Genomic DNA, 516,293 nt, shown 5'->3' on the forward strand with positions numbered 1-516,293 from the left:
AGAACACAGGCATATGACTTAATTTGTGTCCTGCCTTCTTTCTAAGATTATATAAAGCAACATTATAAAGTTAATAAGATAGAAAGAACTACTGAGACCCTTCAAAGAGAGAAGGAAGCAAATGTACTGAACTTGAGGGCTAAAATAATTAGTTGACACTAAGCTCCCTGGCAGCAAAGGCATAGGAAGAACTGTATAAACAATAGCTCTCACTGTCAGAAAATAGCAAACACAGCAATTCATCAAAACAACATTTTAAGAAATCCCACCTTGAGATTTCACTTTTTTGTGGCATACTGATCACTCCATGTGTTCAATTCAATTCAGTTTCACAAACATCCTTCAGTAGCTACTGTGGGTCAGGCACTGTACTAGGTACTGAGGGTGTAAAGACAAACCGGATATCATATCTGCTTTTGTAAATGTCATCTGAATGATTTAAAATTCAAGTATCCCATGGTTTTGTCTTGTTTTATAGCTACTTTGTAAACATAATGATATTTACATTTTGATCATTACATAATGATATTTATATTTTGCTCCCAAAACATATAAAACTGACTCTACAGGGGTCAGAATTATGAAGTCCCTTTCTCTATCTCTTGATAATTCCCCAATTCTACCACACTGGAACCAGAATAATCATTTGAAAATGTAAATGTGACCATGTCTTGACTTCACTTAAATTCCATCGATGCCTGGGACTGCTTTGGTTCTGGGACACTTTCTTTGTCAATGGAGTGCCTTCGATGGAGTGGAACATTTAGGGCTATCACCTGTCTTCTTGGAACATACTTTCCTAAATGGAAGAGTTTCCTGAGTGCACGGGGATGAGGGTTGACCTCAGAAAGCCTGATGGGTGCACTCTTAGAACTGACTTCCTTTATAGTTTTCCCAGGTGCTGGCCCTGAATTTTTGCTTCATGTGGGATCAATTTTCTGGTATCCTATATGTAAACTCTGCAGACTGTAACTTTTCTCTTCATGGCAGCCAACAGAGTGCTTGTCTTTCCCAACTCAGGACTCAGCTTTCATCATGGTTCTTATTCTGAGCCCCCGCAACTCAGATCTTAACAAATCTTCTACTAGCAAACAATAATATGGCCTTCTACATTATCTAATATGGGCAGTTAAGCTGTAACTTCATGTAGCTCTGTTCTCACTCCTCCTGCAGGAATCCAATGACTAGGAATCTGGGAAAAGGATTCCAAAGGGGAGAATCAGTTCTCTTCTGGAGAATTGCTTTTGCAGAGTGAAAATCTTACCTCTACCCACGCTGCCACTCTGCACTCCATTGGTGACTTGTAAGTTACTCTCCTGTATTCACGAGAAGCAAGACATTAAAATGAGTCTCTTTTGCCTCGGTTTATACTGTGGCTCCAAGACAGTGGATGCGTTTGCTCCCCAAACAGAGTAGGGTACTAGGTCACCCAAGCAGGATATATGAAGGAGGACTGAGAACAGGGTTTGCAACTGTCAGATGACCATCCAGCTCCAAAAAGGGAGTGGGAGATTATTGGTAGAATTTCTTTGGAGAGAACTGTTAGTATGCTATAAAGTCTGAATCTTCCCCATGGAGGAGGGGTGGGCATGAGGCCCTTCTCTTTAAACCTGGTGAGAAAAGCTTCAAGGAAATCACTCAGAGAGCTGGACCTGTGTGCCCTGGAGTCCCTGGGGGCACTGAGTTGTTGCTGGACCTGTGACCAAGAAGCATAAATGTGCAAGGCAATGGGACCCCAACAGAGAATCTGTGTGGCATAAAACTAGAGGCTCAAAGGGTCTTGTAAGCAAGTGCTGAAAGAAGAATAGCCTTCCAAAGGAACAGAAAGTGAGAAATCCCAGGAAATAAGAGGAGGAGGGGATGTCTCTGAAGAAACCACTAGCGTGTCCCCGAAAGAGGCAACTTTGAACATCTGTCAATACCAGTCAGCTCTAAACACCCACACTGTCAGAGGAAGCCAATGCTGGTCTCACCAGCATCTGTCAAATGAGGCTTTGCTTACCTGCTCATTCCTGTATTCACCCCCAGCCACCACGTCAATCCTGGACCAGCCAAGAGCATCCACGTGAGAAGGAAGAGAGGCAGAGAACTGAGGGAGCCAACCCCACCCCCTCTTCTCACCACAGCCTTCCCACCTTCAGCAGGTCTAAATCAGGAAGGAGAGAAACTTGAATTTTGAATGAAATCTGAAGTGTTGGTTATTACAGGGAACTGGACCTATTAATGATTGAAAATCAGACTTTGCAGTTAAAAGCAAATAGAGAACTTTATTATCTAATGATAACTGAAAAATATGTGCCTAAGATTTCATAGAGAGGTAGGGAAAAATCCAGGTCCACAAAATGTGTTTGAATGGGCTGTGTGGGAAGGGAAAGTGTGCTTAATTGTCCCTACAAGTCCTCTTATTCAGTGCGTGCTTGGATGACCTCAGCCCTGGCTTACTCTCCTCCTCCTCACATGACTCATTCATCATCCTTGGTGACAGCACCATCCGTCGTCCAGCAAATATCCACTTTTTTCCCTGAACTATTGGTGCTGGGTTTTTTGGCACCATGTGACTTGTCTCGGCCAGTGTAATGTTAGAGGACATTGTGAATATACCTGTAGGCTTTGGCTTAGCTCTCACCATGGGGGCTGCATGGGATGAACATGCCCCAGGTTGCCAGCACCCCTTCCGCCTCAGCCACAGAACAAATACATCTGCAGCAGACCTGAACCAAACCCAACACACTACTCAGCCAGGCCCAGCCCACATTAGCCAACTGTTTTGCAGCCCTGTGAACATGATGCTAAGTGTTCAGTAGTGGTGCACGTCATCGAGTTTTGAGATGGTTTATTATATAATGCAGTTGCACTAATAGCTGACTCATTCATATGTAGGTAAAATACCATGGCCTCTCAGCCACTGACCTCCTTGACTCTGCTGGTCTTTTCTTCTGTCTCACCTCAGCCACCCATTTCCATGGTCATATTCTAGATTATGTTACTGTCAATAACTGTACTACCATGAAATTTCCATTTCAAGTCTCACTGTCTGACCACTTCCTTTCAGCTCACTTGCTCTATTACCCCTATTCATGCCCCAGCCCAGCACATTATGCAACCTCCAATCCACTGGCCCGACAATGTTTTCACTTTCTAGCATCTTTATCATTTCTTCACTTCCCACCTAATCCAGCTTAAGTTTCATGGCCCGTTACCATAGTTACTCCTTTGTAAAATAATAATAGCTAGCTCTTATGTCGGGTTTCCCATGTGCCAAGCACAGCACCAAGCACTCTCCATGTTGTCTTCACTTGGGTTCCCCCAGAGCGGAGCCTGAGCCAAAGACTTACATATAGGTAGTTTATTTGGGAAATGATTCCAGGGAATAGGAGTGCGGAACAAAGGCCAATGAAATGCAGAAGGAGGGAAAGTCATGACAAGGATGCCTTATTGAGTAGACAACTGACCGTTGGCAGGAAACCTTATAAAATGCTTCTCAGAACTATCTGCCCAGGAAAAAGGGGCAGAGATTTCTATTCCTCACAGATCAAGGATGGGCTTACAACTTTAAGTCCCCTGCACTTCGAGATTGTACACATATGAGTTCAGAGTGTGTTCCCGTGGGTGTCCTACACTGGACATCAGAGAATCTGTGTGACAGGAAGCAGTGGGTGTATAAGGAGTGCCCAAGCGAAGAGCTGTCCAGTTGCTCCTTGGTGCAGCTGGTCAAGCCTGAAGGGAACTGTTCACTAGAGAGGTAGGTGGAGCAAGACGGGGGTGTGGGGGAAATGGGGGCAAAAGACTTGGAGGAGTACTTAAAGGTGGTGGAGACACATACGCGCTCATTCATTTTCTTAAACCCATTTTATGGATGGGAAAAGTGAGGCAAGGAGGTATTCAACAACTTGCCCAAGGTCATACAACTAGTGAAAGGCAAAGCTGGATCCAGATCCAGGCAGCCAGTTGTAGAGTCTGTGCTCTCAACCACTCTATGTGCCTCTCAACTTGTGCACACCCTTGACTTCTTTGCTTTTTTTACTTTTTGGTAAAATGGCCTCGCAAGTTTTCAGAGTCAGGCAAAGCCAACTGAAGTGTCCAAAATTCAGTGAGATATCATTTTAAATATTGGTAAGAGATGTATCATCAAAAGAATATGAAAGATTCCAAGATTCTATCAAGTTAAGAGAAAAGTATATTTATGTAGCTTAAGGTTCCCTTCGAATTCAAGGGACTTCATAGTTAAAGAGAAATACATGTACACATTTCAAGATCCAGGCTAAATGATCAACAATGTGGAGTTAGAGCCCTTTGGCGAGATAGAAAATCGGGCCGTGAGATTACCCTCTAAGACCACTCTTTCCCATGTCTTACCCCTGCAGTCCGACCTCTCTTTGCCCCTTCTCACTTTCCCCAGGCCATTTTATTATTATTATTGTTATTATTATTATTATTATTATTATTATTATTATTATAGAGATTCTTCATGTTCCCACCATTACTCTACCAACCTATCTACAGCTCAACACTTAAAGTCAGCGTTTCTGCAGTGAACTGACCCTTGGCATTTAAATTCTGACCTCTGGCTGCTTTTCTGATCTCTTCTGTTACCACACCCTGCTCCAGCCATGTGGGCATTTCAGCTGTCTCCCACCACCCAAGTTCATGTTAGCCTTAGGTCTTTACATTCCCCATGCCTGAAAGGCTTTCCCCTGAAACCAAAATACCTCTTAGCATTCAGATCACAACTCAAATATTGCCATCTCAGACCTTTCCCTGACCACCTATCTAAAATAACATTTTCTAATGTTCTTTCATGTTCTAAACGTTCTAAAAGAACATCCTTCTCTACCCTTTGAATGGATAGGATTTATCCTCAGCCTAGAACGATGCCTGTGGTCAGTAAATGACCCCTGAATCTCCCCATGGTCTTCATTGTTCTCTCAGGGCTGTGAGGTGCTAACAGGATAGGTCAGAGTCTTTGCTTTATTTAGTTTCTTCTACATAGTAAGTAGTTTATCATGCTATTATATAGTAGCTTCTATAATAGTCTATCATACTATTTTGACAGCATACTTACATATCAGTAAGTATACAGAGATGATAAGCAATACTTTGAAAAGTAATTGGATGTCATATTTACCAGGAGATGGGGAATGAAAGTAAAAAAAATGGCAGTCTCTTTGTACATTTTTTTGGGGAAAAAGGTTAAAGCTATTGGCTTCATTATTATGTAATTGAATAATAACTTATAATGAATATAGAATACATAATAGAATATTTTTAAATAAAAAACCTAAAATGTATTGAATTTTTTAAACATTTTTTTTGCATGTAATTCTGATACGTACCTACATGTGCTTGATTTAATTTACTCTTCCCAACAAGGTGTTCCCAAGGGGTTATTATTGTACCTATTTTATTGATGAGGAAAGTGATTCCATGGGTAGGACTGTCACGGGTCTAACAGGACTACTTAAAGGTGGTGGAGACACATACGCGCTCATTCATTTTCTTAAACCCATTTTATGGATGGGAAAAGTGAGGCAACTATCTTGGCTTTCCTGTCTCTCATTCCCTTGATGCATTTTCACCCAGTTTGAAAACCCTGGTTCCCCTTTTCAAGGAGGCTCATGGACCCAATAACTGCCCTTTGTTGACTCCTGCACCCTTCACCTGGGCATTTGCGCTGCACCCATATAGTTTTCTTCTAGCAACTCTGCTCAGTGTCTGGAATGCTTGAGCTCCATATTGCACAGGGAGGATATCTTAGTCTTCTCAGGCTGCTCTAACAAATTACCATAGACTGAGTGGCTTAAACAACAGAAACGTATTTCTCACAGTTCTGGAACCTGGAAGTCTGAGATCAGGGGGCCAGCATGGGCAGGCTCTGCTGAGGACTGTCTTCTGGCTTGCAGACGGCCATCTTCTTCTGTGCTCTCGCATGGCCAAGAGCAGAGAGAGAGAGAGAGAGAGAAAGCAAGCTCTCTCTTGCATCTCTTCTTATAAAGACGTGATTCCCATTCATGAGGGCTCCATCCTCAAGACCTAGTTACTTCCTAAAGGCCCCATCTCCAAATGCTGTGGAGAATCAGGGTTTCAACATGGATTTGGCGAGGGTGGGGGACCATAAACATTCAGTCTGTAGCAGAAGACAACAGTGGATGACCAAAATCCAGCTCATGGGCTTACCGAATATTTTCATGCTAAAATCTTTCCTGACGTGCTCTCTACATGGCTGGCCACACCTCAATTGCCAAGGGATTGTCTGACATGTTTTTTTGCCTCTCTTCACCTATCTATTACTGAGATTAAAGTTTTGCATGGCCAGGGACTTTGTCTCTTATTCAGCACTATCTCCTCAGGACCTAGTGCATTACAGGCACTCAATTTCTTGGATAAGTTAGTGAGAAAATGAAGAAAACGAGTATCGTGGGCTAGAAGGGGCAGCTTATAGCCCTGACAGCTAAGTTGCGGGATGCCCAAAGACAGTGGGCAGCCCTCAACACCTTTCCTCACTCTGGATATAGAGAATATAAAATAAAATTGTGATTAATTGGATTTTCCTATTTTTCCAAAAATTAATTTGAGTTTTAGAACAATGAAACAAATAGTATGAAAACAACTGGAATTAGCAAATGTTTATTTACTTTTAAAGAACCTCCCAGAATATACTTTTAGACAGCTTTGTTGATATGTATTTCACATATCATATAATTCACCCATTTAAAGTGCATAATTTGGGGCACCTGAGTGGCTCAATCGGTTGAGCATCTGACTCTTGATTTCGGCTCAGGTCATGATCTCAGGGTCCTGAGGTTGAGCCTTGCGTCTGGTTCTGCACTCAGGGAGTCTGCTTGAGATTCTCTCCCTCTGCCCCTCTCCCTGCTTGTGCTCTCTTTTTCTCAAATCTTTTTAAAAATAAAATAAAGTGTACAAGTTTATTTTTTTTTAGTATATTCACAACCATCACTACAACCTAATTTTAGAATACTTTCCTCTCCCCCTAAGAGAGACCCATAACCACTAGCAATCACTCTCCATTTCCTCCCTCTCCTCAGGCCCCAGAAACCACTAGTTTCTGTTTCTCTGGATTTGCTTATTCTGAATATTTCATATAAATGAAACTATACAATATGTGATTCTTTGTGACTGGCTTCTTCCACTCAGTGTGATATATTTTTAGGTCATCCATGTCAAAGTATGTTTCAAGGTATGTCACGTTCTTACTTCTTTTGTTTGCTCTTCTTTCCCTTAGTAACTCATTCTGAGTGATGCTTGTCTGTTGTTAAAAGATTCTACAGCGTACGAGATATCTATTGTTCCCTTAATACTCATTTGCTGGGTAGTTTTACTGACGTTCTTCATCTCTCCCTACTACATATAATGCTGGATACCATACTGTGTGCATCCCCAGCACAACACAGGGCTTTACCCACACCAGACATTGTTGACTATAGTGCAGTGATCACTGGTCTTCTTGGCTGATTTCCCTGTAGCACTATAAAAATCAGAAGCCTCCAAAGAGATTCAAAGCTCTCAGAAGCTCGATGCGGATTATACTCCAAGTTTGAAACTTTTCAGGTGCTGAAATGCCAGATGGAAAAAGCTGAGTGGAACATTTGTGGTGTGAGAAAAAAATGATAAGCATTCCCAGGATGACACTTGGGTTTGTCCCTGTAGCAGGATGCTTATCTCTCTGCAGTGGTGACTCACTGGCCATAATTGACAGCTGGAACAATCATGGGGAGGAGAGCTAGACCAGCCACCCAGCCAGAGATTAAGCAGCTAGGTTTAGATTAAGCACAGGGAATGTGTAAGGAAATCTGATGGTCTGGTGAGTTTTTATCATCGGCTTCTGCTAGCCTTGCCTTTCCTGCTGCTCCTCTATTCCCGGGCTGAGATAGTGAGGTCAGAAGCTGAATTGGTTGTTAATTGTTGGCCATCACCGTGGTCATAGCGTGGAGAACCGTTTTCTATGTGGAATGGCCCCCCCGACTTTCAGCAGAGACCTGGGTGGATGCCTCTGTAAGAATGATCTTTTGGCTCAGGGAGCTATTTATTTTGGGCATTTCTCAACTTTGAGGGCTCCAGACCTCAAAGAATCTATAGAGTGTTTCTGCCTGATAAAGCAGAGACCAGGGACTTGGCAGAGTTGTTCTGATTTCTCCTATGTTACTTTCTACTTGGATTTTTTTCTTAAATCTTCTCCCTCCTGGTGATGGACACCTAAGCTGACCAATCATTCTCGCCGTTGGATTACCAGTATTTAATACAAGTGTAGAATCTTTTATTTATAAACTACATGCTGTATCAAACGTTGTAGTTGATATTTGCAGCTATTATCCTTAAGAAGTAGTTGCATATGATTTTTTTCTTCCCCTGAGGAGATGAAGAAAGTAAGAACCGGGGGGCACCTGGGTGGCTGTCGGTTAAGTGGCTGCCTTCGGTTCAGGTCATGATTTCAGGGTCCTGGGATTGAGCCCCACGTCAGCTCTCTGCTCAGCGGGGAGCCTGCTTCTCCCTCTCCCTCTGCCTGCTGCTTCCCCTGCTTGGGCTCTCTCTCTCTCTCAAATAAAAAAAAAATATATTAAAGAAAGAAAGAACTGGGATGAAAACTATTTGTAGGCCAAGTACTTGATTTGAAGGAGTGGTCTGAGAGCCCCTATGCCTGCATATCTTTATCCCCCTTGCCCTTCATAGGAGCTGATATTCTTCCATCACTCTTTGAGTCTTAAAGAGGATCATTTTTAAAAATGAAAGTAATCTTAGTGTGTGTAGTACGCTAATTAATTTTTTTAAAAATTTTTATTTGAGGGGCACCTGGGTGGTGCATTCAGTTAAGCGTCTGACTTTTGGCTCAGGTCATGGTCTCAGGGTCACTGGATAGAGCCCCGCCTGGGGTTCTGCGCTCAGTGTGGAGTCTGCTTAAGATTCTCTCTCCCTCTCCCCTGCGCACACTCTCTCTCCAAAATAAATAAATAAATCTTTGAAAAAAAAGATCCTTAAAAGATTTTTTTACTTGAGTATAATTGTCACGCATTTACATTAGTTTCAGGTGCACAACATAGCGATTCAACTTCTCTACAGGCTCACCACAAGTATAGCTACCATCTGTCACCATACAATGCTATTACAATATCATCAACTGTATACTCTGATTAATTTTTTTTACTCTGATTAATTTTTTAACCATAAGTATGCTATTAAAAAAACACAACAGGTTTGTCAAAGGCTCGACAGGCAAGTTTTCAATACCATCAACTAAGGGGAATTGAGATAATGGATGTTTGGGTCTTCTTCATGGGTGGACCAGGCTGGAGGTTGGGCTGAAGATGGAGCAGGAAAGGAAAGATCTGGAAGCAAATTGCTATGGTGCACTAATCCCAGTGGAAGTCACCATGGACATCTATTATTTTTGTCTGCCAATATCCCTATTCTAGTTTAAGCACTCTGATTTTGCTTTGGGGGAACCCCTGCCTCTCATTGGATTTATGTCTGACAACCTTCAGTGAAGGTGCTCACCCTTCCCTGTCGAAGTCTGGGCCAATCAAATATACTCTTCCTAGATTTGAATCCCAGGAGAGATGCAAAGAGACAGCTGGATTCCATCATCCTAAGAGCAGCACCCTCCAGAGATTCTTCATTAGAGCCTACCACCAAGATTTCTAGAGCTGTTCTAGTTCCTACCCATTCTGAAGCCCAAACCTCCAACTCTTCTTCAGTTAGGTGAATTAACCCATATCTTTCTAGTTTTTTTTGGTTTGTTTTTGACAAAGTGAGCCAGAGTTAGTTTCTGCTTGTGGCAACCAAATGATCTCCCTGACACTGGGATGCATCTGTATGAAGACCAAAGGCTCAAGGTAAGATATCTTGAGAGGAGGTAAAGGTCACTGAGAGAGGAGGAGGGAGGCACCACAATGGCACCCTCATTCTTCAGAATTTTGCCTAGAGGAGGGACACCTGGGTGGCTCAGTCGGTTAAGCGTCTGCCTTCGGCTCAGGTCATGATCTCAGTGTCCTGGGATCGAGCCCTGCATTGGGCTCCCCACTCAGGGGGAAGCCTGCTTTTTCCTCTGCCTGCCACTCCCCCCGGCTTGTGCACACGTGTGCGCGTGCTCTCTCTCTCTCCGACAAACAAATAAATTAAATCTTAAAAAAAAAAAAGAATTTGGCTTAGAGGTGCCCCTGGGTAACAATCTCATTTGCCCTTTAAAAGCTTCCTTGTTAGTCAAGGCATCACCTTTCTTTCCACCTGGTTTAGATGTCCCACTATGAAAGCTCTTTTGGTGAGACACACATACACAAAAAAAATCAGGGTTCTTTTTCCCCCTAAATTCATTCATTCTACAAATACTTACCCAGCACTTACTGACTTTGTGGTATTTAAAGGTGAAATAGGGGCACCTGGTAGTTCAGTCGGTTAAGCATCTGCCTCTGGCTCAGGTCATGATCTAAGGGTCTTGGGATCGAGTCCTGCATCAGGGTCCCTGCTCAGTGGGGAGTCTGCTTCTCCCTCTCTCTCTGCTGCTCCCCCTGCTTGTGCTGTCCCTCTCTCTGTCAAATAAATGAATAAAATCTTTAAAAAAAAATAAAAGGTGAAATAGAGGCGCCTGGGTGGCTCAGTCAGTAAAGCATCTGCTTTCAGCTCAGGTCATGGTCCCAGGGTCTTGGGTTTGAGCCCCACATAGGGGGGGCTCCCCGTTCAGCCCCTCTCCGTCTGCCCCTCCCTCTCACTCATGCTATCTCTCGCTATCTTGCTCTTTCTCAAATAAATAAATAAAATCTTAAAAAAAAATAAAGGTGAACAAAACACAGCTCTCATAGCTTAAGAAATGTAAGCTCTGAACCTACGTACTCCAGTATGGCAACCACTGGCCATACGTGGTGATTTACGTTTAACTAAGTAAATTTAAATAAGTTAAAGTTTGTTTACTCAGCCCTACTGGCCACATTTCAAGTGTTCCAATGGCCACGTGTGGCTGGTGGCTACCATGTTGGACAGTGCAAGTTAAAACATTTCCATCATTGCAGAAACTTTCATTAGTGTTAATCTGGATAGGTCAAAGGCAGGTACAAGAGAGAGTAATATGTGCTGCAAAAGATAATAGCCAGTACATTAGGATCTGACCTAGACGGAAGGAGTCAGGGCAGGCTTCCAGAAGGTAATGACCTCTAAACTGAGACCTAGAGGATAAAGGGGAGTTTCCAGGCTGGGGGGGATGAGAACTGTTCCAGACAGAGTAAACTGCATGTAGAAGGCCCTGAGTTGACCAGACAGAAGTGCACTCAAAGAACTGGAGGGGAACAGAAGCCCATATGTGGCCTCATGCTTGATTTAGCAGATGAGCTCATTTTCCCAAGTTGAGTGCAGGGTCCTGAGGGGACGATGAGATCCATCCATTTTGATATGTTAAAGTGAGGGTTTATGGGCCCAAATTCTGGAGCACTGAAGTCATATGAAAGTTATTTGCAAAAAAAAGAAAAGTTATTTGCTAAATGAGAAACTGATGGATTTGGGCAAAGGCAGCAGCCGACATGCATATGGAGGTCTGGTTCAGAGCTCCGAAGGTGACTCCTATGACCCCAGGTAAACCATCTCTTAAATCTCCGTTCTTTTTACTCCTAAAACCAGATCATTTTCTGATAAGCACCTAAGTTAAGGACGCCAAGAAATTTGTTTTGTAAATGGTGGCTTTCTTTTTCCAGTTGAGTGTACATTTGTACATAAGTGTGCTCATGTGTGGATACAACTGGTCAAGTCTGGGATAATTTAACTGCTACATATTATATTTAAAGTACAATGCTAATTTACATGGAAATGTCAGATAAAAATGAGTGGCTTACCTACTGAATATTTACCCAGAGAAAACCAAAACACTAATTCAAGAAATATATGCACCCTTATATTTATTGCATTATTTGTAATAGCCAAGATATGGAAGCAGCCTGTGCCCATTGACAGATGAATGGGTAAAGAAGATATAGTATAAATATTCAATGGAATATTACTCAGCCATAAAAAAGAACAAGATCTTCCCATTTGTAACAACATAAATGGACCTAGAGGGTATTATGCTAAATGAAATAAGTCAGACAGAGAAAGACAACTGCCATGTGATTTCATTTATATGTAGAATCTGAAAAACAAAACAAATGAACAAATAAACGAAAAAAGCAGAAACAGAGCCATAAGTACAGAGGACAAACTGATGGTTGCCAGAGAGGAGTGGAGGGCAAGGATGGGTAAAGTGCATGAAGGAAAGTGGGAGGTACAGGCTTCGAGTTATGGAATGAATGTCACAGGGACAGAAGGCATAGCATAGGAAATATAGTCAATGGCATTATAATAGCGTTGTCTGGTGACAGATGGGAGCTGCACTTGTGGTGAGCACAGCAGAAGGTAGAGAGTTCTTGAATCACTATGTTGTACACCTGAACCTAATGTAACATTGTGTGTCAACTACACTTCGATTAAAAAACACATGGAAATAAAGAAAATACGTACGAGACAACCGTTTTAGAATGGGCATTTGTATTTGTCATCTTAAAAAAATTTAAGATTACGTTCTAATTCAGTTTTAAAAGTTACTTACTTGATGAATACTATATAGTGAAATAATAAGAAATATATGTATTTGTCTCTGCCCCTGGCTCCTACTAGTATTTGGTATTTGACCCCAGTACCTGATACGACATTGTAATTTCCTAAGTGATAGAAATGTCTACTACAGAAATCCTAAATCCCTTGGGATTTCTTGGGTGATAGGAATATCTTTTGTTCTAATGAGGTGACTCTTCGTGGTGGCCTCCTGGATGGGAGTTGTTCACTAGAAAGACCGAGCCATGATTAGAAACTTGAAACTTTCGGCCTCACCCCCGTTCGTCAGAGAGAGGAGGGGGTTAGAAATAGAATTAATAATCAATGATGCCTACATGATGAAGCCTCCATAAAAATCCCAAAGGTACAGGGTTCAGAGAGCTTCCAGGTTCGTGAACGCCTCCATGTGCAGGGAAGGTGGTTCACCCCAACTCCATAGAGACAGAAACTCGTAGGTTTGGGGACCTTCCAGACCTTGCTGTATGTATCTCTTTATCTTTCTGTTCATTCACATCCTTTAAAATACATTTTGCATCAAGTCAACAATGGTAAATAAAAAAAAGAAAGAAAACAAGTGGCTTAAAAGCCCTTTAAAAACTTTTGATTCCATTATACTGTCATTAGGATAGACTGAATCAAAGGAAGAACCCTAAACCCGAAGATTAGGGCCCCTTTGTCAGGAAAGGAAAAACTCCCACTTGTTGGGCACATAGAGTCCTCACAGACTTCCTCAGTGTTCCCTCTAATCTCCCCACAATCTCCCCAGGAAGAGGAGGAGGGACAGAGTGGAGAGCCCACTTCTTCCATGACACATTGACCTCACAGCTATGAGCATAGCAGTGTGCCCCTGACTCAGAGCCCTTGCTCTGCAGGATTTTTAAAAACATACAATGTTATATTAGTTTCAGGTGTACAACATACTGATTTGACAGTTTTATACATTACTCAGTGTGCACCGTAAGTGTAGCTCCCATCTGTCACCATACAATGCTATTATGATACCACCGATTATATTCCTTATGCTGTTCTTTTCATCTTTGTGACTTACGTATTTTATATCTGAATGTTTGTACCTCTTAATATCCTTTATCTATTTTGCTCCTCCCCCCCACCCCCTTCCCTTCAGCAACCATCAGTTTGTTCTCTGTACTTTTAGGTTTGATTCTGCTTTTTGTTTGTGTGTTTATTAACTTTTTTTAGATTCAACATATAAATGAGATCATATGGTATTTGTCTTTCTCTGTCTGCCTTATTTCACTTAGCACAATACCCTCTGGGTCTATTCATGTCACAAGTAGCAAGATCTCATTCTTTTTTACGGCTGAGTAATAGTCCATTGTATATATACCATGTCTTCTTCATGCAGTCATCTATCTATGGACACTGAGGTTGCTTCCATATCTTACTGCCTGATGTTTTAAGGGGAGCAGGCTGCTGCTGGGGTAGGAACACCTCTGTGTGTGACAAGGGGACAAGGAATGGCCTTGCAGATGAAGATCTTTCCAGGAGCAGTTAGAGCCTGTACCTGACAGAGTTCCAGAGGAAGAAAATGGTTCCTTAAACTCTGGGGCTTTTCAGTGTCCCAGGTACTTTAAGTAAGAAAAAGTTAAAAGTCTCTTCTTAGAGGAAAAAAAGGGAAATGAAAGATAAATTACATTTCATAAAGTGTATATCAAAATCATAGAATTTTAGAGCTGGAAGGGGTATTAGAGAGAATCTAATTAAAAGTCTCTTTTTTTTGCAGCAGAGGCCTCAAGAGGTGGAAATAAATTGCCCAACACAGCAGTGATAGAACTAAGAATTAAGCCTATATCCATTAATTCCTATTGCAGTGCTCTTTCTATTGACTTTGTCTACATTTTTTTCTATTTCTTTAAATTGTTTCTTTGACTCACACATATCAGTGTGTTACTTAAATCTTTGACTCATACATATCAATGTGTTACTTAATGGGTAATATTATAAAATCACTATGGATTGTTTTATTTCTAGATAAAACCCCGGGGGATTTGAGAGCTGTTCTCCGTGATCCCCCAACCTGGCAGACTGCCTCATCCAGTGTCAGAATTACAGACAGAATACCTGGAAAGAAAGAAACATGCAATTAAAATCTTAGCCCCTGCCAAATACAACCCATTCCCAGTGAATTTGCATATTTAAAGAGATTGCATTGTTAAATGGAAAAAAAGAGCAGGGGATTTGGAAAAAATGCCTCAACTAAATGCTCTATGAGTTTGTTATTTTAGACAAATTATCTAACCTCTCTGTATCTCGGTTTCCACGTTTGTAAGATTACAAATAATATGATCACTGGTTCTCTCCAGAGATGGATCTTTAAGGTCAAAGTGACTAGACTAGGAATCCCCCATAAGTGTGAGGTAAGCTTACATCTGAAAGCCCAGCCCTGGCACTTGGTAGATATACAGCATTTGTTGAATGACTAACTGACTGACTGAAGGGTACTGAAAGGCTCACTTCAGAGACTGGCTGGAAGTGTCAGGTGGGTTGGGGGTGCAGGTGTGGCTGTTGAGAAAAGAGGAAACAGGAGAAGGGGCATCCAGCTTCCCTCCTTTGTGGTATGGCCTTAATGCAGGCTGTGCCTCTTTCTTGTTCCTCATTTAAAAGGATAAAAATAGGGGTGCCTGGGTGGCTCAGACAGTTAAGCATCCAGCTCTTGATCTCAGCTCAAGTCCTCATCTTAGGGTTGTGGGTTCAAGCCATGTGTTGGGCTCCATGCTGGGCATGGAGCCTACTTAAAAGAAAAAGGGCAAAATAATGGAGAAACATGCACCCCTATGTTTATAGCAGTATTGTTTACAGTAGCTAAGGTATGGAAGCAGCCCAAGTGTCCATTGATTGATGAATGGATAAAGAAGATGCGATATGTATATATAGTGGAATATGATTCAGCCATAAAAAAGAATGAAATCTTGCCATTTGTAATGACCTGGATGGAGCTAGAGTATTATATAAGGGAAATAAGTCAGTCAGAGAAAGACAAATACCATATGATTTCACTCGTATTTGGAATTTAAGAAACAAAACAAATGAGCAAAAGGGGAAAAAGAATGAGAGAGCGAGCAAGACAAACCAAGAAACAGACTGGTAACTATAGAGAACAAACTGATGGTTCCCAGAGGGGAGGTGGGTGGGGGATGGGTTAAATAAGTGATGGGGATTAAGGAGAGCACTTGTGATGAGCACCAGGTATGGAATTGTTGAATCACTATATTGTACACCTGTGATGAATATAACGCTATATGTTAATTAACTGGAATTAAAATAAAAAGTTTTTAAAAATAAAAAACAATGGAGAAAAGAGAGACACAAGAGTAATAAATGAAATCAAGCAAATACAGTAAATACTAAAATGGTAATACACATTCTGCTAAATGATGCATTCTTTTCAAGGACCAGTCAGGTCTATTTACTGTAATGAAGGTGATGGAAACCTGCTTCATGACCTGCTCAACAAGGTGGTCATATTGGAGTTCTAGAGAAGGATTATTCCTGAGGGGTGGCACTGAAAGCAGAGAACCCAGTTGGAGGGAGGGCTTCGTTTGGGCAGCTTAGGGCAGAGTGTTCAGGGCTCCTGCTGGGGTGGGTCTTTAGGGAAAAGGCAAGTGGAACTACCGTCAGGGAAGTGTATCTCCCATTTATTTCTCTCCATCTTCCTTCCCTTCCCTGCTCACTTTCCTTCTTACCTTCACCCCATCCAGACTCCACAGCTTAATTAGCCACCTCACAGCCTTTAACAAACCCAGTCCTCCCCCACCTGGCATTCTCCCACATTGCTGCCTCAAAATGCCTACAGATATTTGATGAAGAATGGATATATAGAAGCCTGAGAAACTGCTGCTTCATCAAGATGGTACATCTCTTACTCTAATTTGCTGTTGTTGATTGGGGTGGAGAGGACAGAATTTATAAGCCTCAGTCATTAAGCTGGGACAACTGATTTGGAAGGAGTCAACTGTCTGGAAGGGGTCATCTGATGGTTGGGCTCCATGGACAGCCCAAGCAGAGTAGGACACACAAAGTGTGACAGGCAGAAAGCAAAGATCAAAGGCCAGGGGAAATGGGGTGTCATGGTTTGTGGTATATGTAACTGACAAGGCATAATGTGGAGACAAAGTTGGTAACTACAGTTTGTCTAACGAGCTTTCCTGTCTGCTTCCTTTGGTGAACTCCTCCTCCATTCCACATTGTCTGAGTAAAGCTATTAATCAGAGTGTGTCTCTTCCCTACCTCATACCTTTCTTTATTGTTATTATTATTATTATTTAAAGATTTTACTTACTTATTTGTCAGAGAGAGCACAAGCAAGGTGAGCGGCAGGCGAGCAGGCAGAGGGAGAAGCAGGCTCCCGTCTGAGCAGGGAGCCCGATGTGGGACTCGATCCCAGGACCCTGGGATCATGACCGGAGCCGAAGGCAGATGCTTAATGGACTGTCACCAAGGCATCCCTATTATTATTATTTTTAAATTTAAATTCAATTGATTAACATATGGTGTATTAGCTTCAGAGGCAGAGGTCAGTGATTCATCAGTTTTTTATAACATCCAGTGCTCATTACATCATGTGCCCTCCTTAATGCCCATCACCCAGTTACCCCATCCCCAGACCCCCTTCCCCTCCAACAACCCTCAGTTTGTTTCCTATGGTTAAGAGTCTCTTATGGTTTGTCTCCCTCTCTGATTCCATCTTGTTTTATTTTTCCCTCCCTTCCCCTACGATCCTTTGTTTTGTTTCTTAAATTCCACATAGCTACCTCATACCTTTCTCTTCAAAGTACACAGGAGTGGGCAGATGGCTCAGTTTGGGCAAATGTGTTGGTCTGGGGATAGCCATACACCCAAATCAGGCCCTTGTCCTTTTTGGACTATCTCTGTGGCAGCTGGCAGGGAAGGCTGCTAGGAGAACATGAAGAATAAAGAATGGTGGAGACAAGTGGAGAAAAGGGTGGGGGGGGTGGAGGGTTGAGAGAGAGAGAAAGGACGAATTGACATTGTTAGAGCTTCTGAATCAATCCATGCTTGACTTCCCAGTTGTTTGAGCCAATCCCTTTTCTGTTTCCTTGCATAACATAGAGTCTAGTTTCTTTCACTTGCAGCCAAATGTCTCGATGAATTTATTGCCAAGGTGGGCTAGAGGGCAAATGGAGCAAGACTGGATGTTTGGGAACTCAAGTACCAAGTGTCGGACATGTTTAGAGGTTCTTTATATTATGAACCAGAGGTAACTCATCAAAGGAGCTCCACGTTCTCAGACAGACACAAAGCTTATAAGACCCAAGATTATGGTGAGGGAAAAATCACATTGAAATTTTCAAAGCTCACTCACTTGTCTGATTCTCCAACAGCTAAGTCTGTCTACAACCGTCCATGCTCTACGCAAACTGTGAGAACCATGTGATACTGTTTTCACCTATCATGGTGAAAAAGATCTGGTGAAAAACACCCAGTACTGGCGAGTGCACATCTGTTGTTGAAATGGGTATTCTTGCGCTGCTGTTAGAAGGGTAAATTGACTCAGACTTTCTAAAGGGACATTTTGTACTGTGTGCTAAAAACCTGAAAATGTACCTTTTTTTTTTTTTTTTTGAGATAGAGAATCTTAAGCAGGCTCCATGGCCAGTTGGAGCCCACCTCGGGGTTCATTCTCACGACCCTGAGATCATGAACTGAGTCGAAATCAAGAGTCAGATGCTTAACCAACTGAGCCACCCAGGTGCCCCAAAATGTACCTATTTTTGACCCAGAAATTCTGGTGTTTTAGATCCAGTATGGGCTCCAGGAGGGACTCTGGGAAGTAAAGTTCCATGTTAAAAAAAAACCCATTTTATAAAATGTTAAGAGAATGCCTAAGTTGAGAGCATTCATGCCATTTGTTAACACAATTCTGGTTCTGTGTTGGAAGGATCTGGCAAACACATATATCCCTTATAATTCTAGAAATGATAATTTTGTATTTTCGACTTGTACTTTAGGTAGTAAATGCATTCTGGAAAAGGTATACATTGTAATCGATTGAATAAACCATACCCACCCTAACCCACCCCCCGCCCCCGCTGAATATAAGCTTTGGGAGGGCCAGGATTTATGTCTGTTTTGTTTACTATTTTGTCTCTATTAACTAGAACAGTGCCTGGCTTCATAAACACTTGAATGAGTGAATGAGTAAATTCTAGAAAATGACTTGGAAAGATGGAAAACCACTATTGTACTTCCTTTTTCCCACGAGTATTATCACTGTAAAATAATATAAAGACTAGTGCTTTATATGTCTTAACTCAGAATTATGTATTGTGAATTAGTAATTAACAAGGAGAAGGTAGAAATTTTAGCTTAGAAGACAATACTTCTGGGATGTTTACAGTTATCTCTATGTTTTTGTTGGTCAGGCAGAACATAAAACGTCCTCCTTTGTAGACGTTTCTAGAAACATTATGGAAATTAAATTGGGTTAGGAGATAAGACAGAGTTATTGCATTCATCATAATTAGGGTACATGATTCAGGTTCTTGTGCAGGTGCTGATAAGTCAATACAGGGTAGACAGTTGGCTCATTATGAATGCTCATTTTAGGGGAGCAACTGATATTTCACAGAAGACTAAGGATCCAACTTTAGGTGTTAAGGATACTTAAGCCTTTTAGTTAAAGAAATATTCCCTTCATGGCAGGTTTTTGGGTGGTCTAATTTCAATTTTTGGCAGAACTCCCTATTAAATGTTGAATGCCTACATTTATTTAATTTCGGTTTCAATTCTGCTTTGGCACAGAAAGTGAGATTATGTGGGTATGGGAGGCCCCTTCCACTCTGCTTCTATGTACAATAAGCTCTTAGTAAGTCCTAGAGTGTAATTTTACTTTGAAGCTTTCTGTTACTACATTTTTCTCCACTGCCCAGACAGGTCTTAGACAGGTTATATTAGGTGTAACCATATATTCCGTATTTCTGAGTCAATCATCTGTAAGGTTAAAGTCACTTGCTTACTTCTAAAAACAAGTTTCTGGGTGGAGAGGGTGGTTGTAGCATCCCCTGGGGTAATCCAACCCTGAGATGTCTGCTGTCTTGGTTCAGTACCACATGTAGATCTGAAAAAACAAAGCAAGGCATTTCCCGGCATTTTATCAAGGATGCCCATTAGTTTTTGGGATGTTAAAAATCATCCCATAAAGGGGGGGGAAGGAATGATATAAATGGTCCTGTAATTGTCTTTTTGATTGCAATCAAGAGCAACTGTATGCAGTGGGTGCAAAGATTAAACCCTCCAAAGTATAATACTGCAAGCCTCTTAACAAGTTCACAAGGGTAAACAGTCTGCCCACCTCCTCCTCCACGCCCTGGATGTGTAGTGTGTCAAAGATACATTTTTAAAAAATTTTCTTTATTTGTATGTCAGAGAGAGAGAGAGAGAGAGAGAGAGCGCCCAAGCAGGGGGAGTGGCAGGCAGAGGGAGAAGCAGGCTCCCAGCTGAGCAAGGAACCTGATGCGGGACTTGATCCCAGGACCCTGGGATCATAACCTGAACTGAAGGCAGATGCTTAACCTACTGAGCCACCCAGGCATCCTTCAAAGGTATAGTCTAAAAGACTATGGTATAGCAAGGACTGAAGTGGGGTAGAAAAAAATTACTTCAGTCTCTTGACTATGGAGATGAAGAAAGCATTAAGCAGCAATTCTTTACTTACAGAAATTTTCATTTCCAACCTTTCTTTCAAAAGGTTGAGCAAAGCATAGGTAAACTCACTTCTTTCTGATGGACTCCGAAACTGTTGGAATCTTATGCAAGGTAATTGAGCAGGAAAAATAATGGGATTTTTCCTACCTGTTAGGTGTCGGGACCGAGGGACCTGTAGCTGTCAGGCTCGCTAGGCGTTCAACGACAGAGCTAAAAGAGCATTAAAACATTATTCTATTGATTAGGGACACCTCGGTGGCTCAGTCGTTAGGCGTCTGCCTTCAGCTCAGGTCATGATCCCAGGGTCCTGGGATCGAGCCCCGCATCGGGCTCCCTGCTCCGCAGGAAACCTGCTTCTCCCTCTCCCACTCCCCCTGCTTGTGTTCTCTCTCTCTCGCTGTGTCTCTCTCTGTCAAATAAATAAATAAAATCTTAAACAAAAACGAAAACATTATTCTATTGATTAAAAAAGCAGCCAGTCCGTAGTCCCTGCATCAGGACCCTCCATATTCACCAGGACATTGTTGAGCCTCGAGCCTCACAGAGCAAGTTCTCTGAGTCTAGTGCAGGCTATGTTGATTTTATGGCACACATGGCCTGATTCATTCTGATCCTGAGCTGTGCTGATTTGCTTGGCTGCCCTATAAGCCTCGTTGAACTGTTTGGTATCAATAATTCTCTCTTTTCTCAGTAGAAAGTGGAAGGCTTTTATTTAAAGCTTGCTTCCTATATCCGTCAGAGACCACCTGCAATATTAAACCTCTTCTTTTTGTGTGAGTCTTATCCAGTATCGGTTCTCTCATTCTTCAGACAGCTGCACATTCAGACTTAGCCCCACACAGACCCTGATTCTTGCCCTTACAGGAAATAGTATATTAGGAGCCAGTAGCCCAGATGCCCTTTGCTCTGGCGTCAGGCAGTTCTTAAGCAGTGCGGTCCCATATCTATCTTTACTGTTTCCCTTCCTGGATTCAAACTCCTCACCTGTTCCTACCATGGATAACTGGGTTCCCTTTTTCTTGGCTACTCAGAATCCCAAGGTGTTTGGATTGCTGCTTGAGCTGTGTGTAGCTAGAGACTGTGAATTTGATTACCATCTTTCTGTGCAATTATTTGTACATATTTTATACTCCATTAAAAAAACCTAAATATTATGAGTCTTTTTTCATTTTATTAAACATTATTGATAAAATTTAAATTGATTTCATTGATTTTTATCCTATGAACATTCAGGTGATTTCTTTCTAGTCTTATATATTTATATATATTTATATTTATAGTATGAACATTACAGTGTGAACATGAACTTAATGATGTGAAGTTTTTTGGGGTTAGTAAATATTTCCTGGAACATAACTTTTAATAGCCACATCATATGGATGTGTATCATAAATAATACTGTGTATTATTCTTACACATGAAGTACTGCCTGCACTTCAAATTATTTGTTATTGATAAACTCAGGTTTGGAATTATTGGGTTAAAATGTACAACCATTTTTAAGACACTTCATACTATATTGCCAAATGGCTTTTGGATAAATAATACAGACTTCCATTCCCAGTGTATGAAACTTCTCTTTCATCATAGTCTTATCAGGATTAGTATTATTTTGATAATTCGACAAATTAAAACTATCTTTTTAATGTTTTAGTTTTTTATTTCTTTGATTTTTAAAAATTTATTTAGTAGACATTTAAAATTTCTCTTTTGTAAATTGTCTATTTATACTCTTCGTCCATTTCCTGTAATGGTTTTATGTTTTTATATTTAATTTGGATGAAGTATGCAATATATTAAGAATATTTTCCCTTACCCTCTTGCACTGTTGGTGGGAATGTAGACTGGTGCATCCACTCTGGAAAACAGAATGGAGTTTTCTCAAAAAGTGAAAAATAGAGCTACCCTATGATCCAGCAATTGCATGATTAGGTATTTAACCAGAGAATACAAAAATACTGATTCAAAAGGATACGTGTACCCAATATGTATAGCAGCATTATCTATAATAGCCAAATTATGGAAACAGCCCAAGTGTCCATTAATAGATGAATGGATAAAGAAGATGGGGTATACATACCCAACAGAATATTACTCAGCCATTTCATTACTCAGCAAATGAAATCTTACCATTTGCAATCACCTGGATGGAGCTAAAGAGTATTATGCTAAGTTAAATAAGTCAGAGAAACACAAATACCATATGACTTCACTCATATGTGGAATTTAAGAAACAAAACAAATGAGCAAAGGGAAAAAAGGAAAGAGAGAGAGAGGTAAACCACGGAACAGACCCTTAATCATAGAGAACACACTGGTGGTTACCAGAGGGGAGGTAGGTGGGCGGATGGGTGAAATACATGATGGGGATTAAAACGTACACTTTTGTGATGAGCATCTGGTGATGTATGGAATTGCTGAATCAGTATATTCTACCCCTGAAACTAATATTACACTGTATGTTAACTAATTGGAATTTAAATAAAAAAAAAAAGATTTTCCTTTCAGTTGCCAGTTTGCCATACATTTTTTTTTCAGTTGGTTGGGTGCATCATGACATTTTACAATAATCTTTGATATGCTGACATTTTAAATTTTCACGTGTTCAAATCTTTCACCTTTTATGATTTCTTGTTTTGCTTTTTTACATGGATAGTCATTCCATGTCAGATTTTAGATAAACTGTCATTTGGATTTCCTAATTATTTAATCCATTTGTACCTAATTTTTATTTATTTATTTATTTAAATTCAATTAGCCAAAATATAGTACATCATTAGTTTCAGATGTAATGTTTAATAATTTATCAGTTGTGTATAACACTCAGTGCTCATCACATCACGTGCCCTCCTTAATGCCCATCACCCAGTTACCCCATCTCCTCACCCACCTCCCCTCCAGCAACCTTCAGTTTGTTTCCCAGAGTTAAGCGTCTCTCATGGTTTGTCTCCCTCTCTGATTTTTTCCCATTCAGTTTTCCCATGTTTCCCTTATGATCCTCTGCACTGTTTGTTATATTCCACATATGAGTGAAACTGTATGGTAATTGTCTTTCTCCAGTTGACTTATTTCACTTAGCATAATACCCTCCAGTTCTATCCACATCGATGTAAATGGTAAGTATTCATCCTTTCTGATGGCTGAGTGATATTCCAGTGTGTGTGTGTGTGTGTGTGTGTGTGTGTGTGTGTGTGTGTGTGTGTGTACCACATCTTTATCCATTCATCTGTTGAAGGACATCTCTGCTCCTTCCATAGTTTGGCTATTGTGGACCTTGCTGCCATGAACATTGGGGTGCAGGTGCCCCTTCTTTTCACTATTTCTGTATCTTTGGCGTAAATACCTAGTAGTGCAATTGCTGGATCATATGGTAGCTCTATTTTCAACTGTTTGAGGAACCTCCATACTGTTTTCCAGAGTGGCTGCACCAGCTTGCATTCCCACCAACAGTGTAGGAGGTTCCCCTTTCTCCACATCCCCGCCAACATCTGTCATTTCCTGACTTGTTAATTTTAGCCATTCTGACTGGTGTGAGGTGGTATCTCATTGTGGTTTTGATTTGTATTTCTCTGATGCCAAGTGATGTGGAGCATTTTTTCATGTGTCTGTTGGCTGTTTGGATGTCTTCTTTGAAGAAATGTCTGTTCATGTCTTCTGCCCATTTCTTGACTGGACTGGAATATTTGTTCTTTGGGTGTTGAGTTTGATAAGTTCTTTATACATTTTGGACACTAGCCCTTTATCTGATATGTCATTTGCAAATATCTTCTCCCATTCTGTTTTTTTTTTTTTTTTTTTGACGGAGAGAGAGAGAGAAAGCACAAGTAGGCAGAGCGGTATGTAGAGGGAGAGGGAGAAGCAGGCTCCTTGCTGAGCAGAGAGACCAATGTGGGGCTCTATCCCAGGACCCCAGGATCATGACCTGAGCCGAAGGCAGACACTTAACCAACTGAGCCACCCAGGCGCCCCGGTTGCCTTTTGGTTTTGCCAACTGTTTCCTTTGCTGTGCAGAAACTTTTTATCTTGATGAAGTCCCAATAGTTCATTTTTGTTTATGTTTCCCTTGCTTTTAGAGACATGTCTAGCAAGAAGTTGCTGTGGCCGAGGTTGAAGAGGTTGGTGCCTGTGTTCTCCTCTAGGATTTTGAGGGATTCCTGTCTCACATTTAGGTCTTTCATCCATTTTGAGTCTATTTTATTTTTGTGTATGGTGTAAAAAAGTATCTGCTGCCAGCACCAGCCTAGTTCACATGGACACACGTTCCAGGCCAGCCTATGTAGACCCAAGCTCCTGGCCTGCCCCTGTACCAGGCTGACCCTATGGTCCCAGGCTCTAGTTTTGCCCCAGTATAAGACTGGCCTTTTAGCCCCAGGCTCCAGGCCTACCCACATGGCCATAGGCTCCAGGCACACCACAGTGTCAGGCCAGTCCTCATAGCCCGAAGCTCCAGGCCCAGTACCAGGTCAGCCCCAACAGACCAAGGCTACATGCCCAGCTCCCTGGACCTGGATTCTAGACATGCCCTTGTGGACCCAGATTCTAGGCCCCAAACTGTGATCCCTGGCACCAGGCCAAACCCTATGGACCCAGGCATCAAGCCCTCCCCAGTGGATCTCAGTGGTGCCAGGTTGACCCCTATGAACTCGGGACCAGGCCCATTCCTATGGACCCAGGCACCAGGCTGACCCTTGTAAATTCAGACTTAAGGCCCCTTTCAGTGTGAGGTTGGGCCCCATGGACCCAGGCATCAGGATGGTCTCTGCAGCCCCAGGCTCTAGGATCACCACTATAGACCCAGGCACCAGGCTGGCCTAAGTGAACCCAGACAACAAGCCTGTGCACACACTGAACTCAGGCTCCAGGCCAGCCTGCCTGAGGACTCTAGGAGCAAGCTATTCTTTTCAGGTGTTTGTATTTGATCCGATGAGTTAGGTAGATTTCCATAGGCTTCCATGTTGTAGAATAATTTTTTTTTTTTTTTTTAAAGCATGTTTAGTTTTTTTTTTTTTTAAAGATTTTATTTATTTATTTGAGAGAGAGAGAGAGAATGAGAGATAGAAAGCACGAGAGGGAAGAGAGTCAGAGGGAGAAGCAGACTCCCTGCTGAGCAGGAAGCCCGATGTGGGACTCGATCCCGGGACTCCAGGATCATGACCTGAGCCGAAGGCAGTCGCTTAACCAACTGAGCCACCCAGGCGCCCTGTTGTAGAATAATTTATCTATTAAGGAGTTCTTTGTACCTTATGTTTGAATCCAGGACGAGGCATATACTAGCTTTATGAGCTCTCTCTAGGCCTCAGGTTTTTTTTATAGAACTTGGAAAATAATAATCCCTATTATGAGGTTGTTTGAAGATTAAAGAGATAAGGCATGTAAATCACGTAATGCAATCTCAAGCAGATAGTGTCTAATAAATAGATCTAATAAATGTAATTATTAACTCATTGATATGGTCCTTGAGCCTATTTGAAGGATAAATCTTAAACACTTTCTCTTTATTTCTTATTGACTAAGGATCAAGAACTTTCTGTGGGGGGTGTCTCTTCTTTGGATTCATAAATTTGGGTCCATTTTTATTTCAATTTTTCCAGGAAATCATCAATTTTATTAAGGTTTTTAAAAGTTTTGGGGTGCCTGGCTGGCTCTGCCGGAGGAGCATGCAACTCTTGATCTCAGAGTTGTAAGTTTGAGCCTCATGTTGGGTGTAGAGATTACTTAAAAATAAAATCTGTAAAAAAAAAAAAGTCTTAGTATAGCATTTTATGTAATATTTATTCATGATTTCTTTAAAGTATCTTGAAATTTGTCATTAAATCCATGTGTCTTATTTCTTTATTCTTAGTTAAATTATCTAGAGGTATTTTATTCACTTTTTCCCCCAAAGAGTTACCTTTTTAAATTTATCTGTCAACTGTGCCATCAGTTGCGTTTACTTCTCCAGGCTGGCAGCATACACTACCGATCAAAGTAAACAGAAGAGGATGTGCGCACCATTAGAGGTCATGGATGTGACCATCAGGTTCCCTTTACTTCCTCCATTTGTCTTTTATCCGGTCTCTGCTTACACTCTTTAAATGGAATATCTAGGAGTAACGAAATAGATCAGTGTTCAGTAGGTACTTTGAACTTTTCCAGTTTTGGAAAAGAATTTGAAGCAAATCTTAACTTTTTTATTCTGGAACTTTAGGGCCGCATGAACATATTGAGAACAACATGGTATTATGAGCATTATAAATAAAGAATTGGCTACCAAATTTCCTTTGTAAAATGTGTGTGCTTGTGTATATGTGTTTTTTCTCCACACCTCAGGCTTCAAAACCCATCAAGTTTTCTACCACGTGAACCATTTCAATCCACCTCCTGCCTGAATCATTTTGATGGAGACTCGGTGAAGGGCGCATTATGAAAATTGGGAATGACACAGTGAATGATGGATCTTGAGCAAGTGTGGCTGGGTGAGCTGCGGTTGCCTGCAATGGAGAATACAAGCAACTCACAGATAGATGGAACCTGTGACTGGGTTGCTTAAGACAATGAAAACTCCCCATCTTTACTAAGATTTCTGATATATTTCTGTCCAGGACATGCTGATGATCCTATTTGAAATACTAGAATCTGTGCTGGGCCAACTTCTCCAGATGGTAAGAAATGGATTTCAGATGCTCTTTTTTTCTGACTATTATTTAGAATAATTTGTCCATCTACACTTAAAGAAATTTTCCAGAAAGCTGACAGATGGAGTAAACATCAAATGCCACATTACAGTGCTTCTGTCTCATTTAAGCCATCACCCAATTGGTCTACAGATTCATGTACAGAGCCCTTATTTTTTAGTATGTATGTTTTATATGTTCCCCAATTCTTCTTGCTGATCAATAAAATTCTTTTGACTGTTTTAATTGAAAGGTCAATATTACACGCAGGGTAGTACATGGACCATTGTTTCTAAAATGTACTTCTTATTTTGCCTTTTTACTTCAATTTTTCGTTCTCAGTTTCAATATATAGGGAAAAATATGCCAGCCTTCCTGTTGAATATTTCCCTCCTCATATCCTAGCCTCTCATGCATGATGCTAACATTTTCATACTGCCAATTTTATTTACCAAATCCAAACCTGAACTGTAAAGCTTCAGAGTCATCAAGACTGTAAAAAAAATCTCTAGAATAGGGGAGCATTGTGGCTAAGTCGGTGATATTCAAAATGCTTCCTCATCATTTGAGCTACATGAAGCTATATGATAAACCTTATATGCTTAGCTTTTCTTATTTTATTTCTAATGAATTTCTGAAAAACAAAAGCAAAGGAATAAGAAAAAAATCAACTCATAAGAGTGAGGAAGTAGGACGGGATAAGGGAACGGAGAAACTGTTTGAAATTCGGAATCAAAAACATCTCTTTGCTGCCTGTGGTATTTTACTGCCCCGAGCATTTTCAAGCAATTTCAGGAGCAGAACTTTAGCCCATTTCTTTTTTTTTTTTCCTTTAAACTTTTTTTTATTATGTTATGTTAATCACCACACATTACATCCTTAGTTGTTGATGTAGTGTTCCACGATCCATTGTTTGTGCATAGCACCCAGTGCTCCACGCAGAACGTGCCCTCTTTAATACCCACTTCTGTTCATAACCAGAAATCAGTGACAGAATGTGATTCATATAATTGCCCCAAATATTTGTTTCTCAAACCAAGGGTGTTGGTACTTTAGGGCAGAGCTAGCTTTATACAAATTGGGAAATGGGCACTATTTCTGACTGAAACTTCGTTTATACTTCGTTTTCCAAATCCCAGAGATTGTTGTCAATATATTCCCTTGCCCAAATACCCTAAAAGCTTTAGAGCCTCGAATACCTTAACATTTATATAAACCTTCATTGTCCAATACAATAGCACTAGCAACTAGCTACATGTGGCTATTTAAATTAATTAAAGTTAAAAATTTATTTCCTCCGTTATGCTAGCCACCTTTCAAGTGCTCAAAAGCCATATGTGGCTGAGACTCACATACTGGGCAATGTGGTTATAGATAATTCCTATCATCGCAGGAAGTTCTATTGGATAGCATTTGGTGCATAGTAGGTGCTCAATGATTCATTGCTCTCCCTATATCTTGTTCCTCTGGCTCACAGAGACTAGCTGGATAATAATCCTTCTGAGTTAATTTCAGATGAACTAACTGGGCTTATTTCCCACCCTCCAAGGTTCATTTTCAACACCACTACCTGGACTTAAGGCATCTACCTTTGTTACTTATATGAAAAGTTTGGGGGATTATTCTTTCAGGCCAGGATAAGTAGCAAGTTAGTAAAGAAGGTTTTGGGGGAAGGTGAGGCTTCATGAGTGCCCCTCAGATCAGAGTTGTTGTTGCATCTTTAATTTCATAGACAATGTAGTAAGGTTGCAAATTCACTCACTCGATAACTGCAAAGTAAATATATTTTCTTTCTTTTATCTCAAACCGATCGGGCCTTCCTGGTGATCCCCACTTACTAAGCAGCAGGGAAAAAAACTGAATTAACTTTTAGTCCTCAATCATTTTAAATTTAGCCTGAAAAAAATTAGGCTGAATTAATAATTTAAGCAGCCCTTTGGGTAATTTTTAGTCTTTCTCTTTGGAATAAGCGCTTACTCAGTCACATTTTCATGTCTACATCCTCTTTGCAAGTGCATAGTGCAAGAATGTGTGGCTCCTGGGTATATTTGCAGGCACGGTGTGGTTTGTGTAAACTTAAGGTGGCAGAGAGGATAGCTCGGGGACACTGGAGTTTTGCTGAGATGGTCTCCACCTGGCATCTAGTGCCGATGTTTAATGTCTGTGAACTCACGGGTATTCCTGCTCACCTCTCTCAGGGCCCTATGGTCCATTCCAGCTACTTGGCCTCACCCTGCTCTTGAGGTAGCACACCTTCTGAGATTCTTCCATATCCTCCATCTGGCCTACATGCAGACCATTGAAGGAGAACAGAGCTTCCCAATGTATTAAGGTTGGAAACGTCTAGAAGGAACATTTGTTTCCTTCAATCTGCAGGGGAAAATGCTCTCTCATTTACAAAAGACTCTACACAATTTACATAGTAGCATGTCACTTGACACAAGCTGGCGATTACATTTACACTTTAAATGAGTAACTTCTGTTTCCTATAATGTGCATCTATACCCAATGTATTTTACAAGCTTTGTGGTTATCGAGTGCTTTGCAATGGAAGGTTCATCCCTGGAGGATTAAACAAAAGCTTTTTTGCTTAAAAGTTGATGATCTCCAGAGGCTTCTTGCTTCTCCACAAACCTAACAGGTCATGGTTTGTTCAGATTTGCATTGTTTCCCCATCTGCCTCGTCTCTGAACAGGGTTCTTTGTTTGCTCCCATAGGCATGGGGCGTTAAGTGTTGCAGAGCATCCTATTTGCTAGCTTCTGAGAATAGGACTAGCACACTTCCTTGAAAACTTAAAGCACATGTGACAAAAGGACTCTTCCGTCCTATGTTTTCTCATCGTGTTTCACTATTACTGTGCTGCAGTCTTGTCATTTTTTTAAAAGATTTTTTACTTATTTATTTTGAGAGAGAGAGAGAGAGAGATCACGAACAGAGGGGAAGGGCAGAGGGAGAAGCAGACTCCCCACTGAGCAGGGAGCCCGATGCGGGACTTGATCCCAGGATGCTGAGAACATGACCTGAGCCGAAGGCAGATGCTTAACCGACTGAGCCACCCAGGTGCCCACAGTCTTGTCATTTTAACACAGAATGAATCAAAGAATGTATGTTTTATTATCTTTTCCATACTGTCCGAATTTCCTCTCTCCAACTGCCTTCCTTCATCCAACCACAATCCCCCAGTCACCAGAGGGCGAAGGATTTCTTTTCTTCCCCCTCTACTCCGTGGCCTTCTTTGGTCCAACTACAGCTTTGTGGCTAAGCTTTGGGGGAGAAGAATCCTATCCAGGCTTGGAGAAACTGTATGATCTAGGTCTTCCAGGTTTGGTTCTTGATAGCTTAAAGAAATTTAAAATATCTTCTGACAAGGACTATGGCCTTGTGTGGGCATAAGAGAAGATGTCTAAATTCCTTCAGCATGCCTGCTTTATTCTGCCCCGGAATTTTATGACTTAATGTCAAAAGTGGAAGAATGAAGTGAAACATTTCAGGGGAGGTAAAATTTATCAATCGATTATTCACTAAAATATTCTTATTTGATCCTGAAGACATGATAAAATCCATTCCTTAATCCCTCCCAATAATTGCTTGGATTTCCATTGAAATTGTATGTACCAAGAAAGGTTGTACATTTGAAGCAGGCAGCCCTTTTGCCCTCATTGTTTAATTACACGTAGGGCAGCTTGTCAGAAGGAAACATCACTTGGGAGATGTGGGAGGGTCCATTTTACAGATTGGTAATCTTTTTTGGTACCCCGAAGATGTTTTTATTTTCAACTTCTTTGAAATGTCAGCTCCTAGAGTGATTTACATTAACAGAGCCTGAGGATAGAGGAAAAAGGACAGCCAGAAGTAGTGACATTTCCAGAAAGCAGTAGAAAGACCCCAGTCTAAGTTAATTGTAAGCATTCACATTAACTGGCTTACTGGCACTTTATGAAGGACTCCTTTAGTTGTTCCTTAACTGAAAGACCTTTAGTGTGACTCAAACTCATTATTTCCTCCAGGGTTAGAAGTCTTCAAATAAGAGCCAGTTTTGAGGAGCTCATCTGTGTCCATCTTGGGACCATAGCCCGGGGTAAGTAGTATACCTTTTTGCTGTTTTCTAAATACTTTAGTTTAGGGGTATATGTGTCTGGAATATTTACAGGTGATGATATGTATCACAGAGATTGAGTTACTTGACCCTGTGACAGCCTCAAAATTCAAATTCACCATTTGTTAATCAAGTGGTGTAATTCACTTTGGGGATGTTTTGGATTCTGGCTTATTCAGAGGCTGTTTGAATGTTACTAATGGCTATGAATTATAAACTGGTTTGATTCCTGACTATTGACCTGTGTGTGCCCACCAGTGAAATAATAAACCATTATTAAGTAATCATTTCCCCAAACCTTTTATTTTCTAGATGGGGCTGCTGACATCCAAGTGGTTTAATGAAAGGCCAGGGAGGGACAGAGCCAGGACCAAAATCCAGATTTCTGCACATTCATTCAGTTTCCACTCATTTTTTTCTATTCCTTCATTTGGTATTCCAACTTCAACTGTTCATTTATCCATCCGTTCACTCCAGTGCTCTTTGTATTGAATCCTGACCATATATGAGTCCATATCCTGTAATTAATTACTGGTAAACTGAGTGTGAGTTTGCAAAACATTTCTAAACTGGGGCCCTCTTCTGACTTAATACATACAGGCAAAGGATGGACACTCTTATCTTAAAGTGTGAGTATAAAATGCTGCTCTTTACCCTAGAGATGCAGCAGAAAGGCTCTTGCAGGATGTCTGACCCATTTTGAAGCACAAGGAATGGGCCGAGTCATTCTGCTCGGTCATGAGGCCAATAGGCCAGGCCCTTCCTGAATGCCGCCTGACCAAGGGCAGCGTGAGTCAGTGTTGGCTGATCTCTGCTCCTCTGAGGGTGATTCCCCAGCTTGGGGCAAAGTGGAGGGGAGGCCGGCTTCAAAGCCTCTCTCAGCCTGTGGAAAACACGGTCTGGAGCGGGGCGGCTGCCAAGTTCACCACATGAATGTTCGTTTTGCTTGGCTTGTGGTCAAGCAACAGCAAAAAAACAGGTTAGGAGTGAATAATGGGTTACCCTGGCTCTTGGACTTTGTCAGCAGACAGAGAGAGATCTGGTACGCAGTGCAGGCCAGGATTCTAAGTTGTGGATCTGTTTTCCAGGCCAATTTGTGATCCGAAGCAAGGATGTTTTATTGATTTCTATCTGAATTAGATCTAAAGCAATGGTTTTAAACAGGCCCTTGATTCTTTCCTTTGTGCCACTGAAAGATCACTTAATTACTATTCAACCACCATATCACAGGTTGGCTGTCTCTGCTGTGGGCCAAAACGGACAGAAATTTGAGATGGCTGAAGAGCCCAAGATGGTATTATTTATTTCATTAACGACAGCAGTCGTAGTAACAAAGAAGTGCAAGACAACACAAACAAAAGACACCTGGAAAGAGGCTCCATCTAGAAGTGCCCAAACCCACCAAGGCCATGTATTTTCAGTTATACAGCCCAGGTGAGCTCTCAGCTGGCTTGCTTTTGCTGCCCCTTTTAAGGAAACTTGGCCTGGTGTTAACTCTAAGCTACCCATTTTCTCCTATACTCCCTCACTATGCAAATAAAAACTTAGCCAGGGTGATAAAAATTGTCCTCCTAAAATATATGTAGTTTAAGGGGTACCCCTGCATGCCTAAGGCAAGGAAGTGAAAATATAGAATTGGTTCTTTTTTCTTTTTTAAAGATTTTATTTATTTATCTGACATAGAGAGTACAAGCAAGGGGAGTGGCAGGGAGAGGGAGAAGCAGTTTCCTCCTGAGCAGAGATTCCCTACGTGGGGCGCTATCCCGGGACCTCAGAATCATGACCTGAGCTGGAGGCAGACGCTTAACCAACTGAGCCACCCAGGTGTCCCTAGAACTGCTTCCTAAGCATGTTAAAATTCTGTAATAACGCTTGTGCTAAGACAGTGAAGTCTGGAGAGGTCTATTATCAGGAGGGAAGGAATTAGAAGCTCCCAAAAGATGACTCTGGAGAAAGAGAATTACTTAGAAAACAAACTTTATGTGCTTGGAGGGAACAACGAAGTCCCAGGAGAATGAGTGAATCCATGTCAAGGGAGGAGCAGGAGTAGAATGAGAGAGAGAAGAGCAGCTTCTCTTACACATTTCTGAATGCCCAGGAGAGAGAAGCTCTTTCAGAGACTTTTTGGGACTAGGGTGAAATATAGGGAAACCAAAATTCGGGATAGACTTGGGGCCCAGATAAGGGAGACTTGGCTTCCACTGTGAGTAGGTGCTTAAATGAAACAGCTCTGGCACCAACATGGAAATAACAGTGAAGGTGGGTTAGCAAGGCAAATCTTCCCTGCCAAACCCTCCCCTTCCTTTCACCTCCATCCTCCTTTATATTCCCAAAGCATCTTTTGTGTACCTCACTCATTAGAGGGCACCATTCTTTTTTTTTTAAAGATTTTATTTATTTATTTGAGTGATTGAGAGAGAGAGAGCACAAGCGGGGGGAGCGGGAGAGGGAGAAGCAGGCTCCCCGCTGAGCAAGCAGCCCAATGCGGGGCTCGATCCCAGGACCCCAGGATCATGACCTGAGTTGAAGACAGATGCTTAACCAACTGAGCCACCCAGGCACCCAGAGAGCACCATTCTTAACTATAGTCATATAGTATTTGGAGCCCAAGCTTCAGGGTTCCATGTTCTGGGTTCAAATTCCAGCTATGACTCCCAGATGTTGATTTCTAAAGATCCATGCCTACTAAAAGGAGCCAGAATTTCTTGAAGAAATGGTTGATTCAGGTGTGGGGCATGGAAAGATGCTCCTGGAATAATTTACTGTGCCAGAAAGCGGGGAAGGGCTCAAAGAATTATGACAACATGGCCAAAGGGTAAGAAACTGCCTTGGAGTCCCTTTGGGAAGCCCAGTCTGGGAAACATTTGAGCACAAAAAAACTGATGGTACTGGGCTATAATATATTGATTAGAAAAAAAAAAAAAGAATCAACAAGTCCTTATAATACTCCAAAGAGGAAGTGAGAGGTGGAAAGAGAAAGCTGTGTTTTCATAAAAGGATGACAGCTGATTTATTTGGAAGAAATGTTAGAACTAGAAAAATCTCTATTTGGCAACAATATAATAAATTATTCAGATAAATATTATCAGTGGGTATTGAATATCATTGGATAAAAGATTTCTGAAGAACAGAATAAAGTATTTGGAAAGATCATCCTGCCAGTTACTTAAATATTACAAAGGGGAAAAGTTACTTTTGCAATGGAGATATCTACTGGACACCACTTGAACCACAGGATCAAAATTAATATGTCTAGTATTGGGCCAAACTGATATTAGGTACCTGATTTGTTATAAAATGAAATACACATTCTCTACATAAAATTCTTGCCAAAATAAGGAAATAATCAGCCAGATCCAAAATGCAGCACATTCTCCCAAACAACTGACCTAGACTCTTCAAACATGTCAATGTTATCTTTTCCAAAGAAGATGTGCAGATGGCTGATAGACACATGAAAAGATGCTCAACATCACTCATCATCAGGGAAATGCAAATCAAAACCGCCATGAGATATCGCCTCACACCAGAATGGCTAGTATCAAAAATACAAGAAACAACAAGTGTTGGCAAGGATGTGGAGAAAAAGGAACCCTTGTGCACTGTTGGTGGGGATGTAAATTGATACGGCCTCTGAGGAAAACAGTATGGAGGTTCCTCAAAACATTAAAAATAGAAATACCATATGATCCAGTAATTCCACTACTGGGTATTTACCCAAAGAAACAGAAAACACTAATTCAGAAAGATATATGGATCCTTATGTTTATTGCAGCATTATTTATAATAGCCAAGATACAGAAGCAACCCGAAGTGTCCATCAATAGAAGAATGGATAAAGAAGATGTGGTGCACGCGTGCACCATACTCTGCCATAATAAGGATGATATTTTGCCATTTGCAATAACATGGATGGACATAGAGGGTATTATGTTAAGTGAAATAAGTCAGATAGAGAGAGACAAATACCATAAGATTTCACTTATTCACTTTTTGTTAAAAACAAACAAACAAACAAACAAATGAAAAGTAGAAACAGACTCATAAATACAAAGAACAAACTGATGGTTGCCAGGGGTGGGTGGAGTGGGCAAAATGTGTGAAAGGGAGTAGGAGGTCCAAGCTTCCAGTCACGAAATGAATAAGTCATGGGAATTAAAGGTACACATAGGGAATATAGTCAATAGTATTGTAATAGTAGTGTATGGTGACAGATGGGAGCTACACTTGTGGTGAGCACAGCATAATGTGTGGAGATGTTGAATCACTATGTTGTACACCTGAAACTAATGTGCCATTGTGTGTCAACTACACTTCAATTAAAAAAAAGCCAGTGTCGTGAAAAATTAAGAAAAAGAAGGCAAGGGGACTATTCTAGATTAAAGGAAACTGAAACAAAAGAAATATGAAAACCAAAAACAAGGCATAATCCTTGATGGGAACATAATTTGGGGGGCAACCCAGCTATCTAGGATATTTTTGAGCCAATTGTAGATTATGAGGCATATTACTGTACCAACAATACCTTTCTTGGATGTGATAATGGTGGTATAGTAATGTAAGAGGATGTCTAAGAAGGTACGTGATGGTGTATTTAGAGGTGAAATGTTAACAAGTGGCAAATCCAGGTGAAGTCTCTAGTTGTAGCATTCTTTCAGCTTTTCTGTAAGCTTGAATTCTTTCAAAATAGTTGGAAGGAAAAGATGTTCTAAACTTGGACAAGTTTTTAAACCTCACCAAGATTATCTTGTTTCTGGTAATGATGGTAGAAACATTATAGAAATGCCTTGCTAAATAATATCATGGATCTGGAGTGAGGTATGAGAAATGATATTTCTAATAAGTTCTCAGGTCATGCTGATGCTAATGCTGTTGGTCCAGAGGCTACTTTTTGAGAACCATTGCTGATGAGGAGCTCACGGAGCGGGGGGAGCCCAGGAAACACAAGGGAAATGCTGTAGCTCCCTAGGCAGACTTTTTTGCAGGAGTAGAACTCCCTTAATCTGCATCAGTGGAATTTTTTGGAAAGTAACCCAGGAGATGAAAGGAGCTAGGTCATGTCATCCCATCAGTATCCCCATGGTGTAAAATGATCTTTCTCAACATTTAGATGATAACATTACGTAGAGGAAGCATGGTTCCTAAACATCTACAAAATGATTATATATGATACACATATGATATGGTAATGATAAATATCATTGTATATGTACACTTTCATCGTAAATGTATGCCCACGTATTTGTAAACGCATACGTGAAATCTAACATCTGCCTCGTCTGAGCCTTTATAAAGCAAAATGGGAACGAGAGAGAGAGAGAGAAAGAGAACCAACCTGATTACTTTAACTGGGATTTCCAAAGCAACAAGAGCATAACCACAATAGTAAATCCCCTGCATTAATATACATTTCAACACAGAGAGAAAACCAGGGCCAGGGAAGTTAGTAAATGATGTGGCCCAAATAGTAGCGAGGCTGGAATAGAACGCCAGGTGTCTGGGCCTACAACTAGGTCATACTGCCTTGCTGAAGTTCCTGGAGTGTGATGGCTTTTTTTGCTTCCGTTTCCAGGCCTCCTTTAGCACATGGAATAGAAATGCTGCCCTACTTCTTTCTTTCCAACCTGCAGAACTTTGAGCAGATTTTACAGTTAAAACTTACATAATCCAGAAAGTCAATTCTTGCTGAAAAATGGGATGATAAGAATAATGGGATTTTGAGTCAGAATTTTCTAGAGAATAACCCTTATGAATTACAATTTTTACTATCCCTCAAAGGAAAGAAAATTACATTTTTGGAGCCTTCCAAGACAATTTTAACTTCTCTTTTCTTGCTGTTTGTGACAATGTCCTTTCTCCTTAAGTTTGGTCATCTGCGAGTAGTAGAACAGAGGGATAAAGAGTGTCTTTACAATTAAATACACAATCTCTAGAACATCCTTAAGCCTGCTGCTCCTGGTTCCCCTAAGAAGAAAATTCTCTTGGCATCTTGTAAAAGAATCGTGTGCCAATCTGCCTAGACATCTTCTTTTCCTTATGAGCCATAATCTTCGTTTTCCAATACACTAATATTTTCTAAGCAAATCTAATAAAAACATTCATTTTAAGGCATGCAACTACCCTGACTGTTTTAATGAAAAGAAATGTCCCTTCCAAATCCCAGGAGTTCCTGGGAATGTGAACCATCCTCTATGGTATGTCTTTGGAATCCAGACAAGCTGAGAGCTGCCAAGGCTGAGAGACTCATTAACTAGTTGTATGGATTAAATATATATTCCTCGAAACCTTACAGTATAATTACAACCACAAACTCCTTTTTCAGCTCCTTAATATAGTCACTTCGCAGTAAGGATAACTGTATAAATAGACCAGCTCACATGCTAATTTCATTACCTTTCGTGGTTCCCCATTGTATATTGAATAGCAAATATTTCTGTGACCCTTACTAAGTGCCAAGCACCGTTTTAAGCAATTCCACACATTAACTCATTTAATATTTAGAACAGAGAGGTTAAGTAACTTGCCCACAGTCACATGGAGTAAGAATTCACAATCAGAAAGTCTGGTTTTAGATCCCATGCTCTTCATTGCTACTCAATATTGAGGGAAACTCTTTGAATTTGGTTTTTATTTCTAATCTTGACTTCCACCAAATTCCTCAAGAACCTGCTGCTGCAGTCATATGGATTTCCTTATTCTGGTCCACAGCGATCCTGGCACAGAGTCTGGGACACATTGCTGCCACTTGAAAGGATAGGTCTTCCTAGCTTTCCTCACCTATGTACATACTTTTCACAATGAGGGGGAAAGGCAGAGGAAATATCAAGTACAGTCTCACATCCCACGTGGAGGCTAAAGAGAGCTCCATAGGTCATCACCTTTGTCTCAGCATAACTACTGAAATGATGAAAAAATTTAAATAATTCTTAAGAAATCCTGTAGTGTTTCCTGCACACACCAATCATTGGTGCTTTCCTTGGACCATCTTCTGCAGTTGTATATGTATCATGTTTCCCCTCGTGAGCTCCTTGGACAGGACTGAGTCATTTCTTTGTATTCACTGTGCCTAGAATGGCAGGGGCTTAAAATACAAATGTGTGATGCTGATGGTAGTGGTAATGTCAAGATGATATCATCAAACACTGGAACATCATTGTGTTTTTAAAAATACGTATAGTTATTGAATGAATGCATGCATGAATGCACGGGGACTTAGAGATTATCTTATTCTAACTCAGGCATGGGGACTTAGAGATTATCTTATTCTAACTGATTGTTTCATTATTCTAACTCATTCTAACCATTATTTCATTGGCAGGGAATCTCACATCCAAAGAGTTAAGGCCTTGCCAGTGGTCTGGAGACTGAGTAGTGATGGAGCTGGGATTCAAACCCAGGCAATTTGTTTCATTGCTCATAGCACTTGTGCTCATCCACATGGCAAAATCTGGGCCTTTGGAAGGAAATAAGGGTTTCTTTTAAAATGCATTTAATTATAGAGACTAACTGACACAGTCAAGGAACTATGTAATAGAGTTTTCTAGAGAGCCCCCCAGCTTCCCCCAAATTATCTTTCTTTCAGCTTGCTACCAAAAATCTTTGGGAAATTCATCAGTCCATTTCCTGCCTAAGTGGTATATTCTGAACTTCACTGAATCTTTCTTCAATAATTTAGAATCCTACAATGCTTTGGGCTCATATCAGCAATCCCTGTCCAGCAGTGTAATAGAATTGGTTAAGGAAGATGAGCTAAATTTCACCTTATTTTATGGAACACCGTAAGGATTAAAAACAAATATGTGTGAAATTTGATAGAAAGAGCAGAGGTTTTTGGAATCAGACAGACCTGGCTTTGTATCTCAGCTCTACACTGTCTGTAAGCTATAGGACTAGTTACTTAACTTTTTAAATCTCATTTTCTTTCCTGTAAGATGGAGATAGTAAGTATCTCTTGGAGTTGTCATGCAGATTAAATAAAATGCTCAATTCATGCTAGGCATTCTGTAAATTTTAGTTCCTTCCCTAAATCCTCCACCCCCTAGCTTCCCAGTAGAACAGAAGGTAGATTTATAATGTAATGCCATATACTATAAATAATGGTAAAAAGTATACATTGATTTTGTATATAACCGATAGCTCAACTAGAGTTAGATTCATATTGCTTGATAATTTTTTAAGGGATTAGGAAGACTCAGACATTTGTAAAGAACAAAAGACAAAATGTTAACAGGATATCTTCTTCAGTTCCATTAATGTTGTCATTCTTGACTACAAATGATGAATCTTGCAGAACGGGAGATATTGAACAAGTTGATTCTACTTAAATTTTCCTTAAGTAATTTTTTAAAGATTTTTTATTTATTTTTATTTTAGAGAGAGAGAGAGAGAGAGAGCACACATCCCGGGGGGGGGGTGGTTTGCAGAGGGAGAGGGAGAGAGTCTTAAGTAGACTCCGCCCAGCATGAAGCCCAATGTGGGGCTTGATCTCATGACCCTGAGATCACAACCTGAGCCAAAATCAGGAGTTGGATGCCTAACAGACTGTCCTTGGGGGCATGTGTGAGTTGTCCGAAGTTTCAAAGCAACGGGATGAAACGAAGGGTGATGTATATTTCTACTAATCAGCACAGCCATCCCATCTTGCTATGACCGTCCTTCTTGAGTTGCTTCTCTCCGGGGAGATGTTAGAGGAGCAGAATTCCAGCTTGGGGGGAGAAGAGCAGTCCCTGGCAGCAGCCTGTTCTGTCCTGGATCAGCCAATTGGATTCCTCTTTGGGAGAGAGAGAAGTCGAGTTTCTATGACAATCCATGGCCGCTCTGCCAAGACTGCCAGCCAGGGTGCCTGGCAGTGCTAATTGCTATGCAGACATCCGTTCATTAGACTTTGACCTAGAATTACCATCATCTTTCACAAGGTAGGCAATGAATCATTGTTTTTGGCTCTTGCTTTGTCTCCTTCGGCCTGGGTTTGATTTGGATCAGAAATGCGATCTCTGCAGGTCATTACCCATCTCAGTCAGGAAGGTTCCTGAAGGGTAACTCTGATAAGGTTTTATTTGAAACAGAGTTTTCGTTAATAGTTTAAGAGCTCAGAGAGAACTGGTTGTAACCCAGCTCTGCCACTCAGTGGCTCTGTGATCTTAGACAAATTACTTGACTCCTCTAAGCCAGTTATTTCATCTGTAGAATGGGGATAACAATATTTTCACCCTCACAGGATTAGGATTGCCATGAGGTGTGGGCAGGGATGAGGCAGGAAGGGTCTCTGATGCCTGTGCTGGCAGCTGAAAGGAGAATGAGCAACTAAATGGACGGATACCTGGATGGCTGGCACCTGAGTTCCAACACTTGCAGCCGCCACCATCTAGACCAAACAGTTCTCCCTTTGGTTCTCCTCATCCTTAGTGATTCAATGTATTTCCCTTCCTTCACCCTTTTCCCTCCTCAAGGAGTTTGAAAATACTGAAAGCTGTGAAGAAACCTATGACAACCAAGTAGCAATGTGAATTCACAACAACCTTTGCTACTTCTCTCGATAACCAATACACAGGGTTCATTTTATGTTTTTGTATAATTCTCATTTTATGCTCTCATCTTACTCTTAGAATTCTGGAGAGAACTGTAGATGGTGAGCTACTTTGGTTGGCTTGAGATGGAATACCCCAGGAGGAGGTAAGCTCAGGTGCATCCTACCTAAAGAGGTCAATCCAATGACCAAGAGTAAACATTTATTGAGAACCTAATATATGCTGGATACGCTGGCCATAGATACAGTAATATAGAGACTGGGGCTGTGGAACATGACTTTCTATCAAGGTCACATCACAGTTGCAAAGAACTAGGGTAGGTTTGAATCCCAGCTCTGTGATGTCACCTCTCTGAGCTTCATGTTTGTAATCTGGAAAATTAGGCAATACCTCTAAAGCTTGGCTCAGGGTCTGGGACACCTAGTAAATAATAGCATTTATTTTCTTATCCATGCACCAAATGTGAACATTGCTATTGGAGTCCAGGTATGAAGCCGCTGGAAATGAGTGCTCAAGTTCCTCCAGAAAACTTTTTAGAGTGAGGTGGGAATTCAGCACCACTAATTTACCATGGGCCATTTCCAAAAGGGCAGTGTGATGGCAGGACCATTTCCAAGTGGGGTTTCATTAATGTAAAAAAAATAAAAAAACTGCACACGAACGTAGAAAAAGACCTTTGGAATTTCTGTATTTTGAAAAATGTAGTGAAAATACTTTAATGAAGATGAATTTTTTCCCTTGTGGTTACACTGTGACTTTGAATGAAACCAATTAATTCCCACTGTGTCCAGCTAAACATCATTGTCTCATTAATGCTTGAGCCAACACTGCCCCAACCGTGACTCCCTGGGAGCAGTTGTGTAAGTGGAAGGATTTTGCGTTTCTGCACTGTTAGCTGTCCCAACCTTTGATTTTTCTCTGTGAACATGGGTCCTAGTGTCTGCTAAGCAGGGGCATTTTTTCTTGCCACGATATTCAAACAGCCTACACGTGAAGTGTATTTTTTTCCTCCAGATGCATTAAAAAAAAAACACAAAAAACCTTATTAGTCCTCTTCCCCACCCCCCACTTTTTTCTGCTGTGGTTCTCTGCCTCTTCAACAAGGAACCGGAGGCCAGCCCCTAAGAGTGCTGGGCAAGCAGCAAAGTCTCAACATGTTGCTGGTGTGGGAGGGGATTCTGTGTGAGCAAGCTGGCCGGCACATCTGGGGGAGGCCCGGGTGATGAAAGATGGCAGCTGAAATGATGGGAGAGGAGTCAGTTTCCGGGAGGCAGGGGCAGGCTCCTCTCCTATTCCCCTCGCCTCGATCCAAATACCATTTGTGTGAATCAGCTGCCACTTGGCCTCAGGGGACTTTGCTGCCTGATGTTCCCCTTCCCACTTCTCCAAGCGAGAGCCAAACCCCCTCCTGACCCCTCCACCTGCAGTAGAAGTCTTCTAGGGCCACATGACTGTCGCAAGGGCGGGCAGGACACAGCAGCAGACTTTTCTCTCGCGCAGGACTTTGAAGGTAAAAACGAAGGGACTGGAGCTGCTCTGAGTCACAGCGGTGAGCATCTTTGCTGGCACTTTCCCTAACATTGTCAAGCACTTACTGTGTGTAGGTCTCTAGGCTAAATGCTTGATCTGCACTATCTCCTTTATCTTCACAACAACCCTAGGAGATACCTCCTGCACTCCCCTGGTGACAGGGGAGGCAGGGTTTCAACTCCAGGCCCATGGTGCTGTATTACCTCCCTTAATAAAGAATCTGGAATGTGAGGTACAGGGAAATCCTGCTCTTTGTAAGCCTGAATACGTGTGCTGTAGAGGAACCAGAAGAATCCTGAGGTTGGAGTCTCTCCTAGCCACTGGAGGGCAAAAGGATGATGCAGAAGAACCCCTGAGGCCCCTGCATTTCCCTTGCAACTCTTCCATTCTCTGGGAAAATTGCCAGTGGGGATACCATGTCAGAAATGACAGGAGGGTTCCAGCCATGGTCGGAGCAAGTAGCCCTCAGCTGTTGCCACTTGCAGCAGCAGATACCACCATGCCTCCCCTGGTTGCTGTGGCTGGTTGCTCCAGGGGGCTCTGCCTCATGCATCTAATAGGGCCTAGAGTAGTTCCAGAATGCCACTTTGGTGAACGGACTCCACCTGGTTGCTGTTGCCGCCCTTACCTTGGTCTCCGTGGTGACTCAGTGGGTCCGTGGTATTGCCCTCACTCACAGGACTGCCGTGGTTTGCCCAAAAGGCTTCTCACAACCTGGATTAGCACCCAAAAGAGCCTCTGTTAGCACCTGTTTGCAGAACTTTCCATTGCGCACCCAATCCTTACCATCTGCCTCCTCCTCCCCCCAGACAGTTTCGAAGCAACTTGGAAATTCAAACGAACTTCGTATAAAGCCGTGAACTTGGTATCCCTGTCCAAGTCCCCCTCATCTGTCTTTCTCTTGTGGTTGCCCTTCTGACCATTAAACCAGATTCACAAGATTACAGAGATGCGTGAACTGCCATGTGTATTATTTAGAATTGTTGGGTTGCAAGCAAAGGAACTAAGCCTGGCTAACTTAACACCATAAAACCTCTATAGAGAGGGACTCTCTGGAGAGAGAGGGAGAAGGAGTAGGAAGGAAGAAGGAGGGAGAAAATTCCAGCCATTCCTGTTCTGTCGTTCTACTGGATATTTGGTTTTCAGGAGGGAGACCAATCTAGCTTAACCCATGTACCCTTGGTAGGACACCTTTGTTGACCATCCACCAAGACCACATGCTATGGGAAATACAACATGCCCTAAAGGAGTCCTTAGATGAAGGGGAAGTGACTGCCACCCAGGCACAGATAACAAATGTCCACCAAAGGCAAGGGGATATACCTTGATCTCTTTCTAAAGCATCTCTAGACATTACTGTGAAAACTTCTAGTTTCTTTGTAACAGGGTTCAGCTTTGCGGGTATTAAAAAAAGAAACGATTTTCTCTAAAAATAAAAGTTGCCAATGAATTATGGCTTTAACTCAAAATTTACTAGTTGAGTATTTCAAGCTTGCTGGTGGAACCACACGGTGGCATTTATGAGCATAACCGAACAAGGACGTGTAAGAACTTGTGTGCTCCGGGGCTGCACGCAGAGGTTTTTTTGTATCCTGTTAGTTTAAACAGCTTTAATATGTTTAGACAGACATGCTTAAGGTTGAACCTCTCCATCCCTCATGAATGCCCACGCACAGGCTCACTGTTTGCATTAGTAATTTTGCCTTGGGCAAGTATGGCCTTATGCTAAAAAAAAAAAAAAAAAATCTATTAGGGGACAGCCCTTTCTGGAGTCTCTCCCAGGGTCTTGGACATGGGCCTCCCCATCTCTGTTATCATGAGGTCCCCTGTGTCCCCAAGTTAGTTATACAAAGGTCTTTTTAACAGTTGCTCTGTTGGGCTTTCTTCCTCTGAGAAGGTAGGCACCGTGAGGTCTCACACATAGTCTGCAGTCCGCCGGCTCCTCTGAGAGGGCTGTGGAAACTCGTTCTGACACAGTTCAGTAGAAAATGGAATTCAGCATAAATTCTGAATTCTCCTAAGAAGTGTCATTAGCAAGATGTCAAAAGCATCTTACTCTAAGGTACTTTTACCATCAGGCATAAGCTTTGAGGACAGCCTTCTTTTTTTTTTTTTTTTAAGATTTTATTTATTTATTTGACAGAGAGACAGACAGCAAGAGGGAACACAAGCAGGGGGGGTGGGAGAGGGAGAAGCAGGCTCCCGTCTGAGCAAGGAGCCCCATGTAAGACTCAGTCCCAGGACCCTGGGACCATGACCTGAGCTGAAGGCAGATGCTTAATGACTGAGCCACCCAGGCGCCCCTGAGGACAGCCTTCTCGTGAGGCTCCAGATTCCTCTGCAGACCTGTTTACAGTCTGGTCCTGTCTTCTGCTCTCATCTCCAGCCCGTTAGCCTCACACCATCCTTTCCCTTCCCTTCACACACACAATATTTCTGTCCCTCCACAGAACATACCAGCCTCTGGCGTTTTGTGTATCCTCAGGCCTCTGAGTTTTTGTATATGCTGTTTTATTCTTATAATGCCCATCCATCTACTTTCCCACCAAGTGCGTACCTTCTCTTCCCACCTCTTCACCCACCACCACCACCGCCACCATCACCCACCTCCACCCAGGGGGCTGGCCGCTCCCTCCCTCTGTGTCTCGGTAGCAATCTGAATCTACCTCTACTCTGGCACTCTTTTGTTCATAATCGTGCTTTTGGGTCGTCTCCTCCACTGAACAATGAGCCCGGACTTGTAGCACATGTTTAGTCAATCTGAATGATCATAATGGGACAGTAGTTTAGGCAAAATACAGTCAACATAAATTTGTAGAGGTCACGAAACATCCAAAGTAATTGTCAGAACCTAAAGCTACTGACAATAGGATTTGAATTGAGACGATGTCCTGACTCTAAAGAGTTCGATATTTCCTGCATTCTTTTCTCTTTTGGTAATAAGTAGTATTTATTAAGAGCTCTTTTGCAGGAGCTGTGGTTGTAGGCTGAGAAACTGAAGGAAATAAGTCCCAGGTGCTATAAAACTCATGTCCACGATGGCTAAAATCACAATGTACTATTAAAGAAAACAAACAACGTATTGTGGGTACTAGTAAAGAAAACGAACTATTGTGTTTCCGACTTCAACGCTGGAGCTAACCCTTCACTTTGTGGTTTAAGACTCTCCTTTGTGAAAGAAAAGAGTGCCCCTAAAAACTTGTTACAGATAGCCCATTTGGGTGAAAATGCAGACGGCTTTTATCTTAGACTTAACTCTTGAAAACTGCTCCTTGAAGTTTTTTGGAAAACCTTAGCTTCAGCTGGCAAAATGTTAGTACCCTAAAAGGAGAAGAGGGTGAGGGAGTTTTGGATTTAGTACAGCACAAAGGAATTCAGAGTCCTGTTTATCTCTGATTCTGACATTTCTACATATAACCTACATGTCATCCTCATTTTAAAATGTAATCACTTTAAAAGCACTAAACCATCCCATTTAAAAATAATCACAGAATGATTATATTTGCAAAGTGAAAAAGCATTCATACTTTATTCAAAGGCAGATTTTCATACAGATATTACCAAGATGTCAGCTGGCAGGTCTCTGGCCCTCATTAAGTTAGATAATATCAGCTCAACACTCTCCCTCCTTCAGGCTGCTGTTTCACGGTCTTTGAAAGATTTCCTTAGGATTCTTGAAAGTTCCAGAGAGTTTATTTCCTCTTGACCCACTCTAAGTCAATCTGATATAACCTTAAGTCAACTAGGATCAGACTCTTTCATGGGTTTCCACTGTGGTATGAAAATTTCCATTTCTAACAAGTTTATCAGGAGTAACAGAAGATTTTGTGGTCTATCATCTAATCCTATTGGCTCTGCCCTCAGACTTTTAATTGTTCTCTTTTAGTTCTTTTCTCCCCAGACTTTATCCTTCAGGTCTTGGCTTCTACTTCAGGTGGGCTCATCAAGAAATCTTCTCAAAAAGATGGGGCTTGGGGCGCCTGGGTGGCTCAGTCATTAAGCATCTACCTTCGGCTCAGGTCATGATCCCAGGGTCCTGGGATCGAGCCCCACATCGGGCTCCCTGCTCGGCGGGGAGCCTGCTTCTCCCTCTGCCACTCCCCCTGCTTGTGTTCCCTCTCTCGCTGTGGTTCTCTCTGTCGAATAAATAAATAAAAATCTTAAAAAAAAAAAAAAGATGGGGCTTGCTTCTGTACTGCTCAGAAGAGTTTCTCGCCTTAGGCCCTGTGCTTTGGCAAGCCCATCCTGGTCCTTCTTCAGCTGTACTCCTCACCCACATACACACCAAGCACAAGAAGTCATAGGGCCAGGGGATGTGTCCACAGGGAATCTGCATCCCTTCTTTTTTTTTTACAGTGTGCTCCAGGTACCTAGGATTCCCAAATTTCCTGCCAGAACTCCCTCTGGCTTGCTTCCAAAGGCCTGCACAGGGCTCTTTGGTTCACCTCTTCTGTCTTCTTGAGGGCTGATGTGCAGCTGACATGCTCATTCCCAGGACTGATGGGTGGTCAGGGGCCAGCTGTTGTGGGCAGACTTGTGCACAGAACTGAGGGGTCCACGTGGGTGTGAGTGAGGCTGCTGTGGGGTGGGAGGGAGCCAGGGGTCTGAGGAGAAGGAGAAGTGGACCCTAGTCTCTAGGCCGTGGACGGGGGCCAGACTGGATCTCCCTGGGCCTTCACATTTGGTTGAGAAACTCCAATTTTCTGAGAGTTCTTAATTCTAACCCGGACTCCCGGATCATCAACAAGGTATATTTATCAAGGTAGACATGTAAAGCATATTTTATTCAACAGTTAATTTGATTTATAACTTTTAAATATTTAGATATATGATGTGTGACTTCTATTTGTACTCTTGCCCCAGGCTGGCCCACTGTACTTAAAATGTATTTTTCTTCTAGTTGTTCAGACTATAACAATTTTTTTCCCATCTCATGATATGTGGGTTTGCCTAAAGGAGGTTACCCCTGGATTTAAAAGCAAGACGGAGTATTTATTCATAAATAACCAGAGAATCTTGATGCTGCTAAGCTAATTGTATTTCTAAACCACCCATTGAGACCTTCACATATAAGATATATTAAAAATACAAAATATAATTATTAATATATATCCTATTAAATGAATCAAGAGAGTTTACCAAATGAATACTTATATAAATTATAGGTTATATAAATATGAGAAAACTTTAATAGAGTACTGAGGAAAATAAGTTATACAATAGGGTGTAGAGTAAAATGGCACTTTTATTTTTAAAAATATTTATCATAAGAAAAAAATGGAAAGAAGACACACTAAAATGTTAAAGGTCTTTGGATGGAATTCCTAGTTATTTTGTATTTAATATCTTTTGAACTCTTCTGTATGGATCATATATTACTTTTATAAAACAAAATTAAAATAATTATACAGGAGGAAAATACTCCAAAGCCAGGGTAGGAAAAGACATTGTTGGGTTTCTTTTCCCTGTTGATTAGGTAGCAATAAAGTAGTTATGTTTTGTGCTATGTTAGACTATGTGCCATGCAAGGAAATTTTTTTTACAGGGCCAGATCTGTAGGGCCTGGGAGGTTTCTGCTGAGTTTATACAGTGTATGTTTCATTTAATTTCAATTTTACAGAAGGTCAAAGGATCAAGTCAATACACATGGGTGCAATCAAGGAAGCTTTTTTACTTTATCTGGACCTCCCGTGTTGAAATGTCTGCTGCCTTTTTTTAAATATAAAGAAGTTAGTGGACTCAGAATTTCACATATCATCAAAGTTTTGATCATATTTTATTTATTTTGTGGTCATTAAACAAAATGTCAGAACATATTCAGATTGGCATACTTTTTTGTAGTTATTACACAGATTTTCCTGAAACTTTCTTTTTTTAAGATTTTGTTTATTTATTTGACAGAGACACAGCAAGAGAGGGAACACAAGCAGAGGGAGTGGGAGAGGGAGAAACAGGCTTCCTGTGGAGCAGGGAGCCCGATGCAGGGCTCGATCCCAGGACCCTGGGATCACGACCTGAGCTGAAGGCAGATGCTTAACAACTGAGCCACCCAGGCGCCCCCAGATTTTCCTGAAACTTGAACAAAGGTTATAAATATTGGATATGCTGAGACAGTTCTATAGTTCACAGACTCACGAGCCTTTGCATGAGTGGTTATCATAAACAGATTGTTCGTCAGTTTTCTGTTCTTGTTAAGAGGATGAAATGCTTAGATTTTAAATTTCTTAACTAATTATATTTTTCAACCCCTAATAGAGTTCATATGATTTTACAACTTGGTGACATCTTCAGCCATTGCATTTTATTGGCTAAAGTGTTTTCTACAACTTTGATTTTTTTACGAACATTAAAAACTTTGGTTCCAAAAAATACCTGAAAAATTATCAAGCCAGATGCTCTCCTTATGACAGACCCTCAATCTGGTTGACACATGGGAGAGCCAATTAACTAGTTAATTAGTTAGTTGATTTATTAAGGCTGATCATTCAAAAAAAAAAAAGATTACTCAACTTCCTGAATATTGCAGTATTTATAACTCTCAGTACTTTCTTTTGAAGCGATAAGCTCTTAGTGAATATATTTTATGTTCCAATTACTGTGCAAGGCTGGAGGAGTTAGGAAAACTGGAAGCAAAAGGTGGCAGAACTTATAAGGAGAAATAGGGGTGATGGCAGGTGTCATGGGCTGATCTTGGGTTTTGGCATCAGGCAGACCTAGGTTTGAATTCTCGTTCTGCTACTTATTGGCTTGATTGTGTGACTATGGGCATTTTTTTTTTTTTTTAGTTGTCCAAAGCTTTACCGAAAAGCTTAATAAAAGCCACCTCCTAGCCTAGGAGTGAACATAATGCATATGAGTATCTGGCACATGGTTGAGGGAAGCCAGGTAAGAGGGACACAGTGGGAAATGGCACAAAAGCAGTCAGGGGAGGGAAGGGAAGGAGGAAAGACATGGTAGTTGAAAATGGACATCAAACAATTCCCAGTGCGGTTTCAAAGGCTCTTTGTATTCTAAAGACCTTTATTTAAATAACCTTTAACTTTTCTGTTTTGGGATGACCAGTCCTTGTTCTTTAGCGTTTCCTTGCAGTCTCCATTTTCAACCCCTAATCATCTTGGCTTTCTTTTGGAGTTTTATACTTCTCCCTCTGGGTGCGTGAACAGTACTCTGTGTGCCCTCGGAGAGAGTGGAAATGACAATGACATCACTCTTGCTCTCCCCTTCTCTTTGTAGCTAGTCAGGAGAAAGAGAGGTGAGCAGCAGAGGACAGTTTAAATATATATTCCTAAATATATGTTACCGACCACGTATGCAGCAGAGAACCCATACCATAGTGATTATTAATACTCTCAGAGTATCTACTGTGTGCCAGGCACGGGTCCAGGAATTTTACACATATTAATTTATTAACCTCACAGCAACTCAATCCAGTAGATACCAATTTATCCCCACTCCACATAGCAAAGTACAGAGAGATTATAAATCCAAAGATACAGAATGAATAAGTGACGGACCTAGGAGTTGAACCTCTGCAATCTGACTTCAGCAAAAGCCCTTGTAACCACTGTGCTATTCAATTTCATGCTAGTTAAAGGCACTAGGTCTTGAGTACTTGAGTAAATAATTTGGAAAATATGTAGAGACTTATATGACAGGCTGGGGGTAGGAATGGGAATGGAATAGTTTCAAGATGGGAGACCACAGCAAGTAAAAGGCTGGAGTGACATGAGCCACAGCAAATAAAAGGTTGGGGGTGACATGAGCCAATGGTCTCTGTTGTATTGGAGAAGTGGAAAATAAAGTTGGATTGACAATTTGGAGCCAAGTTATTTCTCAAAATGTTTGATTATGAAGAGTCTCCAATAAGATAGGCTACAAGGAACCACTGAAGATTCAGAGCTAGGCAACATGGTCAGTGGATACCATAAGAATGAATTAACAAGGTTACAGATCATACCTAAAGGGATAAGGTCCAAGTAAGATGAAAAACAAAACAAATAAAAAGTGCTTGATGATAGTTTAGATGAAAACAATGTAGTCAAATCTTTCATGGTTTTGAGTCTGATGGACTGGGAGAGGGTTGGTGCCTTTAGAATCAGAATTTTGAGTTGGCAGGGATTTTAGAAAAAAATCTAGTCCAACTCACTTAGCCAGTTAGTTAGTCAAGAAAAGCCAAGGCCCAAGAAATTGCCCCAGGACACACAGGCAGATGTGGAGAGTCAGGGTTAGAACCCTGGTTTTCTTGTGTGTTACCGTGATACTGAACTTCTATGGCTTAGTAGATACTCTCTAGAACTTACAACATTGTTGTAAGTGGGTGCCATGTGGATGGGCAGTGTGTGAGGCCCATGTGGTATTCAGGGTGGTACTGCTGCAGTCATGACCAGCTGTTTGACTGAAGTAGGAAATTGAGAAGAGGAGCCATTTTAGGGAAAACTTACCAGATTTTTTTTTTTTTTAACCAGATCATTTTTTTCATGGGAGAGGCAGGATGGAGTGCAGATAATGACTTTGCACTTAACAGTTTTTCTTGAATGTAGAAAAGGGATGTCAACTGTGTTAAAGTTTGTCCTCAGAAGTAAGCAGATTTGGATAAGTACTGACTGAAATTAGTTTACTTTTAAGGGAGAGTGTTTTCCTTTTCATTTTAGAGATTCAGAACTTTAGATATAATGTATGCAATTTTACTAAGCATTGCTGAGACAATTATTCACTTAGAAACTATCAAATTCACTTTCATTTGAAGAGTATGTTAATGAATGATTTTCTGTGTATCCTGATAATTCTGTAATAATCCTCTGTTGAATTTTTGGTACATTTTATCTTCTGAGATAATTAGGTAGAGTCAGAGGACAGCAATGGTTCTCCAAGATTAATTTATTACTTTTCTTCTACATAGAAGCCTCAGGGTTTAAAACACTTCATAATTGAGTATTTATTCCTTATTTAATTGAAGTTACAAGTTCTCTGTCTAAAATAAATCAAGATGAAGCATTCCATGGTGACATGAAAGTTTTCTTCTGGCATGTGTTGGTGGGAACTTGGGCACTGGTTTTTCTTTATGGGAAAAAACCCTTTTTATCTCAGGCTGGGAACTTTATAAGTTTAATATAAAACATGTTCTTGATGGGAGCCCAACTGTTATAAAGCCACGAGAACAACAAAACTGATTTTATGTTTTAAAGTATGTTACTTTTCTTCACCACTGAGGAAAATCTCTTCTTTCCACACTAGAATTAAATCTACCATTTGATTTCCTCCTCTTGCAGTTGATAATATTCCTTTCTTGTTAAAAGGAATGTTTAATAGCAGAGAAATTGTTTCCTCATTATAGAAAACTTAAGAAAGATAAGAGAAAAAAGAAAACAGCAAATGAAATAAGATAGTAACAATTGCCATATAAAGTTTTGATTAAAAAATCAATCTCAAAAAGCTTCCTCAAAAATTAAAAAAAGAACAAAGCTTCACATCTAGAACAACATTTATTTCCAGTATTAAACCTAATGTCTGTGGGCAATCCTTTTCCCTTGGGGGACTTTGAAGCAAACCATTTACTTTTCACGGGTGCTTCTTGAAAGAAGGAAATATTGTTCCTTTCAAAACCATTCATTTGAGAATTATTTGACTTGGATTTTAGCCCTATTATTTTTGCAGCATAAAATAAGATTTCTTTTTCAGAAATATTTTTTAGGATTGATTTGATCCATCATTTATTAATTAGAAAGACTCTACGATTTTTAAATCAGTGTTGGTTGGAAGTAAGCAGGGAAGCTTCCCTAAATGAGTGGCAAAAATATTAGCTCATACACGGTTAGGAAAAAATAGAAATGCTTATTCTTAAAAGTATAAGATTCAAAAATGTATCCTCGCTAAAGTGAAACATTCTTTTTAAAAAAATATTAGCACGATGGATAGACAGCCTTTTTTCTTTTAGATTTTATTTATTTATTTATTTATTTATTTATTTATTTTTTAAAGATTTTATTTATTAATTTGAGAGAGAGAGAGCACGAGCAGTGGGGAAGGGGCAGAACGAGAGGGAGAAGCAGACTCCTGGCTGAGAGGGGAGCCCAACACAGTGCTCATCCCAGGACCCTGAAATTATGGCCTTTGCTTAAGTCAGACACTTAACCAACTGAGCTACCCAGACGCTCCTAGCCAGCCTTTTAAGTACTGTATTTTTTTGGAAATAGTTTATTTTCCTGGCTAAACAGAATCCAATTGATTAAAAGTAACAGTACTTCTTCGGTTTTTTGAAAAGAACCTATGGAATGGTTTGCCGTGGCTTTTTTTTTTTTTTTTTAAAGATTTATTTATTTATTTTAGAGAGAGAAAGAGAGAGCATGAGCGGGAGGGGCAGAGGGAGAGGGAGAGAGAATCTCAAGTGACTTTGCGCTGATCATGGAGCCCGTAGTGGGGCTTGAACTCATTCCTGAGATCGTGACCTGAGCTGAAACCAAGAGTTGGATGCTTAACTAGCTGAGCCACCCAGGAGCCCCAGTTTGCTGTAGCTTTTAATACATGGGTGGGAAACTGTGAGATGACACCTGAGAGCCCTGCCAAAGTAGAGGTGAGTTCTCTGAGTCATTGAAATTCTCTCCTTTCCTGATTTCTGAGATACGGTACAACCCATGTATTAGAGGAAAGAAAGAAGTAAATTTTGTGCTGTTTGTAGTCAGCAACTTTGATTTTAAATTCTCTGCTAGGGGCTCAGGATACAAGAAGGGTTTGGAGAGGTGAAAATGGGCATGGAACAGGGAAGACTTTCTTAACCATTTTTTTTTAAAGATTTTATTTATTTATCCATGAGAGACAGAGAGAGAGAGGCAGAGGGAGAAGCAGGCTCCCCGCTGAGCTGGGAGCCCTATGGGGGACTTGATCCTAGCACCCCGGGATCATGACCTGAGCCAAAATGCAGATGCTTAACCATCTGAGCCACCCAGGCGCCCAGGGAAGACTTTCTTGGTTACTCTCTCTAGTAACACTCCACTGAAGGCCTCAGAGACTATTTGTTCCAGCAGATGACAGCATGAGACAACCACAGGGGTCATGGGACTGGGGAGAGGAGGAGCGAGAGAACACTGAGGTGTAGCAGTAGTGAGGGGTCAGGGTGTAGCTGGTGTCATTGGTATTAACAGAAAGAGAGGCTGCTCGGGGGACTGGGGGTGTGATGCCACTGACCCGGGAGCAGTTTAACTACATGGAGATGCCTTAGAAATCATTAGGTCTGGGGCGCCTGGGTGGCTCAGTCAGTTAAGCGTCTGCCTTCAGCTTGGGTCATGGTCCCGGGGTCCTGGGATTGAGCCCTGCCTTGGGCTCCCTGCTCAGCGGGGAGTCTGCTTGTCCCTCTCCCTCTGCTCCTCCCCAGCACTCCTGCGCACTCTCTCAAAAAATATATATAAAATCTTAAAAAAAACTTATTAGGTCTGACGCTTAGCAGGTAGAGGAGAAGTATAGCTTTGAGAGGGGACACAGAGTTCAAATGTGCACATGAATACAGTTTATACAATTAAGAATAGCATACTTTATTTTGGATGCACACTTCTATAAATCATTAGTCAGTGAGCAAAGTCAGAGGGAGAGTGTAAATTCTGACAAGGTCAAGCTTTTTATCTGTCTTATTTATCACTGAATCTCTAGCATTAGAAAAAAATAGATGATCAATAATTATTTAATAAATGAGTTAATTATCACAGACCAATTTGGAATCCTAGAAGGGAACAAATGGACTCAGATAAGGAAAATAAACCCCTAAAGCAAAATTGAGATGGGCCTCTAGCTACTTCCACTGTAGATCTCCTAATCCCTGGGGAAGGAGGGATTACAGTTCAACAAAACCACACCTGTAGGAGACATATGGAATGGGCCTCAATGAATATTTTATGAAGCATATATGGTTTGCTGTTGAGTTGCTTCAATAATTTTTCACTAGTTCTTTTTTCCCCCTCTACAATCCAAATTTAACAAGACATTATTATGCTCTGTAAATCAGATATTGAATCAGGATTGGCCTTAACTGACTACCTGGAAGTCACTCAGAAGCGATATAGTTGGGGTTTCCACCCCTGCCTTGGGCGGAGTGTTATAAAGGGCATCCTCACAGGGACTGGCATTGAACCCATCCTCTGGTGCGCACTGACCTGGGTTCAGGTAATACAGAATGACACTGGCTGTCATTAGTTTCCAATGAGTCTTTCCCTTGATCGTGTATCTATTGTTTTTGGAACTGTTCCCTATGCTCATGGTTCTTGGCCCCTGTGTTCCTACCCTAATTCTCTCAAACACAAATCTCACAGCTTCCCACAGTCTCCAGTAAAACTCATTTTGGTATTCCTCAACTCTTCTAACTACCCAGTTACAAAGCCTCAGAGTTATTTTTTTAAAAAGATTTATTTATTATTTTAGAGAGAGAGAAATGGCACAGGGGGAGGGACAAAGGAGAGGGAGAGAGAATCTTAAGCAGTCTCCGAGCTGAGTGCAGAGCCTGATGCAGGGCTTGATCTCAGGACTTTGAGATCACAACCTGAGCTGAAATCAAGAGGTGGTTGCTCAACCTACTGAGCCACCCAACCACCCTGGGAGAGTCATTTTTAACTCACACCTGCCAGTTGTCCCCACCAAGTCCAGTCAATTCTATAAAATGCTCCACAGCTATTTCTCAGTCTTGGTTCTTTTCATCTTCTGCCTCGTTCAGTGCAGTAACTTCTTAATTGGTCACCCGACCTCCTAAAACTATTCTTTTTCAGATATACTGTGGTCAGAGTTTTCATCCCAAATTCCCACTTTGACCATATTTCTCTCCTCTTCAAAAATTCCCAGGGGCTTCTTGGTACCCCTATTCTATCTTGCCTTTGAGAACCTCCATGATCTGGCCCCCAAAACAATCCAATGTTGCCTCCTAATATCATCCGTCTGGTTCAGCCAGCCTGTTTATTCCCTAGTCCTCCAGAAAAGCTTTGTTTGTTCTGAATTCTGTGTTTTTATCCCTGTCATTCTTCACTTGGAAAGCCCTTCCTTGCTACAGGCCCAGGTCAAATCCTACCTCTTCTATAAAGACTTTTCAAATGGTTTCATTTTTCTTTGATTTCCCACTTCCAACACATTAATGTGTTTATTATCTACATAATTCTTTTTGGTCCTTGCCTACAGGCCATTTCACAATATGATTTAACCACTTTGTCCTCTCCATTATGCACTATTTACTTCTTTATACATGTTCTTGTCCTCAGTCTGGTGCTGTATAAATACACAGGAACTCAATAAACATTATGGACTTGATGAATACAGCTGTGGTTTAATGGAAAGAAACTTCTACCTGGAGTTACATATTTTGGATTTGTTTCTGAGCCCCGCCGCTCCACAGCCAAGTGACATGAGTAAATCACAAAACCCCACTGATTTTCAGATTTTATTATTTTAAAGAATCACCTGGATCTTTCATTCAAGGGACATAGAAATTACAGCATCACAGGGCAAAATCTGAACAATTGAAAAGATACTCACCCCTTTGGTTGATACCTGTTGAGACTGGGTGATGGGTACAGAGGTTTAGTAACTATCCCTTCGACTTTCGTATAGGTTTGACATTTTTCATAATACAAGGCAATCATCATCATCATACTGGAGCACTAGTGAAAAATGCAGAAATTCCGATTTAACAGATTCCTAGATATCCCCCATAAATTTTAATTTTGTGGCTTGAAGTAAGGTTTAGGAATCTTGTTTTTTTATGGTAATGCTGTTATAAACATTGCTCTACCTCTCTGAACCTTTTTTTCTATCCTGTACAATTGGGACACAATATCTACTCCACGGATCTGTCATTAAGTAAAACAAGCTGTGTAAAAGCTAAAGTTCAGTTCCTGGCTCGTAATCTGTAGCCCAACATATACTGAAAATAACATAGTCCTGGACCCTTTAGGAAGGACCCTGCTCTCATAAATGGTCAATGACCACTTATAACCCAGAAGATGAATTTAGACAACCAGAGCCAAGAATGAAAAAGAATAAAAGAAGTGAAAGAATGTGATTAAGAGTAGTACTGACACATCCTCTCTTTTTTGTGCCCTGCTAAGTGATTTGACCCCTTCTTGGAATGAACTGCAACCATATTTAATTTGAAGAGCTCAGAGATAACAAATTGCCAATAAGCAGGGCATTTCATGATGGTCTCACTAGACTGGTGACTAAGCTAATTTTCAACAGCTGGAAGGACTTATCTCTCTCACACAAACCATGTGTAGTTCAGACATTGTGGAGAAAAGCCATCTGAAAAACAAACAGACTACACACCTCCTATAAGTGAAGTATGATTTAGGATTATTGAAAAAGAATTCTGAAACTTCTATTAAACATATTTTTGTTTTGTTTTATTTGCTCCTAGCAATTGCTTATTAATACTAAATAGATAGCATTTAACACTACAATTGCACTAGATACTTTGTCTTCTTCAGCACTTTTGAAATGTCTTTTTAGTTTTTGTTTTTAGAGAGAGAGAGAGAGAGAGAGTGCGCATGCATAAGCAGGGGAGGGGCAGAGGGAGACGGGGAGAGACTCTTAAGCAGGCTCCACGCTCAGCACAGAGCCCTGCATAGGGCTCGATCTCATGACCCTGAGATAATGATCTGAACTGAAATCAAGAGTCAGACACTTAACTGACTGAGCCACCCAGGCGCCCCAGGAATGTTTTTGTTTTTAAATTGGATGGATCATACCGTTTTTGAGTTGTATTGGTCCCCAGCTACCACTACCACCCTACACCCACACTTTTTATCCCTTCTAGGCTGCTTCTTACACTCTTCTCAAAACTTTTAGAGAAAACTTTCAATAAGGTAAATCTAGGCAACAGAAAGTTAAATATGCACATGAATGCTGGAAGTAATATGAAAACTTTTTGTGGCTTAAGACTAGAGATAGCAGGGGCACCTGGGTGGCTCAGTCGGTTAAGTGTCTGCCTTCAGTTCAGGTCATGATCCCGTGGTCCTGGGATGGAGTCCTGCATTGGGCTCTCTGCTCAGTGGGGAGCCTGCTTCTCCCTCTCCTTCTGCCCCTCCCTGCCCTGCTCATACTCTCTGTCTCAGATAAATAAATAAAATCTTAAAAAAAAAAAAGACTAGAGATAGTGTGTCTATGATAGGTCTGAGAACGCTCATTCATCAATAAATATTCAGTGAGTTCTTGGGAATTTCTAGATGAACCAGACGCTGTTTCCTTAAGAACTGCTCTTAAGACCAACAAAAATAAACATAAGACGAGGTACAAATGATACTGGAGGGGATAGGTTGAGTGGCGGTGGTCAGGCAAGGATGAGGTTATCACTCATTATCAGGGAAGGCTTTCCTGAGGAGGCAGCCCTTCACCTGGGCTTGCAGGAGTTTAATACGGGCAAAGGGATGTGCTCCAGCCTTGCTGAACCCCCCTACCCATTCATCATATACATTGGCTAAGGATCTGGCTTAGATTAGAGCCACACTTTGTGGCCACGGCGCATAGCAAGGCTTGCATGGGTGTTGTAGGAACTGGGTCCACTGGCAACATTTTTTTAACAGCTGCTCTCATTTGCCACAGTGTGTAACTGGAATGAGACGGCAATTTGGTTTTTAATCCTGCTGCAAACTGACCATTGCTTAGCTCATTCTTGAAAGATCCTTTGAAAAGTGAAATTCAAGGCTTGGATTTTCCCCAGTTTATCAGCAGAGTATGAGAACATTGTGGAGAACTTTTGGGTAGAAAATCTAGAGGGAAAGACAGATTAGAAATAAAGAATATCTTTAAACTCATATCTCGTTTGGGTCAGTTTCCCCAAACAGCAAAACATTACCCATACCTTTAAATGAAAGAAGTGGAAAAGGGTAGTTAAAGACAACTACAAAAATAGATTATTATTTAAAAGAAATATGAGAATTTCTTCACTGATACTAGTTTCTGGCTCTTTAGAGACGAGAAATACTTTTACATCTATAATGAAACTGTGGCCGCCTTCGTATATATTCCACAAGACATTATTAAAGAACAGTTGGACTTTTAATCTCTGAATGTGAGAGATGTAATAAGCATGAGAAAGGCAATTTTTAGGCAGAGATCTGGTACAGAATGTCCAAACCAAATGTAGGAGCGACTTTCCTGATGATCCTCATTCCAATGCCTGAGACCCACTGGCTTTGGGCTGGCAGCATCCGCCTCCTCTTCACTTTTACTAAAAATTAAACTGGTCGCTTCCATGGAGGTGTAGGGCCACAGTTTCTACCATCTACACACAGATCACAGCAAAGCAGCTGTAAGGAGAGATTTCAGCTAGTGGCCACCTCCTCCCCGGCACTTTCAAATAAGAGATCAAAATGAAAGGCATTGATGGACAGCCAGCAGCCAAATCTCATTCGCTTTGATTCAAGTAACCCAATTCCCCAGCAGTGGGATGGAGACAGGCTGGGAGCCCAGAGCCCTTCTGCTAGTATTGATCACCTGTCTTCCCCAGCATCCTGCGGCAGCTCCTCTCCCATTATTTTGTGAGAACTCGCTGAACGACTTAGCGCAGAAGCAGGGCCGCCTGGGAGATTCCTGCTGACATTGGAGGGTGGGGTTAGTCAGGATGTTCAACATTGTGGAGTTTCTAATTAGTGCCTTCAACTCTTCCTGCTTTTTTAAGTTGCATCAGTGTTAACTTTGGTGGGGGGGGGCTGGGGACACTGCTGAAGTTATTAAGTAGATTAAGTAGAGGGGCTAAGGGGCCATGAATGTGGAGATACCAGGATTCTAGAAGAGAATAGACTTCATGTAGCTGGCTGCTCTTCTAGGCCTAGGGCAGACCTCAAGAAAAAGTCTTCTGTGTTCTGCCTATCTAGCAGTCCTTCCAGCTTTGTACCTGTTTGTAAGTTTACTCTAGTATCAACTCTTGTAAGCAGTGAACATAAAATATAAAAACATCAGACACCTGGGTGGCTCAGTCAGTTAAGCTTCTGCCTTCGGCTCAGGTCATGATTCCAGAGTCCTGGGATCAAGCCCTGCATTGGGCTTCTTGCTCAGTGGGGAACGTGCTTCTCCCTCTCCCTCTGCCCCTCACCCAGGGCTTGTGAGCTCTCTCTCTCTGACAAATAAACAAATAAAAATCTTTAAAAAACCAAACAACAACAACAAAAAGCACCACCACATAGAAACACCTGGGATCTTTGTTCCATCTTTCAGATCCTCGTCTTATAATGGTAAATAAATTTTCACAGAGATTTAGTATGGAAGGAACCCTGTTTTACTTTTACTCTGTAACTCCACATAAACTTTAGAAGACTGTTTTACACTTAGAAAGAGCTAAATACTTGTTAAATGAGGTAGGTGAATCAGATTTGATACATCGCCAGGTTTTATTTGGTAATGGACAATAATTTTTCATTTTTTAGAATAATTGTTCTTCCTATATATACTGACATTTAAAACATATAAGAATAGTTACTCTGTTGTTCTTTTTTTTTTTTTTCTCAGGTCTGCCATTTCATCCCCTTCTCTCTTTAAAATAATCTGAATTATTGTTCTTTTGGAGCAATCCTCCTTCGACCTACCCCTTTCCTTCTTACACCCTAAGGCTATATTCTGATCTAAACAGTCCTAAATTTTAGTTTCCGAGAAATGTCAAAGAAGAGAGAAATCAAAGAGGGAAGAACACAGAGTTATTTCCTAAATCTAGGAAATTTCTGTAAGAGCAACTTCAAAGTTGTAGCCAGCAACCAACCAAACAGTTTGAAACAGAAATGGTTATTGTGTTTTCATTCTGGCCAGATACATGATGTTCTTCTACTGAGTCTCCCTTTGTGTTTGTGTGTGCAGTAAAAACCAGTTTATGATTTTATAGGTAATCTAATGCCAAGATCGCAAAATAGAGTGTAAACAGTCTGCAAAAATACATAACTGTGAGAACGTCTGTCTGGGTGCACATGTGTGAGATTAACAAGGCACATTAGATTTCCATTTTGGTGCTTTTTGGCATTCTCATGTGAATTCCCCAAAAAGCTGGCGAGCCTTTTTGTTAAATCACTCCTGCGTTGTCATAATGAGTCTGATGATCAAAAGATACACGAGTTTTCTAAAGCCCAGTACTTCAAAACCCCATGTCACTCTGGAACATAACACAGCACAATAAAACAAAAGCCTAACCTCCAAAAAGAATAAATGGAATACTTAAGAAACTTTAAAAAACATTTAAAATTGGAATATTTATAAAATACAAATAAAGAACTAAAACAACTTCACATTACCAAGCAGATTTAGATTCTTTTTCTGATATTTGAATAGCAATAGAGGGGAATTTCATTTATGTAAATACTGAAACTGTTCTTAATGATTGAGTTTGCATAGGTGTAGCATTCAAACTTGGCTATGTATAAAGCCATCTTTTTGGAGTCTGCTCTTGGGAATCTCTCTGTATTTTCTATCTCCAGGGCGGCAGAATGGCATCATTGTGATACGTGTGGATCTTGGCATCACAGTGTTGAGGCTCCCATGTGGGTTCTGCCACTTACTGGCTGCTTGAATTTAGGCAAGAGAGTTGAGCTTTCTGAGTCTTCGTTTCTTCATCTATAAAATGAGGGAAATAATAGTACCTACCTAGAGAGATTATGAGAACCAAATAAAACAAAGCATAGAAAGCACGTAGTTCAATAGCTAGCTGTCAGTGCTCATAAGAACTCAATAAATAGTAGCTGTGATCTGATCTCAGGCATAACTAAATATGTTAGCTCTCTCAGGTAGTTCCTAATGGTGTGATAATGGGTTTTAGTTGTCAAAAGACATTCAAGCAAAAATAAATGAAATAGGTTTTTTGTTTGTTTTGGGATAGGGGAACAGGGGCACTTTCTAGTACTCCTGGAGTCTCTTCATATGGGTAAAGCCAATCAGTCCTGCAGTATTGCTTTATTTTCCCAAGGATATTGTTGGTGGCTCGAATACATCTGGGTGACACGTAGAAATAGTAAATGGAACTTAGGCCTTGCTGTTCTCCCTTCTCAGAATTACTATAATCATGTTTACATCCTATTCATTTTATTTATCCATCCACATGCCCATCCATCCACCCATATGTCCACCCACCCAACCCTCCATCCACTCATCCACCCACCCACCCACCCATGCATCTGTGCATCTGTCCCTCCCCTACTAGGTGCTAGGCATTGGAGATATGACATGAATTAGATATAGTCCCTGTTCCCAAGGAGCTCACAGGAGGGGCAGGGTGGAGTTGAGGGAAGGTGGTGGTAGTTATGATGCCAGACATTTCAGGAGATAATAATTCTACAAGGAAATCAGTATTAAGATTATGATATGCATGGGATTTTGTGGAAACAGGGACACCACATACTTCCCACATTGGATTTTAATATTCACCATCTCAGTGTGAAGAGCTCTCTCTTTGACAATTTATTTATATCAACATGCAAATAAAATAGAAATGTTCCTCGAATTAGATCAAGGCCCTTAGTTGCTCACAGGAATACACATTTAGCTATTTAGCTTTTCCCTGCAAGTCCAACCTTCTCAGTCATATTTGAAACATAATGTGTACATGTATTACTGCTAATGTTTGAGAGCAGACTAATGACTAACCAGGGCCTGAGGGCTGTAGCATGTTTAATGTGAACCAGGCTCTCAGAAGATCCAGCTGAGGTACGGTTAATTTGGTGAATTAAACCTTTGGAGCTTCACTGTGTGTGTGTGTATCCACAGTGGAGAGAGAGTAGGAACACTTATCTTTTCATTTATTTGGACATTAGTTAGCTAATTAGTATTTTATTAGTCCATCCCTTGTAACACATAGACTTCGGGTCATGTTCTTATGCTCCTTTTTAGGCTGCTATTATGGAGGCTGTTTGTGTCATAAATTATCACAAGTAAATTTCTTTTGTTAGATGCTAAGTGGTAATTTGAATAAGGGCCATCATCATCATCATTGCTGTTGTTATTATTTTTATCAGGGCTTAAACATGTCAGAAGAGAAAAGAAAATCCTGTGGTCCTAATGAGATCTTGCTCAGTTATACCTAAAAATATTTAAATTCACGGCGATTCACACTGATTTGAATAAATAACGTTCACATCTATTGAAAGAATAATTGCTATAGAAATCCTGCTCTAACCCATCCTATCTTTATAGTGGTTCTCTGGTATTTATTTTTAAAACAGTATCAAATTACTGGAAACTTAAAGCCTGTATCCCTAATGGTTGTGAAACCAAACTACATTTGATGGTAGTTGAAGAAAATTAACCTGAGAGCCCGGATTTCAGTTTGCAGTCCACAATATTTATGTTTCTGTGTTTGTAATGCTTTCATGAATAGATTTGTCTTGATCTTTCGCATTCTCATGTGAATTCCCCAAAAACCTTGTCCTGATTTTTGGCATTCTCATGTGAATTCCCCAAAAAGCTGGCGAGCCTTTTTGTTAAATCACTCCTGCGTTGTCATAATGAGTCTGATGATCAAAAGATACACGAGTTTTCTAAAGCACAGTTTATGTGCTTCATAAATGATTCACCTCTGTGACATAAAATAAATAAATACAGAATAAGAAATGTGGGTTTCTGAATTTCTTGGTGGTAGATAGATATTACTGCTTTTGTAACCTTAACAGTTGAAATAATAAAAAGAAAAAAATTGGTGAGGATTGAGTGACAGCACAGATTGTTTGGTAAGAAATGAATTTATGTGGCTTTCATCTCCTAATGTCCTTTGGTACGTTAGGACTGAGGCATAACCCAGTGAATTCTTGAATCCTTATTTTCTGATTATGGTGTAATTTTGAACATGGAAAGAGACCTAGTGTGTGATACCCATCATCTATTGCTTTCTTGTCTTTCCTGTTTCCTGAAGCTCAGATACCCCCCATACTGTTTCCCATTTTTATACTACATAGGGCTGAGGCAAAGCTCCAAACTGCAGAGCAATGCAAGGGAGAAGTGAGGGCGTCTGATACACTGGAAGGCCCCGAAAGGTTCACAAGACACACAGGAAGGAGCAGCCCTTCTCACGTGGCCTGACAGTAACACCGTGAGTGCTTCCTGATCTTTCCATTACCAGAAAGAGAGGGCAGACAGAATAGGCAGAGGCAACATAGCGCATTTGTTCATTCATTACTCACTTACTCAACTAATATTTATTGAATGCTTATGGTGTGCCAATCACCAAGGTTGGTTCTGGGAATTTGAAGATGAATAAGTTACCATCCTTGCCTTCAAGGTGTTTCAGTCTAGCGGGGAGAGATTTAAACCAGTAATTAAACTCGCGAAAGTAATTATTATGATGGGGAGCAGCTTTGAATAGAAAACAGCACAGATGTGGAGACCAATCCCACTCACACCCTGTTGTGAGAGCTTCGTAACCCAGAAGAAGGGGGTGCTTACTGCCTTTGAAATTATTTCTTCATCTGTTAGGAAAGGCGAACATCTTCTACCTTGCAGTTAATGTTTGTCAAGTGCCCAATAGAGGGCCTGGCATTGGGTAAAAGGCAGAGTGCGGGTGTGCCTCAGGAGCTAATACAGGTCTCAGGGCGGTGGGTCCACTGAGTCCTAAATCCCAAATCCCCTGTGCAAGAATGGCCTTCATGGGAACACGCCAAGCACTAGCAAGGCGTTGCCACTGACAGAATTTGGTCATTATCACCCAGCTGGTCATTGTCACTAGGTAGTAAGATTTTAAAAGAAAACGACTTCTGCTGACAGCTCAAAAAAGCCCATTTTTGTTGTTGCCCAATTTCTGACACTTTAATGAGTTCCACGTGACTCACATTTTGCCATTTAGCTCCTTGTTTACTTGAAGAACCTTGCGCTTCTACTAGCCCCCTTCTAGGCCTTCCATAGTTTTTCCTCTTGACCTTCTCTCCACTCTCTGTTTCACTGTATTTGAGAAGTATTATGTTTTGAAGTAATAGTATATATATTACAATATATATGGATTGTAAAAAAAATAAAGAGAATTTGGTCACTACTGCCTTTTTGTGAACCAAAAGCTACTGGTTAATATTATGGAGCTCTGAATGTTAGGCACCACGTTTTCTACATCATATCAGTGCTTCTCAGACTTTAGCATAAATACGTGTCACCTGGGGATCTTGTTAAAAGGTAGACTCTGATTCATTCAGTCTAGGGGCAGAACTTGAGAGTCTACACTTCTAACAAGCTCTTGGGTGGTGCTGCTGGCCCACAGACTGCATTTTGAAGAGCAAGGTATTGTATCATTTGATCCTGACGACAACACTACAAGGGATTACTTTTCCCATTTTACATATGTGGAGGCGTTATGCAATTTTCTCAAGGTCATGTTGCTAGAAACTAGCCAAGCTCAAGCCCTAAACCCAGCTCTGCCTCTTGCTATAGTGTATGTTATCTGGGTTTTGGAAATGTTCTACAAAACCCAAGGATGATCTAATGCTACCTGAAATGAAATTTATACTTCTAGTTATGTTTTTAAAATGTAATTTCTTTTCCAATTTAATTTCTCTTCACGCAGGATCATGTATTATGTGGTGATTCAGATGTGTTGGATTTTGTTTCTAAAAATATGTAAAGTTTAGTATGATTTATTTGCCAAAACTGTAGTTTAGGAAACATGGTGCAATTCTTGTAATCTGGATTGAACACAAGGGGAAATTGCTGGGGAAGGATGCATGTGAGGAAAGGAAATCCTCCGGCTGATTTATTGTTTAACGCTCAGCGTACACCGTGTGCTACGATTTTCACAGGCTAATGGAAAAAGGCACAGTCCCTGTCCTTAACAGATCAGATATACTTAAAATTTTTTTTCCACCTTCTTTCTCATAAAAATATGGTTCATAATAGAAAATTTGAGCTACGGAAGTGTAATAAAAAAATCTAAAACCCCACTTTTTGTTTTCAAAATTTAGAAGGATACATCTGGAAAGGGCGAGCCACGACCACATTTATACAGAACAGTAGTTCAACGTGGTAGTATCTTGCCATGAATAGTTTAAACATTGTCTTTGGTTTTGAGGGGCAGTGGGAGTAAAAGCGGCCCAATCTGGAGTCCCCCGAGGTTGCAGGAAATATTAATGCGCTGCTTCAGTCAGCTCTGAGATCTGGGGTTATGTTCCAACTTCTCTAAGGGGCCCAAAGCTGGGCCCGACCCGCGCAGCTGAGGACCGACGCTAATTGCTCTCCAACCTGGTCCCGCGTCACCGGCGCATGCGCGGGTGGCCGCCTGCGCTCCGAGGGCGTCTAGCCGGCCTATTTCTCCCTCGCTGCTTTCTGTGCGGTCAGAAGTGTCAGGACTGCGGCGGCGATGAACAGTTACGGGGCTGAGAGAGAAACCGTCTCTAAGTGAAAGACACCTGGCGTCGAAATAGGCTCGGGGGTTAGGGGTAGGTTTCCGCAGTCGTCTCCACAACACACTTTTAAGGTGCCAGAACATCCTTACCAGCAACTAACTTGGGAGACAGGAATTATCTGCCGGAAGAGAATTTAGGGGCTAGAACGGGAAGGGGTGAGGGGTGACGATCTCTAAAAGTTTCAGCACGGCGTTCTCAAGATGCTCTGGGCCCTTTTTTCATTTCTCCAGGAAGTCCTGGTGCCCCAATTAATCTTTCGCTCCCCTCGGACCCTTTAAGAAATTGCAGTCGCCATCGGGGGGGGGTCCCCAGTAGGAGCCCCTCTGTATTACAGCGTTCAGCCCCACTTTCCCCAAAGCGGGAAGCCGTCCCGAGGGAAAAATTCCCAGACGCCCGTGGTGGGGTTGGGGGGGTGGACCCTCCGCAAACCTGCGGGCTTGGGGTGGGCGGGGGCGCTAGGCTCCCGGGCACCGACCCCAGGCCGGGGCGGCGGCGCTCTCCCACCGCGCCTCTGGGGACTCGCAGACGGCAGCGAGACCGGCCGGCGCGCTGGGCATGCTCAGTCGCCGGGCGCCGGGCTCGCGAGTCGGAAGCCTGTGCGCCGCCGCCGCCGAGCCGGCCGGGGCGCACGGAGAGCGCGCGGGACTCGCTGCAGCTGCAGCTGCGACCGGGCGGAGGAGGAGCCGGGCCGGAACAGGACCCGAGCCCCGGGCTGAGCCCCCGACCCGCTGGCCGCGTCGCCCGCTCCCCCGCTCCCCCGCAGGGCAGGGGCCGGCCGCGGCTGGCGTCGGCGGGGCGTGGAGGAACGGCAGCGGCGGCTGCAGCCGCATCCTCGCCGCCTTTCCCGGCCGGGCCGCGCACCGGAGCCGTCGGGCATGGAGCCGTGGAAGCAGTGCGCGCAGTGGCTCATCCACTGCAAGGTGCTGCCCGCCAACCACCGGGTGACCTGGGACTCTGCGCAGGTGTTTGACCTGGCGCAGACCCTCCGCGATGGGGTCCTGCTCTGCCAGCTACTCAACAATCTCCGGGCGCACTCCATCAACCTGAAGGAGATCAACTTGAGGCCGCAGATGTCCCAGGTAAGGGAGCCGGCGCGGGCGCCTCCGCCTCCAGCCGGCATCTCCCATTAATCATCCGGCTAATTTCTTTGTGTAAATGCAAACATCTAGGTGCGCTCAGCTTGCCCTGCCTCCCAGCCTTCTGCTTTGGGGACCGCTTCGGCTCTTCGTACCTTGGCTTGAAATGGTTTAGGTCGTTTAGGTCTTTAGCAGAATGTGGAAGTCCTGCGTCCGGAGATGGTATGAGGGCTTCGTAAAGGCTTTCTGTGAGGCGGGAAAAAACAAAAACAAAAAACTGTCTTAGGGTGCCCTTCACCTACTTTTGTGCGTTTGTGTGTGTGTAGGGCAACAAAAGGAATCTGATCCAGCTCTTTTACAATAACAATGGTGAGGGATAAACGGAGATGATGGGGTGATTTGCTTTTAGTCTGTTCTTTTGCTTTGCGTTTTGTCCCCATGTTTTCTTGAAAGAGGAACCATAACATAAATGATGACTCTAGGAAGTGGAGGGCGTTCGGGTACCGTTATCTGTACAGGAATGACAGTGGTCAAAGGGAGGAAAAGGGAGCACCATGCAGCGGTTGTCCCCGAAAGCCCCTTGAGCTTGTGGCCAGCTGCCGAGCTAGGCCGTGTGAGGAGGAGGGAGTCCAACCTCTTTCAGCAGCGACAGGAAACAAGTTTCTCTAGAGATTGTGCTTTCCTTCATTCAGGGCTTGCTCAGGTGGTGTGGTGCCCTCTTGGCTCCTCTAGCCTTGCCTGGAGGTGCCTCTTCCAGGGGTTACAAAAACCCAACGACTCTGGAAGGCTGTGTACATCCTAGAGTCAGCTCAGAAGTCACCGCTCAGGGAATAGTAGTTTCGTGGTCCTGTCAGAAAGTTTCCACGCAGAAAGATCTTAAACACCAGTCAGCACATCTATTTTCTCTTTGTAATATTAAAAAACCACTTTCAACTTAAAAGGGAGGAGGGGTCCTCTCCAAAACACATTTTATCACTAATCCTGAATGATAGAGCCTCAACTACTTGGCAGCCTTTTACAATGGAACTGACTTCATAAAATCGAATAATTATGTATTTAAAGTTAGAGCACATACATTCATCTCTTCTTCACGTCAGTTTTTCACCAGGGTCCCTCTGCACCCCAAATTGTGCATTCCTTGCCTAGCCTATCCGCTTTCAGTCAGCTGGTCAGCAGTCCCCCAGACAGAACAGGCTTGTAAGTGGTGAGAACTATATGATTTTAGAAGTGAGGTAAATTATTTCATACTTTCCTATAATCGTGGGTGATGAGTGCCGTATCTGTGGACCCGTTCAGAGTTTCAATTCTGGATATCCTGTTAAGGGTTTTTTGGTTTTTTTTTTTTTTTGAGATTTTATTTATTTGAGAGAGACAGAGAAACAGAGCACAAGCAGAGGGAGAGGGAGAAGCAGACTCCCCAGTGAGCAGTTAGCCAGAAGATGTGGGACTCGATCCCAGAACTCTGGAATCATGACCTGAGCTGAAGGCAGACACTTAACTGACTGAGCCAGCCAGGCGCCCCCCGTTAAGGGGTTTAACAGACATTTCCATTAAGCTGGAAGCTGCTGTTCTGAGCAAAGTTCTGTAGGGAGCTGCAGTTGGTTGTGAGTTTACAGATCACCATTTTCCACCTGGCTTATAGCCTCAGGAGGCAGTGTGGATCAGGATGCTTTGGCCCTCCAGCAGGGAATAGAGTATTGTGTGCACTTCCTGAAACTTCAGTTTCCTGGGACCCTCGGGTTGTGCAATAAGTTCTCAATGATCAATTTTTCTGGACAGCTGAGGATCTTCCTCTTTTAATCTTCTAACCTTTCTTTGAATGTTAACAGTGGATGAGAATCTTTTCAAATGTGTTTTTGCTCTTTGTTGAATATAGCCAATGTAATGTAGTCTTTTTGATCACTGAGGAGCATCATTAATGAAAATGGAGCACATATGATGCTCTAAGAACTCGATTCCATGCTGGCGGTACTGCAATGAACACATCAGGATCCTTGCCCTAAAGGGATTATTACAATATGCTATCAGATAAGCCACTGGCTTATAAGGAGATAAACAGCTGAATGACTTTCCTTAGGCTATTTTGCTTTTGGAATCTTAAGCCTGTCCAGTCCTGAGATTTCTGGTTCCAAATTCAATGCAATTTTCTCTGTAAGGTCCTGTGAGTGAGGGCTTCTCGCAAAAGTGAACCCCTGAAGGCTAGTACCTGAATCTGATTATGGCTGTCTTTGCTTCTTTCTTGGTTCTTGACCACATTGCAGAGAGAGAAGGTTGCTGAACAGCTGAGTGCTAGACAGATGAGTTTGTGTTATACAGATTGTCACTAAATCCTTAAATGACACTTATTAATGATTTCATTAAGGTGACCCATTTAACATGCCTACAGTGCCCAGCACTTAATAGGTGTTCACTATTAGTAAAATTACTTAAAACATTTTTTTTTTCCTGCTGTCACATTAAGAGTAATAGGTTGCAGTCAAAATTTTAAAACCATCACAAGGTCTGTAAATCCCTTTGGATTGACATCTCTGTTTCTGCATCTAACTACTCCCATCTTTCTACCTGCTTCTGGTTATAAGACTCCTACCCCATCAGCGATATTCATATTGTATAGTGAATAACCTAGTGAAATCCTGACATGCATCCCAGCAGACTTTATTCTTCTGAATTTCGAGATGTCATTGCTACTACTTGTCGCTTTTGCTGTTTCTAGTATCTAAGAGTCATTCTGTCCAGCTGATCTAGGTTCTATGGAAGATATTAATTTGAATTTCCTTATAGCACATGATCTTCTTGGCCAGGAAATAACTAGAAGTTTTCACTTCAGAGTTTTGGCATTTGAGACTGTGATGAACAGAAATTGACAAAGGAAATTTTAGTTTGTTGGTGTTTTGTTTATTGGCTGTTTTTATTCTGTAAGAGGCTATAAAATGACTAGCCTCTTTTAATAAGAGTGTTTATCTCCAATGAGTGTGATGTCTCCATTTTCTTACTGTTCACCTTCCACCTTGTTTGCATTAAAAAAAAAACAACACTGCAAATAATTGCTCAATTATAGGTTTAAATCTTGAGGTTTTAAGTTAATTATCTTTCAAAAGAGAATTATAAATGGGATTCCAGTCTCATATTGTTCTTCCTGGCTGTGGATATCGGCCTCTTTTTAGTCTTGCTATGTTGGTAAAAGGAGGATTATCTTCAGTTCAGAAGTAAGTACTTTTTTATGGGGCACCTGGGTGGCTCAGTCAGTTAAGCTTCTGTCTGCCTTTGGCTCAGGTCATGATTCCAGCATCCTGGAATTGAGCCCCATGTTGGGGCTCCCTGATCTGGGATTCTGCTTCTCTGTCTCTCCACACCTCTAACTGCCCCCCATGCTTGCTCTCAAATCTTTAAAAGATTTAAAAGAAGTACTTCTTTTAAAACCCTGATTTAGAATTTGTTTAAAATGAATTAAAGAGGTAAACATTGATCAGTAGTCACCCATTTAACATGTTCCTTTTATAAAGAATAAATCTAGATGAGTCATGAAAGTTCAAGAAATTTGGCATCTGGATTTATTTTTCATCCAAAAGGGTGTTCTAGCTAGGATAAAAAACATAAATAGTTCTGGGAGAGAAGAGCCTATCTGTGGTAGTTGTATCGGGGGTGCTTTGTGGAAGGGCATGGGTTGTAGCCTTGATGTCATTTTTAGTGGTTAAGAAGGTCTCCGTGAATGCCTATAACCAACCGTAGATCTATCAATGAGATTATCTTAATCTTACTATTTGGAAATGGAAAATTTTTCTTTATGTCCTAGGATGAGAGTAATACACCTTATGAATTTACTGACCACTGTGTATGGTATAGGTAAACTTTGAATTGTCTTAAAGTGAATTCAGGCTTTCAGGGTTCTTTCAACAAATATCTGGCTCTATGTGCCAGGCACTGTTGTAGATACTGGCTTGGAGCAATAAACAAAGGCAACAAAATTCCTGTCCTAAAAGAATTTATATTTTAGTGGGGGAGATGGACAATAAAGAAATGACTGTATGTATATGTCCTATGAAGAGATTTCAACCCAGTAAGGGACTAGAGCAAAATGTGATTCGATTTCATAGAAGGTAGTCAAGAAGGGCTTCTCTGAGGAGGTGGCAATTGAGCAGGGACCTGAAGAGAGTAAGGGAATGCAGGAATATGGATGTTTGAAAGATTATTGCTGGCAGAGCGAGTACCAAGTACAAAGGTCCTGAGGTCAATTAAATGATGGGTATCCTGGAGGAATAGCAAAGCCTTTGTGGCTGGAGGAGAGTGAGTGTGGGCAAGAGTGGTCATGATGAGGTCAGAGAGAAAATGGGAGCCAGATTTTTAAGACTAATGTGTCCTTGTAAGGACTTGGACTTTCTACTCTGAGTGAAATGGGAAGTCCCCTGACCTGACTTACCTTTTCAACAGGATCAGTCTGGCTGTGTGCCGAGAGTAAGCTGTAGAACAGCAAGAATGGAAACAGGCTAATACAGTCACCCCAGCAAGAGATGATGGCAGCTCTGGCCGGAGCGATAGCAGGGCAGATGGTGAGAAATAGTTCATCTCTGCATATGTTTTGAAGGGAGAGTCAGCAGGAGTTTATTGATGGAGCCTGATTAGGTGTATGGGAAGAGAGGAGCCAAGAATGACTCCAGAATTTTGGCCTGAGAAATTGGAAAGACGGAGTTGCCCTTACTGAGATGAGGAAAACTGGAGCAAGGATAGCTTTCAGCGGATGTCTGAAGGGAGCAGGGAGATCCGGAGCCAGTCATGTTTGAAATGCCCTGTAGGCATTTAGGTGGAGATGCTGAGCAGGCAGTGGTGAAGTTGGGGATATAGATGTGAATTTTGGAGTCCTCAGGGTATAGGTGATGTTTAAAATCATGAGACAGGATGATATCACGTAGGGAGTAGTGTAGAAAGAAAAGGTCAAAGGAGTGAACCATTGGGCCTGCCCACGTGCCAAGGGTAGAAGGATGAGAACTTATAAAGGAGTTGAGAGGAAATAGCCATGAAGCAGGAGGGAAATCAGCGGAGTGTGACTTCAGGAGACCAAGTAAATAAAGTGTTCCTGAGAGATACAGTGAGGAGACATGTCAGATGCTGCCGATCAAGTAAGACAAGGAGGGAGGATGGCCTGTCAAAAATGAAATTTCTGGGCGATTTGACAGAAACAGATTTGGTGTGTGATGGGCGAAAACCCCATTGGAGAAGAGCAGGTAGGAGGAGAGGATCAATACCGAGAGCTATATAAGTATGACCCCTCTCTTTTCTTTTCCAGTAGCCACCACCACAGGAACAATACTCCCAGAGATCTAGAGGGTTCTTTTCTTATCCAATAGGATTTTAATTTTATACTTATTAAAAGAGCTCTTTTAGTTTTAGACAAATTTTATATGGCAGTCTTGTATATGTATGTGTGGAAAAAATAAGTATGTGTATAAGAAAATACAAAATAAATTTAATGTGTTCCTAAAACTTTTCCCTCAGATGCCCCTCTTCTGATGTCGTTTCCTCTCAGTCATTGATTTCCACGTTTTTGACTCTGAGCAGCAAGTGTTGGTGATGCAGCATTTCTAAAGGAGTATATCACTATTGGGGTGCCTGGGTGGCTCAGTCATTAGGCGTCTGTCTTTGGCTCGGGTCATGATCCCAGGGTCCTGGGATCAAGCCCCGCATGGGGCTCCCTGCTCGGTGGGAAGCCTGCTTCTCCCTCTCTCACTCCCCCTGCTTGTGTTCCCTCTCTTGCTATGTTTCTGTCTGTCAAATAAATAAATAAAATCTTTAAAAAAAAATACATCACTATTATCCCCAGGATTTCCTTCCAAGCTACTGACACGAAGTTGGGCTTTGATGCTGTTACTACTTTGTCAAAAAAAGGTTAAAAAAAAAGAGAACTTTATTTTTGTTATACATAACTGTACATTGTTTTAAAAGCTATGATTATATTAGTTTTAGCCTTAAGGTGGGTGTTCCAAAACATGTCTGCACTCCCTGCCCCCAGATAAGGTGGTGGTGTGTGAAAATGACTGGGTTATACTGCAGGGAGGTGAAAAGGCAGTCATTGTCCAAAAAGAGTGGTGTGCACAGTTAGTTTTAGTCAATCAGTTCAAAATAATGTCACTATTCAGTCTTCTCAGAAGTCCGTAACCTCTTAGCCATTTGTGAGATTATTCTCTTGGATAATCTGTCAGCATAATGTTAAACTTCATACTAATCGAGATCTTTTCATGTAAAGGAGTTAAGTCCTATTAAGGCATCTTAAGCACTTGTTCTGTAGGCATACTTGATGGCTTAACCTGGACTCTCCAGGAACCAGAGCCTGGGATAAAGGATAAAGTGTGGAGACATTATTGGTGAGGTGCAATCCCATGGCTGCCAGGGTGAGGGAAATGGGAAAGTGTGTGTGTGTGTGTGTGTGTGTGTGTGTGTGTGTGGTTGATGGGGGAAAATTATATCATGTTTGTAATGCAGACAGGTTTGATTCAGTATGGATACCAATTTCCTAACTTTCAAATACAATAGACCCTTTTCAAAATTATTTCTCTTAAACTATGGCATTTGACATGGTCTTTTCTGTTCCTTCTGAAATTCTCCCTTGATTCCTACTACACTACACATTCCTCATTCTCTCATTGCTTTTACTATCCCCTCCTCTTGCCTTTGCTGGTTTCTCTTTAAACACTCCATAGAAATTTGAATTGCCTCCTTCACTGTCTTTGCTCATATTCTCTTTCCTGTGTCTTCTCATGTCACTGTAACGTTACCTGCTTTTCATACCTCGATGGATCCCAAATTCATACCGATAGCCTATATCTGCCTGTTTGGCACTTCCACCTCTACTGGTGCCATCATTTCATGGATGGAGTGGTGAAAATCGCACGATCAGACTTCATTATGGAAAGCCCCGCCCCCCCGGCCAAAGCAGAGGGAAGGATGAGCTTGATGGGGCAGAGCTGGGCATGAGCAAAGCTGCTGCTGAAGTTCAGTGAGGGGAGGAGGCAGCCAGTGAATGCCATGCCAGAGAAAGGGGTGGGGCAGGAAGGATGGAGAAGGACAAAAAGATGGATGTGATGGAGAGTTGGAACGGACAAGGCTTTGGGGCTTCTTCAATGCAGTGAGCGCCAGCAGTGTCTAGAACGAGTCTGTGTTTCAGGCTTGGGTGATGGGGGCACTTGGAAGGGGAAGCAATACAGAGGAGGTGCAGATTTCAGAGGGAAAGGGAGCACCTTCAGTTTTAGCTGTGGAGTTTGAAGCTATTATTAGTTACCTTCCATATTCTCAGTGTCAAGCATCCTATTTGCTTACTCTTCTTTTCTTTCTGGCTCATGCTAATACCTGAACTCCAACAATCTTTTGAACTCTTGGTCCTGCCACCTCTTCACTGCCTTCGTGTCTTCATTTCCTTCCTCCTTAGCTTAAATACTGCAGTCATGGTAATTCGGCTTCTCTGGGTTTGTGAAACTCATTTGAATAAAGTGCAACCCTGGTTAAATCCAACTCTCCACTTACTCCTGCCTGCAGCTTGGCTGCTGGGTCTGATGGAGGAAAACCTAGAACATGCAGACTATTCTCACTTTAAATTCATGATCCCTAACCTCAGTGGGGCACTCTAGGCTACCCAGCCATCTGATTCCATTTCTCTAGACCAGATGTTCTCAAAGTATGGTCTGGGGACTCCTGGCAGAGGTCCAGAGATAGATACCTTTAGGAGTTCCATAAGGCCAAAAATCTTTTTTATAATAATTAAGACATTATTTGCCTTTTCTTTAATTTTCTCACAAGTGTATAGTGGAATTTTCCAAAGGCTGCATGATCCTGCTGATGTCATTGCTGTGAGGGACCATGGATTATGTGCTTGTAGATATTTTAAAGATTTCTCAGTTGAGACTACTAGTATGTTAAATGTTGATAGATCTAACCCCCATAAACATAAGCTGCTGGGGGTTCTCGGTAATTATTTTTTCTCAATAATTATTTTAAGAGTATAACAAGATCCTGAGACCAAAAGTTTTGAGAATTGCCCATTTACTTTCCGAATCTCCCAGATGACTACTTGTATCTTTTCTTAAGTTGCAGTTGACACACAATGTTGCATTAGTTTCAGGTGTATAACCTAGTAATTGGACAAGTCTATACATTATGCTGTGCTCACGAGTATAGCTGCCATCTGTCACTATACAACATTATTACAGTACCATTGATTATATTCCCTATGCTGTACCTTTCATCTCATCCCCGTGACTTATTCCATAAGTGCCAGCCCGTATCTCCCACTGCCCTTCACCCATTTTGCCCATCCTCCCACCTCCCTGGTACCTTTTCTTGTTAAATCTCATTCACCTTTGTCTCCATTCTTTCCTCTCATCTGGTTGACCTTGCTTCCTGTTCTGAGAAAACACAATCAGGAGAGCTTCCTCAAATTCTTACCTTCTTGCATCTGTGCCCATAGACGATGCTTTCTCTCCTGTTCTATGGGCGGATTATCAGTGCTCCTAGTGAAAGCCAGTCCCTTTGTCACTCTGTCCCCATGCTTTGCTGCATCATCTGTTTTCTTCTGGATCTTACCATTTGAATGCACACACAAATGCTGGTAGTTCCCTCATTGGATTTAGGATATATTTTCAAGGTAGAGCCACAAAGGCTTGCTTGAACATTGGGTGTGATGGAGAGTGAGGATTCCTAAGGGTTACCTGAACTGGAGCAGGTGGCCAGTCAACCGCCTTATAACTGTTCAGTGGTTCCTTATGGACAGTGGGATAAAATCCAGATTCCTTAGTTAGCATACAAGGACCTGTTGTCTAGTTGGCTAGAGGTGTCTGCTTCACCTCTCAAAGTTTTCTTTCACTCTGTATTCCTGAACTTTTTGTGGCTTCTCAAATGAACTGTGTTGTTAAATGTCCTATGTTATTGCATGTGCCCACTTCTCTGCTTGAAATGCCTTTATCTGTGTGATTGAAGAGTCAGTTAAAGAGTCACCCTGGCTGAAACTATGGAAAGAGCCTAGATGTCCATCGACAGATGAATGGATAAGGAAGATGTATGCGTATGTATGTGTGTGTGTGTGTACACACACACAATGGAATATTACACAGCCATAAAAAAAGAAATCTTGTCATTTGCAATGATGTGGATGGAACTAGAGGGTTTTATGCTAAGCAAAATAAGTCAATCAGGGAAAGACGGTTATCATATGATCTCACTGATATGTAGAATTTAAGAAACAAGGCCAAGGATCACAGGGGAAGAGAGGAAAAAATGAAATAAGGTGAAACCAGAGAGGGAGACAAACCATAAGAGACTCTTAATCTCAGGAAACAAACTGAAGGTTGCTGGAGTAGAGGGGGTGAGAGGGATGGGGTGGCTGGGGGATGGATATTGGGGAGGGTATGTCCATGACGAGTGCTGTAAATTGTGTTAAGACTGATGAATCAGACCTGTACCCCTGAAACAATACGTTATATGTTAATAAAGTCACCCTGGCTGATCACTTACTGCCTTGTGCCACACTGTATAGTGTACATAGAGCACGACATTCTTTGCACCGTTTTTGCAATACTTTGTGTCCCTTCTAGGCTGTGACCTGCTTGAGGCTGCCATAGGCTTGTTCATTTATATACATCTCTAGAAATTGACACCAAGACTCATACATAATACACATAAATAGGCATAAACTAAATTCATGGATGGATGGGAAATGATGACTGTTTACCTTTTCAAACATCTCTATAAATTTTAATAAGATGTACTTGGCACTATGTCATTAAAAATCAAAAACATCTGTTGATTGGGTGGCATTACGAATAATAGATAGTATTACTTTACCACTTAACCACCTGAGTGACTATCAGAAAGTGTCTAGAACCGTTTGTTGTTCTTCCTCATATCTAAAATAGGCATAATAAAAGGACCTACCCCTTAGGGTGGTTGTGAGGACTGAAGGAATGAATTAGCTCTGTGATTGGCACGTAACAAATACTCAAGTGTTAATGATTTTTACTATGATGATTACTACTACTTCTGCAGAAACCTACAAGGTAGAGTGTTCACACTTTCCATGAATTCTCCTTGTCACACTACCATGAAACAGTCACTGTTAGTTATCCTCATGTGACAGCTACTCTCCAAGGCTAAGAAGAGTCTAGGATTTGTACTGACAAGTAGTTCAGGGTGGAGCCAAGATTAGAATTAGAATGTTTAAAGCAAACAGAGTTTCTTCAGCAAGGCTTTTGGCACATCTGAACGTGAATGGTGGTGATTTTTTTTTTCCCCCACTGTATTTGTTCTCTTATAGCCTTTGCTTTAGAGGAATGTTCTCGGGTTGGTTTTGTGGTTCTCACTAATCCTCCATACTAGTTACTGAGTAATAATTTTGGTTTCAGGGTATTGAATGTATCAACTGGATTATTTTATACACATTTATCTTATGCAGTTGTAAAATGGGAGATAGACCTCTGACAGATTTATGATGGGGAAAGGAAATAAAATCAGGTAGAAAAACTGAGGAAAGTTAATGAGAGAGCAGGAAAATAAGAGTAGCTGTCCTTTTTGGCCTTTTAATACCGTGCCTGGTCACACCTGGTCCTGAGTGCATGGTTTTTATGCTCTATTCCCGAGTGGGGTCAGGAGTGCCTACATTTCTTTGAGTAGCGGGAACATCATTGTTGTAAATAGCAGGCTTTCAAATGGTTGTCTTTTTTTTTTTTTTTTTCCCTGTCTGTATTATAGCCATTCTTCTTGTAAATGCACGGACACCTATTATTTGGAATGTTACTTAGAATATTATACCCCCTGCCCCATTAACATAGATCCTGCATTGTGTGAAGGCCAGTCACAAGTTTGCATTTTGCCCTTCCCCAATCTTAAGCATTTAGTGGACAGAACCATGAACAGCAAAGAAGTAGATACTTTTGATTTTCATGGAAAATTATTTTAGAATTTTGTGCCGCTATCTGAATGTGCTTTCAAAATATCTGTTGCAAGAATTGTAGTCAGCCTTTGAATTGCTTGCTTAACAGGAAGCCAGCAGGATATGCTGCTCACATGGGAGTTCTCTAAAAGGTCAATTAATATGGAATAGTCAATGAAACACTTGATACTCACCTTCCATGATTTTCAAAGTACTTGTCTTAAAATAGATCAGTAACAGCTGGCTTAAATAAACAAGCATCTTGCCTCTGTGCCCACTAATGTCAGCAGCCTTTTCCTGGGAGCATGGGGCAAAACGGTTTAATGAAAAGGCTTCAGGCCAGGAGTCAGGGGACCTGTGAGGTGCAGCTCTGTCTCTGACATGTGGCGTTATCAAATAGCTGCTTCTTTTTGTCTCTGCCTTCCACACTTACAGCAAATACTGACATATCAATAATATGCTGGATAGCAGCTAAAATTTTTTATGCATATTTAGAGCTCATTAAGAAGGCATTATGGTTTCATGAAGAGAGCTTTGGGACAAGACAGAGATGTTTGAATCCCAGCTCTGGCACGGAACTTGATGACTTTGAGAAAATTATTTTACTTGTTGAGTCTCCATTTCCTCATAGGCAAGAAATTGTAAAACCTACTTTGCAGGATTGTGGTGAAAATTAAATAATTTTTGTAAAACGCTTGGGGCATAGTAGGTACTCAGCAAGATTTTATTTCCTTCCTCCTCTCCCACATCCTTGATCCTCATGAGTCTAGGAGCCAGGAAGAACAAGATCTTATCACTGCTCCACAGAGAAGGAAATGGAGGTGTGCACTGGCTGAAGGACTTTGCTCAAGGTCACACAGACAGGAAGTAGTGAAGGCAGGACTTGAGTCCAATTGTCCTAATTCCAAATGCTGTGAAGTTTATCATTCCTGCTACCAAGCTGAGTGCTTAGATGGTGAATCGCGTGAGGAAATGCCTGGGAACGTGTTCGGGAAACGAGGCCTGCCCTGCAAGTGCAAAGTGACATTGTATTACCTTGCACTGAAGTTTATTTCAGCTAGAAGTGTCTAAACTCATGAAACGAGTTTTCACCTTTTTGAGAGTCTGATGATCTAGTTCATGGATTATTGTGTTTTGGTAATTTCCTAGCTCTTCTGCTTTCTGTTTGGTTCTGTTTTTGTGGGAATTTGTGCATATGAGTTCATTGATTAAGCCATCAATTTGTCTACTAAATATTAGGTTTTGTAGTGGATACTGAGGATTCTAAAGGTAAGTAAAACTCAGTCCTTGGTCCAGTGTGGCTTTTAGTCTACACAGCATGGATTTTACTTCAGGCATGCCTTTATAAAACCAAGGTAGGGGGGAAGGGAGACTGTAATTAGAGTGAACGAGCATGGCAGATGTTTGGTAGGGGGTAATGCATTTCTGGATGCATTGATAATTTTGCTCATGTGCAGGGTATGATGTGTGAATGTGTGTGCCTGGCTCAAGGTATTTGTCCTTCCCATAGACATTTGTCTAGAATCTCCTATGTGCAGGGTACTGGAGTCCTCAAGATAAATTATAGGAACTTTCTGCTTTTGTGGGGCCGGGAGAAAGCAGATTTGACCTCAGTCAGCTTTTTGCAAGAATGCAGAAAGGAAGTAAGTCATTGGATGCTACAAGGCAGGTGCAAAAGTGCACGCAGCTGGGTGAGCGAGATGAGACCAGGAAGACGACAGAGACATGAGCGGTTACAGGAGAGGAAGAAGGCTTGAGAAAGAAACTGGGTGGGGAGAGTGTGTGTGAGATGAAGAATGTGCAAAGACACTCAGATCTCAGTGATGTCCTCAGCAGGACAGTTATTCTGAGCAGTGATGAAATATCCTCCATAACGTTAAGACTGGAATATGACCACACCATTTGCATTTGGCATGAAGATGTTAAGTTCTAGGACTTCGGTGCATAGCCTGCAATATCAGATGATGGCCTAGTCTCTTGAATATCTTAAATGCTGAGGGAGCAGAGACCATATAGAGAGATTCAGACTACATAATGGGCATCTACAGAAGTGTCCAAAGCTGCCTCTCTTTCTGCCTCTAATCTCCTGACATGCCAGCTCACTCCCTCACACCTCCCTAGCCGTTCATTATCCTCCCTGTGCTCTTTGTTGACTGATACCTCTTCCTTCCTTGGTGCATTCTTTCTTGGCTGCATACTCCCGAGTCCTGCTCGAATGTGTGCTCAGACTTTCCACATTCATCCCCAGTTCCCTTCACCTTCTGTGACATCAGATGGGCCGGTCACCCCTGCCCTGCCGTGCCCTCCTCACAGGCTTTCCTGCTCTTGCTTCCAAGCCGAAGAGGGCTATTGGAGAAGCTCGCTCACCAGCCTGTGTGTGCTGCCCAGCTTCACTGCAGTTGGCCACGGTGCTCATGGCCTCTCAGCTGCGCCTCTTGTCACCCTCTTGGCTTATTCCCCTAGTCAGACTCTAGCTCTCTAAATCTCATACACTGAGTCCCCAACTTTCCCTCAGTCCCTGCAGGTTCACTTGGTTTTTATTGTTACCACCTGGTCCTCCTGAGTCTTGTCCTCTGTCTGTCCGATCCACCCCCCACTGGTGACCACTGTTAACTGTTACTAGGAGTAGCAGCTGTCCCAAACTTTCCAAGTTACATTTATGCACACATTTTTGCTGCCTTCTTGGGGGAGAGTTTTGGGTCTTGAAGAGAATGTTTAATTAGAAGCCCAGAGAGGACCAGGGGTTATGAAAACTTTGATTCTGGGGAAATTGAACACTATACACTAGAGGTACTCTTTTTGGTTTTTGTGGTCTCCAGAGGCCAGTGATGTGCTTGAGTGAACATCCACCGATGAACCAGAAACTCAAGTCACCTTTTTCAGGTTGCCCGTCTCCTTTTGCAGCCAGCTTACAGCATCTGTTTTTGCAAGCTTTTTTGGGGGGGGCAGGTAATGTTGTCATTCAGTTAAGACAACTTTTCCTTAATTATGTATGCTGTGCCTGACAGAGCAAGGATAATTCTGTCAGAGTGATACTCCAAAATGTAGATTTGGCAGAAAATTATTAAATTCCTTGGCATTTGACCTTCAAATAGGGAAAAGCATTTGTTGGCTAAAGAAAGTTAGTAAGCTTAGGCCATAGTCAGCCACACAAGAAATGCTTGAGTTGAGATTATGATGACAGAGTACTTGGAAATAGAACCTTGTGTTTTCCCATAAACTGTACTTGGGGGTTCAGTAGAATATAGCAATTTATCCTCAGTGAGGAGGAAGCAGGAAATCTCTGGCCTTCAGAATGAACACTAGCATGGAAGATCTGGGTGCTTCCAGAGACCCCATTAAGGAGAGAATGTGTCATAATTGCTGTTAACATCAGTTTCATTCCTGTAAATAAATAAAATGATAAAAGCTGGACTCGTGGGAGTATTTATGTGGTGGCTCTGATAGTTAAATCCTTATTGAATTCTCAAATCTTAATATACAGTTCCATTTAGTGACCTTAGTGAAGAGTAATGAGAAATTTGGTAAAGGATCTAATTTTTTCCCTTCCATGTTTAATAAGTGGTTCACCAGTTTCAGTGATGCATATAAATTAATTTCACCTACCTAGCTAGCCCTAAGCTATTTGGCAAGCTTGCCCATTTGGCAGTCACCTTGCCATGTTTTACATAAAATAAGCTAAATGAAGAAATGCATTTAATAATAAAATAATACCCTCATCTCTAAAGAAGAGATAAAATAGATTTCTTCTGTGTAAATGCAATAAGCTAAACTTCATTTACACTAACCATTAGTTCCTAGATTCTGACTTAAAACCTAAGGACATTTCATTTACACACTATTCTCATAAACTCATGAGGCAACATTGTGTAGTTGAAAGCACCTGGGCCTTGAATACATCAACCTGGCTTTGGCTCCTAGCTATGCCACTTATAATCTTGGGCACCTTGGGCACTCTGATCTTAGGTTTCCACATTTATAAAATATGTACTGGCAATGTTGTAGGGATGAAATTAACTGCAGTAATGCACCTTCCATATTTGGCACTTAGTAGGTACTCATTTATTGAGTGCCATTTATTTTCCTTAGGCCTGTTTTTTAAATCCAGGGAGATTACAGGTTGCAAGTTAAAATGAGAAAGAGGGACAGCTTAAAGTTAAATTGACAGTAGTTAAAAAACAAACAAACCCTATAAACCATGGACTCAAAAGCTCAAAAACCATATTAATCTTGGACTATAGAGAAATGCTGCCAAACTGATCAACATACTGCACTGGGCTCTAGGGAAGGAGCCCTAGAGCCTTCTACGGGGAAATATAGCAACTGATTGTATTGTTCAAAGAGTTATACAGTTCTGGAGCTGGAAAATTACCTTAGAGGTAATTTTAGCTCAGCTCCTTGGTTTTAAAAATGGGCAGTCTGAGCCCTCTGATTATGCAATGATTTGCCCAAGGTTACTTGATTTCCTGAGTAACAGTGCATTACTTTTCTTATGACAGAATACTTAAGACCCAGGTCCTTAAGAGAAGTTTAAATCATATTAATCCTTAAAAACAAAAACAACAAAATATTTGGGAAGATTGGAAAATAATTGAGTTCAGAATTTCTCCTGTGAAGTACTTATTATAAAGGCCTTACTCTCTTGCCTTCAGCTCTCTCTCCTTTCCTCTCTACCTCCTTCTATCCATCCATCCCTTGGATACAGTAGTATAGGGAAATCTGTGGGAATAGATTTACAAAGTGTCAGATTTTGGAGCTCAAAGTCCTGGAAAAATTGACACAGCATTGAAAAATGATTACAGTTGACTCTTGAACAACATGGGGCTTAGGGCTACTGACCCCCTGTCCAGTTGAAAATCTGTGTATAACTTGTGACGTCCCAAAAACTTAACCCTTAACCGCTAATAGCCTGCTGTTAATCAGAAGCCCTACTAATAGTTGATTAACATATTTTATGCATTATACTGTATTCTTAAAGTAAGCTAGAGGAAAAAAATGTTAAGAAAATCATAAGGAAAATAAAGTCCTGTAAAAAATCTGCATACAAACGGACCCATGTAGTTCAAACCTGTGTTGTTCAAGGGTCAATTATAAAAACATCTGTGAAATGAGAGATCTGTTGCTTAAAGGAGTAAACCTCCACCATCTAGAAACTTAGCCACCCAGAATTACTTGGTTCCTAAGATAGCTGAGGTTTTGCTGTTTTAAGCCAGATAAGTGTTTCAAATTACCAAGAATATGAATATTTATGGGAACACCAAAACCTATGTTATTTCTCCAAAAATCATGAGTTCCATAAAATTGTGGACCGTTTGTTCTTTAGCTTTGTTTTTTTTTTAATATTTTATTTATTTATTTGACAGAGAGAGACGTAGAGCAGGAACACAAGCAGGGGGAGTGGGAGCTGGAGAAGCAGGCTTCCCGTAGAGCAGGGAGCCCGATGTGGGACTTGATCCCAGGACCCGGGGATCATGACCTGAGCCGAAGGCAGACGCTTAACGACTGAGCCACCCAGGCGCCCTTCAGCTTTGTTTTTAACCTTAGTACCTGGCATAGATGGAGAGCTCCTATGAATGAATGACTCTTGAATTAATTCCTACCACCAACTTTAATATTGGTTGAATGAGAATGCCAGATTTTATGTCCCTCACCTTAATCACAGGATGCAAAAACAATTCATACTCTCCCAGTTTTCTTTAACAGCAGGCAGCATGGTATATTGAAAGAACGTGGACTTTAGCACCAGACCAGCCTGAGTTCAAATCCCATCCCACTAGATGAGCACCTGTGGGCAAATCCCTTAATCTCTCAGCATCTTAGTTTCCTCGCTTGTGAAATAGGGATAATTCTTCCTGCACAGTGTTGCGGAGAGCAAGTGAGCTCAGAGAGGCAAAATGTCTAGCATAGCCCTGGGGGGCATGGTAGGCACTTAGTGATAATTTGGGACACTTTCCTTCTCCCAACTCATCTAATCTTTCCATGATATAGGGCTTTTCCCATAGTCCTTTTGGAATAACATCCTGTTGATCTTTAGCAAGTTTTCTCTTTTGTATTCTTTCTGCCAATGTTTTCTTTTGGCTAATAGAAAAGAATATTATGACTTTATTTTATTTTATTTTTTTTTTAAAGATTTTATTTATTTATTCATGAGAGACAGAGGAGGAGAGAGAGAGAGAGGGAGAGAGAGAGAGAGAGAAGCAGAGGGAGAAGCAGGCTCCCAAGAAGCAGGGAGCCCGATGCGGGACTCGATCCCAGGACGCTGGGATCATGACCTGAGCCGAAGGCAGACGCTTAACCATCTGAGCCACCCAGGCACCCAAGAATATTATGACTTTAAAAGTGATTTAACTTATATAGTTTTATCCACCTATTGGTGATTTCATATTTGACAACTGTGATAGAACAAAAGAGAAAACAATCTACCAGTAATTGGGAGACTGACATTCAAAATCTGGTTCTATCACTAATTAGCTTCGTGATCTCTGAGCCTCTGTTGGCTTAGTTTCTCTGAACCTTCATTTTTCCTTGAACACCAGGGATTGGCATTGTATACTGACAAGAACATGGGCTTAACAGTTAAAATTCTGGATGTGCTACTAATAATAAGCTGTATGATCTAGGGTAGGCTCTTTCATTTCTCTCTCTGGTCCCTCAGTGGCGTCCTGAGAATAACACTGTCTATACTGTAGCTCATCATGAGGATTAGATGAGATAATGTATGACAAGTTCCAGCCTCTCAGCTTTGCACATTGTAAACTTTTAATCAGCAAGTGGCAATAACAGTCCTTCTACTAAATACGATTATGGTTAGTATTAGTAATGCTTGTTTCCCTAGAGATTTGAGAGATTCACCAAGGGGCCATAATTATTATAGTTGAAGAATTTTAGGAAAGACTCAGTAATTTTCTCAGGATCATGTAGGAAGTGATAATGGAATAGTATGCAGCTGGGAAAATAATATAGTCCACTTGATATGCTCACTGTTCAGTCACTTGGATTACTTCCAATTCCTTTATAGATAGCATGACTATAAGTGTCCTTGTACATATTATTCCCCAACTTTGGATTATTGCTTTCAACTTTATTTTCCAAAGTGAATCTTCTAGGTCAAAGGTTATAAACATTTTGCAGCTCTTATTAATATGCTGCCTGATGGTTTGCAGAAAAGTATTTCTAATTGACGTAAGAGCAAATTTCTAAAGTTTTGGTATCATTTAGGTTCAATTCTTGTTTACTGGGTGACTTTGAGCAAATTCACTAGATTTGTTTTTTCATCTGTAAGATGGGATACAAGTAGCCACCTCACAATATGTGTCAAGTACTTAGTTGGTGCAAAGTATTTACTGCTCAGCCTTCACTGTCTTTCTTAAAGCCATCTGTGCTTTGGCCCAGTGCCTCTGAATTGTGTATATTCTACTTTATGCCAATGTATTCTCCCAACTGCATCTTCAACAATCTTAACATACACCTACCCACCCCCATCATGTGAACCCTTTTATAACTTAGAAGGCTTCCTCATCTCTGAGGGTAAAGAAGGCCTTTTGAGATCTGACCTTGTCCTCTGCAGCTTCAACTCCCTTTTCTCTTGCTCATTCTCCTGCAGTCATGTTGGATATTTTTCCATTCCCAGAATTTGTCACCCTATCTTTTTCCTCTAGACTTGGAGCTTGCCATTGTGTGTTTCTTGGTTTTTAAATTCTCCATTTATACAACTCCTCATCCTTAGAAATATTTGTTTTAGGAATTGATGTTCCTGCTACACCTAAGCCTCATGATGGCAGAGCCCACTTACGTTTATTCACTGCTGAATTCCTGGGGACCAGCACATAGTGCTCAATAAATCTTTGGGAATGTATAAATAATTATAATAACTTATTAGCAATAGGTATATAATAACTTAATAGCAATAAATACAAGAAAGAAGAATTTTAGGTATAATTTGTTAAAAGCCTTTGTGATTTCAAATTACTCTGTGAACTTAAATATCGAAGTGTTTTCCAAACTTTTTAAAAACCTAAATGTTTTGTAATTTAGATCTTGCCTACTTTTTTTTTTTAGATCTTGCCTAATTTTTTCCTGTATAATCTTCCATATTAATGAGGGCAAGTTTGAAGAGAAGAGGGCAAATATTTGTAGCAAGCATAGTTTAGCATCAAGTAGTCTTTCATCTTTGCCAACACTCTTCATCCCAGACCTATAATAACATTACTTGAACGATCCAGGAGGCTGGGCAGAGAATCATCTTAACCCAAATTGCAGAAGGACTTAATGACGAAGATGAGCATTCCTAAAAGATTAGATTATGCCTTGATACATTTCCTGGCCCTTGAGAACTCCAGCCATTTTGTTTGCATTTATTTTGTGTTACATTGTTAGCCTCTGCAAGTTCAGAACTGTGCTTTGTTCATTCAGAGGGCGAGTTCACTTTTCTACTCATCTATTCAAACAGTTGTTGAACTCCTACTTGTATTCACAGCTCTGATTAGGCACTGAAGATCTTCCTCACTCAGTAGGAAGAGGAGCATTTACTACTTTGAGCTTTGGGGACTGGGAAGGTTATATGGTCCAGTCAACAGGCAGGTGGCTTAGCCAGGCACCGTTGTTGGTGATGGGCATTTAGGCCTTAGCAAGTGCAGGGTGTGCTGATCCTGGCTGGGTTTTGTGGGTGGGCTGAGGCACTTAAACTTTGGGTTCTACTTGGATTGGTGCTGTAGGTGAGGCTGAGGAAGCTGTTGATCTTTTTAGTCATTTGGGGTGGACTAGCATTTGCTGCTTCTATGTGTTTTAGCCAAAGCTTCTGGCCAGGACTTTGTATTGCAAAAGTGAAAATGTTTCGAGAATGCTGTTGTGTGAGGTTCCTCCTTTAAATTGTGTGAATTAGGCCAAGGTAGGAATTGATAAATTGGCTTTACCACATTCAGTTAATTTTATTTCAGGCCAAAGGAAGGCCCTGGAGGGATGAATCTTATGTAACTGTGTAGTTTATCTAAGATCTTTATAGACCACCAGTCATACAACCAATCTCAACTGACCCATCACAAGCAGACCAAGAAGGCATCCTCTCCGCAGAGAAACTTGGTCTCAAGGTTAAGCAGCTGAAGTATCAGAGCTATACTGCCTAGGGGTAGAGAAGCATTCCTTTAATACTTAAACAGAAGTTCCTCCATACCGAAACATGAATTATGTTTGCTCTGGATCTGTTGATTTCTCTAAGTTCAGGCCATTGGATTCTAGAACTGTGGCTTCATCTATAGAAGAGTTGTAGATTTTATTATGAAAAAGTCAAAAAGAATGGGAGCCTCCTTAATTAAGAAGTATATGCTGTGTTCTTGGTTTTAGATAGGAAAATGAGTCTGTGAAATAATTGTATATCCAAACATTAAGATGATTACTAAGTAGAGATCAGGTGGTTTTTCTTTTTTTCTTTTTTAAAGGAAATCAAGGAGGAACTAGAGTGGTTTTGAGAATTATTGGCCTTATCAGAAAAGGAGCAGACTGAAAAGACTAAGCCAAGGAAAGGTTCAGATATGTGAGCTCTGGAAGGAAAAGGAGATCTTAACCCAGGATGGACAGATATAAAAAGGAAAGGAGATTCACACTAGTAGTACTATTTAGAAAGCGTAATGGGCTTATAGAAATACAGCAAAAGAGCTGAACTTTTTTCACAAAAAAATCCAGGAGATTGCAAAGTGCCCCTCTAAAGATTCAGCTAGGGCTTGAAGTAGGAACTGCTGGAAACTTGCATCGTGTGTATGCATAAAGATTTTGGCCAGTAGAGGTTGAAATGCAAGGGACTTTTTTTTCACTGTAGAGCCTGGCAAGTGTTTACATGTGGCACCTTCTTCTATGTATGAAGTGTTTTTCTGTCCCACTGGCTTGTGGTGGTGGTCCTGGGGTGGCAATACCAACCAGTAACAAAATTTGCATTTAAGAGGGAAAACCCTGAGATATCAACGTAAAATACTGAAGAGTTTATGGAGTTTCAAGGTGATGAATTGCTGTCATTGGCCAAGCAGGTGCCACCTGTGCCCTGAAAGCTCAGGCCCAGGTCCTTCATGGAGGTAGACTTGGAAGGGGAGGCCTGGGAAAGATGAGGTGCATTCCAGGTTAGGTGATGCCTGGTAGGAATAATGTCCTGGCTGGGATTATCTAACTCAGGAAGCTAGCTGTTCATTTCCACCCAACTATGATCGCTCTGAGGTGGAAGAGAAGGAAGGGGAGCCTCAGTCTTTCAAAAGAAATTTGGATTGGCAGAGACCAATTAAATGTGAAGGGTTAAGCCCAGCTTCTGGCCAAAGAAAGGTACTGAGGACCCGGTCCTAAAAATGCACAGGAATTGTGTGTCTGGAGTTGTCCATGCAGAGGTGTAGGTCCTCCCAGGCCACCAGGGACATGGGCTTCAGGAACAGATCTGGAATCTGCTTGTTCAGAAAGAACAAATGTGAGGACGAAAGGATAGTCTTCCTTTAGAAGGCAGTCCTCACAGCCCGTGGCAAGTACACAGAAAAGGCGGTTACAACACATGGTGTGGCCCAAGACTAAAAATTCCTGCTTCTGAAAGATTGTGGAAGTGCTGACTCTACTAGGCAGAGTGCACATTCAGCACCTGAGTGCCAGGAACATGGGGTTCAGGGAGGAACTGGAAGATCAGAAGTTTTGAACATGCAGGTGTGGAAAGAAAGATTCCCTAGTTAGGGCCTGAGGGGACTGGGGCTGCCATCACTGCAAGCTAATAAATCTGGAAGAGGGCCGTGAAACCTCAGTGCCACTCTTTGAGAGAGAAGGCACTGTGCATTGTTGGATTGTCCCTCTAGCGTGCAAGTGCACAGGGCCAAAATTAACCTGCTTGGAGATGTCCCCTAGCTGAGGTTTGTGTTTGTTTGTTTGTTTTTTTGGTGGCAAAATATAAGTGGCATCAGACTTAATCATTTTTACCATTTAACTGTACACTTCTGTGGTATTGAACATATTCACATTGTTGTGCAACCATAACCACCATCCATCCTCAGAACTTTTTCTTCCCTGATTGAAACTCCTCTGTACCCATTACAGAGTAACCCCCCCCCCACCACCCCCCAGCCTCTGGCAACTACCATTTATTTTCTGCCTCTCTGAATTTGACTATTCTGAGTCCCTCATGTAAGTAGAATCATACAATGTTTGTACTTCTGTGACAGGCTGGTTTCACTTAGCATGATATCCTTAAAATCCATCCATGTTGTAGCATTTCCTTTTTTAAAAAAAATTTTTATTATGTTAATTACCATGCATTACATCATTAGTTTGTGATGTAGTGTTCCATGATTCATTGTTTGTGTGTAACACCCAGTGCTCCATGCAGAACGTGCCCTCTTTAATACCTATCACCAGGCGCATTTCCTTCTTTTTTAAGGCTAAGTAATCCATTGTGTATATACCACATTTTGTTTATCCATTCATCTATCAATGGATAGTTGTCCCCTTGACATAGTATTATGGGCATCCTGGCAAAAGATTGTGCTCTTTTTTTGTTGATCTCCATCTCTCAGATGCCCTGGAGTTTCTTTTTTCCTTTCCTTTCCTTTTTTTTTTTAAAGATTTTATTTATTTGACAGAGAGAGAGAGTGAGAGAGGGAACACAAGCAGGGGGAGTGGGAGAGGGAGAAGCAGGCTTCCGGGGATCGATCCCAGGACCCTGAGATCATGACCTGAGCCAAAGGCAGAAGCTTAATGACTGAGCCGCCCAGGCGCCCCATGCCCTGGAGTTTCTACCAGTGTCTCTGGAAGCATATAAGTGGGTCTTGATTATGCCAAGTTCCAGAAGGGGTTTTGCTTGAGGTAGTGCTCCAAGGCCTGAGGATTGACTTTTCTTTTCATTTGATACGTAGGGGAGAACTGGGGGCATATCAAAAAGACAAGAGATAAAGCTGAATCAGTATCAGAGGCCCCGAAGGGACTACATTCTCTGATAGCTCGAAGCTGCCCAAAAACAACCCAAACCATGGAAACCCCTGCCACACTACCTAGGCATCAAGAACCCCTCCAGGTGGGAGTGGACAGAATGGGAAATTTGGGAGGATGAATTTGGCCCTTTAATACTGTTGGACTTTGTATTTGGATACCTATTATAGCCTCTCTGCCTCGCCTCTTATTCCAGCCACAGGTGCAGTGGCCAGTTCTGTGCAGGCTTCCATGAACTTCACAGGTGCACCTGGAGGGTACCTTGCCTGGGGACACTCTGTACCTCTGCCTTTTTATTCTGGGCTCCTTACTCTGGGGTCCATGGAACTTGTTGGACATGTATGTGCAACTGGGAAGTGTTGAGTCCACAGGGGGTTGGCTGTATTTGACCAGTGGGGGTTGGGAAGAGTGGGGTAAATTCCCCCTTTTCATCCAGAGAGGACAGCTTAGAGGACAGCTTAGAGGCATTCTTCATTGGGTTCCTTAGGAGATTGAATGGTCTTGAGCATCGGTCTCAATAATAATGGTCAGCTGAGGAATGTATCCTTGTATTTTCCTTCCCTTCTTCCCCATCTCCATCCCCCTGCTCCCTCACTGCTGCTCTAAAATCACTTCCCAAACTACAAATCTCCATGCAAGCTTTTTGTTTCCCACCTGCTTCTCTGGGAAACTCAGACCAAGACCTGACTCTGTGTGTGTGTGTGTGTATGTATGTATATGCAAGATAACTCAAGATCGGAATTTAATTCCTTTGAGATTTAACATCTGTGCACTTAAACTTGCAAGGGGATTTAATTTTTGGACTTACCGAGAAATTCAGACTGGAACATTTGTGTTTAAATTTGGGAGCTCTCTATTTGTTGCATTTTATTTTTTAGTTAGATTAGTATTAAACTCATTTCAGAACCCCAGGTAATCCATGTTGAACAACATGGCTGGGCATAGTTCGGAATCAGAATAAAGAGTGGATTTCAACTTGGGATTTAGCATGGCCTTAGCATTATTTTATCTGATAGTTGTTTCTGATCTCTTTTAGAACCTTCCCCTTCTACTCCTGTGATCCTGAGCGACTACCCAAAGGACAGTGGTTGGCATTGGAAAGTGGGGATGGGGCTGCTCTAGGGGACTGATCTTTTTCCCCTTTGAGGTACAGCCACACCTCTGGTAGCCCATAAGTCTAACGAGTAAGGAAAAAAATTCAAGGGGATGTTAAGGAGAATATTAATCTTTTCACAAGGAGGGACTTCCATTTGAGCAACATCTCTGGCTTTTCTTCATTCATTTTTCTCCAATAGGTGAATAATATCCCTGATTTGTAATTTCTTTGAGATCAGGAGTTGGGCCTCTGTGACAGCCCTCTATGGGCCTCTCTTTCAGAGCTACGTGCCTGCAGAGGAGATACATTCTGGTCTATTCTCTACCATTAAGGTCAGTTACGGAGCAAGTTCTGCCCCCTGGGGGTGTTCTTCAATTGTAGGAGTGGTATTAGTAAGCTCATTTGGTTACACACCTAAGCCCTTTCTCCTAGTAAAGTTTTTAAGAATAAAAAGCTGACATTTTAAAATCTCTGTCTCAGACATCTACCCCTCATTTGGTTTTAAAGTCAGATGGAGAAAAGGAGTAATATTCATTGGATTCCATAAGTTCTCAGCGTTTGAGCATTTGAGGCTAAAAGACTAAGGGGCATTTGTGTGGTGTTACTGTGGTAGGGACATTTAAGCCAAGTTTTGAAATTATAAAAATGAAAGTGATTGGTGTCTGGGGAGGAAAGGCCTTTTAGGAAGAATGAATGTGCCCATATATATTTAAAATGTATATGTGATGTAATTTAGTGAGTATAATTGATTTAGGAAAACGAAGGGATGCCAAACTATCCATACTTCCCTCCTCCCTGTTGGTTTTTTTGTTTTGTTTTGAGAGGGAGCTGATTAACGTGGTAATTAGCTTATTTATTTTGACTACTCAGTGTTAAAATAGCAATTTCACTTGCAGTTTTGCTGAGAGCATGCTAAAGGAACCTCATGTAACACAAGGGACAAAACTTCTGTCTTTCTCGTTTTTCTCTTGTTCTGTACGTCCTGATTGAATACCCAGTGTGTTGGGCACTCCTGAGGTCAGCAAAGCTACAAACCTATGGGACATGTGAGGATATTTGAGCACATCATGGGTTCAGTGCCATGAGATAATAGCACACAAATGCTCTGGGCTTATCTAAACAGGAAACATGGAAGAAAAGAACAGCTGTTTCTGGACTGGGCACATCCTCAGGCTGGAACTTACTACTTGAAGTGTAAGAATTACTGTTCCCTCCATGCCTACTTCCTCTTCTCTTTCTTCTGTTCCTTCCCTTTCCTAACCATACCCCTACTTCTGCAGGGGACAGCTATTTCCATCTTCTGGGAATTCACTCTGTCCCCAACTATCCCCAATGTCCTCCTAGGCTCCCCTGTCTAGGAACCCAGATCCCCGAGGGCCTCTTGCCTCTGACGTTTCTGTTCCTATCTGGCAGCTCCTTCCCTCCTTAGCTTTCCTTGGGCCAGGGTTCCCTGGGCCCTGTGCCTGAAGGGGAGAGACATCATTTCAAGTCGGTTAGCTGGTCTTCTGGTTCAAGGATCTTTTTGTTTCGAATCATTGTTTCCTCATCTGCATTCCCCTTACCCCCTCTTCAAATCTGTTCATACTTGAGGGGTCCAGCACGGTTATAGCCCACAAGTGCCCTCTCCCTGGCTTCCCGTGAGGGTTAGGACGTAGGTCCACCTCAGACATGCCAGGTAGACTGCAGTCATGCTCAGGGGTGATAAGAGTGCATTTTATGATGTTGAAAAGGTGAAGGCAAAATTATTTCACCTTTCAAACAAAACAAAACAAAAACCCCAAAACTAAAAGGCTGCCAGCCCAAGAGCTTGATCACCTTCGCCTTGTTTATGTGGGGAAAATGTATTCTAAAGTCCAAAGACTAGAAATCTTAATGGATTACACTCATTTTTTTTTTTTTTTTTTTTGTTAAATTGAAGCCTACCTATACCTCTACAGGTAAGAATGTAATACCCGTACCATATTAATGATTGGGACCATAAGCCTCATCCAGAGTCTTTTACCATTTTATGAAGCTGATGGATCTGCCTCTGAAAACCTTATGACCTTTAAGAGCTTTCTTGGCCATAATGTTTGTAAGTAGGGTAATGATATATTTTCTTAAGCATTGTGTTAACATAGTGGTTGGGAGGTAAACAGCCAAGAAACAATTGTAGGCATTCCCTACTCTTTTTGCTTTCGACATACATTTGTTGAATGCTTCTTACTTACACAATTGGTATCCTCTCCCATTTAAGTTTAAGAATCACATGGTCCTTGTCCTCGAAGCCAGAGAGTACAGCAGGAAGGAAATGACATACTGGTACCTGGCAGGCAGAGATGGAAGTTTGGTTTGAAGAAGAACTTTTGTGCTGGTGTTTATAGTTGCTGCAATCACTGGCCACACTCGTGCCGCGGCCAGGGCATTCATGCCCCAGGTGTTGTGGAAGTAACCAATTTGTCATGTGCTGCTTTCATCCCTGCTTCTCCAAGAAACACCTCAGTGGTAGTGGTGCTTTTGGGTAAATAATCACATATATTTTGTGATCTGTCTTTCAAGTCCTTAAATACTGTGATTTTTTTTTTGTGCGTTCCATGTGCATTATTAACACAATGATGGTATGAACGATGGAACTTTTCTCCCCAGGGTGGGTGGAGGTGGTGCTTTTGTATAGACTGTCTCCCTTGCTTGGCATCCTTTACCCATGTGTTTATAAGGTGTGGCCATCCGAGTAACCACTGTGGTCCTCCCATTGTGCACAGTCTTTGGAAATCTGGTGGGTAGCATTAAGAAGGCAGCGAGGAGGTGCACTCAGTTGTCCTTTTTAGTGAACAACCACATATGAAGTCACAAGATCCTCCGGGGAAGGAGCGGTCTGTGATGTAGGTTTATCTTTTCTGTGGTGTGGATGACGTGTAAGCCCATAAATTCCAACCTGGAAAGGAAGTGCAGGGAAGTCTGCTCTCAAGACATCCTTATTCTCCCAGTGATTTCTTTGGCATCCTTGGCAGTACTTGGCTTTCTTTTATCCAGCATTCTTCTTCAACTTGAAATTCAGGCTTAGTGCAATAAGCCACAGTCAGGCTTGTGGGTACTCCAGGAGGTGAGCTGTGACTCATTCATGACTCACTTGGCCGCTTGGGTTTCCTTACAGTCAATTATTCAAATGAATGAAACAACCAAAAGCACGAGTTGCAAAGTAAAGCTAATGAAAGGATAGTGATTCGTGTAGTGTCACTGCTGTTTCTCTAGATGGGCCTATTTAAAAATTTTTTTATTTTTAATTTATATTTATTTTCATATGAGCCTGTTTTTAAAATACTGTAAGAAAAATTTGTTAGTGTTAGAATTTAGAACTCTTGTTTGTAGTCTAAAAATCAGACCAGGAATCTGATTTACCTTTTTGGTTCTAATCTAATCCCATTCTAGTTCTAATCCTATGCACAACCTACTCATATATTAAATATAGAATTTTTCATTGATCAAATGGAGTTTCTTCATACTTAAGTCCTAGAGGTTTTCTAGTTAGTGAAGTATTGTAATGGAAGTTGGATTAAGGCATTGGTTGATTATTCAAGTTATTTTCTGATTTATTTTCCAAGTGTTTTTTTAATTGGTATACTTTTAGAATACTTTAGCAATTCACACTTTAAAAATTATTCTTTAAATCTAGGAACTTTAATTATGCCCTTCACTAATTCCTCCCCACCCCCATCATAGAATTCTGTTCCAAAAGGGCATAAATATGCCCTCCTCTCTCACATATTTAAAAAACAAAACTCTTCATCTTTTTCATCTTCAAGTTTAGCAAGACATGGAGTTCGGATACTTTTACCTTCTTGCTGTCACTACTTCTCTGCTGTTACTGAAGTTCTGAGCCTTATTTTTTTTTTATTCTCACACGGAACACCATGTTTTCCATACTCTGGATGGAATGGATTTTTTCCTAAAGCCTTTGTTTGTTTGTTTGTTTTTTGATACTTCTTGAGAGAAATATTTCAGTGTCCTCAGGATAAAATCCAACATATTTAACTCCTCAAAGCCCTGTCCACATTATTGGCTTCATCACTTGCCTCCCTTCCATTAGCTATGGCCTGAATAGGCTGTGTCTTCTTTCATCTCTTTGTCATTGTGTAGGCTATTCCTTATAACAGGAGCACCTTCCCCTTCAGATTTGTTGGTTAACTCCCAAATGTCTTCGGAACTCAGCACTGGTGATGGCCTTGGTTGATGGCCGCTGTGTCATGGGTGTTCATGGAGCATCTCTTCTTTGTCACAGCATGTCCCCCCGCCACCCCACTGTCCTTGCCTCTCCATAGTTGGACTCTGAACTTCTTCAGGGCACAGGTAGATGGTTTCTTCTTTCCGTAACTGTAGTGAAGGAGTTAATGCATGAATGAAATGCTTGCTCTCGTTGTGATGTGGAAACTTATTTCTGATCTCCAGACTGAGGACCAACTTTGTGTATTGGTCAGACCCTTCTCTCTCTCTCTCTCTCTCTCTTTTTTTTTTTTTGCTTCTCCTGGACTATTTTGCTGCCCCTGAGTTGTAGGAGAGACTACTGTGGTCTCTACATTGTGGTTGATGTTACTGCTTCTCTTGACTCCTGTAGAATTATGAGTTTACTCTTTATAGACCTCGTTATTCTGAGTTTTAGTTGCTGCCTTAAGTGTAAAAACTTTTGTTTTTATTTTTTGTAAAGATTTTATTTATTTATTTGACAGAGACACAGCGAGAGAGGGAACACAAGCATGGGGAGCAGGAGAGGAAGAAGCAGGCTCCCCGCGGAGCAGGGAGCCCAATGCAGGGCTCAATTCCAAGACCCTGGGATCGTGACCTGAGCCGAAGGCAGACGCTTAACGATTGAGCCACCCAGGCACCCCTAAACTCTGTTTTTCTAGTTTTTTTTCCCCCCCCTTAAGAGGAGCTCAGTGTATGTTGAATAGAATGGAATAAATCCTGTTTGACTTAATTACTTCAAAAACTATAGGGAACAGGAATTGTGCGGCTGTTATTGCCTAAGGAGAAACCTTAGGAATTTATCTTGAAAGTGCAGTCCTACCAACGTTCTCATTGGCAAATTGGTTGATACAAATATTTGCTAACTATGACCTTCCTCAATTAGGTTACTCCATGAGATGTGAATATATTGTATGGAGGAAAGTGATGGAGGAAATTCAGAGGCTATTCTTACTAGTGTGTGATGGGTTCTTAGACAAACGAAGTACCTTGGGAGATTTTTCTTGCCCTCCTATAGTCTATTCAGAACTATATATACTCTTGTAGTTAGGTGGTTTTTTTTTTTTTAATATTTGAGAGAGTGAGTGTGAGCATGAGCGGTGGTTGGGGGGGGGGAGGAGGGAAGGGCAGAGGGAGAGGGAGAAGCAGACTCCCCGCTGAGCAGGGAGCCCTACATGGGGCTTATCTGATCCCAGGCTGAGATCATGACCTGAGCTGAAGGCAGATGCTTAACCCACTGAGACACCCGGGTGCCCCTCCTTATAGTTATTTTTTATTTTTGTTTTGAATTTTTCTTGTAGGGCTTTTTCTCATTTGCCTTGGTGCACAGCTATATTTTGTTCAGCGTATGCTTTTCTCTTAATAGCAACCTAGTGACTTACTATATCCCCCGGAGCATACATATTCAAATTTTCTGAATGTGTTATTTGGAAATGCTAAAAAAAAAAATGTAATTAAGATTGAAGGGGCCTTCACCATAACTTGTTTTTGGGACACATGTTTTTATTCTAGAGACTTTTTTGATGTGCAAAATGGGTACAGTTTTTAATTGAGCTGTTTTTGACCTTTTGGTTAAAACTATGCTTGAATTAGGAGTCCTTCCTCCTGGGGACACATCTTTGCCTGAAATAATTAGAGATTAAGGAATCATTGCTATGATTCGGTAGTTATGGCTCAAAAATAATTTAACATATGAAAGATGGCTCAGCCAAATAATTCCACATATGTTGCTCAAAATATAATCCCACATATGAAAGATGCACACAGAATCGGTTTGTTTTTGTTTGTGTTTTTATAGGAGAAAGAAAGGCAAAATATTCTGCTCTAAGAGTTGTGGTCCAGATCCACATTTTTCAGGATTCTTTCTTAGCAGCTAAAGAATTTATGATTCCAAGCTAAAGAGAGGTATATCTGTTTCTTGTCCTGGAGATGACATCCAGGGAGGTCTGGAGTTCTGCAATATTTATATCTATCCGTTTCATAAAATAACTTTAGAGAGTTTATTCTTATTACTTTTAAAAGGATATCAATATTTAAAAATGCAATAAACCATAGAGCTGTAATAGTCCCAAGATAAGCATATGAGGCTCTTCCAAAGTTTCTTGAATAAATCTAAATTTCTTGGCTTGAAATTAAGAAATAGAGACTTCTGAGCATGGTCATAAGGATAATGTCAATAACCATCTTGTATTCATTGTTCACACAAGGCAGTCCTGAGACCAGTGGTACTGTTCGCCTATTTTAGTCTGATCACTTTGGGGAGCCAAGCTTCTGCTGAAGGCCAAAGAAGAAAATGGAACGTATGCACTCCTCTTACTTGTGACTGCAGGAACATTGCTTTATCTAGAGATTGTATGCTTTATTTTTTTTCCTGTATTTTTCAAGTAATGAGATTCATTTTGTTTCAATTAAAATTTAAAGCATTTGCAAATGCAATTACAAGAAAAAGGTAGATGAGCCTTAACTTTTTCCCCTTCCTCTTACCAATCTCTAAACTTGGAAGTGAGCTCATTAATGTGGATCAACTCTGAGGACATTTGTCTTCATGATTTGAAATGAGCAGATTTTAAAGAACAGTGGGGTCCGAGATATCTTTTGCTGATGAAGGTAGAGGAGTACAAGCAGTTTCTGGACAGAGATGTTCTTTTTTAGTGAAAAACCACCACCATACTGCCACCGACAAAATGCAACTTCTTAAAGCTCTCTCAAATAGGAGTACTGTAAAGGAACAAGACAATGAGTAACACCTCCCCCCTCCCTTTCCCCCAAACTAAACAATCTTGAAAGAGACTGTTTTCATCTAAGCCTCAGAATATTAAGAGGTCATAGATACATTCACACACTTTTTATTTTGTTACAGGTTTTTCACACAGGCAAATTCTATTCTTGTAGGGATGTGTTCCTCAACACCAGGGTAGGTATTCGTTTCCCTTTGGTGCTCTAACAAGTGACTACCAACTTAGTGGCTTCAAACAACCCAAGTTACCTTACTGTTCTGGAGTCTGGAAGTCCAAAAGCCGTTTCCCTGGGCTAAAGATAAGGTGGTGTTGGCAGGGCTAGTTCCTTCTGGAGGCCCGAGGGCAGAGACCATTGCCTGGCCTTCTTTAGCTTCTAGTGGCCTCCACATTCTTTGCCCTGGGGCCCTGCCTCCTTTTCCCCAGCATATCACTTCCATCTCGGCTTGGTCTTCACATAGCTTCTGTGCTCAGATATCACTTCGCCTCCCATTCTGTAGGGACGCTTGTGATTGAGTTGAGGACCCACCCAAATGATCCAGGATGATCTGACCATCTCGAGATCCTTTGATCTAACCTTGTCTGCAAAGTCCTTTCCCCATACAGTCCTGTTCACAGGTCCTAGGAATTAGGATGTGGGTGTCTTGTGTGCCTTCAGTCAGCCCCACCACGATACTCGACAAGGGCTTCACACCATAGTCCCTGCGGAACTGGGTTCCCCAAATTCTACTTCATAGTTGCTGGTTTTGTTCCTTTCAAATCACCTCAAGTCTGATATGGCTCTGCATGCTTTTTAAAGGTTCTGTCCAAGCAAATTATACCCTTCCTTTCTGTCTCCCTCCCTCCCCAGACAGAGGACTCCTGCCAGCACCTCTGAGTGCTACCCAGCTCACCAAATCAATCTCTTCTTCAGTCTCTTCTGCCCCCTATACAGTGTGATTTGCCTTGGACCCCCAGAAGTTACATGTGAATATCCATTTTGGCACTTGCATGGTCTGTCTGGTACTACAATTTTCATGCCTTTTGTTAGCTTATGATGAGTTAAAGTTGTCACTGGTATATGAAATAATGGCAGGTGGAGGAAACTGGTTGACATGGTCAAGGGTGTGGGCATCAAGGTTGCCTCTACCTTTTGGTCTTTATCTTTTGTAAATACTGCTGTTATGGACATGGGTGTGCAACCTCAATGTTAAAGTATAATTGTGCACTTTAAGTATATAGCTCACGGAATTGTCACGGACTGACTCACGTATATAATTAGCATAGGCCATTACCAGCACCCCAGAAGCCCACTTTTGTCCCTTTCCCATTCCTCAGAGGCACTACTGTCTTGATCTTTAGCCCTACAGATGAGTTTTGCTTGTAATTTTGTACTTTATATAAATGGAACCACACAAAATGTACTCTTTTGTGTCTGGCATCTTTTGCCCAATATTATGCTCTGAGGTTTATCCACATGGTTTCTTGTAGTGCTGTTTTTTTTTTTTTTTTTATCTTATGAATATATCACAATTCATTCTTCCAATTTTTGGTGTTATGAATAGTGCTGCTTTGAACATCCTGTACATATATTTTGGTGGACATATTTACATATTTCTGTTGGGTATAGAATTAGGAATGGCTTTGCCCTATAACTCTACATGTATTATTATCCCACGTAGCATTTGCCGGATTCTCCAATTACTCTCCTCAATTTCTTTGCATTCTTCAGTGTTATTTATAAGACGGGTCCTATCCCATCTGCCTTCCACCCAACCCTTAGAATCTGTAAAGAAACCAGGTAAGCAGTTTCACCATAGCCTCACCTTTCTGAATAGGTCTGAAGGCACTATTTATAGCTGCTATCAGTGAAGTGAAGAAGGTACTTACATATGTAGCTTTTTACAGCTGCTTAAATTTTTTTTTTTTTAGTGTATATTGTACTTGCATGATCAGAAATTCAAAGGTCAGGGCGCCTGGGTGGCTCAGTCGTTAAGCTTGTCTGCCTTTGGCTCAGGTCATGATCCCAGGGTCCTGGGATCGAGCCCTGTATCGGGCTCCCTGCTCGGCGGGAGGCCTGCTTCTCCCTCTCCCCCTGCTTGTGTTCCCTCTCTCGCTGTGTCTCTCTCTGTCAAATAAATAAAATCTTTAAAAAAAAAACATTCAAAGGTCATAGATATTTTTGGTGATGATTTGCTGGGAAGTTGGCAAAAGTTGAGAGAGAGCAAGGAAACAGTATTTCCTTTTTGCTGACATGGCAACTTTTATGGCATTAGAGTCCTGTTAGCCATCCAGAAAATCAAAGTATTTCTTAAAAAATTTTGTAGGTCAGTAGTTTTTGTCATAATATTAACTGGAAGGTAAAATTGATTATCATGTTGATCGGATATTAGTAACAGTCAAAATTCTTTATGTGGTGAGAATTTTTGACCATTCATTTGTTATTTAGTTATGGGTATTAAGTCCTGGAAAAGGAATGATAAAAATTTTTTTTTCTTTTTATTTTTTTTAAAAATATTATTTATTTGACAGAGGGAGACAGCGAGAGAGGGAACACAAGCAGGGGGAGTGGGAGAGGGAGAAGCAGGCTTCCTGCTGAACAGGGAGCCCGATGCGGGGCTCGATCCCAGGACCCTGGGATCATGACCTGAGCCAAAGGCAGATGCCCAGCGACTGAGCCACCCAGGCGCCCCTTTTTTCTTACTTTATAAACAAAATTGATAGTGACACTTAGGAAATCACTATCTTTGAAGCCATATTGTAAGAACAAAACTTAGGCTAATATATTTAATTATATACAAGGTAACTTGTATAGGTATATATCCATATAAATCTTTAAAAAGTGAAAGACACGACATAAATCTCAGTGTGCTTAGCATATAGTGATTTCTTTTAGGTAATACACTTTCAGTTCTTAGTTTGGTAAAATTTGCCTCAAAATATCCCTTCATGTCCTACTGCCTGGGTAAATAGCTATTTTTTTTCCTGGATTCTAAAAGAAAAAGAAAAGACATTAATTTCTACTCCCATAGAATTATTGTTTTTGGCAGTTTGATATCTAAGTATGGATTATGATACAACTTCTGACAACCCTTTTTTTTTTTTTTTAAGATTTATTAGAGAGTTGAGAGAGTCAGGGGAGAGACTCTTCAAGCAGACTCCATGCTGAGCATGGAGCCCGACACATGGGGGCTTGATCCCACAAGCAATGAGATCATGACCTGAGCTGAAACCGTGAGTGGGATGCTTAACCGACTGAGCCACCCACGTACCCCCAACAACCCTTCTCAGAAGAACTTAGTGTCTCTTCTGTGGGGTCATATTTGTGAGGCAGGGGAAGGCTGGCTTACACACACAAAGCTAATACATGAAGTAACTAGGTTATGGTTTTCCTCTGCTAGCTAGTGTTGTAGCAAGGAACAGCGCTAATATTTCTAATTTCTTATACTTTTAATACCTTCTTACTGTTTTTTTTTCAGATTTAAAAAATCAAAACCATATATACAATGCCTTTCTATTTGCAAATTCTTCTAGAATGTTAGAGTAGATAATTTTACTTTAGAGATAAATATTTGGAGGATTAAAAAGGTCATTGTATGTGTTAACAGAACAGTTACCATCATAGTTTCTATTTAAGATTTTTTTTTTTTTTTACCTGGGTGCTTTGAAATTAGGGAGTGTATTCCTAAGGGATGACTGGTTACAGTGTGATGACTCAGTTGTCAGGTCCTATGTTTGAATAGAATGAACTTCTGTACCACCTTCTAGAACTTTGTTGGTGCCAGATCTTATGTATAGTTCTGGGATTTAGTTTTTTAGGCAAACGTTCTGTTTTTAAAAAGACTTTATTCATTTGAGAGAGAGAGAGAGAGAGAGCACTCAAGAGCACAGACAGTGGGGAGAGGGAGAAGCCGACTCCCTGCTGAGCCAGGAGCCTAATGCGGGGCTCCATCCCAGGATCTGGAGATCATGACCTGAGCCATCTGAGCCACCCAGGCACCCCTAGGCAAACATTCTTGCAGGTGGTTTCTATTTTTTTTTTTTTTTTAATCACCTATGGCCCTCTTATAACTTAGAGGCGGGTGGGGGGGATGAGTCATATTTACCCTTCCTAATTCCCTGTCCTCTGCAACATGAGAAATGCTTTAGGACAGGCATAAGCAAAGTATTATGGCATGTTTAAGGGAGGTGCATGATGAAGTCTGAAGATTGGAAGTGAAGTGTTGATAGGTAGGAATGTGCCTGGTGGACCAGGGCAAAAGAACATGGGCATAAAGGAATGATTCATGGTGTGAAAGCCAGGCTGTGGGACATCTCCGTGGCAGATGGGATGGGAATAACCACACAGGACATGTGTATAAATTAGACATTTTGGGAAGTAGGTTGCCATGGAAGGAGTTTAAGTTGCAGAATAATACAATTGGAGTTTTGTTCTTGAATAATCATTCAAGGAGCAGTGTGAAGGTGAATTGCGGTAGGAATGTGAACCGGTTGAAAGTTTTATGATGACATCTGGGCAAATTACAATATCAAAAGACATGAGCATTTTGTTCATATGTACATAATTCAGTGTAAGCTACTTTGTAGCTTACAAATGTAATGTAAATAAAGCTCTTGTCTCTTCTCAGTTAACTTAAAAGCTGGAAGGGAGATGGCTTGTTTGTGTGCTCGTGCACACACGCACAAATCGTAAGGGAACATGTGATCATCACTATAAGAGATACAGATGATTTGCTGGAAAATTCAGCGAAGGGAGGATTCCTTCTGACTAGAGGGGAAGGAAATGTTTGTATTTACTTTGCATTCACTATGTAACTTTTAATTTTTTAAAATTTAAAGTAATTTTGCAGTAAAACATAAGGGGTAGGTGGGGAACTACTTTATTAGAAGTAGTTTGGACAGTTCAAACTCTAGTGGGTAAAATTTCTGATTTAAAAATATATTAGATTATCCAGATATATATACATTTTTAAAGATCATCACAGCTTTCTAATATTTTTTTTAAAGATTTTATTTATTTATTTGACAGAGACACAGCTGAGAGAGGGAACACAAGCAGGGGGAGTGGGAGAGGGAGAAGCAGGCTTCCCGCTGAGCAGGGAGCCCGATGTGGGGCTCGATCCCAGGACCCTGAGATCATGACCTGAGCCGAAGACAGCCACTTAACCAACTGAGCCACCCAGGTGCCCCGGTATTTTGTTTGTTTTTAAAATCCTTTTTTACTCATTTAGTGGAGAAGAGTTTTGTGTCTGTTATTTGTCCCAAAGTTTTGGTAATGTATGGCGATGTCTATACCCTTGTTGGTAGTGATAGTGAACTTTTGTGCTTTTTATTTAGCTTTTCAGTTGTTAAGTGAACCTTTGTTGGATAAACCCCTTAAATGGTAACATTGTACCAGTACTGTTCTCATTTTATCACATGCTTTACACTGAGCCTAGTAGTTCAGAGCATCTTGCTACCTTCCCCTCTCCCCAAGTTACAGATCTTGAAGTTTTCACACAAAGTGTTCTGCAAAGAAAGCATGGCTGTTTCTTGTCTGGTTTAAATACAAACTAAAGACATTGCAACTGTTTCTATAATATGGAGATAAATGGAAAGAAGACCAGGTATTAATAAAGGAAAGATTATCACTGATCCCTCCCGCCCCCAGCTTTTTTTCAAGTGACTTCAAGGAATTCTTAAATAAGAAAGTTATCTTAACTGATGGCAAGCAGTGATAATTTCTTCCCTCACTGATTTTTTTTTTCTATTTTTATATATCACATACTTAAGTTTTCTGAGCTGTGTTTCTGGGACATTGATTCTGCTTATCTTTATTTTGTTTTTGTTAAGGCACTACTTGGTTTGTTGTGGTTTTATAAGATGGTTTAAATGTTAAATTGTATAACATTTATGGAAAAAACACTCCATGTGTCTTTGTATAAACATGTTAGTATTTACAAATTGAAACCACAATGAGATACCACCTCACACCAGTCAGAATGGCTAAAATTAACAAGTCAGGAAACGACAGATGTTGGCGGGGATGCGGAGAAAGGGGAACCCTCCTACACTGTTGGTGGGAATGCAAGCTGGTGCAACCACTCTGGAAAACAGTATGGAGGTTCCTCAAACAGTTGAAAATAGAGCTACCATACGATCCAGCAATTGCACTACTGGGTATTTACCCCAAAGATACAGAAATAGTGGAAAGAAGGGGCACGTGCACCCTAGTGTTCATAGCAGCAACACAATAGCCAAACTGTGGAAAGAGCCGAGATGCCCTTCAACAGATGAATGGATAAAGAAGAAGTGTGTGTGTGTATATATATACACACATATACATACATACACACAATAGAATATTATGCAGCCATCAAAAAATGAAATCTTGCCATTTGCAGTGACATGGATGAAACTGGAGGAGATTATGCTAAGTGAAGTAAGTCAAGCAGAGAAAGACAAGTATCATATGGTTTCACTCATATGTGGAACATAAGGAATAGTGCAGAGGACCACAGGGGAAGGGAGGGAAAACTGAATGGATAGAAATCAGAGGGAGACAAAGCATGAGAGACTCTGGACTCTGGGAATCAAACTGAGGGTTACAGAAGGGAGGGGGCTGGGGAGACGGGGTAGCCGGCTGATGGGTTTTAAGGAGGGCACATGTGGTGATGAGCACTGGGTATTATACGCAACTAATGAAGCATTGAACACTATGTTAAAAATTAATGATGTACTTTATGCTGCCTAATTGAACATAATAAAATAAACATGTTAGTATTTAACATGTGTAACTGTGATCAAATATAAAGCTTACAAAGTATTTTATAGTATTTAGAAGAAATATATGCAAAAGGTTTATATCCCCCTCCACCCATCTATCCAAAATCCAGGTCTGTCAGCTTGGGAAACCATTTAACTTCCCCTAGAATTGGTCTCTCATCTTTAACATGGAGTTAGAAAAGATTATTTCTTAGGCTTTTTGTACTTCAAGTTGTTTGATTTTCCTAGGATTATGGACAACCTTCCAACTGATATTAAGAGTAGGCTAAAAGATAAACTCTAAAAACTGATCATCCTACATGACAATTTCATTAAAATAGGTTCACTGGAGCCATGTAATAGAATTAGTCTAGATTTGATATGTTTTATATTTCTTTCCTCTAGGAATGAAACCACATGTTTAACTTGAGCTGTGCAATAATAAATTCATGGTGAATTTAATTCAAGCAATAGTATTAAATTTTCTCTGCAAAAATACATTACTGTTCAATAAAACTTTAATATCTAAAGGTAGATGTGAGTTTTATTTTTAGGACAAATATACAGTACATTTCAAGACCTTGATTTGTTTTTAGTTTTCTTAAATATAAACTTATAACTGATGACTAATGGTTTATTTTTATGAATTACAACTAAAGTATACACAGGAGAGTAATGGTGATAAGCTGTATCTTATTACTATATATCAGTAATTTGAGGTATGTGTTTGATAAACTGTTTCTTCATTTGGCACATGTAACTAGAAATACAGTTTAAAAATGTCTCAAAACTACCTTTTACTTTATGGTTTGTTTTCATGGAGTAGCTTTTTTTCTATCAAAATATCCTATTACTTTAATTCAGATACACCTAGTAAGTACTTTTTTTTTTTTTTTTTTTAAAGATTATTTATTTGAGAGACAGTGAGCAAGAGAGTACAGGAGCAGGGGCAGAGGGAGAGGGAGAAGCAGACTCCCCCACTGAGCAGAGATGCGGGGCTTGGTCCCAGGACTCCAGGATCATGACCTGAGCCAAAGGCAGACACTTAACCAACTGAGCCACCCAGGCGCCCCAAGTACTTTTGAAATAGGATGTGCCAAAATATACTTTGTTCTGCATTATATATCTTTTATTCTCCGTATCCTTATATTAATGTTGGTTTAACAAGCTAGGTTTACATTTTTGAAACATAGTGTTCACAGAGAGCTAAGGATTTGTCTTTGTCCACTCAGATTTGTAAAGAGATCTTCTGAGCTCCATAGTCCAATTTACCAGATGTGCTGTTATTTAAATCATTGCTACTTGCACTCTGGCTTCTATTTCTATTGCTTTATTGAAATCATGGTTTTGGGGTTTTCACCTCACTCTGTACTGTTTTAGTTTCCAGCCTGGTGTCCTCTTTGTGCTGTCTTTCCTATCCCTGTATGTAGAGGTCTCAACTCCCTTCCTTTTAGCCAGTTGTAAGCTACACCAGAGCAGCAACTTTCCGTCTTATTTTCCCTCCCCAAGTTAGCCTTGTGCTTGGCATAGGGAAGGTTCTTCCCAAATATTTGTCGATTAAATAATTGAATGTTGTCTTATTACCTTGTTTCAGTTAATACCTGGGCTAACTTCAGTTAATCCTAGTCCTCATACGTATTCTACCTTTGATCTTGAACTTCATTCCTGACTGCCTGCTGAATAATTCTCCTTGGCTGTTCTGTAACTCCAAACATAACAAGTCTGAAAGTCTGTGTCATTTGTTCTTCTTCTTCGTCTTTTTCTTTGTTCATTCTTTTGTTCATTCTGTCACTTTTTTTTGTTAATTCTTGTGGGGTTTTATTGGATTTATTTTTTAATTGAGATATTTGTGTATAACATTTTATTAGTTTTAGGTGTACAACATAATTTGATGTATATATTATAAAATCATAACCACAATAAGTTTAGTTAACATCCGTCACCACCACACATAGTTAAAAGTTCTCATCACAAGAAAAATAATTAAGATTTACCCTTTTAGCAACTTTCAAATATACAGTACAGTATTGTTAACTATAATCACCATGCTGTATATTATATCACCAGGGGTTATTTTATAACTGGAAGTTTGTACTTTCTGTTTTGACTATCTTCAACGATTTCACCCATTCCCAACCCTCCACCTCTGGTACCCACCAATCTGTTCTCTGTGTCTGTGTTTTTTGTTTCATATTTTATTACATATATATTTTTAGATTCCACATATAAATGAAATCATACAACATTTGTCTTTCTGATTTATTTCATTTAGTGTAATGCCCTCAAGATCTAACCGTGTTGTCAAATAGCTGAATAATATTCCATTTTAGGTATATATACACACCACATTTTCTTTATTTACCTGTGATGGACACGTAGGTTGTTCCCATGTATTGACTATTGTAGCTAATGCTGCAATAAACAGGGGGGCAGATAACTTTCTGAGATAGCGATTAGTTTCCTTCAGATAAACATCCAGAAGTGAAATTGCTGGATCTTATGGTAATTCTGTTTTTAACTTTTTGAGGAACCTCCATACTGTTGTCCATACTGGCTGCACCAACTTGCATTCATACAGGGTTCCCAAGAGTTCTCTTTTCTCCACATCCTCACCAATACTTGTCATCTCTTATCTTTTGATGATAGTATGAGGTGAGATCTCACTGTGGTTTTGATTTGTATTTTCCTGTGATGAGTTCTTTTTAATGTACCTGATGGCCATTTCTATGTCATTTTTGGAAAAATGTCCATTCAGTTCCTCTGCCCATTTTTAAGTTGGGTAATTTGTTTGTTTTCTATTTAGTTGTATGGGTTTTCATACATTTTAGATATAAACCCCTTATCCGGTACATGATTTGCAAATATTCTTTTTCCATTCAAAAGTTGCCTTTTCATTTTGTTGGTGGTTTCCTTTGCTGTGTAGAAGCTTTGTAGTTGATGTAGTCCCATTTGTTTATTTTTGCTTTTGTTGCCTTGGCTTTTAATGTCAAATCTAAAAAGTCATCCCCAAGACTGATGTGAAGGGGCTTACCACCTATGTTTTCTTCTAGGTATTGTATGGTTTTAGGTCTTACATTCACGTCTTTAACCCACTTTGAGTTAATTTTTGTGATGGTGTAAGATAGTGATCCAATTTCATTCTTTTTGCATGTGGCTGCCCAGTTTTCCTGGTACCATTTGTTGAGGAGACTGCCCTTTCCCCACTGTATATTCTTGGCCCCTTTATCCTAAATTGACCATATATGCATGGGTTTATTTCTGGGCTCTCTATGAATCTTTTTTTTTTTTAATGCTAATACCATACTGTCTTGATTACTATAGCTTTGTAATATAGTTTGAAATCAGGAATGATGATGTCTCCAGCTTTGTTCTTCTTTCTCAGGATTGCTTTGGCTGTTAGGGGTCTCCTGTGGTTCCATACAAGTTTTAGGCTTATTTGTTCTATTTCTGTGAAAAATACCACTGGAATTTTGATAGTGATTGCCCTGAATCTGTAGATTGTTTTGAGTAGTATGGACATTTCTAACAGTATTCTTCCAATCTACAAGCATGGAATATCTTGCCATTTGTGTCTTCTTCAGTTTCTTTCATCAGTGTCTTATGGTTGAGTGTCTTTCACCTCCTTGGTTAAATTTATTCCTACATATTTTATTCTTTTTGATGCAACTGTAAATGGGTTTATTTTCTTAATTTCCATTTCTGCTACTTCATTATTAATGTATAAAAACACAATTTACTTTGGTATGTTGATTTTTGTATCTTGCAACTTTACTGAATTCATTTATTCTAAAAGCTTTTTGATGGAGTCTTTAGGGCTTTCTTTTATATGCAGTACCATGTCATCCGCAAATAGTGACAGTTTTACTTAACAATTTGGAGGTCTTTTATTTTTCTTGTCTGATCACTGTGGCTAGGACTTCGAGTACTGTGTTGAATAAAAGTGGTGAGAGTAGACGTCTTGTCTTGTTCTTGGTCTTAGGGGAAAAGCTTTTAGTTTTTCACCATTGAGTATGATGTTACCTGTGGGCTTTTTATATATAGCTTTTATCATGTTGAGGTATGTTACTCTAAATCCACTTTATTGTTTTTGTCAGGAATGGATATTGTATTTTGTCAAATGCTTTTTCTGCATCTGTTGAGATTATACCACTGCTTTGGAACATTCTGTAAATGTCTGGTAGGTCCACCTGATTTAACATGTTTCAATGTCTTTCTTGTCTTCTGTCTTTATAGATGGTATCCTCTTTTCTTCTAGTCAATTAGATTTAAAATTGTCTTGGAATTTTCAAAATCTCGGGTACCCCGTTATAACTTACAGCAATAGTGGTCAGATCAGTAATCTGTCAGATCATGGTGAGACTCCTGGTAATTTTTTTTTTTTTTTCAATCTTAGTTTCCTAATCAGAAAATTCCTATCACCTTGGACTTGAGGATTATGTCAAAATATCCATATAAGTTCTTAGTGTGGTATCTGGCATATGGCAAAAACTCAGTAAATTGCCTACAATTGTGATTTCCAGTGAGTCATGAGAAAATGTGTTAGTGTTTTTGAGCTATTCCATTATTTCCAGTCAGGCTGCTCCTGCCCTAGTTACAGGCTCTCATTTCTTGCATGGATTGCTGCTTTGCACTCTAATCCATGCAAGACTCCAACAAGAGGCAGATTTCGATCATGTCCTCTCAAGAAGATGGGATGACTTTCTGTAGCCAACATGGTCAAATCTGAACACTTCAGTTTGACACCTAAGTTTTTGGACAATCTGATATTGACCAACATTGCTAGCCTAGATCATTCTGCTGAATTTCCAGTCACTACCTTCAAATTTTCTGTCTCCTCAACCTGTCTTTAGTACCTCATACTCTTCTCTCTTCCCTGTTCTTTCTGTCTAGTTTTTTCCTAACCATCATTTAATGCCTCTGATTCTTGTTCTCCATGTAGTTTTTTAACGCTGAACCCCCTCTTGTGACATTGTTCTCCCTGCTTAATTTGTGAATTTCACTCATTCACTCTCCGCTTGCTGAGACAGTCACTAGGCACCTGAATAGACCCATGAATGAAAAGCACAAAGACCTCCACCTCCCAGGCCTTTAGTTTTGTATCCAGTCTGACAGGGAATCATGTCTTGTGACATCTTTATGTAGTTTGCATTCAGTTATTTAATTCCTATAGTATTTTTTCCATAGATCAATTGTAAATTTCTTGATAGTTGGATATTTTATTTTTTAAAGATTTATTAAGAGCACACGTGTGGGAGAGGGGGCAGAGAGGGGGCAGAGAGGGGGAGAGAGAAATCTCAAGCAGACTCCCTGCTGAGCATGGACACCCCTGTGCTCCCCCCCTCCCCCACGGGGCTCTATCCCAGGACCCTGAGATCATGGCCTGAGCCGAAATTAAGAGTCAGATGCTTAACTGACTGAGCTGCCTAGGTGCTCCAATAGTGGAATATTTTAAAGCTTTAAATATTTTCTTTAATATCTTATGTTTAACACAGGAGGAACTCAATACTGGTTAATTTTTAGAGGGTTATATTCATGGCTTGAGTTTTAAAAATACAGCTTTAAAATCTTAAGCTTTATATTTGAAATAAGAGATTTGTACATCTTTGTTTTGGTACATGTTCTTTGTAAAGAAAGATAACTACACAGGAAGATTGCTTATAGTAATTAAGTTTTTTCTGGTAAAAAGTTGATTGTGGGTGAATACCATACTTATACCTGCGGTAAGTAGGACACATTTGATGTCACATGACCTTAAGTGGAAGATTTTTTCTTCATCTAACTTTTTTTGTGCAAACCCTCTGCCCCTTACCCTCCCTACCCCCTTTTAAATGTGATGTCTGAATCAGTATTTGAAAAAAAAAAAAATTAATAGGCATTCAGTCTTCATAGCTTTTGTTACTCTGAGAAATTATAGAAGTAATTGATGACTATTATTTGCTTGGTTCTGAAGCAGATAATTGCTTCTCTGACCTTGTAGACTAGGTTACATGCTCCCCTCATTGATCTAGACTTCCATAGCCCTGTTTTGTGGTTCTTCCTGTAGTTGTAATTACTTGTATAGTATCTGTCTTCCCCTCTTAAACCACAAGCTCCATGAGGGCAGGGGCCATTTCTATTTTCTGTTGACCCTCAGGACCTTATCAGTGCACAGAACACAATGGATGCTCTCTAAAAATACACTGCATTAAATTTGAAACTCCTTCAATAAGCCAAGACACACTGTATTCCTATAGATTTTAGGGACTGAGCTAGGCTCTGGATTTGCCCTGGAGAGCAAAACACAGCCCTTGTCCTCAGGGTACTCATCGACTAGCAGAATGTGCTAAGTTTAATTCTTACTTAATTAACATTTGCATACTGCCTAAAGTTTCCAATTTTTTTTTTGAACTTAAACCTCAAAATAACCCTATGAAGATGTACTGTTTCCCTTTATAGGTGAGTCTACTGGGAAACAGATCCAGTAACTTACTCAGGTTCACATAGGGTTGGAACCTGCCTCTGTTTGATCTTCCGGTGCTTTTCCTTTAATGTGTGCTGCTCCAGCCTGGTGGCAGTGACAGTCACTGGCTTATCAGAAATTACATCAGATTCTTCTGACTCACGTGTTTCTGGGTTTGCATTAAAAAATAGGGCAAGGAATTAATTAAGATTTGGAAATAAGCCTACTGCTGATTGAGGTTTTGCCTCTCATTAAACCTTTTCTGATTGGTCTCTGCCTTTTTTCCTTTGAGACTCTTTTTACTGGCAACATTTTACATGGTGATATTTTCGTGTGACTTTCAGAATTATCTAGTCTTCGTTTTAGACCTATTGGATTGAGTTTAAAAATCTTTTATTGGTATATGGGTCCCCCATAGTTGGAGAATTTTGCCTTTTTACCACTTTTTTTTTTTTAAAGATTTTATTTATTTGATAGAGACACAGCAAGAGAAAGAACACAAGCAGAAGTCAGAGGGAGAGGGAGAAGCAGAATCCCTGCTGAGCAGGGAGCCCAGTGTGGGACTCATTTCCAGGACCCCGGGATCATGACCTAAGCCGAAGGTACACGCTTAATGACTGAGCCACCCACGCGCCTCTTACCACTCACTTTTAAGACAGTCTCTAATCAGACCCTCCAGACATGTTCCTACCTTTTTTACTGTGTTTAGGCTCTGTCCCCCCCCTGAAATCTCTTCCATAAGCTTTTTGTCAATTACAATTAAAAACCCTTCCCTTCTTTCAGTTTTTGAAGTCCTTCCTATAAGTTTGGCCCCTTAAATGGGTGCTGGCTTCTATGCCTTGCCGTTATTCCGTGTATACTGGTTTTGTTTCTGTAGTGAGTTTTTTATTTTTGGAGCCCAAGGAGCAAATCCTGTTTTTCTTTTGTATCCCACAGTGTCTAGCAGAGTGCTGGTCTTATGACCATGCCTACAAAGCAAGCACTCAAATGTTGAAGTAACTTTAATTACAGAGTTTATACTTTGTAATTATATCTGAAAGCCTCAGTACTTTGCAAACATTATGGCGAACTGGAGAAAGGTGGCTGGAGGAGACGGTCTTTTCTGTTGAAACAAAGACACATCCTGTTTGCATTGTGTGTAAAGGGTTACAAAGCAGTTCATGCTCATTATTAGCTCATTTAATCCTCACAGTAATCTATGGGAGCGAGATCATTTAATTCTCACTGGGGGGTGTAGTTTTAGGACTCAAATAACTTGCCTATGGAGCACATGGCTGGAGCTAGGACGCAAAGCCAGCTTGCGTGACTCCAGTACACACAGGAGGAGGGGCCGGAGTGACCAGGCTGCAAGCTCCAGAGGGCAGGGCCCAGAATGTTTTTTGGGCGCCACTTTTGCAAGATAAAATTGAGGTTCTGGTGTCAGCTGCCCTTTGAATCCTTCTAAGCATGCACTTCTGATCTGCCTGGTTCTGCTGGTGCAATTAGGTTTTTCTCCTATTGCTAGAATTTCATTACCAATTAGCTACCTAGCTATTTTATCTTTCTTTTTCCTCCTTCTCCATGCTCTTCCTCCTCTAAATCATGATCTTCTTTGTATATGTGCATAAATAGACATTTATAGTTATGTGTAAAACAATCTGAAGTCTTAAAAATTAGGAAAAAATCTAGTTGTGATGATTATAAATTTTTTTAGTACTTCCTTTATTCTTCCATGGTTGAGGGTTACTGTGTATAGGCTGGTGGATAACCATGTTGGCAGCACTGGGCTAGAAAACTCACATATCTTTATTCTGAGAATGAGACATCCTTCGGTGCACTCCTAGAGTACTTGAATGGTAAAAAGCCCTCATCTTTGGAATCTATTCTTGGAAATTTATGAATATCTTTAAGGTCAAATGCATTTTCTTTCTCTCTGTTGGTTGTGTCTCTGTCCCTTTTTCTTTGCTTTCCTTTTCTTCCCTTAAGAATTGAGTTCTTGCTGCAAAATAGGAAAAACATTTTTCTAGTTAATTATGATTTGTAGCATTTAAGACTTTTATTGTTGGCTCTGTGAATAACAGTGAAATTTAATTTTTCTACTCTCTGGGCACAAGGAAATGCCAAAGGGCCTTGAAACTGGGCAGTTCACACTGAAGCTGACTACATCCCTGTGTCAGCATTTTATGTCTGGCTTTCTGAGATTTTTCTAGGAGAACGTTAGCTTGTGAAAATCATCTCAAATGTTTCCTTGCTTTTTGATCTGTACAATCATATGTCAGAAGCATTTTTAAAATTATTAAAATTGAAAAACATTACAAAATAGGCATTGATTTCTGTAGTTAGTATGAACTCTACAAAAAAAGTCTTATGTTTGTGTTCTTGATGGGATATAATGTATAATGTTTAAAAAAACCTACAAGAGCAGAAATTGTAATAGGTTAGCTTAGTGGTAGAATAAACATGAGATTGCACTCTTCATTTTAGCCCCAGAGAGAAAGAAGAAAAACTTGACTTACTTGATTCTAAGTATAATGCCCCGTACCAAGTGGTTTTGGTGCTTCGGAAAGTGTGGCTGAGGTTTTTCATGTCAACTGGAGACGAGTAGTCAAGACCACCTTTTCACTAAGGGGTTTGAGAGACTAGGTTCCTGGGGGTTAACCAAATTTGCAGTTGCCTAGCATGTACCTGACCCTTAGGGAGGGACCCTATGGTATCAGTTTAGGTGTGGATCCAGGTATCTGGTCCTTGCCCTGGAGGAGCTAGTAGATATTTTAGAAAGACAAAATTTTAACACAATAAGAAAAATAGATCATAAGTCTGTGGTGCTTAATATTAATGTGAGATGAGACCGGGAGAAGGTAGTGGAGGTGGTACATTCAGGAAGACTGGCTGGGACACTGGTTCTCAGGCAGGAGCATTTCGATTGTTCTTTCTACGGTCTATGCCAGCAGGCCAGAGCCCCAAGGCCCTGTTTTTTTCTCTACACATGCCTCGTAATGTTCTTGAGATTTTATTTCCCAAGACCTTTTGAAAAATCCGGGGATAAGCCCTTGAGTTCCTGGTATATTGGAAGAAAAATTCAGTGATATGAATTATTAAATATTAGTCACTGTCTGCCCTTGGTGGTATTGTCTTATGTATTTTTAAAACCTCAGATTGTTTGCCAGGAATGAGAAAACAAGCAATAGTTTTATTTTTTTAACTGCATCTCTTTTGAAAACATCAGTCTGTCCTTGAAGTTATTTCTGTGTCAAACGATTTTTGGGAAACATTTGCTTTTTTAGAAAATGCTAGTTTTGGGTATATTTTTGGTATGTTCCACAAATTTCACAAAGCTTTCACTCTTCATAGGAAAACAATGAAAGCAAAACTTGGCAGTTATCTTCTTATAAAGTCCCAAATTGCTGAGTCCCTGTGCTGCTGCCTCATCTTACTACGGTATCATGGCAGTTGAGACTTCTTATTAACATACATATTTGCCTAAACTGGTGCTGTTTGTGGTAAATTTATAGTATTTGTTTCTAGAAAATGTAATTGAGGAACAGAGAAATCTAAAGGACTTGTCCAATTGTATATGCTTAATCTGTGGGTAAGAGGGTGTTGAAGCTCAGGCTGGTTAAAGGTTTTATTTTATTCCTTCCTTGCTATTAGATCTCTGTTGGTTGAGTGTTTATCATGGTACCTGTTTCATTCTCACTTGGCCAATCTGATAACAGTTAATTCTCACCTGGATAATAGGGTCACTTTTCTTGTGCTAGCAGCTACCTCTGTGGTGGCCTATTCCCAGATTCTTGTAATAGAACATCTTCTCTTCAAAATATAATGACAAAACCGAATGTACGCTGAAATTGATTTACATTTTATTTATTGTAACCATTTTGAAGATTTAAAATTATTTAAGTAGTTTTCAGAGAGATTAATACCGCTGCTATAGTATGTTCAGAATCTGTTTGCCCGGAGTAGTGTTCCTGGGAGGCATAGCATTTTTATTCCATTAGAAATTTTGACCTAGGTGATCCACTGTAAGCTTGAGTTCCCCCCCCCCCCACCTTTGGAACTCCTTATTTCTTTGTCTGGAAGTTACTTACATTAAGCTTATGTGTTATATATAGCTCACAGGAAAGGTAAAACAAACTAAGGAATATAATCCACAGATAGAGATGTTAATGTTAATAGGACTACAGGTAACTTTTGTTCTTTAATTTATACTTCTCAAAAATTTTTTAAAAATTTTAACAGTGTGTGTGCACGAACAGGGGGGAGAGGGAGAAGCAGGTTCCCTGCTGTGGGGCTTGATCCCAGGACCCTGGGATCATGACCTGAGCTGAAGGCAGACACTTAACTGACTGAGCCAACCAGGTGTCCCTATTTTCAAATTTTTATATGCTTAGCTCATAATTCCTCTTATAATCAGAAAAATCTGTTAAAAGCCTCTAACTATAATGGATTCTGATGAATTCTACTTGCATGTGTCACTGTTGTGTTAGAGAATTGGGGAGAAGAGCATCTGCTTTATTTTCAGGACAAAAGCAGTTGAATGATGTATTTGGTTGTGTCGAGTAGTCTGATTCTGCCTAACAATTTCATAATACTGGAGCCCTACTCTTGAAAAAGCTGAAATGCTAGAACTGTCAAACTTGAGATGCAAACCTTATATTCTTAGTATTGCATATGTTTAAATTTATTGTGATTAAAGACAATATACTGAATTGAGTTTGAGTTTTTTTCCAGAATCCGGGTCAGTACTGTGACCTTCAATTATTGTCCTTCTGCTTTTTTGCTTGCTGTCAGATGTCACTGCAGCAGTGCTAATCTGGGGCTTTTAATCATGTAGCTTAGAGAAAACACATAGCATATAACATTCTATGTAGATTGATTTGACTAAATTCTGACTGATGGTGGGAATGCTTGCTTCTTAGTGTGAAATGTATGTGGTTGCCTTCCTCAGCATCCGGGAGAGGGAGCTTTGTGATTTATGTCCCTTTCAGTGTTTTAATAACTAATGACCCAGGTAGGATATTTATCTCTGTTTCTTTTTTTCTTAACAGTATATGCAAAGATTTAGATTGTGTGTAGGTAAGACTTTGGATATAAATTCCACTAACACCACTCAATGGCTGTGTAATCTTGGGCATTCCACTCACCCTCTGCAAGCTCGGTTCCTCCTCTGTGAAATGAGGATAATCATGTTTTCATCATGGAGTTGTTGTATTACATAATCTGTATAATGTTTTGCATAGTGCCTACACATAGCAATTGATCAGTAAATGTTAATTCCTGCCAGTTCTTAGTTTCATTGTTCAAATAATCCTCAATTGATTTGGAACGTGAAGCAGATCAAGCTTGATATTTGAAAGACTGTTATGGAATACTTTATTTTTTTCCACTGATTGTAAAGACTTACCCTCCTGTAAGGAAGGTATAGTCAGACAATGTCTATACATGGCAAAGTGACTGGGTACACCTGTTGCATTATGACTTTGAAAGGAATGGTTGCAAACCACCTAGAAGTGTTCTGTGAAGTTAAAACTATGTTTTGTAATTGTATAGTCTTGATAATCTGTTTAAAGCAGCAAGGAAAGTGAGATTATACCATGATTTTTCAGGAAATTTGCCACATTTTAAATAAAAATTTCAGTGAACTTCCATACTTTACTATATGTTATGGATATGGAATTTGTCACTAATTTGTCCCTATTGGATTAATATGGGTCCAACAGATCATGTAATTTATCTTTATAATGGACATATTAAGGTCTGAAAAAAATTGTGACCAATTTTTTTTCAGTTTCTGCTTACCGTTATTTAACTTCTGTTGCATTTAAAATCTTTTAGTGGAGTTATGAACCAATTGCTGTTACAAAGTCTATTGATGTAAATGCTCTTATAATGTTTTATTTATGTGACAACTGCCTTTGGAGTAGCTGAAAGAGGATGTGAAGCATTACTCAGTTACTCATTTTTTTGTTTTTGTTTTTAACCATCTGGAGAATAGTTTTCTATGTGTTAGATGTCCTTGGACAGGCTCTTCTGGCTAAGTCTTGGAAATCAAAGTGAACAGGATAATATAACCTCCCACAAATGAAAAATTTTTAAGGTGTTGCTCAGTGAAAAGTTAGTAAAAATAACTGCAATATATGAATTATTCTGAAAATAATTGTTTTGATAGCAAATGATGGTTTTTCTTTGAGCCCTTAGTAGTGATATCAACTTGTGAAAGCTTTTTCCTGATTTTTTAACAGTGTACAGTGCATAATTTAAACTTTAAAAATGACTGGAGTAGTTTATACAAATACCAGTTGTCATACTTGTGTATAACAAGTATTTGTTATTTTGCTGAGGTATGTTGGGAAGTTCTTCCTTATACTAAGTAATTTCAGAGTATTTTTTTAGGTGGGTAGAGGGGGAGTCTCCCAGTTGGATTACATTAACAAAGACAGCACATGTTTGTTAAAAAGCCAGAAAATACAAGCAAGAATAAAAAGGTATTTATAAATCTTATCTACTAGAGATCATGGTTTCCTTTTTTGGATAAAACAGGAAAACAGAAACCACTGTGTTTTAGCAGGGGGAGGTTTAATGTAAGGATTTTACAGGGAGTAAAAATTGGCAATAACTGATATTAATTTGAGGAATTTGAGAATTGCTGGAATCACAGGAAGCTGCCCCCCATGGCTCAGCCACCTGCAACCCCAAAGTGGATGATTGCTAGCTAAGAGCTTCATCCAGAAGCCACACACGGGTCAGTCTAACATGTGACCCTACTTGTACCCGCTACGGTCAGAGGAGTTTATGGCTGCTTATATCCAGCCTCTTAACTCTCACAGGAGTACGTCTTATCAACGGAGCCTAACCCAAAACCTTCTGACAAGGAAGCTGGGACATGGAGCTTCCAGAGTAATATACATTAATATCCATCCAGTTATCATATGGGATATGATTTGTTATAAAAGTATAAAGGAGGATTTTAAACATAATGTTCCTTTCAAGTTTGGCTATAATTAACACACTTAAGTTACAATTGGCTATAATTCTCTACAATTATGTATATTTGGGGATCCCAAATATACACAATACAAAGAAGAGTTTAACTGAGAAAATGTTTTCAAATATAATTAAACTTTCATGAATGCTAAATTTAAGTAATTATCATTACATCCCATAACACTTATGGCCTTTAAGGTAAAAATTTATTAACTTCAATTTGGAAATTTTCTTTTAATAGTTTTGAGACAGTACGCCCCTCCACCCCCCCAACCCCAGTCCTCCCAGGCCTGCTGTTTTCTACAGGACTGTGCACATCTCATTGGCTCTGGCCATTGTGTCCCTGGTTTCTAACAGCATGACCCTCTGAGTATTTCAAGGGCAAAGATAGGGAGTAGGATTTGGTGGTTTAGAGCAAGATTAAATGGAAGAGTGCTGTGAAGTTCAAGATTATGCTCTACAATTTTAGTCTTATTAATACATTTCAAGCAGCAATGAAAATGAAACTGCAAATCAGATAGCCAAGTTTCAGATCTCACCGTCATTCTTAAAGCTATATGATCGTGGTCCAGTTGCTTAGTTCCCTTATCTGTAAAATGAGAAAAGTGTGATCTTCCTCATAGTTACTACAAATATCTATTTAGGTAACTCAACATAAAGCACATGGTGAGCTCTCAACAAAAGTCAACTAAGTAGGTAGTGGTGTGATTTCTGACCTGTCATGGTACTCACTGTATTTATTGGGGTGCATTCTATACCCTGCACTGTGTTGGACCAAGGAAGTGGGTCTGGTTTTCCACTTGTTGCCCTGGAGGGATGGGGATGGACAGAGACTCCAAGAGAGCAGGTCTACTGTGGGAATTTCTAGTTGGTTGGGTGATAATGATAGCTTTCCTTTTTATGAATTACATTTGAAGTTGGAATTCACAAAAGTGTTTTACACATGTTAATTATATAGAGAGAATGCCAGTATCTTCTAACAGTGAATTTTCTTGGTTCCCTGAGAACTACACTGACATTTTTACCTCACACCTTTGGTGCAATGATGCAGTCCTGAAGCTGTGTGTGTGTGTGTGTGTGAGAGAGAGAGAGAGAGAGAGAGAGAGAGAGAGAGAGAGAGAGAGAGATGAGAGGGTGTTGATACCATCACAGCCTGCTATTTGCTTATTTGAGTGCTAGGAAAGGAAAAGGAATGTATAAGCTGTCGAATGGAAGATAGGTGAGGACAGAAATCACAGAATATCCTTGAGTAGTAAAGGTTAATACTGGTACAAAAACTAATAGTGCTTCTCTGTCCTAGCAGTAGAATAAGAAAAATTATTTTTTAACAGCAGCTAAATTGATTTAGGCTTTAAATTAGGAAATGGTTAAAGTTGACTGTTAGTAGTAAACTCAGATATTTCAAATAGTATTTGGTTTAAATGGCATTAACCATAAAATAAGCAGCTGTTAGTTTTGAATAGGCCTGCCCAGAGGTAGAGGGTAGTGGTGATAGTTGCCTTTATTTTTTTAAATTATTGTTTATTGAAGTTTTATTTAGAGGGAGTGGGGTCTCTGGCTTATCATGTGGGCTTTGGTAGATACCAGATTTTGCACAAATAAGATACCTTAAATGCATATCTCCTGTGTTTTGTTAAATGATATGTAGGATGTTTGTCATTTAAATAGCAGTTTTAAATTCTGATTACAATAACTCTTACTATAATAATCACTGAAACTGTCCTCAGGAATGTGATGAGAAGTGCTTTTGAGCAGTTCTCACTGACTCTAGACACCACATCACATCCTTGGATCTTTCCATCTCTCTGCCATTCTTTGTTTTTTGGTGTAGTAATAGACAAACAAATGCATTAAGGGTCCTGAGCCAAGTGGTAAGTATTTAAACATAGCTTCAGTCCTCTTAACTGCCTGAACCACCCAGGCGTCCCTGCTTCAGTCATCTTAGACAAGACTCCCCAATTGTAGAGCTCACTTCGACATATGACATTGTCCTGCTGGCCATTTCCAGCAGCAAGAAAGGAGGCCTGGGGAAGCCATCTGTGATTAGGAGGCCTGGGCTTAGTTGTGGCTCTGAGCCACCACTACAAGCCCTCTGTTTCTGAATGTGGCTGTGATGGGCAGGGGTCGCTGCCAGGTCTCCTTCCCTGTTTTTCTGGGGGATCATCGGTGGATCTGCTAGGAAAGCACTTCATCATTGTTGCTAAGACTGCAAGGAATCAGAAAATGATGAGCAATGTCTGACCTAGGTGATTTCCTTTTATGATGAAGGAAACAACCCTTTGGTAATCTCAGCATTCTGGTGGCTCCCTTGTCTGCAGTAGACTCTTCACTTGTGATTCGAGCAACTCTACAATACCAGCTTTTGTCCAGTGTTTACATGGTAGCCATGCTTGACTTTGAATATATTAATTTGTTATTACATGTATCTTTAACATTTCCTTACAGGAAGGGAATGCTTTATTCCCCCCCCCTTTTTTTTTTTAGAAGAAATGGCTTAATTTTATTAGGAAGATTAGAGATTTTGTATCTTAGAAAGCAATGTTAAAACTAGCAGCAAAACTTTATCTGATATTAAATATGAATGATTATTTCATAAAGTCAATAAAATTGAATGAACTGAAAAATCATTGTGCCTTATAAATATGCCTTTTAAATTATTTCCTGTATCACTGTGGTGAATATATGGACTCTGGATTACAATCTGGATGTCAATGTAGAGTTTCATTTATAAAAACTATTCTCAATAAACTGATACTTTGCAACAGGATTGTTATGGGCCTATTTTATGTAACCACTTCAGTAGGTAATGGGGAAGCATTCTTGTTCTAGAGTGTTTTTTTTTTCAGTCTAGTCAGAGATAAACCAAAGACTATACCTAGAAAGAAAAATACTGCATATAAACATGTGATAGCATATGCCAGTGGTTAACTATGAACTAATTGCAATTGAGAGAATTTGATGATGGCTGTGATTTGGGTAGGAATGCTTCATTGTGAAATGGTATATATGAAATGAGGGTTGACGTAAGACAAGTAGAGAGGAGGAGGAATTCTAGGGAAGGCTGACATATCAGACTGTGTAATGCATAAAGGCACTCATACATTTCAAGATTCTCGTTCAAGATATCTCATCACAGACATCACATATTTGTATGTTTATGACAATTCTCAGGTAGGTAGTAGTCTACATTCGAACTGCTTTGGTTTCTTGATATTCCTTGAGCATATTGGGTAGATTCTTAAGGCCTTTGTATTAGCTGTTCCTTCCGCCTTGAATGTTTGCTCCGTAGATATCCATGTGGTCAACTCCTTCACCTACTTCAAGGCTTCACTCAGATGGCCTTCATGATAATGCTTACCCTATCCACCCAACTTAAAATTTCCATTACCTGCCCCCTCATATCACCATGATACAACCTTGATTTGTAAATGTTGACTATCACGAGCATGTGAGGGCGACCCGGCTGTGACATCTGTCACCCCATTGATTGTCAGGGTTGATCTGGCTGATCTGGCTGGCTAGGTGGGCATCCCCTCTCCCTCACTGCTCTGTGTGCATCCCTCCTGAAGCTGCACACTCTAAGAGGACCACCTTCCTCGATAGGAGGAGGACTATTCTTTGGTCAAGGGTATATGAGCAGCTGTGGTCCCCTGCTGGAACCCAACAAGCTGTCAAGGTCCATTTGTAGGAGAATGCAGGTTAGTCAAACTTCCAAGACTCTGGACACATCCAAATGAGGAGCTGAATGTGGCAGTTTGCCTTCCTTAAAAAAAAAAAAAAAATGAACAATTACATTATACTTAATAAGTTCATTATTCCCCTCCTCCCACTTGAAGTTTAATGATAAAGAAATTTTTCTTTTATGCATTTTTTTACATTGGTATATCCTGAGTGCTTGGCTCATCACTTTGGTACACAGTAGACCCTCAGGTATTTTTGAATGAATGGATGAATGCAAGAATGAGGTTGGAAGCTTTCTAGCTTAGGAGATTTCAGGAATGGTGACTCCATTACCTAAGGTTATGAGAAGTTTGTGTGTGTGTGTGTGTGATGGTAAGAGATACTGTATCTGTTTTTCAATGTGGATTTCAGTTTGGGATATATTAGAGGGAACTTATAACAGGTGGTATCAGTGGGGACTACAGAGAGGACATCTGGGCTTATTTGGAGCAATTGAAGTTATGACTGAGAGTGTATGCCTGATAAAAACAGGGTTTTGGATGGAACCCTGAGGAGTGACGTTTACAGAATGAAAAGGGCAGGAGGCAGTGGGGGAAACGGTGACACAGTAGTCAGGGTAGGAAGAAATCTCGGAGGAAGTGTGGTCCTGAAGACCACAGAAAAAGATAGTGATCCTAGTACAAAATCAAATAAGAAAAGTACTAAAAATTCAGGAATCAGATTTGGCAATTGGAAGGTCATTGGTAATTGATTTTGTTTGTTGGATAGTGTGGATGGCAAGGGGAGTTGGTATACGAAAAGAACCAAGAACATGAAGACCCCACTCTTAGATTGTTCACGATGGGCACCACACTTGTTGGACATCATTTAATCATGTTATATGTTTGTATTTATTTAGACTCACATCTCTGCATACAGTAGCAATATGTCCTTCTTTAACAACATCAGCACCTTAGCTCCGTTTTCTAGGAAATGGAAATATGGTATCTTGAGGAAGGAAGGGTGCCTGTTCTGGTTCATACAAAGGGGCTGTGTGAGCAGTGTCTACTCAGTGGCTCTGAGCGGAGACAACTCGAGAAGCTCTTGTTGGAACTCATTTTTTGATGTAGAAGAAGAAAGTGATGTATGGCAGGAGAACCATGTTAACTACAGGCTTTGAGAAAGATAGCCTCTGCTTTTGGCTCCTTCTCAGCTAACCTAATAATGAAAACATTAGAGTACCCAGCTTGCAGGGTAATGAGGGAAGAAGGGAAAGTGGAGGAATAAGGTGAGAGAGTTGAAAAGGGTTGACAGCATCTGGAGCTGGCTTGAGAGTGACAGGAAGGGGGTCAAGAATGATTTCAAGGTCAAAGATGGGGGAAGAAGCATTTTTTTTTTTTTCCCACACAAATGGAGGTGTTGGTTCTCGGGGAAAAAACGAGTTTTGTTTTAGCGATGCTTAGTCTGAGATGGCTGGGGGAAGTGAGGAATTTTTGTTAGACAGTTTTTGAACAAAGAGGAGAAGAATCAGTTTTGTCTGTTTTTAGTTGAAGTTATGAGATTATGATAACGGTACTCAGGGCTAGCTTCTATAGTATTTTAGGTGACTGCCCTCATTAGTCTTCACACCACCCCATGAGATTGGCATTGTTATTTCTATTTGAGGTTAGAGAGACTTTGTTATTTGCCTAGCATCCAACAGTTTAAAAATGATAAAATGATAAAGCTGGCGGTAAAACTAGGGTCTGTCTGCCTCCAGAGTCCTCATCCTTAACTCCTGTTCCTTTCTGCTTCCTTGGCTGTCACTGGAAGGGGGGGGATTAGGGAGTCTCTGGGAGGATCATACCTCAAGCAACTATGGTACTTGTTTTTCACAGCCTTTGTTTTACGTTCATTACTTCAAAGATTATTTGGTTAAAACTTTGTTGCAGCTGCAGGCATTTCTTGCTGTTGGAATCCTTTGGAGATGCTGGTTTTCTTCTGAAAGATCTAAGGGCTTTATTCTTACCAACTGTTCAGATACTTTTTAAAACCAAATATCCTGCTGCCTCTTTTTTTCTCAGCAGCACATTTCCACGCCTTAACTTTGATTCCCCCCCCCCCATTTTTTGTGTTTTGCCTGACCTTGTTGAGGAGGAGGGGAGATATACCTCAAGCCTTGCCTAGTCAGTTAAAACAGTTTCACACTGGTAGATGATCTCATTTCAATTCTCTTTACTGTTTTGACCTAAGATGTGGCTTAATAACAAATAAATCCTTAAAAATAAAAAAGGGGCGGCGCTTGGGTGGCTCAGTTGTTTGAGCATCCGACACTTGATTTTGGCTGTGGTCATGATCTCAGGGTTGTGAGATGGAGCCCCATGTTGGGCTCTGCTCCACGTGGAGCCTGTCTAAGATTCTCTCTCTCTCCCCCCTGCCTTTCCCCCTGCTTGCGCTCGCTCCCTCTCTCTCTAAAATAAATCTTTTTTTTTTTTTTTAAAGAATTGGCTTAATAATCCAGATATGTTAGCAATTGGGATTTACCGCTTAATACAGTAACATCATATCCATTGCTGGGAAATTATTAATAAGTTCTGTTTGGTATGGCAAACGTGAGTATGGCTGGTATATAAGCAAGTTGCCTTATTTCACATTCCACAAATGTCAGTAAGGTTGCTTTTTTCTGCTTTTTGTTTTTTTAAATTTTAACTTCATTGGTATCTAATTGGCCTTCTATATGTAAGATTTATAATCTCATGGCAGGTGATATTATACTTTGTATAATTTCATAAGTATTTGGCATAATTCCATAAACATTTTCCTGGGGTTTCAACATATAAGATTTCAGGTTACTCTAAAATGTATAGAATACAAGAGAAAATCATAACTGCCTACATATAGATTAAATTATAGAGGAAATTCATCTAAAAAGAAACCTATGTAAGAGTAAGCAGTACTTGTGTGTGTGGCAGTAGTGAAAGGGCAGGAGAGGGGATATTACCAAAAATAGATATAATTTATTCTTCCCGAATATGAAATAAACATCATACCAATCATCACATTTCGACAAATGACATGGGATGGAAGATGAGCAAAGTTATTTTAAGAGTGGGAAGTACATGGTGACAATTACATTTCCATCCGTTACAATGATCATGTAAAGTGATTTTGTACATTTAATCACAGATGACCTTTTTTATTAATCACTTTAGAAACTTAGCTCAGAAAGCTAGGTAAAACCTTTAGAGACCCTCAGGTCAGCCTCCTGTCCTTTGGTGTGGAAGGTTAGAATTCATCTACAATAGAGGTTCTCAGACTTCTTTGATTTATGGCATATTGAATGTCTGTGATTTTTTTTTTCCATCTTACCCCTCAACCAAAATAACAACAAAACGAAAAACCCTCGCATTTTTGTTTTTAAGTAGTTCGCTATCGACACCTTAATAGTTGTTTGAAAAAATACATGTAAATTGAAAGGAAAAACTTTATTTTCCTTGCTCAAATACCCACAACTGTTTACTAATGAGATGTGTATGCCTGATGGCACTACAAAACTTCTCAGATCTTGGAACAAGATGACATACCACCATACCCTCATTTTCTTTTCCACATTGAATGAGGTACTGTATTTACTTTCTGATCATAGCAACTGCCGAATACCCAGCTTCACAAAGATATGTCTTTGAAAGGAATGTGGTACGATCTAGCGTTGAAACTGCATACTAATTTCGGCCAGTAGTTCATGCATTGCCTGATAGATGTGAGTATTCCTGTGACTTTTGTTTTTTGTTTTTTGAAAATTTAAAATCTCTTGCAGTGTCCCTGTGAGTTTGCTGTAGTGTTCTGGGGCACCTTGGTGCATAACTTGGGAATCCAAAGATCAGTAATCTTACACTAAGTAGATCATGGGAGAGAGACTAGAAATTACTTGCCTCCTACTGCTGTGTGATAACATAGGTGAATTGTCAGATACAATGCCTGGGTGCCCAGCCGATACAAGTTATCTTTCTGTTGTCCTAGCAACAGCTTTTATAGCCATATTTCCCCCTCTTCATGGTCTGACTTATATTTATAGTCTAGTAATCTTTACTAAGTACAGTGTCGTATAATTTATTGCCACGTGTTTGATTTTATTTGTAAGTGGGTGACATAGTTATTACCAAGTCACTGCTATGGAGCAGATGGCTTTATAAAAAACTTTCTTTGCCTCTTAAGTTTTATGTAAATAAATTTTAAGAGAAGACTGCATATATACTATTTTCCTGAGAGTTTAATCACACAACAGCCACATAAATAGTTGTGTGCAAGATACAAGTCTGGTAAGTTCACAGAGGTCATATGGTCTCTAACGTGGTATTTATTGTAATCTCTGTTAACTGAGTGATAGCTTCCCTATACCATGGTGAAGGTAGTTATTTCAGAAGAGCATTTATGAGTCCATTTCAAAAAAAATACCGTGCTTAATTTAGCAGCTTCATTTGTGGTTTAGAGGCGGTGATCATTCTGTAACATGACTGCACTCATCAGCTCTCATCATGCTCTCACATTTTAGTGACTTATCTTGACAACAGATTGGTTGTGGGTCTGATAAGAGTATGGGCCCCTTCAATATCTAGACTTTATAAGGTGTGACGTTTCATGTGTATGTCGAAGAGACATTTTCTCATCTCTACCTATTAATAGTGAAGGCCTAAAAACAACTTTGAGACACTGCATCGATGGTTTCCAGTGACTCACACAGACATTTTCCAGAAGAATGTAGGGAAAATAACCACATTTGTATGCAGTAGTGGGGGCATACAGCCAACTCCTACCTAGTGTGTGTGAAGACCTTGTGAGTACACTCTACCATGTCTTAACATACCCTGTTAGTTTTTAGTAGGTTGCCTAAATATTAGAGCTTGTACGTTACATACAGATGGATGTCTACCTGTAAATGTTTCTTTCAAATTATTGAAAATATCAAGTGTTGAGTTTTATTTTGCAAGGTGTCTAACGCAGATTTGAGTTTCTTGAAAAGTAGAGGGATTTGAGATCATTTTAGTGAGTTACAAATGCCTGCTTGGTGTATAATCATGCTGAAAATGAGTGAACATACAGAAGAAATAGAAATTTTATGGAGAAAGAACTGTTGAAAGACCTAAGGAGATTCCTGAAGAGATCAGGTTTCAACCAGTCAAGATACAGATCAAAGTAAGCCTTCATGTTTTCTGGTTACCTATTCTGGGAAAAGCCAAAGAAACCAAATAAGACCTTTTCAAAACCCAGATTCACCTGTTGTTATTAGTTTGGCTTTGGACAAGTAATTTCACCTGTCTAACCACATGTACCTACGTAGAAAATGGGAACAATACCTGTTTCATAGAATGATCCCAACAGTTAGATTAAGTAATAGCACAGAGGACCTCAGGGGAGCTCATTTAGCCCTGATACATCCTACTGCCTGAGAAAGTTCACTGAGCCAACTCTCTCCTGTCCTTCAGAGCTCACACATGGCTCCATATTTGTCAAGCTTTCCTTGAGCTCTCCCATTTTAATTAATTATTTTTTTAAAGATTATTTATTTGACAGAACACAGAGAAGGAACACAAACAGGGGGAGAGGGAGAGGGAGAAGCAGATTTCCCGCTGAGCAGGGAGCCCAACATGGGGCTCTACGTGGGGCTCGATACCAGGACCCTGGGATCATGACCTGAGCCGAAGACAGACGCTTAACGACTGAGCCACCCAGGCGCCCCTGAGCTCTCCCATTTTAGTTAACGGTCATCTGCCGTGCTCCCGTAGCCATGAACACACCCCGATGACAACACTTCGCAAATTGTACTAGAATGATTTGTTCCTGTCTCCTCCAGTGGGCTGTATGGTCCTTGAGGTGAGAGCACTGTTTTTCAGTGCCTTGCACTGAATTGAATAAGTGCTCAGGAATGATAGGGAGTGAATGATCTGACTAGTGAATGACTGCTTAGCTCTGCCAGCTCACATGCAGGCTCTGTATTAATATGTCTGTGTGACTGTGCTCTGGACACCCTACCCCGTGCTCCTGAGTACTGTGTGAAAGAACTGGATGCTTGTATAATGCAGTTGTAGGAAATAATAATTACACTGAAAAAAATTCCCTAGGAAACTTTTCTGACCCCACCCTTCTAGGCAGAATAATCATTCTGTTGTGTGTGCCCTCAGACAACCATGTACACACTTCCATCATCTCCATCATTTACGTGAACTCTCTTCTTGAGCTCCTATTGATTTGTGTTTGCTTTCCTGGTGGATAATAAGCTCCTTGAGGGTTGGTGTTTTGTCTAGTTCATCTTTGCCTTCTCAGGACTCAGAGGGTGTTTGTGGATGGCGTGAGTGTGTCAGATCATCTCAGACTGAAATGTTGACCTGTTAATTTTGTTAGGATGAAGAATATCCCCATTACTTAAAAAGGCTTAAAAAATTGATCTGCACTGTATAGAATAGTTTAAAAGATGTTTTATGAATGTTCCTTATCATGGGACACATCTAAATATAACATTTGGTTATTTATACTCACGTGTAGTATATGATCTGTTGTGTGCAGATCTTACTTGATATATTTTATGGAAGATATGTTTTCTGAAGTAGATGTATTCTATAGGAGATGCATTTTAAATACCAACAAAACTCCCAGTGCTATGAAGTATGTGAGTTGTTAAACGCAATAAAACATAATAAGCCAGGAATCTATTGTTTCCTGTTGCTCTGCAGGGACTCTAGAGGTTAAAAGCTTTATTTTGGAAAAGTGGTCTTTATGTTATTCAGGTAAACTGATGTATTAAGTAACAGTGCACTTGTAGAGACTCTTGTCTACCAGGCTTGGTGTGTAGGGTAGATAAAACATGCTTCACTTAGAAGGCTACTGGGCATGGTGGGAAATATCATTTTCTCATGTTATTTTTTTCTCACATATTTATTTTTTTAAAGTTAAAATAGCTTTATTTTTCATACTTGTAAGTGAAGGACATATCTATTTATAAAAGTAATTTCTACTTATGAAAGAAGTAGAAATAAGATGAAATCTCACTACCCAAAGCCATTACTGAATTTATTGTATATAGTTCCACACTTGTATACACATATGTGCATGTGTTATATATATATGTGTGTTCACATGCTCACACCCACCCATCCATATTTTACGAAATGAGGTTGTGCAACAGTTAATGAGTTTTTGTCTGCTTGCTTTAAACTTAATAATGTCAGTGATTTTATCAATTTTTCAAACTATGACATTCTCTTAAAAAAAGATGTATTCATTTTAGAGAAGGTGAACATGTGTGGGGGGAGGGGCAGAGAGAGAGAATCTCAAGCAGACTCCCCACTGAGTGCGGATCCAGATGCAGGGCTCTATCCCACAAACCCGAGATTATGACCTGAGCCTAAACCAAGAGTCGGAACCCAACTGACTGAGCCACGAAGGTGCCCCAAATTTCTAAAAATTTTTAATGAAGAAAATGTCTAAAATGTGGCATACAAAAGTGGTTCTGAGACTTTGGGTTTTATTCACATGTGTGGGGAAAAGAGTACTGGATAATTTTAGCAAGTAAGGGCAGTAATAAAATCACATAAGATGTCTCAATGTCTACTCTCACCTTCATTTCATAAAGGAGAGGGCTGATTCCAACACACAGATGTGAGAAAGGTGTAATCTCAGAATGCCAGACACTCACTCAGAAAGTACTACCCCAAGGGCTCAGAGGAGCAGCTTTGAGGAACAACGATGCTTCTGCTTAACTGAGTTACTGTGCAGGACGTACACATGTGATGTGGTGCAGGAGGCCAGATGATGGATCTTGGTCCAGGAGGAGAAAAGCCTCTGGATTTAGTGGGACCCTGGGGTCCCTGTTGCCTTGCAGTGAGCACCTTCCTGCCTCATTATCTCCCCTTCCTGCTGGACTGGCTTTCTCAGTTCTCCATCTGCTCCTGCCCATTCAGGTTGCTGCTCCGCCTTCTTCTGTTGCTTTTCCTATTTGCTTCTCCTGTCTATTCTCTGCTTTCTCCCCACCGCCCCCCGCCCCCGCTTCTCTGTTTTTCTGACTCTTATGGTTTTCCCTGCTGAGAAAAGTTGATCTTTTAAGACACAGTTTTCTTCTCTTATGTTGTCAGTGAAGTAATCAAAGGCATTTATTAAGTTGTTTATTCAACACATCACGTATCTTTCTAGGCAGTAGTGATGCAAAGACAGACAGTGTCTTCCCCCAGGGGAGTTCTCAGTACAGTGGCGGTCACTTTGGGTCTTTAGCACTTTGGGGCAGTTGTCTTTGCTCGTCACTGTTCCTTGGGTCAAATATGATTCTCTGTGTACTGATTGAAGACTTATTGTAGATTATAGATTTCTTTGAGTCATTGTGTTTTTTCTCTCCCCTTATATCTCTTGAGTGCGGAGCAGTGTCTTACACAGAGTAAATTTTTTTTCCTGTCTATTTCTGGGGATGGGCTTTTTGAGAACCTGATCAATGTTTGGAGTCAAACACTTTAGTCCCACATATGGCCTAAATTATGGTCTAAGTTGCAAATGTATCTGGTTTCCTCTCTAATACATAATAAAAAACAGTGGGTTGTAAGTCTGAAAAGGTGTTCTAAACAGAATCTGACATTCCTATAGCCATCACTTTTTAGAGATTGACATTCAGTTATAGTCAGGGATACAATCTTTTCAAAGATATGATCACAAGCACCATGTAGAAGATATCTTCCCCCACACTCCTCTGTCCTTCATTCTAATATATTAGGCTCAGGTTATGATTAGATTTCTTGTGGTAGGAGATTTTGTGTTGAGGATTTCAAGGATTTTACTATCGTAAACATAGATTGTAGGGGAACTAATTTGAGTAAACAGCTTAAAGTTTTAAATAACTATTTTTTTTGACTAAGGTCAAACAATAAAAGTAGTACACTCAGTAAAGAGACTGTACCTGACATTTTAGATATCAAATTGCTAATATTGGCTGCTCTACAGTTAATTTGATGAATGAGGAAAATAGTGATCCCAGTGATGTTGGAAGATGGATAGTTCTTGAGTGGGGATGAGATTGGGGCATCCTACATGCTTGTCTTTTTCCAAAGGGTCCATTCTTAAGGACTTCCTCACGTAAATTCTGAGTCTCTAAGTGGAGAGTTTTATCAATTGATTTTTTAAATTTAAATTCAATAGCCAACGTATAGTACATCATTAGTTTTTGATATAATGTTCAGTGATTAGTTGCATATAACACCCGGTGCTCATCACCTCACGTGCCCTTCTTAATGCCCATCACCCAGTTACCCCATCCCCCACCCATCTCCCCTTCTGCAACCCTCAGTTTGTTTCCTGGAGTCAAGAGTCTCATACGGTTTGTCTCCCTGTCTGATTTCTTCAGTTTTCCCTCCCTTCCCCTATTGTCCTCTGCACTATTCCTTATGTTCCATATATGAGTGAAACCATATGATAATTGTATTTCTCTGATTGACTTATTTCACTTAGCATAATCCCCTCCAGTTCCACCCGAGTCAGTTGATTTCTTGACACTTGATTTATGTCCAGAATGTTCTGCCAGATGCAGGTTGCCTTACTAATACTTTACAGAAATGGCTCTGTGGTTCTGCAACTCTCTGGCTCTCCGAATTGAATGTTATATGTCTGTGTTGTTCTGGTGGACTCAGTCTTGCATATCTATGGCCTTGGGGGGAGGTGTGTAGCACCCCCTCTGGTAGGGAGAGTCAATTTATACATGGAGTCCTAGGTGAAAATTGATCCCCACTGGAGCAGACGCATGACTTTTTTGGTCTCACCTCACTAAATACCCATTGATGCAACAACAGTTTCCTGGCGTTACTGCTAATTGCTTCATGGGTAAATTCCTATCAGCTTCATATACATGAGTAACAGTAAAGCATTTTGGTATTCCTGTGTGATTCATGTTGACAAGATATAAAGTGTAACAGTTGTGCAGAAGTATGTAAAATCTATAATTGATTTTTGAGGAAGGAGGACACATCAAGGTGAGATTACTAATAAAATGTAAATATAAAATATTATTTTTATTATAAATCTTTCAAAAATGTACAGAAATGAGTGAAGGAGCCAGTCACCTAAAATTTCCTCTTCTCTGTCATTGGAAGATCTAAAAGCATAATGTGGGTAGAATAGTAACTATGAAGCATGGGCTTCAGTTTGAATCCTTGCTCCTCCACTTATTGGCTGTATGATGTCCGGCAAGAGTTGAACCTTTCCCTGCATCTGTTTCCTCCTCTCTGAAGTGGGGATAGTTTCCTCAAGGCTTTTTGTGAGTGTGTGTGTGTGTGTATGCACATACTTATGCTTAGAATAGTGTCTAGCATATAGTAAGACCTGTATAAATGTTCTGTTAATTCAAATTTTTGCATTATTTTTACACAGACGAGTGGTGTGAAGGAACACTTTTACAAGTACAATATCAGTAGAATCCAAATGTTCATGGTTTTCTTCACCTTTGAGGAAGTCAGGTTGACTTTAGCTCCCTTTTTTTCATCCTATAGGATGAAAAAAGTCCAATGCCTCTGTGAGAAGTCTCTGAAGTCTTGAGGCTTATATTCTCCCAGTCATGGTGGCCCCAGTTCCTGCTCCTGCTTCCCCGGTTCTTTTGTTTTCTGCATCGCAAACTGACTGAGATAATTGGTCCCTTCCTCTTGGTTTCTCTTTGATCTCCCAGCCCCTCACAGTAGGCACTTGGATTGGTGGTAGCAGACTTTATGGGAGGTTTGGGCCGTGGAGGGGAGAGTGGCTTGAATCACTGGTAAATAATTTAAAACACCTTTTATATTAAGCACAATATCTAACGGGCTAGAGGGCAAAGTTTACATATGATAAAGAAATTCTAAGTGTGTGGTGGACTAGCAGCTTCAGGCAACCAGGACACCAGAGATAGTTTATTTTCTCTTGCCATTGTGGGTACCTCTCTGGAGAAAATGAGAAGATACATTTGATAATTCAGTTAAATTGTGAGTGAATTGTTTGAAACTTAAGATGTCTTTCAGCCACTGTTCCATAGTTTACAGGTAAAACACTGTAGTATTTGATACCTGCTATTAAAATTATGATTTACTACGAAAGCATTTATTGTCTTTAATTTTTAATTATGTAGAAAGTAATAAAACCAAATTTTTACCCCTTCCCCCCCCAATCTCTGTTCCCTCAACCGCATTTTTTTGTGGGTTGCCTGGCAAGATTTAGGAATAACTTTATTTTTCCAAACAATTAATTTCATCATAATGAAATTTCTTGTGCAGTGAGATTGTATCACTTTTTTTTTTTTAAGATTTTATTTATTGACAGAGACACAGCGATAGAGGGAACACAAGCAGGGGGAGTGGGGGCGGGAGAAACAGGCTTCCCGTGGAGCAGGGAGCCCAATGCGGGGCTCGATCCCAGGACCCTGGGATCACGACCTGAGCCGAAGGCAGATGCTTAATGACTGAGCCACCCAGTCGCCCCTGTATCGCTTTTCTTCTTAATGAGATTTTGGCTTGTTTTAATTGGGATGTCTAAGAACCTCTACTGAAATTTTCTGCAGTTAAAAATGTCTTATGATAGATTTTTTTCCCTAACAAAAATTGGTGCCGCCTTTAATTTCTATTACATTTTCTTGAGTACTGAAAATTGCATTTTTATCTAGCTTTTCAAATTCACTCTGTGCAGTGAGAACTGAGATTTTTTTTCCTCAAAGTTATCTGTGTGTGAAAATTTAAAGGAATAAGCATTTAATATGCCACTACTTGGAATGTGGGCATTAATGAATATTACAGCCTGAAATGCTAAGGAAAGTCCATTTATGGTTAATTATGGAAAATAATTTTGACTATGAGCATGGTTTTGAAGAAGGGCCTTGGCAGCCATTGGATTGTTGCAGCCCAAATCAGTATTCTGCATGCATCTTAACTGGCTTTGGTGCTACTACCTTCACTTGTCAGGAGACTTTTATCATGATGAGCTGTTCTTGCATGGAGGCAGCTTTGACATTCATCTCACATAGAAGCGCTGTGAATTGTCTAAGACTGATGAATCACAGACATGTACCTCTGAAACAAATAATACATTATATGTTAAAAAAAAAAAGATAGTAGGAAGGGAAAAATGAAGGGGGGGGTGGAAATCGGAGGGGGAGATGAACTATGAGAGACTATGGACTCTGAGAAGCAAACTGAGGGTTCTAGAGGGGAGGGGGGTGGGGGGATGGGCTAGCCTGGTGATGGGTATTAAAGAGGGCACATACTGAATGGAGCACTGGGTGTTATACACAAACAATGAATCATGGAACACTACATCAAAAACTAATGTATGGTGATTAATATAACATAATAAAATAAAAAAAGTTATATTGTGATCTTGTGGGGATATTAGTGATGGTAGCGGCCTACTTAGAAAAAAGTTGGATGTGATGAGTAAGAACAATGCCATATTTGGTGCATGAACTTTTAAAAATAGGTTCCAGGTAACCTTGCTCAAAAGAACACATGGATTCTGCAAAAGTAGATTACTTATAAGCAAACTCTCTTTTACCCTGTGATTTTTTTATTATAAAGTCGGAAATGAGTAGTCCTGGGAATATAATATCCTAGACCTATAAAAGTCAGACTTTAAAAAGGAGGAAATATTTAACATTTGGTCTAGCAAAGTATTAACAGAAAATGATTTAAAATATTTTTCTAGAAGCTTGATGACAAAATAAGTCCCCAAATGAAATTATGGTGTTAAAATGAAAATGTTTAGTGATAGAATAAGTGACTCTCTAGACCTCTGACTCATCTGAGTATCTTCTTTGTAGAATGAGACTTGAGCTTTCGTAACTTTGACTAAATTTTTCACTGTAAATACATTTTTTTGTTGTACTTCCTGGTTTTGGTTGAGCTATTTCAGTTGTTTCCATCTGGAATCATCTAGATCTTTATATTAGCCAAGGTGTAGAGGCCAGATAGCACTTAGCTGATCCTAAACCCTATACAGGTAGGTATCTGGGAAAGAGACAAAGCTAATATTGAAATACTAATGCTGGCATTTAAAATGGGTATAGGACAAAAAACGAACTGAAATTATGTGATGTAATGGAAGTGTTAGCTAATGCTATGATGGTAATAATTTTGTAACGGTGCATCAAATTATTATACATCTTAAACTTACACAATGTTATGTATCAACATATCTGAGTGAAGCTGGATAAAAGAATTTATTCTTTAGTGGGTACAGGAATGGGGGAAAATCTAGGCTAAGAAGAGGCTATCATTGTCTTCTTTGGACTTGAGAGTATGGAATATAACCTTAGCAAGCCTAATACTTGATTTGTAGAAATTCAGGGAGAAATATTTACTTACAAAATAATATCATAGAATTCCTATAATTTTTAATGAATGCATATTAGTGGATTTATTAGTCTTTATAGATATATAGTAGTTTATCCCCTTTTGATTTCATAAGTTAATTTTGACTTTTTTTTCCTATATAAGGTATGTAACACTTTACATAGTCTAAATTCAGATAGATAAAGTTGGAAAGAATGAGAGAAATCAGAGAAAGTTTACAGGCAAGTGAAGAGACTAGTGATGATCATTGCCTGTCTACAAGTGCTTAAGGTTACATCCTGATCCTTGAACTTCTGAGAAAAAGGGTTTGTCCGTCTTGTCCTGTATCTTTGGCATCTATCCTTGTTACCCGTCTTGTATCTTTGGAATCATCCTGTTTAACAAGGTGCCTAGCACTCACTAGGTACTCAGCCAGTGCTTAGTGAATGAAATGAATAATGGAACTTGAATTTCTCATAGATGATCTCACCTAATACAACAGACCTGTTAGGGAAATATGATTATTCCCATTCTAAAATGGAGAAACCATGACTCACGTGGGTTAAATGATTGCCTAATGATGACAATTCCAGCAACAATGGCATTCCATTATGACACATTAATCATATAAAATCAGGAATATATTTTATTTCATCGGTATTCACTTGCCAATAAATAGGAGTAAGCCACATTTAGTGAAGACTTTGTACTAAAATTATGCTTCACATGCATAATTTCACTAGACTGAGTACTATCCTATCAAAGAAGATAGAATTATCTACATTTTATAGTTTGGGGCTTAGAAGTCAAGTAAACTTCCTAAGTTTACTTAGCCAGTGGGTGAGTGATTTAAGCGTAAGCATATGTGACCCCTGAATCCATTCTTCACTCCTATACTTCCTTAGAGCCACACAATTCTTGATGGCAGAGTCAGGACTTGTATCCAGGTTGGTTGTTCCTGGTTATTCCCCTGTGTATCCAGTATGTATAGTATGTGTGTATGTATGTGGACATGTATACGTGTTTGTGTATATATACTTATACATGTAGCACTTGCCTTGTGTTAGGCTATATTCAGGACATATAAAAATAAAACTATTGCTATAAAATTTGGTGCATTTTTATAATGACATGATTAAAATGATATAATGTCTGAGAAGGAATGACCAGCCTTATCTGGAGTTGTTAAGGAAAGCTTAATAGAGAAGTGTAATTTGAATTGGTGTTCTGAAGGATAAGGAATATTCTAAAGAAAGGAAGAATAATCTATTACACAAGAACTTTTTTTTTAATGAAAGGGACACTACCAATAATTGCAGTAGGACAAAGGGCTTGAAGAGCATCCATGATAAATCAGGACAGTGGTCTTCCTACAGAAGTGCCATTCTAGGCAGAGTAACTGCATTTGTGAATTAGTTTAAAAATCATATAACATAGTATTGAATCAGTATTAGATAAATTAAAACCCCTCACAAAAAACCTCCACATCTACCTTATAGGACTACAGTGGCAATGGATAACTACTGCTGAAGAAATAGCCTGTAATTATGTATCTAGCAATAAGATAGTTTTAGAATGATCTAATACGGAGAATTCTAGAATGATCTAGTACAGTCTGTTAAAGAAATTGTATGACCTAAAAGTATATTCAGTCTTTGGAAAAATGGCTGAGATGGGTACACATTTGGAGACTGCAGGAATAAAGGTATTAGATTTAGGGATTGCCTATCTTATTTTTCTTTATTACTACCAAAGTACCAACAGCATTTTTCACAGAACTAGAACAAATAATACTAAGATTTGTATGGAATCATAAAGACCCCTAATATCTAAAGTAATCCTGAGAAAAACAAAGCTTGGAAGTATTATAATTCCTGATTTCAAGATAGGCTACAGAGCTCTAGTAATCAAACAGTATGGTACTGGCACAAAAATAGATCAGTGGAATAGAATAAACCCAGAAATAAACCGATGCTAATGTGGTCAATTAATCTATGACAAAGAAGGCAAGAATGTACATTGGGGAAAAGACAGTCTCTTCAACAAATGGTGCTGGGGAAACTGGATACCTACATGCAAAAGAGTGTATCTGTACCACTTTCTTACACCATCTACAAAAATAAGTTCAAAATGGATTAAAGACCTAAATTGGAGACCTAAACCCATAAAAATCCTAGAAGAGAACATAGGCAGTAAGTCTGACATTAGCTGTAGCAGCATTTTTCTACCTATGTCTCCTAAGGCAAGAGAAACAAGCAAAATTAAACTACTGGGATTACATCAAAATAAAAAGCTTCTGCACAGCAAAGAAAACCATCAACCTACTGAATGGGAAAGGATATTAGCAAATGATATATCCAATAAGGAGTTATATCCAAAATATATAAAGAACTTATACAACCTTACATCAAAACCCCACAAATAATCCAATTAAAAAATTAGCAGAGCGGGGCGCCTGGGTGGCTCAGATGGTTATGCGTCTGCCTTTGGCTCAGGTCATGATCCCAGAGTCCTGGGATCAAGCCCCACATTGGGCTCCTGGCTCAGCGAGGAGCCTGCTTCTCCCTCTCCCTCTGCCTCTCTCCCGGCTCATACACGCTCGCTCGCTCTCTCTGTATCTCTGCGTCTCAGATGAATAAAATCTTAAAAAAAAAAAGTTCCTTTCAAATTAAAAAAAAATGAGCAGAGGACCAGACGTTTTTCCAAGGAAGACCTACAGATGGCCAAAAAACGCGTGAAAAAGATGCTCAACATTACTAATCATCAGGGAAATTCAAATCAAAACCACAATGAGATGTCACCTCACACCAGTCAGAATGGCTAGTATCAAAAAGACAAGAAACAGGGATGCCTGGTTGGCTCAGTCGGTTAAGACTTCAGCTCAGGTCATGATCCCTGGGTCCTGGGATTGACTGACTCCCATGTTGGGCTTCTGGCTCAGTGGGGAGCCTGCTTCTCCCTCTACCTGCCACTCCCCCTGCTTGTGCGTGCTGTCTCTCTCTGACAAAATCTTTAAAAAAAAAAAAAAAACAAATGTTGGTGAGGATATGGAAGAAAAAACTCTTGTGCATTGTTGGGAATGTAAATTGGTGCAGCCACTGTGGAAAACAGTATGGAGGTTTCTCAAAACATTAAAAATAGAAATATATCCAATAATTTCACTACTTGTTATTTATTTGAAGAAAAGGGAAACACTAATTTGAAAAGATATATGGACCCCTATGTTTATTTCAGTGTTATTTACAATAGCCAAGATATGGAAGTAAACTGTCCATTAATAGTTGAATGGTAAGATGATTGGTATACATACATATATATATACACACACACATATACACATATATACGTATAATGGAATATTCAGCCATAAAAAATGAAATTTCGTCATTTGCAACAACATGGATCTAGAGGGTGTAATGCTAAGTCAAATAAATCAGACTGAGAAAGACAAATACTATATGATTTCACTCATGTAGAATCTAAAAACTAAAATAAAAAGCAGAATCAAGACTTATAAATACAGAGAACAAACTGATGGTTTCCAGAGGGGAGGGATGGACTAAATGGGTGGAGGGGATTGGGAGATACAGGCTTCCAGTTATGAAATGAGTAAGTTACAGGATTACAAGGTAGAGCATAGGGAATACAATCAATGAATATTGTATTGTTGTTTGGTGACAGATGGTAGCTACACTTGTGAACACAGCATAACAAATAGAGAAGTTGAATCACTGTGTCGTACACATGAAGCAAATGTAACATTGTGTGTCAAAACCACACAAAAATTTTTAAAAGGATGAGACATTTAATTCATTGGAAATAAGTTTACTGGAAAATTTGAAAGGGAGGATTCAAGGGATCTAACTGTGGGGTTAACAGAAGTTGGGTTAATACATCCATTTACTTTTTAGATTTTTCTATTGCCACTAGAAACAATATATTGAGTTTGAGACAGGTGTGGTGACAATGTTGTGAGAAGTATTGATTGGTTAGCAGGTTTTTTTTATGTATATATATTTTAAACAGATTTTATTATTATTATTTATTTTAGACTGGGAGAACACAAGCAGTGGGCAGAGGGAGAGATTCATAAGCAGGCTCCCCGTGCAATGCAGAACCTGATGTGGAGCTCAATCTCATGACCTTGAGATCCATGAGCTGAGCCAAAATCAAGAATTGGACACTTAACCAACTGAGCCACCCAGGTGCCCCTGTTTAGCAGGTTTTCTAAACAGTACAGATCTCCTAGTTATAAAGATGGCAGAGTTTATTGGAAGGCTAAGAAAAGGGTGGGGGTAAAAAAAAACGAGCATTTTCTGTGCTCAATTAGGATGTATTTCTACTTGGTTAAGTATTCTACTTGGTTAATATTTTCAGAAGGAAATATATAGAAGTAGCGGTATTAACAAAAAAGTTTGTGTATGCACATGTATATATAAATATATGGATAATCTGTATGATACATATATGGATCAGATATAAATCTGATCTTTGGTTCAGATCTTGTATTAACTGTTTTTAGTGCAGACCCAGTGTACTCATATTTAATTTGGAAAAACTACAGCTTATTTTAATAAAATTTGTGAAATAGTGGGCAGAGCTAAAACTTGGAGCATAAATCATAAAGCAGTCCCTCAGGTAGTAAAATCAAAAGTGAGAAGTATATTTGCATACAATTTGGGGTGATACTAAATTGGGAGGAGTGTGGGTACAGATAGAATAACAATTAGGTTAGAAACGTGGGGAGAAAATAGAATGTAATTTGGCACAAAAGAACAATGTTTGATATATAGGAGAATGATTTTGTTCCAAAGTTATTCAGTCATTTCAAATTTGTTCAAAGTTTTATAGAATGTATGTAATTATGTGTAGAAGAAGCCTACTGGAAGGCATTAGGAGATAAAGTAAGGAATGTTGTCTTTGGTAGGTGAGGGAAGAAAGCAGGGAAGGTAGATTGTGTGGTCTAGAGCTAAGTATTCTAATCTGAATGGAAATTGAAACATTTTGTTGTTTTAAGAAAAGAGTTTTTTTTCCTCCAAAATGCATCTTTTTTTTTCTTTTTTTTTAATGCATCTTCTTTCTGAAGTTGAAATTACTTGAGGAAATGTGTTACTCTTCATTTTTAGTTGCTTTCCTTGGGACAGACCCCAAGTTTGCTTAAGCCGGCAGGTGCCTGAAGTCTGGTCCTACTGCTGCTGTAGAGCCCGCCATTGCCTACCCGCCATGCTCAAGGATGCAGCATAGCTTGCCAGGGGGCACTGCTGGTAGGGGGTGGATTTGGCTCTACCATTGACCTTGGGTTATTTACTGTGTTTCCATTCCTTATGGGTAGAGTATAATACTAGTGTCTTCCTCATAGGGTGGTTGTACGTAGTAACTGAGATACTGCATGGAAAGTGCTTAGTGTCATATGTGGGGCATACACGTTTATCACTTGCTATTGTTTGTAGAGCCCAAGCATTATTATGATGCATTGCCTTGTCCTCTCTGGGAAGTGAATCCTGAGTTCTATTTGGGATCCGGCCCCTGCCTAGCTTTCCAGCCATTCATCTCTTATGCTCCCTTCCCTGCACTGGCTGTGGAGGCCACATGAACTGCATTTCCTCCCAAAAGCTAGGCCTTTGCTTCTCACCAGATGCCATTTATCATGACCTTTTGTTCATTCTTGGACACTCATTTCAGCCACTTCCATGGAGGAGTGAATCTTAACCTACCCCCCTTCATCGGATGGGTGTTCTTCCTTCCGCTCCCACTAAACATGTTTGCCTCTCTGCTTACTACACTGGAATCAAAATGCTCTCTGCTCCTTTGTATCTCTCCTCTCATCCCCTGGAGGGCAGGACCTTGGCCCCCAACTCCCTTGCTTGGGGCAGTATCTGCCCAGAAGGAGATAGAATGTCATACTTGTAAACGGTGTGGACTTTGGACTTTGGAGGCAAGGTTTGAAATCTTGCTCCACCACTTACCAGCTATGTGACTTAAGGCCACCTATCTCACGTCTCTGCCTCAGTTGCTTCATCTGTAAATGGGAATTATAATAGTAACTACCCCATAGCATCAAGGGCAGATTAAATGAGGAGGGAGGGACTCAGGCTTTCGCCTCTGTTCTCTACTTCCCTTCTGGATGTCCTACTACTCAAATCCTGCTCTGGCTGTACCACGGAGTGAGGTGGACATAGGGAGCTAAGAAGCAAAGGATGGAGAAGGTGGCGACTCCTCAGGGACATGTGAAGACCCCTGTGGCTGCTTTCTCAGGTGGCTATTTGTAGGGGAGGGAAGTACATGAGGCAGCGTTGCCTGCAGTCAGACCTCTTTTTTTTTTTTTTTTTTGTATACAGCTCTTTTCCTTTTAGAGATCTAACACTAAGTTTCATTCTCATTATCTGGATTCATGGATTTGTAGAGCTCCTCTCTAAAAGCAACCCAGATTTGTGTCCATAAGCTTTTTCCTCATTTTGAATGTTGTCTCTAATGAAGAATCACCACAGCTCCCCTCCTTCTGTGGTAACAGGGTCACAGGATTCTAATTCCTGCTTCACGAGGAGTGGCTTTCTTGGCCAGTGTGCTGTTACAAGGATGCTCTTCCTTGGAAGGACAGTCCATTTCTCACCTAGAATAAGGGCACAGGAGACTGGTTTTCATCTGGGACGATGCCTGAGCAGCAGATAACCACTTTCGCCGCCACTCTGCCTTCCACCTCTACTCCCATTCCCCCCGGATTACTAGCACTGCTGCTGTTGCAAACTGTTACTACCACGACTCCCATGCTATTCTGATTGTTACTCTCACTGCCACTTCTAAACTGTTACTATGACTATGTCTGTTCTACTGTGATTATGACTATCACTGCTACTGTAGCTACATTGTTACTATTGCCGCCCGCCATCAAAAGCCTGACTTCTAGCTACTGCATTCTACTATCTCTTAATGGTCTGTGCAAAAAGAAATGCCTTGATTGATTGATTGATTGACTGCATACCTGTAATAGGGAACCCTGCAAGCAAGTCTTCTCTAGAATGGAGACTGGGCCATTTTTAGTGTGCTTTGGGCTAGCTGTATTCCAGATAACAATATGGTTGAGTGTTAATTTTTCTCATTAAAGGCACTGACATACAGTGCTTTCTTTAGCAGGTTAATGACCTTAGTAAAATAGATGTTTCAGGCTAATTTTGACCTCTGCACTTCCCAGGCTTTCAGTTTTTCAGTGCAAAGACTAGAAACACATAAGGAGAATTGAATGCTGTTTGTTAACCTTTTCTGTGTCCAAGGGCTAATGCTGGGGTTGATAGATAACCTTTGTAACTAAGGGTCTAAGTTGTTGCCAAGGGAGAGGGGTACAGTGCTCCCTCTTTTGAGGACAAGGGCTGATGAAAGCACCGAAGGGCTTGTGTGTATGATGGTGACAGCTGGCCAGGAATCCTGAAAATCTGTTAGCAGGCTCCCACTGAATATACACCAGAGGCTGGCAACCCAGACTAGAAATGATGCTTAAGAACATAAATGCTTAATAATTTAAAATCTTTATTTTACTTATAATTATTAAGATCACCAAATTCTAAAGTTCTTGGGGGTAATTTAATAAAGACTACCTATTGATACACTAAGATATAAGTAAGAGGATATGATAATTTAATGTAAAATCTCCCCTTGAGTTCCCTGGCTACCAAGGAATGGTTGCTATTTATTTTTTTAAACACATAAACTGCATCATCAATTGTTCATTATTTATTAAAACCACTTGTCTGTTATAAAAACTGTATGGATACATAGGTGAAATAAATATAGTCTCTACTTGCAAATGTTTATTTCATGTGGCCATAGTTGGGAGAATAGTCAAGATGGTTATTATCACAGGTGTGAGCCGGAGTGCTACTGAGTATATGGGATGCATGTGTTCTTACAATTAGGCCTACATTTTAGAGCTTGATCACTTTCATAAATTTACATATGACCCATAAAAGGTTTAATCATTGAAGAAAATGAAAGAAAAAAAAAAACAACCCTGCAACTTTAAATGTTATTAAATGACTGTATTTATGATTAAATTTTTTTTATCCTTTAAAAAATCCTTTGCAACTTGGACAGCCATCAGCATGGCTTTTAGTTTATTGAAAATAGAGGAGCACAAAATTGGAGCTAGGAAAACAACTCCCCTCCCTTTCTGGACTTCTTCCCTGCATGTTTTTTAGGGTCTTCATTTATTTATAATAAATGGGATCAATAAGAAAATTATTTGAAGGTACTGTGCAGTCTTGAATGGATGCTAAGTGCAGCATAATTATTTTATAATTATTCAGAAGGCATCTACAGATATGATTTCTTTACAGAGCAGTGGATAGTGCCCCTTCTGTTGGGATCTGCTGAGTTACAAGGGAAAAGGACAGAGTCCCTATACAAATAAAAATTATACTTTTTCTTTCCCTTTTGTTTTCTTTCCAAAAGATGTAGGATTTAGCTCTCTTAATTTTAAAAAGGCAGATGTAGAGAGAGAGAGACGATATGGCCAAAGGGACAGAAATAGAAAACCCCAGTAAAAGAGAAACTTGATTTATTGCTATTTTTCTTCCATGCCTTCCTGCCTTCTAGTTCTGCAAAGGATGATTGATTCCTTTGGAAAGGGATAGAGGATAGAGTTAGGATGACAGGGGTACTAAGCAGAGCTTGACCAAGTCTAAGCTGAGGCTCGGCTAACAAAAGAAAACTCTTGTACCTTAAAGTTTGTAAATAGGCTTCATGATCTCTTCCATGCCTTTCAAAACTGTCATTAACAGCCACTCATAATTCAAATTATGTTAAACTCTCAAATTCAGTCTTTCCTTCAAATGGGATAATGAGCGTTCCATCAAGAAAGGAGACCCCAAGGGGCACTGTGTGGCTCAGATGGTTAAGCATCTGCCTTCAGCTCATGTCTTGATCTCAGGGTCCTGGGATTGAGCTCTGAGTTGGCTCCGCACACAGTGGGGAGTCTGCTTCTCCCTTTCCCTCTGCCCCCCCAAATAAATAAAATCTTAAAAAAAAAAAATGAGACCCTGAGAACTTGTCTTCGTCAGGCAGCTTGACTGTTGGTGGTCCTTGTGAAAACTGCAGTAAGTCAGCAAGTATACGTGGCTGTGAAGCTATATTAGAAATCATCAACCTTCCCACGAGATACCATTTCTCGGATGGGATTGAAGTAGTTCATTTCACAATAAACTGGGGAGGTTTTTTCCTGTTACGTAGCATCAGTTAACACAACTGGTCCATTTTTTGCTCACAATTTTAGAGAAGTCGATGCTTAGTTTTCTCAAATAAAAAAGGGAAATGATCCCGCTTGTGCCCATGTCGTTGAGAAAGTCAAAATAGCTCTTACGCAAATAGAGGAAGAGGCAACTGTACACCTTGTAAAAGGAGTAGAGGGAAAAGAAAGATTGTCTCGGAGCTCTATAGGGAACTTTCACAGTCTGACCTTTAAACGTTTCCTTTCTGGAACATCACTATTGCTAGCATTGAAGTGGTTGTGTAGGAGGCTGCGCCTTGAAAAGCCTTGTCTCTTGTGATAACTATCTGGTGATGAAACAGTATCTAATCTGGAGAGCTCTGGATAATTTGGGGGTGTCTTAGACCTTGATGGTGTTAAAAATTTCTTGGAAGGTTATCTGCATCTACTGAGTGCTTCTCTACCATTTTAATTCTTCCACTTGCAATAAATAAGCAGGCTGCTCATGTGTTTCTGAAGGGGCGGAGAGGGTGAGTGTGGTGGCTGAAGACTGGTGCCTTTGCTGTTAGAATATGTCACTCATTACTGGATATTGCCAAGATACTGCCTAGACTCTCTCATTACTGGGTCTTTCCAGACATGAAGACAAGAGCTAACTGTCTCCCATCTGTGGCTCCTTTTCACACACCCTGTCCCCCAGCTGCTGAGCTACCATTTCCAGTGAGTGCCTTTACTGTAGGTGCAGAGCCCACAACAGAGCTATGGATATAATTCCTAATTCTTCTCTTTTCTCTCTCTCCCCACCCACCCCACGCATATTCAATCAGTTACTGGGTATTTCCTTTCCATATTACTTCATAGAGTTTTTTCAGTTCCTACTATCCTAGTCCAAATCACCCTAATCTTTTTTGTTGTTTTTTGTCTCATAGTGTTTTTTATTTTTTTAAATTTTATTTTTATTATGTTAGTCACCATACAGTACATCATTAGTTCTTGATGTAGTGTTCCATGATTCAGATCACCATAATCTTTTTGTTAAATTGCTATGGCAGCATCCTCACTGTCCCGTTTTGCCCACCTAACCCATATCATCTCCCTAATAAAGAGAAAACATTTAATCTGCACACTGCAAAAGGGAGCTAGTACAACACAGTAGTTAAGGATGTGGGCTCGGTAGCAAGAGTGTCTGGATTTGAATCATGACTCTATTACTTTGGCAAATGCAGTTATATAACCTTGAATAAAAGTATGCATGAAAGAGAAAATGAAAACTTTCCTGATTTGAGTTGTCATGAGGGTTAAAGGACATAAACATTAGCACGGAGCTTGGTACATAGTAAACATTCAAAAATTAGTATAATACTCATAAAATGCGAGCTGAGTGTTCTACCTTCCTATTTAAAACCCTTGAACCTTACCATGGCTTCTAGGAGAAAGCACACATCCCTTTGGCATGCCTTGTAAACCCTGGCTTCTCTTTCCAGCTCCCCCTTCCAGCCCCACTGTCACTGCTGCCCTCCAGAAGGTTGTGTCCATTTGGTACCACTTCCAGTGCCCCCAGCAGTCCATGCCTCATCTTGTGCTCATCATACACATGCTGTGCAGTTTCCCTGGTACTTCCTTGTACCCCAAGTCTGGCACCTTCCTTTCTTGTCCCTGAATGTCAGCCACTCTTCCTGTTTTTTGGTTGACTCTCACCTGCACTTCAGCTCTCATCTCATCTGTCACTTATTCCAGAAAGCTGTCTCTGATACTCCAGGACTCCCAAAGAACCTTGAGTGCTTTCTTTATGGCAGTTGCCACACATTATGTAATTGTGCATTCACTGGTCTGGATGCTCTGCCTGACCAGGATAACTCTTCTAAGGGCAGTTTGGGTCATACTGGCTTTCTAAAAATACCTAGTTCTTGGCAGTTTCATTCCATTAACAAGTGTTTAATAAATTAAAGGAGTACCCAATTGGAGGTATGTTTTATGAAGTTTTATGATGCCTAGCATATGATCTGCACCTCAGTAATATTTGTTAGATGAGAAACTGCTGTTTAGACTTTTGTATATCTTTAATTTTGGTAACTGTCTTGTGTGGATACATTTAATATTTAAAAAATCCTGAAGCTATTTAAAATTCTGATTCTTAAAATTTGAATCCTAAATTCTAAAAAGTCCTAAAGTTATCTCATATAAATTAAATGCTTTAGCAAAGTTGTATAGTTTTTGATCAAACACAAGATTTGGTTATGAAATAATGAGATATATTTGTCCTTGTGTGTTGTAAACCATCTCTGAAGTCAGAATGTTTTATGCTACCACAGATGATACAAAGAACTATCACATGGCTACTAATCTAAAAGAATTTATAAACTGGGGAGAAAAAACTTATACTGAAATAATAATGTCAAAACACCAATCACATCTCTAAGCATAAAACAAGCTCATGTGTTCATCAGTCATCTTCAGTAAATTCAACTTTCCTTCATCTTGTCAGAGTAAGATAAGATTTGGCTTATTAAGCATTCCACAAAGAAAATTGTAGAATTATCTGAGTGGCACATTAGAGATCATTTAGGCCAATCTTGTTTACATTAACTCTTTCTGTTGTGATAGATTGCTTAAGCAAAGGATGGAGTTATTGGTGTGTTTGATAAAATTGGCTCATGTAATCTGGGAGCAGGCTGGTGCTCGGACTTTTGTTTCTAAATACCATTTGCCATGTAAGTGGGAACGGACTTGCTTGGATAAATAGCTGATTCCAGAACTAGAGCAAAGAACACATGATGTGGATTTGGGATAACTTGCTATAAGAAAATGAAGAAAATGGCGTTAAAAGGACAAAGGAACCACTTTGAAGGGACCCCAAAATGGCCAAGTTTGGGACAATATGAACATCAAAAAAAAATGGTGACTATTACACAAGTAAAAAGGGTGGGAGGGAGGGCAGTGAAAGTTCTTTCTGTAAGAATACCGGCTAATAATTATGGAAGGAATGATAGAATCAGAAAAATCACTATTTTGTAGTCCCAAGTGGAATAATCAAAGCAAGGGTTATTAGTGGATGGTAAGTCATGGTAAAAAATTATTGAGAAATATGACATGGTACCAAATTATCACCCCTAGGAATTTTACTAATATAAAGGGGCATATGTACCTTTACAATAGATGTGGCAGTAAACATCCTAACCAAGCGATCAAGCTAGCATCAATAATAATGGATTCACTTAACATTTTGTATCATTAGATGTTATGAAATATGAATTTCATAGTCTGAAGTATTTTTGCCAGAACTGTTTAATTTGCATTTAGACTTAGCTTTTGGTTCACTGTAAATACAGGTGATGGAGGAACAGGTTTAATGATACCATGAAAATAGTAAGACAAATGCAAAATGTGGGACCTTCTATAAGACAACTTGTCTGGACTCTTCAAAAAGTCAATGTTTTAAAAATAAAAGGTAGCGGAATTTCTCAATTAAAAGATACTGCAAAAATAAAGCAACCAAATGCAATGGGTAAAATTTAATTGGATCCTAGACTGGGGAGGACATAGCATAAGGAGACATAGGGTAGGCAACTGAGGAAATTTGAATATGGAATAGATATTAGATAACAGAATTATTAATTTTCTTAGGTGTGATAATGGTATTGTATGTAGGAAAATATCTTCATTCCTAGGAGATGCATATTGAGCTATTTAGGAGTGAAGTGTTGTGATATCTGTTACTTGCTTCCAAATACTTCAGCAAAATACATTTTATAAATAAAGAGTTGGCGTATAAAACCACATATATAGGGGCACCTGGGTGGTATACTCAGTGAAGCGTCTAACTCTTGATTTCAGCTCAGGTCATGATCTCAGGGTCTTGAGATCCAGCTGGAGTCGGGCTCTTTGCTCATCACAGAGTCTGCTTAAGACTCTCTCCCCCTGCGTGTGTGCGCTCTCTCTCTCTCTCTCTTTAAAATAAGTCTTTAAAAAAATAAAAGCACGTATATATGGCAGTATGTTCCAGTTGTTGAATAGGTGGAGTGTTCACTGTACTATCTTTTCAACTTTTGGTTTGAAATTTTTAAAAATAAACTGGAAAAAGAACAAGCTCAGCACGATGAAAACAAAACCTGTGTCTCCGGAGTGGCAGGCAGGCTGTCAGTCCCAGCTTTGTCCAGTGCTTCTGCAATGGTATTGGGGCCGACTTCCTCCATCCCTCAACTTTGTTCCTGTGCATGCACAGAGCTGAGCACCCATGAACATCAAGTGAAATGTGATCCTGGTGTAATTAGCTAAACTTCAGATAAGTGTGAAAAATCTCCGAATAAGATTAACAGACAAGCTTGAGGCAGAACCTTGTGTTACTCATTTTTAGCATTTTCAGTGTCTGGAATGTTGTAGGTATTCAAAAACTGTTGACTGAAGAAATACCTACAGGGAAGACCAAATCTGAGGATTGCCTCAAAAAATGAGAGCATCCCAGTGACCTTTTCCAAATCCAGTAAATATTTGTGGAATTTAATAGAATTGAACTAGTTAAGAGTCAAATAAGGTTAAGGTTGGTTCCAGAAGTAAGGGGAAGACCTGCTTTTAACTATTTATGCAGTAATGACTCCATTTTTTTTTTAACTTTTAGAAATAATACTTTTCTGAGTTAAGGAAGCACTTGAGTGGAAGTCTACTGTAGTTTTTCCTACACAGGGTGAAATCTGGGTTTGGTGAGAAATCTTCAGAGGGTGGCATGTGCAATTATGCTTCTCCTTGGTGAGCTATGAGTTGGGCACTTAATTATGTAAAAAATATTGCAAGAGAGCCGTTGCATAATCCCCAAGAGAGTAATTATTGTCTATCTTGGCAGAATGCAAGGCTTTTAATCTGTAAATAAGCAATCCTATGTGGAAGAGCTACATGTAGAGTGATTTCTGTGTTGTAAAGGTCTCTTATGAATTTTTTAAAGTGCAAGTGGTAACTCCATGTGCTGATTGGCTTCTGCCTTTGTGCTTCAAAGGGTTTATGATGCTTCCCCTGTGATTTTAACCCCTCCTGAAATATTTAAGCCTCTGAGAAGGATTCCTGTAAAGGATCAAACTGCATCTGAGTTAAGCCTGTAAAAAATCTGAATGTCTCAAATACCAAGGAAGTAAAACATGCTCTAATTTAAAAAAATATATATATGAAAAACAAAACAACAACAAAACATTGACAGTGCTAAAAAAAAAAAAAAAAAGAATGCTCAACTTAGCTGATGGGTTTCTCACTTATTGGGAACTGCCACTGCAGCTCATATTTCCAAAAAGAAGTAATTCACTTTCAGGGTATGTGTGTGTTTTGCTTAGGTGGATCTGAGTCTTTTGGATACTGAAAGTAAATTTTGTTTTTAAAAAATTGTCAATGGATCTGCCTTCCCTCTTGTTCCTCCTGTTAGTATTGATGAACTGAGCATTCTCTCTCCAAGTTAGATTTCTCCACATGAGCAGCAGAGCCCCCACTCCCCACCCCTTTGCCTACTCAAGGACCTCATTCGGGTGACTCACCTTCTCTTTTGCACGACCAACTTTCTCCTCTCTACCGAATTATTCTCATCAAAATAAAAACATGTTGTAACAGCTTCCATTGTTTTTTAAAAAGGCCTTCTTTGACTTGTCTTTCTCTCTGATTACCTCCTCAATCCTCTGTTCCCCTTTGCAGCAAACTCCTTAAGAGTCTATATTATATATTCTCTCTTCACTTCCTCTCTTCCCATTGTCTCTTAGACCTGCTCCAAGCACTCTGCTCCACAAGAAACCTGCTTTTATCAAGGTGTACCCATGACCTTCACAGTGCCAGACTCCATGGACAGTGCTTGGTCAAATCTTATCTGCCTGTCCTGAGCAGCTAGCAGAGTTTATCATTCCTTCTTTCTAGAAACTTTCTTTACTTCAGGGAAAACCTGTTCTCCTGATTATTCCCCCTTCCTCACCAGTCACTTGTTCTCAGCCTCTTGGTGGGCTCTTTTCCTGATCTAAGATTACTCAGTCCCAGGTCCTTTCCTCTGTTTTCTCCTGAAGTCCTCTCAGGCAACATCATGGTTAAAAATGTTCTGTATACTCTAAAGACTCCCAAATTTATGTCTGGAGTACACACCTGTACCCTGACTGCAGACTTTATAAAAGTCATCTAGTTGCCTGCTGCCCCCATTCCATTGGATGAGTAATGGGCATCTCAAATTTAACGTGGTCGAAATATGATACCTGGTCTTCCCAGGGTTGTCTCTTACCCTCCTATCTGCTTTCCCTGTCTTTTTCTTTGCTCCACCCCCTTTCCATCTATATTAAAAATAGCAGCTGGAAAGACCCCAGTAAAACATCAGATCATATCCCTCCTCTGCCCCAAAGCCTCAAATGACTTCTGTCTTGGTCAGAGTAAAAGCTGGTCCAACAAGGTCTTTCGTCATCTGACCCCATTACCTTTCTAGCTCACCTCCTACCTTTCTCACTGTCACTCACTCTGCTCCAGCCACATTGGCCCCTTCCTTACACCTCAGATACTTCTGTCTCAGGGCTTTGCCATGGGATGCTACTTTAAGTTGGAATGCTGTTTCCTGTACTTCACATGGCTTGTTCCTTCACCCCCTTCAGGTCTCTGCTTACCTGCTCTTTTCCCACTTACACCTTCTCTAACTATCCATTTAAGCACCCTGCCCACCACTGCTCCTGATCCCTCTTCCTGGCTTTCTTTGTTTTTTTTCCATTGCACTTACCACAACATGAAAATAAAATATTTACTTTTTCGTTTTTGTTGCTGAGTTTTTTCTTGTCTGTCTTTTCTTATTAGAATGTAGGTTTCACAAGTTTTCATGACACTTCACAAGGGCAGAAATTTTGTGTATCTTCATAGATGTAACACCTGTGCCTAAGTGGGTACTCAGTGAATACTGCTGGATTAATTGAAAAGCAACCTCAAAAGTTGATTGATTTTTTTTTTCCCCTCCATTTTTTTTTTAATAACATTCTGGGTGGGTAGAGGATATAGAGCATTCAGAATGATTCACTATATACTAATAGCTATTTCCTATTCCTCAGTTTCTCTGTTTGAAGAACATAAGGACATTCCTCACGGCCTGTTGCGAGACCTTTGGAATGAGAAAGAGTGAACTCTTTGAAGCATTTGACCTGTTTGATGTTCGTGACTTTGGAAAGGTAATCACATTTCATTTTCTGTGTATTTTCTTTTACTGGGGAATATTTTATCAAATATTTATTGTTTCTTGTTGAAGAAGGACATGTGACTTAAGTGGTCTAAGTATCTGCATTATGTAATTAAATTTCACATGTAGATGACTTAGCAAAAAAGCAAATAACAACATTGTCCAAATGGGACTAGAATTATTATTTTTAAAGATTTATTTATTTGAGAGAGAGCAAGCAAGCATGAGCGAGTGAGAGGAGAGGCAGAGGGAGAGAATCTTCAAACAGACTTCCCACTGAGCACAGAGCCCAATGCAGGGCTTGATCTCACCACCCATGAGATCATGACCTGAGCCAAAACCAAGAGTCAGACCCTTAACCGACTGAGCTACCCCTGTGCCCCAGGACTAGAATTATTTTTTTATTTAAAGCAGTACAAGGAGAGTCTTTTTACCCAGAAGTAGCTTTTCCTATTGGCTACCTCAGAGGGTAGGACTACGGTTTTCCATCCTACAAATAGTAGGACCAGTATTTTTTCCCTTCCAGTCTTTTCTATATCTGAAAAGCACCTAATTTTTGGAAATTGAGAATGTTCTGCTTCCCCTCTATTTTGATACTTGGGTAGGTGACCAGGAAGACATGAATCCAAAATGTTTGAGATTGTTAAGTAATTCCTATTGCTTGGATTCCAGCAGACACATGTTAGCTTGTTGGACTTCAATGATATTTGCCACATGTAAATTGTTCTATTTGCTATTATTACTTGTATGTAGACCAAACACTTGTGTGTAATAGGTGACAGAAATTATTCTTTTAAAAGTGTGGTCATTTATTTTGAAGTGACTGGGCATAAACAAACTTTTTGCATGTAAGGAGTCATAAAAGAGGTAATTAAGGTGACCTTATTTTAGCCCCTGCTGACATAATTGCATTATGAAAATAAGCCCATAAGAATTAGGAAAAAAAAAAACTAAATGATACTCAGAAGTTTACCCTTACTCTTGTAATTCAGGTGTTAGTATCTCATCAAAAGGCTGTTTGAGAGTGACACTTCATTTGATTTCTAAGATGTAATATTTTAGTTATAAAGTGAAACCCAAGCAGTGGATTGGTATGCTTGACAATGGGAATAAATTGCACAAACTTGAAACAGACACATAAAAAATTTGATGCTGAAATTTGATTCAAGTATGGGTGAGCCACCTTGCCTCGGGCAAGAGAAGCCTTGGCTTCTTGACCCATAGTCCCTTTGTCATCTTCTGGAAGTCACCAGTCTTCTCATTCATCAGACTGTCAGTTTGGAAGCCTGTGCAAAAGGAAATGGGTATAAGACCGTGGTTTCTAAGATTCCTTTTTCCTCTGGCAAGCTGTGATTTAACTGTTTTGAGGTCCAAAAAAGTGATGGAGGATAACATAACAAATAAAAGCAACTGAAAACCAAGCCTGGTCAGGAGGTTGGTAGCATATTTGTCTGTGGCCAGGAAGTGAAGCCATGAAGACGAAGAGGAATCAACTAGAATTCCAGGTAAGGTGAATAGTCCTCTAAGTTGTTAGCTCTAAAAAACATTTTCATAGTTTAAAAAGATCTTTTCTTTAGTCTTTGACTCCTCCCCCCTAATTTTTTTAAAAAAGTATTTTTTGATTTTCTTTTCACTCTTTTGGGGAAATGAAAAATGAAAATGAATTAGGGAAATGAAAAATGAAAAAAGGTCTAGACTTCTTAAAGCTTTTCAAGGAGTTCTTCATTTTTCATTGGTTTGTAAGAAATGGTGTTGACAAAGACTGGGAAATCATCTAAATTCTTTGGAAACACATGGCTTTGTTCTAGAGGAATACCGCTGTGCGCTTATACAACGGAAGCTTTTGTAGGAGTTGAGATAATAGAGTTGAATGTGAAGGAGTAAACTGTATGCTTCTCAAGGGTAAATGTGTTTCTGTCTACTTAAAATATTTTGGCAATGATAAGTCTGAAACAGAGTTAAACTTGGGGATGTCATTGAGAACTTGATCCTGTACTCAGCACTTTAAAATCGCATACATTTTTGCTACTGCCAAGATTGGTGCAGTTATCTCTTCCAAAACTGTATCTGGCCTAAATAAACCACTGAAAGTTTAAGAATTTAGGATGCTGTTTCATACCTTGCCAGTATTACTACCATTAAACATTATTACTCTAAGCAAAGCCATCGATCCTACCACTTACTGAAAACTTTTGAGATAATTGGTGTCTTTTCAATCTCTCTCTCTATGTATATATATATACACACACAAACACACACATACACATATACATACACATACATAAATATATAATCATTAATCCTCACAATGGCCCTCTGAGATGTAAGTACTATTCAAATCACACATCTAGTAGAGATCGGAGCAATGGTTTCAACCCAGATCTTGCTGATTCTCATTGCTGCCATGGTGCAAACGTTCACATAGCAGTCCAAGTACTTTTTACATATTGACTCAATCTTCTTATCAGTCCCTCCATGTAGGTACCATTATCATCCCTACTTGCAGATCCTGGGCTGTAAGTGACAGAACTTGGACAGTTCATGCAGTTTTTAATTTTTACATTAAAAAATGTGAATAGTGTGTTGATATAGAGACTAAATCATTCCTGGTATTGTGACTATAAATTTTAATAGGATGCAGACAGGTTAGTTTATTTCTCTTCATTCCTTGGGATTTAATTAAATTTTCAATTAACATAAAAAGAGAGTATCTATAACTATATGCCCCCCCTGTCTGCCTCAATTGATAAAAATAACAAATCTAGGATTCATGTGTATTTGGCATCTTTTTGCCTAGGAATATATTAATTGTAATAGTATCTAATGCTTTGGTAGCATTTTGAAGCTTGGAGAGTACTTCATATCCCTGACCTCATTTGAGTTTCATGATAGTCATGTGAAGGAAACAAGCAAGTCTTCTCCTTTCTCAGATGAGGAAACTAAGAAATGGGGAGGTTTAATGGTGATTTCAAGGTGTCCTTGGTTAGGATCTGGATCAGACCTTCTGACTTCCCAGGCCTTTGTTTTTCTTGTCTGCCATCTACGTCTGGGTGTCGCTGCTGTGGAAATGCGCAGGGAGAAGGATGAACTCATGGGAGAAAACCAAAGGAATCTATGAAAATTAAAGCACAAGTGATCTGTGACTCGGCATCTAATTACACTTTTTTTTTTTAAAAGAGAGGAAAGATTTAGGATACTGCATAAGCCTTTAGTATAATGGTAGTTGAAATTAAGAACTCTACCTGAACAAATGTTTCACAGATTCTCATATGTACACAGGCAGTTGGATTTGAGCTAACCTTCCCCCCCACTTCTCCATTGTGGTGTAGTCTGCTCCCTAATCTTTGTCTATGTTCTCCCTTGGTTCTGGGTTCCTGAAATCTACCCTGAATCATAGGCTTTGATATGGATAGGTTTTCTTTTGGAAATTAGGAAAATCCTGGGAAAACCAAAGGAATTTATGAAATGAAAAAGTTTGATCTGTCACTTAACATCTAATTATTCTCTAGAAAGAGAGGATTTAGCATGCTATATGTGTTAACACGAATGAAAGTTTTTTAATTTTTGAGATAGTGAAGAGCACACACATTTTGGTGGGTACTCTAGAGGGGCTTATGATAATTTTGCCTTTCAGCATTACTTTTAATTCCTAGTATTGAGTTCTTTACCCACTGTTAGGAGAATATTCATTTTAATTCAAACTCGTGTGTCAAAAAAAGAATATTTCTGAGCATTTTCTATAACTTGATTTTGTTTTTCAAATCACACAGGGATGGGGAATGAGTTTAGTAAATTAGAAGGTTAACTTTTTTTTTTTTTAAGATTTTATTAGCACACAAGCAGGAGGAGTGGCAGAGGGAGAGGGAGAAGCAGACTCCCTGCTGAGCAGGGAGCCCGATACAGGGCTTGATCCCAGGACCCTGTGATCATGACCTGAGTCAAAGGCAAATGTTTAAATGACTGAGCCACCGAGACACCCAAGTTGACTTCTGTTAAAAAAGATCCATCTTGGGGTGCCTGGGTGGCTTAGTCAGTTAAGTGTCTGACTCCTGATTTCAGCTCAGTTCATGATCTCAGGGTCGTGAGATCGAACCCCCTGTCAGACTCTGCGCTGGGTGTGGAGCCTGCTTAAGATTCTCTCTCTCTCTCCCCCTTTCCCTCTGCCCCTCCCTGCCTCCAATCTTTTTCTGACTGTATAATAACAAAAAAAGTAAAGTTGTCTCAGTTGACTTCTTTGCTTAAGAAATGTAATAAACTTCCTGCCCTAGAAAATTAGCCGTTATTAATTATAATACTTTTTACATTGCAACAGGATCCATAAATTTCCTCACTTCCATGCTGCATAAATGATATTCTATTCCTCTGTTCAGATTGTCATGTTCTGACTAACGATTTTGCTGTTTGAAAATGTTTCCTACTGAGCTGTCTGTTGGCACATTTACAGTGCGGAAGCACATGGGATTTTTCTTCAATGAGACCATTTCTAGTGAGTAATAGAAATCCTGTTGCTGCTGTTGTCCAGATGAGTGATGAAGTCAGCTCCTTCCTTTGGTTGCTCTGGGTGGTGGAAGGGCCTGCATCTTGCTACCGACAGACTTCACATCTGTTGTTTCAAGCATTGTTAAGCACCTTTCAAGTGTAAGGTGATAGGTTTTCTTGAATCAAAGAAAATCCCACCTAACTGAAAGTAGTTCTAGCTGATTTTAGTAGCAATAGGATAGTTGCAGTGTGTTAAGGTTCAGGACAGGCACTGCCAAAAGGAAGTCAGAGCATTGGCTTAGAGGTGGGGCAGGGTTACAGGTAAGAACATTATTGAGAGAGAGGTAATTGTGTGTTTGGGTTAAGAATATGGTTTCTGAGTTGGATCTTGGTTTGAATTCTGGTTATACTCCTTACAAGTATGTGATCTTAGGCAAGTCACTTAACTTGGTTGAGCTTCAGTTCCTCATCTATAAATTGACGATAGGGAAATGTATGTGAAGTGTTTAACAGAGTTTTTAGGTTTAAGGGATGTACTTGATAATTATTAGTTATTACTCTCATTGTTACTATTACAACTGTCATTTCTAGTGTTAATTGATTTATGATTCAGCAGTAAACATAGGGGTTGAATTTTGAATTGAGTGCAAGAATTAATGACTTTGCAGGGGTGAGATGAGGAAATAAGCTTTTTCTTTCTAATGTGTCATAGGGTTAATCTATTTTATTTTGCACAGCTGTCTTTCTCCCTTCTTATATGGGCCTGGATCTCCTTTGAGAAAGCACCCTTTTCCAGTTATATAGTTTGGATGGTTTAATCAATTAGAATACCTCATCTCTTTGGCCATAGGGAAGGGTTTGGGGGTGGGGCAGGTCACTCAGTTGGGACCAAGATGATGTGTTGAGACATTTTTAGGGGCAGTTCTGTTGTGATCGCCTCCGGCTTTGAGGCTTGGAAGAGCCACAGCCATCTGGGTACTGCATGGAGTTTCAAAACAGACCCAGTTTAGAGGAAACAGAGCTGAGGAGGATGCTACTGGTATCATGTGTGGCTGTAAGAAAGCTGTGCCCAAAGCCAAATCCATATATATCTGGATTTTTCCATGACATGAACCAATATTTTTCTTCTTCAAGCCAGTTTTCCTTAGATTTCTCTGACTTTTGGTGGAGAGAACTAAGTGATTCACCTGGTTTTGTCAGTCAGATGATTTCAGTTGTGTAGATAACTCTTCTATTACCACAGTTCCACACAACTTGGAGACCATTTGGTAGCCTCTACATCTTTTATCATATAGAGAAAAGGAGGTATGAAGACTGAGTCTTAGAACATCTCTGTTTTGCAGTGTGTAAATAATTACGTAGAGGTATATTCCCAGCTTTGTGGTAAATGCTTTCTGTTCTTTACCATTGACCCAAGCAGTATCATAGACCTTCAGGTTTGAAAGAGACTCTCTAAGCCATCAGACATCCTTCTCCAGTTTGTCTGTGCTCTACAGGATCAAGCAAATGGACATGTATGCCTCTGCAGACCGGGAGCTCACTTCTTCCTGAGGCCCCAAGCTGTATCTATGTATTTGGGCCATACAGAAAGATTTGAAGATGACCTTAAAACCACAGGGTAGAAAGGACTGAAAGAGGCCTCCAACACATTCACCTGGGGATGAATAGGGCTTGGAGATATTCACTGATTTGCACAAAATGGTCCAAGAAGTCAGAAAACGCTAGAGGATTCTGTGTGACCTCTGGGCTCTCACTTCATTCCTCTGAACCTCAGGTTCCTCATTATAAATGGGATAATAATTTCTATCATACAGAATTATTGTGAAAACAGGGTTAATTTATGTAAAATGCCTGGCATATTGCTCAGGAAATGATTGAATGAACCAATAGATCCAGTATGGAACCAGTAGTTGGGTAGATACAGATCAGTCAGGGTTCTGAATGTAGATATGGGTAAAGTCAAAAAGAAGATTGTAGTGGTATTTTTTGAAAGTTTATTTGGTTTTATACTTTCTGGCTCAAAGTATTAAGAAAATTATAATACACATGTATGTATGCATGTATGCACCCATATGGTTATTTATAACTTATATTTTTCCTAGGTTTTTGTGGTAAGAATAGGTTTAACTTTGTGTGTGTGTATAGAGATCAGTTGAGAGCTGCAGTGAAACTTCTCCTGAAGGCAGTTGATACCTTAACACTCAATAAATGTTTTTTCCCCCTAGGATATAAACTAAATTAGCAGCTACATCAGATTGAGGATAGGAAATGGTTTGGTTCTTTGCCTTAAATTGCCATTTAAAAATAAGTTTGCTGAGAAAACCAAGGGATACATGGTTAACTTAATGTAGAAAAAGGCTTGGAAATTGTCTGTGTAATGGAAATTCACAACTGTCTATACCATCTCCACTAAGAGCCATTAGGTGTTTACCCTCTTTCCCCCCCAGTTTATTAGCAGAGACATGCTGCTATCAAGCTGCCTTGACATTGTGAGCTCAAATTTCTGGCCCATCTGTAATGCCTTATAATACATCTTATGAGAGTGTTTGCTTGGGTGTGTCCTATAGTTTGTGTGTTTTCACTTTTTCACCCTTCCCAGCCTAACTAGGACACCTCAGGGTGCATGTATAAAAGTGCAAGGACCTCTTCTTGCCCAGCCTGTGCTATTAGCCCAGGCTAGCCTCTCAGCATTTGTACCTGGGTGCTGGTTAATTTCCACATTTTCATCACTACTTCCAGTGCTTGTGGGTGGTGGGGAGCTTGCCCTCTGAAGCATCACATACATCCCAACACAACAATACTTGAGAACCTGTAATCAGTTCCCTACTACCTGTGCATCTCCTTGGAATTTTACCTGGCTTTCTTGGTCACAAGAAAACCTCCCTGCCCAAAGACCTGTGAGCTTCATGCAGGTGCAGGTGGTTTCAGAGACTTCACATTGGCATGGTTTGAAAGGTACATATTGGCTAGTGCACGTGCACTGATCAACAATTAGAAATGTTTTTCATATATCTGTATATAACTAGGATGAATTATCTTGGCATGTAAACATAATCTCTTTTTACAATTATTTTTTGAACTCTCACTCTTGAGAAGTTTGACATTTCTCAAAGTGTTTCTCATCCCAAATTATTCAAGAGTCTGTGGGGCTTTTGCAGTCATAGGGCCCTAATCAGTCTTGTTTCAAAACACCACAAGGAGATCAACTTCCGGTTGATGGTCTACTAGCATGGTTCTATTGAAGACTGGTCCCATGAGGTTTTTTCAGTAGCTCTTGTTCTCTGATGCTGGCATGCTCTTATAGTTACAGTGTGGCTCAGTGTGACCCTACCCAAACCAGCTTCCTTCCACCCCCACAAATTTTAGCTTCTGCGTTGAACCTGGTCAGGCCACATTTCCCAGGCTTAGCAGTGAATACTGTTCAGCAGCTCATGGTATTCTTTCCAGCCAGCAAGCTTGAGTCAGAGTCTCCTTACTCAGCCACTACGGGAGTACCAACTTCAACTCGTCGAGCAGCATTTGGGATCTCTGGTCTCTGTTCTTCCAGAAGGCCCTGGACTTTTCCTGCAAAATCAGCCAACTTCCAACCCACAGGAGGCTCTCCTACCAGGGCTAATGTGAGGAGTCAACCTCTGTCAGCCCACAAGGGCTTTCTTTACTTTCTCTCCTTTGAGCAGTAAGTGGTTTGCTTGTATTTACGTAACTAAGGGAGAGTTCTCCAGTGATTCCTTCCTGAACAAAGAAAGCTTGTTCCAAGGCCTCCTTTTGTGTCTCCTTAAGCCTAGAAGGAGGGGACAGTTTCTGGCCTTCCCTAATGTGTATGTCCTCTGGTTGGCTATTAACACAGTTACTACATTATTAGCAGTATTCTTTTTTTGTTTTGGGGCAGAGCTGGCCTTTCTACCAACCTCTACATCTGTTTCACTCTTTGCTAGTATATTTCACAGGGCTACATAGTACTAGACAGATTTTCCCATTTCTACTATCCGTCACAGAACTCTCGTACCTGAGCCATGCAGGATCATTCTTTACACCTTAATGATTATTCAAGTGCATTTTTTTTTTTTTTTGGTCTGCTTTCTGATTGTTTTTGAGCCAGTTTAAAAAACTCTTCACTCTTCACTCAGTTGAAAACTTCTAGAATAACATTTCCCAAGGAAGCTCATTGTCTTGAGAAATACTAATAGATAGCTTAGGAAAAATACTCTTGTCCAAATAAGTTAGTTAAACTGCATATTATGTCCTCTCTATGGGATATGGCAGAGTAAAGGCACTGAAGACTCTTGCAATGAGGAAAACAGTTAAACTTTTGCTTAAATCTAGGATTTCTAAAATTTGTGTATGAGTAACTATTTCGGTATCACACAGTCACTTCAGACTCACTATGTATAAAATTGAACTAGTTTTTTTATTCTTTTCCAGACCATTTCTATTTGGCTAAAGCTGTTGCCAGGGACTAAATAGTTACAAATGCCTCAGTTAAGGCCCTCATCCCTGGGGTTATTGAAATAGTCGTCTAAGTAGCTCCCCACCTTCAGGTTTGAATCACTCCAAACTAGTCTTCAGAGTAATCTTTAAAAAATGCAGAACTGATCCTATTATTCATAGGTTTAAAACTTGACGGTGGATCTCTGTTGCTTATAAGAGAATAAAGTCCAAACCCTTTTACAAATCAAAGTTGTGATCCAGACCCCCTGTCTGCCTTTCTAAACCATATTCCTTGTTTCCATATTTCTTGTTTTCCTACCTCCATTACCCACCTTGCTTCAGTCACACCAAACTGCTGAGTCATCATCACTCTCCAGATTAATATTATTAATATTGTTTCCTTTGCCTGGAGTGCTCTTTCCTCCCTATACCCCTACCCCTTGTCTTTAGTGACTTATTTGAAGATCACACACATAAATACATTGTTTGAAATCTGAGAATGTGTGATTTATCTAGAACTCTGGTTGTAGTTGATTCTTGGATGTACTGAATAACCCCCAGGGCCTGACTTTGCTAATGTGTCTCTGCCTGTTTCCTCAGTTCTAGCTGCACCTTTGTCCTCCTCTTCTGTCCTGCACAAATTTGACCTTGACACATGAAATCCGCTCTCTTCCTTAGCTCATTCTGAGACTTTGAGATCAAATAAACCTGGCTTTCCTCCTCCCCCGTCCCCGGCTACCAATGTGGGGAAGTTACTCGACTTCTCAGGGCCTCCGTGTTTGGACCTATGAGATGGCCCTGATGGTGATGCTTACCTCCCAGGGCTGTGGTAAGGAGTGTGCATCCGATTCTGTGGTGATCTGCACATCTAGCACGGTGTGGGGCGCAGTTCACCCATCATTCTCTCATGCTGCAAATGTTTACATGCTTGTTCTGCCGGGCACTGCCAAGTGCTGCTTAATCAACGTGGACAGGCAGTCTTCTGCCAAGTTGCTATTTGAGTTTAGGAAACAAAACAGGTAAGGCATAAATAAACAAGATAATTACAACCAATGATAAGTACTATTGAGGAAATAAACAGAGGAGAATGATGAACTACTGGAGGAAGCCACTTTAGACAGGGTGGTAAGCAAAATCTGTTTAAAATGCTGGAGATCAAGTGGGAGGCAGATGTTAGTGCTACTGCATACTTAGTAAAAATTAAATTTTAGCTAAGTTACAAAGCAAATTTTAACTAGATTCTAGTCCCACTTCTTCCTGCAGAACCCCTTGGGATAGTCCTTTAACTTGGCCTCCACTTCCTCAACTCTAAAATCTCATCTGATTCTAAATTGCCACTTACTGGTAAATGTAAAAAGTACACATTGTATTTTATAAAGTGATGTTTTGGTATTCTTAGATGTGTAGTCCTCTCTAAAAATATCAAAGCTTAGGCTTTTAGCCCAGGTCTATTCTATTTTCAGTAATATCGACGTTCCTTTAAAAACTTGAGAATTTATAGAGACTTAACTGTATATATACACTTATATACACACATAAAGGCATTATAAAGAGATGGAAGCATGTTAAAGAATATTGCTTTGATTTTGCATCTTTACTGGATATAGTTATAAGAACATGGGTAATTCCAGAAATGGAAATCTAGGTTAAGAACTGAAACTGAGCTTCTCTTTGCTGTGTCAAGGTTTCCTCCAGAGATCAACATGGAATCTTTTGGGTAGTATTTTTTAAAAATTCTGTATTCTTAGCATACATGTAAATAAGCACACAGATACAGGTTTACAGATATACCAAGATAACTATACGAAATATAGATATATCACCTGTAGTAATTTATTTATTGCACCTTTTGTGTATAAGTATATGCATAAACATAATTTATGATTTTAACTTGCATGCATATATTTTAAGTACCACATAACTGCATATTGTAATTCCTATTACATGATGACCTATCTGAGCTTCATTATATCTTTGGTTAACGTTGTTTACATATCATATAAGCTATTTTTTAAAAAGGCTTTTAAACCAAAGGTGCTTTGCATCCTCTCTTTAAGGAATGCACCATATTGCAGAAGATATAAGTAATTAAATCATGACAATATAGCATGCTAAGTGCAATAACTGACAAATGAAAAGACGCTGTGCAAGAGAAAGGGATCAGCTCTTCCTAAACATGGTTAAGGAAGGTGCCTCAGAGTTTATGCTTCATCTAGACAGAAAAACAGGCTGGGGTGCTGCTGCTGTTGGCTGTTGTCAGGAACTTACCAAAACTATGTCTTTGTTACCATTTTACTTAATCCTCACAGCAACCCTATGATGTTGGTATTTGTCCATTTTATGGCTGAAGAAACTGAGGCTCAGAGTTACAAAAACAAATCCTAGCTTGTAGGCAAAGCAGTGTGGATCTGAGACAATGTCTGCCTAACTCCAAAGGTCCTGTTCTTAATGATCTTACTGCACTGCTTCCAAGCAGAGCACAGTGGGAAAGCACCTTCTAGGTAAAGGGAAGGTCCTCTATGAAGATACAGAAGGGGGATCCGTGTGCAATGTTTGGCGTTCTGCAGAGTCCTCGTAGCCTGTCTGTAAGATGCAGTTGGGGTGAGCAGGACCTTGAGGGCCAGCAGAGATTGGGGCCAGGGTGTGTGGGCTTGGGGTCTTGCAGAATCTGCACGGATTCTGATGTCGGGCCGGAGAATAGTTTTTAACAGACATGAGATGACCTGTTGTACACTTGGCCTAAGCATGGTCATCAAGGGGAGACTGTGATGCCGGCAGTTGGAAGGGCAGGTGAGACTAAAGCAGTATGGTTGAAAACTATGCAGATCTTTTCAGAGCAATGGCAAGACAGGCTTAGAGCTTGAGAGCTTTTCAGCATTTAGGAATTGATGTGACCACGGAAAGGGTAAGCAGAGGGAAGAGAAAACCTTGAATCCTAAGGTTCTCCTGAGTGGTTGGAAAGGAAGTAGAGTTCACTGAAGGGGAAAAAGTGGAACAACAGCAGGTGCAACTTAGAGTTTGTTTTAATATAAGAATTCTAATGGCGTTTACGCTCACTTTCTGTAGATGTGTTTTGCAACCCATTATTTATCTGTTTTATTTTGCAAACTATATTTGACATCCTTAATTTTCCCTGTATTTCAATTTTGATTTATTACTTATTTTTTAATTTTTGTACTTGCTGCTTATCTAGTAGAGATTTGGTCTTTGGTAGAACAGGTAAAAACTTTTTTTTGAGTTTACTTATTTTTTTAAAAAATTGTAACATTTAAATTTTTATAGTAGGAAACCTTCTAGGCATTTTTGTCTGTTCCAAAGGTATGGCCAGTACATGCTGATTAGTACACACATTCTCATTCACAGATTAGCTTTTGGGACATACCTCCTCTCAACGGTGTTCAGTCATATTACCTTAAAAGTAAGGTGTAGTTTATCCAAAATACATACGGAGTTATCAAGTCTAATTTGCTTTCAGTAAATTGTTGCTGTGAATATGGTGGTTGAGAAATCCACAAGGAGAACTGGTTAACTCCAGTAGGCGATATAATAGCCAATTTACTTTTCTGTACAAGCAGCAATGATGTCAAAGTCTTGGCCTTTCATCCCTTAACTGTTGTGCCTGTGCATTTCCTGTGAACATGATCCTCTAGAACAGGAGGATGGTATTTTCCATATTTATTCTCCCTGTTTTTTTTAAATGACTTACGCACATCTGTAGCAATAAAGGAGTGCTGGTGTTCGCATTCCATGCTCAGAGGAGAGGTATGGGGCCAGAACTGGATGAACGCTCTCATCTGCACAGATTTACCAGAGGAAACGTGCATTAGGAGTGTTATGAACACCAAACAACGACAGGAAACAATCCCTGGGAGTCATGCAGCTGTGTGGAGTCCAGCCACACAAGCTTCCTCTGGATAGAGTTTAGTTTCTGAGTTGCTTAATTTCTACCTACAGCGCCTGTGTCTTTTGGGGACTGTGTTGGAGAAATACTAATTGATTATGGGCCTTTCTCTGGTTTGCCTCAAAGCCATGGGGGTATGAAAAGTCCTGCTGAATCAGCACAATGTCTGAAAACTAAGTGTCAGGATGAGCCAGACACAGAGCAGACAAAAATCATTAAGTTGGAATGAATGAATGGCATTTGCATCTTCCAGGAATATTCCTCCTTGGAAATTGCACATGAGCAATTTCACAGTAAATGTGCTTGGGGACCCTAGGTGTAGGCTTTACCTTGCTACTCTCCTCCTGTGTTTCTCTGTAAAGAATAGGAAGGATGATGCTTGCTGCTTCTGGGTGGGCAGAACCTCATAGATTTCTACTCTCTAAGCTGTCTTTTTTAAAGTAGTGGCCTGCTCATACTTGACCTTAGACAAAATAATTATCTAGAATGGTTGTGTTACGGCACGGGAGGATGTGTAGTACACCATTTTTATTGGTCAGCCTAGGTCAAATTTTGAAGACTGATAGCATTGGCTGTGGATTGGGTAAAGTAATAAAATGCATAGAAGGCCAGATTCAGGTTAGAATTAACTCTGTGTCTTTCCTTCTGTCTATAGTGTTTAACATTGCATTAGCAGCAATCACTGCTGATGTTTTCCTAATAGCCTGTTAGGTTTCTGGGAGGAAGCAGCAGAACAATATGAACTTATTGATTCCCAGATAATAAAGTACAATTTCTTAGGGAGCTAATAATTGAAAATTTTATGGCATTATAGTAAAACTACTATAACATATAGTAAAAAGGAGATGGCATAAGTTAGCATTGGTTTTCAAAAAAAAAATTGCTGAGGGGTTTTCACATTTGTTGTAACTTGGGGTTGGTCAGTAGATTGCCTCCAAAACTTTCATAAGTGTAAATAGACCCTTAGGTAGATAAACAAGCAAACATATATATCATTTTTTTATTATGTTAATCACCATACATTACATCATTAGTTTTTGATGTAGTGGTTCATGATTCATTGTTTGTGTATAACACCCAGTGCTCCATGCAGTGCATGCTCTCTTTAATACCCATCACCAGGCTAACCCATCCCCCCACCCCCCTCCCCTCTGGAACCCTCAGTTTGTTTCTCAGAGTCCATAGTCTCTTATGGTTCATCTCCCCCTCCAATATCCCCCCCTTCATTTTTCCCTTCCTGCCATCTTCTTCTTCTTTTTTTAACATATAATGTATTATTTGTTTCAGAGGTACAGGTCTGTGATTCAGCAGTCTTACACAATTCACAGCACTCACCATAGCACATACCCTCCCCTATGTCTATCACCCAGCCACCCCATCCCCCCGACCCCCCAGCACTCCAGCAACCCTCAGTTTGTTTTCTGAGATTAAGAATTCCTCATATCAGTGAGGTCATATGATACATGTCTTTCTCTGATTGACTTATTTTGTTAAGCGTAATACCCTCCAGTTCTATCCACATCGTTGCAAATGGCAAGATTTCATTCCTTTTGGTGGCTGCATAATATTCCATTGTATATACATACCACATCTTCTTTATCTATTCATTTGTCGATAGACATCTTGGCTCTTTCCACAATTTGGCTCTTGTGGACATTGCTGCTGTAAACATTGGGGTGCATGTACCCCTTCGGATCCCTACATTTGTATCTTTGGGGTAAATACCCAGTAGTACAATTGCTGGGTCGTATGGTAGCTCTATTTTCAACTGTTTGAGGAACCTCCATGCTGTTTTCCAGAGTGGTTGCACCAGCTTGCATTCCCACCAACAGTGTAGGAGGGTTCCCCATTTTCTGCATCTTCGCCAACTTCTGTCATTTCCTGACTTTGTTAATTTTAGCCATTCTGACTGGTGTGAGGTGATATCTCATTGAGGTTTTGATTTGGATTTCCCTGATGCCAAGTGATGTTGAGCACTTTTTCACGTATCTGTTGGCCATTTGGATGTCTTCTTTGGAAAAATGTCTCTTCATGTCTTCTGCCCATTTCTTGATTGGATCATTTGCTCTTTGGGTGTTGAGTTTAATAAGTTCTTTATAGATTTTGGATACTAGCCCTTTACCTGATATGTCATTTGCAAATATCTCCTCCCATTCTGTCGGTTGTCTTTTGGTTTTGTGGACTGTTTCTTTTGCTGTGCAAAAGCTTTTTATCTTGATGAAGTTCTAATAGTTCATTTTTGCCCTTGCTTCCCTTGCCTTTGGCAGTGTTTCTAGGAAGAAGTTCCTGCAGCTGAGGTCGAAGAGGTTCTCCTTTAGGATTTTGATGGACTCCTGTCTCACGTTTAGGTCTTTCAACCATTTTGAGTCTATTTTTGTGTGTGGTATAAGGAAATGGTCCAGTTTCATTCTTCTGCATGTGGCTGTCCAATTTTCCCAACACCATTTGTTGAAGAGACTGTCTTTTTGCCATTGGACATTGTTTCCTGCTTTGTCGAAGCTTTTTCTGTTCCATTGATCTATGTGTCTGTTTTTTTGCCAGTACCAAACCGTCTTGATGATTACAGCTTTGGAATAGAGCTGGAAGTCCAGAATTGTGATGCCACCAGCTTTGCTTTTCTTTTTCAACATTCCTCTGGCTATTCGGGGTCTTTTCTGGTTCCATACAAATTTTAGGATTATTTGTTCCATTTCTTTGAAAAAAGTGGATGGTATTTTGATGGGGATTGCATTGAATGTGTAGATTGCTCTAGGTAGCATTGACATCTTCACAATATTTGTTCTTCCAATCCGTGAGCATGGAACATTTTTCCATTTCTTTATGTCTTCCTCAGTTGCACTCAGAAAACTATAAAATATAATTTTCTGATAACATACTTAAGGTCATGATCATTTCTGATGGTTTTTTATTGGACTTAACATGTTCTTTGTTTAAAATTAAAATAAAGCTTTCTGTAATCCAGGGCACTTTTTTAAAATTTATTTTTATTTAATGAAGTATAGTTGACATAATCCAGGGCACTTCTAAAAGCCTTGGCTACATTTACTACAGGAGGGGCTCAGTAAAGTTTTTTTGTAAGAATCAAATAACTCAAATCTTATAATGTCCAACAATTTACAAGTGCTTTAGGACTATTATGTACTATGTTCTGAAGCAGCCATCCAGAATTATTCAATATATTTTCATACAGAGTTTAAATAGAGTAAGTATACTCTTATAAATCAATATACAGTAAAACATCCCTTTCATCAAGAAACTTCACAAGAATCTTTGAGTGAGTCATGAGTGCTTGAGTTCTAAGATTTTCATCTGGCTCAAAAAAAAAAAAAAAAAGCATTTAAGCTTTTTAGACCTTGTCAAAATGTCAACATTCTTATCTAATTCTGCCTAAAAGAACCCTGTAATTTTAAGAACATTGAAAGATTTAGATACCATATTCCTGCCCATCAGGTTACATTTCCATGGAGAATTTACTCAAATATTATTAGGTATGACTCACATTTCCAGGATATTCTGATCCAGAGGTTTCACTGATTTTTTTTTTTCCTTGCATGGTATTATATTTAAATTTTTTTTTAGATTTTGATTTTAGGGAAGATAATGACTAAAATTTTGAAAGCAGTAGTTTTGGGGCAGTCGATTAGGAGAAAACAAATAGTTTTTTAGAAAGATCCTGTATTTCAGTCCTTCCAGAGGTCATTCTTAAAATAAAGATGTTGTTTAAATCTTATCCTCTTAGTAGCAAAGAAATGGAACACAAACAAGAGGATTTGCTTATAATTGGGTGGATTTCTCCCTTTAAATTGTTATTATATCTTTAATACTGAGTTACCACATTGACAAGAACTCCCCCAATTCAAAAAATTATAAAATTTTATATGCATATTTCTTCATTTTAGGGCCAGAGTGGTTGCACTTGTTTAAGATAACCTTTTCTCCATCTCTGTTGTTATTAGCATTAGTTAAATAAATAAAGCCTGTCCCTAATTTGGGTCTGGTCAATAATGTAATAGTTATATCCTCCTCTTTTCAATGAGAAATTTCCCATGTAATCCATACAGCTTTCTCCCACATTCTTTCTCTCCCTAGTACCAGCTGATCTAGAAGGAATATGGAAAGCATTCTTTATTCCCCCAGTAGGAAGTTTAGCATGGTCTCTTGGTGAAGTTGACAATTCTTTTTCTGAGACAAGAATCAGGGACAGTCAGTCAATTTCCCCCTTTCATTGTGTAATCATTCTGAGTATTTCATGAAAAAAGCTTTTAGTTTTGTTACAGAAAAAAATGCCAACACCCATATTTGCCCAAAAAACCATACGAATGCCCACAAGAAAGTTAATGTTAATGAAACAGCAGTTGAAAAAGTACAGAAATAGAATCTCTTCCACACTTAATATCTTTCTGCTGTTCCTAAACTTGCACAATTCATTGTCATGGAAAGTGTTACTGTACTTTTGAAAGATTCAACAAAATTCAAAATCCAAATTTAGGATTTCTAATAAACATAGACAGTAGAAATGATACTAATTATCACATACTAAATGAGATTTTCTTTTGGCTGAAAAGAATGAAAGTAACATATTAGTAACTTAGTAATACCAAGGCAATCTTTATCTTCATAGATAGCTTTTCTTTAGTGCCTATATTTACATCTGTGAAAGTTTATTAGCTTTTTAAGCTTGATCTAAGTGAACATCAGTATGTAGAATGATTAAAATCTGAAGGCAGTCAGGATTTTAGCAGTGGTACTAACCAGTTATCCAAGAAAATGAATTTAAGGAGAGAAGGAATGGGTCTTCAGTTTTCTCACCATAAATCAAATTATTTTACTTATTAAAAATTTTTTGTTGTTATGTTAATCACCATACATCATTAGTTTTTGATGTAGTGTTCCATGATTCATTGTTTGTGTGTAACACCCAGTGCTCCATGCAGTACGTGCCCTCTTTAATACCCATCACCAGGCTAACCCATCCCCCCACCCCCCTCCCCTCTAGAACCCTCAGTTTGTTTTTCAGAGTCCATCGTCTCTCATGGTTCGTCTCCCCTGCCGATTCCCCCCCTTCATTCTTTCTCTCCTGCTATCTTCTTCTTCTTTTTTTTTTTCTTAACATATATTACTTATTTTGAACAGTTTCTGGGAGGGTTAAAACAGAGGATGCTTTATGGAAGACCTTCAGCATAATGCTTGATGCATGAGTGTGTGCTAGAAACATATTAACTGATAAAACATGTTTAGATATGTATTGGACAGAGGCTATTCTTTTCATATATTTACATATTGTTCCTCTTCTTTTTTCACTACAGTTTGCATTGCATAATTTGCATCAAATTGAGGTCAAAGGTATGAGTTTAATCTTTGAGAACCAAATAATAGAGGTATGAAAACCTAGATAAAACAAAAGACATAGAATGTCTACTACCGATTACTCAGTAATCAGTGGCCATATTAGAATTTATTATCCATTTAGAATTTGTGTGTGTGTATATATATATATGCATATATATATATACACACACATAAGCTGAACCATATGAAATTAATATTTCACAAAAATTAAAGTTTAATGTGGTTTAACCTAGTATTTTGGTTCTAGATAGCTTAGGAAGATGATGCTTGTTTTAAAATGAGAAGGGCTGTCAGCGTAGATGATAGAGTTGATGTTTTCTGCATGACTTTTTTTTAAACTAGAACCAAATGAGTATGTTTTAACTTTGACATAAAAGGGAACTTGGAAACAATAACAGTATTGCTTCTATTTCTGTAATAGGAAAAACTTCTTTGAATTAGGAGACCTGGGTTTGCGTAATGGAGTTCTTCAGTTCTCTTATGATTGCTTGACCTCTCACTTGTTAAATTACCTCTTTGCCAATAAACAAAAATTTAATGTTGACTATTTATTTGGAAAATCAAATTATCATGAATTGGGCTTGCTTTCAGTGGGCCATGTGTTAAATAACATAAGGTCTGTACTCATCTACCTGATTCTTTGTGAAATTGTATTTCTATGTCGATAAACGAAGATACCTTAGCATTATGTTGCCTACCAAATTTTAATTCCCTCAGGAATAGTGACTCATAGTGTCAAAGATAGAATTTTTTTCCATACCTTTTTTCTGAAGAAAAAACATTGTAGGGACTTTGGAAAACAATTTTTTGGTTCTCCCCATGTTCATCAATGGTAACAAACACGGTGCTCAATATCTGGCATTCTTTTTATAGCACATGTCATTTTGCAAGTACCAAACCTTATTCTGCCTCAAAGGGTGGTATTAAAACAAACCCTGAAAATAAAGAATATGTTGTAGGTCTCTGAAATCTTATACATCAGAATCACATGGAAATGAATTCATGGCTTTCTGTTTCATGCAACTATGTCACAGTCTTTGAAGGGATCAATTAAGGGCAAATTTAATGATTTATTTTTTGAAGATAAACTTCTTGAGTTTATCAGGGGAAGATAATGACATAAGTTTAAAGATGTTCCCTTAATTCTGTTTCCTTTAATCATGTGGAGAATTTGAAATTAATAGTTCTCTAGACTGTTATTCAGCTAGATGAATCTTGTTCAGATTGAATATTTGAGTTGGTGGTTCTGGCCCTTTAGCATGAAATTTTTAGAATGATAATCTGAGACTGTTGCTTACCAGAACATGGTGAAGAATTTGTGTCCATTACTGTGGCTGATTGTAAGGTTTTTACATGTCTTCATGATATGTATTTTTGAAAAAACTTGCATTTTTAACTTTATAGTTAGAAATTACTTGATCATTAGAGTTTTACAGTGATAATTAAAATTCTTACTGTCTTTAAGTTTCAGCCAACTCTTGAGATACAAGTTAGTTAGCAAGAGAATAAAATGAGAACAAATCAAAGTCTTGTCTGTTAGTCAGAAGCTTGATAGGCAAGTTAAATTAACTATGAAAATAGTCATTTTGATTTTTAGGATGCCTTAGAGGGAAACTGCCCGTTGAAGTTTCACGTGTCTTCCAATCAGCAAATCAGTATGTTGGGTAGAAATTTCAGTTATCTACTATATTCCTGTCTTGATTTTGGTTCGAGCCAGAAAAATTGATATGTAACAATTCCTAGAGTAATGCAATGCCCCCTGCCTAATAGCTCTCAGCTCTTCCAAATATTGTAAATATAACCCCTGGTTTCCAGAAACATAGCAATGTTGAGATGTATTCATGGAGTGACATAAATCATAATCATGTATCTATGGCTCTCACCAATACTTTCACTTTCCCTTCTCACCTTGTTATTTCTGGGAGTCCTGAATCATGTCAGCTCTTGAGTAGTTCTGTTGGCTACCATGGGGTTACCTTCATCTTGCTTCTTACCTGCTCCACCTGTTCTCGTTAGTGTCCTGTATGAGCTTGCTTGTGAGTGTGCATGGGATGCACTGATGCTTCAGAAGGCTCCAGGTTTCTCTGTTGTTTTGTGGGTTCCCTTGTCAGGAAAGGCTGTTGGGTTATCACCATGGTAGTGCAGCCTTTGAGGACGAGCTGACCACCTGAAAACCCCAGGGCGGCAGAGCCACAGTGTTCTGGACAGAGTGCAAGGAGACTGCTTTTCTCAGCTCTCTTAGTACTTTCTTCCTCTCTTATCGCCTGTACCTTCCGGGGCTTGCCATGTATTCCAAGGGTAGAGGCAAAGGAATAAGAGTGAGCACACCATGCTGTTGTGGCACTTCCTCCCTCTCTGTTCGGGAATCTTGCTTTGAGTCCTCTTTTTCTTTCTGATGGCACTGTCATTAGGATGAATTTCATTGCATTAGGTTCCTCAGTCCCTCATAGAGTTAGATTTATAGTGAGTCACATACGAGTCTTAACAAGAAAATCAGGCATGGATGAAACACAAAGATTTGGTGTAGGTTCTAGCAGTAACACAATCCCTGCTCCTGTTCTTAAGGACTTTACCATATAAATGGAGTTTAAATACAATAGATTACATGTAAAGCCTTCTTTGTGATGCTGTCATGCTAATTTACCAAACCTGTTCCTTCTTTTGGGGCACATATTAAACTGCATTCTCTAGGCTCCCTTGCACTTCGATGTGCCCATGTCACCACATTTATCTGTGTAGAAGTAATGTGTATCATTTTCAGGCCTGACCCATTAAAAACCTTCCAACTGTTATCCTCCATGTTTTTGTATTTGTTTTTCCCATCTACCAACTGAATACAAAGGTCCTTGAGTCCTTAGAGGATGGTGAAGCCACAGAATGGATGGATCCTGGGTTCCTGAATCACTGTGTAGGGAAAAGTTGCTTTTTGACCATGAATACCATTGTTGGATTTGTATGTGAACAAAAATAAACTCTTACTATGTTAAACACTGGAATATGGGGTTGGTTTGTTATAAAAGTTAGTGTTACTTTATCACATCATTTTTCAGTAGTTCTCAATCTTTTTTGCCCTCATACACCTGAGAGATGAGACACATCAATACTCATCATTCACTATGGCAGGGAAAAGATATTTTCAAGGTGGGCATAGAGGTCACTATAGTCACATGTTGCAAAAGAGGTTGAGCTGGAAAATTGAAGAGAAATGTCATTAGATTTAGTGGTAACTAGACCACTGTTGGAATAGTTTCAGTACAGTGAAAGTGACAGGAGACCAAACTGTAGAAAGATGAAAAGTGAATGGCATATGAACAAGTGAAGACAGTGAGTGAGTGAATTTATTGGAGATATTTGATTCTAGCAATGCAATCATAGGATTGTAAAATTCATGGAAATAAAGGAATTGTTTATTTTTGAAGCCATTTGCTAAAAGCTAAAAGCTGTACAGGTAAAGATCTTCACTGACACAGTGATAGGGAGAACTTACAGTCCTGTTTGACCATGATGGACTTGGTTTATGCCTGTTGACCCAGTGCAATTATTAATAGTGCCCTTTCATTCTTAGTGGCCTAGTTTGGATAAAAATATACAGTGTGGGGGCACCTGGGTGGCTCAGTCAGTTAAGCATCTGACTTTGGCTCAGGTCAATAACCCGGGATCAAGCCCCCCTGTCAGGGCTCTCCACTCACTGGGAAGTCTGCTTGTCCCTCTCCCTCTGCCCTTCCCCCTACTTGTGTGCTCTCTTTCTCTTGAATAAATAAAAAATTAAAAAAATGTACAGTGACCACAACACTCTCACAACCTCCTCTGAATATGAGAGTAGCTGTTAAACACATAGGTATTTAGCTCATGAATAAGTTACTGTTGTAGCCATGGAATGTTTTTAAGTTATATTTTATGAGGGAGTTGAAAGATTTGTTTCTTTATTTTATTTTATTTTATTTTTTTAGAGGGCCTGTATGAGCAGTGGGGAGGGGGGTTGGGGAGGAAGGGGGAGAGGGAGAAAAAAATTTTTTTTTTAAAGATTTTACTCATTTACTTGTCAGAGCACACAAGCAGGGGGAGTGGCAGGCAGAGGGAGAAGCAGGCTCCCCACTGAGCAGGGAGCCTGATGTGGGACTCGATTCCAGGACCCTGGGATCATTACCTGAGCCAAAGGCAGAAGCTTAACAGACTGAGCCACTAGGCGTCCCAAGAGGGAGAAAATCTTAAGCAGGCTCTTTGCCCAGTGCAGAGCCTGATGGGGCTCAGTCTCATAACTCATGAATGACTTGAGTTGAAATCAAGAGTCAGATGCTCAACTGACTGAGCCACCCAGGTTCCCTGTTTCTTGTCTGTAACAACATTGCAGAATTAGCCCTAATAAAGAACTATATTTAGGACCTAGAATGTAGGATAACTTTTGCTGCTTCTGATGATTTAGTTTGTTTCTCTTGTTTCATTATTTATGAATAAATATATATTTTATAAATATAAATATATTTGTAACTTATAACTTATATTTTTTAAAAATATATAGTTTTGTGTATATATATGTTTTGTTTACTAATATTTTGTTAAGGATTTTTGCATCTCTGTTCATCAGAGATAGTAATTTGTAATTTTTTTTTCTTGTGGTATCCTTGTCCAGTTTTGGTGTCCTTGTCTGGTTATGCTATGGTTATGGGTAATGCCATTCTCATACACTGATTTTGGAAGTGTTCTCTCCTATTTTTTTTGTAAGACTTTGAGAAGTATTGGTATAGTTTTTCTTCAAATGTTTGGTAGAATTTACCAGTGAGGGCGGTCTTGAATTTTTCTTTGTTGAGAGGATTGATTGATTGATGAGTGCTTGCACAGGCATGAGCAGGGGAAGGGGAAAGGGAGAGGGAGTGAATCTCAAGCAGAGTCCCTGCTGAGTGGGGAGCCCAGTGTGGGGCTCTATCTTATGACCCTGACTGAGATCATGACCTGAGCTGAAATCAAGAATCCAGTGCTTAACTGACTGAGCCACCCAGGTGTCCCAAAGGAGGTTTTTGATTACTGATTCAGTCTCCTCGCTTGAGTTGGTCTGTTCAGATTTTCAGTTTCTTTATGATTCAGTCTTGATAGGTTGTATGTTTCTAGGAATTCATTTCTTCTAGGTTATATAATTTTTGGGGGGCATTTAATCATTCGTTGTAGTTTCTCATGATCCTTAGTATTCCTTTGTTGTTGGTTGTAATGTTTCCTCTTTTGTTTCTGATTTTGACTTCCCTCACCTCTTTTTTTCTTAGTCTAGCTAAAAGTTTGTCAATTTTTTCTTTTCAAAAAACCAGCTCTTAGTTTCATCTTTTCTATTGTCTGTCTAGCCTGTGTTTCATTTATTCCTAATCTGATCTTTATTATTTCCTTCCTTTTATGAGCTCAGTTTTTTTTCCTTGTTCTTTGAGGTATCACGTTAGTTTGTTTGACATCTCTTTTCTCTTAATGTAGGTGTTTATCACTATAAACTTTTCTCTTAGAATTGCTTTTGTTGCATTTCATAAGTTTTGATATGTTGTATTTCCATTTTCATTTGTCTCAAGATTTTGTTTTCTTCCTTTTTTGATTTCTTCTGTAACCCATAGGTTGTTCAAGAGCATGTTTAGTCTCCACATATTTTCAAATTATCTAGTTTTCTTTTTGTAACTAACTTCTAGTTTCTATACCATTGTGGTCAGAAAAGATGATGGTCAGAAAATATCATATCACCATATGATTTCAGTCTTAAATTTATTAAGATATTTTTCTTGGCCTAACATGATCTTTCCTGGTGAATGTTCCATGTGTGCTTGGGAAGAATGTGTATTCTGCTGTTGGATGGAATGTTCTGTATATATTGTCCATTTGGTCTAACATGTAGTTTACATCTAGTGTGTTGCTTTGTTGATTTGGTGTCTGGATGATCTGTTTATTATTGAAAGTGATGTATTGAAGTCTTCTACCACGATTGTATTGCTATCTATTTCTACCTTCAGATCTGCTATCTTTTGCATCACATAGTTAGGTGCTCCAATGTTGGGTGCATAAATGTTTATAATTGTTATATATACTTTTTTGATGAACCAAACCCTTTATCATTATATAATGGGCTTGTCTCTTGTTATAGGTTTGGCTTAAAATCTATTTTGTCTGATACAAATATATACCCCACCCCACCCTGGGTTTCTTTTGTTTTTCCATTTGCAAGGAGTATCTTTTTCCATTCCTTCACATCCAGGCCGTATGTGTCCTTAAAACTGAAGAGAGTCTCCTGTAGGCAGCATATAGTTGAGTCTTGTTTTTTCATCCATTCAGCCATCTGTGTCTTTTGATTGGAGAATTTAACCCATTTACATTTAAAGTAATTATTGATACGTAAGGACTTACTATTGCCATTTTGTTAATTATTTTCTGGTTGGTTGTAGTTCCTTTGTCCATTCTTTGCTCTCTTGCTGTCTTGTGATTTGATGAATTCCTGTAGTGGTATGTTTTCATTCCTTTTGGTCTTTTATCTGATTAACTTTGATTCCCTTATTTCTGTAGAACTATTACAGCTTTTGCTTTGTGGTTACCGTGAGGTTTACATAAAATATCTTATAGGTATAACCGTTTATTTTTAGCTAATAACAACTATAACTTTGAACATATACAAAAGCCTTATATTTTTATACTTCCTCCCCCACATTTTATGTTTCTGATGTCACTATTTACACCTTTTTATATTGTGTATCCATTAAAAACTATTGTAGTTCTAGTTATTTTTAATACTTGTCTTTTAATCCTGTACTGGAGTTATAAGTGATTTTCTTACCATTATTAGAATATTACAGTATTATGAATTTAATTAAATATTTACATTTACTAGTGGGTTTAATACTTTCATATGTTCTCATGTTATTAATTAGCATCTTTTTGTTTCAGCTTGAAGAATTCCCTTCAGTCATCTTTGACTGTTATTTTGAATTTGCCACCAGATAAAGCACTTACCTCTTTTTTATTAAGATTGAGTTCTTGAGATTTATCTTGTTCTTTTGTTTGAAACACATTCTATATTACTTCATTTTCCTTGACTCTATGTTGGCTTCTGCATATTAGATAAAACAGCCACCTCTCCCAGGCTTGACAGAGTGGTCTTGTATAGGAGACATACCTCATACCTTTAACGTTTCTTTTAAGGCTGGCCTAGTGGTGAACTCCTTCAGCTTTTTTTTGTCTGAGAATCTTTATCTCTGCTTCAGTTCTGTAGGACACCTTTCCTGGGTAGGGTATTCTTGGTTGGCAGTTTTTATTTCTTCCAGAACTTTGAATATATCCTTCCACTACCTTCTGGGCTCCAATGTTTCTGCTGATAAATCTCTTCATAGTTTTATAATGGTTCCTTTGTATATAACAAGTTGCTTTTCACTTGCTGTTGTTAAAATTCTCTCTTTATCTTTAACTTTGGATTCTTTAATTATAAAGTGTCTTGCTGTGGGTCTCTTTGAGTTCTTCTTTGTTGGAACTCTCTGGGTTTCCTGAATCTAGATGTCTGTTTCCTTCCCTGGGTTAGGGAAGTTTTCAGCCATCATTTCTTCAAATGTTTTCTGCCCCCTTCTCTCTCTCTCCTTCTGGGATCCCTGTAATGTGAATGTGGATCCACTTGATTCATCTCATAAGTCCCTTAAGCTATCTTCATTGCTTTTCATTCTTTTTTCTTTTTGCTGTTCTTGTTGTGTGAATTGCATTGCTCTGTTTTTGAATTCATTCATCTTTTCTTCTGCCTCATCTTGTTTACTATTGAATCTCTCTCCAGTGTATTTTTTAGTTCAGTTATTGTATTCTTCAAATCTATGATTTGTTTGGTACTTCTTTTTTTAATATTTTATTTATTTATTTGAAAGAGAGAGAGAGAGCAGGAACACAAACAGGGGGAGTGGGAGAGGGAGAAGTATGCTTCTCTCTCTGAGTAAGTAAGAGCAGGGAGCCCGATGTGGGACTTGATCCCAGGACCCTGGGATCATGACCTGAGCCGAAGGCAGATGCTTAATGACTGAGCCATCCAGGCACCCCTATGTCTTAATATCTTCTGTCTCTTTTGAAATTCTCACTTTATTCATTCATTGTTCTCCTTACCTCTGTGAGCATCTTTGACTGTTATTTTGAATTTGCCACCAGATAAAGCACTTACCTCTTTTTTATTAAGATTGAGTTCTTGAGATTTATCTTGTTCTTTTGTTTGAAACACATTTCTATATTACTTCATTTTCCTTGACTCTATGTTGGCTTCTGCATATTAGATAAAATAGCCACCTCTCCCCGGCTTGACAGAGTGGTCTTGTATAGGAGACATACCTCATCAGGGGACCTGGCCAAAGCTCCCAGTTACCTCTCAATCCTTTGTGGTTACCTAAGTTACTGTCTTTGTTCTCAGTGGTTCCAAATAGTTGAGGGTGTTGCAAGATCTGTCATTATGCCAAAGGACAGGATCACAGTCAGCACCTAGATGGAGGCTGATTAGAAGCTCCACCTGTGGCTGTAAAGATATGCAGTAAACCCCTTCTAGGGAGAAACTGGGAGATGGACATTTTTGCCTGCTTTCTCTGTGCTGAGCCAGGATATATATCCATGGGTACTCTTGCTCTGCTGTTTTAAAAAATGGCTTCTTTGTTAGCTATAGTCCTATGGGAATGGTGAATGCAAGTCCTGTTGGCTATCAGAGCCAGGTTATTTGGGGGTTTGTGTCTTGGGTGGCAGCCATAAATTTGGGGTGGTTGATGTGTGGATGAGTTCTTTCCAGGGAGATACTGGTGACTTGGTTTTATTGTTGGAGTGAGCTGGAGGGAGAATGTGGGGGAAATGCCTACTATCTCTTCTGTGTTCTGGTGAGAATTGCATTTGGAGCCTACATGGATGCTAATTAGAAGTTGGGCCCTCAGGCAGCAGATTGTAAAGTGTTTGTTTAGGCTCCTTTCAGAGAAAGATAGAGATGGGCATTTTTGCCTTCCTCTGTTCTGAGCCCTGGGAGGATAGCCATGGCAAATGCTTGTACACCCATTAATTGCTCTCTTGTTTGCTATAGTCCTTGCTATAGAACACAAGCCCTGTTAGCTTTCAGAACTAGGTTATTTGGGGTTCATCCCTTGGGTGGGAGCCTTAAAAACTGGGGTGCTAGATGTGTGGTCTAACCCCTTCACTCTTCAGGGGAAGCTAGAATTTGGCATTCCCTCCCAATTATACAGTGCTGTGCCAGGGATGGGATTTATGGTGAGCGTGTGTCTCAGCCTTTCCCACCTGTTTCTGAGTATTTTCTCAGTCGCTTGAAGTATAGGAATTACTTGTCTTTTCTGGGTTTCTCTCAGAGGGCATTGCTCTGTATATAGCTGTATATTTGGTGCATCATGGGAAGAGGGAAATTCAGGAGCCTCCTATATTGCCATCTGCATTGCCATTGTCTGCAGTCAAAATGTTATTGTTTTAACTCTTCGAATGGTTTCTGGCACATCGTTTTTGGTCAGGATTTGTTATGGTATATACAAAACTTTAGAATGATTTTTGACCTAGTAGTTGTACTTTTAAGAATTTATCTGGGGAAATACTCAGAAAATCTCACATACTTAGATACTAGTTGATAGATGCAATGTTAACCTAATAATTTGTGATAAAAAATGGAAGCAATTCAAATAGCCATTTGATAGAAGAGAGTTGGTTAAGGTGAGTTTCAAAAGTACAGTGGAATAATTTGCAGCCATTTAAATATTTTGGTAGAATAATAGAGTGATGTTTTTATAAAACCCTCACAATAAAAGAAAAGTGGGTTATAAAAACAGCATGTAGACTATGATCCCAGTTTTACTAAGAAAAGGTATAAACCTGGATGGAAGTTTACCAAAATGTTAACTGTGTTTATTTTTAAGTGGTTAGATTACAGATGATTTTAATGTTTTTCTATATTTTACAGATTGTATGCAAAGAATGTCTTACTTTTTTAATCAGAAAGAAATTTTATTTTAAAAACACTTAGGAAAGATTTTGAATAGTCTCCTAGGAAAACACTTGTGAATTCAATTTTTTTGGAAGGTTGTATATCCTTAGGAACAAGAAAACAAAAAAGGCAAGAAATTTGGAATTTTATTATCTTTACAAGGGAAAAACCCTTCCTATATACTCTTGTCAAAAATTTGTATTAAATGTACAGGTGCAATCTCAATTCCATTTTAATAAAAGTGCAAACCTCTGGTACTCATTCCTCTAGCATTGTTGCTTAGCACCAGAATCCCTGGTTGGAGGTATAATTCATTTGTGCCTCTCAGGCCTGGCCTTTCCAGAAATCAGTTCCACCTTGTTGAGAGTTAGAGATGAAAAAAAATATATCACTGTAGTGTAACTGAAATCATATTTCCATTTCATTGTAATAAAATCTGAAATGTTTAAAAAGTGTCTATTTTCAAAATCAGCAAGTGAGTAAAAATGGAATCAATTTTTCTACTTCTCAAAATATTATTTACAAAGCACTTTATTGATTTGATTACATGTTTTGTAAGTGGTATAGATTGATGTATTTGTTGAAACACATTTAGCTGATGTTGCCTACATTAGATACATTAAAAAAAAAGACTGATCTATTATCTGTTGACTTCCAGCAACATCCTGATTTGGGAGGAATTATTTTCAAGCCAGTTCCCTTTGGGGACAGCATCCCCTGCGAGTACTTCTGTTTCCCTTTGACTTCCTGTGTATTGAAAAGAACTCTTAAGAGCAAGTATAGGGTGTGTTGTGACTTTTTTTTCCCTCTTGCAAATAAAGATGAAAATATTCTTACCCTGTGCCTATGAATAAAATGCTTTCCAACTTAATTGACAAGAGCATTTAAAATCAAGATAAAATAAAAATTCCCTCTTGGGACATAAAATTTGCCTTAGTGTTTTTCTGGTTAAGGTGGGCTGGGTGTTATAATCAAATGAAAAGTGAATAGATATGAGAATGACTATTTTAGAAAACATCTGTTCCAGGCCATGTGATAGTGATGATTGGAAACCCATGTAAGCCAGAATTTAACCCCCTTCCTTTACCTCCTCTCCCTGTTCTTCTTTCTCTAACTTTGGAAATGAAGAAAATTCAGTTTCCATGTGGTGCATGCTTCTCTGTACTATATCCATCTCTACCTTGTTTCCAACTGCACCTTGGGTCTTTTCTGTTTTTGCTGCTGGTCACCACCTAGAATGTTAGGAGAACTCTTCTCCTCTAAGTCATGTTGCTGTGGAAGGTAATGCCAAGGGCATGTTTACTTTGGTTATAGCTTGGTTTCCTACCATGCACCAATCCAAAAGGAAAAATGTGTGATAGACTTTGTTAGATATTTGTAGATACCAGCAAAGAATAACAGGAAGAAAAATCTTAAAAATGGTTAAGTAATCTGATAGTTCTATACATTAAAAAAACAAGGAAAACTTGAATGAAAGTTAAACCCTCTCGTAAGACAGTCCCATCCCAGATACTCCTCAGTTCCTGGTCTGTTTCTTTGTTGAAGTTCTTTCTCCTTCTTCCAGGAGAAAGAATATTCTTCTTTCAACCTGCATCCTCTGTAGGGATATATTTCACGCTAGGATTATCTACCACAACTCATGGGACACAAGCCTTATCCAGCAGCATTGTGTGAGTTTATAAGTTCAGCATAACACTGTGGAGTGAGGGGGTTGGGTGAAGAAACTTGGTGCAGATAGTGTGGGATGGTGTTGGGCTTTCTAGGTCCCAACCCTTTCTGTATCTGCTTGCTAATGTGGAGATTTGAGTATGCCTTCTCATTCTTTGTTAACTAGTTTGCTAGTTAATTCAACTACCTCCTAAAAAATATACATACATAAATTTATCCATCCCCTGTACCAAGTAGTAACTCTAAGAGATAGTAATCTACATTGGGTTAGTGAGGACTCAGAGTTGTAAATAACTGAAGTCCAATTTGAGTTACCACTAGTACTATTGAGAGCTAATATTAAGCACTAGCTATATGCATTTGTATTGTGTTAAGGGCTTCACATATATTATCTAGTCAAATTCTAGTAATAGCTTAGTATGTAGGTACTTTAATTGTCCCAATTTTATATATGAGAAACTGAGGCATGAAGAGGTATAGGTAGCTTACTCACAATGGCACATATTAGAGCCAGGATTTGAATCCAAGTAGTCTGACTCCAGAAACTTAGGCCCCAGAGTGGGCATAATGTGGAGAATTTGTTGACTCATACATCCTACCATTAATCTCAACAGGCTAAACTGTTGAGAAGTACAGCGTAGAAGTGGGCTTCCGGAACACTTGGAACAAGGAATTCAAATACCATTATTTCCCTTGCCATCATTTATCTCTACCTTGTCTCAGTATGCTTGCTTCAGCTCTCTTTGTAGACTGTATCCTCAAGATGGTAGAAAACATGGTAGATGACCACCTGTAGATCTTGACCTTAATATTTTGCAACTTCACAGCTGCAATTATAAACAAAAAAAATCAGTGGGAAAAACTTCCAGATAGACAGATAATACCTCCTGCATAATTCTGTGCTCTCTCCCAGTAATATCCCCCAAACAACACAGAGCAATACAAAGAAAAAAATTTAGAAATGAGGATCAAGAATTAAATTTCAAATTAACTCTAAGTAAAAAATAAAAAAGCAAATCTCCTTAAGCTGTCTCTCATACTCGTGCCTCAACCTTTGCCATGAACAAGAATGTTTCATAAACAAAAAGCAAAAACAAAAAAACCCACAAGAACATGCGAGAGAGAGGAGGAGCCCACAATTGATGTGAAAATACTATCAAAGAGAAAGTCTATTTGGGTGAAAATCCTTAAAAAGTTTGACTCACAAGGAAAGACCCAACTGTACACTGTGTAAAAGAAACACACTTGAAACAAAATGATTAAGAAAGACTACAGATCAGAGGAAGAGACTGTTTTATCCCAGGTTGAGTTAGCTGTTTGCCCCCCCCCACCCTTATGCCACTAACTATGGTCAACAGTATAGTGTGCTTTTGTTCAGCTATTCTGTCCCCCCCATTCCCTTCATTGGCCGGCCACTCAGCTATGTCCAGAGTAGTGGACTCTTAGAATTTGGTAGCTTCCTCTGGAACTAAATGTTTATAGCAGTGTCTGAAAGAAGGGTTCTGTCTTCAGAAGAAGAGAGAAGTAGTAGGGAGACAATACAGATGTTAATAAAAATTTCTGGAAGTTGTGTTTCAGTACTGTCTCTGATTTTTTTAAGTTTTACTTTTATTTAAGTACGCCCTACACCCTCCGTCAGGCTCAAACTCACGACTCTGAGATCAAGAGTCACATGCTCTCCTGATTGAGCCAGCCAGGTTCTCCTGTGTCTGATTTTCGTTTTTGCTAAATTCATATTTGTTTCAAAGCGATTTGCTGCATAAGCCACAGCAGTTTTAAAAAGTTGATTAATAAGTAATGAAACTGTCTAGAACAGTGCTATCCAATGCAAATATAAGCCACAAATGCAAGCCATATATGTTCTATTAAATTTAAAATTTTCTAGGTACCACATTAAAAATAGGTGAAATTAGTTTTAATAGTACATTTTATTTAACCCATTTTCTCTAAAATACTATCATTTTAACATGTGATCAATATAGAAAGTATTAATGGGTTGTTTTACATTCTTTTTCCCCTTATTCTTCAGTATTCAGTTTGTATTTATATTTATAGCATATCCCAATTTAACCTAGCTTCATTTTGAGTTGAGTAGTACTGGACAGTTCAGATCTAGAGAAAGGGATAATCATTTGCTCATTTTAGTATAATGAATGAAATAAATACTTGAAATATAAAGTGTATTTATATATGTGGCCATACATTTATACTTTTTGGCCTAGGTAAAGTATGCCCTATGTAATGCTTTTATATGTTAATGACATCTATTTTAGAATGGAGCCTAATTATAGCTTGGCCTATAGCCAAATATTAATGCTACTTTTAATTTTGAAATAAATTTACCACAATAGGGATGGAGTGGAGGAGGGTTTTCCCTAGCTTCTTTCAGATCTCTGTTGTAATGTGTTCATTGCACATGCCTTTCCTGGACATTTGAAACAAAATAGCAACCTCTACTATTTCCCCCAACCCCTTTGACAATGCCTGCTTCCTTTACATAGCTTTAGTTTTTTTCATAATTCCTTTAACATCGGATGTATATACTTTAAAAATGGTTTATTTTCTTTCTCTGCCAACGTTCACCCCACCAAATACACACACACACACACACACACACACACACACACACACAGTTTTGAACTCTGTTAGGACAAGAAGGTTGTATTCACTGCTATATCACTGTATCTTAGAACCTTCTATGTGCCAGGTATTTCCTAATAGTGTGAATGAAACAGTTTAAGACACATGGCTGCTATATATGCTGATATGACCATCTACCCCCATCCTTCTCATCCCTTTGGTACCCACCACTCTTCCCCATCACGCTGCCATCAGGGTCCGTCTACCTCTCTAGTAGCCTTGACACATAGCTTTGAGGCATCCCTGCCTCCAGCCTTTCCCTTCTAGGCCATTCCACACATGGCTGCCATATGTATATTAAAAAGCATCTCTGAACATGCTGATTGCCTGCTTAGAATTTTCAGTTCCTCCCAGTGGTTTATAGTTAGGCACTCTGGCTTTTAGAGGTATTTGTGATGTGCTGTACTTGTATCCTGGGCTCTTGCCAACTGGACATTTTCCTTTTTTTTCCCCCTCCCCTTCAATACATTCAGTGCTTTCTCCTCTTCTTTTTCATGCTATTTTTTATTTCTGAACACCCTTTTCCCATCCTGCCCTGACCAGAACCCCTGACGCAGCTTTTGCTACTTTTTTTTTTTTTTTTTCACGTTTCCTTGGGTCATGCTGGAATTGTAACTTTGGAGAACTTCCTTGATGGATTATAGGAACCCTGTGAAATATGAATAGACAATGAAATGTCATTAAAACAAGACACTTGGCATATTTGCCAATGGCCAAGTACCCTGGAATGCAGCAGCACTTATGGTTGGAAGCAAAAAGAGTATCTTTCAAAGTGCAGGAACTGTAGAGAGAAAAGTGTTAACAGCCTTTGATTAACCTATTCCCTTATTCCCTTATGTCTTTAGGTGGCACCAATCTAAAAAATGTTCTTGTACAACCTCTTTAAAATATACGTATTGTTCTATAGGAAGCAAGAAGTGACCCAAATACCTTCTGCATTCAGCATATTGAAGCAGCAGCTCTTCATGGATTGAATGTTAAAGCAGTCACACCTACTTCCCTAACAGCAAAACATTTATAATTGTCAATAGGGCCCTTTAGGAAGTGTCCTCCCTGCTTCTGTAACCTGTAAGATATTAGAGAATTGGCACTATAACATTCTTTAAATGCTTGGTAGAACTCACGAGTGAAACCATCTGGGCCTGGTGTTTTCTTTTTGTGAGAGTAATTACTGATTCAGTTTCTATAGCAGAAAGAGGACTATTATCTGTTTCTCCTTGAATGCATTTTGTCATTTGTGTCTTTCAAGGATTGGTCTGTTTCATTTAAGTTATCAAATCTGTGGGCATAGAGTTCTTCATGATAGTCCTTTATTCTTTACGTGTCCATGGCCTCAGTAGTAATGACCCCTCCTTCATTTCAGATGGTGGTAATTGGTATTCTCTTTTTCCTTGCTTGGCCTAGCTAGAGGTTTATGAATTTCATCTTTTCAAAGAGCCAGCTTTTAGTTTTATTGATTTTTTTTATTGATTTTTCTATTGTCAATTTCATTGATTTCTGTTCTCATTTTTATTATGTCTGTTCTTCTGTTGGCTTCAGGCTTAAATTGCTCTTCTTTCCTTAGTTTCCTAAGGTGGAAGCTTAGGTTATTGATTTTTAGTCTTTTCTAATATACGCATTCAGTGCCACAGACTTGCCTCCAGTCACTCCTTTTGTTGCATCCCAAATATTTTGATAAGCTATAGTTTCATTTACCTGTAGTTAAAATATTTTAAGTTTTACTTGAAACATCTTCTGTGACACATGGATTATTAAGAAGTGTGTTGTCTAATTTCCAGCTATCTGGGTTTTTTCCAGCTGTCTTTATGTATTGATCTCTAGTTTGACTCTGTTGCGTCTGAGAATATAATTTCTGTGGTTTCTATTCTTTAAAATTTGTTAGGCCTCGAATCTGGTCTATCATGAATATTCCATATGATTTGAGAAGAATGCATATTTTGCTGTTGTTGAATGGAGTAGTCCATATAAATATCAGACCAAATTATTTGATAGAACTGTGTTCTTACTGATTTTCTGCAATAGGACATTTTAAAACTAGTTGCTTTAGAGCATTTCAAGGGACCCAATGGTTTAAAAGTATGAGGGCCATTTTTGAAAGGGGTTAATTTATGACTGGAAAACATTAGAGGTATTGTACACTAAGGATACTTAAAATGAGTGTGTGTGTTGTTTGACTTATTCACCGGTTTATCATGCATTTATTTACCTTTAAGAGCTGCTTATTTTGAGTATGTACATAATGATACCATTTTTAAATGTAAAATGGGTTTATACATGCCCACATACAAATGCATAGTGAAAAGACAAGAAGAATTTACATCAAAATATTGACTGTAGTTATAACCCCTGGGTCTTGGGATTATAAGTGTTTTAAATTTTTCTTCATTATACTTCCCTGTAGTTTCTAAATCTCCATACTAAAAATGCGTGGACTTCGTACTTTTGAAAAAAGAACAAGAAGTTCATTATGGTTTATTGAAATCTGATACCATGTCATGTGTGGAATGAATCTAAGGAGTGGATACTATGAATAAAATTGCTGTGAATAAGCATTTTGAAAGCTTTTGTTATCTATAGTCAGGGAAGAGCCAAAATGGAAGAGTTAATTAAAATCTGATAAATTCCGTACCCATTTTGAAGCCATCATCATCATCTGATTGGCTTACCAGACCTTTGTAGCTTCAAAATAAAGCAAGGGCAGTGGAATGATTTAAATTTTACCATGTCTTAATGGGGCTGCAGAAGGTTGGCCCAGGGGTAAAACGGGCACTGGCCACAAATAATAAATACATTCTGTAATTGATTCCTGAATATTCAGAGCTTAGTTTATTTATTTTACAAAAGAATGTGAGCTTCTGGAATGCATAAATCTAGAATATTGGTAGAAAATATTAAAATTAAAAAAATTTCCCTCCAATCTTAGTTTATAAGTGAGGGTGTATAGAAAAAGAGATATAGGTAAATGCATAGTAATATTTTATTTCAGAAAGGATTAGTCTAACTTCTGTTTTTGAGGTTCCCCCCTCAATATCTGGTATGTACTAGGTACATGTAATATGTTCCTTATTTAGTGAATACTAAATTTCATAGATCCCCTGTACTATAATAAAAACCTTAAAAGCTGTATTTCTTTAACAAACCAGGAAACGCTGTCATACATGGCTGGGTTTCCTTGTCTGATTTTGTGTTCCAAACATGAAGAACAGTAGGGAATTTCCACTGAGTGGGTGAACTCATAGAAATTAACCTCTTCATTATTTTCCTTTAATATTTGTTAAGAGACCTCCATATGGGCTCTTTATTTGATTACAGAGTTTACTGTGAAATTAATTCTGTGCATCTTAGAATCCACTTAGGAGTGTTACTGTTCAATAGATTTGTTTTTGGGTTAACTTTTTAATGGGTGTAGTTCTCAGTGGGAAGGGGATAGAACCGTCTCATTAAGTAAAGCCTGAAATGGTAGACTACATTTAAGTTAATATAGTTTCAGTGTTGTACACATCAAGAGTAACTTGAGCCAGGCGTCTATATGAGCGATTATTTGTAGGACTTTTATGATCTTCTTTACCCTATTCATTTCTTTAGAAAATTTGAGAAATTTTTATTTAAAAACTTTTTTTAAATTTAACTTTTACAAAAATTCATTTATTTATTTGAGAGAGAGAGAGAGAGAATGGTGGCGAGAGGGAGAGGAGAGAGTCCCAAGCAGACTCCACCCTGAGCGCAGAGCCCAGTGCAGGGCTCGATCTCAGGACCCTGAGCTCATGACTGGATCTGAAACCAAGAACCAGATGCTTAATCAACTGTGCCCCACAGGCGCCCCAGGAAATTTTTAGATTGTCAATGCAGTACCTATTATAATTTTAAAAACTCAAAAATAAAAATAATAGTCACCTGTGCCACTCCCTCTCACTTTATCCTACTCTCTGGTAACTACTTTTAATTATTCTTACTTAAGCCTTCTATTTACTGTTGTATCTTGTAAATAATCTATTTATACTGGGTATTTTTTACTTGCTGATTTAAAAAAGGCTTTATTGACTAACAAAATAACAGAATTTGTTTTTTACATTTTTTCATGTTCTCTTTCGTTTCCAGTATAGCTTTATTGCTACTTAAAAATAAACCAATGGAGTGTTTACACTATTATCACTATGCAAATAGTGATACCATATAATTTTAAATGTTTTATAATGAATATTTGCTTAGTTATCATAGTGCCCAAGAACTATCACAATTATTAAAAATCCGAATTCATCTATTCTTTAAGTACTTACTGAGTGCTCTCTATGTCTTAGGCTCAGTGCCAAGTGTTAGGGAAATAGAATGGAAAATCCATTTCTGTTCTCAAAGAAGTCAAGATATCTTATGAAAGAGAAGATGCAAAAGTAATAGTAGAGGTCTACAAAATGCTAAGGCACCCAATCAAAAGTAAGGCTTTACCTTGTCTGGCTAGCACAGATTTCCTAGGATGGATAGTTTTAGAAATGAGTTCCAAAAGAGATAGGGATTGTCCAGATAGAAGTGAGGGAACTTTCATGACACTGGGCTAATGGAGGGAGAGAACACTGCCATATTTCCTTTGGTCTTCTGCACACTAACAGAATTAGACACACTCTAGCTTCATGGTACAGACATGCTGAGCCTATCCTGGTCATACTCTTTAAGATGAAGCCACATCCTTATCTTGATTTCATAGCAGTACACGTGTTTATAGAGGTATCATTTCAAATAGAATTATGGTGCTTTTTGTGCATATGTAACCCTGCAAATAGATCAACCTTGAATAATGCAAGTGAAGGTCAAGCGAGAGTCAAACCTGGACATAGGAACATCATCAGCAGTGAACTGGTTCTTCCAGTGTTTTATTCATTTTTGTACTTGATATGGTGCCTGGAGTATAATTGCCACTAAATGTGTGTTAAACTAAATCGATAAAAGAAAAATGGTATTTGGGTCTGAGTTTAGTTTCAGGTGAATAAAAATTTATGATGTCTAGTTGGAGGATAAAGTGAGAATGCAAGAAAATTGGGACTTTATTCTACAAGTTGGATCACAAATGTGTTTTTATAAAACCAAAGGATGGCGCTACTATCATAGGTTTTGTTTTTATTTGTTTTTACTAGGGATTATTTTGTCTTTTGTCAGATTTCTTCAAACTATTAAGCATGTCATGACTTAGATTATTCAAGGGCAAAGGTGTTTTCTTTCACCTGGGAACTTGGGAATGTTTTTGTTTTGAATCATTATTTGAGAGTTTTCATTCTGTGTAAAATAATCAAATGACTTAAACTTGTGGTGTCAGAAATCTAATTTGCAATTGGAATTATATTTATTTCAGTTAATGAAAATAAATTAGTTTTGATCCTATCTCAACTCTTTGCCTACCTCTTCGGTTTTCTGCAGTGTTGTTAATATAGTAAACCAATTTGAGTGTCTATTTGGTAATTAAAATAATTTCAGCTGATCTGGAGGATCTCTGTCTAATCTTTGTTTGTTTGTATCATGTAATGTTAGTGCTTGATGCCCATAATTCTTTTATCTTCATTTTTTTCCTGTGATTGTCTAGAAGCCAAACAATTTTTGTACATTTCTCATTAGCGTTTATAGTCATATCGGTTGTCTAAAAGCCTTTTAGTAGTGGAAAATTCCAAGCACAATATGGACTAGTACAGCAGGCCCTCATGCACCCATCACCTAGCAGTGACAGTCTTAAACTCAGCTTTTGGAAGCTGTTGGCTCACTTAACAGAACGAAAAGTCTGTCCATCTGTGTGTGTGTGTTTTCCATTGAGTTTGTCAGGCAACTCCTGTAATCAGGAGTTGAGTTGATTCTTCTAAAGTGAGTCTTCAGTAGGATCACAGAATCATAAAGTTTCAGGTTTGGAAAAGGTTCCTTTTTGGTTAGACATCACACATGCGGCTCTCTTATCAAGACTGATATTTTTAGTGATTATATAGTCAAAGAACCCATTCTTGTGGATGCTGAAAATAGTTGATATTCCTTCTGCAAACCATAGTCCCCCCAAGCCTCTAATCAGTGGTTTTTTTTTTAAATTCTAGATGTTTTCTCCACCTCACTAATGGAAGAAAGCCGCTCTTTTTTTTTTTTCTCTTTCTTTGTTTCTTTGTTTCTTTCTTTCGATTTATTTACTTATCGGAAGAGAGACAGACACCATGCACAGGGGGAGGGGCAAATGGAGAGGGTCCCAGGACCCTGAGATCCTGACCTGAGTTAATCAAGAGTTAACCTTTAATCTTTAACCGACTGAGCCACCCAGGTGCTCCAGAAAGCCACTCTAACTCTTGCTGAGTCTTCTCTTGCCTGTATCATTTTAGTACTCATACCTTCCCTCTCTTGATACATTTGGGTACAGCTTTTCTTTCCTTTTCTTTCAAACCCCCCCCCCCCCCCGCTAATCTATCACATTATCTGAGTGGCTCTTTTCGGCTTGATACCCAAAACTTAAAAAAGTATATGTGCGGGGTGCCTGGGTGGCTCAGTTGGTTGAGGTCGGACTCAGGTCATGACCTCAGCGACGTGAGATCAAGCCCCACCTTGGGCTTGCTCTGGGTGTGGAGCCTGTTTAGGATTGTATCTCTCCCAACGCCCTCTGCCCCCCCACCCCATGTGTGCTCCCTCTCTCTCTCTCTAAAATAAATAAATAGAAGTATATGTAAAAATACTTAATCTTCACAATTATTTCAGCTACCTTAAAAATGAGTCTGTATAATAACACATGGAAGGTCGTAAGAAGCCTGCTTTTAACATGCCCAGTATTTATTTTGTATAAATACGGTTATTTATTTAAATATGGCTGTCTGGTTTTCCCTGGCTATATATTCCTGTCCTTGTATGTTCCAAGTGACATTCCTCTTGAAACTACATACATGGTTGAAGGGGAACTTCCCTTGAAAGGAGGGTATAACCTTTGGTGAAGGCATTATAAGTGGTTTTTGTTATGTTGGTGAAGGAGTTACAAGCAGTTTTGTTACATTAACAGGGAATGCTAAAGTTTAAGTTTCACTTAAATTTTAGTTCTTTAAATGGAATAAAACATGTATGTAATGTGTAAAATAGCAGATCTCTTAACTCTGATGGCTGAATCTCATTCAAAAGGACCCTCATTTGTTCTGATTAAAAAGATACAAAGACTGTGATCTATTTCTACATTAAACGTGTCAATAACTATATTAGAAAAAAATTGTAAGCCATACTTAGGCATTATGAAGATATTTTTTTAAGATTTAAAAATATTTTTAAGAAAGATTTATTTATTTGAGAGAGAACACACACGTGTACATGTGGAGGGGAGGGGGAGAGGGAGAGAGAATCTCAAGCAGACTTCCTGCTGAGTGTGGAGCCAACCTGGGGCTTGATCTCCTGACCCTGAGGTCCTGACCTGAGCCAAAATCAAGTCAGTTGTTGAACCTGCTGAGCCACCCAAATCAAGGTTTTAATATTTAAAAATTTTGTTCTTATATGTGCAGTCAACATTTTGGGTGGATGTTTTTGGGCTAAAGTAAATAGAGTAAACTTTGGTAGGTTCCTTGCAACTTCAGCTGCCAAATGTCCCCACTTTGAGAAAAAAATAATGGTGTGGTTATTTTACAGGAAATACTGTACAGGACTGTGGTTGATGTAAAGGAAATGCCCACCAAGAAACTAAAATACTGTTAGTACTTAATGGTGTACTTTACGCTTGTGGTAAAAATGAGCTGGTATAAATAAGCCTTACTCCTAGATTTTAATGTTCAGAATTAATTCTAATACACTTTAGTGTAGACCATGGCAGTGACTTTGTGTTTTTATATGGCTAGCTAACAATGCAGCTAGGAGAGGAGACCACATAAAAGCTTATGTAAATAATGGGAACAGATGGTTGAGGGACAGTTGTTTGACTCTGACGATCACATAATGAGTCAACCCAGATTTAAAACACAATAGTGCTGTAGTAAAGCAGCACAGTCACCCCCGTCCATTGACTCTGGAGACTAGCAGTGGATTTATAATTGTCCTATTGTAATTCTTCTCACAAATCATTTAGCCTGTTTTGCTAACATTTCTCTGTGTAATTGGCTCATCGTGGCGGGATGGATCACGGCTAGAAGGGAGAGCAGACTGTGCCTGCTGACCCCCAGCATCTATAATTTGTGATGTTCTGAGAAGCTGCCTGTTAGAATTCTTAATGTGTACCCACCTGGGTAAAATAGGGCTGGAGGGAGCTTTGGAACTGATGTAGTCCAGACCTTTCCTTTTGCAGATGTATCGCAGACAGGGAAACTTCTGTTTTCAAGGTTGCTCATTGTGATAGGCAGAGTAATGGCCTCCCAATGTCTATGTCCTAATTCTTGGAAACTGGATATGTTACTATACATGGCGAAAGGGATTTTGCAGACATGATTAAGGACCTCGAGACGGGAAGATTATTTAGGATCATCCGTGTCGGCCCAGTATGATCACATAGGTCCTCAAAGGCAAAGAATCTTTCCCATCTGGGTCAGAGAAATACAACATTGCTGGCTCTGAAGATGGGGAAGAGGGTCTTGAGCCAAAGAATGTGAGCAGCCTCTAGAAGCTGGAGAGGATGAGGTAATAGACTCCAGAAAGGACCATTGCCCTGCTGACATCTTGAACTTAGTCCAATGAGACCCGTGTTATATTTCTGATCTACAGAAATGTGAGATAATCCATGTTTTGTTTTAAGCAGCTAAGTTTGTGGTAATATGTTAGAACAGTCATAGAACTAATGAACTCTCCAAGTTAGGGATAAAACCAGGTCTAGAACCCAGACCTTCTGCCTTACTGTTGAGCTCTTTTCTCAGATGGTAAGTGCCTAATATCGAATCATGTACTCCTGAAGAACGAAACTACGTTACTCTTCTTCCCCAAAATGTAACAAAGGGCAAATGGGAGCCACTCACAGAGTGCTTATGGACCAGATGCCAGGCACCAGATGATCCAGAGAGAAACTAAATGACAATGAATTGTGCTGCACTGTTGAGCTCTCCCAACTCACAAACCCCATTTTGACTCAGGTGTATCTAGAGCTCTGCCCTGAGTACCCAGCAGTTTGTGACTGCCTGTCTTGAGGTGTGTCCAATCTAGTCTCGTCTCAACTCCCATATCCCAGATAATCTGTGGGTGGATATACAGTGATAGGGGCCCTTGTGAATCAGTCTAGAGTCTCCAGTTAGTTTAGAACAGGGAGTGGCCATGAACAAATGTGAAATAAATTCAAGATACTAAAAAAACCCAAAAAACTTTTGGCCTTCTTTAAATAAATTTTGATTCTGACTTGCCACTAGGTCCTCAGAATTTAAAAAAAAATTTTTTTAGTCATTGACAGAAATAATTAAGGGTATCTCAGGATCAGTGATGAAAAATGTGAGATAAGAGCAAGGACATTTCCCTCCGGAAACCTAACCCAGGGACTTTAAATATGTTTCATCTCCTCTGCCAGATATGATCTGTTGGTAATAGCTCCTTGGAACACTGTCGAAAGGATCCTGTGGCCATGTCCTTGGTCAAGTAAGAGGAGTTCTTTGATCATGACTGATCTGGGCAGCTGGGGCAATGCTAATCTACTTCCTAGAGATTTCTCTCCAGATATCAGTTAGTTCTTTAATCATTTCTTGGGTGTGATTTTTTAGCCAGTTGTAAATCCAATTGAACGAGCTACAGGCCACCCTCATTTCTTCATTGGGTCTAGATGGGTGGATAGACCCTGATCAGCATGACGACAGTTTGAAAATATGTATAGGGAGTACAAACTTCATTTGTAGGTGAGTTCTATAAACTCACACCTGTAGAACGGAAAGAGGGCTCTACAAGAATCCAAGATGAGGGAATGTCAAATAGTGCTTTTCTTTCCATTCATACCTACAGCAGGCAGTTTGTTCATTTTATCTTAGTCACAGCAAATTTTATTTGGTTTAGAGAAGCCTTGACTGGATGTCGTCATGGATGATTCAGAGTAGAAGAAATTGGATAAAACTGAAAATACAGTTGTTTTAAAATATTGGAGAGAAGATAGGGGCACCTGGGTGGCTCAGTCAGTTAAGCATCTGCCTTTGGCTCAGGTCATGATCTCAGGGTCCTGGGATCGAGCCCCACATGGGGCTCCCCACTCAACAGAGAACCTACTTCTTCCTCTCCCTCTGCAGCTCCCCCTCCTTGTGCTCAATCTCTCTCTCTAATAAATAAAATTAAAAAAAATATATTGGAGAGAAGATGAATACATGAAAGGTTATATATGAGATGTTGTAGTATAAAGTTTTAGGTCATTAGTAATTTTACCAAAGATTTTTTAGAAGATTTACAGAGCTAATGGTAGTTACAATGAAAACTTTAACGTTTTTAACACAAAAACTAAAAGTGATAATATTTAGTGCTTAGATACGGTTTTTATCTGCTTTAAAAAAAAATACAGATCCAGGATGGCATCATGCCCTTTATTTTCCATTTGTTTCCTTTTTTATATTAATACTGGTTTCAGATCATATCAGGAAAATCAATTTGATTAATGCAACACAATCTCAAAGGCTTCACCTTCATAGCCTGTGTAACTGGGCCTTTAGTGAGAGCACTTTGGCTGTAATGATCAGTTGACCTGTCTGTTGAGCATCATAAAGCTTACGTACCCAGAAAAGCCCTCAATTTCTCACTAAGATTGGAATGAGATTCTTACTGAGAAACATTCACATAACATCAATCAGCCCTTCCCTTCCCCATCCCCGCTGTGTGTGTGCGCGCGTGCGCGCGCTCTCTCCTCTGTCAAATAAAAAAACAATCTTTAAAAAAATGAAAATACAACATTTCACACCAATGAAATTTCTTAAGTTCTACTAACCTTAGGACAACAACAAGGTAAACATTTACAACTAGAGAACTGGTTATCATCAATTTCACATTTAATCAAGAGGATCTATGCCTTGCATTCTCATCTATGGTTGTTGCTGGAGGGCAGAAAAATAAGAATTCCTTTCCTACAGCTTGCCTGTTATAACCTGGCTGTGTAGGTATGGATATAATTTACAACATTGTAAAGCAGTGTTTGATAGGTTGTCTCTGCTTTTCTTAGGACACTTAAGTCCCAGCAGGGAAGGGTCAGCCTTTTGCCAAGAAGAATAGGGAGAGAGATTCAGGTAGCAGATGACATTTAAGTGAGCTTTGAAAGGTGAGTGAGATTTAGACTGGCAGACATTTTGTGGAAAGCTGTTTTATTTTGGTGGAAAATAATAGAATTCTATTTGGTCAAAGGCACTGTTGTGGAAAAGGTATTGTAGAGAACACAGTAGACCAATTTGACAGAATGGAAGATTTCTATAGGAGAGTAGTTGTAATTATTCATAGGGGATGAAAAAGGCTAGATTTTTCTCTATTATGAATCTTCCTACATCCCCTTCCTCTTCAGTCTATTAAGGAGTAATAGGCTGGAGAAAATTTTTCTACTAGGGCATTGTCTTTGAAATTAATCATGGTATTTGGTCAAAGGTAATGATATGGATTCTCATTTCTCTTATCTGTTACTGTTTTTCTCCACTTCCATCATTTTATTTTAGAAACCTTAAAACCTACAGAAAAGTCACATAAATATGCAGCAACCACCCATTATTGGTGTATTGGTGATAAGCTTGATGCTGTTCACTACACACCCTTTCTAGGCTGACCTATCTGTATGCAGTGGTCCAGCCCTTTTGCAAATTATCTAGATCAAGGGTCAACAGACTTTTTCTGTGAAGGATAAGATAGTAAATTTTTTAGGCTTTTTTGGTCCATCTAGTCTCTGCTACAACTACTCGAATCTATCATTGTAGTAGGAAAGCTGCCATAGGCCGTACACATTGGATAAGCATGTCTTTGTTCCAATAAAAATTTATGTATAAAAACAGGGGTGAGGGAATGGGAGCTCTGTGGTGTCTCTTCTTGTAAGGACACTAATCCTGTCAGAGCCTCACCCTTAGGACTTCATTTAACTTGAATTGCTTCTTTAGAGGCCCCATCTCCAAATAAAATTATACAGTCCAGTCACCTTGGTGCTTCGGGCTTCAAAATCTGAGTTTCGTGCAAGGGGACCACAAACATCTGGTCCATAACAGATACTTTCTTGGCTTCCTTTAGACCTCACTGTCTTTATTCTTGGCCTCTCTTCCGGCCTCTAAAATTTAGAGTTTCTCAGGCTTTATTCTAATCCCAGTACTTTTTTCATGTTACACAGCCCACTTGTGTAGTTTCCTCCATTCCCATGGCTTCCCCTACCATCTCTATACAGATTCTCCCAGATTTAATCTCCAGCCTGTGCAACTTCTCTAAGCTCTAGATTTATATCCGGTGTATGTCTCATATGATCTTAAAGCTAATATGTCCAAAATGGAACCCTTAATTCCAAGATTTCTATGGATACTTTCCCCCTAATCTTTCATTTTAGAACATGGCACCATTATCTGTAGTTTCTAAAATTATTTCCCTCACCACTCATATAAGTTGGGCTGATTTATCTCCAAGATTCATCTTCAGTTTATTAATTTATTTCATCTTTCTCCCACCTTTTTTATACTTCTGGGTACTTTCTCATCACTTGGATCTCAGGTAAAAGATAATCTTTCTTGACTTCCCAGACTAAATAGTTCCCATGAATCCCCATTCCTACAGTTCTTGCTATTACATGTACTTGGTTTTTTGTCGTCATAACATCTAAAATTTTATGGGTTTTTTTTTTTTTTGTCTCTTCCATTGAGAATGTCACCTTCATGAGAACTTTGGGCCTTGGTAGCCTTATTCTTCAGTGTATCACTACCATCTAGAATGGTGCTTGGTACACAGTCGGTGTTCAAAAAAATATTTATTGTAGAAGGAGTGAGTCTCTTACTACTACCACCTTAGTTCAAGCCAACATCATCTATCTGTCTTTTGCCTGGACTATTTGAGTAGTAGCTCCCTAACTTTAGTTTTCCCACTTCCTCTTGTGCCTTCCTTTAGTCTATCTCCATAAAGCAGTCAGTGTGATTTTCTAAAAGTGCATCTCAGGCCATGCTCTCCCCAGCTGGAAGCTTTTCAGTGGCTTTCCCATGAATGATGTGGCTCCTGCATAACCCTCCAGCCTCATGTCACTTGCTCTCATGTACTCTGTGGACATATAGGCTGTCTGCCATCTCCTAGAACACACCAGTCACTCTCTCCCAACTCTGGGTCTTTGCACTTGCTGATCCTCTTTCTGGAACATTCCTCTCCAGTCTTTCCATGTCTGTCCTTTCTTTTTGAAGCTTCATGTCACAGTTCAAATGTCAACTCCTCAGAGAGGCCTCATCTATCTGAGATGGGTTTGCCATATTTCACAGACCCAGCACGAAGAAAAGTTCCTTTGCAGCACTAAGTACTATCTCTAATTGTTCATATTTTTGTTCATTATCTTTATTTCCCATGTTGGCTTCATGAGGAGGTGACATTGTCTCCTTATTCTTGATTATATTTTATGCCTATCATACTTCCTGGCAATCAATCCATGATTTTTTGACAAATCAGTGAATATACATGTGATGACATTTATATTTCTTCTTTGGTGTCTGAAAGCACTTTATCTTCAGAATTTTGTCTTCTAAGTATATGATAACAGAAATGATTACTTCAGGAAACTTGAATGCTAAGATTAGTGATGCTATTTGATTTTCATCCATAGTAGGTCTAAAGTAGAAGATGGTTTCTTTTTATTGTTTTTCTTCAGAGACAGCTCCGTGAGTCAGGGAGGTGCCTCCAACACATGACTTACACAACACAGTGGATTTGTACTAACTGCCTTTTTATGCCTTTTGTCATCTAAGTCATTAGGAAGTTGGCATTGTTTTCTTTCTCTTATATAGGTATTAAGGAACACTTGCCCTTCGTTGTTAATTTAAAAGAAACCAGACTAGTGTTTCCTTTTTTAAGTATATTGGGTTGGAAAGATTTTTAAAAATTGGTTATCAGAGAAGTGAAGGTCAGATATTTTTGTCTGGCAACCCCAGACTTGAGAAAAGGACAAGGCAGTTGTTGTTATCACTGTTGTCATAGAGTTTAATCCTACAATCATCACACTTCCATGCTGATAAAACAGTTTAGAGGAAGTACTTGGGGCAGTGTGTGTGTGTGTGTGTGTGTGTGTGTGTGTGTGTATTTATATTTTAAGGTACTACAGAAAGCCATGTAACAAATTCCCCCACCCTCATGTTTTTCCACTTAAAACTTAAAAAAGTTTCCATTATTCTGAAAAGTACAATTTGAGGCTTCCATATTCTCATTACCAAAATTTAGGAGGTATTAACATTTTGTGATATTTCATATCATTTTTGTTCTTTTTCCTATATATATGCATGCAGCTAAATCTTGGATACTACCCATGATTTTTATTCTCTCTCTAGAGTTGAATATATATGTATCTATCTACATTCAATCTGTGTGATACCAAGAGAAGAAATAGTCCATTTGTAGGAAGTTGATAGTAATACATTTTAAAGGAAAAAGCTAGAAAGTTAAATTGTTAAACACAAAATATTTAGTTTCTTTGAAGTGTGTTTTGCTAGTTCAGTGGAGACTTGTATCAAAGGCTCAGGAAGGTTCATAGCCTATTTTGTTCCCCAAACTTGAGTTAAAAACAGATCACTAAATATTTACGATAACAGAAAAAAAGCTACATGGTAATAAATGATTCTATCCTTTCCTTTCTCTCTCTTTCTTCCTTTTTCTTTTTTCTTTTCTTTTCTTTCTTTTTCTTTCTTTTTCTCTCTCTCTCTTTCCCTCCCTCCCTCCCTCCCTCCCTCTTTCTTCCTTTCTTCCTTTCTTCCTCTCTTTCTCTCTCTCTCTCTTTCTCTCTCTCTCTCTCTCTTTCTCTCTTTCTCTCTTTCTCTCTCTCTCTCTTCCTCCCTCCCTCCCTTCCTCCCTTCCTCCCTTCCTTTTTTTCTTTTCCTTTCTTTTCTCTTTTCTTTTCTTTTTTCTCTCTCCTCTCTCTCCTTTTCTTTTCTTCCACAATTCTGGGGTCATAAAATTTAATTGAACAAACCTCCATGTATATTTTGACTGAAAGAACCAAATTTCTGAGGGAAGTCAGGCACTTGAGTGGAGACCTATGCAGTAAACTCCCTTTTAATGTTTTCCCTAATGAGAGTAACATGGCAAGTGTGAGGGGTCAGGAGGGAGACAGGAGAACAACTGTCGAGAGACTGGACTCCAGGAGAGTGGCCTCAGCCTTCGCCTGTGTGGTATTGTTTTGTACTTTAATTGCTTATGTATGTATGCATAAATGTTAGTTATCCTGTGTATATTTTAGATACATATATTATTTACATAAATGACACAGTTTAGCTTATGTTTCTAAAAATGTTTTTGAGATGAATCCTGTTGGTATTTATAGTTCTAGTATATTGTTTTAGTGGTTCTAGATAATGCCACTATAGGATATATCATAGTTTTTTTTTAGGGGGGGCGTCTTCCTTCCTTCAAAGGAAGCAAATAAACGTGGGTCTGCGTGAGTCCTGAGTAGTGATTACTGAAAGCATCAGCATTTTATGGTAAGAAATGCTCTAGATGCATTTCCACTAAACTTAATTGAGGAGATGACATCTGAGAGAATGCAGCCTCGTTCCAGACGGATTCTGATTGATTGGTGTTGGGCCTGTGGAGACCATGAGATTAAACAGGGAAGTAGATGTTGTTTCCTCTGGGAGACTTGCTTTAAGGTATGTCTGTAATCTGCTGCACCAGCACGGCGTTCACATCAGCTCTGGGTGAGGCTTGCTTCTACCACAAGGTCCGGATGAGCCTGTCGTGCTCTCCTCACGCCTACAACCTGGCCCAGGTGGGAACCTGACCAGAGCAGTTGGTCTGGTCAGGAGGCCCCCTTTGCCATTTCATAATAAGTGTGGCCCCTGCTATCCTTTCTGACTTAATTGCCTGTGTGTGAATGGTGTCTAGAGCTTATGGGAGTGGCCCTTGGGGATCTGGCTTCTTAAGTCTTTAGTTGCCAGATGGAATTGTGAAGTTGAGTTCAGAGAGTGGACTCAGAGCAGCAAATTGCATTTTTTCCCCTCTGAAGGCCATTTGCCAATATGTGAGGTTTTTTTTATCTTTTTTTTTTCCTCTCTCCCTTCTTTAGTGTTTGGCCCTGTCCCAGCTATAGATTTATGGTAGCTCTGAGAGAGATTGTCCTGTCCTGTAGTCGGTGCCTTCTTCTGTTCTGCCAGCCATCTGAGATGTGCTCTTCTTCTGGTCTCCTCCCTCTCTGCCTGAGGAGTTGTGTCCTCTCTTGTGATCTGGGCCATTGCAGTGGTCACTTACCTGACCTCCCTAATTCCCGTTGTCTCCCCTCTAATCTGGCATAATTACAAATCTCAGCTCTGTCCTGCATCGTCCCTGCCTTCGTGAGCCTTTGATGTCTCCTCCTGCTGCAGAGGAAGAGACCTACCTCCCTAGCATAGCCAGAAGTGTCTTCTCAGATGTCCCTGACCAGCTTGGCCAGTTTCACGTCTGCTCTTTTCTACCACATGGGCGTCACTGTGGCTGATGGGTGACTGTTGCCCAGACCTGCTATCTACTGGCATGCCTCATGCCTTTAGTTGTGCTGCCGCCTCTGCACCAAATGCCCTTCTCTGCCTGTGGAAATCCTACTTGGTCTTCAGGATTTAACAGCTACTGAAGGAATATTGCTGTGGGGGTTTGGCAGGAGGTAGGTCACTTCAGCCTCTGGGCGTGGAGCGGAGTGTGTGGCACTAGACTCAAGGGACCCTCCTGAAGACTGGGCTCTGGCCCTGTTCCATGATGCTGCCACCTACAGATGCCCAATACAAGTTTGTCAATAGATGAAACGATCTGTGTGAATTTGGAACCATCCTCAGATCTCTCTGTGCTTCAGCTTGTTCATTTTGAAAACAAGAGGGTTTGAATCGACATTCTTTTAGATTTCTTCCAGCTCGGAGAGTTTCATGATATTTCATCTTTGGTACACTTTCTATACTTTCCCAATTCTCTACATTGAGAATATATTACTTTAGAAACTTGAGATGGCAGGTCAAACTTCTTATGACTCAAAGCAAGCAAAAGTAAATGAGTCAAAGGAAAACACATTAAGCCTAAATAAATACCAATGAGCACCTATAGGCAGGCCCGTTAGACACTGAAGTTTCTAAGTGACTGATTTTATGATGCCAGGAGGTTGCCGAATCAGGGGGCAAAGATGGGATTGTATTAGCCAAGTCAGGACAGGCTTGTGAGGCTGTGAAAGACCACACTTGGCCCGTATAAATCAGCTAAGAAGTTGGCAGGTATTTAATTGAGCACACCTATGTACTTGGCACTGGATGAGGGCTTTGGGATCAACTCTCTCACTTAAACCCCACAACCACTTGGAGGAATTGACATGGTTATTTCAACTTTTATATATGAGAAAACAGGTCAGAGAAATAAAGTTACTTACCCAAAGTCACTCAAGCACCTAATTTCCAAGTCATTATTCAAGCATAGGCTCATTAGAGTCCAAAGCGCATGTTCTTTTTTGTTAATACATCACACTGTCTCTCTGTTAGGCAGTGAAATAAGTATATATGTGCAGCTGTGGAAGAGACCAGGAGTTTGGAGGTATTGCTCCCAGGCAACCTGGGTCTTACACAAATAGTGCCCTGATCATTGATAGACAGTAATTGAGTTTCATTCCAAATATCCCATCTTTTTTTTTTTTTTTTTTTTGAGGGAGAGAGTCGGGCTGGGGGGGAGAGAGGGAGAGAGAGAATCTCACGCTGGGCATGGAGCCCCACATGGGGCTCAATCTCACGACCCTGCGATCATGACCTGAACCAAAATCAAGAGTCAAGACACTTAACCGACTGAGCCACCCAGGCGCCCCGCAAATATCTCATCTTCTTAAAAGAAGCACTCTACTGCTATTTTACAAGCTATTTTCTTTAATTTTCTTTTTAAAAAGATTTATTTATTTGAGAGAGAGCGAGCATGGGAGGGAGGGGCAGAAGGAGAGAGAGTCTTGAGCAGATTCCTCACTGAGCATGGAGCCTGACGTGGGGCTCGATCTCATGACTCTGAGATCATGACCTGAGCCAGATGCTTAACTGACTGCACCACGTCAGCACCCCACAAGCGATTTTTAATTAGTATATCTTGTCCATCAGGATTATTAATTATATGCCACAGAAACAGTTTCTGATTTAAATAGAAAGGGAAGTTACTTGAAGCACATGGAGTGGTTCACAGAATCTCTGGGAGGGCCTTGAAACCAGGCAGCTAGGATCAGTGCCTAAGATCACACCATTGAACTTGTCTGGTGATGAAAGCTGCCAGGGCACTGTTCTTGCCACTTGACAGTTGTGCTGGACTCCAGCCATTGCTGTTGGAACCCTGATTTAGATGCTGCCACCAGTTGCCACGATGGTGTGTCTATATGCCTTGCCTTTTCATTCTTCTAACTTCCAAGTCAAAGTCTGTGGTTAGTACATCCAATTGGCAGAAAATAGGTCGGTACCTCAGGCCATAGCTGCAGTGGAGGCTGAGATATGAGTATTGGACATTTTACTTTTTAGAGTGGGGGGGCTGTTCTTCCTCATAAGATAGACATTCTCCAAACATAGGAAGATAATTCAAATATACAGTAGCCAAAGAGAATGACGGACACTGCAGCATCCAATCATGTTCTGATTATACTTTGTCTTACAGGATGAGTTTTCTCATTTTTAGAATAAGAAAACTGAGATGGAATTTTCCATTCCCTTGGGCTATAAACTTTGGCATTTTCTCTTATTCATCATCTGGAATTAATTATCACCAAATTCTACTGATGCTTATAAATCAGGGTCAGGCCTGCCACTTCCTCTCTGTTACCAGAGCCATAACCCCAGTCTGGGTCTTCAAGGCCTTGAGGTTGTATTGTCTCAATCATCTCTTTTCCTGGTCTCTCCAACACCAGTTTCTCTTGGATCCCTTCTTCAAGTCATTGCCGGAATACTCTTCCATAAGTGTTGTTTTCATCATGCCTCTGCTTAAAATTATTGTGGTTAGTTATTATGTTTAATTATTATCATTGGCTGATTCAGGAGTCAGTCACCTTTATTAAATGATATGCCAATTTGGATTGTATCTGATTTGGATATCTTTAATGGTTGAAGACAATATCCAGGACAAGGTTTACTCTTGCTTATGCTGTCTCCTGTCTAGAATGTGATCCCTGTTCTTTCAAATGTCAAAATTCTACCTTTTCTTGAGCACAGTTTCTTTTTCCTTTTTCCTTTTCCATGAAGTCTCCACAGCATTCCCTACTTCCTTCCTGAACTATCTTTCTTTGATACTTAAATATTTATAATCTACACTTCATAGTTTATTATTTAGTGGCATTTTCTAATTTCATCAAGTGTTTTAATTATCATATTCTTCTATCCTCTCCACCCCCAAGTCCCTAAGGAAAGAACCATGACGTATATTTATCCTATTCTTGTTATTAAGCCCATAAGAGGTTGTTGATTGGTGATTAATTGAATGGGAAATTCATAACCTTGGATGTAGATTTCTAGTTAGTGTTAAATGTTTGAATAACACTGGAAGAAAGGAACCTAATTTAATAATTTGGGATCAGTCACTACTTGGGTTTCTGGGCTTTATGCACATTATCCTCCATATAGAATTTAATGCTAAGTACATTAAAAATAGTCCTGTATACATGACCTGAACCATAGTTATTCACATCTGATATTGAAGAGGTGCATACAATTAATTTTCACTATTCCTACTTTGTGGAAATCAGTGTAAGAAATGAGAAAGCACAGCAGTTTTTAGGGTATTTTTAGGTAATAGAAAGAGACATACATGTAATACAGGAATTGACAGGTTATTTTTCCTAAGATTTCTCCTTATGTCTATTATAGGATTTCCCACTTCACGTACCTCTTTGAGGCATCTGCACGTTAAGATTGTTACTGTGCACAGGAGTGTTATCTTTGCCAGAAGCATCTGAGAGTATTATAAATTAATGTATTCTGCCTTTGTGCGGAGTAACTTCCTGCAAACCAGAACTTGTAGAGCTGTGCCTCCCTCTAAACCTTTGTTAATGATATTACTTTAATATTTCTTTTTAAAGTTAAGATTCTAAGAATAAGTGGTTTGTATAATTTTGTGCTGGCCATTATCAATTTTGTGTTTGCTCCCATAGGAGGAGATAATGACTTTTTTTGATGGTAACCATTTTGATTTGAAGCATAATTGGTTGATTTGTCCACTCACAGAAAATGATGTAAGCTTATGACTTCCTGTTGCAACTTGAACAACCTTAACAATTTCAGCCTTTTTTTGTTTTTTTGTTAAATTTTGTTATATTTTTGTTACATAGGAATCCCTTTTAGAAGTCAAAAGGCACTTGTTTTTCAGGGGAGCCTTGATTTGTAGAATGTTAACAGCTATTCATGTTTCTTTTCTTTGAATTTGTCCTTTCCTTTGTGGTTGTTAATAGTTCATATTGATTTGTAAGAGTTGTTTGGATATTAAAAGCGTTAACTCTGTCTTTAATATGTTTGAGTTTGTGATTTTGCTAGATGATAGTTTTACATTTTTATGGATTCCAGTCTCTTGAAATGTTCCATTATGATTTCTCCCAATATTTTTTTTAACTAATGATAAAAATTTTTTCAAAATTTTTTTAAGATTTATTTATTTTCAAGAGAGAGAGCGAGTGTATGCAGGGGGTGGGTGGTAAGGGGCAGAGGAGAGGGAGAGACAATCTCAAGCAGACTCCTGACCGAGCACAGGGCTCCATGTGGGACTCAGTGTCATGACCCTGAGATCGTGACCTGAGCCAAAATCAAGAGTTGGACTCGTAACTGACTGTAGGTGCCCTTGAAGATTTTTTAATAACCTAGAAGTTCTTTGGAGTAGGGTGAGGAAGTCATTAATTTTTAACAAATCTGATAATGTTTAGCCAGTTCTCTCTTATTTTATGTTTAGATCTGGCCAGATTTTTTCCTGGTTTGCTTTTCTACATGAGGCTTTCCCAAAATGTCCTCCTATTATTAAATGTCAGCCTATTTCTTCATTTGTGCAGGTCGCTAATCCTACTCGGTATCACATCCTGTGCAGGTCTGGTTGTCAGGCTCTCTGTTACTTTGTCCACATCCTCTGTGAGTATAAGGCATAGAATGAGTCTTGAGGCATCACTTGATCTGGTTCTCTCTTCCAAATCTTTGTTCACCTTCTAAATAGCTTTAGAATGCTAAGACCTTGTTTCCTCAGTGTGGAAAGAGATTTAAAAAGGAAAAGAAATAAAAGTCTTGCCAATTTTATGTCTTTCATCTTCTCTCTGTGGCTGTCCTTCAATATCTATCTTAGAAGAAAACTGTCTGGAACAGTTCAGAACACATTCGTGAGGAAAGGAACTTTAAAAGTGGAACTATGCACGTTCCTGAAATACAAGAGATTTTTTTTTGAGCATACCATTTTTTGAATCTCCTTTCCCCTCCCCCCCGTTTTTAAAAAAATTACTTTTTGACTTTTTCTGTGTGTTTTTATTTTCTTTTGTCTTGGTGGTTCTCCATGCTGCCTTCCCTTGCTGTCCATTTTCTTTCCCTGATGTCTGGTCCTCTTGCCTGATGTTCCTGTTTTTCACCCAATTTCCTGCTGTCTTCTTACTGTTCATATGGGAAGATCTCAGGACATCCGGATAAATGGAAAAAAATGTGTTTGGAAGCCTCGCTGTAACATGATTACCTATTTGGTGATTGTGTTTGGATAGAAAGATAAGATTGTTCAGCTGAAGCACTGAGGGAGAAAAAAATCCCTTAGATTTACTCACTGAAAAAACCCAAATCATAAGAAAACATGTTTTAGTCTTCATGTATATATAAGGATGAAAACAGCATTCATATGAGACTATATTTTATGAAAATACAGAATTTCCATGAAATAGTAAAATTTCCTTCCTTTATACCAATTTAAAAAGTGATCATCATTTCTTTAGTCATAGATGAAAATAGAGGATGTGGCATTGAAAGTGTGGCTGGAAAGTCTGACTTGCTCCATTCCCTGTGCAAGACCTTCATTCTCTTCTGGTTCTGAGAAGAAAACCTGCAGTGCAGCTCCTGCCACCCTTTCTGTGTATTTCTCTTGTGTTCTCACCTGGCATTCTTCTGCGGCTCTGAAGGTCTAGGAAGTACATTTGATGGAGAGGCATGAAGTCCCCCAGAAGAGCAGGAAGGCCAGAGTGCCATCCATACCCCTCTCGTGACTGTTCCCAGCCTCTCCAGAACTGAAGCTTAGGTTCGGGGTTGAGTATCCTGGTCCATGTTGCTGTGGTTGGCATCCAAGAGTCTCTCAGTTTTGCCCAACCGGTGGCAATTCATCCACAGAATTTTACCAAGTTTTTCTTGTGTGGCAATATGTTTGTTAAAAGAGGAGAGATTATTTCAGAAAATATGGTTTTTTTATAAACACAGAAGCTTTTAGAAACATTTTTTAATGGACAATATGTTGTTTTCACTCCATGTCATTTTCCAGTAATAATAAATTATGCCATAGCCTATTTCTAGAAGTTTTCTAGCAGTGTTTCTCTAGGAAATTTAAATCATTGAACACTTCACAAATAATTTTCTTTGCTCTAATGTATAAAAATAAAAAGGTGTTTTGTAAGTTTCTAGCTTTCTCAATTTCATGTTGTTTGGGTTATTTGGGAAAGAACGGTAAGTTGAGTGAAAATTTGATATCCTAAATTATAGGATGAAATGGGATTTGTCTACAAAAACTGTTGTAATCTGCATTATTGCATGAGTTAGGGCCTTTGCCAAGTGACCTTTATGTTTTTGTTTTGGAATGTTGTTTAAATATCTTATCCCCTCTTTTAATGTATTTTGAATATATTTTTCTGGTCTCTTCCCCTAACTTATAATCTCCGTGGTTTATGGATTTTTTTTTGTTTTCTTCCTAATATTTAGAATGGCATCTTGCACACTGCAAATGTTCATAAACTTTTTGTGATTTGACTTGATTATAAATTAGAGATGGATTAAGGCTTCTAAGAATCAGATGATGTCCATGCCATGTCGAGTGTACTGTCCAGGGACTACAAACTTCGTGCTGACACAGCAGTGCTCTTTTCTTTCTAGAAATATGATCTCCCTTGTTCAATGTGTTAAATATTTTATTCATCCCATGTTCTTCTTTTCACTGGGAGTTGGGCAATGTTGATTTCTTAGACTCTTAGCTTGTGTCTAATTATAGTCATGACTCCACCCCAAAATGTTGCTGAATTGACAGTGGACAAAGGAAACCTTCAAGGAGTAGTTGTTCTAAGAAAGGAGCTGTATGGTTTTGCTTATTTTTCAGTTGCCAAGTATAACACAAGAATCGCTCTAAGGGGGAAAACATCACAAGAGCACCTCAGAATATTTCTTAAGGATCAAAGGCACTGTCTGATAATTCAACAACCCTCTTCCCTTTGGGCAGGTTTCATTCAGCCTTGTGAGCAGTTTGGAAAAGCTTATTTGTAGGGAAGTTATAAAAAAAATAAATCCTCCATGGTTTGCAGTATACATTAAGAACTTTAAAAATGTTCATACCTTTGGCCCAGAAACTTCCCTCCTAGGAATTATTATCAGGAAATAATTAGACACATGGACAAATATTTAGATATGAAAATATGCTCATCATTGTTTATAATTGTGATAATTTGTTGGGGGGGGACCCCATGTGTCCAACAATAGGTTATTGATTAAATATAACCTCTTAACTCTATAGAACACTGTGTAGCCCTAAAAAGTCATTGTATATGAAAAAAGTATGTGCTTTGAGTCATGGAGGCAACATCTGGGATTGGAACAGATCTGGAGTCTCTTAGGCTCAATATCATACTGTGTGGGAATTGAGGACCAGTTGTAGGGGCAGCTGATCATTAATGGGGATTTTGATCATGAAGTGCACTCACTGTGGTGGGGTTTGAGAGCAGGGGCCAAAAATGACCTCAGACTAGTTGAAGTGACAGACTGTTTCTTAGTTTTTACGCTTAGTAGAATTTCCTTTTTCCAGTAGTCATGATAAAAATATACGCTAGCAAAAATATTATATTGTAAGAAAATAGTGCTTAGAGTTTTAAAAGCAATTTGAAAAAGGATGTGGCTGTTTGAGATTTGCTTTTTATGTACATTCACTGCTTTTGTCTTTTCTAATCACTTTTCATTAGAAGCACTTTCTTTTTAAGGCTAGCATGAGTACTTCATATTTGTGTTTCCTGTGTTCAGCAATGGCCCTTGTTCATGAGCATTTTCTAAGCATTAGCATTACTTAGCCCATATGTGTTCCATATTTTTACTAAAGATGGGCAAATTAGCGTAAAACTTTAAGAAATCCTGTATCAGCTAAGCCTCCTAGGACATTGTGTAAAATCTCTATTTTGAGACCTAATTAAATATGTATGTTGAAAGCATTTTTCTAAACAGGCATTTGGATTCGAAATCAATCATCATCATTCAGGTATGTGAAAATAGCCAAAATTATATCTTGACTGATCACCTGAGCACTATATTTTTGTAAATTATTAAATCCCTACAATTCTTATTTGTACATGTACAAGTTTCTTTAGGGGAACAATAATATTTACTCAGTTTCTGTTCCTGCTGATCCTGGATGCTGAAATATGTTGCCACATTCACTACAAAAGAGGAAAAGGAAAACCCAGCAAGCATCTTCCATTGCTTTTAAAGACACGTTTCTTTAAAGTTAAGTTTCATTTACTGCTTTCTCAAGGCAAAGTCAAAAGGCCGAGGATTTACGTGAATTTCTGGTATCGTTTTGATTTCAGGTGTTCACAACACTTAGGCAAACTTAAGTGTTCAGAGTGTGAATGAAGAATAGTGGGATGCTAGGGGGCGCTCTTTACGCAGATTTTACTGTGTGCTCTGTGTACAGGCCCATACGCAGTGGCATTGGAGCATCATTACCTGTCTTCCCTTCTGGCTTGTTCCTCAGAGGAGCAGAAGCAGGGCTAGTAGATGGAATCAAATAGGTGCTGCATAATCAGATCTCATGCAAGTCTCTCTAAAAAGCCTTCTTTCAATATATAAGAGCAGAAGATAAATCAGATATTTTTAGTATAGGGATTAATAAAGTCTCTACTATATAAAAAGATAAGAGTTCTAAATGGGGCGCCTGGGTGGCTCAATCGTTAAGTGTCTGCCTTTGGCTCAGGTCATGATCCCAGGGTCCTGGGATCGAGCCCCGCATCGGGCTCCCTGCTTGGCCGGGAGCCTGCTTCTCCCTCTCCCACTCCCCCTGCTTGTGTTCCCTCTCTCACTGTCTCTCTCTCTCTGTCAAATAAATAAAATCTTAAAAAAAAAAAAAAAGTTCTAAGTATTCAGTCTAACTGCAATGGAAAGAAAGCTGCTACAGTTTCTAGTCTTCCCCTTTCAAATATCTATTTGAAATGAAATATTTGAAAAAGGAGCAATAAGAAAGCTTTAGCATTTGGGCTGAAATCTTTCTTGTGAAAGTGCTCTGATTTGATGTGATCATTTTGTCCTGAGAAACCAAGAGTTTCAGTGGCTTTAAAGTAGTTCTTTTTTGGGTGATGATCATGAGCACCAGAAAATAAAATTCACTGTGTATTATTATGTTTGTGGTTATGTCAGGTTTGCTCTACAGTATTAGAATGAGTGACACCTCATTTGGGGAAAAAAATATAATGGGTGGTTACGACTGTTTGCCATGCTTTATTATGTAGGATTCAAATTAAAACTAGTATTTTCACAGGAAGGAAAATTGTGCCAAATATTCCAAAATATGTTCCTACCCTAAGGGCTGAAAATAGTAAGTCATTATTGGTGGAAAATAAATTGTTATTAATTTACATATTATTCTATATTTATACCAGACAAATTTCCTCCACCATTATGTGAAGCATGATTTTTTGGGAGGGGTGACTTGGTTTACATTTAGCTCACTTACCATTCTAACAAATTTGGATATGAAAAAATTAAATGGGGAATACTGCAAGTTTTGTGTTGCTTCAATTCTAGATTTTTTTTCAATCTGACAGGACTTGATATCTGTCTTTTTTTGTTGAGTGAACACCAAAAACAGAAAAGGGGAATAAGAAAACTGATTCTGAATCAAGAAATTTCTCACAATTGATTTTTCAACATATGCCAATAAATTATATGAGGTACAAGTAAGATATGATGTAACATAAAGTAAAAGCCAGAACTTAACATAGCTAAACGAAAAACACTCTTTCAAAAGTACTATAATTATCTCAAGAAACAGGTTGCTATTACTCAAATTTTGGGGTTTCTTACCTCCACATTATTACTTTTTTCTTTTTTTTTTTAAGATTTTATTTATTTATTTATTTAATAGAGAAAGAGAGAGACAGCGTGAGAGAGGGAACACAAGCAGGGGGAGTGGGAGAGGGAGAAGCAGACTTCCCGCCGAGCAGGGAGCACAATGTGTGGCTCGATACCAGGACCAGGACCCTGGGATCATGACCTGAGCGAAAGGCATTTGCTTAACCTACTGAGCCACCCAGGCACCCCACACATTATTACTTTTTTCTGATTAGCTTTGCTTTCATCAGTTTTAAGTTTGGGGCTTCTGATTATATTTTGTTAAACAAAGGGCCACCTTTGCAGAGCTTATAAAGAAGAAGTTTAAAAACCATTACTGTTTGTTGTTCAATTCTGAAAACCTCTTTGCATTGAATAACAGTTCATATACACTTATTAGGAAAACTTCAAACAACATAGAAATAAATAAAAACAAAAGTGAAATTCCATAGAGGTTTCACTTCCTCAATAGCTATTTGCTGTTGAGTTCAGTGTACGTCCTTAGGTATCCTGTTTATCAGTGCACAGGCAGCTGTTGGCTTGGGGGTTGGGAGGGATGGCACGTGGGCAGGGGGCTGTCCGTTCAGTAGCCAGGTCGGAGGGCACCCCTTCCTATTTCTACACAGGCCTCTTCTTCCTCTGTATAGAGCAGTGGGACAACAAGAGATCTTCTCAAACAACCTGACTTTTAGAAGATGGAATTAGAGTAAATGCTCAAAAGTGCATGAACTGAATTGTACATTCAACTTCCTTAGAATTTTCCTTTGTTGGTTGAAAATAGAGCTACCATACGATCCAGCAATTGCACTACTGGGTATTTACCACAAGATACAAATGTAGGGACCCGAAGGGGTACATGCACCCCAATGTTTAGAGCAGCAATGTCCACAATAGCCAAACTGTGGAAAGAGCCAAGATGTCCATCGACAGATGAATGGATAAAGAAGAAGTATATATACACAATGGAATATTATGCAGCCATCAGAAGGAATGAGATCTTGCCGTTTGCAACGACGTGGATGGAACTGGAGGGTGTTATGCTGAGCGAAATAAGTCAATCAGAGAAAGACGTATCATATGACCTCACTGATAGGAGGAATTCTTAATCTCAGGAAACAAACTGAGTGTTGCTGGAGTGGTGGGGGGTGGGAGGGATGGGGTGGCTGGGTGATAGACATTGGGGAGGGTATGTGCTATGGTGAGCTCTGTGAATTGTGTAAGACTGTTGAATCACAGATCTGTACTTCTGAAACAAATAGTGCAACATATGTTAAGAAAAAAGAAGAAGGTAGCAGGAGGGGAAGAATGAAGGGGAGTAAGTCAGAGGGGGAGACGAACCATGAGAGACGATGGACTCTGAAAAACAAACTGAGGGTTCTAGAGGGGAGGAGGGTAGGGGGATGGGTTAGCCTGATGATGGGTATTAAAGAGGGTACATTCTGCATGGAGCACTGGGTGTTATGCACAAACAGTGAATCATGGAACACTACATCCAAAACTAATGATGTAATATATGGTGATTAACATAACAATAAAAAAATTAAAAGAATTTTCCTTTGTTGCCTTGTGTTTCTTCTGCAAGACTATATCAAATATACTTGCATGTAGTTACTTTCCATTTTTTAAATTTTTTAAATTTTTTTAAAGATTTTATTAGCACAAGCAGAGGGAAAGGGAGAGGGAGAAGCAGGCTCCCTGCTCGGGACTAGATCCCAGGACCCTGGGATCATGACCTGAGCCGAAGGCAGATGCTTTAACCTACTGAGCCACCCAGGCACCCCACTTTCCATTTTTTAAATTAGGAATTTGTCCAGATTAATATTCGGGGGAAAGCCAAAAGGTAATACATTTTAAAACTATGCTCTTGCATTGAATCTGTCCATGACTTACCTCTCTTTATCAGTGGTTCTCAAACTTGGTCCTCAAACCAGTAGCATCAGTAGCATCTGAGAACTTGTTAGAAATGCAAGTTCTCAGGCCCCACCATAGGCCTACTGTATTGGAAAGCCTGTAGGTGAGGCCCAGTAATCCGTGTTACCATCAGTCCATATAGGTGATATTGGTGCATAAAAATTTAAAAATTTTTTAAACTTGGTATTTCTCCCCTCTCATTCTCCACGAACTTTTTACCCCACATCAGAAGCAGTGGTGTTAATTGAGGTAGAATGTCCTTTATCCTAAGTGCCGTGCTTTTTTTCTGTGTGTTTTTCTATCTTGAATATCATTCACTACAGTTGTTCACATAATACATCTCTAATCATCCTTTCAAACTTTATTCCAGTGTAACTCACTGGAAAACCTCCCCTGACCCAGATTTCTAGTTGGTCTTGACTCTTTTTTACTTTTGGCAGCCCTATGAAAACCTTGTTCATAGCACCTCACGTTTGATTGCGGTGGTTTATTGACACGTCTTTCTCTTTTCCATGGTTATTGGGAACTCCTTGAGCATCTTACAGTTCTTTTTATTCCTGACACCGAGTGGTATTTATGGCATATGAAGATGCTCAGTAAATATTTATTATGTGAAGCATGATGTGAAAACTAACAAAATAATAACTTTCCAAGATTATTACTGAAAGGCAAACTGGTGTTATAAGAAAGCTATGAATGTCAAGTCCCTCCACCTGTCAGACTGCTCATGTACTTCCTCCAACACTCTTTCCTCCATTGTAAAATTGGCCTAATTCCTACCTCACAGGTTCTTATAGAGTTCCTGACACATGGTAGCTCTGAAAAATGATTGTTAATTTTACAGTCGTACTTTGTACATTTTCATGATCTTAGGACTTTTATTATCCCACCTTGAAGTCATACTATATATTTTTTTACTTTTTTTTTTTAAGATTTATTTGATTTGAGAGAGAGATCACATGAGTGGGAGGAGGAGAGGGAGAGAGACTCTCAAGCAGACTCTGTGCTGAGCATGGAGCCTGACGTAGGGCTTAATCTCTTGACCCTGAGATCATGACCTAGCTGAAATCAAGAGTCAGATGAGTAATCGACTGTGCCACCCAGGTGCCCTTATTTCTTTTAACTTTTAGAATTTATTTTACTCATTAGAACCAAAAAGCAGATAGACTTGATTGGATTAAACTATTTACTGTTTTGAGGAGGAGAAGGTAAAAAAAAAAGTCAAATATAGTGGTGGCAAAAAAATTTAATCAGTGTGCACTTAATGATATGAAAAAGGCTCTCATATGGTAGATTTGTATAAATATACTTAAACTTTTTTTTTAACAATACATGTTCATTTTTTGAGTTGCACTTAGACTGTTGCAAAAATTATTGACTCTGCTGTGATTCCCAGGAATTTGTGAAGCATTTCTTTTTATATATACCTTATAAACATTATGTGAGCTCTTACCAGTCTTTGATACTTATTTAGGCCCCTTATATATCCTCTGTAAAGGGGTCAAGGATCAAACAATAGTACCCATCATATATATTGAGAGAATCAAATATTTATGTTTTAGTAGAAAAGAATAGAGACTTCCTATAGAATCCTTTGCATCAACTAATAGAACACATACAGCCAGTCCAGCACACTGGTGTAATGTCTTGTTTCTAGGAAAACCGGTCCCTAAAAAAATAGTAGGCCAGATTATGCCTCTGTTGGCTCATTGTTAGGAGTTGGGGGTGTGGCAACTTAACTGGGTAGAGTAGAGGCTGAAGATCCAGCTAGCCCATCATTTTGGAGAGGAGAGCCTGGGGCCCAGAGAAACCACATAGTCTGTCTGGGTCTCAGGACAAGTTGCAGCTGGAACCAGAGTTGTAGACTCTTTGCAGTCCCATTCTGGGTACAGGACTTTTTGAGGCAGTACTGTTGACATGGCCTTTTTTGAAGAGCCATTTTGTACCATTTGATGCCAAGGACTTTTTGATGTGGCCTGAGAGAAATAACATTAAGCTTTTCTGTTTTGCTTTTTTTTTTTTTTAAATTCAAATGAGTGATCCCATTCTTGAACTTTGACCTCATTTATAATTTAGTGTTGGAATCTGATGGCATGGGAGTTAGGGATGAGGTGAAGATCAGTATAGGTGAAGATGCAGTCAGGAGGGTTTTCTGGTTCATTACTTCCTAATAAGCATAGCTGTTCCGACCTGGCCTTATCTGAATAACTGCTTTGAAACATCCAGTTCAAGATGTCCCTTTGGACAAATCCTGAGTTTCTGAATGACTGCCCTCGGGGCTGTGTGCCAGTCCCGGTTCCCTCTCTCTATACAGCAGTGAAAGACTCATGACTTAGGCACATTTTTTTTTTAAGATTTTATTTATTGAGATAGAGCACAGGTGGGGGTAGGGAGCAGGGACCCTGATGTGGGGCTCTATCCCAAGGACCCTGGGATGATGACCTGAGCTGAAGGCAGCCGCTTAACCGACTGAGCCACCCGGGTGTCCCACTTAAGCATATTTTTACAACTGGATATAAATGTTTGAGTCTCAGCTGCCACTGTAAGGTTTTATTCTCTTAATTCAGGTTGCTGTCAAGTATTCTCTGGGGAAAATAACCTTGAAAGATCATCTACATTTTAAAACTTCTTAAATATGTTATATTTTGACAGGGTATTTATTTTGCGGCGGGGAGGTGGTGTTTGGGAAGGAAGATAAAAAAACAGTATCAAAACAGAAATATTATTAGACCTGTCATTGCACAGAAGCCAATATTAAAGTAGATCTGGCCTGATTCTCCCTAAGGAATTTTATTACTTAATGTGCCATAGGGATTTTGATGTAGCACAGTGGGTCATGAAGGATGCTGTCATGGCAAGGGTTTAAAGACCATAATTTACTAAGTTATTTAGACATGAGTTATCATGGTAATTTCATCTGTACACAAATATTTTCTCATTCAGGAGTTCTCCTTTCCTGGAGAGTGCCAGAAGGCAAATTGGCTTTGCAAATGAAACCAAGCATCCACTGGCGGCTAGGCAATGTGCATCTGGTCCTTTCAATGTCTGTGTTTTTCAAAGGTTGGTTGAAAAGTGTATCTGAGAAGCAGCTTCTGCAGAGGTAGCTGATGACTCCCTAGATATCTCTGATGAAGAGTTTGGAACTTTGGTGACTTTATTTTTCCCTCTGTTTTTGCCATATAAGTGAACTGTGCCCATTCTTCCAGGTGAAATACTTCATCCGAGGTTAACCTGAGACAAAATGTGAAACAATAAAGTGTGTCAGAGAAAAAAACTGGGAACCAGGACCATCAGAATGTGGCACCATACACTCACTGGGGTCATTGTGCCCATTTGGGCTGATCTACATTTCTACAGCCTTTGATTATTCTCTCTGATAAGTACTAGACCCTGGGGGACATTCAGATTATCTTGGATTAACCACTTGTACTCAGAGGAGCTAATGACCAAAAAGTACTCCTTGCTCATTGCAAAATATCCAAGTTCTGGCAAAAGAAGTCTTCTGGGACTCTCAAGGTCAAATCCTTTTCAAGATCTAAAGGCCACAGGTTACAGAGGCCTAAAGCAACAGATAATTACACTGCTTCAAAAATAACTAAGAAATTCAACTAACGTTACTCCTGAAGAGAACATCAGCAAGTACTTGGCATGAAAGAAGGAAGTGACCTCAGGGTGAAATTAAATAATAAAAATAAAAGATAAGCTTTTGTCTTAAATCATATAATGCAAGTGAATTTGAAAAAGCTGATTAAAATCAGTATCATTTAAGTGAGAAGGAAAACTTAATGTATCATGATTGTGCATGATCCTCAGCAAAGCCTGAAAAGTAGAAAAGCAACATGAAGGGAAAAAAAACTATGAATCGAATGTATTTCCATAAAAACCTTATCTAAGTGCTGATCCACGTGTGGTACAATGTGCATGTGCACACACATGTATGCACACATGCACCACAAATAGTTGCAATCACTCAGTAGGAAACCGGACTACTCATGGGCCAGTTTCGGATTTGTGGATCCAGTCTAGCACAGGTCGGCAGCCCTCCAGTGAGCTCTCCCAGTCAAATGGATCTGAGGTTCTCTGGTTGTCAACCAGAGCTATCATTGGTCCCCACTGGGACGGAATCACATTTGTAAATGATGCCTGGATTTGATCCTCTCTTTAGTGCATTGTCTACACTGTAGTGAACTAGGGTCATATCAGATTTCCTGAAGTTTGCTCAAGTGACACCTGTGCCTCTGGGATTTGGTGTATCCAGTAGTGTTCCAGTTGGGTTTATCTCTTCTTCATAATGCTTGTTAAATCCTTTTCTCTCCCTAAAATCAATTCACAGCAAGGCTATTGTTAAAACAACTTCCTAGGTTTAGGCTCCTTCCTCTGAGCTCTCTTATGCAGCCACCAGATTAGTATTCTTAACATACAGCTTCTTGACAGTTCATCCTCCAGCTCACAGATCTTTGCTGACTCCCCATATAAATAATAAAGGCAGACTCCCTAGCCAGGCACTTGAAGCTGTCTGCCTCCCGCTTGCCTCTTCAACCCTATTTCATACTCATCCAGTGAGTGTCCTCAGGGCCAAGCCCGGCATGTGACAGGGAATGAATGTCCTCATGGGTGGCCATCAGATTGACTGAGAACAGTCACATAAGTGATGTGTATAGACAGTGGGGGTGTGTGAAGTAGAAAAGGCCTGTGTGTGTGGTGGTTTCTTCCTCGCCACAGGGCTCTCTACTCCCTTTTCAGGGTCTCTTCAGCTTCTGCTTCCACTGGAAAGGGCCATGGGCATCTAGACGTATAGGCACTGGCTCTTAGGCCACATCAAGTTGTGAGGTCTTTGGTGCCGTGTCACTCTTAAACTACCATCTCCATCTGTAAAATGAGGGGTTTGGTGCAGTCTTCCCTTCACGATGGATCTATTTTCTGCCATACCCTGAGTGCTCCAAAGGGTTCTCTCCAGACTTCTGCTGTCCCCTCTGGTAGCCCTTAACCACATGTGGCTATTGAGCATTTGAAATGTGCCAACTCTGAATTAGGTGAGCTGCAATTGTAAAGTACACACCAGATTTTGAAGATTTAGTATTAAAAAAATTATAAAATGTTTTGATTTCTATTTTGATTACATAGTGAAATGATAAATTATAGATATAATGAACTAAATAAAATATATGATCAAAATTAACTTCACCTGTTTCTTTTTGTTTTCTAATGTGGCTTCTTAGAATTTTAGAGTCATGTATGTGGTTAATATGTTTCTGTCAGCCAGTGCTGGTTCTAGAAACTCGATTTCTTACATAGTGAAGAATTAGTTTACCTGCTTTTTAATTGTTCAAGCTCACTGAACTTCCAAGAAGTATGAAATGTGACCCGTGTTACCAAGCCAGCCAGAACAAAGAGACAGGTAAGGAGTGTCATTTTATTCTCCCAGTCTTGTAGGCAAAGGTGTCATTTCTCTTAGGTTATTTGAAATATGAGAATACCTTGCAGACCTGTCATTATTCTCTGTGAGCAGTTCTGGGCTGGGACCAGCACAAGGGATGTGTTCTTCTTCACTGTCAAATGCTGTCATTCTGGCCCTGCCTTTTTGTTCCTGGACTCAGCAATTTCCTCCTTTAAAGTGGTAAAAGCCACGTGGGCAGCATTCGGGCAGTGGAGATGTTTGCAGGAGAGTTGCATGACTTTGAAACGGCACCGAGTGTGGAAAATGTGTTGACTTTGACCCCGCTGTATGATTTGTGAGCAGCTTTGAAAATTCATTCTATTTTCCAAGTCCCTTAAGTCACATAGAACTCCTCTGCATATTTCAGATCACATAAACAACTTCTCCTCTGGCCTGATGTGAACACATAGGATGTGTCTGTTTAACGTGAGTTCTGTGAATGCACCAAGGGCTCCCAGGGAGCTGGCAAGACACGGCTGCTCTGCCAGAGTCCTTCCTGTGACGGGATGGAGAGTAATCAGTGTCTACCTGCAGGGCCCACCGTGAAAGTCCCATGCTTTGTGGTGAACATTAAAATGGCCCCATAGTCTTTGTAGATTATATCTCTGCTGTGCATAAAGGCAGGGAATCATTTGCAAATATAGTCACATTTTCAAAACTAAAGCATTTCTTTTACAGTTGTGTACAAATAATTGAATTCTTTACTAATTGCCTATTAAGTTCAACATACCCTAACACACTGGTGTAAGCTTCAGAGAAGCAGTAACTATCTATTTGCGTTCTGGTTTCTAACTAAATATTGTGCTTCCGGACAGCTAACTCTGCGCTGATGAACCCCAGGTTTCATCTCTGGTACTCGGAGCCAGGAGATGGTTCAAACAGGGTCTGTGAAAACTTACTTACAACCCCTTTTACTTGGTGTGAAAAAATGAACAGTGCTGGTGTCAGTTTGCCTTTTTCTGCCTGTTCTTTAGTATAAATATTTTTATTTTTTAATAAAATAAATATAAATATTTTATTTTGACACCATCTGTGAATTATAGTAACATGAATTTTATGCTCTGGTAGGGTTTATATGAATGGTTCCAGAATCTCTTTTGAGCACAACCAAGAGGTTGGGCAGGGCTGGACATGGGAGGTGTGGGGAGCAGAGTGGGGAGGCTGGAAGGGGACAAGGAGTGGATCAGATCTGGAGACTCCTGAGTGTGCTGGTAATGTCTTCTCTTCCTGAGAGGTAACATTTAAGAATTTTAAGGTGGACATAGAGGTGGTGGTGGTGTGATGGACGTGACAGTTGTGAATCGTCAGACGGCCTCTTTGATAGCCAAGTAGAAGATGAGTTTGAGGGGTATGAACCTGGGGGCTTGGAGACAGATTGGAAGGCTGTTCCAGTAATTCAGGTAAGAAATAGAGAAAGTTTGGGCTAAGCCAGAGACAGGGAAGAAAGAAGGAGTTTGATCCGAGAGAGGTGTAAATGGAGGGGATGATAGGATTTAGATCTGTGGTGTGACGTAGGAGTCCAAGTCTAGAAGGTTTTCCCAGTGTCTATCCAGAAAAGGGAGAGGAGTGAGACTGTGGGCTCACCGGGCAAAAGGAGGAAAAGCAGGTTTGAAGGAAGGGTGCTCTGTGTGGGGTCTGAGAGGCAGAGCACAGAGACAGCAAGATCATGGTGGTGTGGAAATGGATCACAAGACAAGTGTAGGTCCATTTTGTCTAGAAAAAATTTGCTTAGTGACATCATCTCCTGGAACCTGCAAAATACCCATTGTAAGAAAAAATATTATTGAGGAAATGGCAATTACAAAAAGCTTCTCAGACAGTAAGGTGCAAGTGAATCTGCTCAGAATAGGAAAGTGTTCTCATTGGAGTAGGCGATGGTGGAGGGGGTGGGTCAAAGGGTGGTAATTCTCATCCATCAGACCTCTATTAACCTGCAGACAAAGAGTCTGGGAAATTCCCCATTGCCTCTCAAGATGTATTCCAGGGTCACCTTTTCTAAAAAGCCTTTTGAGCCTTCCGTGTCTATCCTTCAGGTTGAGGGGGACAGCTGGCCTGGCTCTCTTTCCTGGGCTGCAGCTGTTCTTTGTAATACCAGGTCTGTGGTTTTGCTTACTGCCTGTATGTTCTTTCCCAGGAGTAGTGGGTTTTTTGAGAGGAGGAAGTATGTAATCTCTCCATTTTGTTACCTTTGCCATGTGGAATATATCAGGTATATCTAGCCCCTAGTGCCTGTTCAGTAGATGTTCACCGAGTAAATGCAGGAGATTTATATACAGGGTGGTGAAGTAGAAAGAGTAACAGTCTGGACAGAAGAGAGGGGACCTAGGTTATGACACCAATTCTGCTATTGGTTCTTTGACCCTAAGCAAGCTAGTTAATTTTGCTGGACCTTGGCTTCCTTATAGGCAAAGGAGATTGAACAGGAATCTAGGAAATCCATGAATGGTCTTTAAGAGGTCCCTGGATTTCTTGAGACAAAATGCAGAATTATGTATACTTAGATATGTGTGTATTAATATATATACAGATACATATAGGTCCCCCCTCCTTGAGGAAAAGGCCAAGGGCTTTCAACATACCTTCAAAGGGAATTATGGCTTAAAATAATTAAGAACCCCTGAATAAAATGTGGTGGCTTTAAAATTTCTGTATATGGAGTTGGGAGATGTAGCCCTATGGCTGGGTGTGAGGTTTAGCTAAAGGACTTGTCTCGAAATTGCTATTAAATGACAGTCCACTTACGTAGATTTTTGTATTTATTCAAGGCAGTGAGGTGTGAGGTGATAGAGATTTGTGGGGAGATGTATGCTAAAGCTTCTCTGAGCCCATTCCTTTGTACTGTCATTTCTTAGAACTTTTTGAATTCTATGTGAACTGTATAGATTATGGTTATTATATGTTATCTTGATGAGTTGACTCGGCATGGGACTTTTTTTTAACATTTGCTTTAGAAAGGTCAAGTGTGATTGTTTTTGGGCTCTTAGAAATACTTTTGTAGGATGGGAGGTTTTGTTTTCTGAATATTTACATCGAAAATTAATTACATGAGAGCAGAAAATGAATAAGGAAAAATGTTTACCATCCACAATCCTCATTTTTTTTTAACATCATGCTATAATTAGATAAGCTTATTGACCATTGACGAGTATTAGCAAACACTGGCCATCATGTGCTTGAATAGAGGTACAACCTAACTTACTAGATGTATGCACAGTCATTGGAAAGCTTTGTTTTATATTTGGTGCTAACTTGAGGTGGACATCTCACATTTTACTTTCTGAAGTGCTTTGCAAGGACCAAATCTTATTTTACCAATGAGGATGGTGACCACAATGGCATTAGGAAATAGCAGAAGTATGGAACATACTTTTATATGCATTTTATAGATAAAGATACAGGGGTAAAGGACCTAAGGCACAGAGCATCTACTTAACTCCCGTGGTTACCCAACTATTGAGAGGAGGAGCTGAGATTTGAATCCAGAAAATCTGAGTCTTAAGCTTGTGCCCCTAACCAGTCCAGTATATGATTTTCCTAAAGGGAGGTTCTTTTTTTTTCTGTAGGGCTTTAGTTTTGAAGTTTTGAAACAGTAAGTATAGAATAATCCTTACTTTTATGATCATCATCAAGGCCTGCACAAACTATATATAACTTAGACCCATTTAACCTGTGTAGATAGTCACCTCTTTTGACAATGCAAGTTCGTTTCTCATGGTTCATAATATTCTTGATACAGAAATACTGTTTAGTGTGTCTTATCTGGCTGTACTCCTTTGCTTTGCCCATAGGGGAGGTGCTAGGGACATTTTCCAGCAGTATCCTACAATATTCAAAGCAACAACCAAGTGTTTTAGGAAGGATCTCAAACGTGCTGCTGGAAATGACATTAAGCTGCAGTGTATCTTAATGGGGTAATTTACTGTGTGAAATTAGAATTGCAAAGAAAATGAAGATAATGAGTTCTCTTGATTTCTTAGGAGACTTCAGGTAAAAAATATTGTTAGTCTGATAGTCACCATCTGGTTGGGTTTAGAATTAGGCTTCTTCATCTGAGAGTCTGGTGTCTGGGGTGCCTGGATAATACAAGGTCTCTGGGATGCCTCTGGGTTGCACCTGATGAAGTCTAGAAGCCTGTGCTTCTAGAATTACTCAGTCCGTCACTCCCAGGCCACATCTGAGTTGTATCCTCGGGGGCCTGGATTTTTCCTCCATGACCACATGGGGCACTTGCTCTGAGCCTGCAAGAACCATTATGTGGCATCCCTGCCTCTAGCTTCAGGTGCTGGATGGTAACTTCATGCTGTGTTGCTGCAATGCTTTCTTGAACTACTAAGCTTGTCTTGCACTTAGGATTCAAGCCCACAGCACCCGGATTGCCTTGCAGAGCCCACCTCCCTTTAAGGTCACTTCGCAAGGAACTCCTATTGAATTCAGCTCCTTGTTCATGAAACTTATTAATAGCCTTTCCATTGGATCAGGGAGAGGACTAAGAGGTAAAACTTCAGGATAGAGAACTCAAGGAGATAAATCCACAATTAATTAGCACTTGTTGGCAGACCTGTGTGCTAATCCCAATGGTTCTCTGCTGTTATTGTTTATGGCCATAGCTTCCTTAACTCAGGAATGTAGAAGTAGCTGTAACATACTGCTTCTGCATGGATGACTTGTTTTAATTACAAATTACATTATCAACAGCATGAATGTGCTGGATAAGTAGAAAGTAGAATTTTCTAGAAGGTCTCATAAAGAGAATGGTTAAAATGTGTAGCTTTATTAGTGTACAGTTCTTTTTTTGGAAACTTATGACTTTTTAACTGACTAATGGGGATGGTAAAAATAAAGCGCTTAAACTAAATTATCACCTTTGGGGGGAAAATTTGATGGAGGGGGATAGTCACTATGTATACTGTTTCTAGATTTGAGGAGATAGGTAATTCTTTCTCATATTTAATATTTAATTTTGATAATGGGCTCCTTCTTCAATTATTCATTCATTCCCTGCTTGTGCCAGGCTAAGCTCTTTACATATCTTTACATATATGATCCTCAATCCTCACAACAATTTTGCAAGGTAAGTATTATTCATTTGTTTGAGCAACAAATATTTTTGTGTTAAGTGGTTGTTACGACTCTGGTTATGAGCTAGGTGGTAAGAAAAAAGAGGGAAGAAGCAGTTGGAGTTCCCTGCCCTTGAGGTGTTTTTCATTGTTGGATGGGGAAGTCAGTAAACAGGTCATTAGAATGCCTTGTTATGTTCTTAATACACTCTTCAGGGGAGTATAGATTTGTAAAAAGTTTTCAAAGAGCAATGGTCATACTTTTGCCCTCTTCATCCCATCTGAGAATCTTTCCTATAGAAATACCTAGACACGGATGAAAAGATAATTGGCAAGGATGGTAATTTCAACCTTGTTCTAGTAGCAAAATGTTGAAAAAGCTCGTTGGCAGGAGAATGGTTAAATCATTGTTATATACATACCCTTGAATGTTGTACAGCATTAAGGTGAAGTAAATCTGCATGTGCTGACAACTGTCTGGGATATATTGTTAGATGACAAACTCATGTTGTGGAAAAATCTGTATCATAGAAACATAGTACCTAAAATAACAATCATGAAGAAAGGGGAACAAGTTTATGCAAGAGTCACACCAGATTTTTAGCTCTGGTCTCCTTTAGGCAGAAGGTGTGTGTGTGGAGGGGACAACTTCTGTGTATTACTGTGTTCTTTCAATTTGACAAAATAAACATGAATCCTTTTCAGATATTTTAAACAGCAAATTTTTAAATGAGGTGATAGGTATGAAGGCAGAGTTATGTCCGTCCTATGGGAAAACAAAGGACCCAGACTGGAGTGGGAGAAGTCTGAGAAGGCTCTGGTGGAGGGAATGGCCTGTCCGAATTCAGGATGTACATGGCAGCCATGGAGAGGGACACAGAATGAGAGCGTCCTGCTCAGGAGCATTCCAGTAGCCGGCATTGGATCTGGCCACCTCCATGCTTTACTTAAAAGTTTGCCCAGGTTGCCCTGGGTTCTTCTTCACTTTGCCATCACAGTGCATCAGCCACTATGCCTAAATACTTCTCACATTTTCACTTCTCCTCTATCTCTACCGCTGCTGGCTTAGACTTCTCATGTCTCACCTCGACAACTGAGAAAACCCCCTAGTAGGTCTCCTGACCACTTGTCTCTATCCCATGCCCTCTCAGCCCTGTCTGTCCTTCACTGTGCTGAGTGATCTTCTAAAAATACAGTTTTGACTTGGGTATCTTTTTAAACTTTGTCAATGATCCTTCATAGATTCTGGGATCTAATGCCCCCCTTCTAAAAAGCAAGTGTACAGGAACCCCACTTACCTCTTCCACCTTCCTCCCACAGTAACTGTTATTTATATTATCTGGAAATATTTTCATGTCTTTACAAATGCTGCTTCTTATTAAGCAAGGGGTAGATGTGGGTCAAGAAAAATATCTGTAATGTGGATTTAGTATTTGGTTGTTAGCCTATTAACTTGCAAATGTTCTGACCAGTTACCCTTTTGAGAGAGTTCATGTCCGTAATTTCATAGAATGTTGAGGTAACAATTTAGAAATTAATACATTTCAGGGAAAATAGTCTTTTTTTGCTGTCCTTGGGGATATTTTCTTTTGTAAATATTCTTGAATACAGGTTTCTCATGTCTGGAGAATCTGGCGTTAATTTGTGTACTTGTCTATTCCAAATCCGGATATGCTCCACCTTTATAGGATACACACTGTTCTAAAAACACTACATTGACTTATTTGCTTTGGCTAAACTTAGACTTAATGGATGGACTTGATGTACAATCAGATAGACGCAAAACTGAGAGATGGTCCTGGAAGATTCACTTTAAGACATGCTACGTATTTTTCTTCCTTCCTTCTCACCTTCATTATTTTTCTATTACTGAATGGTAATAAGTAATAGTTTTAAATAAATAATAGGAGTTGTTTCATCTTGTTGATTTTTCAGAAATGTTTGTACTTTATAGACACATTTAATGTAGGACTGAAGTGATATGCTATCTTCTTGCTCCCTCTGGTGGACAATTGTACAAAAAAGCAAACTGCAATCTTTTTTGGGTGGGGATGGGTTGTAAGTAGTTCTAATTGTTGGTGGAAAAGAAACACAAGATACATTCTTATCTTTAGATGCATCATAGTTTTACAGATAACATCCCCAGGAATAAAATACATTTCTATTAAAGTATAAAATAGCAGTAGTAAAATACATCATAGTAGTAAAATATGTAATACTAAAGTTATTGCTATTTTTCTTCTTAGTAATGGCAATGCTGGGACCATTGTATAAAATAGAAACAGATTTCACCCTACAGATTTAAAACAGCAAACGTCAGGATAAGGCTGATGCTGAAATTTAACAATACCATTAATTCATGAGTCTAAATACTCCGCGAATTATTCCAGAATCTTCCAAAAGCTAGACGTTTCTCTCAGTTATGCATAATTTTGGAATTTTAGCAAATGGTTATTTTTATTTTGAATCAGTGTATTTTGATAAACTTGTTATTCACTCATGATCTTCTAAATTTACAGACTCACTGAAGATACTTTTATCTTTATGATGGGGAATTAATTGATACCTAGTTTTATCTGGGTGGTTGTGTACTTGATTTTATATCAAATGTTCAACAAGATGAAACCAGGAAGAAATTGCATAGTCTTTCAATTAAATTTTATTTTATTTATTTTATATAATGATAATTTTATATGATGAAAGTTTACATTTATTGAGTTAAGCATTTGACGGGCATTATCTCATTTAATTCTTTCAGTAACTCCATGAGGCTGGTAGTTAGTTGTTGTTAGCCACATTTTATAGATGCTAGTAAAGGTGAGCTTAGCTGAAATCTGATGAGCCAAGGCTCAGCTAGATATTCTTGCTCCAGAGCTGTATGTTTATAACTTCAGCAATGTACCACCTCCTGAAGTAGGCAAGAGGTAGGTATGTGTGTGGCTAATACCCGTATTTGACTTCTGTGGAGTACTGGAGACCTCGCTATTAGATTTCCACGTTTGAACTGTGAAATTAGATTACCTCAGCTCAGAGATTTTTGCCTTCCCCCCACCCTCCAATTCTGAGTAATCCTTATAGAACCTCTTTAAGTTTTGTTTAGTTTGGAGAGTTAGGACAGATCATACCTGTTACCGTAGAAGCAGGCTTCATGAGAAAAGTATACTTTATCTCTTTGGGTTCCTCACTAAGTCTTTGAGAGAGATTATCTTAGTGGTAAAAGTGGTAAGGAAATCTTACCAAAATCTCTAGATTCTAAAGCTAAAACTATAGCAGGGCGCAGGTACCAAAGTCTTCATAAGGAATCTTTAAAATACATTCAGATAAGGGTTTAGGAAACTTTTTCTGCAAATACTCAGAATTACAATAAGGTAATTTTCTTAAAGTTGGCAATTATAAAGAATAGCTATCATGTAAATACTTTTCATGTATTATCTTTTTAATTCCTATAATGAATGATTATGAATAAGCTAACCATGATTATAGGCAGTATCCAGATGAGAAAACCAAAGCCCAGGGAACCTAAGTAGTTTGCTTGAGGTTGTATGGCTAATGAGAGGTAACGCCAGGATTTGAACTGTGGTCGGGCTCAGGAGCCCACATTCTAAACCACTTAAGCTATACAGCAGTGCTGCTCCGTGGGAACTTCTGGGATGATGCAAATGTTTGATGTCTGGGTAGTGCAATACAGTAGCCACATACAGCTACTGAGCACTTGAAATATGGTTAGCACAACTAAGAAACTTAATCTTTTGTTTTTTAAATTTTATTTTATTTATTTATTTATTTTATTTATTTATTTGACAGGAGAGACATAGCAAGAGCAGGAACACAAGCAGGGGGAGTAGGAGAGGGAGAAGCAGGCTTCCCGCGGAGCAGGGAGCCCAATGTGGGACTCGATCCCAGGACTCTGGGATCATGACCTGAGCCGAAGGCGGACGCTTAACGACTGAGCCACCCAGGCGCCCTTGTTTTTTAAATTTTAATTAAATTTAGATAGCCTTGTGTGGCCAGTGGCTACTGTTTTAGATGGCACAGTTTTACAAGACCTTTCTGATTTTGTAGAAGTGAAGGTACAAGACCTTTCTGATTTTGTGGAAGTGAAGATAGAAGACCTTTAGTATTACCCCATCTAACTCCTTGCTTTAATGATAAAGAAATGGCAAACCAGATGCTTGGTAATCTGCTTAGAGTTTCAAAGTTAAAGAAGGGACAGGATTATAACCCAGGTGTTTATAATTTTCAGAAACAGCTCTTCCCATTCTGTACTTTGTTGGCATCTGCAAATTTAGGTTTCTGCTGCCGTTGTTAATATTAGATTGTAAGACTATTTTCAAAAAAAAGTTCGTATCTTTTCTGAAATACCTGTCCAACTAACACTTTTCCTTTTCTCTCAGGTTATAGAAACACTATCACGACTTTCTCGCACACCTATAGCGTTGGCCACAGGAATCAGGTAAGCTTGTTTCTCTGTGGTTCATGTGTTCTGTTCCTTTATTGTAGTGGTTATTTATTGAATGGTTATTGTTTGTAAAGCACTTTGCATGCAGGGACCACGTCTCATTCATGCAAGTACAGTACCTGATGTAAAGTACCTAGTACACATTTGAAATTAATTGAGCAAGTAAGAACTTATTTGTAGAGTGAATAAGACACATTGGCTAAACATCATTCTCAATTCACTGCTGGCTGTTACCGACAGGGTACTTTGTTTTCTTAAATTCCTCCAACATTTCATTTCATTACATATGATTCATCAAAATAAACACAAATGCTTAAGTAAATAAACACTTGACAAGTTGTCATAGTACATTTATTTCCTATAGTCCATAGCAAGAACTCACAACTTTAGGAGTTTAAAAAGTAATCAGACAAGTATAAAATGATATGTGTACAAGGATGTGAGTTGAAGGATTGGTCCTAAATGCAAAACTTGGAAGTAAATTGGTTAAACGAATTATGACATCTCCATGCTGTGGAGTATTATGCAGTCAGCAAGCATGGAAATAAATGTAGACATGTATGTCATGTTGGGCTTTTTCCTGTTTAAAACCCCACATACTCAAGTTAGATCAGTCAGAAGTTTGTATTATTAGTAACATCAGAAATACAGAGAAACAGTTTCAATAGCCACCCAGCTAGGCTGCATGGAAATCGAATGGATTTTATTTTTTATCTCGTTTCCACAGAGCACCATACTTTAGTCTCCAGCCATTATGGGGTTTTGTGATGCTGTGTCTCTCCCTCTGTTGATGCCATTTTTCTGTGTCTAGCTCACATTCAGATTTTAAGGGAGAGGATATAAGCACCTCTTAGAGGACTGATTGGCAGTGGCCAGGCAGCCCATTCCTGGCATACAAAGCACAGTGACCCCAGGGAGGATACCCTGCAGACCGGTTCTTGGAAATGGGCTATGAATTTGGCAGCTTTCTACAGAAGTAATCTCTAGGCTGGATTACGTGTTTCACACCTTATAATTTGCTCTACGTGATTCATCTTTTCATATTAATATATATTTTATGTCGTTATTTGTAAACAGATTTTGAAGTAGGCTGATGCTATTTTTATGTATTTATGTATTTTTGATTCTGAAAGGATATACATTAGAAGGTTTTCTTTTCCTTTTTAATATTCTAATCTATATTTTCAAATTTTTCTATAATGGACTTGCATTGGTATAAAAGCATAATCAAATGTGCCTGAATTTATTTAAGAAAAAAAAGATTTTGGGCGCCTGGGTGGCTCAGTTGGTTAAGCGACTGCCTTCGGCTCAGGTCATGATCCTGGAGTCCCGGGATCGAGTCCCATGTCGGGCTCCCTGCTCTGCGGGGAGTCTGCTTCTCCCTCTGACCCTCTTTCCTCTCGTGCTCTCTATCTCTCATTCTCTCTCTCAAATAAATAAATAAAATCTTTAAAAAAAATGCATTTCAAAAAGATTTTGAAACTTCGGCATTTCTCACACGTTTTAATTTATTTGAAAAATGTAAGTTCCTTAAATGTCTTAAGTATTCAGTTAATCCATAAACTAATATGAAAATCTGTTTTTCAATGTATTGAATATAGTTATTACCAATTACTTAGCGCTCATTTATTATTTTGATGGATCCTCTTGTTTTTATGAAACATGACATGCTGCCTGCATATAAAGTAAGTAAAACTTCTGACATAATAGTATAATTATGATTGTGTTAGATATGCATTTAGGGCATTATGTTGGGGTTATGAAAAAAGTGCCTAGTACATTAGGCAAAAAAAGCCAATGGCTAGACATAGGGGATACATTAAAGTGCTTTTCTTTTAATAGGAAACAAAGAAAACATCCTACTCTCCTTAAGGTTTAGGGTTCACTCATTTGTCCAATAAGTGAAAATAAAAAATACAACTTAAATATCTTGAAGTCAGAGCAGAACAGCCTGCCAGAATCAATAATCATATAAAAAGGGTACGGATATTTTGGTCTTCTAATAATTTTTATATTTAGTGGGCTGAGTCATGCAGGGATGATTGTTACCAAACCATTTGTCAGTCAGATTAGATTCCATAAGTGGAGAGAGACGGTGCTCAAGGCAGGGGCACCGGGGCAGCTGCTGGTTTTCTGAGCTGGGAAGCTGCAGAGCCTGCAGGTAAGTGGCACGTGGCAGAGCAGATGAGCACGTGAGCATGTCCATAGCTGCTCAGGTGATGGCGGCAACCGCTGGTATGCTACAGCTCATTTGGGGTGGCAGGTGCCACGGTGTCCCTGAGGGACCCCATGCACCGCTACAGGATGGGCACTTTGGGAGGAGCCCAGGCCGTTGTGTTAAACATGATCACTGATCTGACTACTGTAGCTGACCTTGTGCATTTAGTGAGAACTAAATGCCTGGCCTAATGGTTGCTTATTCATCCTTGTTTTGTGTTTTTTTTTTTTTCCCTCTCTCTCTTCCAGGCCCTTTCCAACAGAAGAGAGCGTTAGTGATGAAGACATCTACAAAGGCCTTCCTGACTTAATAGAGTATGTTGGGCATCTTCAAAATTAAACCACTGCCAATGTTTGCATCCTTTGTGGATTTTAACCATGGATGTTAAAATAGTTTTCTGAAGCGGAAAAGTGGCTTAATGATTAAGACGTGTAAGAGTTAACTTCAAACTAGGGATGGAAATCTTCACCAGAAAATGGGCCTCATCTGGCTTTTAGTTCCTGTTGTGTGCCCCACGCCATGCCAGTCCCTCTGACGAGTGAATAAACATACTGCAATGAACTAAAATTTGGAAGTTTCTCAAAGGCATACTAGAGGTGGTGGGTGAAACTGGAATTGGACAGTTAAGGAACAATGACAAAGAAACAAGATCTGCCCTGGAGATGTAGGGCAGATAGTGCATGCTCTGTAAGTTCAAGGAAAGGCAAGATGAGCGTGGGCTGGAGTTCCTCAGGGAGTTTCATTACATGGTGTTTGTTTTGCACAGAGATTCCTTCTGGGCTTTATTGTTTAATAGTCAGGAGAGGCAAAAGGTCCTTGCACCTGATTATCTTCTGCTGATTGAATGACTTGTGCAGATTACAAATAAATATAAAAAATGATCCCTGCCCTTCAAGGAACTGATGATAAAGATCAGGCATGTTTGCAAAGCATTATAATAAGACATAGATTATGCTCTAAAAGGGATGCAGGTTCTGTGGAGATTCTCCCATTCATCCATCCTAATCCACCAGCACTCCAAGCTTGTTCTTGCTGTAGGACCTTTGCACTTGCTCCTTCCTCCCTTAGGGCTGACCCCTCACCGTTCCAGCCCTTGCGTAGATGTCCCTCCACAGAGAGGCCTTTCTGACTACCCTACCCAAATTGCTGCCAGCCCCTCACCTTGCTCTGTGGCTTTATGGCACTCACTACTGCCCAAGACAATCTTTGTCTCCATCTCCTCTTTAGGAGGTCAACTTTGTGAGGCCAGGGACTTTACCTTGTTCTTGGCTATCTTCCTAGAATTTACACAGCATCTAAGTATATAGTAGGTCCTCAGTAAATATTTGTTTTCTGAATGACTAAGCAAAATTGCATCAAGCATCTCCTGTTTGCCAGCATTCTGCTTCAGGCCTGAGCTATCTCGTCAGTTCATACGAGCTTATTGAGTGCCGGTTTCTGTGCTAACCATGTTACGTGCATTATCTCGTGTCATAACTGCAACATGATGAGGTTGTTCCTATTATCCCAATTTATGAAGGAGAAAGCTGAATTGTGGAAAGCTAAGAAACTTGCTGGAAGTCACCGAACTAGTAAATTTTAGTCTTTGGATTTGAACCCAGACAGTTCTCACTCCAGAGCTGGGGCTCTTCCTCACTGCATGGACCCCTGGAAGCACCCTGAGATGCCCTCCTCTCCCTCCCAAGAACTTCCAGTAGAAGAACAGAGGAAAATGCTGACAGGATGGCCAGCAGCTTGTCCCAGAATAGGTGGCACTTGGATGGGCCTTGAAATTTTATGTTTTAAATGTGGATGAAGGATAGTTTCTTAGCTCTTCTTAAAACCTCCAGCAGCTCACTGATCTTGAGCAAGATTGATGCTGATTGTCTCACTGAATTGGCTACAGTCTCGATAAAGTGACTGTAAGGTTTTGGTAATATAACCAAATCCTTTGAAATATTAGGAAGAATATATTATTTCTTGGAGCACCTGGGTGGTTCAGTTGGTTAAGTGTCCGACTCTTGATTTCGGCTCAGGTCATGATCTCAGGGTTGTGAGATCGAGCCCCGAGTTGGGCTCCATGCTCAGCACGGAGTCTGCTTGAGATTCTCTCCCCCTCCCCCTCCTCCCCTCCTCCCACTCCTAACCCCCCCTTTCTCTCTCTCAAATAAAATCTTTAAAAAAGAATATTTATTACTTCTAGAGCTATTATGATGTTCTTTTTTAAGCCCCACCAATTGTCACTTATACTTACTAATTTTCATAGCCTTCCCTCATCTTGTTGTGTTGATGTCAGGATAAATCCTGAGAGGATGCACCCCTGGCTAAGTTTGGAGAAACCTGGGCTTCTGAGACACCAGCTCATGCTCTGGGAGATGCAACCTGCTGCAACTCTCCATCTGGTGGTGGAAGGTCCAAATGTGGTATTATTCCTACAAGTGCTTGCTTTTGATTTTCAGTCTTAGCTTTGTTATGATCTCTATGAGCTCATATCCTTAAGTCTGACTTTTAGGGGTGAAATCACCCCAAGGGAAGCGCTTAGAACCAACACTGGCCGCCTCCCTACTGCAGAGGGAATCATTCTGTTCTCACAATGGAGAGAAACAGACACAGAATGGAATGGAGAGGGTGTGAGATGGCTAGGCTGCACAGTGTCTGCTTTTTCTACTTTTATGATCAGGGTGTTAGTCATGGCCATATATAGATGACCTAGACACAGAAAAAGTAATGTAGATTATTGTTGATTTGTTGGCCATCTGAAGAATCACAGTCATCCTTCGCCGCTCCCACTGCCCACTCATTTTATGCAGGTCAGGAAGTCTTGACCAAACTATTAGCAAGAAAAGTTGCCTTAGTATGGGATTGAATAACAAAACCCAAAGCATTTTAGCCCGATCTTGAGTGTGTGTGTGTGTGTGTGAGTGTGCACATGCATACACACGTGTGTGTGTCACTCCTACAATTCTTTTTAAAAACCTTTTTCCAGTTTTATTGAGAATAACTGACATACATCCTTGTGTAAGTTTAAGGAGTATGGCATGATGGTTTTATTTCATATATTGTGAAATGATTACCACAACATCCATCTGATATAGATACAATTAAAAGAAAAGAAAGAAGAAAAGGTTAAAAAAAAACTCCTTGTGATGAGAACCCTTAAGAATTACTGTTTTAACAACTTTCCTGTGTACCGTGCAACAGTGTTAGCTGTGGTCATCATGTCATACATTTGATCCCTAGTCCTTATTTACCTGACTGATGGAAGTTTGTACCTTTTAACTACCTTCTTCCAATTATCCCTCCCCCTCTCCTCCATCTCTGATCTCCCCACATCTGATCTATTTTACAATGAGGTGTTTTTTTTTTTTTTTTTTTTTTAGATCCCACATATAAATGAGATCACACAGTGTTTGTCTTTCTTGGTCTTATTTTACTCAGCATAATGCCCTCATGGTGCATCCATGTTATTGCAATTGGTAGAATTTCATTTTTTTTTTATGCTGAATCATATTCCATTGTGTATGTATATACTGCAACTTCTTTATGCATTCATCTATCAGTGGACTTGTAGGTTCTGTCCATGTCTTGGTTATTGTAAATAATGCTGCTCTGAACATGAGGGTGCAGATTTCATTTTGAGTTAGTGTTTTTGTTTCCTTTGGATATATTCCCAGAAGTGGAATTCCTGGATCATATTATATTTCTATTTTTAATTTTTTGAGGAACTTCCGTACTGTTTTCTGTAGTGACTGCACCCATATATAGTCCTACCAACAGTGCATGAGGGGTCCCTTTTCTCCACATCCTCACCAGGATTTATCTCTTGTCTTTTGATGATGGCCATTCAAACAGGCATGGGATGGTATCTCATGTGGTTTAAGTTTCATTTTCTTAATGACTAGTTATGTTGAGCATCTTTTCATGTACCTTTTGGCCCTTCATATATCTTTGGAGAAATGTCTATTCAGGTCCTTTGCCCATTTTTAAATTGGGCTATTTTGTTGTGGTTATATGAGTTGTATTAGTCCTTTATATATTTTGGATACTAACCTCTTCTCAGATAGATGGTTTGTAAACATTTTTTTTTCCCATTCCATATGTTGTCTTTTCACCTTGTTGATGGTTTCTTTTGCTGTGCAGAAACTTTCTAGTTTGATGCAGTCTGACTTGTTTATTTTTTATCTTGTTGCTTGTGCTTTAAGTGTCATATCTCCTACAATGGTAAAAGAAAAATCTGTATGTATTCATACAGCATGTGCCTCTACCCTCATGGGAAATAGTCAAAAGCAATAGTTCAGCAAGATGAGGTGTTCTTTCGGGGGTGGGAGTGGTGGTCAAAGACGGTGAAGCTGGGATTAGGGGTAGCAGGGAAATGGATTTCACAGCCTAGCTTCTTGTTGAACAGGATCTCTTCTGATGCAGAGCCTGTTCCTTTGCTATTCCTTATCTCCACTCCCTCATGGACTCATCAAGCCTTCCTATCCTTTGATGTGTTATAGAAAATGTTCAGACTGGTTTAACTTCCCCCTGTTCTCTGGTTGGATTGCCTGCCTAAACCCCTCAGTATGGTAATTCTGGAATTACCTAATGACTTAGCATCTGCCCAGTTTTACTGAGTAGGAAGCTGAGTAGCCTCCTTCACTCCTTTCCCCCCTCTCCCTAATTCTGACTGGTTACCAAGTCTGGTTGACTGCACCTGACACAGTATCTGAAGTCTCTTTCTTTCCTTATCTGCCTTTACTCTAGTTATGGCTCTCAAAATCTCTTACCCGCAGGGTTTCATTTCTGGGCTTACTGTCTTCTTGTTGCCTCCACTCTGCTCTGATAGAAAACCCCCTCTTGCGTTCCAAATGCCCACGTAAGGTTGTGCTTACAGGGTGTACTGCCTTTCACAGGTTGGTTTTAGCTTTTCCCTCTGGGGCTTACATTCACTTACCTGAATGGGACAACACTCTTGACGTGGCTGGGCTCTCCAGACCTTCTGCCTTTGCAAGTGTTGGTATCCTTTGTCTGGAACGTTCCTTCCCTTTTTTCAGTGAGTGTGTGTCACCTCCGACAGCAGAAGCTGCGTCTGCCTCGTCTGCAGCCATATCTCTTGGAACATAGTAGTACTCGTTTAGCAAATAGCTATTGAACAAATTGATAAATATATTCAAGATCCAGTTCAGTTGTAGTATCCGTTGTGAAGCCTTCCCTGAGTTCTTCAGTCAGAGTTACTCTTTCCCTTGCTCATGCATTCTGCGTTCATCTGCTCTGTTGCCCTTCTAGAGTTACATGTTGGCATGCTATGCTCTACACTGGGCTATGGGAGAGTCCTCGGATCTTCTTGATCTATGCATTCTTAGCACTAAAGAGTATGGACCTCAGTAGGTTCTTAGTATATGTCTGCTGGGTGAGTGAACGGATGGACAGCTAACCCAAAGACAAATTTTTCTCAGAGCATAGTTCTCTGAAACATTTGTTACTACCAGATCACTCTCCCTTAAGGCACCTTTATTTCTTCTGGGTGTTTGATACAGTTCATTCCTGTCAAAGGCTTCCAAACAATCCTTCATGACAAACAAAGACAACCTAGTGATTGAACCTACTTTGAAAAATGATCCAAGGTGTAGAGTGACATTTACAGTTACAGTTTTCTTATTTTTGTGCATATCAGTTTATAATGTTCCATCTGCACAGGCCTAAGAAAGATGATAAGGGCTGGCAGTATTGAAGGAGTTGAATTTAGAAATGCCTAAATTTATTAATCTTAATTGGGATTATTAGTGATCGAGGCTATTTATAGAAGTCTTGAACTGAAAGGAAAAGCTTAAGGAGTAGTAACAGAACATGTGATAGGTGGAACTAGCTATTTCTACTTTGACTAAATGGGTTTATGATATCATATAAAGGGTTTAGGAAAGGTAGGTCAGTCAGTCACTGTGTATGTACTCATTGGGAGCTTTAAAAATGGGGATGGTTTTCAACTATCAGGAGGCCAGCAGATTTGAAATGGTATTTAAAAATGCCTTGTGGGCTTGGGACCATTTCTGTAAACAAAATACAGACAAAACAGGTAATAGCAGAATCTGGCTGAATGGGGGACTTGGGGAGACCCTCTGAGTGGGCTGGAAGAAGCATGGTTGGAAAACCATTGCATTAGATATCGGCAGTAATAACCCTGCAGAAACTGTTGCTTTTAAAAGACCATTTATAAACTATGAGATCCTCCCCAACTTCCCTGTCTTTCCCATATCAGACCCATTAATATAGATGATCAGTCTCAGGCCTCGAAATAGAAATGGGGGCAGTAGGATAGAGTGATTAGAACACTTAGAATGTAAGACAGACTCAGTTTTAAATCTGGACCTGCCACGGACTAGCTGTGTTTTCGTGGGCAAGTCAAATAAATAACCTTTAGTTCTCTAACATCCTTATCTCTGTAATGGACTAAATAATAATGCCTACCTGATAACACAGTGAACACTGGGCCTGGGCCAGCTATGTGAGATCATGTATGCAGAGTGATCGTTTATGTGCATGTATGTAATAAATACCCAGTGAATGTTAGCTGTCACTGCCATCCTTGGTGGATTCTGTTGTTGGACTTTGTCCTCATTAAGAGGGAGAAAGTTGTAATGTAAAGCCTTGGACTCTTTCCGTGAATCCTGTTATATTTTTTCCCTGGATTTTCCACGAGGCTGTATGTAGCTATTGCATTTACTGCATAACAGACAATGACCTGAGTATCCTACCCTTTGTTTCAGCGAATCACACGTAGAAGATGAAGAAGGTCTTTATGACTGTGTTTATGGGGAAGATGAAGGAGGAGAAGTCTACGAGGACTTAATGAAAGCAGAGGAAGCACATCAACCCGTAGGCTCCCACTTGCCTTATGTCTTGAGTTACTTTGAGTATTTTATTAGGACAGTGATTCCTTGCGAGATGGATTCATATAATTATTTACGTAACTTCTGCTGGAATAGTTTTTTGTTTACTCTTTACCTTTGTTAGCTTTTAACTATATAATTGACTTCCTGCATTTAGAAACACATGGACATGACATTCTGCAGTTCAAAACAACCACAGGCAATCTCTGGTCTTGTCCTTGAATTTCCCTTGTAAGGAAAGCAAGTCTGAGAGCGAAATGATGTGCCACGCAGCTAAATAGTGGCAGAGTGGCAATAGAACAGAATTCCAGCGAATCACGAAATTACATTATCATGAAAGGAGATCTTCTCTTACCAAGCAGTTAAATCTTCTTTAAATTTGATGTAGCATTAAGTATATGTTAAAGAATATGTCTTCGTATTTGTTAGGGGTAGAAGAAGTAGTATTTTTTTCTTTCATTTTACTAAAGAGTCTCCTAGAATTTTTACTGTTTTATAAACTTAGTTTCACATATCGTCATAGTCAGTATGAGCCCACAATGGTTTATCTGCCATTAAAATATCTAAAACATTCAGAAAGAACTACTTTGAGTTTTTTTCTCACCTATAATTAAAAAAAAATGGTCAGTTGCATAGGCTTTCATTAATGTAGTCTTTTTTTTAATACAAAAGCTGGATGGTGGTTTGGGTTTTTTTTTTTTTTTTTTTTTTTAGTGCTTTGATTAATTTCCTCTGCTCTCTTTATAGTCTTGCCTTTAATAAAAGGCTGAGGTTTGTCCAGTGCCCCATATAGGGAGCAGTAGCTTCCATGGGAAGGAAACAAGTTACCTGTTCTGTGTTTGGTAAATGTGATGAATGTGCTTTAACCCACTGTGAGCTGACAGGCTGCCTGTGGCAGGATTTTGAGTATTTTTAGGTGAAAGAGTATCATCTGTATCTCCTAGAGTCATCATCTGCTTTGGGTACCAGCAGATTCTTCAGTGTGTCTCCCAGGGGCAGTTCTTCATTCAGCTAACAGTGCCGGGTTGTTTATACCGGACAGGGTTGACAGCAATGATCATTTAAATGTGTAGGGTCCTTCTTGTATACTCCTCAGGGTGCTGTGTGCTTTACCAGGTTATCTCATTTACAGTTCCTTGGAGTTGGAACTGTAATTTTTCTCTGTGTTGTAGATGAGAAAACTGAGACACAGAGAAAATAGGTAACTTGTTCATAATACCAAGCTAATAACAGAAAAACTGGTACTTGAAACCAATTCCATCTGATCCACCATACCTTTGATCTTCATGTTATGCTCTTAATACCTCCAGTCTTAACAGTAGTAGGTGAGCCAAACACCAAGATACTGTTAAAAAAGTATTTTAAGATTTTTATCTATCAAATATCCTGTTATTTTGCAAGTATTTCTACAGCACTTGTAAAGTGTGCTGTACATTAAGAAAACTATATTACACCATGTGTGATGTTTCCAGATTCAATAATGAAGTAGATGAAATAATGAAAGTGATGTTTCCAGTATAAAGAGTGTCTATACTCAGAAATTTATTTTTAATTATTTAAAACTGTTTCATTTACATGATTCAAAATTTTAAGAACAGATACCTCATAAATGCAATAAATATATCTTTCAGTTATATGTTTTATTAGAATGGAAAGCTTAAGAAAGTCAGTGATTTTGACTACCAGAGAGATTAACACATATGTTTGATTAAATAATTTTTTGATAATTCTAATTGCAGAAATGTCCAGAAAATGACATACGAAGTTGCTGCCTAGCAGAAATTAAGCAGACAGAAGAAAAATACACAGAAACACTGGAGTCAATAGAAAAAGTAAGTTATCAGGTATTTGATGCCTAAGTACTGCACTTTATAGTTAATATAAAAGACACTATGTCTACTGCGTATTTTCTGCGTTTCAGTAGGACTTTGGATTTAAAGATCTCAAAGCAGATTTATTCATTCCACAACTAGCTACTGATTTCTTAATATCGGAATGGCACGGTGTTAGACGCCAAGGCTATAGCAGGAAACACAACAAAACTCTGGTTCTCATGATACTCTCTCCTATGGGAGAGTTTATAATTTAAGCAAATAAGTGTGCCAGGTGTTGATAAAGTCTCTGAAGAAAAATCAGGGAAAGAGGATAGAGAGTGATGGAGGTGGGCTGGTTTTATTTTATGTAAAATAATGGAAGGTCTGTGGTAAGATCACACTGAAGACAGACAGCTGAGGGAATTGAGGGAGCAAACTGTGCCAACATCCCCCCAGAGATGATAGTTCCTGGGAGAAAGGCCCTCAGATGAGACCGTGTTCCGCATGTTCCAAGGAACAGCAGTAGCCCAGGTGGCTGAAGCTGCATGAGAGAAGAGAAGCAGTGAGCGTGGAGAGCTGGTGAGCCACCGCATCCTGTAGGGGGCATAGAGAACACTAGCTCAAAGGTGGACTGGGTGAGTAGAAGAAGGGACATGATCTAATGTAAGTTTTTCACAGCTCGTTCTGACTTTTTGGGAGAAAAGTTAGAAGGCTATTGCAGTAATTGGATTGACAGAACATGATAGTATTTGTAGAGCTGGTGAGGAATGGTCAGATTCTGAATAAATTTTGCAAGTAGAGCCGAGTGGATTAGATGATGAATTAGATGATGGATGTCTGAGAAAGAGAGCAATCAGGAATGCTAGGTTTATAGCATGAATAACTGCCTGAGTGGTGAAGATTGTCACTGAGATGGGGAGGACAGGTTTGGAAATCATGAGTCTGTTGGGACATACTAAATTTGCAATACTTCTCAGTTTCCAAGGGGCTGTGCTGAGGAGGAAGTCAGATATATGAGGCTGGCATTAAGGGGAAAAGTTGAACTGGCCGTTATCATGACGCAAAGGAATGTATAAGGCCATGATACTGAATGAATTCACCTAGGGAATGGATGTTGATAGAGGAGAGGTTTGAGGCCACCTCTGGCGACTTCCACATTTAGAGGTCAGGAAATTGAGAACCAGGAGAGAGTTTTGGACATTTAGGAAAAGAGCTGAAAGTGTGGAAGAGTTGTTTGGGAGGAGGGTGGGCGTAAATTGATTAGAGGAATGTAGTAGGATTATGCAGTATCACAGGCTCAATTGAAAATTAGACTATCAGTCTAGTTCATGTTTAACTCCTTAGGTACAGGCGCAACATCCATAGCAAGCTAAATTTACCCAGGTTTTTTCTTCTTCCAGAAAAGCACAGTGGAAGAGGAGAGTAGAGGGTAAGGGTATATGCAGGGAAGTGATTCTGATGATGGTTTATGGTGTGCAAACTGGGTAGGAAGGGAAGTGAGGACATGAGAGACACAGGATGTTCAGTGGATTGGCAGACCCAATGCGATTGAAGAATTTCTTGAAGGAATGAGCTGTCAAGGTAGGGGGTAGTGGTCAGAGAGCTGATTGCTTGAAATTAATGCTATAGAGCCTTGCAGTTTTTGCTAATGAGAAGGTCTCGGGATGTGACCACCAGAGTAGGGAGCCGAGCTGGGATGGAACACAAGATTACTGGAAGTCAAGGAGCTGAAAGGCCAGGCTATTGGGAGGATCATCTGCACAGATACTGAGATTGCCAGAAGTGGACAGTGGACTGGTAATGGAAAGCAATATGGCAGGCCAAGAACTAAAATTCTCAAAGAATGAAGGGGATGATCCATAAATTGCACAAATACATAATTGATCTCGGGGACCTAGAATCTCTACAAGGCATTTGAGGGATATTTTGTATCGGTGCTGTATCTCCAAAATACTGCCTCCCCCGCCAATTTGGCCAATAAGGTTCTTTTTTTCTTACTTTCAGAAGCATTTATTGCTGAAACCTTTTAGTCTATACTTTAAATGTGTTAACTTGTATTATGTCTTTATAACTCTATTCAAGTATAAAATCTTTAAGATAGAGCAAATAGTATCTGCTTTTTTCTTGGTATTCATTATACGGATAAACAATTTACTTTCAATAAATATTATTTGTTGATGAAAAACTATTATTAGGATAAGTTGTGCTTAATTATTCTGTTCTATCCTTGTAGTATTTCATGGCACCACTAAAAAGATTTCTGACAGCAGCAGAATTTGATTCAGTATTCATCAACATTCCTGTAAGTAAAAATATGCTAGCTAAAATTGTGGTATACTTCTATAAAATTCCTATCTTCTTACTGGGTTCCAGATTCCTATTTAATATTTTCCTCTATTCTTGAAGAATTTTAACTCTATTTTTTGCCTCCTGAGTTCTTATATCCTTATTTTCTGGAAATAAAGGATGTGTCATATCTTCAGCCAAAATCAATTGAGATTCAAGCTGAACATGCATGGATAAGATTCATGTATTATCCTTAACTGCTTGTCAGGAAGAGGTAGTCTAAGTTAAGGAATCCCTGGTGCCACTGTCTGTCTTGTGGGAGCCCCCTTATGGTCCACTCCCTGCTCTCTTGCTACTCCAGCCTCTCAACCCTGTCCTATAGACATTGATTTCTCCACTTCCTTGACCTCTGCTCTGTGGTGCTTTCTGCTTCTGCTTCCATTTGTACTAACCTTAACTTCCATTTCTGATGCACTACTTCCTTATGATTTAAGAGTCCATTTTAGTGGTTAGATGTGAGGAGCTTTTTTTTTTCACATTTATGTAAGCATTTTGAATTTCAGAGCCCCTTCCAATTACCTTATAATCTTAAAGGATATTTACCTAGAAGCATTGAAACAAACCAAATGCTGTGCCCAGTGAGGTCATACTAGGCAAGATTCAAGTTCTTAAACGTCTAAAACTGGCTTGGGTTTTAATAGATGGCTCATGGATACACTAAAAAGCACAAGTTTGTTTGTTTTACCTGAAAGTTCCCTACTATTTTGGTTCTGTCATGTTCAGTGTCTATGTGCATCAGTTTGCAGATTATTGTCCTTGTCCCTGATTTTGGCCAGATGAAGATATTCTCATTGATTCATAGCATAGCAGGAAGAAAAAAGTCACAATATCAGGTGAACATTTAGCATAAAGCGAATCATATATTCTAGGAAGATGAGGCTCTTGAACCACCTCACTGCTGTCGCTGTAACATAGGGTGCATTTGACAGTCCTTAATCTTACGGCTTTAACATGCTCTTCAACAAAATGACAGGGCCAACATATTCCCGTGTCCTTTCACCCTGCTAAGGAAAGGGCTTGCTGTGAAGTCAGTGTGGGCACCAAGATACAAGGAAAGGATAATGGGAGAATTGGCACCTTGATTAGAATTTCCTCATTTCCTGGCTGTGACGTGTTATTTACTGCCTGACTGAAAATTACTTGCTTATCAGGAAAAGGTGGAATTCTGACTTCTGAGTTGCTCCAGCAAACTGCCTAGTACAATTTATCTGCTCTTTATTTATGCCATTAGTTGTCTGGTTTCAAGTAATTTAGTGTGATTATTGTTAGCTTAGCACCAGGACACCACTAATTGACCAAAGTGCAAATCTACATTTTTATGTCCCAAGGACATGAATCGTTACTTTATTCCATCAATAAAACATTAAGCACTTGGATAGTTTTATTTAAAAAATTAGAGTGATTATAATGAAAATGAGCTATACATATTTTTATATAAGGAATAAATTACCCTTTAATAACTAGTGAGATACTTACCACCCCCCGCACAGGACACTGATGATTCAGGTCTGATCTGAAAGTGCTGTTTTCTGTGCACTTGGCCTGTCTCCCTCCCCTCCCCTCCCCTCCCCCCTCTCTCCTTCCCCCTTCTCCCCTTTCTCCTGTCTTCATCTGTGGTAGCAGGTTTATATATTGAGGGCATTCAACATCTCTTTGAAAGACAAGTCTAGCAACTGTAGGGATTTTCAGTTTGGGTGATTTTTTTTTTTTTTTTTTTGGTCCTGATTTATAATTTCCTTTGACATGTTTTTTTTTTTTTTTTCCCCTTTCCTAAGGAGCTTGTAAAAGTTCATCGGAACCTAATGCAAGAGATTCATGATTCCATTGTAAATAAAAATGACCAGAACTTATATCAAGTTTTCATTAACTACAAGGAAAGGTAACTTTTAACTTTTAAATGTTGTGGCTATCACTTTGTGATTATAGTGAGGGTTAGTATTAAAATTGCTCATAAATAGCTGTTAAGATACTGCCTGGGTAGTAATTAGAACATGGGACAGTTAATCTCAGGGTAGTAGTTTGAGCTCTGTATGTGTATCAAGAAAAAGGGAAAAACAAAAAGAATGCAGAGTTTTGCACTGCAAGTCAGAAGGTTCAGGTTCTTTATCAGACCCTTTACCCCTGAGTTCTGTAGTTTTCAGGAAGTCATTTTAAGTCTCTGAGCCTCCTTTTCTCCATCTGTAAATGTTAGGAGTAGATTACCTGGTGCCTACTGCTTGGTCCCACTCCAATATTTTATAATTCTCTCTTTAAGGCGGTTTTCCCTTCTAAGTTTGAAAAAAAAAATCTTCTGAACAACTCATGTGCATTAAAGTACCAAGAAATTTCACTTAAAATGTCATTCTCTCTTTTTAAATCAAGCACTGGAGTTCCTAGTGCTAAGAAGTGGCTAATGGATTGCTTTGCATCAACAACAGTTGGATAAACATGAACTCATTAGTTGTTTTTTTTCCCCCCAATGGAGAATTGAAAGAAACAATAAATTACCCAAACTTTTTGTAAAATATCTGTATTACTCCACAGCCCCCTTCCTGAAGTGGCCTCAGACTCCATGATGTGCGAATTCTCTTCCATCTGGCACTGTCAGCCCTCTCATTCATTCCCAATTTTCAGATACTGTGTTCTCCTTAATTAAAAAGCAGGAGAGAGTGGGAGGTTTATTAATGAATGGAGTCATGAGTAGTGATTAAATAAAATTGTAGTATAAAGTAAAACTGTTTCTGAGTGTGCATAAACAGTAAAAAGTTGATCTTTAGTAGGAACATAAATTTTTCATTTTGTTTTTGTGACATTCATGTGTACTCGATGTTAACGGTCATTAAGCCGGTTTGTAAAATCTACCTGCTGTGAAAATGTATGTGGAATTAATCCCATTCAGATTTAAAAATAAAAATTAGCCCTTTTAATAACATAATATGAGTGACCCTTATTCTGTGACTGCACGTGTGGTGTGCATTGAAAAGAAATGAGAAAGTAGAGGTTCGGAGAGATGACTTGTAGTTTGCCCAGGGTCACGTAGGTAGGTAGAGACACAGGACAAGTGAGATTTGCTCTGATTCCGCCCAGCTGTGGTTGTAAATTGATGGGAATTCTGCCTCTTCCCTTTCCACTTTATTCTGGCTTTTTTGTCTTATGAATCTCTTTCTTTCTCCCTTTCAGGTTGGTTATTTATGGGCAGTACTGCAGTGGAGTGGAATTGGCCATCTCTAGTTTAGACAACATTTCTAAGACAAAAGAAGATGTGAAACTGAAATTAGAGGTACCTGTTTATTTTTTGTTTGGTTGTGACATAAAGTAAGATAAACCTTAAAGAAGGGGAGGGTGATGGTGGATGGGCAAAATGGGTGAAGGGGACAGGGAGATACAGGCTTCCAGTTATGGAATAAATAAGTCATGGAAATACCAGGCACAGTGTAAGGAATGAAGTCAGTGATATTGTAATAGTGATGTAAGGAGACAGATCGCAGCTACACTGGAGGTAAACACAGCATCGTGTATAAACTTGTCAAATCACTAAGTTGTACACCCGAAACTAAGGAAACGTTTTGTGTCAACCATACCCCACAAAAGAATAAGAACAAAAATAGATATATTTCTTTTCAAGATCAGTGCGATAGTAAATTTCCCAATGTATTCTAAATATAATTTCATGTCAACTTTATAAAATATTTTCATAGCTAGCTCTATAAAATATTAATGTGATAGTAATAATATAACAGTAGTAAAATCTATGACTTATGGCTCTGTGTTTTACATGCATTATCTCGTTAGATCCTTATGACTCTGTGAGATATGTACAATTAATTTTCTTCCCTTATGGGTGACAACACTGAGGTTCAGAGAGGTTATGAGTAATTTGCCCAGGATCAGCTAGGTAGAAAGAGGTATAGGATAAGTAAGATATATGGGAGATAATGTACATGTAGATTAAAAATGGTTATTAAAAACATAAGACACTTAGGGCCAGGTTATAAAAGGGGCATGAATATTGCCCGTAAGAGGCAAGACAAGACAGACAGAAGTAAGATTAAGTCGTATGTGACAAGCAGTAATAGGGCTCCATGAGTAAGGCTGATCACTTCAGTATGGGTAGAATGTGGGAGATTTCTCTGGAGAGGTAGTATTTGAGTTAGGTCACCAAAGAATGGAGTGAATCTTGACAGGTGAGATTCCGTGGAGAGCATTCTGACCAGATGATTTGGGAAAGTTTGAGAAATGGAGAGTAGGCCAGAATGAACAGAGCACGTGGTAGCAATGGAAAGTAAACCTGGAGATTGTGGGGTTTTTTTTTGTTTCTGTTTTTGTTTTTGTATATCATTTCTTTTTCACAAGAAGAGTGTACTTTCAAAGAACTTTTGCAAAAGATTATTTATATGTTATATGAATTATTGTCCCAATTATCCATATGTTTGGATTTTCTTAAATGTTGGGTAGAGATACATAGTCAGCTCTTAAATGGCTGTGTTTGGCTTAGTTGACTCTCTAGTGTCTCCTTTGCTGTCTTTGTTCAATTTAGCAGTGAGGTCAGGTGATGAAAAAAAGAGGCACATGATTTTTGAATTAGAACTTTTTCATTGCTTTAGTGCATTTGGTGTGATTTCATAACACCCATAATGGGGAAATATTGGTTAGAAAGTTTACCTATCAATAGGCTATCAAGCAACCACACTAACTCTCTATCATGGATCTTTTCCTCTTCTCACAAACCTCTGATGATGCGGACTCTGGGTCTGCTGGTGGCTTGAGTCACTACGAAATTATATCCTGACAGCCCTGTTAGTGTAAAGGGTTTCTGTTCCTTTTGGGAGAATAGAACCTCAGAAGCATAGAGCTATAAGCTATCTTGACTCAAATTAAAATATGGTAAGATAAAACTTGACAACTTACACAAGTAGTTCCTAACAGAGCTACCATTAGAGCCGTTGTTTGTTTGTTTTTAACAAAGATATAAAACTCTGGCTCAAGACAGGAGTCTGGAAGTTGTCAGTCAAACCTCCATTATACTCAGCATTGTTTAGATGTTCCTCTCCCTTCAGAGTCACAGTCAATGTCCTGCCTGTGACATACTCTGGGACTCTAGGAACACTGTTGTATGATCATTGTCAGAGGGAAAGAGAGAACCTCTGGCTGAGTTTGAAAGGCTCAGGGCGAGGGGCTGCTGGCTGTCCTTTTTTGCCTAAAAAGTCAACTACTTCTGACCAGGGCCCTGATTTGCAGGTATTGAATCAGACACTTACTGTGACACCTCAACAGATACTCTTTGCTGGGACTGTCCTCTGCAACTCCTGTCATGATAAAGGGAAAGCTGCCCTATTCTCCGTGTGTCTCTGCCTCCTTCACATCTTCAGTTTTTTTTTTTTTTTTTTTTTAAGAAAGTGTGCGTGGGGGTGCCTGGGTGGCTCAGTTGGTTAAGCGACTGCCTTTGGCTCAGGTCATGATCCTGGAGTCCCGGGATCGAGTCCCACATTGGGCTCCCTGCTCAGCGGGGAGTCTGCTTCTCTCTCTGACCCTCTTCCCTCTCGTGCTCTCTATCTCTCATTCTCTCTCTCTCAAATAAATAAAATCTTAAAAAAAAAAGTGTGTGTGGGGGGAGGGGCAGAGGGAGTGGGAGAGAGAGAATCTTAAGCAGGCTCTAGCACCCTGAGATCATGACCTGAACCAAAATCAAAAGTCAGATGCTTAACCGACTGAGCCACCCAGGCACCCCATGTCTTCAGTTTTGTGGTTACTTTTGCTCTTGGTGATTTTATCTTTTTTCTTTTCTACTTTGGAACCAAGATAACATAGGGCAAAGTGTGTCTTGTCTTGTCCTGTAAGCTACCTCATCCCTATTCCTTTACTTCTTCTCAGTTAGAATTGGAGTTCAGCTAAGCATGTGATTGGATGTTTTGGAAGACTCATTTCTACCCTTTATTTACTTATAATACTAATAAGCATTTCACAACCTCAGACTCAGACTCCTCCCCAGTTGTAGGAAATGCCAGCAATATTAGTTTTTTTACTTACTGAGCCTGTAACTTAGAACTTCAAGGAATTCTTTCCCCAACAGTTTTAAACTGACTTCTATAACATAACGAAGTGAATTTTAAATGTATAACATTTCTCTCCCTAACACTATGTTAAGATGGCATATATATACATATATATATATATATATATATATGTATATATATGAAGTGTAAGATACAACCTCAGTTCCAAGGAGCTTAAAATGCAGCTAGGGAGATGAGACTCATTCATTATAATAATCTTAACAGTTTAACCTCCTATTTGAGACCCATGATCCAGAACTCTCCATAATCTGTAGAAGCAGGAAATCAGTTGAAATAGTTATTCTTCCCAGTGAACAGCAATTGACAAGACATGAGCTAACTTGTCCAGGTGTGTCCCCAGTTCTTGCTTGAGACCTGTAGTCAAATACTCATTAAGTCACTACGGTCATTAGAGCTAATGGTGTTTACTTTTATAGCTCCTGATAATATATCCTTCTGTGTGCCGGAAAAGCTAAGTGTGGGCAAAGGGGAAACAAACTCATGAACAAAGCAGTATTTTCTTGAATGCATCTTTTTCTAGGAACTGGAGAATTCCTTGGTCTGGGATATGCAATTGTCTGAGGATTTTGGACTTAGTTTCTCACTAATAATAATAATTTTATGGAACTTTGTTATTTTTTAAAACTAGGTCACAAAAATATGTGAGAAACAGTAAAATCAGAAAAGCAACTTGTTCAAGGTTACACAGCCAAGCCTTGATTTGAATTCACGCTTTGATACTTCAGAGTACTTTCCTCAAAGTCATAGTTAATGGCAAAAGAATGGACGCAAGTCAATACTATTTTTAGATAAACTTTTAAGAGAGTATGAGATTAAAAAAAATAGGCTTTTGAAACTTTGAATCCAATAATAGGTTTATACTTTAGCAAATTTTTGGAGTCAATCATTCCATTTCATTAAGTTTCACAAATATTAAGCAAATACTAGATTCTTAAAGCTGTAAAAGATATGATATATTGGGGAAGATATTGTATACAACAACACTTAAAATGCCCACAAGGCACAGAGGGAGCACAATTTTGATTGGGATTATCACAAAAGGCCTAGATGTATAGTTCTTGAAGAGGATGATAAATTTTATTGGAAACTAGACCAAGCACATGGTGGTTGGGGAGAACAGAATGAGCAAAAGGCATGCCCATGAGGAAGGCACATGGCCAGTTTGATGAGTAGGGACTTGTTCCTGATGCTGGGCCCACAGGCCGGCGGGAGGATGATTGGTAGAAGGGGGAGCTATAAGGGTAGAAGAAGACCCCAGAGGGTCATTAGAGAAAATAATTTTCATGCATGAAATAGTTCTGCTTAATGTATCATTTTGGAGTTGAAATGCTACAAGGTTTATTTGTCTTTTTGGTTTTTAATTAGATACTTTCTATTTTTCAGGAAGGATTATTAAGGAAAATACCAAGATATTTATTATATAATAAGAGTTTTGTTTATGGCCTCTGCATCTTTTAATGCTTGTTTTATGACTTCCTTTGATAAAATTAACAAAGTTTTTTAAAAATGTTTTTAAAAAAACATTTCATTAGGAATGTTCCAAAAGAGCAAATAATGGAAAATTCACTCTTCGAGATTTGCTTGTGGTTCCTATGCAACGTGTTTTAAAGTATCACCTTCTCCTCCAGGTATGTAACTTAAAACTGTCAGTTTATTTGTTCATGTATTCATTTAACAAAGTATTCATGAAACATCAATTATGCTCCATATACTCTATGTTTGGGGCTGTATCCCATTGTGATTTTTCAGTGATTAAGATAGCTAAGTGGGAAATAACAGAATAGCTGGAAACTTTTTCTTTTAGCAAAGATGATTCTGTATCTTCCACAAAGTCACTTTTTATGTCCTTCAAACAGAACTGGCTCCAAAAAAAGAAAAAAAGAAAAACGAAAAGATCCCTTTAACCAAGTCTTCTTTGGTTAGCAGGAATCATTTATTAGAATCTCAGTGCTGCAATACCCCTGAATTTTGGCAGGTTAAGTGTTTTGGACTTTTTGCCTTATAACCATAAACTAAAAAGAATTCTGTCACATTCCATGTTGCTTTATGCTATAGTGAATTATAATAAGACTACATTTATTTTGAAGTGACTCTTGTTATAACCACAAAGCTTATGGTTTCCACAGTTAGTCCTCTAATGAGGGTGGAGAGTCTTATAAATTTAATTTGATAGCTGTACCAGGAGGCTCATTAGTTCTGCTCCAAGGAAATGTCTTACAGTATTAGTCTGTCAACTCTGCTGATGCTTGTGAAATGTCATTTTAAAGAGATCTACTACCTGTATGTGAAATATAATTTTGAGTCTGCTGTGCTTTAACATCTCGTATATTAAATTCCTTGAACTGTAGTTGCAAAGTTATTAGTCATTTCTATTTTTGTTCTACTGAGAAATCAGAAAAATTCAAACCCTGATTATTTCTTAAAAATGCATTAAAACATTTGAGACCTAAACTCAAAACAACTTAATCAAATTGGATTTTATGAAAGAATAATGAGGACTTAAGCAATCAGTTTCTGAGACATCATGAAACTAAAAACATGTCCAAAATAAGATAATTTATTTTGTAACTTTGGTGTAGTCAAATATCAATTGAAGAATTTAAAAGGTGCAGTTTTCAAGAAACATCTATTTTGGTCATTTATAAAGTTCTAAAGAGACTTATAAAAGTTTAAAATATGACTATACCTTTTTGAAATTCAGCAGACTTTTTTCTTAATCCCTCTTGGATTGTTTTATATTTTAAATTTCAAAAGATTATTTAGTTTTATGATTTTTTAAAATAGGGAACGTTTTATTTGGGGTAACACATAGAGATAAAAATTCTAGAAATGTTTTTCCATCTTGACAGTGTAGAGTAGAATTTGTCTAATGTTTAGACATTTGTTGAATTAATGTATGAATTTGAACATTTTCTACTTACTGCTGTACTTTAGTGGGGAAATAATTTTTGAAATACTTTATGGTTTGAAATCACAGATTTATAAATTTAGAATATTTGAGAGTGGGGGATTTGGAACTTTGAGCATAATTTACTATCATTAATAGAGGAAAAGTAAATAAGAGTAAAAGAATATTACTTGGACAAATTTCTCATATTTAACAAATCTGATGGCTGTACGTCCTCTTTAAAAGTAGAAACGCTACTTGTACTACACTCAGCAAAGATTTTTGAGTGGCTCCCCTGTTCAACACACAGTGTTAGATATTCATGGTATAAAACAGCCCTCGTCTCCCCGCACTGATAAGGCTCACTGTCTAGATAGGGAGAATGAAACGTAGGCTTCCAGGTACCATACAGTGTGATAGGTATACAGAAAGTATGGAGGTAGTACAAATACAGGCCTAGTTCATTATGCCTGGGGAGGCTGGGCACTTAAGGAGGCCTCTGTCATAGAAAGCTTCACTGAGGAGTGATTCTTGAACTGGCCATGAAGGGAACAGTAAGAGTTCAATAAGTGTATCAGAGAGGAAGGGCTTTCTAAGGAGAGCAAACCGCATGTCTAATGGGGTCAGACATTAGAATGTATTCTGAGAATTGCAGTTAATTTATTGTGAATAGAATATAGATTGTTTGGGTAGAGCGTAGAGAGAAGTTGGGAGAGGTTTGCAGAATTCAGACTGTGAAGGGTCTGAAGCTTTTGTGGGCATCACAGAAATCTGAATAGGGTAGAGACAGGATCCAATTTATATATTAGAAACCTGGCTCAGATGTCAATAGAGTGAATAGATTGTAGTCCAGAGAGGCTACAAGTCAGAAGCCAATTTATAATAACCCACTGAAAAAGAGTAAGGACTTGAACCAAAGTAGTGGCAGTGAGGATGGTTTCCAGGGGAAGGATCAAAGTATCACCAGAACATAGTGTGGGAGAGGGGCACCTGGGACACTTTTTAGGTTTTGGCTTAGGCAATTCCATTGATGGAGGTGCCATCATTCAATAAAACATAAACAGGAACCGGAGCAGGGTTGTGGGTGAAGGTGCCTTAAGTTTGGAATTGTTTGGTTAGATGGGCTTGTGAGATACCCAGGTGGAACTGTTTAGTTGGACAGAAGAGTCTGGGACTCAGGCGTGAGTTCTGGGTTTGAGCACATTCCTTTGAGAGTGATTGTCTTATAAGGTGAGTGTTGATGTTATGGAGATGATTGTGATAGGATTTGTAGAGTAGGTATAGTAAGAATAACAGAAGACTAAGGTGAAAATCTAGGGAATGGTGACTTTCGAAGGTACAGATAAAGGAGAAAGTATGAAAGACTGGTCAATTGGCAGAAAATTTAAGATGAACTAACCGACAATAATAATAGCAACAAACAAAAGATCCTAATGTCCCTGAAGCCAAGGGAGAGGAGTAGTCATCAGAATCAGTTGGCAATGTTGGGGTCTTTCACGACATTTGGGAAGGATGTCACTATAATGGCAGGGGATAGAATTCAGGTTCATCTTTGAAAGGGAAGTGTTTCCAACCATTGTCTCCTGTTCTTTTCATGTCTAGTTGGTCTTCTTACAGTTTGAGATTTTTTTATGAAAATAGAACCTAGTTAAGGTGCGTCAGATTTATTACATTATGGTGCAAATAGTGATAAAAATGGTTTATTTTTAAAAAATGTTTTCTTTCTTATATTTTGGTTTTAATTGACAAAAGTAGTACTGAACTGTATCTTCCAAATAGGAATTGGTCAAACATACCACTGATCCTATGGAGAAGGCAAATCTGAAATTGGCTCTTGATGCAATGAAGGTAAGGCAAATGTATCATTAAGTTCTTTGTATTTTTTATCCCTGCCTAAAAACAACAGATGACAGACTGCTAATACATACGTATGATATGCTGATATGTTATAAGTATTTGTATAGTATTGTATTTGGTGGGGAGAGCTGGATATTTTTTTTAAAGATTTATTTATTTATTTTAGAGGGAGAGAGTGTGTGCGATTCGGGGGAGGCGCAGAGGGAGAGAATCTTCAAGCAGAGTCCTGAGCTGAGCACAGAGCCTCCCCACACAGGGCTCGATCTCAAAACCCTGAGATCGTGACCTGAGCCAAAATCAAGAGTAGGACGCTTAATTGACGGAGCCACCCAGGCGCCCCAGAGAACTGGATATATATATATATATATTTAAGATTTTATTTATTTGCGAGAAAGAGAGGGAGAGGAGAGAGCACAAGCAGGGGGCCACCTCCTCACTGAGCAGGGAGCCATTTGCAGGCCTTGATTCCAGGACCCTGGACTCATGACCTGAGCTGGAGCCGAAGGCAAGTGCTTAACTGACGGAGCCACCCAGGCGCCCCCAGAGAACTGGATATTCTTAAGTGAAATAGATATCCTTGCATGGATTTAATTGTTAGACAAAGATACATAAAACCAAGAGGTGTATTAAAATAACTTTTGTTATTTATGAAAGTATGACAACTTTTATAACCACCGGGAATGATTTAACACAATGGTTTTATTTCACATTCTTTTTGTGGTTACTAATAGAAAACTGTTGGCTTATTTGCAACGACGTGGATGGAACTGGAGGGTGTTATGCTGAGCGAAATAAGTCAATCAGAGAAAGACATGTATCATATGACCTCACTGATATGAGGAATTCTTAATCTCAGGAAACAAACTGAGGGTTGCTGGAGTGGTGGGGGGTGGGAGGGATGGGGTGGCTGGGTGATAGACATTGGGGAGGGTATGTGCTATGGTGAGCGCTGTGAATTGTGCAAGACTGTTGAATCACAGACCTGTACCTCTGAAACAAATAATATATGTTTAAAAAAAAAAGATAGCAGGAAGGGAAGAATGAAGGGGAAATCAGAGGGGGAGACGAACCATGAGAGACTATGGACTCTGAGAAACAAACTGAGGGTTCCAGAGGGGAGGGGTGGGGAGATGGGTTAGGCTGGTGATGGGTATTAAAGAGGGCACACACTGAATGGAGCACTGGGTGTTATATGCAAACAATGAATCATGGAACACTACATCAAAAACTAATGATGTACGGTGATTAACATAACATAATTGAAAGAAAGAAAAAGAAAACTGTTGGCTTGTGTAAGTAGCAGATCAGCTGGTGATCTCAGAACACTGGTGTTAATTATTTTCAAGTGAGGCTATCTGCCAGGTTGGCCTTCGGTGGATGCTGTGCATCAGCACATGTGGATTTCAGTTCGGGTGAAAACTATTTCTATTTTTAGATAAATCTGAAAATCAAGAGCTCCAAGTAGATAAGGCAGGGTTTTAAACATATTGGGCAACCTGTAACACCCCAATTTCTACATTGTGCTGCATGTTGACTATGAAAGGAATATTTATTTGCCCCTAACTTAAAATAGAAGCAAACATTTGTTCTCAAAACAAAACGCCAATGTGACTGTACTCAGAACAAGGTTAAAGCCTTCTCTGCGTCCCTGTGCCAGGGTCAGTGCTGGCTCTGCTGTTTAGCTGATTTCAGTAGCCTGCCAAGAACCATCACACAATTATTTGTTACTCTTTTCCAAAGTCATACCAAGTTTCCAATTTAAAAAAAAAATCATTTATAGATACATCCGATGAAAAGTCAAACTTTCATTTAGAACAAAGTTAGGAACTGCTTTTTGTCCGAGTTCTGTTCCTGCTGTTGCAGATGAATTTAAGAGGGTGGAGAAAAAAAGAAAACCCAGAAAACAGGAAAATCTAGAGCACATATAATAAAAATAGCTACTTACAGTATGGAAAGATTAGCTAATGTTTCCTCAAATACGAGAAAAGACATTTTAAAGTAGGGGAAGAAGGCACATGGAGAAATGTGTCTAGCATTGTTTGTTCGCTTTTAATTCGTTTTAGTGCTCTGAGGTTTTTCTCCTCTCCTTTGCTTCTCCTTCATTAACTCTTTAAAATTGAACTGGCTGGCTTGACTGAAAGCTCTCAGGAACTAAGACACCAACTGGTTGCAGAAAACAGTCCTGCTGGACCCATTGTCTAACTTTTAGTTACCTTTTTTCTCCCTGCTAATCCTTCATTCTTGCATTATTGACCTTATTCTAACCCGTGTAAGAATGTGATTCTCCCAAGGTCAGTTATTAACGTGTTTGGAATTTGCATTCTCCTGACCAAGTTTCCTCTTGTTCTGCAGGGTGGCAGATTTTTTTTGTTGTTGTTTTTTATCCTTGTTCTTCTCAGAGGTGTGGTAAATGACAACTCTTTAGTCTTCCCAGCTGTACTCCAGACATTTTAAAATTGCTTTTGAGTTGCAGCTTTGATTGATTGGATGTTCATCTTATTGTCATTGAAAAGTTATGGTGATTACTTTTACTGCTAATGAAATTAATGATGTGTTTTCTTTCAAACAGTTTTCATCTCTTCTCCAGTCTTATCATGACTTCTTTTTGTACCCTTCTCTTTATTCTTTAGGACTTGGCACAATATGTGAATGAAGTGAAAAGAGATAATGAGACCCTTCGTGAAATTAAACAGTTTCAGCTCTCTATAGAAAATCTGGTATGTAATTATCCTGCTATCCAACTTCCCTAACTCACAAATCAGAGGACATCCTACAAGTTGTTTTTGCAGAAAAGATAGTTTACCTTGAAGTTTCTGTTGTCATAGGTTTTTTTTTCTGATTCTTGTTTGGCAGCATCCACATGGATGTCTTGTGGCACCTGTGATATGTGTGTCATTGTCCAAGGACTTTCTGCCTTTACTTGTCCCTTTCTCTTTAATCACACTATGCCTCTTCCCCTGGCTGTACAAATTCTAAACATTGGAGTTCATTTTTTTCTTTTCTTTCCCTTACCCCACACATACTCATGGCTGATTCCTGTTAATGTATTCATTTTATATATATTTACGGGGTGACTACTGAGTGCCAGATGTTTTGCTTGGGGCCAGGGCTGTAACTATGAGCAGCATGGCTTCATGGTTGAGGAGGCAATAACAAGAGAGTTTAAAAATGCTCTACTGAGGGGCACCTGGGTGGCTCAGTCGTTAAGCGTCTGCCTTCGGCTCAGGTCATGATCCCAGGGTCTTGGCATCGAGCCCCACGTCGGGCTCCCCACTAGGCAGGGAGTCTGCTTCTCTCTCTGCCCCTCCCCCTGCTCATGCTCACTTTCTCTCTCTCTCTCAAATAAATAAAATCTTAAAAAAAAAATGCTCTACTGAGATTCATGCTGTGAACAGGGTGGGGCAGCAGAGGATACTAAGGAGAGTCCTCGTTTAGATGAGATGGTTAGAAAAAGTCCTTCTCAGTCCTTTTCCTCTTGAACCTGAAGCATAAGAAGGAGCCAGTGGTGTACGGATCTGGGGAAGAGGATTTCAGGCAGAAGCCACAGCAAGTGGAATGCCCAGAGATGGGCCAGAACCTGGGGGTGTTCAAGAGGTTGAAAGGCAAGCGTGGCTGGGTGAGCGAGGGGCTCTGAGGTGGGAGGGCTATGTCCCCCAGCCTTATAGGCCAAGGCATTGAGCTGGGGTTTTACTGGGATTACAATGGGAAGCTTGTAAAGGTTTCTCTAGGAGAGTTTCATTCTGATTTACATCTCAAGAAAACCCTTCTAGCAGGCAGGCCAGTCAGCAAGCTGTTGAGTGGTTTCAAGAAAGAGTTGGTGGAGGCCTGGATGGAGCTGTGGGTGGTGAAAATAGAGTTGCACGTATGAAGGAAAGACACTTTTCTTGGTCAAGCAGTTTTATTGCCGCTTTCTCTGAGACAACTTTTCACATGTACAGTCATGTCCCCCTTTCAGAACCTCATCTGCCACCTTTGTAGTCACCGAAGCCTCCATCCATTCCTTCACGTAGTTGCGTTTCCAGATGGCAGACTTCTCGATCCATTCTCTTTCCCAGCCTCATCAGCATTTGCCGTTGCCTTTAGGATTCAGTCAACATTCCTTAGCATGATATTTAAAGCCCTCAGTGATTTGGGCTTAAACTACTTTCTGAACTCTTCCAGCTGGTACCTGCCCACATACTTCACTTTATGGCTCTCCTGCTGTGTTGAAAGGTCTCTAATTTGCTGTACATTTTTATCGTTCTGCCTTTGATGATGATAATATCAAAGCCTAGGATGTCTTCCCATTATTTCCTATTCCTTCAAGATCCAACTAAAGGGGCACCTGGGTGGCTCAGTCGTTAGGCGTCTGCCTTCTCCTCGGGTCATGATCCCAGGGTCCTGGGATTGAGCCCCGCGCAGGGAGCCCGCTTCTCCCTCTCCCACTCCCCCTGCTTGTGTTCCCTCTCTCACTGTCTCTCTCTCTCTCTCTCTGTCAAATAAATAAATAAATCTTTTTAAAAAATGCGTAAGATCCAACTAAAATAATACTCTTACTGTGTCTCTCTGTCAAATAAATAAATTTTTAAAAAAATGCTTACCATCCAACTAAAATAATTCTTTCCCTAATCTCCCATTATTACTTTCTCTTTGTAATTCCATAGCATATTGCCTGGACAGCTGTTTAACATTGTGTGTGTGTGTGTGTGTGTGTGTGTGTGTGTGTGTGTGAAATATATATGACATTTACCATTTTTAAATGTACAATTTTGTGATGTTAAATACATTCATGTTGGGCAGCCATCACCTCTTTCCATCTCCAGAACTCTCTTCGTTTTGTGAAACTGAAGCCCTTATACCCATTAAACACTAACTCTCCATTCTTCCCTCCTCCCAGCCCCTGGCAACCACCATTTTACTTTCTGTCTTTGTGAATTTGACTACTCTAGGTATCTCATATAAGTGGAATCATGTAATATTTGTTCTTCTATAACTGGCATATTTTATTTAGCATAATGTCTTCAGTGTCCATCCTTGTAGCATGTATCAGAATTTGATTTTTTTAAAGAATTTCCTTTTTAAGGCTTTAAAATATAACATTGTATATACCCCACATTTTGATTATTCATTCATCTATGGACACTTGCATTTCTTCCCCCTTTTGGCTGTTGTGAATGATGCTGTTATGAACATGGGTATGCAAATATATGCTTGACTCCCTGCTTTCACTTCTTTTGGTTATTTACCCAGAAGTGGAATTGCTGGATTGTCTGGTAATTCTAGGTTTAATTTTTTGAGTACTAGCCATATTGTTTTCCACAGTGACCGCCCCATTTTACATTCCCACCAGCAATGCACAGGAATTCCAGTATCTCCACATCCTTGCCAACACTTGTTCTTTTCTTTTCTTTCCTTCTTTTTTAATTTTTTTTTTTAATATCCATCCAAATGGGTACAAAGTAGTATCTTATTATGGTTTTGACTTTGTATTTCCCTAATGATTAGGGATATTGAGTATCTTTTCATATGCTTTTTGGCCATTTGTGTATCTTTCTGAAGAAATGTCTATTCAAGTCTTTTACCTATTTTTGAATCACGTTTGCTTGTTTTTTGTTGTTGAGTTATAAGAGTTCTTTATATATTCTGCATATCAATTCCTGTCACACATTTTGTTTGCAAGTATTCTCTGCCATTCTGTAGGTTGCCTTTTCACTCTGTTGATAGTATCCTTTGCATAAAATTTTTAATTTGGATGAATTTCAACTTATTGGCCTTTTGTTGATAGTACTTTTGGTGGTATATCTAGGAAATCATTGCAAAATCCAATGTCATAAAACTTTGCTACTGTGTTTTCATCTAAGAGTTTTATATTTTTAGTTCTTTGATCAATGTGCTATACTGTATAAGGTAAGGGTCCAACTTCATTCTTTTGCCTATGCATATCCAGTTTCCCCAGAGTCTTTTGTTGAAAAGGCTATGCTTTCCCCATTGAATGATCTTGGTACTGTTTTCAAAAATCCTTTGACCATATATACGAGGGCCTATTTCTTTTTTTTTTTTTAATTATGTTACATTAATCATATATTACATCATTAGTTTTTGACGTAGTGTTCCATGATTCATTGTTTACGTATAACACCCAGTGCTCCATGCAGTACATGCCCTCTTTAATACCCATCACCAGGCTAACCCATCCCTCCACCCCCCCCCCCCAGAACCCTCAGTTTGTTTCTCAGAGTCCGTAGTCTCTCCTGGTTCATCTCCCCCTCCAATTTCCCCCCTTTCATTTTCCCCTTCCTGCTATCTTCTTCTTCTTTTTTTAACATATAATGTATTATTTGTTTCAGAGGTATGGGTCTGTGATTCAGCAGTCTTACACAATTCATGGCACTCACCATAGCACATACCCTCCCCATTGTCTATCACCCAGCCACCCCATCCCTCCCACCCCCCACCACTCGAGCAACCCTCAGTTTGTTTCCCGAGATTAAGAATTCCTCCTATCAGTGAGGTCATATGATATATGTCTTTCTCTGATTGATTTATTTCACTCAGCATAATACCCTCCAGTTCCATCCACATCGTTGCAAATGGCAAGATCTCATTCCTTTTGATGGCTGCATAATATTCCATTGTACATATATACCACATCTTCTTTATCCATTCATCTGTCAATAGACACCTTGGCTCTTTCCACAGTTTGGCTGTTGTGGACATTGCTGCTGTAAACATCGGGGTGCACGTACCCCTTCGGATCCCTACGTTTATATCTTTGGGGTAAATACCCAGTAGTGCAATTGCTGGGTCGTATGGTAGCTCTATTTTAAACTTTTTGAGGAACCTCCATACTGTTTTCCAGAGTGGCTGCACCAGCTTGCATTCCCACCAACAGTGTAGGAGGGTTCCATGAGGACCTATTTCCAGGTGTTCTGTTCCATTGGTCTAGAAGTCTGTCTTTATGCAAGTGCCATACTGTTTTGATTACCATAGTTTTGTAATAAGGTTTGAAATTAGGAAGACTAAGACCCCAACTTTGTTCTTTTTTTCAAGATTATTTTGCCTATTAAGGGTCCCTTGAAATTCCATATGAATTTTAGGATGAGTTTTCTATTTCTGCAAAATACATCATGGGGACTTTAATAGGGAATATCTGTTTTTATACTTTCTTGCAGCACAGTTAATTAATTACATATCTGCTTCCTTTATTAGAATATAATCTCCTAGATGTTAGTGATAATTTTCAGTCAATTCTTTTTCCCCTTAACACCTTGTACAGTAGGTGTTCATAAATACTTAATATTTTTTAGTGTCTCCCTCTGGGAAAATGGTTCATTATGTTTAATCATTAAGTCATACTTTTCACTCTTGAGATCTTAGCTCAAGGAAGCTATCCTTGACTTCCTAGAACAAATTAAGCCCCTGGCAATGCATGTTTACTGTACTCTTTCTTCATGGAAATTTCACATTTATAGTTATATACTTCTGTAAATATCCCCCCCCCCCTCACTGGGTAGGGGAAACTTTGCCGTATATTTACTACCATGTCTGGCACAGTTCGTGCTTAATAAGTATTAGTTGCTGTAACTTTGTTATCATTTGAATTCTTCCAGTTAATTCTTGCTTTTGGTAGCTAACTTCCCTATTAAGTTATAAGTAAAATTAATTAATGTCCTCAGTATACCTCCTAGGCTATCCAAGGACAGACTGTTTTTGAAAGTGAATCACATAGACCTGAGCTTTTTAGACTAAGTGTGCTAAAAATGTGAAATGATAAAACTTGTCATGTAATAAAGTAGTTGTCCCTAGCAAATATCCTCGCTAATATTTATTTCTGTTTTTACATGATTACGAAAAGCTGAGACATGTAAATTTTATATTTTAGAACCAACCAGTTTTGCTTTTTGGACGACCTCAGGGAGATGGTGAAATTCGAATAACTACCCTAGACAAGCATACGAAACAAGAAAGGTGAGAAAAGAAGAGCAATACTTATTTTCAGAATAAGTGGTTAGTATCAGAAGATTGAGAAAACAATTCTAGGACAAAGGAGGGAAGCAGAGGAAGGAAAACAAGGGGACAGACCAACCTATGGTTTTCTACAATTTTCTCATAGATATGTTAGGTCTTCTCCTCTATGTTTTGGTATCTGTTGATTTGTCTAAGTTCTTAAGAGGGATATGACAAATATAAAATGTCTGCTGAGGCTCAGAGGGACACATTGAAATGAGAGTAGAGATAAAGTAATAGACAACACAATTGTTTGATTGCTTTTTTTGGTATACATTTGAAAACAACTAAAAATACAAAATGCCCTAAGAATTAAGTCTGAGTGGGGATCATTTCGCGATATTTTCTTGAGGGAAGTTCAGGTTAGTGAGCTTGGCCTGGTATCCCGAATTATATACATAGGATTGCTAAACTGATTCATTTGGTTAAAATGGCCATTTGCTGGAAACTTTGAACCAGGAAAATTAGCCAGCAGGGGGCAGTGTCAGCTCTTCCAACATGATACCAGGCTCTACAGGTAGCTACCAGGAGAGACATACCCTTTTCAGCCTCTCCAGGAAAATAGTCTTTGAAAGTGATGCAAGTATTAGAGCTATGTGACTGTATCATTGTCATTATCATTATTTAAAAATGTATACATGTTAATTCCTGAGAATTTTCTAAAAGATAAAAATATTGGTATTGGATGATAGGATTACAAGTTTGTTTTTCTGCCCCAGTTACATTGTTGTTAAAAATTAAGAGAAATATCAACACCTAAATATAACCATAATTTTTCTAATTTGCATTTTGCTCATATGCTGCTCAATTTGTGTTTCAGGTGGTCCATAAAATCACGAGGAGCGACATAGAGGGTAAAAGTGCAGGTTCCACAATTAGATCTGGGTGTGAATCCTGCTCTGCCCCTCATTAGCTATGTGACCTTGAGCAAATTATTTAACTTCTCTAATCCTCAGTTTCCTCCCCAATAAAATAAAGATGAAAATAATACCTTAGCAGATGGTCCTGGGGATTTAAATTAAGTGAGTCATCTTTGTGAAAGGGATGGACACTTCTCAACACATTTTGGCCGACTCCTCGAAACATCAGAAATTCACTGCTATTGTTATTAGTATTCTGTAAATGTCTAGGTTTTAAACTGAAAAAAAAAATTGCTCCTGGACACTTTGTGACTTATCTCAGTTGTTCCTTATAGCAACTCTGTAATGTGTATATTTTTATTATAATTTTGCATATTTTTAAAATGAAACTAAGGTAGAGTAAGGCCATTCATTCCGTAAAGGGTAGTGCCAGGTTATGTACAGTTCATTCTTTTCAGTATGGAATACTGCCTTTGTCTTTAACTCAAAGAAACAAGTTTGGTTGGTTTAATTAAATTTTACCAAGGAAAAGTTAACATACATGCTTCCAAACCATTTTAAATTTCTCTTTCTCTCTCTCAGGCATATCTTCTTATTTGATTTGGCAGTGATTGTATGTAAAAGGAAAGGCGATAACTATGAAATGAAGGAAATAATAGATCTTCAGCAATACAAAATAGCCAACAATCCTACAACTGATAAAGAAAATAAAAAGGTGAATTTTTGAAGGTTACCATAATTTGCTCATAACTTTGACCATTCAAGGAAAGGATGCTAATACATTAATGTGAGAGGGCTTATCGATGCAGGTGATTTTTCTTTCTAGAGATTGATTAGGAGCAAGCCTCTGTGAGAAATAATTGGACAGTGCCGCAACTGTTAATGATCGTCTCTAATGCCTTAATGGTCATCTATAATGCATTTGACGTAAGAACTGTTATAAAGTTGACTACAAAAATCTGTTCAGAGTTTGTGTGCTGTTAATATTATGAGCGGTTTGTGGATGATTATGGTGGTGTTTTAGTGAATTTGGAAGCGTGATGTTATTACTGAGTGATACATATTAACCTGAGGAATATTAATTTCAACAGTGGTCTTATGGCTTCTACCTCATCCATACCCAAGGACAAAATGGGTTAGAATTTTATTGCAAAACAAAAGATTTAAAGAAAAAATGGCTGGAACAGTTTGAAATGGCTTTGTGAGTATTTCTACTTTTAAAAGTGCTTTTTCTACTACTTAAATCTCTTATGAATAATGAACTGTCAATAAATGTACTCCAATCCTTGTAGCATGTATACGGAGACTGTGGAAACACTTTGAGCATGAGTGTTCCTCAGCTGTCTGCTTGATAACTTTGGTCTCCTAGGAGAGAGGCTTTGGCGAATTTCTTCAAGAAAAAGAAAGAGGGAGCTCTAACCTTCCGTTTGACTTTCTCTCATGGGCAAATTTTAATTCTTTAGCTTTCTGTAGCCCATGAAAATATTAACAGTTCTAATGATAAACCTTTGATATAATTACCATATTTGACATAGCTCTTTAGACTAGAAATAGCTTGGAAACACAAACATTCATACTTGCACATCTTATTTTTAATAGAAAGATTCATTTCTTCCCCTCATTTGTTTTTTTAACTCATTTATTGTTTGAGTCCTAGATAAATTGCTTGATGTTTTCAATGAATGTTTAGGGGCTTGATTTCTTTCCGTGTTCTTTCCTTTTATGAAAGTGGAAGCTCAAGAAAGAGGTGGGAAATAGACCTGTTTCAAAAGGAATGGCATAAAGAGATGTAATTATACAAGAACATGTTGTTATAGGGGTTTCTTTTTAGTTTTGATGTTTTTGGATTAAAAGGTGCATAGTGACCCTTGTTATGAAAACATATATGTCACCCTGAAATTGAAACTCTTAGCAAAAGGTGAAATTCAGAAAAAAAAAAAAACAAAACTTTTTTGATTTGCTTCATTTGTATTTTAGCACCGTTTACCATTTGTGGACAAATTTTATCATGCTTTTGTTGGTTCTTTTGCTTTGTTTTAAGAAATGCTCATGTTAATATGGGGGTAAGATTAGAATGTTTTATTGTAGTTCTGAAGTGAGAAAAACAGATTTTCTTGAGATTATTTTATCTAACATTTTGAATGAAATGATTGTGCTGCTAGAATATTTTTAAGCTCATAGAAAAATTCTGGATTCAGCAGTAACCACTGCCATGGGTTGGCTGCATAGTCTTAGCTAAATTCATTATCTCTCAGAGCCTTGGTTTCCTCCTCGGTAAAATAAGGATAATAATATTTTGAATTTCAGATAATATGTTTCAGTCAGAGTGCTAGCGAAATACCACACCAGCAGTTATATGGTATTGAACAGTAAGTGATATCTATTGTTAGCACTATTAATATTATTTTATATTTAGGATCTTATTATACCCATGAGGACTTGTAAAACCAGAAGGCACCATCCCAGTATACCATTATGGTCCTAATAATGTATTGTTATTGATTACAGTGGTGAAGCAAAAGGGGGTTAGTAGTTGTGTGCAGGGATGCCATGCTATACTGTAGGTCCCCTTTGGTTGGGGCCTGAATGATGAAGTTGGTGGCCTCTGCCCAGTCTCTCATGGATAGTGGGCTCCATCGTAAACCCAGTGTGCTGTTTTAATTAGGTTTCAAGTGGTCGACTTGTCTACCTGGGTTTGGTGACAATGGGCAAAGGCAGAGCTGATCTCAAGCCTTTGCTCTTGTGGGAATGATTCTAGGCTAGTGTATTCTTATGGGTTCTCTTTGGATATATAATCTTTAGATGAAGTGAAAAAATTTCTGCAGAGGAGGGGAGTTTAATTTCTTGTCCAGACCAGGCAGGCTCCATGGACTGTGTGATAGGCATGCCAGTTAAAATTTTGTTCAGTTGCCATAAATCAAACAACTTAACACTGGATACAAGAGATTTGATAAGATGAATGCTGGGGTAGGTAGACGAGGGGGGTGGTTTGGTGGCTTACTGGGGTATCCTCAGGGACCTAGGCTCAGGTCTTCTGCTCTCCATTATCAACATTTGGCTTCTGTACTCAGGGTTGGTCACTTTGTTGTCCAAGGTAGCTGCTGGAGCTCCGGTTATAAAATCTACATTCTAGGTAGCAGAAGGTGACTCCTTATTTTTAAGGATCCCTTGCAGATATGCCACAAACTTCTGTTACATAATACTGACCAGAACTTAGCCATGTGGCCACATCTGTCAAATATAATCTTTATTCCAGGCAGAATCGTGCCTACCTGAGAATTAAGGTTCTCTCATGGAAGAAGGGAGAAATTTGTGGTTGTAGAAAACTACAGTCACTGCTTGATAGCTATATACCTATAGGAAAGATGGATGGATTTGAATTGTCCCACCACAAGAAAGATGGCTGTACCATGCCCAGGGAAACTGGAATTCTTAATCTTTGAGCATTTTCCAGGCACCTCACCAATATAATTAAACCTCCAAGTGGCTGTTTGTATTTCAGAATTCCATTGACTGCCCATGCAGATGGTGAGAGGGTGGAAGTACCTTTTTTGAGAATTGCTCAAAGTCGAAGTCGAGGGCTTCTATAAGCAGGGATGATGCCAATTATGGCAAAGTAAAATTAGGATTTTACTCAAGCATCAGAATATTCCATTATTTTATTTCTTCCCCTCTTTTTTGAAGCTTGTTATGCAGGAAAGCCCTGCTTCCAACTCTGTAAGCAGCTCCTGTTTGTCTTGTGCCCAGGAAAATAGAATAATCTAGGTTAAGTCCTGAAGCTTAGGAGGACATTACCCATGGTTCAAATTTTGCTATTTTATCCATTTTCTAAAGTTTGAGTGCTCTTCTTCCCTAAGTCGTGGGGAATAAAAGAAAACTAAGAACCCCGGCCGCATTCATGACAGCCCATGAAAAACAATAAGCCTTGGGTACCTCCTCAAGCCAGCTTCTGCCAGTCTCTTTAGCATTAACATGGGATAATGAGGTCCCGGACTAGAGCATTCTGGAGTGTTGCTTTAAGGAGCTCAGGGAAGGAAAGGGAGGCATTGGTGGGAGGGTGGTGGGAAATCAAGGGAGGTGATATTTTAAGACTGATGAAATACTTGCCAGTTCTATTTACAGAAGATGGCAGTTCTGCTGTTTATAGGATGATTGGATCATTTTTATTTAAAAAAAAATTGCAAATCACCTTTAAGATGTTTAAAATGCCACTTTTAATTTAGGACATTAAAAAAGACCATAGAAGAGCATGAACACCAATAAACAGTAAGTATCCAGTAAACGCAAATCATCTCCCCAGAGGTGGCCTAAATCTCAGCCTGTGTCTTTCCCAGACATATCCCATCCCTGCTGAATAGCCGTGTTCTCTGACCTCTGGCCGTAACCACTTGCAGCATTTAGACTATGCAGTGAACCACATCAGAACTTTGCAAACCTCTGTAAGAAAGGCTTTTCTCTTTGGAGAAAAGCAGCAGTGACCCACTTGGCTAGGGCAGGGAGAAGAATGTTTTTTTCTTTTTGTCCTGTGAGAAGAAGGGGTAACAGGATGGATTGCTCTTGAGGTTGTTGGAACAGTAGTGGAACCAAAGAAGGTTGGGAGCTGTAGTTCTGGGGGACCCCACTCTGAAGAACGTATTTAAACCTTTAAGAGACTGATGTATATACATTGCTTATTCTTCTTTATTTCCAAAAGGGCTTTTGTCACTGTCTCTCACAATTCCATTTAGTTTTCTGTGAAATAAGATGGCAAATATTTTTATTAGCTCAAGCTAGTTTTCATAATGATACAGGAGAATATGGATGTGAGTGCCTATAGCAATGTTCAAAATATTGTCAGGAAGTTTCTGGGTATGTTTTCCCCCGATCCCTTGTATCCAGTGTGTTTTTATGAATTCTCCTGTTAGATTTAAATTGATAAACATTGTCATACTCATAGCTCAGGAAACTAGTGATCACAGCAGTGTTTCAGCAAACTTGTACAACTTCAGTGCTATATCATTTACTATAGAGCTCAGGATCTCAGTTCACAGCAATTTCTTTACCCATCAAGATGCTAAAATAAGCAACTGGACTCAAATCCTGTTATCTACGAGTCAGGTTTCCTTTTTCTGCCCCACCTCCCCCACCACTGCTGTAACTAGGACCTAGAGGATCAGGCAGTTTCTTTAAATGTTCCAGAAATAAGTCAAGGTTGGGTAAAATATGACATAAATAACTTGAATAATAGAATAAGTCTTTTTAAAGAAGGAGAGCAAGAAAGAAAAAGTAAAATTGGAGGTGGGGGAAGTATTGCAAATGGTAGGAAGTGGTAGATTCTGAACCAGCCTCCCTAGTGCTTACTGAAGGGAACTGAAAGGTTGCCTTGCCTGGAATTTATTCTGACTGACTTGACCCAATTCTTGAAATTCTAACAATTGATATTAATCCCTTGAATAAAGAAAGTTCCTTGAAAGATGCATTACCATTATTCCCACTACCTAAGATTCCTTCACTGTGTACCATATGCACAGTGCTACATGGTTTTCCTAAGAGGAAGAAGAACGTAGAGATATTAACGTGCGCTCAAAGATTAGCCCAGGATACTTAGGGCTAATTCCTGAATTAGCAGTTTGTTGCTAATTGTTAAATGCTAAGACTGTGGTTGTGGGGAGAAGAGTTGGAGAAGGGGATATGGAAATTATAGAGCCAGGGAGGGACTCTGGGGCCAGGCAGCATTGTCATGTTGGACATCTGGAAGGGCAGCCCCTGAGTTTTGTTTCCCAGGATGAACCCCTGAAAAGGAGTGCTCTCCCCCCCCCCTAGGGTGGGGCAGGGGGCAGGGGGCAGGAATCTAGCCATTAAACTCCACAAATTGCATTTGATCTGAGTCACAGTGTTTCTAATTTATTCCCCGTTTACTTCCAGAAGGAATTTGAGGTCACTCACCATAAAAAGCACACATGCCACAGAATTAAAAAAGAAAAAATTTAAATAATCAGAGGTCAAACAGAACAATGTTTCAAAGCCTTTTCCTCACACTCAGAATCTACTAGATAAGAATAGTTTCCTGAAATTCACCTTCTGTAGTCTGTATTATAAAAGCAACGAGTATGTTGTTCACATTTTAAATATGAAATTATATTTTATCAAACATAATTTAAAAAACATAAAATTTGTATTAATCTAAAGATATTGCTCAGATATTTTGGATACCAGAGAGATAATTACCGGAGGAAATTATATTCATTCTGCAAGTACTTACTGACACTTGCCTTCTTGCCAGATATTATTGGAAGCCCTGGGCGTATAACAATAAGGGAGGTATTGCAATTGAATTTAAATACTGTAATTTATAAATATAATTTTTAGTTAATATATAATGGATTGGATTTAAAGACTGAGCTCCTGGATAGTTCTAGCCAAATCATATCTTCTCCCAGTCCCATTTGCTCAAGTGTAAATAGAAGGAAGCCCAAAAAGTGCCCTTCTCTCTCCCCCTGTGGTCAGTTTCTCCCCAATCTCTGCAGACTGAAATCTGACCGCTTGCTTGTAATCTTTGTGCTCCCCTCCCTGGTTGAAGCATTTCACATCTCTAATTAGCCTCTGTCCTCCTTGCCCTCTCCTTACCAGTCCACTCTTCCGGAAGCATCCAGGGTGACCCAGTTGTGGCCTACCCTACTTAAAACCCTTCGTTGGCTATTTATTGCCCTTGGTATAATCTCAACATTCTTGCCAGGACCTAAAGGCCCTCCCTGATTTTATCCTGCCTGTCTTTCCAGCCACATCTCCTGTCAGTTTTACCTGTGCTCATTTTGCTGTGATTAGATTGAGTGGATTTCAGTTCTTGGAGAATTCACAGGCCTCAGGCAACCACCCTTGAGGCTTCCTACCCAGGATGGTCTTTCCTCCTGTTCTTTATCCTACAGATCTTGGCTTAAAATGTTACTTTGTGAGAGAGATCTTTCCTGACCATTATGCTAAATTAGTAACCTTACCTCCCCAGTATTCTCTCACAATTGTAATTATATGGCCCGACAAAAATTATCCAAGGGTAGTATTCATAGCCTTCTTTCCACCCCTCCGCCCCCTGCTTGTTGAAAATCTGTTCCGTGCCTGCCCAATTTCATCTATCTTTTCTCCTCCTAAAGAATAGGGATTCCTTCCTGCTTACTGAGAGAGAAGCTAAATTGAACTGCATGGCTAATGCTGGGAGAAAGGGAAAAAGAAAGCTTCATGGTTCTGGAAACAGAAAGAAAATTTGGGGTTTTGGTGTGAATGAGGCTCTGGAGTAGCTATGGGGTTTGAGGAATTTAGAAAGAGGAAAAGCACCTTTCAAAATACGTATCTGTGGATTCTGATTTATATTCCTTTTTATGTCTTTTGAAATGTTAAATAGAGAATGCAGTTGCTTTTTGGTTATTTTGGTTTCAGTATGTGTACTTTTAAGGGACCAAGGCCAAACTGCCTGGGCCCTTTGGTTGATGAGGTCACCATTGGGTCTAGCTGTCCATTTCATGGGTGTTTCTCCCCTGGACTAAAAACAGCAATGGCAGGCATCATTTTTCACATGCATGAGGAGTCCCTAGCACAGCTCCTGGCACATAGTGGAAAATCCTATTTTTATTGTAGATCTGAAATTTTACTCAAGTTTTCTGATAACAGGGCAATATAAAAAACAACAACAAAGACTTGATGGGTTAAGGATTCCTATTGTACGGAATATCATAACAGCCCTTGAGGGAAAGAAACTTTTCCTGGCGTGATAGGGAGGCCTTATAATTTGGATTCTTAGGTAGGAAACCCTGAAAAACTTATATTCTCCACCAGCAGCATGAGATTTTTTGAAGTTCTAGAAGTTGATGTTACATATAATTATTTTTTTCCTTAAATTAGCCTTCAAAAATGAGATTGCAATTTCTTGAAGGCATTTTTGTAGCCACCCAACCTGATGCTTCTAGGTTGTTTCTTTTTGTCCTTCCATATCTGTTTCTTTTTGGCAGAATGACTTAATATTTGGATGGAATTTATAGAACCAACCAGGATACAGGTAATTTCCACATTACCTAGACTCTTTCACGTATGCTGATCTAATCTATAGTTTGGCTGAAAACTGCAGAACAATATGCAATTCACATGCTGTCTGGGCCTCCTTGTCTCTGGGAGATGTGGGCAGAACTTGGCCCAAAGTCCAGTTCCAGGGTCCGAGGTGCTCAAAGCCCACCTGTTTCCTCACGTTTCTCTCTGTCCCAACTCCTGGACCCAGAAGAAATGCAGTCATGGCCTAGATTTTGTGACACTGATGGGTGTCACAAGAGAGGCTCATTTCATGCACCTGTTCCCTCTGCCACTTCACCGGTCTCCTTGACATCCTCAGTATGACCCTCTTTACTATCGCTGCTCGCTGTAGTGGACCAGTTATGCCTGGACTCACTGCTTCTCCTATGGCGCCTGACTAGTCAGACCAGAGAGAGCACGCCTACCCTAGCCATCCTGGGATTTAGAGGGATAAAGCTTGTTATGTCACATCAATTCAAGATTAAGAAATCTGCTGAGTGTCTCAAGTGGAAATGCTCTCTGCCGTTGGTTGGTGAGGGATCCACGTTTCTAATAGAATATTAAAGTTTTGACTGCAAATTTGACATTCTGTTGTACACATTGGAAAGACTGACTTTGCTTATACTTTTGCCTAGATGGAGATTCCTCCATCTACATGAAGCTAAGTCAGAGAATTCTGTAGCAAGTCCCAAGTACTGCTGCTACTATTAGTACTATTATTTCTCCTTCCTCCTCTTCTCTCTTCTTGTTCCTTTTCTTCGTTTTCTTCATTAGGTCTGTTTGGATCTTCTCAAATACATATATATATATAAAATGTATCTTTAGAGACTACAAATTTCATCTCTTAGAACAGGGGCCAATGTACTTTTTTTTTTTTTTAGATTTTATTTATTAGAGAGAGAGAGAGAGGGAACACAAGCAGGGGGAGAGGCAGAGGGAGAAGCAGGCTTCCCGCAGAGCAGGGAGCCCGATGCAGGGCTCGAACCCAGGACCCTGGGATCATGACCTGAGCCGAAGGCAGACGCTTAACGACTGAGCCACCCAGGCACCCAGGGGCCAATGTACTTCTGTTGTAAGGGGCCAGAAAGTAAATATTTTAAGCTTTGTGGACCATATGGTCTCTGTCACAATTACTCAATTCTATCCTTGCAGTAATAACATAGCCATGGATACTACACTATGTAAATGAACAAGCATGGTATGTTCCAGTGAAACAGGTGGTGGGCCATATTTGGCTCATGAGCAGTAGGTAGCAACCCCTGTGTTACAGCCCAAAGATGATGATTTAGGCCTAAGGAACGTAGTGAGTATGTGCTACCACTAAATGATCTCAGCTGTGATGGAACCACCCTGTGGCCTTTTGTAGTAGTGTGATTTTTTAATTTAATTTAATTTATTTTTTTGGTAGCACTAATTCCTGTTTAGGCCATCATGATGATTTAGGTACAGAATTTATTCCACCAAAACCAAAGCAGAGATACCTGGGTGTATTATCTGTATTTGACATTATTTTGTACTGTCCAAATGAATATCAAAAGTATCTGCCCAAAGAACGGACTGCACCTATTCAGGTATCTGGTTTCATTAAGTTTTATCATATGGTTTATTAGAAAGGACTGTGAGGCCCAAAGAATCCAGGCCAATAGCAACAACACAGTAAGCTTTTTCTTTTCTTAATAGTCAACCACATCAGCAAAGATAATTTTGTAGTCAGCGACGGCTCTTTGTTCTCTTGGGGTATTTTCTTTCCAGCAGTAATGACATTTTCATGCCTGTTATTTATTCTGAAATTTCTTCCCTGGAGAGCGCACCAAGGAAAACTAGAAGGGGCAAAGGAAGACTCTAGTGGTGTCAAGAGTTGGCCCAAGGGTGAGCCTTCCTGAATGAGCCATATGGGGGAGTGACATTTTGACTTTGCTGGCACCTGCTTTGGCATTTTCTGGGTGTTCCAATCTTGTGTAAGTGTCTGCTGGAAACTGGTAGCCTTACAGGCATACTACTAAAGTGTCAGTCCACAAAGTGTCTCTGTACCGTCTGCCCACATTTTTGGAGAAATTATGTTCTTTAAAAACAGCCTTTTATTCTTTCTCCTTAAAAGGCTTTCATTACCAGTTTTTAATATGAAGAAGTTGTTGATGGAGATGAGATCCATGCTGACTGGATCCCTTGCCCCTGGGCTGTGCTCAGTCTCATGGTACCGACCTATTCACATTAATCTCCCAAGTTGAAGCCAGCTCAACTCTCCCTGAATCGAATGTATTATCTACAACCTTTCAAAATTGGCAGTTAAGTCAGTGTAGGGAACTAAACCGCAGTTTCCTGGCAGCAATAAAAGGAAGTAGGACACGGGGCCGTGCTCAGAAAAACCACAGCTGTCATTAAATGGGGTCTTTCAGCAGCCTGTTTGATCCAGAAACATGTAAAAGCATTTCATGCATGACAAAGCATTAGTAAATATTAAATAGTATTCTTGTTCTGTTATTGCCTAGTGGGGATCAAACTTCTCTCCTTTTTCTCCGGTTCTATTTAATACTTGCTTGACATTTTTCTGGCATTCCTGAGCATGCTTATAAAGAAGTCCTGGGCAGGAAGAAGAATGGGTAGGTATCAAAATTTCCATCAACCAATAAGCATTATTCCGCTAAAACTAAATGCAAGTAACATTGTCAGGCTGAATGAGTGTTGGCTTCCCCAAGCTTTTGTAATGGACCCTTTGTTGTGCTTTTCTTTTTTTCTTTTTTCTTATATGAATAATAGTGTAAGCAGAACCAGGACTGTTTAACCTGACAGTGGTGGTCACTGCGCTGACTCCAATTTGGGTAACGTAAATAACACAAAGAGTAAGTTTGTTTCGGAACTGTTTACTGTATTGAGTCAACTATGTATATGGTTTCCTCTAAGAAAGTGACATGATCGGTGAAATCTGTAATAGTGAGCAAGCTTTAATTTATAAGTCTAAACCTAATAGTTAGTGTCATATGTACTACTTTTAGGATATTTTTTTGATAAGAAAGTACTAGATCATAGGAATTATTACTTTGGGCTGTACAATACAAAATAAGCTTTGTTTGAAGATTGGCAGTCCTTACAATGGGAAACAATAGAAGAAACTTTGTTTTTCTTCCTCATAAGAGTGAGCAATAGCAGTCTAGTTGGAAAGATAAGGAAGTCATGCTTGAAACGGTTATTGAATGAGACTAAATACTGTATATCTTTGTTTATTTGTTCATGTATTTCTTGAGCATCTCATATCTGCCCAGGAGCTCGTCTAGGCAGGATGGATGCAATGATGGATAAGGCAAGTTCTCTTCTCTCCTGGAGTTTACATTTTAACAAGGCATATTTTCAAGTCAGCATTATAATGCCCATGCAAAGCAGTAGTAAATTGCAAGGTAAATGAAAGCTTGTATCACATATTATTTGAAATGAGGAGAATGGAATTGGAAATTTCTACGTAGAAAACTCCAGTGCGTGTTATACTACCAGGTAAATTTTGAAAGTTAGTGACCTCCTGGGGGTCTAAGAAAGGCATGTGCAACTGAAGTTTTTGCTCTTTATTTAGAAAAAGAAAGTCATCATATGTTAAGTATATGTTGTTTTGCTTTATAATTAGGAAAAATGCCATATCCCACTGATATGTAATAAGAAAAATTAATTTGTTGTAGGTGATTTTTCTCCCCTATGCTCTGAATACCTGCTCATAATTATCAAGATCCTCAGGAGCCATACTGTTTTATAAATTCATGGACATTTTGAAGAGGAGTTTGAAGTTCCTCTATTCCAACCATTCAACGCTCAAACCTTTCCTGTAACTTCTTCCCACGTGTAGTTTGTGCTTGAATGCATCTTGTGATGAGGAACTCACTACCTCTGAAGTAGTGAAGCTCTTTGCCTAGCTTTGACCATACAAAACTCTTCCTTACGATGAGTTGAAACCTGTCCAAGTAGAATTTCCTAATATGATTTCTTGGGTCCAAATAGAACATGTCTCTTTCCTCTGTTGGTAACCCTTCAGATATTTGAAGGTAGCTCTTCCTCCAACTTTGTGTTTTAAACATTCTTTCCCCTAAATAAAAAGAAACTTAATTTGGAAAGATGTTTTCATTAACTAGTTTAGTTGAATGCTAACCTGGATCAGATAAAGGTATAGGTAAATTGAATGTTTACTTTCCGTCCAGTATTATGGGCAAGGTGTGATGCTAGCTGCTCTCCTCCCCCACCCCCCAAAAAAGTAAATGAGACAGTTTTAATCTTCAAGGAATTTAGAAATCAATTTGGGGTCTTCTGATTGAATTATGCATAGCATTTTTTTCTGATTCTGAGTATTATGAGGAAGATTTCAGATTTTAATTCCTTCATGTTAGAGTATTTAGAGTCTGGTAGCATACAGGGATAATTCCTTACTCATATAGTGCTTTATAGTCTCCAAAGCATTTTTGGATAATACTTCATTTGATTATTAAGGAGTGCTGTGAGGTAGCCAGGAGGTATTGTCTTTAAAAAAAAAATTGAAAAATAGAGGAGAGATTAAGTGTTTTGTGTGTGCTTTTTTAGTTAATAAGTGGCAGAGACTGATCTTGAATCTCAATCCAGAGCTTTTTCCCTCGCCCCATGCTGTCTCATTTATAGCAAGAATACCTACTGTTGTTCTCCAAAGATGAAAGTTTCCTTCAGTTTGTTTTATAAGCAAGAGGTATTTTTGTGTAGTATTTTCACACACTGAATGAACCAAAATACTTTCCACTTATTTTGTAGTGATGCTGTTGGGTAAGAACTGGATATTTTTACAGAATCAAATAATAACATCATGCATATTATTAACAATTTATAAGGATGATTTGGGCTTCAAAGAATTTCCTTAAAGTAAGTCAAGTCTTAATTTATAAGTTAATTTACAGCAAGAGTTTTGGTCACCTTATAGAATTGTGCTAATAAATCTAGGCAAAGTTTTGATTTGATTTGATGGTGTTTCCTTTTTCCAGTTGTCCAGATAAGGTGATTTCAGCCTCGGATTTTAAATTATCTTTTTAGGGGCAACCTGGGTGGCTCAGTTGTTAAGCATCTGCCTTCGGCTCAGGTCATGATCCCAGGGTCCTGGGATCCAGCACCGCATCGGGCTCCCTGCTCAGCTAGGAGCCTGCTTCTCCCTCTCCAGCTCCCGCTTCCGCTGCTTGTGTTCCCTCTAGCTGTCTCTCTCTCTCTGTGTCAAATAAATAAAGTCTTAAAAAAGAAAAAGTCTTTAAAAAATAAAAAAAATAAATAAATTATCTTTTTAGAGGTATGGGCAATGGGGAGAAAAAGCCTTAGGGTCTGAGACTAAATCCTGGCTAGTTATCAGGGTGGATTAAGATGAATTTTAAATACATAAGTTTGTACTGAGGTAACACTGAATGTACGTTACAGAAATCACTAGAGATATGAACACAGTGTGATAACTCATTTTTCTCCTTCAGGATGAATTTTGGACTAACATTGAATAGCTTCTTTTTCCTGGGGAGAGCCCAATTTGAAGCAGTTATCAGAAGCATGTGTTTGACCTGTCTGTTGCTTATTAGAATAACAGACTTTTCTTCTAAACATTTTTGTCTAGGAAAACACTGAGATTCGGAGCTCAGATTATCTGCCTCAGAAGTTATTAGAATATTCCAGTGGCTGGTGGTTTTAGTCCTATCCACATCTTTATATTTGCAACATCACAGTCTGCACAAAGCAGCTAGCCCTTTGAGGAAAGGGAAAAAATTTTAAAAAATTTGAAAAGTCACAAATGCTGTAAATTAATTGGCTTTATAAATTAAAAAATTCATAAAAATATTACCATATTTTATAACGTTTGTTATAAAATATCATTGAACACTACATCAAGAACTATTGATGTACTATACAGTGGCTAACTGAACATAAGAAAATAAAGTTTGTTATAGTAAACATCAAAAACCCTTTTGAAGTTATTTTTCTTCCAGTCTATCCTGGCATCAGTCCTTTGAGAGAATTAATATTCAGTGACATTAACATTGTCTTCCAAGTACAGTGCTATGTTTTTGATATTTGTCTCATTAAATCTTCATGGAATTTATGACAGGTGCGATTATCTCTTTTTTTGTTTTTGTTTTTGTTTTTTAGTAAGTAAACTAAGGACCAGAGATATAAGTACCTGCCTGGGCCACACAGCTCGTGATGGCATAGAGGTTCCACCGTGGTGCAAGACCAGGCTTTTCCCATTTTTTTCTCCAAAGAGTTTCTTGCCCAAATGGCCAGTGAGGCATAAAAACGATGTTTTATTAAACTCCATTTTCCTATCTCCTAACCTGAGAATGCAGACTTCTTGTGCCTTTCTTTGTTTCTTTCCCCCCAGATAGCAAGAGCAACCAGAAACAAAATTCTCTCATCTATTATCATACCCCAAATTTGCTTTATGTAGTTTCTGACTAATGACTCATTGGTCGGAATCAACTCAGGGATCTGTTCTCTGATAGTGCATTAATAATATATATGCATTAAAGCTCCCTCTCAGAGAATTATTTGAGCTTTGACATATCGAACACTGGCATTTTAAATTAAAGCTGTTGCTGTCGGTGCATTTTAAAAACTAGATAGCTTGGAAATAGTGCTTCATACATTACAAAATAGACCTGAGGTCATAGGTAGTTTACTAAGCCAGAACTATTCCTGGCCTATTTAATTGTGGTAGGGGTTTGAATTGTATTTTCCAATTATCATGACCTAAACATCTTTCAGATTGAGGAAAAAAAAACTGTTTTACAGGGCTTTGATCTACTCGAAGGAACACCATAAAGCAACCTAATGGATTTTCTACATACCATACAGACTTGGAATAATAAATTAGGAACTCTTCTGAATTCTTCAAGATAGGAAGTCTCAAGATTAAAATGATGCTTTGTGACAATGATGACTCTGTATGTTGAGCTCTAGGCTTGCGTTATTGTCTCTTGTCTTGCAAACACTTTTATCTAGTTGTATAACTGAGCATTCTTTTTCCTTGTGGCCTTAAACTTGTGTACATTGATAAGTAGTCTGTGCTAAGCCTTTTCCTCAGTACAGCTTACTGGGGACATTTTGTGTTGCACACATACGTATTTATGTACAATACATATCCATATAGATGAGGCTCTCCCCTTGAAAGTTTTACTTTAGGGCAGTGTAATAAAGAGCCTTAACTTTGGAACCACAAACGTCAGGAACAACACCCACCCCACTCTCGCCTCAGCCATTTTACAGATCAATTAACAGATTGTAGGTTTTTTTCCTTAAATGCCTATGCACTGGATGATCTCAGATTTTGTATCCAGTTGAACCCAGGGTAACTTTTTCTACAGAGGAACTTGCCCAAAACCACAGGAGTAGCAAGTAGTAGAATTGAAACTAGACCCCCAAGTCCTTCAATTCCTGGCAATTCCTTTTCTTTCAAGAGCAACCTTTTATCAGGTTCCTTTTCCATAAAATGAGGCAGTCTACCTCTTTTCCCATTATCTCTGTCATGAAAAGCTGCCATTTCCCTGTCCAGGGACCAGTGGACTTGGGGTAGAAGGGAAAAAGTCAACCAGCCTCTAGGGGATCTTAGCAATAGGAGCCATTATTCCACCACCTATTTGACATTAATATATTGCTCACTATTGACATTGCAGATATGTTTTCAGCAGGGCGCTCTTGATACTTGATACTGGCTTGAAACCTTATAATTGTAGGATAGAGTGAAATCCAATGTGAATTAGAAATTTAATTAAATTTCTTGCTTGTTTAATTGTTTAATGTGTTGCCCAGTCTAACTTGCAATTCCATATTCAATTATAATGAAACTCCCCTTAGATTGAGTTTATTTTGGGGTTTAAAAATGACTTTAAAAGGTATTGATGCTTTAAGAGAATCTTTGGTTTTATAAAATTTCAACATAAGAGATTGAGTGTTTTAGTATTAGGTTTGTATTGACTCTTGATATTGACACAAGTCTAAATTTGCAAAGCCCACAAAAGCTAAATCCCATGGGCTTATGTTTAATTTAAAATATGGCTAGCTGGCCGTTTTTGAATATACTAGATAGGCTGACAATCTGAACATCTGACTGGTTGGAGAAATAGTCAAATATTAATTTTAAATGTTTATTAGTAGACTGCAGTTGGTTTTTAAATTTGGAAAGTAAGAATTCACATTTATGTAAAATTGCCAACAAACCTGGTTTCCTAAAGGTGTTTAGAGGTTAAATGCCTAATGATTAATTTATGCTTTAGTAATATTTTTAATAATTTGGAGGAAAGGTAAGGCAGCTGAGGATAATATTAATGATGAATAATAATGAAGGTTTAAAGATTCTGAGATTTAATAGTGGAGATCATATTCAGCATCCTAAAAACAGAATAGGAGAGCAAATGGAAAAGACTACTTAGTGGAGTTCACAGAGTGCTGGACAAGGAGAAAAAGGACCCAGCTCACCCACCCCCCCTCCACTGACATGGGCAGGGGACCCAGGCAAGGCAGGGGTCTTCTTTCTTTCTCTGGGACTTCATTCATCTTAAAGAGGTGCTTTGAAAATACTTGTGATCTATTCTTTTCCGGCAGCACTAGGAATTTTGCTTTTATATTTGACTATGCAGCCTGTTTATTGAATATGTTGAAGCCTTGTTGAATGGAAAAAAAAAACATGGGGAAGGTGTGGAAGCTAACTGTGATACAAAATTAATAGTGTAATCTCATCATCTTTTATTTCTACCCAACAGTTATGACATTTTTTTTCCTTGTGCTTATTCTCTTTTGGTTCGCAAAAAATATATTTGATAGTTATTACTCTGTGTGTGTGTGTGTGTTTATAAGAACGTGTGTGGATGTACATACTGGATGATGATAGTGTGATCCCTTTGGGAAGATGAATGTTTCATGCCCTAAAGGTGATGATATGCTTTAAATTCTGTGTACCTAGTCTGTAAACCATCAGGAAAATTCAATAAGTAGGACTTATTCCTTCCGTGGAAATATAATGGTAATAAAGTAAATACTCAGAATTAATTTAGTTTAATTACAAATGAAGGCATTCCTTACATTTAAAATTAATAAAGACATAAGATTGATAGTCTATGCTGATTCAGTAGAACACATCATTTTGCAAAGCCAAAGAAATTATCTGTGAACCTTTGATCAAAAAGCACAGATAGTGTGTGATCCAGGAAACTTGATTACTACTAGTTTTCAGTGAGGAGGGCTTTTTGATATTAAAAGCAGAAGAAGCCAGAGCATTATTATATAGAGAATTGATTGATTACTTTAATCAATGACTTCTTCAGAGACAGTTCTGAGACATGACAGGGAAAACCCACATGAGCCAGCTGGCCATTAGTGGTCAGCACTGCTCCGTGGAAAGTATTCACAAGGTGCTTGCAGCCACAGCGCAGAGAGACTTTCTGGGAGAATGGTAGCTTGTGTGAAGATCAGACTTAAGTAGAGTTTAATAAAATTCTACTTTGGAGTGATTTGTTTACCTTCTGCGAGCAATTTCTTTTTTTAATAGATTGATTTATTTATCTGTTTGTGTACTCCTCTAGTGCTTTTCCTCATCTGAACCGAGAGCACTTTGCAAATATCAGAGCTCAAATTTTAAAAGATCATTGATTTTTTTCAACAGCCCTGAAGGTAGGCTGTCACACATCATCATTTATTTCTGAGATAGGGATATTGATAGCATGTATTAAAATCTTTCATTAGAGATTTTTTTTTTTTTGGTCCAACAATAACCTAAATTCAGAGGAGTTTTGTATTTGCCTTCATCTAATCAGAATTGCTATTTGAAAGTATATACTTCACCCAAGACAATATGGCTGCCATGCTGCTATAAGGGAGAGGAATAGTGTGTCAATAAAAATTATCATTGACTGAAAATATTCCTGTGTGATAGCCACATAGTTGACTGAAAATATTCCTGTGTGATAGCCACATATCATTGACTGAAAATATCCCTGTGTGATAGCCACAACCTTTAACTTTAACGCTGGTCATGCTGGGCAAATTTCAATAGCTAATCAGAGCTCTGATTTTTGAAATTTGCCCAGCATGACCAGCGTTAAAGTTAAATATTGAGCTACTGGAAGCTGCCAGTGCATGCCATGCTCCTTTTCCTCTGGGCCTTTGATCACAGTGTCCCTTACCCACCTGGGACCTGTCCTCTCCTGAGGTCTGCCAGGGAATAGCTTTTCATCTTTTAGGACTCAGATCGAAGACAGTTGCTCTCTTTTCACCCCCTCATGCCCTGCCTCTCCTTTAACCTATATTAGAGAGTTGACCAACCTCTTCTTTGGTCGCCACCATATCTTGTACCTTTGGGTAACACTTTATTAGATTTACTTCTGTGCATGTCTTCATCTTCATCCCACCTTGAAAGGAGCTTAAGGCCAGGGGCCATGCTTTGCCCCCTCTCACCCTTATTCCCAGTACAGTGCTTGGTATATGTTTGGCATTTAATAAATGCTTTTTAAATAAAAAAATGACTGGAGCAATTGAGTAATAATCTAAGAGCAAGTGCCACATAATTTTAGAAGACAGATTATATGGGCTACAGTGATCTGGGAAGGTCTCAAAACATGGAGCCTAAGCTAAGGGATGGATAAGATTTGGAGTTGTGGGAAAAATAGTCATGACAAGGAACAATGGTTCGAAGCTGAGACTGAAATGAACATTTTAAAGTATCTTGAATGAATGGATCTCTTTTGAGCTTATGTCAGGATACTATGGTTGGAGATATAATTTTCCCATTTAAAATGCTTTCATTGCTCTTCATGACCCACATAATACTTTTCAAACTCTTTAGTATTGGGTTGTTCAGAGTCAAATCAGAGCTCAGCCCATTAATAGCTTCATGAGCTGGGGCAAGTTGCTTAACTTCCTTTTCTAAGCCTCTATTAGGAAATCACAAAGTGGCGACATAATATCTACCTTACAGTATTTAAATGTTATAATAGTTAAGTAAAATAATACTATTTATCATTTATTCTGTATTTTCATGTCAGGCACAGTGCAGGGCTCTTTGTGCATATTAACTTATTAAACTTTTACATCAGCCCCATGTTGATAATTGTTTTTGTTCTTTACAATGTTGAAAATGTGGTAGTACCACTAACAAATATGGAAAGATGGAAGATAGGATCGCAAATTGTTTGGGGGGTTGGGAAGGAACAAAGAACAGGCCACTCTGCAGAGTACGGCCTACAGCTGTGTTTAATTGTATAGGTGCACTGTTGGGATCAAGGAAGACTTGGGTCTACTAAGTTATCAGCTTGTCCGTGAAGCTGCTGTGTACCCTGTGGTCTAATGTAGCTTCAGCTCCCAGGCTGAACATTACCCTGAGACCTCTTGTGATACTGAATGCCTTTTTCTGGGACTCGGCATGGGCTAGGGGAAGGGATGGTAAGATTGAGGACATCCCATGGTTGGAGCTCTGAGCTCACTGGGTTGGTGTCACCACAAGCCTAAGCTGAGGGCCATGGCCTGCTGTGGAGCATGCTCATGGGATGGGGCTGCTCTTCTGATCATTATCCCAGGTATGGGCCAGGTAAAAATTCCCAGAAACCAAGACTCCTACAGATTTTCTCTTTTTTGTTAAACTCGGGGTCATAGAAGATAAAGGTTAGAAGCATTAATTTTGGAAATCAATAGACAACATTTGAATCATGACGCTTAAATTTTCTAGTTAGGTGACCCTCAAAATATTACTTAAGCTCTTTGAGCCTCAGCGTCATCATCGGCCATTGTTGTGATGTCAAATGAGAAAATATAGGTAAAGCAAGTGTCACGACATTGCTCCAGAGATCCTAAGCATTTAGAAGTTGCTGATGCTGACAGTTTTAGTTTCTCCTCCCAGGTGAATGCAGGCCCAGGATTCTGGCCAGAGTTGATGTACCGTGGCCGGGAGCCATTCACAGGCTTTCATGCATGAGGCCAACAGCCAATCTCTGGGAATAAAAGGAAATCACACCAAATTACCCATCTTAACTGACCTGGCAATCTGAAGGGGCCAGGCCCAGAAGGAGAATCCAGGTGTAAGCCGACAAAAAGACTTGGGGAGGTAGAGAGGGGGAGGTGGGGGGTGCCTGTGGATGGTGCCTGTGGATGGTTGCATATGGTGGAGAACTTATTGCAGCATTGCTAGAGGGCGCTGCTTACCTCTGCCAACCTGCATGGAAGGAGAACCCTGAGGTCACAGGCCTAAGTCTGGGGCTCACAGGCTGTGGCAGTAACTTAGGCACGTGATGCTTGTGGCCAGAGAAGAGGCAAGGCCCACTGGAGGAACATGGGAAGGAAGATACTGTGCTCCATGCTGCTTTTCACCACCGACATCACCTAGTGTTGGGGCGTGGAAGGCTCATAGACTCAAGCAAGGTCAGGATTTAATTGTATTTTTATAACACTGTTTAGGGCATCCACGGCACTAAGATGTTTTTTGACATGCCTCTGTTTGCTAGAACGTCCTGATATTTTTTGAGGGTGCTTGTGCTTTTCTTTTTTTGAGGTAGGCTGGCACATGTGTCTATTTCCAGCCAGTGACACTGTTCCAATTTTTGTTTTAGGAGTAGTTACTTGAGTTTCCCTGTGCTGTACGCTTTTGGCCTCATTTGGGAGTTTAAATTATTTCAGAATGGATAGAGACTGCAGGACAGAGAATCCCAAATCACAGGACAATTTGAAGTTCATTGACAAAGGATAGTGAGAAAAGTGTGCTTTGCAGAATATTTTACTCTGAGTTTCTCTAATGTAATTAGTTTTGAAGGGGGGGGGGAAACCCAACATTCAGCAGAAAGGCAGGAATAGAGGATCAATCTAGTACTTCACGGTGGAGGATGAGGCTGTGTTCAGACTATTCTGCATAACTGAAACTAGTAGGCGCCACTGACTCCACAGAAAACAGGGCTGGCCCCCTTTTGGACACCCAGGTAGTAATGGCAGGTTTGGATTCATTTTCTTCAGAAATATTTGGGAAATACTATCACCCAAATACTTGGAGATCTAAAGTAGCAGTGAAGGGCCTCCATCCTGTGGCTGGAGAAAGCTGAAAGTTTACTTGGGTTTCTGGCTTATTTTGTGTTGTCTGACATCAAGGCGTCATCCAGTTTTCTTCAGGCTCGGGGATAGACTGAAGAAGCAGGAGGTTTTTCCTTCCTCTAAGGTAGCCTTGATACCGTTAGGGGGGGTGTTGTGTTTTCCTTGGCGGAGAGAGAGATGCATCTGTGTCTGTTTCTCCCCATCTGCCATGGGGGTGGGGGGGGGAGGGAAGCACAGCTTCTATCGTGTTTCTCTCCTTGAAGGTCAGGTGCATTTGCTGCCCTCTGAAACCTCTGTTTTCCTTACTTATCCAGCCTTTTTCTGACTTATGCTAATCCCGTACTAGTTCTTGGGACTGGAGTGTCTTGTCTTCTCGGTGCTATTCATTCTTTCCAGCTTGAGTGCTGAATGCTTCCCAGGGGTCCTAGAGCTTGGCAAGGGTCATTGGCTATGTGGCTCTCCTCTGTCAGCCTTAGCAGCCCCTGACCTGCTCCAGGAAGTTCTTTAATACTAGGACAGATGCACAGTAGCAGCCCATATCTTGAGATCAATGATCTCTCTTTAATTATTCAGCTGAATGTACACTCCCCACTCCCATCTGGACCTATATCATTTTTGTTACCTTTCTGTTTTTGTGTGCCCTGATGCAGTTCTTGTGCCTGAATTTGGTCTTTAGGTATGAACCCATCTGTGGTTCTCTCGTCTGCTCTAGGATTCAGGGCATCAACTCTCCAGCTCTTCACCTGAATAAATCCTTGCTTCTACCCAGCTGATACCTTTGAACGCTAATCGCTTCTCTCTTACTTTAATAAAAGTTTTTGTTGTATCTGCTCTGGAATGGGGACTCTGGGTAGCCACCTGTCTTCTCATCTCCAGTTGCTGTGTTTTGCTCCTGAAACATGGTTCTCTGTGCCCTGTGCAAGCTCTTCCCTCCTGTACGAATTGTCCACGTGTGAGTCTTATCTCTTCGCTTTATGGCAACCTTGTAGAGGACAGGTGTCTTCATGATGCCTAAGTTTCACAGGGCCTAGAATATTCCAAACCACTTTAAAAACCCTTATTAGTTGTGCATTTTGTCATGGTAATATTAATAACGAATATGCCTTTCCCTTTAACAAGTATATTTAACGTTTTAGAGTACTTGCCTTTTTGGGCGAGTAGGTTTTGGTTTTGATAAATGATAGTAGCTTCAACCCATGTGAAATTTATACTGAAATCCTGCTCAATTTATACTTCTGCATGGAGTCTAGTGTAAAACAGAGACTTGAAATGAAAAGGATAAGATGTTGATTAAAAAACGTTTTTTCATATATAATCATCACAGAATTTGAAGAGGACATCCTTATGAGGCATGTCAGATTATCTTTCAGATTTCCTCTTTTGTTTCCCAATATTGCTTTGTAGCGGCATCCTCTCCACCTCCGCATGCTTGTAAAACACATTAGTTCAACAGCAAACTTCATATTATCAGCCACCATTTAAAATGTGCCATAAGAACTTAAATTCACCATGCCAGCTCAGCATGCCTAATTCATGTCATCTTCAGTGTTTGAGTTCAGGGTGCAGATTTATTGGACCAGAGAAGGAGAAAATCCAAATTCTCTAGAACCTGTCCCTTACATGGAATAGCTAACACAGTGGGGCATGTGTTGCCGTCCGATCCTGAGTATTGGGAGTCTCTCTGCCCGCCTGCCCTTCTCCCTCTACCTTTCTCACTCTCTCAGTATCAGGATGGTAAATAATATGTTTTAATGGGAGAATTGAAATAAAGCAAGATAATCCAGATTCATTGGATATCTGTGATTGTTGGAGTAGATCAATTCACTGTTCTATTCCCAGTGTTAGCAACTGGAGTATAGTAGACACTCCATTTGTTGAATGTATGACTAAATAAATAAATTTTGATATCCTTATGAAATTTATTTCCATTGATTCAGGATATGGTGATGGGTGGGTCGTCATTTTGTTCTACCTTTATGAGGCCTCCGAGGTTTCCACCGCATGTTGTCACTAATGACAATGCTAATAAGAGATGTATCTAGCATTTGTATAATGCTTTTCGTTTAATAAAATTTAATAATATGTACATATATGTGTTTTCATTTTATTTTCAGGACAAATCTGAGTGATAGAACAAGTACCAACAAATGGTGATCCTCCTTCCTTCTCCCTCTCCTGAACCATGGCCTCCTAAAGCAGGGGTGACAGATGTAACTCTTTGATTAGCAAGGAGACTAAAAATAGAAAGATATGTTCTGTGCCAAGAGCCACACGTCAAGTTTGTAACAAAGACCCAAATTGCTTATTGTCTGACATTTTTTCCACTTTAAATGTATTATAGATTTCTCTGACTTTACTTTTCATTCAATAATTTCCTTGCGATGTCACAGAAATTCAGTGATGGATGTATATTTAAAATTACTATAGAGTCAACGTTGAATGAAATAAAGAAGTGCAATATATAATAGATAAGAAAATACTATTTTTCAGAGCCAAGCATGATCTTATTTTTTTTTTTGGTATTTTGGAACTATTTATTCATTTCCCTAGATAAAGGACTGTACGTGATTTGGAATATAAAGAATAAGATTTGGATGTGATTTATAAATCTCTTTTCTGTTTTCATTCCTTTTATGAATCCTTAGGACTAAGTGAAGGTGTCCCTTCTGAACTTAGTTTTTTTAACTTGGTTTTTGGAGGAGCTGTTTGTTGTTCATTTTATTGTCCTTTCCAGTAGCCAGCAGTGTAATTAGTATCCTGTGGTGCTGAGAGAACAAATTATGAAAAAACAAGTAAGGATTTAGGATTGTTTACAGAGAGATTGTGTGTTTCAGGGTCTTTGTACTTATCTATTAACTATTTGGTGGATTTAATTTCACAATTATCCTTCACAGTATAGGATAGTCTGAAATCTTCCGTGATAACGAAAGAAAGGAAAAACCCACCATTTAATGAAACTCTTAAAGTTGTATCTGACAGGAAAGCCTACAGTGGGGGAATAAAATGATAGATCATATTTTGATTTTTGGCAAAGACTACTTGGCTTAAGTATGCTTTTTTAGAATTGGAGAATTCAGAACACATGAGACATTACAAAAACAACCTGGATAGCTCTTCTGATATTCTTGAATGTTTAGTTAGCTGGTAAATCTCAGAGTATAAAAACACTTGACTAAATTTGATCCGTTTTCCAGCTGGCTCAATGATCTGTCCTGTATGTTGGGGACTGAGTGAGGCATGGGGTTTCTATTTCATGCAACTTTAGGTCTGTTTTGAACTTTAGGTCTGTAGGATTTGTGTATTTTTCTGATCTATCTTTAGTCTTCATGGAGAAAGGAGTTATATAAGCTAATATCAATTGAGATAATAATAGCCTTCATTTGTTTTGGAAATTTCTTCTAAATTATAAGGACTGCTACCTCTAGATCTAGTACTTGAGGATTTGGCACAAATGTTTGTCTTATCTATAGATAGTTTTCATGTATTTGGAATTATTCTTAAACTTGAAAGATATTTGACTAGCCAGAGCTTGGTATCTGACTTTAGGGGACACGAAGGCTGTTTTAAGTGATGATATGTAGATGGAATAGGTCCTGAAAGCCCCCCGCCCATAGAATTGCTTTTGCTGAGTAGTACTTTAGCATGATGTCATGGGCTCACATCAGGAAGAGGTAGAAGGGGCAGGTGCACATTTGTATTAGGATGTTATTGAAGACATTGGCTGCATATCACACACTGTGCCCCTTTTATGAAAACCTAATCACTGCAATTTTTCTTACACTGTAGTGCCAGGAAAATTTGTACAGTTATCTTAGAAGCTATCCTATTTTCCTCTTTGCTTTGGTTTCTGGGAAATTTAGCACTAAATTTGTAACCTATGTTTAACAATCAGTTGTATTTGGAATACATTTTGTACAGTAACTTCATTTTACTCTTATATCTTTAATCTTCTTTTGACATTCTGTTAAACTTCAACACATTTGTTGAATGCCTGTTTATGCTAGGCGCCACACATGATTCTAGGGATACAGAGATAAAAACAATCTGACACAGCCCTGGCCTCATGGAGCTTATAGTATTTTGGGGAAAAAGAAATATTAATAAAATACTCATGCAAATAAATGTAAAAAAGGATATTGCTACAAGTATAATGAGGGAACATTACATGCTATGAGACTGTATAATGATCCTAATTTCTCCTTTCCTGTGTATGTTATATCCTCTATGGTAACAGAGATACACACACATATACATATGTACATATTGTTCAATAGTAAAACTTTATACTTCTCTTTCCTTGTAAAACCTCTTCTTCAATATGATTAAATGGCTGATTATTCTTCCATTATATGGAATTACCACAATATACTTGCCCAATACCTTATCATTGGACATTTAATTTACTTACAGTTATTAACTGTTATAAACAAAATGTTCTAATTTTCATTTTTTGGGAAGCCAAGGTTTCCTAGTGGGTCATGTATTAGCGAGAAAAAAGTTAAATTCCACCTCCCACACTCGAGAAGTTTGGGTAGAATCCTGTTTAATTAGTCAAGGATAGAGATGTTACTGATAGCAGAAAGAACAGGAACAAGGTATAGCTGAGCTAGCTTTCCTTGGGTCTATAACTGCCGGTCACTCTGTCTGCATGGGGCAACATCTTGCCTATTCCAGAAAATTCAATTCCTGCTGTAGCACTACACGTTTATACTGGGGGCTAGGCTACCATTTTGAAATGCTAACAATCTGTGTGCTTCCATTTAAGGAAATATTTACAGATGATGAACTCTGTTGGTTCTTAGACTAAATGCAGCCTCACAAAGATCGTATCTCTAAGGGGGTGGGGGTTGGGAAGGGAAGAACGAAGCAATTAGTGTCCAGGAATGACTGTTTCCAAACATTGTGCTTGCTGTAGCCTTGATGTTCTGGAGCATCCATATCTCTACACTTACCGATGAGGCTGAATAGTTTATTACAGGCTTCTCAATCAGTTGTTTTTTATCAGTTTCTTGGTCGTATCCTTTGCCAAGTTTTCTGTGGGTCAAATTTATCATCGTACTATCACTGATTTATAATAGCTCCTTTTATACCAAGAATATTTTCACATATGTTGCAAGCACTTAATTCTGTTTGTCTTTGCTTTGGAATCGCCTTGTGATATTTTTTAGCATAGTGATTAAGAGCAGAGGCTTTGAGACACATCTTTGCCTCAGATCCTGTTCAATGACATATTATTTGTGTACTTGAGTCAGGTTGCCTGTACATATTCTTGGGATTATTCCTGTTGTTCTTTTCATCTTAAAAAAAGGAGATGTAAGGAATACATTGAAAAATGCATGTTCACTGTAGAAATTTCGGAAAACACAGATAACTTTAAAATTAAAAAAAATGCATAATGCCTTTACCTATTGTTCTCGTTTTCACATATGTATGTTAGCAAGTAGTTTGTGTTATGTCAGTCACAGATATAGATACAGTTTAGTAGCAACTTATTCTCCTATAATATATTGCAAATATCTTTCTTGGCTAATATATATATGTTCTCTTTTTCCTTTCTGATTGTTGTATTCCATTGCAAAGATGTGCTATAATTTCTCTGTTTCCTTATCTTTTGATTAAATCAACTCCAACTTTTAATTATTAAAACTCTTGTAATGAAACCTTCGTCATTATTTTGAATAAGTAGAATTTTATGTCAAATGATTAGTAAATCTTTCGGGTTAAACTTTGGGATATTTTTGTAGCTTCATCCACCCTAGGTATTATCGGTTTTCTTTTCTCTCTTTCTTTTTTGCCAGTTTGATATATGAAATAACTTATTTAAATTTGCATTTCTTTTGGTTACCAGTAACTTAAGCATATTTTGTGTTGATTGTTTTATTTCTTTTTTAATAAATCGCCTTGTTGATTTCTTTGCTAATTTTTCAACTGGGGTCTCCATTTTTTTCTTACAGATTTTCAAGAGCATTTATATATTGCAAGGACATTAATCTTTTATCATATATATTACAGATATTTTCCTGCTTTCTGTTTTTTTTATTGTTTTTGGTTCAAGGAAAATTTTGGGTTTTTAAAAATAAATCCAGCTATCTTTATTTTTTACCTTTAAAGATTATGTAGTCATCAATATTTTCTTCAAGTGTTTTTGTTTTCTTAAAACATATTTCAGGTTTCTATCTAAATTTTATATTTACATATAGAAATAGGCTGCATGAGGGCAGAAGTTTTGTCCATCTTACACCTCATTGCTGGCCACGTTCATGGCACATCATAGGCATATAATACAGATTTGTCAAATAAATAGTATCAATCTTTAAACTTTATATCCTTATGAAATAAGTGATAGTAACATAATTTCCTTAACATTTTCAAAAAGCTGGGAATGCATTTTCTGAAATATATTTTGTTATTTTTTCTTTGGGTACATTCTTCCTTTCACCTGCTGAATTCCTGATTATCTTTAGATCTCAGTGCAAGCATTGTTTCTATAGGAAAGCCTTCTGTGATAATCTGTTCACAAGGTCACATTCCAAGTTGTAAGTTTTCCTAACACTATCTTTGACACACCTGTGATTTCATAGCTGTCTGTGGAATTATTTAGATATTTATTTTCCCCATCAGCACCAAACAACAGAAACTTTACTTGTTTCTACTCATCATTGTATCCCGCTGCCTAGCACATATTATGTATTAAGTTTTTATTTTTTGAGCAGTTAAATAAGTGAACAAACTGTCACAAAAATCACATACCATCTTTGCGCACATGCTTGGTCCCCTGCAAGACTATCTTATTGATCTTTCTGTCTGTCTTGTTGTCAGTCCCATACCGATTTAATAATGTACCTTTAAAAAAATGTACCTACATATTCCCTGCAATAATTTGTCTTAGTTTTAAAATTTTCCCGATTATCCTCACACATTTATTCACCCAGCTGAATTTTATAATCATTTCTCAAGTTAAAAAAAAAAGTGTGTGTGTGTTTAGGGGAAAAGAATTGTTTTACTTTATAACTTAACCTGAGGATTGTGTATTTATAATAAAATATGCAAACTTCTTATTCAGCAGTTTGGATATGTAGCTTTTATTTACTTGAATACTTTTGATTTTCCTCCATTAATTTTTAAATTTTATTCATATAGAACCTGAACATGCTGGGATTTTTCTTAGACATTTTTGTGCAGGGAAGAGTAAACTTGGGGGGTTTGGGTTTGTTGTCTTTAAAAGGGTCTGCTTACAGGGTTGTCCTTTGGCTGGTGTCTGGGAACTTTGGCTTTGAAATGTCCCCTCTGGTGCCAAGTGGTAAGGCCATTTGGTGTGCCCAGGGACTGAATTTCATCGTGCCAGCCTACCTGAACTTTTTTTTTTTTTTTTTTTTTTTAAACCATGTGATTTATGGTGAGCATCTACTTTCCTTCTGGGAGTTTTTAATGATTGTGGCTGATCATGTGGCTGATCATGATGGTGCCTATGTGACCAACCTGTGAAAATCCTTGAACTTTGAGTCTCAAGGAATGTTGCTGGGTGAAAACACTACTCACATGTTCCTGCATTTCACTGCTGGAGAATGTTGGGAGCCTAGAGATATGTTTTTCCATATACTACCTGATGTGTCTTTTCTTCTTACTAGTTTCACTAGTTTGTGTTTCTTCTTTTGGTTTTTCCCAGTTGTCCCAACAGTGTCACCTCCAAATGATAATTCTGTATTTTTTTTTTTTTACAATATCTCTCACATTTTTGTCTTATTACATTGATCAGATCTTCCAGAACAATGCTGAATAATTGACTTCAGCAAACTTTGCTTAACTTCAATAGGATAGTGCTAGTGTTTAAAATTAAGTATGTTTTCTATTGTCTTTAGCTTGATATTCTTCATTATGTCAAGGAAGTATCCCTCCACATCTGATTTATTTAGAATTTCATCAGAAGCACATGCTACATTTTATTAAATGTCTTTTTTGGCATCTGTTGAGATGACCCAGTGCTTTTTCTGGTTCTTTATTCATATGATAAATTATTATATGTATTTTAAAACCTTATTTAAAAAGAGGCATGATAAGACTAAGTATCTTGAAGATAATAGTCTCCCACTTTAAATGTTAATCTCATCCAAAAACACCCTCATGGAAACACCTGGAAAAATGTTTGACCAAAAATCTGGGCTGACACATAAATTTAACCATGATGGGTGGCACAGATGATGCTGTAGTAAATATGCCCTATCCACCATTCTGTGAATACCTGGTACTCATTTCAGAACTTTCAATCTCATCTTCCCCCCAAACTTGCATAACTTTCCCTTTTTCCTTCATCTACCAAGCATTACGTGTTCTCACTTGCTCCCATGTAACCACTGATCGATCTTTTTATTTCTTTTATCTTTGATTTTATGAGTGTTGCATGGGTATGAGCTTTTGTTTCTTTAACTCAGTGGATGATTTTCTAGGGGTAGTAACTGTTCTTTTTCCTTTTTCCTTTAGCTCTTTTCCCTTTAAGTAGCGGATACTTAAAATATAGCTAGTGGCCTTTGTTTATTTATTCAACAATGATATATATTAAATGTGAGACACTGACGTAATAAGCCCTGACAATATAAACATGAATAGCACATATCTAGTTTTCTGGTAGTGGGAAGCAGATAATAAGTGGTTATACTAAAATGTGTAGTACTACACTAGAGGACTGGAAAAGTACTTTGGGAACCCAGATGAAATGATAATCATTATCTTTATCATGTGGACTCACAGAAGATTTTATCCAAGGAGTCACATTTTTATCTGGCCCAAAATGAGTAACCAGGCAAGTTAGCAGCTACAGGCCAAGGGAAACATTTTAGGCAGAGGGATTGGACTACAAAAGTACAGAGTTATGAACGAGAAGAATAGGAAATGTGACAAGGTCTGTGTACCTCTAGTTATGGCTTATGAGCGTTTGGGAAAGAGGCATGCAAGGGGCATGCTAGAACTTAAAACACTTTGTATGCCCTTACCAGAAGCTTTAGCTTTAGGCAGTAGGAACCAGCAGAATTCTTCAAGGGAGGGAATGACCTATTTTTATTTTTTGAAGGTAATTCTGGGAATAGTATGGAAGATGGCCTTAAGTAGGGAAAGAAAGTAGAAGACAGAATGATTAAGAAGGCCATTGTAACAATTTAGTTGAGAGATACTGAGGGATTGAATTAGGTAGTAAGGAAAGAGAATGGAACCTGAATTTTTGAAGAGGTATTTTTAAGGTTGAATCAACAGAAATTTGTTATGGTTTCAGGAAAGGAGAAATTGGAAGAGAGAATGGATTAAGGGAAAATGAATATGTAGAAGGTATGAGGGAGAGGGAAAAATTCATTGTACCTCTCAAGTCTCCAGGCTAGAAGATAGAGTGAATGTTGATGGATTGAAATCAGAATTTGGTCATAGTCTGTTAGGAAAGGTGTGGAGCTGAGTTTTGTATGTGCTGCATTTGAGACGCCTGTGGAGCCCCTGGGCATGCAGATCCAGAGAATGGAGAAGGGGGCCAAGGCTAAGGGGAGACACATGGTCCTCAGCATAGTGCAAACATGAAACCAGGTGAGAAGAGGCAAGAATCTAAGGAGAATGTGTAAAGTTAAAAGGAGATGTAAGAGCATTAGCATACTTTGCCTTATAAATATTTGATTGATTAATTGTATTACTAATGGGCCCTATATGAAGCACAAGAAATGGGAACATTTTCCTGAGAAAGCTACAAGATTCCATTCAAGTTCTCACAAGTAAACTGTCATATATCAAAACAGATTCCTTAAATGGAATCCTCTGTGTCTATAGAGCTGCGTGACTGAGCAAGTGAGCTAATCTATATTTGACCCTCAGTTCTCATCTATAGATAACCCCGTCCCATATGGTCTTGCTGTGTTTACTCTTGCTTCACTACAAGGAATGCTTTCTCTAGTGGCCACAGAGATTTTTTTTTTTTTTTTTTTTTGGTCAGCTAAATGTGATATTAATCCTTGTGTAAGATCTCACCTCTTTCCTTGGCTCCTACCAACCTCTCCTACCTCATATCTTTCATCTCCCTTTTTACTCATGGGCTCTGGCTGAGGGATCCTTCTTTCTGTTTAGGCCTTAGAATCTGTGTATATGGTAGGTACTTAATATGAAATGAATGAATGACTCTGCCTTCTAGGTTTGTTGTGAGAAGTAAATGTGAAAAAATATATGAAGAGCCTATTAATATGCCTGGTGCATTACAAGTGTGCAATAAATGCCACTTTTAGTCATTTTTGTCTTTGTGTTACTCGCCTATAACTCTGATATTTCTCCATATTTTTCTATTCCAATCTACCTTTCCAACTCTTCCCATCCAGGCAACTTACTGTCTTCGGTTTTTGCCTCCCCAAAGGCTGTAGTCCATGTGTGTTGACACCTCTCTTCATTTGGCACTTGATATGATTTCATCTAATTCCCTGGACTTTTGCATACATGTATTCTCCTGTGCAACCCTGTTTCTTATGCTTAAATCATTATCTATGGATTCCTGGTCCAAAGGACACTGAGCATATAATAGGCTTCCTGCATGAAATTCTCAGGAGAATGGGAATCCTCTGGGAACTAGTTCCCAAACTACCAAGGGATTCTTACAACTTATAAAGCACTGTTCTGATTACATCATTATTTTGTGGATTTGGAATCAAGAATTTGTAAATGGTAGCCAGTGTTTATTGAACACTAACTCTGGGCTAGGCAAAGTCCTAAGCACTTTACATATATTACCTCACTTTATGAATTTGATTTTATGAGTATTCCTGCCTTATGCTTACTAACTGGCCCAGGGTCACGCTGTTAGTGACTTCCAAGTTAGGATTTAAGCCCAGGTGGTCTAATTTCAGATTCCTGCCCTCAACTATACTTTTGTGTTCTATAGTGTCCCAGTAGCAGTTCCTGGGTCAGAGAGTTAACTTTTATTCTTTAGTGTTTAATTTTAAATTTAAAAAATAATATGCAGTTATAGTTTTGTTTTTTTTTTTTAATTCCAACATTTCTTCCCTACCATTCTACTCTACCATTTTGAGGCTCATTTCACTTATGGCAACTACCATTAACAATATTTTCAGAATTTTTTTTCTTTTTTTTCTTTTTTTTTTTTTTAACCTCCTTAGTGTGATTCTCCTCTCAGCTTTTTGTCTTCTAAAAAGTCAGCTCATTCCTAGTTGGTGAAAGTGACTGATGGTCGAAAGACTGGTTATCAGTGTGTCTATCACTTAAGTTGACCCTTAGAGAAAGATATTACACCTCCGTCCCAGGCAAGCTTCTAAAATTAATTAAATTCTTCTTTGGGACCCATTTACATTTCTGAAGGAGAACTACTTTTAGTCTACAACTCCAGGCTGATAAATTCTTCAAGTTCCCAGGACTTAAGCTGTTATTTGACAATCCATGTGTGACTCTATCACCTTGATGTTCAGAGAAAAATGAACAACAGGCCTCCCCAGCTAAGGAAATGGGGTTTGATGCTCTTTCCAAGGCATGGCTTTATGGACTCAAGATTCTTGTGAAGAGAGTTTTGCTTTTAGATCCTTACCTTTTCTCTACTTCTCTATTCACAAAGAGCTATAATTTTTAATCAGGAACACAAAAATACCACTATGGAAATGGCCATGCTTTTCAGCACGCAGCAGAACATTTTCCTAAAAAGTGAGGTCACCCGAAGCACGGAGCAGAGAAATCCCAGATGGCACCAATATTTGATTTCATTTTTAGCATGCTCATATTCAGCAGATGGATTGGAAGGCTGACCTCGCTGACACTTCTGCATCACTGCCTGCTACTCCAATTGCCTTTGTGAATGTTTTTTCATAAGGCTTCTCCTGGTACCTCAGATTGATGCCTGGTCGCCCGCCTGTGTTATGCTTCATTACACCAAGGCTCTGTGTGGTTGAGAGTTGCTGTATTCTATAAAAGGGGAACTCCTAGCTCATCAGTATCTCAGACTTTTCCTACACACTCTGAAATTGCTTGTAACATGTCGGAGAGCATCATCTTCGCTTTCCTGGTATACCTCCGATTTGTATCTGTTTTTTTAGTCCTTTTCTAATTTTTCTGCTTTCTTCTGTGATGTAGATAAATTACAAATACTGTAAAAAAAACTCCTCTGGAAATGGCTAAATTGACTGTTTCCAACAATCTAATTATATTAAGGTGAATATTGTTGAATTCCTCTTTGCACCCAAGCTTCAGGGGCAAAGAGAACAGACCTGGATTGGAGTGCCCGACTCTGCCATTTCCCTTACTTTAGTATTAGCCTCAGTTTCCTTGTTTGTAAATTACCGATATGATGAGTGCTGAGTCGTTGGGATTGGTGTGAAGGTTAAACAGAGTAACGGACATTGTGTGGTTGTCACAGCCTTGGCACAAAGTTACTTTGGTTGTGGTTTTTTTTTTTTTTTTTGTCTGACATCAGTTATGGTAGTTTGTGGTATGCTTCATACATTGTTTTGCGTATGCAGGTAATAAGAATAAAATATAAAACATAACAGTTTTGTTGATTTTTTTTAATTTGGATTACAAGGAAAGCAAATTGTTAAGGAGGAAGTTTTTGATGATCAGACTGATGTTTTATTTCAAAACTTTTTATAAAACTATTCACTTTTACAGATCATTACATCATCCACATACCTATTTAGAGATGGCCTCTGTGGGAGTGAAGCACCCTCTTCCCCCCCCCGCTCCTGCCCTCCCCATCTAGTTTGTATTTCAGTGATGTGGCTAGAGAAACAATCACACAGCATGAATATCCAGCAGATTTTTGTGTTTTTCCTGGCAGGGTGACCTATGTGGCCATTCTGTAGAGTTCTCTGGGAACCCTCAATTCTGAGGAGGATTAGTTTGCTTAAATCCTTACATGTTGCTGCTTTGCACACAACCAGATTTTGGTGCATATTTTAATGCAAAGCCTACTTTTGGCTTAGAAAACATTGCATATTTAATAGCCTTTTTCTTGAATCAGATCTCTACCCAGTGTAATGTTGATGAATTTAGGTTTTAGATGACTGCTATTTTGTTGTGAAACTTTCTTTAGGAAGTTACTTTTTTTTTTGTTTTTTCCTTTTTATAGATCAAACATAAGGCCAGACTACGCAGACTCCAATTTCCATGAGTTCAAGATGCACACCTTCAATCGGGTTACATCCTGCAAAGTCTGCCAGATGCTTCTGAGGTAAGCTTGCTTGGTCCTGTTTTTCAGTTTAAAGGAGCTGCTATAATTGCTGTGTGTTTCAGACTTTTTTAATGTCCCAGCCAAAATGTTGTGAAGTAGGGAAATTGCCTTAACAGTTTTGAGCCAACAGATCTTTCCTCAGCCTTGTACCTGGACGCTTCCTTCCGAACCCCAGGAGGCCCTCTCCTTCTGCTGAGAAGACTTTGCAGAGCACTGTGTTCCCTTGTTTTTTTTCTCGTGCTCATGATTTCATAGAGGCAGCATTTAGCAGCTTTTAACATATCACTCTCTAATTTTACCTTTCAGAGGAACATTTTATCAAGGCTATTTATGTTTTAAGTGTGGCGCGAGAGCACACAAAGAATGTTTGGGAAGAGTAGACAATTGTGGCAGAGTTAATTCTGCTGGTAAGTCATGTTTATTGTTGTGATTCTGCTTTTAATTAGGACATAAAACTTGATAAACATCATTAAGGCCTAATTTACTCTTAATATGTGTTTATTGTGACATATCTGCTTTTGAAACTATCATTTATAAGGACAATTAAAAAATTGTTCTAAATTCCTGTGACTTTTATACGTACCTGGGAGGCAGAGCCCTTCAAGGGGGGCTTGGAAGGTTTCCGGCCACCCATTTCATTCAGCCTGGCCCCTGAGTCTCACTAATGCTGTATGAATATAAGCCAAAACACGCAAATGGAGAAACAAAAACAAAACCGAAAAAAAAATTAATTTTTCACTTCTATCTTTAGTCCTTAAATTTCTCCCTTGTTCTCTTAAATATTCAGCTCAGAAATGCTAATGATGCCAGAAGTAAACATCACACAGACTAATTCATGAATTAGTGAATTGAATACATTGTCATTTTGCAGCATTTAACAGAGAGCATATATCCTTTGGATTTTATGTAAATATTTTCCCCTTGGTTTTTAAAAATAAGGCTCCATGACTGTTACATGAGCCGGTTGCTAAGACTGTTGGCGATTATGCATTCAATAGTCTTTTGCTTCTCTCTGCTCCTCTTGGGCTCTCTTCCTTTCTTTCTTTTCTGGCCTCTTTATACTTTGTCTTTCTTCTTCTTTCTCTTTGTCCTTTTCCCCTGAGTTTCTCTTGTGTTTTATCAATAAGACCTTTCAAAATCAGTAGAACTTTTTGAACAGAAGAAAGGGATCTTTAACAGCTTGAGTTCAAAAGGTGGCTAAGTCAACCTTTGATTTTTCCCAAAGGAAAAGGTGGACATTGAATTATTTTGGATAATATGAAGAAGAGTGAAACAGAATAATAGCTCATTTCAGAGCTGAGTTCAGAAAATGGGCAGTTGTAGAAAAGGTGTGAATCCCATTAGACGACTGGGATCACAGCACATTCCTCTCACTCAGCTCCTTTGGTAGATGTTTTTTAAGGTTCCCATGAGCCATGAGCTCTCTCCATGCCAGGCATGGGCAGCCACAAGGAGAAGCATCCCGGGTTGGTTGAGTACCCGCACCGGGCCCTCTGCCAGGCCCTTCTTGCACAAACTCGTTCAGTCCTCAGGGCAGTGCTTCCCGTTTTCTGATGGGAGTCAGAGTGTTCATGCAATTGACTCCAAGTCTGCTGAGACAAGGAGACAAGATTAGCACCCACTAAGGTTTCTGAAGGTCGGAAACAGTTGACAACGTTGTAAAATAGAAATGTTATATGTTATTATTGTTATTCTTCAGTTGTGCACCTGATGCGGCTTATCATTTAAATTTTGGTGGTTCTGTCTTTATTCGCCGCATCCTTTAATCTCTTTGGGGACAACTAACATGTTAGGTGTTCGTAGTAGGCTAATGTATTTTTATAAAGCCCCCCCACCCCCCCAGCCCTGTCTTAGGAGTTTCAGTCTGTGAGGAATGTGAAGTGATCTCATAGTTGGCCTGGTTCTTGCATTCTACTGGAATAGTGCAGGAGAGCAGTTGAGAGTCAAGCAGAAATGGTGGAAAATCTCCTTCTGCCCTTTGCCAGCTATGGGAGCTTGAGGGTGTTACTTAAGCATTCTGAGGTTTTGTTTATTTGTCTAGAAAATGGAAATTAGAGGATTATCATGAGGATCAAATGAAGCAATGTTGATGCTTAGCACAGTGCCTGGGCACAATAAAAATTCAGTGTTTTAATCCAAGGTGCTATGATGAGAAGTCTGTTTTTGTTTTTTTGGTTTTTGGTTTGGTTTTGTTTTGAAAAGGGATGGGCTTAATCTGTATCTTTGCTGTTGTTTTATGATATGGAGCAAGTGTGGATAGAAGAAATAGCACCAAACTTTGAAGTGATATAAATGAATGATGCTAAAGGACTTTACATTTTTAACTTTCACTTGGAAAAAAAAAAGTCAACAGGAAACAGTTGGGAATTCCTGGTCAAGCGATAAAAAAGCGGTGCATCCCCCGAGTCATAATTCCAGTATCCCCCGGCCTTCAATGAGTAACTCTGGATTGGGAGACTGTGTGTGATGGCAGGAAAGCCCACAAGGTCTGGAGTCTTGGTCTGGTTTGAATCCCTCTCCTCAGCTTACTCACTGGGTGACTTTGGAACCAGTTACTTAACCTTCATAAGTCTTAGGTTTTTTTTTCCCTTTTAAGATAGGCATAGTAATGACACCTAGTCTTTAAGTTTATATATTTTTTAAATAAATACAAAGTGCCAGGTACTGTTCTAAGTATGTTACTGCTATCAACTCACTTAGTCCTGTATGAATCTTTTAAAGTTGGAATTACTGCTATTCTTGTCTTACATGTGAGAAACTAAGGCACAGAGAAATAACTTGCCTCAGTTGCTTAATCAAGAGAGTGAATATGCAAATCCAGGCAGTCCAGCTCCTGAGTTTGTTCTTAACCCCCGAGTTCTGTCCCAGTCCTGCGAACTAGCTGTGAGGATCTATGGAAATGTCTTAAATGCATAGTGCCTAACCCTCTTAAACACCCAGAGTAAAATCATGCATTTGGTTTTCTCTGAGAAAGAGAGTTCCTTTTTTTTTTTTTTTTTTAGCAAGAACACTTCTGAATTCAATTCAATTAGTAACTACCAAGTATGCTTAGGTTTCAATGCTTTGAAGTGGTGTGAGAAATTCAGCTCTCCCTGGGACCATGCCTGCCCCTTTCCCCATGGAATGTCTCAGAGCTGGAAGATTTAGACACCTTCAGTTCTAGGATCTCTTATTTTAAGATGAGGAAACTGAGTCCTAAAAGTATGAAAATAAGGCTGTTATGCCCTGCAGATTTTAGGTAATGCTTACTTATACAGATATCATTTATTAAAAGGTAGCATCATTCTCTAAACTTTGTTACAGAATTCACTATAAAGCAGGAAAAAATTTTTTAAGCCTCTGGCTAAATTTACTTCTTGGAGTTTTAAACATAATTCTCTCGCTCTCTTGCTTTTCTGCCTTGCATCCAATGTTGTCCTCCATTCTCCTGTTTTATGCATCCATGTCTTATTCTCTCTCTCTCTGTCCTTTCCTGCCCAAGATTTTAAGGGACTGATGGCATTGAATGCTCACGGTCCGTTAATTAGTGGTATGAGGTGGTAAGGACCTATCCAGGAGGCTTCCCTGTTTGCCTCCAGATGAGGATTTGCTGGGCAGTCCTTCTGAGTAAAGCCTTGCTTATCCTAAGTGAAGAGGAATCTTTTATAGCTGTCAGCACCTGGGGCGTTCTGGGGGTACACATCTGCACCTTTCATCCATCCACTCATGGATAAGACCTGGGGAGCCCAGCGTCTATGACAGCACCTATCTGGTCCCCCACAGTTCTGGAAAACTCCATTTTGTTTTCTTTTCCATTTGTTTCAATTCAGCTGGCTCCTGGAGGGCCACTCTAAAGACCCCTTGTGATACAATGTTGGGCTCAAATTGGAGCCTGTTTTTTAAATATTAGAACAGAGGCAGTGGGTACCATTGCTGTCCACCGGCACATGGGGGCCCAGCCAGGCTGGCCTTCCAGGGTGTCGGGCCCTGGGAACAGGCTTGTGGGGATTGGATGGATTTTTCCTCTTCTTTTTTCTTTTTCTTTCTTTCTTTTCTTTTTTTCTTTCTTTTCTTTCTTTACTTTTTTTCTTTTTCTTTTTTTCTTTTCTTTCTTTTCTTTTCTTTCTTTCTTTCTTTCTTTCTTTCTTTCTTTCTTTCTTTCTTTCTTTCCTTTCTTTCCTTTCTTTCCTTTCTTTCCTTTCTTTCCTTTCTTTCCTTTCTTTCCTTTCTTTCTTTCCTTTCTTTCCTTTCTTTCTTTCCTTTCTTTCCTTTCTTTCCTTTCTTTCCTTTCTTTCCTTTCTTTCCTTTCTTTCCTTTCTTTCCTTTCTTTCCTTTCTTTCCTTTCTTTCCTTTCTTTCCTTTCTTTCCTTTCTTTCCTTTCTTTCCTTTCTTTTCTTTTCTTTCTTCTCCCCAAAAGGAGTTGGAATGAGCATGGGTTAATTTTCCCATGATGGGTTTTCCTAAAAAAAAAAAAAAAAAAAAAAAAGACCAAAAAACACTGCCAGACCAGATGCCCTCTTAAAGCTGGAAGTTATGACATCCTGACCTTGAACTTCTCTGCTTCCCGCACTGCTGTGGGTAGCAGCCATGGATAGAGCGTGAGCTTGAGCCTCGTAGGTCTGATGTGAGCATGGTAGAACAGGCAGAGTTTGGAGGACACGGGCAAGCTAGACTTTGTGGGTGTTTCCCAGCCAGCACAGAACCAACACTGGCTGAAGTTTCCCACAGTCCAGCAGCGGGATGCAGCAAGAGCTGCTTGCACTAGTTCAGAGTGTCTTTTCCCATGACTGGTATGACCCTTGGGGAAGTGGGGATGTAGGGAGGAGGGCAGGAGGAAGGACAGAACGTCTCAAGGGCTGCAGACATAGTTCACTTGGATGGGGCTCTTTCTGGAGGAGAGTATGACATCATTTTGGAGAACTTGACTTGGGGGGTGGGATCAACTAAATTTAACAGCTAAATTTAAAGCAAGTGAAGAGTATTGAATTAAGGCAAACTCAAATGCTTACATAACCCAGGTTCCCACATAAAATTATATCATAGGTGACTTGAGATTGACCTCAACTTTACAGAGCTCTGTTGCTCTATTGCTTAACATAGTCTAACTATATTCTCAGGAAACGAAGAGAGATTCTGATCAACTCAGAATGAGTCAGGAGTCTACCTGTGGTCCAGAAAGCAGTGCCTAGTAGAATTGGTTACATTATAAACATTGGGTAGTTGGGGTAGAAGACAGTTCCAGAAAGTGGAGCATGCCATTTTCACTCAACATTGGTCCAGGCAGAGAAGAGAGACTAGTTGAACAAAATGACACAGTGACCCAGGGGCTAAATAAGGTGAGAGAATCTTCCATTCTGCCTTCTAATTGCCAAATGTACTGGTCGTCACATTCCAGGCCTCACCTAACTTGACCTTTCTCTTTTATTTGGCACTGTTAACTATTCTCCTTGACACATTCCTTCACATCCTATCACATCCCCCATGCCATCCTTTGGATACCAGATTAATTTCCCTGGCATTAGCTATAACCTACACCCAGGTAGATAAGTCACCAGTTCCACGTAAGGCTTTTCTCTTGAACTCTGGATTCAAAATGTCTGTCTTCTTCTCACATATCCCTTCCCAGGTGTCCTGCAGTGACCTCAAATTTCACTTATCTAAAACCAGCTTCATTAGTCACTAACGCAAACTTCCTCCGCCTACTCCTTGTCTTAAAGATCCAACATCCATACGCTCACCTGAACCTTGGTGTCAGCCTTTATTTACCCACCTCTCTCATCTTCATTCACTTACCTGTTGTTCTTACTTTTCCTCCTAAGGCTCTCTAGAATCCACTGATATGATATTGCTATAGATTTTTAAAAAAAAATCTCAGTGTCACTTGTTTGGACAACTACAAAAGCCTCCTAACTCTTGCTGTTAATTATACTCTTTCTATATGATTTCCAACATGATCTTTATTAAAGTCAATTCTGATTGTGGAATTCTGCTCCCTGTACCATCCATTCCTTACAGTATAATGTCCAAACTTCAATTATACTGGAGCCTCTCACTGATAAGAACCATATTTAACTGATGCTCTGACCTCTGGGAAGCCCTGGTAGATGGATGAGTGAGTGGACAGACTGACAAACAGATGGGGATAGATTAATGAGTAGAAGTGTAGCACCAGGGTTTCTGGGCTCTGAGGATCACTGTAGTGTTAGAACCAGAAGCAGGAGGCAGGCTGTGGGAGATTGGACAGGTTTTCATTCTGCCCTTGTAGAGACCAGAGCCTGACTGGATGTAGAATAAGTGAAATAAAAACCTTATCTAAATCCCTGGCTGGTACTTTAAGAATGAAAGATGGAAGACTTGGCAGACTCTTTGCGATTCCTTTCTGGTATTTATGCAAAGAAAGGCTCATGCCGAGTATCAACCGTCAGGCTTTTGACAGGGGAGCCTAGGTTAGGTTATGAAGTAGCAAGAAAGAGAACTAGCTCACAGAACACCTGATGACAAAAATACCTCAATTTCTGGGGAAATATACTCCCTGATTCAGTCAATCCCATTTTTAGAATTCTTGCTTGGCTCTTACTATTTCCCCTCCTTGAAATACACTCCCTTTTCTCCTGACAGTTCAAAATCTACTCTTCCTTTACTTCCTCTCCAAACCCTTTGCCAATCATTTTCCCTCACCTTGGCCACCCAACAGTCTTGTGAATTAAATTGTTCTCTAATTAGTTTGTGTGTAGGTTTTATATATTTGCCAATGTTAGGTAACAAAAACACCCCTAAAGCCCTTCAGATCCCACTGGCTTTAATACATAAACCTTTATTTTTCACACACGCACTATTGGCTGTGGGTTCCATGGCCCTCCAAGGGAGCTCCCTTCTAAGTAATGGCTTAGGGATCCAAGCTGGTTCCATTTTGTGACTCTTCAAATTCAACACATGGCTTTCTGGGTAGCTGCTCTTAAAATCCCTAGACTGAAGTGAATAACACTTTTTTTTTTTTTTTTTTAATCACAGTGTATTGGTGAAAGCTACTTAAACAGCCTCAGTTACAAGGGGGAGGTAGACAGTGTAGTGGGGTACATGGACTGTTTGGTGGGCATGACTGTCTCTGCCACTCTTCATTGCCTCTAGGGGACTATATGCTCCTTCACTGTAGGGAATGTGTTTCTCACCTTTTGTATTCATCCCTTGTCCAAAGTCAGGGTGCTTAACCTCAAGTCATTACTCCTTTTTTTCTCAAAGTAGGAATATCTTTAATAGTGTTGGATGTGGCTAGATAGTAACCGATAAGCATGTGAAATAGCTCTTGGGCATTTCTTTTTTGGAAGTCAAGCCTGTGGATGTTGTCTTCCCTGAATTTAGAAACCTTTTATATTTCATGCTCTATCTCCCTTAAATTTACCTAGTCTTCATTCATCCTTGAAATAATAATTACTTGGCAAAAATGTAGTGCGTTTCTGAATGAAGGAAGTAATTCATTCATATTAATATTTGACTATGACAGATTGTTAACTCAAGTGCATTTGAAGTATGAAAAAGTGCTTTAGGTTTTTTTTGTATTTATAAGATTGTTTTTGTATCTATGCAACTTGGAAACAAATCTGAAGGTTGGGTGATTAGTTTACGTCTTAACATTTGAGAATTTGCATGGATATAAAAAGCGGGCAATTTCACTCTCTCGTTTTCACTGAACTTGAGTTGACTCCTTCACATTCACCATGGCAACCTCGATGATCAACATGTACATGGACTCTGAAGTGTGCTGCCAAAACTTTCCAACCTTGATAATGAATAGGTATGAACTCCATTTATATAAGCCTCTCTCAACAAGTCACTGCAAAGCTGATGTAATTCTAGAGTGATATTGCTTTCTCACAGCACACGACTGCAAAGGTCTAATCCGAAACTGCAATCTTATGGGGACATTTGTGTTTTTCCCCCTGCTAAAACCCTGTTGGTTCCCTTCTTACGCTAACATTGATCAATATAGCTTGCTTTGCATCCTCTCAGTTTAAACAAAGAAAGTAGCACTGGAAGGCAAATATTGCTGGAGCAGACAACTTTGGTTTAATGCATCTTTTCCTTTAGTGGGAATGCAAGCCTCAGCCTCTCTAATATTTAACCAAAGCAGGTCCCCATTTGCTTCTCTGTTTAGTCGCTCTTTTATCGAGGCCAGTTGCTGCTCCTGCAGCGGCCATAGCCATTCCTAATCGGAAGCAAGGTGCCTCAGTATCCTAATGGCTTAAACCTGCCGGATTGCTACCTAGAACCTGCACCCCAAATTGGCATCAGAAATAGCTCTTTTATAAATAGCATTGCAGTATTTTATCATAAGAGATAAGCTTTTAGAATACAATTTTATTTCAGTCTTGTACCACTAGGTATTTTATCAGATTCCTTTTACATGAACTGAGGCTTGATCATTGATTTCCTAACGAAAAAATGACTTTGGTTCTACTTCATATTACTTAAAGCCTTTCCCATAAATTGGTCCTCTTTTTTAACTTACCGAGAAAATTTTGTACTCAAGGGTAGTTAATATTCCTTCCACTTAACTGTTTAGGTAAGTTTAATCATATATTAATGATTATTAAAGTGAACTGGAAAATATTATATGGTTGTATTTCTGTTAGAGCTCCTGAGGAGACTCGAAATCAAAGCCTCTTTCCAAGTATTATTTATATATTTTTTTTCAAAACATTGCTGTAGATCTGAGTGGTGAACATAACATTTGTATAACTTCAAAATTTGATCAGTCGAACTGTCTTTTTAATGTTTCATAAAAATAGCATGTCAGCCATGATGACAAGGCACCTTCAAAAACTATACTTGTTATTACCTTTCTGTGGCCCCTTTTGAGACAAACAGTCTTACTGGACATTGATTTGTTTAGTCTTACCAAATACAAGTTCAGATAAGAGACAAAGCAAACTGCAATCATGTATGCACTGAGAGCCACTTGTATTGGAAAAACAAATATAATAGGACTGAATTTTTTTGTTTAAACAAATTATATTAAGTGAATCTAAAGCCTCAGTGAAAAACATGTCTTTTACACAAATATGCACATTGAACCCTGTGCTGGCATTGAAGATGGAGTTCTGCAAAGCCTCCCAGCACCTCAGTAACACCCCTTCTCTGAATTACATCAAACCAGTTGGGACTTGATGAAAGAATGCGAGGTATAAACCCCTTGAGGGCCTGTGAGTCACCATCTAGAAAGGCTCTTGAAAGGGTAAGAACATTTTATAGTTTGATCAATAGGAGTCTGAGAATAGGCTGCAGGGTAAAGACAAGTTGAGGATTAAAAACTTTTGGAAACTTGAAGAATTGAATTACTCCCCTAAGGAAGTTCCCAGGAGAAAAAGAGACAGACAGAAAGACTTTTTTATCAGATCTCAAGCAGCAACCTTTCTGTTCGGTCAGAATTCAGCTAAAATAGGTTTGGTGGTCATCAGCCCTTGTTATCTTAGTCTTGATGCAGAATTGTGAAACCCAGAGTGTCTTTTAGGGACCCAAGTACCTGCTGTATGGTAGTTTTGGGTCTAGGTCAAGAGGAGGTTGAGGACAGTGTTGGAGACTTCAAAATTAAAGCAGCTTTTCCATAGAATATTTCATCGAAAGAGGCCCTTACTCTATTTTTCTAGCCAGAATGAGCTTTTACTTTGAAAATGTATGAAACAGTGTGGGTAGTTGGGTCTTCCTGTCTCTCATCACTGTTATTTTAGTATAAGTTAACAATCTGTTGCATTAATAGGGTTATCAGAATTTAGATTCTGTTCGTAAAGGAGGCAGGCAGTTCAATGCTGTGGCCACTAGAGCACGTACAAAAGTAATAACTAAGAGAGTCTGGATAAGAATTGCTACACTCAAAACAGGTTGTAAGAGGAATTTCCAGTCTTTTGGGTTTTGCCCTATTCTTAGAAAATTTACAGAACTCTGCCATGCGATAGAAGTAAATAAATGCTGAGATTTTCAAGAACTACTGTTCATGTGCTGGGCCCAGCATGAGAAGATCAGAGTGTGAACTTCTCCAGGCCAAGTCCATGGGCCTCTTTCCTGGGTGATAGGGTACAGGGTAGACATGGTGGCCATGAGGACAGGAAGTGGTGGCAAGGAAGGGTAAGCCCCAAGTAAGGAATCATGTCCTTGGTGTTGGAGTTGCATCCAGCGCAAAGCCCCTTTTCCATTTTTCCTTCTTGGGTTACACTGAAGAGGCTTTGTGTGGAGCAGTTCTTGGTACATCTAATCAGAATTATGAGGAAAGCTGGTTTGCTTGATGAGACATCAAAGAGAGAAAGCTGGAGGCAACCGGAAGTGGGTAAATGAAAGAGGGAGATTGGGTAAGGTGGTCAGCCCAGTCTAGATTGCTTTTGGCTTTGTACTAGTCCCATGCGTGCCTTGCCAGGACTTCTCACACTCTTATTTCTGTAATAGGTGCTCACTCCTGCAGGGAGCCAGCTAACTTGCACTTGAACCCTATGCAACAAGATAGGAGGAGCCTGTCAGCATCTTCTGTTCCTAGATCTTATTTTCTGGGTAAAGAGATGCAAGTGTCTGACTAGTTAGATGACCACCTGAGATACCATCTCTTCCCCGGGAACTTCCCGAGGAGCAACCAGATGACCATCGTGGAACATGGTGTTTCCCCTGTTGCCAGAGGGGTGATCATAGGTTTTGTACAAAAATATGAAACATTTAAAGAATACTATAGAAGACCTACTCATAAGGACATAAAAACACTTCTATGCAAAGAGTCAGAAAAAAATTATGGTTTTTTTTCATTGAAATTAAGTTGCATACCCATTTATGAACACTGAACCCAAAAGACCTGAGGTTTTTCCACTTTAGGGAAATAGTCTAAACTTTCCTTAGTCTCCTTGGATGGAAAACTTAAACTCTTCTCCCATTTGGTGCTTCTTGCAGTTTATGATTCTTAGCTCAGACTCTTTCTCTAATGTACCAGTAGGAGAAAAAAAGTATTTTAGGGCTATTCTGGAATAAAAGTCTTTCTGGTCAAACCAGTGAAACAGGTATCACACCTGCTCTGTTAGGAACCTAAGCTCACCTAACCTGGGTTCTAAGTCTGGACACAGCATCCAGCCAAGTGGTACTTAGATCCTCTCCACAAACTGATCCTCTTAGGCAGTCTTTCTTCTGAAACAGTACGTATTTCTAAACGAGGAGGGAAAGAAGTAAAATAGCTTTCTCGTCCAGGAATACTCTTTCATAAGGCCAACTTCAGACCTGGCAGAGATGCCTTCAGAGAAGGCAGTCATGTGAAAGTCAGGGTGAAGGGATTTGAAATTGACAGAGGAATGCAGACTTAACTTTTCTCCAGGAAGGTGACTTTTTGGTCTCATGTCTTCCATTTTCATTAATCAGGAGTAGTGCTTTATAAAACAAAACAAAACAACCTTCTGTTCCATGCCCCAGGCAGCTTCCTGTGTAAAGCAATTTGTGACAGCTAGTCAGGTGTTCTGGTCGGAATTTTCCCCTTGAACTCTTGTTGTGGGGCTTCTTGGATCCTCCTAGGAAACAGCTTACAGAGCTCTCATTTAGGCCTGCCTGTTCTTTCCTGATGTTTCCCTCAGTTTCTTCTTTTCTCAGATACTTCTTCAGAGGGTCATTTTGGACAGGAAGACTATAGGCATAGACTCAAAATGATGAGGTGTTTTCGTTCACAGTCTGGAAAAGCGATAAGGTGTATAGGTGCTCCTGGGAATGGGGACAGGAAGCATCATCCACCAGGTGTCCATGTGCAGTGCGGGCCTTTACTCTCAGAGTGACCCTTTACTCTTCGGCCACCATAGTCACCTGCAGATCTCAGGGCCTTTTATAACTGCTCGTCATGTTCAAGAACTCAGATGTAATGAAGAGATTATTGTTTCTATTTACAGATGGGAAGACTAAGGATGAAAGGAAAATTAGCCTTGGAATCGAATCCTGTCAGTTTTTTATTTCCCTCTTTAAATCGAACTGTATTTCCCCCCCAAATCAAAAATAAGAGTTAGAGCCACTTAATGAAAAAAAAAATCCATATGCAATATTGTACAGTGTTAAATTCACAATTGTTATAGTTGATGAAATACCTTTGTAATTTGTGTGTCTAGATTCTTAAAACTAGGTGTGTTGAAAGACCGGTTCCCACCTAGCTTTCTCTCATGCATGTAAATTTAGTGCAAGCCTCTGTTTTAAGGAGCTTTATGTGGTTGGATTGACATTGCTTAATCAACAATTGAAAAAGTTAAGCATAACCTAGAAGTCATTTAGAACTATGAGTCACTTTCCTGACAAGCCAATAAGGCAAGAGAACCTGGGTTGCAAAACAATTACTAGCCCAGCCTGAGGGACCCTGGAAATACATTGCAAGTATCAGTTAAGAGAAACAAAGCTGCAGTGTTTTACCAAGCTGCAGAGAACAAGCTAAGGTTGCTGACCAAACAAAGTAACTTTACACTGACAATGCCAATTTTTACATTTGTTTCAGAACAAGGGACGCTCAAACCACTGGAGGTAAGATTAACATTTAATTTTTTTTTATACATAACTTTTGCATTTTGGGTTGTTTGCTAACTTAAGCAGGCTTGAGCTTTTAGAATGTGAAGTGTACCTCTTAAAATGGATAGAAACAGAACTACAGTGAGCAACCAAGTCCTTGTGAATGAAATGCACAGGTTAAATCAGAGGAGTTTTCAGTCAGTCGCTGCCTGAAGATCTTAGGTAAAGGAAAAATGTGAATATTCAAGAATATGTGTGAAATGGAACTTTTCAGAATCTTAGTACTTAGGTAAATTTCAAATATTGTTACAATGTGTGGCACGGATATGGGAATACTTTTCCCTAGTTTCCTGCAGAATTCCACAAACCCCTGGAGTTTTAATTTAATTAAATAAAATTTAATGCATCTGTATTCTTTGGAATGAATATCTTTGATTCTGCTGGTACAGAAGGATGGTAGCCCTCATCCCAGGGAATTAGTAGACCTGTCCCTGTCATGAAACATTGCATTGCTGCCCAACATTTGCTAGTCCTGAAAAGTTCTAACGTTGTTCATCTAAGGATGTGGATTCATATTTCTAGTAGTTTTCTGTTTTGAGCACAAACATGATTTGTATCATGTCTTATTGATCAAAGCAAGGTCGGATAACATTTTCTTTTGGTTTAACACAGTCTAAGGTCTAATGGCTTAGAACTGTGTGATCCCTGTCACCTCTCAGAATAAGCTATTTTTTAAAAATATGAAAGAATGAAAAATATGACGGGTTCTGGACCATTGCCTTGGCCTTTAACCGAAAGTAGCAAATTTCTCACCTGACCTCCAAAAATAATATCACTGAGAAAATTAAAATATAAAATGCATGTGATTGGTTATAGGAACCAAAAGTATAGTAACTTGAGAATTTCGGAGTAAAAGAATAACAAAAAAATTCTATACAAAATTATTTTAACAGATTATTATATATCATAAAGAGTGGTATAATATTGTTTAAGGCTGGCATTTATATAGGTGGTAAAAATAATGAAAAGTACAGTAAGACATCAGATAAGATTGTTTCTGCTTCTCTTTTGCACAAGCGTGTCATTTGCACATAGGGTGTCAAGAGTGTTGTGAGGATGCTCATATGCACCTCTTTGGTGTATCAGTGCACTATATTTTAAAGTCTAGAATCTAGATCAAGGAATATTTTTTAAAATAGTTCACATAAGTTCTTCTAGGGCTAAAATAATGTGAAATTTCGTTCAGTGTTTAGTTGACAGGTAAGGTTTTTCATGAGGACTATAAGGATGCTGCCTCTGAAGATCTTGGAACACAGCTTGCTTCTCTTATTCTCATGTTATCCTTAGATTATTGAGACAAAGTTCCTTTTAGAGCTGTGACCTTTGTTACTTTACAAAAGATACTTTTTTCCCCAAAGAAGATGATTTCACTTGATTTTATTTAAGTGATGTGAAGTGAGTATATTTACAGAAAGTGTGCTCATAAGGAGTGGTTAATAATTTTCACATGATACTAAATAATTCTCTCCAGGCATTTTATCCTCTTAAAAAAATTACATGGAAGCCTATTATGAAATGAATTCATTTTCACGTTGACTTTTCTTAATGCGGCATCAGTGGTTTAGTGACTTGCTTAACTTTTGGATACAATAAGTGCAATTTTTATTTAATACATGATTCTGCTAATAACGTTTATTTTGGATGTATAATTATAGTTACTGGCCAACCTATTTGGAAATCTTAGCTTGGTTTAAGGAGAAGTGTAGCAAAAGAACGTTAAGAAGCATCTTTCACTTTATACCTCTTCACCAAGACTGTATGGAAGGCAGTTTAACTCTCTGAGGCAGATGCTTTATGTTCCAGTCTTCCCAGAAATAAACAATGTGCTCTGTGATCTGCATATCAACCCGCTCTTGTGAAGATCTTCTTTCTCCCCATATACCAGTTTGTGGTCCTATTCTTTTCCCCTTTCAATAGCTATGATTGTGACTTTTTTAATTTTTAATTTTACACTTCATTCTCGAGGTAGGTCAGTTTTCAATAGCCACAACATCTGTAGGCCTTCATGACAACACCTGGGATGTTCATCCCGCATCCCATTTTGGAGTGGACCTTCAGAAGGTACCTCTAGCTGTAGGAAGTAAGATTATCATTTGTATCCATTCAAAGTATCTGTTTAACACATATGTACTCTAAATCCATTCCTTAAACGGTTTTTCACCTTTAAAACAGAGGAACCAAAGCCAGTTCCATAGCAAATGAACCTTTGCTTATTTTGTTGGTAAAATCAACAGAGAATTAAATTTCTCCCAAGAGGCAAGAAGAGATTCTTGGGTGATAAAAGTAGTTCTTTTAGAGAAAGACAAGGTAACAGGTAATGAAGCAAGAAATAACTCAAATGCTTCTAAAATTAGGTTGGTTGGTTGTCCCCTCCCCTGCCCCTTCTAGGTTGATCAAAGAAGATTGAGAAGGTTCTGAAGATCAATTCTCCTGATCTCATGGAGCTGTACGTGACAAGCTCCCAGGGGTTGTGCCCTCTTGTTTTCTCTCCTCTCCCTGCTGGGGACAAAAGCGCTGTCCCAGGCTTTTGAGAATACAAGTGGGGGAGGGGAGTGTGTTGGATGGAATATGACAGAATGACAATTGAAATTAGCATTTTAAAATTGTTTAAATATGCTCTGTTAAACATTTCCAAAATTTCTTGCAATGTAAAATACTTTTATAGGTGCTTTAGAAGTATAATAAATCTCCAGAGGTATTTGGTCTAAGTAGCTTAAAAATTTTTTTTTCAATGCAGCAAATCATAATCCCACTGCCCACTCTTCCTGTAGAAAAGTCTGTTTTCAGGCTCACTGATTTTTAGGAGGAAAAACCTTAAACATAAGCAGTAGGGTAACAACTTAGGATTACAATCGTTTGTAATTTGTGTGCATTTAAACAGTCAAAATAGGAGCTCCAGTGGCACAATCGGTTAGCGCGCGGTACTTAAACAGTCAAAATACCGTGAAGTTTAATAATAATAATAATAATAATAAGCTGTCACTTAGTAATCCTTATTGCATGGCAGCAACTGTTCCAGTCATTTCACATGATTCATTTAATTCTCACAAATGCTGTGAAGTGGTGCTATTATTATCCCCATTTTTATAGGTGAGAAAACTGAGGCACAGAGATGTTAACTAACTTGTTCACAATCAAATAGCAGGTGCCAAGTGACAAGGTCTGAATTTGAACTCTGGCAGTCTGATTCTAGAATCCATATTCTTAATAATTATACCATACTTTCTATATTTTTCACATAGTATGATATTTGTTTCAGGTGTACAATACAGTGACAAGTGTACTCTTTAATCTCCATCACCTATTTCACTCACCCCACCCTCTCCCCTCTGGAAACCACCAGTTTGTTCTCTGTATTTAAGAGTCTGTTTTTTGTTTGTTTTCTCTTTTTTCTTTGTTCATTTTTTTTTTAAATTCCACATATGAGTGAAATCCTGTGGTATGTCTTTCTCTGACTTTTTTCACTTAGTTTGTACCCTCTAGGTACATCTGTGTTGTTGCAAATTGTTCTCTATTTTATTCCTAACTTCAAGGTAATAGAGTGTTGGTTTTAAACTCAAGGGCTCTTTTTCACATTTTAAGTCTACAATTTTATTTTTTTTATCAAGATTTTATTTGTCAGAGAGAGAGCACTAGCACAAGCAGGGGGAGCTGCAGGCAGAGGGAGAAGCAGGCTTCCCGCTGAGCAAGGAGCCCGATGCGGGACTCGATCCCAGGACCCTGGGATCATGACCTGAGCCGAAGGCAGACGCTTAACGACTGAGCCACCCAGGCGCCCCTTAAGTCTATAATTTTTAAGTGGTACTAATTCAGGGATTCCAGGACTAACACCCAAAGGTTGAATTCCTTTCTTGCCTCTAAGCGTTTTGATAGTAGGAGATATAAGAACATAGAAAGACAGCTTCTGTACATTAAGAAGGTGAAGGGATATGTAGGAAGTAAGTAGCAACCTGATATCCATCATTATATATTTTCCTGTTGAAAATATTGTCCCTTGCATTCATTGTCCTTTATAGAGCTATAAAGAATGTTATACCATTTCAGATAGAAAAGAGATTTTTCTCTGAAAGCAGCTTTCTTCCAAATTATCAGCTATGAATCTTTGACTCTTATGCTTCCCCTTTCTGTGCCTTGGCTACCAAGAAGCCCAGAGTGACATTTTCTTCTCACTTATAACGGCCTTCTTTATACTAGTTTTTCCAGTATGGCTATCTGTCTTGCTCAATACAGGTTCAACACTGATCTTAATGGTCATATTCAGATTTTACAAATTCATTTTGAAAGTAGTTGGGTTAAAAACACAAAATTTTAAAATTTCTCCAGTTTGCTTTCACCTTGAGAAAACTGAACGTCTGCTGGGTGGGCTTCGAGGCCATTAAGAAAGCTGTAAGACCCTTTTTCACCCATTTAACTTGTGAATGAAAACAGGAAGAACCCCAAGAAAAATCCGTGGCTAATGTGTGCTTGGCAAAGCCACATGTGCTCTGAATGAAACCAAGTCTCCTCCACACACAGGCGCAAACCCCAACACACATAGGGAGAAAATTGCTTTTGTGAAAATCTAAATTATATGGTATAGACTCAGCATTTCATCCAGTTGTGTAATAAAAAGTGATAATCAAGTCCTTATTAATTAGTGAGATTACTATAGTTATTAGGTGGAAATGAATTTAATTCCATGTGAAATTGAACACATAACCATGCATTTTCAAACATTTAAAATTTCTTTTGCATCTTCTAATTTTTGTAATGCACAATTTTTCTTATGGCTTTTCCTGTGATAAGAATTCACTTTCATGGTTCACAAGCTGCATGCCTATGTTATTTCGTCAAGTACTGAGATACAAGTGACCATAATTAAAACACCATTCTCAGTTAAGTGTGTGTTAAAGTCAGAGCTTCAGATCTCTGTTTTGAGGTTCTCCAGTCTCTGACCTCTCAGGACTCAGAAATAGCTGAGTTAGAGTTTTGGAGTTTACATGTCTTTGCTGGGGCATTTTCCAACCAAGAATAGCTACTTGGGCTTTGTTCTCGTAATTCCTGTAGTCATTACAACTTAAAAAAAAAAAAGGGGGGGGGGTTTGAGTCATCGTACCCAGAGATGGCAAATGAAAAGATGTTTCTTTTCTATGGCATAATATCAACAACATCAAATATAGATGTTCAAGTGGAAGACTTATTAGAGAAGCAAAAAGTTTAAATTATAAAAACTGTAGAACCATGTGTTTTGATCAAATTTAGTCATACTTTTAAATGGAGAAAGTGCAACATTAATTGGCCTTCCAAAGTACCGTGTACTAATACAATTTAATGTGAAATCTAATCTTTGTTTTGCTTTGTTTTACTTTTCTGCACAGAAACGGGCCAATGGACTCCGAAGAAGCCCCAGACAGGTGGATCCAGGTGTGTTTCTGATTACATGTCTATAATCATGACTTCAGTTAAGCAATTAGGAAAGTATATGGGAATTGCTATAGAAATCAGACAGATTGTTGGCCTTTGTTCCTGGCAGTTTGGTATGTAATGTGTGACCAGGAGGCGCCAGTCTAACGTGTAAATCATTTACCTGACGGTGCTTCCTGGGACAGGCTCACATGATGAGTAACCACCAGTACCACACTCTTTCAAGAACCATTGACTGAGCTGGTTATTTTCTTACCGAACAGCCTCAGGCTGTTGGGTTAATGCTAACATATCCAATGCCCTCCACCTTCTCCCTCCCAAATATGGAAAGAAAATCAACCAACAAGTTGGCACTTAAAAATGGACTTTTCTAAGGTGGTGGAGGGAGCTCGTAAACTAGACAATCTTGGTACCCTCCGCATTTGGGAAAATACTTTCTTCACCCTTTATCTGTACTATTTTATAATGGAAGAATGAATTTAAGGACTTTGTGAATAAGTACCCTCCTTGGGGACCAATTATTTGTCTGCAGAGAGCATTCAGTTGTTTTCTATTTAACATCATGAAGTTTGCCCTGTCATTATTTTAGTATAATTATTTTTTCATCCATTAAGCAATGCCTTCCACAGTTTAATTACCAAAGATTTGCTATGTATATGGTCGTATTATTGTGGGTAAAGGGTATTCATAGCTAAAGGATTCAAAATATATGAATTTGACAATAAATCAGGTGGGACATGAAGTAAACCTGCTGGAAAATAATCTGGATTATGTGTTTTGTTTTCTCATCATAAACAGTGTTCACCTAGTTGTAAAGTTTAGCTTTCAAAGCATTATAGCTTTTAACTGAAACCACACCCATGGTAGCCATGCCAGTTTATGAGCTGTTTGAAAAGATTTATAGAAGCTTTGTTGCCTCTGGCTAGAAATTGCCTCACTTATGTCCTGAGATCAGTTTAAATCTTCCAACTACAGAACAAAATTGAGGCCATTTAAAAAATAGGGGGTCTGGTTTATTTTAATAGTTTGAACTTTCCCAACACAAAACCCTTTGCAGAGGATTCTGGAATAATATTTAGAAGTGACTTCTTTTCTATTTAGTATGACTGTCAGCATATTTTTTTTTTTCTTATTTTGTGTGAGTTGTAGTATTTTTATTTCAGAAAACGATCTAACCTTTACAAGTGTTATTTTAAAAATATTTTCTCTTCTATGGGCATTTTCATTTAATCCATTTTCTTCCAGGGAAATGAATTTCTTTAGTGTGTCAGTAGGAACACATTTGGCAATTAACAATTTACTTTATAGCCAGAATTTTTAGGAGCCCTTAGATTATTTAAGTAGAGATATAGTGAATTCATACAATGTTTAAATATAACAAAGTGGATGAGTAATATGATAGTTTATCCTCAAGTTGATGGCTCTGTATAGGTACTGCTGTTCCGGTATTCCTAATTGACCAAAGATTTTAGAACTTCATGAAGAATAAACTTACAAATACAAAAGAAGGGGTCCTATATGTTATGTTTGTAAGAGAAAAATAAGTACACACATAAACACACCTACACACACACACACATTGTATATCATACAGTTTTCCATTAGGTATGGTAATTATATATGAGCATTTTCTCATTTCTCCACATTTACGAATAAAAGCAAAACAAAAAGCAAAAACAAAGGGTTGATAATCTTGCCTGTTGTAGATGCTAATGTTATAACAACTGTTTCTCTCTGTGGTATCTTTTGATGTTAGGCTTGAATTATGTGTTTAGAGTTGGTTGTCTTTTGCATCTTTGCTTCTTTCAGTTGGTAAGTTGCAAAGCTTTTTTGTTCAAAGCTAACCCTTGCTTGACCACTGCCCTGTGCTGAGTTGGTCCTGATGTAACTATCATTTAGCATACTTTCACAGTTTGTACATTCATTCCAAGATGTTTAAATAAAAAATTAGCAAAACTGAGGCTTCCTCAGCAAGGACAAACTGCTCCAAGGGGCATTATTTGCTGTTAGTGCTTTTACTGTGGAAATTCCTTTAATCTTTTCTAGCTAATTTAGTTGACATCTCCAAGTGCTGATACACTGACTGCTTCCCAGGGTCTCACTTAGGATGGCTTGTAGAAAAAACTGATTAACTATAAACCTTTTTTTGGAAAGGAACTTAATGCATAGTTTTATGGGTAGTAGGTGCCTAATAATTGTTAAATGAATTAATGAATAGCCGTATGCTTTTTCTGCACGCATTGGCTCTCTTGTTTTTAATCCCCCGCTCCTGACAAAGTGGATGGATGTAGTAATAGAGCACTGAATAATCTAGTGGTGAGAAAGAAGCATGGCTCTGAGGCACATTGCCTGGGCTGGGGTCCCAACTTAAGTGCTCATTTGCTGTTAACCTGTGGCAATTTCTTTCATTCTCTCTCTGCTGTAGTTTCCTCATTAAAAGGACACTAATAATGGAACCTACCTTACAAAGTTGTTGTGAGCATTACATGAGTTAATAGGTATACAGCACTTACAACAGCACCAGCTATGCAGTAAATGTGGAGGGGTGCCGTTATTATAATTATTACTTTACGATAGAGCATGAAACTTAATATGGGAACTTTAGTCATTATTTGCCAGTTATTTCTTTGCAAACAGAGCCAGAATTTTATGTTGATTTTCCACTGAAGCTAGAAGTTCCAGAATTACAGTTGTTTTCAGATTTGCAGTTATTCCCTGCTTCTCTGATGGATTTCTGTGATATTTTATATACCTTTAAGAGAAGCAATCAACCATGGTGGTTGAGAGTTTTTTGGTGAAGCTAGTGTTTGTGATTGCATTAAAGAAACAAAAGAAAGGAAAACCTCCCAAGTTGAAAACATATAATGTGGGGTTCTATTCAAACTAAGAAAAATGTGATCTATAGGTTTGCAGTGTGTCTTGTTAGCACATTTTAAACATTCACTCTTGGGCCCGCCTGGGTGGCTCAGTCAGTTAAGCATCTGCTCTTGATCTCAGCTCAGATCTTGGTCTCAGGGTCATGAATTCAAGCTCCATGGTGGGTGTGGAACCTACTTAAAAACAAAAACAAAAAACATTCACTCTTAATTAATAATTGTGGTTAATCTTGATAGAAAATATTTACAAATGGCTTTGCAGTTGATTTTTTCTTCTATTGTGTGCTAAGAAATTTATCAATTTATGATCTTGACTACTTATAGATAAAGTAATGTGTTAGATGCAAATTCTGGTAGCTCTTTTGGATATCTTAAATATAGCAGGGTATTTTCATCAGTTTGTACTTTTATTCCTAAGACAGATGTTGGTTTCAGGAAAATAACACTTGTAAGAGACAGATCAATTATTTCAGGAACACAGAGGTGCTAGGCCTTTTTCAAGAACATGAGATCGTAAATCTCAAAATCTGAGCACTGTTGTAGTATTTATCATTTTACTAAAGTGGCACTCAAGGTCAAAGTTACCAATTAAATTTTAATACTGAACTTTAAAAATTTCCTTCTACGTATAAAATATACAAGATTTATTTTAGTTTGTATGTGGCAAATCTATATACCAGGACATGTGTTCTTTTGATCAAGCCCATGTTTTTGTCTTAAATTTGTGCACTTCATAGCATCTCCGACACTAGCTTTTTTTAAAAAAATTCAGGCCATTGTTCTGTATTGTGCTGCCTAAAGATTAGATGGAGTAGATGGCAGATATTTAGGTAGCCCATTTTCTTTCTGATCTTAAGTTACCCATGTGATTCCTGATAACCTTGAATAGTAAATGAAGAGATAATGGTTAAATGATAAAAGAGTTCTTTTGGAGCGCTCTTGCTTTTCATATGCTTATTGTAACTTTTGATTACAAAGAGAAACATGTGGCTTGGAAACATTGTCTTTTCTTATTCACTGAGGAGATGTCCTACAGTTTTTTAGCAGAGATACCTTCAAAGGTGGTCACTTTCTCTTTCAGGTGGATAGGATTGACATGTAATGCCATTCCTATTTGTTCTTGTATGAAGAAAGGAATTCAAGAACTCTTTCATTACCAGCTAGCTTTGTATACCACAATAAGCACCAGCAATATCATTAATTATAAAACATAGCTCCTTTTCATAAGGAATTTCTGTTCTGCCTGAAGAAGGAACAGATACAGGCACAAAGTCTTAATTGCATAAATGCATGTATATGGGTGTACATATGAAAATATTTGAATATTACATTACTATTTTATATACTGACTCACTATGCTATGGCAAGTGTCATAAACACAGTGAATAGTCTGATAAACACATAAAAAATCTAATTATGTGCAAAACAAATGGAATTGAAAGAGAGAAGCACATGTGGGCTCATACTGCTTTTAGTCTGGGTTGTCTATATATGTTTTTATTTATGTAAATAGCAATTTTGTTATGCTGGTTTTTTGTATTGAATCACATTTTAATACAGTTTTCCTTAATGTTTTAATTTCAAACAATTGTTGAACTCATTCCAAATCTGAACAGGATTGTTGATTTCTTTTAGCTTTGCTTCTAAACATAATGTCAATTTGCTCAGTAGAGAAATTTTGTAGTTTTAGTTTCTAAATACAAAACATTGATGAGAAAAATAGCAGCCCAGGATTTTAAAAATCACTGATCTAAAAATACATTTTTTCCTTTTTTTATGGGGGAGACAAATGTATATTCTTGAAGGCTTTAGTAAATGAGCTTTTGTCTATAATAAGTAATAAAGTATCCATAGATTATGATATTTCCATATCAGACAGACCTACTTCTGTCTTTTCTGTCACCCCTAAAACTAATTTCTCATCAGATATAAATACTAATCTAAATATTGGGAGCATAATTGTAAGTGTGTAAAAGTATATTTCACATTAAAAGAATGAACTTGAAAAAATTGGGACAGTAGAACCCAGTGATTAAGATGCATTGCACAGAAATGAGAAATCCAAGCTGCAAATGAGTGCTGGGAGCCTGCTCTGGTTTTTAAAATAGTTGATTTGTTCTCAAGCTTCTATTAAATTATAGACGATAAGACTAGTTTTGCACTAAGGTGATCGATCCCCTTGTAGTTATTTTCAGGACTACTACCCTTCTCGTTCCCTTTACATTGATGACAGATTTCTGAAATGTACATCCTAGTCCCATGCTCACACCTTTTTCTGGTTTGGGGAGGATTTGTTTTTTCTTTTAGAGTCTCATGCCAGGCTCACAAAGGGTCACTATTGCTGTCATCTGGCAGGTGTGTCCACACCTTGCTAAGTAAGCCCGTGTTTTCCACCTGCTCGGGTACCTCTGGCATAGGAATCAGGGTGGGGTGAATATTTGAAGACCTACACAGGGATGCTTTTGGTGGGAAACACAGTATCAATAATGTGATTATTGAAATAAAACATTTGGAATATTATATATAGAACCTACCTCTGGGTCATTTATGCACTGCTAACTGATAATTTCTGTTATTATAGTAATCAGTCTTTAGAAAATAATGTATTAAGTATTTAGAAAAATATTCTAAAAAGGAGGTCTCAAACCTGGTGAGCTGCTTTTAGCATTTATCACTGAATAAAGCACTCCTTACTTGAAAAGTATGGCCTGGGCTTCCTTTGCTATATCTATGGTCCTGGTAGTCAAATATTACATGTCAGAAGAAGAAGAATGTGCCCTATAAGACTAAGTACACACACACAAAAAAACTTCAGAAATTTCTTGTGGGTCAGTGTCCTCTGGCAACCAAGTAACCTTGTTCCGGAGCTTTAGTCTGAAGTAAGGCAAATGAAAGGAACCAGTGGAGTCAAAATGACTGGTTTCAAATAGTATATAGTGGTTCTGTATATAAATAGGGAGAATGATTCACAAGTTAATTAGAATATTGGAGGTCAGTTTGTGGAATTTCTATCAAAATGACTCATATTGGCAGTTATATCTTTCAGTATATTCAAATCAAGTTGACTTTTAAAAATTTTAATTTGAAGTTTATGTTAGCTACTTAATTGTTTTCTACAGATAACTTTTTTGAGACTCATTCTTTCCTACATAGATATTAGAAATATATGGAAACTTACCATCTTTGAGAAACTTGGAATTTTGTTGGCGAGAATAAGACATACGAAAACAACATGTCCAACAGTAATACTGTGTGGTATGTGGTGAACCACCAAAATATGTGTTGTAGGTTATAAATGGTGTAGTTGACTAGGCAGGCAAATGAGGAAGAATGCATGTGGACTAAAGGGCACAGGACAAGGAGACAAAATATCTGACAGTCACATCAGTGAAAGTAAATTTACATTGAACTGTAGATGTTCAAAGTTGCCAGTCTGTTACTAGGTTTGGGTCAGCTCAGTTCATTAGCACCCAGTATGCTTTTGTTTGTCAAGTGACATAAATCCACTTCAAGCTAGAAAAACAAGTAAAAAGGAAAAAAAAGTGATTTCCATTTGAACTTTGTTTTCCGTAAGAAAGAAGGGCTATCGCGATGCCTGGGTGGCTCAGTTGGTTAAGGGGCTGTGTCTGCCTTCCGCTCAGGTCATGATCTCAGGATCCTAGGATCCAGCCCCACATCCGGCTCCCTGCTCAGCGGGGAGCCTACTTCTCCCTCTGCCTGCTGCTCCCCTTGCTTGTGCGCACTCTCTGTCAAATAAATAAATGAAATCTTAAAAAAAAAAAAAAAAAAGCGCTATGTTTACAAAGAATGGGGGAGGGGAAAAGGAGAAGCTTAGTTTGAGCAGGACTTTATATACAGGCATAGCTCATTTTATTGCACTTTGCTTTATTGTTCTCCCCAGATACTGTGTTTTTCACCAAGTTGAAGGTTTGTGGCAACCCTGCACTGAGCAAGTCTATTGGCACCATTTTTCCAACAGCATTTGCTCACTTCGTGTCTCTGGGACCATTTGGTAATGCTTACAATATTTAAAAATTTTTCATTATTATTTGTGATGGTGACCTGTGATCCAAGATCTCTGATGTCACTAGATAGTTGTTTTGGGGTGCCACAAACCACACTTATATAAGACAGCAAACTTAATTGATAAATGTATCTGTTTCTGTGCTCCACTGACTAGTTGTTTCCCTATCATTCTCCCTCTCCTCGGGCCTCCCTTCTCCCTAAGACACAACAGTATTGAAATTAGGCCAATTAATAACACTATGATGGCCTCTAAGTGGTCAAGTGAAAGGAACAAGTTGCATGTCTCTCACTTTAAATCAAAAGCTAGAACTGATTAAGTTTAGAGAGGAAGGCATGACAAGAGCCCAAATAGGCCAAAAGGGAGGCCTCTTGCAGTAGTTAGACAAGTTGTGAATGCAAAGGAAAATGCTTGAAGGAAATTAAAAGTGCTACTCCAGTGAACCCCTGAATGATAAAAAAGTGAAACAGCCTTATTGCTGATATGGAGAAAGTTTTGGTGATCTAGATAGAAAATCAAACCAGCCACAATGTTCCCTAATCCAGAACAAGACCCTAACTCTTCATTTCTGTGAAACTCAGGTGAGTAAGCTGTGGAAGAAAAGTTGGAAGCCAGCAGAAGTTAGATCATGAGTTTTAAGGAAAGAAGTCCTTTCTATAACATCAAAGTGCAAGGTGAAGTAGCAAGTGCTGTTGTAGAAGCTGCAGCAGATTATCCAGAAGCTCTAGCTCAGATAATTAATGAAGGTGGATACAATAAACAACAGGTTTCCAATGTAGATGAAATAGTCTTCTATTGGAAGAAGATGCCATCTAGGACTTTCATAGCTAGAGAGGAAAAGTCAATGCCTGGCTTCAGAGCTTCAAAGGACAGATTGACTTGTGTGTTAGGAGCAAAGGCAGCTGGTAACTTTAAAAGGAAACCAGTGTTTATTTGCCATTCCAAAAATCCTAGAGCCCTTGAGAATTAGGCTAAATCTACTCTGTGCTCTATCAGCAGAACAGCAAAGCCTGGATGATAGCACATCTGTTTTACAACATGGTTTATTGAATATTTTAAGCCCACTGTTGAGACCTGCTACTCAGAAAAAAAGTATTCCTTTCATAATATTACTGCTCATTGACAATGCACCGAGTCATCCAGGAGCTCTGATGAAGATGTGCAACAAGACTAATGTTGTTTTCATGCCTGCTAACACAACATCCATTCTGCAGCTCATGGATCAAGGAGTCATTCTGAATTTTAAGCCTTATTGTTTAAGAAGTACATAGTGATAGTGATTCCTCTGAAGGATCTGGGCAAAGTAAATTGAAAACCTCCTGGAAAGGAATCACCATTTTAGATGATATTAAGAATATTCCTGATTCATGGGAAGAGGTCAAAATATCAACATTAAGAGGCATTTGGAAGAAGTTGAATCCAGTCCTCATGGCTGACTTTGAGGGGTTCCAGACTTCATTGGAGGAAGGAGCTGCAGATATGGTGGAAATAGCAAGAGAACTGGAATTAGAAGTGGAGCCTGAAGATGGGACTGATTTGCGGCAATCTCATGATAGATGAAGAGTTGCATCTTAAAGAAAGTCATTTCTTGAGCTGGAATCTACTCCTGGTAAAGATTACGAGAAGATTGTTGAAATGATAACAAAGAATTGAGAATATCACATAAACTTAGTTGATAAAGCACTAGAAGGGTTTGAGAAGATTGACTCCAATTTTGAAAGAAGTTCTGCTGTAGGTAACACGCTATCAAACAGCATTACTTGCTACAGAGAAATTGTGAAAGGAAGAATCGATGTGGCAAACTTCATTGCTGTCTTAGTTGAAGAAGTTGCCACAGCCACCCGAGCCTTCAGCAGCTACCATCCTGATCAGTCAGCAGCCATCCACATCGAGGAAAGACCCTCCACCAGCAAAAAGATTATGATTTCCCGAGAGCTCAGATGATGGTTAGCATTTTTTAGCAATAAAATATTTTAAAATTAAGGTATGTAGATTTGTGTAGATGTAGTGCTATTGCACACTTAATGGACTACAGTATAGTATAAACATAACATTTATATGCCCTGGGAAACCAGAAATTCATCTAACTCTATTGTGATATTTGCTTTATTGTGGTGGTCTGGAAATGAACCTGCAATATCTCTGAGGTGTGTTGGTACATCTGTTACTGTATACAATGAGTTTCAGACATTTTCCTCTTGGGCATACCATGGCTGGGTTTTCCACTTCTACTTTGTCCTTTTCCCATTTTTACACTCTTCTGATTATTTTCTTGTATCGAAAGACGTAAATCTGAAGGAATGTACCTGAAATGGGAAGCGGTCAGTCCCAACACAGTCTTGTCCCTGCTGATAGCTTTAACTGCAGGGATACCTGAGAAACAAACTTTCTTGCTTCCCAACAGCACCTTGTAACCATGTCACTGTACCCAAAATATACATTTGGTATTCTCCTTTGGATGCAGGCATTATGTTTCTAGAAGGAGGTAATCCTTCGTTCCACCATTATCTACTCACAAATTAGCACAGATTTGTCTGTCAGATTAAGAGAACTGAGGAAATGGGACCTAACACAGCGTGTTTCATGGAGGCACATGGGAAGAAATGTGCCAGCTCTCCATTGGAAGAATCAGGGTGAGAGTGGTGGAGAGCCAGAGAGTGTAGCCCTTGAGGCATTAAATTAGCCACAGCCTGCCTCTGTGGCAACAAAGGAGTGATGAGGAAAGAAAGGGAGGGAAGAATCCTCCTACTTCTGTCTGTATTAGGTATTTTCACTCCCATCAATGTTTTTAGTCATTGGAGGCAGCCCTGTGCAGTGGGTTAGACCGAGAGCCCTGCAGTAGGCTTGTGTCCTGCTTCTCTACTTACTAGTTGTACAATCTTAGGCAAGTCAGCCTGTTTTATCCTCTCTAAAGTGGGGCCAGTAGCAGCAGACTTCCTACTGTCATTGTGAAGAATAGATAATAGATAAAGCATTCATTAATGAGATGTAGCACATCTCTGTAAATGATGGCAGTGGTGATGGTTATTACTAATACTTCTGTATTCATTTCCATTGTTATCTAACAAGTTGCCATAAATTTAAGCAGCTTAAAACAGCGCATATTTATTACCTCAGCGTTTCTGTGGGTCAGAAATCTGGGTATGAGTTAGCTGGGTCCTCTGCTTCATGGTTTCCTGCAAGACCTCTCTCAGGATGTTAGACAGGGCTGTGTCTCATCTGAAGGATCAGTTGTGAAAGGTCCACTCCCCAGCTTGTTTACATACTTGTTAGCAGGATGCTTTTCTGGCTGTTGAATTAGGTCCTCAATTCCTAGGTCGCTGTTGGCCAGAGGCTGCCCTCAGTTCTTAGCCACATGGGCCTCCCCATCATGGCTGTTTGCTTCATCAAAGCATGCAAACCAACAAGGTGATAGAGTCTCCTGGCAAGATGGAAATTCAAATCTTATATAACACCAATCATGGAAATAACATCCCATCCCCTTTTTATTAGCTAGAGGCAAGTCACAGGTCCTGCCTGCATTCGGGGCAGGGGATTAACAAGTGTGTGAATACCAGGAGGTATTATTGGGGTTCAGTAGGGATCACTGGGTTCCATCTTAGAGTCTGTCTGCCACAACCTCTGAGATACTGCTGTTTTTCAGTGGAGGCGGCCTCAGGTCTGAGAGATTTAAGTAATTTACCCAAGGTCACACACAGCACCTGGCTGGTACCAGGACTTAATTGCAGTGTTTGGCTCCAGAGACCTCACTCTTGTAGAGATCTTCTGTGTCCCCTACTTACGCCAGCTTTTGCACAGAGGAGAGCTTATTTCCTGGAGTTCAGCTGTACAGTACAGTGCAAAATTAGCAGTGTGATCGGGTCTGTTTTGCGGAGTTCATTAGTGACTGCTGTTACAAAGCAGATTTGTGGGTGATTTTATTTTATGCATTGTTAATTTTGAAAATGTTAATCTGAAATTGCTACAGTATTTCAATTAATTTGGATGATTAAAATTTAGCACCAGAAGAATCTCTAGTAGAAGATAAGGCAGCTAATTAGAGGTTCTGAAACAAACAACTGTAGACACTGGCACAGAGACCCGCTGGTGGAACTCACTCTGTTTCACAGTTTTGAAATGGAAAGAATAATTTCTGGCAGTCTCAATATTCAACTTGAACGCAGTTGACTTTTTTAAAAAAGCCATTTTAAGCAGTTAATTATTTAAAGGAATGTAGAATTTTTCAGTATTGTGCATTTCTGGAAAACTGCCTTCACATTATTTTGGAGTATTGTCTTTTGGATAATTGTAGTTGGTGACAGAAATACAAGATGCATTTGTTACCAAGGTATTTTTCATGTCATGTATGATATTTCATGGTTTTTATATATGTTTCAATTTTTTTTCTGAATTTAAAGGTGAGACAGCACAGATTTAAAAAAAATACTGATCTTCAATAAATTAGTTTTGCATTTTGAAGAATTCTCAAAATTTCAGAAAATATAAGAAACTATAAAAAATTTTCCTGGACAAATTGCCAAATCACCTTTATGTTGTTATTTTGTTATGCATTTTTCTTAGGACTTTCTTTTCTTTGTGTGTAGCCATATGTTTATAAAAGGTCTGTATTTCCAATTTAGTATTCTACTTTTATCACTTTGTCTCCTGAGCATATTTGTTTATTCACGTGTTCATTCAACCATTTGATAAGTATGCAGGCACAATGTTAAATTTATAGGGATGAACAAGAGGTATTATCCCTAACGCAGCAAACAGTGTCATGGAGCCAAAGGTAAGAATTGATATCAGGGTAATACAGGGACTATGCTTAAAGGAAGCACATATTTTGGATATGTGGACATCGGGAAATGATGTCTAAACTGAAAGGATGCGTGTAGGGGATTGACAGAATATGAATGGAGACAGGAAGTTTGCAGGAAGAAGGAACAGCTCCAGCAAAGGCCTTGGGTTGGAAAAAGCAAAGACTGGCTAGGGCTTGAGAGGGAGAGCTGTGTACCATGAGAACAACCAAGGCAAGATCTTTAATTCCACATCAGAAATTTGATTTTTATTCTGAAGAGCAGGGTGAGCCTTTCAACTAGAGGATATGGTCTTCTGAGACTGGTTTAAAAGATCATCCTAGCTGAACTGCGAAGGGTATTTTGAATCATTAAATAGTCTTAAAAAAAAAAAATCAGGTGGTTTTAGAATTATTTCTTGTTGGACAAGAGTCTTTCTAATTTTCATTATTATAAATACTATTTGAAGAACTTCTATGCATGAATATACTTATCCATATGGCAGATTAGTATTATTTAAGAATGGAGTCATGCAAGTGGAATTTCTGGATCAAAACTTGTTAATTCCTACACTCAGGATATATATGTTGTGCCAAATTGCCTTTTAGAAATTTAACATTGAATTAGATCCCCACCATTTCTGACATATGAGACTGTGTCTCACCCTATGCTTAACAACACTGTATTATTCTTTTTACTTTAAATCATTTGATGAGAAAGGAATAGGATATTACTATTTATATATAGTAGTTCATATCATATAAACTTTATTACTAGCAATATAGATCCTTTTTAATGTTTATTGGCTACTTGTATTGTTCTTCTGTGAATTATCTGTTTATACCTTATCCATTTTTCTATTCAGGATATAGTGCTTTTGTAAATTATTTGTAAGACTATATATTAATATTAACCTTATATTTATCAAAATTTTTTCTGGCTTGTTTCTATATAAAGTTTTACATTTGCATGGGATCAAAATTATTGATATTTATGGACTTTTTTTTCTTTTTTTGCTGCCTTTGTGCTCAGAAAGTTCTCTCCTTCTGAATTCTGTTAAATACTTCTAGTCTTATTGTTTAATTTATGTAGCATTTAGACCATGCCATTTAACTTATTTAAGTAATAGATTAAAGTTCTGTGAGCAGCTGCAGGATGCCTGGGCGGCTCAGTCCTTAAGGGTCTGCCTTCGGCTCTGGTCATTGGGCTCCTTGCTCAGCAGGGAGCCTCTGCCTGCTGCCCCCCATGCTGTGCTCTCTCTCCTCTCTCTCTCTCTCTCTCTCTCTCTCTCTCTCTCTCTCTCAGTCTCTCTGACAATAAATAAAGTCTTTTAAAAAATAAAAAATAAACTTCTGTGAGCAGTTCCAAAATGAACATCAAAATATTTTAAGGATTTATAGTACTGCTCTTGACAAAATTTAAATTTACCTTTTTTGCATGTTGCTTAACAACCATATTACATTGTTTACTTTTCCTTTTGTGCTTTATTATATAGATATTTTCTCAAAGAATAAATTATCTTATGCAAAATATGTCACAATATGTGCTACGTATAGGTAGTAAGGGAATAGTATGTGAAAAATAAAAGTATGTAATATTGAGACAATCAGGCTTTTTTGTTTCTAAACTATGATAAACTAAAATTACCTCTCCCCAGCCTTTCTAGGAGCAGGAGGAAAGAATGTTTTGTGTTTTGAGTTCAGAGTATCTCCCACTTCCCATTGCTCTCTTTCCCCCTGTAAATATATATCCTCAATTTTACAAATCTCTTGTCATGTTAACTTACACTGCTGCTTCTGGGCCTGAGACTAGGCTTATTATCTTAAAAGATTTTTAGTTTTAATAATTTTTCATTAAAGTAAGAAAATTTCAAGTTCAACTTTATTTGAAAGATGCTATAGATATTCCTCATTTTTAAAACAATGGAAATTCTATATTTTAGCATGAAAACATTAGGAGGTTTAATAAGTAGTCTTTCTTGGGGCATCCAGTTGCAAGCAGATAGAATAACGACTTTGGTTTCCTACCTGGCATATTGCTCCTGATGATCTATCTGTTCAGGGAAAATGCCTCTGGATGTCCAGATTCCAACGATTTTGCTTGTAGCTTCCTGCTATTTTAAATGGCCCAAGGGAATCATGTGATGCCTTCAAGTCTGAATAGAACCTTCCTTCTTGGGACAGAGAATTCTTTCAGTTTGTTTGGGGCACATAGATTAGATGGATGAAAATAAAAATATTCATGTATTTCTCTACCCCCCATTATATTGCTAATATTACAGGTTTTAACTCTTAGAGGAAGGAACTTGCCATTTAAAAAATATAATGCTATGCTTTGGGGATCCCATTTTTTTTAAAAGTTAAGAATCTTCCATTTAAATTCAAGCAGTATCCAAGAACAGAATCTGGCCAATGGTTTTGAAAATATGAAATGGCAACACCTTCTTGGAATCTCATTCTGTTCAAGGATGTTTTTTTCCTAGCAAAACAGGAAGAAATTGGAAAAAAGCATATGGACTCAGGTTGAGCATATGAGATATTTTCAACTTGAATCGGCACTTTACTCATATTTGTAGTGTGACTTAAAATTAATTTTGGTGAAGCATTTAGTTTTGAGAAAGAGAAAAAAATCCCTATCTGGAACTAAATCAACATTTGTGGCATCTCATTAATCACTGCCTTATGTAACCACTTTTCCCACCTAAAGAGAAGCTACTGGGATGAGAAAAGTTTATAATATCAATGCCAAGTGCAGATCTTCCCTCTCCAGAAAGGAGTTCATTAATCATCATTGAAGCACAAGAACAAATATACTTCATGTCTCTTGCCAATTTTTTTCAATAACATTTCTGAAAGGCAAAAAAAAAAAAAAAAAACCCATCTTCCTATTTTTTTATCTTTATTTGAAAAGGTTTTAATTAGGCTGTTATTTAATTTGTGATGATATGTAAGTTTAACATGCTCTAAGAATGCGTGTGAATGGTATACAGCAATGTAGGGTATTCAGTTCGGGCCCCTGAATCAGGGAAATCTGTATGCAGATTGCTGGGTTTGTTACCTTCCTACTTATGTGGTCATAACCGTCAAAACTTTTGAGACACAGTGCTTGACACTGGGTAAATGGCCAATAAATGGCAGTGACAGAAATTCTTACTCTCACTGGTAGGAAACAGTATGGGCTTGAAGTTTGAGAACATGGCTTTTAATCCAGGCTTCTGTGTAAACCTTTGGGCAAGTTAATAGCTTCAGTTTTCTCATCTGTGAAATGAAAATAGTCACCTTATCTGAATCACAGTATTACCAGTTAGCTCCAATGAGATAGTAACCTGGTCAAGATAGAAAACTGAACCTAGTCATGAGCTACAAACCCATGAAATAAAATAAAAATTAAAAATAAGTGCCAAGTTGTGAAATCTTCATTATTTTGCCATAAATCTCTCATTTGCCATATATCTATCTATTGAAAGGCTATCATTAGCCTTTCAATGTTAGAATTATGTGCTTGATTAGTAGTTGTGATAGAATTTTAGGGTCAGCCATGCAGTTAGGACAGCCTCTAAATAGTTTTTTATAAATTTATCATTCACTGGAAATTTTACTGCTCTTTCTCTGTAACTGTGTTTTTACATCTTTTTGTTTCCTAATTTAAAAAAATTATTTACAAATAACAAAAATTAATGAGTATTATGGCACTTAAGCCAATAGATGAAAGCAATGTCAATGTAAAAAAATAAAGGAATCGTAAAGCTGCATGGGAGAAAACGGATGCACAAATTCAAACAATCATAAATAGGAAAAAAAAAAGAAAACCCTGATGTGCAAGAAACGGTGGCTTCTCTCTGCTTTGTTCTGCTTTGTTTACAGTCTTTACAGCTGGCTACCACATATCGGGGATGAGAATGGGTCCATGGTGAAATTTTCAGGCACCTTGGAAAAGTGTTGATTTCTAACTTGTCCTTGTTAGAAGACATGCCCTTTCTTGTTCATTTCTATGGCCCCGGTTAAAACCATCATTAAAAGCCAAAAGAAGAACAAAAATTTCTAAGGTCATTGCTGAAGATGCAGCCCTGAGGCTTTGGAAGATCACAGGAGGCAGGCTAAGGTAGGGTCCATCAACAACAGTGGGTACCTCTTTTTGTCCCCCATAAAACAGTGAAGGATAAAGAGGAGATCATATGGACATGTAGCAAGGCTTGGTTCATTTTTAAAGTCAAAATAGTTTGGAAAGAAGAGGTTGAGCAGAGTAGAACAGCAGGAGGTTTTTGTAAGGTGAAGTAGAATTAAAGTGTAGGCAAGAATTATTTTCTGTCTTCAGTTTTAAAGAACACTGTCCTAACCCATCTGTCTCTTTTTCCCGGTGTTGTTCTTGACCTTCTTATCAGCTCTTGACTTTCTCCCTTGGGGCTTTTCATTGCATAGTCAGCAAGACTCCATCAGAGATCTTGAGCCTCACACCCTTATTGCAAAAGAGTTGAAGAGAATTCAAAGAAACATGTTCTGCTAAGTAGCTTGGGAACTAATTGTTACAGGATGCTTCTGTAATAAGACAGTGCCAGCTAAATCCTGTGTATCGTGTGCCAGTCCCAGTGTAGGAGTCACTTAAAAATATAGACCAAAGTTAAGAGTAAGTCTTAGAAATTCCTACTGAACTGTTTACACTCCTTTGACAATAAATCTTTTCTAGAATTGTCACTTTCCTCCTGTCCAATCGCACATAGACCCCAGGACCTTGCTCTGAGTTTTTCCTTCTCTCACTACAGTAAGGGAAAAGGTGATGGTTTGCTGATCTTTCATGCTACACATTTCATTGTACGCCACAACTAAGAACAGCCATTGTAGATGTATGTAAGAACAACCATTCTTAGATGGGATTTATAGGTTCATCAGCATGTTGGCAAAGTAACCATGGGACAAATGTTTAAGAGCGTTACTTATTCACATACTCGTACTTTTATATCCTTCATTTTTAATTCTCACAAAAAAACGTGGAGTAGATATTATGCTTGTTTTACACATGAGGAAGCTGCCCTGAAAGGTTAAACTGTCCGAGTTGACATAAAAATTTTATATATTTTGTATAAAATACAATAGAAATTTTATATATATGTTTCCATAACCAGTAAAAGCATTAGATGTTTTAAAATCATTTAGGAGTCTTGCCTGGGGGTGGGGGCTGTATTCACTAAACCAGTATATTTTATCAAGGGATATATGTTGTAGCCAGGATGGTCTGAGCCATGGATCATGCCAGATGCTCAAGGGAGGGATAAAGTGAACTGAGATAGGCTACAGGAAAATAATCCTGGTCAGAGTAAAGAAGGATAAGCATTCTTAATTGCTAATCTTAGGAGGAGGGAAGAATATGACTTTGATGTCAGGGCTTCTGGGGAGGGGTCTAGGTTGCTATTGCATGAGTAGAATGTCTGCATCCCAGGTGAGAGAGGACCACTTGAAGTGATTGGACAGCCCATCAAAGATTCTCTGAAGGGCCTCAATTAGGCAGAGAGGGGCAGAGAGGCACAGAGATGGACCCTCTGGTCCCTGCCAGTGTTGGGTCACTACAGTTCCAGGCAAGAAAGGAAGCTCATTTCCTACAGCATTCTAGATCTTTCATTAGTATATCTTTGCTGTGATTTTAATATAATTAGGTAATAAAATCATAGCAAAATATCAGGAAATGACCCCAAACAAATGTAATAAATGTTGCTTCTGTTTATTCTTTATACTGTCTTTTTCCATAATATCTTTATTAGGATTTGTGTAGAAAATGGAGTTTGAGCATGATTTTGGCATTTTAAATAATTTATAGAAGTTGATTATGTTATTGCATCTTGTTGGTCATGTCTGTGTGGATATAATCCTAACAACTATCATCAGTCAAGGGTCTCAATCCTCAATTATAGCAATATTCCTTACAATGAATCTGTTTATACTATTTTATGTAAAAATTCCATCTCATTTTCCAGGCAGTTGTGGAGACCTTGTTGGATTTTATTTCCTGCATTGTTATCCCGTAACAGACATGATCTTAAGTGCAGTGTGTGGGAGGCCAGACAATATAAGTGGTTAAAAAATTAGGCTTCGTAGTTGGTGTTGTTTTGACTCACGCTTAGCTCTGCTACTTCGAGATGCACCGTAGGGAAGCTGGTCAACTTCTTTTGCCTCAATCTGCCTTCTGTTGAAGAGGTAATATTGGTATCTACCTTCTAGGATTGATGTAGAAGAATTGAGACGATGTATTCATAGAGCATTAGCACTCCAAATGTCTGGCTCTCTCACGGCACTTAATGATTGCTACTGTCATCACCACCATCTTCAGGATCCCGGGTCTGGGCAGGTGTGGAGGGCGAGCTGCGACCTGTAAAGATGGGGCCCAGACTCCTGAGGCCGGTGGCAATGCTCTGCTCTTGTTTGTTCTGCTTTTAGGCATCTTGTCCCATTAGAGCAGAGGCAGCAGTACAAGTGGCTAGCTCCCACATGCCTTGCTTATAATGCTTTCATGAAATGTATTGAATTCCAGAGCCAGACCACCTGGAATACAATCTAGACTCCACCATTTGCCAGCTCTGTGACCTTGCTTAGTTCACTTAACCCTTCTGTGCTTTAACTTCGTATTCTTTAAATTGAGGATCATAATAAGACTCACTTCATGGAATTATCATGGGGCTTAAATGAATTCATATACATTAAGCTCTTAGGGCCTGGCATATGGTAAGTGCTATGTAAGTGTTAGCTAGTATTAGTTTTTTAAATAAAATATTTTCGGTTCTTTTGGATGATGGTAGAAGTGGATAATACATACAGGTAATTGTAATATTTAAAGCATGTATATTAAAATTTAAAGAGAGCGGACTGTGCTGGGCAGTTAGTGTACCATTTGTAAGGTAAGAAGTCAGGTATAGCTGGGCTGTCTTAGAGGACATTGGGCCCCTTACTAGCTGGTTTTCTCAGAGGTTGACCCTTCCTTCCTCTCCCCTCTGGGACCCACTCGGCATCTTCTCTTCACTGATTCAGTTGTTACAGAAGTCAGCGAGAATTGGTGATTTCTAAAAGTCTGGTCTCTCTACCCTGCAGTGTTCCCCAAGGCAAGAAAGCAAAGACCTTAACGATCTGCTTGTAAGAGAGCCAGGGAAAATACTGGGGAGCGCCTACACATGAGTGTCTCAGTGAATGGTCTTGCTACAGGAGCAGAGAAGAGTGAGAGAGAAGGCAGGAGCCATGGACATCCACTGTGCTGCGTCTTGAAGTACTGCTGTGTGTCCAGGCATTGTGGATTTTACCAGCCTCGCAGGCGGCCATCACAATCCTAGAGGTCCACACACCCCTTTCTAAATTTTAGACACCACCTGCTTCAGTGCATGTGGGTATTCTCCAAAGGCCTATGCTTTTGAGAAATAAGGCATTAAATCTTCTCTCTACTCCCCCCGAGACTAAGCACTTTCTTGGTAATTCCTGACGGCCAACAGCCAGTTGTGTGACTTTGGTAAGTCATTTAAGTTTATGAGCTTTATTTTACTCTTGAAAATTGGTGGGTTAGACTTGTTGATTTTTAATACCTGTTCTTAATATCCTAAGATTTTTCTCCGTAGTGTGCAGAGGAAGGATAAGGTGAAGTGGCGGAAGGAAGAGGAAGGTGTGGGGAGCAAACATTGCTCAAAAAACCCTGCTCTCCACCGGGCATGTGGCACAACTTATGAACAGAGTGACCTTAGGGGCTTTCTCCAGAAATACTCCTCCCCCTCCCTACTTTGATTCTGGAATGTGCCAACTTCTGAGAATTACTACCATCTCCCTTAAACAATATTTAGAGAGAATATCCGTTGCCTTTTGTTTCCTCATTTATGTATCATTAGCATGTGTACAAAGCAGATGATAAAGCTTCCATGAACTTTTGGCTCTGAGTTTTCAGCAGGGAGGAATGCAGTTAGGTATAGCAGTACTTGACATGGGTCACACCCTCCCTCCAGATCAGGCTGTGATAGGGGGATCCCAGTGGTGACCTGCAATAGACTGGTTCTGCCCTCAGATGGCCATGTGCAGTCAGGGTATATAGGACTAGTTTGGCTCCTGCCCTTGATCTCATGGTGTGGCTGGCCAGGGACAGGTATATAGAAAATGTATTTGTGAGTTCTGGTTATCAAGGTCTGTGCCTATCTCCCCTCCTAGATCCATAGCATCTTTAATGATGAGCACCTGGTCTATATCTTTACAGTCCTCAGATAATTTTAGTGCAGGATCCCTTTCCCAAAAGTGTTTAGCAGTTAAGCACCAAGGGGGAATGGGTGCAATGGAAGTGGTTCACGCAGTGGTGGGAGGGATATTTTGTCACTGACATTGCTTAGAATTGTTGGTCCATGGTGATAAGAAAATCAAATGGACTTCTATTCTGTTTTAGTACTGTTTTAAGATACTCCCCAGACAATGCACTCCTTATTATCTGACCTGGTAAGGCCCACTCCCAACCCCCCAGCTTTCCCACATACACGAGCCATGGGTATTTAGTAAATTATTATTCAACTTATTGACTATTATAATGGCCTCTTAGCTGCTTCTCTTGCCTCTGATCCCAACTTCCTTTGTTGCCTCCTCCATACTATTAGAAAAACGATTTACCTAAAGAAGAGCCTGGCCTCTCCTGCTTAAACTCCAACCCATCCTCAGAACCAGTCTACAGAGTATTAAATATATAAGCCTCCCAAGACCTGTTCGTACTGAACTTATTCCTGCAATTCTTCTCTTCTGCCATAGCAGAGATCTGGTAATTTTCCACGTGCACGGAATTCTTTCTTGCCTCTGTACCTAGTTCATGCTCTTGCCTTTGGCCAAAATAACCTTACCCTACTTCTTAATCTGGATAACTCCTATTTATCTTTCTATCATTTATCTATCTGAACTCAGTTCAGTCATTCTCTCTTCCAAGAAGCCTATCTTATGGTACCTCATATCTGGTGTGGTATAAGCGTTCCTCTCCCATGACAACAAAGCCATGGTATTTTTTGTTGTTGTTGTTTGCTTTTTGAAATGATCTGGATAACATGGTTACTTTCTAAAAATTTTCACAAGCTCCTTAATTAACAGCTGAAACCTCATCTTTTCTATACCTATGTCCATAGTAGTTGGAACATGGTGGGTGCTCAGTAAATATATATTGAACTGAATTATAAGTCCAACTTTTTCAAAGGGAACATTCTGGTGTGCAAATTCTCTAACTTCTATGATAAGCTGATATATATTTTATATTTGTATATACACACATATATGTATACATATATGCACGTATATGTGCGCACACACACACACACACAAACTTTGGAGGTTAAGAAGATGATTTGCTAATTGAGGCCAGCAGTCCTATTTTCATTAAGTGCTTGTTTTTCAGATTAGTATATATAAACAATGAAAAGCATTATATTTGAATATTGGTAATTCTACACTAACTTTGTTAATTGAGTTTTCAGACCACAAGAACAATGAATAAAAGATTGTAAGCCCACAGCAATATAGCACACAGACATGTTTATGAAGTGATATTTTGATAGTTTTGCAAGAATCTTCAAGTGAAAATCATTTGTCTCTAATATCAACCACTCAGAGCCAAATTGAAACAATAGGAGTTTCATTTAGGATCTATAATAGCTGCAGTAGAATATGACTATAACACTATTTGCCGGAATTATAGAGGGGAATTGCTGGTATAGAAAGGCAAGGCAATCAAATTTTTCAGCAGAGGTAAAATACTAGCAAACTCTTCATTTTGCAAATTGACATTTTTTTTGAAGCTCTGACCACTTTATTGGCAATTATCTTGAATCATGTTGCATGTAATTCTGCCTGTCACATTCTTCTGACTTTAATATGTTTGGTGAAAGAGGAGTTTATGCAGTCATTTTTTTTTTACTATGCTTATTTACCTATATTTCAAAAATCTAGAGAAAGTTTAAGCTTAGAAAGATAAGAAAAGACCCAGAGATCTTTTCAAAGCCCCTCCAATGCAACATATACATATTTATTTTGTTAAGAGTAATTTTTTCCACCAGAAGTACTTGATTTAGGACAGTGCATTTCTCAACTTTTTTTACTATAAAAGTTTTTTGATAACCCAGATTCACCTAAGACTGTTCAACAATATAAAAGTTCATATATTAAAATTCCATTTGAGCATTCACAAATAGCATATTTTTAAAGTCTTTGCATAAACTTTGCATTGGGTTTCCAATGGATCCTAACTAACTGGATGAACTCTAGTAATGCATATCTCAATTATAAATGCATTCCTTGGTTCATACAATTGTTACCACAGGTGTCTTTAAAACATAAATTCCTCGGCATATTTGAAATATGATTAGGTTTATAAAGAACAATAATTGAAAAACCCAGGGAAGCTTCAGCAAGACAGAATCATCCCTGGTAGCCCGGGAGGCAGATGTGCATGTCATTCCTTTAAATAGTGCAAGCCTCACTCAGTGTTGGGGAATTCTTGCTTTCTGATCGACTATCTGCCCCATTCTGAAAATGCTTTTAACTGACAGATTTTAAACGGTAGTTGTTTAGAGTTTGAACCTTTTAGCTTCATTTCCTCCCCTTACATATATGACTAATATGTCTTTTTCTACACATCAGGCACATTTTTCTCCAAAGCATAATATATCACAGAGCTGCCATTGGTTAGTAAATGTTCTTGCTAAAACCTTGTCCTATACCCTGTCAGTCTGGTTGGATTTGGGACGTAAGAAACTTTAAGACCAGTGGCCTTGGATCAATCCCTTCAACTCTTAGTGCTTTTACTAAAGTAGGAAAGAATAGCTACTGGACCTCCGAAACATTGATCACTGTGGAACAGCTGCTTTTGGGCTCTAGAAAGCTCTGAGATAACTTAAGCCCCAGCGACCTCACTGTTTCTACTTCATGCACAGTACTATTTTCCTCCTATACAGGAAATAGAAATAGAAATTCTTTAAGGAAAAAGCCAAATTGAACAGAATAAGAATTGAGAAGGTATTTTTCTGTGCATATTTTTGAGCTACTCTAACATTCCAGCCTTAGCTATAACCTTTAAAAAGAACAATTTACTATGTTTTAAAATATTATTTTAATTGGAGAAGGGACTAGATGCATTCATAACGATAATTCGTGGGAATATAAATTTGTTGACAGTCTTATTTTGCAAAGTGGATTCAGTGCTGGAAAGAAACATATCAACTCATTTTATTTTTTAAAATGATATAATCATATTAAATACAGGGCTCTGGTTTTAAAATTTCAGGTCTATACCATGTAAGTAGTTACTCATTTTATTAATTAAAATTTCATTTGCTTTCAAAGCTGTTTAATTTTTTGCTTACAGGCACATGATGACTTAATGACTTAAAAAACCTAACCAATTACTGTTCATTTAGGAAAGAAAAATACTCCCAACCAGACTGGAGTGCCAACTCTATTTTTCTTTGTGGATCTTGTTGGAGAAATTGATTATTACTGAGTTCCAGAGTATGTTAGGTATAGACTAGGACTACAGTTGTCATGATCTGTGTTCTGAGGCTTTATAGTCTAAAGCCATGCCTCAGTTGAAATAGAGAATTTGGCAATACATATATACACAAAATGGCCCCAATTGCCATTGTATTTGTACAAGCAGAATTAGAAAAGAAATACATTCAAAGCTTTTTACTAACATTTTTAAAATTTATTTTTTAATGATGAACATTCACACAGACTTTCATGCATTCAACAGACATTTATAGAGAGACTATTGGGTACCATACACCATACTAAGAATAGACAGTGGAATAATTTGTGGTCTCTGACCTTGTTAAGTTTATATATATGTGGGGAGGAAACATAATAATACACAATTTATATTCAATCATTTCTGTGATAATAATTCAAAAGGTAATGGAAACACAGTGGGACAAGGGGGAATTCCCAAAGGAAGGGCGGCTTTTTCTTTGTACAAATGTGCCATCTGCCTGCCAAGCTCACCCGGAGTGGGTGTTCATTCTAGGTCACAAAGTGGTGAAGTACTGACTAGAGGCAGCCCTGGGGTGCTGGCGATTTGGAATGGCGAGGGAGGAGAGCGCTGGGTTGTGCTTGTGTTTATGATCAGGACAGGGAGTGTGGGACTATTATTTGGTAGGCAACCAGGTGTTATTGAAGGATTTTGTTTAGCAACAAGAACAGTAACGTTGATTAAAGAATCTTATAAAAGAAACATATGCTACCTATATAAAATTTAGAACATTTAGATAAGCAACAAATTCTCATAATTTTGCAAACCTGATGTAGCTACTCTTAACTTGATATATCTTCACAGACTTTTTTCTCTGCTTCTGTGTACTTTTTTAAACATAAATGAGGTCGTCTTGTATGTACTACTGTTTTGTAACATGCTTTTCTCCCCTCAACAATTTATTTGAGCATAATTCCATATCTCTAAATAGTCTTCTATGACATTATTTTTAAATTTCAGCTTCCTTCTCAATTATAAAGATGGACCCTAGATTTAACCAGTTCCCTATTGCTCTTCACTTAGATTGTTTTCAGTTTTTTCATATCATAAACTGTATTGGAATGAATGTTTGACAGATAATCCTAATTATGTTTTAGAAATTAACTTTTGTTATTTAAAATTGCATAAATGTTTATAATTTGAATAAGTACTTTTTAAAGTCCCAATTCTTATAGAAAAAACATTTCATCCACACCACATCATGTGACTATAGTCGTGTTGGCGAGTTCTCTTAATATAAATGCTGTTTTTTTCGCCATTGTAGGTACCTCCCCTGAACCTTTGATGAGGTTATGTTCTCTTACTTTGTACTTCCACAGCACTTGCAATTTTTCTACCATAAAACTCCTAATGCTTTATTGTAATTGCCTGTATAACTTTCTTTTTCTCTCTCAGATTCCAAGTTTTGTGAGGGCAAGGACACACGTATCTTGTTTATTACTTCAATTCTCAGCACAAAGTTAAGAATTTAGAAGATTTTTTTTAAAGTAACAAATACAGCTCTTGGGGACTAGGAAAGATGGCAGAGGAGGAGGGGACCCTATTTCAACTGGTCCCCGGAATTGAGCTGGATATCTACCAGACCACTCTGAGCACCCACGAAACCAGCCTGAGGTGTAAGAAGATCTGGATCTTTACAAACAGAATATCCAGGTGGTTGGTTTTGAGGTAGGAAGCGGGGAGCCCTGATTCTGTGGGCAGATATCAGAGGATAAACGGCAGTGGGAGGGTGCCTGGCCGTGAGGATCCTACACCGCAGGTGAGCGACAGCCTGGCACGCTGGGGACGGGCACAGACTCGCAGACTGGTAGTGGCGGGGAAAGGACTTTAGGGCAACCCCCGAAGTGGAAACCCGGAGCGGTGGGGCCGCTCATGCAAACTGGGGGCGGCTGGTGGTTTTAGAAGCACAAAGGGCAGAGACGTTCTCCGACCCGGAGGCAGGACTGGGGGCGCTGCAGAGGGGCGCACAACCCAGGCTGCTGCACTTTATAGCAGCACGGACAGAAATGGAGATGGTGTGACCTGGAGAGCTCACTGAAGAACAAACTGCAGTCTCTCTGCTCTGAGGCAGAGGGTTGGAAACGGTCTCTTCTGCTCTGACTTGCTGAAGAGACACGGAAAGCCTCCAGGGAAAGCCGCCAGAGAAGCCCCAAAAACTGATTCCCGCGGAGCCCATCCCCTGCCACGGGGGGGCAGGGCAACTCTGCCCAAACAGGGTTGCTTGAGTAACAGCGTGGCAGTCTCCTCCCCCAGCAGATGGACTGGGCAAACAAGAGGCCATCAACCCTAAGGTCCCAAGAAAACAGGTGCATCTTGCTTGTGTTCTGATCAATAATTTGGACTCTGTACATTCCCTCAAACACCCATCAACAGAATGACTAGGAGGAGGAGCCCCCAAAATAGAAAAGACTCAGAGATTATGACTTATGCTGCAGATTTACAAATGGATGCAGATATAACCAAGATGTCGGAGATGGAATTCAGGCTAGCAATTGTGAAGACAATGGCTAGAATGGAGAAATCAATTAATGGCAACATAGAGTCTCTAAGGGCAGAAATGAAAGCTGAATTGCCAGAACTTAAAAATGCTATCAATGAGATCCAATCCAATCTAGATAATCTAACAGCTAGGGTAACTGAAGCCGAAGAACGAATAAGTGACCTGGAAGACAATATAATAGATAAAAAGGGAAAAGAGGAGGCCAGGGAAAAACAACTCAGAATCCATGAAAATAGAATCAGAGAAATAAGTGACACCACGAAGCGTTCCAATGTCAGAATAATTGGAATCCCGGAGGGAGTGGAGAGAGAGAAAGGACTAAAAGATGTATTTGAGCAAATTGTAGCTGAGAACTTCCCTAATCTGGGGAATGAAACAAACATTAGCATCCTAGAGGCAGAGAGGACCCTTCCCAAGATCAAGGAAAAGAGGCCAACACGCTGGCATGTAATAGTAAAACTCGCAAATCTTAGAACCAAGGAAACCATCTCAAGGGCAGTTAGGGGGAAGAGATTCCTTATGTACAGAGGGAGGAACATCAGAATAACGTCAGACCTATCCACAAATATCTGGCAAGCCAGAAAGGCCTGGCAAGACATATTCAGGGTAGTAAATGAGAAGAACATGCCGCCAAGAATACTTTATCCGGCAAGGCTGTCATTTAGAATGGATGGAGAGATGCAGAGCTTCCACAACCGGCAGAAACTGAAAGAATATGTGATCGCTAAGCTGGCCCTGCAAGAAATATTAAGGGGGGTTCTATAAAAGGAGAAAGACCCCAAGAGTGATATACAACAGAAATTTACAGAGATAATCTATAAAAACAACGTCTTCACAGGCAACATGATGACAATTAATTTGTATCTTTCAGTAATCATTCTCAATGTGAATGGCCTAAATGCTCCCATAAAACGGCACAGGGTTGCAGATTGGATAAAAAAGACAGGACCCATCCATATGCTGCCTACAAGAGACTCATTTTGAACCTAAAGATACATCCAGACTGAAAGTGAAGGGATGGAGATCCATCTTCCATGCCAGCGGACCTCAAAAGAAAGCTGGGGTAGCAATTCTTATATCAGACAAATTAGATTTTAAACTACAGTCTGTAATTAGAGACACAGAAGGACACTATATCATTCTTAAAGGGTCTATCTAACAAGAAGATCTAACAGTTGTAAATATCTATGCCCCCAACATGGGAGCAGCCATCTAGATAAGCCAACTGTTAACCAAAATAAAGAGTCATATTGATAACAATACGTTAATGGTAGGAGACTTCAGTACTCCACTCTCAGCAATGGACAGATCATCTAAGCAGAAAATCAAGAAAACAGGACCTTTGAATGATACACTGGATCAGATGGACCTCATAGATATTTACAGAACATTCCACCCTAAAACAACAAAATACTCATTCTTCTCGAGCGCACATGGAACTTTCTCCAGAATAGACCACATACTGGGTCACAAATCAGGTCTCAACCGATACCAAAAGATTGAGATTATTCCCTGCATGTTCTCAGACCACAGTACTTTAAAACTGGAACTCAATCACAAGAAAAAATTTGGCAGAAATTCAGACACTTGGAAGCTAAAGACCACTCTGGTCAAGAATGTTTGGGTCAACCAGGAAATCAAAGAAGAACTTAAACAATTCATGGAAATCAACGAGAACAAAAACACATGGGTCCAAAACCTATGGGATACTGCAAAGGCCGTCCTAAGGGGGAAATACATAGCCCATCCAAGCCTCACTTAAAAAAATAGAAAAATCCCGAATTCACCAACTAACTCTACACCTTAAAGAACTAGAGAAAAAGCAGCAAATGATGCCTAAGCCACGCATTAGAAGAGAAATGATTAAAATTAAAGCAGAGATCAATGAATTAGAAACCAGAAACACAGTAGATCAGATCAACGAAACTAGAAGTTGGTTCTTTGAAAGAATTAATAAGATCGATAAACCACTGGCCAGACTTATCCAAAAGAAAAAAGAACCCAAATTAATGAAATTATGAATGAAAGGGGAGAGATCATGACTAATACCAAGGAAATAGAAACAATTATTAGAAATTATTATCAACAACTATATGCCAATAAACTGAGCAATCTGGATGAAATGGAGGCCTTCTTGGAAACCTATAAGCTGCCAAGACTGAAATAGGAAGAAATTGACAACCTGAATAGGCCAATAACCAGTATCAAGATTGAAGCAGCGATCAAAAACCTCCCAAAAAACAAGAGTCCAGGGCCTGATGGATTCCCTGGGGAATTCTACCAAACATTCAAAGGAGAAATAATACCTATTCTACTGAAGTTGTTTCAAAAATAGAAACAGAAGGAAAACTTCCAAACTCATTCTGTGAGGCCAGCATTACCTTAATCCCCAAACCAGGCAAAGACCCCATCAAGGGGCACCTGTGTGGCTCAGTCGTTAAGCATCTGCCTTCGGCTCAGGTCATGATCCCGGGGTCCTGGGATTCAGACCCACATCGGGCTCCCTGCTCAGCGGGAAGCCTGCTTCTCCCTCTCCCACTCCCCCTACTTGTGTTCCTTCTCTTGCTGTCTCTCTCTCTCTCTCTGTCAAATAAATAATTTCTTTAAAAAAAAACCATCAAAAAGAATTACAGGGACGCCTGGGTGGCTCAGTCGGTTAAGCGGCTGCCTTCGGCCCGGGTCACGATCCCAGGGTCCTGGGATCGAGTCCCACATCGGGCTCCTTGCTCAGCAGGGAGCCTGCTTCTCCCTCTCTCTCCCTCTGCTTGTGTTCTCTCTGTCAAATAAATAAAATCTTAAAAAAAAAAAATAGAAGACCTGACCTACCTGACTTCTTTTCAAAAAAAAAAAAAAAAAAGAATTACAGACAGATATCCCTGATAAATATGGATTCCAAAATCCTCAACAAAATCCTAGCTAATAGGATCCAACAATACATTAAAAGGATCATCTACCATGACCAAGTGGGATTTATCTCTGGGATGCAAGGGTAGTTCAACAATTGCAAATCAATCAATGTGATAGAACACAATAAGAGGAGGGAGAACCATATGGTCCTCTCAGTTGATGCAGAAAAAGCATTTGACAAAATACAACATCCTTTCCTGATTAAAACCTTTCAGAGTATAAGGATAGAGGGAACATTCCTCAAGTTCATAAAATCCATCTATGAAAAACCCACAGCAAATATCATCCTCAATGGGGAAAAGCTGAGAGCCTTTCCCTTAAGATCAGGAACATGTCAAGAATGCCCACTCTCGCCACTATTGTTCAACATAGTACTAGAAGTCCTAGCAACAGCAATCAAACAAAAAGAAAGAAAAGGTATTCAGACTGGCACAGAAGAAGTCAAACTCTCTCTTTTCACAGATGACATGATACTTTATGTGGAAAACCCAAAAGACTCCACCCCCAAGTTACTAGAACTCATACAGTAATTCAGTAATGTGGCAGGATACAAAATCAATGCACAGAAATCAGTTGCTTTCTTATACACTAACAATGTAACTGTAGAAAGAGAAATTAGAGAAATGATTCCATTTACAATAGCACCAAAAACCATAAGATACCTCGGAATAAACCTAACCAAAGAGGTAAAGGATCTATACTCTAGGAACTACAGAACACTCATGAAAGAAATTGAAGAACACACAAAAAGATGGAAAAACATTCCATGCTCATGGATCGGAAGAATAAACACTGTTAAAATGTCTATGCTACCCAGAGCAATCTATACCTTCAATGCCATTCCAATCAAAATTCCAATGACATTTTTCAAAGTGCTGGAACAAACAATCCTAAAATTTGTATGGAATCAGGAAAGACCCCAAATCGCCAAGGAAATGTTGAAAAAGAAAAACAAAACTGGGGGCATCATGTTGCCCGATTTCAAGCTGTATTACAAAGCTGTGATCACCAAGACAGCATGGTACTGGCACAAAAACAGACATATAGGCCAATGGAACAGAATGGAGAACCCAGATATGGACCCTCAACTCTATGGTCAAATAATCTTTGACAAAGCAGGAAAAAATATGCAATGGAAAAGAGACAGTCTCTTCAATAAATGGTGCTGGGAAAATTGGACAGCCACATGCAGAAGAATGAAACTCGACCATTCTCTAACACCATTCGCAAAGATAAACTCAAAGTGGATGAAAGACCTCAATGTGACACAAGAATCCATCAAAATCCTAGACGAGAACATAGGCAGTAACCTCTTTGACATCGCCCACAGCAACTTCTTTCAAGATACATCTCTAAAAGCTAGTGAAACAAAAGCAAAAATGAACTTTTGGGACTTCATCAAGATAAAAAGCTTCTGCACAGCAAAGGAAACAGTCAACAAAACAAAGAGGCAACCCACAGAATGGGAGAAGATATTTGCAAATGACACTACAGATAAAGGGCTGGTATCCAAGATCTATAAAGAACTTCTCAAACTCAACACCCAAAAAACAAATAAGTCAAAAAGTAGGCAGAAGATAAGAAAAGACACTTCTCTGAAGAAGACATACAAATGGCTAACAGACACATGAAAAAATGTTCATCATCATTAGCCATCAGGGAAATTCAAATCAAAACCACATTGAGATACCACCTTACACCAGTTAGAATGGCAAAAATGGACAGGGAAGAAACAACAAATATTGGAGAGGTTGTGGAGAAAGGGGAACTCTTTTACACTTTTGGTGGGAATGCAAGTTGGTATAGCCACTTTGGAAAACAGTGTGGAGGTTCCTCAAAAATTGAAAAATAGAGCTACCCTATGACCCAGCAATTGCACTCCTGGGTATTTACCCCAAAGACACAGATATAGTGAAAAGAAGGGCCATATGCACCCCAATGTTCATAGCAGCAATGTCCACAATAGCCAAACTGTGGAAAGAGCTGAGATGCCCTTCAACAGATGAATGGATAAAGAAGATGTGGTCCATATATACAATGGAATATTACTCAGCCATCAGAAAGGATGAATACCCAACTTTTACATCAACATGGATGGGACTGGAGGAGATTATGCTAAGTGAAATAAGTCAAGCAGAGAAAGTCAATTATCATATGGTTTCACTTATTTGTGGAACATAAGGAACAGCATGGAGGACATTAGGGGAAGGAAGGAAAAAATGAAGGGGGGGGAATCGGAGGGAGAGATGAACCATGAGAGACTATGGTCTCTGAGAAACAAACAGGGTTTTAGAGGGAAGGGAGGACTGGCTAGCCTGGTGATGGGTATTAAGGTGGGCACATACTGCATGGAGTGCTGGGTGTTATATGCAAACAATGAATCATAGAACACCACATCAAAAACTAATGATGTATTATATGGTGACTAACATAACATAATAAAATTAAAAAAATAAATACAGAGATAAATGGATATCTTAGAGAAAGATGAACAAACAGAAGCTGACATCCAAAATACCAAGAAATAAATTATATCCTAGGTTCTCCTTTACTTTGTAGCCATAGTGAATGATGAGTTTCATAAAGGGGGAAAAGGGTTATAAAGTGAGAGCTGCCCTGTGTTTAAGAGGGAAGCTGTAAGGCCACTGGTCATTGTGGTGGCCTGATGTGTCTTTGTGTCTTTCTGTGAAGAGGTAGATGAATGTCTAGAAAAACTGGCACATGAATTAGTTTCTTTTCTATTTACCTTATTTCAGACCTTAAAATGCCTTCCCTCCTGTGATAATTAACATGAAAATAACAATTCTACAACTCAGCCCAGCAAAAAAAAAAAAAAAAAAAAAAAACTCCAAGTTTAGCACCTTGAAGGGGGTGTTCACCATCATTGCTGTTATGTGAAGAATAATAGCTATGTGGAAATGGTCTGCAGAGAAGGGAATTCCCCTTCTAAGCATTGCAGAGTTTGACATGCCTGAAATTAAGAGTCAAACTCGAGAAGATAAATCATGGAGTGGGGAAATTCATGATGAATCAGATTATCCACTGGAATACTTTTTAGATGCCAAAGAATTTTAATTTCAGTTGTAGGAGAGTGTTTTTCCTCTTAAATAGGGATGTTTTAGAAGCTTTCTTTTGTGTAGAGGTCAGGGAAAGAAAAATAGAACGTTTGCCTTTTTCCATTTAGTGTTCTGGCTATTTGTCCATTCTGATGGTGAAGAGGGGCCATGAGAAAGGTCCGATTTAACCGTCCCCACTCTTTTGTTTGTTTCTCATTGGAGGCTTTATTCGTCAATAGATTTCACAGAAAACTCTTTGTATGTTTACACTCATATGTGAAAAGAAACCTTTCAACAGAAAACAAAGAACCAGGTAGTCCTGTATCCCTAAGACCTAATATAGAAGCTGATATATAGCTGCTTAGTAAGGATTTCCTTAACAAATATGATTAAACTGATTTATAGATTTATAGATTATTTATAATAATATAAATCTATTATTTATAGATTTCTATAGATTCCCAGAGTGTTATATAAAAACAAAATATTTCCGTATCTATGTACTTACATGTAGTTATATTTACATAAAAACGTAAGCCCTTTCTCAAGCAGCTACATTGTCAATACTGACAGAAGAAACTTCTGAATCCCAGGTGGGTTTTTTGTGGTTTTTTTTTTTTTTTTTTTAAATGAAGTGTAAGTGGTTCTTTTTGACAGGAGCCTCTGTAGCCATTTCTTTACAAAAGTGAATTTCTTTGAATTTATCTAATCTTTTTCCTATGTATAGCTTTGTGAAGTAACAAATCAAACCTTTTAATCTCTAGCTATATGTTTTATAATGGTATTTTCCATATTTACATGTTAGTAACTTTATTGAGACCACTTCTTTGAAGAGGAATGTGTTTTCCATTAAGAAAAGATATATTGAGGGGCGCCTGGGTGGCTCAGTGGTTAAATGTCTGCCTTTGGCGCAGGTCATGATCCCGGGGTCCTGGTATTGAGCCCCACATCAGGCTCCCTGCTTGGTGGGGGGTCTACTTCTCCCTCTGCCCTTCACCCTGCTCGTGCTCACTCTCTCTCTCAAATAAATAAAATCTTAAAAAAGGTATATTGAAATATTGTGCCTGGCAGGAGAATTGAGGCAAAATGACATTTAATGAAACTCTCACATCTCATATAAATAGTATGCCAAAATGAAAACTAGCATCCTAACTGCAGCTTTTCTAGTTATATTACCCCATGTGACTGTACTAATAGCAATTAGCGATTTCTATCGTGTGATTTTACCAGTAAACTGAGTATTGAAGTTGTTGGATGTACATTTTCATTAGTACCTGTGAAGCACCTGGAAATATCAGCAAATAACAAGTAGGAAAACTGTGTTTTAATTTTCAGCTGTTTCATGTTTATACTTAATATACTTTCATCATAAGATGTGTTGTATGAATCACACACACAAAAATTCTGTCACAATGTTTGCATTGAATCATGTGTTTTGCTATACCTCTGGTAGCTGTGTGGAACTTCAGATGACCTCTGTGGCAATGTCATGCTGAGATCAAAAGTAATATGTTCAAGGTTATATGAACCACTGTGGCGTCTAAGATAATATACACCCAGAGGCGAGTCTCAGGACAAAATGTCAAGAAGGATTAAGTTCCTGTGTATAACAGTTCTTTCTTGGCCGCCCTCTTCTGTAACACTCATTATTACCTGAGAGAGCCGGAAAGGGAAAGTACAGAGAACATAGGTTTATAAAATTTGAATTCTGCTTTTTTTTAAAAAAATAATTTTTTATTTTTAGGTCATGACTTTAGAGATGTGGAATTTGCTCATAAATGTCACCTTTGTACCATATTGACCTCACCTTTGTTGGATGGTTTTGTTTCATAAGCTGAAGTCTTACTTTAATTATTCAAGGAATGGAAATGTCTTTACTGGAAAGTGTATGATAGGTTATGCTGAAGCTGAGGTTAGGCTTGTACGCAGGAGTGACGGGGACTTGTCTTCTGGGGACCCTTGCTGAGAGTGTTATTGCAGGACTGGCATAGGTAGCCAGAGACACAGAGGAGAAAGGGCATTGCAGCCAGCATAGGGAGCTAGGCTAATTTCAATATAACAGGAACTCCCATTCCTTAAAGAGCTCAGCACCTGCTCTTGCATCCATTGCCTGTTACTCAACAAATCCAGACATCGTCAAATGATGAAGATCTAAATAAAGTTGAAAGTAGCAGCAACACTATTTCAGTGCATAGCAAGTTATATTTGCTAATTTAGTCACTGAAAATATGCTTTATTAAATGTTCTTTATAGCCTTCATGATTATACAGGATAAACTGCTTATTAAAAACTCTTCAAAGTAGTACATCATTAGCTAAAGAAGCTTTAAATAAAAATTAAAAATACATCTGTAAAACATTTCAAACATACCAAAAATGATATGATAGATGCAGATATGCTTGCTATTAAGAGCTGTCAAAGGTGAAAGATTTATGCAGTCTGAAGAAACAAGAGTAAATAGTAACATTTTGCCGTTTGTTAGGTCCTGTTCAAAGAGTTCCTGTTTCCATAAATCTTCAACAATGTTTAGCATTATTGAATTACAATATTTTGCCAATATAGAGAGTATAGATTGCCATTTCATTGTTTTAATTTCTCTCCCCAATATAACTACCTGACAATGAGCATCTTTTTTAATGGGGACAAATTTATTGATCTTTATTTTTATTATGTGCTTTTCGTTTCTTGTGTAAGAAGTCCTTTTCTACCTAATGCCATAAGGATGGTTAAATATATTGTCTTCTAAAAGCTCTACAGTTTTGCTTTTCACATTTCATCTTTATTTCATCTGGATCCATATGTGATTTGTTCTAGGCTCTCTTTTCTGTTCCCTTGGTCTATTTCTCTATCCCTATTGTAATACCACACAATTTTAATGACTATACTTTTTAGTAATTACATTGAAATTAAAAGTATTTTTTGGAGATTATTTGATATTACTAAATAAAAATATTTTATTTTTTGCAACATTGAGGCATAGGAGGAATACTGGACCTAAGTTTCTTATGCAAACTAGGTGATATAAATAATTTATTGAAGAAAAATTGTTACCCAGACCCTGTTAAGGGCCAACCATCCATTGACCCGTATCATGGGGCAGGCACTGTGCTTCATACATAATTATCTCACAAAAATATATCCATTTTCCAGACATAGTAATGAGGTGTTTATGACACTCAGCCTTAGATCTGTTTGATACAAAGCCTGTCGTCTTGACCGTTATGCGTATTGCCCTCCCATATGGGCTCCTCTCCATAGTTTATCTCCCACACAAAAAGAACATATTGTTTTCAACCTGGGTGACTTCACACTGTAGGTGACTCATTCAAACCTGAGCCTCCTCAATTCATGTGACATTGACTTTTCATCTCCAGTGACCTCTGTTCCTTCTCCATTTCAGCGGTACATCCCCACAGCCACGCCTTGGGCCTTGTCATCACCCAGGATCATTCCATTTCTGAAACATTAAGTTCGAGGATCTCTTTCTCACCCCAATCTTAGAAGCTTCCTGCTCCTTAACCCATCTGATACCTTTCTTTCTTTTTTCTTTTTTATTTTTTTATAAAGATTTTTATTTATTTATTTATTGAGAGCGAGAGAATGGTAGAGAGAAAGCATGAGAGGGAAGAAGGTCAGAGGGAGAAGCAGACTCCCTGCTGAGCAGGGTGCCTGATGCGGGACTCGATCCTGAGACTCCAGGATCATGACCTGAGCCAAAGGCAGTCGCTTAACCAACTGAGCCACCCAGGCACCCCCTCTGATACCTTTCTATTTGTCAGTCCCCTCCTGTGTTTTCTCCCTTGCCTAATCAGCTAAGTTTCCATGGTCCAACATGTGAGACAGTCTTCTATGTTTGAGTCTGTCTCTCTTTACTCACCTAGAGTAAAGCAGAATCCTGCTGAACAAAGTCATTCAAGCACAAAGATTTGTGCCTTTTCAAATGTGGAGAGATTTATATACCCTCCCTATATCTGGCTGATGCCTACTTATACTTTAGTTTCAGCTTAGAGTCTATTTCTCCCTGAAGTCTCCTCTGAGTTCCCTGGTTTAGGTGCTTCTGCTGAGTACTTCCATAGCGACATGTCCAGCATTACCACAGCAGTGTCTGACTGTGCGAGAGTGTATGCATTCCTCTTTGTCCCTACGAGATGCCAAGTGCTTGAAGGGGAGGGACCTTACTTCTTACCCATTATTGCAGCCCTAATACCTCTCATATTTCATGACAATATGAAACAACCCACATTAAGTTAAGGAACCAACCAAACGTATAGATGAACATGTTTTAAATCTCCATAGATTCCAAAGTCACATAGGAAAGTGTTTGTAACCTTTCAAAACATTTTCAAACTTGTTTTCTCACTGTTATGCGAAACATGATATTTGGTCTTGGCAAAATTTGACAAAAACAGAGGTATATTCTATAAAGATATTTCTGTTTAGGAGACAGAAAAAGAGAAAGCAATTTGAAAGACAATGGAAAGCTTGATATATCTGTATACTGGAGAAGTAGCTTATGAGTTTATCTGTTTGAGGAAATATCCCCTACAGAAATCTTAGAATTTTGATACATAATGTACTATTTCTGTTGCTTAGGTGGACACTCTGGATTTTTTTTTTTTTTTACCTTTGTGTTTACTATGCCCTCTTGGATGTTTAATTAACCTTGATAACTAAAAAGCAGAAGTTCCTGCCATAACATATTTCTCAGTGGTTAAAGTGCTTGTAAGTACAAAGATCATAAATTGTTAAATTTTTGAAGATAATAAGAAAGAAATATTTGTTTTTCATCACATATTTATTTTTATTTAAATTTTCTTAGCACACAGTGCAAAATTGGTTTTAGGAGTAGAGTTCAGTGGTTCATCACTTACATATAGTACCCAGTGCTCATCATCACAAGTGCCCTCCTGAATCCCCATCATCCATATAGCCCACCCCCCACCCGCTCCCTCCATCCTGCTTCAGTTTGTTCTCTGTTGTTAAGAGTTTCTTATGGCTGGTTTCCCTCTCTCCTTTTTTTTTTTTTTTTTTTTTTTTTGCCCCTTCCCATATGTTCATCTATCTTCTTTCTTAAATTCCACATGAGTGAGATCATATGGTATTTGTCTTTCTCTGACTGACTTATTTCATTTAGCATGATACCCTCTAGCTCCATCCACGTCGTTGCAAATGGTCAGATTTCATGCTTTTTAATGGCTGAATAATATTCCATTACATATATATTTATTTACATATATATGTCTCATCTTCTTTATCCATTCACGCACACATTTATTTTAAAATTAACATTCAATTCTCATAAAGTAAAAATTTCTCTTGAAAATTAAATCATTCCTTGTTACCAAGTTTTAACCACATGCCAAGCACTGTGCTTGAGGTTAATAAAACAAAGATGAATGATTTAGACAGTGTCTACTTTAAAGACAAAAATAATTCTGGATTTTGTAATGAATAAAATATATTTTTCTATAAAGAGTTAAAAAATTTTTACAGAAAAAAAACAGGAACTCTGCTGTCATAACTTCTACTTCCTAGCTTCAAAGGGCAAACTAGGATATCCTTACTGTTGGAACTTGAAAAATTCTGTAACTAGGTTTTCAAAAGAGTTATAGGTCCAAGGGAGATGGAAACGGGGGCCTCAACAAATGTTTATTGAATTTATTGAACAGAGTTACTAATTTATGTTGCTCCACAGAGCCAATGCCCATATACGGATTTATGCCTGCTTTTTGCCATACTTGAGCTCAATCAGACCTCTTTGCTCTGACTTCGTTAATACTAGGTACTCAATGCATGTATACTGAAATAATTATTTTGGTACATACTAGGTTCAACCATAGAAAATTGCCCTTTTGCACTTAAAAAACACTCAGCAGCAGCCAGTTCCTATGGTTCAACCCAGGATATATCCCACTTCTATGATGAGATGAACACCGAGATACTGGCAAGGAAAGAGACACTTTGTTCATTGTCTGGAGGAGTTTGTCTTAATTAAGGAGCGAGAAACATCTAAATGAAATGATCAGACTCTGTCCAAGAACTCAGGAGAAGGGCATTTTTAGGGTCAGCCATTTTCCTTGTGTATAAAGTTAGTGAGAAATCAGTGGTTTGGTTTTAGAATTAAGTGTCCTATTGGTACATTATGTGTTATATTCAGGTGTTTTTGTAGACTAATTACATGTGAACTTTGTGTTAAGTATCACTGGTATATTGAGAAGTAAGGCAAAACTAAAAGTTCTATTTTAGTATATTGCATTCTAGATGATTCATAACTTCTTGGCACAATTTCTTAATATTTTAACACTTGTAGTTTTCTTTGTAGTCTACATTCTATGCTTTAATAATTACTACTTTTATATTTTTTATTATATCCTTAGGATGGGGGTTCCATTTCATTTTTATTATTTTTCAGATGATTGGAAGCAACTGTATGTCTAACCATTTAAATAGCTTATTATGCTAAATTTGAACAAGTTGAAACCATAATTCTGATACCTAGGGTTGATGAAAGAAGCTTTTTGTGTAGAAAAAAAAAGAAGCTAAAAATTCAAGGAGAGAATAACACCTTAAGGAAAGTAAGAACAGAAAAAAAAAAAAAAAAAGACCAGGCAGAGAATAGTATTGAATTGATAGGAGAAGGAGAAAAAGTCATTATTAAGGACTTTTCAGGAATATGTTCACAATTTTGTACATTAAAAATTTCATTTCCTGCAAAATTTCAGTTACATGTAGCCTATTGATAGTTATAGGTAAAAACACAAATGAATATAGTTAAAAGCAAGTCAAAACTAGTGATGAAGTCATAGTTTGTCCAACAAAAACTGAACATTTTTATTAAAAGTTAAATTTGATTATGAAAATGTTTATCATGCAGATGTAGGCAGTACAAATATATAGAAAAGGAGTGGAGACAAAAGAGGTAAACAAATCACTATATGAATTATAAATTAGGGTTCATAATATAGACTCTCTTGAGGGTGCCCAGTTGCTCAGGGTGTTTAAACAACTACAAAAAAGGTTGGTTATGATGAAAAACAGTGTACAAGTGTGAGATTGGAACAAGATGATTGGAGCATTATCAGGAGCCAGGAAATATATGGTCTGCTAGGTTTGGTCCAGGAGCTCAGATTTAATTCTTAGTGCAGTGGGAAGAGTTTTAAATAGGAGAATGCTATTATAGAATTTGTATTTTTAAAGTTATTCATATGGTTATGTGAAGGACAGTCGAGCATCCTAAGAGATTGGATTAGGAAAGGTCAATTTGAAAGTTAATGCTTGCTTGAGCGGTAGAAATAAAGATGGAAAGAAATGGTTGATGAGAGAGCCATTTTGGAGGTGTGATCCAGTGTGTGCGTGTGCATGTTTGGAAGGGTGGCTCCTAGGGAAGAAGAAGAGCTAACCATTTTTCTTTCTTCCAAAAGAGTTCATTGAGATAAAGAATATAATCTTTGTCACCAAGGTGGTCACAGTCTAGCATACATAAACTGTGCAGAAACCATACATAGATGCTTCTGTCCTAGTATGTATGTTTTGTACTGGCTAAGTAATTTTGATGCAGTAAGTGGTGGTAGAGCAGTGAGCATGAACATCTAAGAGAGCATCTGTTTAAGGCACTTAACCCACGCTTAAGAGAATGGTAGTAGTTTTCTCAGCAGGAGTGATATCTGAATCTCAAAGAACAAGAGGTGTAAGTCACATTGTTCCCCTCCTGCGCGTGGCATGAGCTGGGTGTGCAGATAACAGCAAGAAGAGCCAGGAAGAAGATGTAGCATATTAATGAGCACCTTTGACCTATTCAGTAAATTTCAAAAAAAAAAATTCAACAGGATACATGTATGAAAGGAGTGATAAAATGAGGTAGACCATCAAGACTACATATATCAATTTTGAATTTCACCAATTGCTTTCATGCAATGTCACTGACCATATTTCTGTCCCTCAGGTACTTCAAGCTCATTCCAACCTCAGTCTTCATGTTTATTGTTCAGATTGCCTGTTAAATCCCCCCCATACCCCCTCCCAAATGATTACTGCTTTCTCCTCAGGTCTTAGGATTTCTTCTCCTAAAGAAACTTCCCACCTTCAGCCATACACACAACCTGGTCACTCTCTAATCCAGTACCTGTTTCTAAATGATTCCTTATAATACATCTTTATAGTATTATCATATCCATTTGTTTTTATTTGTTGTCTCTGCTAAAATACGAACTTTTGAGGGAGGAACGTGTTGGTCTTATTTACAGCTGCATTCCCAATACCTAGGCTAGTACCTGCACATGCAAGATCTGTAAATGTTTGTTGAATAAATGAATGAATTCATTGAATGAAGAATGAAAACTAGGTTATCGCAAAGTGCCTTTAATCATTTTTGCTTATACTTCATCTTATCCCTTAGATATCCTTTAGGACTGGACTGTTAAAGTTTTAGTGTGGTTGCAAGAAAGAAACATGCTCTGTTGCTTTGGGGACAGGGGTTTCTGCTAGAAGGGTAAGAAAATGGCCCAGGACATCTTACCAATAGTCACTCCAGTCACTCCTTTCCATGAAGGGGAGGAGTACAGCAGGCTTTATGGGACTTTTTCAGGATCAACAGTTCTGGAAACTAGTGATCCCAGTCACCTCTTCTCAGGAGTCAGAAACCGTGGTTCCTTGCTGACTTAATATATCTGCGTCCTGCTTTCATGTTTTGTAGGAGCAAATATGATTGGCTTGTTTCTCACCTTCCATTGAGGACTACCCCTTCGGACTGTCTCCTTTCAAGCTTCCTCACATGTTCAGCAGCTTTATTGCAACCTTTGGCTTAATCACTAACCTCCCTGATGGACTCAGGTGTTGTCGTAATAGCAGAATGATGTGGTTTACATGATTAAAACTTTCTGTAGAAAGAACCGCATGTGGCTACTTGCCCACACATCCACAGAACTGCGTGTGGACGTGTCAGGCACTGAGAGTGCCATCCATTGTCAAGTCCAGTGCATTTTGTTCTGGTCATTGAGGAGATTTGAAGCCCTGTCTTTAGAATATACCAGCAGGACTCTTTACTTCCTCCTAGAATTCACCTAATCTTGGGGAGCACACAATCTTTCACCACTTGAAGGGGGAGTTCTACCTCCTCTTCTCCTGCTCCCCAAGATAATGCTGGACACCCAGCTGGGACTCAGATAACCCCCAAACATGTATCAGTGCCTACAGGAGATGTCTTCTCTGCCACAGTCCTGGTCCCTGCAGGTTCCAGATGACTGATGAGTCTTCAGCCAGGAGGACTGAACTAGCAGTTGGTGTATAGGGGTCTAGTTACAGTTCTGCTTCTCGCTAGCTGTTTGACTTCAGACATTGTTATTTACCACTTTGAATCTTAGTTTTATAAGGTAGAAGATGAGCTGGTTGGAGTAGGTTATGTTCTTACTTTGAAATTGTGTGATTGTGTTCTTTTTCCTATCTTCAAAGATGTTGAGATAGCTCAGGCTGTGTTTTTCAACTGGCCTCCCCACACCCCTAGGCCGTGGTCATTTTGAAGGAGTCTGACAAATACAAGGTACATTCTTGTAGCGCTTTAATCTTAAGGATTTTAGGGAAACATTTCTTTTCACTAAAGCGCACATATTTGCTGGAACAGAATATTAAATTTGTGTGGATTTTAAAATAACACATGAAATTTTGTATTGATTTTATATTTGGTAGCCTATAAAATCTTTTTAGTGAATGAAGAAAAAAAAAAACTTTCAAAAGGTGTTATATGTTTCACCCCTGATTTACTAATACTCCTGTAAGTAGTGCCAAAGGGTGAGTAGTCAGTGTTTATAAAGTCGGAGGAACGTATCTCTGATCCTTGTTTTTATATGAGGAGTGACAGTGCTCTTTCCCTCATCTGATTCATCATTGTTTATAAAAGGAAAGAGTAGCCTTCTCCAGGTGAAAATTTTTGAAATCATTGATGGGGAGTGTTCCCTTTGTGAACAATTACTTCTTTAGACCAGTTTGTTTTCCACCAAATTGTTTCTGTTGTAACAGATGGTATCCATTATGAGGCTCCTTTTGCTTCTCTATGAAGACCAACAAGTGAATGAAAGTGCACTGCTTAGTTGGAAAGAGCCCTAGGAGATGTGGTGGGCAGGGGAAGCCCAGCATCCTAGCTACCTAAATCGCGAGCTGCTCGTTCTGCTCAGCCTGGTCATCAGACACGATTGTTCAGTTGTGAACTGCTATCAGGAAGAGCCTAGACATTAAAGAGGATTTAGCTGGCAACGTGTTATTTCGCTGTAGCTTTCTCAAAAGCAGGTTTGGAACCAGTGGTTGTTGGTCATGATGAATGGCTCATGTAGCCACAAAGTGTGATTCCCAAACCTGGCTAGGATTTGGAAACCACACCTAGGACACTTATAGAAACATGTGATATATATTTCAGGGTTCTGAAAATATACAAAAAACATTCCCTGAAATGTTTATAGATAGATGTATTTTGAAAAATTTCCCACTGGACAAGAGCCCATGCCCAGTTGTACTGTACTTGAGTTCACCTGCCTCGTCAGTAGATTGTAGGCTCTTTGAGGGCAGGAAGCATGTCCTTGCTCTGTTGTCAATCCACCATGCCCAGAACTCATGGAATGCTCAGGACATTGAAGGAATGAATGAATATGTGATGCTTGTAATCAGCTTCCCAGGATAAACCAACTACATTCTCTGGCATCTTGTAGAATTAATTATTTTTTGATGTGGCTGTGTTTAGATTTTAAATTACGCCTCAGCGGTGAAAGGCCAGCACATTACTGACAGCCCATTTATCTAGTACATAGCACTCTTCTCTAAGTTATCGGCCAGGGAAGCCCGTTGCATTAGGACAGTGATATCAGCATCGTGTATAAACGCTAATCTATATTGTGGCTATCACTCTTTTTTAAAAGCCAAGTGGTTGATAGTGGTACAGTAGGCTGTTCATTGAAGCTTGAGGGTTTATGGGAAAATTGTCAGTGAAATAGTTGATATCTGGCAAACTTTCAAACAGGGTTCTACCTAGAAATAACTTTAAAAAAATTATTTTTAAAAAATTTCTTGGCGTGTGTCATTCTTAGTGGCACTGGATTCAAATTTGGAAGGAAATCTTGCTTCAGATCCCCTTTCACTTATATATTGTTCTGGAAAACTCTAGCATGCCTTGTAATTACACTGGCTTCAGTTTTATTTGACTGGAACCTGATAACTATTGCTGGAATATAGCCATAATTTTAATGTTGCCGATTGTTCAGTTTGTTAGTTCTTCATGACTTGGGGACCTTGTCTGATTTAAGACTAAGTATAATAACTAGTGTGAACAAAAGTTAAAGGGCAAAACTGTCCAGAAGTTATATATCAAGGATGTGTAGTTAGCTATACAGCAAAGCATTTATTGTAGGGAATGAAACGAGCTAAAATAACATTTGGCAGAAGTGCTAGTCTTAGCCATTTTAATTATATTCCTTTAGATAAAGATAAGTAATTAAAGTTTTGGGAACTTCCTACATTGCTTAACTGTGCATGTTGAAATTATGTATGATTATTTTGCATTTAATATCTGAAGGTTGTTGCACGATAAATTTTCAGATTTTGATGGGCAGCCCTCTTAACTGTACCAACCTATCCATTATAAATGCTGTTCTGGAGCAGGAAGTAACTACACAATGCTTGGGTCTGTGTTTACCCAAGAGGAAAGAAGCAGCTTTCTAGGATGAGTTGTGATTTTATAATATAATGGAATTTATATTTTTAAAATCAATTTTTAGAATAACTTCTGGTTATTTCTGATTGGTCATAGTTAATGAGGGAAACTGTCATCTACTTTTGTAGATTTATAACATTTTGCATCTCAGAATTCCTTGAAGTATGGATAGCTAAAGGAAAATGTAAATAACCAGGGATTTTAAGCCTGAACAAATTTTGAAAGGCTAATCTATAAAAAGGAGATTTGCCACCTTCAGCATAACTCCAGATGGAAGGAGGCAGGTCAATGGAGAGAAGTTACACAGGGATTTTGGAGTAAATTTTAGATAGAGCTTGTTAATAAACTATACCCAACAATGAGTTATCATAAGGACATGTAGTGAATGTTCTGTGCTGGACATTTTTAAAGAGAGGATAGAACCTGTCAGGAATATTTTATAAGGAGAGAAGAAAACCTGCAGTAAATCAACACTAAATGGCTATTTGAAATATGAGTATGTGTAAATCTAATTTCTTCTCCATTCTTGATCTCATTTATGAGGTGTGATGCCTGCTGTGGCATCAGATTGTGTTAACAATTATATTGATGGTTGAGTGCTGACATGAAGTTTAACCCACTCTCTCTTCTTATTTTAATTTCATTTTTATCCATTAATGGGATTATGTTCACCTTCTTAGCAATGTTACTGTGTCTTTCTTTTCTTTTTTTTTTTAAATAGAAGGAATATAAACCATTCGTAACACCAGTATCATAGAACTCCTATTATATGCAAGCACCAGAGGCAAGGTCAAGGTGTCAGAATTCATCATGTCACAGTGGCCTTACTCGATCCCTTTTATTCTTTGATCTCTGGAGCCCTGTTGTCCTGATGACAGATCATCCTGAAATGGGAAGTGCTGACCTATCAGAAATAAATAGCCAGAGATTATTCTAACAAATGACTAAAAAATATGAATTCCATTATAAACTCCTAGCTCATTCCACAAAAAAACATATGAATCAAGTAAACGCTGTATTTTGAAAGTCACTTATGGTTGAATTCAGGTTAGTAGCAATGTCTTTTTGGCAATTACCCAGGCTCAGCCATCATTCTTGGCAAAGGTCACACAATTCTGTTTTAGGAATGAGGTCAGCAACATACCTTATGCTAGTGTGCTACTGGATCAACTTCCCAAATGAAGTTCATAACCAAGAAGAAAGTCATAGCAGAAGAGATACAGTAAATGAAAAAATTAGCAATAAGTAAGACTGTAAAAATCAAGTCCATCATTTCAAAGACGACTTAGTTCTAAGTAAGTTTTAAGACTACTGAGGTCTCGTTTCCTGACCAGAGTATATTAATACATGTAAGATTTAAATTTTAAATAGGATTTTAGTAGGCCATGTGTAATGGGGGCATTGCAGTCCATCAAAAAAGATAAATAAGGCAGCATTGTTCCATGCCTTACATTTCACAGCCTTCTTTGTCACCTGGGTATGCCATATATTAATCCCTAATTTATATTTGGTTGGTCAAATGTCATTAATTTTTTTTCCCTAGATACTTGACGTGTTTTCAGGCATTTTCTTGAGAATGGCCTAACTTGGGCATGTTGGCAATCATAGAACTGTTGTTTCCATCACTCACTGCTTGATTTTGTCTTGGTGGGTCTTGGCCACAGAGACAACTGCAGGGAAGGCCAGAGCCCTTCCAAGCACTTTACTGGTCCCAGTCTCCGAGGCCACATCAGTTATTTCAGGTTTAAAAACTCTTGTTTCTTGCCTTCAGCCTTTATTTTAAAACTGACAAAAGCAAAATTATCAAGGGCGCCTACTGAATGAAATGCTTTCCTTGACTTAAAAATGCTCCATAAAACTGGGGCTAACCACAACTCTGGCCCCCCAACATGGAACAACTATCGTTCAGACCAATCTCTGTTTAAAAAACTTCTACTTTAGACTGCATCCTCTTCCGTCTCTCGAACTTCTAAGTCAGTTGTGCGCGGGAAATATTTAGGTTTCATATAAAATAAACAACAGCAACTTGATAGAAAGCATAAAATAAGCTCTTTCTCTACTCCTGGCATATACAGTGTGTTGAGATCAAGTCTGATAAACACTTGACTGAGAAGAGTTCTGTTGAGTGAGTGTTGTTTTGGGGAAAGACAGTAAAGTCTGCTGTTTGCGTAAGGGCGCCACCTTACCACATCTGGTCAGGAAACACTCCATGAGAGATGTGGGATGAAAGTCATCCCCCCAGGGGTTCTGGGGCACAAAGGGGAACTGTAGCAACTCGTAACATGCCTTAGCAGCTACAGCAGCTAAATTGGGGTGAAGGGCCCAACGTTTTTCTGTCTTCCTGCCTTCTGATGGATGGGTGGATAAGAAAGTGTTAACTAAGTTCTGCCTAATTTACAGCCGCACTTGTTTTCTCCCATCTGGGATGGTTGTTGAACAAAGGATCGTGAGGACTCTATTAAATTGTTTGCAGGAGCATTCCATGTAGATATTGAAGTCTGTGTAACCTGGACAACGTTTCCTAGGTAACTTGGACATCTAGAACTGAACGACCATCACACATGCTCCTCCTCTATCAGACGCAGCATTTCCAGCCAGTTACAGCTTTACTGTGGTCAATCATTAGAATAAAGAGTCTTGACGTGTAATAAGCAATGGCTTGAGTTCCTGATTGTGCACCAAATATCATGTTTGAGTGCTCTCACTCACAGGAGGGAGCATCTTACCTCTAAATGAAAAGGTGACTGTGAAGTTGTCCATTTGTGACCAATATTGGTGTAGTTAGGCCTGGGTGCAATTGAAGCTGCTCTCAAAAATGAAATATTGAACTGAGGCCTTCATTGCATGTTCTTCGAAATAAAAAGAAAAAGGATGGACCTGTATTCCAAGTGTTGTTGATGCTATTGGCTTAGACATGTTCCTTTTATTGGGTCTGTTTTGCAAGCCTAAATTTGAGCCTGAAGAATTTCTCCATATAAATGTCTTAAGTATTGCAGTGGCACATCCATCACCTTTTTGCTTTTGAATTACAAAGATAACCTTAAGATATGAGCCTTCTACTGGGCACTGTGATACATACACAGAAAGGGTGAGCCTCCTTAGTGATGAAATCAGCCAATGCCCAAGAGGAAAGTAATAGGCAGAAAGGATAGGGTTGATGAAAAAATTGATTCTTTTCTATTAAACTGTACGTGATGTGTTTTTTATGAAGCAGGCATCAGCTGAAAGAAATATTTTTTCAACGAAAAAGAGATTGATGGTGAGGCAGAGGAAAAGTATATAAGGGATTAGGGGATAAATATGTGTCTTATTCCATTACCTTCTCAAATAATAAGGGTGAAAAGCATTCCATTGTAGTTACTTCAAATGTTTACTTGGCCTTGGTGCTATTAAACCTTTTTAATGTTAATGGCCTTGTTTTTGTTTAAAGTACTTTCAGGATTCACATGTCATTATTTTCTCAATTCTAAAAGTTGTGTTGCTTATTTTCAGGTTTACCAAAGATGCAGGTCATTAAGAACTATACTGGAGCACCGCCCCCAGCTCTTCATGAAGGACCCCCACTGCATATCCAGGCAGGGGATACAGTTGAACTTTTGAGAGGAGATGCACACAGTCTGTTTTGGCAGGTATGATCCAAATGACAGCGGTTTGGTTTGGTTTTTGTTCTTAATGGATGATTTATTGCTGCTTGAAGAATAAAGCTCTTTCTTTAGAAAGTGCACGCTTTCAGTTTTAGAAATTTTACATGAGATGGGGAAAAATATTTTTTATTAGCCTTCCCATGTTTACCAAAGCCAAAGTGGCGGTGAACATTAGAACACTAAAGAAAAATGGGATCAGTGCTGGGAATCATGATTACCATTTTTATTAAAAATTCATACTTTGCCAGAGCATTTTTTCCAAACCTAGGACCTGTGGGGGTATGATCTAATTTGCATTGCTTTAACATATTAACGGTTCATTTCAGGGAACCACCTAATTAACTTGCCAGTGGCCATTTCTGGCCATATTTGATTTGTGCCTACCCACAGAAATACTGAAGTTCTCAGAGGTGCTCTGGGCATTATTCATGAAATGTATGAAATGTGAAAAGTAAGTGAGCATGCTGATGTTTGCTGGTGATGAAATCTCTCTTGTCCAGGAAGCCTATATTTGGTCAAAGGATTGTGTTAGGTGAGGGCAATATGGATAGTGTTAAGATTTGATAAAGCTGGATGGTAGAACATTGCTGTTCACGAAAGTATTCTCAATTTACATGTGTATGTTAGAAATATATCCCAATAAAATTAAAGAGTTCGTTAAAAATCTATTGTGTGTTGAGGGAAAAGGGTGTGGGCTTAAGAGAAAGATTAGCACATAAGTAAAATTTGGTTAGGGGTGGAGAGAGCAGGGAAGAACTAGTGGATAATAATCCATTGTGTACATGTATAAATGATAGTTATTTTGTTGGCTTAAAACTATTTATGGTCTGCCATTTTGTTACAGATGAATGCTCCTAGATTGAACATTTATCTCGAAGCACTGTAGCCAATGCTGTGGCCAATGAGTTTTCCAAAACTCCATTATTCTTCTTTAGTAGGCTACCCTTCTCATACCTTGTTCTTTCCAAAAGTGGAAGAGATAGAATGGCAGACTGAAATTCTACCCACTCTTCAGTCCAGTCCCGTACATTCCACCCCAAAACAAAACATATAAGTGCATGTGTACCTGTAAGATTACTCTTACTCAAGACTTCTTTTTCTTCATGGTTTTTTAATCCCACATTTCATCAGCTGGCTCTTGACTCCTACATTTTCAACTCCATTCTCTCCGCTAGCTCCTTTTCTGTGGCAAATAAATATACTTAAGCTCCTCCCATCTTAAAACACATTAACTCAACCTACGGTCTTGTTATGTTAGTGTGGAAACTCCCTCTTCCAGTCTCAAAACTAAACTTCTTGAGAGAGTGATCTGTACTTGGTCTCTCTCTCCTTATGCACTATTTATAACGTAGTCTCCTGCAGAAACTACTCCTACTTGGATCACTAATGCCACTTTAAAAAAAAAGTGTTGCAATACATAATACACTGCACATATTTGAGTGTATAATTTGGTAAGTATTGACAAATGAATATACAAGTGAAATCACCACTAATCAAGATGATAAAAACCAGCCCCCAAAGTTTTTGTGTGTGCCTCTTTGTAATTTTTCCCTCCTGCTTCTACGTTGCCCTTCCTCAATCCCCAGGCAAGCACTGTTCTGCTTTCAGACTATGAGTTTGCGTTTTATAGAGTACGTAAAAAAGAATTTTATATAGTGCATCATATAGTATATATTAGTTTTTGTATGGCTTCTTTCACTCATCATAATTTTTTTGAGATTAAACCATGTCTCTTTGTGTAACAATAGTTCTTACTTTTTTTAAAAACCACTTTATTGATTGTATAATTGGAATACAAAAAATTGTATACATTTAACGTATGCAACTTGACAGACTTGGAGATAAGTATAAATCCTTGAAGCCATCACCACAGTTTATGCCGTAAACCTATCCTTTACCTCCAAAAGTTTCCCCCTGCCCTCTTCATTTATTTTTTTATGTAATAGTGTTTAAGATCTAGCCACTTAGCAGATTTTTAAGTACATAACATGGTATTATTAAATACAGACTATGCTGTACAGTAGATCACTAGGACTTATTCATCATTTTTTTTTTTTTTAAGATTTTATTTATTTAGGGCGCCTGGGTGGCTCAGTTGGTTAAGCGACTGCCTTCGGCTCAGGTCATGATCCTGGAGTCCCGGGATTGAGTCCCACATCGGGGTCCCTGCTCGGCGGGGAGTCTGCTTCTCCCTCTGACCCTCTTCTCTCTCGTGCTCTCTATCTCTCATTCTCTCTCTCTCAAATAAATAAAATCTAAAAAAAAAAAAAAGATTTTATTTATTTATTTGACAGAGAGAGACACAGCGAGAGAGGGAACACAAGCAGGGGGAGGGTCAGAGGGAGAAGCAGGCTTCCCGCGGAGCAGGGAGCCCGATGCGGGGCTCGATCCCAGGACCCTGGGATCACGACCTGAGCCGAAGGCAGACGCTTAACGACTAAGCCACCCAGGCGCCCCTAGGACTTATTCATCTTGCACACTTTGAACTTTGTGCCCTTGGACTAATACTGCCCCATTTCCTCTTTACACCGGCCTCTGGCAACCACCATTCTGTTCTCTATTTCTATGTGTTTTGACTATTTTAGATTCTTGACATAAGTAAGTATAGGCAAGGCACAGAAGTAACCCAGTGTCCCTCAGTGATGTGTGTGTGTGTGTGTGTGTGTGTGTGTGTGTGTGTGTGTGTATGTGTATGTGTGTTTACTCAAACTTCCAGAAGAAGGAAATCCTGCCATTTGCAAAAGTGTGGAAGAACTTGGGGGATGTTACGCTAAATGAAACAAGTTATTTCTTCATATTGCTTATTATTATTCTATGTATGGGTAAAGCACAATTTATCCTTTAGCCTATTATGACCAGTTTGGGGCTATTACAAATAAAGCTGCTATGAACTTTCAAGTATAAGTCTTTATATGGACATATGCTTCATTTTTAGGTAAATACTGAAAGGTGAATGGGTGGATCACATGTAGATATATGTTTAACTTTTTGAGAGATTACCAAACTATTTTTCTAAGAGATTTGACTATTAACAGTCCAATAAGGGAGAAGGAGAGAGAAAGAATCTCAAGCAGACTCTCCACTGAGTGCAGAGCCTGATGCAGGCTTGATCTCATAACCCTGAGATCTTGACCTGAGCTGAAATCAAGAATCAGATGCTTAACCAGCTGAGCCACCCAGCTGCCCCCTAGTTCTTAATAAAATACATTATTTCCACCTATTTTCTCCTAGCTTGTTGCCTGACTTTTTATTATCTTAATAATGTTGTATATATAACAGAAGTTTTTACTTTGCTGTAGTCGAGTTTAATTTGTTACTTTAAGGATCATGCATATGGGCATTGTATTTAAGAAATATTTGCCTACCCCAAGGATACAGAGATATTCTCCTGCATTCTCTTCTAGAAGTTTTATAGTTTTAGGCTTTATATTTAGGTTTATAGTCCATTTTGAGTTATTTTTGAGTATGTGTTCATTTTTTTCAAGAATGGTATTCATTTTTTCGCATATGGATATCCTTGTGTTCCAGCACCATTTGTTGAAAAGACAGTATTTCTCCGCTGGATTGCCTCTGCACTTTTGTAGAAAATCAGTTGTCTGTATGTGTTGGTATGTTTCTGGATTCTATATTCAGTGCCACTGATCTCTCTCCATCTTTAATACAATGTTATTTTGATTATTGCAACAAATAATGTCTTAAAATCAGACAGTGTTGGTCCTCCAGATTTTTTCTTTCCAAAGGTATTTTGGCTCTTCTAGGTGCTTTGAATTTCATATGAATTTTGGAGACATCTTATCTCACCAATAGCAGGTTGCTGCAATTTTTATTGGGATTGTATTGAATTATAGATCAGTATGAGAAAACTGACATCTTACAATATTGAGTCTTCTGACCAATGAACATGATATATCTCTCCATTTATTTAGGTCTTTAATTTCTCAGCAATGTCTTATAGTTGTCAGAGTGAAGGACATGCATATCTCTTGTCATATATCCTTAATTATTTCATATTTCATTTGATACTATTGTAAATGATGGCTTTAAAATTTCATTTTCTATTTATTGCTAGTGTATAGAAATATAATTGTTGGAAATTGATCTTTTAACCTACAACCTTGTTAAACTCACTTATAGTAATTCTAATTAAATTAGAATTATTCTAGCAGATTTTTAAAAAAGATTTATTTTTGTGAGAGAGAGCAAGTGAGTGATGAGTCGGGGGAGGGACAGAGGGAGAGGGTGAGAGAGGATCTCAAGCAGACTCCCTGCTGAGCATGGAGCATGACACGGGGCTCGATCTCACGACCCTGAGATCATGACCTGAGCCGAAATCAAGAGTTGGACACTTAACCAACTGAGCCACCCAGGCACCCCAATTCTAGCAGATTTTTAAAATATAGACCATCAGGGGCGCCTGGGTGGCTCAGTCGTTGGGCATCTGCCTTCAGCTCAGGTGATGATCCCAGGGTCCTAGTTTCGAGCCCAACATTGGGCTCCCTGCTCAGTGGGAAGCCTGCTTCTCCCTCTACCACTCCCCCTGCTTGTATTCCCTCTCTTGCTGTGTCTCTCTCTGTCGAATAAATAAATAAAATCTTTAAAAAAATAAAAAAATAAAATATAGACAATCATGTTGTCAGTGAATAAACATGGTTTTATTTCTTCCTTTGCAATCTGAATGCTTTCTATTTCTTTCTTGCCTTATAACAATGGCTAGAACATCCAGGAAAATGTTTACCAGAATTTGGGAAAAGGTACATACTTGCTTTATTTCTGATCTTAGGAGGGGAAAGCATTAAGTCCTTTACCATTAGTTATGAGGTTATCTGTAGTTTTTTATAAATACCTGTTATCAAGTTGAGGATGTTCCATGCTAGGCCTAGTTTGCTGAATGTTTTTATCAGTAATGCATGTTGGATTTTACCCAATGCTCTTTCTGCATCAATGGAAATGATTTTATCATTTTTTAAATTTATTAATTTGGTGTATTACATTAATTTTCCGATGTCTAACCAATCTTGCTTTCCTGAAATAAACCCCAACTTGTTATGATATATTGTCCTTTTTATTTATTGTTTTCTTGTAATGTCTTTGTTCAGGTTCGGTAATAGTTTAACACTCAAAGAATGAATGGGAAACTATTCCTTTCTCTTAAATTTTCTGAAAGAGTTTTTTTAGAATCAGCATTAATTATTCCTAAAGTGTTTCATAGAATTTATCAGGAATGCCCTTTAGACCTGGAGTATTCTTTGCAGGAATTTTTTTTTTTTTTAATTACAGTTCAGTTTCCTTCATAAATATATGGCTATTCGGGTTATCAATTTCTTTTTGAGTGAACTTTAGTAGTTTTTGTGTAGACTCTAGCAGTGTCACCTCTCGTTTCTGACATAGGTAATTTGTCTTTGCTTTTTTTTCTTGATCAATTTAATTAGTTGGTTATGAATTTTATTGACCTTATGAGGTTTTGTTTCATTGGTTCTATTTTTCTATTTCTCATTCCACTGATTTCTGCTCTGTTCTTTATTACTGCCTTCTTATTTGGGGTTTAATTATTTTTCTATTAAGGTCCTCACTTGTTTGAGAATTCTCTTCTAATATAGGCATTTAGTGCTATAAATTTCTAAGTACTACTTCTGCCTCCTAAAAATTTTTGATATGGATTGTATTTTCATTTTTGTTCATCTTGAAATACTTTCTATTTTTTTTTTTAACTTTCTTATGGGTTATTTAGAAGTGCATTATTTAGTTTCCAAATATTTAGGGATTTCCCAGATATATTTCTGTTTTAGTGAGCCTATGCCTCTGGACAATGAACTTCACAAGTGTTGTTTGTCATTTTTTTTTTTTCTCCCTGCCATGCTGGGACAAGATGGGTAGAGTGAGCTAGAGCTGACTATTTCCTTGCCCTGGGTCAGTTAGACTCTGATAATACCCCAGCAGGTCAGGCTTCCTTTAACTAGTTTTTCCTGAGGGCACATCTTATTAAGAGCAGAGTGGGAGCACCTGGGTGGCTCAGTGGGATGAGGATCTGACTCTTGATTTCAGCTCAGGTCATGATCTCAGGGTCATGACAGCCAATCCTGCATGTGGGGCTCCCCCCTGCTCATCAGGGAGTCTGCTTCTTTCCCTCTCCCTCTGCCTCTCCCCCGACTCACATGCGTGCACGCTTGCTTTCTCTCTCAAACAAATCTTGAAAAAAAAAAAAAAAGCAGAGTGCCTTTTCCCCTCCCTCTTCCAGAAGCTGGGGATTTTTCTCATATTTACTGTTATGAATCTGGCCAAGCTCTTAAGGGTAGTCTTACAATACTGTGGGTTTCCCCTATGACTGGTCCCCCTGGACTGTTTAACTCTCAAAGTTGTAAGCGCTGGACCTTCAGCAATTTGTCAATATCGGTTCAGGTTCTCCTAGCCCAGCCTTGGCACTGGATCCCACAGCAGTTTCTGCTGGGGAGTCTCTGCTCTGGTAAGCTCTGACTCCCTGTGTTTGTCGGTCTGTCTCTCCAGTCCTGGGGGCTGAGGTTTGTCTTGTGTCTTTCTCTCTCTTAGGGATCCAAGAAGAATTGCTGATTTTTTTTTCCAAGTTATTCAGTGTTTTACTTGTTAGCAGAGTGATGACTTGCAAGATCCTTACATGAAGAACTGGAAGCCCAGTGTTCTTTTTACTAAATTGTATTGCCTCCTATTCTTTTTAGATGATAAGAAAGACATTATTATTTGTCATTTCCTCTCAACAGCCTGGAAGCATGAAGCTTTTCTTGTATGATGTTAGTATAATGGCTTTGGAAACTCTCAGGAAAATTATAAGAGAAATGAGACCATTGTATGACAAAATGTATATCTGTTGAGGAGAGGATCGTAAATAGGAACAAGTAAGGCTAACGTCTACAGCAGAGAAAAACAATTAGCACATTTATTTCAGATCAGCAAATATATATTGAGTGTCAACTCTATACTCACTACTCAGACACTGCTCACATTTCAATTATCAACTCCAATTATTGGTTTGATATTGTGTCTCCTGTCTTTAGAAGACCCGTTCATGCTTGCTGGGAGCTAGCAATATATTTGAGTTTTCAGAGATAAATTAAAAGTTCATCTAATGTTTTCAACAAGGATGTAACATGAGTCAGAATTGTCTTATGTGTACTACTTAGCTTTTTTTAGCCAACAGATTCTAGCCTTACTGAAAGGAGCAGTGGTACTGTGAGAAAACCTGACTCAAAGTCATGCATCTGTAGCCAACCAGCTATATGGCTTGGGTCAAGTTAATCACTACGTGGCTTTCGTTACAGGACAAGGGCTGGACCAGAGCTGTGCTCACAACTCTGAGTCATCTGGGAGCTTCGCAATAATGTCAACACACAACCCCACTTCCAGAGATCAGGGTACAATTGGTCTGGGTTCAGCAGAACCCTAGATAAATTTAATGGAAGTCATTGACTAGGGTGATCCAATTGAGTTCATGGAGTTATGACATTATTCCCAGCTGACTCATGGGTCATTGGTAGCAAACCAACTTATTAAGCATAGCTACAAGATAAGCTGTTACAGTGAACTCAGTACTTTGTGTCTGATAGTTACCAAATAAAGGGAACATTTTCAAAGAACTAGTTTGCAATTAAAATATATTTGCTACAGACTTCATACTGAACTTGATATATAAGTGTTTTCTTTGATTCAAAAGATAATTCACATCTTGCAGTTCTCCAAAGCTATCATGATAAAATCAGCTTTTGTTTTACAGACTGTACATATGGAAGGTATATCTAGGAAACTGGTCTGGATGTGTACTTACTCTGTGTACTTATTCAGTGACATGATTTAGAATGACATGTTTTAAAAATTTCTGAACAAACGTCTTTCCTCTGTATTGGATCTAAATGTGTAAAGAATGTTGCTGTTTTGATCCTTTGAAGTTATAGGAGTTTGTATGTGTGCTTACAATGGATCCATGTACATTACTTTGTTGATAGTCATATTCAAAGAAGACAAGCACTTTATGGTTTGCATCCTAAAGGACGTGACTCTGCACTGGAGATACACACGCGCGCGCGTGCGTGTGTGTGTGTGTGTATGTATTTAATTGCTTCTGAGAAGACAGTTTTTAGGCACCTCCTTTTTGTACCCTACCCAGTTGGTTTGGTCTCATTTGAGATTGTACATAATTAGCACCAGAAAAATAAATTGTTTTTCTTTTCTGTGTTAGAATTTAGGAAATTGTAGCTCATTTTGCTGAGTAGTAGTTACTGATTCTGCCATCTATTGGCATCATGACCTTACATGGATTACTCTTGGTTTTATCATCTGTAAAATGCATACAGAATAAAATAAATGCTATATGAAAGAGTTCTAGCCCAGTGCTCATTAAATAGTAGCTCCTACTATTCATCCATTCATCCGTCCAAGTACTTTGTGTCTGACTTCATGTTTTGTACTGATCACCAAAAAAAAAAAAAAGACAATTGGCTTCTAACCTTGTGGTTTAATGACCTAAGGAATGATCAAAGCTCAGGATAGGTGATGCAGCTGGTTTCCATGTTGAGTTTTGTGTTAACCCTTTTAAAATCATATTGTTACAAATACATGTAAAGTTAAAACTGTGGATAACAATCTAGATTAGTTATTGCAATATTACAGTGACTTTGCTTTTGAATTTCAAAAATGTCTTTTGTACTAGTTAAGTGCTTTGGCTTATTTGGCAATTTTCAAGAAATTATGCTTTTAAAACTAAACTGTTTTCTCCTCTGTTTTTTCAAGTGAGTCACTTTACTCAGTAGTGTAGAAAGTTGGATTTTATTGTAGACTGTCATGTTTTCTACATACTCTATGTCCAGAGAATACAAATTATCCTCCACTTTCTATCAGGAACTTTCTATGAATAGCTATTATAGTCTGTATTATTATTATAACAACAGTAATTTCTAATGCTATCAAAGTGAGTGGGTATCTGCATTTTCATTATAACTTCTTTCAAACAATGAGTTGACAATTGAGCTGTAAAAATATTCTCTGTACGGTCCTTGCATTGAAGGGATTCATTTTGGCAACACTTTGTCGTCTTTGTTGTCTTCTTTCTCTTTCCTTGAAAGTTTCATAACATTGTCTTCAAGTGAAATGAATATAAAAGAGGAAATTGGCCATTTAGAGTACATTTCCTAGTGCAGGTGTAAGGCATAGTTTTTACTGAGTAATAACATATGGAATTGTTCTGGTCATGTCATCGGACTGATGATAAACCTGTTGCTTTAAAGTTGTTTCAGTATGTGATAATAAGGACTTAGTAAGGAAGGAAAACATCCTTCATGCTGAGACTATGCCTATTAGAAACTTTATCTTCCCAGAAGAGATACAGATTATACTTATCAGAGAGGGAGAGAGGGAGAGAGGGCAAGAGAAAGAAACAAGCAAATGTAAAATCATGCCATGCCATCTATGGGGTCTTTGTGTGTGTGTGTGTGTGTGTGTGTGTGTGTGTGTGTGTGTGTGTGTGTGTGTGTGTGTGTGTGTGTGTGTGTTTACAATAAAGAGCTTTATGTGTTTTTTTTTCTTAGAATAAAGCTTATGAAACAATGAGGATTCTGTGTCCTATATCATGGGGTTTTATTTGCTCCATTGTCATTTATGAATACCCAAATGTTCCACAGGGAGAATTTTGTAAGCTAATTGGAACCAAAAGGCAATTATAAGCAGTAGAACTGTAATCAGTGTGCCAAAAATATATATTTTTATCCACAATGAAAGTTAAATAACCTAGGAAAATAGTTGTGATACTTCACACTTAACAAATCATGCATCTACATGATCTTTATTCTAAGGAGTGAAAATGTTTTTACACACATTCTGATTAATTCACAGAAATCTCTGTAAAGAGGGTGAATTAGAATTGTGGTTTTAAAGGGCCAAATTTATCATCCATCTATGTAAGTTGGCATTTGCAGAATTAAAATTAGACTCTATTTCAGACTTCTGGTCTCCTGCCTTAGTTCTTTTTTTTTTATGTTATGTTAATCACCACACATTACATGATTAGTTTTTGATGTAGTGTTCCATGATTCATTGTTTGCGTATAACACCCAGCGCTCCATGCAGTACGTGCCCTCTTTAATACCCATCACCAGGCTAACCCATCCCCCCACCCCCCTCCCCTCTGGAACGCTCAGTTTGTTTCTCAGAGTCCATAGTCTCTCATGGTTCGTCTACCCCTCTGATTTCCCCCCCTTCATTCTTCCTCTCCTGCCTTAGTTCTATATGTTAGACTATTCTACCTTTGTTAGGAGAATCATTTATAATTCTTAACACCTCTAAAGAAAAAAAATATATTTTTGAAGACAGTTTAGTTCTTCTTTGGTAGAACAATCAGGAAACACAGCATTGCTTTATGTAGAAGTTTTTGCTTTATAAATTTTTTTAACTCTTTGCTTCAAAGGAAAATTGAAAAGTCAGAAGATATGCTGAATTTGGAGAGAACTTGAGAGATTGTCCTGAGGGAAGCATTCCTCCTTACCCTGCTTCCAGAGGCAAGATGGGGGAGGGTGGCTCTTGACTTGGCCAGGGGCAAGAATGTGTTAACTTCCCCTTTGCAAACTTAAGAAACTCTTAACTCTGGGAAACAAACTGAGTGTTGCTGGAGGGGAGGTGGGTTGGGGGATGGGGTAACTGGGTGATGGGCTCAAGGAGGGCACTTGATGGAATGAGCCCTGGATGTTATATGCAACTGATGAATCACTAAATTCTACCCCTGAGACTACTAATACAGTGTATGTTAACTAAATTGAATAAAAATTGTTTGTTTGTTTAATCCCCTTTGCTACCATCTTAGCCCTAAAGCACTGTTGTTATGTTTTGCATGCAGGAGGTGAACCCTTGTCTTAGTTTACCAGGTCAAGAAATTTTACTTCCATATGCCTGCTATATTTAGCAAAGGCAATTGTGGAAAAAAAAATATATTTTTTTGGCACACTGATTACAGTTCTACTGCTTATAATTGACCATTCAGTTGTCCAGGCGATTTTTTTTAACAGATATGTTTTCCTCATTTTAACCTGGAAAAAAAATTAAGGGTTCAATTGGGGAGTATCTTTTTCATAGAAGACATGTTTTTTTTCAAACCTTTAGCTATTGATTCCTATTTTACCTTCTGTCTGAATTTTCCCTTCTACTTCCCATTCTCTTAGCTAAATCCTTCTTTCCCATCAAGGTCAATTTTGGGGCACCTCCTTTGAGGTCTTCTCTGAACCAAAGGGTTTCTGTCATAACACTTCTAGTGTATCCTCCTGGTCTGTTCATTGTTCTCCCTGCCTGGTTAGAGCACTCCAGAAAGATAAGAACCATGGCTTTCATCTCTTTATCTCCAGTGCCTAGCATAAAATAGGCATTCAGTGGTAGGTCTAGAATGAATAATGCTATTCAGAGCTGCTATTTCTATACTATGTTATTTACAAGTTTTCAAATTCATTGTTTATGAACTCAAATTATACTTTATGATGTTATCTGAAAGACCATTAAAATATTCATCTTGTCAGAGTTAAATTTATCTTTGTTCTCTCAGAAAAGTCTTAAAGCTATTTAACCTTATGTCCTTAAATTCCTCGTCTATAAAATGAGGATTTTAATACCTAAATGACTCACAGGGGTATTATGAAAATTATAGGAAGTAAACTTGAAAGAAAATTGAAAAGGAGAAAAAGTATATTTCTGTATAACAGCTAATGAATTTGAACGATAAGCTTCATTTTCCAGAAGTGGGAAAATGATTGTTTTTAAAAATTTTTTAAACATTTCGTCTTTCCCATGTTTCATATGAAGAGTCCCACTAATGTGTGTAGGCTCATAGAAGACCACTCTGCCCTCCCAATTCTTGTACCCAGTTCTTGAAATTTCTTTAATCAGATAGTAAACTTTTCACTCCTAATTAGACATAAAAGCACAAATGATAAATTCTGAAGGGAATAGTTAGTGTAAATAAAAAAGGGTAAAATCATGAGCCTTTTTCTTAGAGTGAGGTTGGTTGAGGAAGGTGTAAGATGGCTCAAGGAGAGGGAGGGAGAACAGGAAGGAACACGAGACAGGGGTTTACAGAAAACTTTGCTTAGGGAATGGTTTGCGTACTTGTGGACTCAGCTGTAGGTGCTATTGACCTTTTGTGTTGAAAGCCTTAAGCAATCTGTCCTGTAACACATGACCTGTCCAGAAACCCTCTGGAGTCTGGGAAGGGAGGTACAGTGGAGTGGAGTTAGTAGGTCTTTTCTCCTTGACATCTCTCCCTGCAACTTTAGTAGCCAAATCATTTCAAAGGAATCTTTTCCTTTGCTCTACATTAAGAGACTTTTCTAGTTTCTTCTAGACCACACAGGAATATTAGTTATGATAGAATTTTCTAAAACTATATATATATTTTTTTCCTGATCTAAAATTCAGGTGCCAGGCTGTATCATAATCAGAGGCAAATAAGAACATGAACAAAAGATTTTTAAAAGAATCAAATCTTCTTTGTTAAGAAAACTGATTCTTGATACCAAAAGGCTCATGGCTTTGGCATTATAAAACATAGGATAAACATCTCCGGGAACTGTGTTTTTCCCCATTCAGAATCCTGCTCCAGAGCATTTCCTTGTGAAATCCCAAACTTGGTTTTCATCATCACAGGGATACCTTTTTAGGCGATGCTGGAGCATAGTTTCAGGGTGTTCCTCAATTGACCTTGACTTGGCTTCTGAACTTCCTCTCACCACTTGCCCATTCCTTGTATAAAGTCAGGAGAAGCCACGGCAGAATTGAAATTGTGGATGTGGGGGTAAAAAGCCATGTGAAAATAATACAGCTTATTTGGTAATAGTATGTCACGCAATCATGAGACCTTTATTTTGACAGGTGTTTACCTCAAAATATTGCATTAAATCAGGGTCCCTAATTACAGGGAAGAAGAAAAAGGCAGAGCGTGACTATAATAGAACAGGGGAGGCCCGGGAGAGATGATTATAGATGATAATAGACATTACTGAAGGCCCATAAGAAACATTCTCCCTGGGTGATTGCCAACTGGCTTTGATTGAATAGATCATAAACTGAGTTTGCACTAATGTTTCCAAGTGTACAGACTGTATTGTGGGAATTGGCAAGCTCCCGACAAAGTGGGTGAGGTCCTAATTGTTAACTCTCAAGATGGGCATTTTTGGTTAATAGCTCTTCACTTGTATATTTCCTATGTTTGGTACAGGGCAAGATGTAGGTTATAATGTACCTAGGGGAAGACACCACTGTCTAAGGAGAAGTTTAGACAGTGAAGTCTTTTTTTTCCCCAATAGAAAGCAACATCATTAAGGGTGATAGTTCTGAGAAATTCTGTTGCGGTATATTTTCGTCTGTTATTTTATTACCATAGAAGCTGCATTCTGCCATAATTACTACAAGGGTGTGTCACTCACAGAATACCTTCAGTGGACCACCACCAATCCACAATTACATCTGATATGACTGTTGATTTGACACCACAAGGGGTTTCAGTAGAGTGTGCACAGGCATATGCCCTCAAGACTTTGGTCCAAATAATTTCTCAGATTATAACATATATTGGATTTTAATTGTTCATGGTAATTGGAGTTCCTGAAGAGTGAATGAATGAATGAATGTCATTTCTAACAAGTCAATTCTGTGTACCCTGGAAAATAGAGGACTTCACACTGAGGTAAAATTAAAGTCATTTAGGATCTGAAATGTCTTTATCTTCTATAAATAAGTGCAAACAGATTCAATTACTGACACGTAATATCCCTAATTAAGAATTTGTGGATCAGATACTTTTTAGTAACAGTAACTGACTGGAGAACTGTAGGTAATTAGGAAAAGTGCTCATATAAGCAAAAAACTTTGGTGGTAAAAGAGACCTCAGAAACTCTTGGGTCAAAAAAAACAAAAAAACCCCAAAAAACCCTTGGGTCAAACCCTGTCATTTCACAGGTGAGAATATTGAAGCCACAAAAGGTTATATGACTTACTCAAGGGTCAGAAGGCCAGGAATAGAACATCAGGCTCCCAATTGTCGATCCATATCAAATTATTACCTCCTAGGTTTTTTTCTCTAGTCCAGAATTCTATGAAAATGACCAAAGCAAAAGCTAATTAAGGAACCAACATAATCTGAATGAGATCCTTGAAGATAATACCCATGTTTGGTCATTTTTAATCCCCTAGTATGTAGCATAATCCCTCATACTTATCAGGTAGTCAATACACTTTTCATTAAAGCAGTAATTAGTAAAAATTAAATTCTTTAAAAATATCTAATGCTGCTGTGAGCATTTGATATGTATTGTGCTATTACTCAGGATATTTCCTTTGTGATTACTTAAGATTAAATCACCAAGGATAGGAAAACATCCATTAGTTGTCTGCCAGGATTAGAAAAACGAATTTCTATATTTTGGACCTCTGTCAAGCCCTGGTTTACTTTTTGGGTTATATAGCCTCTCCCCAGATAGGATTTCTTCCAAGAGTGCTAGATCCTTGTTCTTTCCAGATTTTGTAATAAGTAACCACTTGGGATTTGGCCTACCTACATTCAGATTGATTGTTGCTTGCTAATTTTATTTTCTTTCATCAAAGGTGTTCTTTTCTTTCCTTCACCAGAAACATAGATTTATTAAATTTTGATTCAGGATTACATCATGTACAATATCTTACCTGGTAAGACTTTAGAAAGAAGGCTCAACACACGAAAAACTAGCACATTCCCTTCCCGGCTAGAGAAATCCAGGAACCCCACAGAATACATCTTTTGGATAATAAGAAAAATGTTCTGCAAAGTATCATTCTGCTATTATATTCATCCCACATATAATAAGTGTAGAAATATAACTTATGGCTTTTAGTGGGTTTTCTCTTAGTGTACGTTTCACAACTTTTAGGGTTTTTTTTTTGAGTTTTTGACACTTCTTTCTGACAGAATCTCAGTGATGTAGTAAACACAAACAATCTTGTGTGCATTCAAAAAGCCATCAAATATAATCGAGGCTTTTGTATGTTTTGATGATGTGATGCAATTATAAACCCTTATAAATTGAAAATAAATTTAATTTCAAAGATTCTAGACCAAGATACAAGTTTTTTTTTTTTTAAGTTATTTGGAATTCTAAGCCTATGACAGCCACGTAACTACAAATGAACTAGATTAGGAATATGAATTTTACATAGTCTTTTGAAAAACCTCAGGAGTTTATGCACTGGATGAAAGTTAATCCTATTCTCTTTTGACTAACAAATGATAAAAGCACTTGACTGTGTTTTTGTTCTTCTGTATATGTGCATGAGTATTTTGGAATTCATTGTAATGACCATTCGGTATAACCCTATGACATTATGCTTGGCAAATTTTCAAGTTGTTCACTGGTGGAAAAATGCACATCTTACTTGTCATACAGGAAGCAGTTAATGATGAAAGAATGTGTATACTTGCATGAAAACATTAGCACATTTGAGATAAGGAAATGGACTATCTGAATATAGTATTTCTTGTTCAGGTGAAAGTTATACGGGAGTCTGTGTTACTTGTGGCTTAGCAAACTTGTCTAAATATAAGGAGGGTGGTGGGATTATTCCCAGGCTAGGTATTTCTATTTTAATAACACATGAATAGCAACAAAAAAAATTTAGAAGTGAGAAAATTGATTGGGAATAATCAAAAAGCAGTATTGTGGAAAAAATAGAAAATAGTTATTTTTAGCAATCATCACGTGTTTTCAGACATGTTAATTCTTTGATCCTTGTATTACCCTAGTGAGGCATGTGTGGCAGATCTTGTCATCATTCTTGTTTTACCATGGAGATTTGCCTAAGGTTATACAGTTCTTTTATAGCAGAGCTGGAAATAGAATGAGCTCTCCCAATGCCACCTCCCTACTGTATGGTAGTGATTTTCTATGTTTTCTAAGAACTAGCACTGATGTATATTTAACTGGTAACAATGGTTACATTATGGTGGCAGCTAGGATCACAGATCCTTACCAAAGTTAAATTTCAGACAGGGTCTTTGTCCTGCTTCTCTCCTTTTCCAGTCCTTTGGTTCTATTGCACGTGCTCTCAAAGCCTGTCAGAATAATTCCAGAAATAGTGCTTGGTACAAGCTATCCATCATCCATCCATCCATCTGGTCAGTAAACTAATTTGTATATTTGCCTAGATTCCCATAATTCATGGCTACCCCGTCTATCTTCTTACCCCACATACCCAGACTATACATTTCTGACAGAGAGGACTAGATGAGGTGACAGTTGCTCTGGCCATTACCCATGTGTGATAAATTGCTTAGTAATCTCCACAGCACCTTCATGCATACTTTGAAAGTGTTTAGGGCATTGTAACTTGGGAAAACTTCCAATCTTTCATAAATAACCATTAATCTGTCCCTTTTAAATTCAGCTTTGCACATCTGTCTCAAATTGTTCAGTGCTGTTCCAGGAGTGCGTTAAAGCTCCAATCCAGGTGGTGGTAAGGGGGTAAATGAGCCACAGGGCAAAGACACTCTGTATTTTTCTTAAAGCAATTCTTTCTCATTTTTGCAAAGTTAGGAGCCCAGCAATTTACGATTAAGATTTTTGGAGGATATCCTCTGTCATTTTAAGCCATCCTTGTCAGCAGTTTCGGCTCTGCCATTGCAGCATACATTAATGTTTTTCTCTGTAGAGGTAGATTGTAAATATCATTTCTACCAGCAAACTTAATGTAGTTTTAATTCATTATGGTTCTCTGTGGATTCTTATTGGGGAAAAATGAAAAACAGTTGTAATCTAAGGTCAGTTAGAAATAAGGAAGTATCTGAATATTTGTGATGTTCAGGAATTTCAGAGAAAGTTATCAATAATTTAGTTTGATACATTTTTCTACAGGAAGCAACTTGCTTTTCAAAACAGAAGGCATCATTATTTTATGAATTATTATTTAATATTATTTTGCTTTGTACCTGTTCTACTTTAGCTAATGAAAATTATAAAGGTGCCTCTTTTCTTACCATAACTTATTTTCTCAGAAACTTTCCAAAGAAAATAGTTTCATAAGAATGAATCAGCCTGTACTGTTAGATTTACAAAAGTCTCCTCACATAATATAGAGAATGCCCTGCAGAATAAATGCACATAAAGATAGTACTGTATGGTACATCAGATGACATGTAACTATGAAAGAGGAATGTTTTCAAATTGACCTTGAAGATGTTAAGGGACTCACAAGAACAAATATTAGACAGGGGATAACTAACAAAGAAGATTTCCTATCTCTGGCATTTGTAAGGGGCATAAAAGGAACGACACGTTGATTATCTGGCCCAGAATACAATGCCCACTCAGGAATGCAAAGAAGAAAATTCAGCTGCATGCCTCTCATCAAAGTTAGTAAAAATTTTATAGATGGATCATCACATAAAGTGCACAAAGTCATTGGCTTTGCAAATGGCTTATTTCCTAGCTATAGTCTGCTGTTCCGGCCACACGTAGGGGATTGACAGGTGCTCCACTCATTAGCATTAAGGAATTATCAATGTACATCCCGCACACTTCCACCAGGGAAGCAAAGACACTCCTCCTACACATTACTTTGTTTTTTAATCCTCCAAATGTTGTAGGATGCTTATTACCTTAATAAGTGGAAAATCACTGAATACCGTGCATATTCCCCCCCCCCACAGCTAAAACTGACATCTCATAGGAATTAGTGAGGAAATGCAGTTTTATTCATCTGTTAAGATATGTTATCTCTCACCTCTTTGTCATCTAAGGGATGCCTAAGACCATTAAAGAAATGTAACCTGCACTGCTAAGGCATTTTATTAAGGAAAAAACAATTCAGGATGACCTTGGTAGTCTGTTCAGTGAAAATTTCCCTCCCCTGAGAAAACTCCAGTAGTGTTCTTGAAATGCAGGGGAAAAGAACAAAATGGTTTTTGATACAGTGACCATACATCCCGGTTTACCCCTCACAGTCCCAATTTATACCTGTTGTCCTGGCATAGTTATTAATCACTACCCTTCCCTCTCAAAAGATCCTGGTTTGGACAGAAAATTGCATGTTTACCCTAGTTTTAGGACATTTCTTATATGACCATGCCCCTGCCTCTACTGTCCAGGACAGTTACAGTTCCCATTCATGCCTTTCAGGCGGAACCCTTGGTTCTATAAAGGAAGAATGACAAAAAAGGTGGGCCGGCCCATGTACCTTCGGAAGTTATAAAATTCATTAATGTGTCTCCCACTCTTGAATTGTTTGTGTTCTCACCTCCTTTCTCTCTGTTTTGTACATTACCTTCTTCAGCACACTGCTTGCTTATATAAAATGTCAAGCAGTGCCACTATAAGAATGTTTTCATATATAGAAGCAGTTCAATGCTTCTCAGTGCTTGACTGTGTGAAAACAAAGTGTGGTATATTTTCTTCTTTTCAGTTAAGAGGAACTTAAGGTCATGCTACTCACTGACATGGGACTATCAGATTGAGAAATACCTCAAATTACAAACATTTCTGAAACACTTACTATGCATTTGGCATTCTCTCGTAAAAACTGACCTTGTCCCAGATTCGAAGAATTCAGTCTAGTAAAGGAGACCATGTAGAGCAATAATGACCTCCATGTGGCAGTGTACTACTAGCAGTCTGGGAAGGTGCCGGAGGAGGACAGGACGAGATTAAATCTGCACCTGAGAGTGAGGACGTTTTTATAGAAGAGATGACAGAGTAGGAATGTGCAAACCCAGCTTTGGGGGAGGAAGAAGTGAAAGTATCAGTCTGTATGAGGGAACCTGTGTCAGTTTTGTTCTAGGGAAATAGGTGCCATTGTATTGGCCAACATGCCCTGTCAACGAAATATCACTGCTTCTCTTAAACTCTGCTTTCCATAGATGAAGATCATGTGTTCTTTTTTCTGACGAATGTGAATTGACAGTTCACCATTCTTAGAACAGCTGTAATCTTCCAATTTGTTGATTTATCTTCAACTATAGTTTTGAAAGACATAGAGCTCTCTCTCTGGACTCTCCCCTGCAAAATAGACTTATTTCCTTTAGTGTGCTCTCAGAGGTCTGATTTTACTTTTTAAAAACAATCACCCTTCTCTTTTCCTCTTCTGAGCCTCCTTTGGTGTACGGCTCCAGCCCACATACCTGTATATGTTGTACACGAGTAGCATTGCAGTGCATCCAGTACAAAGGTCTGGCTAGGCATACAGTCCCCAAATATCATACTTATTTACTTGTACCTCAGTGTCATGCTGAAAATAAATAAAGCACTGAGAATATGCAGTTGAATGAGAGTAACACTTCATTCCAACCTTATAGCTACTGTGTTCTCATCACCCTCTAGTCTGTGATTCTCCTCCCTCTGGTACATCCTTCCTGCCTCCTGGTTACACTAATTCCTGTAAGCTCTGTCTTTTATCTTCTTCTGTCTACATTTTCTTCCATGATAGTCTTGCTCCATTGACTTTAAGTTTCCCCTCTGTATAATTGCCATCTACATCCAGATTATCTCTTTGGGTGCCTTATGTAATCACCTCCATCCTTGACTTTCCTCTAGTCTTTAACTCCCATGGTCTTCTCTTCCTTACCCACTCCCCAGGTAAGCCCCATGGACTCTAGTGCCATCATGTTTCTAGCCCCGGTTTCCCCTCCCTGCTTACCATGATACAGTTCTCTAATGATATTGTCACCCACCAAGCCACGCCCATCTACAGGCCAGCTTGCACACTTGATGTCAGTTTACTTCTTCTAAAGCACATAACTGCGTCACTGAGACTCCCTCACCAATGATAAATTCATGTCTCAGTCAAACTGGTTCCCTGCCACCTTTTAGCTCCACGTCCCTCTGTCCTCCTTTATGAGTCCGATGCTTGCGTAGAGAGGCAGTATCAAGCTCTGAAGTTAGAACATCTGAATTTGAATTCTGGTTATGTCACTGCTGGCTCTGTGATCATGGGGTGATCATTTAACTTCTCTGTGCCTCATTTTCCTCACCTATAAAATGGGGATAATAATTGGGTCTACTACAGAGGACCACTGTAAGGATTATGAAATGCTCAGAGCAGTGGGTAGCATACAGTAAGGGTGCACTAAGTGTAAGCCATTATTAGACTCTGCCTGTGTTTCTTATGCACAACCTGTATTTTTATACCCCAGTTCCTTTCTCATGCTTTATTTTGTTTTCAGAATGTTCTCCTCCATTTCCATCTCTGTGTTCACATCCCACACATTTTATATTCATGTGCCCCCCACTCTTCCATGTAGCTTTCAGGCAAACCCCTAATACTGAAAATATCTTTCCAATTTCCATAGCCTCTCCTCTGCACCTAACAGTATTTAGCCCTTTCCACCTTGTATTAAAAGTACGTGTGTATGTATCTTGGCTCTGAGAAGATAGGGGGATACAGGAATGATTTATGAATTTTTGCATTTTCCTAAGTGCCTAGCCAAGTTAATATTGCTACTGTATTTGTTGAATAAGTGAATGAATATTCCACTTGTTCATTTACCTTTTCCCTGATACGCAAGTGCAATACAATTTTAGAACTTTGCCCAAATGAGCATCTTCTCTTTGCTTGGTTATTTGTTTTCCCTCTGTCCTAACCCACCCTTCCTCTTCTCTTTTCTGTCCTTTTTCCCCTTCTCTGACCCTCCCCCCCTTTCCTTTCACACCTCCCCTCCCATGCCCCTCTCGCCTCTTCCCCCTTTTTTTCTTCTCTTCTTCCTCCTCCTCATCCTTTAATTCTGGATTCCGCTTTATAAAACTTTCTCCACAAACTCATAGCCAAGTGCCATGGGCACAAAAGGCTACTGTTTCAAGAGAGAAATATTTGCTGATCATTTTTTTTTTTTGGTTACTTTTCTTTTTCAAAAAAAAGTGAGCATGTAATATCCAGTCATAATGCTATTTACTCGTCTTAGCTACTGAGAAGAAGGAATTGTTAAATAGCAAAAATAAGCCCAATTTTTAGACAACAAGAAGTCATCTCATAAGAACTTTTTAATTACATGTTCTGATTGTTGCAGTGTGTTTTGAGTATAGTTTGTCTTTCTGCAAAAGGGAAACAATTGCAGGGTTAGTGTCTTGAGATTTTGTGTGTGTGTGTGAAGTAAAACAGAATGTTACACTGTTTCAGGTGTGCAGTATAGTGATTTGACAGGTCTGTATGTTTTGCTCTGCTCACCACAAGTGTAGCTAGCATCTGTCACCAGATAACACTATTATAATACCATTGACTATATTCCCTCTGCTCTACCTTTTATTCTGCTGACTTATTCATTCCATAACTGGAAGCTTGTATCTCCCACTCCCTGTCACCCCTTTTAGCCCATCCCCCCAGCTCTCTTCCTTCTGGGAATGACCAGTTCTCTGTATTTATGGGTCTGTTTCTGCTTTCTGTTTGTTTGTTTTTTTTGTTTTTTAGATTCTGCATGAAAGTGAAATCATATGGTATTTGTCTCTCTCTGTGTGACTTATTTCATTTAGCATAATACCCTCTAGACCCATCCATGCTGTCACAGATGGCAAGATCTCATCCATTTTTATGCCTGAGTAACATTTCATTGTATGCATACACCACATCTTCTTTATCCATTCATCTATTAGTGGACACTTGGGTTGCTTCCATATCTTGGCTATTGTAAAATAACACTGCAGTAAACATAGGGGTGCATGTATCTTTTCGAATTAGTGTTTTTGTTTTCTTTGCATAAATACCAGTAGTGGAATAACTGGATCACATGTTACTTGTATTTTTTAATCTTTTGAGGAACCTCAATACTGTTTTCCACAGTGGCTGTACCAATTTACATTGGTTTTTTTTAAAGAATTTGATCAAAGGTCTCCAAGAGTAAATTCTTAAGTATTTTTTTGTCCATTTGGTGTTTAGGTTTTCCTTATTCTGCTAATTTCTTCCCCCTCTTCTCATTTGCAATGTCATTTTAACTTATAATACTTTCCTCCAACATCTTATCTGTCTTCTCTTGATCAGTACCTTTCTCCTAAATCTGAAAACCACCTAAAACATCATATCATGTTGTTTTCCATTTCCACAAGTCTTGAAATGTCTCCTGTCTTGTTGGAGGAATGTTTTTATGATTTCTGTTAAAGATACTAATACTAACCATCTAAATCACATTTCTAATTGTGAGCCTGCACAAAACCAATGTATCTACTTGTATTAGTGAATATAAAATAGATCAAATATGCTATTATGTCTATATTGGATTGAGGGATGTAAAGTTAACAAGATTGAATGGTAGTTTGGGAAGTCAAACTTGAATTCTTATTTTATAATTATCATCTGAAACAACACGTAAAGTTTAATAATTTTAAAACCTCTTTGCTTCTGCCTTCTTTCCTGAGCCATAGTAAGTTAATGCTTAGGACTGGACAAAACATGTTATTCTGGGGAATCCTCAAAAACAACACCATGTACACAGCATTATAAGATTATCATGTGGTAAATGGGTTCTCAAAACTGGTATTTTTCTCCCTAATTTAGGGTAGAAATTTAGCATCTGGAGAGGTTGGATTTTTTCCAAGTGATGCTGTCAAGCCTTGCCCATGTGTAAGTATGAGTATTTTCTTTCCATTTTTTCCTGGTTTTGATGCTGTAATTAATTGTGTAAGAATGTATATAGGATATGGTCTTGTCACTCAATAATTTTATTAATATTTTCTGGGGGGATCATATTATTTCAAGTTTGAATATATGGTCAATGTTACTACAGTTCTAAAATCCTCATGATTCCATTGTCAGAAAATATTTTTTTAATTGATATATGCAAGGACAAAATCCAACTTAGTAGGTACATTTACAAAAATAAATTGTCTACACGGTGTTAGAAGGAATAAATCAAAGCTGTAGATTAGATGCATTTTCCCCTTTTCCAATGAAGGTGAGAATGGTAGGCTCTAATCTATTCCTAGTCATTTTGGGTTATAGAGAGATGTTATGCTTCCACTAGTGTGTTTGAAAGCATAATAGCATGAAGTCCACAAAATCTTCAATCAAATCTCTAAATACATTTTTCTGGGCTTTAGTTTATCGTTACTGTTTATTTAATGTCGTAATGGCATTTTCTGAAAACATCAAACACATTAGATAGATACAAGGAGAATGAATGAGCATTTACTCAAACATTATTATGGATGAATATAACATAAAATGTGCTTTCTGGTGTTTTATTAGATTTATAAATTTCTGTTTAAGGTGACATTTTTTCGTAAGTTTATGTTTAGGGTTGATTTTTCTATGAAACTTTTGAAATTCTTTGATTTGAAGTAAATGAAATTCCTTTACTAATATAATGGAGTTGATGGTTAAAAAAAAAAAACTCCTTAAATTATCTTGCTTGCTATATTTCAGTCCTTCCTAGATTTACAAACTGGACATCCTTTTTAATATTATAAATGCCTGCCGTCCTTGATTTCAGAACGTTGTCTGTAGATTAATTTACTGTACACATTCCAGCTTCATTAATTTCAAAAGCAAAGGGAATCAAAAAGAATTTGCTCTTTATTGGTTCTGTGATCTAATGTCACATGTTCTTATCTAATAATCTTAGAAAATTGTTGAACTTTGATACCACTCTAATTATGTAAGCAAAATGAATTTTTAGTTAGTTTTCTGTTATTTGTATGAACAAGATTCAAGCTTCCTGTGCTTAAAACAATGATATTTATATGTAGGCAGGAAGCAGGAGATTATACATTCTAATATTAAGATGTTTGGGAGACAAAAGACATCAAATCAAGAATATTAAACATTTCATATATCAAGTTCTGTTATCTTTTTACAGCCTCTTGAAGTTTTATTTTAGGAAAATTCTGGCACATGGCAGGTATTTAATACACTTTGTTGTGTGAATGAACAAAGGGGTGAAAAAGCAAGCGAAAGTTCCTAGCTGAACCTACGTAATTAACAATAGTAGATACTAATTATATCAGCTTATAGTGAATGATATTTGGTGACTCAGTTACTAGAAGGAAAAACATGTTCAGAATTTTAAGCTGGTAAGGAGTTAAAGGAGTTAAAAATAGTTATGGGTAGGAATACTAACTAAATATGATTGTTTTATAGTGCAAAGTTAATAAATAGTTATTAAAATTTTAGTGCTTAATAAAATTATAGATTTATTTGTTGGTTTAGGAAAAGTTAAGTAGGTGGAGAGATTGGAGGGGAGGATGTGTTGAAGGAGTTTGGAAGATGGTATCTTTTGACCCTGGGACATACTGTTTATCAGGGGTCCATGAGTAGTATGGAATATTCCATTCTGAGCTCAAAGGTTATTCTCCGGTATATGCTGTGCCAGTCTCTTCAAAAGTTCTGAAGTATACAGATAGAAAGTTAGAACTGTGGAAAATGCAAGAGGAATATAAATGAGACCATTTCGTTCCTGGTAATATGGTAACTGGGGACAAAGCCTGGAGCTACAGCACAGTGCAAACTTGGGTAACGCTTTGTGATTCCCGAAGTCCTCAGTGGGTGAGCAAGAAGAAAACAGTTCCACAGAAGATATGTCTATCTTCATCTTGGATCTGGGTTGGGAAGAAAAAAAAAAGCAGTCTCCCATAAGAATTCCTAACTTTAGATCCAAAAACCGCCCAGGCGTGAGGCTGAAATTCATACCAGCTCTGTGACTGAAATAATTCTAAGCTAGAAACAGTTTAAAATGATTCCACATTGATTGTGTTTCCAGTAAAATGATTCCACATTGATTGTGTTTCCTGCCATTGATTGTCTCTGGATTGGAGCCTCATTGCACACAGTCCTTAAAGGATTTCTACAGATAAAGTCCTAGGGAGTATCAGTTCACAATATGGGATCATCACATTCAGGATTAAACAAACCATCTTAAGCAAAGTTCAGCAGAAAAAATAAAATTCAAAATTAGATACACAAAGACAGCAGATATTGTAATTATCAGGTACCGAGGTCAAATTTTTATATCTAATATGGTTGAAGAAATAAAAAAGAATAAAAGTCTAAGAAGAGAACAAGCCACTCTCCAAATTTCTTGGATATATTTCACAAAGCATCAGGCAGAATAAGTGAAGTGAAAACCTTAATGGAAGCATTAAATGACATATTAGACACAATTGGGTAGAAAATTGGTAGACAAATCTGAAGAAACTTCTCAGTGAGTAGTCCAGAGAGATTAAGAAATGGAAGTCTAACAGAGAATGGAGTGATAAAGTTCAAATGCATGTTATTGAAGGAGAGAATAGAGATAGTGTGGAAAAGCAATTTTCAAATAAATAATGGCAGAGAATTTTCTGGAACTTATGGTAAAACTAATCTGAAGAGTCAAGAAGAGTATATGAAATTAATCAACACCCACACACATTTTAGTTCATTTCAATGGCAGAACATTAAAAACAAGGAGAAAATATTAAAACCGACCTTAAGGAGAATACGGATTACCTATAAAGAGTTGATGATTTGACTCATAGCTAACAACAGCAATAATGGAGGCAACAAAAGTTTTCACTTCTGGTAGTTGTCAAGTAGCCCCTATTGGATCAAGCTTCCCACAGAAAACAACTACAAGCTCTGGGCGAGATATTAAGGCAATAACAAAAACAATCTGAAGGCACTGGCTAAGAGAAGAGTTGACACTGGGTAAAAGGGGATGACGCTAGGTTAGTTTCCTGGTTTTGTGGCTGGATTGAGGACAGATACTGGGCTGCACCATGCAGGGTAGCTAAAGTTCAGATAGAAACTTCACAGTGTCACTAGCTTGAAGAAGCAGAATGTGGAGTTGGAAGGAAACACAAAGTGGAAAGGGAGGCAGGAAATCTTAGAAAGGAAGGTGTCAGAGAGGGAGGAACCTCAAGTTCTGTGTATAAACTTTGCCTCAAGTTTGGCTGCATGGTGTAGACTTTGTCCCAAAGTGGCTCAGTTTAGGCTCAAAGAACGAAACTGAGAATTCATCTGCCTCTCCCCATAGGGGAGATAGTTTGCAGTTGGAGTTCCACCAAGTTAACTGCCTACTTTAAGAAAAATCACACTCTTTCTAGAAGCATCACAGAATTCAGAGCTTCTACAGCATATTATTCAAATTGTCCAAGATACTATCCAAAACTACTCAATATGTAAAGAAGGAGGAAAACACAAACTATACTTAAAAGAAAAAGCAATCAAAGGAGAACAACCCTGAGAGGTCCCAAATGATGTAATAAGCAGGGAAAGATTTTTAAAGTAGCTATTATAACTATGCTCAAGGACATAAAGGAAAGTATATTCATAATGAATGCACAGGAAACTTCAACAGAGAAATAGTAACTATTAAAAAGAACCAAATGGAGATTCCATAGTGTGAAACTTTAATATTTCAAGCAATAAGAATGATATGTTCAAAGCTTTGAAAGGAAATTAGACAACTTACAAATCTATCTTTCCTCTGTAGGGATGAAGTAATGACACTTCTAGCCAAACAAACACCGCAAACTTACCTCTAACTGTTCCCTCTAACTCGTATAAGATGTACTTCAGGAAGAAGCACATATCTTATATATATTATTTTACATGCATGCTCTATACCCAGTAAAATATTTTTTAAAACTATATGAGTACAGCCAAAGTTTAACAATGTAAACAGCCTGTGATGAAGGTAGAAAAAGGCATTAGGGAGAAATGATCAAAGTTGAGAATATATTCAAAGATAGGAAAGTATCCAGAAGAAAAGTATCTATTTTGTTATATAAGGGCCCAAAAAAGAAGTGGGGAGGGCCCATGACAGATGGAGAAAGATAAGATCCTACCCTCAGTATAGGGATCAGTGCTGAGAAGATAGTCCTGGTACTTGACACATCAGAATATATTCACCAAAGAGTGAGAAAGCTCTAAAAGGACATCGGGCTGAAACAGACTGGGATTTTGGTTCTGCTTTAGAATGTTCTGTCACCCTTCATTTTTGTGGATCTTCAGCTTTCCCAAGCCAAAGGAATCCATAGAATATGTTGAAGTTCTTGTTCCTTCTCTGTCCCATCTTTGTTTTGTTGTGTTGTGTTTGCTTTTTTTGTTTTGGCTCTGTAGGGAGAAGGGTGGATTTAAGCCTGCATTTAGAGAATACGAAGAGGGAGAGGGAAGGAGGAAATATTTTTCCATCAGATTTCAGAAGCCATGTATATTTTCTAAAGAGAAATCATTGAAGATTGATTACTATTTGTGAAAACAAAATAGTATAAGAAAATATTTGCAGGATTTGAATGGGTGTAATGTACTCTACATATTATTTTCTGTGTATCAGGATTTTACATGGTGGTGAAATTAAATGTGTGATCCATAGGATAAAAATATTTAAATACTAATAACTTTGGAGATGCTCTGACCAGAAAGATAATTTTGTTATATATAACTATTAACCTGGAAGGTCAAAATAGTAACAGCCCATTATGAAAACTGACAGAGCTAAGAGACATATTTACATTGATCAGAGCTCTGTTACAAATTAAGGGTAACAGAGATTCATGAAAAATTTCTAAATACAAAACAAATTATCCGTACTCCTTGTCTTTTCTTAGGAATTTATAAACTTTGTTCCCCTCTAATAGTATGTATTTGGTTATTCTTGGAATATTAGTGTACCTTCTTTGGCTTTGTCCATCTTCTAGTTATAATCAGCAACTAGAAGTTTTCTTCTTCTTCTTTCTTTATTTGCATAGCAAATGTAACATTTTTCTCTTTTGCAAAGCTCCATAGGAGAAAAGGGAAAAATGAATATTTCCCATGACTTTTCATCAATAAAAAGTTTGCCAGTTGGTAGACTTCAAAATCAGAGGCTAGAATTTGTGATACAAAGTAAGAGTCTGTAGCCAGTATATATTGTTTATTTTGCCTGTTTTCTGGGAAAGCAAAGTGCTATTTGGTTTTCCTAACATTTTCATTTTAATTTTCTGTGATAGGATTAAACTGCCTTGATAATAAATACCAAAAGCTTCCAATCCATATTTTTCCTGTTATCTCTCCTCTTGGAGGTACAGTGGTGGTAAAATGAATGAAAGAATGAATTAAAGTGAAATGAATTATTTTCTACTTATCTGACATATACTATGATTCACTCTGTATAAAATTGCCAATGGATAGTTCCAGGACTGTGCTATTTAGGGTTTTATAGAGCCAAGTCAGCTAAACTGAATTAATGGTTGATTCCTAAAAGCTTTCCTTAAGTAAACTTAATCTATTTTTTGGCTTTTTATATCCTAGGTGCCCAAACCAGTAGATTATTCTTGCCAACCCTGGTAAGTATTAAAAATGTTTATGTCGCTAAGTTGAAATACCATAACCTTAGCTCCAGGGTGCCTTAAATGTGGGGATAGTAAACCACCTTCCATTTCTATTTATCCTGGCTAAATTTGTTTTCAAATATGACCATAATGAACTTATATATCGCTGACCTTTCCATAACTTCTTCAGAGTGTGTGTGTGTGTGTGTGTGTGTGTGTGTATGCATGCATGCACACACTTGACTGTAAATTCAAAGTTTATAACAGCCACAGAAAGGAATGGGACATAGGCAAATATGTATCTTATATTTTGGAAGAGTAAATTTCATGAAACAGAGAAAAAAAATATATGATTATGTTGTCTAAAACTAAAAATTAGCCCAGGAAGGATAGTAGATCCTAAACTGTAATATGAGAGGAGCAAGATGTATCCATGTCTAACATTTTGGGTCTACATGGAGCCCATTTACCACTTAGAGGCTAGCATTACCACTAATAGAAACAAAGAAGCAAAGGGGGTAGTGATTATTACTTTTTAGACATGATGAGTTTAAGGGAAAGTGATATCTTCAACTGGAAAAAATCTATTTAGGATCCAGGATAGTTATCATCATCATATGGTAATAACTAATATATACCAAGCACTTACTATGTGCCTAGTATTTTACATGTTTTATTTTGTTTTCCAACATCTCTATGAGGAAGGTTGTTATTATCTTTACAGATGAGCAAACAAAGGTTAAGGCCATGCAAGTAGTAAGTAGTAGAACCAGGATTCCAAGTTATGCCATCTGTACATTACCATATTGACTCTCAAAGTACAAAATGTGGGCTTATTTACTTATTTGTTTCCCTGAATTTTATGTTTGGCTCCTTTTAAAATGACTGCATCTGTTTTATTTTCTGGATATGAAGTATATATGCATACAAATTAGATATCAGTATATGTATATAAAGGAGATATTCTGAGAGTATATAGTACTAGTTCAGTTTGCAGGTGTAGATAGAACACCTGAGCTGATATTTTTTAAGCGTTCTTGGGGTGCCTGGGTGGCTCAGTTGGTTTAAGCATCTGCCTTTGGCTCAGGTCATGATTCCAGGGTCCGGGGATCAAGTCCGGCATCGGGCTCCTTGTTCAGCAGGGAATTTGCTTCTCCCTCTCCCTCTGCCTGCTGCACCCCTTCCTGTGCGCTCTTTCTCTCTCTCTCTGACAAATAAATAAATAAAATCTTTAAAAATTTTTAAATTTAAATTTTTTAAAATTTTAAAAAATAAAGTATTATTTTCTATTATATAACCAAAGCATAGAAAATGCCCAGTTGTTATAGGACAACACTGTCCAAAGTATGGAATTCTTCCCATCAGTCCTCTTGCTCTCTGCAACCATCACGTCTGCCCTCAGTAGCTATTACCCGCTTTCTCTGACCTCCCTGAGCTTACTAAAGAAATTATAGCAGGCTTTGATAGAACTGGGAAGCTTTGCTACATTTTTACTTAGTTTAAGATGAATTTGAGGTCAGAACCACATGGAATTAAAAATCATGATCCTGACAGGAATTAAATTTGGGGAATAGAGCTGATAGCATGGATAATCAAAGAGAACAACACCAGGAGCTGATAAAATCACAAGAGTGTGGTGATTAGCTTCCTTCTCTTTTCTTTTAGTATTTTGCTCATAACTAGGCATAATAGTTATAAGGGTAATGATTTTAGAGATAAATACTAATGCCACAAACTACATGGATTTTATGAAATAAACGTATAAGATACCTGGGAACCATTCAGGGCGCAGGAGATTAGTTTTAAAACACTTTGTTTTAAGATGCACCCTTGTAGATATGTAAAATTCTATTGAAAATATGATTTAGAATAGTATTGTTCCTAATGATAAAAAAAAAGGTGTTTGGATAAGGGAAGAGTCTTGAAGATAGGAACAAATAAAGATGTTTCATAGTAAAATTTTTAAATTACTTTTTTTCTTTTTCTTGAGCAACTTAGCTTATTCACACTAAACAGACATTTCATGGGAAATGCTTTCTGCTAGGGGACAAAATGGTCAAGTAGATCAGAAATGGAAACTTCAATTTTGGAAATACTACACTGTTTAGAGAAAATGATGCTGAATGATGACATGTGATTCTCAAGTCATCGAGAAGTTGGATATCCACCAACTGCATTGTCTATTCATTACATCTCCATTTAAAAACAAGTTATTCTCACTAGGTAAACTTTGTCTCTTGAGTAGAATCAAGGTGATTATCTTCATTTGCCTGGGTATAGAAATCTAGGTGAGAAATTATTTTGCATCTTGGATTTTAAGGCATTGCTCTATTGTCTTCTAACTTCCCCAACTCAATGCCATTCTGCTTGCTTGCTTGCTTGCTTCCTTCCTTCCTTCCTTCCTTCCCCTTCCCCTTCCCCTTCTCCTTCTCCTTCCTTCCTCCCTTCCTCCCTTCCTCCCTTCCTCCCTTCCTCCCTTCCTCCCTTCCTCCCTTCCCCCCTTCCCCCCTTCCCCTCTTCCTCCCTTCCCCCCTTCCCCCCTTCCCCTCTTCCTCCCTTCCCCCCTTCCCCCCCTCCCCCCTTCCCCTCCTCCTTCCTTCCTTCCTTCCTTCCTTCCTTCCTTCCTTCCTTCTTTCTCCCTCCCTCCCTCCCTCCCTCCCTCCCTCCCTCCCTCCCTCCCTCCCTCCGTCCCTCCTTCCAGGGAGAAAAAGATTCTTCCTTCCCAAGAGAATAAATCTACACCTTTATTTATTTACTTTTCAGTAAGTTTAAATCCTTGAGGGGTACAGCATCACACAGATTCTGTGGCCAATGGCTTTAGCAGGAAGTTTGCTTTGGAATTTGGCATGAACCATGCCACTGTTTCCATGAGCATGAGTTACTTTTCCCCAGATTACTCTGGTTTTGTTCAGTTTGCCACCAAGAGTCACTGTGTTGTTCTTTGTTTTGTACACATAGGCACATCTCTGCCTAGACAGAATTCAGTTTCATCTTGAGCATAAACACCTTCAATTTTAAGAAGAGCTGTGTCTCCCTCTGGTTCTGGAGACCCTACTTATAGACAGCAAAAATGGCCTTGGACCACAGCCTTCCAGACGTATTTGTTGATTTAGGAGTCCTCTTCCCAGCAGGCCTCCGTATGTTCCAAGATGGTAGAAAGAGGCCATGCTGACTTCTGATTCTTTGTATGTAATTTGATTGTGAGGGGGAGGGGGAGCACACACCCTGCAGGCAGGGATGAGGCATGGGGCTTAAAACTGGGGAATTATCTGAAAATCCATATGAAGAACAGGATGCAGATGTCAAGGTTCCTACGCCATTCTACAAGTAGTGAGACAACTTACTTTTCCCTACCCTAGCAGGAGAAGTGGAACTAGAAGATATATTATGTGGAAAAATTGAGGCATGTAGGGCTTACACTTAGAGCAATGCCAGCAGAGATTGAGGGAGATGCTATACTGCAGAGTAGTCAAATTAAGGAAAGACTACATACTGACTGATGACAATCCCCAGTTCCTTTGTGTAGCTCAGTTCCAATACTGTGACAGCTGGGTCTCATACACACAGACTATCCTCATTGCTTCCAAACAGAAATCTGGAAGATTTTTCTCTAAAGGAACTGAACAGACTCAGTAAAAAGAATCCTAAAATCCTAACATTTGGGTATTATCCAGCCCCATGAATCACATTCTTGCCAAATGATTATGTTCCTACCCAGCGAGTCTACTTTGGTGCTCCCTACCCCCACAGAGATGCCTATCTCCTAAATATAAACAGACAACAAAGAATAACCAGGCATTTGAGAAAAGCCTTGAACTAGAGAACAAATAGAATAAATGGGGAAAAGAAATGAGGAAAATACAGACATTAGAATAAGCGGAAGAAAGATTTATTTTTAAAGCTTTTAATTTATATTCTCAGAATTAAGAGATGACAATATACCCATGGAAGTGAGCTGGATGTTTTATAAAAGGAAAATCAGAGAACAAGAAATAGCTCTTCTAAATTACGTATTAAGTAGTGGAGTTGGAAAATAAAGTTGAGCAAATCCTCCAGAAAATCAAATCATTTGATAATATGGGACAAAAGGTAGGGAAATTAGACAGCTGATCCAGGAGGTATAGCATTTGTTTCGTGGGTACTCCAGAAAGAGAAAACTGAGAGTAGCAAGGAAATAAGACAAAAATTTCCTAGAACCGAAGGATATATGGCTCCAAATCAAAGATGCTACTGAGAGCCCAGGACAATATTGAACTAAAACATATAGCATATAACTGGAAGGCACATTATCATGAAATTTTGCAATATGGAGAAAACAGAGTCTGAAAGCTTCCAGGGAGGAAAAGAAATCAGATCACATTCAAAGAATCAGAATGGCACTCAATTGCAAGTGAGAAGACAATAGGACAATGCCTCAAAATTTGAGAAAGTAATTTCTCACCTAGAATTTTATATCCAGGCAAATTCTGAGTTAAGTATCAAGTAAAATAAAAATATTTTTTCTGGATGGGATGCTTTCTGAGTATTACAACCCATGTATCCATTTATAGGAAGCTGAAGGATGAGCTAATAAACCCATAAAGAGGGAGATACAGATTCCAGGAAATGAGAGCAAAGGGATGTCCCAGGACTATAATAATTCAGGAGGCTTAGAGAGCAAGTGGCAGTGAATAGACCAAGAGGGTGGAGGGCTCAGAAGAAATGAATGTCTTCGTAGAAAAAAAAATGGACAGGTTCAGTATATGGTGTTGAGAAGTGTACTACTGAGATGTTTATTATTCTCCTGGAGAATTTGGAGAGAATTTGTAGGACAAGTTTGAGCAAACAAAAACTTGAGGAGTTGTTTTTTTGGATGTCAGATGTTCTTTGACTATGAAAACATGACAAAACTGGTCCAGATGATGGCTTGGCTCTGTAGAGGTTACAGAAACAAGAGTGAGGAGAAGCACCATGAAGGAATGAGCATGAATGGAGAAGAAATTATTTTCCTTCCTGACACCTAAAATTGATGAATTAAGAAATTGTAGTTTGATTATTTAGAAATATGCAAGCATAGATAAAAAATAGATAAAATTCTTGAAATGGAACTTGGGATAGAAAGCTGATCAGATGGGGTAATGCTGCTTTTTTCCATATTATTACAGCACAAGTTGACTTTTAGAAACTATGTTCATGTGTTACTTTGAAAAAATGCATATACTATCTACTAATTGTGGTAAGTGCCATGGGAGAGATTAGGATACTGTAATAAGAATAATGGAGGGAAGTGTGAGATGCAGGACAACATTCTTCAGATGGGATGGTCAGAGAAGGTCACTCTAAGTTTGAGTGATGAGAAGGAATGTGTGTGGATTGGGTGAGTGTTTCCAGGCAATAACAGTCTATGGGAAGAATCTTAAGATCAAAAACAGGCTGGTGAATTCCTGAGCCTGAAAGAAGGCTGGAGACTAGTGAGAGATAAGATGGAAGAGTGATCAGAACATACTAGGTACTAATAGTTCATGGGTTATCATAAGTGCTTTTATCCCAAGGTACCACCTGCATAAAATGCCCTTAGCTCTCCTTCTATGCTTGGTGGAAATCTCACATATCCTCCTTCAACAAACTTTTGTATTTTAAATAAACATTTAGTATAAATTAACGGTGGGTATTTAAACTGAGTTACCCCATTCTATGTGTGAATCAGAGAATTTTCTGGAATACTAATTCATGAAGTTTTGAAAGAGAGCCAATCTAAACATAAAATTTTTGCCTTTAACTTTTATCGCCCCAAATCTCTGCTATATTTTGCCAATAAATGTAAAATGTGTATTTGATGTGAAAGGGTTTCTAAGGAGTATTTTACCATTGGATTTGGGCCTTTTATTATTACTGTTATTGTTATGGAATTTGAGTATGTTTAAAGTGAAGATAGTTTAGGAAGAATTCTATTATTGAAAATATCTACCTTTTAAAATTAAATTTTAGCCCCTACTAAGTTCTTAAGAAAATTGGTTATCAAAGTTGTGGATCATAAGAATTCACTTTATATCCCCCAAAATAATTATTTAAAAATAATTTAAATTGTTACTGGAATTTTCTTAAAAAGATGCTCCAAGTAGGTTTCATTTCACAGTATGCGTAGAAAAGGTGAAATTTTAGAGGGGGTGTATGTGTATACATGTGTGTATGTGTGTCCTATACATGATAGTCCCTCTCTTACCAGGCTTTTTCCTTCTTGTTCTTAAACTCCCTATTAGTGTCTCTCTAACTCAATACCTACTCACTCCTTTCTTTGTCCCATTTATTTATTTGATAGATATTTACTGGGTGCTTACTGTGCATTAGGCACTATTCACTGTTGCTAGCTTTGTAGAGCATTTGTTTTTTCACTTATCAGAGGACTTTTTTCTGCACTATTTTTTGAAGTAATATAATTAGTATCGAGGTAAAAACAGCTCAGATCTGCCACTAAATTAAAATCTTGACAGAGACTTATTTTTAGCTTCAGTTCTGTTCCAGGTATATTACCCAAATTTTCTGTGTCATTGTTTCTTTCAGGTATGCTGGAGCAATGGAAAGATTGCAGGCAGAGACTGAACTTATTAATAGGGTAAATAGTACTTACCTTGTGAGGCACAGGACCAAAGAGTCAGGAGAATATGCAATTAGCATTAAGTAAGTAGGACAAGTACTTTTACAGAAATAGATTTCCTGTTTTCATGATTGCATAGACCATCTGACATATATAACACTGAAGTTAAAAACCAAGGTTCTAATTGCAGCAGAAATAATGCATCTATCCAGACACTTCATTAATACTTGAAAATATCTGTCAGAAAAACAGTATTAAGTGTTATAGGCTGCTAATTGGCATACTAGATTTCTTTCATAACATTGTATTCTGGTGATTTGATGTGTGTATGTTTCTCGTTAATTCTAAAAATATATATTACTAGATTTCGTTTTATTTGATTTTGTTTTTCTGTATTCTCAAACTGTACTTAATAAATTGGGCATAGTGATTGGTCAAATCTAACCCCCCCTTCTCACTTCAAATATTGGTTGTATCTTCAACCAATCTAGTAAATATATTTTGTTAATTAGCTGTCACCAGTGTATTGGCATAGGTATATCTTTTGTCTTCAGAATTAATTCCTATAATTTTATTGGGGCATGCCCTCTGGTAATTATTGATTTCTACTGATTAAAAACACGTTTATATTCATACGTCATTCATTGCCCACAGGTACAATAATGAAGCAAAGCACATCAAGATTTTAACAAGAGATGGCTTTTTTCACATTGCAGAAAATAGAAAATTCAAAAGTTTAATGGTAAGCATTGATTAGTTCGTTTCAATCTATGGTCCTTATTTTGCTCTTATTTCAAAGGTCAGTTTAATTCGATCGTTTCTTAGAAATTTTGTGCACTGAAAAGTTGTTTATAAGAGACCCCTATAATTTTGCAGCAGAATCCTGATAATTCTAAGAATTCCAATTAAGTTTTATATTGCCCTACTCATATTTTTCACTGAATATTCAGTTTGCAAGTTTTAGATAACATTTCAGAGTCCACATTATTTATGATTCTTAGAACAATAGACAAATTCGGTCAACTTTCAGTGATTTGTGTTTCGCCTTGTGTTTGAGTCACAGGGCAGATCTTTCACATCCATCTTTTCTCCTCTTCCTTCCTCTGCCTCTTAACTGCTCATGCAGACAGAGGAAGGTATTTTTAATAACAACAAAAAAATTGTAGCTGGTAAAATACCTCTCACTAGGTTCATTCCATGCAAAATACAATATAATGTCAAGCAGAAAAGCTTTTTGTGTGTTGTACTATTTTAAATCATCTGTGTTATGGTTCTGCTTCATTACTTTGGACAGTTAAGTATTAACAGTAACATTTTCACCAAACATTTGGTATTTCATAGGAATTTTATATTTAAATTGAAATAGTACATTGTTACCAGGTTGCTCCAAATGAACCAAGATTACTTTATTCTTATAGTTTAAAAAATTACCACTTAATAATTTTACTAGTGCATATTATGGTTGTCATAAAAACAGTGTCTATATGGCATTATATATGCATTGCTGACAGAAAAAAAAAAGTTTGTATTTCTTTAAAAATGGTCTCAAGTCTGTTTTTCAAGTTTGAGAGTTTCTTGAGATAATGAAGAATTTGGACACAAGATACAAGATGCATTTGTAAGTGTACTTCTAAGTACTTTGAGTAACATTGGGAAGGACCACTCATTGACTGAGGCATCAATCAAATGATACATATTGCATCCTCCAGAAAACATCTCAAAGCACTTTGCAGATGTTAAACATTGAAGTTAAAATGGAAGGGAAGAGAGCCTTACAAAATAGGGCAGCTTGAAAGTCTTACCTAAAAATCTAGAACTGCTGTAGGACAGGGATTAGTGTTTTAAAGAAATGGAAGCATCTTGAGTTGAAAGAAAAGGCAGAAAACCTCTCTGGACATAAATATCACATTCCCAATTCAACAGTTAAGGATGGGCAGCAAGATCATGTCCTGGAAAATGTGAGCCCTGCCAAATTAGTAACCAGGACCCAGGCATCCTCCCTGCTGGAAGTGACTTATGTTCTGTTGGAACAAGCAAGCTGTGCACAGAGAGAACTGGACCTGAGGAGGTTTTTCCTAAAATGAAAACCTAGGGGGGAGGTGGCAAGCAGATGCACAAATAATGAATGGCAGCCCCAGCTGAGACATGATAAAAACAGGCATAGGGGGTCTCTACCTCACTGCAAGACATATCGGCTGGAGCTTTCACCTGCAGAACTTCCGTGGATGATAATGAGGCTGCTCCACGGTATTAGAGTTAATGTGAGACTTAAAAAAAAAAAAATGCTGTAGGGCCAAAGATGACTGCCAGTTTTGCCGACTTTGAAAGTAACAAAAGGAACTCCCATCCGAGGAGACAAGCAAATAGGATGAAAGGAATAGTCACTGGAAAGGGCCAGTCAATTCAGCTTTGTGTCCCTTGGTTCAGCTCCAGAAAGTTCATCAGCAGCTGAGGGTTAAGTGAAAAAGCCAGTAGATACTTCATGATCTGGATTAGTGAACATAGGTCCTCGCCTTCCTATCTCCATACAAAGCTGTGATTATAGTATAAGCAACAGCCCCCCCAGCATTCTTAACTTCTGGGTACCAGAGAGCAGTGCAAATTTCTGCAATGATGTTCTGGAAAGGGAAGTAAGAGGTACCGTCACAGAGCTAGAGCTAAAACAGGCTCTCCCCCTTATATGGTATGTGTAATGTATGTCCTAAATGCCACTGCTAGAGACACAAGCATGTTGTTCTTCCGTATCTGGAGGGGAAGCACATAGCACAGTGAGCTAAAGGGAGGGGATTCAGAATTAATAGCATAACTACAGTGAAACTAAAAAAAATTACTGAAAGGATATAATTGTAAAAAGAAAGCTAGGCAGCTGAAAAACTGTGTCTTGGATAAATATTTTAGTCAGGTTTAGCAAATAACTGTAAAAACTGCGGAAGAGACCGAGGAGCTGTAGTCTGGAGCTGTCCCTCCTCTTTGTTTCTGTTCGTTTGTTGAACCAATTTATATGGCATCCTTACCTTATGAAATCAGTATGTTTTTACAGAACTCAAAATGACTCCACTATTCTAAAGCTTTCAAATTCATAAATCCATCCATAGCAAGAAGCTCACAGTAATGCTGTCCTTTACACCTAAACTTAAAAATACCACATGGATATTTGATCAGAACGAATGGCTCCTACTTTAGTAAGCAGGCCCTTTGGAAGGGGAGAGAGAATTAATAGGCACCTTTGCCTTCACTCTGGTAATGTGTAGGGGCTTCTCTAAATCAGGATCATACAACTTCAAGGAGTTAGTTACCTTTTATCATGTTGGTGTCAACACAGTTTCTGTCATATGTGCATAATGGTCTGTGCATTGGAGTTGTTGGTTAAGAATGGTTCTGTGTCCTCCCATTATGGGTGGTAAAGTTATATGCTTATACCTATGAAACAGGGCCTGGAATTAAATTTTAATTTGGCAAGGATGTGAAATGGAAGCAAACTCCAGAACTTGTTTTAAATTAGCCAGTTTCTCCAAATAATGCAATATATGTTAAGGAAAAAAAAAAAAAAGATAGCAGGAGGGGAAGAATGAAGGGGGGAAATCGGAGGGGGAGAGGAACCATGAGAGATGATGGACTCTGAGAAACAAACTGAGGGTTCTAGAGGGGAGGGGGGTGGGGGGATGGGTTAGCCTGGTGATGGGTATTAAAGAGAGCACTGGGTGTTATGTACAAACAATGACTCATGGAACACTACATCACAAACTAATGATATAATGTATGGTGATTAACATAACAATAAAAAATTTAAGGGAAAAAAAATTAGCCAGTTTCTCAAAGAGAAGATTGACCTTAGGTGGTTATAACCTAAGCTTTTTCCCCTTGGGTTTCAGTAGCTTGGCTATTGAATCAAAATCTTTGTTTTTCTTAGTCATTAAATTCAAATTCTAAATGAATTTCTATATCCAGATTACAAGGCATTAATTTTGTTCTAATTTTCATGTATGCCAGACAACCCATGTCCAAATGCTGTTTATAAATCATCTCCATTGCCTGTTTCCTTGGTAATTGGAATGACTGACTCTCACTCATTATTTTTCAGAGAGACTTCAATTGTTGACACTGCTTTGTCAGTGTGAGATAAGGAAAGCTTAGCGATTTCTTTTGTTTAGAGTCTTCTTATTTACTTGTAGTACCTGAAGGTCAATGACTGCTAAAGCAGGGGTGGATTAGACTAAAATACAGAAAGCATAAAGGCATAAATTGGAAAAGACCCATGGTGGCACAATTTAATTCTACCCAGTCAGAAACGTGTAGGAAGATTTACCCTCATAAGACTGTAAAAATGGAACTTAAGCTATCTTCGATGCTTAGTGAAGTGATAAAAAAGTATTTGCAGCTTACCAAGCTCCATGACCCAAGGCCTGGGAAAAGTCATTTTTTCCTCCATAAAATTTGGTGATGGGTAGGTAGGAAATGATCACCAAGTCCTTTTCAGTATGATAAGTCTGTGGTTTCTTGCCAACTTCACATAAACTTAAATTCATACTAATCCATAATATTATAATGTGTAAAATTCATACTGTTTATAACAAAATTACATTGAAGCTCAAAGTTATTGGCTTATAGTTACTTTCAGGTTTATTTTCATATTTTTGCTAAAGAACATGTTTTACTTAGTTTAAATAATAAGACAAAAGAACAACACTTTGATATCATTTGCATCAGCAACACAATATATATGAATGTACAGTTCTTGCAGAGACCTTACAGCATTTTGCCTTTTATTTTTTAAAAGCAATAAATAATATTTTTGTTGGTCAGATTCCAAATTCCTTTGCTTCATCAAAGACCACCATAATCTGGGCTCAAAAAAGAAAGAAGAAACATAGATGATGATGATGATAATAGATAGAGATAGTTATAGATGTAAAGTATGTAAAACTTTGGCATCTTAGATCTAAGAAAACAAGGTTCTTGGTATATCATGGACACTTAGAAAATGCTCCTTCCCTTTTGCCTCCATTTTTTGTATTTACATTTGCCAAGCATTACTTGCTAATAGTATGATGTAGTTATGAGCACAGACTTTAGGGACAGACATCGGCTGTTCAACCTTGCACAAGTCGATTAACTTCTCTGAGACTTGACTATCAATGGGGACTAAGCCTGTCTCTTGTTTATTGTGTGGAGATGGTGCGAAGCCCTGTAAAGTTCCTGGCGTATGGGATTGTGGTGGTAGTTAGATTATTCACACGTACCAGGCACTCTATACATTCTTACTATAATCTGTGAACTGGTGCATTCTCCCCGTTTTACAGATGTGGGATTTGAAGAATCTCCATTTGCTTTACCCAATGCTTCAGCCAAACCATGCTGCTTTTTGTTTATGAATGTAGCCTTCACTCAGTCACTTTTATGTCTGTTCCTAGCCTGGCTGCTCTACTTAAAACAATCCTTTCCGCCTTCCTGGCTTCTGCAATTTTGCCTGTTCTTCAATTTAAGCCAAGCTACCTCCATCATGAACCGTTCCCTCGTCCTCTCCAGGGGGCTCACAAAAGGAAGTGCTCTTTCTCACCTTTGAGGGCCCATAACCCCTAACTTTTCCCTCAAGAGTGAGCAGTCCTAGAGGGCAGTAGCTTTACCTTCATAATCTTTGTGACCCCTGGAACTCCCCACACAATGCATTCTACAACTCATCCGAGTTTAGCCATAAATAATGTAAATCATAAATAATAGAAATCATTGATGATTCTTTTGGGTGATTTTTGGCTCAGTTGATTTGTTTTGGGGAAATTTGAACATAACCACTGAATGGAGGTACTGAGTTGATGACAGTTTGGTTTTTAGAAGAAATGAGTTACTTTTACCCTATTTGTTTTAAACATTAATAGAAGCACCAAATAATTAGGTTAAAAGTGATATTGCTTTTCATTTCAGGTATTTCTAAGAAACATTATACCTATAGTACTCATCTAATAATATGCATTTTTCCCATTATGAATTATTATTTTCTACCTAAAATAGAAGGATTCATATTTGTGCAGAATCTATGAAACCGACATCTTAAGAGAAATTTCCTGAAATTTTAGTATGGAAGAGGGTGGATGGTATTCTATTAGGCTTGGATATATTTAAGGCAAATTAGATATAAGGGAAAATGGAAAGTACTACATTTTATTGACCTCTATAAGTAGCAGATGCTATGCAGAACTTTGAAGGGCACTAACACTTCACTGTAAGCCAGAAATAATACCAGGTAGCATTTGTGGTTTATCAACTTTGGTTTACTGTGGAAAAGAACATTTAGAATCAAGTTTGTTTTTCTACTATGTTGAAAGAAAATGCAGGAAACAAGAAATGGCTATATATTCAGCAAACAGCTGTTCCCTTTATTTTTGTTTAGAAAAGCAAGTATTTCATAAATAAGAACAATAATTACTGTTCTGCAATTAAAGTTTAGTATGGTTTCTTTTCATTGACCACATCTGACTGAAGACTTAACAGGATGCTCTCTATCCATGAATAACAATAGGAGGTAACTCACATTATCAGTCAGTGGCCAGGCCTACTAGTTAGTTAGGTGCCATGTACATCTAGAAAGCAGGGAGAGATTATCATTTACCTACCCTTCTATATACTTATGGAAGATTTGGCATTAAATCAGTCATCTTCCTCTTGTATATAGTTATGTGTTCAAGAGCTCATGTGTTTGAGAATGAAAGTACCCTTATCAAAAATAATCTTTAATTCTTTTATCCTAAAGGAACTTGTGGAGTACTACAAGCATCATTCTCTTAAAGAAGGTTTCAGAACCTTGGATACGACCCTACAGTTTCCATACAAGGAGCCTGAACATTCAGCTGGACAGAGGGGTAATAGAGCAGGCAACAGCTGTGAGTACTGCAATTCAGAATACAATTTGCTGTCACTTAAGGATTGGAGGCACAAGAACATTAAACATCTTCATTCCAAATTTTGAAATATAACCAGTTAATATGCTGATCTGTTTAGCCAGGACTTTTTTGTGGAGCTAAGCATGATGGACCAATAGGTTTATGAATGTGTCTAGACATAGTTCTCTGTGCCACATCAAAGGTCATGTTTGTGTCTAGAAATCCATCAGAAGTTCAAAGGGTATGTGAATATGTAAGTTTCATAAGTTTCATACTTTTCAGTGAATTGTATATTAGCTCAACTCTTTCTAACTCATATGTGTGTGTGGTCATAATGCTGTGTGAGTTAATGGTATCTAAGTAAGGCTGGTGTGTAGCTAGCCCATCTCACCTGGTATCCCAAATCTGCTTATGATCCTATTTTAATGATTAGTTTCAGGATTTTGAAATGGCTAAAGCATGTTTCCTCTGATGCCGGTATTTACAAGTATACCTAAGTCACTTTCTGGCAGAATGAGCGCTGTGCCACAGCTGATCACAAAAGATTAGCACACCATCCAAAAGCATGTGATAGTTTGAGTGTGAGTTCAAGTCAAAACCCCTTTTTTCTCATCACTATTTAATGTCACATAATCTTCCTGGAGGTAGATATAGCATGTAAAGAGAACATTGTAATGAAAAACGCTATGAATAAAGTGTGATTTCCTTCCCTTATGTTAATATCATTTTTTTTTAAGTAAAATTCTTTTGGAGGAGAAATGAATACAATTTTATTACTCTTAGAATCTTTAGCCTGAGCAAAACGGGAATATCTAGGAGTATTTGAAAAAAGAATTTGCATCGTGTAATATAACTTTAACTTTTTTTTTTCCCTGAAAGCAAAAACTGAAAGGGAAACAGGTAACACTCAGGGCTCTAACAATATCAGTAAAATTTCATATACTTGTATATAAGTAAATATACAAGTAATATGTCACATCAACTGACAGATTTTTTTCTATTTGAATAACTTAATAGCTTTTCTCTTCACAAAGATCAGTAATAAATGACCAAGCTTGTGTAATGAAAGCAGAGCATACTTTATTTTGAAACTTTAAATACCTATTAAAAGTTATCTTACTGGGGGTGCCTGGGTGGCTCAGTCAGTTAAGTATCCGACTCTTGATCTAAGCTCATGTCTTGATCTGAGGGTTGTGAGTTCAAGACCCACATTGCGCTCCATGCTGGGCATGGAGCCTACTTAAAAAAAAAAAAAAAGTTATCTTTCTGTTTTTTAGCCCAGTGTTACCCAATTATCTTAGATTCTCAATAGGCCATAATTTTCGCTCATTTTAAAAACAAGTTTTCCTTGAAAAACAATTTTCCTACAAATATCTTTTTCTTTCCTATGAATTTCTTAAGATTCTACCAAAGTTACGACCTTTTTCCCCAAATGAAAAGTGTAAATTTCTACTGTCCTTTACTTTGCATTCCTAGCAGCAGGAGATGATAAAAGTTGCCAAGGAGGTCAGTTATACTAAAAATCCTGTTTGTTTGAGTTCACTTAGTTCTAGAAAGCCAAGATGGGAGAGGTTGGCAATCAGGGAGAGCAGATGTCCCATATTAGTGGAAGGTCATTAGCCCTCATATTGCACTGCATGGTTACTCCCAGCACTTTCTCTGTGCTTGGCACATGTAGATGTTCAGAGGATGTTGTCCAACAATGAGCAGAGTTGCCTAATCTAAAATTTGTCTCTAATGTTCAACAAAGTATTTAATGTTCAAACTTTTTTAGCCGCTAGGAATGGAGTTTCAGGCCTTTTGCCTTTTTTTTTTTAAGCAAAAATTGCATAGCCAACAGAATGATTTTGAACATCAATGTGAGCTAGAGGGAATTTTTCAATAAACAGAGTCATGCGGTCAAATATTCCCCTCCCAGATTTTTTAAGAGACTCCGGTGAGCATGCCACAGAACCCTTTTGCGATCAAGAAGTAAAAGCAGATCATTCATTTAAAATTAATCTTTGTCAGAGTTTGGTTTTATTTATGATTTATTTATTCATTCAGCAGATATTAAATACCTAACACAGGGCACTGTTCTAGGTACTGGGATATAGCAGTTGAGAAGACAAGTTCCTGTCCTTATGGAGCTTATATTTTAATGGGGACACTCCGGCAAGTGTGGGATGGGAATTTGCTATTTTTATATAGGGTGATCGTGGAAGACCTCCCTTATAAAGTGACCAGAAAGAAAGGAGGGAGTGAGTTAGCCTGTCAGTCAGCAATAATTGCACAGTGGTCTGGACTCCAAGATTATTCAGACATTACCATGCAGCACGATTATAATCTTAGATCAAATTTATAACACTATGCCAGTGTTTCCTTTACTTTATACTGACTTTTGTATAAAATAAGAACACTAAGATGGTTCTCAGGGCTACACGAGGAGCTTTAAGCATTTGGCACAGTGCTGGTACATGGTAAACAGTCAATAAATATCAGCTACACTTGATTCTACCACCACCACCACTACTAGTAACTCCTAACACAGCCAACATTTTCCTGCATTTCTGAGTATTGCTAATTTTAACTCCTAGAAATTCGCATCTCTGCTTTTATGATTTTTTAAATATACTTTATTTTATACCAAATCCTGATTGAGAGTTGATCCTTAATTAAAATACTGCTTCTATTTTTCTGCACATTGTGCTTCTCAGAAGCAGTAAGGAGGAATGCTGCATAAGGATTGCGTGGGATGGTTTTATAGTCCTTACCTCTCTTCCTAGCTTGGGTATGCTGCTAAATATTATCTAAAAATAATTTTTATCAAGAAATATTACCTTGGGATACTGGATTGGCTAGGGCACTAACATCTCCATTACTTCTAAAAGGTTTTGGAGGAAGCAGAGCAGGCAAGCTAATGCCTAGGTCCACCTGTTTTCTAGGCAGAGGTTGAGATTGGAGTTCCAACTCCTCATACCTGCTAGTATCTTTTTGTTTTGTTTTGTTTTGTTTTGTTTTGTTTTTTCTTAAATAGTATAGTCACTTTGTGAAAGAAAGTCCCAGGGCATTGTAGAAGGGTCTGCTTGCTTCTGTATTAGTCCAGGTTAGAATATTCTTGGGTAAATTACCAACTATTTTTCAAATTTGTAAAACGTGATAAGATGATGGCAGAACCACCCCATGCAAATGCAGAATAACATACAAAAAGGTATTGGTTAGAATTAAACAGGAGTCCAGAGTATTAGGCAAGGAGCATATGACAGTTCTAGGGTAGGATCCTATTGTAGGCAATGCTCTTTTCCAGAGCTATGAGACTTGACTTTTGCCTTTGGAATGACATGAGTGTTGCCAAAGGAGAAGAACAAGACAGAAAGGAAGAAGACAGAGAGCTCAGGCAGAGCAGTGGGTTGTTGTACTTCCCTAGAAACCACAGTGACTCCATGGAAGATGTTCTGCCCTGTCTGTGGATCTGTATAAAAATCCCACTACTTTCTAAAAACTGTCACAGCAAATCTGCTTTAGACAGCGTCAGGTGTATCTGTAGGGCTTATGTATTTGAAGGGCACTGAACTGACTTTTGCCTTTCTTACTCTACAATGAGCACTTAATTATTTTCAGGTCTGCTACTGAGTAGCTGTCTGACCTTAGGCAAGTCATTTAGCCTGTCTGGGATTCAGCTTTCTCATCTGATGAATGATGAACGAGATTAGATATTTTATTATGTTTTTTTTAAGATTTTATTTATTTGAGAGAGAGAGAATGAGAGATAGAAAGCACGAGAGGGAAGAGGGTCAGAGGGAGAAGCAGACTCCCTGCTGAGCAGGAAGCCTGATGTGGGACTCAATCCCGGGACTCCAGGATCATGACCTGAGCCGAAGGCAGTCGCTTAACCAACTGAGCCACCCAGGCACCCCCATTTTATTATGTTCTTAAAAAAAATAGCATCCTAGGTTTCTTTCTTTTTGTGCATGAGGGAAGGGGGTAGGGTAGAATGTTAATAGACCATTACACTAGGAAAAGTTGCATGATTAGCTATTTCATGACCCATAAGCAGACTTTAAACATTTTTCCAAGTTCTTGTTTATGGAGATTTAGTTGGACCATAGACTAGAGTTGGCTAATTAGAAAAAAAAACATTGGTTATTAGTATATTCACATAATCTCGAAGTATCTTCTCACAAGAACTTACTAATAACAAAAGGAAAAATAGAAACCTTAATCAGGTTATTAAAGTTAACATCACTAATAAAAGAACAAGTAGATCACATGTACCTCATAATGTGATGCTCTAAGAAGGCCACAGCATCACTTTGGTGGGATTCCTGCCCCCATGAGGCATAATTTGAACCTGATCATGAGGAAGCATTGGAACAAACCCAATTTGAAGGACATTCTACAGAATAATTGGCCTATGTGCTTCAAAAACGTCAATGTCATGAAAGACAGTTGTATCAGACTAAAACAGAGACTGAAGAGACATGATAAGTACATGCAATGTGTCCTAGATTGAATCCTGGGCCTGAAAAATTTTATGTATGTATGTATGTATGTATGTTAAAGGACATACATGAGACAGTGAACAAATTTTGAGGTTTTTAGAGTAATAGTATTAATTTTTTGCTGATAATTGTACTGTGATTATATATGAGAAGAAACTATCTCTAGTTTTAGAAAATACACACTGAAGTATTTACAGGTGAAAGGCATTATGTCTGCAGCGTATTCTAAAATGGTTCAGGAAAAATACAGAGATGGATAAAGCAAACTTGGTAATATGTTAGCATTTGAGGAGGTTGAGGTGAAAAGTATATGGGAATTCTTTGTATTATTCTTGCTACTTTAAGAATGAATCATTTTAGAGGTAAAATGTTGAAATTTGGAGATAATCCCATTAGCTGTATAAATCTAACAGGATTGAAAGAAAATGGCAGCATCCTGTTTCCTCCCCCTACTACCGGTGCAGGGGGAGCTCAGTGCACTGATTTATGGGTATGTAGAGTACTGAGTAGGTCCTATTTGAAACCATCTGTTCCTTACTGATGACCTCACCGTATTTGTTTATTCATTTATTCATTCCTTTATTCAACAAATATTTATACAACATTTGCCATGTGACAGGCCCTGTACCAAATACTAGAGTTAAAACAGTAAATAGGTTGGACAGTTTGGTGGACAGGGACAAATATAAAACAACTTCACAAATAATCACCAGTTTTGACGAGCCTTGTGAAGCAGAAGTACAGCTGAAAGGGTATGACAAGAGGGCCTACTTTACCTGCAGTGTCAGGGAAGGACAGAAGGAGTGATGTCTAGGTGAAATGTAGAGGATCTGTGTGGATTGGCAGGGTGTGAGGTGGTGGAGAGTGACGAAACTCCACAGTGGAGAGCTAGCTTGTGTGAAGGCCCTTAATCAGGAAGTAACTTTGTATGTTGAAGGACTTGGAAAGTCAACATGTTTGGAGCATAGTGAGCGCATTCATATATATATATATACACATTATTGGAAATGTATTAAGCTTTATAAGCAGAAAATGATATGAACTGGTTTACACTGTTTTAAAAGATCACTATCTACTCCATGATAGTGGCTTGGAGGGAGGCATGGACAGAACAGAGATGAGTTAGGAAGTCATTGCAGATGTCCAAGGGAGGAATGATGCTGGTTTGAATGAGAGTGCAAAGTGTAGCAGGACTATGGCAGATGTGGATATCTTCTGGAAGTCTAATTGATTGCATGAGGGAATCAAGGTAGCAGTAGTACAAGGAAGATACACAAGTACTTGCCTTGGATGACTGGCAAGTTGGTGAAGCCATTGACCAGGAGACAGAAGGAGATATTAATAGGTATAAAGGAAAAGGTAATACATTCAGTTTTGCACAAAGTTTTAGTACCTGTGCATCCTCAATATTTCACTAGGTGGTTGGCACCAAAAAGAGTGGTCCGGGATGAAGATGAATCATTAACACATTCATTTCATAGTTCACATAGAACATCTAATATTATTTTTACATAGGTTAAGTGATTTCCTCTGGCATATCTCATATCAATCGCACTTTGCACAGTGCCTTTGATGAGACATGTGTTCAGAAAAGGCTAAATAAATGAAGTCAGAAAATAAGGCCCATGGGAGACCTAGCAGGTATTAAAGTGCCATGTGTAGTTGATACTTGAAAAAGCAGGGGAAAATGGGACAGTTTGAAAATAAAATATAGATCAGTATGCTCCTTTTGGTGTGGTGACAAATACTATAGCACTTCTTAAAAAATCAACAAAGGTTTCATTTGGTCTCTGGGACCATACAGATGACCTTGTAGGACAAAGAGCCAGATCCAGAGCCTGGGCGGCTTCACTCCAGTGCTGTCTCTTTCCTTGCACACACATGCATCCCCATCACTCTACTAACCATCTGACAAGGTGCATGAGCTTCATTTTAGCCAGGGTGTTAGAAACTTGGAGAATTTGTATCATTCGTGTTTATTTAACTCAGTATAGCATAATAGAGCTTTCATGTTTCTGATAATTCCTGAAACAGCCTGACAGTGCCTTAACCACTATTTATTAGTTTAATCACAGTGTAATAGTGGATAATATTTATTATCTCAAACATCCACTTCATTTAGTTTTTACCTTCTTGCCCTTGAAATTCAACAAACCCATTCTCACCTACCCTTATTTTCCGATCCCCTATCTTATGCTTAATCTTTTGTCATTTTTTTCTTTGATGACTTGGCATTTGGGTCTGACTCCATTTTATTCTGATAACGTGTTTGTTTTAATCCCATTGTAATAGTTTCCTGGGCTGCCATAAAAATGACCACAAACTGGTTGGCTTAGAACAACAGAAATTTACTCTCTCACAGTTCTGGAAGTCAGAAGTTGTAAATCAAAGTGTTGGCAGGATCGGTGTCTACTAGAGACTCTGAGGGAGAATCTATTCCATGCCTTTTTTATGGTTTCTGGGCGGCCATTGGCAGTCTCTGGCATCCCAAGGCTTATGGAGACATGATTCCAATCTCTGCCTTGTCTTTACATTACCTTCTCTTCTGTGTGTCAGATCCCTTTCTTTTATATTATAAAGACACTTGTCATTGCATTCAGAGCCCACCTTAGTGCAGTTAGAACACCCCCCCCCACAAATATGGGATGACCTCATCTCTCATCTTGAGATCCTTAACCTACATCTGCAAAGACCTATTTTCCAAATAAGATCATATACACAGTTTCTTGGTGGACATATCTTTTGGAACAGGGTAGGGGGTATACCATTCAACCCATTACAAGCTCATAGTATCAATTTAAAGTTTTTCTCTAAATTTTTCCATCCTTATTTTGTTTGTTTATAACTGATTGTTTATAAGTTAGAGTGGTAAGAGGACTTGCATTATTAGGGTAGACAGGTAGTCAATGGATGGGAGTTAGAAGGAAACCATTACCTTAATACAATGAAGTGTTTTAAATGGATTATAACTTTCCTGCAGTAAGATGCACTGTCTCCCAAAGAGAAAGCACTTCTAAGCCAATGAGAGTTTCCAAGATGTGTATCTGAAACTTCATATAAAATATTTGATATGTAAGAACCCAATAACCCTGTCTGATATTTAATAATTTGATGATTAATGAAACATCATGTTTTTCAAACCCCTTTTACGTATGTTAAATTCATATCTCCGGCAGTTCTGTGAATCAGTAGCTCCATAAGAAGTGCCACAAAAGGTTTCTTTTGTCACACAGATGCACCACAGGTGCTGCTTATATGACATAGCAAAGTGACAGTTTCCCTCGAGTTTCCCTCGTTTACTTCATCGTGCAGCGCTGGCTCATGAGGTTTAATGCTCACTTGATGAGGCTTAAAAGAGGTGGTGTTTGTGAAGTGCTTAGAACGAGGTCTGGCACGCGGGAAGTGTATGTGTCTTAGCTCTTACTGTTACTGCTGCAACGGGCCACCACTTCCAATACTGTTACCCAGCGCGAAATGTTTCATTAGCCTCATCTGACACATCTTAATGTATTTATAAAGCCCTTCTCCTTGGGACTTTGGTTTCCCACTTCCATTTCCTGGGCTTCAGCTGTATTCTCCCAGTACACACACTCTTCCATGGGCTAAGGTAGTTGTAACAAATTGCTGACATTTTTATATTCTTTTTCCTCAGCATGTCTATGAGGTCCGCAGAATTTACTGTTCTTGGGCAACTGATCAACTACAGTTGCACATCTTCATTATCAGGTCATGCTGGGCTCCCCGTTTTTATTTACTTACTTCAAGAGCTTTACTAGCTCATATAAGGCATTTTTATCCTGAACCTGATAGCTTTAAAAATTAGTAGCTAGTACTCAGGGTCCCTTCAGAAATAGAGCTTACAGCCAGAAATTCTACAGATACAGATAACCTCATTCAAAGCCATCTTTTTTTTAATGTTTAAAAGCTCAAAAAGCAGCCTTATGTTTTAATATTTTTCATCTTTTATACTGTCTTTCCCATAGACCTTATGTTCTAAAGTAAAAACTAGTCTCAATCAATGTGTATACTGTTCCCTAACTGACTATAGTACTCTCACATGGCAGCCCCGATCCAAGGCTTTAGTTTTTCTAGTCTCTCTTTCCTATGGAACACACAGTTTATCTAAATTGAGAAGAATTCCTTTTTTCCTTCCTAAAATTTGGGTGAGGCTCCTGGCTTTGAGGAACAATGCCGAGAGCTCACTTTTCCTGGTATTTGCCACTGATACCAGCTTCCCCCACTAAATTCCAAGTCTGCATAAGGGAGCAGGTCTTAATTCTGCAACTCACTTCTCTCCTAATAACATGCGAAATTGAGTACAGAACTGGCTCTGTTTTCCTTTCATTCATTCCTTTATGCACTCAACATTTTTGAGCATCTACTTGCACCATATATTATATCTCTCATACCCCTGAAATGTGACCTACAGTTTAGCTTAATGTCTGAACAATAGAGAGAGATGCAGGGGCAATTCTTGTACCTTGCACCTCAGTGCCTCACCTGGTCCAGGCTTTTTCAAACAGGGACCTTTTATGACATTCCTGAGAGGTCATCCTCAGGCTTTGCTTGCACAGTCAGGTGACCTTATGTCTAATGCAATACAAAGCACTCAATTTATTTTTTGAACAAAATAAAAACTTTTTTCTTATATTGATCTAGAAACGTACTGTACCTACATACAATAGTTCATCTCTTTAGAGCTACTCAAAGTAAATATACAATATATTCTCTCTACCATGATAACCTTTCTTTTGGTGTGCTTCCCCCCTCCCCTTCTCCACTGTGTTTCTATCTTTTTCTTTTCTATAAACTACCTCAGATTATTCAGTCCCCCCTCATATACACGGTGGCCACCTCTGTCACCATCCTGGCCAGCCTGCTGGGAACACACTCAGATTTGTCAGAATTGAGCATAAAGATTCCTGTATTGCCTGACTTGCTGGTTCAGATTTTGCTCAGTCTTTCTATGCAAAGTTCAGTCTTCTCCAGTTAATTTTCCCCCTTTCTTTTCTCCTTCTTCCTCATAGGGTACAGTTCTCCCTATTTAGATGAGTCTAAAAACTTCTTTCCTTGTCTGTTCTCACCAATAACCCCCTCCATAGGTCTCCACATTCATTCATTCAGCAGTTCTGTATTGGGAAAGCATTGTTCAAAATGTTCAAATTGCTGGAGAATACACAGCAGTGGGAAAAAAAAACAGACAAATGTCTCTGCCTTTGTGGAACTTACATGCTAGTGCGGAAGGCAGATAATAGATAAAAATAAGTTCTAAGTATATTAGAAGTTGGTGAGCGCTCTCGGAAAAATAATATAACCAGGCGATAGTACTCAGGAGTGCCAGAGAAGGTTTAGTATTTTAACTGGGGTGGTAGGGGGATGAGAAACAAAACTAGGGGTTCATTTTTCCTCTTTTTGGTAGGCTAGCAGAAAGCTGGTTCAACAGTTCTGAGTTTTCTCAACAGCAGGAGAGGCTGAACCAGCCATTGGCTCCAGAAGCTCCCTTTTCTAATAGGGCCACTTGTAGGACCAGTGTCTTAGTCTGTTCCAAATGCTGTAACAAAATAACATAGACTGAGTGGCTTACGAGCAACAGAAATGTATTGCTCACAGTTCTGGAATTTGGGAAGTCCTGAGATCAAGGTGCCAGCAGATTCAGTGCCTCCTGAGAGCCTGCTTTCTGGTTCACAGAAGGCACCACATGTCCTCACATGGTGGAGGGGGCTAGGGAACTCGGTGAGATCTCTTTCATAAGAGCATTAATCTCATTCATGGGGGCTCCGTTCTCATGACCTAAGCACCTCCCAAAAGCCCCCCTGCCTAATAACATCACATTAGGCATTAGGTTTCACCATATGAATTTGGGGATAGGGGCAACACAAACATTCAGTCCATAACAGGGAAATTTCTATTATTACAAACTTGCCTAAATATGCTATCAGTCTGTAAAGCAGGCTGCTGGAACTTTGACCATGGTATGTGCAGACCGTCTGTGCCCTACCTAGGCAATAGGACAGTGGGCGTTTGGGGTGGACTCTACCTACTACTCTGCCTTCATGTCATTCCCTCCAATAAACCCTGTTTTCTCTCTGTACCACTTGGCATGAGTGGTGAATGTCCATGACTCTTTTATGGGGCATCGAAGTAATCCTCATTGTGAAGGTAACATTTGAGTCAAGACGCAAGTGAGAGAGGGAATGGCCAGTGCAAAGGAGGGAGCATATGTGATCTGTGCAGTGTGGCCAGAGCAGAAGGGCAGGGAAGGGAGGCCAGAGCATGCAGTGCCTTTTAGGACTTTAGCCTTTACTCTGGAAGAAATGGGAAGCCACTGGTAGATTTAAGCAGAAGAAAGACATGATTTGAACCTTAAGTATTGACAGGATTTTTCTGGCTTCTTTGTTGGAAAAAGGCCATGGAGAAGTGGGGGACAAGGTAGAAACAGGAAGACCAGCAAGGAGGCTCATGCAGCACCCTTGAGAGGTAGCTGAGAGTTGCCAGCTTGGAACAACAGGCAGCCATATAGGTGATGGATTTTGAAAGTGATGCAACAGGCTATTCACATCAGATGTGAAATAGACTAGCAAGAGAAGATTCAAGAATGACTAAGGTTTTAACCTGAACGGGTCGAAGATTGGAGATTTTTTTAAGAAGGGGCTCAAATGGAGCCTAAAGTCTACTCATAGCATTCTCAATCCAAAATGACTAATTTCATCTCTATATCATTTCTGTATGTTTCTGTCTTTTCACGAATCTGTAAGCTCCTCTGAAGTCAGATGCTCTGTCTTGTTATATCTCCAATATCACCTTAGCACAATACTTGGCACATCAGTAGTTTTTTAATAAATGTCTGTCAATTATTTTTAAAGAGTGAGGATTTAGAATTAAGTTCGTGTCTTGATAAACTAGATGTCTGTAAATAATCTGAAATTCCTAGAAATGTCAAATCTAATTTTCCATAACAATAGGAAAGGCCTTATACTCATTTTTTTTCTTGTTAATGGCTTTATATGCTTATACCATGCAGAGTTGAATACAAAGTAGCTGTTTGTTTTTTTCCAGTAGTTCTAGATATAAGTTTTCCTTGTTATAACTTTGAATTTCAGGTTCAAGGAGATTGGTCCATCTACCAGATGCCACCATTCAATGAAATGAAACCAATCTAAGTTATTTTTTTCAGTGACAGTATATAAAATATACAACAAACACTGAACATTTGTGGGAAATGGGGGAGCAAATTTTTGACATTATGTCTAAGACATGGCTAAGTTCTAAAATAAAACCAGGTTAAGGACCACAAATTTAAATTAAACATTCATTAAATTCTCAGCATGTTCTCTGCTGCTAGGCCATCTGTAGACAGTCTTGGTAAAAAGAGTCTACTGGATTGCTCATCAAAGTGTCCCACATAGGAACATCATTCTCCTCAAGGCCACTGTTGGGCAGCAAACTCACAGGGATCACTCTATTCATGATCATACCGTTGGCCCGATTGCCTGATATCTTTACTAATAGCTTCTTGTTACAAAAGTGAGTGTGAACACGTGGTTGTTACAACCTAGATATAGACAGACATGGGGAATGTCTATCTCATAGAATAATTAGCAAATGCTTAGGGTCATGTTCAGTTATACATGTAATGGTAGTTCAAAACTACCTTGTGATTTGATAAACCAGTACCTTAAGGAAGAGTATTGATTGAGCTTGCTCTCTACTGTGTATAAATATCAAATATTATTGAAAATTGAGTAGATTTTCATTTGGTCATGAACATGAATAGCCTAATCAAGACAGAGTTAAAACTTTAAAGCAATGTTTAGTTAGCCTTGACAACAAAAGTATAGGCATCAAATACCAATTCACGAGCACCTTTTTATATGTAAGCACTGTGTTCTTCTTGATTGATATACTTCTGTGTGCTGTGGCTCTTTTTTCTCAGTTAAGTCTCAGAACTGAATACCGTTCAACAGTGATTTGCCAGTTGATTATGGCTATGCTGATAGCTTCTGTTCCCAATTTAGTAACAGGTAACTTCTGTTTCAGTTAGAGAACGTCTGTACTTTAGGTTTTGTTTGTTTAACTTGGAAAAGTTGATAAATAATATTTGACTGTATTCTTAATAGTTCCTAATGAGGAATATTAAGTCACCATACTATGAGCCATTCACTTCCTAATATCCCACCAGTGTTAGCCCAACTGAGGGCCAGGTGTCATGTGAAAAATAGCCAGAGACACCTGCCTGAATATGTTGGTCTCTCTGAGTAAGGTTCTCCTTTGTCTGTGTTAGTAAGGAGCTCAAAGTGTTTGAGGAAGGAGGAAAGTTAGGTCCTTAATTAAAGCATGCAGTTTGCCAATGATTACTTCAGTGATAAAGGTCTCAACACAGACTTAACATTGTCTCAGAGGGTACAGATAGGAATAAAAGAGTTCTTTCTCTCAAGAAACTTCCCAAAATGATGCAATGTACTAGCAGACAGGCTATCTATAATATTAAGTGGTGAAGTGAATATTAGCCCAGGAAGTGAAAGGGATGGGAGAGAATTCACCTCAACATTCTCATTTGAATGCCACTGTTACTCGTCTATTTCTAATTCCATTCCAGGATAGGCATCTACCAGTAATTCTCACATTAGCAGCATCTTGGTATAATAGGAGAGTTTGATGAAGAAAACATGTATATGCGTTTAGAAATAGGTGGATATGTTCTCAGTAAGGATGTAAATGTGTTTTGCAGGTTAAGCCACTCTGCAAAAAGATTTTTTTTTTATCAAATACCTTATGCTGACATCATTTACATCTAGATTTAAATCCACACTTTCCAAGGGAACATGTTGTTTTATACTCTTGTCTCCATAGATGTCAGGCATTCAGATGCTATTTTGCCAGCTTATGAGAATTAAGGACCCAAAGGCAGTGAAAATTAATGTATAGGAAGAGCAACAACAGTAAGTCATGCTATAATGTGTAGAAAACTAGAAAACATCCCTACCAGTCCTTAAAATATTTGGCTAAGAGTGATGCACTGGGTGGCAGGAGAAAACTGATTAACCTTTTACCCCTAAGAAGATTCCTCAGGCATACAGTACGCTTAATGCCAAGAGACATACAGTACTTAATAGCTGTTCGGCATCTCCAAAAAAATTACAGTTATTGTAGGAATATCATTGATAGATTATGGTTCTCAGGGATGCTGGGGAATAAAACCTGAACATATTTTACGTTCTTTTCTTTGTGTTGTGCTGGCTTTTGTTGGAAGTCTTTTTGAGCAGTTAAGTGTGCAGAAGATGAGCTCAATGAATAGGAGGAGGAGACATAGGAGCTTGCAAAATTGAATACCCTCCTGAGATACTTGTCCATTCAGCAGCCTCAGTAGCTGGGCACCAGGCCTGATCCTGTGGGGATGCAGAAGCAGTATAAGAGTTAGCCCCTGCTCTCCAGAATCAACAACTAATTGGAGCTATGCAGTAATTAAACAGCAGAGCCAGGGAGTGCCATGATGTAAGTGCCTCAGATGGCTAGAAAGAACAAGGAAGGAACGGGACAAGTGTTGTGTGGCTTGGTCAGAGAAGACTCGTGGAAAGGGCCTGAGCAGAGCTTTGGAGACAAGGAGGTTAAGGTTAGCAGGGGCAAGGTGAAGGAGCAACCTTCTAGAGTGAGCAAAAGTTTTGAGTTGAAACCAAAGCTGAGGGCCTTGGCGGGTATTCCCACCAGGTGGTCTGGGTGAAAAGAATTTATGTGACAAAATGATGGGAAAATTTGGTTAGAAAGGCAGGAAACAGTCAGACTATGAATTGCCATGGAATTCAGGGCAAGAGTTTGGATTTCATAATCTGGGAAAAGGAATGACAAATCTCTGTTTATTGTAGCTGGGAGGCAGTATTTAGAATAGAATGGAAAGAAAGTTCAAAGCAAGAATACCAAAAGGAGGCAGTTGTCTTAGTTTAGAAATGGCATAAGTACCTGGGTTGGGATGCTGGAGCTGAGAATTCAGTGAAGGAATAACTTCATTTTTCAGAGGAAGAAGAGAGTGAATAAAAAGCATACTGACTTTGCAAGCGTAGTTTGCCAGAATTCGAAAGTCACTGAAAAGACGAAAATGTGGAAGTTTGAGCTAGATCACAAGGAGGAAGATGATGACTTTGGTTTCAGGCAGGTCACATCAGAGATAATGGTGGTCCTTCATGGCAGTGTCATGAAAACATCTGAAATTACAGACTGGGATTTAGGTGAGGACGCGGGGCATATCCCAGAATCTGTTCCATTCATTGTGGGGGAAAAAAATTAGTCTCAGGTGAAGCCAGCAGAGGAGTCAAGGTTTAACCATGGGGGAATAGCTAAGATTATAATATTTTAGATAAGGTTGAAGAAGATTCTAATTGTAGCTACTAGACATGAATGCCACTGTGTATAAAGCTTTTAGGGTTAGGTAAGAGAGAGGGTAGCACACTGATATCATGTATCTGAAACAGATTCATGTCCACTGTGTACAGTGAGGCATTATCCATATTACTTCAGGAATGTTAGATATTTTAAAATTAGAGACAGGTTATCTGATCTAATATCTACCAATTGAGATTATTTAAATTGCATTTAATTGTGTTTTCACTGATTTCTTATTTCTTCCTTCTGGAGCTAACTTATCTCTTGTTATATTTCAGACTGCTGACTTACATTACCTTCATTAGAAATTTTGAAGAAATACAGTCTTCTTTTATTGCTTTATGGATAAAATAGTACCAGAGAGATAATCAAGGATGGACACTTAGAAAGCAGCTAAAGGAGAGAATTCTAATACTTGCCAGAAGTAATGTGTAGAATGGGGGGTTCACAAATGGGGTAGGAATCTTGGCACCAGATTTTCTGCCAATAATACAGTTAGATATGAGCCATTTTTCTCATTGGAGATAGCATCCCTTCCTCTCTCTAATAGTGGGTATAACAGGATCTGAAGGAAATTTAAACCAGTTATGTTGCATGGCCATAAGGGAATTGAGCAGATTGTAAAATTAATTGTAATGGCATGTACCACTGAATTTTAAAATTTAAAAAATGTGTGGAAGATGCAATGGATTAGAAAAGAAACTTGATTATCAATGAGGATATGTCTCAGGGTAGATTAAAAGTAAATATGTAAGGCCATTCATGAGGAAAGTGTCATGAATGCATCAGTGCATATATGAAGGATCCGTAGCCCATGGTTCCAAGAGCAACTGAATCGCATCCAATTTCCATGGCCAGTCTACTTGGATAGTACCTGAGTATCCCCTTCATGAGCTACTGCCGTTCATAAGTATCACAGAACCCCTTCCTGACAAGAGTATTACCTTCAGGAGAATTCTTTGGCTCTCAGATCCATCAGTGGCCTGAAAGAGACAATATATTGCAAGATTATATGGACTCATTCCAGTTTGTTTAACCCACTTTCACCTCATCCTTGGTCCTAGAAACTTTTTGTCACAGTTTAGATTAGGTCCCGGTACAAGTAACGGAAATCCAAAAATCATTGGCTTAAACAGGCTAGACCTCTATTTCTCTTTATAATAAAATCCTGGAAGTGGTCAGTCCATGGCTTGGGGAAGGTCATCTCTTCATTAAATCTTCAGTAACTCAGCTTCCCTCAAGCTTATGAGCCACCGTCCTTAATGTGAGGCCTTTCTTCTCATGGACCCAAATGGTAGCTTTCACATTCCACACAGCAGGAGAGAATAAAGAACCAAAAAAGAAAGGTGAATGCATGTGCCAGCTGCCTTGCCAGGAAAAGTCCCACAAGCTGCCTCACAATACCCTTGCTTATATCCCGGTGGCAGGAACTCAGTCATAAGCTGCGTAGACCTGCAAGAAGACAGAGAAATGAAGTGTGCCTTTTGGGCAAACACAGCCTGACCAAATAACCTATTACAGGGATGAAGGGGGGAATAAATATTGGAAGAAAATGTATAACCATGCCTTTCTTTTCCTTTACAATGGCACCATGGCATTGACAGGTGGAGTTTGATAACTGCCTAGGGAGGGATCTGATGCACAGCAGTCCAGCAGTTAAGGGCCTGGACCCTGAAATCCTCCTGCCTGGCTTTGAATCCAGGTCATTCTAAGATATCAAGGGGAAACAGTACCAGTACCTTCCTCTTTGAATTGTTGGGATGATTAAATTAAATGCTGAATATAAAACATAGAACGTGGCATTTAACACTTCAGGACCACTTGATAACCTTTTGCTTTTATTATTTAAAAGTAAAGTGAAAAGTTTCTGAGGGTAGGGTTTTTACATATAACTTTTCCATACATTCCTAAAATTGGGAGATGTATTTACTTTTCCAGATATAAGATTTGGAACGATTTACATTTTTTGTGTGTGTGGAAATAAGCTAGCATGTGCATGCTTGATTGAGGGTTGGGGTGGTGCCTAACAAACCATATGAGTGACTTCCCTATAGGCTCTGCATGTTTCGTTGACACTACTCTATAGGCTCTTGCCTCTTTATATCAGTTTTGTTGTGAAGCATATTTTCCATTAAGAATTTACAGGCTCCCCCTTTCCACTGGTGTAACAAAGTGGGAATTGTGCATGGAGGTCATCCTCGGATGGAAGGGGTTCAAAGATGGCACCGTAGAGTGGGTGTGCTGTGTTCATCTGTAAAGGGATAGACGGCTCTAAATTTCAGAACTAATGTCGGTCAAAATCTAAAAATCTGGCTTGTCCTTTATTTAGAAATGGTGATAGGGGAGAAGTGGGTGAAAGCGAAGCTTGAGATTCCAACTTTGATGTGACCGTTTCCTTATGATGATAGACAACGAAATAGCTGTGTTGAGATATTTTTTTGCCATTACCTAAATGCTCTTTTGCTTCTCTCTTTTTCTTTCTTTCTCTAAGCCCCTTCTTTGTTCTGTGGGTTTTCTTTTGTAACTCCTCCAGACTACAGCTTTGTTCCCCCTTCTTCCACTCCTTTCTGGTCAGGTACTGCTTTATTGCTTTTTTATGTCTTTTCCACTTGCTTCTGTTTGCAAATAAAATATTTTGACTTCTGTGTATGGCTTCTCGTATAGATGCATCTCCCCACAAATAGTCCCTAGAGTCACATTCCCACTGTGTAGTTTCCTCTTCTCTGTCATAAAGTCATTGTTTGTCATGACATTTCATTCCTCTGGTCTTGTGTGTGTGCTCATGTTACGTATTTCTGTCAGACATTTTTGAATTTTATTTTATCTGTTGGGGGAGAGGTTGGGAAGGGTAGGGGGCTGAAAGTATAAAGTGGGGGATGAACCACTCTATTAAAATCATTAGTTTTCTTGAGGCTCAGAAATTTTAGTTGAGGAAAGCCAACATTTACATAGTCCCATTAAGAAAATAAACAGAACCAAGACCCCAACTTTGTGTCCAACTAGAAAAGTAAAGTTCGTGTTGCTTGGAAGGATGACTGTGCCCCTCAGTTTGTGTACAGGCATTCTGGTCTTAATTTCTGTCACAAGCCCGAGAATTTAATGGCTGTTTATGTGCCAGGTAGGGGAGTACATTATGGCTAGGTCAAGTATGTTTTCTTACAGATTTTTAAAAATTAACCTGTAAGTCCCAGTGGAATCATAACTTTTAGTACCAGAAAGACCTTAGACATCAGCTAACAGAGACCTTTCATTTTATAGGTGAGAGACGTGTGGCCTCGAGGGTTAAAGAGACTTATGCAAGGTCACACGGTTACTCTGATGATTGGTTTTTCCATCACAGGGGTGTTTTTATGTGCACTAACTCTGAGAGTAGTGCCCCAGTAATGGGACAGGTTTCAGTAAGAAAACTATTAAAGTGGTTTGTGTTCGAACAGTAAAGTAAAATGACCATATTTTTACTCCCTTTACAGTTCTGAAATCTACAGCATTGCTATTCGTTTATCTTATGGTAGACACCTGGAGACTCAAAGACTGTCACTGTAAAGCCCCAAGTAATAGGCTAGCGCTCCCTGTCCCCAAGTGGGCAGACTCTTTCAGGCTAACACCAGTTGTAAGCTCGGCTGCCTGGGCCCTAGGAACTGTTAAAAATACAGATGTATGGCATTTCCCATTTGTTTCTTTTTCTTATACTTCCGTTCCTCTGCCGTTTAAGGTTTATAAAGTCCCACCATGCCCAGGTGAGTGATTCTTAGAATCACTGCACATATAATTGAAAATACTTTATAACCCCAAGGAGCAACAGGTAGAGAAATTAGTATGAAATGTGTCACAAAACACTAGAGAAGAACAAACGTACAGCTTGAACTGAGTTTTTCTTTCAGGGTAGGGCGGGTTAGGACAGGGAGTAAGTTAGCTCTTCTCCTACCATAAAACCTGAATATAGAAAATGAACACACTGACCTCTTGTATTTGAGTGCATTCCTTCAGCAGAGTTTTCTACACTTGCAGTATTTGTTTGAAAGAAAGGACAAATTGATAGTGTTTATGTGTTCTTCCAGTGAAACCTCATTTCAGCTTCACATAATGAAATTCTATATAAAACAACAACTGAGTTTGTTCCCAAATAGTTTTAACCCCCCCAAAAAAGGCTGGTTGGGGGAGGAAGAGCCATTTAACTAGAAGCAATGACATGGATTCAAGAGGAGAATTTCAGAGCAAAACATTTGGTTGTTTTGAGTCTCAGTTGAAGAAATTATGAGGTAAAAATGTAAAGCTTTGACCTTAGAGGTTCTTGTTAGAAATGGATTATCATGCCATCAATAGGAAATTTATGCTAGTTATTTTAGATTCTATCTCCTTGGATAGTAATTTAGAGATTAACTTTTTTTTTTTTTAACCAAAACGAGTCCCTGCCTTGAGATTCTTGTGAAGAATGAAACAGAACAATGGTTCTTTAAGCATTATGAAGTGAACTTGACTACACCTGACTGAATTGAAACAGTTGTGCTGCTTTCAAGCTCCTCCACCATTATCACTAGTCTGTAGTGAAGTCATGGCTGTGCATTTTGATAGCATCTAGAACATTCATCTGAGCAGGCGCTGATGGTTGTTAAACCGCAGATCAGTTCTGACTCCCCATCATTTCTTTACAGTGCTAAGTCCAAAAGTGCTGGGCATTGCCATTGCTCGATATGACTTCTGTGCCAGAGACATGCGAGAGTTATCCTTGCTGAAAGGAGATGTGGTGAAGATTTACACAAAAATGAGTGCGAATGGCTGGTGGAGAGGAGAAGTAAACGGCAGGGTGAGTTGACCCTCTTGAGGTGCTCATGCAGCTGAATGAAGCGGACCGGGCGGTCGTTGGCACCCCCTGTGGGGGCTGGGGAGAAGCCTTCAGCCCACAGAGCCGGGGCTCTGGAGCGTGGTGGTGGTCCTCACTGAAAACAGGCATTCAAGAAAAATACAGGGAATGGATACGATCATGGCATAAATAAAGTTCACCTGGGCAAGTCTGAGGGCTTCCTCTTTGGAAAAGGATTGAGGAACATTTCAGTTCTTTTTAGTCCATAAGCCTCAGAGCATAAATTTTATGTGGAATACAGAATATTTATAAGAGCTGCTGATCTAAATTGGAAAGAATGGGACATAGCACCCTTGTCTTTGTATCCTGTTCTAGAGCAGAAACGGGAAGCGTTAAGTAGGAGAGCCCTTATTACACTTAATTTACATATTTGTTTGCTAGCAGATTAGAACACTGCGTAGGCTTATTTTATCCCTCTGTCGCTATCATTCATGCTCTCAGGCTTCTAGGGCAGTTAAATCAATCTTCCTTACCTACAGTGGCCATAAAATCCCAGCTTAATCGGGGTGTTGTAAAAACGAAATGCTCTGTTTGTAGAACCCTTTGAAATGCCAGATGCAAAGTCACGTTGCTATGTTGGTTGCTTTTTCTTTTTTAGGTGGGCTGGTTTCCATCCACGTACGTGGAAGAGGATGAATAAATTGCACCCCAGAGTTGCACCCTGCACCAGAAATCTCAGAGGAGGGATACACAGAAGCCCGCACATCATTGGGAATTAACTGAAGTGTTTAAAAAGCCACATTTCTGGCTCTTCAACCTCCTCCCTCCTCCCCCCCTCCTGTCTTAATGCTGGGATTTCTAAAGATGCTGGGTACTGACAGATTAATGGCTTGCCTTGAGCTGTGCAAGAAACAGCCTGCCAGTCTGTCATTGTCGGGGACCAGGGCAAAGCCCAAAGCTGCTTTTCCCAAAAGAGCCCTGCAAACACATTGGTTCGTGTTCCTTTTTACTCCATGCGGTCAGACACCATGAACGCCAGCTATTAGTAAATGTGGAACACATATTTACTTTCTTCTCACGTGCCATTCGCCAGAATTTTGGATGGTACGAAGAAGCAGAAGTTTCATTTTGTTGCTTTTCCCGGCATGAGGAAAAATTTGATATTTGCTCTTTGGGCAGCTTACGGGAAAGGTCCAGCACTGCTCGTGTCTTCAGTTGTCTCATAAGGTGACTCATTGCCTGGCAAACTCTTTAACACCCAGATGTGACTCATGATAAAATAGAAGAGGCAAATGCTCAGGTTTGCCTCATAAGTGACGTATCCCAGAGGGGTTTTAATTATTCATTTGATGTTCTGATTATATTTGTAAACTTCTTTATAAAAAAACATAAAAGCGAGTGTCTTCCTATTAAATTTTCACAACCTTCGTGATTTCGTAGGGTTATTTTGGAAATGTGTACTTGATGAAATAATCTGGGCTGGGTATGTTCTAGTTCCAAGTAACCTGGGTAAGGTGACGTTGTTTACAGAAATAGATCAAGGGCTATAATTGAGAGTAAGTCATTTTATAGAAGCAACTTCTATGAAAATAGGCCTTCCTGCCCGCCCCTCCCCCCCACCCCTGCAAAAAAAAAAAAAAAAAGACCTGGTACATATCTGCTGAATCTCACATTTTCCTGGAGTATTTACAAGCAGCACAAATAACTTTGCTGCGGATCTTGCAAGGGAAACACAGCTGGGTCCTTTATGCATTTCTGGGAGGGAAGAGTCCCTAAGGCTTTTCTGGTCTTATTTGCTGTGGGCTCCCACCTTCTCACTAGGACCTTCCCATCTGCAGGCCCTTTTGGGGTGTGTGCTAACTGACAGGAAGATCAGTTTTGCGGTGCATTTATTTGACCAAGCTTTTACTTTTTATGTGAGAAGTTTAAATATGTTCTTCCTGGGATATAGAGTCCTCAGTCAAGGCAGTCAAGTTAAGACACTAACTTGGCCCTTTCCTGATGAAATATTTTCCCCAGAGCAGAAGTCTTGTTCCAACATGATTCAGAGAGTGTTTCATGCTTGAAAACAACAAAGCAAAACATTAGAAGCATTAACTTACTAGAGCCAAACGGAACATTCGGTTCTGAAATTTTAGATCATCTCTGAAATATGAGGTAGGTGTGGCCTGCCCTCTCCCCAACCCACTTTAATGCCAGAACTTGATGTTCATTAGACACTTCCTCCTTCAGAGACCTTTGTGAGCTAGGACTTCTCAAAAGATAGATTCAGGACCTTTACCTCAGAATTATGTAAACTGTGATTGCGTTTTAGAAAAGTTATTGTTTGCTAAAACCAATTAAATTTTTGTATATGTGTAAATGATCACAAAAATGAATTTTATAAAATGTTCTTTCTGTACAGTCAAGTTGTACCCTTGAGACGCACTCTTGGAGTGGATTCTTTCCTATGAAGTCTTATCTGTGACTGTGTCTCGGGAATGTTTTGTCTGTTACTGTCAGCCAAATGTCTTTATGGAGAAAGTCACATCACACAAAATGAAACACTCCTGTGTACAGTACTGTAGCTTGTACTGTTTCTTTTATTGTTATTTTAGCCAATAGCCCCCCTCCTTTACAAGTGGTGTTTGGTCTTCTCGTTGCATTTCATCGACCTGGGGGTTTCCTAGCAGAGGACATTAGAGCTCCTTTTCATGACATTACCGATTACATCTTTGTGTTTAATACTTTGTATTGGAAATTTTAAATGCTGCAGATTTGTGTAGATTTCTAATACCAAAGACAGAAGTAAACGTTTCTTTCCATATGCTTTGTCTTGCCTGTATGCTGCCATTGTGTAATATGGTGAATTAGAGAGGTATTTCACTTTGTAATATTTTGTAAATATGTCAATACAATAGTTACTACTTGCATTAAATTGATTTCTTGAGAGTTGAAGAGTCTTTCCATGAACAATTCCACAATTCAAAATATACCAGCCTCATAATAAACATGGGAATAGAAGCCCTAATTTTGATTAGAGTTAGCTCGGGATTGCTGCCTCAGTTATGACCAGTGACCTGTAGGATATGCTCGGTGGTCTCATATAATATCCACTGACATGTTTACTATGTGTCGCACACTATTCTAAATGCTTTTTGTGGACTAACTTACAACAACTCCAGAAGGTAGAACCCTTCATTATCTCCATTTTTCCAGATGAAGAAACCAAGGCAGCACGACCCAGATCACACAGCTGGTAAGCATCGGGACTGGGGTTCTGACTTTGGCATTCTGGCTTCAGAGCCTGAAGAGCCACTACTACCCCATAGTACCACATTTTAGGAGGCAAAAGAGAGATGATAAATGTTTCTCTAAGATTACATAGTCGAGAACCTATTTGATGCAAAATAGCGGTTTAAACAATTGAAGATGAACACAATTCAGGAACATTTGCCTGTTCTTGCCTCGTAGAAGAAAACCTCAAACATATTTCCTAGAGCGACTGTGTCAGAGATTGAACTTTTTCTGTCTTGATTCAGATTTTGCACAGAAAATAATGAACTGCTAAAGCAGAAAGATCCAGAGGCAAGTTTCCTTTGGCAGAGCCAGCCTGAGGATTGTCCGCGGTAGGTAGGGGCAGGCTGACTCAGAAGAGGGCAGGAGCCTGTTCTCTCTAAGGGCCAGGAAAGCCTTGTTCCCCAGGAGTAGACAGGAGTAGCTTCTGCTTGGCGTCACCAGCACAACTGCGTTCAGAAATACAAAATCCCCCTATTTCCTTATGGTACAGTGGGTTATCCAGCCCTATTCCCTTCACTTGAAGAGCCTATGCCTTTGGTGTTTTTGTTTTATCCCTTCAGTTTGACTTTTAACATTCATGTGACTTTTAGACCTATCAAATCATCATCATCCTCACTGCCACTGAGGACTCCCTCTTTATTACTTAACATGGGAATATATGCTTTATAACATTCCCTTGTGCTTTGTCTTCCATCCAGTAATTGATATAAACTACGTAATGATATGGATACGTAATCTCTAGGTCCGACAGCCGTACAGAAGAGCAGTGAGAACTTGGCCCCAGACATCAGACGGCACATCTGGGTCCATATCCCATCAGGCCACACAAGGCCTCAGCCAATCATGATAACAATGACGCCTGTCTCAGAGGATGGTTGTGAGACTCAACTGAGGTCGTACCTATGCAGTGAAAGTGTGTCTGACATATCCTGAACCATTTTTGCCGTTATTATCATCACCCTTGTCAGATGGATTTGCTGGCAAATTTGGGTAGTTGCCATATTAATCTTTGAATTCCTTTAGCATAATTCAGCCTTATTTATTGGATTAAGGAGTGGAACTCTGCAGATCCTAAATTAGTCTCTCTAGGAAAGAAATTCAACCCTTTGATGTCACAGGAAGAGTGAGAGTCCTAGCATCCATCAGATCTGGGTTTAAACCTCAGCTGTGCTGTTGACTTCTCTGAAATCAATTTCTCTTCTATAATAAAGGGATAATTATGTGTCTGAGGGGCTCGTATGAAAGATAAACCATAACGTGAAAAAGATGCCCAGCAAAGAGCCTGGCACATGGTGAGTACTCAAGAAGTGTTGATCTCCTCCCCTTTATGAACTATAAAATACTCAGGAATCAAGTTATATATTTGCAGCTTTTATTCTGAGTACTAGAGTTAATGCTTTGTTTCTTAAACATGGTTTAATTTTGAGCATTCAAATTACAGATGGAATAAAAGGTGTGTGTTCAGGAAGATTAATATGCAAACCCACAAACAATCTCAGAAGATGATTTTAACATCTCCACATTATTTTCACTAGGAAAATGGAGTTTTCACCCAGCTCATTATCATTTAGACCCAGTCCATTAGTCACCTCATTTTTCATTGAAAATAGTTTTCTGGGATCAGGTGGACTCTAATTAGGAATGTTATGCCCTCATGTCTTGCAGACTTTGGAAGGCACCTTATTGCAAGTAACGGACACGTCCCAGAAAGAAGATAAAAAAGGGATCCTATCTCTAGTTAGATGCCATCAATTAGACAGGATTGGGGAAATAGTGATAGAAGACATACAAAAAATGTAAAGGATTCTAGACTCTGGCTCTGTCAGAAAGTTCCAGAGTTTCTAGGCACAATGCAACTAGGGTAACTCAGATATTGAGAGACTTCAGTGCAGAAATAGAATGTACACAAAAGTTTCCTTGTGCCCTGTGTTTGAATAGACACCGGGGTCCATGTTGAGTCCTGAGCTGGGGGAAGGTGAACTAAAGGATGGCCGATGTGTCCAACCCATCGTCTGCTGCCAGAGCCTTGTTCCCTTTCCCCGGCCAAGTGTGCCTGGGCAAAGCACACAAGATCTTCGTCTCTGAAAATAAAGAGGTTAACTGGTTGAATTCTGTTACTTCAATTTTAGCTCCATAGTTTTGTGAAATTCTGGTGGGTTTTTTCTTCATGTTTCAGAATAAAGAAATTCAAAGACTTCATCAAAATGTGCACGTTTTAAAATACACCAGCACTAACCACGCGAGTCAAATATCTGGTTGTATTGATGAGTAATTGCATAATTATTTCGTGGCTGTAAGTGGCATGAGGGCAGCTCCATTCATCTGCCTTATTCATGTTGGTGTCAGGGACTGTTGGGGAGTGGATTCTTGTGTGGGGGCTTGTGGGCACTAACTCAAGATTCTGCGGCAGAACCACTAAGCAGGCCTTGAACTTGGACTCTTAACAGTGGAGTTCCGTGTGGATGGTTACCACGAAACGTCAGAAACCACAGCCACTCGCAGGACCACTGGAGATTGGCCAGTTCTTGGCGGGTAACATGACACAACCTCTCTCAGAATTAATTGCTTGGGCACCTGTGCTCCTGGACATCACCCATAGCCACAGTACATTCGAGTTACTGCGGCACGCCCACAGGGGGCAGACATGCAAGTGAGCTACATGTAGTCTAGATTTGCCTCCTGCCAATAACAAACAGTAAACAGAAACCTCCCTGCACCTGTGATTCACAAGGTCTTTTCACAGACTCCAGGGCATCAGGTTTAGAGCAGTACCTGAAAGGCAGGTAGGCTGGCCTTGTTCTCTGTCCATCTCAGAGATGAGAAGACTGAGGCTTGGCAGAATGATCCAGCCTGCCCAAGGTCAGATCGATGGCAGCCTGCAGACTGAAACTCTTGGCAAAGTAAGGACTCAAACCCAGGTGTCCTGGCCCCAAGTCAAATAAACGATCTTTACTCTCCTCTGTGACACAGCGATGCGTGGGAGCTTCTGATTTTTCAAAATTATTTCTACAATTCCTGGGGCCTTTATCCTGGGAATCTTTCAGGGAGATGCTATCTGCACTGTGTGCAGCTGCTGAGATCCTAGGTCAGGTGGAAATGTGACTGGGTCACAACACTTGCACCTCTTGCTGTCAGCGTGTACTGATGTGATTGAAATGTGTCGATTTTTTTTTTTAAGATTTTATTTTGAAGCAATCTCTACACCCAATGCAGGGCTCGAACCCACAACCCCAAGATCAAGAGTTGCATGCTCTGTCAACTGAGCCAGCTAGGCGCCCCTCAACTGTGTCAATCTAATAATGACTCAAAAGTTTGATCAGAGAATGTTTTTGAGTTTTTTAGTGATTTGAATGATCTCTCCTCAGAAAGGGAAGGGTTTTTTTTCTTGTTGTTTTGCTTTGTTTTCAGTGATAATTTAAGATCTGTCATCTTTTCCCAATTGGATATTCTATTTTTATAGTCATATGTGTAGGCAGTATACTAGGTGTTTGGTATATGTGATCTAATTTATCTCATTTAACCCTTCTAGGAATTCATTAAATACTGGTATCATCCCATCTAAATCATGAAAACTCTAGTCTGAATGAGTCTTCTACGCAAGGGCTGGATATTAAGGCACTTTGGCCTGCTTTACTGTTGTATTTGACCTTTTTTGTCTAAGAATCAACAGGGACTAAGGGTTAAGGCCTCATGAGGCCTTAGAACCAGACTATCTGGATCTACCACTTACTAGCTGTATGACATTGGGCAAGTTGCTTACCCTGCTTGTTTCTCTATAGTTAAGAATGGGGTGACGATAGCACCTTATTTCAAAGGGTTTTTATGAGGGTAAATGAAATGATATGTAGAAACAAGAGAGTTTTAAATTTGCATCTGGGCCACCATTTTTAATTAAAATTTTAATGTAACAGATAAAAGTAAATGTTACAGATTTTAAAAGTTAACTCAGACATGAAAAACAAAATCTCTCTCGTATGTATATTGGCCTTTGGAAGAAGCATCTTGAGTAAATTTCTCACATTAATAATGCTTTAAGAATGAGGTGTTAGGAGCACAAATCGAACATGGTGCATGGTGTATTAGTTATCTACTGCTGTGTAACAAACTACTCCAACATGTAGCAGCCAAGGACAACAAACCTTTATTTTCCCCCGTTTTCTGTGGTTCAGGAATTGGAGTAGATTCACCGGGTATTTCTGGGTCAGGATCTCCCATGAGGGAGGCTTCGATCAAGGTGTCAGCTACAGTCATTTCATTGTTCCACTGGGGGAGAATCTGCTTCCAAGCTTGCTCATGGGGGCCTCTCCACACATGGCAGTTGGCCTCTCCCAGAATGAGCTGGCCAAGAACGAGAGACCGAGAGCACTCGAGATGAAAACTAGTCTTTTTATAACTTAATCTCAGAAGTGACAGCCCATCATGTATGTTCTACTTTGTTCTTTAGAAGTGAATTACTAAATCCAGCTCACACTCAAGGGGAGGGGATTGCACAAGGCATAAATACCAGGATGAAGAGATCATTGGGGGCCATCCTAGTGGCTGCTTACCACAGTAGGGTAAATTGAAAGATTATGTAAACTAAGTATGCAGTCTGTCTAAAGGGCCCAGGTTAGTTTGGAGAAAATTAGTTGACTAAAATTGAGTTCTTGGTAAAAAAACGATTTCCTGATGATTTCTTAAAAAATCACTATTTACTGTGTTTCAGGTTCTGCCAAGAATACAGGGGTGCATAAGAGAGTGAAATCTCCTTAGGGGAGTTCATTTTGTTTATCATTTCTTACTTAGGAAATGCCCTTCCTGAGGCTTAAAGTGTTGAGAGAGGGAAAGGGGCCTGGGGGGGAGGGGGCAGGAGAAGGTGGAGAAAGAGAGTTTTCAGACACATAAGAAGTAGGCTCAATATCACAGAAACAGAAAAATGGAAGCAGCAGCTACGTATGCCTTGGAAGAAGCTGTTGAAAAATTAAAATTATAAAATCCCTAGGAATCTGGCAAGCCATTAGTTCATTCATTCAACTAGTATGTATTGAGCTCCTTGGATATACTTCACCATTCTAGGCTTTGACAATACGGTAATGAACCTGACATAATTCTTACACCTGAGGAGTCGACTTACTGATGGTGACAAGCAATAAACAGGTACATAAAATTAGGTACTGATAAGGGTTACTGAGGAGGGGGAAAGGAAAATAAGTCATGAGAGTGTTATTCTATGGAGGGTGGTCAAGGAAATGATTTTTGAGCAAGAACCAAATTTAAGTAAGAGGGAAAAATATGTGACTGAGTGCTTGGTGGTGGGAGAATAGCAGCCAGGTGCAAGATGGTTGGAGAGAGTTACAAGGAAGGGAGTGACAGGAGATGGCGTCAGGGAAGGAGCTCGGGCAGGTCTTATGGTAAAGAGGGAGATGGAAGCCATTGGAAGGTTGGAAGCAGGGGCATGACGTGATCCCATTTCCATCTCAGAAAGTGAACACTCAATGCTATGGACTGAGGTAGAGCCTGTGAAGTCAACCCTGTTTGCCATTTTTCTCCAAGTAGCTCCCATATTAGCTTGCTCGGACTGTAACAGAGTACCACAAAGTCAGTGGCTTAAACAACAGAAATGTATTGTCTTCTAGTTCTGGAGGCCAGGAGTTGAAGATCAAGGTACCGGCAGGGCCAGCCTCCCTCAGAAGGCCCAAGGGAAGAATCTGTTCCTGGGTTCTCTCTGAGCTTCTGGTAGTTCCTTGGGTTGTGCCAGAGAATGCTAATCTTCCCCTATGTGTGTCCGAATTTCTCTTTTCTAGGTAAAGATACCAGTCATATTGGGTTAGGGCCCCACTCTTCTCCAATATGTCTTCATCTTAATGAGTTACATCTGCAACGCTCTCATTTCCATGTGAGGTCACATTTTGCAACACTGGGGGTTAGGACTACAACATGTGAATCTGGTTGGGGGGTGCACACTTCAACCCATAATGACTCTCTTTCTTAGATTCTCAGATTATTAGAGAGCTTCCTAAAAGATATAAAAGCTTCAGCAGAGGTTAGGAAGGAGAGGGGGCAGCATGGGAGGAGGAGAGTGCGCCAGAGAGAGGCGGACGCCCCACCACTCCGCAGAGTGCGCCCAGGCTCTGTGCTGCTCAGCCTAACGGGGTGTAAAGAAAGGACAGACTTGGGTAGAAATTGAAGTAGTTGCCAGTAGAAACAATACCACTTTTACCCATGTATTTTTCAGCTTCTCAGCATTCAGCCCCAAGTGATTTACTCCCCCCACCCTTTTTTTTATTCTCACCCTCCTCACCCTCTGTGTCAGGATCACACATCTTCTCTCCAGGAGAGGAAGCCTCCAAAGCACTTTTGTGCAATGAGCTCATTAGGAACAAGCAACCTATTTAAATGAATTAATGAAACACTCCTGAATTCTGTGCAAATTAAACCTGCATAATATGAAGAAGGGAAGAAAAGTGAGCTGCGGTTTTGTAGAGAGGTGGGAAATGCCCTTGGTGTTTATTACACTTAATGATGAGATATTGTTGCCTGGGTGGTTTGAAGGAGAAAATTTACATTAATGATATGTGATGAAATGAATCTACATTAGTGTAAAAGAAATTGTTTTCTTTACCTTTACTCAGTCTGCCTGGTCTACTTGTATTACAGGATTTATTTTGCATTTTCCTTAAAATAACTGACATGGTCCCATTTTTTAAGGTCCTGCCTCAAAGATGACATTTCAAGAGGGGCATAAAGGAAAGAGGGGAGGAGTAAACCCTAAATTAACCGCCCTGGAACGATGCCTTGCCTGCTGCACCGTAAGTTCGGAGCTGCTGAGTAGAAAGACCCAACAACAGTCTGGTGTGCTCTCTTGGGACTTCTGAGCACAGCCCGAAATACAATTAAAATTGTGCAAAATGTCCAACTTGAACTTGTAATCACATAAGTTATTTTTAAAACAATTAGCACTTTCAAAGTTCTGAAGATGTTAAAATTACATATAGTTTTTTCCAAGACAATTCTGTAATACAACGAATGGGGTGGGGGTGGAAAGAGCCCAGGAGTGAGAATATGGCAAAGCAGGTTTTAGTCTTGCCTCCTTCCACTAATAAGCCAAGAAACTCTGAGTGGAACCTCTAATCTTTCTGAGGCTCAGCTTCCTCCTCTGCATAATGAAGGCATCAAATGTGATCATTGCAGTGTCTACTTCTGGTTTTAGCACTCTATCATTCCACATCAAGCCACTCAATGAATATTTGGCCAGGGAATCAGATTTGTAAATGGGACAGAGAACTGAGGCTCCAACAAAATTGGGATGGACAGCTTTAAAGGGTAGAGGCTTGAGTCAGCTTCTTATTCCCACTCCCTCCACCTCATTTCCAAGTTAACTTCATGTCACCTAGACAATCGCAGGAGCCCCCATCTGTCATCCCTGCTCCCATTCTTGACCCCACCCAATCTTTTTATTATATCATTTCCTTTTTCTTTCTTAAAGATTTTATTTATTTATTTATTTATTTATTTATTTATTTATTTATTTATTTAATAGAGGGGAGGGGAGGAGCTGAAGGAGAGGGACAAACAGACTGCGCTGAGCATGGAGCTGGACACGGGGCTTGATCCCACGATGTACAGATCACAACCCAAGTTGAAATCAAGAGTCTGATGCTCAACCGACCCACAGACCCAGCCAGGTGCCCCATCATTTCCTTTTTCAAAACTGTTCCACAGCTCCCTTTTATTCAGTGCATGTATTGAGTACAGACCTATGTGCATGAGTGCTGGAGACACATGGTGGACAAAACAGACAATTCTCTGCTCTGATAGAACCTACTTTATATTGGCAAGAATAGGCAGGCAGAGAGTAAACAAATACACATGACATAATATCAGGAAGTGATAAATACAAAGAAGAAAATCAAAGCAGAGGAAGGAGATAGTAAGAGGAAAGTACTACATCAGACATGGTAGCCACGGAAGCATCTCGGAGGAGTATTTGAACAGAGATCTGAAGGAACGGGGGAAGGAGCCATGTGGACATCAGGGTAAAGCACTGTAGGCAGAAGGAAGAGCCAGTGCAGAATCCTGGCATGGGATTTCCAAAAAACAGCATGTGGATCTGTGTTTCTAGAGCAGAGAGTGAACAAAGGAAAGGTTGGAAGATGGTAAGTGAGCTAACCTTGGACCAAATCATCTAGGGCCTTGTGGATAATGGTAAGGGCTTTAGATCTTATTTTTGGAAAAACCAGTGGAAAGTTTTTAGCAGGTAAGCGACATGATCAGATTTTTTTTTTTTTTTCCAAAGGATCATTCTGGTTTCTTGGTGGAAGTTTTACTAAAGGGAGACAAGAGTGGAAGCAGAAAGGCCATAAAAGCACTATTGTGTAACCTAAGTGAGAAACGATGGTGACGCATACTGGGATGATGTCACAGGATGTGTGAGAAGTATTGGGATTTCAGATATTTTTTGAAGCCACTGCCTATGGCTTGAATGAAGAGTGATGAGAAAAAGAAACATTAAGCCTGAGGTCAGTATTTTTGGCTTAAATAGTGTTTAAGCATGTGCATGGTGTGATACATGGATGGTGAAGGGTGAGCGGCTAATTTGGGAAAAGCAGCGATATATCAACTATTCAGTTGAGGGTGTATTAAGCTTAAGATGCCTGTTAGCCATCTAGGCACAAATGTTAGGTAGCAGTTGGGTATGAGTCTGTAGTTAGAGGAGAGGTTGGGGCAGGATTTGAAGATGAGCTGCATATTTGAAATCATGGGACTAAATGAGATCATCTTAGCGAATGAATATAGGAGAAGCAAGCCAATGACTGAGGCCTGGGGTGCTCCAATGTTTACACTTTGGGTGGAAAAGGAGATTCCAGCAATGGAAATAAATCACAGAAGACCATCTACAAACTTTCCCCACCACGCCTACCAATCCAGGTACATCTGCACCGACATCCTTCCTTCTTGTTGTTACATGAACTGCCCATGCTCCTGTCCAAAGCCACCAATTCACTGACACATGGAATCCCATTCCTTCTCCTGTCCTCAAGAACATTATTTCAATGATTATCCCCTTTTCATGCTGCAAATTCAAACTTTATTTCTCTATTAGACCCTTCCCATCAGGATACAAATAACCTTCTTAAAAAAATAAATAAAAAGGAAAAGCTCTATTTCCCCCATATTCTCCTCCGGCTAGTGTCTATTTTATGATCTCCTCTAGAGGAACATCCTTCAAAACAGCTGGCTAAAGTTACTAACATTAATTCTTACTCTATTCTTTCTTGAACCTACTTCAGTCTGACCTTTGACCTCAAGACTCCACCAAAACCTCCTCCAAAAAAACTCCACATTGCCAAGTCCAAAAGTCAACTCTTAGTAGCATTTAAATTGCTGACCACAACTTTCTTCTTGAAATAATTGTTTCACATAACTTCTAGGATACCATTCTTTCTTCTGTCCTTTCCTACCTCACTAGCTGTTTGCTGTTTCTTCCCACACTCTAACCCATTCAACAAGTATTTAGTAACTACTGTGTACCTACATTGTTCTTGCTACTGGAGATACAGCAGTGAACAAGCCAATGCCCTTTGTGTCATGGAGTATAGCACATTCTAGTAGGTAGAGATGGACAATGATGTTCTGGAAGTCAGATGAAGACAATGCTTCAAGAAGGAAGAGGGATTAGCTGCACAAGTGATGGTGAGAGATTGAGTAAGATGAGGGCTGCAAATTAACCACTGGACTTGGCAGTTGGGGGTCTGATGCTAATCCTGATATGAGTTTTAGTGAAGGAGTAAAATAAAATTGTTTGGAGATTCCAGATAAAAGAGCAGGTGGAGGGAGAGGTGGTAGCAAGCATACTCTGCTCCTTTCAAGGCATTTAGAGATGTCTTAGTCCTCCTTTTTTCTAAAACATTTCCTTGCACATTTCATTTTTCAGGTCTCAGCCTAGATATCATTTCTCAGGAGAGTATTCTCTGACCACCCAATCTAAATTGTTCTTCCTCTGTCATTTTCTCTCGCAGGCCTATCTTATTTTCCATCACTACACTATCATGTTTTTTGTAAGTATAGATCTGAGTGTTGGAAATGTACTTAGGTCTGTCCCACTGTCCCACTATTCTTTAAGTTCCATTAAGATGGTTTTAAGCTCTGTAAAATGAGTGCCTAGGATGTTACTGGCACAATATATTTTTTGTTTGTGCAAATGAATGAATGAATGAATGAATGAATGAATGAACGAACGAACAAATGGCTAACCAGCCTTCTTTCTCTGGGGTTGTGCATGATTGTGCCATGTCAACTTAGTGAGTATGGAACTACATTTCCCAGAATCCCATTTCCCTTATGTGTCCAGAGTAGTGTTGGCAAAACAAGAACTTGTGCAAAATGAAAAGCAGAAGTAAAGCAATAGTTACTACTCTCAGAAGGTCTTGCAGTCAGATATGTAGCAGAGAACAGTTTCAGAAGTGCCCAGGGGCTTCTGCTTATCATTTCTTTTCTCCATTCTTTATCTAGTTCTCCTTTCTGGCTACTAGACCTGACTCCTAGGTTCAAAACCAATGTTTGGCTGCTGATCCATAGAGGTGGAACTACACAGTGGCCAGAGCTTCCTACAGGCCTATCAAAAAGCTTCCCCTTTGTAGCCCCAGTAGGGTCTCTTAGATTCTCTGCAAGCCTGGACTTGTCTACCTTGCACCAGGGTCTCAGGAGGACTAGTTAGTGACTCCATCTTGGTTCCCTCAACTCTCTTTTCTAGATATAACTTCCCTAATACTTGCCATAATTATGTAAGATCTCATTCTGTAATAAATCTCTTATCCAATAACAGTCATAATGGGTCTAATTTTTCTGATTAAACTTTGGTAGTTAATTGATTTTTTTATTGGTTATTGGTATTGCTATACATGGGCTCAGCCATATGGAATTCTACTCTTCATGGCCAATCTAACCATAGCCTGTGCTGAGTGCTCAACCTACCAGCAGCAGGGACCAGCCTCAGTGCCAAATATGGCACCATTCCCCAGGGGAACCAGCCAGCCATCTGATTACTTTGGACCACTTCCATCATGGAAGGGCAGCACTTTGTTCTCCCTGGAATAAACGCTTAACTCTGGATATGAATCAACCTTCTTTGCTCAGAGTGCTTCTGCCAAAATCATCATCTATGGATTTACATCTATGGATTGTTCATTATTCTGTAGTCTATTCTTCTGACCAAGGAGTTCATTTTGTAGCAAATTAAGTGCAGCAGTGGTCTTGCATTCACAGAATTTACTACTATTATCATATTTCCCATAACGCTGAAGCAGCTGACCTGACAAAACTAAAGATTCAGTTATGGCTGCAGCTGGCTGGCAACACCGGGGTGATGTATGTATGTAGTACTTCGGGATGTAGTATGTGCCCTGAATCAGGGACCAATATGGGTTGTTGGTTGGAGTGTGGGTTATGGAGAATTGAGTGCTTTTTCTGTGTATTTTGTGGAATTACATCTCATGCTGTTTGGTAGAAGCTACAAGTGCTGCATTTGCCATTGGCCTGAAAATAGCCAAGATTTTCAGGTCTGAGAATCAAATGGTAGATACGAGAGTGGGTCCTTTTACAGTTACCCCCTTAGTACCCCTTAGTAAAATTTTGCCTGCCATCCCTGTAGTTTTAAGCTATACTGGTTTAGAATCTTTAGTTCCCAAGGCAGTAATGCTTCTACCAGGGGATTCAACAAAACCATTAAGTTGGAAGGTGAGACTGCTGTCTGGTCACTTTGGGCTCTTCAGGACACTGAACCAACAAGCACAAAGGGAGGTTACTCTACTGGGATAATTGATCCTATCAAGCGGAAATTAAGTCATTGTTACACACCAGGTCAGGAAAGAGTGTATCTAGAATCACTCTAGAGCTCCTCTGGGGGTGCCTAGTAGTATTCTCATAACCTGTGATAAAAATTAATGGAAAGCTATGACAAATCAAACCAGTAAGCTCCATTAATGTTTAAACCCTTCATGCATGAAGTTTGGAGACCCCCACCCAACAAAAAACTATGACCAGCTGAGGAAAACAGGAATTTGAAATAGTGGAAGAAGAAAGTTAGAAATAACAGTTATAATCACATGACCAGTTGTAGAAAGGAGGAACGTGGTAGGATAAATCCTTCCTCCTTGTTTTAATATAAATGTATTTGGATAGATGATAGATTAGATAGATAGACAGACAGATAAGAAAGGCAAGAAGGAAGGAAGGCAGCCAGAAAGAAAAGGAAGAAAGAAAGAAGATATTTAGCCAATTTTTCTTCTCTTCTCCTACTAACATAAGATATGTTCATAATGATTAACCTTACATCTCAATATTTGAGTTACATGCTATCAAAGTAGGAGTGTGACTCGGCTAGAAGAGGAATGAATATCACCAAGAGATAAGTAAAGGGACATAGGAGACTTTGTGTATCTTCTTTCAGTGTGTACCACACTAGGTAGAAGCATGATTTTGTTATTGTCTTTATTTAGGAATTAAGTCTGCTTAAAGAGGAGCGTAAAGATGCCGAGTTGACAAGGAATGAGCTGTGCTGTATTATGGTGTGTTGACTTGGTTAATCTGGAAAACACATTTCCCAATATGCCCTTCTCTATGGCTCCAAATGAGAGCCAACCAAGGAACTTAGATGAGGTTTGGAAGACAGAAAGGAAGTAGTGGCCATTACTCACAAAAGGGTTCAAGGTCAGATAAGTGGTCATGGACAGGCACAGGGAGCCCAGCAGGTTCCAGCTTTTCCTGATTCTCCTTCACTCAGCTTCTAGCTCTTCTTCCTGTTGGCTGGCCCTGTTGACCAACAGTAGTGCTGGACTTAATACTGGAGGCTTGACTGTGGATCCACACAGGTGGCATCACATGGGGACAACAGATTCCTAGACATCTCCATAAGCTTCCTCTTGCTGGTCCAATGGCCCGCTAGATGTGCTTGGCTTCTCAGATATTCCTACAAACTCTGCCCTGTCCACTTCCACCAGTGCTTCAAGAGGGCTAATTAGTAGTTAATTTCCTATCCTTCAGTTTGCCTTGCCAGACCTTTACTTCTGCTATTGGATGAGATCTAATTCCTGTAATAAATCCCTGATCTCATAGCACTTACATGACTCCACTTCCGCGGCTGACAGACGCACGATTTAAAATTCCCCATGAATAACTTGCACTCTGTCCAACACCTGATGCCCTGAATATCTCCGTGTTTTCATGTAGCCCTGGCTGTTCTCATATGAGAAGGATCTGAAAGCATTTTGCTTTCTTTCTTGAGACTGGTTACAAGGAGAAGAGTAAAGAATTCACATACTCTCTGCTATAAAAACTCCATGTAATTTTGGACTTTTCATGTTAAGTTGCTAGGTGTTGGGAGGATAGACATCTAATGTTTTATTGGACACTAGAGTTAGAAGTGCCCGAGAACTCTCTTAATCTACCCAGTATAGCTATTGTGAATAGTCAAAAAATAAAGCAAATATCCCTGCTAGTGGCACTAACTGTTCCTTATGAAATGTGTAATGGGCATTGTGAGAGTGACTTATCTGTTCTTGAATGTCATATTATTTTTTCCTGAAAATTAGGTACTTCCCCCACAAAATACCAATAGCCTTGGCCTCAGAGGAGAGTAAACTTATGTATCAAGGGCTACTTATCAGTTCCTTTGGGGTAGAACTGGAAAGGACACCAAATCATCAACAGAATGACATTTTATAAAAAGGCATTTCTGAAAGACAGTAAAAACATTTCTAAAACCTCAAATAAATTATTGGCTGGTCACGTGCTCATTTCTGGTTGGTTGGAGTGTGGGTTATGGAGAATTGAGTGCTTTTTCTGTGTATTTTGTGGAATTACATCTCATGCTGTTTGGTAGAAGCTACAAGTGCTGCATTTGCCATTGGCCTGGCAAAAAACACATGTCACATGAGCCATGGAGACTTTAACGGAGAGACTATTTACAGCACTCAGGGCAGGGTTAAAGGAAACCAGTGAGGCTTGGCGAAGCATCCCTGGTCTAGCAACAGTGGAGAACAAGGGCCTCGACACAAAGGAGGAAGAGGGAATGAGTGGTTTGGGGAACCTGGAGAACTGAAGGGAGCTGGGAGAGACAGCCTGAGACTGGTCACCGCCAACCCTCAGTCCAACAGAGAGGCTGCGGAATAAATACCTTTGCTTCAATATCTCCCACCCACCCATCCTTGCCAAGGCCTCCCACTGGCCAAAGTCAATCATAAGCCAGAGGTCGAGGGACTCTGGTTGGTGCAGACCATAAAGATCAGCCTTCTATGGCATATATGGCAGGGTGAGGAGCAGATCTAGGGGCAAACAGAGAATGTCCACACAGGCTATTGCATCTGTATTTATATGAAAGAAAACCAGTCTTACCCCAGATGTAACCACCATGCTGTTACATGTTGCTGGGGATAGTTTCCTGCCGCCGACACTCCTGAAAGGACACTCTACATTCGATAGGATGCAGCCAAGCTCCTTACTGGTTGCATGTCAAGGTTAGCAAGACCGTAAGTATTCATTCAAGTGAAAACTCCTTGGTGGTTTTGTTTTGAAGTCTCTTTTGGATTTTGTCTTTTTGAAGAGCCATGAGGGCATAGATTTTTAATTTAGCTGCTGTGCATCAAAACCTACCGGCCTGTTCCAGGACATCTACATTTGGGATGGCCCAGAAGAAAACACAGTAATTTTATTATTAGGAAAATTAGTTGTGCACAAAACCTATCCGTGATGTCTTCACAGTGACCTTTGGTATTAGTAAAAGAATTTAATTGGATGTTGCCTTTTCTTTATTCACCACCAGAGTTTTTATTGAATGTTACCGCATTCCAAATACCAAGTGATTCTAATGAGCAAAACAATTCAAGCCATTTTAATCAGATAAATGACATTCGATAACCACAGAAAGTCTGTGGACAGGCTTGTGCTGAGAATTAACAAGGGTTTCCCTGTGACGGTGGGCCCTGCTGCAGTCAGGCCTCATGTCCCTGCCCGTCTGCTGGCTAGAGCAGGCTGGGATTTCCTGCGGCAGGAGGTGGGAGTCTTGGATGCTGTCACTGGAAATGGTGGGTCATTGCTCTCCAATTAAAGCTCCGGAGTAATTTCTTTGTCCTTGATGAAACTACTTGATTACTGTCCCGCTGTGTCAGGTTGTCCCATCTTCTGTCCATTTGCTCTTTCTCCTACTTCATGCCTCTGCTAGGATGCTTATATCCAGGGCTCTCATTATCTCCCTGCATCTTCACAGCTTTGTCTGATGAATGATTATAAAGGAGGATCCTGGTAAAGAGCAATTGTTTCTCGAAATTTCTACCAAGGTCCCTTCATGCAAAGAAAAGTGAACTTGCATTTCTAGGATTCGGGGGAGGTTTGGGAAGAGGGAGAAGTTGTATGCATCCCATTGTAAACAGGAAATTCCTTTGAAGATTCATGTTTTATGGATAAAATTTGTAGGGATTTTTCACTCTATATCATGATATCATTAAATGTAAAAATAATAGTTTCTGTAAATCTGAAAGAATTGAAGTTCCATGAAGTTCCATGTGATGTATTTTTCCTTGGTCTCACATACCCTTGACACTACTGTGGAATGTTATTTCAGAAGCACTGATTCTTACCTTTCAAATTAGCAGGAATTAAACATACACATAGGAATGCATACAACTCCCAGGGTTATGAGGCTTATTGACTGCTGGGAAATGAACTTTCTGGAAGAAAATTTATGCAGACCAGTCAAACTTTTATATACATTGACCCAGCAATTCAACATTGTCCTAGGAAATCAATCACAGATGTGGACAAAGAGAGAGCTACAGAGGTGTTTGTTGCAGGGACCACTTACATGAGTGAAAAATCGAGAACAAAGAACAAAAATGTACAAGAGTAGTGAATCTGTTGAATAAATTATGGTACATCCAAATTTTGTGGGCTATCCATTGGCTGATTACCCAGCACCCATTTCCCCTTTCCCATCCTAATAATATTCAGATTTTTGTCAGTGAATTCTTCCTACCTCCCGCTGCACCCAGCCCATATACTTCAGGAGATGACCAAACCCTCAGCTCAAGAAATAAACCCGGATTGGTTAAGCCCATGGGGCCATGCCAGTTCCTTACACTATAGTTACTGGTTCAGAGAAAGAGGCCCAAACCAGTCAGTACAAGGCATTTCCTGTAGCACCCCCTCTTAGGATTGGCTTGACCTGTATCTCGTGTTTTTTCAATCTGGGAGGCTGGAAGACTAAACACTGTATGTTCAAAGCTCCCTGTGACCAGGTTTCTCCCAAGAAGTTTTCTCAATTGAATATACTCCTGTGAGATTTAGAAACTGGCAGAAGGTGGCCCCATCTTCCTGTGATAACGTGGACAGACATGTGTGCTTGCCGTTGCCAGCTTCTCCGAACTGTTTCCTTGTCTGTAACGCAGGGGTACCATTGGGTACCTTGCATGGGAAACATGGTAGATGCTCTTCTAGACTCTCTTTCAATATTTCTTTCCCGGGCTTTGTGCCCGTGGTGTCGCTCAACTCAGTGATCGAGGAGAATTCTTGGATACAGATGGCTTTTTTTCAAGCCTTATGATGCCCAGAGTCAGGAGCCAGCCTAAGCCCCTGAGAAGTGGGTCTTGACATTCCGGTCACAGCAGATATGCTCAGACCCACGTTGGCCCCACCATTAATGTGGCTTCTTTATGAACACAGCCTGCACTAATCTGACAAATTTCCAGACAATAGAGATTTGATTTTCCTGCAAGAGAAACCAAAAAGGAACTCAGGAACCTAAGAGCTGTTCTTGGCCCTGATAGCTTTCTAACTGTGACCTTGACCAAATGCATTTACCCCTCAAGACCTCAGTTTCTTCATCAGAAGAAAGAAAGTTTAGGAAGAGGTGTTCTCTAAAGTCCCCTCCAATTTTAGAAGCTCCACGCATTAGTGAGACAGAATGATTGGAAGTTTTTATGCAAACTCAGTCTTTATGCAACCAAAGGTCAGCCCTGAAATGTTTCTATTTCATATACATCTTTTTTAAACATGCCCTTTAATAAATTTGCCCTATGGCACAAAGCATAAAAAATAACAATTAAAATGTGTTGCACAGAATAGCAATGTCCAGGGCACATTATAAATTGACCCCTATGAAAATTGCTGAGAGTTTATTTTATTTGACCCATAAATCAGCAATTTTATGTGACTCAATCTACTAAAATCATTAAAATGCAAAATTTTTAAATGCGCTATGTTTGTCTTGAACACCGACAGATGAGGAAAAAGCTGAGGATTTTATGTTTTTCTCTGACTTTACACATTGATGCCAAAAATCTTTAGAGTTATTTTCTCTTTTTTTTTTGGTGGGGAATGGTGGAAGAGAAAATGATGCTACTATATTCCAATTTCTACAGAAGACAAAGAGAGATCTGAACTCCTTCCTTATCCTCTAACCGAGAGCTCTCCAGTTCATTCTCCCCGCAGAGCAGAGTCTGAAACGTGCCTGGCGTGCATTCTGATATCTTGTCCTGTTGCGGTTTCCTGGGCGTCCTAAGGGTGGCCGTCGGTAAAGGTTATGGCTTACTATGGGCAACTTGTTGCTCAGCTCCTTTTAATCCAATTCTTTGGCAGAGTAGCCATGGGATCTGTGTCTATGTCAACAATGCTGATAATATTAAAAGAGCAAACACTATATAGCACTTCGTATGTGCCAGGCACCAGTTGAAATGTGTCGTGCACGTTAAATCATTTCACCTTTACTTTCCTGCAATAGCTGTGCTATTATGACCCACTTTACAGATGAAAAGACTGAAGCATATAAAGTTTTCTTTACATGCTCAAGATCACGTTGCTAGCAAGCAGCCCAGCCAGGACCCCAGCCTCTAACCTCATGCTCCGTTGCCTCTTTGGTTGGGCTTCCAAACTCTGGTTAGAATGTCAGTATCACGGGCACAGTTCCAGAGCGATTCTCAGGACAGGGTCTCCGCCACCTATAATCACAAATGTACTTTACAATGAATAAAAACATATTTGCTCACAAAAATTTTTCTCCTGGTATAGCTGGCGAACCCTCGTGCTTCCCTGTGTATCTGTTTGGGGATGGAGTGATGGGTCCTGTACCTGCAGCAGGTCACAGTTTCCAGATTGGGGTAGGCAGGTGTGTTTTCTACAAGTTTGTTCTCTCTGAGATTCTCATGCATCGCTCTAGGGATATCCCCCATTTGAACCCCTACCCTGGATATTGATGAAGAACCAAATCTACTTGAACTATTCCGATTATTTGCCAAGGTTTAGATGGATAAAAGAGTATCATAGTATTTAATAAATTTGCCAATAAAATTACTCCATCGATTCGTTTACCTAGTAGATTGCTTATCTATCTACTGGACACGAAAGAATTTTTAAACCGTAAACCCACAGTGATTCTACATTCAAATGCCTGTTATTGTCTTCCAAGTCCCGCTTTGAAGAACTCTGTCACCGTTTCCTTGCTGCTGCCTTTTTCCCTGAAGGGTTTGGTGATTGGTCTTCTGCACTGATTCACAGTGAAACCAGGCTGGCTGTTTGAGGGACCCTCCTGTCCCGAGCATGGGGGACCGTGATTCCTCCATTCAACTGTGAGACCAGCAGGCAAGGCACTGCCCAGAATTGCTGAAGGAATTCAACCGGAGCCCTGGTTCATGAGTTCTGCAAGAGGGGACCACTCATTCCAAATGGAGACAATAAAATTTTAATCACCCTGGGGTCTGTCATAAGAACCCGCAGGTAGATGATGGACTGTCTGTACAACTTGGCTCTTTTCCTTGGATGCACTTTTGAGTCTGAGAAATGTGCACATCTTTTTCCTTAGCAAGCAAGTTATTTTAAGAAAAGAAAATGCACTCACCCATTTAGCACTGAAAATTTGAGGTAAAACTCTGTCTTTCGGCAAGTGGGGGTTTTGTGATTTTTTTTTTTTTCACTTACTCATGGGATAACATCTGTCCCTAATTTACCCACAAATGTTCTCTTAGGGACTCACTGGGCTGGGGTATCCTATCCTTAAGTTGGCAATGATTTTCCTACGGTCACGAGGCCTGAAAGGACATTATCTGATGGTGTTCTTGGTGGCCCCAGAGCAATGATTTGAAAACGTGCCCATGGTTATCCCTTTGCCTTCTTTATCCAGACTGGAGTCCTTTCATGGCCCCATCTGGAGTGCTTGGCTCAGTGTTAGAAAAGGACAGATTCCTAGCAGATGGTTTATCAGAGGACCTGGCACATCATTTGGACAAGAAAACCTCATCTAATACCTTTGAGTTTGGGAAGCTTTAGAGCAAAGAGTAGCTCCAAGCCTTCTGCACAACGAGGAATGTTTTGCTTATTAGATTTTTAAAATGATGCTCAAGTAAATATCCAGACAAGGGCAGTTCTGGAGATCCGGCGCCGCAGACACTACCAAACTAACATATCCCCTTAGACCAACTTGACGACGTCTATACAGTTTGGGGTAGGGCCAGCGCCTTGGGCCTGAAAGGAATGAGGCTAATCCTAATGGATAGCAGGCATTTTGAAAAGTGATATTTTAATTTAAAAGATGCTACTCTCATCAGCATGAGATATCTTGCATACCTAATAGGTTGCTCAAAATGAGTATGTTCAAACCTATGCCTTCTGCAGTCTTCCCCATCTCAGTTAAGGGCAACTCTATCTTTCCATTTGCTCAAGCCAAAAACCAGTAGAATCATTCCTGATTCCTTTTTCTCTCTTATGCAACATCCAGGTCGTCAGTAGATTTTTTTTTTCAGCTCTACCGTCAAAGTATGCCTCCCATTCAAACTTTTGGTTGTTGTCCTGGTTGGAGCTGACATTGGGTAGCAACTGGATTATTGCAGGTGCCTCCTATCAGGCACTCAGGCCCCCAGTTTCACTCTTAGTAATCTATGCCCTTCATAGCATTGTGAGGGAGACTGCCAAAACCCATGTCCCAACGTGTCGCTTCTCCATTGGAAACACTCCAGTGGCTTCCCACTGTACAAACTGTGGAAGCTCCCACAGGCCTGCAAGGTTTTGCATGATGGAGCCCGTTGGGTCCTCATTGATTTCTCATTGCTCTTCCCGCTCATTCTGCTCCAGACACACTGGCCCCATTTCTGGCCCATGAACTCTCAAGGCATACACCCATCTAGGACTTTGACCTTGCTGTTGCCTTTGCTGAAGTGCTCTTCCTGCAAATATCCAGCTCATTCTGCCCTTTCCCCCCTTCCTTCCAATTTTCCACTTAATTTTTTTATGGATTTTGTCACCATCAAATATACTATATATTTTTCTCATTTTCATTTTTCTGCCTTTCTCTACTAGAATATGTATTTCTTAAGGGCAGGGAGTTTTGTCCCCATTTTTAAAAAAATTATAATTATTTCCATATTAACAGCACCAAGAAGAGAGCTTGGCAGAGCTAAGTGCTCCAAAAATATTTTTGGATAAATGAATCATGTATTTCCCAAATACATGTCAGGCATTGTGCTAATTGCTAGACACACAGTGGTGAACAAAACAGACAATGATTCATGACCTCGTGGATCTTAAAATTGAATGGGCAGGGAATATGGTCATTTAACAATTAGACACAGAAATGAGAGTTGAAGCATTTTAAGAACTTGAAGAACTGGAAAATGTTGAATGACACTGCAAAGTATGGTTTGAGAAATGACACTGTGAGGCAGAAATCAAGCTATGTTGAAGTTTGGGGTATGATCCCAGCCATGAGAAGCCATTGAAGGCTTTTAAGGAGGTGAGTGACATAGTCCCACATGTACTTTGTAAAGTCCTCTCTGGCTGCAGCGTGGGAGTGGATTGGAAGAGGTCAACAGTGGGTGCAGGGAGATGTGGTGAGAGGTGATGGTCAAGGACCAGGATAGTCTGCCTTAGATGGGCAGGAGCCTAGGGCCAGTCTGAATAGGATTTTGGTAGATTTGGGTAGGAGGGGTCAAAGATCACCCCCACGTTCTGCTTTGAGCAGCAGTGCATGCCCTTTCCGGAGAGGCACACCGCAGTAAAGGGGGTTCGGGATGCAGAGTGGTAAGAGTGGGAATGGGGAAAAGGTCATGAGTCAGCTCCTGACATAGACACATGCAATGTCCCGTGGTGGTGACACCCCTCCTTAGGAGCAAGTCTGAGCAGGAGCAACAGATGAAAGAGTCCTTAGTTTATAAATAGATGGTGATCTAAGTCACTGGGGTGGATGGGATCGCACGGAAAGAGTTAAGATGAGGAAGGATGGAGTTCTGGGACAGAGTGCCACCTGATTTCGCTACCCCATGCTTGATCATGTAGGCAGAAAAGCCTACCATGAAGCTAGGAGAAAAAAAACATTGTGTCAAGGAAGGCAAGGGAAAGGAGAATTCTACAGAGGAGTGTACAGTTCGTTCTGCCAAATATTATTATGAGATCAAGCAAGGCAGGCCAGTGGAACTCACGATGTGGAGAGGCATTTCAGAGGAGCGTGCGGCGTAAGATGATGGGAAGGGACTGAGACAGGGCGGGACAGTGAGGAAACGGAAGCCGCAGGGTGACACAGTGCATGAAATGTAACTGTGAAAGGGAGAAATGGGCACGTTATGTTTAAGACGAGGGAGACGTAAGAGGCTGAAATGTTCGAGGGAGGCAGTGATTAGGGAGAGGCTGCGTGCATGGTGGCGGCCACAGCAAGATCAGAGGGACAGCGTTCCACACGGAGATGGCGGGCAAGGCTCAGAGCACACGGACTCGGCACACGGGAGGACCAGAAGATCGCTGTGGTCGGAGCTCGGGGCAAAACGGTGGAGGCCAGCTGGGAGAACTAGGCTGCTCACGGGGCAATTTGACAGCCATGGCAAAGAGTTTGTCTTTAATGCTAAATGTGACCTTAAGCCGTGGGACAGCTCCCACTTGGGGGGAGGTACGATATGAACTCATCCGCACTGTCGTGATCTCAGGGTCCTGGGATCGAGTCCCATGTCTGTCTCCCTGCTTGGCGGGGAGTCTTCTTCTTCCTCTCCCTCTGCCCCTCCACCACACTTGTGCTCTCTCTGAAAGAAATAAATAAAATCTTAAAAAAAAAAAAAAAGAACAAAGCACCCCTTCTGCGGTGTTCCACACCTCCTAGGGTTCCTCACCTCCTTGTATACCTCCAGCTCTCCGCTGTGCTCAGAGACTCTCTATTCCACACCTTTAGAAAGAGATGAGAGATGGGCAGGCCCTATCCCGCCATCCCTGCGAGGGTGGAACTCGAGATCTGTCTCTCGTCTTCTCAAAAGCCCCCAGGACCCCCATCTCACTGATGGGGACATTGAAAGTCCTCACCCTGAGTCATGAAGCCCGGTGTAAACCGTCCCACTCCCCACTCCTCTCCGCATACTCTCTCCCTTCCAGCCATACTTGCCAGGTAAGCTCCTGTCTCTGGGGCTTTGAACCTGCTGTTCCCTCATCCTGGGATGCTCTTCCCCCCAGGTATCCTCAACGTCCTCTCTCTCACCTTATACAGACCTTTGCTTAAATGTCCACCTTTTCAGGGAAGCCTTCCCTGGCTACCACACCCAAATTCTCAATGCCTCCAACAGAGTGCCAACTACTTGAAGTATGACATTCTGTCTATTCTACTTAATTTTCTTTATTCTCATCTCTTCCACTGAAATTAAAGCTCCATGAGAATAGAAGGTCTGGTCTGGTTTGTACTGATGAATCCCTAGCGCCTAAGACAGGTGAGTGAGATTTAATTGTGCTTGAATGTTTTAGGAAGGAGACAGGGACACCACTTTATCACAGGTGGTAGCTGCCTTTGCAATCTTGGCACACACAGCAGTCACTCAGCAATTAGCTGTTGAGTGAACGCATGAGCCATGATTGGTCTTAGGTAGGAAAAAAGGACATCTGGTCCACATCTCTTCCATTTTGGCAGGAGAGGAGAAAGAAAGGATGAGCGCTTGCCGATCCGTGGCAACTATTTGAGAACGTTCCTATCTGACGGCCTCTACTTTCTCCATGGAGTGGCAAGTGAAGGTGGGAGTGAGGGTAGCATTAAAAGGTGTAAGGAGCATGCAGGGAGAGGCTTCGCAGTGATGACCGTGGAGCCGAGAAGAGTGCGCACACCACAGAAACAGGGCAACGGGAAGGGCAGTGCTGAGGACAAGGCTGATTTGGGTGACTTGGAGTGTATAGTGGTGCTAAGGTGCCTGATTGGAAGACGTGCTTCATCAGCGATTGGTGGGCCAGGTGCAGGCATGGAGAAGACAGGTAGTTGGAATTTTCCAGGTGCTGTGATGACTGGATAAGTGATTTGCAGCTATTTGAAAGAGAGTAGTTGAAAAGGTGACCCACCGGATCTGAGCTGGATCAGTAGGGGGTAAATACGGAAAGAGGCGGGTGGGTTGGGGGGCTGATGGAGTACTCCATGGATTAAAGTCCTGGCTGTCCCTCCCATGAGGGCACAGCTCTGTCTGCTGACCTTATCAGAAGAGTCTATTCTTTGTCTCATTCCTGACATCGCTAAAGGTTGGGAGGTGAGGCTACTTTGCCCAGCCTTGATGTAATTGTTTGTTGTAATCCTCCAATCATTCCTTCATGGCAGGCACAAATTGGAAGTTGTAACTGGGGAAAATAGAGAAGTCTATGATAACTTTGTGTTTGTGTGTTATGAGGGTTAGGGATAGGTAGCCAAGAGATAGGGAATATAGGAATGAACAGGGTCGGGGGAGTGGATAATGAATTCCATTTATTAACATGTTCAATCAAGATGTGTATGAGACACCCAGAGAAGAAGATCAGTAATTAGTTGGGTCTATGACTCTGGAGTACAACCTACTAACTGGGGAAAGAGCTGTGGGTTGAAGATGGATATTTATAAGTTATCCATATATAGGTAGTGATTGGAACCAAGAGAAAAAAGTATGTAGGGTGAGTAGAGAGACAAGGTCAGGACATGCCATAGGGAACACCTGCATTTATGGAGCAGGTAGAAGAATGTCCAACCAAGAAGGCTGAAAGAAGGTGAAGGAAACTGGGAAGGGTGTTACAAAGACCAAAGGAGGAGAATTTTGAGAACAAGGAAAGAGCCAACAGGGACCAGCGCTGCAGTGGACCAGGTAACACGGGGACTGAAAAGAGAGGCCACTGGGAGACCTCATGAGGGGACTCTGAGGCAGCACCCCCCCGCCCCCGCAGAGCTACAGGGACTGCAACCTCTCTTTCACAGGAATGAGAACCAAAAACAACAAAGAATTGCCCTCCCCTGGGGAATGTTTTAAGGCTGCTTCACTAAAGCAGCCCCATAAACCTAAAGAAATCTTGATCTCACCAAGTCTTTGCTGTAAATAAATGGTGCATAAACACACCTCCCTGACAGAAGAATGTTCTGGATACAAGCCCCAATGTACTGCCCTCTGCCCACGATGCACCTGTCCCCCGAAGCCCCAGGTCCCTGGGGAGGATTCCAAGCACTGCTCACCGTCATATGTGGCTGCCGCATGGAACACTGGGCTCCTAAATGGGGCTGGATGACGGCTTGTCCAAAAACGTGTTGGAAAAACTCAGCAGTTGGTGGCAGCTGGACTAGATGACCCTGTGGTTATTTTCAGCCCAACAATTCTTATATCCTCTGAAGGAGGGCTCATTCCTATTACTAATTTTGTCGTGTTTCCCATGGGGATTCTGTTGCAAAAGACTTCAGCTCTGGTTTCCACTGAGGGATCCTTTAGCTGGCTTCCCTTCCCTGCCTGTAGATACTCCTCTTTAATCCTAGGAGATGTGAGGCCCTGACCTTGATGTGCCAATCAAGCCGAGTTCCTCTCTTCTCCCAGCTCCTCCTTGGACTCTTTCCTTCCCCCAAGTTCATGCTTCACCATGTGGGGCTTAAAGTCAGGGACTGGATCTCTGAGGATGGGGGGGCAGAGGGTGGTCCAGGGTCTAGTTTAAGAAGAGGCCATGGCTGTGCTGTCCCAGAGGAAGGGAGCATCTCCCACCATACTCCTTCTTCACACCTGCTTCAGCACCTGCTGTGCTGTGGGGCAGAGTCAAGGATGCTCCATATTCTGTCCTCAGTGCTCCATCTTTTCCATCTAGTCTACCCAGGCTTGGGGTACTGCTCTTGGCTTCCGCCATGATGCTGCAGCAAGATTTAGGAATGTAGGTGAAATAGAAGCCGAGCCTCCCTTTGGGGCCCCCAAAGTCCTGGGTAGTTAATGAACTAGGTTGTAAGTGACAAGTGCAGAGAGGATTAGAGGTCCACATGGCAGAGAGCACTAATAGGGTGAGTTGGGGGTGGATGAGGGCTTGAGGAAGGCTAGACCCCTAGGAGAAGGGGGCGTTTCAAGCATCACACTTTTCTGGATTTTCCCTGCGAGTCCTGAGAATGAGCCTTACCCCTGTTCCCAGAGACGCCCCTTGTATGTATGTGCCTCTTAACTTGCTCCTCTCTGACCCTTCCAGCCTTGCCTCCATCTCACCTGCCCCTCCCCTCTGACCCCTGAGCTGTGGCTGGGGGAGCTTCTTACCTCTCAGTCCAGGGGGCCCAGCCTTTAGCAGGGGGCGAGGTGGCTCTTCCCCAGGATCTAGGTCTGGTCGTACAGAGTCTCAAATCCACCTTTGTCCCCATGAGAAGTTGTGTCTCACTCCCCAGTTGCTTCTGGTCAGGAGTTGGGTGGTGGCGACAGGGCAGGGCAGTTGGTGCAAATCGCTTTGGGTCATTGTAATCCCCAAATAACTAGCCAACTCAGGGATGCCCTGTGGATTGGGGATGGGCAATGAAGACGACTGAATCTGTTGTTTAATTACTGTGTGGGTAATTATTGTGCCTGGCCTCAGGTACTGATCATTTAAGGGGCACCTGGGTGGCTCAGTCAGTGGTTAAACTTCTTGAGACTCTTGATTTTGGCTCAGGTCATGATCTCAGGGTTGTGAGATCGAGCTCTGTGTCAGCCTCCTCACTGGGAGTGGAGTCTGCTTAAGATTCTCTCTCTGCCCCTCACCAACCCCCTCTCACCTTCTCTTAAAAAAAAAGGAGGGGGCAGCAACAGGGCAGAGTCGGGATGGAAGCCAAGCTGAAGCAGATCCAGCTCCGGGCTTTGGAGCCTGCAGCCCCCTGTAACATGACCTTTTCGAGTGGCAGCCTCGACCAGCTGTGGTGGGACAGGCACTCGTTGTTCTCCAGATGGGATGTTTACGCACCTGTGTGCCTGTCTTGCCACATGCACGCCCTATTTATTTACATAAAGCTTTCATAAAATGCCTTTATCCTGCCTGCCTCCCACAGGAGCAGGTGAAGGGTGAGCTCCTGCATCGGGTCGGCCCTCACAGCCCCATCACCTGGGAGATGCCAGTTTCTCCAACAGGAAATGAAGTGGACAGGAGAGACCTGATGTGCAGGAGGGCGAGGTGGCGCAGGGACGTGGGGACCTGCTCTCCAAGGGCTGGCCTGAGCGGCAGTAAAGAAACTCAATCAAGGCAGCAATGTGTTTGGTCAGGTCAGTGAGTAGTTATGGGCACCAACAGCCAGGCTAGGGCAGGAGGCCACCAGTCAATGGCCAAAGTCATTGCTGCCCTAAACAAACGATCTTGGGGTGCTGCTTTCACCAGTGGCAACTTTCCGGGGGTGGGAGCAAGAAGTGGAGGGCAAGTGCTGGTTCTGCCCTCTCAATCTTGGCTCTTCCTCAGTCTCCTGGGAAAAGGGGGCCCCCCTCATCCTTTCTGAGCCGGAGCACGTACAGGTGTCACCCCCCACAGAAGCCTCCGCATATGCCCTTGAGAACCAGCCACTTCGGGGACATGGTGTTGCGCGGAAAGATGAACTGAGAAGGAGGGGGGAGGATATGGATACAACAACATCTTTCCTGTAGTTGTTAGAGAAATGAGGAGCCAGCTCCTAATTCACACTGCTTCTCCTGCCTCCACCCACCTGAGCTCTCAGCGTCCGTTCCCCCGAGGAGCTCAGCAACCAGGGCGAACCGTGACACCTTCTCTTGCGCTGTGCCCGCCATCTGCTCCCTCGGGGCATCGTTCCAGCTTTGCAAGAAGTTAGCTTTAGGGGTCAGTCAGGGAGGGGGGGGGTCCAGGGCGTGGTGGCCAAGGTGTCCTTGTGCCATTTGGCCTCACTCATAGCAACTCACCCGCTCACTTGCATAGTGGGCGTGGCTCACACACCTACCCCTGGCAGGGAATGCTAGGTGTGCAGCAAAGGGGACAATGCGTACAGAGGGAGGGCCAGAGGGTGCAAAGCTTTTTTGACAAGCCTCCCCTAACTCTGCCCCTACCTTCACCTGCAAATCATTTATTCCATAAATATTTATTGAGCACTTACTATATGGTAAGTGATGGGAATAGAATGATGTGATATTAGGGTATAAGAAATGTGTATTTGGTGTTTGTCCCAGGATCTTGGCACAGAATTCATAAAACCCTTGGAATTTCTGGAATGAAATCTTTTGTTATTCCTGACGCACCCCTTTCAACCCTACCTGAGTTTGTGTTAATGAGATGACTGGCATCTGGATGCCCAGAGAGAGCTTTAGGATGGGGATGTTTGCCAGATGAACCAGCCATGTGGTTAGAGGGTTGGAATTTTTAGTTTCACCCCCTGACCTCCAAGGAGGGGGAAGGGGCCAGGGATTGTGTTAATCACCAAGGGCCGATGATTTAATTAACGATGCCTTATGTAACAGAACTTCCACAAAAACCCTAAGTGAAAGGGTTGGTGGGCTTCTGGGTTGGTGAACATATGCATGTGCCGGGAGAATGACACACCCCGAACTGCACTAGAATTCCTTCCAGACGTTACCCTCTGTACCTCCTTATCTGGCTGTTCATTTGTATCCTTTGTAAGAATCAGGTTATAGTAGGCATTGTGTTCCCCTGAGTTCTGTGAGCTGCTAAAGCAAATGATCAAAACTGAGGAAGGGGTTATGGGAACCCTGATTTGTAGCCAAGTCTGACAGAAGTTGCAGGTAACCTGGTAACTGACTTCATTTGATTGGCATCTGAAGGGGCTGGGGGGCAGTGTTGTGGGACTGAGCCCTTCACCTGTGTGGGGTCTGCGCTAACTCCAGGTAGTTAGTGTCAGAATTAAATTGACTTGTAGGACATCCAGTCGGTGTCTGCAGAGAATTGGAGAACTGCTTGGTGTGGAAAACCCACACATTCTGTGTTAGAAGTGTGGGTAGCAGAAAGAAACCCATTAAATAGTGAACGAGGCAGGCATGGTCTCTGTCCTCACAGGTCTTTCGATTTAGCAGAGGAGATAGACACGCAAAGAGCAAAGCCCTCAGAACACTCTCTTACCACTTTTCCCCTCATTTACCCTCTGCCGGTCATTCTGGCCTCTCCCTGGTTGTTTATAAATGCCAAGTGTGCCTTGTGCTTGCTGAGACCTCTGTCTAGAATGCTCTCCCCACTGATTTTCTCATGCCTCATCCTTCGGGTTTCATTCAGGTCTCTGCTCCAACGACACTTTCTCACAGAAGCCTTCCCCAACTTGCCTATCTAAAATAGCATTCCTGTTACTCTCCAGGCCCTGACATTGCCTTATTTTTTTCAACGGAGCTCTTGTCAATCCCTATTATGTTACATATTTATTTCTTTACTCTTTTAGGGTCTGGCTCTGCCAACTGGAATGTAAGCTCCCAAGAGCAGGGAGTTCGCCTGCTTTGCTCACCGGTGTATTTCCAATGCCTGAAACAGTGCCTGGGACATGCAGAGTAGATGCTCAGAAAGTATCTGTTTGTTAAACAAATAAATAGTAAGTAAACTGCACAAGTGATATTGAAACTATAGTTGCAAAAAGTACCCCAAAGGAGAAATTACAGAACTTTATGAGAGTACATCACCCAGAGTGTGAGCAGGTCTCATGATATAAACAGGGGCTCCGGAAGTGTTTCTTTTGTTGGGTTTGAAGGCTTGCCAAGCAGGGTGGTGGGTGTGGGACTTGGCCTCTGTTACAGAGATGTTGGGCCTGGTTTCTGCTGAGTTCCTACCACACCAAGCCTCTCGAGCTGCCCGGGCCAATATGTTAGCCACCAGCCATGTGGGCCTATTTAACTTTAATTAAATAAAATACAATTAAAATTCACTTTCTTAGTCATGCATTTCAAGGGTAACTTAGCCACATTTCAAGTGCCCTGTAGCCACATGGGCCTAGTAGCTACCATACTGAGCAACACTGTTAGATACGGACAATCTTCATCACTGCAGATCATTCCGTGGGGCAGCGCTGTTCTAGAGTGTGTTCCAAACCAGCAGCAGTCTGGTATAGGTGAGGCATAAGCTATCTGCCACATTGGCAACTGTATCCATTCCCATTAGCAGCACCAGAGAGAGAATGAGAGAGGGAGAGAGAGAGAACAGGAGGGGAGGGGAGGGAAGGGGTGGGGAGACCTGGTTACCAATGACCCCCATGTAATCATGTATTTTTCATGAACTTGCTCTTTCCCTTGAATCACAGAACAACCTCCCCACTAATACTGACCCCTGCCGCTTACCCTAAGAAACAGAATCCCACACACGGTTGCCCTTATTCATATGCTCCCTTTTCCTGCTGGAAAGAGAAGGATGAGATGCTTTGATACTATCTGCGTGGGAGGAACAATGGGGGTGCTTCTGCCGACTTTGGATGGAGGCCCATCTGTAACATGTGACACAATTGCTGGGAGGCCGGGAAGTCAGGTGCACTGTCCCCTTTTTCAGGTTAAAGTATAACATCTTCAGGAGAAAACTGCAGAAAGAGAAGGGTCCTTGAGCCTCCAGAGCTAGGTGGCCAGGGCAGGCTCAGAAATCTGTATTTTGTAAGCAGACTGTTTAATGATTCTTGCTTTCTTTGTGTTTATCCCTTTTTCATGCCTTTTGTACTTTGATTTTTTTTTGTTTGTTTGTTTTTTTTGGGCAAGCCCAGCCAGGCTTAGCTGTACTAAGGATAACCAGAGACAGAAGATTTTGTTCCCACTTGTGCCAGAGCATGTAAGGGGGCACAGCCATTTCTGGGGGCAGGCTGGTGGCAGAAGAATTTTCTGTGAGCAAGTCCAAGGGGGAAGGTAAACCCTGGCAGCCAATATTGGAGCCACCTGGCGAAATATTTCTTCCCACCTGGAGCTTCATCTTCTAGGGCAAAACCCTTGGCTGTTTTTAATAAGAGAAGTGATAATAACAATAAGATTGAAACCTGCGGTCTGGCGGGACACAACACCCGTGCCGCATCCAAGCACCACAGTGCATGGAAACCTCACCTCTACGGATCTTACAGGACCTGTTTGTGTGACCAGAAAGGAAGAAAACTCCGGGGTGGAAGTATTAAGATACGTGGGAATTATTTGTCATTCCCTGTTTGTAATAAAATTTAGAAAAATACAATTACAAATATTCCTCATGAGATCATACGCTCCTGTTAATTTCTCCTAGTCCTTGAATAAGTGCAGGTTAGATTTCCCCGAGCACTTCAGCCTGCCAGTTTACTGGTAACTATGTGCGAATATGCTCACGTCTAGGGATCAATTACAAGCGATGCGTTCCCTGTCTGTAAGAGCCGTGGTCCCAGCTTTGGTTCCTCACGCCTCTAACTAGATAGCCCTCTCGGTGTCCCTGCAGTGACCAAGGAGCACATGGGAAAATGAGCCATCAATCAGTTTAATGCTATCCTTTCCTTTCACACAAAAACTTCCACTCAGTGGATGATGACTGACATAAAAACTAAATCCATCCGTTTTATCACTCCTCTCCAAAAGGACAAGTATGAGAGGCAGGGAAGAAGATGAAATATGTAGGATTAATCTTACCTCTAGTCACTGGTCTGCTGTGGTACCAAGTAATCTATCCCTTGGGGGAAGAAAATCAACTATTAAAATAGCCCTCCTGCAATTTAGGGCACATTTAGTATAAAATGCTACGAAACGTAAGCAAGGTCTTTGGGAGCAGGATTCTTGGAATATCCTGTTTAACATAGAAAACATCCTTAAAAAGGGTCTGAGAATATAGTGAGGTCATTCATTCATTCATTGAACAAATACATATTGAGTACCTATTACATCTCAAATGCATGCTGGACGCTGAGGACACAGTGATGAACAAGACAGAACCCAGTTCTTGCCTTCATAGATCTTCTTATTTGGTGGTGAGGGCACATGTTTAGTAAGTGAACAAAGTGAGGCAAATGTTACCAGAGAGGATGCACGGAGAGCATATTGCTCCACTATGACCTCCCGTGGTGGTGGCAGTGAGTGACGCGGGAACCTTTTCTGAGGAAGGGAAAATTGAGGTACCCTACAGAGCGTGGGTAGGATTGGGACAGATGGAAATGGGAGTGGGCGGGGGGGGGCTGGTAAAAGTGAGGAGGGCGTGGGTGTAGGCCAGAGGGCAAGAGGGAACAGGGAACATTTTAGGAACCAAGGAAGGAATGGGTGATGTAGAAAAACACGGGCAAGAGTGGCACATAATGAAACTAGAGAGATTGAAAAAGATCAGATCCCAGATAATGCTGTGAATCACGATGAGAAGTTTAACATTCTACAAAGGGAAATGGGAAAATAGAGAATTCTGAGCATAGGAATGGAATGCTTTAGAAAGATCTGTGTGCAGCAAGTTTGATCAGAACGGTATAAGACCAGAGGCATGGGGTCCAGGTAGGTGACCAGTGCTGTCGTCCAGGTGAAAGCCAACAGGTGTTTGGACTAGAGCCAGAGCTGCAGACATGGAGAGAAATGGTCAGATACCGGGGAGACAGAATCCGCAGCACTTCATGGTTGATTAGATGGAGGGAGAGGTGAGAGCAGAGAAGGAATCAGGGAGGGTCCCTGGGCTTCTGGCTTACGCAGTGGGGTAGATGGTGATGTTCCCACTGAACCAGGGCACACAGGAAGAGGAACAGGTTTGGGGAGTCAGGAAGAATGTGACAAGGGTAGCTGTACAAATACTGAATTTAAAATACTTATGGAATATCCAAATAGAGATGTCCAATTAGCGGTTTGATATACGGGTCTGCTGCTCACCAGAAACAAGGCTGCATATCTATTCCACTTTTATCTCTAGTTTTCTTGACTCATTTAAACAAAGAAACATATTATAGATAATGCCTTTGGAAAATTACTTACGAGTTGTAAAAACAGAGGTTAAAATGATCCTTTAACCTCCAAATTCAACCTCTGGGAAATTATCCCAAATAAATTACCCAGAAAAAGAGAAATACCATCTGCATTGAATTCTGGTTTATAAGAGCAAAAAACTGGAAACATGTTCGTATCCAACCAAAGGGGCTAGTTAAGTAAATCGTAGTACACCAAACAAAACAGAATATTGTACAGTTGTAAAGAACAGTAATTATGGATATATTAGCTTAGAAAAATGCTTTGTCATTTTAAGCTAACAGCAAAATTTGCAATTCGATTTATGCTATGATTATGATTTTGTGGAAGTGATCACACATGGACAACTGGTAGGGCACTTGAATAAACAAAGAGTTGACTTGCCAAGTGATGGAATTATGGTGATTTTTTATTTGTTAAAATGTTGTATGTAAACATGCTAAACAAGATAAAGATGGTTTTGATCTTGTTTTCGTTTTGGTTTTGAGGCAAACGGGTTTCCATCTTAGATAATTGTAGGCACCATCTTGCTGAGCTGGGGACAGGGGGTTCAGCAGTTTTGTGTGGCTCCGATGGATTTTGTCAACAAGGATCTTGTCTCCCGGGTCTCCCCACAGTCACTCAGGAATCTCATCTGAGCGTGTCCTTGTTTCTCCAACAAAAAAGAAGTCAGAACTCCTTGGAGCCCATGTGAGTCTCCCCTGGGATCCTGTGGTTTCAATCCTTTAGGTTCAGATCTTCTTTCTTCCCAGTGGTTTTCCAATCTCTGGAGACTGAGGAACTTAACACATGAGTGATCTCATTCTTCTCTTCTGTTCCTGGCTTGCCTCAGGAACCTAGTAGGAATTAATGGTCAAACATCCGAGACAGGTTCTCATTTTGTTTTCTCATCTCCTTCATTGAAAGCCCCCCAGTGAATATTTGCGAATGACCATATAGATGACGTGCCAACGATTTCCAACGGCGGAGTGCTCTGAAGATACCGGATGTCAATTGTTCCAGTTCTTGTCTAATCCAATCACGCCCCCTTGCAGTCCACAGGCTCTGGGGGGCCCTTGGCTCACAGGGGAATCTTGGATGGCACCTACCGGAACAGCAGAGCTGGGATGCAAAACTCCTGGGTGGAGATGTCATCCTGAAATGGGCTGGGAGAAAGATGGCTGTACTGGCAGGATCCTTTGTTTTTCAAAAAAGAGCAGCTCTGCCTGGGAATGAGTCTAGAAAATGAACTCCAGGGGCCATGCGTATGGTAAGGACAGATTTCACGCTTTTGAAATAAGCTGGGCGAGGTGGCAGAGAAACGAATGCCAATGAAATAATGAAACATAAACCCTCAGATGTAAAAGAGCTCTTTTCATTCTGGGAGGAGAAAACAAAACCAACCAAAAGCGGATTTCAGATGTCCTTTGTCCTGTGTTGATGACAAAGGGCGAGTTACGGAGATTGGGCTAGGTTGGTTCCCTTGGAAGAGATAAAATGGCTGAATATTCCGAGGCTCCCTTTCCTCTGTAGGGCAGCCAACAAGAAAGTTGCAGTGAATACCCTGGGGATGGGAGCGGTCAGGTGAGGGGGCATCAACAATGGAGCCAGGCAGGACACGGCGGCAGCGACTTCTCCTTCCGACCGCTCCTTGCCCCAGCACAGGTCTTCCTGGGCTTTGATGTTTAGGATTCACAGCAATGCCACCATGTTAATGGCTGCCTGGGTGTGATTTACAATTGGCCAAAGGATGGCTTTGTGTGGTTATAAATGTTCAACAGCCTTATTATGTTTTGGTGAACTTCTGGTTTTGAAACCACTTGAGAATTACAGAAGAATCACAAAGATAGAGTGTCACCTACCCTTCCCTGAATGTTAGCACCGTATACAGCTGTGGTACATTTTCCAAAACACAGAAATTCACATTGGTACAGAGTTTATTCACATTTCAGTACTGTTTCCACTAATGTCATTTTTCTGCTCCAGGATCCAATTCGGGGTGCTGCACTGCATCCACAAGTCTGGTCTCCTTCAGCTTTTCCTGACGAGGATAGTTTCTCAGTCTCTCCTTGTTTTTCAGGACCTTGATAGTTTTGAAAAGCACTGGTCAGGTGTTTTGTAGAATATTCTTTAATTTGTGTTTGATGTTTTCTCATGATTAAACTGGGGTTATGGGGCGCCTGGGTGGCTCAGTTGGTTAAGCGACTGCCTTCGGCTCAGGTCATGATCCTGGAGTCCCGGGATCGAGTCCCACATCGGGCTCCCTGCTCGGCAGAGAGTCTGCTTCTCCCTCTGACCCTCTTCCCTCTCATGCTCTCTGTCTCTCATTCTCTCTCTCAAATAAATAAATAAAATCTTTAAGAAAAAAAATAAAAAAAAATAAACTGGGCTTATGGATTTGGGGGAAGAGTGCCACTGAGGGGAAGCGTCCTTATCACGATATCAACACCATGACTTCTGCTGGTGATGTTAATCTTGATTCGGTTAAGGTGGTACCTTCCAGATCCCTCCACTGGAAAGTTACTCTTCTTCCCTTTCTATACTCCTCTGAAAGAGACATTAAACACAGCTTACACTCAGGAAGAAGAGGGAAGTATCAAAGAATTTGTGTGCATATGCTAAGACCACCACAGTAATTAATACATATTTTAGGGGATTGTTTTGAAGCCAAATTGTTTATTTATTATTTTAAAATTAAATTTTTTCCCCCCTGATCACAACATGTAAAGCAGGTGACCTAAATCTCACCAGTCTCACAGACAAAAAACCAAATCTCACCAATCACTAGATATGTGTGTGTGTGTGTGTGTGTGTGTGTGTGTAGTGTGTATATTTACTATTTGCTAACTGACTTCTTAAATTTATGACGTCGCAAACATAATTTTACGCAAAGTTATACTTGTGAAGACCACAGAGTATGATACAATTCATTCATTGCCTAGCCCCTACCAAGAATGAGTGCCTAAGCTCAATACAAATTACCAGAGGTTTAAAAATATATGGGCTTTTGGGGCGCCTGGGTGGCTCAGTTGGTTAAGCGTCTGCCTTCGGCTCAGGTCATGATCCCAGGGTCCTGGGATCGAGCCCCACATTGGGCTCCTGGCTCAGCGGGGAGCCTGCTTCTCCCTCTCCCTCGGCCTCTCCCCCTGCTCATTCTCTCTCTCTCTTTCTCCGGATCTCTGTGTCTCAAATGAATAAATCAAATCTTTAAAAAAATGCTTTAAAAAATATATGGGCTTTTAAAACTTAACACCCCAAAAATGAATAATACAATTAAAAAATGGGCAGAAGATATGAATAGACATTTTTCCAAGGGAGACATACAGATGGCCAATAGACACATGAAAAGATGTTCAACATCACTCAGCATCAGGGAAATATAAATCAAAATCACAATGAGATACCACCTCACCCCTGTCAGAATGGCCAAAATCAACACAAGAAACAACAGGTGTTGGTGAGGCTATGAAGAAAGGGGAGCCCTTGTGCATTGTTGGTGGGAATGCAAACTGGTGCAGCCACTCTGGAAAACAGTATGGAGGTTCCTCAAAAAGTTAAAAATAGAGCTACCCTAAGATCCAGCAATTGCCCAGGGGCGCCTGGGTGGCTCAGTCGTTAAGCGTCTGCCTTCGGCTCAGGTCATGATCCCAGGGTCCTGGGATTGAGCCCCGCATCGGGCTCCCTGCTCCGCAGGAAGCCTGCTTCTCCCTCTCCCACTCCCCCTGCTTGTGTTTCCTCTTTCGCTGTGTCTTTCTCTGTCAAATAAATAAATAAAATCTTTAAAAAAAAAAAAAAGATCCAGCAATTGCCCGAAGAAGACAAAAATACTAATTCAAGGGGATCCATGCACTCTGACACTTAGAGCAGCACTATCAATAGCCAAACTATGGAAACAGCCCAAATGTCCATCCGCTGATGAATGGATAAGGAAGATGTGCTATCTATACACAATGAAATATTACTCAGTTATCAAAAGAGCGAAATCTTGCCATTTGCAATGACATGGATGGAGCTAGAGTGTAGTGTTATGCTAAGTGAAATAAGTCAGTCAGAGAAAGACAAATACCATATGATCTCACTCATATGTGGAATTTAAGAAACAAAACAAATAAGCAAAGAGGAAAAAAAAAACAGAGAGTCAAACCAAGAAAGAGACTCTTAACTATAGAGAATGAACTGAGGGTTACCAGAGGGGACGTAGGTGGGGGGTGCTTTAAATAGGTGCTGGGGATTAAGGAGCGCACTTGTGATGAGCACCGGGTGTTGTATGGAAGTGTTGAATCACTATATTGTACACCTGAAACTAATATTACACTGCATGTTAACTAACTGAAATTTAAATAAAAATTTTTAAAAATATGGGTTTTTAATTTAAGCCATTTAACAGGGTAAAAATAATCGAGATTGAGGCTGTGTAGTCCCCTACATCCTAAGCAGGACATTTCACTCTCAGCTCTTGACCTCTGAGGCAGAGACCAAAGCCACAAGTCTTCCGCGGTGAAAACTGAGACATTTAGACATTCTAGAACGCCAGCCTAAATCTCATTCAAGAGCATTTGACTTTCACCAACTGAAAGAAATTGCAAATGCTTTTCCTCATCACTTTAGGAGCCTGCACCCGGGGGCAGGGGCAGCCCAGCTGCTAACAATTAGGACTCGTTTCATAAATGCCACGTCTTTGAAAGAACCATAATTTGAATCTTTTTTCTAATATGAAGAGTGAAAGAGTGACTATTGTAGTGAAAGGTGTAGGAAAAAATTAGATGCCATGGAAGTTATAAGCACTTTATCAAATTTACATTGACTCTCAGTCCCAAGAGAAGCCTGGAGTTCTGTTACCATCACAGTGCGGGGTACAAATAAGACTTAAACACTTGTGACTGCTACAGGCGTCCTTCCACGGTCTGCCTTTTGCTTTTCTTTCTTTCTTTCTTTTTTTAAGATTTTATTTATTTATTTGACAGAGAGAGCGAGGGCACGAGCAGGGGGAGGGGCAGAGGGAGAAGCAGGCTCCCCGCCGAGCAGGGAGCCCCGATGCGGGGCTTGATCCCAGGACCCTGGGATTACGACCTGAGCCGAAGGCAGACGTTTAACAGAATTGAGCCACCCAGGCGCCCCACCCTTTTGCTTTTCTTAAGTAAAGCGACTGATAGGTCAGTTGTAGGGAGGGTCGGGGGAAAAATACCTAAAGACAATATTGCAACCCCTGAGAGACCTGTTTTCTTTTAGGGTTGCTCCATATCAACTGGCAAAAATTTAGCTCTCTCTCTCTCTCTTTCTCCCTCTTCTACTCTCTCTCCCTCTCCCTTGCTCTCTCCCTCCCTCTCTCTCCTTGGTTCCCCCTCTTCAGAACCTCAGATGAGGGTAAGGAATAAGAAACCATGCATTCGTTGTTGGAGAGGCTTGTGGGTACCTAAATAAATAACTCTCCGTGTCCAGAATAAACACCATGTTTGACATTAAAGGACCACATTAGACTCCTGACACATTTAAAAAAATACTAGCCATTTCTTTTGTGAAAAAGACTTAAGAGTGGCTGAACTTCGGGGTGATCCCCAAGAACCATGTGGATGACATCTGAGAGGTTGCTGTACTCAGAACCGCCCAGAGGGCTTCTTAGCAAGAACTTCTGGGTTCCATGGCCAGCCTCTCTGATTCGGTAGGACCCAAGAAGTTGCATTTCTAACAAGTTCCTATGGTATGCTGACACTTTCCGCCCAGGACCCCTCTTTGAGCATGACTTCTCCTTCTGCACAACTTATTTGTGCAGGTTATTTTCTGCCCAGGTAGCAGTGCTGACTAAGTGGATGTGATGAACTAATAATGCAACACCAGGACAAAACGAAATTCAGCATGCCTTGCTACAATTTTATTCTAATTAACATCTGCTCCCTCTTGGGCTCTCTGAAAAACTCTTTTGATGTTTATATTTGTAACCACCACCAAAATGAGTTGATGCAAAAGTTCACTCAATTGCCAAAAGTTTCCTTTGTGATGAGAAAGGATTTTCCTTTCTTTAATTTGAGAGATGTTTTGTTTCATCTTCAATAGTGACTTGAGCAGGTGTTCCTTTCCCTCTGACATCTGGCAGGCCACACTGGCTCAGTTTTCTGATGTTTTTCTTACCCTTTGCCCCTTGGAATCTTGAGGTTATAAGGCCTGGGGCTTGTTTTGTGTTGCAGGGATCTTTGACAATTTCAGCTGTAGGTCTTTTAGCGTCAGATGAAAATCTGTGGCTTCTGGAAGTCATCAAGTCGAATGAAATAGTTTCGGATGTACTACCCACCTTGGCATTCTTCAGGGATATGATCCAAGACTAATCAGTTCTCCACCTGGAGGATTCCAAATACAGTCTGCTCCTCCTCGTTCCTACCTAGGTGAGACCTCCTGGAATATAGCTTTGGGGAAATGAGCCGAAACACCACCACCACCATCACCTTAAGAAAGCAGTACAAAGAGTTCAGCAGAGATAGAAAATGGGGGCCAGAGAGGTTTTCTGGAGTATTCACTGGTGCCTAGAGAGGAGGGGGAAATGAAACAGTACAAGACAGTGACTGAGTCCTTGCTTGCTGGATGGGTGATCACTCTTTTAGCGGGCAATGCAAAGGGAGACTTGGAAGGGCTAAGCTATTATTCCCACATTTTAGTTCATGAGCAAAGTCAGTGTCCATTTTGGCTATAGAAGGAGCTGATCCGGAGCCAAGGGCATGGTTTGTTATGGGCCTGGGCTGGGCTAGTGTCTGGCGTAAATGATCAGGCACGTAGAGCTGAGGCTGGAAGTTGGTCAGACAAGAAAGAACAGGACTGTGGTTAGAGCCTCCTGACGGAGGCAGATAGGCAAAGGTGGGGAGACGGTTCACTTTATTGAGCAATCCCCATGGGCCTGCCGGGGGCAGAAGTATGTGTGCTGGGGGTCTGTGTGGTTAAAGAGCCACTTCAGGGAATGAGACAAGCAAAGGCATGTTGCCAGATAAAATACAGGACACTCAGTTAAATTCAGATTTCAGGTACACAGTGAATATTTGGGATAGTCCTCCACTAAAAAAAAGTCTTTGTTGTTTATCCGAAATTTCACTGAATGTCCCGTATTTTTATTTGCTAAATTTGGCAGCCCTACATCCAGGAGGCCCGGGTCAGATGGAGCAGGTGGGCAGTGGCCTCGTGGAGGCAGGCCACATGGCCCCCGAGGGTTCTGCCCAGGAGGTGGGCTTGCTGTGGAGTGCAGCCAAGCCCCCACGTTAGTGGGGGCATCAGGAGACCTGCTTTCACCAGGCCTCGGGGAAAGATACAGGCTGCGTCCAGGCAGACTTTGGACTGAGCTATGAACCGAACAGTAATTAATAACATTTCACATTTTTCCAGAACTTTTTTTTTTTTTTTGAAAGCAAAAGAAAGGTGGGAAATCCTAGGGGCCGAGGGTACGACTTCAGGCAGAGACTCTAAATGGGAATTCTCCATAGCTAGTTGGGGAGTGTGACCCGATAGGGCAGAAGGGGAGAGAGGAAAGTAAAGAGCATCCGCTCGGGGCCAAGCATCTTCTATTTGCTTCTGTATTTATTTTTCACAACAGCCACTGTAACATAGGGGGTGTCAGTGCTTAGTAACTGCCCAGCACCCCAGCCCTTATCAGGATCTGCCTCACTGCCTTCTCCTCCTCCACCCCCCATCCCTCCCTGCACGTATCCAAAGCCCAGACTTGGCCGCTGGTTTCCATGCAAATCTTATCTAAACTGAGCCAACAGGGAAGTCTTCTGAAGCCTTGGAATGAGACACAGAGACTGAGCCTCTTAATTGTGGGAAGAAAACTTAGAAGGTCATTTGGACACAGAAGGTCAGTTTGTCCTTTCAGGTGCCCAGACTGGTGGGTCCATGCCGTTCATAGTGCAGATGAAGCAGGAGAACGTGGAAGAGAGAGGCAGAGAAGGAGAGAGACAGACAGACGGACAGAAATAAACAGTATACTGACACCTTTCCAGTTCAGCTGTCCTTACCACTGGCTTGACAGACCCGCTCCCTTATAATTCATCTCAATTTCATTTTTAAATTCTGAGGGGCTTCTTGGTCCTCGTAACTAGTGTGTGGTGAACTAGTTGTTACTGTGAATTCTTTACAACAGCTCACGTGGCAAATAATTGATAACACCTGTCACTGACTCCAATTCGGCCAACCACAACAGTCCCTGCTCTGCATGGTTCCAAGATGCCTGCCTGCTTTTTCTGCAGCATCCTGCTGAGCCCCCTTCTCCCAGCATGACCGATGAAGGGTGTCAGGTGTTTCGTCTTCCTCTCTCTCGGGGAGACCACAGAGGTGGCAAAGGCTTACCCAGACACAGAGACCAGAAGGAGATGGCTGCTGAGGTCCACTGAAAGCAGAAAGCTGGGCTGAGCTTGTGCAGCAGGTGAGACTGGGCTCTCCCAGCCACGCGGCCATCTGAAGAGCCAGAAGCGCCAGAGAAGGCACGGATGAGTGAGGCCTGGTCCTCAGGCTGCCAAACCCTGAGAAGGTTTCAGTGAGGCAGCTGCAGGGTCAATGCAGGAGGCCAGAGACAGGACGGACACCAAGGGGTGCCACTGGCCGACCGGGCACCTGGCGCACAGTGAGGGCACCAGACCGCAGTGGTTCTTGTGCTCAAGAACTTACAGTTCAGTGGGAAAGGACACACTAAACAACTCACGGTAACTAAAGATTAATTAATGCAAGTGAGAGATGTGCTGTGCAGGAGAAGTTCCGGTCCCAAGCCCAGGGGTGACACAACCAGCCAGAGCTCAGTATGGCCCAGCCAGAGAGGGAGCCTGTGGCCCTCCCAAAGTAAGAGTACCTACCCTTCATACTGGGGACTCAGAATTTGTCTTGGGGGTTAGGGAGATCCACTGGTGGGTTAAGAGGGCTAAGCTTCCTGAATGGGAAGGGAGGAGTGGAGGATAAAGACTAAACTTTGCAAGCTCTTCTTGGATTTCGTTTATCCAACCCCTTCCTGTCGGGTGAGGTGTTTGGGATCTTGGTCAAGTCATTGAAGGTAAATGATTCACAATTTACCTGAAGATTACTTGTTAAATGACCAAATTACTGGAATTGGTCGGTTGCATTCTTTAGCTGGATCTGGAACAGTTGGTCATGGCCATTTTGGGGGCATGGGCAAAGATGGGGCACCAGGCAGAAACAGTACACGGTAAAGAGAAGAAATAGGCAGAAGCAAGGGTGTAAGATCTCAAATTAGAAGGGTGGCAAACCACATGTATTTCAGGGAAACTCATTATTCATTTGCATGTAAAACTTTTACCCTTGGAAAGGTCCTGGGCATTAAAGATGTGAAATCCAGAGGAAATTGACATTCAACTTGGAATGAGTTTGACTGATGTCATAGCTAAATGCTAAAGCAACAGCCTTGGAGAAGCCATGGCTAAACCAAAGCATGGGGGAAGGCCTCAGATTTGTGACTAGGTCCGTTCAGCAAATAGATCATTTGAGGAATTGATTTTTGGCAAATTGGTTAATCAGAGAGGTGGCTTTCAGAAACATGAGGATTCAGTGTGCTGTTTCTACTTGACTTGATTCATTTATTTGTCAGGGCTCTTTTAGATTCAAGGACCGAAACTCAAAATGGCATTGGCAAAAATAGTAATTTACTGGAAGAATATGGGATTGTGCTACGCGAATGGAGGAACAATCAGGCAGCTAAGGGGGAAGGGCAGAGCTCCAGCGGGTCCTCAGGAGCAGCGCCCAGGGATGGGCTGGCCCACTGCCACTCTCAGCCCAGTCTCGCTTATGGTGCTCCCGGCTTCTGCAAGGAGACTGCTGACTGGTCCCAGCCTCACATCCCAGGGCTCCCATTCCTGCAGTGGACTGCCTTTCCCCCCCGTTTTGGTTTGAAAATTGCAGAGGAGTTCTCTGACCAGCCTGAGAAAGGTACCCAAAAGCAGGGCGGGGCAGAGTTTCCAGAAGAAGGGGATGATGTGGGCAGACAAAGCAGTTGCACGGCTCCTGCAGGCTTCATGAGAAGCTGGGAAAGATGTCCTCGCCTTGGACACCCACAGCGTAGCTCTTGTTGATACAAAAGGACAAAACTAGCCAATTCCCTAAATGAACAGGCCCTCAAGCCTCTTGTCTCCACCTGCCTGCTTAAAATGGTGATCCCCCCTCCACCTCTCCCTGGGAGACAGTAGAGGCCCCTCCAACCCTCAGCTCAGTGGACAGCAGATGGATGTTGCTAGAGGGAACAGAAAACTCGCCAGCCAGATCGGCCCTCACTTTGAACGGGGCAGTGGCTGTTTACTAAATTCCACAGGGATTTCTTGTGAAGGGGATGAAAAGAGGGAGAGGGCCAGGGACCCAGCTGAGGGGCTCTGTGCAGCTCACCAGAGCTCAGTGGGAATCAAGGCTGCCTAGCCGTCCAGCCTGGCCCCGGGAGCGGGCAGGTGTGCCGTCTGCATCATGCCCTTGATCTCTAGGAGAACTGGTGGAGAACCAATTGGATGGCCGTCTCCTGCCAAGGACTCCGTCAGCCAGCTCTGGTGGCTGTTTCTAAAGTGGCGGCCGCCTGCTCCGCGTGCTCTCTTGTTCACAGAGGACATATGGGCCAGGCAGGGATCAACGACGGAACATCTGGCACAGGCGCAAATCAAACAGCCCCAATGACTAATTTAAGAGTGTTGCTTCTCCATTGTTCTTCCTGTGGCCCCGTGCAGAAGTCACCCCGTGTGGCAGCTCCACCTACAGCAGTCCCCGGGATCCAGCTTGTTTTCCTTAAAAGTGAATCGATAGCTCTTTCTTTGAAGTTAGAAACAGCAGCTCCCTATCACTGAATCCTGAATTCTCCCAAGCATGGCTAGCCCCTCCTCGCCAGCCCCCAGGCCCCCCTGTTTCTTATTAGCCATTTATCATCTTGCCTCAGAAGACTCTCTTTTTTTAAAAAAAAACTCCACCGAATTCAAGTGTGACACGTTCTATTTCTGCAACTGAGGCTTTTCTCCTCCTGGTTCAAATAAAGGAAACAGCAAATATTAAAGAGCATGAGAGAAAAAGGCACAAATGCCCGGACCATTAATAGACAAGATTGCCTGTGGTTCTGATTTTGGTGGTTTATGTAATAGCCAGAAATGATCTTTAAATTATCCATTTTCTTTTAAATTATCTTTAATGGCACAACGCAACCATATGATTTTCAGCCTAAGGAGCGGGTTCGGTAGGATATCTGATCCTTCTTATATCCTCTTTTTTTTTTTTTGGGTCAGGCTCACACATCACATAGCTTATTTCTGAAGTTCTCCCCTGGAAATGATACATCTTTTCCTCAGAAGTTATTCGAATGTGTAAAAAGGTGTGCTGTGGGATAAGCCAGGTCTTCTGTGTTTGTCTGCATCCTAGCTCATTGATAAGACCCAGGTGGCTGGCATGGTACCAAGGTCTCCTGCTTCCCCACCTCACTCGGTATCACACGCTCCTGGGGCTCTGGGTGCTCACAGTCGTGGGATGGTCAAGATTACTGTGGTTAGTCAAGATTACTCTGCCCTTGGGAACACCTGGAAATATCTCTGGATCCTATTCCTAGCAGAGAGAACCTATTTCATTCCTAAGAGACGCAAATGCTAACTTTCTTCCTGCTGTCCCCAGCCAGCTCCCAGCTCCTGGAGATGATTCTGGAACTGCCTTACTGGTTATCTTCACTGGATTTATTCAGTGCAGGCCTAGCTCTCCTTCTTCCCTTCACTGACATAGATTGGTATCCTATGTAAGACAGGCTGTCTTAGGCCGGTAGATGATTACTGAGAGACAAGACAGATGGACTCTAGTTCTAGCTCTGTCATGAGCTTGCTGTGTGCCCAGAGACAAGCTACAGCTTCTCTGTGCCTCTGTATCTGTACCTTCTTTTAAGATGTATATCTTCTGACGTGGTTATCACATAAGGTGGGAGTAGGTAAGAGATGTGGTGAAAGCTATCCTTCACAAGCAAGATGATGATAATGAACCAACATGTGCTTTGATGGCCCTGTCTTCTGGTGTTCAGAGCATTCCACTAAGTCTTAACTATTCTGACCTACTCAGAGACATATTCATCAAATGAAACTTCCTATGGATTCCTCCAGATTTCCTTGGGACTGGGCAAGAAGACAATGCAAGCCATTGTCTGGAGCTCATTCCTCTTGGTTGCGTGACTACCCATTAGGGCTGTCTGATGACAACATGATCATTTGTCTCGTAATTACAAAGCATTTTCATTTTACTGCCTCTTTTAATGTTGCCAATAATCCCGTGGAATAAATATTATTTCCCCTATTTTATAGATGAAGAACCTGAGGTTTAGAAAGGTTAATGACTTATTAAATGATGCTTGGCTAGTTAAGGGGTAGAGTTGGAATACAAAACTAGGAGTTCAGATTTCAAATCTAATAATTTCCATCTTTCTAATGGTTTTCAAGCTGTTTTCTCAGAGGTCTGGGTTTGGGGAGGGATCTCAGGGGAATAAGGGGGCCAAGCCAGGGAAGCTCAGATCACCTGATTCAATCAAAGCATCTTTTAAAAATGTTTTCTATTTTATATTTATAGGATTCCACACTAAATTTGGCCTTGAACAAAATGTTCCTCGTGCTAAAAAACACAATTTGCGAGCCACAACCCTCTACCGTTATGTGTTGAAAAGGAAACCTTTTCTCAGTCTCTTCTTTAGCACTCAGAGGATTCTTCCCTCTTTGTTCTAGGATTCTCAGCTTGAATCCTGTTCCCCAGAGGAGCTGACTGCAGTCAGCTCCTTCCCCTTTCAGTCCAGTGAGCCACAGTCTGTTTTGGTGGATCTTTTGCAGGAGAAGTGTTCTGCGGCCAAGGTCGACGACACGAAGCCAGATGTTGTGCAGCCCAGATAGAGACCCCATTCCTTTCCTTAGAGAAACCGAGCCACATGTTCCAACTTGCCTCGTAAATATAAAAAGAAAAGGTTAGTTTCCATTCCAATTAGATGAAGTAATTACATGTCACACATCTCCTGAGCAGTTTTGTATTTGCCCGAACTGTAATCCTGGCATTAGCATTCAAAGATGCTCTTCGCACTGGCTACGGATGTTGGTGTTAGAGACTGTCATGTTCCTTGTGGCCACAAGATGTCAGGCAAATATGGCCACGGGATGTAGGTGCAGGAAGGTGCCTTGGCTCCTGAAAATGCCATTGATGAGTTCATTAGCTGATTAAAATCCTTCCAACAAGCTTGTTGGAAGAGTGGAGGGGAAGTCTATGAAATGTGTCATATCGTTATCCTCTTGATAGACGTACTGAACACCACTAGCTGGCAATCAGATTAAGATGAACAAATATTGATTGTACATGCTTGCATGATTAAATCCCGAATAATTAAAGGCCACTGAATTTCCCAGATCTTTCTCTAGCATGTGTCACCATGAGCAACATGTGCTGTGTTTATAGAGCACCATGAAGAGAGGATTCGTTAGAGAAACGATCTCCTTTGAAGGTTTCTGTTTGAAAATCTGATAAAATGAAGAAATGGGTTTCAGTAACTTTCATAAACTCGTGAGACACTTTGTAGACTGGAATATATTAAATTAAATAAAGCCACATGTCTAAACATGTGCATATATCTATAGTTGTTTCCTCAATGATTTGAAGGATGGGTGTTGTTAAGTAATGGCCAGCCTGGCTGACACTCCACCCTCACTATTCTTTTAGCCTCCTGAGTGACTTCCTATAGCAGCTTCCTTGGGATCTGAAGGAAGAAAATAGTCATGACAAGCAAAGATTGGGTCCAATCGATACGCAGTTAGTGAGTTCCTACACAGGGCCAGGTGTTGGTGAGGATGCAGAAGACCTTGAGGGCATGGTCTATGCTTTACCCTTGCTGCTCTCCTTCTCATTTATTTCCTTTCTCTCAGTATTCTGCTTCTTACTCCTTCCAATGCTGCTTACTGTTAAGCTAGAAGATAAGGAGATGAGCCATTATTCATTTACCTTTGAAATCATATTGACCTCCTACCACATGCTAAACTTTGGCTTGGAGATTCCAGGATAAATTTTAAAATGGTGCTCACTTCGGGGCGCCTGGGTGGCTCAGTCCGTTAAGCATCCGATTCTTGGTTTCTGCTCAGGTCCTGATCTCAGGGTTGTGAGACTGAGCCCTGCATCAGACTCCATGCTCAGCACGGAGTCTGCTTGCGATTCTGTCTCCCTCTCCCTCTGCCCCTCCCACTCGTGCTCTCTCTCTCTTTGTCAAATAGATAAATCTTTAAAAAAATAGTGCTCACCTATCTGATGGGAGAGTATGGTCATGGAACAGACAAGCCAAAAATCAAATTACAGTGGTCTGGTGTTAGTGATGTAATCAAGTAGATGCCCCGTGGAGGGTGCAGGCAAGGAAGGATTAATTCCACTTGCTCCTGAGAAGGTCATGGCCCTTCACAAAAAATGATGAACTGGAGCTTACCCAGTAAGCAAGACAGGGCAGCCTGCAGGATTAGAACACATGGAGGCAAATATGTTAGGGCAAAGCACTTAGCTGTATCAAAGAGCTCTACAATACAATGACTTGAAAGAAGTCTGTCACTGAAGTCTCTCACACAACAGTCTGAAGGTAAGAAGTCAGTATGACAGGGCAGCTTTGCTCTTACAGGTCATTCAGGGACCGAGGTCCTTCCAACTTGGGTCCTCCAGGATTGGTGGCGCATCAGCTAGCTTGCTGCTAAGAGCAATTCCCATCATGGGGAGGAAAGAGGGAAGAGGTCCAGGGTAAGCGAGTTCATTTTAGTCAAGTGAGGCAGAAGTCACATGCCTCTCTTCCTCCGACATTCCACTGGCTTTGAGAACAAACACATGGCCAAATCTAGCTTCAGAGGAACGGTGGCGGTGGGGGAGGGGGCGGGGCAGCAGGGAAATACAATTTTAATAAGGTGAAAAGGGGAAGAATAGGCTGTGGGGAACAACCAGTAGCCTGAAAAGGGTTATAAAGGGAATGCTGTGTTGTAGAATCTGTATGTGGTGAAGCACAGCTGGATTATGACTGGTGTGGGGGCTAATGTGCCTGGTGGGGTGGGGCCAGTTTGAAAGCTACAGGGAAACATTTCAATGGAACCGACATGCTGACTTTGTGTTTGGGGTAGGTCACTCTTCTCCTGGTGGTTCCTTTGTTACGGCTGGACTGGAGGCAGGCCACTGGTGTAGAGATGACTAGGGGTGTGGAGTAGAACATGGGAATTCTGTATTTGAGTATTAAATAGTGGTAAGTTCTGGGAGCTTGATGCATTCATCTCCACGGTGGGATTGGGGGCATTAACTTTTTGTGTTGGACTTACCAGGCATCTCGTCCAAGGAGGTAGAAGGAAACCCTGGAGTTTCCATCACTATATTCACACTAGAGGACATTTATAATTATATCCCACACACAGAGATTCTGGTAAGAACCAGGGCCTCTCAGCCCCAATGTGGGGACTAATAGAGGTATATTTTATTTTGGGAGACGTGCCAGAAGACATCAAAGACTGAGAAATCAAAGGCTGGCCTTCTACATTAGGGATTAATAAGCTTTTTCTGTAAAGAACAGGATAATACATATTTTAAGTATTGAGGACCATATGATTTCTGTCATAACTACTCAATTTTATAATGATGGCGCGCACGCGCGCACGCACACACACACACACACACACACACCCAGCCATAGACAGTATGTGAACAAATGTTTCAATAAAACTTTATTTACAAAAACAGGCAATAAGCTGGATTTGGATCGACTGACCCCCCTGCCTATCTTAGATTATCTCTTTATTCACAAAATCTTTCTGGAAAGAAGACTCAATACTATTGATTTGTTTTTCTAATAAATCTTAATTCTGTTTAAGTTTACCCATCCTGAGTTTGCAGCCAGACCAACATATCTGGAATTTGGGATGTTTCTAAAGCTACAAGTCACAGAGAATCTTTTAGTTTTTACTACCACACAGACATATGTCACACCTATTCTGTGGAATTCCACAACTGAGTTGAGTTCTCAAAAGTCAATCTTATTTCCCTCCAAGTTCCAGAGTAGCAACTTACTCTGTATCTACTATGATACCCATTTTACGAATGAGCAGTCCAAGTCATGGCCATGCTAGTAAATGAAAGAACAGAGGTTAGATGCCAAATTAGCAAACTCCAGGTTCAGGATCCTTTCCACTCTCACATTTTCCTGGGTTTAGTCTAACTCTGTAAGTACAAAATTTGGACAAGCAAAAAAGTCAATTTAGCCTAGTGTAATGACAACAGGGAAATGTGGTAATATGGGTATGGCAGAAAATTATTAGAATCTGAGGGCTACAAAAACAAACAAAACCAGAATGTAAACCCAAGTTCACTGCCTAACACCTTCTTTATATCTAGGGCAAACATGACCTTTCTGGAAAAAGGAAAGAGGTGATTTAGTCATCACAGCTAAAGCAGGTTTATGTGACTGTGTGTTTGGATTTAATCTCTACACTTCATTAAGCATATGGTAGTGAACAATGTCTGCTTCCTACTGTACTGATGAAGGGGGATGTGACCAGAAATATCCTTCAGACGTCTGTGCGCAGCTTCTGGAAGCTGCCAGGCTTAGCAGATGGAATTCAGGAAAATGTTGATTCCAAGGCCCCTCGTTGTTACGGCAGCTGTATTACAAATCGGAGGTCCTCATTCTGGCCAATAGCACTCCTTGTAAATCCTTCCCACCCTGAACCCCGCTCCCATAGGAATCAACGGCTTTCTTTTCTCTGTAGATCATGCTCTAGTAAGGCCTAGAACACTTTTATCCATTTATAAGTCTCTTCCTCTGTTTTTTTTTTGTTTTTTGTTTTTGTTGAGACAAAAATTAGGTTAAATCTTTCCACCTAGCATAGGGCCTGGCCCTTAGTATCATCCTATGGATGTTTGATAAGGGAAGGAAAGCTTCTCAATCCCATTTTTTTTTTAAAACTTCGCTCTTTATATACACTTTCCAAGTAATGAGTGTGTGACAATACTTACCTCCCCTTTCCCTCCTCCTGCTTGGCTCCATCCCATGCTTGTCCCCGGTGGGAAGCGCGGCTTTGTATGTCTTGGCTTTAATCTCTTTACACTGCTTGAGATCATACTGCACGCTGCTCTGGAATGAGACAGCTTGAGGGGTCCCTGGGTGGCTCAGTTCGTTGAGCCTCTGCCTTTGGCTCAGGTGTTGACTCCAGGGTCCTGGGATTGAGCCCCGCATCAGGCTCCCTGCTCAGTGGGGAGTCTGCTTCTCCCTCGGCCCCTCCCCCCACTCGTGTTCTCTCTTTCTTACTCTCTCTCTGTCTGAAATTAATAAATAAATAAAGATCTTTAGAATCAGACAGCTTGCATTTGGATTCTGGATTCTCTCCTATTCAGCTGTATGGCTTTCCATGTCTCAGCTTCCTGGTCTATGACGTCATCAGGAAAATGATAGTATTTAATTCATAGGTTTCATGAACTTTGAATGAGAAATACATGTAAGGTGCTTAGCACAGGGTCCGGCACATAGTCAGGGCTCCTTAGGTTTTTAACTCTTAATATTCAGCTTGAGAGATGACAGATTTTAGCAGATGAGAGTCTGTTTGTCTTTCAGATGCTTTATGCTCAATGAAGTGATTATCCACCTCGTGTCCCTCAGACTTGCACCATGGACGCCACAATTAGGTGGAGGCAGGACCTGGCGGGGCAGAGAGACCCAAAGGAAAAAGGAGAGAGGAGGAGTGGTTGGCCACCCTCTGAACTCCCAGAGAACGGTAAAGATACTGTTTGTACCAGGCTCTGGCCTTAGCATGTTTGTGATGGGCTAAGAGCAAGATTGGATTCTGTCTGGGAATGGCCCCTGTGGCCTCCCAGCCATTGTGCAACACAATGGCAAGATTACAAATGTCCTACCTAGGTGGTAAAGCAGTTGATCAATAATTATTTATTGTATGCCTAGCAAAGCACCGTCCTGAAAACATATGCCCCGTACCCTAAAAATGATCCCATGCAGCACTTGTTATAATGCAACAAAGGTGGACTAGGAGTGATATCCAAGGTAGTTCGAGAAGGGATGGGTTCCTGTCAGAGATGACTCCGGGGTGTAGTTCATGGGCAGGAGGCAGGCTGTGGAGAGGAAATGATGACAAGGGTGTGACATTTCACCGCACAGAGGTCTTCTGACACATACCATTCAAATGGAAATGAAAACCGTGACAAATTAAGGAAAATTAAAAGCTCTCCTTTCTCCTTCCCCTTGTAAGATGCATTCTGTGTTGTATGGCCCAGTCAGGCAGACGGGAGAGGTCAGCCCTTTCCACCTCCAAATACACATCAGAGTCACACTGGGGAGGAAGCGCAGGAACGGCTTTGGGAGGCTCACGCATGCTGAGCAGGCTCCAGAGGAGATGGTTTAGCCGACCCACCCCGATGGTGGCTCCCTATATCTTCATCCCCACTCCATCAGCTCGGGCTCCTGTCAAGCCTCTGCCACTCTCTTAGCCTTTATCATGCAAGGGGGAAAAAAAAATCATCCTTCCTATCTTCTGTGGGTATTGTTAAGAAGAGGTATGCTTTCCTCTTGACTGTATAGTCGTGTTACGATATGTTATAAATAAATCATGTTTCTCTAAGAGAGAAGAAGACAGAGGCAGGAGGCGGGGAGGGCAAGGTTTATCAGATGGAATAGATGCCAGTTAGGAGAACCTGTACTGGAATGTTAACATGGACCGAACAGGAAAACACACTGCTGGCAAACTCAGGTGTGAGCAGCCTCAACTGGGTGCGGAAGAGGCGTCTGCTAGGTAGACTGCCTTTCGAAGGAAGAAAGTTTCAGGCAGGAGCAGGAAGGAGGTCCGATTAGTGCAATGCCCTAATTGCTTAATGCAGGTAGCTCTGGGGACAGGGGCTCCCGCAGGGGGACAAGGCAGGATCAAGGGAACCCAGGATCCCTTTGGGAATTATTTCCATGAAGGAAAAAAACAACACAAAAGATATTTAAGCAACTCTAATGTTATAAAAGATAACAGTTTGAAAGATTTAATTCCTCCCATGAATCTTGGTAGAGGAATAATATCTACTCTACATCCATTTTAATCAACTCCTGACTTCTGTCTAGGGATGCATTCATTCATTCACTAAAATCTTGATAAGCACTTCCCATGTGCTGCCTGAGATATATATTTGGGTAAGATATAGGCAGAGGAGGCAGGAACAGATGATAAATAATCAACATATTAAATAAAATATATATTTTAGAAGTTGATAAGTGCTCTGGCAAAAAAAAAAAAAAAGCCAACAGAAAAAACAGAGTAGGGGTGTGGCAAGGGGGTGGTAGTTGACATGTTAAGTATGGTGGACAAGGTTGGCCTTTTGGTACAAGTGGTATGTAAGCAAGAATTTTGAGGGTGTCTGGGGAAAGAGTGTTCCAGACCAATGACACAGCAGAACAAAGGTCCTCAGGTCAGAGACCTAGCTTGTTCTGAGTCAGCGAGGGGGCCTGTGTGGCCAGAACGGAGAGTAGGGGTGCTGGGTGGCAGAAGATGGAGTGTTTGATGGCATCTTGCCTCAAGCCCATTATGAGAGCTTTGGCCTTCATTCTGATGGCATAAGGAGGGAATGGCAGCAGTCGTCATGGGGAAGCTGCTGGTTTTTCACCTGACAGGATTTCTGAGAGGCCAGCCAAGCAAAGCTCTCGCTGCTACCACAGAAGAGGACCTAGTATGTTGTAGAGACCAAGGTGTATGTGAGCCCACAGGGCTCTGTCATCTCCAAGCAGGTGCAGAAAAATCCCTTCCAACTGTCCAAAGCCAAGTGGGATTTTCTTTAGTATTTCAATTTCTTTCCCCTGTATTTGTCCTAGCAATAGGTGGTCAGGTGTCAGGTGAAAGAACACTGGATGAGGGGTCAGAGGTCAGAGGTCACTCTGTCACCTGGCTTAGTCTTAGGCCTTTCTTCGTAGGTTAATGAAAGTGATTAAACCCCATTCAGTTTCCCTCACAGGATGGGGGGATGTGCACCATCTTAAAGGGGAAGAGGTAGGGAAGGATCTGTCAGCCACTCATTCCCTGCCAGGCAACAAGTGGAGCTTGACAAGGTTTATTTCTCCTAGTAAAAGAAAACCTATCCAATACTGAGAGCTATAACACTAATACAAGTTTTTTTCCCCCTTGGCTTGATAAACAGAATTAGGCTATTGCGCCGAAGAGGGTTTTTCTGTGTGTCTTGGAGACTGGGATCCAAACCTAGGAAACCCAGGATTAAGACAAAAAACAAGGAATTTCTGGTGTGCTTTTGCCAGAATGGAAATGGTGATTATATCCCAGGGAGTAAACTCCTTGAAGATAAAATCTTCATTTTATTGATCAATATTCATGACTAATAACAGTGCCTTTATTGAATAGAGTAAGTAAATAAGAATTGACAAAGAAAGAATGGACAGACAATAAGTGAACAGGTAAAGAATGGTTGCGTGGATGGATGGATGAATCGACGTTTGTGATTCTCCATGGGTCATAGTTTTTTGTTTACTTTTGTCGTACACGGCTTTGTCACTTAAGGAGACCTCTCTGGCTTAGGAAATTATTTTTTGCTTGGAGAGTAAGAATTATTTAAAAAAAAAGATGCTGATTATATGGAAAGAGTTAAGAGGAGACACCGTGTCTGTGCTGCTCATTTCACTCTAGGCCACGTTGGAAAATGGACTTCATGTTGAACTGAAGACATGGCCAGTGTTTTTCTCTCTCAGTGAAGTTGAATTATTATTTTTTATTTTTTTAAATTTATTTTTGTTTTATTATTTTTTCTATTTAATAAGCAGCGTCTCAGTGAAGTTCCTGGGAGCCATGGGGACAAGGTGAGAGGCAGCATCTGAGTCCCTTGCTACATGAGCAGAAGTACACAGAGTGCCCTGGAATTTAACCCTATTTCCTTCCTTTCTGTCTTTCCTCTTCAGCCTCCTCACTTCACTGTCTCTTCAGCTTCGTTCTCTTCTTTTAATCTCATCGACACACTTGCCCTTTCTATCTTGCGCCATCTTGTTTGGTGTATCCTGAAGGCTCCCATTTATCTAACCTTATCTGAATAGCTCCGTCTCTTGCCCTGTTCCACTACAGGTTTTCTCCATTCTCCCACTGTGCAGTTTTGCATGCTTTATCTCATCTATCCCCTTCCATTATGTCTCATGAAGAAATTTCTATTGGCTCATACCTTGGTGAATCTTTCTTCCAGATATTTGTGTTTTCTGCCTCCTTTTACTTTTAATTCTTAATGAGAATACTTTACCCTATTTTAGTGGATGATTGAAGAAAAAAATCAGTCTTACCATCTCTGAGAAAAGAATAAATATTATAAGTTTTTGAATTTTCCCTATAATTAGAAAGTGAGGCTGACGTGGGTCTAGACGTCAAGATGTTTGGGACTGTATTTTTGAGAGGTCTTGGAATGAAAATGGGCCTAATCTTCCACATTCCAATGAAATCAGGGTGAATTATTGAGCTTCTCAGTCCCATGTAAAGATTCTCTGTGTGTACTCATACTCCTGGGGTGGGGTGGGAGTTGGAGTAATTCACTAGACACAGTACTTGGATCATGTGCCTATGATGACCCCTGCCCTGAAGCATTATCAGTGATGATCATTTTGGTCCATTTAAATTGTTAGGAGCTTGGGAGCTAGAGGTAAAGAAAAAGAAATGAATCCATCTCCCGGCCATTCTGCTTTCAGCCAAAGTCACATCTAAATCTTTTGCCATTTTCCTTCATCATGTGGCTTTGCTGCCTCATTTGATCTACCCTTTTTATTTATTTTTTTAAAGATTTTATTTACTTATTTGAGAGAGAGAGAATGAGAGACAGAGAACACGAGAGGGAAGAGGTTCAGAGGGAGAAGCAGACTCTCTACTGAGCAGGGAGCCCGACGTGGGACTTGATCCTGGGACTCCAGGTTCATGACCTGAGCCGAAGGCAGTCGCTTAACCAATTGAGCCACCCAGGAGACCTGATCTACCCTTTTTAAAGTCAGAAGAACATGAAGTCGGGAAAGGCAGGGGTGAATGGTGTCCATGCATCCTCCTTGCCCGTGTCCAGGTGAGGGCAGAGTGGCTGCACCAAGAGGGGACGTAACGGAGCCACACCCATTTGTTGCTTCTGCGAAACCAGAAGAAATGGGAGAGTATCTAATGTAAGAGAGTGCTTATCTTTTGAATTTCTTGCTCCTATTTCCCTCTTTTGTCCCACTGAGAGAATCCACAATTTCATAGTCTCATCAAAAAAAAAAAAAAAAAAAAAGCATAATGACCAACAGTGAGTGTGGGCAATAAAGCACACAAGGCACTTTGACCAGAAATGAGAAAGAAGTTTTTTTAAAAAACAGGGCGCCTGGATGGCTCAGTCGCTTAGCGACTGCCTTCAGCTCAGGTCATGATCCTGGAATCCTGGAATCGAGTCCCACATCGGGCTCCCTGCTCAGTGGGGAGTCTGCTTCTCCCTCTGACCTTCCCCCCTCTCATGCTCTCTCTCTCTCTCTCATTCTCTCTCTCAAATAAATAAATAAAATCTTTAAAAAATTTTTTTTTAAAAACAAGTTTTTAAAAAACAAATAAAGGCTTAGGGATAGAATGAAATAAAAACATGCGTATTCACTATGGTTGTTTCTGGCTGGGGGTGATCTTGGGAGACTTTAATTTTTAATCTTTAAGTTCCTCGGTATTTTTTTTTCTCCATTGATATTTTTTTTTAAAAACTACGAAATCGTGTAATTAAATACAGTAACTTTTCTTTTTTAAAGAATGCAATAAAAACTGTTGAAGTATGACTAACTTCTTATTAATGTCCAACTGACCCCAGCAATCCTAATTGTTTGGAACAAAACCTTTGCCATAGGTGAAACATAGGTGAGAATGAAGAATGCTGTTGTGATGCTAAGTGGATTGGCTTTAGGGTAATCTGTGCAATTCTGAGACATGTTGATTTATGAACTAATTAATGGCACGCAACAAAAATACTTAATAGAAATTTGCTCTACCCCCAGCCTGAAAAAACCTTCAAACAACAGGAAAATGGGTTTTGCATGTTAGAAAATTAAATTCAATATATATTTATGAGGCCATTGAAAATGTGGAGTCCTTTCCTACTAAGTCCCGAGTAAGCAGAAATGTACATGTATCAAAACCTAATTGTGCCAGAGTCTAAGGCTTGGGGAATAAATTAAGTCTTAAGCTACAAAAGACATTGGACATTAATTTTGAGACTTATTATAGCTCTGATGATATGGGCATTAATAAATCCAATAGGAAGAAAGAATAAGGAAAAACGACAAATAAGACATACCTATTGGTTTTCCTTGGCAAAATGTTGATTGTTGATAATTCATTTAAAGTCTTACTGATGTTTCTGCACTTTAGGGTCATTGTTCCAGCAGCCTGTTAATAGGGACTGAATAGGGTGTTGAATATTTCATAGATTTTTGTGTCTACTTCTTGTTTCCAAGGTGGGGAGGGGATGGAAAGGATTTTACACTTTGTAAAACATTCAACTTTCATCCCACAAACCTTTATTGAGCACTTTGTTTGATAAAGTACTATTACAGGCTACGGGTAAAATTTGATGGGCATTCAGAGGAGGGAGACATTATTTCAGACTGGAAAGAGAATTGTCTTTAGAACTGGCCTTTGAAATATCTGTGGGACCTAAAAATACAAAAGTATTTTGTACTAGGAAAGCTTTCAGGATAAAGAAGCAGTATGAACAAAGACACAAGAATGGGAAAATGTGGGGCATGTAATAGATAAAGTAAGTAACTTAATTGTTACTTTGTGATAATTGTGATAAAATAAGGTTCACAAAGGCACACAAGGGAGTTAATGTTGGAGAGGTGGTAGGGGCCAGATTATGGTTAAGCCAAAAAACTTGGACTTTATGTGGTAGACAGTGCTGTTATTGAACCAATTTTTGCTGAACATCTATTAGGTGGGTGGCCCTATGAATAAGATATGCTACTTATTCTCAGAGATTTCAATTTTCTGGAATAAGAACACAGTGAAAAAAAAGCAATTTCAGTACAAAATGGGAAATCTGTGTTAATACAACCAATGCAGGGTCTATGTGGACACATTACCTATTATATTCTTGAGGTCAGGAACGGTTTATTGGATAGATGACCTTAACTCTGAATCCTGGGAATTTAAACAAGAATATATGGAAGAAATTCAAGCTGTGTTTGGGAAAACTGGAATTACCTCAAGAAGACTGGCACTTAGATTGTGAAAGGGAGATGAGAGTAGGCAAAGACGAACTTAGTGAGAGAAGCAGGGAACAGACTATTCCAACATGTGCAAGCTGTGGCAAACCTTCCTACTGTTCACTGAAGTCTTGTTGCCTGCTTTTTCTGGGCACATGGGAGGACTGTACTTCTATACCTCTTGAAATTAAGCATAGCCATCTTGCCTGTGTCTAATGGAATGTGTGTGGGAAGAAACTTTTAATGACTGGTATTCAACTCTATATCTGGTTGTGTTGTCATGAGATTATAAAAACAGGTGTTGACATGGAAGTGGAACCCAGAGCCATCACGTGGAGGACTGCTTCCTTGAAGAGTCATATCAGGTTCCTTTGAACCCATCAGACTTCGTGTGAATGAAAAATAGATGTGCTCTCCCCAGTGCCTTGCTAACACCAGCAGGGGTGCATGGTTCCTGTGCTCATCCACGGCCCTGCTAAAGTTGGTGGGCACATGCAGACCACACAGGGCACTCTCCTTGATTGCCTGGTTTTAGTGGTCAGCGGGGGCTTGCGTTCCTGAGTCCACAGTACTGTAACAGTCAGAGAGATGGTTCTTGGCAGGCCATCACCCCCAGGGCACTGCACAGACTGCAGAGTGAAACGCTCCCCCCACTCCAAGTCTTCTTGTGAAAAAGGACTATTTACTTGTCCTGGAGCTTCTGCCCTGAAGGACAGGCTTCAGGTTAGTCATACATCTAGAGGCTATGGAGTAGCTCTCAGGGAATGTAGGAATCTAAACATAACACTAAAGAAAGGCATCAAACCACAAGGGAAGGGAGCAAGAGAAGAAGAAAGGAACAGGGAGGAACTACAAAACAACCAGAAATCAATTAACAAAATGGCAATGAGCATATACCAATCAATAATTAATTTAAATGTAAATAGACTATATTCTCCAATCAAAAGACATAGAATGGATGAATGCATAAAAAAAAAAAAAAGACCCATCCATATACTGCCTGCAAGAGACTCATTTCAGATGTAAGGACACAAACAGATTGAAAGTGAAGGGATGGAAAAACATGTTCCATGCAAATAGAAACCAAAAGAAAGCTGGACAAAGTACCAGACAAAATAGACTTTAAAACAAAGATTCTGATAAAGTACGAAGAAGAGCATTACAATATGATAGAGGTCAATCCAACAAGACAATATAACATTTGTAAATATTTGTGCCCCCAACATGTGAGCACCTAAGTATATAAAACGATTATTAGATGACCTAAAGGGAGAAATTGACAGCATTACAGTAATAGTAGGGGACTTTAATACCCCACTTACATCAATGGATAGAGTATCCAGACAGAAAATCAATAAGGAAATATTGGCCTTGAATGTCACACTAGACCATATGGTCTTAATAAAGATATATAGGACATTCGATCCAAAAACAGGAGAGTACACTTTCTTCTCAAATGCACATGGAACATTCTCTAAGACGGATCATATGTTAGGCCACAGAACAGGTCCCAATAAATTTAAAAAGATTGAAATCACATTCAACATCTTTTTTGACCATGATATTTTGAAACTAGACATCCATTACAAGAGGAAAACTGGAAAAATCACAAATGTGTAGAGATTAAACAGCATGCTCCTGAACAACCAATGGGCCAATGAAGACATCGAAGTTGGAATCAAAAAATACCTTGAGACAAATGAAAATAGAACTACAACATACCAAGATCTATAGGCTGTAGCAAAAGCAGTTTTTAGAGGGAAATTCATAGTGATACAGGCCTACATCAAGAAACAAGAAAAATCTCAAATAAATAATCTAACTTTACAACTAAAGGAACTAGCAAAAGGAGAACAATGCCCAAAATTAGTAGAAGGAAGGAAAGAACAAAGATCAGAGAGGAAATAAATGAAATAGAGCCTAAAAAGACAATAGAAAAGATAACTGAAATTAAGAGCTGGTTCTTTGAAAAGATAAACAAAATTGACAGGCCTTAACTAGACTCCCCACAAAAAAAAAAAAAAGAGGGCTCAAATAAATTAAATTGGAAATGAAGGAGAAGTTACAACTGATACCACAGAAATACAAAGGATTGTAAGAGACTATTAAGAAAAATTATATGCCAAAAAGTTGGCCTACCTAGAAGAAATGGATAAATTCCTAGAAACATACAATCTTCCAAGACTGAATTAGGCAGAGATGGTAAATCTGAATAGGTCAATTAGTAATAAGGAGATTGAAACAGTAATCAAAAATCTCCCAACAAACAGAAGCCCAGGACCAGACAATTTCGCTGGTGAATTCTACCAAACATTCAAAGATTTAATACTCATCCTTCTCAAACTCTTCCAAAAAATTGAAGAGGAGGGGAAATATTTTCTAACTTATTTTATGAGGCTAGCACTACCCTGATACCAAAACAAGATGAGGACACCCCCACACACACAAAAGCCCGATATCCCTGATTAACATAGATGCAAAAATCCTCAAAAAAATACTAGCAAGCCAAATTCAACATTACATTACAAGAATCATACATCATGATGAGGTGGAATTTATTTTAGGTATGCAAGGAAAACTGGACAGCCACATACAAAAGAATGAAACTAGACCACTACCTTACAAAAAATTAACTCAAAATGGATTAACAAATGTAATACCCGAATCCATAAAACTTCTAGAAGAAAACATAGGTGGTAACCTCCTTGACATTGATCTTGACAATGATTTTGTGGATTTGACAGCAAAAGCAAAGACAATAAAAGCAGAAATAAACAAATGGGAATACATCAAAATACATCAAAAAAGCTTCTGCATAGCAAAGGAAACCATCAACAAAATTAAAAAGCAACCTACTGAATGGGAAAATATATTTGCAAATTATACATATGACAAGGTGTTAATATCCAAAATACATAAAGAATTCATACAACTCAATAGCAAAAGACAATCTGGTTAAAATATGGGCAGAGGATCTGAATTGACATTTTCACAAAGAAGACATATAGTTGGCTAATAGGTACATGAAAAGATGTTCAATATCATTAATCATCAGGGAAACATAAATCAAAACCACAATGAGATATCACCTCAGACCTGTTAGAATGGTTTATTATAAAAAAGAAGAAATAACAAATGTTGGTGGGATATGGGAAAAGGGAGTCCTCATGTACTGTTTTTGGGAATGTTTTGGGAATATAAATTGGTGCAGTCACTATGGAAAACGGGATGGAGTTTCCTCAAAAAATCAAAAATAGAACTGCCATATGATTGATCCAGAAATTCTGCTACTAGGTATTCAGAAAATGAAAACATTAATTCAAAAAGATATATGTGCACCCCTACGTGCATTGCAGCATTACTTACAATAGCTAAGATATGAAAACAACCTACATGTCCATTGATGGATGATTATATATATACATATAAATACTACTCAGCCATGAAGAAGAAGGAAATCTTGCCATTTGTGACAGTATGGATGAACCTTCAGAATTAGGCCAAGTGAAATAAGTCAAACAGAGTAAGACAAATGGTGTATAATTTCACTTATACGTGGAATCTAAAAAACAAAAGAAACACATGAAACAAAACAAACAAAACAAAATTCATCAATACAAGGAACAGAATGATGGTTGCTAGTGGGAAGGGGGGTTGCAGCTGGGCGAAAAGGTGAAGGTACAACTTCCAATTACAAAATAAATGAGACATGAAGATGTAATGCATGTCATGCTGACTATAGTTAATGATATTTTAGAGCATACTCAAAAGTTTCTGAGAGAGTAAATCCTAAAAGTTCTCATCATAAGGAAAAAGTAGCTTTGTATGGTGACGATTGTTAACTAGACTTTGTGGTGATCATTTCACAGTGTATAAACATATTGAATCATTCTGTTGTACACCTGAAACCAATATGATGTTATAGGTCAATTCTACCTTACTAAAAATGAAAGAGGAAAAGAAAAAGAAATGCATCATTCAGGTATGAAGACATTAGGGATTGTTTGTTACTTTAGCAAATCCTAGCCTGTCCTGATTGATACACAAACTATAGTTAATAGCATAGATTTTATTATGAGGGCATGAGGACTAATTGGAATGTTTGGTTTTTTTTTAACAGTAGGTCAGTGGCATATGTGCTCATGGCTTAAATTTTTGAGAGTGCTATCCTGTCAATTTATAGGAAAGCAGAAAGTTATATTCAGTAATCAAGGTGAGAGATAATGAGAGAGATTTAGGATACGGTGGAGAAATAGATGATGCATAGGAGAAATATTGTTGTGATGGAATCTACATGATTTGATGAGCGATGAGCTATGAGAGGTGAGCAAAGGGTCTAGGATGACTAGGTTTTCCAGGTTCCGGTACCAAAAGAATTAAGTTGCCTTTTAAAAGAATGTTGATAGCAGCAATGTCCACAATAGCCAAACTATGGAAAGAGCCCAGATGTCCATGGACAGATGTATGGATAAAGATGATGTTATACACACACACACACACACACACACACACACACACACACACACTGGAATACTACTCAACCATCAGAAAGATGAAATCTTGCCATTTGCAATGATGTAGATGGAACTAGAGGTATTATGCTAAACGAAATAATTCAATCAGAGAAAGACAATTATCATATGATCTCACTCATATGTGGAATTTAAGAAACAAAACAGAGGATCATGGGGGAAGGGAAAGAAAAATAAAACAAGATGAAATCAGAGAGGAAGACAAACCATAAGAGACTCTTAATGATAGGGAACAAATTGAGGCTTTTGGGGGGATGGGATAACTGGGTGATAGACAGTAAGGAGGGCACGTGATGTGAAGATCACTGTGTATTATATAAGACTGACCAATCACTGAACTCTATCTCTGAAACTAATAATACACTATGTGTTAATTAATTGAATTTAAATAAAAAAAGAAAATAGATAAAGGAGGGGTGGAAGCATTTTTAAAGGAATGTTGCGATTTCCAAAGTACAAATATAAAAGTATTTCTGAATTAGTGAATAAAGTGTAATAGGAGAAATAAATTGGGGAGGAGGGAAGAATTCAGTCCACGAGCCAATTACAATTGAAGATTTCAGGACAGAGTTCAGTGTTTAGGAATTGTGTGCTTCTAGGGTGTAGTTGACCTGAAGAAAATGACTACGTAGAGAATAAGGTTGAGAACAGAAGCCCAATCACATATTTAGGGGACAGGAAATGAAGAGTGAACAGTAAAGGGAGGATAGGAAGTTGTAGCATCATAGGAGCTAAAGGAGAAGAGACTCTCTGGAAGGAAAAGGTATTAACTGCTGTGAAGACACTGAGAGAAATAAGGACTGAAAAAATCCATTGGAGTTGAGGTTCAGTAACCACACTGGAACTCCGTGAGGAAGGGGTTTCCTGAAAGAGTTCAGAGTGGAGAACAGATTTTACAAAACAGAAAGGGGGTGTGGTGGGCATTGGGAATTGGGAGGGGATGGATATAGATGGGTTACTTAAGAAATTTGCCAATAAAGGGATTTAAGAAATGGGAAGTTAGACTGGAAAAAGATAAATATAAATAAAAAGTGGAAATTTCTATAGAACGCTGACTTTCAATGGTAATGAATGTGATCAGGGCAACATCATAATCATTAAGCGTTTGAGCCAGGGGGTCAGATAGGCTTAAATTTGAGTTCAGTTTTGTCAATAGCAAGTTGTGTGACCTGCTGAAAGAGGACCTCCCAGGGGACCCAAATCCTAAATGAGTGTTTTCTTGATCTGGCCCCTACCCACCTGTGTTGACCTCACCTGCCACCTCCCTACTCTTGGCTTACTATGCGCCAACCACACTAGCACATAATAAAGGGCACAATCAATAGGAGCTATTTATAGCCCTCTGTATGCAAAGACCCTCTGGCCTGGATTTGGAGTGGGCTTAGATTTCTGATCTTCAAAGAACTTCAAAGAACTTGTTGAAGATTCAATTCCAGTTGATGTCTATATTTTGAGATGATGGTGGCTAAGGCAGCATCTGAGGATGCAGGGAACTTATCTCAAGAATGGGTCTGGGTTGGGGAGAAGATGGGTCCTTGCCTCGTCATGAGAACAGGGTGAGCCCAGCTAAGGCTGTTTCCGTGCCTCTGACTAGATGTGGTGCGGGGGCGCATGCTCAAAGGGAGCCCGCACAGGCAGTGCCTGACCACTGCAGAGCTCGGAGGGGCTTCTGTATTGGGGTGGCACCATGGCAACACTTATGCAAAAACTAAGCCTTTAAGTCAATATCTATGTCTTTGGAGTGTGAATGCATTTTCTCACCCTACTGTATGTCTGCGGTTGGACCACACGGCAAGAAATGAGATTTTTATCCATAAAGATTCCAGAAGCATCCAGTACCTATGAAGTACACCATTATTCTAAAAGGTAAAGGTTTTTGCTTTTATTTTTGTTCTTAAATAACACACATTCTTGGAAACCACAGCTACCGGGATCAGGCGGAGGCCTGCCCTGGAGCATGCAATGATGCTTCTGTACACTCTAGCCTCTGAATCTATTCTCTTCTTAGGCAGTTTGGGGAAATAGAAGTGACTTCTTAGTTGCCAAAGGGGGGGCACACCTTGGGACTTTCTAGGTCATTACTCCTCTGACAAATTGTTGAATTTAAGCAATTCATTGGAATGCATCCTCTTCATTAAAAGAGAGAGTACCAGGAGGATGTCATCATAGGGCCCAAGAACAATAGCTTCAGAGTCAGCTTTTCAGCCACGTAAATCCATGCTCCTACTTCTGCTAGGCATATGTGATTAACTTCAGCCATTTTTACATAGCATGGGTCTATATCACTTTATAGCAAAGCAGACAAAGTGATGCCCTAAATATAACAAACAGCTTCCCAGAGAAACACAGTAAGTATATCTTAAGAGTTGGACTTGCTGATAGCGAGAGACACACGTGACTCATGGCAGAGAACGAAAAGTCTGTGTGAGGACCGAATGTTTGCTCAGAATCCCAATTTTGGTCTAAAACCTGGTCTTCTCGCAGAGAGAGGAGTTTATCTGACAAAGAAAAGGGATGTTTATTGTTTTGTAGAAGCAGGAGGCTTCTTTGGGAACCCTAACAACTCAGATTATAGATCCAGACCTTTCGTGGAAAAAATAAGTGTATAGGGACCTGTATTTGGCTTCGGCTTTGGTTTTTCAGGGACAGCCTATCTCATTGACCACTCATGGCACCAGGCCACCCAGGAGACACATCCATTCATTCACAAGTATTTGCTGGTCCCCTACAATGCACCTGGCATAAAGTAGACCATAAAACAGAGCCCCAATCTCATGAAGCTGAAATGCTAACTGGGGAGTCAGCAGTAGACAAATGAGTATGTGTATGTCAGCATTCATGCGTCCAGGTAGCACTAAGTGATATGGTGCGAAATAAAACAGAGGAAGAATAGAATGGAAAGGGGCGCAATTTGGTCAAGCAGGTATCTGAGCAGAGACCTCAGGGAGGTGAGGGATACCCTTTATGGAGAACTCGGAGAAAAGGCAAAAGCCCTGAGGTATGAATATTTGTGTACTTGAGGAACAAGTAAGGAGCATGGATGACAGGGCACCATGAGCAGTGCGGGGCAGTAGATGGGGATGAATAGTATCTCACCGCACTCACCCAGGAGACATGACAGGCTTGGGGTTTTCTTGTTCCTTGTTTTCTTTCCTCTATGAAGACAGGAACCGTGTCACCTGCACCTCTGTGTCTCGTGTGTTGGTAACCCTGCCTGACACATAGTAGGTCCAAAGCTGAAGCAAGAACGTCTGGAGTTTGGAAAAAGAAAGTTTGGAATCAGAAAGTCCTTACTGCAAGTAGAACCCCACTACTTCATATCTATATATCTTGGGCAAAGCATTTAAACTCCTTCAGCATCAGCTTCTATATCTGGATAGGTACTAAGGATCCCAAACATGAAAGCTGTCAAATGAATGAAATGCAATACACCACGTAAAGCCCTTAGCCCGGAGCCTGTTGATGGCAAGCACTCAACAAATGGGGATGACAGGTGCGGTTATAGATAGTTTTATAGGTTTCCAGTAGGTAAGTAAGTTGTTTTAGGGACCAGAGACTGATCTCCAACTTAGAATACTTGGAAAATTTGCTTGGCAGATGAGAAATAATTTGGGGACCGCTCTTTCTAGTTTATTACTTCTTCAAAATCGAGCAAGACTCCTTTACCAATTTGTTTCATTGTCTGCTTTATTAGGAGCCATCATCTGGGTCATAAACTAAAATGCTGAGCTGTATAACATACAGGTTTTGGAAAGTATTTTTTTTTTTTTTATCCAGTCTTAGACTACTGGCTAGAGAAATCTGGGACTGGGTGCTACTTTCAGTTATAACACAATTTCCCTTATTCTCTGAGAGGAATGAGAGGGATGATATGTCTTCTTTGTGTTTTCACACGGAGTCCATATGCTTATTCTCCATGTCAGCAAACATATTGTATGGTAATTGCCGGTTTACTGATTTAGACTGAAAGTCATTGGATGGGTTTCCAATGGCTACTTGAGTTTCATTATTGAATCCCTACTACCTGAGGTGCATTTACTATAAAGCTAGTGTAATTTAGGCTTCCAGTTCCTGATTTGCATTGTGCCTTTACTCGGAGATGGGGAGGGTAGGGGAGTCCTTTAACAAAAGTTCCTATGACCACTTAATTGTGGTAAAAATTTGCATTAGTAAGGTGTTTTAACCACAATCAGTTAAACTTACAGGTCTTTCCCCCCTGACTTCCTCTCTGTCACACCCTCTCTCTGTGGTGAGTCGTGTTGATGTGGCCAGGAGTGCTTTTGGGATTCAACCAAGAGAGGATTGAGTTGCATATATATTTAATTTTTGTTTAATAAGATATATTTATGTGGCTCACATTCATTTTTTTGTATGGCTAAGTTATTGCTGGCTGATCCAAGAAGAGCTTCCAAATAGAACCCCACTGCCTTCCGCGCCAACTCATCTGGTTTTGGGATATAATGATGAAGGGCCAGAGGTTGTGCTTTGAAATGAGTGTATTCCTATGGCTCCAAGAAGGGGAGGTGTTGGGCTAGTAGAAGAGAAACAGGGTTTGAACTATATGGTACCAGAAGTTAGTCTATGGAAAATTCTTCCAATCATCCGCTGTATAAAATCATAAGGGTTTGGTTCTTGTTGCTGGAACCAAATCAAAAGAGAAGTTCTCTCTTTGATAAACGTTTTCCCAAATTTGTCGGTAATTCTGAAGTGTTATACTATACTACTTATAATTAGTTGTGAAGCTGAAAAAAAAAGGCACCTCAAATTGCCAATTATCAGAAACAGATTTTGATCAATGATACTGAAGGAAAGACTAACATATCTTCCCTTTCTGTCTACAGACGACGATATTATAAAATCGTTGTCATTGAGAAGGTGATGCAGGAATATGTGGCCAAGAGTGTTAGGAAAAGATATTATAGAGGTGTGGTAGGTAGTTAATTAATAAAAATGTTATGTTATTTTTCTGGATTTTGTGATGCTTGTGGTGATTGTGGGCTTTGACATTTTTTTTTCATTTGTGTTTTTCCATTATTCTTCATAAGTATTCATTTTTTGACCTAACTTTACATTCTTTTCTTAAACTTATATAAGCTTCAGGACCCACTAAACTGGATCTATTCCTGCCTACTATTTAGCATGGCACCTGGCTCATCATAGGTGTTCCTTAGACTCTTACTGAGTGAATGAATGAATAACAAATATGATCAGAGGAATAGATCTCTCTCTTTGGACCTTGGTCTCTTCATCTGTAAAATAACGGAGCAAGAGTACAAGGGCTGCAGGGGATACCTAACCAATGTTCTTTTGGCTGCTATTGTTTCTAATTCAGTGTTTTAGAATTTTCTTTGGTGAGTAGAAGTCACACCTCACATGCGGAGTTTGCCATCTTTGCCCCTTGAGTGATCACCTGAGTACTTACTTGTCTGTATTTTAGTGTCCTCACCTGCTACCCAAATCAAGCAATTTCTGGGCCATGTGACTCTGTTATTCAGCAGTTCTGTTTCTATCACACGCTCAGACTAGAATGCTCTCGCGCAAATCATAGAATCAGATTTTGAGCTCTCTACTTCTCCAACACTTTTGTCAAATCCATATCTTTAGCCCACTGCCTCATTTCCCCAAGAGAGCTTAAAATAGTATCTAAAAGGGGTGCTTGGGTGGCTCAGTCGTTAAGCGTCTGCCTTCAGCTCAGGTCATGGTCCCAAAGTCCTGGGCTCAAGCCCCACGTGAGGCTCCCTGCTCAGCGGGGAGCCTGCTTCTCCCTCTCCCACTCCGCCTGCTTGTGTTCCCTCTCTCGCTGTGTCTCTCTCTGTCAAATAAATAAATAAAATCTTTAAAAAAAAATTGTGTCTAAAAATCTCTCGTCTCCCACATGATTCTCTTAAGGATGACCCATAGGGATATAATAGCTGAATGAGGACTGACATTGATGTCTTTCTTATCTCCTATCAGCAAATCCAAAACAAAGAATCACACCACACAGAAACCTGGCTAGCATGTATTTTTTTTTTAAGAACACAATTTAACTTATCAAACAGTCCCTTTATGTCGAATTTTCCATCAGCTGAACATCCTACACACCTTTGCTGAGAACATCTGTGACAGTCTGGAGCGTGTTTTTTCCCAGTGTTTGACTTAATGCTTACTCTAAGTATCAGACACTTTCCCAGATCCTGTGATATATCTTACTACAGTATTAGTGAAGAGATGTCAGTTATGCCTGTACCTTGAATAGTGTCAATCTGAATTGAAAATATGTCCTTTTTTTTTTTTTTTTTTTTTTTTACTAACAGAGCTTTTAATTCACTGGCTGATAGTGTCAACAATGCTGTCCATTTTCTTTTTTATTATGTTATGTTAGTCACCATACAATACATCATTAGTTTTTGACGTGCTGTTCCATGATTCGTTGTTTGTGTATAACACCCAGTGCTCCATGCAGTATGTGCCGTCCTTAATACCCATCACCGGGCTAACCCATCCCCTCACCCCCTCGCCTCTAAAACCCTCAGTTTGTTTCTCAGAGTCCATAGTCTCTCATGGTTCAACTCTCCCTCCGATTTCTCCCCTTCATTTTTCCCTTCCTTCTCCTAATGTCCTCCATGCTGTTCCTTATGTTCCACAATTAAGTGAAACCATATGATAATTGACTTTCTCTGCTTGACTTATTTCACTTAGCATAATCTCCTGCAGTCCCATCCATGTTGATGCAAAAGTTGGGTAGTCATTCTTTCTGATGGCTGAGTAATATTCCATTGTATGTATGGACCACATCTTCTTTATCTGTTTGTCTGTTGAAGGGCATCTTGGCTCTTTCCACAGTTTGGCTCTTGTGGACATTGCTGCCATGAACACTGGGGTGCATATGGCCCTTCTTTTCACTACATCTGTGTCTTTGGGGTAAACACCCAGTAGTGCATTTGCTGGGTCATAGGGTAGCTCTATTTTCAACTTTTTGATTCACCTCCACACTGTTTTCCAAAGTGGTTGTGCCAACTTTCATTCCCATCAACAGTGTAAGAGGGTTCCCCTTTCTCCACAACCTCTCCAACATGTGTTGTTTCTTGCCTTGTCCTTTTTTGCCATTCTAACTGGTGTAAGGTGGTATCTCAATGTGGTTTTGATTTGAATTTCCCTGATGGCTAATGATGATGAACATTTTTTCATGTGTCTGTTAGCCATTTGTATGTCTTCTTTGGAGAAGTGTCTGTTCATGTCTTCTGCCCATTTTTTGACTTGATTATTTGTTTTTTGGGTGCTGAGTTTGAGAAGTTCTTTTTTTTTTAAGATTTTATTAATTTGTTTGACAGAGAGAGACACAGCAAGAGAGGGAACACAAGTGGGGGAGAGGGAGAAGCAGGCTCCCCGGGGAGCAGGGAGTCCGACATGGGGCTCGATCCCAGGACCCTGGGATCTTGACCCAAGACGAAGGCAGATGCCTAACAACTGAGCCACCCAAGTGCCCCTGAGAAGTTCTTTATAGATCTTGGATATCAACCCTTTGTCTGTAGTGTCATTTGCAAATTCTTCTCCCATTCTGTGGGTTGCCTCTTTGTTTTGTTGACTGTTTCCTTTGCTGTGCAGAAGATTTTTATCTTGATGAAGTCCCAAAAGTTCACTTTCGCTTTTGTTTCCTTTGCCTTTGGAGATGTGTCTTGAAAGAAGTTGCTGTGGCCGATGTCGAAGAGGTTACTGCCTATGTTCTCATCTAGGATTTTGATGGATTCCTGTCTCACATTGAGGTCTTTCATCCATTTTGAGTTTATCTTTGTGTATGGTGTTAGAGAATGGTCGAGTTTCATTCTTCTGTGTATAGCTTTCCAATTTTCCCAGCACCATTTATTGAAGAGACTGTCTCTTTTCCGTTGCATATTTTTTCCTGCTTTGTTGAAGATTATTGGACCATAGAGTTGAGGGTCCATGTCTGGGCTCTCCATTCTGTTCCATTGGTCTATGTGTCTGTTTTTGTGTCAGTACCATGCTGTCTTGGTGATCACAGCTTTGTAATATAGCTTAAAATCAGGCAACATGATGCCCCTAGCTTTGTTTTTCTTTTTCAACATTCCCTTGGCGATTTGGGGTCTTTTCTCATTCCATACAAATTTTAGGATTGTTTGTTCAGGCACTTTGAAAAATGCCATTGGTATTTTGATCGGGATGGCGTTGAAGGTATAGATTGCTCTTGGGCAGCATAGACATTTTAACAATGTTTATTCTTCTGATCCATGAGCATGGAATGTTTTTGTGTCTTCAATTTCTTTCATGAGTGTTCTGTAGTTCTTAGAGTATAGATCCTTTACCTCTTTGCTTAGGTTTATTCCAGGGTATCTTATGGTTTTTGGTGCTATTTTAAATGGAATTGATTCTCTAATTTCTCTTTCTACAGTTACATTGTTAGTGTATAAGAAAGCAACTGATTTCTGTGCATTGATTTTGTATCCTGCCACATTCCTGAATTGCTGTATGAGTTCTAGTAATTTGGGGGTGGGATCTTCTGGGTTTTCCACATAAAGTATCATGTCATCTGCGAAGAGAGTTTGACTTCTTCTTTGCCAGTTTGAATACCTTTTATTTCTTTTTGTTGTCTGACTGCTGTTGCTAGGACTTCTAGTACTATGTTGAACAATAGTGGTGAGAGTAGGCATCCTTGTCGTGTTAATAATGCTGTCCATTGGTGACTCAAGCCCTATAGCTGAATACGTCTTCAACTATTTGAATTTACAGCTTCTTGAGAACTAAACAATTCGTTTTCAATGTAAATGATAAATTCAGAAACAGCATGAAAGTTCTTGATTTAATCTATGAACTCCAGTTACGTTCATTATTTATTCTAAAATTCCAGTATTTTTCATGATCTGTATTCTTCTCATCCTGTTCACAAGAATTCTTTGTAGCAGAATGCCTTGGGATGGAAGAATGAGGACTACATCTTTTTGTTTCATAGAGTTTTAAATATACTTGCACACAAACAACTCAACATTTCTATAATCTGGCTCATTTATTATATGTATTGCCCATACACGGGCTGACATATAAGAACTTGTCCCCCAATACGAAATGAATCACTGTGCTTTTAGGCCAATGCTTATTGAGAGGCAGTAAAGATTTCTTTCCATTGCCTAGTCTTTTGCAGGAACTTGTTGACCTCTGCTTGGTGCTCTGAGTAATAGACATACGCCAGAGGTTGCCGGGGCAGAAAGCCAAGACTTGGGAAGAGCTAGGTCTCAGCAGGAAAAGGCCAGAGGAGAGGAAGTCATTTTATAATTTATCAAAATAGGAATACTTGGAGCACAGGTTTTACGAAGAACTAAAAATTGCCCTTTTAAAAAAATTTAAAAAAATGAAATTCACATTTTACTTAGATTGAAATATACTAGACAAAAGTTTTTGCTTTCACCAAAAAATAAGAACAGTGGTTTATCCATCACCTGTCAATAAACCACAAAACTTTTTCTTTTCTTTCTTTCTTTATTTTATTATTATTATTATTTTTTTGTATTCTCTTGGCTAGCTATGTCAAAGTGAGGCATGGCAAAACAAGGCACAAACACAGACAGAAGCATGTCAGTGTCCAGGACCCTTGTTTCTGATTCCATGATGACTACACAGCAAGTATCAAATATATACCTTCAAAAAGCTGGTAAAATAGTTTGTCTGGAGGCTCAACAAAGGATGGGATGAAGTAGCAGCATCCAGATTTGGATTCATGTCTGCTGGGTACTGGCGAATGCTCATCAAATATTTATTGAATGAATTCAGTGACCCAGAAATGGAGGTCATGTCTCTTTTTTGATGCTTGTTCATAGATATTCCCAGCCACTCAAGCTGAAACACATTTACTAGAGTCCTTGTGCCCCTGAAACTCCACCATCACCCAAATTTTCTACTAGAGAAAGCTAGGAACTCCCTCCCTTATCTCCCTAATTTTTATGGTCAAATGATTCAAACTACTGTTTCCTTAAGGAAAAAGCAGAAGCACTTTTCCGGTTCCTTGTTGGCTATCTTCCATTCATCAGAAAGAAAAATTAGACTATCTGGAAGGCAGAGCTACCTTTCTCCCCTTGCTTTTGTTTTTCACTTGGAAAGGGGGTTGGTGCTCAAATGTTGTTTAACATAAACTGTTTGGTACTCTCTTCTCCAGCTCTCTCTGCCTCACTGCAAATGGGCGTACGTAGTCCTTGAGTCTCTGGATCTGTATTAGTGCTTGGGTGCTAGACTAGTGTCTCACAGGCAGTTCCAAAGTTATGTTTCATGAGGGGTGCCTGACTGGTTCAGTTGGAGGAGCATGTGACTCTTGATCCCAGAGTCATGAGTTTGAGCCCCACGTTAGGTGTAGAGATTACTTACGTAAATAAGAAAAATTTAAAACAAAGCAAAACCCAAAGTTATCTTTCACGAGAGTGCTAATGATAGCAGGTGCATCACAAATACTCTGGGGATGGGAGGGAGGGAAGATAGAAAAGCAGCTTATGCAAAATCATAAAACAGCGTTGTGAGGTTTTTTGTTTTTTTTTTCCTGGAGTTTTTGAAGGCCATGTATGATAAATAAGGCACCGAATACCCAACCCTATGAGTTGAGCATACATTGGGCATAAACACCTAATTCACGTGTATGGTTAAACCCCCATCCGGGGAGTCTCATTAGCAAACACATTAATTAGGATCCTGTTTACTTTGCTACTGTCAACAATTGTTTGTTTGAGCTAATCTATTCTACCTTCATTAAGGTAAAGCAGTACCAGTTAGTGCATGAAGATGTATTTCAATTTTATAAGAAATTTAGGACGCATACAGAGTTTCTCTCTCTACATATCTTCTGATCATTTGATATTTTAAACATAGGAGCAAGGCTGGAGGTTTATCCTAAAAAGAACTGCAAATGAAACCACAAATTATAGTATCCCTTCTGTGGACATTTATCCATTCATTCATCATTCATTCATTCATTCATTCATTCATTCATGTAATTCTGGGTATTAGGGATACCCAGAACAGTAAGCCTTGGCTCCTGTTTTACAACCTAGTATAAATCAGGGACATCAGCGCATATAACAGATACGATCCCAGCCTTGCCATCTTGTGGGTACAAATGAGGGCAGAATTGTACGAACACCCTAAATCTCAATGTTCTAAGCCAGTAGTCAACAAACTACTACTCATAGGTTGGATCCAGTCTGCCACCTATTTGTGTAGATTTTATTGGAACACAGCCATGCCCATTTGTTTACTTGTCTGTGGCTATTTTTGCCCTGCAACAACAGAACTGAGTAGTTGTAACAGAAAACCTATAGCTCACAAAGCCTAAAATACTCATGACTTGGCTCTTTCCAGAGGCAGTTGGCAGAGCTCCCTTCCCATGCCTCCAGAATGTATGCAGCTCCCCCAGGGGGCTTACGCATCAGTCCTGGGCAGTGCTCTGAGGATGTCCTTTGTGGGGAGCTGGGATTTTGCAGGTGCCCTTTGAGGGTAGGCTCAGAAGCTGCTGGCCTCCAAACATCCTACAGAAATGCCCCTTCAACAGGATCACCCAGGGCTGCTGGCCTTGGTGGCCTTGATGCCATAGCTTTCACTGTCCCCTCTGCACTGGCAACTATGTTGCAAAATATCTTAGTTGTTATTGGTAGAACCAGAAACTTGTCAACCTTATGGGGGGGCTTCCAGTGAAGACAGAGCAGGGCCAGATAGCCTCTTGCTGATATGCCTGGTCAAATCTCTTGGGTTGGCCTCAGCCAAACTTCTCTGACTGCCCCAATCTGCCAGGGTTCCGGGGACAGAGAAGAATAACGTTGTGTGTCTTCCCCATCTGCCACCCTCCACTCTTCTCCACTTGCTCTGTGCCTTGTTGGGTAATCCTTTATGGTTCCTTCAAGGATCACATGAGTCGGCTCCTTGGCCCTCTTGATTCCTGTTGGGTTCGGCCAATGGGAGGCACTGGCGGGAGATTCAAGGGCAGAGAAGAAGAGAAAGTTTTTTTCCCAGGATCCTTCCCTGTAGGCTGCAGATTGGCAGAGTCTGGTCCCTCTGCTAAAGTCCACACCTCCCCCAAAGCTGCCAGTCTCCTTAGGCTGTGGTGACGGCTCTCTCCCTTCACCTGTGAGGTCTAGGGATAGTAGCTGCTTCCCCAACCCAGATACTTTACCATTCCTTTTTCCTTAACTCTTCCCACATCCTCAAACATTGTCCCATTGTTAAATCCTCCTTAATTGCCCCCTTTGAGTGTGCCATCCTTTTCCTGCCAGCACCCTGAATGCACCCAGAGCCAATTCCCCAAGGCGCCCCCATGTCAGAAGGATGACTGCGTTGGAATCAAGTCTCTCCTCTGTGTCTTAGGTTGTGGTATTGACTCCAAAATTATTTTCCTCTTCTGGCACCTTATGCCCTTTCTTGGAATTTGATCCATTCCAAGTCAGTGCAAAAATTAGAAACTCAAATAGGTACATGGGGGTGGGGAGGGACAAGGAAGGAGGTCTTTGCCTTATTCCACTTCCTGGTAGCATCTGAGCCCCAAACACTGCCGGCTGCATGGAGAAAGGTGCCCCTTAACACCATCTGTGAATTGTATCTGAGCTCCAGCTTGGCCAGGTGCAAAAAGGGCCAGAGAGCGGTCACCTACTCTTCTGCCTAGACACATCTCAGGTCCAGATCTGCTCAGTCCAAATGCCCAATTTCAGAAGAAGGGCATTAGAGTATCAGGACGCTATAAGCCTGTGTTGTCTTTAGTCCTAACATACATGCATGGCTGGGAGTTACCTTCTGGGTATAGGTTCAGAGAACGGATAAATGCTGTGATTACATTATGGTATTTGCAAGGCCATGGTTCAGAAGCAGAAACATAAAACCAAAGTGCAGTACTCAGTCGGGAAGGCACGGTCTGTCAGCAGGAGAAGCCTTGGCAAAAACTTATAAACACCTACCCATTCTGCTCTTAACTGCTCTCTCAGGGGAACTTCAATTCTGCTTGATTTCCCAGACTGGCCCTCTGCCCTGCTGCCGGAGGTCTCAGTCAGGAGGCGCCTCTTGGGTTTGCCATTCTGACTGATTTAATTTAGAGAATTTCTCACTCTTCACATGGCAGGAAAGGTCACGTGGCTTAGCGATTATGTTGTTCGGGAAACAGCTTCTTTACTGCTGTGGTTCTGTAACATTGTTTGAAATTTCCCTTTTTGTGCTATTTTTTTCTCTTGGGCCTGAGATTATAAGGTCCTACCAAATAGTTTTATGACTGCATCTTGGAAAACACATTTTTTCCCCCTTAAGTTTTTATTGCCAAAGGGGATGAGAATGTGTATATGCACTTACCTAGTGCATTTCTAGCTTCAGAGAACAATATCCCATGTCATAGAGACAGGTCAGGGATGGAATCATCTAGAGACTGAGTTAGTGTTATCTGTAGTCGGCTGTGTCAAGGAGAAAGGGGTCTTGGTAAAAAGAGGAGAAGGCTTGGAAAGCAAAGGACCCCAGGGGTCATTGCTTATGACTTTGTTTTATTTAGAATGTTGAATTCTGCTTGTCATTGGGAAATTAAGGTAATGTCAGAAACCCTTTCATGGTCATTGGTTTGGTTCTGTTTTCCTGACTTAAGAGCACTCGCATAATGGCAAATGAATCCTACCTAGGTGAATCTCACAGTACTCTATGGGATAGGAAGTGTTATCTCAGTTTTCAGTAGAACAGACTGAGGTTCAAACAATTTGTGTCACTTGCCCAAAGACATACAACTCCTTAGAGGTGGTAGAATGCCATCCTGGGTGTGAACACTCCCCATCTTGGCTTTTCTCACTCCACGGGGGCAGCTGGTAAGGGCCTTCACTGGGCTGATAATGCCCTGCTCAGGTTGTGGGTTCGTCACAGAATTTTGAAAGAAAATTGAAGAAGGATGTGTCCAGGCCTGACATGGAGCCCCCACTGGTCCTGCCTGACTACTCAAGGTGGGTCTGGTGTGGCGACAATGCCCTTCTCTTTTTCTTCCTACACCTGACTCAGGTGCTCGCCATTCTCTTTCAGACTGTTTTTTTCACTAAACAAAAGTGATTTAATGTTTCATAATATAACTCAACACTGACAGCATTTTCAATGAGAAGACCCCTCCACGTGAGCACTGACGATCAGATGTGCGGATCCTATCCGCCCTTTCCTGGTGTACTTTCCTGTTGGTCCCTGCTGATCTCCCCCTGCTATGCTGTGACTTGGTGCTCAAGGACCAAGTACTCATTTTTGTGTCCCTCGTAGTTCCCGCAACGGTATAAAACAGAGGGTGCTCAATCAATATGTCTTTAATGAGAACACAGGGTATATATGGCCTGGGAACAGCGAGTAGTCAGCTTTGCTAGTGGACAGGAGGAAAAGGCAAGGCATATGGATTTTACTCACTAAGAAAAGGATCTGTAAGGATGTTGTTTGAAAGGCAGAATTGGAATTCTGAGTCTATTTTATACAGCTGCACCCTGCCCCCCGCCCCCTTCCCAGCTGCCAGGAGCAGGCAGTTGAGTGAACTGGCTGGGGAACCTGAGCATGGGCTGTTATCATGGTCCTGGAGGTCAGCAAAGAGGGTCTAAGTGAGATGGGGGGGGTGAGAATGAAAGCCAGGGGACCCATACAAAAACACCTGGTGGCATAGAATCAATTGGACATGTTGACTGAACTGAAAGGGAAAGTGAGGGAGGTGGCAAATACCACACATTCTGGAGCCTGGGTGACTGGGAGACACAGGTGACTGTCTTGCTATGTCCACTCCTCCTTCCCTGACCCACGCCCCACCTCAGCTGCCATGTCACTGTTTCCTCAGCGCCTGCATCTCTTGTGCTGTCATCAGTATTGGCTTTTTCCACCCTTTTAAACTTGGAAAGGAAAATCCTCAGTGCCAGTTTTGATCCTTCAGAACCCCATATGACAAATTTGGTGAATCTGTTTTGGACATTTGTGCTGAAGACGATGTTAGGATCATGCTGCCTGACTCAATTTCTACAAGGCTGCCGGCTCCCATTTCAGTCAGACCCATCTGTCCTGGCCACTCTGAGGGGGACACTAAATAGAGGGAGAGCTTGAGGAAGACCTATGTGAAGGCGGAAGTCATAACAGCGAGAGTAGACGACACCACTAAAGACATGTAATAGTAATTGCCTTAATTACTTTGGGCTACTTTAACAAAATAGCACAGGCGAGGTGCCTTAAACAACAGAAAAAAATTTTCTTGTAATTCCAGGATTAACACACAGTATCATATTCGTTTCAGGTGTACAATGTGGTGATTCAGCTCTTCCCTACATCACCTGGTGCTCATCGTGATGAGTGTGCTCTTCATCCCCCTCACCTTCTTCACCCATCCCCCACCCCTCCCCTCTGGTAACTGTCCATTCGTTCTCTACAGTTAAGAGTCTGTTTCTTGGTTTGCCTCTCTCTCTCTCTTTTCTTTGTTCATTTGTTTTGTTTCTTAAATTCCACATATGAGTGAAATCATATGGTCTTTGTCTGACTTATTTCACTTAGCATTCTCTTCTCTAGCTCCATCCATGTTGTTGCAAATGGCAAGGCTTCATTCTTTTTCTATGGCTGAGTAATATTCCATTGTCTATACACACCACACCTTCTTTATCCATTCATCAATCCATGGACACTTGGGCTGCTTCCATAATTTGGTTGCTGCAGATAATGCCACTATAAACGTAGGAGTGCACATAGCTTTTTCAGATTAGTATTTTTGTATTCAAACAACAGAAATTTATTTCTCACAGTTCTGGAGGCTGGAAGTCCAAGATCAAGGTGCTGGCTGATTTGGTTCCTGGCAACTGCTCTCCCCGGTTTGTAGGTGGCTGCCTTCTTCCTGCATTGTCACATGGGTGAAGAGAGAGAGCACCTTTCTTGTGTTTCTTTTTACAAGGTCACTAAAATTCCACTCATGAGGGCCTCACCCTCATGAATTATCTCCCAAAGGCTCCACCTCCTAATACCATCACAGTGGGATTAGGACTTCAACATATGAATTTTGGGAGGACACAGACATTTGGCAGTAATAAAGCAATAATAAAAATAATAATGGCAATATCAAATATTTAAGAATTACTATGTTCTGAGCTTAAAATATGTAGTGATACATTCAACTCCTATAACAACAATGTGAGGTAGATGTAATTTTAAACCCGTTTAGCAGTGAAGAAACTGAGGCACACTAAGGTTAAGTCGGTGCCCAAGATTGCATAGCTTATGAGTGGAGAAGCTGGGCTTCTAACCCAGGCAAGTGGACTCTGAGCCCACCCTCCCAACCAGTCTGTTAGGCAGGGAGGATGCTTGGAATCTGGATGGATATTGAGGGCCTCCTGGCAGTGAGCAGGGGCCTCTCAGGTCAAACGGCCAGCATGCTCTGCTCCTTCTGTGAGCTTAGCACTCCCATGACTCAGACTTGCCCCCTGCAGTCCAGGAGGGCTGGCTTTCGGCCCACTGGGGATGCCAGAAGAGTGAGCAATTGCAGCTGCTAAGAGAGGGGTGGCGAGCTCTGCCCTGCCCTGGCCGGAGCATGGCAGCTGTGGGTGATGGAAAGCGCATCGAGCCTGGAGTCCAAGATGGAGCTGCCACTGCTTCTTTGAGCCACAGTTCCCTCATCTGTGATGTGAACTGTCAGGGGGATGGAAGGAGATTGGGTATGTGAATGTACCTAGCACAATGCCAGGTGTGTGGCCAGTACTTGGTAAAAGTTGATTTGTTCATCCCCTCACTTCATTCAGAGAATGAACTGAGGGGCAGGGGGCAGCCCACCCCTCCTACTCCGGCGGCGGGGGGGGAACCTCCTATTTTGGGTGTGTTCAAATGATAATGTTAGAACATTCAACCATGGCCCAAAATGATGTGTCAGATGTCCTCATACTGGCAATGCTCGTGTGTTAGAGTGGGAGTCAGGATCTAGAGGAAGAAACTCCTCTTGTACTTGATGTGTTCTGTGAAGCATTGTTTCCTTTATTTGTCTCATGTAATGTGCTGATAATTTCATTGCACAAGTTGGCATTTTGAACTAACGTAATTACATTTGGAAACTGTTATAAGAGGCTATTACTAAAGAAATCAAATGTTTCTCCTCTTTATGTAAAATGGGGATAATAATTTCTCTTAATGTTCCTACGATGCTTGGAGAACCTTGACTTAAAGAAATTTTGCAAACACAAAGCAGCATTTCCTGTCTCGCTTTGTCCTTACTTAGCACCTATCACAAGAGAGCCTCTCTGGCAAAAAGTAATACAGAAAGCACCGTCTCTTGGGACCTATCGAAACATCAAGCCACCTGAGTGACTGGGTGTTAACATTTGACGACAGAAAGTGTCAAATGTAAATTAAGGTCTCTTGTTACAAACTCGAACAATAATTTCCTAAACAGTTCCGTGTAAGCACAGGATGAAGACAGCACCATTTCTTATCTGCCTGTAATTCCGGGCAAGAGGTCAGCCTGGAGTGACCAGCCACATCACTCTAGTCCGTGCTAGGGGAGTAGGCTGCGCTGATGAAGGCAAGAGGACCCAGATACTCTTTTTCCTGGAGCCAGCTGGTTAGGGGTGAGGAGCACCTTCTCCGCCCTTCCACACTGTCTGATGAGCCCCGAAGGAGGTGCAGGGGGCGCAGGTTTTAATACATATTTGGTGATGATGAGATATTTGCAGAATTCAGCTGGGGCTCCCCTATCACCAGTTAGTTATCACATATGGTGAGTCACAAAGCCATGGTGTGTGCTTTACTTCTACTTGTCTTCCGAGCATGAGTGCAGCGGAACCTATTAAGTGCCTATTATCCGAGACACTGTTAGGTCCTGGGAATCGAGAGAGACAAAAACAGTCCTTGTTGCCGGTTAAACAAAACAAAAGTAAAGCATCCCACAGTTTAGCACAGAGATGGCACATGGCTTTCATTTCTTGAACCAAAATACTTTTAGATGGGTGGTCCCTTGGAGCACGGATCAGAGGGATCCTAAGGCCTCGCCCGGGTCCTGCAGGCGAGAGCACTGTCATCAGTGTCTTCCACGAGCATTCATTCACTTATTCATTAATGCCACGAATATTTATTTAGTGCCCTCTATAACGCCAGACGCTGTTCTGGATGCCTGGAAGGCAGCCGTAAACACAGCAGACATTGTAGTGGAAGGAGACAGACAATCAACAAATAATAGAATGTCAGAGGGGATAAGTGGTAGTAGGGAGAAAAATAAGGCAGTCTAAAGGAAGAGAAGGGGACCGGTGAGGAAGAGGGACCTCTCTGATGAGGTGACATTTGAGCCAAGTCCGGAATGAATTTTGGAGAATGTCTAGGGAAGAAGATTCCAGGCAGCGGGGAAAGAGCAAGGAGAGAGGCTGGAGGCCGAGTGTGCTTGAGGGAAAGGCAGAGTGTGTGTGAAGTGGGGTCAGTGAGGGGTGGTGTGGTAGGAGATTCCGGCGGCCATGTCGCTGAGGGCTATACCTGTAGGGCCCCGTGAGCCGTGGTAATCCCTTCGGACTCTAGTCTACCTGTGAGGAGAAACCACTTGGCAGGTCTGAGCAGAGGAGGGACAAGGGCACATTCCCTTATTTAAAGGGTTGCTCTGCCTGCCGAGGGGGCCGTGAAGGGGGGCGAGGCTGGATGAAAGGAAATCAGTGAGGACACAGCTGCAGTCGGCCAGGTGGGAGAGGTGCTGCATCTGGGATGGCACGGGACCTGAGGGGGAAGCCGGAAGGCCCTGCTCACTGGGTGGACAAGGCAAAGAGAAGACCCCCAGCTTTGGGGACTCAGGAACGGGGGGAAAGGTGGTGTCACAATGTGAGATGGGAAGGTGGTGGAGGCGCAGATGGGGTTTGGAGGAGGTGGGCACGTGAGGATTTGGCATTTTAGACATGGTGGTTGGGCACTCCTGGTAGACACCGCGGTAAAGGCCCACGGAGGCTGGACTCCTGGGAAAGGGCGAGATGACAATGGCACGGGGAGAGTGAGAGCAAGCACCCCCGAGCTTGTCATTTTAGTTCACAGACATCCGACATTTCCTTGGACAAAATTCCCATCACTGGCAAAGTTTCTCCTCTGATTGTGAAGGAGATACCGGCTACCCTGTGAAACATGTTGATAATATTTTCTGATTAAAATCTGGCATGGATAAAATATCAAATATTTCAAAACTGAGACTGTTCAGACAGGCTGGGTGTGTTATCAGTGAGTTGGTGAAGTTGAGGTGCATGAATACATACACTCCACAAGCATTTCCTGAGTAGCTCTTATGTGATTTGCTAATTGTTTTGTGCAACTTGCAACACAGAAATAAGACGAAGGAAGAAGAACCCTATAAGGGGACCACTTTCTTTATTTTATTTCCTCTGGGCACCAGCAATCCTCACTCAGAAATTTGTATGAGGCTTATGTCAGTTTTTTTTTTTTTTAAGATTTTATTTATTTATTTGTCAGAGAGAGAGAGAGAGAGAGAGAGAGAGAGAGAGAGAGACAACGTGTGGGTGCACAAGCAGGGGGAGGGGCAGAGCGAGAAACAGGCTCCCTGCTGAGCGGGGAGCCCAATGCAGGACTCGATCCCAGCACCCTGGGATCTTGACCTGAGCTGAAGGCAGACGCTTAATTGACTGAACCACCAGGCGTCCCTATATGTCAGTTTGAAGATGAAACAGGCCCTGACTGTCTCTCACCTTCATCTACGTCCTGCCCTTGGCTCAGCCAGCTCAGCTGGTCTTCCATCCTCCGGCTGTTCAGACATCCTCTTGCTTCATGGTACTTGCTGTGGCTGTTCCTTCTGTCTGCGATGGGCTTTCCCTAGATATTGGCAATGCCCATTTCCTCACTTATTCTAGCTTCCTGCTCAAATGTCGCTTTGTCGTGACAGCGCATCTCCACTTCATCTCAGGTGGCATCAATCCGCTGGTGCTCGCTGTCCTCATGTCACATGTCACCATCGGACACACCCCGTCTGTGCTTTTGTTCCTGTCAGTCACCTGCCACTAGAGCGTGAGCTCATTGGGACCGGGGCCATCTTGTTCTCTACTATAACCCAGCACTGGAGTCATAATCCTTTCCGGCACATATTAAGTCCTCCATAAATGCTTGGAGAATGAGGGACTGAACTTGGCAGTGCCTTTTATTTTTCCTTTTGAAGTTCAGGTCTATAGGTGCTTTATTAGTTTGCTAGGGCTGCTGGAACAAAATGCCATGGGCTGTGTGGCTTAAACAATAGAAATCAACATTCTCACAGTTCCGGAGGCCGGAAGTCCAAGATCAGGTGCTGGCCCGGTTGGGTTCTCCCGAGGCCTCGCTCCATAGCCTGCAGAGGGTCGGCTTTTGCTGTGTCTTCAATGCCTTCTCTCTGTTGTGCTTGCACTCCTGGAGTCTCTTCCTTTACTTATAAGGACACACCAACCCCACTGAATTAGGACACCGATCTTATTGGATTAGGACCCCACCCTTATGACCTCATTTAACTTTTAAAGGCCTTTATATCCAAAATCAGTCACTTTAGAGGTTAGGGCTTCAACATAGGAATTCTGAGGAAACACAATTCAGTCCGCAAGAGATGGAAATACACTGCAGCTTAAAATGACAGACTCCTTCCCCTGGCCTCTATGATGAGATTAGTTTTCTAGAACAGTGCTTTTCCTCTCAGGATTCCATTCCTTCATGCTGAAGCCAGGCATGACTGCAGCTAATTGGGGAGTGCTATGTGCCTGGCCAGCAAAAATCCTCTGCCCTGTGCCTCATGTGATTTCTGTCCCCTGCTGCCTCTGCACCTGCAAGTCTGCTCTTTGCCTGGAGCCCTTGGCTGGCTTCGTCAGTGCCAGCACTTGTCTTCGATGACACCCCTTGGGAAGGTTGGGGGCTGTGGGTCCCGGTGGCCTCTCTCACTGGGAGATCTGAGTCTACGTTCTCTCAGCCACCCTGCACCCTGTCCACACACAGTGCTCTCCCACATGGCACAGTGGGGCTGTGCTCTGGGTGCGGTTATATATCCTTTGATGGGGGAGCTCCTGCTTGCAACCCAAACTTAAATTTAACGGACCGTCTGTTGGAGCCATGCTGGGGGTGGCCTCATTAAGCACTTTTTATCCACTATCTTATGTGAGCTTTGCTAGGCCCTGCAGATACAATGATGCCAGCCACACAGCCCAGCCCGAAGCCAGTGTTGATAGAGACCCCAAGGTACAGGGTTGGGCAAAGAAGAAAAGTACCACCCTATCTGGGAGGAGTCAAAGAAGGAACAAGGTCCCAAATTCTTTGACACTTCTAATGAGAGACAGAGTCTGAGTCCTCTCCCCAGGAATCTGGGCTAGCCTGTGGCTGTGTCAAGTGCTAGAATGTGACGGAAGTAATGCCATATGGATTCCGAAGCTAGGTCATAAAAGACATGTGGCTTCCATCTTGTTCGCTGGAATACTAAACCTTTACATAGGATGTTTGGTTACCCCACAGCTATTACGCCAGAGGGGCCACACGTGCCGACATTCTGGTGGATGGTCCCAGGCTTCAACCATCCCCCAAAAACATGCCCGACATTTAAGTGAAGAAGCCATTTGGGAGTGGATCTTCTAATTCCAGCCGCCAGCCCTCCATCATTTGCCTCAGCCCCAAGCGATGTGGCAGACCTTTCGGAGAAGGGCAAACCATCATCCCTTGTCTTGTTTTACTCCACTAAGTTTGGGGCTGGTTTGGTATGCAGCAATAGTAACTGGAACAGGGCATCAGCAAGAAGGCCCTTGGACTGGGTCTTAAGGGATGAGCTCACCCCACGGACACAATGGGAAAGCCCAGACCAGGCAGAAGGGACAACAAATGCAAAGTCACATAGAACATTCGAGTCTGGTGTCTTCAGGGAATTGCCACCACTGGTACTCAGCTGGAGCACAGCTGGCCAGAAGATGAGGCTGAAGCGACACAGATACCAAGTAATAGGGAGTCTCATATGCCGTGCAAAGACCTCATCATGCTTGATTCCATCAACTCTAAATTTGCCGCTGTTCCGCGATTCCCGATGACTTACTCATGCAGTGATGACTTATTAGTGAGGTTAACTGTTGCATAACACTTGAGATGCTATCTATAATACAGTCACTCAAGAAGGCTTTATTCCCTAAGTCACTGATCGGAGGTTTTAATTTTGCTGTTTTAACATTTGAATCATGAGTGTTACTGTCTCGTCCTCAAGTGTCCATTATGTTGTCCCTAGAAAGGAAAGGCACAGGTGTCTGCCTTCTGGAATGCTAATCATTTCCAGGGAACAGAGCAGACCGGGACTTGGGAGTCTCCTAAAGGGACAGCTAATTCTCTGTGTTCTCAGAACACCTCTATCGCATTTTATTTTTCCCTGTACTTAACCAGCTCCTTTTACTTTTCACAGGAACAAAAGCCCTTTCCCTCCCTGAAAAGGAGACTCCCCATCCTGTGTTCTTGTTGAGACAATTTTAGAAGTACCTCGCTCTGTGCTGCAGGATATTCTAGTGCGTTTCCATAACATATTTAAGGGATCACTCCTTAAAATTGTCACGTCTGGAGAGCCCTGGATAAGTCAGCAAGGACACAGACGTGATCACTCTCTCCTGCCCCTAGTATTACAGGCAGCTATCAATTCCAGCTCATTTAGACTGATCCAATCCCGGCACCAAAAGCCATTTCCATATTATTACGCCAAACTGGAAATTACAGAGGCTGTGTATTCCTCTGCAAAGTCTCCAATTTAGGCTTATAGCTTAGCACTAGGTTATTAGTGATATACATCATTATTCTCAAGATACATTCTATCTGCAAAATTTTGTTCTCAAATCCTTTGGAAGACCTCAGCTGTGCTGTTCTCTCTGCTGGGAAAGCTGCACTGTTCATGTTAGTGCGCTCTTATCAGGGGCTTTAAAATTAAGTTTTGATCATTGATTCCTTGCATCAACAGCCCCCTGATCCTTTCTAGAGGGCAGAGAAACATCACAGAGTGAGGGAGTGGACAAGCTGGAGCTAGGAGGAAGGGGGCTTTCATTAAGTGGGATCTCTCAGGGCCTCAGAGCGTCCATGTGGACGCTACAACCATGAGCAAGCAAGAAAAAAACGAGAATCTTCTTTCTATTTTTCTTGTAGTCTGGTTGCAGCTTGTTTTAGTCAAATAATTCAATTTTGGAAAAACCAGATATTCAAGTTGAGGAATGATACATGCCACCAGTTCAATTGTTTTGTTTGCTTTATTGAATCAAGAAAGTAAACAAAAAAGGTTTGACAATTTAGCTGGTCCCAAACTTTTAACTGCTCGCTCCAGAAAATCTCTAAGGTCTTTGCAAACTGTAAGATTCTATTATTTTATCATTTTGTCAGTGAAATTAGTTGAATTTAGAGACCAGAATTTCTACTAGATAGCTAGAATTGCGTGAGTGGGAGAAGCTAGTGAAAGAAAAGCTTTTGCCTTATTTCACGGCTAAGTTGGAAATGTGTGGCTTCAACTCACATTTCTTGAATGTGAACCTCAGATTAAACAGTTTCATGGACAGGCTGTCAATTAATTCTCACCATCGCCCTGTGGGGTGAGGCTCAAGATGCCCACTTTAATGTTAGGTAACCGAGCCTCAGGGAAGGGGAGTTAGATAAAGCCCTGTGAGCTTCTCAGTAAGTTGCGGTGAAGTTTTTAATTAGCTTAAGCCAATGGGTCTCAAAGGGTGACCTCTCGACCGGAGGCATCAACTTCACCCAGGTACTTGTTACCAGTCAAACCCTCGGGCTCCACCCCAGACCTACTGAGTCGGAAATCCTAGGGATGCGTTCCAGCCAACTGTTTCACTAAAGCCCTCCAGGTGATTCTGATGCATGTTCAAGTCTGAGAACAATTTGTTCCGAGGCCAAGTGTGACAAAGATTGAGAAGTACGAGATGTTTCTATTTTAAGACAAGGAGCTATATGTTAAACTGTGAAATTAGAGCTGTAACTTGGGATACATTGATCACACTTAAAGGACTGTTTGCTTTTTAAGATGCATACATCTCAAGTTTTAATTGGGAATACTCCCCTCGTGTTTTTAAAATGAGATTCAACCTGCAAATCTTTCATGTATCTAACATTTTCTCTTCGGGAATTCAGCGTGTTTTAGTTCTTCTTTCTATTATTTAATAGAGTTGTTTACTTAAATTGCATTATTTAAATATAATGAGAGGGGCACACGCTCAAATTTATATTAGCTCCTGTTGTTTCAGTCATCCAGATCAGCACCTGGTACGTAACAGGTGCCCAGTAAATATTTGTGAATGCACGTATAGGAACTTATTACACGGAAAGTCTTCTGTGTGTGTGTGTGTCTGTATCTGCTAGGAGAGATAACAAGTAAATCACAGTATAAATCATATAGTAAGAACTAAGTGATGAGTCAGACCATTAAGCATGAGTAGAAGCCGTGGGGATGATTTGCCAAGATTTCTTGGAGAGGTGGAGCTTGACTTGGGGTAGGATTTTCATGGGTGAAGAATACTGAAAGGCATTCCAGGTTTTTAAAAAGACCTGACTGAGGTCAAGAAGATGATAACGTGCAGGGCATCTTCAGGCCCCGTGGGTTGGAGAGGTATGCCGGGACACCCTGAAGGTGGGTTTTGAGTGTAAGGCTGTGGAGTGGGCAGTTATTGTGAAGGATTATCAGATGGAGGGATCACAGAGGTGCCAGCTCCTGAAAATCATTGTTTAAGCAGGTTCACTGTAAATCAATGAAAGATTCAACACTTCTTTTAACTACTGAAATCTGAACACCTTTCCCATCATAATGCTGTATCTCTACCATGCAGCCCATGAGCGCCTTGTACACTCACATTTAACCTTTTCTCCACTGGATTGCCACACTCTGCCGTCTTCCCTTCATCGTATGCATATACATAGCTTATCAGAAGCAATTCAGTGTACAGAAAGAAAAATAGGGGTCAACAATGTCTCATAAGCTACAGTGATAGAAATGTAGTGTATTATTTAGAATAAAGATGGTAAAAATACTTAACACAGTACCTAGCTCCAGGCTTTCAGTTAAGATTCACCGTGTGTTTGCTATTACTATTACTTTTTGGTCACCATAAGTATTCTCCTTTTGGCATTGTTGCTAATGTAAGCTCCATGTTCAGGCCATATGTCTCATTTAAAACTTTAAAAGCCTTGCGTTCATTGTCCTGGAGTGCTTTTGGGGGAAGGTCCGGTAAGACCTCTGGCCGAACATTTCCAGAAAAATCTGGAAATGTGGAACTGGAGCTTGAAAGTATCACCATTGCAGTCATCAGCACTTTAGACTCTTCCTGTGGTTTACCAGTTTATCAATTAATTTCGTGTTCGTTAGCTCCTTGTTATTTTCACATTAACTCTGGAGAATGAGTACCATTAGCACCATTTTATAGAGGGGAAAATTAAGTGTCTAGAGCATTACTGCCCAATAGAAATATAATGTGAGCCATATATGTAATTTAAAAGTCTCCGGTAGCCACATTAGAAAAGCAAAATGAAACAGCTGAAATGAATTCTAATAATATATTTTATTTCACCCAGTATATCCAAAATATTATCATTCCAACATGTAATCAATATGAAAATTATTAAAGAGAGAATTCACATTCTTTTCTCATTTGTTTTGTACTAAAGACTTTGAAATCCAGTGAGTATTCTTACATTCACGGGACATGTCATCTCGGACTAACCACATACAAATGCTCAATAGCTTTAGGTGGCTAGGGCCTACTGATTTAGATAGTACTGGTCCAGAGGGCAGAGTGGGAAATGAAAATATGTGCCCTGAAGGGTCAGAATAATGCCCACAACTTAGAAAGACCTTTGCTCCTGATCTAATGCTTGTAAACTAGAATAACCATAACAATGAAACAAACCAGACAGAAAGAAAGTGACTTGGTGCCATTTAACCCAAATGTGTCCCGTTGTCGCATGTATCTTACTTTTTAAAATGTTAGGACAAGAATGGAAAAAGAAACACCCTGACCCCTTTCCAGCACAATGTCTGCAATAGAGAAAGCAGAGTGGGTTGTGCTGCTCACAACCCTGACAACAGAATCAGAACTCACATCATTTCAAACTTTTTCAGAGTGTGATCATATTTCAGGTGACACAATCTGAAGAACTGGGAGGGGTTGAAATCTACATGGTAACATCCTCTAATGTAAATCAACAAAGGGCTATCTGCCCCTAATTGGAGGTAGCCCTCACTATCAATAATACAGGCATGTGGTCAAAAATGCAAATATATTGTGTGCATTAAGGTGAGAATTTACATGGAAATATGGACATATTCAGACCCAATGAAAAATGACATGTATCCAGTTGCCAGAGTTTATTTAATTGGAACTGATTGTGAAGTATGAGGCTTTTATTATACACATTTTAATGCAGATATTTATATTGCTCAGGAACAGAGATTCTCCCAAGAGCTTTATTTAGAACCCTTATCAAACCACTAATATCCTTCAGACCCTGAAGGAAGGTTAACCCGGGTTCACCCAGGGCCCCAGAGGATGTGAATCTCCATTGGTCTACATGCTGCCATGAGAAACACACCAAGTTGCCAAGACACTTGGATCATTTGTCACTCACATTATACTGCTGCTCCGGGCCATTTTCACTTTTACTTCACGCATGGCTTCCAGAACAACCATGCACATGTTAAAATAGCTATCTACAAAAGGGAGTATAGATGCCCTTAGCAGCTTGGGCAAGGTAAGGTCAGTATGAAATGAATAAAGAGCTGATTGCTGGACATGTGCCTTCAAATACCCTCATGTTATTTTCACTCATCACCTGTCTACAATTTATTATTTAACAGGACTTCCATAGTTAGGATAAATCTCAATCTTAGGTTTTAGAGCAGTCATCCTTATACTTTTAGGCCTTTTATAAATTAAAAAAAAAAAACACAACAAAACAACAGAGTGTAATAGATTCTTTGCCCAGGGGAAAAAAAAATCATATATACACAAAATCTTACGCGTAATTTAAAGCACTTTACAGCTAGAATCCCTCCATCTCCCTCCCTGAATCTGGTTTGAAGTCTAGATGTAGAAACAGATCCTCTTTTAAGAGTCCCTTGCTATAATGTGTGCTGCTGGGTCTATTTGGCAGAATGAGAACCATTGATCAGAATGCATTTAGATTTGACTGCTTTCCCAATTATGAATTGTAATTACACAGGATGTAAACACGGGTTTAAGTGGTTGTAAAAGTACTCTAATGCTTGTCACACTATTAATTTAATAAACTAAATATTTAGTTGGGGTCCTCATAATTAGGCATCAGCCGACTGAAGGATTCCTGCAAACGTGGACATACTGTCCTCGGTCCCACGTTCTCCACCCCCCCCCCCCCCAGCGGGGAGAAAGAGATGGGGAGTGATGACACTAATCTCTGCCTTTAGGTGTTTATCACACCATGGAAGCCAAAACAATTACTCAGGGCTTCACGGGGGTAGGCACGACTAGTAAATTTCAAAATGCTATTTCCTTGGAGAATGTTTTCTCGCCGTGTTTCACACTGGCAGAGGGAAAACCATTCCCCCACAGGAGCGGCCCTCCTTCCGAGCGCAAATACAAACGCACAAAAATGACATTATGTTCTTGCCTGCCTGGGGCAAAAAGAATCACCTATTCTTAACAGGACTTCAGGTGTGTGATTTTCTGCCATTTTCCTTCTTTTGTTAGATTAGAATGACTGCGCCTTGTAAGAGCGAAGCTGTAATGCGGTTGTATCAGGGCAGGGCGGCTGGAACAGACACACCGCGGGACATTATGTTTCTAACGGAACTTGACACATTCTTGCCACGCAGGAATTTCAGAGTCTATGCAGACAGATGCAGGAGAGGTAGTAATTATTTTTTCTCTCTTCTGGTCAGTCCCCCCTCCCCATTCGATTCATACTTCACTAATTAAATAACAGCTGATGCCTCTGAAAAACTGGGACTATGTTAAGAAAATGGGTCTTATTTTTCCTTCCAATTCTCTGCAGTTCTCTTCAGCCAGCCTAGCTAAATCTTCAGTGTTAACATAATTAGGTCTCATGGAATAATGGCCTATTTCACCAGCTATCATTTCAGGTTAATAAAAACATCACATGATTTTAAATGTTACTACTCCATTTTAATTCATCCATCAATTAAAAATAGCTCTTGGGTGACGGGAGAAGGTAGAAGAGGGATTAGATGCTCAACTGTATAAATGTAAACACCCCCTAAAATCATTTAAGTCTTTTTGATAGGCTTTTTCAGGACCTACTCAAAAAATGTGTTAGGAGCAGAATTTTTCTGCCATAATCGATCTCAAATAATTGCATTTTTAAATATTAATATGGGTTTTTCAGAGATGCTGTTTTCTCATTTCTAGCTAAGTGCAATAATACAATTTTTACAAGGGATATATCTGTTCCTTAGTTATTTGATTCTTCAGATGCAAAATGAAGATAGTATGTGAGTCACACCTTCCCAGGTGTTGTGGAGAGTAAAAGTGCTCCATGTTCCCAAGATTTGGGTGAAAATTCAAAATGTGATGGTTGGCATTCTTAATTCTGACATCATGTTATGTTTATGTGTAGTTTATGCTAGGAATTCCTCGGCATCTGTTTTAGGTAACTAAAGGGGAAAACTTACTTTTAGTGTAAAAAAGTGGAAATGTAGTTAAAAGGGAAAAACTCTTCTATATGGAACTGGTCAGAACTGTAGGAATATTTGTGTCAGATCAATATTCAATATTTCTCAGACAGAAAATGGATTAGAATCTAGTCCTGATTTCCTGAGGCCAAGAAGGAATTGCTCACAACCAGACATTTGGATCAAAACTCTGGAGGTGTTCCTTACCTCTATTTTTCATTCTTATATACCATTAAGGCTGTCCAATTGGATTTTCCAAAAAAAAAAAAAAAAAGAAATCCTACAGTTTTACCTGGTTATTCATATTGTTCTAACATGTAGCTTGGTTTCTGCCCCCATTCCCACCCTTACCAAGAAAGACTGGGAATAAACATGGTGGGGAAGGAACTCTATTCAGATTGCTGAAGCTGAAGCTTTAAAATTGCGCCAGATCATAAGATACAGAGTCCCATATGTAACAAATATATATAGAACATGTATTTCAAAGTTCCCACAGATTCTGTGCAAGCTTGTGAGCAGAGACTGTTGAACAGGTATTTTATTTAGTCTTCAACAACAGGTGAAGTACAACAAACCCATATCCCATAATGCACCCATGTCAGAGTATGGGGTCTTTACATCCTATAGTAATACTGGATTATTGATGGTGGAGAGGGAAGGCAATGGGACAAAAGATCTGACTTCAGGGTTTCCTCACAGCTGCCCCCAGTCCATCCCAAACTTCCTACCATCCAGCAAGTCCACAGCACAAGTCTGAGAAGAGGTGTGGCGGAGCATTCATAACAGGAACCGCTGAACTGTGGCCCATGCCTTCCCCCAAGCTGCACATTTCTGTTACCCAGGTGAGTGATTTGTGCCATCTTAGCAATTTAATTCAAGGGCACCTCATGCAGTGTTTCCGTCCAGGCAGATCCACCAGGTGGGGACCAGGACAAAAGTGCCAATGGAAGCCCATGTGTCATATGGCTAAACAGTTAAAAGTTACATGGCAAGCTAACACAGGCTTGAATAAAATACATTCCAATCCGCCACTTTGACACAAATGCTTTTATAGGAATTGGAAACCCAGGTATCGACTTAGAATCCTTAGCCTGCTCAGAGTTCCTTCCGTCCTGGACCCTGGCCCTGAGGTAGCCCTAGTCTCCCCCTCCCACCTTTCGCCCCTTTCCTTCCATTCCTGAGCTCTGGTTTTCACCGCAAGGAGCTTCTTCTCGCTCCTGTGAGAATTCTCCAGTGTGCACTGCCTGCCACGACCGATTCATGAATCTATCCACACAGACTCACTGCTGGCCACCCTTGCGCCCAGGGATGTGCAGTCATGATGCATGATGCCGCTTGCCTTTAGGACCTTGGGCCCCCAGAAGAGGTGCATACATGCCGTTAAAGTGGCTGGAGGCCATCTGGGTAGGAAATACTAGGTTCCCAGCTACTAATACCAAGTGACAGGAGGGTCAGAATGGGCCCCTTTAAGCAAGGGCCCCTCTTTGCTGGGACTGAAGTGCTCCATCTAGGCTGGTACATGGTCAGGAATAAATCACTTCCATATCACAGCAGACCAGGCTAGTTACTGTCTTAGAAATAGTGATACTTTGTATATAGCTGAGCCTTCGGACAAAAATTTTGTTGCAGTTTTATGCTCATTCATGGTGTTGATGGATGGAATTATATTTTTACTCTGCGGGAAAGTTGACAAAGCAAGAATTGGGACCTTAAGTATGTGAACAGCTTAGTCCCCACTTTTCAGCCGAGTCCTGTTCTAAAGACATAATATGGTAGCTGGAACCCGCTTTGCAAGAATGCTGGAGAGCAGCAGATGCATAAAAATCCACTGAGCTGGGGTTTCTTCAAAGGAATAAACCCTTTAGAAGAACTTGAGAATCCAGATTAAAAAGAACATTTCATTTCCATTTGTAATATACCTAAAAGTGAATTTTTATTAAAAGCAGATCACATCACTTCAGGAAATTCAGAAAACTATATCTAAATACATGGAACACAAGATATTCCTCATCAATTTAGATTCTTATAGCCTCATAAAGATAAAATGCAGATGAATTGATTTAGATCAAGCCTTCATTAAATTTTAGAATTAGCTTTTGGAATCCCATGTATTGCAATGTGCAGAGTCTGATTCCTGAGCATTGTGACAAAGCCATGAGTGGATAATGATAAAGTGCATCATTGCTAGAAATAACACAGTCTGCCTTTGGTTTGTGCTCATAAACTATAAGACAACCTAAATTCCAATTTTAATATGAGAAATCCACCTCATTATAAGTAATCTCAAACTCTGTGTGTTATCAGCATTTTCATGTGTATTCTTTGGTGAGTCTGAACTATAATTTGCTGTTTATGCTTCTAATGTAAATCTCCAATTTCTGGTTGGCCACCCTGGCACTAAACCAGCACTCGAATTTATTTCCATCTCTCCTTATTTCTTACATCAAAAGAGACTGTTGGTTTGAATAAGAAACATTCAATCGACTTAGACGTGGGGTGGCAGGCAGCGCAGGCATTACCTGTTTACCTTTTATTGCCTGTTTTGAATTGGCTTTTCTGGGAACAAAACCAATAAGACACGATGTTCCTTCATCTAGTTTTCACCCAGGTTATTTATCAGAAGACACCCCCCCACCCCCGGCCCCCACCCCATGGTGGGGTGAAGAATTCAGCCTGGGAGCAAGCTTCCAACCTAACACTATCATGGATTATTGCTCTCCCAAGTCATGAAGGACTTCATTGTCCGAAAGACCCTGGCTTGGGCTGATAATTGTTTCTGATTCCAGGACCTGCTGCTAACACATTTGTAAGCCGTGGAACGACAGTGTGCTGGGAACGGAACGCACACTCTTTGAGCCACTTTGAGACTTTGCAAGGGTTCCCCCCGCACCACCCCTGCCCTCGCTGTCTGGCACAGTCATTGGCCTGCTAAAAGGCAGAAACAATTTATTACACCTCGGGTGGTACTTAAAACAAACTTTATTCTCAGGAACAGCAGTTATGTCTCCTTGCTGCTGTATATGTTGCTATTTCCTCTAAATACTAAGTCTGTAGATATTCAATCAAATTGCTAATCACTCAATTTCCCTGCCACTTTCCTGGTTCTCCAGGTTGCCTCTCATGATACTCCATGTAAACACTGTATTTGCGAAGATACACAGATCAGCATCCCTAGAGTCACATGATCACATCAATCTGTGAAAATAGCATGACTTAAAAATTAAAGTCTCTTAGTACTCTGCCAACAGGCTTTGGCATGATCTTGGCAATCGCTTAGATTTTTTTTTTTTTTTTTGCTGTTATAATTTTTCCCAAGTGGAATAGTCTCATATTTTGCAGAAGTTGTCCAAGCTAGTGAATATCGATCCATCTTCCTGGGTACTAAATTCGTCAGCTGAACGCATTCAGTCCATATAGGAACCAGTAAAGTGAGTGTGGAACTGCTTGGTGGCTGCTCCTTTCATCTTAAGAAATTGCAATACAAATTCCTGAAATCATTTACGCAGGAATTTTTATTCTTTAAATCTTCCAGTGTTAAAGCAACAAGAAAACACTTAGAATGTCCTTTGGTGGAATCTTATTACACTTGTTATATATGTAAACTGATATTCTTTGATGCCAGCACGTTCGTTGCCCTTACAGAGAGATCTCTGCACAATGAAAACAAAACAGAACGCAAGAGGACAAAATAAAATGTCAGTCTTTGCTGCTTCGAATTAGATACATTAACAGATTGTCTGGTAACACAAATTGGCAAGAATACAAAAAATCTACATATTACAGTATTTCAAGAAAAATAACTTCATTTGAATACAAAAGGATAGATACACTTTCTTTTTTCCTAGAGCCACTCTTGGACAGTGGATGTGTGCTCACACTGAGAACGACTTCAGTGCTGCTAAGATATAGGG

General features: G+C 39.7%; 1 protein-coding gene across 3 annotated transcripts; it reads left to right on the forward strand.

Annotated features, from left to right (window-relative positions):
* Positions 1-65,973: 65,973 nt before the first annotated feature.
* Positions 65,974-422,584, forward strand: VAV3 (vav guanine nucleotide exchange factor 3). Of its 3 annotated transcripts, XM_088022339.1 has the most exons (28): positions 65,974-66,472; positions 150,681-150,797; positions 226,337-226,395; positions 228,868-228,933; positions 235,345-235,453; positions 237,207-237,299; positions 239,515-239,583; positions 241,403-241,506; positions 242,787-242,886; positions 247,213-247,308; positions 250,347-250,415; positions 253,055-253,141; positions 258,286-258,371; positions 259,853-259,985; positions 260,362-260,471; positions 293,424-293,525; positions 293,832-293,932; positions 305,992-306,017; positions 311,420-311,465; positions 318,243-318,353; positions 358,296-358,432; positions 380,945-381,010; positions 386,654-386,688; positions 393,214-393,330; positions 393,902-393,989; positions 399,993-400,122; positions 419,630-419,781; positions 420,437-422,584. In XM_088022339.1, the coding sequence occupies exons 1-28, from the start codon at positions 66,269-66,271 to the stop codon at positions 420,476-420,478; spliced, it is 2,655 nt and encodes an 884-aa protein (XP_087878465.1). In that variant the 5' UTR covers positions 65,974-66,268; the 3' UTR covers positions 420,479-422,584. The 3 variants fall into 3 exon arrangements, with proteins under 3 accessions (XP_087878465.1, XP_087878466.1, XP_027957756.1); XM_088022340.1 differs by lacking the exon at positions 393,214-393,330; XM_028101955.2 differs by lacking the exon at positions 318,243-318,353.
* Positions 422,585-516,293: the final 93,709 nt, after the last annotated feature.

The sequence above is a fragment of the Eumetopias jubatus genome, unplaced genomic scaffold (assembly GCF_037043125.1).
Source record: "Eumetopias jubatus isolate StellerSeaLion01/CBP00866 unplaced genomic scaffold, mEumJub1_p1.0 scaffold_4, whole genome shotgun sequence".
Classification (NCBI taxonomy): domain Eukaryota; kingdom Metazoa; phylum Chordata; class Mammalia; order Carnivora; family Otariidae; genus Eumetopias; species Eumetopias jubatus.

Excerpts from the sequence above, each read along its gene's own strand:
- VAV3 (XM_088022339.1), top strand. The coding sequence starts at position 66,269 with ATGGAGCCGTGGAAGCAGTGCGCGCAGTGGCTCATCCACTGCAAGGTG. Across the intron at positions 241,507-242,786 it reads TTCATTAACTACAAGGAAAG|GTTGGTTATTTATGGGCAGT; the intron begins GTAACTTTTAAC and ends TCTCCCTTTCAG. Across the intron at positions 250,416-253,054 it reads TGGCTCTTGATGCAATGAAG|GACTTGGCACAATATGTGAA; the intron begins GTAAGGCAAATG and ends TTTATTCTTTAG.